This window comes from Hypanus sabinus, chromosome 13, assembly GCF_030144855.1.
Source record: "Hypanus sabinus isolate sHypSab1 chromosome 13, sHypSab1.hap1, whole genome shotgun sequence".
In the NCBI taxonomy this organism is placed as follows: domain Eukaryota; kingdom Metazoa; phylum Chordata; class Chondrichthyes; order Myliobatiformes; family Dasyatidae; genus Hypanus; species Hypanus sabinus.
The window spans coordinates 28,021,721-28,584,402 of NC_082718.1; the positions used below are offsets into that span (position 1 = coordinate 28,021,721).

A 562,682-nucleotide genomic window follows, 5' to 3' on the forward strand; every position below is an offset into this window, starting at 1 on the left:
GCTTAACATGTGTTAATTAATCCTCAACAAAATGGAATCACTAACCTAAAACAAGATACTGGAATTAGGAGATATTGCTTGATTTTCCATTCTACGAGTGTCAGAGAATATAAACACCAGCACATCTTGTGTTTATTAACACAAGGAAATCCAAGCAACACACTCAAAATGCTGGAGGAACTCAGCAGGCCTGCCAAATCCCTCCAGCATTTTGTCTGAGAAAATGTAAGATTGTGAGAAGGGCCTAATCACCATTTCTCCTCACAATAAAGAAACTGGTACCTACCACCACTATACTGGCTGTGACAATATAGCGGTCTTGTTCACCACAATCAATACTATCAACTACATAGAGCTTTTAACTTTTGACTGGCTAAGGTTTACATAAACAACAAAAGGAAAAGTGAAACTTTCTTTACCATACTACAGTGCTGTGGGGATTGGTTATCAATATGTGTGAGTTAGGAGCCAAGCTCACACTCATGAAAGCCTTTGCTAATTTGGCCTTTATTTCTCCTCTGAATGAAAATATGGATTTAGCTAGATTTCCCTTGTAAAGTCCTATTTTACATTTGTGATTGTTACTTTATTGTGCACAGTTATCCCATTTTAGAATGATCCTGTTTCACTTGGGCATACATTGCATCACTGTAAAATGCATTGTTTCTCCAGTGTCAATGATCACTTTTAACCTCTAGACCACTGCTCCGCCCTTGTTTACTATTGTCAGGTGCACCAAAACATACAGCGAAAAGCTTTGCCTGCATGCCATCCAGGCAGATCACACCACTCAAAAGTGCATAAAAGTAATAGAATGAAAATGGTGCAGAGCAGATTGTTGTAGCTACAAAGCAAGTGCGGTCCAGGTAAACAAATATACTGCAAAGACTGCAACAAGGTAGAGAGGGAGATCAAGAATTCATCTTTAGTGTGTGAGAGTTCAAGAACATGGAACAGTAACCACAATACAGGTCCTTTGGTCCACAGTGTTCTGTCTTGAACTAAGTTCAATCTAACTTTTTCCTCCCCTATAGCCCACCATTTTTCTTTCGTCCATGTGCCTAAGAGTCTCTTAAATGTCCCTGATGTACCACCATCCTTGAATTGATAACAGTGGGATAGAAACTATCCTCAAGTCTGGTGGAACACACAGTACAGGGTGGAGGCACTCAGCAAGTGAGGCAGCATCTCTTGAAAAGACACTTCAGGCCGTGATCGTTCGTCAGAACGCTGACAGTTTATTCTTTCCCAATAGGTGCTGCCCGACCTGCTGAGCTCCTCTAGCATTTTGAATGTGCCTCTTTGGATTTCCAGCATCTGCTGTCACAAGCACGGACTCTGCCTCAGAGTCTGCATGCTCTCACTGGCAGGGCTGCAGAATCGGCTGGGCAATCATGCTCATGAGTATGCACGTTCTCCGGCCAATTAATGCTTCATTGCGGATAACTCTCTTCCACTTGTTTTAGTCTTGTTGAACCTTGACCAAAAGCAGAGCAACATCAATGTTTCCTGCTTACCATTGTACTGTTCCAAGAAAGAAGACCACCTTTTAGACTGACACTGTTAAAGAGTGGTACTTATTTACTATCAACTACTGCCGAGCCACCGTATCAATGTTAGCTTTAGTTTGAAAGTTCCAGTTAACAGCCTCATTGGCCTCAAGTTTATTGTTTTTCCTTTATTTCTGCACAGTCCCTAACAAAAGTCATTGAACTGTTGATTGGTTTCAGTGTCTCTCTTTCAGCATTTGGGCCAAAACCGCACACCCCTGTCAGAAACTCTCGATCGAAAAAGAAATGGACCCAACAGACGAGAACAGCTGACCTCAGCCCTGACTTTCATTGAGCAAATAGGAGTGAAATTACAGTCAGTTGAAGCTGCGTTCGGAGAAGTGACTCAAGCAGTGAAAGAGACACTCTCAGAATGACAAGCCCAATCCAGATTGAAGTTTGTCAAGGAGAAACAAAAATCAGTAGAACCTGTGTTAGTTGATGTATCTCACACAGTGAGACAGCACCTTTTAGAGTGGCAAGCTCAGTCTCAGCTGGAAGGACAGGTGCCAGCCCTCATAGCAAGAGTTCTGCAAATCGCCGCAGGCAGGTCAGAATCAGGTTGCAGTGATTACCACTCTTATGTCTGTGGTTCCGCAGCTTACTGCCAACGGACAGAATCATGTGACAGCCACTACTGCTTTCTCTGCTGCAATTCAGCAGCCTTTAGTTGTTTCAGTCCATTTCCCAGACTCTTCTCTTAAACACGCTCAGCATCCCTGGCCATTAACTCCTGTAACCATGTCTGGACCAGAACCAAGTATACCTCCACCAGGCGCATTAACTAGGTTACAGGGTGAATCCCCTAAATGGACCGCCACAGTCTGTTCAGTGCTCTATGGGAGCAAGGTTCCCCCACAGCTCAGTCTTTTCAGCAATTTGTTGTTGATTTCAAGAGGGTTTTTGATCTTCCAGTACAGGGTCAGGAGCTGCCCACCGAATGCTGGACCTCCGCCAAGGCAGAGGAAGAGTGAGCGACTATGCGTAAAGATCCGCACGCTTGTAGTGGAGACGGGGTGGAATGAGAAATCCCTCATCACTGATTTCCAGCCCAAACTGAGCGCAGAGCGGGTCTGGCATAAGATCGCAGTGTGTGACAAGCAGCATAGCCCAGATGACTTGAGTAACCTGGCAATTCGCACTGAAAATCAGGTAGCTTTGTGGCACAGAGAAAGGATGTCCTGAGCTTCCTATTCCTTTGATCACCATTTGTCTGTACCCTCTCCTGCAGCACCCAATATGCAGTCGACGGAAGAGCTATGCGGGTGGGGTGCATGCACCTAACTCGAGAAGAACGAGATCGGCACAGGAGAACAGGTTCCTGCCTCTAATGTGGCAATCCAGGATTGTTCTGGGATTCATGTCCCAATGCTCTGTAAAAGTGGATATCTGTCAGTAGGATGGGGAGTTCTGACGGGTTGGTTCTCCCTGTAACTGTCTTCCCTTAATTGTGTGATGCTCCCAGCTTCCTTGATATGGGATCTCAGACCCACAAGCTTCATGCATTTATTGACCCTGGGGCAGCCGGGAACCTCATGGATATCTCTCAGGCTCAAACAAGGAAAGTTCTGACTCAGCAATTGAGAGAAAATATCAACATCAATGCCTGGGTGGTTAGACTGTGGGCACTGGCAAGATTCCCCTTTCCACTGAACCCCTCCAACGTGAGCTAGAATGCAAACACAGGGAACAGCTCTCCTCCTATCTTGTTGATTCACCTGGACTGCCACTGATGCTTGGCCTTTCCTGGTTATCTCGACACAACCCACGGGTTGATTGGTCCCAGACTGGTGACCGCCACAATTGCCTCACTGGCTGGGTCCAGTTCACGCCCTTGTTTGTGAATCCACTCTGGTGTTAAGTGCAAGTGTGAACCTGTCTGGCACTTACAGCTGAATATGCTGACCTTCTTGATAACCTCGGTCAAAAGAAGACAATCTCTCTGTCTCCACACCATCCGTATGACTGTGCCATTGACCACTTGCCCAGTACTAGTTCTCCCCAAGGCCAACTGTTTTCCCTTTCTCGTCTTGAAGCGGTGGTCATGGATGGGTACATCAAGGAGGCATTGGCCTTAGTATTCATCCATCTATCAACCTCGTCAGCAGGGGCGGCTTCTTTTTCGTGAGCAGGAACCATCCCTGCATTGATTATCTGCCTCTCAATAACATCATAGTGAAGAACCATACCCTCTTCCCCTGCTTGCCTCCATGTTTGAACATCTCCAAGGAGCAACTATATTTTCCAAGATTGATCTGCGCAGTGCTTACAACCTGGTTCATATCTGAGAAGGTTATGAGTGGAAGACAGACTTCAATGCCTTCCCTGGGCACTAGGACCCTCACAACACCCTTTAGTCTGGCCAAAGTCCCTGCTGCTTTGCGGGCCCTAGTAAAACGATGTACTCAGGGATATGTTGAATCTTTTTTTCTCGTGTATTTGGATGACTTTCTGATCTATTCCCACTTTTGCCAGGAACACATCTAGCATGCCCGGAGTGTTCCTAGACAACTCCTCAAGCCAGAGAAGTGTGAGTTCCATAACAAACAGGTGTGACTTTTGAGCTATAGCCTCACCCCTTCCATTGTTAAAATGGGCCTCTGTAAAGTTCAGGCAATAACATATGGCCCAAACCATCTAGGGTCAAACTGGTGCAGCGCTTCATGGGGTTTGCAATCTTTATCACCGCTTCTTCAGAACCCTCTGTTCCATCGTGACCCATTTAGATGCACTCACCAAGAAGACCTCTTTGGGATTGGTCAAGTGATGGAGACCAAATATTCTCTGAACTAAAGAGATACTTCACTACTGCCCCAGTGCTGCAACATCCAAACACATCCCATCCACTTGTTGTTGAGGCATCAGACATCAGCATTGGAGCCGTACTCTCCCAAGGCTCTACTGGGCTGCACCCCAGTGTCTTTCTTTCCTGTTGCTTGGCTCCCCCCAAGTGTAACTACGATGTTGAGAGCCGAGAACTTTTGGCTGTACAGGAGGCCCTGGAGGCATGGGAACACTGGTTGGAGGGAGCAGGGCACCCTTTTTGATATGGACAGATAATAAACCTTTTCTACATTCAGGACACCAAGAGACTCAACTTCCATCAAGTCTATTGGACTCCCTCATTCACCTGATTTAGTTTCACCCTTGTTTACCATTCTGGCAGCAAGAATACCAAGGCCAATATTCTCTCCCAGCAGTTCAATGTGTCTGAGGACAACAGCAATTCCTTACTTGAGCATTGCTGCTGCGGTGATTTGGGGAATAGTGGCGTAGATGAGGGCTGGCCAGATCCAGGCCCAGTTGGGGTCCTTTCAACCAGCTGTTTTGCCCCTGCCATGCTGCGCCCTAGGGTGTTGGAATGGAGTCATTCCTCCCATCCTGGAATTTATCAAGAGACGATTTTGGAGGGTCAACTATGTCCCAAGACCACCACGACTTTGTCTCTGCTTGACTAATTTGTAGAATCACAGAGTCATAGAAAACTATAGCCAAGAAAAAGGTCCCTTCAGCCCATCCAGTCCATGCCAAACCATTTAAACAGTCTAGTCCCATCAACCTACATCCGGACAATTGCCCTCCATACCCTGCCCATCCATGTGCCTATCAAAACTTGTCATGAATGTTGAAATCAAAATCGCATCTACCACTTGCGCTGGCAGAATGTTCCCCAAACTCTCACCAATCTCTGAGTGAAGAAGTTTCCCCTCATGTTCCCCTTAACCATTTTAACCCATGAGATTTTAACCCTTAACCCATGACCTCTAGTTGTAGTCTCTCCCAACCCCAGAGGAAAAAGACTCCTTGCATTTACCCTATCTAACTTTGAATATGTCAAATCTTCCCCTCAATCTTCTACGTACTGGGGAATGAAGTTCTAACCTATTCAATTTTTCCTTAAAACTCAGGTACTCCAGTCCTGACAACATCCTTGTAAATTTTCTCTGTACTCTTTCAATCTTATTTACATCTTTTCTGTAGGTAAGTGACCAAATCTGCATATAATACTCCAAATTAGGCCTCACCAACATCTTTTACGACTTCAAAATAACATCCCATCTCCTGTACTCACTACTTTGATTTATGAAGGCTAATTTGCCAAAAGCTTTCTTTACAACCCTTTCTACCAGTGACACCACTTTCAAAGAATTATGGATCTGTCTTCCAGATCCCTTTATTGTACTGCATTCCTCAGTGCTCACTGTAAGACCTACCCTGGTTGGTCCTCTCAAAGTGCAATACCTCACACTTGTTTGCATTAAGTTTCATCTGTCATTTTTCCAGCTGGTCCAGATCCCACTGCAAGCTTTGAATGTCTTCCTCATTGTCCATTACACCGCCCAATCTTGGTGTCATCTGCAGATTTGCTGATTCATTAAACCACATTATCAATCCAGATCATTGATATAGATGAGAAACAATAATGGACTTAACACCAATCCCTGCAGCACTCCACTAGTCACAGGCCTCCAGTCAGAGAGGCAACCATCTACTGCCACTTTCTGGCTTCTCTTGCAAAGCCAATGTCTATTGTGACTTACTACCTCATCTTGAACGCCAAGCGACTGAACCATTTTGCCAATGTCCCATGTGGAACCTCGTTAAATACCTTGCTGAAGTCCATGTAGATAACAAAAGGCTCTATAAGATTAGTTAGATACGTCCTACAATGCCCAAAAGCCATGCTTACTATCCCTAATCAATCTCTATCTATTCAAATACTCATATATCCACTCTCTTAGAATACCTTCCAATAGCTTTCCCACAACTGATGTCAGGCTCACCGACCTATAATTTCCTGGTTTATTCTTAAAGCCTTGCTTAAACAGCGGAACATCATCAGCTATTTTCAAATCCGACGCTATCTCATCTGTTGCTGAGGATGATTTAAATATATCTGCTACGTCCTTTGCAAGTATAGCACTTTCCTCTCACATCTTGTCAGGCCTTGGGGATTTGTCCACCCTGATTTGCCTCAAGACAACAATTGCCTCCTCCTCTGTAATCTCTATAGGGTCAATGACCTCACTGCTGCTTTGCCTCACTTCTAAAGACTCTGTGTCCATCTCCCAAGTAAATACAGATGCAAGAGATCCATTTATGATCTCCCATCTCTTTTGGCTTCACACATGGATTACCATTCTGATCTTCCAGAGGACCAATTTTGTTCCATGCAATCCTTTTGCTCTTAACATGTCTGTAGAAGCCCTGAGGATTCTCCTTCACCTTGTCTGCTAGAACAAACTCATGCCTTCTTTTAGTCCTCCTAATTTCTTTCTTAAGTGTTCCCTTGGATTTCATATACTCCTCAAATACCTCATTTATTCCTTCCTGCCTTTACCTACTGTGCCCCTCCTTTTTTTCTTAACCAGGGTCTCAATAGCTCTCTCTAACATCCAAGGTTCCATAAACCTGTTATCATTTCCTTTTATTCTGACAGGCACTTACAAACTTTGTATTCTCAATATTTCACTTTTGAAGGCCTCCCACTTATCAAGTACATCTTTGTCATAAAACAGACTGTCCCAATCCACCCTTGCCAGGTCCATTCTGATACCATCAAAATTGGCTTTTCTCCAATTTAGAATCTCAACCCAAGGCCAGACCTATCATTTTCAATAATTACCTTGAAGCCAATGGCATTATGATCACTGGATGCGAAGTGTTCCCCCACACAAACTTCCATCACCTGCCCTATCTCATTCCCCAAAAGGAGATCAAATATTGCACATACTCCTATTGAGACTTCTATGTGCTGATTAAGGACACTTTCTTGAAGACATTTGACAAATTCTATCCCATCTAATCCTTTACAGTATGGGGATCCCAGTCAATATGTAGAAAGTTAAAATCGCCTACTGTCACTACCTTATGTTTCTTGGAGCAGTCTGCAATCTCTCCACAAATCTACAAATCCCATGGATGTTGGGTGGTTTATAATATAGCTCCATTAACGTGGTCATACTTTTCTTATTCCTAAGTTCCATTCATAAAGCCTCACTAGACAAACTCTTCAGTTTGGCCTGACTGTGAACGGCCATTTCATTTTCCCTGGCTAGTAATGCCACCCCTCCCTCTTTAATCCTTGCCACTCTATCATGTCTAATACAACAGAACCCGTGATATTGAGCTCCAGTCCTGTCCCTCCTGCAACCGTCTCACTAATGTAATACAATATCATAATTCCATGTGTTAATCCATGCCCTGAGCTCATCTGCCTTTCCTACAATACTTCTTGCATTGAAATATACTTAACTCAAAATATTAGCCGCAGCATGCTTAACCTTTGCTTCCTGACTTTGTCTGAGATCTTAACAACATGTGTACACAACCAGTCTACCATCTGTTCTGGCATTCTGGTTCCCATCTCCCTGCAACCCTAGTTTAACACCCCTCCCCCATCGCCATGCAGTACTAGTTAACCTTCCCACTAGGATATTCGCTCCCCCCCCCCTCTAATTTAGGTGCAAGTTGTCTCTTCTGTACAGGTCCCACCTTTCCTGGGAGAGAGCCCGATGATCCAAAAATCTTATGCCCCCTCTAGTACACCAACTCTTTAGCCATGTGTTAAACTGTATGATCATCCTATTTCTGACCTCAGTAGCATGTGGTACAGGTAGTCATCCTGAGATCACAACCCTGCAGATCCTGCCCTTTAATTTAGCACCTAACTCCCTGAACTCACTTTGCAGAACCTACCCTCTTCCTACCTATGTAATGGACCATGACCTCCGGTTGCTCACCCTTACACTTAAGAATTCTGAAGATTTGATCCAAGACATCCTGGACATTTGCACCCTGGAGGCAACTTACCATCCAGGAGTGTCATTCTCGTTCACAGAACCTCCCTAACTAAAAAATCCCCTATCTCTTCAACTCCTCTCTTCTCCTCCCTTCCCTTCTGAGCCACAGAGCCACACTCAACCCCAGAAACCTGACCACTGTGACTTTACTCTGCTAGATTTCAGCGCACGACATCCTAGACAAGCCTCTCATCCAAGACTTCCAGCAGGCACAGGAGCCCTGTCACAACCATGGACTCCGCCACAGTGTCTGTGTGCCTTCACAGGAGAGCTGCAGAACAGGTTCAGCAATCAAACTCATGAATACGCACATTCCAGCTAATCAGTGTTTCATTGTGGTGCTATTTAACTCCCTTCAGTCTTCTCCTTTTGTTCCAGTCTTGACAAGGCTTGCCCAAAGGCAGAGTAACATCAGTATTGTTCTCTTCCAGGAAAGAAGATTACCATTAAGACTGATGCTGTTAAAGGAGCGGCATTTATGTTTTGGGCCAAGTACCATCGACAGGACCAAGCGTTCCTGTAGCATTTTGTGCGTGTTGCAGATGTTTTGGGTTGAGACCCTGCATCGGGATCTTTTGTAAGGACATCTGAAATGAGAGCAGCAGTAGATAATTTGGTCCCTCAGGTATATTCCATCATCCAACAAGATCAATACTCATCTTGTACCTCAAGTCCATTTCCCTGCCCTACTCCCACACCCATTAATTATTTTAATATCTAGACTTAACAACAAATTTGGACTTAAAGCGATGTGATCATAAGATCGGGGTTCGTTTCCTGCCACTGTAATGAGTTATTATGTTCTCCCCAAGATGGCGTAGGTTTCCTTTAGGTGCTCCAGTTTCCTTCCACGTTCAAAAGAATATATGGGTTAGAGTTGTGGGCATGCTAAATTGGCACCAGAAGCATTCTAGACATGAGCAGGCTGCCCCAGTACAACCTCGGATTGGTTTGGTCGTTGATGCAAACCATGCACTTCACTGTATGTGTCAATGTTTCAGTGAATGTGTGATAAATAAAGCAAACTTCTAGAACTTTTCCTAAAATTTCTAATTTCCTTCCTCTCTTCCCACCCTCATTGGTGGCATTGGCTTCATCTGTCAAAGTCCTTAGCTCTGAAATGCCTTCCCGAAATCTCTCCACTTTTCTTTCTTTGACACTGCTCTACACCCGTTTCGTTGACCAAGCTTATGCTTTTCTATTTAACATTCTTTATAAAGACTAGCACCAATATTTTGTTTGATAATTTTCTCTGAAATACTTTTTTACTATCGATTATCTATCTCATCATTGTCTTATGCTGAGATGGTTCTTCCCCTCAATCAGTAAGAGTGATCCAGAAAAGAAAAGTTTCAGTTATTAAGACTAGCGTCAATATTTTGTTTGATAATTCTATGGTCAGGGTATGAAGGGATACAGGGGAAAGGTAGGAAATTGGGGCTGAGAGAAAAAGTGGATCAGCCATGATGAAATTTGATGGGCCAAATGGCCTAATTCTGCTCCTTTATCTTATGGTCTAAATATTGTCCTGCTACCTTCACCTATGGCGATAGGTTGAGAAAGTTAGGGCTTTTCTCTCTGGGGTGAAGATGGATGAGAGGTGATTTGATAGAGGTGCACAAGATGATAACAGGCATTGATCGAGTGGACAGCCAGAAACATTTCTCCTAGGGCAGAAATGGCTAATATGAGGGTGCATAATTTTAAGCTGATCGGAGGAAAATGTAGGAGGGATGTTAGAGGTAGGCTTTTTTTACACAGAGGTTAGTGGATGCCTGGAACGTACTTCTGGACATGGTGGTAGAAGCAGAGACATGAGAGGCATTTAAGTGGCTCTTAGGTAGGTACACGGATGACAGAAAAATGGAGGGCTATGTAGGAGAGAAGGGTTAGATTGATCATAGAGTAGGTTAAAAGATCGGCACAACATTATGGGTTGATGAGCCTGTACTATGCTGTAGTTTTCTATGTTCTGTGTTTTTATTAACAGTTCTATGTCAACAGAAATGATTTTATTAATAGCCTGCCCTCTCTGCCTTTTTCTGAAGGTTGGCCTTTAGGTGGGTCCCCTATGTAGTGACTGATCCTGACCTCTAGGCAAGAGCTCCACACAAATGTCTGAAGGTTGATCTATAAACACCATAATTGTTTTATCTGTCTGATCTCTTTTGCGGAAGGTGTGGAGGGGAATACCTGAGATGTTTCTTCCCCTCAATCAGTAAGTCAAATGTTGCGGTCCAGTCGCTTTGTTTGTCTCATAACCACACAGGGCAACGCACTTACCAACAGGAAAGCAGACAGAACTTCCTTCTGTCTATTTCCACTGACGACATGGTGCGCCTTGCTGTAGATAGAAACTTACAGGCTCTGCACACACTTGCTCATGCAGTAGGTTGCCTGTTTCCTCTTCTAAGAACAGGACCCCTCCCATCCATCTCACAATCTCTTTGACCTACCCTCAGGTAGAATGTACCACTGTGGAAGGAGAAGCACCGTTAGGTTGCGTAACAACTTCTTCCCCCAGGCTGTGACACTGCTGAACATCCAGCACACTTTATTTCTGACAGTGTGAATAGCAGTATATACTGTTGTATACTTCACTATATGTCATCTATGCACTTCATGTCAACTTGTCAATACATCAATGGAATTTTTAAAATATCTGTAGATATTATTGTGTTAACATTATTTTATGTGCTGGATGTGATATAAGTACTGTGTTTTGCATCTTGGTCCAAGATTGTTTGATGTCATTTCTGTCATGGTCTGGTCCGTGAAATCCGCATTTCGGTTCACGGTCTGGTCCACGCTCCTTATTCCAGGTTTTCCGGGTTTCCCCAGTTTCTGTTGAGGCAGCTGATTCTTGTTTGGGCTGGCCTCATAAATAGCTTCAGGATTCAGCCTTGGGCTGCTGAATTGTTCCTGTCCAAACCCCCTGTCTATAATCCCTTTCTGCCTCGGCCTGGAGCCTTGCCCTGTTTGGAACTGTCTGTCTGTGTCCACGCCTTTGCTAGGTGGGTCTGGCCATTTTGCTGCTACCTAGTGTTGGGAACTGCTTCTCCATGTTCATGCCTTTGCTGGGTAGGTCTGGCTGTTTTGGCGCTACCTAGCATTGGGAACTGCCTCTCTATGTCCATGCCTTTGCTACGTAGGTCCAGCCATTTTGCCACTACCTAGCGTTGGGAACTGTCTCGTTGTGTTCTGTGTAATGAGTCCCGGCCCTATGTCCTGTATCCAAGGAGGGGTCCTGGCTCTGTGTTCCATGTCCCTGTCTCTCTGTTGGCTCTGTGTTCTGCATTCCTGTCCTTCCTCGACCAAGGCTCTGTTTCTGTCATGTTTATGTGCCTCGCCCAGCACAAGAGTACCTTGCCTAGCTCGGTGCGGGGATTCCCTCGTCCTGTGCTGGGGTTCCCTTGTTCTGTCCAGGAGTCTCTCATCCTCATCCTGTAACCTCGTCATGTCCTCGCCTGGTTCTGGACTTCGAGCCTGAGTCAAGACCCAGATTCTGTGTCCTTGTCCAGTCTCTGACTTGGAGACCAAGCCCAGGCTCCTAGTTCCCAGTTCGATGTCCTGGTTCCGCTGTCCTTGTCAAGTCCTAGTGCAGGCCCAGAATCCTTGTCTCATCTGGGGGCCTGTATCATGTCCAGTGTCCTTTCTTCCCCATTTTCCTTGCTTCTTCTCATGCCTAGTCCAGTTCCTGGTACTTCAGTGTCTGTGTCTTGCATTTGGGTCCACTCCCATCGCCCCCATTATGACAATTTCCAGTACTCAAGTGTAAAGGAGAATGAAATAATTGTTACTCCAGATCCAATACAGCCCAAAAAATACAAGATAAAAACACAATAAATATAAGTACATGAGATAGCTTATATATCTAGTGATTGTATGTCCGTGAAGTGTTGCTATGCACAGGAGTGTCTGTACAGGTGACTGACAGGAAGTGATAAGGTAGTGGTAGTTGGGGGAGTAGGTGTGGAGGGGTGGGTTATTGGGCTGAGTTGTTGATCAGCCTTATGGTTTGGGGACACTTTTTGAGTCTGACCGTCCTGGTGTGAATGCTATGTATCTTCCTCGCTGATGAGAGTTGGACAAACAGTCCATGAGCAAGTTGGATGGGATCCTTTTTGGCCCTTTTCTGGCATCTTTCTTTATACAAACAATGGCAGAGGAACATTGCTTCATTGAACTCTATACATATACGGCTGAATGACAATAAACTGGAACTTGAATTTAAATCACAGCAGCCTCAACTACATGCCATCATTTATGGGGATAAGAAGGTTTTGCCTCTTTCTCTTCACAATATTTCTCACTGAGCAGTGCACCTCCCGTAGCCATATCTTTCCAATTGATTCATATATGCATTGTAATCAGGCAAGCTTGATCTGCCCAGGTTATGAATAAAAAATGTTCTATTTGTGCCTTTTGTAGGGTCTGAGAGCAGGAACTTGGCAGGTCAAGCAGCATCCGTGAGGGGCAGGGGAGAGGAGTTACACAGTACAGGACTTTTAACCCCGATATTGTGCAAGCATTTAACCTACTCCAAGATCCATCCAGTTCGTCGTCCATTTTTCTTTCGTACGCATGCCAATTATCGAAGCTTCAGTTGAAAGTCTGCATGAGGACAACAGTGGAGTGGGGGCATAGCTAGTATAAAGAAGTTAGGGGAATGGGTGAAGGATGAGAGGCAGATCGAGCCAGATAATGGGTAGGAGTGGACTGGAGCTAAGAGAAAGAGGCAAGAAGATGACTGAAGGAGGGAATCAACAATTCCTTCCCCCTGCTCCCCCATAGATTCTGCCCGAGACAAGAAGTTCCTCCAGTAGATTGTTTGTCACTGTAGATTCCAGTGTCTGCAGTCCCTTTGCCTCCACTGCATTTTGCATGCCTGAAACCAAACCTGTGAAGCAGACACTCTACTCTGAGCTCTGTTTCAGCAAGAGGTTACCAACTAGATAGATAAACAATTAGAGAATGCCAAATTAAGATTGAGATAGAATATGGAACATAAAGCCCAGGAACAGGCCCTTTGACCCACAATGTCTATACTAACTTTGAATTTAAGTTGCATATTGGCCTGACTACTTACAGGAGGCATCTCAAAGCCCAGGAAAAATAGCCCCATTGAAGCCAGCATCCCCCCTATCGACTCTGTCTACTTAACGCTACCTCAGTAAAACAGCCAGCATCATTTAAGACCACAAGAACATTTTCTCTTCTCCCCTCTCCCATCAGGCAGAAGATTCAAAAGCCTGAAAGCACGTGCCATCAGGCTCAAGGACAGCTCCTACTCTGCTGTAATATGACTATTAAGTGGTTCCCTACTTGGATAAGATGGACTTTTGACCTTGTGCAATCTAATCTTGCGCTTTACTTTTGCCCTCACTGCACTTTCGCTGTGCATTTTACGCTTTAATCTGCATTGTTATTGTTTTATCTTGTTCTGCCTTAACGCACTGTGTAACGACTTGATCTTTGCGAACAGTATGTGAGACGGTACTAAAATCCTCCAAAGGACAAGCAAGTAAATATTAGTGTCCTCTCGGAGTCCAGCGTCAGTAACCCCGAGACCAAGGTTACTCCCAGTCATCCACATTGAGATAGCAATACCACGCTCGTGCCCAACCCGAGACTCCCAAAACTAAACTGACAATGTATATTGTCAACAGTTTTGGACCCCTTAGCTCAGAAAGGATTTATTGTCATTGGAGAGAGTCTAGAGGATGATTCCAGGAATGAAGGGGTTAACATATGAGGAGCGTTTGGCAGCTTTGGGTCTGTATTCACTGGAATTTTGAAGAATGCGGGGGGATCTCACTGAAATCTGCCAAATGTTGAAAGGACTAGATAGGGTGGATGTGAAGGGGATGTTTTCTCTGGTGGGGGTATCCAGAACTGGAGGGCACAAGCCCAAAATTGAGGGGTGACCTTTTAAAACAGAAGTAAGGAGGAATTTTTTTTTTGCCTAAGAGTGGTGAATCTGCATAATGCTCTGCCAGAGCCTGCGACTGAAGCCAAGTCTGTGGGTATATTTAGAGCAGCAGTTCCTGATTGGTCGGGACATCAAGGGTTATGGTGAGAGGGCAGATGTATGGGGGTTGAGTGGGATCCAGCATCAGCCATGATGGAATGGCAGAGTGGACTCAATGGGCTGAATGGCCCAATTCTGCTCCTATGTCTTATGGTCTTAGATCTGAGTTCTGCTGGGAGAGCATGTTTTTGGGTGTGGAGAGAAAATTAAGTGCTCACAGCTTCCTTAAAGAAGCACAGCATCCCTACTGACTACTGAAAACCTCAAGGTCATGCACTGGGGCCACAAAGAAGACTTCTGTAACCAGCAGAATAGGCAAACTGCCCTCCTGGCCACCTGTGGAAGAGACTGCCTCCTCATTAGCCATTTCAGAATGGAGTGGCAGCGAGCCACTATCAATCATTAGACTATAAGACAAGGGAGCAGAATTAGGCCATCAAGTCCATTCATCCCCCCTGGCACTTATCTCTGCAAGCAGCCAAACCTGCTCATTCACCTCCTCCCTCACCTCCATTCAGGGCCCCAAACAGTCCTTCCAGGAGAGGCATCACCTCAATGGCAAAATCTGCTGGGGTCATCAGTTGTGTCCAGTGCACATGATGCGGCCACCTCTACATCTGTGAGACTTCTAAATTGTGGTACCCGCTTCCTTGAGCACCTCTGCGCCATCCGCCAAAAGCAAAGCTTCCCAGAGGCCAAACATTTTAATTCCAATTCCCATGCCCGTTCCTCTTGGGCCAAGATGAGGCTAGCTTCAGAATGGAGGAGCAACACCTTAAATTGTGTCTGAGATCCTCCAACGTGATGGTATAGCACAGTGCACATTGGTTGTTTGTTAGTCTTTATTTGAACACAGATTTTCATTGACTCTATTGTATTTCTTCTACTGCTAGAAAATTAATCTCAGGGTAGTAAATGGTGACATATATGTACATTGATAAAATATTTACTTCGAACTTTGAACAAACAATCAACTTGCAACAAAGACAATCTATGCAAATACAAAGTAAATGCAACCCTCTCACCGAGGCTCGTATACAAACTTGCTTGTTAGCTAACTCTGCTAACAGCCACATGACTCTGCGGCGAGAAGGCCACCTTTCATAAGCAATATATGTTTAGGGTCAGCATGATCTAGGGTTCAACCAAACAAGAAAGTTGGGATATTCCGGGGAGGAACCGATTGTAGCGAATGCTGTGTAAATATTGCCCCATATACTGTACAGTTATCATTCACCAGAAAATGACAGATCGTACACCAACATAAAATTATAAATAAAGCATATTTACCAATATTTCAACTTCAACAAACGATTAACAGGAAAAAGAAAAGGAAAAAAATAAAAGTGCCAATTACAGTTAAAGCAGACCAAGGTGTGCATGAATGTTGGAGCTCATTTCTGGAGTAGTCGGGTGTATCGCTTTACTCACATACTGAACCCATGTTCTGCATGAAGGACACCAGCCACAGTTCTACCTTCCCTCGAAGACCATCTCGAGTGACCTGGTTAACTCAGGAGTATTGAAACTTCCTCCTTTGAACCCTTCATCTGCACAAAGCACTTCTTACAATGGGGTCTCTCCTTTGAGTGGCATTCTGCACCATCTTCCCTTGTGCCCTGCTCCGCAGCTCCTACTGAAAGACCCCAGACTACTATCCTTCAGAACTCTGATCCCAACCAGCTCCCTAATCTTCCAAAGCATCCCACTGGCCAGAAAGTTACAACACATACCAAAACAATCCTTATTGGCTGACACAACATTCCTAAATTGGACAACATGGCTCCTTATCTTTGGCTGAAGCCAAAACACTCTAACTAGCAGGACACACTGATTTTGGAGAAAATGGCTAAAATAAGAATACCTCACAGCACAGTAGAAATTTTAACCAGTGCTTTACATCAATAAATAATACTTAATTGTGCAGTCCTTGAATGTGAGTCCATAAGTTGTGGAATGAGTTCAGAATTGAAGTAAATAAAGTTATCCACATTGCTTCAGGAGTCTGATAGTTGTACGGTAATAACTGTTCCTGAACCTGGTGGTATGGGACCTAAAGCTCCTGTACCTCCTTCCTGATGGTGGCAGTGAGAGGAGAGCATTGCACTCATGGTGGGAACCCTTGATAATGAGTTCTGCATTCTAGTGGCAGTGCTCCTTGTAGATATGCTCAGTGGTGGAGAGGTTTTACCTGTGTTGGAAATATTTTTCTCTTCCTTAGAGGAAGACTGCAGGTGGAACAGGAGCAGATGGTGAATAGCAGGGACAGTTCATTTCTCTTTGTTGAAAGTGACTGTGAACTCACTTTTACTGTTCAATAAGTTCTCATCTAGGGGAGGCCACACGCACCATTATGCAGGAGTGTTGATGAGTCAACTGTTGATACTGCTACAGACCTTGCTATTTCTTCACCCAGGAAGGTTGCAAAATAAATGTTGCTGACACTGAATCTATTAGTAGTAATGTGATCACTCAAGTCGAGTATAATGTTCTTCTAAGGAGTTGGTGGGGCTTCAAGTAGAAGACAATCTGGGACCACATCCAGACCTCACAATCCTGCCTCCTTAGCCACTTGCTAATCACCATGGGATTTAATCTGGGATGCTAGGGTGGATTCCTGTAATGGCAAACGCCTCTGCATGACTCTGTTTAACGTGGGAAGGCTGATGCACGGGCAGCCACCACATGGTTTTTGAGTGATTGAGGTCAGGGTCCAGTGGCATGGAACATAAGATGGTTGGACACCTTGTACTGCGCACCCTTCCTCCACCTTCACTGCCATTGTGATGTGTCATCATCTTCCCCCAGCTTCATCATAGACATATTGGTTGGATCAGTCTTTGTCTGGAACTTTTCCCGCTTGACCTTACTGCCAAGAGTGATTCCAGAAGCTTGGGGTCTCAGGAACTCACAAACCTCTCCATCACACAGGGTGACAATCCTGAATGGGAGCATCTGCAACTAAATAGAGGATAAAACATTCCCCGTCACAATTGGCAAAAACTGTGGGTGTTGGAAAATGTCTGAACTGCCCGCAGTGAGAATAATGCTTCCCTCTCTCCTCTCACAATGTCTGCAGAGACTCCCTTTAAGTTATTATCAATGCAACAAACTACCCCTAACAAGGGAAAATCTGCAGATGCTGGAAATCTGAGCAACACACACAAAATGCTGGAGGAACTCAGCATCGATGGAAAGAAGTACAGTTGATGTTTTGGGCCGAAACCCTTCGGTCTACCCTTGTTTGTAGTGAGACTATTCCATGACAATTCTGAGTTGCACCATTGAACTTAAGTTTATATTGTTCAGAGTGGAAAAAAAGGTACTGCATGAAAAGCAACATCATTAGATGTTTGTCAGATGGCAGAGATGTGTCAGGTAGGTACATATACTACCCTAAGATTCATTTTCTTGCAGGCAATCAATGTACAAAATGAGACAACATCCACATAAATCAATCAATAATAATGAGAACATGAGTTGTCATTTGGGATGGAAATACTGGTCCAATTTCATGATGGGTGCAAATTATTAGGAAATATTGCTGGCTGAAACTGCTTTAGGTTAAAGCAATGTTTACCCAATCTGACTTTAATGAGATGGGTGTTAAACAATCCTGGCAAGATTGTGCCTATGAGGTTTGATGCAAGATGCAAGTGATAGGCGGTCAGCTTTCTTCCAGCCAGGCTTTGCTCCGTGCAGCAATTTATTTCTGAAGGAATGCCATTCTTGTAGTGTGTGACCTTGTGCGGGGTGAAGATTCATGACACAGTCAAGCCCCTGTCAGTAGCAGGAAGCATTTTGAGCTGTTCACTGCATGTGCTGGTGAGAGGAGACACAAGCGACTGCAGAGGCTGGAATCATGGGCAACTCAGTGGGTCAAGTGGCATTTGTGAAGGCAAAGGGATGGCTGATGTTTTGGTTGGAAACCAGGAGAGTGAAGAGGGGAAACTCTCAGTATTTAGAAATGAGAGGGGTGAGTGATATTGAGGTTATTTAGAAACATAAGAAATAATTAGGCAGATGGAGCTGGGTGCGGAAGGTGAAGGATACAAGTAGAGACAGAGGTTTGTGGGCGATAGGTGGAACTAGATTAGGGAGGGATGATACACAGATGCAACCAATGGGGGAGCCAGATTGCTATATATAATAATTCCGAGTAGACAGGTGGGAGTGAGAATGGAATACATGAGTTATGGGTTACTTGAAATAGGAAAATTCAACGTTCATTTCACAGGGCTGTAGATTGGTGACAGTTTAAAATTCAGAGTTAAGGAATGCATTTTGCACTGGTGTGCAACACCTGCCTCCAAGTTTTAGTGAGTATATTTTACTCCATCCAATGAAAGCTGGAGATTTGAATTCAAGTAATTAAATATATCTAGGATTATGGCACTATTATTACTTGTGCTAACCACGGAACAATTGGTTTTTCATTTTAATATGAAACAGCTCCCTCATGGAAGGAATCTACTTGGCCCAGCCATTATAGGATTCTAGATCCACTACTGTGCTCAACTTGGCTGACTCCCTAACTCTGAGGAAAGATTGTATAGGCTGAGGTTGTTTTCTTTGGAACAGAGGAGGCTAATGTGAGATTTAATTAAAATTATCAGGTGCTCTGTTAATATCTATAAAAACTTTCACTAGGTTACCACCATAACAGTTACATTTCACATTTATTTTCTCAGAAAGAAATTTTTAGCAGTTGTTCAAGAGATAAATGTTCAGCTTGCTTGGAATTTAGTTCACTGATTATTGGGGAAAATATGGTATTCTTTTCCAATAAAATTCTTCAAAACTGACCTCACTACTGAAACCTTGTTTTGTGGTTCATTGTTATGTGCTGTTTGATAAATGCCTCTTGTTGGTTAGTTTGTGCCAAGATGTTTAATGCATCAATGGAATCAATGTATTTAACAGGTTAAAGCTTGTTAAAATTAAGATTAGCTTTACTTGTCACTTGTACTATGAAACATACTATAAAATGAAATGTTTGCATCAAATCAAATGCCTCCAAGCAACAGTCTTTGCCTGTTAATACAAGTGGACTCCGGCGCAGAGTGGAACTTCTTGGATGAAAACTTAGCCTTCCAAGCCGGAATTCCTTGTGAGCCATTGTGTACCCCCGGGCACTGGACGGTAGACTCCTGGCCCGACTCACGCACTGCATGGAACCCCTGCTTCTCCTTCTCTCCAGAAACCATCGGGAACAGGTACGATTCAATTTAATTTCCTCTCCTCAAGCCCCTATCATTCTCGGCCACCCGTGGTTAAGCCGTCATAACCCCCACATCGACTGGCCCATTGGGACGATAGTCAGCTGGAGTTCATTCTGTCGTTCCACTTGCTTGCAATCAGCCCTTTCCCCAGTGGAGGTACTGCGACTTCGTCCACCTCTGAGCCCCCTGACTTGTCCATGGTTCCTGTAGAGTATCACGATCTGGGAGAAGTGTTTAGCAAGCAATGGGCCCTTTCTCTGCCTCCAAATCACCCTTACAATTGCACAATAGACCTTCTTCCCAGAGCCTCACTACCCACCAGTCAGCTGTACAACCTGTCCCGACCAGAAAGAGAAGCTATGGAGATGTACGTAAATGACTCCCTTGCGGCTGGCATTATCCGACACTCATCTTCCCCTGTAGGCGCCGATTTCTTCTTTGTGGGGAAGAAAGACAGCTCATTGCCCCCATGCATTGACTACTGTGGCCTGAACAGCATCACCATAAAGAATAAGTATTCCCTGCCCCTTATCAACTCTGTATTCGAGTCCCTTCACAGAGCCACAGTTTTCTCTAAGTTGGACTTGTGGAATGCCTATCATCTGGTCAGGTTAAGGGCGGGAGATGAATGGAAGATAGCTTTTAACACCCCCCTTGGTCATTTCGAATACCTGGTAATACCTTTCGGCTTGACCAGTGCTCCCGTGGAGTTCCAGGCTCTGGTCAACGACGTCCTTAGGGACTTTATTAACCATTTAGATTTTGTTTATTTGTACGACATCCTAATCTTCTCCCATAATCTCCAAGAGCACACCCATCATGTCCGCCAAGTTCTTCAGAGGCTTTTGGAGAACAAGCTATTTGTTAAGGCAGAGAAGTGTGAGTTCCATGCACGTTCCATCAGTTTCCTGGGGTACATCATTGAGAGTGAGTAGGCGAGGGTGGATCCAGAAAAGATCTGGGCAGTGGCAGAGTGGCCAAAACCCACGACGCTCAAACAACTCTAGTGATTTCCGGGGTTCGCCAACTTACTCAGCTCACCTCTCCTGTGACCCCCCCCCCTTCCACTGGACCCCCGAAGTGGACTCAGCCTTCTTGGAGCTGAAGAGACATTTCACCTCGCTCCCATCCTGGTCCAACCTGACCCCTCTCGTCAATTCATTGTGGAAGTCGATGCCTCCAACTCTGGGGTGGGAGTGGTCCTCTCCCAATGCTTCATCCCTGACCAAAAGCTCCATCCCTGCGCCTTCTTCTCTCATCGTCTATCCCCCGCCAAATGGAACTACGACATTGGGAATCGGGAGTTGTTGGCCGTCAAACTCGTCTTGGAGGAGTGGAGGCACTGGCTGGAGGGAACAGAACACCCACTCATTGTCTGGACAGACCATAAGAACCTGACATACATCCAAACAGCTAAATGCCTTAACTCCCGCCAAGCCCGTTGGGCACCGTTTTTCGGCAGTTTCAATTTCACCCTCACCTATTGTCCTGGTTCCAAGAACGGGAAGCCAGCTGCTCTCTCTCTCTCATCAATACGTCTCTGAGGAGGACCCTTCCAACCCTGATACCATCCTGTGTTGTGGCTGACCTCACCTGGGAGATCGAATGCATAGTTACAGGCCCAACGGACTCAACCTGACCCAGGCGATTGACCCACCCTTCCCCCCCCCCAATCGCCTCTTCGTGCCTGACTCTGTCCATTCTCAGGTTCTCCAGTGGGGGCATACTTCCCGGTTCACCTACCATCCTGGAATCAGTCAAACTCTGTCCCTTTTGAAGCAACACTTCTGGTGGCCCACCAAGGATGCTGACACTCGCTCCTTTGTCTCTGCCTGTACTGTGTGTGCCCGTGGAAAAGCCTCCCATTGGCTACCTGCTGGGCTGCTTCATCCTCTACCTGTCTCTGGCCACCCTTGGTCCCACATTGTTCTGGATTTCATCACTGGACTATCCCCTTCACATGGGAACACTGCTGTACTCACTGTGGTGGACTGTTTCTCCAAAGCCGTGCACTTCATAGCCCTTCCCAAACTCCCTACAGCCCGTGAAACAGCTGACCTCCTTGTCCATCACGTCTTCTGTCTTCATGGAATTCCCTCTAACATTGTTCCTGACCGGGGCCCCCAATTCATCTCCCAAGTCTGGAAATTCTTTTGTCAAGCCCTTGGAGCTTCAGTAAGTCTGTCTTCTGGTTTCCATCCACAGTCTAATGGTCAAACGGAGCGAGCAAATCAGGATTTGGAAGCAGCACTGCTCTGTATTTCTGCCAGCAACCCGTCATCCTGGAACACCCATCACACTTGGGTTGAGTACGCCCACAACTCCCTGATCAGCGCTGCCACAGTTATGTTTCCATTCGAATGCTCCCTAGGCTATCAACCCCCTCTGTTCCTTGCCCACGAAGACGACATCGCTGTGCCTTCAGTTCAGGCCCATCTCCGCCGGTGCCGCAAGGTCTGGAAGGATGCACACGTGGCCCTGCTCTGCTCCACTGACCGCAATTGCCACCGAGAAGGTTTGGCTCTCTTCAAGAGACATCCTCCTCAAAACTGAATCCAAGAAACTCGCCCCTCGTTATATTGGACCATACTAAATCGAGAGCATCATCAACCCCTCGGTGGTCAAACCCAAACTACCCAGATCCATGCGCATTCATCCCATGTTCCACGTCTCCCAACTAAAACCTGTGTCTGTCAGCCTTTTGTGCCCTCCTGCCGAACCCCCTCCACTCACCTGGGTCATCGACGATTACCCAGTTTACACCATCCAGCAAATACTGGATGTGTGCTGCTGAGGCAGGGGTCTCCAGTACCTGGTCGATTGGGAGGGATACGGTCCTGATGAGTACACCTGAATCCCCCACTCCTTCATCTTGGACCCTTTCCTCATCTGAGATTTCCATTGTGACAATCTGGGCAAGCCTGGTGGTTCAGCTGGAGGCTCCTGTTTGGGGTGGGGGGGGGGGCACGGAGATGTACTGTCATGGTCCCGACTGTTAATTCCTCATATTTCCTAATTCCCTTTTCCCTGTGTTCTCCTGGGTAATTTGTGTTCCCAGCCACTTAGGATTGTGTATTCTAAGTTTTACTTCTGTACAGAGGTTTACCTGTGTAACTCTGTCTCTCTGTGTCAAGTTAAATATTGCCAGCCATTTGCCTTTCCGTTTGCTGTTCAGCTCAACAACGTTCCGTGTCAAGATAAGGGTTGCCTGTCGCCTGCCCTTCTGTTTGCCGTTCAGCTCCAGCAACGCTTCGTGACAAGTTCCAGCCACACTCACGCCCTCGTCTGCACCCTAACTCTATCTCCGTGCCAGTGTCCTGTGTTTGGGTTCGCCCCGTTGCTTGCAACACCAGCAGTATGGTGGAAGTTCCAGATGTCAAGGGTCATGAAGTGTGTGAAGTTACCATTACCAGTTGGGAAACTGAAAGGTCTGAAGGTAGATAAGTCACCTGGACCAGATAGTGTACACACCAGGGTTCTGAAAGGGGCGGCTTAAGAGATTGTGGAGGCATCAGTAGTAATCTTTCAAGAATCACCAGATCCTTGATAAAGCACTAGTGAGGCCTCGCTTGGAGTATTGTGAGCTGTTTTGGGTCCCTTGTCTGAGAAAGGATGTGCTGAAACTGGAGAGGATTTGAAGGAGGTTTACAAACATGATTCCAGGATTAAATGGCTTACCACATGAAGATCATTTGATGGCTCTGGGCCTGTATTCACTGGAATTCAGGAGAATGAAGGGTGACATAATTTAAGCCTATCAAATGGTGAAATGCCTTGATAAGAGTGAATGTGGAGAGGATGTTTCCTATGGTGGGGGAGTCTTAAGACCTGAGGATACAGCTTCAGAATTGATTATGTCCTTTTGGAGTGGAGATGAGAAGGAATTTCTTTAGCCAGAGAGTGGTGAATCTGTGGAATCCATTGCTATAGGCAGCTGTGGAGGCCAAGTCTTTATGTATATTTAAGGCAAAGGTTGATAGATTCTTGATTGGTCAGGGCAGGAAGGGTAGGCAGGAGACTGGGGCTGAGAGGAAAAATGTATCAGCTCTAATGAAATGGTGGAGCAGTTTCGATGGATCAAATGGCCTAATTCTTCTGGTCCTATACCTTATGGCCTAATGATGGAACTGTTCAGTTTACAACTTTCTGCATTTTTTTCCGATCAATTCCAATGGCCCCTCCATACCAGTCGGTGATGCAATCAGTCAGAATTGTACAGTTCTACATCTGTAGAAATTGACAAGGTCACAAGTGGCATACCAAGTCTCTTCAAACAGCTAGTGAAATATAGTCACTGTTGTGCTTCCTTTGCAATTGCATCAATATGATGGGGCCAGGATAGATCTTCAGGGCCAGGATAGATCTTCAGAGATATTGACACTAAGAAATTTGAAACTGCTTACCCTTTCCACTTCTGATCCCTTGATGAGGACTGGTGTGTATCCTGTTGACTTCCTCTTCCTGAAATCCACAATCAATCCCTTGGTCTTATTGACATCGTGTTGTTGTTGTGACACCACTCAACCAGCTGGTCTATCTCAGTCCTGTCTGCCTCATCGCCATCTGAAATTCTGCCAACAATAGTTATGTCATTGCCAAACTTAGCTGAGTTTGAGCTGTGCCAGTGTTGAATGTCAGTGAGGAGATGTTATTTCCAATCTGCACCGACTGTGGTCTCCTAGTGAGGAAGCCAAGGATCCAGTTGCAGTGGAAGGAAGAGCTCCAGGTTTTGGAGCTTGTTGGTTAGAACTGAGGGTGTGATTGTGTTGAACGCTGAACTGTAGTCAATAAACAGCAGCCTGACGTAGGTATTCCTATTGTCTAGGTGATGCAAGGACGTGTGGAGCCATTGAGATTGTATCTGCTGTAGGCCTATTGTGGTGATAGGCAAATTGTAGAGGGTCCAGAATCCTCTTTAGGAAGGAGTGGATTCTAGCCATGACCAAACTCTCGAAGCACCTCTTCACAGTAGATGTGAGTGCCACTGGGTGATGGTCATTTAGGCAGCTCATCCTGTTTTGCTTAGGCACTGGTGTGCTTGTCACCCATTTGAAGCAGGTGGTTAACTCCAGCTGTAGCAGTGAAAGATTGAAGTTGTCCTTGAACACTCGCCAGCTGGTTGGCACGGGTTTTCACTACCCCACCAGGTACACCATCAGGGCCTGATGTGTTGCAAGGGTTCACTCTCTTGAAAGATGTTTTGACATCAGCTTCTAAAACCCAGAGATCACAGGGTCACCAGATGCTACAGAGATTTGCACAGGTGTAGTTTTATTCTCTCTTTCAAAGTGTGCATAAAAGGCATTGAGCTCACCTGGGAGTGAAGCATCACTGCCATTCGTGTCAGGTTTTGCTTTCTAGGAAGTAATGGCCTGCAAACTCTGCCAGAGCTGATGTGTGTCCGATTCCACCTCTAACCTCTTAATATAGTCTTCCATAGGTCATACCTGGATTCCTTGTATAGTTCTGGATCACTGGTCGTGAATGCCACACACCTAGCCCATCAGCAGACTACGAAACATCTGATTTATCCATGGCTTTTGGTTTAGGTATGAATGGTACTTTCTCGAAGGCACATACTTATCCATGTAGGTTTTAATAATGTCAATGACAACGGTGGCGTATTCATTCAGATTCAAAGGTGATTCCTAAATATTGTCCAATCCACTGACTCTAAGCAGTCCTGTAAGCGCTTCTCCGCCTCTCTTGACCAAACCTTCTTGGTCCTCACCACTGGTGCTGTGGTCTTTAGTCTCTGCCTATATGCTGGGAGTAGAAGCATAACCAGGTGATTGGGCTTTCTAAAGTGTACGAATGGGATTGATAGGGAAGGCATCAGAGTCTGTAATGTTTCATGCCTGCTGATCATGGAGCTGAGCTCCTCCTGTGCCTGCCTGACGTTGGCCTGAGGTGGAACATACATCGCTACCAGGCTGATGGCGGAAAACTCCCTCGGCAGATAAAATGGACATTTGACCGCTAGATGTTCCAGGTCAGGTGAGCAGAACTGAGATGGAACTACCATGTCTGTGCACCATGATGAGTTAATTGTAAAGTATACTCAACCTCCTCTACCTTTAAAAGACTAGGCCATTCAATATTCGATAGGTTCCAATGAGATTTCCCCTACCCTCCCACCCCATTCTTCTAAACCCCACCAAGTACAGGTCCAGAGCCATCAAATGCTCACATTAACCTGCAAGTTAACCGTTAGGGAATCCTGTATGAGGACTCCAAAGTTCCTATGCACCTCTAATGTCTGAATTTTGCGCCATTTAGAAAATAGTCTATGCCTTTATTTCTTCTACCAAAGTACATGATCATAAACTTACAAACACTGTATTCCATTTGCCACTTCTTTGCCCATTCTCCTAATCTGTCAAATTCCTTCTACAGATTCCCCACTTCTTCAACACTACCTGCTCCTCCACCTATCTTTGTATTGTCCACAAACTTGGCCACAAAGCCATCTGTTCTATCATCCAAATCGTTGACGTTATGAGAAAATAAATGGTCCAACCCCAAACTCCTGTGGAAGACCACTAGCCACCAATGGTCAACCAGAAAAGGTCCCCTTTATACCCACTCTTTACACCCTGCCAGTCAGTCAATCTTCTATTCAGGCTAGTATCTTTCCTGTAATAACATGGGTTCTTATCTTGCTCCGCAGCCTCATGAGAGGCACCCTGTCAAAGGCCTTTGAAAATGCAAGTAAACAACATTCATTGACTCTTTTCATCTCCAAAGGGCTTACCCTTTATTTTATTCACTTCTGAATCTAGAGTCCAGTGAATGCACCCTCTGTTTATCCATCCTGTTGCTTTGTACATTTCAATGAAGGAAACTACCAAAATGAAAGCAGCAGAGAAGCAGGTGAGGAGGGGGAGTTGGAGAGTTAGAATAGTTGGAGGTACCTGTGTTCTCAGGTAAGAGGCTGAACGTGGTTGAAGAGCATGTTTGTAGATACCCGAACCATGGTTGCAGCACTGGTAGAAAGAAATAACTGCAAATGAGGTTGGTTAATTATCTTTCATTTAATGTCAGTCACATCTTCCAGAAGCTTGAGCGCTTCAGGATTCTTGAGCAGTTGGTTTGCTAGCCTTCCTGTGTTATCTGGAGAATCAATCAGCCCGGCATCCACTAGTTGCCTTATACACTTGGTATGCTGGCCTGCACATGCCATATGTAAAGCTGCAAGAGAAAAAAAACTTATAAAAATGTCATTTCTTATCTCAGGATATGTAGTCACTATATACCAATGATTGTGTCTTAAATGATTAGCGTCATATCACTGCCGGACTTAAATGTGTTCAGGACAAAGAAGTGGGGTGAAAAAATGATTGCCGTCATTACACACCCAGCAAAATGCCTTTTTCCAAAAGCTCACTATAGAGCTAATAAAACAAAAGCTTCACACTATTTATGTTTCAGGCCAAGACTATTCATCAGGACTGGAAAAGAAGGGGAAGAAGTCAGAATAAGAAGGTGGGGGATGGGGGGTAGAGGGGAAGGAATCCTGATGAAGTTTTATTCCTCTCTGTTGATTCTGCCTGACTTAATTAGTTTTTTCAGCATTTTGTGAGTGTAAGCATTGCTTTATTTTCTCTTTCCTATTTTTTAAATTCACATTTTATTTTTTCTTTTATATTTCAATTTTTATGTTTTTAACTTGTTATTTTTCCTTGCGCTGACTTTTTAAAAGGAGGCATGGGATCCAAGGGGACCTTGTTTTGTGGATCCATAACTGGCTTGCCCACAGAAGGCAAAGAGTGGTTGCAGACGGGTCATATTCTGCATGGAGGCTGGTGACCAGTGGAGTGCCTCAGGGATCTGTTCTGGGACCCTTACTCTTTGTGATTTTTATAAATGACCTGGATAAGGAAGTGGAGGGATGGGTTAGTAAGTTTGCTGAAGACACAAAGGTTGGAGGTGTTGTGGATAGTGTGGAGGGCTGTCAGAGGTTACAGCAGGACATTGATAGGATGCAAAACTGGACTGAGAAGTGGCAGATGGAGTTCAACTCAGATAAGTGTGAAGTGCTTCATTTTGGTCGGTCAAATATGATGGCAGAATGTAGTATTAATGGTAAGACTCTTGGCAGTGTGAAGGATCAGAGGGATCTTGGGGTCCGAGTCTATAGAATGCTCAAAGCAGCTGCGCAGGTTGACTCTGTGGTTAAGAAGGCGAATGGTGTAATGGCCTTCATCAATCGTGAGATTCAGTTTAGGAGCCGAGAGGTAATGTTGCAGCTATATAGGACACTGGTCAGAACCCACTTGGAGTACTGTGCTCAGTTCTGGTTGCCTCACTACAGGAAGGATGTGGAAGCCATAGAGAGGGTGCAGAGGAGATTTACAAGGATGTTGCCTGGATTGGGGAGCATGCCTTATGAGAATAGGTTGAGTGAACTCGGCCTTTTCTCCTTGGAGCGACAGAGGATGAGAGGTGACCTGATAGAGGTATATAAGATGATGAGAGGTATTGATCATGTGGATAGTCAGAGGTTTTTTCCCAGGGCTAAAATGATTGCCACAAGAGGACACAGGTTTAAGGTGCTGCGGAGTAGGTACAAAGGAGATGTAAGGGGTAAGTTTTTTTACTCGGAGAGTGGTGAGTGTGTGGAATGGGCTGCTGGCAACAGTGGTGGAGGCAGATATGATAGAGTCTTTTAAGAGACTTTTGGATAGGTACATGGTGCTTAGAAAAATAGAGGGCTATAGGTAACCCTAGTAATTTCTAAGGTAGGGACATGTTTGGCACAACTTTGTGGGCCAAAGGGGCTGTATTGTGCTGTAGGTTCTCCATGTTTCTATGTTATTTAATGTGCAGTCACTTCTAGGAGAAAGAGAGACAGCACAGCTCTTCCCATTCCTCACATGCATCACTCCTTGACCTGCTACTGGCCTCCCCACCACCGACAATGTCTTCAATAAGCGATGTCTCAAGAAGGTGGCATTCATCAAGTGGTGGGAGCTGCAACTCGGCCTGAAAGGATGGTGAGACCAGAAACTTAGATTTATTAATCTGATGAGCAAACCTTTGGCTGTGGAATGAGAGGTGGAAAGTTGGAGAAACTTAAAGGGCCCTATTTCTCACAGGCATGGACACGATGGACCACAGGCTTCTCATTTTATGAAAGGAAACTTGGTGAAATCTTTGCTCCCTGCAAAAGAGAGCAGTGCAGTGATACAGATAAAGAGCAGCCTGGGCTCATTTGTGACCTCTGACGCTTCCTGTGTGGAGTTGGCATGTTTCACTATGACTATGTGGGATTTCCCTGGGTGCTCTGATATTTCCTGATTTGGTTGCCCACCAAATGAGATTGTAGATAACAATAAACATACAATTGTCTCTAAAAAAACAATCATTTTAAGCCCTGATTATGAGGGGTATAGACAGGGTAAATTCAAACAGGCTTTTCCCCCTGAGGTTGAGTGGGACTACAACCAGAGGTCATGGCTTAAGGGTGAAAGGTGAGAAGTTTAAGGGGAACATGAGGGGAAACTTCCTCACTCAGAGGGTCTTAACAGTGTGGAACAAGCTGCCAGCTCAAGTGGTTGATTTCAACATTTAAGAGAAGTTTGGATAACGGAGGACTGTGGTCCTGGTGCACGCTGATAGGAGTAGGCAGTTTAAATGGTTTCGGTATAGACTAGATGGGCTGAAAGGTCTGTTTCTATGCTGTACTTTATGACTCCGTTTATCAAAATAAACCATAATCTTATTTTCAGCATTGACTGTTAACTCTAGAGATCTGTTACTTTGAGGTAACAAATGTGAATATTGCAGACATTAGTGTGTTAAAGAGGCAGCTAAATGGAGTATGTTAGTGTGTGAACCTACTGGCAAGCCCTTTTGTAAAAAGAAAATCTCACCAGAACGACCTTTGGAATCCTTTGCATGCACATCAGCTCTTAATGTGAGCAGCGTTTCTATGGTGCCTCCGTGCCCCTCCTTAAAAGACAGAGAAAAAACAAGTTTGGTTTGTCAGCAAGTAAAGTTGCTCAATCTTCTGCTTGAGAGCTGTTCATGATAGATATTTACTTTACAAACCATACAAATGAAGTTTCTAATTTTCAGTAAACGGCATATGTTCACTACTGTGAAACCTTGAGAAAAATTACACAGCTGCATTCTCAATACATTAAATAAGCACTTCAAACAGCTGAACACTAATATCAGTTTCTAGTCCTCTTCATACTTACAGAGAAGCAGTAACCAGAGCTCTTGTTCCTATCCTTCGCCTCATTTCTGCTTTTTCAAAGGATGTGACCGAGACCTAAACTGCTACATACTGACTGGCATGTTGCCATTTCTCTTAATTTCGTTGGCCGACTTCCTCTTCACTGATGGATTTTGCTGAAAGTCTGTGCATCTAATTAACCTTCATGACAACCTCAGGAATCAATTGTGAGTGTGAGGCCTAGAAGTCCTGCCCCAGCACAGGGTATTCCATTAAGGGATTACTCCAACTTTCAAATAATGTGAGAACAGCAACTCGAAATTCAATGTGGACAAAAGAGATGATTGTGGAATTCATGAAGGAGCTGGTCAATCACTCTCCATTGTGCATTAGTGGCTCTGCCATGGAGAGAGTTAAGAGCACGAAGTTACTTGCTGTGCACGTAACGGACAATCTAACCTGGACCCTCAACACTTAATTAGTCAAGAAGGCACAGCAGCATCTACACATTCTGAGAAGACTGAGGCATGCAAGGCTCCCTTGTCCCCATTCTAATAACTTTATGCAGGAGCACAATTGAGAGTGTCCTGTCTGGCTTCATTGCGTGTTATGGAAGCTGCAAGGAAGATCTGTAAGATCCTACAGAGCATAGCAAAAATCTGCCGAGAGGATCACCAGGGTCTCTCCCATCCCCCCCACCTATTTGTAACATTTACTGGAAGCGTTGCAGACGAAGGGCCTGAAGCATTGTTGAGGATCCCTACCACCCATCCCACTAACTCTTTGACCCTCTACCATCAAGAAGGAAGTACAGAAGCATCAGGACTAAGACCCCAGAATGGGTAATAACTTCTTCCCTCACATGAATACCCCAACACCACCAAGGACTTGTCACCAAGACAGCCAGCTGTTTGCTGCTTACCTGTGCTGTGAACTACGTGCATTTTGAATTACATTTTATTACTGTTTTGTGGTAATATTTTGTTTTATGTGCTGTATGTGCTATATGTTTTGTGGGTGTACCGTGCTCTGGAGGAACGCTGTTTTGTTTTTTTGTACAGTATATGTACAGATGACAATAAACTTGAACTTTCAATCTAATTAAAATCTTTAAGCGCAGAACCTTACTAAACTTCCTGAAAATGCAGGTTAGCCACACAAAGGGGAATTGAACTGCTGGTTTGTCAGGCACACATAATTATCCAGAGAGCCACCATCCAACCATATAAAAGATGTTAGATGAATGATTAAATTCAGAACTTCACTGGTAGTTGGTTTATCTGTGCATCAACAATGACCGTGGCCCAGATTTTCTAATTGTTATTCAGTGCTGAATTAAATGCAGAGTCTGCGAGTGTGTGGCTTTTTTTTAATCTTCTGCCCGATGGGAAATCCCCCTTCCACCAAGCAAAAGGTACAAAAGCCTGAAAGCATGTACCAGCAGGCTTAAGGACGGTTTCCATCAGCAGTTATTTGATTGTTGAATCAGAGTCAGGTTTATTATCACTGACGTATGCCATGAAGAATTTGTTGTTTCATTGCAGCATTACAGTGCAAGGCATAAAAAAAATTCCACTGAGTTACAATAAAATAAACAAGAGTACAATAGAGATCTCTTTGTCTGATAAGATGGACGCCTGACCTCATGATCTGACTCATCAACGTCTGCACCTTATTCTCCGCCTGCACTGCATTTTCTTTGTACCCTTGCAAAACAGTTTTTCGCTGTACCTTACTACTTAAGGGTTTTCTCTTTGGAGAGAAGGAGGACGAGGGAGGACTTGATAGAGATGTACAAGGTGATGAGAGGCATGGATAGAGTGGACAGCCACAACTTTTTTCCCTCAGTAGAAATGGCTTACATAAGGAGGCATAATTTTAAGGTGTTGGGAGTAAAGTATAGGGGGGCATGTCAGAGGCATTTTTTTTTTTACACAGAGTTGTGGGTGCGTGGAATGCACTGTTGGATTGGTGGTAGTGGCAGATAAGGGATTAGGGACATTTAAGGGACTCTTAGATAGGCATATGGATGATAGAAAAATGGAGGGCTATGTGGGAGGGAAGGGCTAGATTGATCTTAGAGTAGGTTAAAAGGCTGGCACAACATCATGGGACAAAAGACCTACAGAATACTGTGCTATAATGTTCTTCATTCTGTGACAATAATAAATTAATTTTCTATCAATTTACATGCAGCCTAATGATCCAGCAAAAGGCCTTAACTCCTAACAAAACCAGATTTTTGGACTTCAGAAATGGGAGAACTTCCATTACAAAGTGTTGAGAAGGATCCCCTGGCAACAAGCATTGGGCTGCATCGTAGCAAGCCAGATATCAGTAATGAAATCAGATTCAGGCCTGACAATCATAATGAATAAACTGAAATTGACAAATCCAGGCATCACTGCAGGCAATCTCGATGTCCACTGGTTGCAGGCACAACCTCAGTCCAACACAGAGTTGAGCAAACTCAACAGAGCTGTGAGCAGAACTGGCCAGATTCAGGCCTGACAATCATAATGAATAAACTGATCAACCAGATAGCCACAGTGTTGTACAAAGCTAAAGCATCTTGCAGTCAGTTATATGAACTGGCTAACTACAGAATGGCTGCCACAGGAGGAAATTTCACTAATGCGGCTGTATGAAAAAGCTGAACAATGTCATTCCATTTTAAACTGGCGTTACTTACTGGTTTAAACAACTTGCTGGTAGTCAATGAAATGAAGGAAGCAACTAAATAGTTATTCACACTTTTTCTGTTAAACGATTGCTGCAACCGGTGGCTAGTGGCTTCCCTGTTGGAGTTGAACTGTATCACTTGTGTGATCTGGTGTTTTTGTGGCGTGGCTGGAGCCTCGCTGGGGCAGGACAGCTGCGGCACGACCAAGCTGGACAAATTTGATGCGGGGGAGTCGAGGCGAGGCAAGGAAAGATACGAAGTTTGACCGATTTAAGAGCTGAGCCGAACTGGAATGGCTGGGTACTGGCCGCATCAAAGTGGCAGAGCTCAAGTCTGAGAGCGAGGAATGACCTGAGGTTTGGATGATTTAAGCGCTGAGTCAGATTGAAATGGTCGGAGAGTCATGGTCGCAAGCAAGGATCTGGCCAGTTCTGCTCACAGCTCTGTTGAGTTTGCTCAACTCTGTGTTGGACTGAGGTTGTGCCTGCAACCAGTGGATATCGAGATTGCCTACAGTGATGCCTGGATTTGTCAATTTCAGTTCTGAATGCTGTTTGCTTGCTTTTATTCCTTGTACGATTTGTTTTCCTCTTCCTCTCTCTCTGCACACCGGGTGTTTAGAAACAGAAAATAGGTGCAGGAGGCCATTCAGCCCTTCGAGCCTGCACTGCCATTCAGTATGATCATGGCTGATCATCCAACTCAGAACCCTGTACCTGATTTCTCTCCATACCCCCTGATCCCTTTAGCTACAAGGGCCATATCTAACTTGCTCTTAAATATAGCCAATGTACCGGCCTCAACTGTTTCCTGTGGCAGAGAATTCCACAGATTCACCACTCTCTGTGTGAAGAAGTTTCTCCTCATCTCGGTCCTAAAAGGCTTCCCCTTTACCCTTAAACTGTGACCCCTTGTTCTGGACTTCCCCAACATCAGGAACAATCTTGCTGCATCTAGCCCATCCAATCCCTTTAGCATTTTATACATTTCAATAAGATCCCCCCTCAATCTTCTAAATTCCAGTGAGTATAAGCCTAGTCGATCCAGTCTTTCTTCATATGAAAGTCCTGCCATCCCAGAAACCAATCTGGTGAATCTTCTTTGTACTCCTTCTATGGTAAGAATGTCTTTCCTCAGATTAGGGGACCAAAGCTGCACACAATACTCCAGGTGTGGTCTCACCAAGGCTGTGTACAACTGCTCCTGTACTTGCATCCTCTTGCTATGAATGCTAACATACCATTTGCCTTCTTCACCGCCTGCTGTACCTGCATGCCCACTTTCAATGACTGGTGTACAATGACACCCAGGTCTCGTTGTACCTCCCCTTTTCCTAATTGGCCCACCATTCAGATAATAATCTGTTTTCCTGTTCTTGTCACCAAAGTGGATAACCTCATATTTATTCATATTAAATTGCATCTGCCATGAATTTGCCCACTCACCTAACCTATCCAAGTCACCCTGAATCCTTTTAGCATCCTCCTCACAGCTAACACTGCCGCCCAGCTTCGTGTCATCTGCAAACTTGGAGATGCTGCATTTAATTCCCTCATCTAAATCATTTATATTGGAAAAACCTGGGGTCCCAGCACTGGGCCTTGCAGTACCCCACTAGTCACTGCCTGCCATTCTGAAAAGGTCCCGTTTATTCCCACTCTTTACTTCCTGTCTGCCAACCAATTCTCTATCCACATCAATACCATACCCCCAATACTGTGTGCTTTAAGTTTGCACACTAATCTCCTGTGTGGGACCTTGTCAAAAGCCTTTTGAAAATCCAAATATACCACATCCACTGGTTCTCTCCTATCCACTCTACTAGTTACATCCTCAAAAAATTCTGTAAGATTTGTCAAACATGATTTTCCTTTCACAAATCCATGCTGACTTTGTCCAATGATTTCACTACTTTCCAAATGTGCTGTTATCACATCTTTGATAATTGACTCCAGCATTTTCCCCACCACTCATGTTAGGCTAACCGGTCTATAATTCCCTGGTTTCTTTCTCCCTCGTTTTTTAAAAAGTGGGGTTACATTAGCCACCCTCCAATCCTCAGGAACTAATCCAGAATCTAAAGAGTTTTGAAAAATTATCACTAATGCATCCACTATTTCTTGGGCTACTTCCTTAAGCACTCTGGGATGCAGACCATCTGGCCCTGGGGATTTATCTGCCTTTAATCCCTTCAATTTACCTAACACCACTTCCCTACTAACATGTATTCTCCTCAGTTCCTCCATTTCACTGGACCCTCAGTCCCCTACTATTTCCGGAAGATTATTTATGTCTTCCTTTTGAAGACAGAACCAAAGTAGTTATTCAATTGGTCTGCCATGTCCTTGTTCCCCATCATCAATTTGCCTGTTTCTGACTGAAAGGGACCTACATTTGTCTTAACCAATCTTTTTCTTTTCACATATTTATAAAAGCTTTTGCAGTCAGTTTTTATGTTCCCTGCCAGCTTTCTCTCATAATCTTTTCCCCTTTCCTAATCAAGCCCTTTGTCCTCCTCTGCTGGACTCTGAATTTCTCCCAGTCCTCAGGTGTGCTGCATTTTCTGGCTAATTTGTATGTTTCTTCTTCGGACTTGATACTATCCCTAATTTTCCTTGTCAGCCACGGGTGCAATACCTTCCTTGGTTTATTCTTTTGCCAAACTGGGATGAACAATTGTTGTAGTTCATCCATGCGATCTTTAAATGCTTGCCATTGCATATCCACCGTCAACCCTTTAAGTATCATTTGCCAGTCTATCTTAGCTAATTCATGTCTCATACCTTCAAAGTTACCCTTCTTTAAGTTCAGAACCTTTGCTTCTGAATTAACTATGTCACTCTCCATCTTAATGATGAATTCCACCATATTATGGTCACTCTTACCCAAGGGGCCTCGCACGACAAGATTGCTAACTAACCCTTCCTCATTGCTCAATACCCAATCTAGAATGGCCTGCTCTCTAGTTGGTTCCTCGACATGTTGATTCAGAAAACCATTATTCAAAGAAAACTTAAACCCCTTATTGAATTATGTGAAAAAGACGCTTTCTAAATGGCCCCCTCTTTCTATATCCCTAATTGGCCGAATTAATTCGATTAAAATGAAGATTCTTCCTAAATTTTTATATCTTTTTCAGGCCTTACCTATTTTTATTCCTAAGACGTTCTTTGATTCTTTAGATTCAACTTTAACCTCTTGTATTTGAAATAATAAACAAGCTCGTTTAAGTAAAGTTTACTTACAAAGAAATAAACAGATGGGTGGACTAGCCCTACCCAATTTTAGGTTTTACTATTGGGCTGCCAATATAAGGAATATTACTTTCTGGTCCTATTATATTTATCATAAAGATTGCCCATCATGGGTCTCCTTAGAAGTTAATTCTGTAAAAAATTCCTCTGTTGTCTCTTCCTGGATCATACTCTTCTTTTTCAGCAAATAAAACAACTGATAACATAATTGTTAAGCAAACTTTAAGGATCTGGTCTCAATTTAGAAAAGTTTTTGGTTTAGTGAATTTTTCATTATCATCTCCCATTCTCCTTAATTATTTTTTTATCCCTTCCATGACTGATAAAGTCTTTAAAGATTGGGATGAATTAGGTAGTAAGTGTTTTTGGGACCTGTTTATCTCAGGATCTCTTGCTTCATTTGACCAATTGTCAAATAAATTTGCACTCCCAAAATCACATTTTTACAGATACCTTCAAATTAGAGATTTTCTACATTTCCAATTAGCTACGTTTCCTATAGGTCCTGATAAAAATTTACTGGACGATCTTTTAAATTTAAAACCTTTTGTTAATGGTTCTATTACCGGTATCTATAACTTGTTGATTGATTCTAGACAAGACTTTTTAAAAAAAGCTTGGGAGGATGACCTAAATTGTCAGATTTCTGACGATAGATGAAATAAAATTCTTAAACGGGTTAATAAATCATCTTACTGTGCTCATCATTCTCTTTTACAATTTAAAGTGGTTCATAGAGCTTAATTTCTAAACAGAAGCTCTCCAGTTTTTACCCGAATGTTTCTCCACTTTGTAATAAATGCAACTCTGCTGATGCCTCTTTAATTCATATGTTTTGGTTTTGCCCTACAATTGAAAAGTTTTGGCGGGAAGTATTTCATACCTTCTCTCAACTTTTTAGGGTCCAATTTGACCCAAATCCCCTAACTGCCTTGTTTGGTATTATTGCAAATGATGATATAACTTTAAATATTCCTTACCTACAGGTTTTAGTTTTTACCTCTCTTTTAGCAAGAAGAGCAATCTTGCTTAAATGGAAGGAGTCTACTCCTCCTACACATCTTCAATGTCTATGTGATATTATGTCGTATTTAAATTTAGAAAAGATCCGCTGCTCAGTCTTAAATTCGAAACAATCTTTTTATGATATTTGGAGACCTTTCCTAAATTACTTTTCCAATTTATAAAGTTTAACAGTGCACAGACTTTTATGTATATTTTTATCTTCTCTTCTTAAGTGAATATGTTTTTTTTCCTAAGTATCCATTGTCATCCATCAGCATTTTTCTTTGGTAGTTGGTAGGGGGTTGACTTTTTTATATATAAAAAAATTTATTTTATGATGTATGACCTATCTTTAAATTTTTGATTACAGAGTGGTATGCCTTTATGTGTTATGCTATAACATTTTGATCAATTTTATTACAATATATGAATGTACACAAGTTATGTTGAGATGTGTCTATGTGTTGCACTCTATAAATCTTTTTTTTTCTTCCGAATAAAAATATTGTAAAAAGAAAGAACCTTTGTTTCTGAATTAACTATGTCACTCTCTATCTTAATGAAGAATTCCACCATATTATTGTCACTCTTACCCAAGGGGCCTTGCACAACAAGATTGCGAACTAACCCTTCCTCATTGCTCAATACCCAGTGTAGAATGGCCTGCTCTCTAGCTGGTTCCTCGACATGTTGGTTCAGAAAACCATCCCGCATACATTCCAAGAAATCCTCTTTGCAGCACCCTTACCAATTTGGTTCACCCAATCTATATGTAAATTGAAGTCACCCATTATAACTGCTGATCCTTTATTGCATGCATTTCTAATTTCCTGTTTAATGCCATCCCCAACCTCACTACTACTGTTAGGTGGCCTGTACACAACTCCCACCAGCTTTTTCTGTCCCTTAGTGTTATGCAGCTCTACCCATATCGATTCCACATCCTCCAGGCTAATGTCCTTCCTTTCTATTGTGTTAATCTCCTCTCTAACCAGCAATGCTCCCCCACCTCCTTTTCTTTCCTGTCTATCCCTCCTGAATATTGAAAATCCCTGGATGTTGAGCTCCCATCCTTGGTCACCCGGAGCCATGTCTCTGTGATCCCAACTATATCATATTCATTAATAACTATCTGTACATTCAATTCATCCACTGTTACGAATGCTCCTCGCATTGACACACAAAGCCTTCAGGCTTGATTTTACAACACTCTTAGCCCTTATACAATTATGTTGAAAAGTGGCCCTTTTTGATTTTTGCCCTGGATTTGCCTGCCTGCCACTTCACCTTACTATGTTTTGCTTCTACCCTCATTTTATACCCCTCTGCCTCTCTGAACTTGTTCCCATCCCCCTGCCACATTTGTTTAAATCCTCCTGAACAGCAGTAGCAAACACTCCCCCTAGGACAGGGGTCAGCAACCTTTACCACTGAAAGAGCCACTTGGACCCGTTTCCCACAGAAAAGAAAACACTGGGAGCCGCAAAACCCGTTTGACATTTAAAATGAAATAACACTGCATACAACGTTTTTTTTGCCTTTATGCTATGTATAAACAAACTATAATGTGTTGCATTTATGAAATTGATGAACTCCTGCAGAGAAAACGAAATTACATTTCTGCATGCAACAAAAACATTTTGAACTCCGAAAAAAAGACGTTGGGTTGAAAGTTACTTTTAAGTAAAATACTCAATGTCTATTTGAGTCCTTCTTGTATTTATGAAAAACGCCGAACTTAAATTTTCCGCCAGCAGCAAACCAAAAATAACATCAGCCAGCTGTCAGCCTGAAAAATAAAAGGACTATTTCACTGAACAATGAAAAAATATGAATATACATACAATAATAGGCAATTAAAATATTTATCATACTTGGTTAATGGGATTTCTGCTCCTGGACCTCAGCGCACAGCGTCTGCACATCAGGGCTGTATGACGTCACCTTCATCTTTACACAGGATCGCAAGCTGTCATCTGTGAGGCGTGTGCGATGTTTGTTTTTAATAAAGTTCATGTTGGAGAACACCTGCTCACATACATATGTGGATCCAAAGATCGACAGGACTCCAAGCGCATACTTTTTCATGTTTACATAAATGTCGGGCACAGCATTCCATGTTTCAAACACAAGTTGGTCCGGATTTGGAAGGTTTTCAATATCACTCCATTTGTGATTCTGAGCAAGAACGGCCTTCTGACGGGCAACATCTTCAAGGTCTGCTGTCAAGCGTCTAAACTTGGACACCCATATGTCTTTGTCGGCTATGTCGGCCAGTTCCATCTCAAGATCAGGTTGACTCACACCTGCCAATGCAGTCGTATTCAGTAGGGAAGGATCGATGCTTAAGGGAGTGACCGGGAAGGATAATGTGTTTTTTTCCTCTCTGAACTCACAGAAGCGTTTCCCAAACGATGTTTGCATTGCGATGATTGCAGAATGTAAATACTCCGAAATTATCATGTCGTGACCTTGTTTGAACTCTCTCAAATTGGGGAAGTGAGACAAAGTGCCTTTCTGTAAATCTCTGGCAAGCACTGTCAACTTTCGCTCGAATGCCAAGACATCCTCCAACATGTGCAGGGCTGTGCGTCCTTTCCCCTGAAGAGCTGTGTTCAGCGTGTTCAGGTGCGCTGTCATGTCTACCATGAAGTGTAGCTTTTCCAGCCACTCTGGCTGTTCCAGCTCAGGAAAGTTGAGCCCTTTGCTGCCCAGGAAAGTTTTCACTTCTTCCAGACACGCGACAAAGCGTTTCAGCACCTCCCCTTTGGACAGCCACCGGACTTTGTTGTGCAGCAGGAGATCAGAATATGCGCTTTCCATCTCGTCCAGTAACAAACGGAATTGACGGTGATTTAAACTTTTTGCCATTATTTTATTGACAATCTGAATGACAACATCCATTACTTCTGTGCATTCCGGAGGAAATGTTTGAGCGCACAGTGCCTCTTGGTGCAAGATGCAGTGAAAAGTCAGCAGCTTTCTGTCCAGCGACTTCTGCAGTAAAGCCACAAATCCCTTGTGCGTTCCCGTCATATTCGGAGCCCCATCAGTAGCTACTGACACCAGATGGGTGGTCTTTATTCCTTTGGCTCTTAAACAATTCAAGACAGCCTCACAGATGTCCTCCCCCCGTGTTTGGTCTTTTAGAGGTATCAACTCAATCAGTTCTTCCTGTGGCCCGGCAGAGTTTACATACCGGCAGAACAACGCTATTTGTTCAATATCGCCTTTGTCTTTAGACTCGTCACAGGCAATCGAGTAGGCCACAGCTGAATTGATGTCTTTAATTTGCTGTCTTGTGATGTCTTCTGCCATTTTTATGGTTCTGTCTTTGACAGTCTTTGCAGAGAGGGGCATATCCCTGATTTTCTGCACAATTTCACTCTTGTTTTTAAAGTCCGTGAATAGATGTTCTGAAATCTTAATGAAAGATTCTTTTATATATTCACCATCTGTAAACTGCTTCCCGTGCCTGACTATTTCCTGAGCGGCAATATAACTGGCGTATGTCGTTGATTTTCCTGACTTCATCCATTTCTGGAAATGATTTTTGCTCAGATCAACCTTCCGCATCAGTTCCGAAACGGCTTTTTTTCTCTCATCTCCATCCGGATATTTTTGAGCAAAGGCTGCGTGTTTACTCTGGAAATGCCTTGCGACATTTGACTTTTTGTTGTTTGCTAGTTTCTCATTGCATATTAAGCATACCGGTAAACCAGTCTCGTCAACAGTGAAAGCAAATGAATCTGTCCACGTATCATTAAACGTTCTGTTTTCTTCAGTCACTTTTCTTTTTTTAGAATTCTCCATAGTTGGCTTACCTTGGATCGAAAAATTAAAGAAATCGCGCACTGGCGGGTGTCAGGTATTGGCAGTGGTGACGTATATTAATAGCGATAAAAACACGTTGCAGCGGTGTGTTCAGGCAGTCAGTAAACTGCAGTCGAATAACTTTATTCGAACTAAACAGCCTTGCTTCTAAGCCTCCCTCAACCCAGCCCCCATGGACGCAGATGCTGCAAAAGACACGTACTCACAAACCCCCGTAGGCAATCTCCCTTAGCCGGAATGCTGGCTAATTGAGAGCCGTTTCGGATGTGTCAGAAAATGTGTCGCCACACTTACATTGTACAAGATCACCATAATCTTCAAATTTAGAATTACATTTCAAAAGCTAACAAACTAACATAAAATACATTTTAATTAAATACTGACCAATTATTTCCCAAAGCCACAGGGAGCCGCAGCACAGAGGTGAAAGAGCCACAAATGGCTCGGGAGCCGCAGGTTGCCGACCCCCGCCCTAGGACATTGGTTCCAGTCCAGCCCAGGTGCAGACCGTCTTGTTTATACCGGTCCCACCTCCCCCAGAACTGGTTCCAATGCCCCAGAAATTTGAATCCCTCCTCCTTGCACCATTTTTCAAGCCCCATAATCATCTGAAATATCCTCCTATTTCTACTCTGGCTAGCACGTGGCACTGGTAGTAATGCAGAGATTATTACCTTTGTGGTCCTACTTTTTAGTTTATCTCCTAACTCCCAAAATTCACCTTGTAGGACCTCATCCCATTTTTTACCTATATCGTTGGTACCTATGTGCACCACAACCACTGGCTGTTCACCCTCCCATTCCAGAATGTCCTGCAGCCGCTCAGAGACATCCTTGACCCTTGCACCAGGGAGGCAACATACCCACCTGGAGTCTCGTTTGCGGCCGCAGAAACGCCTATCTATTCCCCTTACAATCAAATCCCCTATCACTATAGCTCTCCCACTCCTTTTCCTTCCCTCCTGTGCCACAGAGCCACCCATGGTGCCATGAACTTGGCTGCAGCTACCTTCTCCTGATGAGACATCTCCCCCAACAGTATCCAAAACAGTATATCTGTTTAGGAGGGAGATGACCTCAGGGAGCTCCTGCACTACCTGCCTACTGCTACACTGTCTAGTGGCCACCCATTCCCTTTCTGCCCGTGTAGCCTTTACCTGCAGTGTGGCCAACTCACTGAACGTGCTATTCATGACTTTCTCAGCATCGCGGATGCTCAAGTATGAATCCAATTGCTGCTCCAGCCGCTCAATGCGGTCTGCCAGAAGCTGCAGCTGGACACACTTCCTGCACACATAGTCGTCAGGGACACTGAGAGTATCCCTGATTTCCCACATGCTGCAGGATGAATAAACCACGGGGCCGATTTCAGCTGTCATGACCTACCAATTAGTTGCCTCAACTTTTGAAACATTCTCCTTTTAAAGGAACTTACCTGGCCTTACCTCACTTGGAGTGAAGCTCATCCTCAGCCTCTGGAGACAAAGCCTTCCTACTCTGTCTCCCTCTATTCCGTCGCCCGCTCTGTCAAACTGCTCTCTTTTAAATACTCCCGCTGCCTTACGGTCCGACTTGCATGTACTTGTGCAGTTGTGCCCCGTTAAACTGCTGAAGAAAATGACCGACTTCCACAAACTGCTCTCTTTTAAATACCGTAGATTCCGGACTACAGAGCGCACCTGATTAAAAGCCGCACGCTCTAATTTTAGAAAGAAAATCAATTTTGTACTTGTACAGGCCGCACCGGATTTTAAGCCGCAGGTGACCCACGTTGTAATATGAGATATTTACACAGAAAGATATTACACGTGAGGATTTTTGAACTTTTAATTAAATCCGTATGGTAACAAAAACAAATATATATTGCAAATGCTTTTTTTCGAACAGTGCCTGTAACACAGCTACTTTTAAATATACATACGTATCGGTAACACACAAATTACGTTGCGTATACTTTTTTACTGAACAGTGCACGAACAACATTCCAATATCTCCTAACGACTAGTAAAAAAAAATATATATACTGCAGCCTACCAGGAAAAGTTATTGATCGCCTTCTTCATCTTCCTCCTGCGCACTAAAACCATCAAAGTCTTCTTCTTCAGTGTCTGAATTGAATAAAACCTCAGGATCTCGTCATTCACTTCAGTCTCTTCGTTGTCGCTCTCACTTGAGCGCACGCGGTCCTCTTCATCACGCAGCAGTCCAGCCTTTCGAAACCCGCTGGTGATGGTGGACGTTGTGACACGGCTCCACGCATTTAGGATCCACTGGCAGACTTGAGTTAAAGATGCTCTTCGCATGCGTCCTGTTCTGGTAAAGGATTTCTCGCCGCTCGTCATCCAAGCCTCCCACTCAACGCACAGCGCCACTTTAAATGCCCGGTTCACGCTGATGTCCAGTGGCTGCAAATACTTCGTGGTGCTCCCAGGAATCACAGCTGGAATTGAGTTTGTACTCTTGATGGCAGCTTTCACTGAACTTTCATTGTCAGCCGCTTAAAAAATCACCATCGGTGGAAGCTTTAGTCCGGATGCTGTGCAGCTCAGAACACAAGTAAAATGGGTTCTCTCATGGCCACTTATTTTCAGTGTGATGGACGAGTCACCTTTTTTATTAACAGTCCGAGTGAGAGGCAGGTCAAACGTCAAAGGTACTTCATCCATATTTATGATATCATCTGGCCTGATGGAATTCTCCGCTATCTTTGTTTGAGTGAATGTGCGGAAGTTAGCAAGCTTTTCCTCGTGGTCGGGAGGGAGCAGCTGACACAGAGTCGTGCGTACCCTGACGGACAGGCCTTTTCGTCTCATAAATCTAAAACACCACGACGGCCCACCTCTAAAATCTTCGATTTTCATTTTGGTGGCGATTGCTTTAGCCTTCAGTCTGATCTGCACGGTGGAAACACCGCGGCCGCCTGCTCTCTGTGTGTTAACCCAGTCTTCAAGAAAGTTTTCAAGTTCAGCCCATCTGCTATGATTACCTCTGAAAGCTTTTGTCGTCTTTTTGCATTGACTCAGTTCTTCACGCTGGCGTCTCCACCGTCTCAACATCGATTCATTTATGCCAAGATTATGTGCAGCAGCTCGATTTCCTTCTTCAACCGCCAGATTGATCGCCTTTAACTTAAAAGCTGCATCATATGCTTTTCTTCGAGTGTTTTCCATGTTGATGAGGGTGAGTACAAATGACTGATTTACAATAATTTAATTGTGAAAGTGCGCTTGATTTATTGTACAATTTCATTGGACCTCTGTGAACTACTCATCAATTTTATTGGTCTACTGTTACGAGGCAAAATGTTTTTGGCGGCATGAAAAAAAAACATGCATTAGCCGCACCGTAGTATAGGCCGCAGTGTTCAAAGCGTGGGAAAAAAGTTGCGGCTTATAGTCCGGAATTTACGGTACTCCTGCTACCTCACGGTCCGACTTACACGCGCTTGCGCAGTTGTGCCCTGTTAAACTGCCGAAGAAAATGATGGTTTTCTTTTGTTTTTAATGTGTTCTATTGGGGTTTTTAGTTTTGTAGCTGCCTGTAAGACGACGAATTTCAAGCTTGTATAAAGGTACTTACTTTGATAATAAAATGTATTTTGAACTTTAAGGCCTTAAAGTTCTTAGACATAGACAACTTAGAACTTAGACAAGTTCTAAGACATAGCAACAAAATTAGGCCATTCACACCATTGACTCTGCTCCACTATACCATCATGGCCAGTTTATTACCCCTCTCAACCCCATTCTCCTGCCTTCTCTCTGTAACCTTCGACACCCTTACTAATTAAGAACCTCTCAACCTCCAGTTTAAATACACCCATTGACTTGGCCTCCGCAGCCATCTGTGGCAATAAATTCCACAGAGTCACTACCCTTTGGCCAAAGAAATTCCCTTCTGTTATAAAGGGAATCCTTCTATTTTGAGGCTGTGACCTCTGGTCTCCCACTATCGGAATCATCCTCTCCACATCCGCTCTGTCTAGGCCTTTCAAAATTGCTGGGTGTTCTTTTGGGAAAAAAATACCCTGTTCTTACTGGGGAAAAGATGCTGATAAATCTATTTCCTTTCTGAGTTAAGTGACTTTGTTTATTCCCACAACTGAAACTTTTTCTCTACATGTCCACTAACTAATCCTTTCAATATTCAGTAAGTAAACAGATTCACCCTAAGTTATAAACACAAGAGATTCTGCAGATATTGGAAACCCAGAGCAGTGTACACAAAATGCAGAACTCAGCAGACCAGGAGGCATTCATGGAGAGGAATAAAGAGCCAACGTTTCCGGCCGAGAACCTTCATCATAAAGAGAACTTGCACTTTATTAGTTGTAATTGCACAACAGCAAAGCAGGAAATCCCATTTGAGTCAAATTTAATGCTGTAGTCCTTGTTTATTACATAATAGTCTTGCAAAAATTTAACCAAAATGACAATTCAGGGAGTATTGTCATTTCTGAGTATTATAGAGGATCGTCCAGTTAGAATTAAATTTTCTGTGTGTTTCTGCTCTGTAAACCAGTAAATCAATACAGCAGTTCTCCTGCAACTGACCTTGGCTGCGTAATGCAGGGCTGTTAGGTTAAGATCCGTAGCTCTCTCGTTTACGTTCACACCAAGCTCCATGACCAGGAACTGAATGGCTTTGTCCTGTGCTGTTACTGCAGCTCGATGCAGCGACTGGGCTCCTAATGCATCCTTGGCTGAGATATTGGCCTGAAAAATGTAGACAATGGGTTTGCGGATCACCGCAATAATAACGACACAGAAACTTTAACGGTGCAGTCTTTCTTGTCCACCAGATTAGACGACACCAGAGTGTGCTCAGAAAGTTGGCCGATGTGACAGAACAGGTTGGCAATGCTAATTCTCCCGCTAATCTTGCCCTTTTGCCAGGTTAGTCACTCCTCCTCATTCTGTCCCTGGTCTATTTTCCCCAGTAGTTCACACACTTCGTCCTCCTGTTCTGTAGTCCTTGGAAGTTCCAGAGTGTCAGGGGTCAGAGCTGTGTGAAGTTGCCATCACTAGGGAGAAGGTTCTTGGGAAACTGAAAGATTTGAAGGCAGATAAGTCACCCGGACCAGATGGTGTACACCCCAGGGATCTGAAAGAAGCGTGGAGGTTGGAATTGACAGTTGGTGAATAGTTATATTTTAAAGTTAAAGACAGACTGTGTCGTGGAGAAAGCCTCTGTATATTTGTAAGTACTTTTTTACTATATAACTTTTGGGCAGCTTTTGCATTTTTTTCACCTGGCACTAAATAAATCCCCTCGCACTAACATCCTGTTGGGGCTTACCTTCTATTTTTTTTCAACTGGTGACCCTTGTCGGGCACACTTACCCACACCTGACATGAGGTGTGACAGGAGCAGCTAAGGAGAACAGGCAAAGATACACTTAGTGGCTACTTTACTAGGTACGTCTACTTATTAATGCAAATAGCTGATCAGCCAACCATGTAACAGCAACTCAGTGCATAAAAGCATGGAGACATGATCAAGTTGGTCAGTTGTCGTTAAGACCAAACATCGGAATGGTAAATACATTACTTTGACTGGAATGGTTGTTGGTGCCAGATGGGGTGGTTTGAGTATCTCAGGAACAGGTGACCTCCTGGTGTTTCCACACACAACAGTCTCTAGAGTTTACAGAGAGTGGTGCAATAAACAAAAACATCCTGTGAGCAATGAAGGAAGTCAGGGGAGACTGGTTCAAGCTGACAGGAAGGCAACAGTAACTCAAATAACCACACGTTATAACAATGGAGTGCAGAAGAGCATCTCTGCGCACACAACAGCCCATTTTATTAAGTCAATTCTTGAAGTGGATGGGCTACAGCAGCAGACCACTTCAAGTTCCGCTCCTGTATGTAATAAAGTGGCCCGAGTGTATATTTCAGGGGAAGCTGGATTACCTCCTCACTTATTAACACGGACAAGGAGGATATTTAGCCCATTGCATAATCTATTCAACCAAAATGCACCTTGTAGCATTCAGTCTGGAGTCAAATACCAAGCCATCAGGAAAGTCAGTGCCTAACGCTTGTGAGCCCGAGACCATGGAGGCTGGAGGCCAGAGGCTGCAGAAGGCAGCCTGTCCTGGGGTTAGATGGCTGCGTAGGTGCCTGGGTGGAAGTGGTGTTGCTTGTGTTCTCCGTTCTTCGGCTGAGGATTGTGGGCATGCAAACTACGTTAGTGCAGGAATGTGTGCTGACACTTGCCGGCTGCCCCCAGCACACCCTCAGGTGTGTTGGTTGTTCACGTAAAAGACACATGAATCTTGAGTCTGGATTTCCAAATAGTTAACCAGCAAATTAAAAGAGTTCTGCTGTATATATTTACAATCAATCTACAGGCAATCTTCATGCCATGACACTCAGGGACTGAGTTATTAATTATTGTGACTGTACATTTTACGCTTTGTATAAAGTGTTGGTGATCTTGTACATGGTGTTGGTGAGGCCTGATTTGGAGTATTGTGTGCAGTTTTGGTCACCTATCTACAGGAAAGATGTAAGTAAGTTTGAAAGAGTACAGAGAAAAGGATGTTTGTCAAGGATGTTGTCAGGTCTGGAGGACCTGAGGCGTAAGGAAAGATTGAATAGGTTAGGATTGTATTCTTTAGAACACAGAAGATTGAGAGATTTGATAGAGTTAAACAAGATTATTAGAGGTATAGACAGGTTAAATGCAAGCAGGCTTTTTCCACTGAGTTTGGGTGGGACTATAACCAGAGGTCACAGCTTAAGGGCAAAAGGTGAGGTTTAAGTGGAACATGAGGGAAAACTTCTTCACAGAGGGTCGTGAGAGTGTGGAATAAGCTTCCAGCACAAGTGGTCCATGTGAGCTCGATTTCAATGTATAAGAGAAGTTTGGATAGGTACGTAGTAGTAGGAATATGGAGGGCGATGGTGCCAGTGCAGGTTGATAGGAGCAGGCAGTATAAATGGTTTTGGCAAGGACTCGATAGGCTGAAGAGCCTGTTTCTGTACTGTACTTCTTTATGCCTTTTCTATGCTTTCATAATCATACGTCCTATATGTGCCTTGTGCTATGGGTGACTGTCGGTACTGTTTTGCACCTTGACCCCAAAGGACTACTGCTTCATTTTGCTGTACTCATGGGTAGGGCTGAATAACAATGAAACTTGTACTTAAATTTGAACTTGAACTTCCTTGCTTCTATACTTAATGCTTAAGAGAGCATCTGCATATCTTTTTAATCAGTCAACCAGTCCTGCCACATTTACCACAAACGGGAGTACAAGTTTGTACATGGCAGAGTCCTCCACACCTCTCAGTATCCTCCCTATGCCTGAGGGAAAATTGAGGGGGTCAACAGAAGTTCAAAGTAAATGTATTATCAATATATGTCACCATTGACTACCCTGAGGTTTACCTTCTTGCAGGTATTCACAGCAGAACAAAGAAATACAAAGGAATCAATGAAAAATTACACACAAAGACTGAAAGTCCTAGAAGTTGTTATGATTATACAGCAACTTGATGGAGTAAAGAGAGCTTCTACCATCAGGAAGGAGGTACAAGAGCAAGTAGGTCCCGTACTGCCAGGTTCAGGAACAGTTATTACTCTTCAACCATCAGGCTCCTGAACCAGCATGGACACCTTCATTTACTACAACTCTGAATTGATATCTGAACAAAACCTTTGGACTCGGTTTCAAGGACTCAACACTATGTTCTGTTTTCTTTCACTTGAAGATCAATCTAACCCTTCCCTCTGACAAAGCCCCCCATCTTTGTTTTTTATCATCCATGTGCTTATCCAAAATTTCCTAAATGCCCTTAATGTATCTGCCTCTACCACCATCCCTGGCAGGGTGTTCCACACACTCACCACTCAGAGTAAGTAAAAAACTTAATACTTTCCTCCCTCCAATTATCTTACAATTATTTCCCCTCATATTAGCCATTCCTGCCTGGAAAACAGTACAGAAGAGGACTTTACGCAAATAAATCCATCTAGACCATCATGAACATATTTATGCAGATCCCGTTCACTCCCGACATTCCTATCATTGGCAGTTAGCGTGCCGGTGACCTGGGTTAAGATTCTGCCTCTGTCTGTGAGGGTTAGGATCAGGGTTTGTGCTCATGTGGGCTTCCACTGGGTGTTTTGGTTCCTTCCCATGTTCCAGGGACATACAGATTAGTAGTTAATTAGGCAGCGCAGGCTCATTGGGCCGGAAGATCCTGTTACCGTGCTGTATCTCTAAATAAAATAAAAAGACCCTAGCTATCTGATTGATCTATACCCTGATGCCTTCATCAAGACACCTCTTATCCTATGACTATCTTCAGCTCTATTCCATAGGCTAGAGTGATGACCTGTACTGATTTTCGAGATGCAGGCTTTACAACACATCCCAGCCCTGTAACCCAATAGGCTCTACATAGCAGTTGGTTGTAGTCAGGTCACAACTCACCTTGTGTTTCTTTAGCAACAGTTTTGCAATCCCAATGTGGCCGTTCTGCACAGCGTCCATGAATGGTGTAACACCACAGCTGTCTTTGGCGTCTGATCTGTATCCACATCTACAAACAATTGAGAACAGCATTTCAAAGCAGCAGTAAGAAGCCATTCATATGGTACAAAGCAGGGTCAAAGTCGATGCAGTAACCTGTTCAGACTGGGCGAATCGAAAATAACAACTGAGCTCAAACCAGATTTCAGGATATTAATGGAAATGGGAAAATGGAAAGAAACCATTTATCCTGTTGTTGAGTATAGGGTTAGAGGCAGAACCTAAAAATTAGAGCCATTCAGAAGTGAACTTTTACATGCTGTGATTTGCGGAAATTGACATTGATCCTAGGTTATTTGTTATTTTAAAATTTGAGCAAAAGATTTTTGATTATTCAGCATTAGAGGATATGAGTGAAAGGCAGGCGGCTGGAATTAAATCACAGATCAACCACAAATGGGGAAATGGCCTCAAATGATGTGGCGGATACAGACCATCACATCACAGGCAAAGCCCCCACCCCCCCACCCCACCACTGAGCACATTTATAAGGATCATTGTCACAAGAAAGCAGCATCCATCATCAAGGACATCCACCATCCAGGCCATGCTCTTCTCTCACTGCAACGCATCACTGGCATCAACCTATTCCCCATCCTGGGCAGATATACAGAAAGGTGCTGGAAAAAGGCCAGCAACATCATGAAGGATCTCACCCACCCTACCCAATCCCGTCGGGCAGGAGGCTGCGTAGCATCCACACCAGGACCACTGAACTCAGAAAGACTTACTTTCCCCAAGCCATCAAGTTGATTCACAACTCCACCCACAAACTCTACCACTATTATTTGCAATCAGTCACCTTACGTACAGCCTAGCGTCATTCCATAGCGTCAATCAATCCATATATATAAGCTAACTTATGCATTTATATTTATTGTGTTTTTAAGAATTATTATTTGCGTCCTTTATCTTTGTGATTTTTTTTGGTGCTGCATTAGATCCAGAGTAACAATTGTAACACGCTGTAAGGTTTCACTGCTAAGGTAATGGTTTTTCTGTAGCAGCAATGTTTGGGTTATGGCTAGAGATAACGGGGCTTTGGAATGTTTGTTATCCAATGGGAGAAATGTTGTTCTTCCTTGTGAGCCTGGAAGAGAGATTTTCGTGGTCTTTCGTCGAGGAGTGATGGAGAGAGAGGATGCGAATGGAGAGAGTCAGAAGACCACCAGATGGAGTGGACTGAGGAGTGAGGGTCCGAGGGCCGGCTACACTTGGAAGTCGACGGGAACAAATGAACGAACAGTGAGTTCCGAAGATGCGCAACAGACTGTTCCCTTAAAATGGGCCCTTTTACTTTTTATTTTCTTTACTAACCTTCTATCCAGATTAAGATTCGTAAAGTTTAATCATTTAATTGCATAAGGTGTACTGCGGGGCAGATTTGTAACTGGGCAACACATCACGCAGCATCCACACAAATGAGATCTCTCAGTCTGGCAGGGCCAGAAGTTATTTTCCCCTCGACGAACATGTGCTGGCCAAGCTTGAGGGTTACACAATTATTTCATTCTCCTTTACACTTGTGGACAGGAAATTACATTAAGCAATCTTGAATCAGGCAGGAGGTACAGGAAGCCTTAGGTCCCATGCCACCAAGTTCAGGAAGTTACTGCCATACAACCATCCGGCTTCTGAACTAGAGTGGATAACTTCACTCACTTCAACTCTGAACTGATTGCACAACCTACAGACTCACTTTCAAAGATTCTACAATTCAAGTTCTCAGTTTGATTTTTTAAAAAATTTGCATGGTTTGTCTTTTTTCTTTTCTAGGGGATGACTTAATGGGGAGAGTGGCAGTGACCGTGTATCTGACACTGAGGTTCAAAAGGGAAGTGGAGACAGGAGGGCTGCAGTGATAGGGGAATCCATAGTTAGAGAAGTGGACATGAAATTCAGTGGACGTGAAGGAGACACCTGGATGGTATGTTGCCTCCCATGTGCCAGGGTCAGGACGTCTCCGATTGGGACCACTGTATTCTAAAGGTGACGGTGAACAGCCAGATTTCTTGGTACATATTGGCACCAATGACATAGGCAGGAAAACGGAGGAGATCTGAATAGAAAATTTAGAAAGATAGGTAGAAAGCTGAAAAGTGGGACCTCCAGGGTAGTAATCTCTGGATTGCTGCCTGTGCCATGTACCTGTGAAGGTAAGAGTAGGATGATTTGGCAGATGAATGTGTGGCCGAGGAATTGGAGCAGGGAGCAGGGTTACAGATTTCTGTATCATCAGTATTTCTTATAGGGAAGGTCTGACCAGTACAAAAGAGACGGGTTCCACCTGAACCCAACGGGAATTAATATCCTTGAGGGCATGTTTGCTAGAGCTGTTGGGGTAGATTTAAACTAATTCAGCAGGGGGATGGGAACCAGAGTGATACAGCTGAGGATGGGGCAGTTGGTATATAAGCAGAGGCAGTGTGTAGTGAGACTGTTCAGGAAGGACAGGCAGACAATAGGGTAAAATTGCAGACAATGGGATATGAGTTGAAGTGAAACATGGGGACAAAATGGAAAGGGACTGATCCAGGTCTGTTGGTGTTATATTTGAATGCATGCTATAGGGAATAAGGTAGATTTTTTGTAAGTAATAGAGATTCACTGTCTTTGCCCAGGACATGGAAAATGCAGTGCTACTCCATTCAGTGTGAAACAGCATGCTGACAGTTCAAGTACTAAAACACGATGATTAAATTTAAAATGATCCTGTAGTGCAGTAAGAGGTTGCCAGGTATGGTGTTGTGGGCATCACTGAGTCATGGCTGAAAGACAATTATAGTTGGGAGGTTAACGTTGTATCGAAAGGAGAGGTAGGTAGGCAGAGGGGGTGCCAAGCGCTGTTGGTAAAAAATGATACCAAGTTCTTAGAAGGAAGTGACATAGGATGGGAAGATGTAGAATCCTTGTGGGTAGAGCTAAGAAACAGCAAGGATAAGAAGACCCTGATGGGAGTTATATACAGGCCTCCAAACAGTTGCTAGGATGTGGGGTACAAGTTACAATGGGAGGCAGAAAAGGCATGTTGAAAGGGCAATGATATGAAAATCATATACCCAGGTAGAATGGGAAAATTTGGTTGGTGCTGAATCCCATGGGAGAGAATTTGTAGAATGTCTACCAGATGGCTTTTTAGAGCATCTCATGGTTGAGCCCACTGGGGGGAAAGGCTATTCTGGATTGGATGTTGATTAATGAACTGGATTTGATTAGGGAGCTTAAGATAAAGGACCCTTTTGGAGGCAAAGATCATAATTTGATAATCTTCACCCTGCAACTTGAGAGGGAGAAGCTAAAGTCAGATATATCAGTAGTACAGTGGAGTAAAGGAAATTATTGAGGCATGAGAGAGGAGCTGACCAAAGTTGATTGGAAGGGGATACTAGGAGGGATAACAGCAGAACAGCAAAGGCTGGGGTTTGTGGGAGTAAATCGGAAGGCAAAGAATAGATACATCCCGAAGAAGTATTCTAAAAGCAAGGTGATCAACCGTGTCTGACAAGTCAAAGACAACATAAAAGCAAAAGGGAGAACAAAAACAGAGCAAAGATTAGTGGGAAGTTAGAGGATTTTGAAACTTTATAAAACCAACAGAAGACAACTAAAACAACCATAAGGAGAGAAAAGATGAAATATGAAGGCAAGCTTGTCAATAATACCAAAGAGGATACCAGAAGTTTTTTTCAGATATATAAAAAGGGAGGTGAGAGTGGCACGAGTGTCATGGGCAAGAAGTGAGTGCAGTTGCTATTACGAGGGAGAAGATGCTTGGGAAGCTGAAAGATTTTAAGGTAAGTAAGTCACTGGACCAAACTCTGAAAGAGGTAGCTGAAGAGCTTATGGAGGCATTAGTTATGATCTTTCAAGAATCACTAGATTCTGGTAGGATTCTAGAGGACTGAAAAATTGCAAATGTCACTCCACTCCTCAAGAAGGGTGGGATGCAGAAGAAAGGAAATTATAGGCCAGTTAGCCTGACCAGTAGTTGGGAAGATGTTGGAGTCGATTGTTAAGGATGAGGTCTCAGGATACTTGGCTGCACATGATAAAATAGGTCAGAGTCAGGATTGTTTCCTTAAGGGAAAATCTTGCCTGACAGATCTGTTGGAATTCTTTTGAGAAAACAACAAACAGGACAGACAAAGGAGAATTGATGGATATTGTGTACTTAGATTTTCAGAAGGCCTTTACAATGTGCTACACATGAGGCCGCTTAACAAGTTAGATACCAGCATGATTAGAAGATTGGCTGACTAGCAGGGGGCAAAGAGTGGGAATAAAGGGAGCCTTTCTGGTCGGCTGCCGGTGACTAGTGGTGTTCCACAGGGGTCAGAGTTGGGACTACTTCTTTTTACATTATATGTCAATGATTTGGATGATGGAATTGATGGCTTTGTGGCCAAGTTTGTGGCTAATGTGAAGATAGATGGTGGGGCAGGCTGTGCTGAGGAAAGAAAGCAGGGAGGTAGCTACAGGACTTGGATTAGGAAAGTGGGCAAAGAAATGGCAAATGGAATACAGTGTTGGGAAGTGCATGGTATGCCCTTTGGTAGAAGGAACGGAAGAGTAGACTATTTTCTAAATGGGGAGAAATTTCAAAGATAAGAGGTGCAAAAGAATTTGGGAGTTTCATGCAGGATTCCTTAAAGGTTAACTTGCAGTTTGAATCTGTGGTAAATAATAAATTGAATCTGATTTTGATTTTGATAGATATCTCCCCTTTCTTTGCCTTAAATGAAAATACTACAAGATGCTGAAAACATGAAATATGACTGAAAGCACTGGATATGTCAGGCAGGCCAGGCAGCATCTACAGAGAGGGCAATGGAACAAGCGCTTCAGGTCAATGACCTTTTATTGTAACTACATTCAAATTCTTTGATGAATTAACCCGGTTTCTTCATCTATTGCTGCTGTCTGACTTGCTGAGTACTTTCTGCCTGATTCACGTTCCTACATCCCATCTTCTCAAATGCTAAGAACACCGACCCACTTGTTGATGCCCTCAGCCTTCCCAGGGCACTGTAGAGCTCTCTATCATCCATGCTCAGTTTTTATTAAATATATCAAAAGAAACTTGATTTGTAATTAGAAATATCTACAAGAATAAATCGTACAATGCCTTTTCATTCATACAATGAATTAAATAGTGTTCTATTACATTCCTTGAAACCAAAAGACTGTTGCCACTCATGTGCCCCCTCCCCTTCTGGGGTGGTACACTACTACAATAATTCAGGGGCTTTTACACTCAACCCAGTCCCTCCCTGTCCAGTTGCAGAAGAACCCTACACTGTGGTCCCTCACCACCGAGTCCTTGCGGTGGCTGCACCAAGCTTCACCATGTCTCTCAGCACGTACTCCTGCAGTGTGGAACGTGCCAGTCGGCAGCATTCCTCCACGGACGTCTTGCTGTGCTGGCAGACCAACTGGTTTTGGGAAGAACAAAGGGCGACTTTCACCAAGTTGATGATCTGCCAGCTGTGTTTGATGTCCATCTCTGTGTGTACCCTGGGAACGGCATGTCGATCAGAAAGTCTTCTGTCACACAGCTGCTTAGGATGAATCATGACACAGACCCTTGCATTTTTATCCACAGCCTGTTCGCATTGTGGAAAACTATTGTGTTTATAACTCTGATAGTGAAGCAGGTTGCACCATGAAGAGTAGTACACTTTGGACTGCTGGACTAAACACCTTTAAGAAAAGGAGTCCCTATTAACCATGAGTCCCATGTCTCTCGAAGAGGATTGAGGAGTGAGTGCACTGTAACAAGTAGCTCATATCCAAATCCAAAGTCTTATTATTATCTTCAAAGCTCCAAGAGTAGAACAGTAGATGGCAGCATGGTAGAGTACGGCTTGTGTAATATTATTATAGGGCCAGCAACCCAGGGTCATTTCCACTGCTGTGTGTAAGAAGCTTCTATGTTCTCCCCATGACTGTATTGGTTTCCTCCAGATGCTCCTGATGCTAATGTAATGGGAGGAATCACATGCATAATTCACAACCACCGACATTGAATGAGGCTGGTCTGCCATAATGACGTGAACATTTTTACTGCGCTTTATGTTCTGCATTGGGTTGACAATAAAGGAGCTATTACGGTTTCCCTTTGATGTAAAACACCTCTGCCGTTTTATTTATGAAACCTACAGTGGTGACTCTGATGCTCTACGATGATTCCACAGTTATTCAACATGTCATCCGATGCAGTTGATTTGAAATTGCCAGAGTTTTGGGAGTAAGAGACCGTCATATGCTTTTTTACAAGCTGAGGTGTAATTTGTGCTGCAAGAAAACTCCACAGATGACACGAGACAATGCTATGTAGTAGTGCTGCTCAGTAATCCAATGGCAGAGAGAGTGGTGAGCCTGCTTGAATACCGGCCTAACCGTGAAAAATATTACACACTGAAAACTCATACATTACAGACTTTTGAACTATTGGAGTCTGAACACGCTAAACGGTTTCTCACCTTGCCTGGCCTGGGGATTGTTAGGCCTTTGGAGCTAGTGGACCACATGTCGCCTCTCCTAGGAAATCATCCTTGTTTTATTTTTAAAGAACTCTTCATGCAGCAAATGCCTGAGCAAGTTCACATAACCCTCGTTAATACACCCGTGAGTGAGTAACCATAGGGAGCTTGCTAAAATGGCTGATAGTCTGTAATCAGCCAGGGAGAACTGCATAATTCTTCTCCCTTTCCCTGCCTCAATAAGCTCGGTCAGCAGGGTCTCCAACACATGCACACCTGCAGCTGCGAAGCAGACAACGCTGGGCCTGTGCTTTTAACATGCTCGCTTTGGTTCGAATGCTCGGACGTCCCGACTATCTGCAGCTTCGACAGTGCTGGCACATCGGGACATCAGAGGTCTGTGAACACCATGGGTTCCAGCTTCCAGGGCCGACTACTGTTCATTACGGACACCCTTCCAGGGCGATGCCTCTTATGTGACTTGTGCTCAGGTGAATGAGCTGCTGGCATCGCAGGGAGTGACGAAACCTCGCTGGGGGCCGCCAACAGCAGCAGGATCAAGACTTATGGGACACAACAGGTGATGCTCTGCATCACTGAGCTCATCCTGGCTAAAGTGGCTAGACCTCTGCTCGATGCAGGCTTCCTGTATGCCCAAGGACTCACAGAAACTGGTTGTACTAAAGTTTCTGTGGATTAGCCTTTGAAAGGACGTGGATGATTGGACTGCAGTCTGTGTTAAGTATCAGCAGGCAAAACTTAACCGTTATGTTTGGGTGCCATCGGCACCTTTAGAGATCCTTGAGCGTTGATCTGATCATGTCAATGTGGACCTGATTGGTCCTCTTCCTTACTCCGGCACTTCCATGCACCTCCTCACCATGGTGGAGTATACCACCAGGTGGCCAGAGGTTGGCCCTTCAACCTCTGACAGCAATAGACATGCCTTGGGTGATCATCAGCACCTAGGTTGCACGGTTTGGCAGCCCATCTGATATTTCCTCTGAATGCGGTCCCTAATTCCTTTCAGACGCATGGGCTGCAATGGCCCAGAACATTGTCGTTAGACTACATCACACCACAGCATATCACCTGCATATCAATAGCCTAAGTGAGCAGTTTCACTGTTCCCTAAAGGCTGTTCTGAGGGCTTCCCTGACCAATGAGTGTTGGCATGACTGTCTCCTGTGGGTCCTGCTGGGATTTAGAACGGTTCCAAAAGATGACCTGCAGAAGTCCGCGGCTCGGTTGGTACAAGGGCAGTCATTACAAGTGTCAGGTGATTTTATTCCTGATGTCATGACTGCCTGTTCGTATCTCAAAAGTGTTCTGCCCTCCTCAGTAAGTTCAATTCCTTTGCACCTATTCCTACCTCCCATCATGGCGTACAGCACTTTCGGGTTCCTGTGGACCTACGTTCTGTCTCTTCCATTTTCATCTGTCATGATGCACACCAACATCCCCTTAGGCCCCCATTTCACACTTTGGAACAGTAACAAAAGACTTTTATCATAGAGAGGAGGGATAAACCTGAATGTATTTCGGTAGACTGCCTTAAACTGGCCCACCAAGACTTGAAGGATTCTGCTACCATGCCCCTGCCATTACAACATGACCATGAGTGTGTCAACACATCCCTGGATAAGCCAGATGCACCTACTGTTCCTCCACCCATGGAACAAAGGACACAAGCCTAGTGGCTTGCCCAAGCCCCAGGCAGGCGCACAACGATGGTTTTGGTGAATTCTGAACAGGCGGTGGTGCCTGTGTAGGGTAACATAATGGGTGAAATCATATGCATAATTCATAATCACCAACATTGAGTGTGGGTTCACTTTAGAGGCTGGTCTGACCTGATGACATGAAGATTTTTTATCACGCTTTATGTTCTGTGTTTGGTTGACACTAGAGTTACATTTTCCCATAAACGTAAAGCACCTTTGCCATTTTATTTACGAAAGCCTACACTCCGGTTTCCTCCCACAACCCAAAGACTTACGGGTTAGTAGATTAATTGGTCACGTGTGTAATAGGGCGACACAGGCTCGTTAGGGTGGAAGGGCCCTTTGTACTATAGCTTTAGTGTAGAGATACCGTTCTGTAGCTCTAAACTAAAACTACAGTACATAAAGTCATCACCCTCTTGGGTGGCTGTAGATTGAAAAACCCTCAACTCCATCCAGAGAAGAGCAGCCTTGATAGTTGCCAGATAACATCCAATCCCTCTTTTATCAGTACGGTGGTTTAAGTACACATGATACCGTGTACTACAAGGCAGTAATGGACAAAGACTATCTCTCTATATTACGATGTTGTGGGACATCACCAGCTCCAGGTTTCTCACTAAGAAAACATCACCATACATTGTTGCCTTTTCGTCACGTTCAGATCAATATTGGAAACCCCTACCCAACTTTAAATGGACATTACTACTACAGGAATTGTAGTTGTTCAGACACGCTGTGCATAACAGTCCAAATGAAATATTAACTGTCCATATCCTTCCACAGATGTGGAATTCCTCACCCATTTTGTTTTTGATTTTTCTCGAGATTCCAGCATCTGCAGTCTCTTATGTCTTGTGTATAAATTTTCTTTGATTCTATTGTTATCTAGACTCACCGCAGTTCTGCCAACCAAGGAGAGGTGATAAATGGGCTGAGCCTTTGACAACCAATTCCTTAAGACATATGAGCAGAATTAGATAATTTGGCCCATCCAATCTGCTCCTCCATTCGATCATGGCTATTTTACTTTCTCTCTCAATCCCATTCTCCTGTCTTCTTCCCGTAACTATTGATGTCCTTACAATTTAACAAGCTATCAATCTCCACTTTAAATACACCAAGTGACTTGGCCTCTACAATCATCTGTGGTAATGAATTCCATAGATTCACCACTCTCAGGCTGAAGAAATTCCTCCTTATCTTTGTCCTAAGGGACATCCTTGTATTTTGAGATTGTGCCCTCTGGCCCTAGACTCCCCCAGCAATGGGAACATCCTCACATTCACTCTATGCAGAACTTACAATGTTCAGTAGGCTTCAATAAGATCCACAACCCCCCCCCCCGCCTGCCCCCAAGTCTTCGAAGCTCTGGTGAGTACAGGCCCAGAGCTGTCAAATGGTCCTCATATGTTAACCCTTTCATTCTTAGGATCATTCTCCTGAACCTCCCCTGAACCCTCTCCAATGCCAATACATCCACTCTTAGTTATGGGGCCTAAGTCGTAAGTATGAGGATTAAGAGCCCCTGGAAATCATCAGATTACATTCAGGTTTAAACCTGACAAACAAAACAAACCTTTTCAAAAGTGTTAACAAGCGTTCGGTATTTGAGGCATTTCCCATTGTTTTCAACACACAATGGTCTTGTCAGCTCAGGAGATAAAGACAATTCTGCCACAGAATCATACCTAGCCATGGTGACAAAGGGAACCTGCTCCTATACACCTTCCGAAGAACAGTGTTGAGAAAGGGTATGGAATCTAATGAACTCTAGGCAGAAATAGCACTCAAGTCACTTCACACGTGCAGTGACACAAATCTCAACACGCGTAAAAACCAGGCCCTCATACCACGGCTTTGCCTGTTACAGACACCCGGGGGAGGATGTGATGGTAATGCAGTGACAGACAGTGCTGGAATCTGTGCTAGGTTAAAAGGGTGACCCCTGCAGGCCAGCTTGGGCGCCAGTACTGCTCTCCAATCTTCGTTCCCTGGAAAACATACTAGATTACCTTCCTCTGCAATTGTCTCAGTGCAAAATGTGGAGTGCTTTTTCTAACAGAAATGTGGCTCCAGTACAACATCTCATGCACCATTAATCTTCAGGCCATGTCAGTCAGGGACTTGCACTAATGTTTTTTATTTATTGAGCTACAGCGTGGATTAGGCCCTTTTGTCCGTGCTACCCAGCAGTCCCTGATTTTAATCCAAGCCTAATCATGGGACAATTTACCCTGACCAATTAACCTACCAACTGCTATGTCTTTGGACTGTGGGAGGAAACCCGAGCACCTGGAAGAAACTCAAGCGGTTACAGAGAGAACATACAAACTCCTTTCTGGCAGTGATAGGAAAGGGGTGTGCTAACTATTATGCCACAGTGCTGCCCCATTTTGTGACTGTATTAAGCTTCTTGATAACTATATGTGCCATATTATAACTTGTGTACAGTGATTTGCACATTGGCCACAGAGGAATGATGTTTTGTTTAGCTGTATACATGTGTATGGTTGAATGACAATACACTTGAACTAGAAATGATGCTTTGCGATTAAGTTGGACTAAAATGAAACATGGGGCCACAGATCAGGAACCAAAGTGCAACAAGTAGATCTTGCAGGACCACCCCCATCCCAACTCCGAGATCAACATCTACAACTTCACCACCATGGCAGGCAACACTGCAGCAAAAATAGTCCGCATGGCTCATGGTAGCAGGCTGCATTGTGCACAGACCGAGACTCAAAATCTTAGTATTGCAGAGCCTGGCACACTTTTTTAATGACAGGCTTAAGATAGAATGCTGTGATTAGCACCCCTGTTATTGAACATTATTCTCCAATGAAAGATTTCACTTGGGGGGGGGGGGGGGGAGGCGCGGGATCTCACTAAAACGTACCAAATATTGAAAAACCTAGATACAGTGAACATGGCAAGGATGTTTCCATAGTGGGTGAGTCTAAGACCAGACTCAGAATTGAAGGATGTCTTTTAGAACAGAGATGATGAAGAATTTCTTTAGACAGAGGGTGGTAAATGTGTGGAATTCATTGCCACAGGTGGCTCTGGAGGTCAAGTCATTGGGTAAAGCGGAGGTTGATAGGATCTTGATTAGTCAGGGTGTCAGGGAGAGAAGGCAGGAAAATGGGATTGAGAGGGATAATGATGGAATATCAGATCAGACTCAATGGGCCAAATGGTCTAATTCTGCTCCTATGTCTTGTAGTTATGTTTCTTCCGGTTTAAAGTCGAGCTTACCTTTCCAGAAGTATGTCCACAACCTCAGAGCACCCATGCATGGCTGAATAACAGAAACAAAAAAGCAGACTGGATCAATTCACATTGTTCTTGCAATAATGTCCACAAACAAACATATCTCAAAGGGACACTGTGCCTGCGGGAAGATTACTTAACAGGCTTTTTAAACTGGATTTGTCAAGTATACAATACAACCTGTGTTTAAATGATTTGCTGCTTGTGGCTAGAATTAGCCCCTGCCTGGACAAGGACCTGCAGTTCGCCTACTGCAGCAACAGGGCAACAGCACATGCAATCTAAATGGCTCTCCATTTGTTTTGGAGTGCCTGGACAATCACAAGGCCCAGTCAGGCTACTCTTTATCGATAACGGATTGGCATTCAATGCGTTCGCTCTCTCGGTGCACATAACCAAGCTTCAGAACTTGTGCCTCTGCAATTGGGTCCTTGACTTCCTTACTGGAAAACCATTCGGTGTGGACTGGTAATAACACCTCCTCCTTGCTGACTGTCAACACAGGCGCACTCAAGGATGCACTGCATAGCCACTGCTCTGCTCCCTCTATGCTCAGCAAAGTGTGGCTAAGGACAGACCAAATGCATTCTACAAATTCACTGATGACACCACCTTTGTTTGTAGAATATTACATGGACTACAGGAATGAGATAGATTGGCTGGCTGTCAAAGATTCTTACAATTTTTTTACAGTTGTACAGTGGAGACCACTGCACAGGTTCACAGTAGAATGTTGTAGACTCAGCCATCTCCATCACAGGCACAATCCTCCCCATAATCGAGGACATCTTCAGGAGGTGGTGCCTCAATGAGGCAGCATCCATCACTAACGACCCCACAATCTACAAATGTACAATGTGCCCATTAATACCACATGGAAAAAGGTACAGGACGCCGAAGACCCCCTGTCAATAATTTAGGAACAGCTTTTTCCCCTCTGTCATAAGATTTCTGAATTGTCCACCAACACTACCAATTCCTTTTGCTGCACTGGTTACTTATTTTGAAAATTTAATGTAATTTTACATCTTTGCACGGTACTGCTGCGGCAAAACAAATTTCACATCACGTACAAAATGCTGGAGAAACTCAGCAGGTCAGGTAGCATCCTTGGAAAGGAATAAACCATCGACATTTTCCCCCCTAGGCCCTTGATGAGATCCTGAAACACTGACAGTTTATTCCTTTCATTGGATGCTGCCTGACCTGCTGAGTTCCTCCAGCATTTTGTATGTTACTCTGGATTTCTAGCAGCTTCAGAACCTCTTGTGTTTAAAAATTTCACATCGTATTTCAGTTACGATAAATCTGACTGACATCATTGCATAAGGACAACACAGTATATTGTGGCCCACTTGGTAGTCTCTGGATCCCAATCTCATTCAACATTTGTGACCTGATCATGAACAGTACATTGAGTGCTGTACTGAAGGGGCTCAGATCTGTCAAAGGTATTGTCATCAGGATGAATTATTAAACTGAAGCCTTGTCTGCTCTCTCAGGCATTCCTAAAATATTAACAGGCAGCAATAATTTTCCCTGAATTAGTACCACCCGTGACAGAGTATGTGGTTATTTTTTACACTGATTTTTACAACATCCTATATAAAGCCTTTCCTACATTTCAGCAAATCATAAACACAAGAGATTCTGCAGATGCTGGGAATTCAGAGAAATGCACACAACATGCTGGAGGAACTCAGCAGGTCAGGCAGCATTCATGGAGTGAATAAAGAGCCGACCTTTTGGGCCAAAACCCTCACAGTCCTAATGAAGTGTCTTCTTGCCTTCTGAGTAGGGAACCAAACAGCAGGAGTTTGGGAAAAGCAACGTGTAGTCAGGGGTTCGTCACTGATCTTCCTTCTTTGTAAAATAATTTGTGATCTTTTTGCCTCAGAATATGCTTTCTAGAGTTCCTCTTGGGTGCAAAGATTGAGAATGGATTTTTTTCAATTCTAATGGAATCCGTCACACTCAAAATTGCAATAATGTAATGTTGCTATTGGTAGGGAGCAGTGCTTGCGGTATGAGAGTAAAACTTTGGCAGAGGTTATTGAATCACTGCTTCCTTCAGCTTGGCTTTCTCGCTGTTCACTTTTAAAAAGAAAGACAGGAGTCCATTAACCAGCATTTGTTTTACCTCATCTCATCCTTGATGTCTCGGCTTCTATCATGGCAATCTATCACTAAAATTAAACTGTGATAATGGTAGTGTCTCTCACTTCTCTCATCTCCCCTCTTCCATTGGGCAGAAGATTCGGAAGCCTGAAAGTTCATAGCGCCAGGCTCAAGGACACGTTCTATCAACAGGGTAGCAGTAGCATAGCAGTTAGAGCAATAAATTACAGGGCCAGCGAAAAGTGATCAGGGTTCAATTCCCACCAGTCTGTAAGGGATGTGTCCGTGTGGGTTTCCTTCCATACTCCAAAGACTTATGGGCTTGTAAGGGTTTGTAAGTTGTGGGCATGTTATGTTGGTGCCAGAAGCATGGTGATACCCTTAAACTATTGAAGTATAAAAATATCATGGAGTATAAAACTTGTATTATTTGCTGTGTAACCAAAACTATGTAGTCAGTTTGCTATGCATGTACCCAAGATGAAATCCTAGGAATGTAGAAGACAATGGTGTGTTAATATATGTTAATGAGAGGTAGCTAAGAGATGTAGTCAGCTTTGAAACTTGCTATTTGCTATGCATGTACCCAATTTAGCAAGAGAATGAAATCTTAGGAATGTAAAAGACAATGGTGTGTTAATGGAAGGTAGCTAGAGAGATGTAGATTAGAACTGTACGGTGGTACGTGTGAAACTAGACCAGGATTTTGCTATAAAAAATGCTATGTCCATAGATCGTGGGCAATCAGCGACTAGCTCAATGACTGTCTCAGCTTTGATTTGCAAATTAAAGTTTAACCCTTCTTGAAGAATCTTCTGCGTCTCCTGGTCATTTGTGAGGCACGAAAAACCACGACAAAACTCATGCTTAACCATGTTCGTTCTTAATGTAAATTACATACTTCATAGTACGTCTCGATTTTATGCCGTACATATAACAAATAAAACCAATCCTTCTATCCTACAAAGTAATGGAGGAACTCAGCAGATCAAGCAGCGTCTATGGAGAGGAATAAAGCATCGACATTTCAGACTGAGACCCTTACACCGACTCTTTATTCCTCCATGTGTTACTCTGGATTTACAGCATCTGCAGAATCCCTTGTGTTTATAATCTTTCCATCCTACTATTTCCAGACTACTCTTGACCACGATTTGGTTTGCCTCATCTCATCCTTGTAGTCTCAGCCTTTATCTTGGTAATGCAACCATTTAAAAGAAATGATAGTAATTATAATATGCAATATTGTTGAGAGAAAAAAGCAAAGAACGACCATTTCATCTGGTGGGGGAGTTCAAAAAAAGGCAAAAATTTAAGATTAGGAGGTTCAGTGGTAACATCAGGAACTGCTTTCTCCATACAAAGTGCAGTGGATACCTGCAACACTCTTTAAAACATTGGCGACATGAGAAGTTCAAATCTTATTGACAGGGTCAGCTAGAATACCAATCTATGGAACCAGACAGGTACATTAAATTAGGTAAGGGATTGGAAGAATAGCCTGAGATGAGCTGAATGTCCTACTTCTGTATTAAATTAGGGACAGGGTAATTAGGCCATTCAGCCCCTCAAGTCTATTCTGCCAGTTTCTGACCTTATATTGAGTGGGAAGACTGATTAAATGGACTAAGATGGTTGGGCAAAAAAGGTCAGCCTGGTATGGTGGTGGAGGCAAATACATTAGAGGCTTTTAAGAGATGTTTGAATAGGCACATGGATGTAAGGAAGATGGAGGGATATGGACATGATGCAGGTAGGAGAGATTATAGTGTTTTGGTATTTTTGATTTGCTCTTTAGTTGGGTCGGCACAACATTGTGGGCTGAATGGCCTGTTCCTGTGCTGTACAGTTCTATGAATTCTATGGCAAATGCCTTCTTCACCACCCTCTCTACTTTATCGAGATGAACCTGGCCAGCCAAAGGACTTGCTTCTGTGCTGTACTACTCCATGAATACTTGTGAGAATCTACCTTAATATGACACAATCTCACAAAACCCCCACAAAGACCCAAGCTCACATCACCTGCAGTGTGTAGGGGAGTCCTCTTCACCTTGCTCTCCACATCCCAGATGCCTGGGCTGACTTGGAGAAGATACTGGATAATTTCTGGATTGCCCTCACGGCAGGCGATCTGGAAACAATTCCAACCATCCTTGTTTTTCAAGGTCATGTTTGCTCCAGAATCAATCAGATCCTTAATCACCTCCAGGTTCCTTCTTGTGCAAGCCATCATCAGTGGTGTCCTACAGAGCAGAAAGATAAATGGCCTCCTTGGGCATTTGAGAGACTTCTCTCTTTCAACTAATTCAGATCTGTGGGTAAACGTAGCACTTGATACAAGTTCAAGTTTGTGTTTATTGTTATTCAACCATATACATGCATAATGCCAAACAAAATTGCGTTCCTCCAGACCAAGGTGCAAAACACAGCACATCTATGTAACATGCTAACTCTGGCTAACGACAACATGACTCAGCATCGCATGGGTAACAGTGAGGAGGGAACCTTCAATAAGTAGCACACATCTAGGGTCGGTATGATTCGGGTTCAATCAAACAGGAAAGTTGGAATGTTCCGGTGAGGGAATGCGAATTGTGGTGAATGCTGTGCAAATACTGTCCATTCACCAGGAAATAACAGCTCGTACACTAGAATTAAAACCACCGGCCCATTATAGTTACACCAGTCTAAATATGCACATAAACATTGCAGCTCGTCCTGTATTGGTTAGGTGTACAGTATTGCATTACTCACAGTGCTGAGTTCACATCACCAGCCACAGGCCAAACTTCCCGAACATAATGGCTAACTCAGAACTATTGGAACTTCCCTCCTTGAAACCATTTGTCTGCACAAATCACTCATTGCAATAGGGTCTTCCATTCAGCTGGGATCCTCCAAGTGTCTTCCCTTGTGCTCCTTTCCTCACCTCCCATCAAAGGACCCCAAACCAGACTACTGTCCTGCAGAATCTGACCTTGACCAGCTCTCTCAAATCTTCCACAGCATCCCACTGGGCAGAATGTTACAGCACGCTACTAAAACAAACCTGATTGGCTGACACAACATTCCTAATTTGGACAAATGGCTCCTCATCTTTAGTCAAAGTCAAAACTCTGGTCTATAAAGCTTAACCTACAGGACACACTGTGGTTGCAAAAAAACTGCTAAAATAACAATACTTCACAACATAGCTGTAGAAATACAATAAAACATGTTCTTAACTCGCACATTACCAATATCTGATGCACAACACATAAAGTAATATTTCCAGAAATTAATTAACAAAATATATTCCTAAAGAATAACATTTAGCATTAGATGCGTTTACAACACAAGTGAAAAAGTAAACAATATAATGCTACTGGGCTTCATACACTAAGTGATGAGATCTGGAATGTGGCATGGAGTTCAGTAGTCTCACAGCTTGGGAGACGAAGATGTTTCCCTTCCTAAAAGTCCTTGTGCTAATGCTGAGGCCCTCCTACTTGATCAATTCATGGCAGTTTGGTGTTGGAACAGCGGCCAGTCGGCGATTGAGATTGATTGGCAAGAACAAACAAAAAGGTTGGAGCAAGTGCACTGGCCATTGTTAGAGTGGATTTTTGAGGCTTTAGCTTTTCGAGCTAAATATTGAAAGCCATTAATGAGACTTGGTTGTAGGAGGGGTAGGGTTGGCAGCTCAGGATTCTAGAGTTCTGTTGGTTTAGAGGCAACATAGCAGGAAAGATTAAAGGGGAAGGGGTAGAGTTACTTGTCAGGGAAAACATCTCAGCAGTGCTCAGTCAGGACAGACTGGAGAACTCATCTAGTGTGGCGTTATGGGTAGAACTGAGGAATGAGAAAGATCTGACCATGTTAATTGGTCTATATTACAGACTACCCAACAATCCATGGGATTTAGAGGAACAAGTTTGTAGAGAGATCGCAGACTGTTGCAAGGAGCACAAGATTGTTTTATTAGGTGATTTTAACCATCCACAAATTGACTGGAACTCCCATACAGTAGATGGGATAGAGTTTGTCAAATGTGTTCAGGAAAGTTTCCTTAATCAGCACAGAGAAGTCCCAAAGAGAGAATGTGCAATTAGGGAATGAGACAGGGCAGGTGATAGGGGAACACTTTCCATCTAGTGATCATAATGCCATTAGTTTCAAAGTAAATACAGAAAAAGATAGGTATGGTCCATGGATTGACATTCTAAATTGGAGAAAGGCCAATTCTGATGTTTTCAGCAGGGATCTGGCAAGTGTGGGCTGGGATAGGCTGTTTCCTGGCAAATGTGTATTTGGTAAGTTGGAGGCCTTTAAAAGTAGTGTTTAGAGTACAAAGCTTGGGTAACAATAACAGGTTGAGGAAACCTTGAATTTCAATAGATATTGAGGCCTTGGTTAAGAAAAAAAGAGGTACATAGCAAATAGGAACAAAATGGTGCTTAGGGAATATAATTAAGGGAAGAAAATAGCTAAGAGAGAAATCAGAACGGCTATAAAAATGTACAAGGTTGCCCTAGCAAACAAGGTGAAGGAAAATCCCAAGGGATTCTAGAAATATGTTTAAAGTAAAAGGATTGCAAGGGACAAAACTGTTCCTCTGGAAGATCAAAATGGTAATCTATATGTGGAACTAAAAGAGAATGAGGAGATATTAACTGTTTTTTTTTCTATCTGTATTTGCTCAGGAGATGGACACAGGATCTACAGCAGTAAGGCAAAGCAGCAGCGAGGTGATGGATCCTATACAGTTTACAGAGGTGTTCGCTGTCCTGAGGCAGATTAGGGTGGACAGCAAAGATGTTCCCTTGGACCCTCTGTGAGGCAAGATCAAAAATTGCCAGGGCCCGAGCAGAGATATTTAAATCATCCTTAGTGATGGGGGAGATACTGGAGTGTTGGAGGATAGTTAATGCTGTTTAAGAAAGGCTCTAAAAATAAACCAGGAAATTTTAGGCCGGTGAGCCTGACATCAGTAATAGAAAAGTTATTGGAAGGCAATCTAAGGGCCCATGTATATACTGTAAGTATTAGAATAGCCATGGACTGATTATCAGGAGCTTTGTGCATTGTAGGTCGTGTCTAACCAATCTTAGAGTTTTTCAGGGAAGTTACCAGGAAAGCTGATGAAGGCAAGGCAGTATATGTTGTCTACATGGACTTCAGCAAGGTATTTGACAAGGTCCTGCATCGAAGGTTGGTTGCTAGGCTTTCAAGATGAGGTAGTAAACTGGATTAGACACTGGCTTTGTGGGATAAGCCAGAGAGCAGTAGTAGAGGGCTGCCTCTCTGATTGGAGGTCTGTGACTAGTGGAGTGCCTCAGGGACTGGTGCTGGGTCCACTGTTTTTTGTCATCTATATCAATGACTTGGATAATAATGTGGTTAACTTGACAAGCAGATTTGCAGATGACACCAATACTGTGGATATAGTGGACAACAAGAAAGCCTGTCAGAGCTTGCAGTAGAAATGGACTGAAAAATAGCAGATGGAATTTAATGCAGACAAATGTGAGTTGTTGCACTTTGGTAGGTCCGACCAGGGTAGGTCTTATACAGTGTACGGTAGGGCACTGAGGAGTGAGGTAGGACAAGGATCTGGAGTGTGGGTCCACAAGTCATTGAAACTGGCCGCACAGGTAGATAGAGTTGTAAAGAAAGTTTTTGGCACATTAGCCTTCATAAATCAAAGTACTAAGTACAGGAAATGGGATGTTATGTTAACGTTGTAAAAAACATTGGTGAGGCCTAATTTCAAGTGTGGTGTACAGTTTTGGTTACCTACCTACAGGAAAAATATAAATAAGGTTGAAAGAATACAGAGAAAATCTACAAAGATATTGCCAGGACTGGAGGACCTGAGTCATGAGGAATGATTGAATAGGTTAGGACTATATTCTTTGGAACATAGAAGAATGAGGGGAGATTTGATAGAGGTAAGCAAAATTATGAGGAGGCTTTTTCCACTGAGGTTAGGTGGGACTACAACTAGAGGTCATGGGTTAAGGGTGAATGGTGAAAAGTTTAAGGGGAACATGAGGGAAACTTTTTTACTCAGAGGGTTGTGAGAGCGTGGAACAAGCTGACAGTACCAGTCGTGTTCTCAAACTCAATTTGAATGCTCAAGAGGGTAGAGTATCAAAGGGATTGTGGGATTGAAGGGCTCCTTGACAATGCTAAGTGCCCTGCGTATGCAGTGCTCCTGATAAAATATCTTAGATAGATGGAAGAAAGGCCTGGATGATCCCCTACGCAGTCCTCACAACCTCTTGTAGGGAATTGCAGTCAAATGCCTTGCAACTCCTATACTAGCTGGCCAGGATTCTCTCAATGGTGTTCCTGTAAAAAATGGTTAGAATAGACTGCGGGGGGGGGGGGGGGGTGTCTTTGCTCGCCTCAATCTCCTCAAGAAGTGGTGAAGCTGCTGTGCTTCCTTGACTAAAGAGGTGGTGTTGGTGTGAATACGACAACAACTTTGATCATGTAGCCTTGTGTCCTTTAGCTCCATTCCAATGCGCTCTGCAAACTTTACTCTCCAACTTTTTGTAAATACTGATGACAAAGGAACATATAAGTTGCAGGAATCTAGAAAAAAACAGAATTTCGTGGAACTCAGTGAGTCAAGCATCATCTTTGGAGGCAAATGGGTAAGTTGACATTTTGGAGTAGAGACCCTGCATCAGGACCTACTAAAATTTTGATCCAAAATATTACCGTGCATCTTTTGTCTCCATAGATGCTGCTTGACCATTCTTACAGCATCATGGTTTTCTTTTGCAGGAACTTTTGCATGTGGCAGATGTTTAACCCAGATAAGGTGGCAGATGGAGTTCAACCCAGATAAGTGTGAGGTGGTTCATTTTGGTAAGTCAAATATGATGGCAGAATATGACATTAATGGTAAGACTCTTGGCAGTGTGGAGGATCAGAGAGATCTTGGAGTCCGAGTCCTTAGGGCACTCAAAGCTGCTACGCAGGTTGACTCTGTGGTTAAGAAAGCACACAGTGCATTGGCCTTCATCAACCATGGGATTAAGTTTAAGAGCCAAGAGGTGATGCTGAATCTATATAGGACCCTGGTCAGACTCCACTTGGAGTACTGTGCTCAATTCTGGTCACCTCACTACAGGAAAGAAGTGGAAACCATAGAAAGGGTGCAGAGGAGATTGGGATGTTGCCTAGACTGGGGGGCATGCCTTATGAGAACTGGTTGAGTGAACTTAGCTTTTTCTCCTTGGAGCAGTGGAGGATGAGGGGTGACCTGGTAGAGGTGTACAAGATAATGAGAGGCATTAACTGTGCGGATAGTCAGACACTTTTTCCCAGGGCTGACATGGCTAGCACAAGAGGGCATAGTTTTAAGGTGCTTGGAAGTAGGTACAGAGGAAGTACAGGGATAAGTTTTTTTTACGCAGAAAGTGGTGAGTCCGTGGAATGGGCTGCCAGTGGCGGTGGTGGAAGCGGGTATAATAGGGTCTTTTAAGAGACTCCTGGACAGGTACATGGAGCTTAGAAAAATAGAGGGCTATAGGTAAGTCTAGGTAGTTCTAAGGTAGGGACATGTTCGGCACAGCTTTGTGGGCCGAAGGGCCTGTATTGAGTTGTAAGTTTGCTATGTTTCTAACTATTGATGCTTGATTGTTCTCAGGGTAGGTCTGCACCACTGAGGCATAGACGCAGCATGGAAACATGCCTTATTTGGATCCTAGTGCTTTTGTAACCCAAAGGTTCTTCGGAAGAATGAGGCATGTTTCAGCCATTTTATTAAATGTTACAAGAACAAAAAATTAGCAAAGAGAGAGTGGAGAGAACAAACAGACAAAGGGAGACTGCAGCTGTGGTCATCTTGTACTGAAACTAGGGATACCAAAAATTCCAGTGATAACAATTAACCTATAAAATATCCAGTATGACACCTGCTCCTGAAAACAAGGATGATAAATACAGAAGCAACTGTACCGTAATTACTGGAAAATTCACTGAACAATTGTACGTATATAGGTGGCTATATAAAAATACAAGCAAGCCTTGTAAGGTTTAACAATATGTAAATAACAATTCCACAGCTCATTCCGACCAGCCAACTGAACCCACACTATCGAACATCCATTTGCACTAATCTTACATGAATCTCATCTTTTATTCTCCCCATTTTCCCCTCAACTCCCCCCAAATTCTACCACCCAGTTAAGGACTGTTGGTAGAATATGCAGTGGCCAATTAACGCACCAACCTGCTTGTCTTTGAGATGCCTGAAGAACCCAGTGCATCTGGGTAGAATCCTGGAGGTCACACAAATTCTACATAATTGTCAAATTGAACCAAAGTCAGAATTGAACCTAGCAGTGGCTCTAATTGTAAAACCAACATCCCTGACCATATGTTCCGAAGAAGTATTCCAAAAAAAGCCTTCTGTCAGCTGAATGTCTCCAGCTCTCTCTAGCTGCAGTGTGTTGAACTTCGTCAGAACTACCCTTGAGCACAGCACCACCTAGTGGTCTCTGATTCTACTCACACGGAACAAAACCCATGGCTGATGGACCTGGATCCAAAATGAATTACTCAGAAAAAGACAGATGTACATTTATAATCAAACCTTTCCCACAACCCCAAAGCAACCTTAAAATACAAGTGACATTTTTGGAATGGAATGGCTGATGATCAAAATCTTGGTGACTGATACATACATAGAAAGTGCCCAAAAACAACGAAAAAATATTTTTATTTGTTCCTTTTTCAGGATGTGTTGGCGGTGTTGGCAAGATTAGCATTTATGGTCCTCAAACTGAAGTGGCAGGTGAGAATCAATCCTATTGGTGGATCTGGATATGCAGTAATATGTATATATACACATAGCTAGAGTGCCTAAGACTTTTGCACAGCACTGTAGTTATTCTATATATTGCTCTGTACTGCCACCTCACAAAAAAACACAAATTTCATGTCATATGTGAGTGATGATAAACCTGATTCTGATGTGGGTGTCTATTGTGGACTGAGAGTGGGAAGGCGGCAGGGAGAGGGAAATCATGGTTGGGAAAAGGGGATGGGAGAGCGGAGGGAGTGGGAAGCACCAGAGAGACATTCTGTAACGATCAATAAACCGATTGCTTGGAATCAAATGGCCTTGCCTGGTGTCTCAGGGCTGGGTGTGCCTGCACCTGCACCACCTCCCTGCCACTGGGACTCCTTCTCTGCCACCTGTCCACACCCCTCCCGCGGTGCTCCCACAGCTTTCGCTCCCACCGATTTACAAACTTGCTCTCCACTTCACATTGATAAATCCAGTACTGTACAAAAGTCTTAGACACCCTAGACATATACATGCCCAAGAGCTTTGCATATGTACAGTCCAATTAAAGAAGGTTGATTCTTTTTGCTAATCAAATGGTTTTTTAAACCAACATGGTTAATTATAATTGATATTGCATATTTTTAATTGCAGCTATATTTATTTATGTAAAGTTAATATGCCCAGTTACTATCGAGAGGTGTAGAAAGGAGTGTGTTACATCCACATTAGGAGGGAAAACAGCTGACGATACAGGAAAAGCATGAGGCAGAGATAAGGCACAAAATAGGAGCACTAGGCCCCTTGGCCCTTCGAGCCTGCCCCAACTGTGAAGCCAGAGGGGATAACTTCACTCATTTTCACTTGCCCCCATCACCGGACTGTTCCACAACCTATGGACTCACTTTCAAGGACTCTTCATCTCACGTTCTTGTTATTTATTGCTTATTTATTATTATTATTATTTTTGTCTTTGCTCAGTTTATTGACTTTTGGCATACATCCAGATGGTGCAGACTTTCATTGATTCTATCATGGTAATTAAATTTATTGAGTATGCCCGAAAGAACATGAATCTCAGGGTTGTATATGGTGACATATATGTACCTAGATAATAAATTTACTTTGAAGTTTGATCACAGCTGATCTGCTCCAGACTTCATCTTCACTTCTTCGTCACTTCCCCAGTCCTCAATTTCCTGATCTTTCAAATATTTACCTATATCCATCTTAGACATAACTCCCTGTTACTATTGGCAGTGAGGATATGGGCGTGGTGAGAACCTGCAAGTACCTGGGGGTGAACCTGGATGACAGACTTGAGTGGAGCACCAACACAGAGGCTATGTACAGGAAGGGCTAGAGTCGCCTCTACTTCCTGAGGAAACTGGAGTCCTTTGGAGTATGCAGGCCTCCCAATCACACGTTTTACCAGTCTGTTATCACTAGTACAATCCTCTATGCAGTGGTGTGCTGGGTCAATGGTATCAACATGAGTGATGCCAAAAGGCTCAATAAACAGATTAGAAGGGCTGGCTCTGTTACAGGAGTCAAATTGGACACTGGAGGCTGTGGTAGAACAAAGGACTCTAGAGAAAATTCTGGCAATTCTGGACAATGTTTCTCACCCTCTGCATGCCTCCTTGGTTGAACGGAGGAGCACTTTTAGTAATAGACTAACGCAACTGCGCTGCTCCAAAGAGCGCTGTGTGAGGTCATTCTTACCCTCGGCCATTAGGCTCAATAATGAGTCAACCCACAGTCGGGGAAGTAATGACCCCCTCCTGTTAGACTGTTTGAGGTAACTTATTTTTCATTCTTCTACTTCTCTTCTAATATTTATATCTGCACACTTGTAATGCCACTATAACACTGTAACTTCCTTTGGGATCAATAAAGGATCCCATCTAATAATTGAGCCTCTTCCACCCTCAAAAGCATGAAACCGAAAGATTCACTGCCCCGAGATGAAACTCATACATACTTCAGTTTTGAATGACCAAATCTTTTATCGTGCTTGTCCCTCATTAGGGAAACACTTCAACATCGGTCTAGATATAGTGTCTCATTCGGAAGCACTGCCTGTCCACTTCCCTGCACAGACGATGCCTGACCCACCGAGTTCCTCCAGCATTTTGTTTGTTGCTCCAGATTCCAACATTGCTGCTGCCTTTTGGGTCTCAGCATATGTTCTGCTCTCCTAGGATCTTAGGTTTGTAGAAGGTCGCCCCTCGTTCTTCTCGATTCCAAGGAATACTGACCCAACCACTTGGTAGGCCGGAATGGACACCTACTAATGGAGTGGTTGAGTTCAGAGCTGTGATGTAATGTCGCAGCTCTATAAACCCAGATTAGACAACATTTGAAGTACCAGTATCCTGTTCAGTTCTGGTCACCTCTTTACAGGGAGGATATGGAAAGCTTTAGAGAGATTTATCTGGACGCTGCCTGGACTAAATAGGTTGAGCAAGCCAAGCTTTTCTCTTTGGAGTGAAGGAGGAGACTTGATAGAGGTGTACAAGCCGATAAGAGGCATTGATTGAATAGATAGCCAGAGACTTTTCCCAGGGTGGAAACGGTTAATCCAAAGGGGCATAATTTTAAGGTGATTGGAAGAAAGTACAGTGGCGTACCAGGAGTAAATTCTTTACACAGAGAGTGCTAAGTGTGCAGTACATTCTGTCAGGGGTGTTGGTAGAGGCAGATAAACAAGGGGCATTTAAGAAACTCTTAGATAAGCCCATGGACATTAGAAAAGAATGGAGGGCTATGTGGGAGGGCAGAGTTAGATTGATAGGTTAAAAGGCTGGCACAACATATGGGTCGAAAGCCTGCATTGTTCTATACTCTATAGGTGCCCTATAAGCAAAGGGGAGGGGGGAATTATTAATTGAACAGTGCTGCGCTTACCAATCAGCCTTCTTCAAACAGTCGATCTTGGCACCTCTTAGAATCAGGTACCTCAGACACTCTCTGTGACCCATGGACGCTGCTTCATGCAAGGCTCGCTTATAATCGCCGTTGACGAGTTCCACGTCAGCTCCAAGATCCTCTATCAGGTATTTCAGAACCGGCAGGTGCCCATGCCTGGCTGCATAATGTACCGCCGTGTCACCGGAGCGCCCGAAGTGTCCCTGAACTAAAGCAGCCCTGGCACTCTCACACTTGCACACCTCTTCCTCAAGGAGCCCGCGGTTCCCTTCTTGGGTCAGTCTGAGGAGGCGCTTAACCTTGTCCTGGTCGGCCATCCCGACGAGCGGTTTTAATACAAGCCCAGATCAGCAAGGAACAGTAATCAACGTCTCCTTTTCTCTTGCAACGGCAGTAAACCGAAACACTTGCTGCTGCAACACACGCAAACTGTTGCAGGCTCAGCAAGCCAGGCAGCGTCTATGAAGGAAAGGGCCGAGACCCTTCATCAGATTTCCAGCATCTGCAGACCCCCCCCCCCCCCCCGGGTTAATCATCTACGGACTCTCAGCCTGATTGGAGCAGGGACCCCCCCCCAACGGGGCTTATAATCAACCCGGAGGGCACTACTCGTCCCTCAGCACTCGGCCCAGGCGGAGCCACCACATCCAACCTCCTCATAACCGCTCCGGTCCGACGGCCCCCAGGCTCCCGCTGACCGACCACAAGCTTGTCCTGGGTCACCCCGCACCGAGCAAAGCCAAAGACAGTTTGATGTTTCAGTGATCAGGACGCACTTTGCTCTTCCGGTATCTCAAACATTGCGGGGAAACACATAGGAAGTTCTCCTATTCAGAAGCCAGCTGAACAGAGGAAAAAGTCCAACAACAATTTCGAGGCATAAACCCAAGAGATTCTGGAAATCCAGAGTAACACACACTTAATACTGGAGTAACCTAGCGAATCAGGCAGCATCAGTGAAAAGGAATAAAGCCGAGGCCCTTCGACTCCGAAACATCAATTCTTTGTTCCTTTTCACGGGGTAGGTGCTGGGTTCCTCCAGCATTTTGTCTCTGCTCTTTTGAGTCACAAGGATCAACATCTGCAGATGATCCCCCTGGGAATGTGTTAATGTTTGCAAGGGATTCCCTCGGAGTGTGGGCCAATGTTATATGTGATTCTCCGGTAGTGAGTCATGGAATGCTATTAGGACTACTGTACATCAGTATTTGCAAGGACAGGCAAATTGCAATTTACAGACAAGTGTTGCCTTTACGAAACCCGTGAAAAGCCTGCAGTCGTCCCAGATTGAGACTGAGCAAGATCCCGCCTCTTCCCTCTGCCTGATTGGCAAAGCAGATCAATGAGCCTTCTGAATGGCCACCAGAGCCGTCAATCAGAGTCTTGTGCCCGTGAATAGATTGGTGAGGCGGAGTTTAGTGAGTCTGTTAAATATAACCGGCCGTGCGAAATTGATAATGCTATTGGACATATAGGTTGAGTAATTCCTTGTTCAGAATTAATATGCATGATACGGGCACTTGTCAATAAAGGGGCAGCATATATTTTTGCATGCAGTTCCTATGAAGTGCGAAGGAAGCATAATTGCTATATTGAGATCTTTGGGACAGTTTAATTAGGACATCACTGCCATCGTAATGTATAGTGTATAAGTGGGGTTGTCTCCACACTCCACCACAGTAGGTGGCGGGAAAAAAATCTGCAGATGCTGGAAATCCAAGCAACATGTAACACACACACACACACACGCGCGCGTACTCACACACACACACACCACATACATATACACGCGTGCTCACACACACCACATACATACACATACACACACCACATACACATGCGCGCTCACACACACACCACATACACACGCGTGCTCACACACACCACATACATACACATATACACACACCACATACACACGCGCGCTCACACACGCACTCACACACACACATACACACACGTGCTCACACACACACATACATACACATGCGTGCTCACCCACACACACACACACACATATACATACACACACGCACTCCCACACACACACCACGTACACAGGCATGCTCACACATACATACACATGCATGCTCACACACACACCACATACACACGCGTGCTCACACACACACACCACATACATACACACGTGCGCGCACACACACACACACAAACACACCTGGAGAAACTCAGCAGGCAGGCAGCAGCTATAGGAAAGAGTAAACAGTTGATGTTTCAGGGCCAGAGGTGCTGTAGCCTTCAGTCTCTGCCTATACTCAGGGAGTAGAAGTACAGCCAGGTGATCAGACAGTGGGCGTGGGATAGCGCAGTTACCACTCTTGATGGCGGATATTGGTGTAACAGTGGTCCAGTGTGTTGGTTCATCAGGAACTACAAGTAATGATTCTTTAGAGATTTTTTCAAGCTGGTCTGGTTACTACCCCTCCCCCCCACAATGATGGGGAAGGCGTCAGGTTGTGCTGTTTCGTACCTGTTGATCACATCACTCAGTTCATCTAGAAACCGGTTGGCATGTTGACATTGGCCTGTGGTGGGTTGTCGAATGATCACTAATAGCTCCAGCGGCAGGTAAAATGGATAGCGCTTGATCACGCGGTGTTCCAGGACTGGGACAGCACCACCATATATGTACAAGATGAGCAGTTGGCCATGAAGCATACTCCACCTCCCCTACCCTTGAAAGACTCAGCAGTCCTATCTTGGCGGTGTATCGTCAATCCATCAATTGGAATTGCTGCGTCTGGAATGGATGGGGTTAACCAAGATTCTGTAAAACAAAAGACGCAAGTGGTCCTAATGATTCTCTGATACTACACCTTAGCTCTGAGATCATCAAGTTTAGGATTAGGCCGAGCCAGCATGGATTTACCAAGGGCAAATCATGCTTGACTAATCTGTTGGAGTTTTTTGAGGGTTTAACAAGGATGTTAGACGAGGGTAAGCCAGTGGATGTTGTGTACCTAGATTTTCAGAAGGCATTCGATAAGGTGCCACATAGGAGATTGGTGAGTAAAATCAGAGCTCATGGCATTGGGGGCAGGGTTTCAACATGGGTAGAAAACTGGTTGGCAGATAGAAAGCAAAGGGTAGCAGTGAATGGGTGTTTCTCGGACTGGCTGGAGGTGACTAGTGGGGTACCACAGGGCTCTGTATTGGGACCACAGCTCTTTACGATTTATGTCAACGATTTAGATGAGGGCATTGAAAACTATATCAGCAAGTTTGCTGATGATACTAAACTGGATGGCAGTGTGACATGTGAAGAGGACGTTAGGAGAATACAGGGAGACTTGGATAGGCTGGGTGAGTGGGCAGATACTTGGCAGATGTCATTCAATGTGAATAAATGTGAAGTTATCCACTTTGGAAGCAGGAACAAGAGGGCAGAGTATTGTCTGAATGGTGTAGAGTTAGGTAAGGGAGAAATGCAAAGAGACCTAGGAGTCCTAGTTCATCAGTCAATGAAGGTGAATGAGCAAGTGCAACAGGCAGTGAAGAGGGCAAATGGAATGTTGGCCTTTATTACAAGGGGAATTGAGTACAAGAGCAAGGATGTCCTTTTGCATTTGTACAGGGCCCTGGTGAGACCACACCTGGAATATTGTGTACAGTTTTGGTCTCCAGGTTTAAGGAAGAACATTCTGGCAATTGAGGAAGTGCAGCGTAGATTCACTAGGTTGATTCCTGGGATGGCAGGGCTGTCTTACGCAGAGAGATTGGAGAGATTGGGCTTGTACACACTGGAATTGAGGAGATTGAGAGGGGATCTGATTGAAACGTTTAAGATAATTAAAGGATTTGATAGGATTGAGGCAGGAAATATGTTCCAGATGTTGGGAGAGTCCAGTACCAGAGGGCATGGATTGAGAATAAGAGGTCAGTTATTTAAAACAGAGTTGAGGAAGAACTTCTTCTCTCAGAGAGTTGTGGAGGTGTGGAATGCACTGCCTCGGAAGATGGTGGAGGCCAATTCTCTGGATGCTTTCAAGAAGGAGCTAGATAGATATCTGATGGATAGGGGAATCAAGGGATATGGGGACAAGGCCGGGACTGGGTATTGATAGTGAATGATCAGCCATGATCTCAGAATGGCGGTGCAGACTCGAGGGGCCGAATGGTCTACTTCTGCACCTATTGTCTATTGAAATTGTGTCAGTAGCAGTGAGGTGTGGAGTTCGCGGGAAGGAATAGGAGGTGTGGTGCTTGAGGGCTGGGGTTGCAGGTGTGGGTTGGTGTAGGTGTTCAGGTAATTGATGAAGGCAGAGCTGTAGATATTGGCTACAGGGATTTTAGTAAAGCATTTAAAAAGTACCCTCATGGGATGCTCACTCAGAAGATTAAGGTGAATGGGATCCGCGGTGGATTCAGAACTGGCTTGCCCGTAGAAGATGGATGGTAGTGGATGAAGGGACTTATTCTTGCCGGTGTTCTGCAGGGATCTGTACTCGGATCTCTGCTGTTTGTGATGCGTAGTATATAAACAGCCTGATTGCAATTGTAGATGGGTCTGTTTGTAGGTGATATGAAGATTGCTGGTGATAGTGTAGAAGGCTGGCACAGAACATCGTAGGATATAGATCAGTTTCAGATATGGACAGAGAAGTGGCAGATGGAGTTTAACCCAGCCAAATTTGAAGTGTTCCTCCTTAATTGGTCAAAAGTAAAGAGGCAGCACAATGTTAAGGGCAAGAACCTAACAATGTTGATGAGCAGAAGGATCGTGGGGTCGAAGTTCATAGTTCCCTGATAGGGTTGATAGGGTGATTAAGAAGGCATGTGGCATACTTGCCTCTATTAGTCGAGGTATTGAGTTCAAAATTCAGGAAGTTACGTTGCAGCTTTATAAAATGCAAGTTAGTCTGCATCTGGAGTATTGCATCCAGCTCTGGTTACCCCATTATAGGAAGGCTGCCAAGGCTTTGCAGGACAGGTCTACCAGGAGCAATGAATAGCGTGAGTATGCATGTACTATAATGAGAGATTGCAGAAACTTGGAAAACAGGGTTGTTTTCTCTGGAGCAGCGAAGGCAGAGGGCAGATCTGATAGAAGTTTATAAGATTATGAGGCATAGATAGAGAGACAGTAACTTTTTCCCAGCGTTGAAATGTCATATACTAGAGGGCATGCCTTTTGGGGGGGGTTATGTCAAAGGAGATGAGAGGGGCAAGTTTTTTTACACAGACAGTGGGTGGATGCTTTGCATGTACTACCTGGGGTGGTGGTAGAGGCAGATACATTAGAGACTTCTAAGAGATGTTTAGAGATCTGTGTATGTATGTGTGCATGGGTGGCGGGAGGAGGGTGGTGAGGCTGGGTGGATGGGTGGAAATGGATAACCAGGATAAGGGGGAGGGTAAGTGATCAATCCCATCTGTACCATTCATTTCAGAACTCACAGACCCAACATCAGCATGAAAACCAGTTACTCCTTTCACCCTCATCATGTCATTGTTACCCAGCCAAAGATCAAGGCTTTTACTAGTTGACTCGGTCCATTTCTGACATCTGCCTCGCCTTTCTCAATCTCTCTGTCTTCACCTCTGGAGACAAACTCTCAACCAACATATTTTCTAAACCTGCCGATTCCCTCGGTTATCTTGACTATACCTCATCCCGCCCTGTCTCCTGAAAAAATGCTATTCCTTTTCTCAGTTTCCTCGCCTCTACCGCATCTGTTTCCAGGTTGTGGCTCTCCTTTCCAGAACATCAGAGATGTTCTCCGTCTTCAAAGTACAGGGTTTCCCTGTCTCCTCTATTGAGGCTGCTCTAACTCGCATCTCCTCCATTTACCAAACTTCTGCACTCACTCATCTTCTCATCGCCTTAAGTGACAGAGTTCTTCATGTTCTTGCCTACCACCCCATGAGCCTCCTCATCCAACACATCATCCTCAGTAATTTCTGCCATTTCCAAAGGGATTTTACCACTAAATATATCTTTACCTTCCTCCCCCATGATGCTTTCTGCAGGGATTTCTCCTTCAGTGATTCCTTTGTCCTTTCATGCCTCCTCACCATTCTCCCTCCTGGCACTTATCCCTGCAAGTGGCCTTTTCACCTCCGCCCTCATCTCTATTCAGGGTCCCAAACTGCTTGTCCAGGTGAGGCAACATGTTACTTGCAAATCTGCTGGAGTCTGCTAGGCAAATCATGCCTAGTGCTCCTGACGTGGTCTCCTCCACGTTGGTGAGACCTGTCGTAAATAGTGGGACCGCTTTGTCGAGCATTTCCACTCTGTTGTGTTTGTTAACGAGGGAGGGTGCAATGACCATGTCAGCATGGCAGTATGCAGGCTGTTCAACAATAGATTGACCCCAGCAGTCTGAGATCGTGCATACTCTTCTTTTTTCATGCGGTGTTGTCTCAAAATTTCTCAATTTGTCTTAAGTCTGGTAAGTGAGGTTAGAGAAGAGAAGGAAGAATGGTCAGGCTTGTTCTCAGTCTTTGGCCCATTGACAGCTCTGTTTGACTGTAGCCATTCGCAAGAGGTGTGGAGTGATAAGGTCGCAGTGCCTTGTAGGGGTCTTTTGTCTTCAGTAGGAGACTCTTAAGAGCTTGCACTTCTCTTTCCACATCTCTATTTGCCCGTGGGTACTGTGGACTGTTTGTCTGGCTTTTGAACTCATAGTCCCTAGCAAAGGCTTTGGATTCTGAGCAGCTGAATTGTGGACCGTTGTCTGACACAAGTGTCTCTGGTATTCCATGCTGAGTAAACACAGCTTTCAGGTGCTGTATGACAGCTGAGAATGTAGAGGACAGCTTGGACACCTCACCATACCATGAGTAGTAATCCACAGTGAGAAGGTATTTATCTGTTTTCAGTTCAAATGTCTGTGCCTGCAATTTGCCGTGGAAAATCTGGGAATTGGAGAGTTCAGCATGATTTTTGTGTGGTTTTCTACATGCTTGGCATTGCTTTATGTAATCTCCCAGTTGTGAGCACAGGCCAGACCACCACACAGATTGCCTTGCTCTTAGGTGACATTTTTCGATACCTTGGTGACCGTGGTGGATTTAACTGATCATTTTGGTGTGCATAGAAGCAGGAATGCTGAGTCTGAAGTCCTTTAGCAGCAAACCGTCACTAATGGTGAGTGTGTCTTTCAAGCTAGTAAGGTCTGATTTTGTGAACTCCTTTAGAAACAGCTGGCCATCCATGCTCACTGTATTGCATGACTTTGCAGCAGATTTGTTACAACTGTTACAACTCAGCACAAATTTTGTTCAGTTTTCTCTGTGATTCAGGAAGGCTTTCATGTACCTGAGCTAAGTAGATGTTGGTATCTTTCATGAAGGCAGATTCCACTAGTTTTGTATGTTATCCTCGACAGAGTGTCTGGTGTTGTAAAAGATTTGCTGGAGGTGTATTCAATGACAAAACAGTATTGCATAATCCTCATTCTGAATCTTTGCAGACATGGAGATAAGTCATCTGAGTGGTTTGAGCTGAGGAGGCTGACAAGTGGTCAGTTTCAAATAGGAATTTAGTGCCTATAAGTAGCAGCTGAAATGTTCACAAACCCCTGCAAGAGCCAGTATCTCCTTTTTGATTTGGATGTAATGCTGTTCAGTAGGAATCAGTACACTTGATGGCTAACAAGAGAGGTCAAAGGCAAAGAGAGGGCAGATAATAGAGCAAAGATTAGTGGGAAGTTAGAGGATTGGGAAGCTTTTAAACACCAACAGAGGGCAACTAAAAAGTAATTTAAGAAGGTAAAGATGGAATACAAAGGTAAGCTAGCCAATAATATTGAAGAGGAAACCAAAAGTTTCTTCAGATACATAGCATAAAAGAGAGGTGAAAGTGGATATTGAGCCACTGGAAAACGATGCTGAAGAGGTAGTAATGGGGGGCAATGAAATGGCCGATGAACTGTGTTGTTGTGTGAATGAAATCACTGGAGAGAGTTACTGATAGATACAAAGCAGCTTCTTTTGACAAAACAAGGTTCAACAGGCATCATACGGAGATGCTTTTGGTGGAAAAGGTCTGCTGGTCCAACGTGGGGCTCAATATTTACTCTAAACACAAAGGACAATCCCATATTTACAAAGTATAGACAATGCTTTCTTTTGAAACTACCTGCAAACTTCACACCTTCTGAGTCATATCCATCCAATATGATTTGTGGACTGCTTTTAGGAATGCATTGTTACAAATTAAATCCACAATACATTGTCAAGAAACAGAAGACTGGTAGCCAAAGCCATTTACTAAATGTAAATGACCTAAACCCAAAAATCATTTTAACAAACTGATTAAGTGCATAACTCTTCACTGTGGAAGACAGTAACAGTATGGTGGAAATTTCAGGTGTCAGGGGACATGAAGTGTGTGAAGTTACCATAACTAGAGTGAAGGTTCTTGGGAAACTGAAAGGTCTGAAGGTATACACCCCACAGAGCTAAAAAGATTGTGGAAACATTAGTATTGATCTTTCAAGAATCACTAGATTCTGGAATGGTTCCAGAAGACTGGAAAATTGCAAATGTCACTTCACTCTTCAAGAAAGGAAAGAGGCAGAAGAAAGGAAACTATAGGCCAGTTAGTCTGACCTCAGTAGTTGGGAAAATGTTGGAGTTGATCGTTATGGATGAGGTCTCAGGGTACTTGGAGGCTCATGATAAAATAGACCACAGTCAGCATGGTTTCCTCAAGGGGAAACCTTGCCTGACAAATCTGTTGGAATTCTTTGAAGAAATAACAAGCAGGACAGACAAAGGAGAATAGGTTGATGTTGTGTACTTGGATTTTCAGAAGGCCTTTGACAAGGTGCCACACATGAGGCTGCTTAACAAGCTACAAGCCTGTGATAGCATAGGGATGATTCTAGTATGGATAAAGCAGTGGCTGATTGGCAGGAGGCAGAGTGGGAATGAAGGGAGCCTTTTCTGGTTGGCTGCTGGTGATGTTCCACAGGGGTCTGTAATGGGACTGATTCTTTTTATGTTATATGTGAATGATTTGGATGATAGAATTGATGGCTTTGTTGCAAGGTTTGTAGACGATATGAAGATAGGTGGAGGGGCAGGTAGTTTTGAGCAGGTAGAGAGGCTACAGAAGGATTTAGATTTGGAGAACGGGGAAAGAAGTGGTAGATGGAATACAGTGTCAGAAAGTGTATGCATTTTGGTAGAAGAAATGAAAGAGTTGACTATTTTCTAGATGGAATGAAAATACAAAAAAAACTGAGGCGCAAAGGGGCTTGGGAGTCTTGTGTAGGATTCCCTAAAGGTTAATTTGCATGTTGGGTCTGTGATGAGGAGGATTAGAATATAAAAGGAAGGATGTAATGTTAAAACTTATAAAGCACTGGTGATGCCTCACGGAGAATTGTGAACAGGTTTGATCCCCTCATCTTAGAAAGGATGTGCTGAAACTGGAGGAGTTTCAAAGGAGGTTCACAAAAACGATTCAGGATTGAATGACTTGCCATATGAAAAGCTCTTAATGGCTCTGGGTCTGTATTCACTAGATTTCAGAAGAATGAGGGGTGACCTCATTGACACCTATCGAATGATGAAATGCCTTAATAGTATGGGTGTGGAGAGGATCTTTTCTATAACGGGAGAGTCTAAGACCAGAGGGCACAGTTTCAGAATAGAGAGGTGTCCTTTTAGAATGGAGATGAGGAGGAATTTCAGGAGGAATGAGCCAGAGAGAGGGAATCTGTGGAATTCTTTGCCACAGGCAGCTATGGAGGCCAAGCAGAGGTTGATAGATTCCTGACTGGTCAGGACATGAAGGGATATGGGAGCAGGCAGGAGACTGATGCTGAGAGAAAAATTAGATCAGCCATGTTGAAATGACGGTGTAGACTTGATGGGCCAAATGGCCTAATTCTGCTTGTATATCTATTAGTTTTATGGTCTTATAACTGGGATCTTAACATCCAAGGATTCATCAGGGAATAGGATGTGGAAGGAGATTGCCATGACACTAACTGATGTTCCTATATTTTCATTAACAATGGCTGATACACCAGAAGACTGGGGAGAGTTCATGTGCGACCTTGTTCAAAAAGGGCCGTATGGATGAGTCTGGGAACTGCAGATCAGTGGTAAAGAATTTTGTCGGAGAAGATTCTGAATGGCAGGATTTATGTATGTTCATTGGAACAGTAGTATTCCTCAGGGGTCAGTGTTGGGACCGCTTCTTTTCATGTTATATGTCAATGATTTGAATGATGGAATAGATGGCTTTGTGGCCAAGGTTGTGGATGAATCAAAGATAAATAGAAGGAAAGGGAAGCTGCAGAAGGACTTAGATAGATTAGGAAAATGGGTGAAGTAGCACAAGATGGAATACAGAGCAGAGAAACATTTTGGTAGAAAGAATAGAAGTATAGACTATTTTCAAAATGGGGAGAAAATTAAAAAACCAGAGGTACAAAGGGACATGGGAGTCCTTCTGGGCAAATGCAATGTTAACATCCATTTTGAGAGGATTAGAATACAAAACCAAGGATGTAATGTTGAAGCTTTATAGGGCATTGGTTAGACTGCACTTGGAGTATTGTGAGCAGTTTTAGGACCCTAAAGAAAATCTAAGAAAAAGAGTTGAAGATTTGTTGACATTGGAGAGGGTCTAGAGAAGGTTGATGAGAATGATTCGAGGAATAAAAGAGTTAACATATAAGGTGTGTTTGATGGCTCTGGGCCTGTACTCACTGGAGTTCAGAAGAATGGGGGATGGTGGGGGAAAGGAATATCATTGAAACCTATCAATTTTGAAAAGCCTAAATATGGAGTGGAGGGGGAGAGAATGTTTTCTACAGTGAGGAGGTCCAGGACCAGAGGACCCAGCCTCAGAATAGAGGGACATCCATATGGTTCAGAAATAAGGAAGATGAATCAGAGGGTGGTGAATTTGTGGAATCCATTGCCACAAACAGCTGTGGAGGCCAAGTCATCGAGTATATTTAAAGCAGAAGTTAATAGGTTTGATTAATCAAGAGGTCAAAGGTTACAGGGAGAAAGCAAGAGAATGGAATTGAGAAAGATAATAGATCAACCATGATGGAATGATGGACCAAATGGCCTAATGCCTCTCTTATGTCATGGTCTTTTGAAAAGTCAGGGACTGATCAGGAGGAGCCACCATTGTTTTGTGTAGGGGAGATCACAAATCTGATAAACTCAAGAGATTCTGCAGAAGCTGGAAATCCAGAGAATCACACACAAAATGCTGGAGGAACTCAGAAGGTTCGGCAGCATTTATGGAAAGGAATAAAGAGTCTATGTTTCAGGCTATTAGATATTTGAGTCAGTAATAATGATGTAAGTAAATAAGAAAAGCTAGAATGGTAGATGAGGTTTATCTGGCTGTTAGTAAGGTTTGTAACAAGGTCCCACATGTAGGCCAACCCAAAAAGTTAAGGCACACAAGGGATCCAAGGCATGTTGGCAAAATGGATCCACATCTGACTGAGTGAGTGGGGCAGAGGGTAGTGGTGAATGGGTAGTAATCTGACTAGAAGTGCAACAAGTAGTGAGCCACAAGAATCAGTATTGGGACCATTGTTGCTTTCCAGCAAGCATGTAGGTGGTCTGACTACTATGTTCGATGTTCGATGTCTAAGGAATAACAGCTGGGAAGTTGGGTTGAATGTTCGCAGATGGAATTTAATTCAGACAAGTGTTAAGTAATACAATTCAGGAAGTCCAATTCTGGTAGGATATAGCGAGTAAATGGCGATTGCCTTAAGAATGATGATATACTGTACAGAGAAAACTTGGGGTGCAAGTCCGTAGCTCCCCAAGAGTGGCAACATAGGTGGATAGAGTAATGAAGAAGAACTAGGGTGTGTAAAACATTAGTTAAATTGCATTTGGTGTACAGCACTGGTCGCTACACTCCAGGAAAGATGTTGAAGCATAAAGAGAGTGCACAGGATGTTGTATAGTGATAGTTATAACGAGAGTTTGGATAGTGTGGATTTATTCTCATTGCAATGTAGGATAAGGATTAACTTTGAAGAAATTTATAAAATTATGGAGGTGACAGATGGGGAACATTGAACCTTTTTCTTTTACGTAAGGCAGGTGATTCATGAACCAGAGGATACAGTTTTAAGGTGAGAAATTTACATTAGAATGCTTTTCCTGGATTTAATTTTGGCATTCAGCAATATTGTTCCACAGACACTGGAGAACAATCTCTTACTCCTTAGTCTAAGTATATCATTGAGTGCTGGACTTCCTAATCAATAGATCTCAGACAGTCAGGATGCACAACTGCTTCCCTTCTCCCCGTCATCCTCAACACAGGCTCCCCCCAGGGCTGTGTGCTGAGCCCACTGCTGTACACTCTGCTCACGCATGACTGCACGGCCGAACACCCGAGTAATCACATTGTCAAGCTCAGCAATGACATGACAGTGGTGGGGCTCATCACCAACAACGATGAGACAGCTGTAATACAGAGAGAAGGTGGAAGAGCTCGAGTCCTGATGCCAGGCAAACAACCTCTTCCATAATGTCAACGAGACAGAGGAGATGGTTAGCGACTTCAGGAGAATGTGCACCACTCACACACCCCCCGCTTTACATTGGCGGCACAGCAGTGAAATTGTGAGCAGTTTCAAACTCTTGGGAGTGCACATCACACGTAACCTCTCATGATCCCAGAACACATCCTGAACAGTCAAGGAAGCTCACCAATGCTGAGGAGGGTGAAGACAGCTGGACTTGGCACATTTTACACTCATGTCATTTCACTGATGTGTAATAGAGAGCTTCCTAATGAGCTGCCTCACTACTCGGGACTGCATCATATTGGAAGGCTCTACAGCAGGTAGCCGAAACTGCCCGACACAGCACTGGCACCAGCTTATCAGTCATCAAGTAAATATATGTAGAAAGGTGCTGGGAAAGGGCCAAAAACCCACACACCCTGCTCATGGACTGTTGGTCCTGCTCCCATCAGGGAGGAGGCTATGTAGCATCCACACCAGGACCACTAGACTCTTACTTTCCCCAAGCAGTAAGGCTGATCAACACCTCCACCCATTAACTCCACCAGTGCTCCCTATTTCCACATATGGTTAGTTACCTTATGTAGAGCCTAGTGAACCTTTATGGACATGCTGTCAATCTATGTATATAAGCTATCTTATTATTTATATTTGTCTGTTAATTATTATTATTATTATTATTATTGTCTTATTTATCTTATTTTTCTTTGTGCTGAATCAGATCCGGAGTAACAATTGTTTCATTTTCCCTACAATTGCGTAGTGGTAATGACATTAAACAATCTTGAATCCTTGAAATTTAATATAATCTAGAGGTTAAGATTTTACACACAGAGGGTGATGGTTATCTGGCACAAACTATCAGAGCGGCTGGTGTTGGCAGATATAATTCTATTTAAATTGCATTTGGACAGGTAACTGGATAAGTCAGAGATGGATATGTGCCTCATGCAAACCAAAACCATTCATGGAGATAGGCATCAGAGTTGGCATTCTATTTTTATTTTTTAAATTTAGAGATACAGTGCAGAACAGGCCTTTCCCGCTGTGCCACCCAGCAATCCACCGACTTAATCCTAGCCTAATCACAGGACAATTCATAGTTACCAATTAGCCTACTAACCGAGACGTCTTTGGACTGTGGGAGGAAACCGGAGCACCTGGAGGAAACTCACACGCACACCTGAACAATGTACAAACTTTCTTACGGACAACGGCAGAATGAACTCTGAATCCGACGCACTGAGCTGTGATAGCATTGTGCTAACTGCTTCACTACTGCGGCACAGATGAGGTGAGTTGAAAAGACACGTTACTGTGCTATATGTTTCTATCATTCTGGCATTGTGCCTGCAGATTACATGTGAATCTGGAGTCACCCAGAATTGAAGAAGCTGGAGTATGGAGCAAAGAGAAACAAACTGCTGGAGGAGCTCGGAAGGCCAAGCAGCATCTGTCGTAGGGAAAAGAATAGTCAATATTTTGGCTTGAGATCCTGAATTAGGACTGAATCTGTCTTTGTGTGTCCTAAAGTCCTACTTGGTCCTCTCCCACCATTGCACTTTTGTAAGTGCTGACCATAAAAACTATTTTAAAAATGAACACAGTTCATGAAAAACTCTCAGGTAACAGAGCAGGGGCTGACACTTATTTATTTCCAATGTTTATTAGCAAGGATAGGGTAACAGCCTTTATATACCACAGTTTGCATCCAGTGTCCCTAGAAACACTCTGTGTACAACCACACAATCAGCACACTGTGATCTTTACATAGAATGTGATTTACAAGCATTATTTATACCGGGATTACGTGGTATAATTTTCTCTGTTTATACATCCTCCATATTGATTTTACTTTGTAGAGAATCTAGAAGCAACAAAAAGTAACAAGAACAAACCATAAAACATGCGACATCTACCAATGTAACAGAAATTTTGCAACACTTGTCGGAAATCAAGGACAAAAGTGATTTATTTTCAGAAAGGAAGCAATGGGCTTGGTGTACAAGTACTGAAAGGTTGACAGCACATCTGCAATTCAGCCATCACCAAGTACTTCAGCACTTCACCCCACACCTGGAACAGTTACACAGAACAGCTTTTTTGTGGATTGTTCAATTTTTTTGGTCTTTTTTTAAAAAAGGTTTTTCTAAACAACGAACATTTCACATTCACATGCTGAATGTCAGACAAATAAAACTGTTCAAAATCTGCAGTAGAAAAGAAGTTATATTTACATGGTACAAAGGGAACACTTTATCTGCACCAGACAAACATTTTATTCATACTTAGACAACTAAGACACTCACCCATCAGGGAAAGTTCAAAGATATAGTGTTCACTGAAACAGACATCAAATAGCATTAATACAACTATATGGAATGAAAGAAACAGTGCCTTTTCTGCTGGTCTACATAGGCTCTATTTCAAGGTATTTAATTACAGTCTCTACAGTTTTCTTACTGACATCACTAATAATTCTTTCAAGATAGATTCTTGTCTTTAATGTAATAAAATTGAAAACTATTTTCAAAAATCAAAAAAAAAACAAGAGGATAGTAAACACACATTCCAGTTTCTTGTATCAGACCAGCATCTTTAAGTAAAGGTGAACAAAGTTATATTTAAATCAATCTCCATCTTCCTCCAACTTGCATCAAAACTTGGAATGTAACCATGCTGTTAATCTTATATTTTCATCGTTTGGTTTCTCATTTTGAAATAAAGGAATCCTTTGAAAGGAAGTATAATCTCATGTGTTTACACCTAGAAATAAAGACAGCTGCCATTCACAATGGGTGTCATTACTGTGATTAGCCATTTATGACATAACACATGCTATGAAATTGCCGTCAATTTTCTCAATATTTTATAAAGGATTGAAAACTTTTAGCAAGCAAAATAAATCACAGGGAATATATTATGGAGTCAGGTGTAAAAAGTACCAGCAATAAAATGTTACCCATGACACAATGTCATTTTCATTATCTCTTACAGATATAACAAAGGCTGCTGAGGAATGTTAAAGCCAGGCAGTGACAAGTTGGAGAATATTATCTGCTTTTTACTGCTGCAGTATTTAGTTTTACTTTGACATAAAGCCTGTGTAAGCAAGCAAAAGGAATGACCACTTTTGAGGAAAATTTGGTGCTGTACAATATTTGCCAGTAACTGGTTAATTGATGATCCACTTTTTTTTTACAGTGAGCGTTATGTGTAATATCAGCACAACTTTAATGTAAATGCTGCATGTAACTGTATTAGAGTGCAATGTAAGAAAACATTTACAATGTGCTTTTACTCGTGTTTAGTTGCAAACTCCCTTCATTTTTTTGTTTAATTGTTGCATCCAAAATTTGTAGAGTCCATGTTGCATAGAGGGCCTCCAATCACACTTAGTAAATCTCATTTTAATATATAGATAGATATATATTTATATCTATATGCATTTATATGTAGAACAGACTATACAGACTTTGGAAGCATATTTTAAACTTCATAATGCACAATTAGCCTTCAAGATTGACTCTTTACTCTCCACCCCTACACACTCAATATATTTACATAATTGAAAATATGTATATGAAATGCAGCAATAATGGAATTCAATTAAATGTTAAACATTTTAAAATCTGTACAACTAGTTGAATTGTGCCAAGTCTACAACCAGTAAGGAACCAACAGCAAATCAGGGTTAAAAATAATCGAGTAAAAGAATATTGTGAAAACGGTGTTGCTAACTGTTTAGGATTAAAGATCTTTCTGCATCTTCCAGGCCAGATCTGGCCTTGTCGTGGCAGGCTTACACTCTATATGAATGTCTCAGAATTATAAGGCCAGGCACTTAATCACTCTTCTCAAAACACCCCATGCTTTTATAAGTTTAGCAAAGTTAGCAGATTTACCATTAAAATGTTGAAATAAAGGCTTAAAATCTTGATGAAAAAAAGTTAGGAGAATTTCACAAACTACGTAGAAAATATCAAAATTAAGAATGTTGTGTGATTACCTCAAAGTTCCCATTAAGCAATTATACTGAAAACTTAAGTTAAAACCATCCAGTCTTCTTTTTAATCATATACCAGTTCCTATTTAATTTTTTTTTTTGCTTGTGATTCATATCTACAGTCCTTCACCTGAGTATGTCAGAGAATTACAGTAATCCACTAAAAGACCAGTGTTCAGCACTTCAAGACCACATTCAACCCCAACAGAACGAGGCTTTGAAATTTCAGGATATGTCCTATGTATAAACTCTGAATCATACAGCCATTACCTTGCTCCATCAACAACCATATTATCGAAAGGTAACAAAAACCTGAATACTTCAATTTCAGAGATAATTTTTGGAACAATAGAAATTTTATTACACTATCAAAAATACTGCAAGTTTGAGACTGGACATCAGGACAACAGTGATATTGTCAGTGTAAAAGGGAGTTTTTGCACAGTAGGTGGCATGGTTATATTAATTTTCTGTGCCTGTTGAGGCTGATCTTCACAATCCTCGCCTTTATACATAGATCTGTTCCAGTACTTCCTTTGCCTGGAATGGATTCTATACATCAATACCTGCTCACTCTATGCGTTGGTTCTTTCAGCATTTTCTTGTCTGTATATTTTTGCATTTTAAAGGTGTTATGTATTTTGTAACCTGGTCTCTTACTTGTAAGTGCTGTCACTTTGAACCATCTAAGACAGGACTAAACTTGACTTTGGGGAGTCATGATGGTCACAGCATAAATAAACTGGGACACAATCTCTTTGCTCTTTTAGGACTTCCAAAGTGCACAACAATTCAGGTCAAAGGGCTGTACTTCAGCAATCTGTTTGGTGAGCAGGTCAGTTTTGCACGTTAAACCCAGATGTCGTTCCTCGTTGACTCTCGGTTGAGCTGACAAGCAGTTTGTGCCAGTTAACAACTCTCTTCCTCAGATCCACTTTGTCAAGCCAGATATATGCCTCACCAATCAGTGTCTTCCTCATGAACTTCCCACCATTAGAGACAAGTAAAATCTAAAATAGAGAAAGCAAATGTAAAACCCTATCATAGCAGAGGAGACCAAGCACAGTTTAAAAGCAGAATAAGGTAAGAAAAATCAGCAGAGAGCCGTGTAACCCCTCAAATATGCTTCAGTATATGATAAGTCTATTGCTGATCTGATCATTGGTCCTGACCTCACCTTGTTTCTCGTTGGCTGCCAGTGACCAGTGGTGTTCCTCAAGGGTCTGTGTTGGGACTGATTCTTTTAACATTATATGTCAATGATTTGGATGATGGAATTGATGGCTTTGTTGAAAAGTTTGCAGATGATACCAGGATAGGTAGTGGAGAGGGTAGTTTTGAGGAAGTAGAGAGGTTACGGAAGGACTAAGACAGATTAGGAGAATGGGCAAAGAAGAAGCAGATGGAAAACAGTGTTGGGAAGCGTATGGTCATGCTCTTTGGTAGAAGGAATGACTATTTTGCATTAATGGAGAGAAAATACAAAAATCTGTGGTGCAAAAGGATTTAGGAGTCCTTGTGCTAGATTCCCTAAAATTCAATTTGCAGGTTGAGTCTGCTGCGAGGAAGGCAAATGCAATGCTAGCATTCATTTCAAGAATATAAAAGCAAGGATTTAATGTTGAGACTTTATAAAGCACTGTGAGGCCTCACTTGGAGTATTGTGAGCTGGTTTGGGCCCTTTTATCATAGAAAGCATGTGCTCAAACTGGAGAGGCTTCAAAGGAGGTTCATGAAAATGATTCCAGAATTGAATGGGTTGTCAAATGAAGAGTGTTTGTTGGCTCTGGGCCTGTATTCACTGGGATTCAGAAGAATGGGGGGGTGGTGCGGGGGGTGACCTAATTGAAACCTATCAAATAGTGAAAGGCCTAGGTAGAATGGATGTGGAAAGGATGTTTCCTATGGTGAAAGAGTCTAAAACCAGAGGACACAGCCTCAAAATAGAGGGGCATCCTTTTAGAATGGAGATGAGGAGGAATTTCTTTGGCCTGAGAGTGGTAAATCTGTGGAACTTCAGGCAAGTGTGAAATGTTTCACTTTCATTATCATTAATATATGCTGCGTTATATGACATGGGCTATCATGACCCCAGCCATTATCAATACTCTTCAGGGATTGTCAATGGTCACACAAACAGGACTTGTGATATGACCATCCACTGCCTGCTCCCATGTCACCCTGATATTGAGAGGGAGGGGGTGCTAAGCAGGTGCTACATCTTGCTCAAGGGTGACTTGCAGGCTATCAGAGGGAAGGAGCTCCTTTGGTAGAGACATACAGTATCTCCACCCCACAGTCAAATTAGGAGGGCTGTACACAGTAAATGGCAGTATTTACATACAGAGGATTCTACCAGAAGCTCATCACTCCCTGAAATTGGTAACACTTAGGGAGGTAAAGAAAGCGTTTGGCAAGATTGCCTTCTTGGTTAGAACATAGAATATCAAGTCAAGTCACTTTTATTGTCATTTCAACCATAACTGCTGGTACAGTACACAGTAAAAATGAAACAACATTCCTCCAGGACCATGGTGCTACATGAAACAACACAAAACTATACTAGACTACCTGAAACAACACAAAATTACATTAGACTTCAGACCTACATGGGACTACATAAAGTGCACAAAACAGTGCAAGAGAGTGCAGTAATTAATAAACAAGACAACAGGCACAGTAAAGGGCAAATTATAATAAAAATGATGTAAATGTAAACAATGTTTTAGCAGGAGTTAAAGAAATGAACAAAAATTGCAAAGGGAGTGGAGTGGTGTTGTGCGTGCGTGTGCGCGCATGTGTAGGTTGGTCAGGAAAAGTCGGAGCTGTTTTGCAAATGTATAAATTTTTGATTAGGGTGCATTTGGATTACTGTGCAAAGTTCTAGTTGCCACATTACAGGAAGGCTGTAAAGGATTTGGAGGGAGTGAAGAAGAGGTTCACCTGGATGTTGCCTGGATTGGAGGATATTAAATGTAAGCAGAGAGTGGACAACCTTGGATTGTGTTTTTCTGAAGCATCAGAGGCAGTTGGGAGACCTGAGAGAAGTTTACAAAGTTATGACAGGGAAGATAGTCAAAACCTTTTTCCCAGCAAGAGGAATAGCATTTGGAGGAGAGGTGCAAAGCAAGTTCTATTTTTACACATTATGTGGTGGGTACCCACAATGTGCTGCAATGAGAGGTCCTGGAGTAATTGTGTTATGCAGCATGAAAACAGGTCTTTTAGCCCAACTCATCCATAAGATTTAGGAACAGAATTAGGCTATTCAACACATTGAGTCTGATCCATCAGTCAACCATGGCTAATAATTTTTTCAAACCCATTCTTTTACCTTCTCCCCATAATTTGAACGCTTTGCCTCTAAATTGACAAATAGCTAGTTCTACTTGCTTGCACTTGGTCCATATCCCTCTGAACCTTTCCTTTACATGAACTTGTCCAAGTATCTTTTATCGTTGTAATTATACCTGCCTTCTTCTCCTCATTTGTCAGCTTGTTCGATATACCACCCAAACTTGCTTTTCAGGTCTCCTCTAATCTTTCCCCTCTCCCCTTAATCCCTTGTCGGTAGCTTTAGACTCTCCTGTCCTGGGAGAAAGAGGGTGACCAATCATCTTATTTAAGCCATCTGAGAATTTATCTATAATTCACATCCTCCTGTCAATAACTCTTAAACAGATAGGATCTCACCCCTGATGCCCATGCTGATTCACGGGTGGCAAACCTGAAAATGCTAGCCTTATCTCTACTCATTGCTTCCTGTTTGTTAGCCAACCTGCCCTGTCTATGGCTGTATGTTACCCTCATTGCCATGAGTTCATACCTTATGTGAGGGACTTTGCTGAGTGCTTTCTGGAAATGCAACTACAAACGTTTGTACAATAAATCTATCAGTTCTGGTCTATCCACTCTGGTCTGAAATGAGTGTGAAGATTGGGTGAAAGAATCAGAATCCCATTTAATATCACTGGCACATGTCATAAAAAGACTGACGTCATTTACCAGTCCATGGACTGCCATGGTTGCCTGGATGTTACATCCTCTTACCCTGCCTCCTGTAAAACTGCTTTTCCTTTTTCTTAGATCTTTCATCTCCAAAACATTTGCTCTGATGTTGAAGCCTTTCACTCTGGTGAACCCAAAATGTACCTCTTTATCCTGAACACGGCCTTCCTTCGACCACATTTCCTCTATTTCCTGCATCTTTTAATTAACTGTGATTATACTGGCCACTGGATTAAACCTCATCCAGTGGTTTGTTTCATATACCCATAAAACTCTGTAAGAACAAGCTGTCCCACACATCTCCTTTAAGTACTTCCCCTCTCACTTTAAGTCTATGCCCTCTATTTCTAGACTGCTATACCCTAGGAAGAGAAAAAAAAGTGATCCTCCACCTTACCCATGTCCTCATGAATATTAGATACTTCTGTGAGGTCACCTCTTAGCCTTTTGATCTCAGGGAGAAGTACCTCAGCATATCTAGCCTTCCAGTCCTGCTACTATCCTTCTGAGTCCTTTCAGCAACTTTTTCATCTTAATGACATCATTCCCAATCAATTCTGAATCCTTTAATGACATCATCCCTATAGCCCAGCGAACTGAACTGCATATCATTCTCCAAGTATGGCCTCACTTTACTCTATACTGTTGTAACATTACGTCCCAACTCTTGGCACATACAAGGGAAAATCTGCAGATGCTGGAAGTCCCAGCAACACACACAAAGTGCTGGAGGAACTCAGCAGGCCAGGCAGCATCAATGGAAAAAAGTACAGTCGATGTTTCGGACTGAGACCCTTTGTTAGGAAGGGTCTTACCATCTTGTACAACTCTATGAAATCACCTCTGATCTTCATTCCATCCAAAGAGGAAAGTCCAAGGTCACTCAATATATCTTAATTAGACATGGTCTCTAATCTAGTCAGTAAGTCTAGTACACAGTGCCCTGACTAGTGAAGGCAAGTATAGCAAATGCTATCTTCACCACCTTGTCTGCTTGTGTGCCCTCTTTCATGGAACTATCTACTTGAACACCAGGTATCTCCACTCTGTAGCACTCTCCAGAGCCCTGCCATTTGTTGTGCATGTTCTTCCCTGGTTTAACTTCACAAAATGCAACCCTTTGCACTTAAATTCCATCTCCCAAATTTTACTCCACGATGTTGCACCAACCCTTTAACCTACTCCAAGATCAATCTAACCCTTTTTTAAATGCCATGGACCCCTGCCATTAACTTGGGGGTCCAGTTCCCCTGGTTGGGAACCCCTGATCTAACCCTTCCCTTCCACATAGTCCTTCATTTTCCTTTCATCCATGTGCATATATAAGAGTCTCTTAAATGTCCATAATATATGAGCACCTAGCACTCTCCGTGTAAAAGAACTACTTCTGACATTCCCCCTGTACTTTCTTCCTTTTCAAATCTTTTTATTATTATTATTATTCAAAAATAGCACAAGTACATCGAAGTAACAACACTTACAATGCCTCAAAAAGAAGAAATTATCTTAAGGATTGAAAATTTTTGTGAATTAAAAAAACCCTACTAAGCAAGAAAAGTGAGGGAAAAAAAGAAACCCATTGGAGGTACAACCCCGGAGCCATGCGTCATACACAAAGCCTCCAAAAATAAACATCAAACTGCCAACAAGAAAAAAAGATATATTTAAAAAAAATTACATTTAGATCGTGGAGGAAATCTATCAGTTAACTGAAACGATAATATCGAGCAAATATAGCTCCATCTCTTCTCAAAATCAAATAAACGTTCAAAGGTTCGACTTCTAATTTTCTCCAAGCTAAGACACAGCATCACTTGAGAGAATCATTGTGACAAAGTAGGAGCTGACATATCCTTCCATTTCAACAAAATGGCCCTCCTAGCTATCAATGTAACAAACGCAATAACATGTTGGTCAGACACAGAAATACCATGGATATTTTGAGGAATTATTCCAAAAAGCACAGTCAATTTATTAGGTTGTAAATTGATTCTGAGTGCTTTAGAAATTGCTGAAAAGACTGATTTCCAAAACTGTTTTACTATAGAACATGACCAGAACATGTGTGTCAGTGTAGCTATCTCAGTTTTACATCTATCACAATACTTGTCAACATTTGGAAATATTTTAGAAAGTCTCTCCTTCGTCAAATGGTAATGACTGTACTTTCTTCCAAACAACTTGAGGTTATGCCCCTTCACATTAGGCATTTAAGCCCTGAAAAAAGGTCCCTAGCTCTCCACTCTGTCTGTGTCTCTTATTATCTTGTACACCTCTATGAAGTCACCTCTCTTCATTCTCTCCAAAGGGGAAAGTCCAAGGTCACTCAATGTATCCTAATTAGACATGTTCTCTAATCCAGTCAGCATCTTGGTAAAACTCCTCTGCACCCACTCTAAAGCTCCCATATCCTTCCTATAGTGAGGTGACCAGATCTGAATACAATGCTTCAGGTGTGGTCTAACCAGAGATTGAAAGAGCCGCAAAATTACCTAATTGCTCTTGAACCTAATCCCATAACCAATGAAGGCTGGCACACATACACCTTCATAACCATCCTATCAACTTGCACTGCAACTTTGAGAGATCTATGGCTGTGAACCCCAAGATCTCTCTGTTCCTTCACACTGTTAAGAATCTTACCATTTCCCCCTGTACTCTGCCTTCAAAGTGAACTACTTCACACTTTTCTGGATTGAACTCCATCTGCCATTTTTCAGCCTAGTGCTGCATCGTTCCAATTATTCTCTGTAACCCACAGCAAACTTCTGCTTTATCCGCAGCTCCACCAACCTTCGTGTCATCTGCAAAACTTACTAAACCACCATTCCATTTCCTCATAGGTGGATAAATTAACTTGTCCAAATCAGAAGCATTCTCAGTCATTGAGGGAAGTAAAGGAGGAGGTTGCAGAGCCACCCCAAGTATCAGGTGTTGCTCGAGGACTGGATATCTGAAAATGTTCATGTTCAAAAAATGATGAAAGGCTAATCAGTGGTAGGGAAATTTCTATGGATATTAAAAGGAGACAAGATTAGAAATAATTTCAATGTATGAACTGAGTAGAGGAAGTTAGTATGAATATATTGATTGAACAAAAATTATGCCCTATTAGTTCAGTAGTGTTTTTTCAATAAAGAAATAGAGTTGATTAGAGAAATACAATCAATATATGTATGGATTTCCAAAATACATCTGATGGAGTGCTAATGAGAGAAGTGTTGAAGTTTTACAAGATTTCAGAGAGGCTGAATTTAGAATATTGTGAGCAATTCTGAACACCTATCAATAAAGTATATCAATAAGCTTGAAAGAACGCAGAAAAAAGTTGTATGGATGTTGTTGGGGTTTGAGGACCTGAGTTACAGGGAAAGGTTAAATAGATTAGAACTTCATAAACGCAAGAGATTGTACTAATGCTAGAAATTCAGCACAGGAAAATGAAGGGAGATGTTTTGGAAGTATACAAAATTATGAGGAGTATATTTAGGAGGACTGCATATAGGTGTTTTCCCCCCCATGGGTGAGACCAGAACTAGAATTTGTAAGTATAGGGTGAAAGATGAAATATTCAAGGGAAATCTGAATCATTATTCACATTTTTCATTCTCTCCTGATTCTTTGTGTTATATTTATTTCCCTTTTGATTTAGATAATTAGGAACCCAGTATTTCTCATGAAAAAATGTACCATGAACTTTAAAAATAATTGTCAAGCTGAAGAGAATTACCCGGCAAAATCCATTAATGTACAAAACACTCAAATTCTGTGTTGGTGCATAATATTACCTGAAGTGAGTGTCCAGCTGGACTAAGACTAAAACGAAATGTTTCATTGAATGAAGGCTCCCGGTCATGCCTGCAGACACGAGTTTTCTTCTTAAATACTCGCTTTTGTGTTGAAATGTTTATGACATATAATTTCACGTACAGGTCTGTGAAAAGATACAGAACAAGGGTTGAGGATTCCTTTTCAATACTAATGATATCAAGCTGACATCATTAAATGAACACTTGCACTGTTCATCAGGTAAATGAAATCAAGTCTTTAGATAGAGGAGACACAGGATCAGAAGATGTAGAATCTTGTGGGTAGAATTAAGAAACTATGAAGGGACAATGATGGCAGTTATAGACAAGATACTGAACAGTAGCCAGGATGTGGGGTACAAATTACAATGTGAGATAGAAAAGGCATGTAAAAAAAGGCAAAGTTATGATAGCCATGGCATATTTTAATGTACAGGTAGGTTGGGAACATTAGGTTGGTGCTGGATCCTCAGAAAAATAATTTATAGGATGCCCTTTTAGAGCAGCTTGTAGTTGAGTCCAATAGCAAAAAAACAATTCTGGTTTGGTTGTTGTGGAACAGACCAGATTTGATAAAGGAGCTTAAGGCAAAGGAACCCTGAGACAGTGATCATAATATGATAGAATTCATCCTGCAGTTTGAGAAGGAGAAGTCTATATTAGATGGAGTGAAGGCGATTACAGAAGCATGAGAGAGGAGCTGGCCAAAGCTGATTGGTAGAGGATACTAGCAGGAATGATACCAGAACAGCAATGGCTGGAGTTTCTGGGACCAATTCTGAAGGCGTGGAATAGATACATTCTGAAGAAGAATGCATATTCTAAAGGGATTGTGAGATAACAGTGGCTGACAAAGGCATAAAAGCAAAAGTGAAAGCATGCAATACAACAAAATTAGTGGAAAGTTAGAGTATTGGGAAGCTGTTAAAAGCCAATAGAAGGCAACTAAATAAGGAATGAGAAGAGAAAAGATGAAATACGAAAACAAGTTAGCCAATAATATAAAAGAGTTTAGCAAAATTATTTTAGATATATAAAGATTAAAGGAGGCAAGAGAGGATATTGGACCACTTGAGAGGTAATAATGGGGGACAAAGAGATAGCAGGTGAACTCTTTAAATATTTTGCATCAGTCTTCACTGTCGAAAACACCAGCAGTATGCCAGAAATTCAAGAGCGTCAGTGGGCAGAACTGAGTACAGTTCCTCTTATTAAGGGGAAGGTGCTTAGGATGCTGAAAGGTCTGAAGTTAGATAAGTCACATGGATCAGATGGACTACAGCCCAGTATCTGGAAGAGGTAGCTGAAGAAATTGTGGAGGCATTAGTAATGATCTTTCAAGAAAATCTAGATTCTGTAATAGTTCCAAAGGATTGGTAAATTGCAAAAGTCCCTCCACTAATTAAGAAAGTAGAGATACAGAAGAGAGAAAATCATAGAAGATAGATGGAGGGGCAGGTGGTGTTGAAAGAGCAGGTAGTCTGTAGAAGGACTTGGACTAGGTGAATGGGCAAAGAAGTGGCAGATAGAATACAGCGTCAGGAAGTATATGGTCATGCATTTTGGTAGAAGAAATGAAAGGGTTGACAATTTTCTAAGTGGAGAGAAAATACAAAATTCAGAGGTAATGGGACTTGAGTCGTTGTGCTGGATTCCCTAAAGGTTAATTTGCAGTTTGAGTCTGTGGGGAGGAAGGCAAATGTGATGTTAACATTCATTTCAAGAGGAGTAGAATATAAAAGCAAGGATGTAATGTTGAGACTTTTATAAAACACGGGTGAAGCGTCACTTGGAGTATTATGAGCAGTTTTGGGCCCCTTATCTTAGGAAGGATGTAGTGAAACTGGAGAGGATTCAAAGGAAGTTCACGGAAATGATTTCAGGATTAAATAACTTATCATATGAAGATCGTTTGATGGCTCTGGGTCTGTATTTACTGGAATTTAGTACGAGGGGTGAATGTGCTGGCATTGGAGAGTATCTAGAAGAGGTTTTTAAAAATGATTCTGTGAATGAAAGGGCTAACATATGAAGAATATTTCATGACTCTAGGCCTGTAGTTATTGGAGTTCTGTACTCACTGGAGCTTAGAAGAATCAGGGGAGATCTCATTGAAACTTATCGAATATTGAAAGGCCAAATTAGAGTGGACGTGGAAAGGATGTTTCCTAGAGTGGGGGGAGTTTGGGACCGGAGGATACAGCCTCATAATAGAAGGATGTCCTGTTAGAACAGAGTTAAGGTGGAACTTCTTTAGCCAGAGGGAAGTGAATCTGTGGAATTCATTTCTACAGATGGCTGTGAAGGCCAGATAATTGGGTATATGTAAAACAGAGGTTAATATGTTTAAGTCTAATAAGCGTGTCAAAGGTTACAAGGAGAAGCTAGGAGAAAGTGGTTGAGGGGGAATATAAATCAGCCATGATGGAGTGGCAGAGAAAACTTGATGGGCTGAGTGGCCTAATTCCAATCCAATGTCATATGGTTTTATAGTGTCATCAACCCATTTTTTAGCTGGTCCAGATACCACTGCAAGCTTTGATAGTTTCCCTTGCTGTCCATACACCCCAATCTTGATGTCCACTGCAAATTTGCTGATCCAGTTTACCACATTATTATCCAGACCATTGATGTGGATGGTCAAATAAAAATGGACCCAGCACCGATTCCTGCAGTACACCACTAGTTACAGGCCACCATTCAGAGAGGCAACCATCTACTACCACTCTCCAGCTTTTCCCAAGAAGCCAATGTCTAATCTAACTTACTATCTCATCTTGACCTGTATGACTTGACTTGATTTGAGTGCAAGTGATTGAACCTTCTTGATCAACCTTTGTTAAAGGCCTTGCTAAAGTCTGTGTAGACACCATCTATTCTGTTCCTTCAACAATTTTCCTGGTTATCTACTCAAAAAACTCTACAAGATTGGTTTGACATGACCTACCACGCAAAAAGCCATGTTGACTATTCATAAGCAAGGGAAGCATAGTGGGGTTAGCAGTATTAGGGGCAGCACGGTAGTGTATTGGATAGCACAGCGCTTTGCAGTGTCAGACATCTGGGTTCAATTCCCGCCGCTGCTTGTAAAGAGTTTGTAGGTTCTCCCAGAGACTGTGTGGGTTTCCTCCCACAGTCCAAAAATGTGCTGGCTGGTAGATTAATTGGTCATTGTAAATTATCCTGTGATTAGGTTAGGATTAAATTACCTAATTACAATTAGGGCAGCATGGCTGCCTGAAGGGCCTACTCTGCAATGAATTTCAAATAAAAATAATTAGTGACTCTCTATCCAAATATTTATATATCTGCTTCCTCAGAATACCTTTCTATAATTTACCCACCACTACCGATATCAGACTAACTGTTCTATAATTTTCTGGCTTAGAGTCTTTCTAGAACAAGACGGCATTATCAATCTATTGTCCAGTCCACTGGGACCTGTGGCTAAGTATATTTTAAGTACCTCTGCCAGGGCCACAACAATTTCTAAGGAAACTCTGATAAGGTTCCAGGGACACCCTGTCAGGCCTTGGGGATTTATCCACCCTAATTTACCTCAAGACAAAAAGCACCTCTTCTTCTCTAACCTGTATATGGTGCATGACCTCACTGATGTTTTGTCTCAGTTCTGTAGATTCTCTGGCCATCTCCCAATTAAATACAGACGCAAAAAATCAATTTGAGATCTTCTCCCATCTATTTCAGCTCTATACATAGAAGAAACCCCCAACCCCCGAACTTCAAGAGAACCAATTTTGTCCTTTGCTATCCTTTTGCTCTTAATATGTCTGTAGAAGCCCTTGGGATTCTCCTTCTTGTCTGGTAGAGGAACCTTGTTTCTTCTTTTAGCCCTTCTGATTTCCTTCTTAAATCCTCTTACATTTCTTAGACCACATTAGTTGCTGCCTGTATCTGCTGTGCACATCCTTTTATTTAAGCAGCACCTCAATATCGCTTGGTAACCAAGGTTCCCTAAACCTTTTGGCCTTGCCTGTTAGTCTAACAGAGAAATTCTGTACTCTGAAAATTTCACTTGAAACATTGAATCCCCTATCATTACCATTTTGCAGATGGAGCAATCTGAGAGAGCCAAGTTCACCAACATCTCCCACATATTGTAAGCGGAGCACCTCACTACCTTGGGATCCATTCTCACTGTTGTAACAAGGCACTAATTAAAAAAAACAAAGTTGACAGAAACCTGAACCTAACTTCTGCCTCTTGTCACCAAAGCCTCAGTCCTGCACTGTAACTCTGTCGCTCTCTCACAAGGCTTGCTCCACTTAAGCATTTACCTGGTAAATGATCAGGTGACTTAAACTTATAGGTAATGTTTCTGCATTGAAGTATCTCCACTAACAGCTGCTCTCCGTCTGTTTTCATCTCCTTCTTCAGAGCAATTTTAATCTCTCCCATTACTTGAGTTTTACCTGTGATCAAGAAGAACACATATTTCAATAAAAGTTATTTTAATAAAATTTTGTCAGCATTCATTTTAATTCACAAATAAGATGAGGATATTCTGTGGGATATTTATTCTGTTTCCAAGATATTGGATAAGCTTAAAAACAAAATATGTTGGAACCACTTAGCAAGTTAAGGTGACATCTGTGGAAAGAGGAACAGTTAAGACTCTTGTTCTTCCACCACCTAAAATTTTATCTCTCTTTACCTTTGCACAGAGATTGTCTGACTTATTGTTTTCTAGTATTTTCAGTTTCTATTTCCGACTTACAGCATGTGTGTGTGTTTTCATTTACTGCTGGATGGGACTCTGCATTACTGGAGTACCATTTGCATGCACGTGCAAAAAGAGATAAAATTACACAGTTATATTTCAGTATTTTCATTAGCCATGTTAGGGTGGGATACTAAAAAATCTAGGGGCACCATTTTATCCGTTACCTTCAGCAAGCTAATATATAATGGCAAACCCACCTCACCCACTTAACTGAGAGCGCTCTGAAAGAGGGGTAAGAGAAGGGCAAAAATCATCTGTAACTCAGAGGGAAAGAAAACTTGGGCTATGTCAATACAGTTTACTTGTTCTTTAAATATTTGTCCCATAGATATTCATGAGACAGGCAAGGTCCCAGAGGCCTGGAAAATAGCCAACATTTTTCCTTTGTTAAAGAAAGTTGAGACAAACAAGTGAACTACAGGCTGTTAGCAACATCAGTGATAGAAGAATTCTTGGAGATGATCCACAGGGACATGAACTATTCATATCTGGAAAAGTATAGACCTTTTAATGGATAGCTAGCAAACTTCTGTGCAAGGGAGGTCTTGTCTGATTTGCATAAAATGATTTGGAAGAATATGTAGATGAGTTGATTAGCATATCAGCAGACAACATGAAAATTTGCAGAGCTGTGGAGGAAGGTTGTCAAAGGATATAATTAGTTGCAAATGGCAGATAGAGTTTAATCCAGACTAATGTGAGGTGTCACATTTAAGAGGAAAATATACAGTAAATGGCAGGGTCCTTAGAAACAAGTCTTGAATGCAAGTCTATAGTTCCCTGACATGTTTTTCAATGCACCATAGAAAGCATCTTATCTGGATGCATCATGGCTTAGTATGGCCAGTGCTCTGTCCATGACTGCAAGAAGCTACGGAGAGTTGTGGACACAGTTGGGCATATCACAAAAACCGGACTCCCGTCATGGACTCTACCTACAGCTTTTGCCGCCTCAATAAACCAGCCAACAAAATCAAAGACCTCACCCAGCTTGACATTTTATTTCTCCTTTCCAATCAGGCAGAAGATTCAAAGGCCTGAAAAAATGTACCACCAGACTTAAGAGCAGCTTCTACCTGCTGTTATAAGACTATTGAATGATTCCACAGTGTATCAAGATACTCTCCTTACGTCACAATCTACCTCATTAGGATATTGCACCATATTGTCCATCTGCATTGAACTTTCTCTGGGGACGCTGCACTCTGTTATTGTTTTACCTTGTACTATCTTACACAAGGAATAGAGTGGTAAAGAAATCGTCTTGCCTTCATTGCACAGGGTATGGAATATAAAAGTCAGGAAGTAATTTTGCAGCTGGGTAAGACTTATGTTTAACTGCTTTGGAAATATTGTCTGCAGTTCCTGTCACTCCGTTGTAGAAAGGTGTGAAGGTTTTGTGGAGGGTGCAGAAGAGGTTTACCAGGATGTTCCCTGGATTGGAGAGTATTGCCTAAAAAGGAGAGGTTGGACAAACTCAGATCATTTTCTCTGGACCATCAGAGGCCTAACATGACATTATGAACATTATGAGATGCAGAGGCGTTGTTTAGTCAAGCTATCTTTTCTCAGCATGGAAATGTCGACTACTAAAGGGTTGATGAAGCTGTTTCACATCCTAACAAACACGAGAAAATCTGTATATGCTGGAAATCCAGAGCAACACCAGAACAAAATGCTGGAGGAACTCGGCAGGTCAGGCATCATCTATCGAAATGAGTAAAAGATCCTGATGAAGGGTCTCGTCCCAAAACGCTGCCTGTTTATTCTTTTCCATTGATGATCCCTGACCTGCTGAGTTCCTTCAGCATTTTGTGTGTGCTCCCACCCTAACAGTCCTTTTCCTAATGCTACAGTACCTCCTGTCTGATGGTGGGTGGGGGGGGGGGGGGAATCAAAGAGATCAAACCTGATTAGAATGTCAAGCATGATCAAAGTGAGATTTGTTCTGAAAATTATTACCTTGGGTGTTTGTCTGTCCTAAAAGACACACCTAAAAAGGCTGTGGTAGAAGAACTATAAGGTAAAAGATGGTTTTGGTGTCTTCAGAAATGGTTAGAACATTGACATGTACTATCTTAGAGTTGTAGAGTAATACAGTATGAACACAGGTCCATACTGACTACAGCATATTTCCTGCTAGTCCTGCATTTGGTCCATAACCCTCCCATGATCTGGAGCTCCCTGGCTCGTTCTTGTTACCCATTCCAAACAATGGAACATAATTAGACACCCTCGAGTCTTGGTTAATGACCACTCTAGAGCAAATATCTCTACTAGGAACTCTGCAATTTCTTCTCTGGCCTCCCACAAGGGTTGCACTTGATCAGGCTCTGGGAATTTGCCTACCCAAAGGGATTCAAGGCTGTAAGTACCTCCTATGATAGTCTTACGATCCAAGACTTCTCAACTTATTACCTTCATTTCTGTGGCATCCGGAATAATCCCCTTCGTAAACACAGAAGAGAAATAGACACTAAACATCTCAGCCATTTCTTGTGGTTGCAAACATAGGCATCCCTGGTGGTCTTTAAGAGGAGCTAGTCTTTCCATAGTCATAGTCATGCTTATGCTGTTAATATATCTGAAGAACCTCTTGGGATTATCTTTACCTGCCATAAGCTTTTTGTTTAATGAATGTCTTATGCCTGTTTCTTAATTGTACATATGATTTTTTATGTTCTAGCATTGAGCAGCAGTGAACCATCTGACTGGCCTATCAGAGTTCTCTTTGGGAACTAGTTGACTCGATCAGCATTTCTGATCTGGCTATTGTTCACGATTGCACTTAATAAAAAAAAGCTGTTTTTGCACTCCTGATTTCCCTGTTAAGTCTGCTCTGAACTTCTTATATTCATTGAAGGATACATTTTGTCCCTCTGCTGAAAAGCATTGTATACACTCTGTCAATATGGCACTGAGCTGCAGTCTCCTTTGAGGTCACAGCTCAGACTTATTGGTCTTTAGTTGCTTTAAGTTTCCTCTGTGTCTCAGTGGCTATTGGGGAGCTCTGAAGTACAATCCCATCAGTGTTTGCATCCTTCCTATTTCTGAGATCTACCAATACAGACTCAATGGATGAGCCCTCCATTATGGCCCCTCTGAAAGCAGATCAGAATCAGAATCGTTTATTACCATTGGCATGTGTTGTGAAATTTGTTAACTTAGAAAGAAGCAGTTGAATGCTGTGATATTGTTCCTAATTAGTAGTGCAATACCCCTCTCTATAAGACCATAGGGTCCAGGAACAGAATTAGCCCATTTGGCCCATTGAGTCTGCTGTGCCTTTTTGTCATGGCTGATCAATTTTTCCTCTCAGCCCCAATCTCCTGTCTTCTACCTGTATCCCTTCATATCTTGACCAAACAAGAATCTATCTATCTCTGCCTAAAATATACATAAAGACTTGGCCTCCACAACAGCCTGTGGCAACGAATTTCATAAATTCACCACTCTCTGGCTAAAGAAATTCCTTTTCACCTACATTCTAAAAGGTCACCTCTCTATTCTGAGGCTGTGTCCTCTGGTCTTACACACCCCACCAGAGGAAAACATCCTCTCCACATCCACTCTATCGAGGCCTTTAAATATTTGATGGGTTTCAATGTCAACCCTCATTCTTCTGGATTCTAGTGAATATAGCACCAAAACCATCAAACACTTCATATGACAAGCTGTTTAATCCTGGAATCACTTTGAACCATCTCCATTTTCAGCATATCCTTTCTAAGGGGCCCAAAACTACTCACAATACTCCAAGTGAGGCCTCACCAGTGCTTTATAAAGCCACAACATTACATCCTTGCTTTTATATTCTCATCCTCCTGTAGAGAATGCTAACATCACATTTGCCTTCCTCACCACAGACTCAACTTGCAAATTAATCTTTAGGGAATCCTGCACAAGGACTCCCAAATCCCTTTGCACTTCAGATTGTTGTATTTTCTCTCCATTAAAAAATAGTCTAGCCTTTTACTTCTTCTACCCAAATGCATGACCATACACTTCCCGACACTGTATTCCGTCTGCAACTTCTTTGTCCATTCTTCTGATCTGTCTTTCTGTAGCCTCACTACCTCAAAACTACCTGCCCCTTCACCTATCTTCATATTGTCTGCAAACTTTGCCACAAAACCATCAATTCCATCATCCAAATCATTGACATATAATGTAAAAAGGAGCGGTACCAACACAGACCCCTGTGGAACACCACTACTCACTGCAGGAGCCCTAGCAGAGATACTTAAATCACTCTTAGTGACAGGTGAGGTACCGGAGGATTGGATGTTGCTCCACTGTTTAAGAAAGGCTTTAAAAGTTATAAGCTGGTGAGCTTGACATCAGTACTGGGAAAGGTATCGGAAGGTATTCTAAGGGACTGGATATATGAGTATTTGAGTAAACAAGGATTGTTTAGGGATAGTTAGCATGTCTTTGGGTGTTGTAGGTCATGTCCAACTAATCTTCTTGAGTTTTTCAAGGAATTTACCAGGAAGGTTGATGCAGGCAAGGCAATGGATGTTGTCGACATGGACTTTAGCAAGGCATTTGACAGGGTACCGCATGGGACGTAGGTCAGTAAGGTTCAGTCACTTGGCATTCAGGATGAGGTAGTAAATTGGATGAGACATTGCCCTCATGGGAGAAGCCAGAGAGTGGTAGTAGAGGGTTGCCTCTCTGACTAGAGGCCTGTGACAAATGGTGTGTCACAGGGATTGGTTCTGGGTCCATTGTTGTTTGTCATCTATATCAATGATCTGGATGATAATGTAGTTAACTGGATTGGCAAATTTGCGGATGGCACCAAGTTTGGGGGTGTAGCAGACAGCGAGTAAGACTGTCAGAGCTTGCTGTGGGATCTGGACTAGCTGGAACAATGGGCTGAAAAATGGCAGATGGAATTTAATGCAGTTGAGTGTGAGGTGTTGCACCTTTATGTATCGCACTGTACTGATGCCACAAACAACAACTTTCAAGACCAATGTTAGGGATAATAAACCTGATACTGTCACACATAAATCAGTGGTATGCTAGAACATTGAGTTGCCAGTTTGGTCAGCTATGTTCATGTTATGGCCACAAAATCCCAGTCCTTAGAGCAATCCACACCCTTAGTTCATCTGCCTTACTTGTCAAGCAACGTGCATTAACTAAAGCAAGTTTAAAGCAATGGTCCTGCCTGCCCTTTTTTCCTAAACATGGCTATCCAGATTGCTTGGCTTACAAACTTTGGGTTCAGCGCATGCCTCTGTCTTCTCACTGCTTTCACTCATTCGATTCCCATCCTCTGTCAATCTAGTTTATACTCTCCTATTAAACTATATTGCAAATTTTCTCACTAGGGTATTGGTCCCCCACTGGTTCAAGTACAAACTGTCACTCTTGAACAGGTTACCACTACCCTAGAACTTGGATCCTTACCCACTGCATCACCATTTCAGTCCCTTATTCACCTTTCTGTTCACAAAGTTATTTGCTGGTCTTGTCAGTTAAGATGTACTCCCATTAAAAATACAGCCATTTGTTCACGCCAAAACATTGAAGTAAACTATGTATTATAACAGGTGATTGTATTTAATATGAATCTTTGTACTGAAAAATGTACCAAGAAAATCCACATATTTTGAGTTTAGGAAGATTCTTTTTCCCAGATCTCCCCTCTATGTTTGCATGTGCTATACAAATACTTGTTAAAATCTACAGCTCTCAACTCTGACTGAACTACAACAGTTTCCTTATTAAGACTGTGGTATAAGTTATGCACAAGTCACAAAAGCAGTTATATCACATATGTGTTTTCCGTTTGTTAACAATGTAATGCTAGAGTCATAGAGTTGGGCAGAAGTACAGCATAGAAACAGATGCTTTGGCCCATCTAGTCTGTGCCAAACTATTTAATCTGCCTACTCCCATCGACCTGCACCTGGACCAAAGCCTTCCATACCCCTCCCATCCATGTACCCATCCAAACCTCTCTTAAGCATTCAAATCTAGCTTGTATATATTATCTGCACTGGCAGGTCATTCCACACTGTCACAACACTCCGAGTAAAGACATTTCCCCTCATATTCCCGTTAAACATTTCACCTCTCACCCTTAACCCATGACCTCTAGTTGTAGTCCCACCCAACTTCAATGGAAAAAGCCTGCTTGCATTTACCCATCAATACCTCTCATAATTTTATATACCTCTATATGATCTCCCCTCAGTCTTCTATGTTCCTAGGATTAAATTCCTAAGGTCTCAAGAAGGCTGGTAAAAAGGGTTCAGATAATTGGCATTTCAGGATGAGGTAGCAAATTGGATTCGACATTCACTTCACAGGTGAAGCCAAAGAGTGGCAGTATCTATCTTGCCTATCTGTCATGGAGGCTTGCAACTGTGCCACAGGGATTGGTGCTGGGTCCTTTGTTGTTTCCCATCTATATCAATGACCTAGATGATAATGTGGTAAACTAGATCAGTTACTTTGCGGATAACACCAAGATTGGGGGCTTAGTGGACTGAGAGGAAGGCTATCAGAGCAGATGGAATTAAATGCAGACAAGTGTGAGGTATTACACTTTGGGAGCACAAACCAATGTAGGACTTATACAAAGAATGGTTGAAGACTCTGGTGTGTAGTAGAGTACAGATCCATAACTCCTTGAAAGTGGCACCAGGTAAATAGGGTCATAAAGAGAGCTTTTGGCACATTGGCCTTCATAAATCAAAGTATTGAGTACAGAAATGGAATGTTATCTTAAAGTTGTATAAGATGTTGGTGAGGTCTAATTTTGAGTATTGTTTATAGTTCTGGTCACCTATCTAGAGGAAAGATAGCAATAAAATTGAAAGAGTACAAAGGCAATTTACAAGAATGTTGCTGGGTCTTGAGGAACTGAATTATAGGGAAAGGTTGAATAGGTTAGGACTTCATTCCCTGTAGCATAGGAGAATGTGGGGAGGTTTGATAGAGACATACAAAATTATGAAGGCTATAGATAGCTTTTTTCCCCACTGAGGTTGTATGAAACTAGAACTAGAGGTCATAAGTTAAGAGTCGCTATCGTGTTTTCTTTGTGATGTCACTTATGTGCTGGTCCCAGATCCTCTGATGTGTTAACAGCAAGTAATTTAAAGCTATTGACTCCTCTGCAATCTATCCAATTTAATAACATCTTTCATATACAATTCAATAACAATTTTCCTACAACAGGCTGAACAACGCTAATGCCTCACCTACATCTTGTACAACTGCAACATAACAGCCCATCTTCTATGTTCAATATCCTGACAGATGTAAACCTGCATGCCAAAAGTATTCTTCACTACTCTGCCCGCCTGCATGACCACTTTCAGGGAACTAGGTACTCCTAGACCCCTCTGCCTACCATTCACTGTGAGTAGTCCTGCCATGATTTATCTTCCCAATATGCAACACATTTCATGTACCCAATTTAAACTCTATTGGCCATTCCTTGGCCCACTTACCCAGATGATCAATGTACCCCTGTAATTTTTGATTACTTTCTTTATTGTTCATAATACCTCCTATTTTAGTGTCTTCTTCAAACTTACTAACCATGCCTTGTACATATTTATCCAAATTGTCGATATACCTGTGGATGACAAATATTACTGAGCCTAGCACTGACTCTGGGGAACACCAGTAGTCACATGCCTCTATTCTGAGAAACAACTTTCCACTATCACTGTTTCCTTCCTACTATCATACCAATTTTGTGTCCAATCAACTAGATCTTCCCGGATTCTATGTGATCTAACTTTTCATTCCAGCCTATCATGCAGAACTTTAATAAAGCCCTTAATGAAGTCCACTTCACCTATAACCTTGCCCTCATCCATATTCATCAAAAACTCATTCAATTTCATTAAACACAATCTCCCATGCATAAAACTGTGCTTACTATCTCGTCCCTTCGTCCTGATTAAGGGTCTCGACCCGAAATGTTGACTGCTTCGTTCAACGGATGCTGCCCGACCTGCTGAGTTCATCCAGCTTTTTTGTACGTCTATCTCTAATCAACATCTGTCTTCCTAAATGCACATACTCCTTATCCCTCAGAATCCTCTCTGGTAGCATGCATGCCACAGATATCAAGCACTGGTCTATAGATCCCGGGTTTTTCTTTGTAGCCCTTCTTCATTAAAGCCACAATAGCCATCCTGCAGCATTTCACCCATCAAGGTAAGTGATTCTTGGATTACAAGACAGTTTGTGAATTTAGTCAAGAAGATAAAGGAAACCTTTGTAAGGTACAGGAAGCTAAAAGCAAACAGGGCCTTTAAGGATTATAAAGAAACTAGAAAAGAACTCAAGAAGGAAATAAGTGAGCCAGAGAGGTATGGACCGTCCTTTGCAGAGAATCTCAAGGCATTATATGCATATATTAAGAGCAAGAGGATAACTAGGGAGTGGGTAAGACCACTCATGTTTGAAGGAGGGAACATGTGCTTAGAGGTGGAGGATGTGGAGAGGTTTTAAATGAGTACTTTGCATCAATATTTACCAAGGACGAGGATAGTGAGATCAGCGTAGAACGTGTGCTAATATGCGAGGGCATTTTGTGATTAAGAAAGAGGCAGTGTTGGGGCTCTTGAATAACATTAAGGTTAAGGTGCTAAGTTCCCAGTGTCTGATGGCATGAACTCCTAATTATTGAGAGAGCATGAGAGGAGATAGTGGAGCCTTGACCAGAATCTTCATATTCTCTCTAGTTACAAATGAGGTCCCAGAGGATTGGTGAGTAGCCAATGTTATTTCATTGTTTAAGAAGGGAAATAGGAATAATTTTGGAAATTATTGACCAGTGAGTCTCATATAAATGGTAGTGAAACTATTGAAGAGGTTTCTTAGGGATAGGACTTATCAGCATTTGGAGAATCATGGCTTCCAGTGAGCAGGATTAGAAGAATCTGCACACTGTTGTAGACTCAACCTTTTCCCTCACAGGCACAATTCTGCCCGTTACTGAGGACATTTCCAAGAGATGGTGCCTCAAGAAGACAGCATCTACCTTTAAAGACTCTCACCATTTGGGCCATGCCCCCTTCTTGTTACCGCCATCAGGGAGCAAGTTTTTTAGGAGTTTTACAAGAAGGTGATGAAGATAATTGATGAAGGTAGAACTGCAGAATCTCCTATCTGCCCCCTTAACTATCACTAATTCTGTCTGATTTTCAACTGCAAGCTGAGCCTCAGAGTCAGTCCTGTGCTACAGAAGGGGCTGCTAATTTCTCCTAAAATATCAGCACGCCACCCGTGACTTCTTACAGTTCCCAGCATTCCCATTTTTATTTCAAGATGTTCTTGTTCCCAGAATGCTCTGAATCAGAGTCACATGAACCCCACAACAGTAAGATCTATCTAAACCACAGATGTAGAATTTCCCTGGCTTTTATGCAGAACTAACTGAGGTATGGAAAATCCCACTGGAATCTCAGTCCCATCCCATTCACCATGTCCGTGCTGGGCACATGATAGTGCATTTAATCATTGAGATGGAAATGCAACATGCTTTAACAGGTTCTGTTGTGATACAAAACCCAGAACCATTTCCACTTACATCTGTTCTAATGAAGATGTAATTGTCACCTTTACATTTAATTTCTTATCAATGGTCTGCCAGATCATTAGTCTTCATTTTGCAATTTTATACCTAATGAATTGGTTGCTGTCAAATATCTATGAAATGGTCTTTATGCCAAATATTCCATAGAACCATAGAACATTACAGCACAGAAACAGGCCTTTTGGCCCTTCTTGGCTGTACTGAACCATTTTTCTGCCCAGTCTCACTGACCTGCACCTGGGCCATATCCCTCCATACCCTTCTCATCCATATACTTGTACAAGTTTTTCTTAAATGTCAAAAGTGAGCCTGCATTCACCACTTCATCTGGGAGCTCATTCCACACTCCCACCACTCTCTGTGTGAAGAAGCCCCCCTAATGTTCCCTTTAAACTTTTCCCTCTTCACCCTTAACCCATGACCTCTGGTTTTTTTCTCCCCTAGCCTCAGTGGAAAAAGCCTGCTTGCATTCACTCTATCTATACCCGTCATAATTTTATACACCTCTATCAAATCTCCCCTCATTCTCCTACGATCCAGGGAATAAAGCCCTAACCTATTCAACCTTTCTCTGTAAGTCAGTTTCTCAAGTCCCGGCAACATCCTTGTAAACCTTCTCTGCACTCTTTCAACCTTATTAATATCCTTCCTGTAATTAGGTGACCAAAACTGCACACAATACTCCAAATTCAGTCTCACCAATGTCTTATACAACCTCACCATTACATTCCAACTCTTATACTCAATATTTTGATTTATAAAGGCCAATGTAAGAAAAGCTCTCTTTACGACCTTATCTGCTTGGGATGCCACTTTTGAGGAATTATGTATCTGTACTCCCAGATCCCTCTGTTCTGCTGCATTCCTCAGTGTCCTACCATTTACCTTGTATGTTCTACCTTGATTTGACCTTCTGAAGTGCAATACCTCACACTTGTCCGCATTAAACTCCATCTGCCATTTTTCAGCCCATTCCTCCAACTGGTCCAAATCCCTCTGCAAGCTTTGAAAACCTTCCTCACGGTCCACTATACCTCCAATCTTTGTATCATCAGCAAATTTGCTGATCCAGTTTGCCACATTATCATACAGATCATTGATATAGATGAAAATAACAATGGACCCAGCACTGATCCCTGTGGCACATCACTAGTCACAGGCCTCCACTCAGAGTAGCAATCCTCCACTACAACTCTCTGGCTTCTTCCATTGAGCCAATGTTTAATCCAATATACTACCTCTCCATGTATACCTAGTGACTGAATCTTCCTAACTAACCTCCCAAGTGGGACCTTGTCAATGACCTTACTGAAGTCCAGGTAAACAACATCCACTGCCTTCCCTTCATCCACTTTCCTGGTAAGCTCCTCGAAAAACTCTAATAGATTGGTTAAACATGACCTACCATGCACAAAGCCATGCTGACTTTTTCTACTAAGTCCCTGTCTATCCAAATACTGGTAGTTCCTATCTCTTAGTATTCCTTCCAATAATTTACTTACTACCGATGTCAAACTTACTGGCCTATAATTTCCTGGCTTACTTTTTGAGCCTTTTTTAAACATCGGAACTACATGAGCTATCCTCCAATCCTCCGGCACCTGACCGTGGATATCAACATTTTAAATATTTCTGCCAGGGCCCCTGCAACTTCAACACTAGTCTCCTTCAAGGTCCGAGGGAATTCAAAGTAAAGTTATTATCAAAATACATATATATCACCAGATACAACCCTGAGAATCATTTTCTTGTGGGCAATCACAGTAAATACAAGAATCACAATAGAATCAATGGAAGACCACATCTAAGAGGACAGACAATGACCAATGTGCAAAAAAACCCAAACTGTACAAATATAGAAAGAGAGAAAAAATAATATTAATAATAATAAGTAAATAAGCAATAAATATCGAGAACATGAGATGAAGTCCTTGAAAGTGAGTGCGGTCCATTGCTTATGCCAACTGACCACAAATTCTGCCAATCATCAAAGAGAGAACTCCAGTGGAAATTACAGCCCAAAATGTTTAGTGATACCCACACAAACCATGTTATCCCTCAATATTCTTGTCCATTAAATATTGAATTCTACTGTAATAGGTTGAAATCATATGGAACTATTTTTATTTATCAGAAATATATTGGAAATACACACTTAACAATCTTACGGCCCCTTTGTATCAAGTGTTTGGAAGAGTGCCCAACATCCATGCATTGACCTTGCATCTTACCATTGGTTTCTGCTGGGCCACGGCCTTGTTGTGAAAACTGGTCAGATGCTTTGTGCTTTTCATCTTTCACAATGATTTCAGTGTCCTGGCTCACTTTACTCCTAGTGAAAACAAGGACAAGCTGGTTGCAATTTATCAAGTTTCAAGTAGAACAAGGTGAGAACACAGGGTCAGAATATTTGAAGGTTATTAATCACCAGGACAAAGTGCTAAATGTCCGTACTTTGGATCATTGTATTCATGCACCTGGCTGGCAAAATGTTATAGAAGTTCTACTGCAACTTATGGAAAGGATTATGGAATTAGATAGCTGCTGGGTGATTGGTTATTATGTATTCCTGTGAGCATATTATCATGAATCATGGAGCAATATAGCAGGGGTACAGCCCATTTGGTCTATCCAGTCCATGCTACCCAGTGAATCTATCACTTTATAACTCATAGGTTTTTCGACATATATTAGCAATATTGATAGATTGTTTTTGTGCTTATTATTTTAGATTGGGTATAATGTTTTATATAATCTCTGTACCTCTATCTTTCTCACTATTTAAAACTCTACAGAATTTCATGTTATCTGAACACTTATTAATCATTCCTCCTGTATTCACATCCAAATTGTTAATGTATTGAATGAACATTATGGGTTCCAGTACTGATCATCACAAATTTCCAATCACAAATAAAAACATCCATGTAGTGTATTTAATATTTCAGTAATATTTGAGTAATATTGTAAATATATGGTTTAATTAAACATACTTTATTTCTTTACATAATTAATTACTGGTTATATGTAGAACCACGTGAATGACATACGTTACATGTGAGCACCTCATGAAAGAAAAGGAAAGTAAAACAAAATATATTTTTCTTTTGATAGTATCTAGAGTTTCAAAAAATAACAGTGCTGATGAAGAAGTTTTAAAAGAAACCTGAGATGATTATCTACCTGTTGAAGCAGAGCGAGACGTTCTAGTAAAAAAAATGCATAGCACATTTTTTTTCTCTTCAGAAGGGGGAGAGAGAGAGATATTTGAGATCAAAAATGCAGAAAACTGGTGAAATTCATGGGTTCATAAACATTGAGTACCGGGTGATAATAATAATGTTAAAAAATGCAGACATGGCTGGTTATATCAGAAAGATACACACCTTTGATTGCACCACAGATAACTGGATGATGTATACTGAGTGCAGTTTTTAACATTTATTTATTGAGATACAGTGCAGAATAGGCCCTCCTGGCCCTTCAATCCACACCACTCAGCAAACCCCTGTTTTAAACCTAGCCTAAACACAGGACAATTTACAATGACCCATTAATCTACCATCTTTGGATTGTGGGAGGAAACCAGTGTACACCCAGGCGGTCATTGGGAGAAAATACAAACTCTTTACAGGCAGTGGCAGGAACTGAACCCGGGTTGCCTGTACTGTAAAGAATTGTGCTAGCCACTACGCTACTGTACCACTATTCAGTTTGCTTAGAAATTTAACTGCTCCAGTGAAAGAAGCCAAAATGAGTTTGCTGATATTGTGAATGATAATGCAGCAACATTTAGAACAGAAACCATTGTTGATTGCAGAACACCTTAGGTTTCATAAGTGGAATCAAACGTAAGTCCATTTCTGCTTAAGTGGCTGAATCAACGAAATTGCATGAACATTGTCAGTTCAGTGATGAGCTAATGATGCAGTGAGAGATTGTTTAGTTTGTGGGTTCTTACAAGAAAACATTCTAAAATGGCTTCTAACTGAAGCATAACTCACATTTACAGGAGCAGTTGAAATCACTGTATCAATAGAAACAGCATCCGGAGACACAAGCAAGTTGCAGTCAGGAATGAAAGTGAGAGTGAGCAAAATTGCAACATCTAAGCAGAAAGCTGCACAAATTGTGTTACTATTTTGGCAGGAGCTCACATACACCAGACCAATGCAGGGTTAAAGGCAAAACTCACAGAAAATGCAACAAAGTAGGACACATACAGAGAACATGTTGGGCAGACAAAAATAAATGGACTGCAGAGGGAAGAGAAAAGATAAAACATCAAGTTGCAGCTTGAAAGAGAGCACTAATCTGCGCAGTTGATGGAAGATCTGATGATGAGGAGAGTGGTGACCTTGAGATTTACAATGTGAGAACTATCAAGAGGCAAGCAATATGGTTTATGACAAAAATGAATGAAAAATTAACGAAGATGGAATTGGACACCGGCTCCACTGTTTAAATCATTCCACAAAATGAGTATGAATGGCATTTCAAAGATACTGAACAAAAGCTTGCAGGTAATCAACAAAGAACTTATACTGGAGAAAAGATAACTCCTGTGGGAATGACATTTGTAATAGTGAAATACAACAACCAACAAGCCACATTGGGCTTGTAAGAACAAGAGAGCCAGCACTGTGGGGCCATGATTGGCTGAGACAACTACAATCGATTGGAGAGCAATGCAACATCCCCTGCAATTCAGACAATTGAACGTGAATTAAGAAAGATACTGGATGATGTCACAGCAGTGTTCAAAGATGGCATTGGAGAACTCAAACATATCCAGGGTAAAAGAGTGTTAAATGAAAACGCCACATCCAAGTTTTACAAAACCCATCTGGTTCCTTATACCATCTGTGACAAAGCAGCCAGTGAGCTAGATTGCGTGGAGGCCGAAGGAATTCTTTCTAAGGTTAAGTGGAGCCCTTGTGCAAAGCCAATGGTCCCAGTAGCCAAGAAGAGTGGGTCTGTCAGGATTTGGGGTGAACTTAATGTCAACATCAACCCAGTAAAGTCAATACCCTCTCCCAGGATAGAGGGTATCTTTGCAAACCTTCCTGGAGGGAAACACTTCAGCAAAGTGGACTTAGTTGAGGTCTACCTACAGATGGAGATGGAAGAGGAATCTGAAGTGTTTCTCAACATAAACACTCACAAAGGGCGTTATTACCATAATAGACTAATTTCTGGAGAAGCATCGGCATGTGCTTCCTGGCAGAAAGCTACAGACCAGGTGCCGTAAGGCTGCCCAGGCACTCAGTGTTACCTGGATGACATAGTAATTTCATAGAAACATAGAAAATCTACAGCATAATACAGGCCATTCACAGAACAGGCCACAAAGCTGTTCTGAACATATTCTTATTAGAACTACCTAGGTTTACCCATAGCCCTCTATTTTTCTAAGCTCCATGTAGCCATCCAGGAGTCTCTTAAAAGACCCTATCATTTCTGCCTCCACCACCCCTGCCGGCAGCCCATTCCACGCACTCACCACTCTGTGTAAAATACTTACTCCTGACATCTCCTCTGTACCTACTCCCAAGCACCTTAAAACTGTGCCTTCTCGTGCTAGCCATTTCCAGTGAGGATGACAAGGAACATCCCCAAAACCTCAAGACAATGTTAAAAAATGAGAAGATTCTGGGCTTAGAGCAAGACACAAGAAGTGTGAATTCTTTAAACCAAGCATCACTTACTGTGGTCACACTACTGACACACAAGTGTGCTGAGAAAATTCAGGCAGTGGTGAATACTCCAAGACCAAAGGATGTGTCAACATTGCAGTCCTTTTTCGGATTTATCAATTACTATAAATGGTTCCTGCCAAACCTGGCTACTGTGCTCCACCCTATGAACTCATTACTACGGATTGGGAAGAAATGGCAATGGATAAAGCTGTGTGAGGTGGCTTTCGAAAAGGCAAAGGAATTGGTGATGTCGGACACTGTTCTCACAAATTATGATCCACATCATCCAGTGAAGCTTGCCTGTGTCACCTCACCCTATGGTACAGGGACAGTCTTGTCACATGTTATGATTCCCTTACCACCACAGAGAAAAATTATGCACAGGTTGACAGAGAGGCCTTGAGTTTGGTTTGGGCTGTAAACTGTTTCAATTGTTTTAAGGGAGGGTGTTTACCCTCATTACAGATCATCAACCACTAGTGTCCATTTTCAATCCATAGAAGGGTGTTCCACTAACAGCAGCAGCATGAATGCAGAGATGGGCTCGGTTTCTTGGAGGACACAATTACAAGTTTGAGTTCAAGAGGACAACTAATCATGGAAATACCGATGGATTGTCCAATTTACCCTTGGAAAAGGAAATGCCTGAAAAAGGACGTTCCCTTTGATATATTCTCCCTAATGAAAATTGAAAGTCTCTCTATTACTTCAGAGATGATCCAAAGGGAAACCAGAAAAGACCCCACACAGTTTCAGGTGTATGTGGCAACCCAAAGTGGTAGGCATGTAGAGCAGAAATTCAAGTTCCCCAATTTTTACCGGTGCCGGGCTGAACTTGCTCTTGACAGAGAATGCCTTAAGTGAGAATTGAGAGTTGTCACACCCTCAAGGTGAGAGCTGAAATGCTGGAGGAGCAACATGCTGCACGTGGTCAACATGAAACCATTGGCTCAAAGCTTAGGATAGATCAGCAGATCGAGCAACTTGCCATGCACTGGTCAGGATGCCAACAGACCCGGAAGGTGCCAAGAGCTACACCTCTCCGTCCCTGGGAGTGGCCAGCATTGCCCTGGCAGAGGATTCATGTGGATCTTGTGGACCATTCATGGGCATGAATTTCTTGGTGGTGGTGGATGCAGCTACAAATTGGCCAGAAGTGTTCCCAGTGGCCTCCGCTGCAGCCTTGTGCACAATGTGTTGAGAAGCTTCTTCACAAGTCTGGTGTTCCTGAACACTTAGTCAGTGACAACTGATCAGTTCATTGTGGAACAGTTTCAGTCATTCCTGAAAATGAATGAAACAATTTATATTACTTCTGCACTGCACTACTGCTACAAATGGCTTGGCGGGCAAGTTTGTCCAGAGTCTAAAGAACTCTATCTATCACTTCCCAGCTCAGCTCTGCATCCTGTCAGTGTCTCATTGCAAACTACAACAAGCCCACACACTATCCACAGCTCCACCAACCTATGTGTCATTTGCAAACTTACTAACACACCCTTCCTCATCCAAGTCATTTACAAAAATCACAAAGAGTGGGGGTCCCAGGACAGATCCCCGTCGAACACCACTGGTCACTGATCTCCAGGCCAAATTCGCTCCATTTTCTACCACCCTCTTCCTTCTATGGGTAATTCTGAATCCACACAGCCAGGTTTACCTGGATCCTGACTTTCTGAATCAGCCAACCCTGGAGAGCCTTATCAAATGCATTACTAAAATCCATATAGACACCATCATGCACTGCTCTACCTTCATCATTGTGCTTTGTCACATCCTGAGGCTTGTGAGATGTGATCTGCTCCTCGTCGCTAATCAGACTATGCTTCTTTAAATGCTTTAAAAGTCCTATCTCTAAGAACGTTGTCAATAATTTGAAGTACGACTTGCTGTTCTATAATTCCCAACATTATCCCTACTTCTTTTATTTCCTTTTTGTCTAACTGCCCTTAACAAAGCTATTAAAATCTTGGCTGATCTGATTGGAAATTTAACTCCCCATTCTGCCTCCCAATGACCTTTTACTCTTTGCTGATGGAACATTTATCCACATCTTCCTCAGATTATTCTTAGATCCTGCTTCAACTGTCCTTTGAGGAAGGGTGTTGCAAAGATTTGGAGTTACTGGGGGTTGAACCTGGGACCTCAACCATGCGAAGCATGCACTTTACCACTGAGCTATATACTGACTCTAAGATTGAGAGGGAGATGCTAAAATTGGGTGTATTGATATTACAGTTGAATAAAGGAACTAAAGATGTATGAAAGAGCTGCTGGCCAAGTTGACAGGAAAGGACAATGGCAGAACAGCAATGGAAGGAGTTTCTGGAAGAAATTTGGAAGATGCAGGATTATTTCATCCTAAAGAAGAATCAGCATTTTAAAGGGAGGATAAGGTGACTGAAAATGGAAGTCAAAGATAACATTAAAAACAAAAGAGAGGGCACACAATATTTCAAAAATTAGTGGGAGGCTAGGGGATTGGGAAGTCTTTAAAAACCAATAGAAGGCAACTAAAAAAGTGATGAGGAAAAAACATGAAATATGAAGGTAAGCTAGCCACTAGTATAAAAGAGGAGACCAACAGTTTTTTTTCCAGATATATAAAGAGTAAATGAAAAAGTAGTGGACATTGGATGGCTGGAAAATATCGTTAGAGATGTAGAAATGTTGGATGAACAGATAATTATTTTGCTCCATTATTCACTGTAGAAGACAAGCAACATGCAGGAAATTCAAGAGTTTCAGGCAGCAGTACTGAATGTAGTTTCTATTACTATGGTGCTTGGGAAACAGAAAGGTAAGCAAGTGGTTAAGTCATCTGAATTGAATGGATTGCACTTTGGGTTCCTGAAAGAGGTAGCTGAAGACATTGTAGTGATTAGTTGTGATCTTTGAAGACATTCAGGAACAGTGTTTGCACAACTTCTTTTCACATCATATATCAATGCTTTAAATGACGGATGTGATGGCGTTGTGGGCAAGTTTACCATTGATAAAAAGATGTGGAGGGGCAGGTGGTATTGAGGAAGCAAGGAGTCTGTAGAAGGGCAAAGGCACAGATTAGGAAAATGGGCAAAAACTGGCAGATGGAATACAGTGTTGGGAAGTGTATGGTGATACACTTTGGTAGGTGTAATAAAGGCATAGAGTAGTTTCAAAATAGGGAGCAAATTCCAAAATCAGAGATGCAAGGGGATTCAGGAAGGGTTAACTTAGAGGTTGAGTTAGTGGTAGGGAAGGTAAATGCAATGCTTTCATTCATGTTGAGAGACAGTTAGAATATAAAGGAAAGGATGTAATGCTGAGGCTTTACAAGCCATTGGTCAGGCAGTACTTGTGGTATTGTGACCAGACTTGTACCCCCCCACCTAAGATAGGATGTACTGGCGCTGGAGATGGGTCTATAGGAGGTTCACGAGAATGATCCCAGGAACAAAAGGGTTAACGTATGAGGATATAACATATTATCCGGTAATGTATAATATATTTGATTGCTTGGGACTGTACTTGTTGGAGTTTAGAAGAATGAGGGGGCAATCTCATTGAAACTGATCGAATATTGAAAGGCCTAGATAGAAGATTTTTCCTATAGTGGGGAACCTAGGACCTATGGGTACAGCCTCAGAATACAAGGATGCCCCTTTAGAACAAAGATGGGGAGAAATTTCTCTAGCCAGAGACTGGTGAATCTATGGCAATAAATTCCACATAAGGACGTGGAGGCCAAGTTATTGAGTATATTTAAAGTGGAGGTTGGTATTTTCCTAGTTAGTAAGAGCATGAAAGGTTACAGGGAGAAAGCAGAAGCTTGGGATTGAGAAGGATAATAAATCAGACACGATGGAGTGGCAGAACAGACTCGATGGGCTGCTCCTATGTCTTATGGTTCCAGGGGACTTGAACATCGCAAATGCCACTCCACTCTTTAAGAAGAAGGGAGCGAGGTAAAAGATAGGAAATTATAGACTGTTTAACCTGATTTCAGTAGCTGGTAGGATTATAGAATCCATTAAGAATGCGATTTTTTAGGTACATGGCAGCAAATGATAAAATAGACCAAAGTCAGGATGGTTTCCTTAAGGGGAAATCATGCCTGACAAATTTGTTAGAATTCTTTGAGGATGTAACAAGCAGGATAAACAAAGAAGAATCAGCAGATGTTTATTTAAATTTTCAGAAGGCTTTTGACAAGGTGCTGCTGCACTTAGACCATAAGACGTGGCAGCAGAATTAGTCCATTTGGCCCATTGAGTCTGCTGCACCATTTTCCCATAGCTGATGCATTTTTCCTCTCAGCCCCAATTTCCTGCCTTCTCCCCATATCCCTTCGTGTCCTGACCAATGAAGAATCTAAATATTCATATAGACTTGTCCCCCACATATGCTTGTGGCAAAGAGATTCACCATTCTTTGGCTAAAGAAATTCCTGCTTATCTCAGTTATTCTGAGGCTGTGTCCTCTGGTCTTAGACTCTCCCACCATAGTAAACATCCTATCTGCATCCACTCTATCTAGGCCTTTTACCATTCAATAGGCTTAAATGAGGTCACCCCTCATTCTTTTCAATTCTAGTGAATACAGCCCAGAGTCATCAAACACTCTTCATAGGACAAGCCATTCAATCCTGGAATCATTTTTGTGAACCTCCTTTGAACCTCTCCAGTTTCAGCACATCCTTTCTAAGATAAGCGGCCCAAGACTGCTGACAATACTCTAAATGAAGCCTCACCACTACCTTACAAGGTCTCAACATTACATCCTTGCTTTTATATTTTAGTCCTTTTGAAATAAATGCTAACATTGCATTTGCTTTCCTCACCCTAGTCTCAACCTACAGATTAACCTTTAGAGAATACTATACAAGCACTCCCAAGTCCTTTGCGCCTCAGTTTTTTTTTGTACTTTCTCTCCATTTAAACAATAGTCAACTCTTTAATTTCTTACACAAAGTGCATGACCATACACTTCTCAACACTATATTCCATCTGCCTCTTTTTTGCCCATTCTTCTAATCTGTTTAAGTCCTTCTGTAGCCTCTCTATTTCCTTAAAATTACCTGCCCCTCTGGAGATCTTTGTATTGTCTGCAAACTTTGTAACAAAGTCATTAATTCCATCATCCAAATCATTGACATATAATGTAAAAAGAAACTTTTACTCTGAGGTTGCATGCTCTGGCCCGCTGAGGTTGTGTCCTCTGGTTCTCTGACCTCTAAAAAAAATTCCTCCTCATCTCTGTTCTAAAAGGATGTCTTTTCACTCTGAAACTGTGTAAACTTGAGGCTGCTTAACAAGAGAGAAGACCATGGTAGTACAGGAAAGTTACCAGTATGGATAGAAATTAGGAGGAGTTGTGTTCTCCTTGAAAGCTACTAAATATTGTAAGCCCTGAATAGAGTGGCAATGTAGAAGGTGCTTCCAGCAGTAGGAGAGTCCAGGACCAGAGGACACAACCTCGGAGTAAAAAGACCTCCTTTTAGAACAGAGATGAGGAGGAACATTTTTTTTCAGAGGATAGAGGGCCAGAGATAATAAAATTTACTTTGAACGTTAAAGTAAAATACTTCTGAACCATCTTAACAATCTTTTGAAGAACTCAGTGGGCTTAACTCAGTACGGCACCTTTAAGTGGATGATGGTATATTACCATGGCCAGAAGAGAGGGAGGAGGGGACGACTCCAAGCCAGACTAAAATGGTGGGGTATTAAATTTCCTCTACCCAATATCTTGTTAGAAAATGTAGTTGTTGGAGAACACGATTGAGCACCTAAGAGCAAGTTTGCTGTATTAGACTGAAATGAGGGATGGTTTTGTTTTCTGTTTCATGGAGACATGGCTAACTCGAGAAAAGGCAGATTTGTCAATTAGACCCAGAGGATATGCTGGATGGACCATAATGCTGATTCAGGGAAGGCAAAAAGTCGGGGGGGGGGGGGGGGGTTTGTGTTTTGTGGTAATCCCTTTGTGGTGATTGTACACAATTGTCTTGTTGCACTCTTATTCTCCCAACTTGGAACATCTCATGATTAAATGCCAACTGTTCTACCTGCCAAGAGAGTTCTCCTCCATGATCCTGTCTGCAGTTTATGTACATACAGCAAAAGGCTGATGTAAGCCGGCATTTAAGGTACTGAGAGCCCCCATCAGGAAACAAGAAACAGCCTACCATGACACCTTTGAAACCATTGCCAGGGAATTCAGTCAGGCTTGTTTGAAGAAATTTCTGCCCGTTTATCATCTGCATGTCACCTGTAGCACAAGGGATCCCAACAAACTTGCCCACTGCTATACTACCACAAGGAATGCCTTCCATTCCTCATCTTAACCACAGTTTAGGAAATCTTTTCAATTTCCCCTCCTACCTGCGTACACGCAGAGACTAAAAATTAAGGTTCCAGAGATAACAACATCGAAGAGGTGGTCAGGGGAGGCAGGTGAGGGGCTTTGGGATTGCTTGGAGTCAGTGGACTGGGCTGTGTCGAAGGACTCATCAGAGGATCCGAACGAATACGCCACAGTTGTCAACTAGTAGACAAGTGTGTCCTCATAAAATCATTCAGACTCTTCCGAAACCAGAAACCCTGGATAAACCGTGAGATTCACATTCTGCAGAGGGCCAGATCAGTGGCATTCAGGTCTGGCGACTCAGTAAAATACAAGAGGTTCACATATGATCTCCAGAAAGCCATCTCACATGCAAAATAGCTTGAATGCTATCATCTCCTACAAGCAAAATAGGTGGCAACAAGGTTTTGCTCCCAAATGAGCTGAATGCCGATTTTGCTTGCTTTATCCGTCAGCTGGATCTACTCCAATTTCAATACCGTCACAACAGGTCAACAGCAGATGCCATTTCATTGGAGCATTTGGACAGTGAAGATGCACAAAGCAGGATGCTCTTCATTAACTACAGCTCAGCATTCAATACTATTATCCCTTCTAAACTAATCAAGAAGCTTCAAGACCAAGGCTTTAATACCTCCTTGTACAACTGGATCCTTGATTTCCTCACTTGCAAACTCCCAGTCAGTTTGAATTGGCAACAACGTCTCCTCCATGATCTTCAACACCGCAGGTGTACCACAAGCCTGTATGCTTAGCCCCCGCTCTACTTGCTTTATACTTATGAGTGAGAGGCTAAATACAGCTCCAATGCCACATTTAAGTTTGCTGTTGACATCACTGTCAGTGGCGGAATTAAAGGTGATGATGAATCAGCATATAGGAGGGAGATTGAAAATCTGGCTGAGCGGTGCCAAAAGAACCTCTCACTCAAAGTCAGCAAGACAAAAGAGCTGATGGTTGACTTCGGGAGGGGGAAAACAGAGATCCATGAGCCAGTCCTCATCAGAGGTGGAGAGAGTAAGCAACTTTAAATTCCTCAGTATTGTCATTTCAGAGGATCAGTCCTGGGCCTAGCACATTACTAAGGAAGCAAGGCAGTATCTTACTTGCATAGAAGTTTGCAAAGATTCAGCATATTTTCTATTTTCTTTGCTTCTTGATATCCCAGGTACTTATATGTTTCATATTTATCCATCAGTTGTATTGTAGCCTACTGCTCTGGTTTGTGTTCTATTAACTTTATTGCACCTTTCTTTATGTTTAATGTTCTTCACTTATCTAGTCCAAAGTTTATGCTTATATCTTTCAAAAATAGTTCTACTATATGAATTAAGTACTTAATTAAGTAATGTATAGAAGGTGTGTCAAGGTGCAATTCATTCTCTTTTTTTTGATTTGTTACCTATCTTCATCTGATTCAGCAAATTAGAGAGCGGGTTTGAAGCTAGACAAAACATTGTGGGCTTAGAGACTCACCCTGGACAATGCCTCGGTTTATTTGATAACGGTGGTTGTTCTTTTTTGTTTGTTAATAGATAGGATGATTATACAATGCCAATGGTTCATCAGATGTTGTAGGAATATCACAGGTATTGGGTGCAGTTTATATACATAAAGAACTTCTATTAACCATGAGTGTGGAACAGAAGCAAATGCTTTATGGTAGTCAATATATCAACATGAAAGATGTCTGCTTTTCCACTGGGCTTGATTTAGAATTACAGAATCTATTATCAGTTGTTCTTTACATCCCTTCATACCCTTATGACATCCTTTCTGCTCTTCTGTAAGTAAATTAACTTTACTATTATTAATACTTTATTTTCTTTCTTTTTGTGTTTGTATAGTTTTTTTGTCTTTTGCACTCTGGCTGTTTGTCCTTCCTGTTGGGTGTAGTTTTTCACTGATTCTATTGTGTTTCTTGTATTTACTGTGAACACCCACAAGAAAACTAATCTCAGAGTTGTATCTGGTGTATCTGATTGTACTTTTATTATAAGTTTACTTTGAACTTTGACTCTCTCCACCGGCAATCCACTAGCGTAGACTTGGTCAACTTAAGAGCAAAAGGATTGCAAGGGACAAATTGGTTCTATGAAAGATCAGAATGGTAATCCATGTGAGTATTTGGAAGGTCAAAATGGAGCCAAAAGAGATGGGAGAGATCTTAAATGATTTTTTTGCATCTCTATTCACTCAGCAGACTCTCACAGATTCTAAAGAGTGAGGCAAAGCAGCATTGACTTCATGGACCCAATACAGATTACCGAGAAGGAGGTTGGTCAAGAAGGTTCAGTTGCTCAGCATTCAAGATGAGGTAGTAAACTGGATTAGACATCGGCTTTGTGGGAGAAGCCAGAGAGTGGTAGTACATGGTTGCCTCTCAGACTGGAGGCTCGTGACTAAATGGAAGTATTGGCCTTCATAAAGGAAAGTATTGAGATGTTATTTTGAAATTGTATAAGACATTGCTGAGGCCTAATTTGGAGTATTGTGTGCAATTTTGGTCACCTACCTACAGGAAAGATGTAAATATGGTTGAAAGGGTCCAGAGAAAATTTACACGAAGGTTGCTAGGACTGGAGGAACTGAGTTATAAGGAAAGATTGAATAGGTTAGGACTTTATTCCTTGGAATGTAGAAGACTGAGAGGAGATTTGATAGAGGTATACAAAATTATGAGGGGTATAGATAAGGTAAATGCAAGCAGGCTTTTTCCACTGAGGTTGGGTGGGACTACAACTCAAGGTCATGGGTTAAGGGTGAAAAGTAAAATGTTTAAGGGGAACATGAGGGGAAACACCTTCACTTAGAGGGTTGTGAGAGTGTGGAATGAGCTGCTAGCGCAGGTAGTACATGTGAGCTTGATTTCCATATTAAGCGATCTTTGGAAAGGTACATGGATGGTAGGGGTGTGGAGGTCTATGGTCCCATGTAAGTTGATGGGTGTCAGCAGTCTAAATTGTTTGGCATGGAGTAACTGTGCTGTATTTTTCAATGACTTTATGACTCTAAGTTCACCCTCCTTTCCTTTGTTGAAGTCAATAATCAGTTTTTTAATTTAACTGACATTGAGTGAAAGGTTATTATTATGGTAGATTAGGGATAGCCTGCCTGACTTTGCCTGTTAGAGTTCAGGTCTGACAAATTTGATTGAATTTTGTTTTAAAGATGTACCTAACCAGGACACTTAATGAGAGCTGTAGATGTTGCTTATATGGACTTTAGTAAGGCTTTTGCCAGATGATTGGACATTAACAAATGTGGCAGATGGATTAAAGAAGAGTAGATAATTACTGTAGTTAATTACAAATTATAAACTACCATAGGTAGTTATAAACTTGCATGTCAACTGACAGTGGCAGAGAAGTTACTGGCAAAAATTATGAAGGAAAAAATTAATACAACTAAGAAGAGTGGGGATTGAACAAAGATCATCACCATGGCTTCATAGGGGCATGGGTCACAAAATGCTTTGAGAGAGAGCAGTGCAAATAATATATCTACATGAACTTCAGTAAGGACTTTGATAAAACTCCACTGGAAGGCTACTGGAGCCTGTGTAATTTTGGAAAGTGTGCAAACAAGAGAAAATCTGCAGATACTGGAAATCAAAGCAACACACACGAAATGCTGGAGGAACTCAGCAAACCAGGCTGCATCCACAGAAAAGAGTACTGTCACCATTTCGGACTGAGATCCTCCGGCAGGACTGGAGTTAAAAAGATCAAAAAGGAAAGCGGGCAAATTGTTTCCAAAATTGGTATGCTAATAGAAGGCACAGAATGATGTCTTTCATGATTGGAAACTTATGAGCAGTGGTGTACCACGTGGATTGATGCTGAGACTCTTGGTGATTTTACATACATTGACAATATCGATATTAATGTAGGAGGTACCATAAGCAGTTTTGCAGATGACATGAAAATCACTTGTATTGTTGGTGGTGAGGAGCATAGTCTAAATGACAGGATAATATTGATCATTTGGTAAAATGGCCAAAGCAATAGCAGATGGAATTTAATCCTGTTAAGTGTGAGCTGACACACATTTTTCTTGAGACTTTCCAAAAGTATAATTTGCAATAATTAGTGACATCTCAAGATAACAGAATTACACAAGAAAGTAAGGACATTTTCTATCTTGCTATATTATGATATTAATATAATATATTATGATGATTAAACAATTTACTGATGCAGAGGAGGATTTCACAATTACTTGATTTATACTTCTCTTCCAGACTATGTTTTTCCTTTGACATTTATGACAATCAGTTAAGCAAGCATTTCAAAACAAGTACTTTAAGCATGTTTCCCTGGGAAGGGTTTGATTATCATGTTGCTATATTTTATGATTTAAGATGGTCATGGACATTCCTTATTAAGTACTGATGAACTCATCTGAAAAGTAAATACATCATTATAGAAGAATGGAAATACAGTAAAAACAGAAAATGCTGGAAATGCTCAGCAGGTCAGGTAGCATCTGTGGAGGTGGAGAGAGAAACATTTAATGTTTCATGCCTGAAACCCTTAACTAGAATTGAGCAAAAGGCCCAAAGGTATCAGACGTGGAATGATAACAGTGTCTCCTCCAGTAGATGCTGCCTGACCTGCAGTGTTTCTTCGGCATTTTCTGCTTTTACTTTAGATTCTCGGCATCTGAAGTTTTACTGATTTTCAGAAAAGAGTAAAAATAAATTATCTGAAAAAAATTGTAGAGTTTTAAAGCAACTTACACTTGAGTGTCAGTGAAGACGCTGCCTTCCCCTCCTGTTGTGCTGCCTTCACTGTCTACATTGTAGCCACTTCCAGTACTGCTAACAGATGAGGCAGTGGAAATGGAAGACTCGGTGGGTCTGTGATTAGTAGACTTTGCTACACAGAGATTAAAATAATGTTTTAATTGACTGATCAGAAGCAAATGTTTTTACTGCTTTTGGCTAGACACAAGTTTATCACTTTCTATTTCTAACAAGTCTGAAAATTCTCTAAATTATTGGCAGCAACATTTTCATGAGCAGAACAAAGACGACTGATTTACAATGCAAATACTTATGTTGAATTTGATGATGCTCCATTATATTTGCTAACAAAGTTTCATATCCATTTCCAATAGAAAGGCCTTCCCTGTGAATCCCTAAATACAATCTTAAAAAAACAATATTATACCGTTCTTAAGTTCAGTTTCAATATATCAGTCACAGTGATATATCATATGAGAAAATTCCCATTGCTATTAACAGTTAAACAATATTGTATAAAAGTAGAAATAATGTCATCAAAAGCTCATTTCACTAATCCAGGAGCGTGTTCCTTTTCACTTTGAATAATTATGTACAGAGGCAATTAAGTTAGTTAGTACAATTGATATTAGTTAGAGCAGTAGCCATTGCTTGTCATGTAGCACAGAAACAGTCCCTACTGTTTCGTGTCCTTCAAAGTTAGTGCCATTCGTTCATGTTTGGCCTCTTCCCTTTAAACACTTCCTAACTACAGACCCATCCAATTGTCCTTTGAATATTGTTATTGACCCATCTCAAATACGTCCTCCGGCAGCTCATTCTATACACAAGTTATCCTCTCTGTAAAAATGTTGCTCCTCAAGGTTATATTAAATCTTTACAATCTCACTTTAAACCAGTGCCCTCAGGTTCTTGATTTCCCAACAGTGGAAAGATTCTAAAAGGGTCTTTCTTCTTTCAAAATAGACATTTTAAAATTTTTTAGCTGATTTTTTTCTACTTTATTATTCAGTACTGTGGTAAATATAAAGCTACTTTCTGTAATTTCATCCAAATGTGTATAGCTTCATCCATACGTATGTAGATGTTTGTTTTTGACACCTTGATAAAAATATAGCAGTTTCTGTTACTGATGGACAATGGAAGTTATTAAAATATATATTATATTAATGATGCCTGTTGTAGAGGTAAGATATCAAGACCAATACATAGCTAAGGTCTATGGCACTTCCTAAATTAACTCAAACTGCACCTTCATTGGTTTCCAGCAAAGTTGTCAAAGGTGCAAAGAGCACATCAGAAAACAAAACATTTTGCAGTGCTTTTATTTAAGCAGCTACAGTATTTAAAACAAAAACTAGTGAGTTTCAAAGTGAAGTCACTGTCTTGAATTGCATTGAAAGAGAAAGAGAAAAATCACTGACCATATTTAAATCGGATCCTGATTCTTCTCTTGCTAATGAAATTAGGACTGACACATTCCTGACTTCCATTCACATCACCATGACTGGTGAAGACAAACATTTTGTATGTTTTCTTTACTATCCCCTTCTACTTGTGTTGGCATTTTGAGAGATGTGGATTTGCAACCCAGGATCCCTCTGTACATCAATGTTACTACGGGTCCTGCCATATCCTGTACACTTTCCTTTTATATTTGACCTCATAAATTAAAATATTTAACACATGTCTGAATTAAACTCCATCTGCCTTACAACATAGAACACTGAACATACAGTAGGACACTACAGCATTGTACAAGCACTTCAGCCCATGATGTTGTGCCAACCTTTCAACCTACCCTAAGGTCAATCTAATCCTTCCTTTCTACATACCCCTCTATTTTTCTATCATCCATGTGCCTATCTAAGAGTTTTTTAAATGTCCCCAATCTATCTGCCTTTACCAACACCTCTGGCAGGCTGTTCCATGCACCCACTACTTTTTGTGTAAAAATTTTGTGCTTCTGATATCACCCCGTATTTTCCTCCAATCACCTTAAAATGATGCCCCCTGGTAGCAGCCATTTCCATCCTTGGAGAAAATCTCTGGCTGTCCACTCTACCTATTCCTCTTACCATCTTGTATACTTCTATCAAGTCACAACTCATCTGTCTTCACTCCAAAGCGAATAGCCCTGACTCGCTCAACATATCTTCATAACTCAGGCCCTTCAATCCATGCAGTATCCTGGTAAATCTCTTCTGCACCCTCTTTGAAGCTTCAACATCCTTCACGTAATAGGGCAACCAGAAATGAACAAGTGTGGTCTAACCAGAGTTTACAGAGCAGCAACATTACCTCACAGCTCTTGAACTCAATCCCATTACTAATGAAGGATTAGCACACCCTACACCTTCTTAACAACCCTATCAACGTGTGCAGGAATTTGGTGGGGTCTATTGATGTGGACCCCAACATCCTTCTGTTCCTCCAAACTGAGAAGAATCCTGCCATTAACTGTGTATTCTGTCTTTAATATTCAACCTTCCAAAGTGAATCACATCACATTTTTCTGGGTTGAACTCCATCTGATACTTTTCACCTCAGCTCTGCATCTTGTGAATGTCCCATTGCAATCTACAACAACCCTTCACACTATCCACAGCTCCACAAACTTTTGTGTCATTTGCAAACTTACTAACCCACCCTTCCCCATCCACATCCTTTATATAAATCACAAAGAGTAGGGTCCCAGAAAAGATCCCTGCAGAACACCACTGGTCACTGACCTCCAGGCAGAATATCTCCATGGATTACCACCCACTGCTTCCTATGGGCAGTTCTGTATCCACACAGCCAAGTCTCCCTGGATTCCATGCCTTATGAATGAGCTTACCATGGGGGAAACACCTTACAAAATCCATTTACACCACATCCACTGCTCGACTTTCATCAATGTGCTTTGTCACATCCTCAAAGAATATATGATGACAGAAATATAGTATTAATGGTAAGACTCTTGGCCGTGTGGAGGATCAGAGGGATCTTGGGGTCCAAGTCCATAAGACATTCAAAGCTGCTGCGCCAGTTGACTGTGTGGTTAAGAAAACAAATGGTGCATTGGCCTTCATTAATCATGGGATTGAGTTTAGGAGCCAAGAGATGTTGCAGCTATATAGGACCCTGGTCAGACCCCACTTGGAGAACTGTGCTCATTTCTGGTCGCCTCACTATGGGAAGGATGTGGAAACCATAGAAAGGGTGCAGAGGAGATTTACAAGGATGTTGCCTGGATTGAGGAGCATGCCTAATGAGAATAGGTTGAGTGAATTAGGCCTTTTTTCCTTGGAGCGACAAAGGATGAGAGGTGACCTGATAGAGGTGTATAAGATGATGACAGGCATTGATTGTGTGGATAGTCAGAGGCTTTATCCCAGGGCTGGAGTGGCTAGCATGAGAGGGCACAGTTTTAGGGTGCTTGGAAGTAGGTACAGAGGAGATACCAGGGGTAAGTTTTTTATGCAGAGAGTGTTGAGTGCGTGGAATGGGCTGCTGGCGACGGTGGTGGAGGCAGATACAATCGGGTCTTTTAAGAGACTCCTGGACAGGTACATGGAGCTCAGAAAATAGAGGGCTATCGGTAACCCTAGGTAATTTCTAAGATAAGGACATGTTTGGCATAGCTTTGTGGGCCAAAGGGCCTGTATTGTGCGGTAGGGTTTCTATGTTTCTATGTTCTAATTCAATCAGGCTCATGAGGAATTACCTGACCCTCATAAAACCCATGCTGACAATCTTTAACTAGATCATGCTTCTCCAAATAATCGTAAATCCTGTCTCTAAGAATCTTCGCTAATAATTTGCTCACCACTGAATTAAGACTCACTGGTCCATAATTCCCAGGGTTATTCCTATTTCCTTTCTTTCCTTTTCTGTCTACACTTCCAGTTGGTATATCCTTCTGAATTCTTTGACTATCTTCCTCACTATCCACCGCTCTGCCAATTTTTGTGTCATCTGCAAATTTAGTTATCAACCTACCAAAGTTTTTATCTAATTGATTTATGTCTATCGCACACAAGAGAGACCCCAGCACTGATTCGCATGGAGGGCACTGAGGAGAGCAGTAGAACAAAGAAATCTGGGAATACAGGTTCATAATTTATTGAAAGTGGCATCACAGGTTGATAGGGTCGTAAAGAAAGCTTTTGGCAGATTGCCCTTCATAAATCAAAGTACCAAGTACAGGAGATGAGATGTTTTGTTGAAGTTGTAAAAGACATTGCTGAGGCCTAATTTGGAGTATTGTATGCAGTTTCGGTCACCTATTTATAGGAAAGATAAAAGGTTAAAAGAGTCCAGAGAAAATTTACAAATATGTTGCTAGGTCTGAAGGACCTGAGTTATATGAAAAGAATGGTTTAGGAATTTATTCCTTGGAACATAGAAGATTGAGGTGAGATTTGATGCAGGTATACAAAATTATGAAGGATATAAATAGGATTAATGCAAGAAGACTTTTTCCACTGAGGTTAGGTGGGACTACAACCAGAGGCTAAAGGTGAAAAGTGAGAAGTTTGAGGGGAACATGTGGGGAAACTTCTTCACTCAGGGGGTTGGTAGCGTGTGGAATGACCTCCCAGTACAAGTGGTGCATGCCAGATCGATTTCAATGTTTAAGAGAAGTTTGGATAGGTATACGGATGGTAGGGGTATGGAGGGCTGTGGTCTCAGGGCAGGTCGATAGGAGTAGGCAGTTTAAATGGTTTCGGCATGGAGTAGATGGGCCAAAAGGCCTGTTTCTGTGTTGTACTTTTCTATGACTCTAACATCACTGGCCACAGACCTTCAAACTGAATATTGCAACTCTACAACTATCATGTGTCTTCTATGGAGAAACAATTTTTGAATCCAATCTAGCAAGTCTTCATAGATCCCTCTGGAGCATTAGAGGCTGACAGATGTAGATACAATTAAAAGAGGAGGAGATAAGGTAGATAGTCTGACTCTTTTTCCCAGGGTGCAATTGTCAAACACAGGAGTGCACAGCTTTAACACGAGGGGGGAGTGTTTTAAAGAGATTAATGAGACAATTTTTTTTTCAATATGCAGTCAAAGGAAATGGTGGAAGTAGTATGATAGCAACTTCAAGGAGATACTTAGACAGGCACATGAACAGACAAGGAAAGAATGCAAATTTCTATAGATGCACAGTGGAAATTATCCTGGCTACATCATGACCTGGCATGGAAAAACCAGCAGCCAGGAATGGAAAAGACCACAGAAAGTGGTGGATGCGCCTTGTTCTTCACAGGCAAAGCCCTCCCCACCTTTGAGTACATCTACCTGAAGTGACGCCACAAGAAGACAGCATCTGTTATCAAAGGCTCCACCGTTCAGGCCATGCCCTCTTCTCACAACTACCATCAGGCAGGAGGTAGAGGAACCTTAGGAGCCACTCTTCCAGGTTCAGGACCAGTTACTACTCTACAACCAACAGGCTCCTGAACCGGTATGGATAGTTTCACTCACCACCACTCTGAACAGATTCTATGATCTACTGATTCACTTCCAAGAACTCTTTATGACTCACTTATATTTGCACAGTGTGTCTTCTGTTGCAAAATGGTTGTATGTCAATCTCTGCTGTTATGGTTACTTTATAAAATACTTTTCTATTTTCCTTTCCCTGTAAATGCCTGCAAGAAAATGAATCTCAAGGTGATATATTTTAGCATATATGCACTTTGATAGTAAGTTTACTTTGAACTTTGAAGAAATGGAGAGATGTAAGCAATGTGCATGCAAATGGAATTGGAATTGCTTTATTATAGTCACAAGTACTGATACAGTGAAAAGCTTGTCTTGCATACTATTCATACAGATCAGATCTTTACATAGAACACTGGGACAGAACAACGTAAAACAATAACAATACAGAATAAAGTGTAACAGTTACAGAGATCTGTAACAGCTCTCTGTTAATTGTCTCATAAATCTTTAAACACCCACCCTCTCATGTTAAAACTGTGCTTTCCAGTATCTGTACAGTGCAGATAAAGAATAAAGTGCAAGATTATAACAAGGTACATTGTACTAGAGAAGCATTCAATAGTCTAATGACGTTGGGGCAGAAGCTGTTCTTGAGTCAGGTGGTACGTGCTTTCAGGCTTTTGTATTTCTACCTAAGGGAGGGGGAGAAGAGGGAATGTCCAGGATGGGTGGGGTCTTTGATTATGCTGGCTACTGAGGCAGTGAGAGTCCATGGAGGGGAGGCTGGTTTCCATGATGTGCTGAGCTGTGTCCACAACTCTGTATAGTTGCCATACCAACCTGTGATGCACCCAGTTCTATGGTACATCAATAAAAATTGCTCACAGTCAAGTAGGATATGCCACATTTTTTTAACCTCCTGTTGTTTCTGCCTCTGCCAAGCAACCCAATATTTTCCGTGTAAAAAAACTCTTGCCCTGCACATCTCCTTTGAACTTAACTGCTCTCACTTTAAATCCATGCCCTCTAGTATTAGACAACTTGACCTTGGGAAAAGGTACCAGCCAACTATTCTACTTACACCTCTTACAATTTTATAAACTCCTATCCAGTGTTCCCTCAGCCTCCACTGCTTCAAAGAAAGCGACCTTAGTTTGTCCAACCCCTCCTTATTACACCTACCCTCTAATCTGGGCAGCATACTCCACAATCTTCTATAACAGGGCATCCAGAATTGAATGCTATACTCCAGATAAATTCCAAAATCAAATAAATCCATTTCTAGACAAATGTATTTCTAAATTTTTTTCAACTGTTTTGATTTTACAGAATCTAAAAAATGCCTTGAAATGTTTATTGCTGTAGTCTAATTTTCTTGACTATCATTGTTTTGTTACCAGGTTCGGATATGGCCCAAGTGCAGAGCGAGAGATAGTGAAGCAGGTCGATAGTTTACAAACTTTAATGCGAAGTACTACCCTGGTTTGTCCTCCTAAAGAGCAACACCTCACACTTAACTGCATTAAATACCATCTGCCATTTATCCAGCTGGTCCAGATTCCACTGCAAGCTTTGATAGACCTTCTTGCTGTCCACTATGCTCTTAAGCTTGGTGTCATCTGAACACTTGCTGATTCAGTTTACCACATTATCATCCAGAACGCTGACCACAAATTGTCACAGACCTCTAGTCATAGAGGCAACCATCTGTCACACCCTGGAGATGGACCACTGTCCTTGATATCAAGGCAGAGGTTGATTAAGTGTGGTGGGTAGGATCCCTGGGAAGCATGCAATGAAAGGCACCAAAAGGACATCTCTAATAGTTGGAGTCATACTTGAGCAACTGAAAGGAAATAAAACTGCAGATGCTGGAATCCAAAACAAAAACAGATATGCCAGCATAATATTCTCTTCCATCCCCACCCACCACTTCCCATCCTGCAGAACCTTCCCAAGAAACCAGACAAGATACAACACTTGTCCTCTGACTCTTCCCTCTCCACCATCCGGGAAGGTAAGCAATAATTTTAGACAAAGCAACAAATCACTTGTAATTCTTCCAAATTAATGTATTTGCTTACTACTGAAACAGGAACACAGGGGTACCATTTCCCTGTCCCTACACTTAGCTCTGGAGCATCTGGACAGTAAAGGCAGCTACTGTAGGCTGTTGTTCCTTTATTGATTACTTCTCCACTTTCAATACTATAATTTCAAGCAATCTCATCTTCATACACCTAAGCCTGGGACTCATCATTTGCACTTGATCCCTAACTTCCTGATGAACAGATTATAATCAATAAGGAAAGGTAGCAACACCTCTGCCACAATTATTCTAAACAGTGGTGCACCAAAATGTGGTGTCCTCACCACCCTACTCTACTCCCTATATTATGAGTGGCAAATCTTTTCAAGACTATGTGCCCAAATTGGTGATCGCCTTCTAAAAATTCTCTCACATGCCATAGTAATTCTGAGCTGAGGTTACCATTGATTAATGAGTTAGTAAAAGTAATTATGGACTTCAGGATATAGCATGAGTTCTGTTGCTTATTTATCTGTATTCATCACTTTACTATTAATAGGAGACAGATTGAAATAAATGCATCTATTTTAGAACAACCAGTTCAAAAATTATTAATATTAATCTTTTAAAATACAATAGAAAAATAATATCATTTCTAAATAATATTGTTATTGTATATAAGAAATGAGAATGTGAAATTATAAGCTTTGGTGCATCTTTTCTAAGCATTTTATATCTTGTTATTATTGGTGGGATTTGAAGAATCAGGGGTGGCATTGCATGATGAGTGCCTACAATATTTTTGCATATGTCATCTTGGGCACACATAGCATCGATTCACCACCCCTGCTCTGTATTCTCATGACTGAATGGCCAGATTCCGCTCAAACTCCACATACAACTTTGAGATGACAGCATTGTAGTGGGCCAAATCTCAAACACTGATGTTTAGGAGTACCGAAAGGGGACAGGGAGCCAAGTGACGCGGCATCATGACAACAAACTTTCAATCAAAGTCTACAAAGGAGCTAGTTATTGATTTCAAGAAGGGGGACAGTGTACTCACTCCTGTTTGTATCTCACTGCTGTGGTTGAGGTCAAAAGCTTCAGGTTTCTAGGAGTGAACATCTTAGTTCCGGAGCCAAGAACGTTTTTGCTAACATTCTTCTGTTCTCTAATTTATCCCTCTTTAATTTACTTGTATCATTTTTTTGCTGATTTCTAAAAATGGTTTCCAATCTCCAGATCTACCATTGGTCTTTGTAGTTTTATATGCTCATCAAGAAAAAAACAACTAGAAATGTTGGAAATCTGAAATAAAAACAGGAACTCTCAGTAGAACAGACAGCTTCACTGGAAAGAGAAACATTTTAGACCTGAGACCCCTCATCACTCTCCCTGGTTCTGAACAAGCTTATTTGTGTAGAAAAGGCACAGGTTTTAAGGTGAGAGGGGAAGAACTTAAAAGGGATCTGAGGGGCAATTATTTTTACACAGAGGGAGGGAGGTGGGTATATGGAACAAGCTGCCAAAAGAAGTGTTTCAGGCAGATACAATAACAACATTTAAAAGGCATTTGTATAGATTCATGGATAGGAAAGGTTTAGAGCAGGTGGGCCAAATGCAGGCAACCCTAGCTTAGATAGGCACCTTGGTTAGCGTGGATGAGCTGGTCTGAGGGGACAGTTTCCAAGCTATGCTACTTTGTGACTAATTAGTATGTCACACTGCAATTATACAAAATGTTGATTATGTTGCATTTGTGTGCAGTTCTGTTCTTGATGCTGTGGGAAAGATGAGTTCAAGCTTGAGAAGGTGAAGAAACGATTATTTATAAGTTGCTATTTATTTAGTGATACTGCACCTCTTTTGCACCCTCTCCAAAGCCTTGACATCCAAATGTGGCCTAAGTAGAGTTATATAGAGCTGCAACATAACTTCCTGACTTCTGAACTCAGTGCTTAGACTAATAAAAGCAAGCATGTAAAATGCCTTCAGAGCCACTTTATCAACCTGTGAAGCCACTTTCTATGTATTTGGAGCACAAGTATCTTACCCTGAAAGGTGTACTTTCTCTTTACTTTTGATCTACCAAGGCACAATACTTCATATTTGACCAGATTAATTTCCATCTGCCACTTCTCTACCCATGTCTGCAACTGATCTATATCCCGCTGTATTCTTTGGCAGTCTTCTACACTACCCACACCATTTATATACAAACATCACAAGTAGCAGAGATCCTAGTACAGATCCCTGCAGAACACCACTGATCACAGAACTCCAGCTGGAAAAGTCCCTTCAACCACTCTTTCTAGTCTTCCATGGACAAACCAGATCTGAATCCAAACAGCCACAATTCCCCATGTTCAAGGCAGGAGATAGGTTTATAGAAACTATGTGATGTGTAAGTTTTTCTCACAGAGTATCTGATACCTGCAATCAGCTGCCAGAGGAGGTGGTAGAGACAGGAACAATAACAACACATAAGAGACATCTGTACAGGTGTTTGACTGAGGAGGCACAGAGGGAATGCTATAAAAATGAAAAATGATCAAAAGTATCAGTATCGGGTAGTTGACCTGCCTGCAAGCATGTGGGGGACCAAGATCCTTGCAGGCAGGTTTGCTTGAAGTGTTGGGGAGAGGTTAAGATAGCTTGTCAAGTGGATGGGAACTGGAGCGATAGGGGAGAGGATGGGCAGTTGGTGTACAAGTAGTGAGACTGTGTGGAAGAACAGGCCGTTGACAGGGTAAAATTGCAGTCAGTGGGATAGGTTGAAGTGCATGCTTAAAAAGAGAGGGCATGCATGCTTAAAAAGAGAGGGCATACAATATAAGATAGAAAAACTTAGTACAAAGCTAGAGGATTGGGAATCTTTTAAAAACCAACAGGAGGCAAATAAAGAAGAAATAAGGAGAGGAAAGATAAAATATGAATATAAACCGGCCAACAATATAAAAGAGGTTATCAATGATTTTTTAAAATCAAATATATAAAGAGAAAAGGAGAGGCAAGAGTGGTTATTGGCCTGCTGGAAAATGACTGTGGAGAGGTAGTAATGGAAGAACCAAGAAATGCAGATAAATTTAATAAGTATTTTGCAATTATCTTCACCATAGAAGATACTAACAGTATGCTAAAAAGTTAACAGTGTCAGGAGGCAGAAGTGAGTGCATGTTGCAAGGACGAGGCTGAGGATGAACCCAAATGCAGGACACAGGCACAGAGGCAGAGTCATGAGGCGTTAGCACCGTCACAAATGGGGAACCGGTATCCAGGAGAGTCTTTACACAGAGACAAAGTTTACATAGAGTACCCAGGAAATGATGTGGAGCTTAGAACTTACTATCCTAAGGAATCAGGAAACACAGTTTGCTCATACTAGAGTCAACCAATGAACTGGCACAGCATGGCTGTGACATCTTAGTTTTATCCTATGTTTGCTAATAGGAACCAGGCGTATGGTAATTAATGGGAATAGCAATCATAGGGAATCAGCCAACAGGAATTAAAGCACAATCAATGAGATAATGGCAAGATGAGGAACTGCCATTTGGGACAATGATAGTGCAGTTGCTATTACAAAGGGGGTGATGCTTGGGACGCTGAAAGATTTGAAGATAGGTAAGTCACATGGATCAGATGGACCACACCCCAGGATTCTGAAAGATGTGGCTGAAGAGATTGTGGAAGCTTTGCTAGTGATTGTTCAAGAATCACTAGATTTATGAAGTGGTTCCAGAGGATTGGAAAATTGCAAATGTCACTTCACTCCTTAAGAGGGAAGAAGACAAAAGACAGGAAATTATAGGCCAGTTAGCCTGACTTCAGTGGTTGGGAAGATGTTGGAGTCCATTAGTAAGGATGCGGTGTTGGGGTACTTGGAGGCATATAATAAAATAGGCCAAAGTTAGCATAGTTTCCTTAAGTGGTTTTCCACAGAGGTTGTGATGCACCATCAGTAACTCTCTCTGAGACGTGAAGGCGAGATATTGGCTTTTATTGACTGGAAGAAAGAACAAGCAGTAGTTGACCACCATACTACATATTGGAGACTGAGGGCTGGGCTCAGGCCTCAATCGCCTTTATACCGGGGTCTGTGGGAGGAGCCACAGGAGCAGTCAGCAGGGGGCATGTCCAGACAGGTATATGTAGTTCACCACATTCACCCCCCTCTTTGTTTTAAAAGAGAGTCCCCATGGGGCGAAGTTTCTTACAAGTATATTTACAGGTTAAGTCTATCAGGTGGTGGAATCTGTCGCTGCGATCTACGTAGCACCAGCTGTGATTGCACAGGTGCCAGTGGTGATTGCACCAGAGACGGTAATTGTGCTGGTTCCGGCCTAACTGGAGGTGTCAGCCCACTAGGCGTCAGTGATCCCTCATGCATGTGCGAGGCACCTGGTATATGTGCATACGAGGTGCCCGGTATAGGAGTGTCATGAGGAGTCTGTGTAGGGCTCTGTGTGCGCGGTGTCACCTTGGGTACAGGGTTCATAGTTACCGTGGTGTGTTCGGGGTAGTGATCTGCTGCTCCTGCGGGCGCCAGGTCGCGGACGGAGACCGTGTCCTCCCGCCCATCAGGTAAGACCACGTAGGCATACTGGGGGTTCGCAAGTAGAAGGTGAACCCTCTCGACCAGCGGGGAGTATTTATTGCTCCTCACATGTTTCCGGAGCAGCACTGGCCCCGGGGACGTCAGCCAAGCTGGTAGGGTGGTCCCAGTGGCAGACTTCCTGGGAAAAGAGAATAGGCGCTCGTGAGGGGTGGCATTGGTGGACGTACATAACAGGGAGCGGATGGAGTGGAGTGCCTCGGGGAGGACCTCCTGTCATCGAGAGACCGGCAACCCTTTTGACTTAAGGGCTAAAAGTGTGGCCTTCCACACTGTGGCATTCTCCCTCTCCACCTGTCCATTTCCCCGGGGATTATAACTCGTGGTCCAACTAGTAGCAATGCCCCTAGCCAGCAGGTACTGGCGCAGCTTGTCACTCATAAAGGAGGACCCTCTATCACTGTGGATATAGCAGGGATATCCGAGCAGAGTGAAGAGCTGGTGCAGGGCTTTTATGACGGACGTGGTAGTGGTGTCGGGGCAGGGGATGGCAAAGGGGAACCGCGAGTACTCGTCAATAATATTGAGAAAGTAGACATTGTGGTCGGTGGAGGGAAGGGGGCCCTTAAAGTCAACACTCAGTCGCTCAAAGGGGTGGGTGGCCTTGATAAGTTGCGCCTTTTCAGGACGGTAGAAGTGCGGTTTGCACTCAGTGCAGACTTGGCAGTCCCTGGTCATCGTCCTGATGTCCTCAAGGGAGTACGGCAGGTTCCGGGTTTTCACGAAATGCTAAAATCGGGTGATCCCCGGATGGCAAAGATGTGCATGGAGGGCGTATAGCTGGTTGAGCTGTGCGCTGGCACACGCTCCCCGGGATAGGGCATCAGGGGGCTCATTGAGCCTTCCAGGCCAGTACAGGATATCATAGTTGTAGGTGGAGAGTTCTATTCTCCACTGCAAAATTTTATCATTTTTGATTTTGCCCCGCTGTTGGTTGCTCAACATGAACGCAACCGAGCGCTGGTCAGTCAGCAAGGTGAACCTTTTGCCGGCGAGATAGTGCCTCCAGTGCCTAATAGCTTCCACTATGGCCTGGGCTTCTTTCTCCACCGCGGAGTGCCGAATTTCAGAGCCTTGAAGGGTATGAGAAAAGAATGCTACTGTCCTGCCTGCCTGATTGAGGGTAGCAGCAAGCGCGAAATCGGAGGCGTCACTCTCTACTTGGAAGGGAATGGTCTCGTCCACCGCATGCATCGTTGCTTTGGCAATGTCCCCTTTAATGCAGCTGAAGGCCACGCAGGCCTCGGCAGAGAGGGGAAAAGTGGTAGACTTGACCAGGGGGCGGGCCTTGTCTGCGTAATGGGGGATCCATTGGGCGTAATAGGAAAAGAAGCACAGGCACCGTCTGAGGGCTTTGAGAGTGGTGGGAAGAGGGAGTTCTAACAGTTGGGATCAGGATCAATGACCCCGTTTTCCACGACATACCCAAGGATAGCGAGTCGGGTGGTTTCGAACACACACTTGTCCCTATTATAAGTAAGGTTCAGGGCTTTGGCCACTTGGAAAAATCGTTGGAGGTTGGTGTTGTGATCTGGCCAGTCGTGACCACAGATGGTGATGTTATCCAGATAGGGAAATGTGGTCTTCAGTTGGCACTGGTCCACCATCTGGTCCATTTCCCTCTGGAAGACAGAGACACCATTTGTGACACCGCAGGGGACGCGCAGGAAGTGATAGAGCCTGCCGTCCGCCTCAAAGGCGGTGTAGGGGCGGTCCTCTGGGCGGATGGGGAGCTGGTGATAAGTGGATTTCAGATCTATTGTCGAGTACACCTTGTACTGAGCTATCTGGTTGACCATATTCACGATGCGGGGTAGGGGGTACGCGTCAAGCTGCGTGAACCTATTGATGGTTTGACTATAGTCCACCATCTGCCCGGTCCGAACAACAACCACCTGAGCCCTCCAAGGGCTTGTGCTTGGCTCAATGATCCCCTCCCTGAGCAGCCGCTGCACCTCTGACTGAATGAAGGCCCTGTCCCCCGCGCTGTACCTCCTGCTTTTAGTTGCCACAGGTTTACAGTCAGGGGTCAGGTTGGCGAACAGCGGTGGGGGAGGGATCTTGAGGGTGGAGAGGCTGCAAGTGGTGTCAGTAGCGCAGCTGTTGGCATGGTGCTGGGGGGGATGTGTGGTTCGGTGTGTGTGTGTGTGTGTGTGTGTGTGTGTGTGTGTGTGTGTGTGTGTGTGTGTGTGGTCGGTAGTGGGGTATATGGCGAAGTCCCACAAAACTGAAGATTCCTGACAGTGAGTGGTGGGAGGGGCCCGTCATATGCCATAGTCACACTTTCGAGGTGGCTCTGGAAGTCCAGCCCCAATAGCACAGGCGTGCACAGTTGAGGCATGACCTACACAACCCACCCGGATGTCTGTGGAATACGACCTGGAAGCCAAGGTGACCCTCTGGCTTACCGGCCGTGTCACGAGTCTGCAGCATTGCACCGTGTCTGGGTGAATAAAACTCTCAGTGCTGCCCGTGTCAAACAGGCAGCTAGTCCTGTGCCCCTCCACCAGGATGTCCATCATTGACCTTGCAAGCTGGTGTGGGGTGCTTTGATCGAGGGTTACGGAAGCCAGAGTTGAACTGCTGTCTTAGTGCCTGGTAAGCATCAGTGGGTAGGGGGTGGGGCATGTTGGCGCCGACAAAGATGGCTGCCCCCATCCGGGCATGCAAGATGGCGGCCCCCATGCCTTGCATGAGGCGGGCAGGCAAGATGGCATTCTTTCTGGATGTAAAATGCTTTCCATGTTTTAAAACTTCCAGTCAATAAAATTGATGCACCATCAATAACTCTCTCTGAGACGTGAAGGCGAGATATCGGCTTTCATTGACTGGAAGAAAGAACAAGCAGTAGTTGACCACCATACTACATCCTGGAGACTGAGGGCCGGGCTCAGGCCTCAATTGCCTTTATACCGGGGTCTGTGGGAGGAGCCACAGTTGCAGTCAGCAGGGGGCATGTCCAGACAGGTATATGTAGTTCACCACAGGTTGGTGTTGCGACTGCTTCTTTTCGTGGTATATGTCAACGATTTGGATGATAGAATTGATGGCTTGCGAGTGATAGGTGGAGATGCAGATGATGTTGAGTAAGCAGGGAGTTTGCAGAATGACTTTGAAAGATTAGAACAAATAGGCAAGTGGCTGATGCTTTTCAGTAGAAGGAATAAAAGTGTAGACTATTTTCTGAACGGGGAACAAATTCAGCAATCAATGGCGCAAAGGGACTTGGGGGTCCTTGTGCAGGATTCCTTAATGGTTAATTTGCAGGTTGAGTTGGTGGTAAAGAATAGTCATGCAATGTTAGCATTCATTTTGAAAGGACTAGAATATAAAAGCAAGAACGTAATGCTAAGACTTCATAAGCTATTGGTCAGACCATACTTGGGAGTATTGTGAGCAGTTTTGGCTTCCTTATCTAAGAATGTATTTGCTGGCATTGGAGAAAGTCCAGAGGAGGTGCATGAGAATGATTCCTGGCAATGAAAGGGTTAATGTAAAAGAAGCATTTGATGGCTCTGGGCCAGTACTCACTGGAGTTTAGAAGAACGAGGGGGTTCTTACTGAAACCTATTGAATATTTAAAGGCCTACATAGAGTGGATGTGGAGAGAATGCTTTCTATAGTGGGAGAGTCTCGGACCAGATGATATACCCTCAGAATACAAGGAACAGAGATGAGGGGGAATTTCTTTAGCCAGAAGGTGGTGAATCTGTGGCAATGAATTCCACATATAGCTATGGAGGCAAAGTCATTGGGTATATTTAAAGTAGAGGTTAATAGGTTCTTAATTAGTCAGGGCATCAAAGGAAATGGGGAGAAGGCAGAAGAATGGTGTTGAAAGGAATGATAAAACAGCCATGATGCAGTGGCCAAGCAGACTTGATGGGCTGAATGGCCTATTTCTGCTCCTACGTCTTATGTTCTTAGGGAATGGAATTATTGCAATCAAGTGGGATTAGTATTCTGATCACAAATTTATGTCTTCTGATTGTAAATTATTTTAGCATTTGCAAATCAATTCATGGCAAATATCAAAGAGCATCTTCTATCAGCTAACTCATTGTTTAACTCATGAGAATAATTGCTTTTATGTTCATCAACAAGTGTTTCACAAGAATAACTACTGAAATTCCATCATTAGAGAAAATGTTCCAGATAGGAATTTGCTATGGCTTTTAAGACATCTAGAATTTCTAACTGTTTACTTATATCCAGAATTAAGAGACATTGTAGTAATAATGTTGATCTACTCACCTCCTTCGGCCTTAGGTGATCCTTCTGACATCACCTTCCTTATGGCGAGTTGACTTTGGTCTTTGTTCTCATTGGCTGGTGAAGGTAGATTGTCAGACTGAGTTCTTTGTATTGGGACGCCTGCAATGCTGTGTCTGTGCTTCCTGGTGTGATTTTGAGCCTGACCGCTTTTATGTGCTGTGGCAAGTGTGGGTGAAATGGAAACCCAGAGTATGTATCCTCAGATGGAACCAGCTTAAGTGTATTTCATGCAAACAGAAGTGTTTCATTTAAATAAGTCGTGTAAACACCAAGGAAACATAACATGCAGAGCATTAAGGAGTCAAAACTGGCCAGTTCCTTTGCCCAGACCTAATGGTTTTATTTGGTTTCATTGCTATGTTGTGGAATGCTCACCAGCAGGATTCTATAACAAGATTCTGAGTGGCAAAAAATAAGAGTCAAATTGCATTAGTAAGAACTCAAGTGGAATGAAATCTTTCTGTAGGCATCTATGCTTGAGTGTAATAAGATAATGATAATTGGTTATGGGATAGTTAGCATTTTGTCTAGTCCCATGAAGTTCTTACTAATGACTGTGTCCTTGTAATGAATTCATTTTCCATTGCAATACTTCAAAGAAAAACAAATATTCTAATATTTCAATTATTAGGATTGCATCTGAGTACAGAGATTCATATTCTGGACAAACAAATTTTATACTGCAATTGGATCCAATAAAAGTCAGCAACAACACAATAGTTCTGCTCTATGTTTTAGAATCTTGAGCAACACACACAATGCTGGAGGAACTCAGCAGGTTAGGTAGTATCTATGGAAATGAATAACTAGTCGACTTTTTGGCCAAGACCCTTCTTCAGGACTGGAAAGGAAGGGGGAAGATGCCAAAATAAAGTGGTGGGAGGAGGTGAGGGAGCATAGTTAGAAGGTGGCAGGTGAAGCCAGGTGGGTAGGAAAGGCAAAGGGCTGGAGGGGAAGGAATCAGACAAGAGTGCAGAGTTGATCATTGAAGAAAGGGAAGAAGAATCTTTCTTGGTATATGCACAAACTCTCCCCTGTTAACAACAGGAAGAAACACCATTTTGAATTCCACATTTTGAACTAACTATTTTGAATTTTGAACACAACTTAGTGTTCAATAGTCTTGAGGTCCACAAAAATCTTCAATGATTAAAGTTATGATTAAAGTTAAACCTTGCATTACCTTGTCTATATGTCACAGCTGAGCAGACTGGCTTGTTAGTCATTAGTTTACTGATAATGCATTTATTGTGAATACTACTTTTATAATCATCATTTCATACATGAACATTCGGCATGAGTCTAACGCGATCTTTTCAAACAAGACTATGTTTAGAGCTGCAAGTTAGTATTCTAGAAACTCATATTTATTCTTGTTTATCATCATTGGCAATTGAAGAATTTAAGTGCATATAATACACAAATGATTCAATAATCCACCTTTAAATTGGTAAAGGAAAAACCTGTATTAAAATTAATAGTTTTGCCTAAAATGAAAAAAATATGCCCTACATTTTTAAAATTAACGGTAGACTAAGATCTCATTGCAATTTAAAAAGCAGGTCTCCTCCACAGACTATTCTACCCAATTGCAGTATTAGCCAATGATGTAACTGTAAGAACTACATTAATTGTTCTGCTGCTTTGACAAGATTTATTATTAAAGTACTGTCAGTCTGTTCACCTTCCACCACAAGTAGAATAAATTCTGCATACCATAAGTAAAATTCAGTTGTGACTTAAAAATGAAATAAATTTAAAATTATTTTAATCATTACCACTTGTGTAATGACATGGAATTGCAGGCTGTGTTTGGATAAGCTGGGTTTGAATCTCATTAGAGAATAGCAGGCTGAGAGATGACCTTACAAAGATTTATCAGTTTATGAGGGGCACAGATAGTTAGTCTTTTCTCAGGATAGCTGAGTCTAAAACTATATTTCACTGACCTGTGGTGAGAGGAGAGAAACTTAAAGGAGATCTGAGTGGCAAGATTTTTCACACAGAGGTGATGGTTATTTAGAGTGAGCTGCCAGAGACGGTGAGAGGGTCAGAAACATTCACAACATTTAAAAGGATTTAGATGAGTACATGAATATGAAAGATGTAGAAGGTACACAGGCAACATTGACAGCAATCATGGTGGGCATGGGCGAGGTGGGCCGAGGGCCCATTCCTATGCTGTACAGCTCAGTGACTCTATGCCAATACATTCCAGCACAAGATTTTCTCTCAGGAAGTGAAAAGATTTCCACACCAGTTCTGTGGCTTGACCAGAGTGTCATGTCCAACAGCTTGGGTGCAGGACATCTGATTATTGAAAGGACTCGAGAACAAGAAGAATTGAACCCATTAACTGTAACAAAGTAACAAATGGATTTCATGCTTTTGCTCAATAAAACTATTCACTTTGTCCAAGTTTGCTATTTTGGTCTAACCCATATGAAAATGATAGATTTGTGTGGTGAAGGGGCTAACAGTACAGAAACAGCCAGTTTCACTGCCTTATTCCAAATTAAATAAAAACAGTCAGGAAAGAAATCTGTGATTTAGAAACACAGCAACACAAACCGATACTACAACATACAGTGAGCAGACTTTGCAGACAATTGCAGATAACTGAAGAAACCAGAACTGAGGCTCAGAAAGTTAAGGGAGCGAAGTAAAAAGGCAACAGATGAATGTTAAGCTGCCATGCTGAGGAAGTTATTTGTGTCGTTTACTTGGCTGCACTCGGAGCTGCTGCACAGCTGCTTCTGCGGCAGCAATGGCGGCTCCAGCATCTTCTAGGTGGGTCTGAGTGACGCTACTTTTGCTCTGACTTCGCGATGGTCCGTGAGAACGCAAATGTCCTTCTGATGATGATTTTGAGCTGGCAGGACTACTCTGAGATTTCTCAATGGTGGGCACGTGCATCTCTGGGGAAACAAAAACATGTTCAGTAGTTGCACTACGATATTCAATATTATCCTCTCCGAGTTATAGAATCGTACAGTATGGAAACAAGTCCCTTGTCCCAACTTGCCCTCAACCAAGATTACCATCTAAACAGGTCCTATTTACTGATGTTTGATCCCTACCTCTCTGAACCTTTCCTGCTCAAACGTTGTTATGATACTTACAGTGTGGGCAGGCTTGCTGGAGCTATTGAGGAGGGTTTAAACTAATTTGGCTGAGGGGCTGGGAACTGAAGTGGTAGGGTAAAGGATGGGCTAGTCGGTTTTCAAACAGAGGTACTGTGTAGTGAGACCGCTAGCAAGGACGGGCTGATCATAGGGCAAAAATTGCAGTCAACGGGATGAGTTGCAATGTAAAAGGGGGACAACATTGAAAAGGGTGATGAATACAGGACTGAATCCACGCAGTATATGGAATAAGGTAGATAAACTTGTAGCACAGTTAGAGATTGGCATGTATGACGTTGTGGGCATCACTGTATCATGGCTGAAAGAAGATTGTAGCTGAGAGCCTAACCACCAAGGTGGGCAGGTCAGCAGAGGGAGTGGGGTGGTTCTGTTAGTAAAAATCGAAATCAAATCTTGAGAAAGAGATGACATAGGATCAGAAGATGTACAATTGTTGTGGGTAGAATTAAGGATCTGCAAGGGTAAAATGACCCTGATGGGAGTTATATACAGCCCTCTGAACAGTAGCAAAGATGTGAGCTAAAAATTACAATGAGAGATAGAAAATGCATGTCAAAAGGGCAATGGTACGATAGTCATTGGGGATTTCAATATGCAAGTTGATTGAGAAAATCAGTTTGGTGTGGGATCCCAAGGGAGATATTGTAGAATGTCTACAAGAATGGCTTTTTTGAAGCAACTCATGGTTGAGCCCCTGAGGGTATCAGCTATTCTGGATTGAGTGTTGTGCAATGAACCAGAATTGATTAGAGCGCTAAAGGTAAAGGGACCCTTTGGGGCCATGATCATAATATGACCGAATTCACCCTTCAATTTGAGAGGGAGAAGCTGAAGTCTGATGTACCAGTACTAAATAGAGTAAAGCAAATTACAGATGCATGAGAGCGGACCTGTTCAAAATTGATTGGAAGGGAACGCTAGCAGGGATGGTGGCAGAACAGCAAAGTCTGGAGTTTCTGTGAACAATTCAGTAGGTGCAGGATAGATACATTTCACAGAAAAAAAGTATTCTAAAGGCAGGATGACGCAACCAGGGCTGACAAGGAAAGTCAAAGTCAACATAAAAGCCCAAAAGAAGGCATAAAATAGAGCAAAAGTTGGTGGGAAGTTAGAGGATTGGAAAGCTTTTAAAAACTATAAGGGGGTAACTAAAAAGTTATAAAGGAAGAAAAGATGGAATATGAAGCTAAGCTAGCCAGTAATATTAAAGAGGATACCAGAAGTTTCTTTAGATATATAAAAAGTAAAAGCAAGGTGAAAGCAGATATCGGGCAGCTGGAAAATGATGCTGGAGACATGGTAATGGGGAACAAGGAAATGGCAGATAAACTGAATAAGTATTTTGCATAAGTCTTCACTGGAGGATACTAGCAGTATGCTGGAAGGTAGAGAGTGTTGGGGGTCAGAACTGAATTAAGTTGCCAAGACTAGGGAAAAGGTTCTTGAATGGTCTGAAGGTAGACAAATCACCTGGACCAGATGGTCTACACCCAGGGTTCTGAAAGACGTGGCTGAGGAGGTTTTGGAGCCATTAGTAATGATCTTTCAGTAATTTCTAGATTCTGGCATTGTTCTGGAGAACTGGGAAATTGTAAATGTAATCCTCAATAAGGGAGAGAGGCAGAAGAAAGGAAATTATAGACCAGTTAGTCTGTCCTCAGTGGTTGGGAAGATGTTGGAATCAAGTGTTAAGGATGAGGTGTGAGGATACTTGGAGACACATGATAAAATAGGCCATAATCAGTATGGTTTCCTGAAGGGAAAATCTTTCCTGAGAAACCTGTTGGAATCCTTTGAGGAAACGGCAAGCAGGATAGATAAAGGAGAATCAGTTGATGTTGTGTACTTGGATTTTCAGAAGGCCTTTGATGAAGTGCCACACATGAGGCTGCTTAACAAGTTAAGAGCCCCTGGTATTACAGGAAAGATACCAGCAAAGATAAAGCAATGGCTGATAGACAGGAGGCAACAAGTGGGAATTTTCTAGTTGGCTGCCAGTGACTAGTGGTGCTCTGTAGAGATCTGTGTTGTGACTGCTTCTTTTTACGTTAAATGTCAATGATTTGGATGAAGGAATTGATGGTTTTATGGACAAGTTTGCGAATGATATGAAGATAGGTGGAGGGCTGATAGTACTTAGGAAGCAGAGTGGCTAAGGAAGGACTTGGACAGATTAGGAGAATGGGCAAAGAAATGGCAGATGGTATACAGTGTCGGGAAGTGTATGGTCATGCACTTTGGTAGAACAGATACAAGTGTAGACTATTTTCAAAATGGAGAGAAAAATCAAAAATCTGAGGTGCAAAGGGACTTTGGAGTCATAATGCAGTATTCCCTCAAGGTTAATTTGCAGACCAATTAGCTGGTGAGGAAGGTAAATGCAATGTTAGCATTCAGTTCAAATGGAATAGAATATAAAAGCAAGGATGAGACTATAAGGCACTGGTGAAGCATCACTTGGAGTACAGGGAGCGCTTTTGGGCCAACTACCTAAGAAAGGGTGTGCTGTCATTGGAGAGGGTTGAAACGGGTTTCATGAAAATGATTCTTGGATTGAAAAGCTTATCATATGAGGAGTGTTCAATGGCTCTGGGCCTGTACTTGCTGGAATTTAGAAGAATGGGGGGGATTTCACTGAAACCAGTCAAATGTTGAAAGGCCTCTATAGAGTGGATGTGGAAAGGACGTTTCCTATGATGTGGGAGTCTAAGACCAGAGGACAGAGGGATGTCCATTTAGAATGGAGATTAGGAGGTATTTCTTTAGCCAGAGACTGATGAATCTGTAGAATTCATTGCCACAAGCAGCTGTGGAGGCCAAGTCATTGAGTATACTTAAAGGCAGAGGTTGTTAAGTTTTTGATTATTCAGGGCGTGAGCAGTTACTGGGAGAAGGCAGGAGATTGGGGCTGAGAGAGAAATGGAGCAGGCATGATGAAATGGCAGATCAGACTCAATGGGCCAAATGGTTAACTCTGCTCCTACGTCTTGTGGTCTGCTGGAGTTTGAACAGCAGCTATGGAAGGAAAGAAAAATGTTGATGTTTCACGTGGAACTCTACATCAGAATTCATTTTGTTTCCTGCCACAGATGCTTCTGGGCCTACTGAGATCCTCCAGCAGATCGTTTATTGCTCTAGATTCCGATATCAGCAGGTCTGTAGAGTGTCCTTTGTAGTTATATCCCCCTCAATCACTTCTTCTGGCAGCTCATTTCATATACCGTATTTATGACAAGTTGATCCTCGGATTCCTATTAAATCTTTCCCATCTCACCTTAAAACTATGTCCAGCTTTTGATTCCCTTTCCCTGGGAAAATCTTTGTTTGCATTCATCCTTTCTGTGTCCCTCATGAGTTTCTACACCTCTATAAGATCACCTCTCAGTCTCCGACACTCTAAGCCAGGGGTTCCCAACCTGGTGTCTGCGGAATCCTTGGTTAATGGCAAGGGTCAATGGCAAAAACAAGTTTGGGAACTCCAACTTCCAAGCAATGAAATCACAGCCTGTCCTGCCTCTAACTCACTCTCTTGAGCCATGACAGCATCATTGTAAATCTTCTTTGCATTCTGTATCTTTCAGCTTGAAGATAACTTTCATAACCAAAACTGCACACAACAATCCAGGTGTGTCCTCACCAAATATCTTGTACTGCAGCAGAGCATCGCCACTTTCATGCTCAGTGCCCTGACTGATGAAGGCCTGTATGCCAAAAGCCTTTTTCATCACCCTGTTTACCTCTGATGCCACTTTCAGGAAAGCATGAACTTGTATTCAAAGTTTCAAAGTGCAAAGTATATATACAATATAAAACCCTGACTCTCATCCTCCCACAGGCAGCCATGAAACAAAGAAACGCTATGGAACCACTTAAAGAAGACATCAAAACTCCAATGTGCGAGAAAAGAACAGATCTTGCAAGCAGCAAAAGGTAAGCAAATAACAGACAGAATATTAAACATCAAACCACAGAGTCCCCAAAACGGTCCAGGAACCACAGGCACCGACTCAGCTCAGTTTAGCGCTGTGTCGATGACTGCAGGCTTCGGCCACAGAGCTAGTTAGCCGAAGCGCCTGGGTAAAATTGCAAAAATAACAAAAAAAAAGGAGTAACAAGAAACACGTGGAAATTGAACCTCAGAGTCCTCCAAAAAATGGGTCCACAACTGCTGAGTGTGTCATTGGTGCCGCCTTCACTTGCATCTCCTCCATTTCCTGGACAGCAGCCTTTGCCCCATCATCCTGCTGCCTTAACAGGGATAGAGTTCCTCTTGTTCTCACCTACCACCCCACTGGCTTTCATATCCAGCACATCATTCTCCACAACTTCTGCCATCTTCAATGAGATCCTACTATTAAGCTCTATTTGCAGCCCTTCCTCCTCCCGTTCTCCCATGGTACACTCTTCTTTCCTATCAGATTCATTCTAAAACAGCCCTTTAACTTTTCCATCACCTCCCAGCATCTCACTTCATCCCCACCCACCCACTTAACTCGTCTATCATCTTCCAGCTTGTGCTCAATCCTCTCTCCCCACCTTCTTATTCTGGCTTCATCCCCCTTCCTTTCCAGTCCCGATGAAGCCTGAAATGTTGACTCTTTATTCCTCTCCCTGCTGCCTCACCTGCTGGGATCATTCAGCATTTTGTGTGTGTAACACTGGATTTCCAGCATCTCTTGTGTGTACTCCTGAACCCCTATTTGGGGAATACAAGTGCACAATTCCTTGAAAGTCGTGACACAGGTAGATAGGGGTCGTAAAGAAAGCTTCTGGCACATTGGCCTTTATGAACATACACGGTGAGTGGTAGGGTACTTAGTGTTATGCTTTGTTAGTTAAAAACATTAATTCCAAGGAAGATATGGGAGTCTGGGGATGTGGGTCTAACTTTGTGTTTACTTTAAGTGAGGCATGTGTGTACTATGTGGTAGCATGCTGACGTATGCAATTCATGTATTTATACTTGTAAGGAATTACTTAAATGAACAAGAATGCTTAATCAAATAATATATTTACAAAATTGCTCTAATATTACTTAAATATTAAATACACAACACTCCTACCTCCTTAGCTATAAACTCCAACTCAATAGGGAATTCATCAACCATATGCACAGTATAATATATCTGCAATATGCAGACATCCACAGCATAGTAAATTTTAAATTGTCCCATTTAGGCCTAAAGTCACTAACTAAGACTTCTTACTCTTGTAGATTAACATCTTCTCTGACAAGGGGATCACTCTGCTTGGCAGGTGAGACTTGTGGCTGTGAAACAATCTCAGGTTCTGGGGCCTCACCTGTGGTATTTGTAGGAGTTGACTTGGAGACTGCAGGAAGTGGTTCTGACAGTGGGAGCCAGCTTTTTTCTTGTTCCTCTTTCTTCTTCTAGTTTGTGCATCTTGATCTTGGGAGGGTGTGTTTTGTTCACTGTATTATTGTGTATTAATCCTTTTATTGTTTCCTTTATGATCTGATCTCAGTCACAACATAAGTCCATAAGATATAGGAATAGAATTAGGCCATTGGCCCATTGACACTGCTCTGCCGTTTCATCATGGCTGATCCATTTTCCCTCTCAGCCCCAATTCCTGTCTTCTCCCTGTATCCATTCATGCCCTAACTAATCAAGAATTTTCAACCTCTGCCTTAAATATACCCAATGACTTAGCCTCCACAGCTACTTGTGGCAATGAATTCCATAGATTCATCACTGACAAAACCTCTGTTTTCGTATCTCCATTGACTCCTTTCTTTTTGGCCTTCCATTCATCCATCTGGGCTTAAGTCTTTGCATCTACTTTTACAAGCAGTTCTTTGTCTCCCACTTGAAGTTCATGCAATAACCTTAATGCACGCAGAGTAGATTCTGGTTCTTTATACTCACAAAAACCAAAAGCTTGCAATTTCCTTGAAGCTCCTTGAACTCTCTTAAAACCAAGCCACATTTTGGAAGTAACTGTCTGATTAACATTTCAGAAACTTTCTCAGATATGTTGCCTACAAAAATTGTTGTAGTCAGATCACTGCTTTTGGCACTTTCATGATTCCTCAAAGCAAGGTCCTTCCTTGGTCCAATATGCTTTCCAACCAGAGGCAGAGAGGTTAGCACAAACACATGTTCGTCCTCTGTTGGGCAACAGATCATGATGTGCAGCATGGAGACAGTTGTGGCATCATCCAGTACCATTCTTAATCCACTTTCAGTTGACTCTTGTAGGGGATGTGTCATGCAAATGGTGGATGGCTCTACAAACAAATTGTAGTTGTTTCAACCAATCACACCTCCACAGTGCTGGTCCTCCTGTTTTCACTACAGGCTTGTTGGTTGTTGTATTTCATTGTTACAAATGTCAGTCCCTCAGGAGTTATATTTTCTTCAGTATAAGTTCTTTGTTAGAAATATGCAGGCTTCAGTTTGGTATCTTTGAAATGCCATTCAAACTTATTTTGTGGAATGACTGAGTCCAATTCCATTTTAATTAATTTGTTGTTCACTTCTGTCATAAGCCATATTGCTTGTCTATTGTTAATTTTCACACTGTAAAACTCAAGGCTACACAGTTCTGTATCACACTCATTGTTATCAGATTTTTCATCAACAGCATGCAGATTAGTACTGTTTTTGAAACTGCAACTTGACTTTTTAGATTCTTCTCTTCCCTGAGCAGTCCATTTATTTTTATCTATCTGTCATGCTCTTTTTATGTGTCCTACTTAAGACCATAAGATATGGGAGCAGACAGTCAATTGTTAAGGCTGTATTTTTGGGGTACTTGGAGGCACATGACTGTTATGGGGAGCAGGTTCACAGGACTGTTAAGTGAGACAGAAGGCAATAATTGCGAAGAAGCACATTAGTCATTTGGCCAACATACACACCACTCTCTTGCTAAAAAAATTCCTCTCATCTCTGTTCTAAACGGACAGCCCTCTATTCTGAAGCTGTGTCCTCTCATCTTAGACTCCCTCACCATAGGAAACAACCTCCACTTATCCACTCAATCGAGGCCTTTTAACATTCAATAGGTTTTGATGAAGTTACTCCGATTCTTCTAAATTCCAGAGAGTACAGGCCCAGAACCATCAGGCAGTCCTCATATTATAAGACTTTCAATTCCAAAATTATTTTTGTGAACTTCTGTTCAATCCTTTCCAACGTCAGCACATCCTTTCTTAGATAAGGGGCCAAAATTGCTCACAATACTCGAAGTGAGGTCTCGTAAGTGCCTTTAAAGTCTCATTATTATATCCTTGCTTTTGCATTCTAATCCTCTCAAAATGAATGCTAACATTGCATTTGCCTTCTTTACCACTGACTCAACCTGCAAATTAACCTTTAGGGAATCCTGCACAATGACTTCCAGTCCCTTTAAACCTCAGATTTTTAAAATTTTCTCTTCACTTTGAAAATAATCTGTGATTATATTTCTTCTACCAAAATGCATGACCATACACTTCCTGACACTGTATTCCATCTGGCACTTCTTGGCCCATTCTCCTAATCTGTGTAAGTCCATCTGTAACCCCTCTGCTTCCTAAGCATTATTGGCTCTTCCACCCACATATCACCAACAAATTTGGCCACAAAGCCATCAATTCCATCATCCAAATCATTGGTATGTAACGTAAACAGAAGTGATCCCAACACAGACAACCAAAAAGTCTCCCTTTATTCACATTCTTTGTTTCCTGCCAATCAGCAATGCTTTATCCATGTTGGTATCTTTCCTGTAATACCATGGGATCTTAACTTCTGAAGCAGCCTCATGTGTGGCACATTGTCAAAGGCTTTCTGAAAATCTAAGTACACAACATCCACCAATTCTCCTTTGTCTATCCTGTTTGTTATTTCTTCAAAGAGTTCCAACTGTTTTATCAGATAAGATTTTCCCTTAAAGGAAACCATGCTGACTTTGTATCTTATTGTAGTGTGAAGGGTTAGTTTACTTGGTTGAAAGTTGCTTCTGCTCTGTTGGTCATCAATTGGTCCATTCGAAAGATGCAGCAGCCCTTTCCCATTGGTGTCTAGTTTCAAGATTTTTCTTTGTCTTCATACTGAGGTTGTGACTGGTGCTGAAGAACCATTGGGAAAGTGTGCTGCAGATATAGAAGGGCCCACATGTACTCTTAGCTAAGTGTTGTGTAACTTGGGGAGAATTAATGAGTTTGAAGTGTAACCAAATGTTTACTATCCTAGTTTTTGTAACAGGGTGACTTTGTTTGATTGAATGTTTTACTGTTTGTAGGTAAATGGTTAATGTGCTTATTCACAATCAGTGTCTTCAGTCTCATTTATCAGACCCATGAACCTGCTTCCTTGTAACAATCATGTGCCTCCAAGTACCCCATAACCACATCTTTAACAAGCAGCTCCAACACCTTCCCAACCACTGATGTCAGGCTAACAGGCTTATAATTTCCTTTCTTCTGCCTCCCTTGCTTCCTGAAGACTGGAGTGACATTTAAAATTTTTCAGTACTCCAGAACAATGCCAGAATTGACTGATTCTTGAAAGATCATTACTTACACATCCACAATCTCTTCAGTCACCTCTTTCAGAACCCTGGGTGTAGACTATCTGGTCCAGGTGTCTTGTGTAACTTCAGACCTTTCAGTTTCTCAAGCATCTTCTCTCTAGTAATGGTAACTTCACACATTCCTGCTTCCTGACACTTCTGAAATTCTGGCATACTGCTAGTGTATTCCACAGTGAAGGCTGTTGCAAAATACTTACAGCATTCAGTTCATCTGCCAGTTCCTTGTGCTCGATTACAACCTCTACAGCATGATTTTCCAGTGGTCTGATATCAGCCTCAGTTGCATCATCCTGCCTTTAGAAGACTTCTTGTTCTTTGGGATGTATCTATCCTTTGTCTTTTGAATTGCTTGCCTTAGCTGTTCTGCCATCATCCCTGCTAGTGTTCCCTTCCAATTAACTTTTGTCAGCTCCTCATGTTTGTAATTCCATTTATCCCACAGTAAAGCTGAATCATTTGAGTTTAGCCTACCCTTCTCAAATTGCAAGGTGAATTCTTTCGTATTATGATCACCTTTACCTTAAGCTCTCTACTTTGTTGCATTTTCTCCAAGTTTCACCTTTAACTCTAAGGGGCTGTTGTACTTGAGCCCCTGCCACAACAGTAACACAATTTGTTTGGCCAGGTTGGTTCTGTCTAGACCTTGCAATTTTGTTCTCACTCACTTTCATTCCTGACTGCAGCTCAGTTGCATCTCTATTTGTAGTTTCCATTGAACCAACAATTTAACTGCTCTTTTAATGTAAGCTGTGCTTCAGTTTGGAGCCAATTTAAATGCTTTCTTCTACAAGCTAAACAAACTCTCAGTGCATCTTTCAGACTATTACTGAACTGATAATGCTCAGTCAACTTCTTCAATTCAGCCATGTACACTGAATTGGACTCTCTTTCTTTTTGATTTCACTTATGAGACCTAAAGCATTCTGTAGTCAACAATGGCTTTGGTTCTCAATGTTCCTGCATTACTTTGACATATCAGCAAAGTGTATTTATGCTGGTTTGGATAAAGCAGTCATACTTCTAAGCGAACGTATCTTGAAACATAATATACTCAGCAAAATTGGTGCTTGTTTCTCATTGGCTGTTTAATTTGCTTAAAATATTGTTCAATTAGCTCAGTATATAAAATCCAGTCATTTGTTATGTAATCAAGTGTGCCAAACTTTCCAATGTAGCTAGCCATTTCTGCTTTTTTGAATGATTATTGTCACATGGTACTCATTGTTTTTGAACCCATGAATTCTTCCTTTTTGTGACTTTTTTTTAACAAAAAAGCTCAATCATGTCTTCCCTTCTGAACACATGGTGCGCTGCTTTTAATAACTCTCTCTCTGGTTTATTTTGAGTTTGAACATCTCCCTGGGCTTCAAAAGGATCATAGCAGTCTCAGGTTTGTTTTAAAAATACTTTGTTACCATGATGTTTTGTAAGTTCAAAAGGAACTTATTTCAAAGGAAGCCACAGAATTTTGCAAATATGGGTCTAACTTCATGTATATTAAGTGAGGTGTGTATGTATCATGTGGTAGTGAGATGAAGTATGCAGTTCAGGTGTTTATACATATAACTCATAATGAATTATTTAAACAAACAAGAATACTTAATCAATATATACAAACGTTTGTATACAAGATTACTTAAATATTAAATACACAATGCTAAGGAGTATGGTCGAACAGAGGAATAAGACCATAAGACATAGGAGTTGAAGTAGGCCATTTGGCCCATCAAGTCTATTCCAACATAACACCATGGCTGATTTATTATCCTCCTCAATCCCATTCTCTTGGCTTCTCCCTGTAATCTTTGCCACCCCAACTGATCTAGAACCTATCAAACTCCACTTCGAATACAATGACCTGGCCCCCACAGCTGTTTGTGGCAATGAATTCCAGATTCACAACCCTCTGGCTAAAGAAATTCCTCCTCATCTCTGGTCTAAATGGATGCCTGTCTCTTCTGGGGCTGTGCCCTATGGTCCTAGACTCAACCACAAAAGGAAACTTCCTCCCCAGGGCCACACTATCTATGACTTTCAATATTTTATAGTTTTCAATGAGAATTTTTGAATTTTCTTCCTATTTAGAAAATAGTCTACTCCTTTATTCATTCTGTCAAAGTGCATGATCATACCCTTCCCTACACTATAGTCCATCTGCCACTTTGCCTATTCTTCAAATCTGTCTAAGTCCTTATGCAGACTCCCTGCTTCCTCAACACTACCTGCCTCCCCACCTACTTTCGTATTGTCTGCAAACTTGGCCAGACAGCCATCAATTTCATCATTCAAATTATTAATGTGAAAAGAATTGGTCCCAACACAGACCCCTATGGAACACCTCTTGTCACCGGCCGCCAACCAGAAAAGGCTCCCTTTATTCCCACTCTTTGCTTCCTGCCAGCCAGCCAACCATCTATGCATGCTAATTTCTTTACTGTAATACCATGGCTCTTACCTTATTAAGCAGGCTCATGTGCAGTAGCTTGTCGAAGGCTTTCTGAAAATCCAAGTAAACAACATCCACTGACTCTCCTTTGTTTATCCTAAAGTGTGGAGTGACATTTGCAATTTTCTGGTCCTCTGGAACAATTCTAGAATCTAGTGATTCTTGAAAGATCATTACTAATGCCTCCACAATCACTTCAGCTACCTCTTTCAGAACCCTGGGGTGTAGACCAAAATACTTATTAAGTTCATCCACCATTATGTTGTCCCCCATTACTACTATTCAGCATCATTTTCCAGTAGTCTGACATCCACTCTCACCTCTCTTTTGCTCTTTATATATCTGAAGAAAACTTTTGATATCCTTTTTTATATTATTGGCTAGGTTACCATCATATTTCATTTATTTTACCTCCTTATGGCTTTTTGGCTGCCTTCTGTTGGTTTTTAAAAGCTTCCCAATTCTGTAACTTCCACTAATTTTTGCTATAGTCTATAGTTTATGCCCCCTCTTTTCCTTTATACTGTCTATGTCAGTCATGGTTGTGTTAGCCTCCCTTTGGAATATTCTTTTATCTTTGGGATCTGGGAATACAGAACCATAATTCCATGAAAGTAGTGTCACAGGTAGAATAGGTCATAAAGAGCTGTTTTGACACATTGGCCTTCTTGAATCAGTGTACTGTGTAGAGGAATTTGGATGTTAGGCTGAAGCTGTTGGTGAGGTGAACTATGGAGTATCGTGTGCAGTTCTGGTCACCTAACTCCAAGAAAGATTTCAATTAGATTGAAAGAATACAGAGAAAATTTACAAGGGTGTTGCCGGGACTTGAAGACCAGAGTTATAGGGAAAGTTTGAATAGGTTAGGATATTTTTCCCTGGAGCGCAGGAGAATGAGGGGAGATTTGACAGAGGTATAAAAAGTTATGAGGGATATAGATAGAGTAAATGCAAGCAGGCTTTTCCCACTGAGGGTGGGTGGGACTGGAACTAGAGGTCATAGGTTAAGGGTGAAAAGTAAAATAGTTCACTCAGAGGGTAGTGTGAGTTTGGAACTGTGGATGGGAATTGGAGAATTTTGGGTAAGTACATGGAATGGAGGGTTATGAAGGGATGTGGTCCAGGTGCAGGTCAATGGAACTAGGCAGAGTAACAGTTCGGCATAGACTAGATGGGGTGGAGGGTCTGATTCTATTCTGTAGCACTCTATGACTCAATTCAAATTAAACTCTGTTTACCAGTTCTCAGCCCACTTACTCACCTGGTCATGATTTCTCTGTAAATCCTGATCACCATCTTTACTGTCTATGATTCCACTGATTTTAGTGTCAACTGCAAACCCTGTTTTGTACAGTCCCATCCAAATCGCTGACAGATAACTTGGATTAGATTACAAATATTAATGGACTTTCTACCTGGCTCTGGGGAACACCACTAGCCACAGGCTTCCAGTCCAAGAAACAGCCTTTCACCATCTTTCTCTGCTTCCTGCCCCAACTCTCCCTAGCTCCGATGTGATCTACTTTTTCACAGCAACTTACCATTTGTAACCTTACCTAAGGCCTTACTGAAATCCATACAGACTATGTCTACTGCCCTGCCTTCATCAACCTTCTCGATCACTTAAAAAAAATCTCCAGATTTCTGGCACCAATTGCCAATGATGATCCGAGGGCTCTTGCAGTGTCTTCTCTAGCAGCTCATAATGTTCACTTATTAAACTGAATCACTCTACAGAGATTCATCAGACTTTTAGCACCTCCCCTGCTATATTGCAGACCATGCCTATTAACTATCTCAAGATCTAAGGGCTTCATGTCTTTCTCCACGGTGAAAACAGAGACCATTGTGGGCTGATGGATCTGTTTCTTAAAACTTATTTACTGTCAGTTTTTGCATCAGTTATGATAAAAATTTATCCACACAATCAATCATGAACAAGACAGACTCCTTCCTCTGAACAATGGGTAAATGAGAAGACAAAAGGGACCAGGGATTAAAAAATTTACACGAGTACTTGGGGGAAACATGGAAAGACTGAGACTTACCCTTTGATGGATCTGGGAAGATGCCATGGCTGCGACTCTTAATTACTGAAGATTTTGGTTGTTGCTGGCTGCTCTGTCCAGAATGTGGCCTAACTTGGTCAATACTCTCAGTTTGTTCCTTCAGCGGATACCATCGCAAAGTATTATCAAAATGTGAGGCATTAGACAAATCAATCAGCACCTTTCAAAGAATAAGGCGACACCAGTTCAGGCAATGGACTTACTTTTTTTTTTACAGAATCAGAATCTCAGAACATTCACTGAACAATAACGTGGTCACCTTTGTGGTATTTACAAATTTACATCCCACAAAAATGATGCCCTCAGTTAGCTGGCTTTTGGAGAAGAGTGTCTGTCATATGATTGTGGATGTTAAAATGATGTTGTTTAATGCATAGCCAAACAAGGGAAACAATGAAGTACAGTGATGTGAAATGGCTGATTGGGAGAAAGTTTTGAAAGGAATCTCAATGGACAGGCAGTGGATAGCATTTAAAAAGTACAGAATTTGCAAAAACAATCTTTCAGGTACAAGGTACCATAGAGTTACAGAGTCATAGAAAAGTACAGCACAGAAACAGGCCCTTTGGTCCATCTAGTCTGTGTTGGAACTATTTAACTTACCTACTTCCATTGACCTGCTCTGGGACCATGACCCTCCATACCCGACACATCCACGTACCTATCCAAACTTCTCTTAAACATTGAAATCAAGCTTATATGTATCACTAGCACCAGCAGGTCATTCCACACTCTCGTGACACTTTGAGTGAAGAAATTTCCTCTCATATTTCCATTAAACCTTTTGCCTTTCACTCTTAACCCATGACCTCTAGTTGTAGTTCCACCTGACCTCAGTAGAAAAAGCCTGCTTGCATTTACCTTGTCTATACCCCTCATAATACCTCTGTCAAATCTCCACTCAATCTTCTATGTTATAAGGAATAAAGTCCTAACCTATTCAATCTTTCCATATAACTCAGGTCCTCCAGTCCTGGCAACATCCTTGTAAATTTTCTCTGTACTCCTTCAAACTTATTTACATCTTTCTTGTAGGTAAATGACCAAAACTGCACTCAATACTCCAAATTAGGCCTTACCAATGTCTTATACAACTTCAACATAACATCCCATCTTCTGCACCTTATACATTGATTAATGAAGGCCAATGTGCCAGGATGTTTCTTTACAACCCTATCTACCTGTGACACCACTTTCAATGAATTATGGCCATGTATTCCCAGATCCCTTTGTTCCAATGCACTCCACAGTGCCCTGTGTAAGACCTACCCTGTTTAGTCCCACTGGCGTGCACTTGTCTGTATTAGATTTCATCTGCCATTTCATCAGCTGGTCCAGACCCTGCCGCAAGATATGATTGTCTTCACTGTCCACTACACCCCGAATCTTGGTGTCATCTACAAATTTGCTGATCCAGTTACCACATTATCATCCAAGATCATTGATATAAATGACAAACAACAATGGACCCAACACCAATCCCTGCAGCATGCTGCTAGTCAGAGGCCTCCAGTCAGTGAGACAACCTTCTACTAACACACTCTGGCTTCTCCCACAAAGCCAATGTCTAATCTAATTTACTACCTCATCTTGAATGCTGAATGACGGAACCTTCTTGACCAACCTCCTGTGCACCCTTGTTAAATGCCCTGCTAAAGTCCAAGTTGACAACATCCATTGTCTTGCCTTCATCCACTTTCCTGGTGACTTCCTCAAAAAATTCTACAAGATTGGTTAGACATGACCTATTACACACAAAGTCATGCTGACTGTCTCTAATCGGTCCTTGTCTTTCCAAATACCCATGTATCTGGCCCCTTAGAATACTTCCAATAACTTTCCATCTTCTGATGTTGGGCTTACTGGCCTTTAATTTCCTAGTTTCTTCTTAGAGCCCTTCTTAAACAACAAAACAACATTAGCTATTCTCCAACCCTCTGGTACCTCACCTGTCGCTAAGGATGATTTAAATATCTCTTCTAGGGCCCCTTGCAAATTCTGTGCTTGCCTCCCACAGTGTCTGAGGGAACACCTTGTCAGGCCCTGTGGATCTATGCACCCTGATTTGCCTCAAGACAGTAAAAACCTTCTCTGTAATCTGTATGTGGTTCACGACCTTGTTGCTGCTTTGCCTCACTTCTATACTCTGTGTCTGTTTCCCAAGTAAATAATGATGCAAAAAATCCATTTAAGATCTCCCTCATCGCTCTTGGCTTCATCTATGGATTACCATTCTGATCTTCCAGAGGACCAATTTTGTCCCTTGCAAACCTTTTACTCTTAACAAATCTATAGAATGCCTTACGATTCTTCTTTACCTTGTCTGCTAGAACAACCTCATGTCTTCTTTTTGCCCTTCAGATTGCTTTCTGAAGTGTTCTCTTGTATTTATTATGCTCCATTTGTTCCTAGCAGCCTATACCTGCTATGTACCTCCTTTTATTTTCTTAACCTTGGCCTTTCTCCAATTCAGAACCTCAACCTGTGGACCAGACCTGTCCTTTTCCATATTTACTTTGAAACTAATGGCATTATGAGCACTTGCTGTGAAATGTTCCCCAACACAAACTTCTGTCACCTGACCTGTCTCATTTCCCACTAGCTGACAATGTATCGCATGCTCTCTCACTGGGACTTCTACATGCTGATTAAGGACAGTTTCCTAAACACATTTGACAAACTCTATCCTATCTAGTCCTTTTGCAGTATTGGTGTCCCAGTCAATAAGTGTAAAGTTAAAATCATCTAGTACAACAGCCTTATGTTTCTTGCAACACCACTGTGATTTCTCTACAAACTTGTTCATCTAAATCCTGCGGACTGTTGGGTGTTCTGTAATATAGCCCCATTAACTTGGTCGTATCTTTCTTATGCCTCAGTTCCACCCATAATGCCTTGCTAGACAAGTTCTCCTGACTGAGCACTGTAACATTGTGACATTTTCCTTAACTGGGAAAGCCAGCCCTCCTCCTTTAATCCCTTCCACTCTGTCACGTCTAAAACAATGGAACCCCGGAATATTGAGCTGCCAGTCCTGTCTCTCCTGCAACCAAGTCTCACTAATGACTATAATAATTCCAGGTGTTGATCCATGCCCTAAGCACATCTGCCTTTCCTATGATACTTCTTGCATTGAAATATATGCAGCTCAGGACACTGGTCACACCATGCTCAAAGTCAGGAATCAGAAAGTTGTCTTCACAGCCTCTCCACTATCTGTTCTGGCACTCTGGTTCCCATCCCACTGCCACTTTAGTTTAACCCCTCCCCCCCCCAACTGCCATGTAGCAAAAAAAAAGAGGTTCATCTTTGGCTGACGAGAAATTAAGGATGCAAAATTGGCTTGTTGGTAGGAGTTATACTGGCAGTGGAGGCCTGTTTTTCAATTTGGAGGTCTATAAGCAATACTGTGCTGTAGGGATGGGTGCAGACTCCACTGATGTCTATATGAGTTATTTTGTTGAGAATGTGTGTCTCTGCTGTACTGTGTTCTATGTGATGCATTCTTGGAGTTTTACCCATTGTTACGTACCCGCGACATGTGACAGTGGTGTACTTGTCACGTGACTGGGGTTGAAGCTATACTGGACTTGAGGTACTGGTCTTGTGATGGTGGAGTGATGTCATTTTCCTGCCAGTAGAGGTCATGTGACAGTTTTTTTTTACAGGGTATAAAAGGAGGACACCTCACTGTGAGGAGGGGCAGTTCGTGGCTGGATTTGCCATGTTGACTTCATGCTGCTGCGTGATTTAATGTTATGACACAGTTTAGTTGAAAGATGGAGTTTTATTTAATGCCTAAAGTTTAAAAGGTCATTGCCGGCAGTTTCTTTATAATACTGCTAGTTGAGAATCAGTGGAGAGTGAAGATCGGAATCCGGGAGTTAAAAGATTGAGGAAAGTCAATTTCGACAGTGAAACAGGTTCAACCTTGTTTGATCCTCATTCGGAAGGAATTCATTGACTGTGCCCGTGTTAACCCCTGTGAATAGCAGAAAGGATTGGGAACAGTGTTGTAAAGGAAAGGTCAGTGCCCTTTAAGCTGTTTCATTTTCCATCTTTGTAAATTCTTCGTGGGAAAAGTGTGGTTCGACTGGGAATCGCAACAACACGACGCGAAAGAGAATTTAAATCGTCTTAAAAAGTCTCTCCCTTAAATGGACTGTAAGCGTTTTGAACTTTTGCAACATCGCTTTAAGAACTGTTTAAGCTGCCGCACAGCAGCTGATTTCCGGTTACATTAGTGATTTGTTTACTTTTGGGGGGTTTGTTTTTCAGTGTTTAATAAATGTTTTGTTTGTTATAAAACCTCTGCCTCACTCATATATTTATTGTTGCTGAATCTGTAACATCAATATGGGGGCTGCGTCCAAGATGGATCATTTGAGTTTAAATGCTTGTTAAATTTTGAATCGGTGTTTTGGAAAAGGGGAATACTCGATTCTTTTGTTTGATTGGCTTGTGAGTGGTATTTGGCAACAATGAATATTGATGAGTTTCTGGCTTCGCCAGACGCAGAGTTGTTAGCGAAGGTGAAAAAGACTGAGGTGTCTGAGATAGCTAGGAGATGGCAACTTAAAGGTATTTTGAAATCTACATCAAAGGCTCTAATACAGAGAAAAATCACTTCACACTATGTGGATTCAGGTGATTTTGATGAATCGATTTTAGAGTCATTTCCAATAAGTAACGTAGAGATGCTGTTGCAAATTGAACAAATTAAGTTGGAACAAAGTAAAGCAGAATTGGAGCATTGTAGGTTAGAAGCTGATCAGAAAAAAAGGGAATTTGAATATGCGATGGCGGAATTAAGGTCTGGGAATCAGTCTTCTGGTTCTAGAAAACCATTTGTTGCTAGTCAAGAAATTAAATTGGTTCCACAATTTAGTGAAACAGAAGTGGAAAGATATTTCCAACATTTTGAAACGATTGCTCAGATTTCAGAGTGGCCGAAAGATAAATGGTCAGTGTTGTTACAGAGTGGAATTAAAGGCAAAGCACAACAAGTTTATACAGCTTCAACTGCTGCACAAGCACTTGATTATGATATTGTGAAAAAGCATATTTTAAAAGCATACGAATTGGTCCCAGAAGCATATAGAGAAAGATTCAGAAGTTTGAATAAGCCTGTGGGAAAATCTTATGTGGAATTTGTCTATGATAAAGCTGTGTGTTTTGAGAGATGGGTTTCTTCTAAAAATGTAAATGGGGACTATGATACATTGAAAGAGCTGATTTTAATGGAGGAATTTAAAAGAAGCATCCCTGTTGAAGTAAGGACCTACTTAAATGAGAGGGATACTAATACATTGCAGGACTCTGCTAGATTAGCTGATGAGTATGTTTTAATCCATAAGAATAAATTTCCTCAGGGCAGAATTTTCAAGAGGAAAAATAACACAGAGACTCAAGGTAAATCAGAAGTTAATGAGAAAGGTAAGGAGGAAGGAAAGCCTGTGAAGGAAAGACAGTTTGGTCCTATTTGTAACTATTGTAAGAAACCTGGCCGTGTAATAGCTAACTGTTTCTGATTGAAAAAGAAAGAGAAGGAAGCAGTTCCAGATGCTTGTGTGCAACATACTGAAGCAACTGTAAAATTACAGGGTTTGATAAACACAAATGAGGTTTTGTTAGAGTCTGACCAAGTTAGAAAGGGATATGATTATTTTATAACTGAAGGGTTTGTATCCTTGAAAGAAGGATCTACTCTGGTGCCAATAAAAATCCTTAGGGATACTGTAGCTTCTCAATCACTGATGTTAGACAGTGTATTGAAGTTTAATGAAGAGTCTGATTCTGGTGAGGTAAATTATATAAGAGGTGTTGGGAGTGATTTTATGCCTGTACATTTGCATAAAGTAAATTTAAAGTCAGGGTTAGTTACTGGATTTGTTAAAGTAGGATTACAGCCTAGCTTACCTGTGAAAGATATTTCTTTATTGTTAGGTAATGACTTGGCAGGTGGACAAGTTTTTCCTGAAGTGCATTTGACAATGGAGTCAGAGGAACCAGAGATGAATTCTAACACAGATTCTTCCTGTGTTGGGACTAGAGCTATGGCTAAAAAGATTGATGCACAGAATGAGTTTGTTAATCATGACTGTTCAACTCAGGATTCGAGTTTTGAGGATGTGTCAGAGACTTTCTTACCTTCGTTGTTTGAACAAGATTCTTGGAGTAAGTCTGACTATGAAGATTTATCTCTGTCTCGGAAGGAGATGATAGCAGAGCAGAATAGAGGCCCTGAGATAAAATTAAGAGAACAAGCTCTACTAGATAGTGCAATTGAGAAGGTACCAGTAGGATATTACTTGGAAAAAGGAGTGCTAATGAGGAAGTGGAGATCACCTACAATTCCTGCAAGTGAGGAATGGAATATTGTTTACCAGGTAGTTGTCCCTAAAGTTTATCGAAATGAGATTTTGACTTTAGCTCATAGAGTGCCTTTAGGTGGATATCAAGGGGTAAGGAAAACTGTGGACAAGATTTTAAAACGTTTTTACTGGCCTGGTCTAAGAAAAGATGTGGTGATGTTTTGTAAAACGTGCCATACTTGTCAAATTGTGGGTAAACCAAATCAAGTTACACCAGTGGCTCCATTACAACCTATTCCAGCATTTGGTGAACCGTTTTCTAAAGTTATTATAGATTGTGTTGGTCCATTACCAAAGACAAAAACTGGTTATCAGTACTTGTTGACTATCATGTGTACTTCGTCTAGGTTTCCAGAGGCCGTACCACTGAGGAATATAACAGCTAAAACTGTGACAAAGGCCCTTATAAAATTCTTTACTTATTTTGGATTACCTAAGGAAATACAAACTGATCAAGGCAGTAATTTTATGTCTGGATTGTTTCAACAGATAGTTTATAAATTGGGAGCTAAGCAAACCACTTCGTCTGCATACCATCCAGAATTTCAAGGTGCCTTGGAGAGGTTTCATTCTACCCTCAAGAATATGATTAAGACATATTGTGTGGAAAATGAAAGTGATTGGGATGAGGGTATAAACTTACTTTTATTTGCAGTAAGGGAATCGGTACAAGAATCTTTAGGTTTCAGTCCATTTGAACTTGTATTTGGGCATAGGGTTAGAGGACCTTTAGCTTTATTAAAAGAACAGTGGATTAGTAAGGAAATACACACTAATTTGTTGGCCTATGTTTTGAAATTTAAGGACAGGTTACATAAAGCTTGTAGCTTAGCCAAGGAAAATTTAAAATTGGCTCAGGAGAAAATGAAAATTTGGTATGATAAAGAAGCTAGGATGAGGATGTTTAAGCCTGGAGATAAGGTGTTGTTCTTTTTCCAGTGCAAACGAATCCTTTACAAACTAGATTTCATGGTCCTTATGAGATTGTGTCTAAAATCAATGATGTGGATTACGTGATAAAAACTCCAGATCGTAGAAGGTCAACACAACTTTGCCATATAAATATGATAAAACCATATTTTGAGAAACAATCTGATACTGTGACTGTTGTGGTTAGTGAGAATGAGTTTGATTTAACTAGGAACATGATAGATGATTCATCTGAATTTCATTCTAAATCCAACATTGTTTCTGTTAGGTTACCAAATTCAACCATTCTGGAAAATATTGATGAGAAATTAGCACATTTACAGCTAGAGCAGAAACAGCAGATGAAGGAATTAATTTTTAAATATAAGGATTTGTTTCCAGATGTTCCAAGAAGGACTACTATAGCTTCACATGATGTAGATGTTGGAGATGCCAAACCTATTAAACAACACCCAAATAGGATGAACATAGAAAAATGTGAACTTGCTGAGAAAGAAATTAAATATATGTTAGAGAATAATATTATTAGACCTTCTAACTTGAATTGGAGTTCACCCTGTGTTATGGTGCCAAAACCAGATGGTAGTATTAAGTTTTGTACGGACTATAGGAAGGTGAATGCTGTAACGAAAACAGATGCATATCCAATTCCTAGAGTAGATGATTGTGTAGATAAAGTTGGAAAAGCAAAGTTCCTTACAAAGATTGATTTATTGAAAGGGTATTGGTGTGTTCCATTAACAGACGGAGGTAGAGAGATTTCTGCATTTGTAACTCCATCTGGGCTATATGAATATAATGTTCTTCCATTTGGGATGAAGAATGCCCCAGGTACTTTCCAGAGGATGATTAACTCTGTGATTCAGGAATTGAAAGATACAGATGCTTATATTGATGATTTAGTGACAGGAAATGATACTTGGGAAGCACACATTATTGCGGTAGAGAAATTGTTTAAAAGGCTTTCAAAAGCTAACTTAACTATTAATTTAGCTAAGAGTGAATTTGGACATGCCACTGTGACTTACCTTGGTTATGATGTGGGTCAAGGTAAGGTAGCTCCTGTTCAGGCAAAAGTTCGGGCAATTTTAGAGATTCCCACTCCAATGGGGAAATAAACTCTCAGAAGATTCTTGGGAATGGTAGGATATTATCGAAAATTTTGTAAGAATTCTGCTAAGGTTGCCCTTCCATTAACTAACCTTTTGCAGAAGAATGTGAAGTTTGTGTGGACAGTGCTTTGTCAAGAAGCATTTGAAAAATTGAAAACTATAATATATCAACAACCTGTGCTCAAGGCACCTGATTTTGAAAAACCTTTTTCATTAGCTGTAGATGCTAGTGATGAGGCTGCAGGAGCAGTATTAATGCAAAGGAATGAGGGTGATGAGGTTGATCATCCAGTAGCTTACTTTTCTAAGAAATTTAATAAGCATCAAAGAAACTATTCGACAATAGAGAAGGAATTGTTATCTCTTGTTTTAACTTTAGAATATTTTGAGGTATATGTTGGTACAACTGAAAAACCACTTATTGTTTACACTGATCATAATCCGTTAGTGTTTCTGAGTAAGATGAAAAACAAAAACATAAGATTATTAAATTGGAGTTTGATGTTACAAGAGTACAATATTGTGATAACTCATATTAACGGTAAAGATAATATGGTTGCTGATTGTCTATCTCGATGTTGAATGTACAATGTAATTTTTTTATGGAGTGGTTTTTTACAATTGTAACACTCCTACTGTATTGTGAATTGTAAGATGTTATATGATACTGTATTGTATATTGTTTATGTTATAAAATTTATACATTTGTTTTTTTCCCTTGTAAATAATTGTTAAATTTTTGTTCTTGACAGACCAAAATTTTTTTTTGGAGGGAGGTGTTACGTACCCGTGACATGTGACAGTGGTGTACTTGTCACGTGACAGGTGTTGAAGCTATACTGGACTTGAGGTACTGGTCTTGTGATGGTGGAGTGACGTCATTTTCCTGCCAGTAGAGGTCATGTGACAGGTTTTTTTTAAGAGGGTATAAAAGGAGGATCCCTCCCTGTGAGGAGGGGCAGTTCGTGGCTGGATTTGCCATGTTGACTTCATGACACTGCGTGATTTAATGTTATGATGCAGTTTAGTTGAAAGATGAAGTTTTATTTAATACCTAGTTTAAAAGGTCATTGCCAGCAGTTTCTTTATAATACTGCTAGTTGAGAATCAGTGGAGAGTGAAGATCGGAGTTCAGGAGTTAAAAGATCGAGGAAAGTCAATCTTGACGGTGAAACAGGTTCGACCTTGTTTGATCCTCATTCGGAAGGAATTCGTTGACTGTGCCCGTGTTAACCCCTGTGAATAGCAGAAAGGATTGGGAACAGTGTTGTAAAGGAAAGGTCAGTGCCCTTAAGCTGTTTCATTTTCCATCTTTGTAAATTCTTCGTGGGAAAAGTGTGGTTCGACTGGGAATCGCAACAACACGACGCGAAAGAGAATTTAAATCGTCTTAAAAAATCTCTCCCTTAAATGGACTGTAAGCATTTTGAACTTTTGCAACATCGCTTTAAGAACTGTTTTTGCAACATCGCTTTAAGAACTGTTTAAGCTGCCGCACAGCAGCTGATTTCCGGTTATGTTAGTGATTTGTTTACTTTTGGGGGGTTTGTTTTTCAGTGTTTAATAAACGTTTTGTTTGTTATAAAACCCCTGCCTCACTCATATATTTATTGTTGCTGAATCCATAACACCATATAGACTTCGAGATGAGAGGTAAATAATGTAGCTTCAATACCTACCCTTTTACATCTAAAACAGTGAAACCCTGGAACATTAAGTATTCATTCCTGTCCTTTGTTCAACCAACTCTCCGTAATGGCAACAGGATCATCTTCCATGTAGTGATCCATGCTCTAAGTTTATCAACTGTACCCATAATACTCTGTGCATTGAAGTAAACACACCATCCCATCTAACCAATATGTTTATTATCTCATGAATGAAGTTCCTTCCAGACATACTGGTAATGACATCTACTGTCATCTCAATCCATCCACCTTCTGACCTGATGCTCTGATTTCTAGCTTCCTGCCAGATCTATGTTCCAGCAATGCTTGTTAACTCCACCAAAGGTATGTTTTTTTTTTCCTTTGATGACCATGGCTATCACCTTTATGATGTAGTCATTATTAATGAAACTGGAACAACTATTTCTGGGGTGAATGTTTTAAATATTTTAATTGGGATGTTGCTGAATCAGCAGCTGCACATTTGAAATCAGGTTCAGGCATGTGTTCACAGTGTCCAGCACTGTTTCTTGATAGTACTCATTCAGCCAAAATGATCAGTAGGATGATTTGACACTGGGCCAACTCAGCCTATATACATTTTGAGTTGTTTATACTCTGAATTATTTTGTTTAATATCTTTCTCACATTTGATGGCATCTGCTTTTGAACAATTTTCAATCCTACTGCATTGGTTCCATTCTTTTAACATTTCCCAGGCAAAGTCTCATCAAGCATATTGGCATCGTTCAGAAGATGCAACATCCTTCTAAGTAATTTAATAATAATGGAAGGCATTTAATAACAATGGAAGACATTTGAAAGTAGAAAAAAATATATAAATATTAAAAACATACATATTAATTTCAAAGTAATTAATGGAATTACTTTGAACAGTTGACAAGAGAGAATATCTTGCTGAAAATCAGAAAAACTCACTTCACCAAGAAAGTCATTGGAGGATATTCGATCATAATCCCAAACAGTAACTTCCAGTGTCTTCTTTTTAAGCTGCAGGGAAAATAGAAAATAATCAACTGGAATTCTATCAGAACATCAGATGTTGTTGCAGTTAATTTTTTTCCATCATTATGAGGCATTTTCTTTGTCATTAAGAAGAAATCTGAAATACAATGACAGGTTTGGAGAATGTAATTAATTCATGAAAACATTTTCAAATAGACAAAATAGAATTCAAAACGGAGTCAAGGTTGATCCGAGTAACTACTTTCCTCAACCAATTCAAAATACCAAAAAGGCTGAAGTCAACAATTTCTGCCCTTAAATCTAATATTGTTCAAGGTAGATTCAATAATGTTCATTAATTTATTTAACTAAATTCAAGATTTCCTGTCACAGTATTGCCAATAGGGAGATGCTTGGTATAAATGAGTTAAACCTCTTATTCCATGAGAACTATTCCATGAATTCTTGATTAAGAGTATAGTAAAAACATGTATCTGGAGAAACTGTTGATGAATGTCAGCTACTTTCCATAGAACTCCTGATATTCCTTCACATAAGTGTTTGCAGGTTCAGTGTTCCATTGTTGGAGTCCAATGGCAAAACCAGATCTTACTGATATTTCCTGTCATTACAGAGAGGAGCATGTTCCTGGATCTTGTACCAGCTTACATTTGGGGCATTTATTTGAATGGATATTGGTGTGGTGCAGAAAGAAATGGACGATCAGGTAAATTACTTCATTATTTGTGCTTTCCAGTTTGCTCTAATATTATAGACAGCTGCAATCCAGACTTCAACCATCCTCTACATGAAACAGTACATTTCTCAGATTCCTACTTCTTCTCTTCCTCAATTTAAGCCTTTGCCCTCTGGTCTTAGGCATCTCCTTGGATTAAAAAAGTTCTTCCTCAAACTCTTTCCACTAATCTATACTTTCTGGCTCCAGCCATCTCCCCTTTGGGGAATAGTTCCCCATTATCTAATCCTTTTATGCCACTCCTACTTTGTATACAAAGTATGCGTCTTATTATTCTGTAATAGTCTATGAATAATGCAATTGGAATTAGTATATTGTCACATGTACCGAGATACAGTGAAAACCTTGCCTTGCATATTGTTCATACTGATCAATTCATTACACAATTGAGGTACTGCAAGATAAAACAATAACAGAATGCAGAATAAAGTGTAACAGCTGCAGAGAAAGTACAGTGCAAGTAGACAATGTTATGTAAGATCATAATGAGATAAGTTATGAAGTTAAGAATCTATCTTATTGTACTGAGGAACCATTCAATAGTCTTATAAAAGCAGGGTTGAAACTGTCCTTAATCCTGATGGTACATCCTTTCAGGCTTTTGTATTGTTTCCCTGATGGAAGAGGTGAGAAGAAAGAATGTTCAAATTAAGGTCCTGAATTTGGACAAAACAGCCTGGTGGCAGCTACCTGCAGGTGGTCATATCAGACAAGTGTGAATCACTCAAAAGATTTTGTCCATTTTGAGCAGGTAAACAAGGCTCTACTTGGAGTGACCCCATCCCCCATTGACTCTGTCCCTCACATCTCAGCAACAGATGTTACATCCATTTTCAGCTCTTGGAAAGTGGTTGGCCTAGATGGAATCACTGGTCACTTTCTGAAGTTGTGTGCGATCAACTGGCCACTGACTTCACCATCATCACCATCGGACTCCTGAACCAATCACCTCTTTCACACCCCCATCCTGGAGGAGATTCCATCGTCATTATAGTCTTAACTCATCCTTTCCTGGTTATTTTCACTTGGTCACTTTAGCATTTCTTTTTGTACTGCCTCAGAGTGCACTATAGTCTCTGGACTTCCTGCTGTTTTGCACTCATTGTATTGATTATAGAGTAAAAGTCATATTATTACCATGTATATGGTTTACTCTGTGCGCATCATGAGAATAAGCAATTTCATTGCACCCTCTTATATATGACCATAAATTATTCTTCTGTAACGGAGTTCAGGGCCAGAATGTTCTCATAAAGGTGAAGGGTAAGGACTGCAAGTCCAAGGAACTTGGATGTCAAAGGATACTGGGCGACATACAAAGAAAAAGGAACATGCACAGAAATTACACAAGGAGGTCTTTCAGGAGCTTAGAATATAGGACGTATTGAGAAAAGGAAGAGCAGGGTGGTGAAGATGTATGATTTACTTGCATTCATCAGTGATGGACAGGAGTTGGGATGTCAGGTTGCAATTGAACAAGTTATTGGTGAGACTGCACTCGGAGTAGTTATATGAAGTTGTGCTCACTCAGTATATGAAGTATGTCATTAAGTGAGAAAGGGAACATAAAAGACTCCTGAGGTTGTAACTGGAATTGCAAGGCTTGAGTTATAAGGAAAAGATAGGTAGAATGTAGAACAGTACAGGAACAGGCTCTTCAGTTGATGACGTTCTGCTGAAGTAATTAAACTAGTAAGTAAATGCCTAACTAAATTAATCCTTTCTACCTATACAATGTCTATATCCGTCCAAAGTCTGCCTTTCTAAGAACAGAATAAATATTTACCTCTAGATTCACTCCTGGCAGCACATTCAGGCCCTCATCACACAGAAACACCTCTTCAGCCCACTTAGTCCAGGCTGAACTGGTACTCTGTCTAGTCCCATCAACCTGCACTTGGACCATAACCCTATGTACCACTCCCATCCACGTACATATACAAACTTCCCTTAAATATTGTAACCTAACCCACATCCACCATTTCTGCTGGTAGATCATGCCACAAGTGCACCACTCTCTGAGTGAAGAGGTTCCTCTTAAATATTTCACCTTTCATGCTTAACCTATGACCTCTAGTTCACTCAACCTCAGTGGAAAAAAGCCTGTTTGCATTTACCCTATCCAGAACCCTCATGTTTTTGCCCTATCTATACCTCATAATTTTTGTATGTCTCTGTCAAATCTCTCTTCATTCTTCAATTCTCCAGGGAATGAAGGCCTAAACTGTTCAACATTTCCCTGTAAACTAGATCCTCCAGCACCAGCAACATCTTGTGAAGTTGCTCTGTGCTCTTTCAATCTTATTAAGACAATAAGACACAAGAATGGAATTAGGCCATTTGGCCCATCTAGTCTGCTCTGCCATTCCATCATAACTGATTTATTATCCCATTCTCCTACCTTCTCTCCATAACCTTTGACACCCTTACTAATCAGAAACCTATCAACCCCCACTTTAAATATACCTAATGACGTTGCCTCCACAGCCATCTGTGGAATTCATGGTCATAGATTCACCAACCTCTGGCTGAAGAAATTCCAACTCATCTCTGTTTGAAAGGAACTTCCTTATATTCTGAGGCTGTGCCATCTGGTCTTAAACTCTCCTACTGTAGGGAACATCCTTTTCATGTCTACTCTACCAAGGCCTTTCAATATTCAATAAGTTTCAGTGCAATCCCTTCCTATTCTTCTAAATTCAAGCGAGAACAGGACCAGAGCCATCAAATACTCCTCATACATTAACTCTTTCATTCCTGGGATCATTCTCGTGAACCTTCTCTGGACCCTCTCCAATGCCGGCACATCTTTTCTCAGATAAAGGGTCCAAAACTGCTCACAAGACACCAAGTGTGTCCTGACCAATGCCTTATAAATCCTCAGCATTACATCCTTGCTTTTATATTCTAGTCCTCTCAAAAATGAAAGCTAATGTTGCATTTGCCTTCCTTACCACCGAGCCAACCTGCAAATTAAGCTTTAGGGAATACTGCACCTCTGATTTCTGCATTTTCTTCCCATTTAGAAAATAATCTATGCCTTTATTCCTTTCACCACAATGCATGACCATACATTTCCCTACATGTTATTCTATCTGCCACTTCTTCATCCATTCTCCTTGTCTTTCTGAGTCCTTTTGCAGACTCCTTGTTTCCTCAACACTACCTGCACCTCAACCCATCTGCAAACTTTTCCACAAAGCCATCAATTCTGTAATCCAAGTCATTGACATATAACATGATAAGAGTGGTCACAACATTGACCCCCAGCAGACCACCACTAGTTACTGGCAGCCAACCAGAAAAGTTAATCTTTATTTCCACTCTTTGCCTCCTGCCAGGTCAGCCAATCTTCTATCCATGCTATTATTGATATCATTCCCATAGGTAGATGACCAGAACTGTATGCAATACTCCAAAATTGACCTCACTAATGCCTTATACAAGTTCAATATAACTTCCTAATTTCTGTGCTCAGTACCAAAACCTCTCTTTATAAACCAATCTATTGTGATGCCAGTTGTTTCTTGTTAGCAGACCTGTCAGAGCTGCCTTTTATTCTAACAGGAACATACACATCTGACCCCTCAAATTTCACCTTTGAAGGCATCTCACTTATCAAGCATCTTTTGTCAGAAACAACCTATTTCAATTCACACTTGCCAGATCTTTTCTGATGCCATCAAAACTGGCCTTTCTCCGATTTAGATCTCAAAATGAGGACCAGCCCTATTCTTCTCCATTAAGTATCTTGAAATTAATGGAATTATGATAATCTCCTTTGAATTTACTCCATCTTGCCTTAAATAGTCATGACATAACGTTCTTCGACAAGGCACAAAGAGTCAGAAAGATAAGCCAGTAATACACTTACTTTACCACTTTATCAACTTATGCAGACATTTTCAGGGAACTAGGCTTGGACTCCAAGGTCCCTCTATTCATTAACACTGTTTAGAGTTTTGCCATTAACTGTATATGTCTTTTTATATCTGATCTCCCAAAGTGCAACCCCTCACACATGGTTCCACAGAACTCCACCTGCCATTCCTCCACCCATAATCTGTAACTGATCTACTCTATCTCCCATTATATTCTTTGTCAAACTACTGCACTATCCACAACACCACCAATCTTTGTATCGTCTGCGAACTTTTCATCAATGCTATTTATATAACCTTTCTGGTCAACCCATTATAGAAAGGATGTCGAGGGTTTGGAGAGGGTACAGAAGAGGTTTACCAGGATGCTGCCTCGATAAGAAGGCATCTGCTATAATGCAAGGTTGAACAAACTTGGGTTGTTTTCTCTGGAGAGGCGGAAGCTGAGGGGAGATCTGATAGAAGTTTATAAGATTATGAGAGGCAGAGAATAGGCAGACAATATCTTTTTCTGAGGGTTGAAATGTCTAATACCAGAGGGCGTGCATTTAAGGTGAGAGGGTGTAATTTCAAAGGAGATGTGAGGGACAAGGTTTTTACACACATAGTGGTGGGTGTTTGGAATGGGTGGTGGTAGAGGCAGATACATTAGGGTCCTTTAAGAGATGTTTAGATAGGCACGTGGGTTTGAAGAAAATGGAAGGATATGCCCATTGTGTAGGCTGAAAAGATTAGTTTAGTGGGCCATTACTAATTTAGTTGGTTCAGCATAACATTGTGGGCCGAAGGGCCTTCTCCTGCGCTGTACTGCTTTATGTTCTATATATCACAACAACGAATCCTTGCAGAACACAATTAGTCATGGGCCTCCAGGCAGATCTCATCGACCACTACCCTTTACCTTCTATGGGCAAGTCATTTCTGAATCCAAAGGGCCAATTCACAATAGATCTCATGCACCTTAATCATTTGGGTGTGCCTACCACGAGGGACCTTGTCAAGTGTCTCACTGACATTCTCGTGGACAACATCCACAGTTCCACCTTCAATGGTCACATGTCACTTCTTTGAAACATTCAACCAATTTGCTCTGCACAAAGCCATGCTGACTGTCCCTTGTAAGCATCAATTATTTCTTGATTTACACCCTGTCCTAAAATGTAGCTATTAACATGTTCCCTTTCTAGCTCCGCAACCAGATCTTTGTAATCATGACCAGATCATAGCCATTTAATCTTTATCATGCCTACAATTAATTTATCTTGTAGTGAATGCTACATGTGTACTGACAAAGAACCTTTAATTTTGGCTTTAGTAAAGCATGGAACATAGAAATATAAAGCACTACTGCACTGTACAGGCCCTTTGGTCCATGATATTGTACTGACATTTTAACCTACTCCACAATCAATCTAAACCTTCCCTCTTACATAGTCTTTCAAGGATCCATACTAAGGCATCTACTGTTGCAATATACGGGCATATAAACAACTTTAATGAAAGTGTAGATAGGTGGGTTAATCTCTGGCTATCCAGCTGATGTATGCCTCTTATTATCTTGTCCATCTCGTCAAGTTACCTCTCATTCTCCTTCACTCCAAAGAGAAAAATCCTACCCCACTCAACATATTTTCATAAGACAGGCCTTCTAGTCCAGGCAGCATCCTGGTAAATCTCCTATGCAGCCTCTCCAACGTTTCCAAATCCTTCCTATAATAAGATGACCAGAATTGAACACAATATTCTAAGTGTGGTCTAACCAGGGTTTTACAGAGTTGCAACATTACCTCATGGCTCTTGAACTCAATCTTCCAATGAATGAAGGCAAACACACCATATACCTTCTTCAACCCTATCAACATTCAGAAACTTTGAGGGATATATGGATGTGGACCCCAAGATCTGTCTGTTCCTCGACACTGCCAAGAATTCTGCCATTAAACCTGTATTCTGCCTTTAAATTTGATCTTCCAAGTGAGCCACTTCACACTTTTCTGGGTTGAATTCCAACTGCCACTTCTTAGCCCATCTGTGCATACTGTCAATGTCCCATGGTAACCTATGACAACCTTCTACATGTAACACCCTGGTTTTTACTGCTATGCTGTGGGTATTTCATTTTAGCAGTTCTGTAAGAACAGCCTATTCTACTTTCAACCTGTTAGGATATGAACCGAGATAAGAAGGGGCTTTGTTGTTCAACTTAGGAATGTGGTGTCCACCAGTCAGGACAGTGGAATTGGGAGAAGGTTCTGGAGAACACTAGTGGGAGTTTGGAGAAGACAGAAGGGAAGGTGGCTGAGGATGCTGTCCCTGTTGCACAAGGTGCTTTGTGCACATGAATGGCTTCAAGGAGGAAGAACCAATGCTCCCGGGGGAAACTTGTTTGTTCGAGATGTATTTCAAGTGACATTCGGAAGGTGGTGTGTGTTTTCATGCAGACTGACGGTAATAGACAAGTTCAAGATGAGCTCCAACTATAGATACTGCCTGGCCTGCTGCGTTCCATCAGCATTTTGTGTGTGTTGCTTAAGGGCACATTTGACTGTTTAAGAGTAATGGTGCCTTTTTGTTTGTTTCTTTCTTTCCTTTAATAACTGGTTGATTAAGTTAACATTCTTAGATATAACTGTATGCACTATATGATCTGTTATTTCTTGCTGGGTGCAGTAAAATCACACAGCATTCACGCAAACCAGGGTTTGGGTGAGCAAGATGTTCCGACCTCAAGGATTTGGCGGGACCCAAGTCATATACTCCCTAGATGTACGAAGCCTGAGAAAGGCAGCTTTCTCGCCACGGAGTCCACTGGTTGTTAGTGAGGGGCTAATGAGCCACATTTCCGGAGGCGCTCAGTAAACAGGGGTTTGATACACTATCTAAAGCACCATAACACCATGAGTCATAGGAACAGAAGTAGGCCATTTGGCCCATTGAGTCTGCTCCACCATTTTATCTTGGCTGATCCATTACCCTCTCAGCCCAATCTCTTGCTTTCTCCTCATATCCCCCTTCATGCCGACTAATCAAGGATCTATCAACCTCTGCCTTAAACATACCCAATGACTTGGCCTCCACAGCCACCCGTGGCAATGAATTCCATAGATCTGCTACTCTCTGGTTAAAGAAATTCCTCATCTCCATTCTAAATGGATGTCTCTCTGTTCTGAAGCAGTATGCTCTGGTCCTAGACTCCCCCACCATAGGAAACATCTCTCCACATCCACTCGATTGAGGTTTTTCAGCATTTGATATGCTTCAATGAAATTCAACCTCATTCTTCTGAATTCCAGTGATTACGGGTCCTGAGCCATCAAAACGCTTCTTATATTATAAGCTTTTCAATCCCAGAATCATTTTTGTGAATCTCCTAGGAACCCCGTCCAATGTCAGCATGTCCTTCCTTAGATAAGGGGCCCATATGTGCTCACAATACTTCACATGAGGTCTCACCAGTGCCTTATAAAGCCTCAACATTACATCCTTGCTTTTATATTTGAATTCTCTCTAAATGAATGCTAACATTGCATTTGCCTTCCTCACCACCAACTCAACTTGCAAAATAACCTTCATTGAATCATACACGAGGACTCCCAAGTCCCACTGCACCACTTATTTTTTAATTCTCTTCATTTTGCAAATAGTCCACACTTTTATTCCTTCTACCAAAGTCTATGACCATGCTCACTTAGGCCTATTCTGTCATGTACCTCCAAGTACCCTGAAACCACATCCTTAACAATCGACTCCAACATCTTCCCATCCACTGAGGTCAGACTAACTGGCCTCTAATTTCCTTTCTTCAGCCTCTCTCACTTTTAGAAGAGTTGATTGACATTGGCAAACCATGCCAAAATCCAGTGGTTCTTGAAAGATCATTGCTAATGCCTTTACAATCTCTTCAAACATCTCTTTCAGAACCCTGGGGTGTAGACCATCTGGTCCATGTGATTTATCTACCTTTAGGCCTTTCATTTTCCCAAGCACCTTCTCACTAGTAATGGCAACTTAGCTCATTTCTACCCCGACACTCTTGAACTTCCAGCATATTGCTAGTGTCTTGCACAGTAAGGACTGATGCCATTTCCTTGTCCCTCATTATTACCTCTCCAGCATTATTTTCCAGCGGACCCATATCTACTCTCACCTCTCTTTTACACTTTACATATCCTGAAGAAACATGTGGAGTTTTAGTTTGTGTTTATTAACTGCATGGTGTGATTAGTCAATGACTTTGTGGTTGGTCAAGGCTCCTTCCCTCATCCTTCCCCATCTGTTCTTGCTTGTCAGATAACCATTGCAGAAGCTGTGCTTACATGGCTTTCAATGTATGCAACCAAAAACTTAGAGACATATAGTCATAGAGAACTATAGCATAGAAACAGATCCTTCAGCCCAACTAGTCCATGCTGAGCCATTTAAACTGTCTACTCTGATTGACCTGTACCAGGACCATAATCCTCTATACCCCTTCCATCCAAGTACTTATCCAAATTTCCTTTAAACGTTAATATCAAGGTTGCATGCACTACTTGTGCTGGCAGCTCATTCCACACTCTCACAACCCTCAGAGTGAAGACATTTCCACCTCACGTTCCACTTAAACTTTTCACCTTTCACCTTTAACCCATGACTTCTGGTTGTAGTATCAGCTAACCTCTGTGGAAAAGCTCTGCTTGCATTAACCCTATCTATATCCCTCATAATTTGTATACCTCTATCAAATCTCCTCTTAATCTTCTACTTTCCAAGGAATAAAGTCCTAACCTACTCAATCTTCCCTTATAACTCAGGTCCTCCAGACCCAGCGACATCCTTGTTAATTTTCTCTGTACTCTTTCAACCTTGTTTACTTACATCTTTCCCATAGGTAGGTGAACAAAACTGCGCACAGTACTCCAAATTAGGCCTCATCGTCATCTTCAACATAACATCCCACCTCCTATACCCTATACTTTGATTTATGAAGATAAATGTGTCAAAAGCCTTCCTTATGACCCTATCTACCTGTGATGCCACTTTCAACAAATTATGGCTCTGTATTCCCAGATCCCTTTGTTGTACCACACTCCTCAGTGTCCTGCTGTTCACCGTGTAAGACCTACCCTGGTTAGTCTTGCCAAAGTGCAACACCTCACACTAGTCTGCATTAAATCCTATCTGCCATTTTTCAGCCCATTTTTCCAGCAGGTCCGGATAATGCCGCAAGCATTTAGCTTTCCTTGCTACACCCCCAATCTTCTGTCATCCACAAATTTGCTGAAGAGCAAGACTTACATCACAGAACCCATGAACTCTTTTGCATTTGGCTCTTTCTGGAATGGAATGGTGCACATCGACGATGCTTAGCAGTCTGCAGCATTTTGAGAGCCATCGTCACATCTTGCATGCATGTTTATATGACAATCTAACTGCAACATGGGAGCAAGAAATGGCATGCAGCACCGTGTTCACATTGCCTGAGAATGTGATGGATTCTTTCCTCTTGCCGCACGCCAGCTACAATCTCCTGACCTTGCCAAATTCTACCTATGTTCTACTTCCCGTGGAAAAGTGCTGATGGCTGTCCTGATTTTAACAAGTCTTAGGTAATGGCTCTAGCTATGAACAGGAAATGAAAGTGCTGGAACTCCTCAGCAGTTCAAAAAAAGAATCTGTAGAGAAAGAAAATGAATTAATGTTTCAAATCAATGACCTTACGCTAGAACTGGATATGTTGGATTTATCTTAAATATTTTGCACCTGTAGGTAAAATTAAAAATATTATGGAAGCAAAAGCTCTCCATCAAATAATGGAAATAAAATGTTGTAATTGGCACATTTATTACTCCAGCTGCCAAAAATCATCATGGTGTAGCTGCAAGTATTTACCTTTGTCTCTGTTTGGAGGTTGGCCAGGTTGGCAATCCCTGGGCTACCGCTGAACTACTGATCTTCTGACCTACAGCCCATCGCCGACTTGGAAACTTCACCACACTACTGGGAGCTTAATTGCAAGTATATCCTTTATTAGGTAGGGCAAACAGACCAGTACACAATATTCTAGATGTAATCTTATCTTGCTTTTACATAAGTGGCCCAAAATGTCTCTCCTCTGTGACACCAAGTCCTTCCTGATTGCTCGCTGTGTCTACGTAGTGATCCACTGTGATCCAGGTACAAGTACACCCAAGCTCCACTGAATGCTAACACCTTTCCATCATTCACCCTATTCAAAACATGTGGACTTTCTATTTTTTTTCTACCAATGTGTGTGATTTCAGTAGGGAACATTGAGGAAACAAGAGACTACAGTGTGGTGTTTTGAGGAAAAGAGGGACCACAGTAGGGAGTATTGAGGAACAGAAGGACCATATTAGGGAGTAATGAGGAAATGAGGGACCACAGTATGAAGTATTGAAGAATAGAGGTAGCACATACACCAGGAATGCTAGGGCCATTGAGGGTACCGATGAACAGATCCCTAAAGGAGGTAGCACCAGCAGACAAGGTGGTGAAAATGCATTTGGAAGGTGATGCACATTGAGGGACAATGAGTGGCAGAGACCTGGGAAGTATTGAGAAACCTAAAGAACATTTGTGTACAACTCCAAGGATCCCTGAAAATGGTAGCACTCCTTAATTAGAATGAAGAAGGCTGTGGAATTTTTGCATTCATTAGCAGAGGCATATATTAGCAAAGAACCTGATTGGAGAGGCTGTTTCAGGTAAATGGACAGCTGGCAAGTGGGAGGCTTTTGAAATTGACAGGATTAGAGGACCCTGGTTAACAAGGGATATTGAGTGCCTCTTTCTGCGCTGTATGACTATGCCGCTTTGTAAGTGCTGACACAGGTAGTAGGAGCTGGAATGTATTGCTACAGCTGTTCAAGGCATTGGTGAGACCTTACGTGCAGCATGGCATGCAGTTCTTGTCACCATACAACAAGTAGGATGTGATTATGCTAGAGAAGGTGCAGAAATTATTCACAAGGGTGTTGCCAGGACTACCAGGATTTTGACTCTTTATGGAGAGTCACAAGACATTCTATCAGCACATCAGGAGAAGAGGGTGGGCAGTGTGGGAGTGTGTTCATTGGATCCAAAAGGATTATCTATAAGCTGAACCAGGGAACATGGGTCCTAAATGAATACGTCTGATTTACAGTACATTCAACAAGAATGGAGGGGAAGAGAGTGAAGTATGGAAAGTTATGTGGATAATCTGAAGCAGATCAGTAATTAAGAAAGAGGATCTGTTAGATGTCTTGGGGCATATGAAGTTTGATAAATCCTCCGGACTAGGTAAGATATACCACAGTTTGAAATGGGAAGCAAGGGAGAAATTTTTTGCATCTTTATAGCGATGGGTGAAGGAAAGCTAATGTTGTTAATCTGAGTCGGCAGGCAGTGTAGGGGGTGGCACGGTGGCATAGTGGTTAGCACAATGCTTTACAGAGCCAGCGACCTGGGTTCAATTCCTGCCGCTGCCTGTAAGGAGTTTGTATGTTCTCCTCATAACCATGTGGGTTTCCTCTGGGTGCTCAAGTTTCCTCCCACAGTCCAAAGATGTACCAGTTGGTAGGTTGAGTGGTCATTGTAAATTGCTCTGTGATTAGGCTAGGATTAAATTGGGGGATTGCTGGACAGCATGGCTTTGAAGGGCCAGAAGGGTCTGTTCTGTGCTGTATCTCAATAAATAAATTTCAGAAGGGCAACATGAATAATCATAACAAATTTTACAATATATGGTGGTGATATTAAACTTCATTCTGATAAGTAATTATAGGCTGGTGAGCCTTCTGTGATTAAAGTGGGACTGATGGATGCGAGTATGTTTGTTTCAATGCAATTAATAATATGGTAAGACTGATGAAGTTAGAACCTGGATTAGCACATGGATCTACGATGTTGTAGCCTACATGGCAATTGACAGAGGGGCACACTGGCAGCTTACCATTTAAGGATTTCAAATGTTTCAGGCATGAGACAGATGATAAAAGAAGTGGAGGCGTTGTTCTACTGGTCAGGGAGGATGTCACAGTATTCCTTAAACTCAAGTTTAAGGAGCATCATCTTAATCTAGGCATGTCTCCTCCCCCCCCCACTTCTTGTAACTTGTTTTTCCTTTCTGTCTGGATCAGAATTGGCCATTTTGGCTCACTTTTTGTTTTCTCCCAGTATAATCTGGTCTATGGGGTATGTCCCACAACTGTAATTTAACACATTTCACAGATAAAGCTATAGTCTGATTCTGACCATTACTCTACAGCTATATCAACTCATTTGGTCTCAGTCTATAAGTGATAATCCCTCCTCACTTCTGCTACTGAAAACTAACTTGTTTTCCCTTAACCCGATGCATTAACCGTTTCCCTTTCAACAGATGTCAGACTTGCTCAGCGTTTCCAGTGTTTCAGTGTGTGTGAAAAAGAATTCCCTGTATATTTTCCTTGTTTGTCGGACCCTAGATCTCTGGCTGCCTGCCAACCCACTCTCCCCTCCGCTCCCCTCATCCTGGCCTTAGAGTCTACTGAGGGAAAGTCATTCCCTGAGCTTTTGAAGCTCAGAAATACATTGAATTGTGAAAAGCTGATTAAGTTTTGGTTTCAATGGGATTCAGGTTATTCATGCAAATTATGTAAAATAATTAGTTCTGGACTCGAGTTACATCTGTAACTATTTAATATCAAGGTTTCAGTGACCTAAGATGACTTAAATGAACTTGGTGCTATTTGAATAAGTAAACTAGGGGAGAAGTAACACATTTCAGTATGTACATTTCTCTGACATTGAAAACTATTGATAATTAGCAGCACAAGAATCTGAGAAGTATTTTAAGTTTAATTGTACTTAAATATTCTCAACATTTAAAATGAAGAATATGACTACTAATTTCCAATTTTCAACTTAAAAAATCTGTATTATTAAATAAAGCCTTTCTCTCTCATTCTTTCTGGTTCAAACTTAAACTGAAAGAGATTGATAGGTTGAGTAGCCTCTGTGCAGGGTGTGTGTGGTACGGGTGGGGTTGGGGGAGGGAGGGGGAAGGAATTGTTGATATTTTGATTTAGGTCCTGCATAAGGCCAGGGCTGAGCAGGAAGCTGTTCTCCCCTTTCCACTTTGTCCTAATTCAGAACCTTGACCTGTACACCATTAGTTCTTTTCCTCCCCCACAAATGCTCCTCAACCCAATGAGCTCCTCCAGCAGTTTGTTCTTTCACTCTAGATTCCAGCATCTGTGGTTTCTTGTCTCCTTTGAAAACTGGAAATTGGAAGGCAAGTAGAAATAATTCCCAAATTTAATTTTTTAAGTTTAAAGTCGTAAACTTTGTATGTTTTTCAAATGTTTTACTGGAATATCAAGTTAAGCAATATAATAGTGCAACCTTATGAATTTTGGATTTCATTCCTTCTGTCTAGTTGTTTATTTTTCCTGGTTTCCAAAACTTTAATGACAAACGTATGGTGATGCTAGAAAGTTTGTGAACTCTATAGAATTTTCTCCATTTCTGCATAAGTGTGATCTAAAATGTGACCAGATCTTCATGTAGGTCCTAAAACTAGATAAAGAGAACCCAATTAAATAAATAACAGAAAAAACCATTATACTTATTGAGAAAAACAATCCAATATTACATGTATTTGTTGGAAAAAGTATGTGAGCCTTTGCTTTCAGTAAATGGTGTGACCCCTTTGTACAGCAATAACGTTAACCAAACATTTCCAGCAACTGTTGATCAGTCCTACACATCGGCTTGGAGAAATTTTAGCCCATTCCTCCTTACAAAACGACTTCAGTTCTGGGGTATGGGCTTCCTTGCATGAACTGCTTGCTTCAGGACCTTCCATGATATATCTATAGGATTAAGGTCAGGACTCTGACTTGGCCATTCCAAAACATGAATTTTCTTACTTTTAAACCATTCTATTGTTGACTTACTCTTGTCTTTTGGATCATTGCCTGGTTGCATCATCCAACTTCTATTAAGCTTCAGGTGACAGACTGCTTTCCTGACATTCTCCTGTAAAATGTCTTGATACAATTTTGAATCCATTGTTCTCTCAATGATTGCAAGCTGTCCGGGCCCTGAGGCAGCAAAGCAGCCCCAAACCATGATGCTCCTTCCACCATGCTTCACAGTTGGGATGAGGTTTTGGGATTGGTGTGCAGTGCCCTTTTTTCTCCAAACATAGCAAAGTGTATTTCTGCCAAAAAGTTCAAATTTGTCTCATCTGTCCTTAGAACAATGTCCTAGAAGCACTGTAGAACATCCAGGTGGTCTTTTGTGAATTTGACTCGTGCAGTAATGCTTTTTGTTATTGGAGAGCAGTGGTTTCCTCTGTGGTGTCCTTCCATGAACAGCGTTCTTATTCAGTTTTTCTTATAGTGGATACATGAAAAGAGACTTTAGCAAGTTCTAGAGATTTCTACAGGTACTTTGCTGTTACCCTTAGGCTCTTTCAGAATCAGGTTTATTATCACTGGCATGTGACCTGAAATTTTTTAATTTAGCAGCAGATCAATGCAATACATAATCTAGCAGAGGAAATAATAATAGTAATAATAAACAAGTAAATCAATAACGTATATTGAATAGATTTGAAAAAATGTGCAAAAGCAGGAATACTGTATATTTTAAAAAAAAGTGCGGTAGTGTCCAAAGCTCCAATGTCCATTTAGGAATCGGATGGCAGAAGGGAAGAAGCTGTTCCTGAATCACTGAATGTGTGCCTTCAGTCTTCTGTATCTCCTACCTGATGGTAACAGTGAGAAAAGGGCATGCCCTGGGTGCTGGAGGTCCTTAATAATGGACACTCCTCCTTTTCACCTCCTTCACCATTGCACATGTACTCTTGGTGTGATCTTTGCAGGATGCCCACTCCTAGGGAGAGTAGCAACAGTACTGAATTTCCTCCATTTATAGATAATTTCTCTTACTGTGAACCGGTGAACACTCAGGTTTTAGAAATGCTTCTGTAGTCTTTTCCAGCTTCATGCATCTCTATAATTCTTCTAAGGCCTTCTGAAAGTTGTTTTGATTGAGGCATGGTGCACATAAACTGATCTTTCTTGAGAAGAGTAGGCTTTGTCAGTAACCTGACTTTGTGTGTCTTTTTTATAGGGCAGGCAACTTCTACAACACACACCTCCAATCTTGTATCATTAATTGGAACACCTGACTCCAAACAGCTTTTGCAGGAGGCATTATCCCAGAGGTTCACATGTTTTTTCTAACAGATTCATGTAATATTGGATTATTTTCCCTAATAAACAAATGAACACGTATAAATGTTTTTTTCTGTTATTTATTTAGTTGGGTTCTCTTTATCTAGTTCCAGAACTTGTGTGAAGATCTGATCACATTTTAGGTCATTTATACAGAAATAGAGAAAATCCTACAGGGTACAAACTTTCTAGCCCCACTGTAAATGTGTATAATAGTGTTAATTTTAAGTTTATTGCTGTATTTTTCCTTTTAAACCAGGTGCATTTTCACAGGACTACATAGAGTTTGTCAGCAGCATTAATCTTAAAAAATTCATGATGAGAAATGCCATTAAAGACATTGTGTATCTCCTATTACAATTTATTGAGCTTTATAATTTTCCTTTACCTTGTTAATTCATACACCAATAGCTTTAAGATGGCTGAGTGCACAATTCCATAGCTACTTGAATTCTCCCAACAGCATATCTTGCCAACTTTAAAAAATGCACTATTCGATTTGAAATTGTTTTTTCACCTGCATCTCACATTTTCAAAAGTTTATCTTCTCTTTCAACCACTTTGTCTCCTTGTCAAATGTACTGAGCTGTTAAAATTGTGCTATTACCTGCTCCATTGAGATGTTTTTGTAAATCACAGTTTGGTTCCATTCCGGGTTGAGGCTTTTCTGTACGTGCTTAGTTCTGCGCTTGTTCTCTACACTGTTGTAAACATAATACATAAGTTATTCAGCCAAGCATTTGAAAAAATAATTTGATAACTATTGAAACAAATTAAACATCTGCATTTTCAGTTTTTTATTAAAGTGAGGATAGCTTCAGAATATTTACACACTACTTGCATGCAAGTTTGACACCTTAAATACTTCACTAAATTAGTAAGAATTGTAACTTACAATGTTCCAATTACTTTGATTTCATATATTGGGAAAATACAAGTTGCAACTGTTGTGAGCTCTTTCATGTGCACAAACTCAGAGGACATCTCAGAACGTAACCTATTGGAATAGTTTTAAGCTGTTTGCTGTTCAAAAATGTCACAGCTCATCTAATTCAGCACCGTGAAACTGCTTTAATGCTATCTCATTTGAATTCCTCAGTATATCTTGAATATGTCAGCATATGAGTGTCCACAGTCCTCTAGGGAAGAGATTTCCAAAGATTTGTTACACTCTTGGCAAATTTATTTCTGTAGGTATTCAAAAGCTAACCTCTTTATTGTGGCGTACATTTCCTGGATCTGAATGCTTCAGTTGAATATCCTGATATTTACCCTGTCAAGCCCCATGAGAAATTTGTGTGCTTCAGCAGATTCACCTGTTTCTTATACAAAACAGAAACAGGCCTTTGGCCCAAATGGCCCAGACTGGCCACATGCTAGTTCAACTTCCCTGCATTTGGCCCATTCCCATTAAACCTTTTCTGCACATGAACCTGTCCAAGTGTTTTTATTAAATATTGTAATTGCACCCAGCTCTACCACTTCCTCTTGCAGTTTGTTCCACAGACTCACTATCCTCTATGTAAAAACATTGCCCTCATGGTTCCTCTGCACTCTTTCCCCTCTCACTTTCACCCTATGCCCTCTAGTTTTGGACTTCTCTGCACCAGGTGAAAGAATGTGTTTCTTCATTCTGTGCCCATTGTGCTTTTATTGATTCCCCCCCCCCCTCCCCAGGACATGCCTCAGTCTTTTATGTTCCAGGGGGAAAAAAAATCAAGCTTTTCAAACTTCTCCTTGAAGTCCAATCCTCCAATCCTGCTAATTTAGATCATAAGGAAAAGGGGCAGCACTAGGGCATTTGGTTCATCAAGTCTGCTCTGCCATTTGATCATGGCTGAATTATTTTTCTCTTTTAGCTCTATTTTCCTGCTATCACCCCTAACCTTTAACCTCTAATCCTAACCTTTGGCACACTTGCAAATCAATGACCTATCCATCGCTACTTTAAAATGACTTGGCTTGTGGCAGTGAATTCCACAGATACATCATCCTCTGGCTGAAACAACTCCTCTGCAAATGGATGTCCTTGTATTCTTGAAGCTATACCCTTGGGTCCTGGACTTCTGGAAACATTCTCTCCACATCCACTCGAACAATATTCGGTAGATTGCAGTGAGATTCCCCCTCACTTTTCTAAACCTCTGAGTACAGACCCAGAGCCATCAAATGCTCCTCATACATTAACACTTTCATTTCCTGGATCACTCACCTCCTCTAGACCCTCTCTAATGCCAGCGCAACTTTTCTCAGTAAGAGGTCAAAAACTTCTTAAAATATAATAAAAGTGATCTGACCAATGCTGTATAAAACCTTAGCATTATACCTATGCTTTTATATTCTAGTCTTTTTGAAATGAATGCTAAAATTGAATTTGCCTTCAATACTACTAACTCAACCTGCAAGTTAACATTTTGGGGATCCCGCACTAGGACTCCCAAGTCCATTTGCATCTCTGATTTCTGAATTCACTCCCCACCTATAATATAGACTATGCCTTTGTTCCTTCGACCAGTTGTATGACCATCCACTCCTTACATTCTATGTGATCTGCCACTTTGTCTATTCTACTAACCTTTAATTTATTCAATCTCCAATTAACTCTCCAAACACCCTCTGCTTCAACCTTGCCTCTCCCTCCCCCAATCTTTCTATCCTCCATAAACTTGGCCAAAAAGCCATCAGTTCCATCATTCAGATCATTAACATATAACATGAAAAATAGTGGACCAAACACCAACCCTTGCAGAACACTACTAGTTGCTGGCAGCCAATCAGAAAAGGCCCCCTTTATTCCCTTTATTCCCAAGCCCTGCTGCAAAAGGAGGACAGTTGGGTATTTGGTGTGCAACCCCATCCCATAAAAACCCAGAGCTACAGATACACCTACTGAAGCTCCAAAGACCTCATCCCTGCGAGAGGAAGGATCTTGAGGTAGGCTACACCTGGCAGCAACTTGAAAGGCTGGCCCAGGACAGAGGTCTCTGGCGAGCTCATTGTCAGCGACCTATGCCCCAGTAGGGGTGCTGTGCTTAAGTAAGCAAGTAGTCAACCAATCTTCTACAGTCTGTCTAACCTCACCTCATAGGGGTAATCCCATATAAGACCACAAAATATTAGAGCAGAATTAGGCAATTTGGCCCATCAAGTATAAATCACCCTTCAATCATGGCTGATTTAAAAAAAAATTCTACCCCCATTCTCCTATCCTCTTCTTATAAGCTTGACTGGTCTGACGTGATGATGCAATGATGTGAAGGTTTTTACTTCACTTTAGGTTCTGTGTTTTGAAGGGCAAAAAAGAAATTGGTATGGTTTCCATTAAACTTAAGATACCTCTGCCATTTTATTTGCAAAAACCTACATTGATGACCCCAATGTTCTCGGATGATGCCAGAGTTATTCAATATGCTGGCCAAGGCAGTCGCTTTCAAACTGCCAGAGTCTTGGGAGCAAAATACCATCGCTTGGTTTATATAAGCCGAGGTCCATTTTGCACTGCAAGAAATCTCTGCAGATGACACCAGATCTTACTACGTGGTAGCGTCACGCAGTAGCTCCACGGCAGTGAGAGTGGTGAGTCTGCTTGAACACCCACCTGAATACGATAAATATCGATTCACTGAAAACTCACCTATTACAAACTTCTGAATTATTGGAGTCTGAGTGCGCCAAACAGTCACTGCTTTGCCTGGCCTGAGGATTGCTAGGCATTCAGAGCTAATAGACCACATGCTGTCTCTCCTGAGAAATCACCATCCTTGGTTCATTTCAAAGAACTCTTTATGCAGCAAATGTTTGATCAAGTTCACATAGCCCTTGCTAATGCACCTGTAAAGGACTACAGAGAGCTTGTTAAAATGGCTGATAGTCTACACTCAGATAGGCATCAGCACATCATTCCTCCACTTTTCTCTGCCCCAACAAGCCCAATCATCAGGGCTGTGGATGCCAGGTCTGTGCTTTTACTACGTCTGCTTTGGTATGAACTTTGGGAAGTGACAACCACCTAGCAGCTTCGACAATACCAGTGCATTGGGACATCAGAGGTCTGTGAACACCATGGGTTCCAGATGCCAGGGTCATCTACTGTTCATTATGGACGCCCTTTTGTGTGACACAGGTGCTCATGTGAGTGTGCTGCCAGCATCGCCTATTGAACAGAAGGCAAAGAACAACAAAACCTCACTAGAGGCCACCAATGGCAGCAGGATCTAGATTTATGGGACATGATGGGTGATGCTCTGCTTCTGTGGCTGAAATTACACCTGGGACTTGGTCCTGACTGAAGTGGCTGTACCTCTGCTCAGCACAGATTTCCTGTGCGCCCAAGGACTGTTAATTGATCTTAAGAACTGCCGGCTTGTGGATGTCAAGGACTTTGGTTCTTTATCCAAGGAGGAGCTAAAGATGGCGCCAGAGGGTGATTTCTGTCAGTTCGTCAGTGAAACAGTTTAAATTATTCTCTTTAATATCTCTTCCTTAGTTTTTAAGGTGGCTGGGGTCCTGTCAGAGTCCATGATCTACAGCTGCACTCAAACTGTGGTTCTTCATGGTGGTAGATTCATGCTCTTAGAGCTTACTGAGTGGCCTAATGTTTTTGATTTCTCCAGGAGCAGCCTGAGAGACGTCCACCTTCCTGCAGTCCTGCAGCCCTGTGGACAACTTGATACCTTGCTGGTGTCGCCGACTGAAGCATTGAGGAAGATTGGAACATTGAGACAGCAGTTGATGCTTGTCGAAATAAGTGACACTATGGACCATAACATCAAAACAGTGACGTGTTGGCCACCCCTCTCGCTGTGGCAGGAGTGATACCTCTCACTCCCTGGGGGGGGGGGGAGAGAGAGGGAGAGGGAGAGGGAGAGGAAGAGGGAGAGGGAGAGGGAGAGGGAGAGGGAGAGAGAGAGATGTCAAAGTGTTGGGATGAACAGTTTTTTTGATGGACTCTAAACTGTGGTCTGTTTGGGGTTTTCCTTTTGCTTGCAAGGTGGGTGATGCTTTTGCTGAGGGTGGAGGGTTGATGCTTTCCTGCTGCTTGTATGTGGGAAGGGTGGGGGGCTTTGAGGTTTTAATGTTCTTCTGTCATTATTTCTTTGGGGATTTTCTTCTGGTTTGTGGACATTTGCAAAGAGTAAGAATTTCAGGTTGTATACTGTATACATTCTCTGATATTAAATGGAACAATTGAACCCTTCTCCTCAGTAAGTTCCCCACAATAACTGTATCAAGCACATGCTCCACTGCATGTGAGGAGTTTCAGGGGCTCTTAGATATGGGCCTTGTCAAATGTCTTACTAAAATCCATTTAGACAACATCCTTAGGTCCACCTTCAACATTGTTTTGAGTGTTTTTGCCATTGTACTTTCCTCTTACATTTGCCCTTCCAAAGTGCCACATCTTACATTTGCCTACATTAACTCCATTTGACATTTTATTCCCCAGCAGTTATATCCTTTGACACCCTTCCTTGCCATCCATACTCCAGCATTTTTTTAGTTTTCTGCAGAATTACCAATAATCCCACCTAACTTTTCATCCATCACAGCCAAAAGCGCCGACACTGATCTCTGAGGAACACTGCAGGTCCCAGATCTCCAGTCAGAATAACATGTCTCCAACTTTGCTTTGCTTTCTATGGCCATGTCAGTTTTGAATCCAATCTACCAAGTCTCTGTGGTTTAATCTAGATCAGCCGGCCAAGAGGAGACTTGTCAGAAGTGTGACCGGAATCCACTGTCCTCCTGAAAATGGTCCAAGTCACATCCTCAAAAAGGCTGAGTCATCCAACTCCAGAAACTCCATGGTTTTCCAGATGTAAACAAATTCTATGCCCAAGAATCTGCTCCAATAATTTCCCTGCCACAGATGCAAGGCTCACCAGCCTGTAACTTCTTGGTTTGAATCTATTGTCCTTAAAGGAATGGCACTGGCTATTTTCTGGATGTCTGTGATCTCACACATGACTAATAGCTTTACAGCAATCTAGCAGTCTCCCACCTTGCCTCTCTTTATAATCTGGGATATATCCCATCATGCCCTGGAGATTCATCCCCTTACAGTCTTCAAAAAATCCAATACCTTATTCATCTTGATATCAAGATGCCCTCAAATATCAGCATACATCTGATTTCAGTGTTATTCATGTCCTTTCCCCTTGGTGAAGACTAATGAGAAATTATATGTTAGTTCATTGCTAACATCTACAGGCATAAATTCCATCCTTTATCCTTGACTGGTCTCGCCCTCCTTGTATTCTACTCTGTTAAATGCTTGTATAAAATACCTTGAGATTCTCCTTATCTCTACTCACCAAGAACATTTCATAGCCACCTTTAGCGTCCTAATGCCCTGCTGAAATTCTCTCTTAATTCTTTTATGTTTCTCCATGGCCCTGACTGAACTTTACATATACTTCCTTTGAGATTTTGACTAAAATTTGCAAATTCTCTCACCATTCAAGATTTCTCCTCCTTGCCATCCTTGCCCGACTTTTTCTGACCTGTTGGTCTTTGAACAGCTCCCATTTGTCAGATAACAGCTGCTCCTAATCTATTCTTCCCAGATCATACTAATACCAGGTCTGACCAGCCTTTCCCCAATCTGAAACTTCCCCAAAGCTTCTGCTTTATCCATAGCTACCTGAAAACTTATGGAATTACGATCACTGCTCCCAAAATACTCTCTCACTGAAACTGTAATCAGTTGGCTGGGCTCATTTTCCATGCTCAAATATAACATTGAAATAAGTATACTTCAGCTATCAGTCCTGCAAGTTCATTAAACGGTTTTGACTTTCACACATTGTAATCCATTTGCAGCAAATAAAGAGTTTTTTCTCTGATTACAGTACAGCTCATTGAAATTAATGGTCAGCCCAGATCCAATATTTTATAGAGATGTTGTGCTATCCTCTGTTCACCATTTGATTGTACAGTTCTCCATCAAATCTCCTTTTGAATATCTTTACTAAAAAAAGACAAAGGACTTGTATGCACATCAACATTTTCACAAAAATAAGGAGGAAAACATAAAAGGTTTTGCAGATTTTGCTAACCTAGAAGCGTGAAATCTATTGCTGTGTTAAAAATGCATGGTACCGATTATCACTGGCTGATATTGATATGAATGCAGAGTTGCAATTGGATTCACCTCTCTTCCTGATTGGGAATTTATTTGGAGCCAAGTTGTTCCATTGGAGAAGAGCAGGGAGAGAATCAATGTTCAATTGTGTTTTCAAAGAAGTGATGAACCACCATGGTTTGGGGCTTGACAAACTCGTGTTAGAATTATCTGAAAGTAACGTGGCTAGTTGAACATTACAAAATAGGCATTCAAGGAAATTGAATATTATCTCTTCTCTGGCTGGGTTGAGGGCAATTATTTAATTTGGCTGTGTCTACACACAATGCAAATGCAGACACTGGCACATTTATAGTGATGACATTTGCAAAAACATTTGTAACTATACGGTAGTGCCACACTAATTCTGAAGCTACAATAGCAAATACTGCATCTTGAGCATCAATGCGCTTGTTTTAATTTCAAACTTTAACTTACCCCCACCTTCATGCAAAGTAAACAACTGATTGGAAAGTTCATTATTTATAGGCCTGGAAGGCAATGTAAACATCACAGCAGAGGCTAGCTTCAGTACATGCAGTCTGTGCTCAGGTTAGGACCACCTGAATTAAGGACACCCCAATGTCTGGCTTAGCTCCCATAGTATTATTGAATTTGATGCTCTGAGGTATTCCTATAAACTTGTTCATACAAATGGCAAAACCAGTTTCACTCTTTCCACTTCCAGTAATTGCTCCTATCAACCTCACATACTTTTTATGCCATTCAGTACATCACTATTATGTGGTGACCAGATTGAGTGATTTCTGTATTTTCTTCAACCTTGGCAAAATTGACCTGTAGACGTGTAAAAATGGAGCTTGTTTGTTACCCGGGAATGGCATGTAAACATATTTGGATGATTGTGCTAAGATTGGACACCCACAAACGTTTTGATCAACAAAAATATAACAGGACAAAATGAAAATAGTCTCTATCATTGTGAAAGAGCTCAAATATTAGCTTTTGACAACAGCTTTGCAGAAGCTGTACGGTAAAGATGCACCTTGTACTTTATCTCCACAAGTTTTAACCTGTGCTGAGGTGATTCAAGGCTAAGAGGAGTAGTCACATTTCATCTGGTCTGTAGGGCACATACTAGAGATAACTTAACGGTACATACATTCAATGAGTACAAGAATTGTTTCCTTTGTTAGTTACCCACATTCTGTGCTGGCCAGCTGACAGTATTTGGTCTCTGACAATATTCAGCTGCTTTTCCTGTGTTGCTGACTGCTGGGTTTTCCATTTATTTTTCTGTTTATTGTTGCACAATTCAATCCTCTGCTTAAACGCACATCTGACCATTGCTTTGTATAAACACCTGCTGTAAAGCTGTGTTGCAGTTGGACTGACATATACAAATTCATAACAAGTCTTGTTTGGATCCAGTACTGTACTCCCGCCAGCTGACCAATGCACTGTATTGCACAAACATAAAACATGGGTAAACATGCTCTTTTTCCACTATTGCATTACATTAATAACTTCTACTCTTCTTGGATTTTTATGTCCCCATCATATTTCTCTTACACTTAAGAAATGACTAACTTCAGAAGTTAATTCTTATTTTTTAGTGTTGAACAGTCATTAGAAAATTACAAATTAGTAGAACAAATACATAATGTCCGTCATGCCATGTTCCAATATAAATGCGCAAGAGAAACTCTGTTCTAAAGTCAGTACATCCAATCAAAAGTTGACATAACATAAATCACAAGCAGAAGGGAAGAGCAAACACTACCTTGCATTCTGGACAACCATAACTTGGCTGCAAACATCCAGAGATTGAGGAGAAAGAAGAGCAGACAGAAATAAAAAAGATGCACAAAAGCAAAGACAAATCAGAGTAAGTTCAAGAATAAAGTTAAGCATATGAACAGATTTATATCAAAATCTTTCAAGGTGAGCAAGAGAAAAGATTTAGGTTAGGGCACTAAAACAAATAGCTCAGATAACTTAAAACAGTTCTGAGATCTGCCCTGGATTAGACTAAGCTCTACACACACTTAAGAATTACTAATGAATGGATAAACCAAGGCAAGAAAACAAATAATTAATTGTCATTACATTTTTTACCTGGGAACATAGGACCAGTTGAAGGCCATTCATCACTTGAGTCTGTTAAGTCACACTCCTATGTGACTAACTTCATAACCATGCCATTCCCCTTTGGCCCTTAACACATTTGGCTGGCAAAATCTTTCAGGGAGCAGATTAGACAACGAGTTTATTGAGGAAATGTCAGAACGCTGAATGGTAAGTTAATGAAACCAATTACATGAATATATGTGATGCCTAGATAGTCAATAGAAGCAAGTACTAGCAGAGGTGTGAAAATAAGCTGATATAGATTCATAGAGTCATAGAACACTACAGCATAGAAACAAGCCCTTCAGGCCATCTAGTCTGTGCTGTACGTATCCAAATTTCTCTTAATTGTTGAAATTGTACCCACATCCAACACCTGTGCTGTCAGCACATGCAACACTCTCACCACCCTTTGAGTGAAGAAGATTTCCCTCATGTTTTCCTTAAAACATTTCACCTTTCACTATTAACCATGACTTCTAGTCCCAGTCTCACCCAACCTCAATGGAATACCTGCTTGCATTTACCCTATATATACCCCTCATAATTTTGCATACCTCTGTCAAATCTCTTCTCAAACTTCTGTGTTCTAGGAAATAAAGTCAGAACCTATTCAACCTTTCCCTATAACTCAGGTCCTCATGTCCCAGCAACATCCTTGTAAATTTCCTCTGTACTTTTTTAACCTTGTTTACATCTTTCCTGTAGGTAGGTGACCAAAATGGCACACAATACTCCAAATTAGTCCTCACCAACATTGTATACAATTCCAACATAACATCCCATCCACTGTACTCAATACATTGATTTATCAAGGTCAATGTGCCAAAAATGTTCTTTATGAACCTCTTTACCCGTGGCACCACTTTCAATCAATTATGGATCAGTATTCCCAGATCCCTCTGTTAAACCACACTCCTCAATGCCATTCTGCTCACTGTGTAAGACCTACCCTGGCTGGTCCTCCATAGTGCACCACCTCAGACTTGTCTGCATTAAGTTCCATCTGCTGCTTTTCTAGCTGGTGCAGATCCTGTTCCAAGCTTTGATAGTCTTCTTCACTGTCCACTACACCTCATTCTTGGTGTCATCTACAAACTTGCTGATCTAGTTTATCACATTGTCATCCATATTGTTGATATAGATGACAACGATCCTTGCAGCACACCATTAGTCACAGGCCTCCAGTCAGAGAGGCAACGAACTACAACCACTCCTTGGCTTCTTCCTCAAAGACAATGTCTAATCCAGTTTATTACCTTATCTTGAATGCCAAGCAACTGACCTTTCTTGACCAACCTCCCATGCGGTGCCTTGTCAACAGCTTTGCTAAAGTACATGTAGATCATATCCACTGACTTGCCTTCATCAACTTTCCTGGTAACTTCCTCAAAAACTCTATAAGATTGGTTAGACAAAACTTACCATACCCAAAGCCATGTTGACTATCCCTAATCAGTCCCTGTTTATCCAAATACTTATATATCTAGTCCCTTAGAATACTTCCCAATAACTTTCCAACTACTGATGTCAAACTCACTGGCCTATAATCTCTTGGCTCATTCTTAGAGTCTTTCTTAAACAACAGAACAATATTAGCTATTTTTCAATCCTCCAGCAGCTCACACTTGGTTAAAGTTATTTTAAATATCTCTGCTAGGGCTCCCACAGGGTCCAACGGAACACCTTGTCTGGCCCTGGGGATTTATGCACGCTAAGTTGCCTCAAAGCAGGAAACACCTTCTCTTCTGTAATCTATATAGGATCCATGACCTAGCTGCTGCTTTGCCTCACATCTATAGACTCTGTGTCTGTCTTCCTAATAAATACAGATGCAACTAATCCATTTAAGACCTCCCCCATCTTTTTCAGCTCCATGCATAGATTACCACTCTGATCTTCCAGAGGACAAATTTTGCCCCTTGCTGTCCTTTTGCTCTTAGTTTATTGTAAGCAGGTTTGGGTCCCTTATCTTAGAAAGAATGTGCTGAAACTGGAGAGGGTTCAAAGGAGGTTCACAAAATGATTCCAGGACTGAATGGCTTGTCACAGGAAATGCACTTGATGGCTCTAGGCCTGAATTCACTGGAATTCAGAAGAATGAGGGCTGACATCATTGAAACCTATTGAATGGTGAAAGGCCTTGATAGAGTGGAAATAAAGAGGATGTTTCCCATTGTAGGAGAGTCTAAGACCAGAGGACACAGTCTCAGAATAGAGGGGATGAGGAGGAATTTCTTTAGCCAGAGAGTGGTGAATCCGTGGAATTCTTTGCCACGTGCAGCTGTTGAGGTTAAGACTTTATGTATATTTAAGGCAGAGGTTGACAGATTCTTGGTTGGTCAGGGCATTAAGGGATACAGGGAGAAGGCAAGCAACTGGGGCTGAGTGGAAAATTTAATCAGCCATGATGAAATGACAGAGCAGATGCGATGGGCCAAATGGCCTAATTCTGCTTCTGTATCTTATTGGCTTATATATCTGTAGAAGCCCTAACAATTTTCCTTCATGTTGTCTGCCAGAACAACCTCATGTCTTCTTTTATCCTTCCTGATTTCTTTCTTGTGTTCTCTTGCGTTTCTTATACTAATTAAGTACCTCATTTGCTCTTACCTGCCTATACCTGCTATGCACCTCCTTCTTTTTCTTAATGAAGGTCTCAATATCTCTTGAAAATCAAGGTTCCCTAAACCTGTTACTCTTGGATATTAGTCTGACAGGAAAATACAAACACTGCACTCTCAAAATTTCACTTTAGAAGGCCTCCTACTTAACAAGCATACTTTTGCCAGAAAGCATCCTGTCCCTATCCACACATTCCCAGTCCTTTCTGATATAATCAAAATAATTGGCCTTTCTCCAATTTAAGATCTCAACCCATGGACTGGACCTATCCTTTTCCATAATTACCTTGTACCTAATGATAGTACAATCACTAGATGCGAAGTGTTCTCACACACAAATTTCTGTCACCAGCCCTGTCTCATTCCTTAATAGGATATCTAGTATTGCTCTTGCTAGTCGGGACCTCTATGTACTGATTAAGGAAACTTTCCTGAACACACATCATGCCCTTTTACAGTATGAAAGTCACTGTCAATATGTGGAAAGATAAAATTTCTTACCGTCACAAACTTATGTTTCTTACAACATTCTGTGATCTCTTTACAAATTTCCTCCTTGAAATCGTGTGGACTGATGGGTGGTCTATAATATTAACATGGTCATACCCTTCTTATTCCTGAGATCTACCTATAAAACCTCACTAGATGAGCTACCTATTTGATCCTGACTTAGCACTTCCATGACATTTTCCCTAACTAGCAATACCACTTCTCTGCCTTTAATCCCTTGCACTCTATTGCATCAAAAACAACGGAACACAGAATGTCAGGCTGCTTCTCCGGCTACTCCACCAACCATGTCTCAATGGTGATTACAATTCCTTATATTGATCCATTCTTTAAGCTCATCTGCCTTTTCTACAGCACTCCTCCCATTGAAATACCGTATACCCAGCTCAGAAAATAATTCCCACCATGCTTGACGCTTCAATTCCTGACTCTGTATGTAGGCTTAACAACATCTCTCGTCACAACCACTCCACTATCTGTTCTGATACTCAGTTCCAATCCCCCTGGGGACCCCTCTGTACAGGTCCCACCTTCCCTGGAAGAGAGCCCAGTGATCCAAAAATTTGTAGCTCTCCCTCCTGAACCAATTCCTTAGCCAGGTGTTCCTATTTCTGGCCTCATGTGTATGTGGCAATCCTGAGATCACAACCCTGGCAGTCCTGTCCTTAAAGTTAGCACCTAACTCTCTGAACTCACCTCCTGCTCTTGCCAGTCCCCTTCTGAACCACAGAGCCAGACTCCGTGCTAGAGACCCATGGCTTCCCTCTGCTAGGTCATCCTCCGAACAGTATCCAAAGCTGTACACCTGTTGTTGAGGGGAACATCCACAGGGGTACTCTGCATTGGCTGCCTATTCCCTTTCATCCTTCTGACAGTCACACATTTACCTGTGCCCTGCACTTTGGGTGTAACTACCAGTCTATCAACCCCTCAACCTCCTGTATGATCTGGAGTTCATCCAATTCCAGCTCCAATTCCTTAACACAATGTGTTAGAAGCTGCAGCTGAATGCATTTCTTGCAGATGAAGTTATCAGTGACACTGGCAATCTCACATCCCACAAGAGGAGCATTCTGATATCTTATTTGGCATCCCCATTGCTCTAAATGTGCAGTAAAAAATAAAGAATAAATGATGAAAAAAAATCAACCTACTACCTAGCATTTCCTTGCTAAAGCTTCAAATAACCAATCGAACACTGGCCCACTCTGTTTAAACGTAACATCTATTGATTGGTCCTTGCCAAGTGCCTGATTATGCAAAATCCAGTGTCTTCTCAGATCTGTGGTCTGCAAAATGTGCCGAATGCCCCGTGTGCTTCTTTCAAACTCTCTCTCCCTCCAAGTAATCTTTGTCCCCTTAGGTGCTATCAGTGTTGGAGGGATAGATTCAGTGTTGGAGGGAGGGATTTAGTGTTTGAGGGACGGATTCAGTGCTAGAGAGAAGCATTCAGTGTTAGACGGATAGATTCACTGTGATGGATAGATTCAGTGCAGAAGTATGTTCAATGAATGGATTCAGTGTTAGAGGGATGGATTCAGTGTTAGCAAGAAGGGTTCAGTGATTGAAGAATGGATTCAGTGAGAGGGATGGATTCAATGATAGTGGGTTGGATTCAGTGTTAGAGGGATGGATTCAGTGCTAGAGGGATGGATTCAATGATAGTGGGTTGGATTCAGTGTGAGAGTGAAGGATTCAGTATTAGACAGATGGATTCAGTCTTAGAGGGCAGGATTCAGTGATAGAGGGAAGGGTTCGGTGTTAGAGAGATGTATTCAGTGTTAGGGTTAGGGTTAGGGTTAGGGTTAGGGTTAGGGTTCAGTGAATGGATTCATTGTTTGAGGGGTAGACTTATTGTTCGATGGAAGGATTCAGTATTTGAGGGGTGGATTCAGTGTGCGGGGGAAGGATTCAGTGCCAGAGGGATGGTTTGAGTGTTAGAGGGTTGGATTCAGTTTTAGAGGGTGTGCATTCAGTGTTGGAGGGATGGATTCAGTGTAAGAAGAATGTATTGAGTGATAGAGGGACTGATTCGGTGTTAGAGAGAAGGATTCAGTGTTTGAGGGGTGGATTCAGTGTGAGGGGAAAGGATTCAGTGTTAGAGGTATGGATTCCGTGTTAGATGGGTGCATTTAGTTATAGAGGTATGCATTAAGTGTTATATGCATGGATACATTGTTAGTTGGATGGATTCAGTGCTGGAGGAGTCAATTCAGAGTTAAAGGGATGGATTCAGTTTTAGAGGGATAGATTCACTGTTAGAAGGAAGCATTCAGTGTAGAGTATGCTCAATGAATGGAGTCTGTTTTTTGAGTAAATGGATTCAGTGTTAGAAAGAATCAGTGTTTGAGGGATGGATTCACTGTTTGAGGGGTGTAGTCAGTTTTTGATGGAAGGATTCAGCGTTAGAGGGACAGATTCAGTGTTAGAGGGAAGGATTCTTTGTTAGAGGGCAGGATTCAGTGTGAGAGGGAATCATTCAGAGATGGGGGAAACATTCAGTGTTAGAGGGATGGATTCAGTCTCTGAGCAAAGTAGTCAGTGTTAGAGGGATGGATTCAGCGTTTGAATGATGGTTTCAGTCTTAGAGGGATGGTGTTACTGATTGTTTTAGTGTTACAGGGATGGAGTCGGTGTTAGAGGGATGGTTTCAGTGTTAGCAGGCAGGATTCAGTATTAGAGGGAAGCATTCACAGTTAGAGGTATGTTCAATGAATGGATTTCTTTCTCTTGTAATGGATTCAGTGTTAGAGGGCTGGATTCAGTGTTTGAGGGAAGGATTCAAGGTTAGAGTGGTGGATTCAGTTTTAGAGGGATGGATTCACTGTTAGAGGGAAGCATTCAGTGTAGAAGTATGTTTGATGAAAAGATTCTGTTTTTTGAGTAAATGGATTCAGTGTTAGAGGGATGGATTCAGAGTTATATGGATGTATTCAGTGCTAGTGGAATGGATTCAGTGTCAGAAGGATGTATTCAGTGTTAGAGGAATGGTTTCAGTGTTAGAGGGATGGGTTCAGTGTTAGAGGGATGGATTCAGTGTTAGAGAGAAGGGTACAGTGTTTGAGGGATGGATTCAGTGTTAGAGAGAAGGGTACAGTGTTAGAGGGATGGATCCATTGTTAGAGAGAAGGGTACAGTGTTAGAGGGATGGATTCAGTGTTGGATGGAAGGAGTCAGTGTTAAAGGGATGGATTCAGTGTTAGTGGGATGGATTCCACGTTAGAGAGAAGGATTCAGTGTTAGTGGGATGGATTCAGTGTCAGAGGGAAAGAATCAGTGTTAGATGAATGGATTATGTGTTAGAGGCATGCATTCAGTGTTGAAGTATGTTCAATGAATGGATTGTATGTTCAATGGTGTTCGATTCAGTGTTGGATGGAAGGATTCAGTGTTAGAGGGACGGATTCAGTTTTAGAGAGAAGGATTCAGTGTTACTGGGAATGATTCAGTGCTTGCAGGATGGATTAAGTGTTATAGGCATGCATTTGGTGTCAGAGGAATAGATTCGCAACTAGAGGGATGTATTCAGTCCAGAAGTATGTGCAATGAATGGATTTAGTGTTTGAGAGATGGATTCAGTGTTAGTGGGATGGTTCTGCATTAGGGGGATGGATTCAGTGTTAGTGGAATGGATTCAGTGCTGGAGGGATGGTTCAGTGTTAAAGGGAAGCATTCAGTGTAGAACTATGTTCAATGAATGGATATATTTCTGTGGGAATGGATTCAGTGTTGGAGGTATGGATTCAGTGTTAGAGTGAAGGATTCAGTGTTAGAGAGTTGGATTCTGTGTTCGAGGGAAGGATTCAATGTTAGAGGGAAAGATTCAGTGTTAGTGGAATGAATTATGTGTTAGAGGCAGTATTAGAGGGGTAGATTTATTACTGGGGATGCATTCAGTGTATGTTCAATGAATGGATTCAGTGTTCGAGGGATGGTTTCAGTGTTTGATGGAAGGATTCAATGTTAGATGGAAGGTTGCAGTGTTAGCGGGATGACAAACAGACAGACATACTTTATTGATCCCGAGGGAAATTGGGTTTTGTTACAGCTGCACCAACCAAGAATAGTGAAGAAATATAGCGATATAAAACCATAAATAATTAAAATATAATGTTAATCATGCCAGGTGGAAATAAGTCCAGGGCCAGCCTATTGGTTCAGGGTGTCTGACACTCCAAGGGAGGAGTTGTAAGGTTTGATGACCACAGGTAGGAATGACTTCCTATGATGCTCAGTGTTACATCTCGGTGGAATTAGTCTCTGGCTGAATGTACTCCTGTGCGTAACCAGTACATGATGGAGTGGATGGGTGACATTGTCCAAGATGGCATGCAACTTGGACAGCATCCTTCTTTCAGACACCACCGTCAGAGTCCGGTTCCACCTCCACAACATCACTGGCCTTATGAATGAGTTTGTTAATGAGTTTGTTAATAAGGTTTAATAAGTTCAATGTGTTAAAGGGATGGATTAAGTATTAGAGGGATGGATTCAATGTTAGAGGAATGAATTCAGTGTTAAAGTGAAGGATTCAGTGGATTCAGTGTTAGAGGGCTGGATTCAGTGTAGAAGCATGTTGAATGAATGAATTCAGAGTTCGAGGGGTGGCTTCAGTTTTGGATGGAAGGATTCAGTGTTAGACAGATGGATCATGTATTAGAGGCATGCATTTGGTGTCAGAGGGATGGATTCACCACTAGAGGGATGCATTCAGTCTGGAAATACATTCAATGAATGGATTCAATGTTCGATGGATGGATTCAGTGTTGGATGGAAGGATTCAGTGTTAAAGGGATGGATTAAGTATTATATTGATGGATTACATATTAGAGGGATGGATTCAATGTTAGAGGAATAGATTCTATGTAAAACGGAAGGATTCAGTTTTGGAAGAATGCATTCAATTTGAAAGGGTAGGATTCTATGTTAGAGGGCTAGATTCAATGTTAGATGGATGGATTGATTGTTAGTCAAATTAGTTCAGTGTTAGAGGGATATATTCAGAGCTGGAGGGATGCATTCAGTGTAGAAGTATGTTCAGTGAATGGATTCAGTGTTCAAGGGTGGTCTCATTGTTCGATGGAAGGATTCAATGTTAGAGGGATGGATTCAGTGAGAGGGATGGATACAGTATTAGTGGGTTGGTTTCAATGTTAGAATTATGGTTTCAGTGTTAGAAAGATTCAGTGTTTCATGAATGGATTCAGTGTGCAAGGGAAGGATTCAGTGCTAGAGGGATGGATTGAGTGTCAGATAGATGTATTCAGTTTTAGAGGTATGGATTCAGTGTTCAAGGGATGGATTCACTGTTAAAGGGATGCATTCAGTGTAGACTTATGTTCAATGAATGGATTCAGTTTTCAAGTAATGGATTCAGTGTTAGTGGGATGGAGTCAGTTTTAGTGGGTTGGAGTAAGTGTCGCCGAGTAGGATACAGTGTTAGAGAGATGGATTCAGTGTGAGAGGGAAGGATTCAGTGTTTGAGGGACCGATTGAGTATTAGAGTGAAAGATTCAGTGTTAGATGAATGGATTATGTGTTAGAGGCATGTATGCAGTGTTAGAGGGATTGATTCGCAGTTCGAAGGATGCATTCAGTGTTGAAGTATGTTCAATGAATGGATTGTGTGTTCAAGGGTGTTCGATTCAGTGTTGGATGGAAGGATTCAGTGTTAGGTGGAAGGTTACAGTGTTAGAGGGATGGAATCAGTGTTAAAGGGATGGATTTAGTGTTAGAGGAATGTATAAAGTATTATATGGATGGCAATGTTAGTGGGATGGATTCAGTGTAAGGTGGATGTATTCAGTGTTAGAGGGATGGATTCAGTGTAAGAAGAATGTATTCAGTGATAGAGGGACTGATTCAGTGTTAGAGAGAAGGATTCAGTGTTTGAGGGATGGATCCATTGTTAGAGAGAATGATTCAGTGTTAGAAGGATGCTTTCAGTGTTAGATGAATGGATTCAGGTTTAGAGGGATGGATTCAGTATTAGAGTGGTGCATTCAGTGTTAGAGGGATGCATTCACTGTTATATGAATGAATTCAGTGTTAGATTCCATATTAGTGGGAAGGATTCAGTGTCAGAGGGATGGATGCAGTGTTAAAGGGAAGTAAACAATATTACAGGGATGGATTCAATGTTAGAGGGAAACATTCAGTGTTAGAGGGAAGTATTCAGTGTTAGAGGCAGGGATTCAGTGTTAGAGGGAAGGATTCAGTTTCAGAGGGATGGACTCTGTGTTAGAGGGATTGTTTCAGTGTTAGGGGGATGGATTAAGTATTAGAGGGATGGATTCACTGTTAGAGGGAAGCATTCAATGTAGAAGTATGTTCAAAGAATGGATTCCATTTTCGAGGAATGGATTCAAAGGTAGAGGGATGGATTCAGTGTTAGATGGAAGGTTACAGTGTTAGAGGGATGGAAGCAATATTAAATGGATGGATTCAGTGTTAGAGGGATGCATTCAGTGTAGAAGCATGTTCAATGAATGGATTCCATTTTCGAGGGATGGATTCAGTGTTTTAGGGAAGCAATCATTGTTAGAGGGGTGCATGCAGTGTTAGAGGGATGCATTTAGTGTTATTTGGATGAATTCAGTGTTAGATTCCATATTATTGGGATGGATTCAGTGTTACAGGGATGGATACAGTGTTAGACATAAGGAGTCACTGTAAGAGTGGTGGATTAAGTGTTAGAGGAAAGCATTCAGTGTAGACATATGTTCAATGAATGGATTTTGTTTTTGAGTGATAGATTCAGAGTTAGAGGAATTGAATCAGTATTAGAGGAATGGCGTCAGTGTTACAGGGATGGATTCAGTATTAGACATAAGGATTCATTGTAAGAGTGGTGGATTCAGTGTTAAAGGCATGGATTCAGTGTTAGAGGAAAGCATTCAGTGTTAGCGGGATGGATTCAATGTTAGACGGATGGATTCAATGTTAGAGGGACGCATTCAGTGTAGAAGTATATTCAATCAATGGATTGCAGTTTTGAGGGATGGATTCAATGTTTTAGGGAAGCAAGCAGCATTTGAGGGATGTATTCAGTGTTAGAGGGATGCTTTTAGTGTTAGATTCCATATTAGTGGGATGGATTCAGTTTTAGATGGATGGATTCAGTTTTAGAAGGACAGTTTCAGTGTTATGGGTTGGATTCAGGTTGAAAGGGATGGATTCACTGTTAGTGTTAAGCATTCAGTGAAGAAGTATGTTCAATGAATGGGTTCCAATTTTGAGGAATGGATTCAACGTTAGAGGGAAGGAATCACTGTTAGAGGGATGTATTCAGTGTTAGAGGGATTGTTACAATGTTAGACAGAAGGATTCAGTGCTTTATCAGTGGATTCAGCATTAAAGGGATGGATTCAGTATTAAATGGATGGATTCCATGTTAGAGAGATGGATTAACTGTTCTATGGATGGAATATGTATTAGAGGTATGGATTCAATGTTCGAGGGATGGATTCAGTGTTAGAGTGAAGCATTCAGTGTTAGAGGAATGTATTCAGTGATAGAAGGGTGCTTTCAGTGTTAGGTGAATGGATTCAGGTTTAGAGGGATGGATTCAGTATTAAAGTGGTGCATTCACTGTTAGAGGGATGCATTCACTGTTATATGAATGAATTCATTGTTAGATTCCGTGTTAGTGGGATGAATTCAGTGTCAGAGTGATGGATGCAGTGTTAAAGGGAAGTATTCAATATTACAGGGATGGATTCAATGTTAGAGTGAAGCATTCAGTGTTAGAGGCAGGGATTCGGTGTTAGAGAGAAGGATTCAGTTTCAGAGCGATGGACTCTGTTAGAGGGATTGTTTCAGTTTTAGGGTGATGGATTGAGTATTAGAGGGATGGATTCACTGTTAGAGGGAAGTATTCAGTGTTTAAGTATGTTCAAAGTATGGATTCCATTTTCGAGGAATGGATTCAAAGTTAGAGGGATGGATTCAGTGTTGGATGGAAGGATTCAGTGTTAGATGGAAGGTTATAGTGTTAGAGGGATGGAAGCAGTATTAAATGGATGGATTCAGTGTTCGAGGGATGGATTAACTTATACGGATGGATGAAGTATTAGAAGATTGGATTCAATGTTATAGGAATGGATGCAGTGTTAGAGGAATGGATTCAATGTTAGAGTGAAGCATTCAGTGTAGAAGTATGTTCAATGAATGGATTGCATTTTTGAGGGATGGATTCAGTGTTTTAGGGAAGTAATCAGTGTTAGCTGGATGGAATCAGTGTTTGAGGGGTGGATTCAGTTTTAAAGTGGTGGGTTCAGTGTCAGTGGGGTGGATTCAGTGTGAGAGGGATGGATTCAGTGTTAGTTGGATAGATTCAGTGCTAGAGGATTGATTCAGTGTTAAAGGGATGGATTCAGTTGTAGGGGGATGGATTCACTGTTAGACGTAAGCATTCAGTGTAGACATATGTTCAATGAATGGATTTCATTTCTGAGTGATGGATTCAGAGTTAGAGGGATTGATTCAGTGTTAGAGGTATGGTTTCAGTGTCAGACATAAGGATTCACTGTAAGAGTGGTGGATTCAGTGTTAAAGGGATGGATTCATTATTAGAGAGAAGGATTCAGTGCTAGTGTGAAGCATTCAGTGATAGAGGGATGGATTCAATGTTAGAGGGACACATTCAGTCTAGAAGTATGTTGAATGAATGGATTCCATTTTCGAGGGATGGATTCAGTGTTTTAGGGAAGCAACCAGTGTTAGAGGGATGCATTTAGTGTAATATGGACAAAATCAGTGTTAGGTTCCATATTAGTGGGATGGATTCACTGTCCAAGGGATGGATGCAGTGTTAATGGGAAGTATTCAATATTACAGGGATGGATTCAATGTTGGAGGGAAACATTCAGTGTTCGTGGCAGGGATTCAGTGTTAGATGGAAGGATTCAGTTTCAGAGGGATGGATCTGAGTTAGAAGGATTGTTTCAGTTTTAGGGGGATGGATTGAGTTTTAGAGGGATGGATTCACTGTTGGAGGGAAGCATTCAGTGTAGAAGTAAGTTCAAAGTATGGATTCCATTTTCGAGGAATGGATTCAAAGTTAGAGTGATGGATTAGTGTTGGATGGAACGATTCAGTGTTAGATGGAAGTTTACAGTGTTAGTGGGATGGAAGCAGTATTAAATGGATAAATTCACTGTTAGAGGGATGGATTAACTTATACAGATGGATGAAGTATTGGAGGATTGGATTTGATGTTAGAGGGACGCATTCAGTGTTAGAGGGATGGATTCAATGTTAGAGGGATGCATTCAGTGTAGAATTATACTCAATGAATGGATTGCAGTTTCGAGGGATGGATTCAATGTTTTAGGGAAGCAAGCAGTTGTCTGAGGGATGTATCCAGTGTTAGAGGGGTGCATGCAGAGTTAGAGGGATGCTTTTAGTGTTATAAGGATGAATTTAGTGTTAGATTCCATATTAGTGGGATGGTTTCAGTTTTAGAAGGACAGTTTCAGTGTAGAAGTATGTTCAATGTATGTATTCCATTTTCGAGGAATGGATTCAAAGGCAGAGGGATGGAAGGATCCAGTTTTAGATGGAAGGTTACAGTGTTAGAGGGATGGAACCAGTATTCAATGGATGGATTCAGTGTTAGAGGAATGGATTCAATGTTAGAGTAAAGCATTCAGTCTGGAAGTACGTTCAATGAATGGATTCGATTTTTGAGGGATGGATTCAGTGTTGAAGGGAAGAATTCAGTGGTAGATGGAAGGTTACAGTGTTAGAGGGATGGAAGCAGTTATAAATGGATGAATTCCATGTTAGAGGGATGGATTAACTATTATACGGGAGGTTTAAGTATTAACGGATTAGGTTCAATGTCAGAGGAATGGATGCAGTTTTAAAGGGAAGCATTCAGTGTTAGAGGGGTGCATGCAGTGTTAGAGGGATGCATTTAGTGATATAGGGATAAATTCAGTGTTAGATTCCATATTAGTGGGAAGGATTCAGTGTCAGAGGGATGGATACAGTGTTAATAGGATGTATTCAATATTAAACGGATGGATTCAATGTTGGAGGGAATCATTCAGTGTTAGAGGCAGGGCTTCAGTGTTAGAAGGATTGTTTCAGTTTTAGTGGGATAGATTGAGTATTAGAGGGATGGTAGACGTTAGCATTCAGTGGAGACATGTTCAACGAATGGATTCCTTTTTCACGGGATGGATTCAGTGTGAGACGGATGGATTCAGTGTTAGAGGGACACATTCAGTCTAGAAGTACGTTCAATGAATGGATTCAGTGTTAAAGGGAAGGATTCAGTTTCAGAGGGACGGACTGTGTTAGAGGGATTGTTTCAGTGTTAGGGGGATGGATTGAGTATTAGAGGGATGGATTCACAGTTAGAGGGAAGCATTCAGTGTAGAAGTATGTTCAATGTATGGATTCCATTTTTGAGGAATGGATTCAAAGGCAGAGGGATGGATTCAGTGCTGGATGGAAGGATCCAGTTTTAGATGGAAGGTTACAGTGTTAGAGGGATGGAACCAGTATTCAATGGATGGATTCAGTGTTAGAGGAATGGATTCAATGTTAGAGTAAAGCATTCAGTGTTAGAGGGAAGCATTCAGTGTTAGAGGAATGGATTCAATGTTAGAGGGACACATTCAGTCTCGACGTATGTTCAAAGAATGGGTTCCATTTTTGAGGAATGTATTCAAAGGTAGAGGGATGGATTCAGTGTTAGATGGAAGGAATCAGTGTTAGATGGAAGGAATCAGTGTTAGATGGAAGGAATCAGTGTTAGATGGAAGGTTACAGTGCTAGAGGGATGGAAGCAGTATTAAATGGATGGATTCAGTGTTCGAGGGATGGATTAACTTATACGGATGGATGAAGTATTAGAGGATTGGATTCAATGTTGGAGTGAAGCATTCAGTGTTAGTCGGATGGATTCAATGTTAGAGGGACACATTCAGTCTAGAAGTACGTTCAATAAATGGATTTGATTTTTGAGTATTGGATTCAGTGTTTTAGGGAAGCAATCATTGTTTGAGGGATGTATTCAGTGTTAGAGTGGTGCATGCAGTGTTAGAGGGATGCATTTAGTGACATATGGATGAATTCAGTGTTAGATTCCATATTAGTGGGAAGGATTCAGTGTCAGAGGGATGGATGCAGTGTTAAAGGGAAGTATTCAATATTACAGGGATGGATTCAATGTTAGAGTGAAACATTCAGTGTTAGAGTTAAGCGTTCAGTGTCAGAGGCAGGGATTCGGTGTTAGAGAGAAGGATTCAGTTTCAGAGGGATGGCCTCTGTTAGAGGGATTGTTTCAGTTTTAGGGTGATGGATTGAGTATTAGAGGGATGGATTCACTGTTAGAGGGAAGCATTCAGTGTAGAAGTATGTTCAAAGTATGGATTCCATTTTCGAGGAATGGATTCAAAGGTAGAGGGATGGATTCAGTGTTGGATGGAAGGATCCAGTGTTAGATGGAAGGTTACAGTGTTAGAGGGATGGAAGCAGTATTAAATGGATGGATTCAGTGTTAGAGGAATGGATTAACTTATACGGATGGATGAAGTATTAGATGATTGTATTCAATGTTGGAGTGAAGCATTCTGTGTGAGACAGATGGATTCAATGTTAGAGGGACACATTCAGTATAGAAGTACGTTCAATGAATGGATTCATTTTTGAGGGATGGATTCAGTGTTTTACGGAAGCAATCATTGTTCGAGGGATGTATTCAGTGTTAGAGTGGTGCATGCAGTGTTAGCAGGATGCATTTAGTGATATATGGATGAATTCAGTGTTAGATTCCATATTAGTGGGAAGGATTCAGTGTCAGATGGATGGATACAGTGTTAATTGGAAGTATTCAATATTACAGGGATGGATTCAATGTTAGAGGGAAGCATTCAGTTTTAGAGGGTAGCATTCATTGTTAGAGGCAGGGATACAGTGATAGGAGGATTGTTTCAGTTTTAGTGGGTTGGATTTAGTATTAGAGGGATGGATTCACTGTTAGATGTTAGCATTCAGTGTAGACATACGTTGAATGATTTCATTTTTGAGTGATAGATTCAGAGTTAGAGGGATTGATTCAGTGTTAGAGGAATGGCTTCAGTGTTACAGGGATGGATTCTGTGTTAGACATCAGGATTCACCGTAAGGGTGGTGGATTCAGTGTTAAAGGGATAGACTCAGTGTTAGAGGAAAACATTCAGTGTAGAAGTATATTCAATGAATGGATTCCTTTTTCACAGGATGGATTCAGTGTTAGAGGGATGGATTCAGCGTTAAAGAGGTGCATTCTCTGTTATAAGGATGAATTCAGTGTTAGAATCCGTGTTAGTGGGATGGATTAAATTTCAGAGGGTTGGATGCAGTGCTAATGGGAAGTATTCAATAGTACAGGGATGGAATAAATGTTAGAGTGAAGTATTCAGGGTTGGGCGGAAGCATTCAGTGTTACAGGGATGGATTCAGTGTTATAGGGAAGCGATCATTGTTTGAGGGATGTATTCAGTGTTAGAGTGGTGCATGCAGTGTTAGAGGGATGCATTTAGTGACATATGGATGAATTCATTGTTAGATTCCATATTAGTGGGAAGGATTCAGTGTCAGAACGATGGATGCAGTGTTAAAGGGAATTATTCAATATTACAGGGATGGATTCAATGTTAGAGTGAAACATTCAGTGTTAGACAAAAATATTCAGTGTCAGAGGGAAGCATTCAGTTTTAGAGGGAAGGATTCAGTTTCAGAGGGACGGACTGTGTTAGAGGGATTGTTTCAGTGTTAGGGGGATGGATTGAGTATTAGAGGGATGGATTCACAGTTAGAGGGAAGCATTCAGTGCAGAAGTATGTTCAATGTATGGATTCCATTTTCGAGGAATGGATTCAAAGGCAGAGGGATGGATTCAGAGTTGGATGGATGGATCCAGTTTTAGATGGAAGGTTACAGGGTTAGAGGGATGGAACCAGTATTCAATGGATGGATTCAGTGTTAGAGGAATGGATTCAATGTTAGAGGGACACATTCAGTCGCGACGTATGTTCAAAGAATGGGTTCCATTTTTGAGGAATGGATTCAAAGGTAGAGGGAAGGATTCAGTGTTAGATGGAAGGATTCAGTGTTAGATGGAAGGAATCAGTGTTAGATGGAAGGTTACAGTGCTAGAGGGATGGAAGCAGTATTAAATGGATGGATTCAGTGTTCGAGGGATGGATTAACTTATACGGATGGATGAAGTATTAGAGGATTGGATTCAATGTTAGAGTGAACCATTCAGTCCAGAAGTACGTTCAATGAATGGATTCAATTTTTGAGGGATGGATTCAGTGTTTTAGGGAAGCAATCATTGTTCGAGGGATGTATTCAGTGGTAGAGTGGTGCATGCAGTGTTAGAGGGATGCATTTAGTGACATATGGATGAATTCAGTGTTAGATTCCATATTAGTGGTAAGGATTCAGTGTCAGAGGGATGGTTGCAGTGTTAAAGGGAAGTATTCAATATTACAGGGATGGATTCAATGTTAGAGTGAAACATTCAGTGTTAGAGTTAAGCATTCAGTGTTAGAGGCAGGGATTCAGTGTTAGAGGCAGGGATTCAGTTTCAGAGGGATGGACTCTGTTAGAGGGATTGTTTCAGTGTTAGGGTGATGGATTGAGTATTAGAGGGATGGATTCACTGTTAGAGGGAAGCATTCAGTGTTTAAGTATGTTCAAAGTATGGATTCCATTTTCGAGGAATGGATTCAAAGGCAGAGGGATGGATTCAGTGTTGGATGGAAGGATCCAGTTTTAGATGGAAGGTTACAGTGTTAGAGGGATGGAACCAGTATTCAATGGATGGATTCAGTGTTAGAGGAATGGATTCAATGTTAGAGTAATGCATTCAGTCTGGAAGTACGTTCAATGAATTGATCCGATTTTTGAGGGATGGATTCAGTGTTGGAGGGAAGAATTCAGTGTTAGATGGAAGGTTACAGTGTTAGAGGGATGTAAGCAGTTATAAATGGATGAATTCCATGTTAGAGGGATGGATTAACTGTTATACAGAAAGTTTAAGTATTAATGGATTAGATTCAATGTTAGAGGAATGGATGCAGTTTTAAAGGGAAGCATTCAGTGGTAGAGGGGTGCATGCGGTGTTAGAGGGATGCATTTTGTGATATAGGGATAAATTCAGTGTTAGATTCCATATTAGTGGGAAGGATTCAGTGTCAGAGGGATGGATACAGTGTTAATTGGAAGTATTCAATATTAAAGGGATGGATTCAATGTTGGAGGCAGGGCTTCAGTGCTAGAAGGATTGTTTCAGTGTTAGGGTGATGGATTTAGTATTAGAGGGATGGATTCACTGTTAGACGTTAGCATTCAGTGTAGACACGTTCTACAAATGGATTCCTTTTTCACGGGATGGATTCAGTGTTACTGGGATGGATTCAGTGTCAGAGGGATGGATGCAGTGTTAAAGGGAAGTATTCAATATTACAGGGATGGATTCAATGTTCGAGTGAAACTTTCAGTGTTAGAGTTAAGCATTCAGTGTCAGAGGCAGGGATTCAGTGTTAGAGAGAAGGATTCAGTTTCAGAGGGATGGATTTTGTGTTAGAGGGATTGTTTCAGTGTTAGGGGGATGGATTGAGTATTAGAGGGATGGATTCACTGTTAGACATTAGCATTCAGTGTAGACGTATGTTCAAAAGTATGGATTCCATTTTCGAGGAATGGATTCAAAGATAGAGGGATGGATTCAGTGTTATAGGGAAGCAATCATTGTTTGAGGGATGTATTCAGTGTTAGAGTGGTGCATGCAGTGTTAGAGGGATGCATTTAGTGACATATGGATGAATTCAGTGTTAGATTCCATATTAGTGGGAAGGATTCAGTGTCAGAGGGATGGATGCAGTGTTAAAGGGAAGTATTCAATATTACAGGGATGGATTCAATGTTAGAGTGAAACATTCAGTGTTAGAGTTAAGCATTCAGTGTCAGAGGCAGGGATTCAGTGTTAGAGAGAAGGATTCAGTTTCAGAGGGATGGCCTCTGTTAGAGGGATTGTTTCAGTTTTAGGGTGATGGATTGAGTATTAGAGGGATGGATTCACTGTTAGAGGGAAGCATTCAGTGTAGAAGTATGTTCAAAGTATGGATTCCATTTTTGAGGAATGGATTCAAAGGTAGAGGGATGGATTCAGTGTTGGATGGAAGGATCCAGTGTTAGATGGAAGGTTACAGTGTTAGAGGGATGGAAGCAGTATTAAATGGATGGATTCAGTGTTAGAGGAATGGATTAACTTATACGGATGGATGAAGTATTAGATGATTGTATTCAATGTTGGAGTGAAGCATTCTGTGTGAGACAGATGGATTCAATGTTAGAGGGACACATTCAGTATAGAAGTACGTTGAATGAATGGATTCATTTTTGAGGGATGGATTCAGTGTTTTACGGAAGCAATCATTGTTCGAGGGATGTATTCAGTGTTAGAGTGGTGCATGCAGTGTTAGCAGAATGCATTTAGTGATATATGGATGAATTCAGTGTTAGATTCCATATTAGTGGGAAGGATTCAGTGTCAGATGGATGGATACAGTGTTAATAGCAAGTATTCAATATTACAGGGATGGATTCAATGTTAGAGGGAAGCATTCAGTTTTAGAGGGTAGCATTCATTGTTAGAGGCAGGGATACAGTGTTAGGAGGATTGTTTCAGTTTTAGTGGGTTGGATTTAGTATTAGAGGGATGGATTCACTGTTAGACGTTAGTATTCAGTGTAGACATACGTTGAATGATTTCATTTTTGAGTGATAGATTCAGAGTTAGAGGGATTGATTCAGTGTTAGAGGAATGGCTTCAGTGTTACAGGGATGGATTCCGTGTTAGACATCAGGATTCACCGTAAGGGTGGTGGATTCAGTGTTAAAGGGATAGATTCAGTGTTAGAGGAAAACATTCAGTGTAGAAGTATATTCAATGAATGGATTCCTTTTTCACAGGATGGATTCAGTGTTAGAGGGATGGATTCAGCATTATAGAGGTGCATTCTCTGTTATAAGGATGAATTCAGTGTTAGAATCCGTGTTAGTGGGATGGATTAAGTATCAGAGGGTTGGATGCAGTGCTAATGGGAGGTATTCAATAGTACAGGGATGGAATAAATGTTAGAGTGAAGTATTCAGGGTTGGGCGGAAGCATTCAGTGTTACAGGGATGGATTCAGTGTTAGAGGGAAGCATTCAGTGTAGAAGTATGTTCAAGGAATGGGTTCCATTTTTAAGGAATGGATTCAATGTTGGAGAGAAGAATTCAGTGTTAGATGGAAGGTTACAGTGTTAGAGGGATGGAAGCAGTATTAAATGGTTGAATTCCATGTTAGAGGGATGGATTAACTGTTATACGGAAGGTTTAAGTATTAATGGATTGGATTCAATGTTAGACGAATGGATGCAGTTTTAAAGAGAAATATTCAATATTAGAGTGAAGCATTCAGTGTTAGAGGGATGGATTCAGTGTTAGAGTGGTGCATGCAGTGTTAGAGTGATGCATTTAGTGATATAGGGATGAATTCAGTGTTAGATTCCATATTAGTGGGAAGGATTCAGTGTTAGAAGGATGGATACAGTGTTAATAGGAAGTATTCAATATTAAAGGGATGGATTCAATGTTGGAGGGAAGCATTCAGTGTTAGAGGCAGGGCCTCAGTGTTAGAAGGATTGTTTCAGTTTTAGTGGGATGCATTGAGTATTAGAGGGATGGATTCACTGTTAGACGTTAGCATTCAGTATAGACATGTTCAACGAATGGATTCCTTTTTCACGGGATGGATTCAGTGTTACTGGGATGTATTCAGTGTCAGAGGGATGGATGCAGTGTTAAAGGGAAGTATTCAATATTACAGGGATGGATTCAATGTGAGAGTGAAACATTCAGTGTTAGAGTTAAGCATTCAGTGTTAGAGGCAGGGATTCAGTGTTAGAGAGAAGGATTCAGTTTCAGAGCGATGGATTTTGTGTTAGCGGGATTGTTTCAGTGTTAGGGGGATGGATTGAGTACTAGAGCGATGGATTCACTGTTAGAGGGAAGCATTCAGTGTAGAAGTATGCTTAAAGTATGGATTCCATTTTCGAGGAATGGATTCAAAGGTAGAGGGATGGATTCAGTGTTGGATGGAAGGTTACAGTGCTAGAGGGATGGAAGCAGTATTAAATGGATGGATTCAGTGTTAGAGGGATGGATTAACTTATACGGATGGATGAAGTATTAGAGGATTGGATTCAATGTTAGAGTGAAGCATTCAGTCTAGAAGTACGTTCAATGAATGGATTCTATTTTTGTGGGATGGATTCAGTGTTTTAGGGAAGCAATCATTGTTCGAGGGATGTATTCAGTGTTAGAGTGGTGCATGCAGTGTTAGAGGGATGCATTTAGTGACATATGGATGAATTCAGTGTTAGATTCCATATTAGTGGGAAGGATTCAGTGTCAGATGGATGGATACAGTGTTAATAGGAAGTATTCAATATTACAGGGATGGATTCAATGTTAGAGGGAAGCATTCAGTTTTAGAGGGAAGCATTCATTGTTAGAGGCAGGGATACAGTGTTAGGAGGATTGTTTCAGTTTTAGTGGGATGGAATGAGTATTAGAGGGATGGATTCACTGTTGGACGTTAGCATTCAGTGTAGACATACGTTGAATGAATGGATTTCATTTTTGAGTGATAGATTCAGAGTTAGAGGGATTGATTCAGTTTTAGAGGAATGGCTTCAGTGTTACAGGGATGGATTCAGTGTTAGACATCAGGATTCACCGTAAGGGTGGTGGATTCAGTGTTAAAGGGATGGATTCAGTGTTAGAGGAAAACATTCAGTGCAGAAGTATATTCAATGAATGGATTCCTTTTTCACAGGATGGATTCAGTGTTAGAGGGATGGATTCAGTGTCAGAGGGATGGATGCAGTGTTAAAGGGAAGTATTCAATACTACAGGGATTCCATTTTTGAGGGATGGATTCAGTGTTTCAGGGAAGCAATCAGTGTTATAGGGATGTATGTATTCAATGTTAGAGGGGTGCATGCAGTGTTACAGGGATGCCTTTAGTGTTATATGGACGAAATCAGTGTTAGGTTCCATATTAGTGGGATGGATGCAGTGTTAATGGTAAGTATTCAATAGTTCCGGGATGGAATAAATGTTAGAGTGAAGTATTCAGTGTTATACAGAAGCATTCAGTGTTACAGGGATGGATTCACTGTTAGAGGGAAGCATTCAGTGTAGAAGTATGTTCAAAGAATGGGTTCCATTTCTGAGGAATGGATTCAATGTTGGAGGGAAGAATTCAGTATTAGATGGAAGGTTACAGTGTTAGAGGGATGGAAACAGTATTAAATGGATGAATTCCATGTTAGAGGGATGGATTAACTGTTATACAGAAAGTTTAAGTATTAATGGATTAGATTCAATGTTAGAGGAATGGATGCAGTTTTAAAGGGAAGTATTCAATATTAGAGTGAAGCATTCAGTGTTAGATGGAAGGATTCAGTTTCAGAGGGATGGACTCTGTGTTAGAGGGATTGTTTCAGTGTTAGGGGGATGGATTGAGTATTAGAGGGATGGATTCACTGTTAGAGGGATGGACTCAGTGTTAGAGGAAAACATTCAGTGCAGAAGTATATTCAATGAATCGATTCCTTTTTCACGGGATGGATTCAGTGTTACTGGGATGTCTTCAGTATCAGAGGGATGGTTGCAGTGTGAAAGGGAATTATTCAATATTACAGGGATGGATTCAATGTGAGAGTGAAACATTCAGTGTTAGAGTTAAGCATTCAGTGTTAGAGGCAGGGATTCAGTGTTAGAGAGAAGGATTTAGTTTCAGAGCGATGGATTTTGTGTTAGAGGGATTGTTTCAGTGTTAGGGGGATGGATTGAGTATTAGTGGGATGGATTCACAGTTAGAGGGAAGCATTCAGTGTATGTTCAAAGTATGGATTCCATTTTCAAGGAATGGATTCAAAGGTAGAGGGATGAATTCTGTGTTAGATGGAAGGTTACAGTGCTAGAGGGATGGAAGCAGTATTAAATGGATGGATTCATTGTTAGAGGGATGGATTAACTTATACAATGGATGAAGTATTAGAGGATTGGATTCAATGTTGGAGTGAAGCATTCAGTGTTAGTCGGATGGATTCAATGTTAGAGGGACACATTCAGTCTAGAAGTACGTTCAATAAATGGATTTGATTTTTGAGTATTGGATTCAGTGTTTTAGGGAAGCAATCATTGTTCGAGGGATGTATTCAGTGTTAGAGTGGTGCATGCAGTGTTAGAGTGATGCATTTCGTGATATATGGATGAATTCAGTGTTAGATTCCATATTAGTGGGAAGGATTCAGTGTCAGAAGGATGGATGCAGTGTTAAAAGAAAGTATTCAATATTACAGGGATGGATTCAATGTTAGAGGGAAACATTGAGTGTTAGACAGAAATATTCAGTGTTGAAGGGAAGCATTCAGTGGTAGAGGCAGGGATTCAGTGTTAGAGGGAAGGATTCAGTTTCAGAGGGATGGACTCTGTGTTAGAGGGATTGTTTCAGTGTTAGTGGGATGGATTGAGTATTAGGGGGATGGATTGAGTATTAGAGGGATGGATTCACTGTTAGAGGGAAGCATTCAGTGTAGAAGTATGTTCAAAGTATGGATTCCATTTTCGAGGAATAGATTCAAAGGTAGAGGGATGGATTCAGTGTTGGATGGAAGGATCCAGTGTTAGAGGGAAGCATTCAGTGTTAGAGGGATGGATTCAATGTTAGAGGGATTGATTCAGTGTTAAAGGGATGGATTCAGTGTTAGAGGAAAACATACAGTGTAGAAGTATATTCAATGAATGGATTCCTTTTTCACAGGATGGATTCAGTGTTGGAGGGATGGATTCAGTGTTAGAGAGGTGCATTCTCTGTTATATGGATGAATTCAGTGTTAGAATCCGTGTTAGTGGGATGGATTCAGTGTCAGAGGGATGGATGCAGCGTTAAAGGGAAGTATTCAATATTACAGGGATGGATTCAATGTTAGAGTGAAACATTCAGTGTTGGAGGGATGGATTCAGCATTATAGAATTCATTCTCTGTTATATGGATGAATTCAGTGTTAGAATCCGTGTTAGTGGGATGGATTCAGTGTCAGAGGGATGGATGCAGCGTTAAAGGGAAGTATTCAATATTACTGGGATGGATTCAATGTTAGAGTGAAACATTCAGTGTTAGAGGGAAGGATTCAGGGTTTTTGGAATGGAGGAATGGATTATGTATTAGTAGAATGGATTCAATGTTAGAGGGATGGATGCAATATTAGAGTGAAGCATTCAGTGCTAGAGTGATGAATTAAGTGTTGGAGAGAAGGATTCAGTTTTAGTGGGATGGATTCAGTGTTAGAAGGATAGTTTCAGTGTTAAGGGGATGGATTCAGGTTTAGAGGGACAGATTCACTGTCAGTGGGAAGCATTGAGTGTAGAAATATGCTCAACGAATGGATTCAATTTTTGAGGGTTGGATTCAGTGTTAGAGGGATGGAGTCAGTGTTAGAAGAATTGATTCAGTGTTAGAGGGAGGCATTCAGTGTTAGTGGGATGGATTCAGTGTTAGTGGGATGGATTCACAGTTAGAGAAATGCATTCAGTGTTGAAGTGAGGTTCAATGAATGGATTCAGTGTTCAGTGGGTGGATTCAGCGTTGTATGGAAGGATTCAATGTTAGAGGAAAGGAATCAGTGTTAGAGAGAAGGATTCAGTGTTTGTGGAATGGATTCAGTGTTAAACAAATAAATTCTATGTTAGAGGGAAGAATTCAGTGTAGAAATATGTTCAATGAATGGATTTCTTTCTCTTGGGATGGCTTCAGTGTTCGAGGGATGGTTTCAGTTTTAGAGTGTAGGATTCAGTGATAGAGAGTTGGATTCAGTGTTCAAGGGAAGCATTTAATGTCAGAGTGATGGATTCAGTGTTAGAGAGAAAGATTCAGTATTGGAGGAATGGATGATGTGTCAGAGGCATGTATTCAGTGTTAGAGATTTGCTATTCGAGGGATGCAATTAGTGTTGAAATATGTTCAATGAATGTATTCAGTGTTCAATGAATGTATTCAGTGTTCGAGGGATGGATTCAGTGTTGGATGGAAGGATTCAGTGTTAGATGGAAGATTACAGTTTCAGAGGGGTGGAATCAGTGTTAAATTATTACATGGATGGATTCAATGATTACATTGGATTCAGTGTTAGAGGGATGGATTAACTGTTATATGGATGGATTATGTATTTGTGGGTTCGATTCAATGTTAGAAGAATGGATTCAATGTTAGGGGGATGGTTTCAGTGTTAGAGGGAAGGGTTCAGTGTTTTTGGGATTTATTCAGTATTAGATGGATGGATTCACTGTTAGATAGATGCATTCAGTGTAGAAGCATTTTCAATGAATGGATGCAGTGTTAGGGGGATGGATTCAGTGTTACAGGAATGGATTCACTGTTGGAGGGAAGCATTCATTGTAGAAGTACGTCAAATGAATTCCATTTTTGAGAGATGGATTCACTGTTAGAGGGAAGATTTCAGTGTTAGAGGGAGCTATTCATTGTTAGAGGGATGGATACAATGTTAGGCAGAAGGAATCAGTGTCGCACTGGTGGATTCAGTGTTAAAGGGATGTATTCAGTGTCAGACGGATGGATTCACTGTTAGATGGAGGCATTCAGTGTAGAAGTATGTTCAAGGGATGGATTCAGTGTTAGTTTCAATGTTAGAGGGAAGGATTCTGCTTTACAGGGCAGGATTCAGTGTTAGAGGGATGGATTCAGTGTTAGTGGGAAGGGTTCAGTGTTAGAGGGATGGATACAGTGTTAACAGGATGGATTCTGTGTTACAGAGATGGGTTCAGTGTTAGAGGGCTGGATTAAGTGTTAGAGCGATGGATTCAGTGCTGGAGGGATGGATTCACTGTTAGAGGGATGCATTCAGTGTAGAAGCTTGTTCAATGCATGGATTCAGTGTTCCAGGGGTTGGTTCAGTGTTGGATGGATGTATTCAGTGTTAGAGGGAAAGATTCAGTGTTAGAGGGATGGATTCAGTTTTAGAGTGAAGGATTTAGTGATATGTCAGAGGCATGTATTCAGTGTTAGAGGGATGGATTCGCTATTAGAGGGATTCATTTAGTTTTGAAGTATGTTCAATGAATGGATTCTGTGTTCCAGGGATGGATTGAGTGTTGGATAGAAGGATTCACTGTTAGACGGATGCATTCAGTGTAGAAGCATGTTGAATACATGGATTCAGTGTTCTAGGGGTGGATTCAGTGTTGAATGGTAGTATTCAGTGTTAGAGGGATGGATTAAGTGTTAGAGGCATGCATTTAGTGTCAGAGGTATGGATTCACCACTAGAGGCATGCATTCAGTCTGGAAGTATGTTCAATGAATAGATTCAGTGTTCCAGGGATGGATTCAGTGTTAATTGGATGGATTCAGTGTCAGAGGGATGGATGTAGTGTTAAAGGAAGTATTCAATATTACAGAGATGGATTCAAAGTTAGAGTGAAACATTCAGTGTTAGAGGCAGGGATTCAGTGATAGAGGGAAGGATTCAGTTTCAGAGCGATGAATTCTGTGTAAGAGGGATTGTTTCAGTGTTAGGGGGATGGATTGAGTATTAGAGGGATGGATTCACTGTTAGAGGGAAGCATTCAGTGTAGAAGTATGTTCAAAGTATGGATTCCATTTTCGAGGAACGGATTCAATGTTAGAGGGATGGATTCAGTGTTGGATGGGAGGATTCAGTGTTGGATGGAAGGTTACAGTGTTAGAGGATGGAAGCAGTATTAAATGGATGAATTCCATGTTAAAGGGATAGATTAACTTATACGGATGGATGAAGTATTAGAGGATTGGATTCAATGTTAGAGGAATGGATGCAGTGTTAAAGGGAAGTATTCAATGTTAGAGTGAAGCATTCAGTGTTCGAGGGAAGCATTCAGTATCAGAGGGATGGATGCAGTGTTAATGGTAAGTATTCAATAGTACAGGGATGGATTCAATGTTAGAGGGATGGATTCAGTGTTGGATGGAAGGTTACAGTGTTAGAGGGATGGAAACAGTATTAAATGGATGAATTCCATGTTAGAGGGATGGATTAACTGTTATACGGAAGGTTTAAGTATTAATGGATTGGATTCAATGTTAGAGGAATGGATGCAGTGTTAAAGGGAAGTATTCAATGTTAGAGTGAAGCATTCAGTGTTCGAGGGAAGCATTCAGTGTTACAGGGAAGCATTCAGTGTTAGAGGGATGGATTCAGTGTTAGAGGGATGGATTCAGTTTCTGGGGGATGGATTCACTGTTAGATGGAGACATTTTGTGTAGAAATATGTTCAATGAATGGATTCCATTTTCAAGGGATGGATTCAGTGTTAGAGGGAAGGATAAAGTGTCATATGGATGGAATATGTATTAAAGGGTAGGATTCATTTGTAGGGGAAAACATTGAATGTTAGAGGGAAGCATACAGTGTTGGACAGATGGATTCAGTGTTAGAGTAATGGGTTCAGTGTTACAGGAATGGAGTCAGCGTTAGACAGAAGTATTCACTGTTAGAGTGGTGGATTCAGTGTTAAAGGGATGGATTCAGTGTTAGAGTAATGGGTTCAGTGTTACAGGAATGGAGTCAGCGTTAGACAGAAGTATTCACTGTTAGAGTGGTGGATTCAGTATTAAAGGGATGGATTCAGTGTTAGAGTAAAGCCTACAGTGGCGGACGGATGGATTCAGTGTTAGAGGGATGGATGCAGTGTTAGTGGGAAGGATTCAGTGTTAGAGGGATGCATTCAGTGTTGAAGTATGTTCAATGAATGGATTCAGTGTTCAATGGGTGGATTCAGTGTTACATGGAAGGATTCAGTGTGTGAGGGATGGATTCTGTGTTAAAGGAATTGATTCACTGTTAGAGGGAAGCATTCGGTGTAGAAGTATGTTCAATGAATGGATTTCTTTTTCTTGGGATGGCTTCAGTGTTAGAGGGCTGCAGTCAGTGTTAGAGGGATGGATTCAGTGTTAGTTGGGTGGAATCATTATTGGAGGCATGGATTCAGTCTTAAAGTGATGGATTCACTGTTAGTCGTAAACATTCAGTGTAGACATATGTTCAATGAATGGATTACATTTTTGAGGGTTGGATTCAGAGTTAGAGGGAAGGATTCAGTGTTAGAGGAATGGATTATGTATTAGTAGAATGGATTCAATGTCAGAGGGATGGATTCAATGTTAGAGCGATAGTTTCAGTGTTGGATGGAAGGGTTCAGTGTTAGATGGAAGGTTAAAGTGTTAGAGGGATGGAATCGGTATTAAATGGATGGATTAAGTGTTAGACGGATGGATTAACTGTTATATGGATGGATTAAGTATTAGAGGGATGGATTTAATGCTAGAGAAGTGGATGTAGTGTTAAAGGGATGTATTGAATGTTAGAGGGATGGATGCAATATTAGAGTGAAGCATTCAGTGCTGGAGGGAAGCATTCAGTGCTAGAGTGATGGATTAAGTGTTGGAGAGAAGGATTCAGTTTTAGTTGGATGGATTCAGTGTTAGAAGGATGGTTTCAGTGTTAAGGGGATGGGTTCAGTGTTAGAGGGATGGATACAATGTTAGACAGAAGGATTCAGTGTTAGAGTAGTGGATTCAGTGTTAGTGGAATGGAGTCATTGTTTGAGGGATGGATTCACTGTTGAAGGGATGCTTTCAGTGTATAAATATATTCAATGAATGGATTCAGGGTTAGAGGGATGGTTTCAGTTTTAGAGGGATGGATTCAGTGTTAGTGGGATGGAGTCAGTGTTAGAAGAATTGATTCAGTGTTAGAGAGAAGGATACAGTGTTAGAAGGATGGATTCCATGTTAGAGGGATGTGTTCAGTATTAGAGGGATGGATTCATTGTTAGAGGGAAGCATTCAGTGTCTGAGGGGTGGATTCAGTTTTAATGCGATGGATTCAGTGTTAATTGGATGGATTCAGTATCAGAGGTATGGATTCAGTGTTAGTTGGATGGATTCAGTGCTACAGGATTGATTCAGTGTTAAAGGGATGGATTCAGTTTTAGAAGGATGGATTCACTGTTAGACGTAAGCATTCAGTGTAGACATATGTTCAATGAATGGATTTCGTTTTTGAGTGATGGATTCAGAGTTAGAGGGATTGATTCAGTGTTAGAGGGATGGATACAGTGTTAGACATAAGGATTCACTGCAAGAGTGTTGGATTCAGTGTTAGTGGAAAGCACTGAGTGTAGAAGTATGTTCAAAGAATGGATTTCTTTTTCACGGGATGGATTCAGTGTTAGAAAAATGGATGATGTGTTAGACACATGTATTCAGTGTTAGAGGGATGGATTCGCTATTAGAGGGATTCATTTAGTTTGAAGTATGTTCAATGAATGGATTCAGTGTTCCAGGGATGGATTGAGTGTTGGATAGAAGGATTCAGTGTTAGAGTGATGGATTCAGTGTTAGATGGATGCATTCAGTGCAGAAGCATGTTGAATACATGGATTCAGTGTTGACTGGTAGTATTCAGTGTTAGAGGGAAAGATTCAGTGTTAGAGGGATGGTTTAAGTGTTAGAGGCATGCATTTAGTGTCAGACGTATGGATGCACCTCTAGAGGCATGCATTCAGTGTTGAAGTATGTTCAATGAATGGATTCAGTGTTCCAGGGATGGATTCAGTGTTGGATGGAAGGATTCAGTGTTAGAGGGCTAGATTCAGTGTCAGAGGGATGGATGCAGTGTTAAAGGGAAGTATTCAATATTACAGGGATGGATTCAATGTTATAGACATAAGGATTCACTGTAAGAGTGGTGGATTCAGTGTTAGTGGAAAACATTCAGTATAGAAGTATATTCAATGAATGGATTCCTTTTTCAGGGGATGGATTCAGTGTTAGAGGGATGGATTCAGTGTTAGAGGGATGGATTCAGTGTTAGAGGGATGGATTTACTGTCCGAGGGATGGATGCAGTGTTCAAGGGAAGTATTCAATATTATAGGGATGGATTCAATGTTAGAGTGAAACATTCAGTGTTAGAGTGAAGCATTCAGTGTTAGAGGGAAGGATTCAGTTTCAGAGGGATGGATTCTGTGTTAGAAGGATTGTTTCAGTGTTAGGCAGGTGGATTGAGTATTAGAGGGTTGGATTCACTGTTAGAGGGAAGGATTCATTGTTAGAGGGATGGATTCAGTTTTAGAAGGACGGTTTCAGTGTTGGGGGTTGGCTTCAGGTTTAAAGGGATGGATTCACTGTTAGTGTTAAGCATTCAGTGTAGAAGTATGTTCAATGAATGGATTCCATTTCCATATTCAATATTGCGAGGATGGATTTAATGTTAGAGTGAAGCATTCAGTGTTAGAGGCAGGGATTCAGTGATAGAGGGGAGGATTCAATGTTAGAGGGATGGATAGTGTTGGATGGAAGGTTACAGTGTTAGAGGGATGGAAGCAGTATTAAATGGATGAATTCCATGTTAGAGGGATGGATTAACTGTTATACGGAAGGTTTAAGTATTAATGGATTGGATTCAATGTTAGAGGAATGGATGCAGTGTTAAAGGGAAGTATTCAATGTTAGAGTGAAGCATTCAGTGTTCGAGGGAAGCATTCAGTGTTCGAGGGAAGCATTCAGTGTTAGAGGGAAGCATACAGTGTTGGACAGATGGATTCAGTGTTAGAGGGAAGGATTCAGTGTTAGAGGCATGGATTCAGTGTTACAGGAATGGATTTAGTGTTAGTTGAATGGATTCAGTGTTAGTTGAATGGATTCAGTGTCAGAGGGATGGATGCAGTGTTAATGTTAAGTACTCAATAGTACAGGGACGGATTCAATGTTAGAGTGAAGTATTCAGTGTTAGAGGGAAGCATTCAGTGTTAGAGAGAAGGATTCAGTGTTAGAGAGAAGGATTCAGTGTTAGAGGGGTGCATTCTGTGTTAGAGGAATGCTTTCAGTGTTATATGGATGGTTTCGGTGTTAGTTGGATGGAATCAGTGTTGGAGGGGTGGATACAATGGTAAGGCGATGGATTCAGTGTTATAGGGATAGATTCTCTGTTAGAGGAAAGCATTCAGAGTAGAAGTATGTTAAATGAATCGATTCCGTTTTCAAGGGACGGATTTGGTGTTAGATAGAAGAATGGATTCAGTGTTAGAGGGCAGGACTCAGTGTTTGAGGGATGGATTCAGTGTTCGATTGAAGGATTCAGTGTTACTACAATGGATTTGGTGCAAGAGAGAAGGATTCTGCGTTAGAGGGATGGATTCAGTGTTAACCGGATGGTTTCAGTGTTTGAGGGATGGATTCAGTGTGCCAGGGAAGAATTCAGTGTGCCAGGGATGGATTGAGTTTCAGAGGGTTGGTTTCAGTGTTAGAGGAATGCATTCAGTGTTAGAGGGATGCATTCAGTGTTAGTGGGATGGATTCAGAGTTAGTGGGATGGATTCAGAGTTATTGGGATGGATTCAGAGTTAGAGAGAAGGATCCAGTGTTAGAGAGGTGCATTCAGTGTAGAAGTATGTTCAATGAATGGATTCAGTGTTAGAGGGTTTGATTGATTGTTAGAGGAATGTATTCAGTGTTGGGGTATGGAGTCAGTGTCAGAAGGATGGATTCATTGTTAGAGAAAAGGATACAGCGTTAGAGGGATGGATTCATTGCAGTAGAGAGGGAATCAATGTTTGAGGTATGGATTCAGTGTTAAAGGGGTGCATTCAGTGTTAGAGGGATGCATTCAGTGTTATATGGATGGCTTCAGTGTTAGTTGAATGGATTCAGTGTCGGGGGTGGTTGCAGTGTTAAAGTGATGGATTCTGTTTTCGAGGGATGCGTTCACTGTTAGAGGGAAGCAGTCAGTGTAGACGTATGTTCAATGAATGGATTCCGTTTTCAAGGGATGGATTCATTGTTAGAGGGATGGATTAAATATTAGAAGAATGGATTCAATGTCAGATGTATGGAATCAATGTTAGAGGGCAGGATTCAGTGTTGGATACAAGGATTCGGTGTTAGAGGGACGGATTTAGTGTTAGAAGGATTCAGTGTTAGAGGATTGGATTAAGTGTTAGAGGGATGTATTCAGTGTCATAGGAATGGATTCGCCACTGGAGTGATGCATTCAGTCTGGAAGTATGTTCAATGAATGGATTCAGTGTTCGAGGGATGCATTCTGTGTTGGATGGAAGGATTCAGTGTTAAAGGGATGGATTCAGTGTTAGATGGATGGATTCAGTATCAGAGAGAAGGATTCAGTGTTAAAGGGATGGATTCAGTGTTAAAGGGATGGATTCAGTATCAGAGAGAAGGATTTAGTATTAGAGAGAAGGAATCAGTGTTAGAGGGATGGAGTCATTGTTAAAGCGATGGATTCGTGTTAGAAGGTTGGTTTCAGTGTTGGGGGAAGAATTCCGTGTTAGACTGAATCTCTGATACAGAGTTGCGTTCAGTGTGGAAGCATGTTCAACGAATTGATTCAGTGTTCGAGGGGTTGATTCAGTGTAGGATGTAAGGATTCGGTGTTAGATGGAAGGTTACCATGTAAGAGGGTTAGAATCAGTGTTAACTGGATGGATTCAGTGTTGGTGTTGGTGAACACTTAATGTTGAAGGAGAGGAAAGGGAGCAATTACTGGAAGTTTGAGAAATTGATGTTCATGCCAGCAGGTTGGAGGCTACCCAGATGGAATATAAGGTGTTACTCCTCCAACCAGAGTGTGGCCTCATCGTAGCAGTAGAGGAGGCCATGGGCTGACATGTTGGAATGGGAATGGGCTGTAGAATTGAAATGGGTGGCCACCAGGAGATCCCACTTTTTGTGGTGGACAGATTGAAGGTTCTCAACGAAGTGTTCTCCCATTCTACATCAGGCCTCAACAATATATAGGTGGCCACACAAGAGCAGGGGATACAATAGATGACCTCAACAGACTCACAAGTGAAGTGTCGCCTCACCTGTAAGAACTGTTTATGGCCCTGAATGGCAGCGAGGGGGAGGTGTAGGCATGGGTGTGGCACTTGTTCTGCTTGCAAAGGTAAGTACCAGGAGGGAGTTCAGTGTGGATGGAAGAGCGGACAACGGAGTTTAGTAGAGAGTGATCCCTGCGGAAAAGTGAAAGTGGCAGGGTGGAGGGGGAGGTGGAAGAATGATGTACTTGGTGGTGGGGTCCCATTGGAGATGGCAGAAGTTATGGAGAATTATATGCTGGATGCAGAGGCTAGTGTGGCGGTAGGTAAGGACAAGAGGAACCCTATCCTTGGTGTGACGGCGAGAGGATGGGATGAGAGGAGATGAGCGTGAAATGGAAGAGACGTGGATGAAGGCAGTGTTGATGCTGGTGGAAGGTAAGCCTCTTTCTTTGAAGAAAGAGGACATTTCAGTTGTAGAAATGGACCAAGTAAATTTGGGGGCAGGGTGGAAGTTGGAGGCAAAGTTGATGAATTGACGAGCTCAGTATAAGTGCTGGAAGCATAGTAAGAGTTGGGGACTGATGCTGGCGTAGGCTTGGAACATGGACCACTCCACATAACCGACAAAAAGGCAGGCAGAGCTGGGACCCTTGTGAGTGCCCATGGCTATACCTTTGGTTTGAAGGAAGTGGGAGGAGCCAAAGGATAAACTACTGAAGTGAGGACCAGTTCTGCCAGATGGCGGAGAGTGGTGGTGGATGGGAACTGGTTGGGTACATTGTCCAGAAAGAAGCAGAGAGCTGTAAGGCCCTCCTGATGGGGGAATGGAAGTGTATAGGGATTGGACATCCACAGTGAAAATGAGATGATTGGGGCCAGGGAACAAAGACAATGAAAAGAACAAGAGCATGTGAAGTGTCATGGGGGTAGGCAGGAAGGGACTGAACTAGAGAGGCTAAAACAGGGTCAAGGTATGCAGATGCAAGTTCAGTGGGGTGGAAGTAGGCAAAAACAATGGGTCTGCCTGGACAGTCAGATTCATCACAAACACAAGAAAATCTGCAGCTGCTGGAAACCCAAAGCAACGCATACACAAAATGCTGGAGAAACTCAACAGCTCAGGCAACACCTAAGGAAATGAGTGAACAGTTGACGTTTTGAGCCGAGACCCAAACTTAGTTTGCTTATGTCATCAAAATTGGTATAGTGCACTGAAAAAGGTTATCTAACCTTACAACTAGATCTAGAAACTAGGAACTGGTAGGGGAAGGTATTATTACAATGTCTAAAAGGCATTTCGACAATGCATTGATAAGTAAAGTTTGGAGAAATCCGGACCAAACACAAACAAATGTGACTAGCTCAGGTAAGCATCATGGCAAGGTCAGTTTCTATGTTATATAACTCTATGAATTTGCTAGCTTCCATGGTGAATACAACTGAGAAAGATTCATTTAACACCTCACCCATCTTAAGTGGCTCCATACACATTGATCTTTAAGGGGCCCTGTTTTCTCCATCATTACTATTTTGGTCTTAGTATTCCCTATATACATTCCAAGGATTTTCCTTGACCTTATCTGCCAAAGCTATTTCATGTTCCCTTTTTGCATTTCTGTTAATTGTAATCCTACATCACTTCTATTTCTTAAAGGATTCATGTCATCCCAGCTACTTATACCTAACTGATTTGTTTGTAAACTGAATCTTACATTCCTTTCTATCTGCAGTAACCACCCACCCCCTTGTTTATCTGCAATCAATTTTACATTGCCTTAACAATATTCAAATGTTTTCCACCACATTTTAAAGAAAAGAGTTCCAATGAAGATCTGTGACAGAAAACAATCTACTTCATCTCTTGTTTTAAAAATTAGTCCCCTTATTAGTAAATGCTAACAGTTTGCTCTGGATGTTCCCACAGGAGAAACCAACTTCACAATGTTCACCCTGTCAAAGCCTTCTATGATATTATGTCCAATCAAATCCCCTCACACTTTTCAAGACACCCAGTCTGTTCAACTTTACTCCAAGTATAACTCTGGTTACATTTTTAATAACTCTTTCCAATGCATTAATAGCACTTTAGCTGAGATCAGATGAATGCTCTGTTTAAATTGAACAATAGCTCCTCACTTTTGTTTTCAATGTTGCTAACATTGCTGGCTTTCCTAATTACTGCTGCATCTGCATATACTTTTTTTGCAAAACAATATAGTCATCATACATTCTCCTCAAAACTTGCTCTGCTTCTCTTCATTTAAAATTTTTCACGCTAAGAAATAAAGTCCTAGCCTTTCCAAACTTCCCCTGTAACTGTCCCCTATGTCTAGACAACGTACTTGTAAATCGTTTCGACATTTTTCCCTTTGCAGGCTGTCCAAAACTGAACAAAATTCTCCAAGTGTGGCAACTTGTACAACTATACCATGACTTAGTAATTTTTATACTCACAGCCATGGCTGGTGAAGGCCAGCATGCTGCAAGCCTTCTTTTCCACCCCGTCTACCTTGAGTCCTCTTTCAGGAAACCATATTCTACAACTCTCCCTAGGGCCCTGCTACTTACTGTGATTTGCCATCGTTCAGCTCAGCTTTTGTACCACCAACACACTTAGTAACTTTACCTTCAGTTTCTACATCCAAGTCATTTACATAAATGGTAAAACATTGAGATCCCGAAAGCTCACTAATTCTAATATCTTACACCACTAGAAGATCTAATTATACCTAAACTGTTTCCTGTAAAACAGGCAGCTCTTACATCATGACGTATAATACCCCACTGTAGCTACTGCAAAGAACTCTAATGAATTGGGCAAACATGATTTCTATTTCACACATCTGTTGACCTTGCTTGATTAACTTGATTTCTTTCTATGCTTTGCCAAACCATCTTTAATGATTTTCCCATGTTTTTCCTTTTTTTATTGAAAGCAAATAAGCCCAAATGATGCGAATATGATAAAGAAACCTACAGAATATCCAAAAATTGGTGGGCTGGTCAGTTAGGAAAAACATGGCAAAAGGAATTTAACTTAGAAAAGTGTGACGTAAAATGTTAATAAGCTAGGTAAATGTGAAATAACATATGGAATTTAACCTAAGTAAGGCAGTGCTACAACAAGACAAAGATGTATTTCTCTTGAGGGATGTCAAAAACCAGGGGAACATCTTTTAAACATTTGGTGCAGAGATCAGAGGAAAGTTAATGAGAACTTCATTCACCCTGAGGGTAGTAGGTTTTATGGAACTTGTTGCCTTAAATAATTCCTCATCATACTTAACTAGTGCATTCTTGTGTACTTGATTTTTGACCTGCAGGCATGGTGCCAATGGTATATGGTGGCACTATGTTGGTTAACTCTCAGATCATCCCACACTCCGTGGACTGAATGGCCTCCATCCATGCCACAAATACTCAGCCAAGCACTCTTCAAGTATTCTTATTATTATTAAAGTTAATTTGTTGTAAACACACCAAAATCGTGCCTCGGTCATGATTCTGGAGTACTAGCACAATACTGCTCATGATTTATGTAAGCTGAGAAACTTACATAATTCAACTTATTAACTTTATTTGTGATAAGTCAGACAAAAATTTAACAAGATTTTAACCACTGAACCATTAAGGCTACAAATAAAAGCCTGTGTCTGCTTTAACATGCAAATTGCTTCTCATTGGTGTCTGTGATATCATGTTCATAAATAATCTAATGTATGTATAGAAAGTACAAAATGTTAACAAGAACACTAGAAATTCTTTGATTAAATAATGTACTTCATTTTTATAATTTTGAACACGGTATTTGCTATTGGTGTACATCTAGAATTTTTAAAATCATTCGTCCTGCATAAAATCCTAAATTTATGAATTCACATCAAGGTGTTTTTAGTTAAATGTGCAGCTTAAAGATTGGTATCAAGCTGATAATATTGCTAAATGATTAGCTCATGCTGCTTGAGGTGAAAGATAATTTTGATAGTGAATTGATGTTATTGTCATCCCCAATCAAAATGTTGTCTGCAGGTAAATTGAAAAACACGGCATTCATTGTGTCCAAACTCCTTAAAATATTTTAAAACTACAATCTCACAATAGGGGCCCTTAGGCTCAGCCTTAGTTTGGGATACATAAAGAGCTGGTGATTGTGGGGCCAGTGGTACAGGGATTTCAAAGCCATTTCTAACCAGAATTTTACCATTGAAATACACAAGTTCAATGGAACAGGCTGAATTTCCATTATTTACCATATTTTGTATATCGTACAAATTACTGTCTAGAAAATACCAAAACAACACTATTTATAAAATTATGAGAGGCATAGCTAGACAGCTGATATCTTTTTCCAAGGGTCAAAGTACTAGAGGGCAAGTATTTAAGACAAGAGGGGTTAAGTTTAAAGGAAACGTACAGGTATAGATGGCTTTACCCAGAGTGTGTTGGGTCCCTGGAACCTGCTGGCTGGGGTGGTAGTAGATATGACAGAGGCACATAAGGTACTCTTTTATTGACACATGAATATGCACAAAATGGAAGGATATGAATATTATGCAGGCAGAAGGGATTAGTTTAGTTAGGCATTTAATTACTAGTTTAATTAATTTACTGCAATATGATGGGCTGAAAGATCTGTCCTGTGCTGTGCTGTTCTGGTTTCTATTGGGCCAAAGCACATGCATATCAGGAAAATGAAGGCATTACAATTCAAGAGTTACTTTCCTTACCCTCTGCCTGGAAGAAGATAAACCTTAACAAATGGATCAGAATAACCATTGTTGTCTCTCGGAGCAAGATCCCTGGCTTGTAGAACATGAACAATGAGATTTCCAACTTGCTTGTCATAGTTCATTTGTAACTAAAGGAAAGTAGAGAATCCGAGTGACAGAAAGTTAGAGGTATTCACAGTATATACCTTACAGTTCTTGTAGAACATAAACATGAAGAATGAGATTTCCAACTTGCTTGTCATAGTTCACTTGCAACTAAAGGAAAGTACAGAATCCAAGTGACAGAAAGTTAGAGGTAGCTACAAGATATACTTCCCATTTTTTGCTTATGTTTTCTGATTCCTTTTCTTGGTTGAGAAATGTGAGACATTTATTTAGAGTCTGACTATTACTCTGCAATTGCCAGACCAAATTGCTAATCTCAGCAATCCTTCAGCTGCATTGTAGAATAATTGATGAGGGAATTTTTAACATCCTGCATTTTGTGACACTATGTTGACAATATGTATGTATCCACCATGTAACATTCGATTTAGTGACAGTTCCAAACGTGGTATTAATTGTAGGGTAACAGGAACCAATCTCATACTGATTTAATCATTGTTGTTTGTGCTTTCAATCAAAATCCTTCTGCTATTGCCAAAAAGAAATAAAATCATTCACCATAGACAAAAGAATGTGCCACCAGAATGGAAGAGGAGGCGGATGAGAGGAGTGTGGTAGCTCAGAGGGATCTGGGGAAACAGATCACTGATTGTTTGAAAGTGGCACCACAGGCAGATGGGGTCACAGAGAGAGCCGGCCTTCATAAATCAAAGTACTGAGTACAGAGGTTGGGATGTTATGTTGAAGTTGCATAAGTCACTGGAGAGTCTAAATCTGGAGCTTTGTGAGCATTTCCGGTTACCTTCCTATGGGAAAAATATCAATCAGAGTGAAAAAGTACAGAGGACATTTACAAGTATTTTGCCAGGACTTAAAGACCTGAATTATAGAGAAAGGTTGAATAGGTCCAGACGTTATTCACTGGAGGATAGGACAATAGGGGAGAATTGATAATGGTATATAACATTATGACAGGTACAGGTAGTATTAATGCAGACAGACTTTTCTCACTGAGGTTGGGTGACTAGAACTAGAGGTCATAGGTCAAGGGTGAAAGGTGAAATATTTCAGTTAGACCTGAGGGGGAACTTCATCATTTAGAGGGTGGTGAGGGTGTGGATAGAGCTGCCAAAAGAAGTGATGGATGTGGGTTCAGTTTCAACATTCAAGAGAAATTTGGATAGGGACATGGATAAGAGGGTATGAAGGACTATAGTCCAGGTGTGGGTCAATGGGAATAGGCAGAATAACAGTTTGGCACAGTTTAGATGGGCCAAATGGCCTACTTTGTTCTGTAGTGCTCAATGTCTCTATGACTGTGGTGAACTACATGTGCCTGTCTGGACATGCCCCCTGCTGACTGCTCCTGTGGCTCCTCCCACAGACCCCTGTATAAAGGCGATCAAGGCCTGAGCCCGGCCTCTCAGTCTCCAGGATGTAGTATGGTGGTCACTCACTGCTTGTTCCTTCTTCTGGTCAATAAAAGCCGATATCTCGCCTTTACATCTCAGAGTGAGTTATCGATGGTGCATCAATGACCAAGGAATTGGATCTTGAAACAAACTTGTTATCATAAATTACTCTCCTAAGCAATTCCTATTTCTGGTGAGAACCAAGTTCTCCCCTATGCTTTGAGATTCTATTTAAGTTCAATTAAGACATGAAGTACATCGAGGATTGAAATTTTATTGGCAATGTAATTTACACTGAATATATTGCAACTTGCATAGAGAATAAAATACACAATAAAGCTCTATGATTAAAAATGAATATGAAAACTATAAGTCTCTTTGTAAATTTTCTTGACTATGTGACATCCCAGCTTGGCCACATAGATTTTGAGATCTATCATTTGAAGAATGCTTTTTGATCCATTTTCTGGAAAATGAATGCTACTGATGAGGCCAAGATTTGTTGCCCATTCTTAAATAGCTTGAGAAGGTTGTGATGGAATGCCTTCCTGAACCTCTGCAGTACTCCCACAATGTTGTTAGGAGTGCATTTGTAGGATTTCAATTCAGCAGAAGTGAGAAGATAGTAGATGAAGATGAGGTGAGTATTGGACGTGAACCTCAAGCTGATGGTATTTCTCTGTGTCGGCTGCCCTTATCCTTGGTGTGGCAGAGGTCACAGGTTTGAAAGGAGCTGTTAGACTTTTCCCAGATAAGTAACTACAGCACACACTGCATTTGTGAAGTGGATGAAATATTCCAATGTGATTGGGATTCTAATTAGGTAGGGCTGAACTTCCTGTGTGCTGTTGAACCTCTTGAGTATTGTTTGAGTGCACTTTGCCAGGCCAGTGGAAATCATCATGATCCTGAAAATGGTGGAAAGGGTCTAATGTCTCAAGAGTCCACCTTCGTCTCTCATCCAGCCTACCTCTCCCCTCTAACTGATTGTCATCCAGAAATATTTGTGGATTCCTTTTCCCAAAATCATGGAACCATTAAGGCACAAGGGATCCAAGGCATGGCGACAAACTGGATCCAAAACTGTCCTGATGATGGGGGGCAAAGAGAGATGGTGGATGGGTGTGTTATAACTGGAAATCAGTAATTAGTGTATGGCAGGGATTGGTGCAGGGACCTTGTTAGGTACATGTAAGTGACTTGGATGAGAATATCGGTGGTAGTGTGAGATAGTTCATTTAAGTTCCTCGGCATAAACGTCACCGAGGATCTCATGTGGTCTGTACATACCGACTGTCTGGTTAAGAAATCACAACATTGAGCTTTCATCTCAGATGGTTGATTAAGTTTGGTATGGAACACCAAATCTTAAGAACTTTCTACAGGAGTACAATTGAAAGCATCCTGACCGGCTGCCTCATTGCCTGGTATGGGAACTGTACTTCCCTCAATTGCAGGACTCTGCAGAGAGTATTGTGGACAGCCCAGCGCACCTGTAGTTGCGAACTTCCCACAATTCAGGACATTTACAAAAACAAGTGTGTAAAAAGGGCCCAAAGGACCATTGGGGACCCTAGTCACCCCAACCACAAATTGTTCCAGCTGCTACCATCTGGGAAACGGTACCGCAGCATAAAAGCCAGGACCAACAGGCTCCGGGACAGCTTCTTCCACCAGGCCATCAGACTGATTAATTCATGCTGACACAACTGTATTTCAATATAATATTGACTGTCCTGTTGTACATACTGTTTATTATAAAAATACTATAAATTGCACATTGTACATTTAGACCAAGACATAACGTAAAGATTTTTACTCCTCATGTATATGAAGGATGTAAGTAATAAAGTCAATTCAATTTAATAGTGTGGTTAAATTCTGTCTGGGACATTAGTAGAGCTGGTGTATAGAGAGAGAGAGAGCCATCACAACCTAGTCAATGGCAGATCTATCTGACCAATCTGATTAATATTTTTGAGGAGGTAACGAAGTATATAGATGAGGGCAGTGAAGAATGTGTGATTTATATGGATTTCAGTAAGGCCTTTGGGAAGCTCCCACATGAAAGACTGGCCCAAAAGGTTAGAGATCATGGAATCCAGAACAACTTGACAAGTCTGACATAAAATTGACTTAGCATGAGGAAGCAAAATGTGCTAGAGTGCTATTTTGTGATTGACATAGTTGCTGACAGTGTGGAGGGTAGGCCTAGCCTTAGGTATGATATTGATGCGTCGGTGAGATGGGCTGAGAGAGGGCAGATGTTGTTTGATCTTGAGAAATGATAGGAAGGGTGTGGAATAGATTGACTAGAGTGTTGCCTGGAATGGAGGGCTGTAGCTATAAGGGGGGATTAGATAGTTAGATTATTCTTACTTGAGCATAGGTACGATAGACAAAGATGCATTCACTTTAATGGAAAAAGCCTAACGAGGTAAATCAGAGGAACTGAAGGCATGGAATGGTCCCGAAATATTATCGCCATAACAGAAACCTGGGCAGGGTTGGGCAGGCTGGCATCACAATAATCCAGGCTGCAGGTGCTTCAGGCATAACAGAGCTGAAGGTAAAAGAGGAGGGGTAGTCATGATTTTGATTGGTGAGAAAATCACAGCATTAGTTCGGGAGGATATTCTGGGGGAATCGTCCAGCCAGATATATGGGCAGAAATTAGAAATAAGAAGGGGATTTTAACTTTGATGGGATTGTATTATAGTCAGTGGGAATTTCCATCATCTTCTGTTTTTATTTCAGATTTTGAGCATGTGCAGTTTTTTGATTTTCTCAATTGACGTTATGGATAAAGGGTAGCAGGGAGTTGTGAGAAGAAGTGATTATTTTTATGCAGAGAGGGGATGACCTGGATGCCATTCTCAGGATACACAGTCAATCAAGGTTTTTTAAGGGGAGTTGGAGAGGGACTGTAAGGGCACTCGCCTGCAGGAGTGTGCGGAAGGGTGTTGTGGAGACTGCTCTTTGAGAAGCCAGTGCATTAATGATGAGCTAAAGCATTTCACTTCTGCCTTAATGATTCCGTGATTACATGAAATCCCAAATTTGCAATCACACTCAGTAATACAGAATGTTGGAAAAATAAACCATCAATATAACATAAAATGCTGGCAGTATTTTACCTGAATTTCTCCAGTAATTGGATGTGACTTGCTTGCTGTTTCTGGAGGCTGCAAAATAATGAAAAACATTTAACGAATAAACATTTTCTGTGGTTGTTACTTTTAACCTGTTATTTTATGCAACATTGAATTAAATTCTCTATTTGTTTATAGGAATGAAAACATAAATGAAAAGCAATGATTATTATTAAATATATGCTTGTCTTTTCTAAGTTGCTTGGCCCTGCATCAATTCTGTTCATCTCATTTTGTTATATTTACGCTTTGCTTCTATTTTCTTTGGAGTATTGTGTGGCAATGAAGCGAGAATGGAAGTGAAGTAAGAATACAGCAAACAAAGTAGAAAGCATCCATCCAGTCCATATCCAAATCTCTACAAGAGCAGAGTGATCACTGCTGAATTTCCCTTTATTTCTTCTCTCACTCTTTTCACTTGAATTTCCGTCACTAAGTATTCTCAGTATCCTGAATGCTTTCTAGATTCTGCTAAGTAGTAACCCAGAACTACCATAAAAATTATTTATTAGAGTCATAGAGAGGTGCAGTGCAGAAACAGGCCCTTCAGCCCATCTAGTCCATGCTGAAACCATTTAAACTGTCCACTCCCATCGATCTGCACTGGGACTGTAGCCCTCCATATCTCTGCTATCCATGTACCTATCCAAACTTCTTAAGTGTCCAAATCCAGCTCGCATGCACCACTAGTGCTGGCAGTTCATTTCACACTCTTATGATCCTCTGAGTTAAGAAATTTCCCCTCATTTCCCTTTAAACCTCTCACCTTTCATCCCTCACCCATGACCTCTGGTTGTATTCCCACCTAATCCTTTAGAATACCTTCCAATCTTCCAATAACTTTCCCACAAGATTTATTAAGAGAAGTAGTGCAGATCAGGTCCTTCCGCCTAACAAGCCGCACCACCCAGTGACCCACCTAGCCTAATCACAGGAGAATTTGCAATGACCTATTAACCTACTAACCGGCTTGTCATTGGACTGTGGGAGGAAACCGGATTACCCGGATGAAACACACGTGATCACGGGGAGAATGTACAATTTCCTTACAGATGGTGCTGGAACTGAACTCTGAACTCTGTTACGCCCTGAGGTGTAATAGCATTGTGCTAACTGCTATGTTACCATAGCAACATATATTCTGGAATGATACGTCTGCATAAATATGTATTTGGCTAGATAACAGTGAAACATGAGCATGAAAAATTCCACAAAGTAAAGACCACTTCATCATTGTATGATTAGCAAATCCTTTAAGGCCTATACAGTGTGGCTAAATTTATTGTGATATCACAACACCCTAGCTCCAACTTTAGGAAACCATTTCCCGCACCGATATTTTGTCTGACCAAGCCAAGCATCTTTCAATAAGAATGCTAATGCAATGGAGTTCTCGATTCAACTTTTGTGGATGGCTGTGGAGTAGTTTATGCTTACCCTTGGAGAAAGATTTCAATCTCATCAGTTCAGAATAAATGCAAGCCAATAAATTAAAAACTTATTATTGAACACCATTAGAAATTTCAGGCCTTAGGAAAGCACTGATTTTTCTGTCTGCTTATTTCCTTAATTATCCAATAACAAGTCACAGAAATATTGATAATACTGAGGACCACATTTAATGAGAATATCTTAGGCTCTGGCAGAACAACTGGCCACAGTTGAGCACGAACTCATGATTTCTGCTAAGGATAATGGATGTTAAGTGAAACAGCATCCACTGTGATGTCCCCATTTCTGACTGTCGAATGCACTGCCAAAACGGACCATCAAAGTTCACACAACTACAAAGGTGACCAGGGAGAGGAAATGGAGAATGGCTGGCATTGGTCAGCACCGGTGGTCAAGAATTTCAGAAGGGGAGAAAACTACCACAGAATCTAATTACTGAAGCATATTACTTGCAATATTATCTAAATAACTTAAACATCAGTTATTAAATGATAACCCCTAACTTCCTGACTCTGATGGGTTAGAATATGGTAGGTCTATATATAATAATATTTGAAAGGAAATTATGTTGATGTCTTAAAGGAAATGAAACAAATGAGAAAGATGAACTGAATAAGATTTATTGTGCCTTCTTGCATGTTATTGAAATAGAATTATGGAATTCTTCCCAGGTTGTAAACCTTAGTGGTATCTTCTAGGATAGGGCTTACCTCAAGAATATTTTTCTCACCAGGGCCAGGTGTATGGAAAGAAAGGGTTTTGGGAGGTATATAGGCCAAACATGTATAAATGGGACCAACTTTGATGGCATTTTGGTTGGCATGGATGAATAGGACCAAAGGGCCTTTTTCCATGCTGTATTGCTCAATGAATCTAAAGGCAGCTAATAATGTTGTGACTTGCTATTTGACCTGGTTTACTGCAGTAACAGCAAGAAAGCAATGCAAGATAGTCCAATCTTTCTTTATAGCTACTACTCTCTAACCCAGGCAACATCCTGGTAAACACATGGATGAAGGTACATAAGATATAGGAGCAGAATTCGACTACTTGGCCCATTGAGTATTCTCTGCCATTTCATCATGGCTAATCCAACTCTCCTCTCAGCCCCTGCCTTCTGCCTGTATCCCTTCATACCTTGACCAATCAAAAATCTATCAACCTCTACCTTAAATATACATAAAGACTTGGCCTCCACAGCTGCCTGTGGCAAAGAATTCCACAGTTTCATTACTCTCTTGCTAAAGAAATTCCTCCTCATCTCCGTTCTGAAAGGACAGCCCTCTACTGTGAGGTTGTGACCTCTGGTCCATCAGTCTTGCACCATAGGAAACATCCACTCCATCAAGGCTTTTCACCATTAATAGGTTTCAATGAGGTCACCCCTCATTCTTCTGATCTCTAATGAGTAAAGGCCCAGAGCCATCAAACACTCTTCATCTGACAAACCCCTCAATCCTGGAATCATTTTTGTGATCCTCCTTTGAACCCCCCCAGTTTCAGCACATCCTTTCTAGATGTGATATGATAGTTGATTTTTTTGCTTGTGAAAATCAGTATAAGAAGCCCAAAACTGCTCGCAATACTCCAAGTAAGGCCTCACCAATGCTTTGAAAAGTCTCAACATTGCATCCTTGTTTTTATATTCCAGTCCTCTTGAAATAAATGCTAACATTGCAATTCCCATCCTCACCACAGACTCAACCTACAAATTAACTTTAGGAAACCCTGCACAAGGACTCCCAAGTCCCTTTGCATATAATTTTTTTTGTATTTTCTCTCCATTTAGAAAATAGTCAGCCTTTCATTCCTTCTACCAAAGTGCATGATCGTACACTTCCAGACACTGTATTCCATCTGACACTTTGCAACAAAGCAATCAAATCCATCATCCAAATCATTGACATACAGCATAAAAAGACTCAATCCCAACTTGGACCCCTGTGGAACACCACAAGTCATCGGCAGCCAACCAAAAAAAAAAACTCCCTTTGCTCCCACTCTTTGCCTCCTGCCAATCAATTACTTCTTTATCCAAGCTAGAAAATTTCCTGTAATACCAGCCTGTTAAGCAGCCTCATGTGTGGCAGCTTGATAAAGGCCATCTGAAAATCAAGAACACAATATTAACCAATTCTCCTTTGTCTATCCTGCTTGTTATTTCTTCAAAAGAATTTCAACAGATTTGTCAGGCAAGACTTTCCCTTGAGGGAACCATGCTGACTACTGATTATTTTGTTTTGTGCCTCCAAGTACCCTGAGACCTCAACCTTAATAATCGCCTCCAACACCTTCCCAACCACTGAGGTCAGACTAACTGGTCTAGAGTTTCTTTTTTTCTGCCTCTTTCCCTTCTTGAAGAATGGAGTAATATTTGTAATTTTCCTTTCTTCCAGAATCTAGTGATTCTTGAAAGATCATTACTAATGCATCCACAATCTCTTCAGCTACCTCTTTCAGAACTCTGGGGTGTAGGCCATTTGGTCCAGTTGATTTATCTACCTTTAGACCTTTCAGGTTCCCAAGAACGTTCTCTCTAGTTATGGTAACTTCACACACTTCATGAACTCTGATACCTGGAATTTCCACCATACTGCTAGCTTCTTCCACATTGAAGACTGATGCAAAATAATTATTCAGTTCATCCACCATGTCCTTGCCCCCATTACTACCTCTCCAGCATCGTTGTCTAATGGTTTGATACCCACTCTCCCGTCTCTTTTTACACTTTATGTATCTGAATAAACTTTTGCTATCTTTTTTAATACTATTGGCTAGTTTACTTTTGTATTCCATCTTTAACTTCTTAATGACTTTTTTAGTTGCCTTCTCTTGGTTTTTAAAAGCTTCCCATTCTTCTAATTTCCCACTAAATTGTGCTCTAGTATATGACCTCTCTTTGGATTTTATGTTGGCTTTGATTTCTCTTGTTAGCTATATGTTTGTGTCATCTTGCCTTTAGAAGACTTCTTCCTCTTTATGAACTATATATCCTGTGCCTTTCAAGTTGTTTCCAGTAAGTCCAGCAATTGCTGCTCTGCCGTCATCCCTGCCAGTGTTCTTTTCCAATCAATTCTGGCCATCTCCTCTCTCACACCTCTGTAATTCCATTTACACTGTAATACTGATACATCTGACATTAGCTTCTCCTTCTCAGATTTCAGGGTGAATTCAATCATATTATGATCACTTCCTCCTAAGGGTCCTTTGACCTTAAGCTCTCTAATCAATTCTGATTCATTGCACGAGGATCCAGTTCACCATGGCACCAGTTGCACTTAATTGGTTAAATGCAACAATGTCTTAATAAAAGAAAATGAGATGATCATCACTTGCAAATGTGGAACAATCTTTTCATATTGTTTGCTTCTGTGTGTTTCACAAACCTCTTTATGTTTATTACTGTTTTAGGTTTTCTTATCACTAGAATTCCAGGCTCAGCTGTGTTTTTTTTCTTTAGTAGCTTACCTATAAACTTAAGCATGTTCCTTTCATGCTTTTCATCATTTTTCCCAGGAGGTATTTAATTTATACATTAAACTTTACTGATTTCAGTAGCAGAATATTGCAAAACAGATCCTATTGGAGAGGTGAATTTGGTCTGGTTGGACTTGAACCGCTCACCTTGCTGCTGTGTCGCTTTTTGCTTACTGAAGGGGAAGCGGGTTGCCCAGGACTCGGAGCAGCACTCGAAGCAGCAGACGTGGTTCCTGAATGGCTGTGGACTCCTTTCTCTGAGGCTGAACTCACGACACAAGGTGCCTGCTGAGACACCTTCTGTAGTTCTGCTGCCAGCTGCTTCGGGTCAACTCCTGGTGACCTTTGCTTTTCTCCTGAATAAAATGAACACATCGTCTTTACAAAAGAAATAAACATTGATCAAACTACAAGTTTTTAAAAAAAGAGTATTTGTAATCGTAAGACATTTGTTCCTACAGCCCTCTAATTGAGACAGGACATTCCAAAATGCTTCCCTGACTCGAACAATCAATCATAAGCAGCGTGAATATTATCGTAGGGATGTGGAGGTGAATATTATTGCACACAGAAATGCAACTGACTTGAACAAAGCAGGATCTGCCAAGGCCATGTCTAGCAATTTAAGTATGGCCATCTGATATGCTTAATGTAAAAAAATGATCATGCCCGTTGTCCCAGCTCTCCACTACTCTCTGTATTCTCCTGGTCTCTGCACATAGAGTAGCAATTCCTAGTCACAGTGTCATCAGAGCTCACAATTCAAAATCACTGGAGCATTTAATACAGCTACTTAACACTATGGAAGAACCTGAAAGCCAATCCCAATAATCAGTCTTTCCCTGGAGTCTTTCAAATTCTTATCATCAAAAATTTACACAATTCATTTTTGAAACACACGAAGAGATTTATGCTGATTAGGTTTTTTCCAGATTACAGTCACTCTCGGTCTAATGTCCCCTATGGATCTCATTGGACTTCTGACCAGTGAAGCCTGCAGCATGGGTAGTGTCTTCTATTCCCACTATCGTGAGCAGGTTTGGTAATTACCCTTATGAGGAGATCAGTCCCAGCTTCTAATTTTATATATGAGTTTTCTTATTCCTGAATGTATTTAGCAAATCTTCTCTAAATCTCCTTTAGAATGTTCGTATTTTTCAGAAAATTCAGTAACTATAATTGCAACAATCTACTTCTGGCCTAAACAATATTATGTAAACACTGACAATAACATCTCTATTCTTATGAATAAAACAGAAAATATTCAATGCACTCAGCAGGTCAGGCAGTATCTATGAAATGGCTCAATGATAGACCACACATACAAGAAAGGTTGTGGTATGGTGTGTGACGGAAAAGAGACTGATTGGCAAATGGAGTGATTGATCAGAATGATAGAAAGTAGTACAGGACAAGTAAAGGGACAAAAGATCAGTCTGAAGGAGGTGTAAGTCAGAGCAGTACAACACTATTTCTATTCTCCTTTCCTGGTGTAAAATGGGAAAATAATAAATCTGGAAATGTGGATTCTTTAAACTCGAACTCAATGCTGCATTTTGGGTGCTCTGTCTTAAAATTATTCCAGGCTGTGTTGCAACAGGGAAATCAAATCCTCAAGGCCAGGGGCACCAATGAGAGCATCCTGACTAGCTGTATCACTGCCTGGTACGGGAACTGCATCAACCTTGATCGCTGGGCACTGCAGGGAGTGGCACGGACAGCCCAGTGCATCTGTGGATGTATCCAAGCCTCCATTGCCCTCCATTGAGGACATTAACTGCAGCAAGTGCAGAAGGAAGGCCTGGAAGATCATCGGGGACACCAGTCACCCCAACCATAAACTGCTTCAGCTGTTCCCGTCTGGCAAATGGTACTGCAGCATTAAAACCAGGACCAACCGGCTATGGAATAGCTCTTTCTAAAACCATTAGACTTATAAATTCACACATCTGAGCATTGCGACGGAGTCACAACGCAAAGATTTTTACTCCCTCACATTGTGGGATGGATGTAAGATTTAAATAAATTCACATTCAAATTCATAGCAGAAATAGGATGGAAACGTAAACTGACAGGTGATTGGAAGCTGATGTCCTGTTTGGAGAATGTCCTCACACTGTTACCCACTTCCAAGCTTCATGTCAGCTGCAAAATTTGAAATTTTATTCCTATTCTCTTTTACTCCTTAATACGTAGCAAAAAAGTCCTGTGTTTTGGCACTGACCACTAAAGAACATCACTGATCACCATGTTACAGAAACAGATCTAAATTAGTTAACTTAGCCCACTCCCGGGAAGATGGTTGCACACTCAGATTCAGTGGCATCTTTGGTTCATCCTTTATATCTGTTTTATAATTGCAAGATACTGTGGATATTAAGAACACCAGGAACTGCACATCTACCCCATCAGTGAGTTGCTCGATAGCAAGGAAGCAGGACTTATAATGTACAAATGTTGTGTTGTCACCTAGAGGTGCTGCATACAGTTCCTGTGTTGAGGTGGTGTGCAGCCCTACAAGCAGTGCAAGGCTTGGATACCTTTCTTGTGATTGCAAGACTCTGTTGTACATTAGTAACATAGAATACCGCATGTCTGGTCCATTGGTGAGACCAACAGTGGGAGGGATCTGTATTGCCTCAGTTGTGGTACAGATTAGGCCCTTGTACTGCAGGGTCACCTGTTGCAGCTGCCCAGGAGAGGACATGTTGAGGCAGTGTGGGATTGAGCAGAGGCCTCTCGTGGTGAAGTGCTAGAATCCATACTGCATTGGGGCTGTCCCCTCCCTTTGGTGCTGCCCTCCAGTGTTCACTTGGTGAAAGTACAAGCTGGACCAGGCCAACATCCCATGCACTATCAATCTACGGGCTCTGCCACTCATGGACTTGGGCTATATAATTTTTTTTGTGAATTAATGTTTTTCTGCTGTCATAACTACATGTGTATTGTTCTGTGTGCTACTGATAATGTGTTTTGCACCTTGGCCCCAGAGGAATGCTGTTTTGTTTGGTGAGGTTCATGTAAGGTTGAATGATAACTGAGCTTGAACTGCCTGTTCTCCACACTGTACCATCATAGCTGATCATGTGTAGATCAGAAATAATAACATTTCCTCCTCACTGACAATCAACACTTGTTCACCTCAAGGATGATTGCTTTGTCTAGCGCTCTACTCTCTCTACTCCCACAACTGTGTGGCCAGGCATAGGTCAATTGCTATTTATAAATTTGCCAATGTCACAACTATTGTTGGCAGAATTTCAGATCGTGATGAGGAGACGTACAGAGTGAATAGATCAGCTATTTGAGTGGTGTCGCAACAACAACCTTGCACTTCGCCTGAGTGAGACCAAGGCATTGATTATGGACTTCATGAAGGAGAGGTCGAGGGAACACACACCAGTCCTCATTGAGAGATCAGCAGTGGAAAAGATGAGCAGTTTTAAGCTCCTGGATGTCAACATCTCTGAAAGTCTATTCTGGGCCCTACATATTGATGAAATTACGAAGAAGGCATGACTGTAGCCATATTTCATTAGGCGTTTGAGGACACTAGGTATGGCACCAAAGACTCTTGGGAATTTCTACAGATATACTGTGGAGAGCAGTCTAATTGGTTGCATCATCGTCTGGTTGGAGGGACAATTGCACAGGGTTAGGAAAAGCTGCAGAAAGTTGTAAACTCAGCCAGTTCCATCATGGGCACTAGTCTCCCCAGCATCGGAACATCTTTAAAAGGTGATACATCTGAACACTCAATGGCACTCGCCATTAAGGACCCCCATCACCCAGGGCATGCACTCTTCTCATTACTATCATTAAAGAGGCGATACAGGAGCCTGAAGATACACACTCAACATTTCAGGAGCAGTTTCTTCCCCTCTGCCAGCAGATTTCTGAATGGACATTGAACCCATGAACACTACCTCATTATTTTTCCTCTCTTTTTGCACTACTTATTCAGTCTATTTTTTATATACACTTCTTATTGTTATTTATAGTTGTTATTATTATGTATTGCAATATCTTGCTGCCACAAAACAACAAATTTCTCAACATATGCCAGTGATATTAAACCTGATCAATACTCTCTACAAATGAAAGGTCTCGACTTGAAACATCGACTGTCCATTTCCCTCAACGGATGGTGCTTGACCTATTGAGTTCCTCTAGTCTCTTGTTTGCTGCTCCAGATTCCAGCATTTTCTTCTGTCTCCTTGTTTACCTTCTATGCTAATATTCTTTTATGGAAGCATCCATATATTTCTTGATTCCATAAAAATATCCTGAAACGCCAATCACATTCTTGAACCAACCAGTCACTCGGCCTCCATAGCTCTCTGACTCACCAGCCTTCAGTGAAAAAATCCCAAGGGACTGTTCCATTGGCAGGTCTCTCACTCTTCATCCGTCCTCCACCAACCCCCATACACATATCATGGGACTTTTAAATGAACTGCAGAAGGTGCAACGCCATCCCTAACAGGGACCAAAACAGTTTTTGCATATGTGAACAACACATATAAAATGCTAGAGGAATTCAGCAGGTCAGGCAGCACCTACGGAGGAGATCAAATCTATAGATGCTGGCTGACTTGCTGAATTGCACATAGAACATAGAACATTACGGTGCAGTACAGGCCCCCGACCCATGATGTCCTGCTGACCTTTTAACCTGCTCTAAGATCTAACTCCTCCCTCTTACAAAGCACTCCAGTTTTCTATCATTCATGCCCCTAACTAAAAGTTTCTTACATGACCCTAGCGTACAGTATCTGTCCCCACCACCATCCCTCGGAGGGCGTTCCATGCACCCACCACTCTTTGTGTAAAGAACCTAGCTCTGACATCCCCCCCCCATAACTTCCTCCAATCACCTTAAAAGTATGTCTCCTTGTATTAGCTATTTCTGCCCAGGGAATAAGTCTCTGACTGTCCACTCAATCTATGTCTCTTATCATCTCATTGACCTTTATCAAGTCAACTCTCTTCCTCCTTCACTCCAAGAGAAAAGCCTTAGCTTGCTCAACCTATGCACATAAGACTTGCCCTCTAGTTCAAGGCGCATCCTGGAAAATCTTCATCCTCCCTAAAGTTTCTACATTCTTCCTATAATGTGGCAACCAGAACTGAAAAAAGTGCTGTATTCCAAGTGTCGTCTACCCAGTGTTTTATTGAGCTACAACATTTTCTCACAACTCTTGAATGTGTGTGTGTGAGAGAGAGAGAGAGAGAGAGAGAGAGAGAGAGAGAGAGAGAGAGAGAGAGAGAGAGAGAGAGAGAGAGAGAAGAGGAGGGGGAGGGGGAGAGGGAGAGGGACAAGGAAGGGGAAGGGGCAGGGGAGAGGGGGAGGGGAGAGCAGGGCAGGGGAGGGGGAGGGGGAGAGGGAGGGAGAGGCATAATGGTTGGCATAGATACGTTGGGCTGAAGGGCATATTTCTGTGTTTGTATTACACTGATGCTATGACTCTGTTTAACTCTGTCTATTACCAAGCAAATAATTCTATAGTCAAGATTTCTTTTAACCTGATGATGTAGCAAAATAACTGATCTCTCAGCAAATTATTTTCTTGCTAAGAGGATCCTTCGGAAATCGTTCTGATCCTGAAAGATGTGTAAAACAGGAATTATTCAGAGGCCTGCACGCTGATGCATGAGACCCTTGGATCTCATTATTCTCTTTCTGCATGAAGGCAGAGCTTACACACACAAAATCCTTTTTCTTCAGCCATGGGGAAGATTAATTTGGCAGAGGAATACTTTTGAACTTATCTTACCTTAAATGCAAGCTCTCTGATTGTAGACATTTCAACCTTGGAAAAAGATGCCAACTGTCTACTCTATCTATGTCTCTCAAAATCTTATAAACCTCTATCATATCTCCCCTCAGTCTCCGCCACTCCAGAGAAAACAATCCAAGTTTATCCAATCGCTCCTTATTGCATGCGCCCTCTAATTCAGGGAGCAACCTGGTAAATGTCTTTTGCACCATCTCCAAAGCCTCGACATTCTTCCTGTAGCGTGGCAGCCAGACCAAATGCAAAACTCCAGATGTGACCTAAACAGGTTCTTATAAAGCTGCAACATAGCTTTCTTGAACTCATTGTCTTGACAAATAAAGGCAGATATGCCAAAGGGTTTTGGCCCGAAACGTCAGCTGAACTTTTTTCCATCGATGCTGCCTGGCCTGCTGAGTTCCTCCGGCATTTTGTGTGGGTTGCTAATATGCTGCACTCCTTCTTTACGGCTTGTAACATATGCAAACACTTTTAGGGAGCTATGGACTTTAACTTAAAAGATACCCCAGCACATCAACACTGTTAAGGATCTTGCCATTGACAGTGTATATTTGCTCTCCCAAAGTACAACACAACACATTTGGCTAGGTTTAGAGATCTATTGTTGGAATTGCAATTGGAAGTGGTTTATTATTGTTAACTGTAGTGAGATACAGTGAATAGCTTGTCTTTCATACAGTTCATACATACTGTAATGATCAGATCATTACACAGTGCATTGAGGTCGAACAAGTTAAAATAAGCAATAGCAATGCAGGTGCCCGGCAAATAATCTCTTCCTCAATGTCAACAAGACAAAGGAGATGGATATGGACTTCAGGAGAACTTGCACTGCTCACACCTGTTATGTTTTATAAGTTCAAAACGTTACAATAACTCAAAGGGAGACACGGGTGTCTGAAATGTGAGTCTAACTTTGTGTTTACTTTAAATAAGGCCTGCACGTATCACGTGACAGAATGACGGCATATGCAATTCATGTATTAATACATATAAATTGTAATGAATTATTTAAATGAACAAGAATTCTTAATCAAACTATAGTCAAATATGACTTATGTATTAAATACACAACACTCCTCAATGCTTGCTATAAACTCCAACTCAGTAGAGAATGCATCTCAATTATATACAGATATCCACAGCATACTAAGTGTTAAATTACCCTGTTCAGGCCTAAAGATTTATTTGCTGTGGGGGATTTTTTACTCTGTTGGATAATGTCTTTCCTGACAAGAGGGATCGCTCTGCTTGGCAAGTGAGACTTGTGGTTGTGAAGCATTCTTGGGTTCTGGACCTCGTCCGTGGTGGATGTGTGAGTTAATCCTGAGACTGGAAGAAGTGGTTCTGACAGCTTTGGGCAGCTTTCTTCTCCTCCCTTTTACTTCTTCTAGTTTGTGCATCTTAATCTTGGAAAGGTACATTTAGCTCAATGGAGTTTTCTCTTCGTTCTCCCTAAATCTCCCTTTACGATCTCATCTCTCCTCTTGGTTTCCTCAACCACAACATCATCTGACAAATCCTCTGTTGACTTTCTTTTTGACCTTCCATTCATTCAGCTGGGCTTTGGTCTTGGCATCACTTTTACAAGCAGCTTTTTGTCTCTCACTTGAAGTTCATACAATAACCTTAATGCAAGCAAAGTAGATCCTAGTTCTTTACACAGACAAAAGCAGAATGCTTGCAACTTCGTTGAAGCTTCCTAAATTCCCTTCCTGCTTAAACCCAATAACTTTCACGATCCCTCAGAGCAGCACTGTACTTCCTTGGTCCAATATGCTTTCCAACCAGAGGCACAGAGTTTGGCACCAACACCTGTTTGCCCTCTGCTGGCCATGGTTTATGGTATACAGCAGTGAGACAGACAGTTGTGGCATCATTCACTATGTTTCTTAACTCACTTTCAGTTGGCTTTGTTACAGGGGATTCAGCATGCAAATTGTGGATAGGCCTCAATCAAATTGTAGTTGCCCTCAGCCAACCATGGCCCCACAATGTTGGTCTTCCTGTTTTTTAACACATCGAAGCCCAATGTGGCTTGCTGGTTGTTCACATGACCCATCAACACATGGGTTGTAAGGAGTGGCTGAATAGGAGGATATCATTAAGCTGAAAAGGGGGCATAAAAATTCACAAGAATGTTAGCAAGACTAGGGGACTTGAGTTACAAGGAGTGGCTGAATGGTCTAGGGCTTTCTTCTTTCATTAGAGCCGACGAGCTGAGGGATGATCTGACAGACTTTTATGAAATCATGAGGGGCGTAGATGAGGTGGGTGGTCATCATCTTTTCCATGGATGGATGAGTCTAAAACTGGACAGCATAACTTTAATGTAAAAGGGTAAAGTTTTGAAAGGTATCCAAAGGGCAACGTTTTTCACGCAGAGGATAGTGGGTATATGGAACTTACATGTTTGATGGGCTCATGCCGTAGTTGTTTCATTCAGATTTAAGATCTTTGGTTTTAGATTGACTTAATTACTTCTCATTTTTATGTAAAATTCTCCCACTTAGCACACTTTTCTCTAGGCTTTTTTGCTACCAGATCATCAAGGAGTGCATAAAGTCATAGAGCACTGAAACAGGCCCTTTGGCCCATCTAGTCTGTAATAAACTATTATTCTGCCTGGTCCCATCAGCCTGCACCTGGAGCATAGCCCTCACTACCCTCCCATCCATGTACTTATTCAAATTTCTCTTAAATGAACCTGCATTCATCACTTCTGCTGGCAGTCCGTTCCACCCTCTCTCCACCCTCTGAGTGAAGAAGATCTTCCTCATGTTCCCCTTAAACATTTCACCTTTCACCCTTAACCCATGACCTCTAGCTCCAGTCTCATCCAAGGAACACAAATTCAAAATGCCTAGCACCACAACACTCTCATCCAGCAATTAGCCTGCTACGTTCCTGGTTGGTGCTCTCTATTTCCTTATCATTGTCAATCCTGGCAAGTCTTCATGTTACTGTTACTGTTCATGTTACGGGAAGGAGGGAAGATATATAAAGGAGATACTGAGTGAGGTAGTTCTCTTTTGGAAGAGGACAGCGAGGCTTGAGAGAGGACAGTGCGGCGGCGGCCATTTTCAAATTGTCCAATTGCTTCTCAGATCGGAGTTCTGAGAGGCGGGACTGCGCAGGCGCGTGAAGGAGGCCCGGGAAGGAGGGAAGATATATAAAGGAGATACTGAGTGAGGTAGTTCTCTTTTGGAAGAGGACAGCGAGGCTTGAGAGGAAGTGCGGCGGCGGCCATTTTCAAATTGTCCAATTGCTTCTCAGATCGGAGTTCTGAGAGGCAGGACTGCGCAGGCGCGTGAAGGAGGCCCGGGAAGGAGGGAAGATATATAAAGAACGCCACCTTAAGAAGCGGGCAGCTTCATTTGCGGGCAGCGGAGTGAGCTGGGCGCAGAGTGTAGGGCTTGGGCTCAGAGGGCTTAGGCGGAAGAGGGCACAGTAGGCTTATCTTTTAGTTCTTGTATTTTCAGTTATTTGGGAGGTATGAGTGTGAGGGCAGCTTGTTGTTCTCGGTGTCGGATGTGGGAGATCCTGGAGTCTCCGAGCCTCCCGGACGTCCACATCTGCGCCAGGTGCGCCAAACTGCAGCTCCTGAGGGACCGTTAGGGAACTGGAGCTGCAGCTCGATGACCTTCGCCTGGTCAGGGAGAATGAGGAGGTGATAGAGAGGAGTTACAGGCAGGTGGTCACTCCGGGACCACGGGAGGCAGATAGGTGGGTTACAGTCAGGAAGGGGAAGAGGCAGGTACTAGAGAGTACCCCAGTGGCTGTACCCCTTGACAATAAGTACTCATGTTTGAGTACTGTTGGGGGGGACAGCCTACCTGGTGGGAGTGACAGTGGCCAAGCCTCCGGCACAGAGGACGCCCCTGTAGCTCAGAAGGGTAGGGTGAGAAGAAAGAGGTCCATAGTAATAGGGGACTCAATAGTCAGGGGCTCAGACAGGCGTTTCTGTGGAGGTGACTGGGAGTCCCGGATGGTAATTTGCCTCCCTGGTGCCAGGGTTTGGGACATTTCTGATCGCGTCCAAGATATCCTGAAGTGGGAGGGTGAGGAGCCACAGGTCGTGGTACATGTAGGTACCAATGACATAGGAAGGAAAGGGGAAGAGGTCCTGAAACGAGAGTATAGTGAGTTAGGAAGGCAGTTAAGAAGAAGGACTGCAAAGGTAGTAATCTCGGGATTACTGCCTGTGCCACGCGACAGTGAGAGTAGGAATAGAATTAGGTGGAGAATGAATGCGTGGCTGTGGGATTGGAGCAGGGGGCAGGGATTCAAGTTTCTGGATCATTGGGACCTCTTCTGGGGCAGGAGTGACCTGTTCAAGAAGGACGGGTTACACTTGAATCGTGGGGGGACCAATATCCTAGCGGGGAGGTTTGCTAGGGCTACAGGGCGGACTTTAAACTAGTAAGATGGGGGGGCGGGAGACTATTTGAGGAGACTATGGGAGAGGAGGTTAGTTCACCAGTGGAGCAAGTAAATAGACAGTGTGTGAGGGAGGAAAGGCAGGTGATGGAGAAGGGATGCGCTCAGCCCGAAGATGTAGGGGAGAAGAAAGAAAAGGATAATAAATTTGAATGCATTGTTAGGGATGGAAAGAGAGGAGGAGATGGAGAGTATCTTAAATGTATCTATTTTAATGCTAGGAGCATTGTAAGAAAGGTGGATGAGCTTAAAGCGTGGATTGATACCTGGAATTATGATGTTGTACCTATTAGTGAAACATGGTTGCAGGAAGGGTGTGTTTGGCAACTAAATATTCCTGGATTTAGTTGCTTCAGGTGTGATAGAGTAGGAGGGGCCAGAGGAGGAGGTGTTGCATTGCTTGTCCGAGAAAATCTTATGGCGGTGCTTTGGAAGGATAGATTAGAGAGCTCCTCTAGGGAGGCCATTTGGGTGGAATTGAAGAATGGGAAAGGTGCAGTAACACTAATAGGAGTGTATTATAGGCCACCTAAAGGGGCACGTGAGTTGGAAGTGCAAATGTGTAAGGAGATAGCAGATATTTGTAGTAAACACAAGGTGGTGATTGTGGGAGATTTTAATTTTCCACACGTAGACTGGGAAGCTCATTCTGTAAAAGGGCTGGATGGTTTAGAGTTTGTGAAATGTGTGCAGGATAGTTTTTTGCAACAATACATAGAAGTACCGACTAGAGATGGGGCAGTGTTGGATCTCCTGTTAGGGAATGTGATAGGTCAGCTGACAGATGTATGTGTTGGGGAGCACTTCGGGTCCAGTGATCACAATAGCATTAGCTTCAATATAATTATGGAGAAGGACAGGACTGGACCTAGAGTTGAGATTTTTGATTGGAGAAAGGCTAACTTTGAGGGGATGCGAAGGGATTTAGAGAGAGTGGATTGGGTCAAGTTGTTTTATGGGAAGGATGTAATAGAGAAATGGAGGTCATTTAAGGGTGAAATTATGACGGTACAGAATCTTTATGTTCCTGTTAGGGTGAAAGGAAAGGTTAAAGGTTTGAGAGCACCATGGTTTTCAAGGGATATTAGAAATTTGGTTCAGAAAAAGAGGGATGTCTACAATAGATATAGGCAGCATGGAGTAAAGGAATTGCTCGAGGAATATAAAGAATATAAAAGGAATCTTAAGAAAGAGATTAGAAAAGCTAAAAGAAGATACGAGGTTGGTTTGGCAAATAAGGTGAAAGTAAATCCAAAGGGTTTCTACAGTTATATTAAAAGCAAGAGGATAGTGAGGGATAAAATTGGCCCCTTAGAGAATCAGAATGGTCAGCTATGTGTGGAACCGAAGGAGATGGGAGAGATTTTGAATGATTTCTTCTCTTCGGTATTCACTAAGGAGAAGGATATTGAATTGTCTAAGGTGTGGGAAACAAGTAAGGAAGTTATGGAACCTATGACAATTAAAGAGGTGGAGGTACTGGCGCTTTTAAGAAATTTAAAAGTGGATAAATCTCCGGGTCCTGACAGGATATTCCCCAGGACCTTGAGGGAAGTTTGTGTAGAAATAGCAGGAGCTCTGACGGAGATCTTTAATATGTCATTAGAAACGGGGATTGTGCCGGAGGATTGGCGTATTGCTCATGTGGTTCCATTGTTTAAAAAGGGTTCTAGAAGGAAGCCTAGCAATTATAGACCTGTCAGTTTGACATCAGTGGTGGGTAAATTAATGGAAAGTATTCTTAGAGATAGTATTTATAATTATCTGGATAGACGGGATCTGATTAGAAGTAGCCAGCATGGATTTGTGCGTGGAAGGTCATGTTTGACAAACCTTATTGAATTTTTTGAAGAAGTTACGAGGAATGTTGACGAGGGTAAGGCAGTGGATGTAGTCTATATGGACTTCAGCAAAGCCTTTGACAAAGTTCCACATGGAAGGTTGGTTAAGAAGGTTCAGTCGTTAGGTATTAATGCTGGAGTAATAAAATGGATTCAACAGTGGCTAGATGGGAGATGCCAGAGAGTAGTGGTGGATAATTGTTTTTCGGGATGGAGGCCGGTGACTAGCGGGGTGCCTCAGGGATCTGTTTTGGGCCCAATGTTGTTTGTAATATACATAAATGATCTGGATGATGGGGTGGTAAATTGGATTAGTAAGTATGCCGATGATACTAAGGTAGGAGGTGTTGTGGATAATGAGGTGGATTTTCAAAGCTTGCAGGGAGATTTATGCCGGTTAGAAGAATGGGCTGAACATTGGCAGATGGAGTTTAATGCTGAGAAGTGTGAGGTTCTACATTTTGGCAGGAATAATCCAAATAGAACATACAGAGTAAATGGTAGGGCATTGAGGAATGCAGAGGAACAGAGAGATCTAGGAATAACTGTGCATAGTTCCCTGAAAGTGGAGTCTCATGTAGATAGTGTAGTGAGGAGGGCTTTTGGAACGCTGGCCTTTATAAATCAAAGCATTGAGTACAGAAGTTGGGATGTAATGCTAAAGTTGTACAAGGCATTGGTAAGGCCAAATTTGGAATATTGTGTGCAGTTCTGGTCACCGAATTATAGGAAAGATATCAATAAATTAGAGAGAGTGCAGAGACGATTTACTAGGATGTTACCTGGGTTTCAGCAATTAAGTTACAGTGAAAGGTTGAACAAGTTAGGTCTCTATTCATTGGAGCGTAGAAGGTTGAGGGGGGACTTGATCGAGGTATTTAAAATTTTGAGAGGGATAGATAGAGTTGACGTGAACAGGCTGTCTCCATTGAGAGTAGGGGAGATTCAAACTAGAGGACATGATTTGAGAGTTAGGGGGCAGAAGTTTAAGGGAAACATGAGGGGGTATTTCTTTACTCAAAGAGTGATAGCTGTGTGGAATGAGCTTCCTGTAGAAGTAGTAGAGGCCAGTTCAGTTGTGTCATTTAAGGTAAAATTGGATAGGTATATGGACAGGAAAGGAGTGGAGGGTTATGGGCTGAGTGCGGGTAGGTGGGACTAGGTGAGATTAAGGGTTCGGCACGGACTAGGAGGGCCAAGATGGCCTGTTTCCATGCTGTGATTGTTATATGGTTATAAATGGTTATATACTTCCTCCTCCAAGTCATTAATGTGACCAATAAACAAGTGAGGGTCAGGAATAGATCCCTAGGCTGCCCACATATCGAACCCTTTGTTTTCTAGGTGACGGCCAGGCTCAAATCCATTCTAACACACTTCTTCAAACTGATGTACCATTTGGCACCCTGTCAAATGTGTTGTGGAAATCTAAATACTCCACCTACAGGCTCCCCTCTGTCAAATCTTCCCATTAAATCCCCAAAAGTTCAAGCATATTTGTCAAACCAGTTTCAAAGTTCAGGGTAAGTTTATTAACAAAGAACATGTATGTCACCATATACAACCCTGAGATTCACTTTATTGCGGCATACTCAGTAAATCCAAGAAACAGAACAGTATCATAGAAAGACCGTGTCCAACAGGGCGGACAAACAACCAATGTGCACAGGACAACAAACTGTGCAAATACAAAAGAGAAAAAGTAATAATAGATAAATAAACAATAACTATCGAGAACATGTGATGTAGAATCCTTGAAAGTGAGTCCATAGGTCGTAGGAAAACTTCAGTGATGGGCTAAGTGAAGTTATCCACTCTGGTGTAAGAACCTGATGGTTGAGGGATAATAACCGTCCCTGAACATAGTAGTGTGAGTCCTGAGGCTCCTGTACCTTCTTCCTGATGACAGCAGTGAGAAGCGAGCATAGCCTGGGAGGTGGGGTCCTTGATTGCATTCCTGTGACCGTGCTCCATGTAGATGTGCTCAATGCTGGGGAGGGATTTACTCGTGATGGACTGGGTCATATCCACTACTTTGTAGGATTTTATGTTCAAGGGCATTGTGTTTCTATAGCAGGCTATGATGCAACCAGTCAATATACTCTCCACCACACATCTATAGAAGTTTGTCACAGTTTTAGATATCATGCTGAATCTTTGTAAACTTCTGAGGAAGCAGAGACCATGCTTTCTTCATAGTTGTACATTACTGGGCCCAGGATAGATCGTCTGAAATGATAACACTGAGGAAGTCAAAGTTGCCGACCCTCTCCACCTCTAATCCCCTGCTTAGGACTGGCTCATGGACCTCTGGTTTCCTCCTTCTGAGATCAATAATCATCTCCCTGGTCTTGCTGACATTGAGTGAGAGGCTGTTGTGGCATCAGCCAGATTTTCAATCGCCATGCTCTACACTGAGTCATCACCACCTTCGATCTGGCCAACAGCAGTGGTGCTGTCAGCAAACTTAAATATCGCATTGGAGCTGTGCTTAGCCTCACAATCATTAGTATAAAGCTAAGCATATTTGCCTTTCCTAAAACTATGTTGACTAGGTTTAATCAAAATGAATTCTAAATGCTTAGTTGTTTCATCTTTGTTTATTGACTCGCATGTTGCCAAACAGGAGCAGCTCACAAAATGCTGGAGGAATTTAGAGGGTCCGGTAGCATCCCTGGAGGGAAATGTGGAACTAGTGTTTTGGGTTGAGGACTGGAAAGAGAGGAAAGATAGCTGGTGTAAAGGGATGGAGCAAGAGCTGGCAGGTGATAGGCGACATGGGGAAGGGGAGCGTGGAAATAACAACAGAGGCTGGGGTGTGGTGATAGCTGGAAGAGAATGGGAAAGGGCCAAAGATCCTGGAATCTGATCGGAAAGGATGGGGAAGCATGAAACCAAATAAAGGAGGTGGGGATGAACAGATGGGATCAGTGGGAGAGGGAAACCAGAGGGACAGATGCGTCCATTTTGTGTTTCTATAGACATTATACTAACCATCATATAGATTGCTGCCTTCTGGACAAAGAGCCACTTTGGTTGTTTTTGTGCCCTCCCAGAACTTAGCGAGTTTTGAGAAAGTTCAACCAATGGCCCGCGATCTCCACTCAACCAGACTCTTTAAATCCCTTGGGTTCAGGACATCAAATCCCGCAATTAGTTTGCCTCTTTCCCATGTGTTTTTTTTTATAAACTTGATCCCTTCTGATTGGGATTATTACAGGTCTCCTCCCTGTTCTCTGGAATCTGCCCATGTGCAGTTGGACTGATGTTCACATTTGTCCTACCTGCCTTTGTTCGGTCCTTCAAGTCCAGATGTTGGAACTTCTCTGAATCGGAGAGCATATTGAGGTCCCTAGAGGAAAACATTATGTCTTATTATCATATAAACTGATTAGATCACTTTAAATAAACATTTTACTGATTAATTATAAATAATTTCATGATCAGTGCTGAATGGAAGAACAAGATGTCACGGTCAAGCAATAGAGTTAAAACAGAAATAGATGAGCAACACACACAAAACGCTGGAGGAATTCAGCAGGCCAGGCAGCATCAATGGAAAAGAGCGAACGGCCGACATTTCAGGCTGGGACCCTTCATCAGAAGTAGATTAAATGCTTAAAATGAAATCTTTCTTACTTGGATGTTTGAACCACAAATAAAATGCCCTAGAATATAATTCTAATTAATTGAAAAGCTATTCAGCAGCAGATCAAGATAAGAATGTATATTCCCTCATCAGGTTTAACAACAGATCAGAATCAGACTTAATTTCACTGGCATTTGTCATAAAGTTTGTTGATTTGCTGAGACAGTACAATGCATAATATTAAAAACTGTAAATTACAATAAGAAATATATATATATGCAACCTATAAATAAATTAAATTCAGTAAGTAGTGCAAAAAGAGAGATAAAAAAATAGTGAGTCTGTATTCATGGGTTCATTCATTATCCATTCAGAAACCTGACGGTGGAGGGGAAGAAGCTGTTCCTAAAATGTTAAGTGTGTGTCTTCAAGCTCCTGTACTTCCTCCTTGATGGGAGCAATGAGAAGAGGGCATGTCCCGGGTGATGGGGTTCCTTAATGCCGCCTTTTCGAGGCATCGCCTTTTGAAGGTATCCTGGATGCTGGGGAGGCCAGTGCCCATGATAGAGCTGGCTGAGTTTTCAACTTGCTGAAGCTTTTTCCAGTCCCGTATGGTGGTGCCCTCTTATCAGACTGCTATCTGTGAGAATGCTATCCATGGTATAGCTGTAGAAGTTTGCGAGAGTCTTTGGTGACATACCAAGTCTCCTCAAACTCCTAATGAAATATCGCCACGATCCATTCTGTCTTTATAATTGCATCGATATGTTGGACTCAGGGTAGATCTTCAGCGATGTGGAACTTGAAACTGTTCACCTTTCCAGTGATGATCCCTCAATGAGGACTGGTGTGTGTCCCCTTAGCTTCCCATCCCAGAAGTCCACAATTGATTACTTTGTGTTAATGACGCTCAGTGCAAGGCTATTGTTGTTCATGCAGATGATCTATCTCCCTCCTGTACGTCTTCTCATCATCACCTGAAATTCTGCCAACAGTAGTTAGTTATTGGCAAATTTATAGATGGCGTTTGAGCTGTGCCATTGTGGGTGTAGAGAGAGTCGGGCAGTGGGTTAAGCACACATCCTTGAAGTGTGACAGTGTTGATGGTCAGCGAAGAGGAGATGTTATTTCTGATCTCCCAGTGAGGAAGTGTGGTGAACTATGTGCCTGTCTGGACACGCCCCCTGCTGAATGCTCCTGTGGCTCCTCCCACAGGCCCCTGTATAAAGGCAATCTGAGGCCTGACGCTCGGCCTCAGTCTCCAGGACATGGTATGATGGACACTCACTCCTGGTTCCTTCTTCCAGTCAATAAAAGCCGATATCTCGCCTTACGTCTCAGTGTGAGTTATTGATGGTGCATCAGGAAGTCAAGGATCCATTTGCACAGCCCCAGTGTTTGGAGCTTGTTGGTTAGAACTGAGAGTATGACTATGTGAACGCTGAGTTGTAATCAATAACAGCAGCCTGACATAGGTATTGCTATTGATCCAAGGCCAAGTGGGGTATCAGTGAATTTTTATCCACTTTAAAACCTGTTGTGGTGATAGGCAAATTGCAGTCCATTCAGCTCGTTATTTAGACAGGAGTTGATTCTGGCCGTGACCAACATCTCAAAGCACTTTGTCACAGTAGATGTGAGTGCCACTGGGTGATAGTCATTGAGGTAGCTCACATTGTTCTTCTTGGGCACAGGTATGATTGCTACCCTCTGTAAAGCAGGTGGGAACCTCTGACAGCAGTGGTGAGAGATTGAAGATGTTCTTGAAGACTGTCATCAGTTGCTTGGCATGGGTTTTTAGAGCCCAGCCAGGTGCACCATCCAGGCCTGATTCAGGTTCACCCACTTGAAAGATGTCCTTACTTTTACCTTGAGACAGAGATCACAGGGTCACCAGATGCTATAAGGATTTGCCAGGTGTAGATTTCTTCTCCTTTTCACAGTGTGTATAAAAGGTGTTGAGCTCATCTGGGAATGAAGCATCACACCCATTCACGGTGTTAGGTTTTGCTTTGTAGGAAATAATGGCCTGTAAACCCTGCCAGAGCTGACGTATCTAATTCCATCTCCAACCAATCAGAATTGCTTTTAGCTCTTAAACTAGCCTTCCACAGGTTATACCTGGACTTTTTTTTATAGTACTGGATCACCAGTCTTAAATGCTACAGATCTATCCCTCAGCAGACTACGAATTTTCTGATTCATCTCTGGCTTTTGGTTTGGGTACGTCTGGTATGTTCTCAAAGGCACACACTCATCCATCCAGATCTTGACATGGTCAAAGCCATGCGTGGTGTGTTCAGTGAGATTCAAAAATGAGTCCCTGAATATTGTCCAGTCCACCGATTCAAAGCAGTCCTGTAAGTGCTGCTCCATCTCCCTTGGCCATAACTTCTTGGTGCTCACCACTGGTATGCTGTCTTTAGTCTCTGCTTTTACTTCAGGAGTAGAAGTACAGCCAATTGATTGGACTTTCTAAGTTGTGACTGTGGGATGGCATGGTGAGTGTTCTCGATGGTGGTATTACAGTGGTCAGCCTCTGGGTCCACAGGTGATGTTTTGGTGACTCAAAGACTTCTTTATGCTGGCCTGGTTGAAATATCCTGTGATGATGGAGAAAGTGTCTGGGTGCACTGTTTTGTGACCACTCTTCACGGTGCTCAACTCCTCCAGTGCCTGCCTGACACCGGCCTGAGGGGAATTTACATGGATGACGGCAGAAAACTCCTTCAACAGATAAAATGAACAACATTTGTCTTCTTGATGTTCCAGGGTCGGTGAGCAGGACTGAGACAGAATCGCCAAGTTGGTGCCCCACAATGATTTCATCATAAAGCATACTCCCCCTCCTCTATGTTTAAAAAGACTCAGCTGCCCTGTCTGTGTGGAGAATGGTGAAGCCATCGGGCTGCGGTGCTGCAATGAAAATGGTGGAAGTGAGCCACATTTCCGTGAAGCCAAGTACACAGCAGTTCCTCATGTCCCTCTGGCACAGCAATCTTGCTCTGAGGTGTTTAATTTTATTTTCCAGAAACTGTACATTCACCAGAGGACAGTTGGGAGTGAGGGTCTAGGGGCTCTGTGTTTCAATCGCGCCTGCAAACCAGCGCGCCATCCTTGCTTCTCTTTTCTGTAAAGGAGAACTACATTCGCAGCCTGAGTCTGCAATCTGGGATCTGCTGACATTGCTAGATTTAAGCATCTATAGATTTTTTAAATGTCTTAAGATGAGATGTTTACTAAAGTACCCATGACTGTGACTGTGGATTTCAGCTTTGTAGCCCTAAATGGGAATATTTGATGATTTCCATCGGAGCTGGACTCAAATTGTCGTCACTTATCGGCACCACCTTTACAATCAGGAGAGGGCAACATGTATTTTCTCAAAGGGGTTGGTGGAATGGTATGTGGAGGGATGTTTAGCACTAAAATGGATGGAGAGAGCCAATTGTCAGGGGTAAAAGAGAGAGGAAGGAGGAAAAAGAATTCAAATGAGGGGGCTGCAGGAGAATGAAGGCTGGAGAACCTAATGTAGTGGTAGGGACATTACTGGAGAGGATTCTAAGACACAGGATCTGTCTGCATTTGGAAAGGCCAGGACTGTTTAGAAATAGTCTGCATGACTTTGTGAATGGGAAATTTTGTGCCATGAGGTTAATTGTGCTTTTTGAGATGTGACAAAAAGGATTAAGGAAGGCAGAGAGATATACATGATCTACATGGATTTTAATAAGTTTTTAGATATGGTCCTGTGTGGTTGGCTGATCAGAAAGGTTAGTACATTTGTGCCCCGGATGAACTGATCATTTGGCTTGGTGGAAGGATACAGAGTGTGGTAGTGAGATTTTTTTTATCCATATTCAAAGACTGTGACCAGTAGTGAGTTGTGACGATTGATACAAGTTCCCCTGTTGTTAATAATCTGAGGTCCTTTGGCAAAATCCTCAAAAGACAATCTTGTTATAAGTACACCTTGCTTGGTTAGATTGACAAATATAAGACCTTAGGACATCCCAATCCTTTTAGATTATCCAACTGTTTGAGCGAGAGTCCACAAGACTTTTTGATAACCTGTGCGATGAGAAGTATGGAAGATTGACCATTCTGTAATCTGCTCCGTACAAAACAAAAACCAAAATGGAGCAGGAAGAAAATCAAAGTTGAAAATGTCAAAGACACCATAAAGATAACTCTCCTCAGCTAAACTACAACCCCTAACCAACAAGCACCCTTTGGATTGTGTGCCTAATTTGTTGGACCACAATTAGCACCAGAAAACACTTCAGAAAGTGAAGTCAAAGTGACTGAGAGACCCACAAGCTGATTAATTGGAAGTACAAAATGTTCTTCAATTGAAGGTAAAACGAAGAGTTCCACAGGAATCTGAATGTCAAGTGTTCCTCAACCAGGATTTTTTCTTGTCTTGAATTTCATGGGAAATTATCTGATCTAACCTCATTGTCACCCCTGCTAACAAGAAATCCAAAAGGCCAAATGACAACTGAAAATTACCATGGCCTTATAGCAGATGGGATCAGAGCTGAAATTCTAAAATATAGTCAGGAGGGACTTCATTCACAAATTAAACTCCTCCTGTTCTACATCCAGGACTTCAGAGACGATCGGGACTGTCTTAAAAAAGACAAATTTGATTGCAGTAATTCCTGAGGGATCTCTCTGCTGTGTGTTCAAAGATCCTCTTTAGCTTCCACATCCTTGTGGATGAAGATCTGCTCCCTGGATCACTGAGTGAGCTTGATCCATGTCAAGACATATTGTACTTTCACTGTGCCAGCCCCAAAAGAAATAACAAACATGGAGTTTTCTTCTCAAATATGCCTGCCTCAGAAACTCATCACCATCTCATGTTCACCGCATGATGGCAAGCTGCATGTTTAATGTGTGATCAGACAAACAGGTCAGAGAGAAGGGTTGTCCATTTTTGATAAGGGAGGACGTAACAACAGTGCTGAGAGAGGATGTGCTTGAGGGAACATTTAACCAGACAATTTCTGTAGGACCCAGAAATCAGAAGGAATAGTCACCTTGGTAGGGCTATTTTATTGACTGCTCCGCCAACCCTGCTACAGTCAACAGGAACTGGAGGAGCAGCTTTGTTAAGAAGCTGCATGTCATTTTGAGAATAGTAGGTTGTGTTTGTTGGAGATTTAAAATTTCCTGGTATCAGACCAGTCACCCTGAATGCAAAGGGCCAAGCCAACAGGTACATTTAAAGTGGAGCTTGATAGGTTTTTTGATTATAAGGTTGTCAAAGGTTAGGGGAAGAAAGCAGTGTACATGGACATCAGCAAGGCCTCTGACAAGGTTCCCATGGTAAACTGGTCCAAAAGGACAGACTATAGCCCATGGGATCCCAGGAAAGTGGTTCCAAGATTGACTCGGTAATAGAGTGATGGTGGGGTGCTTACATCTGAGTCATTGAGCCAATAGTTAGAAACAAGCAGTCTGCCTGCACTTACCCGACATTAATTCAATGTCTTGTTCTGTTCACACTCTCATCATCTGCACCCATGTTTTACCACCCACTCACACACCCAGGGTAAATTCACTGTGGCCCTTTCACCCCATCTGATAAGGACAGACCGCACCCAATGTCGGGGTCAAACATGTACCTCTGGTGATGTGAGGCAATGGTTTTTTGTGCCTCAGTACTGTGCTACTGCAATAATGTGATTGGTGTGACACCAGTAGTATGGTGGAAGTTCGAGGTGTAAGGAGTCATGAAGTGTGTGAAGTTACCATTACTAGGGAGAAAGTTCTTGGGAAACTGAAAGATCTGAAGGTAGGAGTCACCTGGACTAGATGGTGTACACTCCAGGGTTCTGAAAGAGGTAGCTGAAGAAATTGTGGAGTGATGATCCTTCAAGAATCACTAGATTCTGGAATGGTTCCGGAGGACTGGAAAATTGCAAATGTCACTCCACTCTTCAAGAAGGAAGAGAGGCAGAAGAAATGAAACTATAAACCAGTTAGTTTGACCTCAGTGGTTTGGAAGTTGTTGGAGTCGATCGTTAAGGATGAGATCTCAGGAGGCACGTGATGAAATAGGCCACTGTCAGCATGGTTTCTTCAAGGGAAAATCTTGTCTGACAATTCTGTTGGAATTCTTTGAAGAAATAACAAGCAGGATAGATAAAGGAGAATTGGTTGTTGTTGTGTACCTGGATTTTCAGAAGGCCTTTGACAAGGTCCCACACGTGAAGCTGCTTAACCAGCTATGAGCCCATGGTATTACAGGAAAGATTCTAGCATCGATAAAACAGTGGCTGGTTGGCAACAGGCAAAGAGTGGGAATAAAGGGAGCCTTTTCTGACTGGCTGCCGGAGACTAGTGGTTTTCATCAGGGATCTGTGTTGGGACTGATTATTTTACATTATATGTCAATGATTTGGATGATGGAAATGATTGTTTTATTGCAGAGTTTGCAGACAATATGAAGATAGGTGCAGGGGCAGGTAGTTTTGAGGAAGCAGGAAGGCTACAGAAGGACATAGAGAGATTAGGGGAATGGGCAAAGAAATGGCAGATGGAATACAGCGTCAGGAAGTGTATGGTCATGCACTTTGGTTGAAGAAATGAAAGGGTAGATTGTTTTCTAAATGGAGAGAAAGTACAAAAAAACTGAGGCACAAAGGGAGTTAGGAATCCTTGTGCAGGATTGCCTAAAGGTTAAGACCATAAGACATAGGAGCAGAATTAGGTTATTTGGCCCATTGATTCTGCTCTGCCACTTAATCAGGTTGAGTCTGTGGTGAGGAAGGCAAATGCAATGTTAGCATTCATTTCAGGTGGACTAGAATATAAAATCAAGAATGTAATGTTGAGACTTTATAAAGCACTGGTAAAGCCTCACTTGGAGTATTGTGAGCAGTTTTGGTCTCCTTATCTTAGAAAAGATGTGTTGAAACTGGTGAGGGTTCAAAGGAGATTACAAAAATGATTCCAGGATTGAATGGCTTGTCATATAAAGAGCATTTGATGGCTGTGGACCTGTATTCGTTAGAATTCATAAGGATGAGGTGTGACCTAATTGAAACCTATCAAATGGTGAAAGGCCTTGATAGAATGGATGTGGAGAGAATGTTTCCTTTGATGGGAGAGACTAAGACCAGAGGACACAGCCTCAGGTTAGATGGGTGTCCTTTTAAAACAGAGATGAGGAGGAACTTCGTTAGCCAGAGAATAGTGAATCTGTGGAATTCTTTACCACAGGTTGTTGTGGAGGCCAAGTGTTTATGTATATTTAAGGCAGAGGTTGTTAGGTTTTAGATTGGTCAGGTTATGAAGGGATGCAGGAAGAAGGCAGGAGATTGTGGCTAAGAGGAAAATGGATCAGCCATGATGAAATGGTGGAGCAGACTCGATGGACCAAATGGCCTAATTCTGCTCCTACATTTTATGGTCTTATGAAAGCTGTGAGAAATGGCACGCCAGATGAATTGGCAGCTTGTATATCAATAATTTGGATTTGGATGTAGAGGGTGTCAGTAAGTTTGCAGATATTGCCAAAAATTGGTGGTGTTGAAGACAGGAGAATAGTGAAAGGCAAAAGAACAATAATGACCAGTTGGCAACATAGCAGGTGGAATTTAATCCCGATTTGTGGAAGGTGATTCTCTTTGGGAGGACTAATAAAGGTAGGACATAATCCCAGAATAGTAGGTCCTAGAAGGTATTGAGGAACAGATTCCAAGGGTCCCCAAAGGTGGAAGCTCAGGTAAATAAGATGGAGAGGAAACCATATGGGATATCTGACATCATTGGTCAGGTCATGGCACACAAGCATTGACAGCTCTTTGGGATAAATTCATAAAACATTGTTTAGGCAGAGCAGGAGTATTGTAAATAGTTCTGGTGGGCACACCAAGGAAAGGACAGATTGGCACTGGATAGGATGTGGAAGAGCTTCACCTGGATGCTACGCTTCAGCTTTGCAAGGTAATCACAGGCCACACTTTAAAAATGAACAGTAAGAAGCACATGGGTGATGTGAGGAAGAATTGTTTTCACCTGGAGGTGGTTTCAAGCTGAACACCTTTTGAAAAACTGGTGAACATGGCAACGCTTTTAATAAGCATCTAAATGAGGATATGAAACACCAAAGCTTAGTAAACGATGGATCAGGTACTTGTATGGGGGATTAAGTACAGACTGGTACTTGATAGACAACCTGTATTTGGAGTCAGAGGGCACATGTCTGTTCTGTATGACCTTATGTCCGAGGACAACTGTATCTTTCAGATTCTGCAGGCATCCACCCTATCACCCCATTGTTTGTTCAATCCACCTTAACTTTCTCTACATCTTTTATCTTTAACTTTTCATCTCAAGAACAATCATCGACTTGAAATCACAAAGAAGAGAAAATCTGCAGATGCTGGAAATCCGAGCAACACACACAAGATGCTGGAGGAGCTCAGCAGCCCAGGCAGCGTTGATGGAAAAGAGTACGGTCCATGTTTTGGGCTGAGACACTTCAGCAGGACTGGAGAAAAAAAAGATGAGGAGTCAGAGTTAGAAGGTGGGCGGAAGGGAGGAAGAAACACACGGTGAGAGGTGAAACTGGGAGGGGGAAGAGGGAAGTAATGGGAAGCGGATTGGTGAAAGCTGGAGAAGGGGGGATCTAATAGGAGAGGGCAAAAACCCATGGAAGGAAGAAAAGGGGGAGGAGCACCAGAGGGAGACACTAGGCTGGCAAGGAGATAAGGTGAGAGAGAGAAAAGGGGATGGGAATTGAGTGGGGGGGGGGCAGTCCCAGAAGTCAGAGAAATCAATGTTCATGCCTTCAGGTTGGAGGCTACCCAGATGAACTATAAGATGTTGCTCCTCCAACCTGAGTGTGGTCTCATTGCACCAGTAGAGGATGCCATGGATGGACATGTTGGGATGGGAACAGGAATGGGAAGTGGAATTAAAATGGTTGGTCACTGGGAGATCAAGCTCATTCTTCACCTCCCTCAGGTGTTCCTTTCCCCTTTACTTTCTTCCTTGGCCTTCTGTCCTCTCGCATTAGATCCCCCCTTCTCCAGCCCTGTATCTCTTTCACCAGTCTGCTTCCCGTTGCTTGCCTCTTCCCTCCTCCCAGTTTCACCTATCACTCTGCGGTTCTTCCTCCACTCGCCCCGCCTTCTAAGTCTGACTCCTCATCTTTTTCCCTCCAGTCCTGCCAAAGGGTCTTGGCCCAAAACGTCAACCATACTCTCTTCCACAGATGCCGCCTGTCCTGCTGAGTTCCCCCACCATTTTGTGTGTGCTGCTTCAACTTGAAATATCAACTCCATTTTGCTCTCTATAGACGATGCTTGTCCCGCTGAATATTTCCAGCATTTGCAACACTTGGCTTTATATCCATCCAAGAGGCCTTCTTTGGCATACATTTCTTTCAGTTTGAGCCAGAATAACAGGAAAAAAAACTCAATTACAGTCATTTACTTTGACATCTTGCTTGAATTGCTCAATTACTAACTTGTTTTATCAAGGATTTTGTTTAATTGGGAGGCTTTTAAAAACCAACAAAAAGCAACTAAAAAGCCATAAAGAGAGAAAACATGAAATATGAAGGTAAACTAGCCAATAATATAAAAGAGATACCAGAAGTTTTTTTTCAGATATATAAAGAGGAGAGTGTTGGAAAATAAGTATTCTGCATCTTTCCTCGCTGTGGAAGACCCTAGCAGTTTGCCAGATTTTCATGAGTGTCAGGGGGCAGAAGTGAGTGTAGTTGCTAGTACTAAGGTGAAGGTGCTTGGGAAGCTGAAAGGTCTGAAGGTAGGTAAGTCACCTGGGCCAGATGGTGTACCCTCCCCCAGGGTTCAGAAAGAGGTAGCTGATGAGATTGTGGAGCCATTATTAAAGATATTTCAAGTGTCAGTAGATTCTGGAATGGTCCTGGAGGACTGGACAATTGCAAATATCATTCCACTCTTAAAGAAGGGAAGGAGGCAGAAGAGAGGAGAGTAAATTATAGGCCAATTAGCTTGACTTCAGTGGTTGGGAAGATGTTGGAGTCCATTATTAAGGATGAGGTTTTGGTGTACTTGGAAGAATATAATGAAATGGGCCAAAGTCAACATGGTTTCAGAAGGGGTTATCATGCCTGACAAATCTGTTGAAATTTTTTGAGGAAATAACAGGCAGGATAGAAAAAGGAGAGTCAGTGGATGATGTTCACGGAATCTCAGAAAGCTTTTGAAAATACATGAGGCTGCTTAACTAGGTAAGACCCAATGGTATCACAGGAAAAATACTAGCATGGATAGAAGATTGGTTGACTTGGCAGGAGGCAAAGAGTGGGAAAAAAGGGAACCTTTTCTGGTTGGCTGCCGGTGACTAGCAGTGTGCCGCAAGGAATTGAGGCATAGATTATTTTCTAAAACAGGAAGAACATTCAAAAATCAGAGGTGCAAGGGGACTTGGTGGCCCTTGTGCAGGTTTCCCTAAAGGTCAATGTGCAGGCTGTGTGATAAGGAAGCCATATGCAATGTTAACATTCATTTCAAAAGGAGCATTACATGAGAGCAAGGATGTAACGCTGAGACTTCATAAGGCATTGGTCAGACTGCACTCCCAGTTTTTTGAGCAGATTGGGGGCGCTTATCTAAGAAAAGGCACTGGAGAGGATCCGGAGGAGATTCACGAGAATGATTCTGGGAATGAAAGGGTTAATGCATCAGGAGCTTTTGATGGCTCTGAGTCCGTGCTCGCTGGAGTTTAGAAGAATGAGGGGGAATCTCATTGAAACTTATTGAATATTGGAAGGCCTAGGTAGAGTGGATGTGGCGAGGATGTTTCCTATAGTTGGGGTGGGGGGGGGGGGGGTGGTTGAAGCTAGGACCAGAGGGCAGTGTCTCAGAATAGAAGGATGTCCATTTAGAACAGAGATGATGAGGAATTTCTTTAGCCAGAGGATGGTAAATCTGTGGAATTCATTGCCACAGGCAGCTGTGGAGGCAAAGTCCTTGGGTATATTTAAAGCAAAAGTTGATAGGTTCTTGATTAGTCAGGGTGTGAAACATTCTGAAGAGAAGGGAGGAGAATGGGGTTGAGAGGAATAACAAATCACAGCAGATGTGATGGGCTGACTGCTCAGATTCTGCTCCTCTGCATTATGGTCTAATATAAAATTCTTTATGAGGATTTTGGCCTGAGATAAAATAAATACTGGAGTTTGAGGACTACGTGGACTGTGATTGATAGCATTGTAGTTTGTTCCTGTTGAAGGAACAGCTGAGCTGAAACGCAATTGGATGTGATATTCTTCGGTATTCATCGAGCACACACATTTGGGTGCTTCACCTTAACATGATGCAAAATAAAAGTCATGGAGTTTGAATGGTAACAGAAAGGTGGGGGAAAAACTCACAGTCTTACACATATTTCAGCTTCCCGAACTGGGACACCAATGACGCATTGCACTTCCTCATAGGTTTTACCAGTCAAAGGAATTCCATTCCACTCAAGAACTTGCATTCCTACCAAACAAAGCACACAGAATTAGACTGTCAAAGAGCCCTTAAGTAGCCCTAGCTAGCTGTCGATATCATTCAATTACTTTACTCTAAAAGAATTACTTTAGCTTCATTTAGCTGTCATTCACTAAATGTGCAACCCAGTCTCTGATGTTAACCATTTTAACAAATGGTCCAGATAAATGTGCTGCTGCTGCATTTCTGTTTATTGAGACCAATATGCTTAGTTGAAATGGAAATGAAGGCTGCTGAAATCTTTGAACTATTGCATTATATAAATAGCAAAAGCAACATTTTGAGAATTGTCAGTCTTTAATATTTTAAACACTTAAATGTTTTAAAAGCTATTTCACAGCAAACAGGGAAAGTCTTTTTGAAACACATCAAACATGCATTTTAATAGCAATTACTATTTTAATAGTAATTTTACTCATGAAATCAAGCATATCTCTAGATGGGTAAACACAAGAAAACAAGGAAACAGTAAAGTGAAAAAAAACGGATGTTCCAACTTACACTTAGGGTAATGTTAGCGAGTCAATATAAGGGGTCGGTAATTATGGCCAAAAACTTTGAGTGCTGCACAAAATAAATGGCAAAATAAAAAGGACAATAAGCATGCATTTCCAAAGTAAACTATCATTTCTGCATTGGTATCTTTCCTTTCTTTATTTTCCAATTACAAGAACCTACCAGCATTGCATGTGAGACAGTTTAATATCTCAAACCTTGAAAATAAGACCATTGATAAATACCCTGAAAGTTGAGGACAGTGGGATGTGTGCTGAAGTTTCCCTGTTATCAACTGCAAGCACACTTCTCTTTCCCTTTTGCAATCGTTGCATCCACACAACCTTCTCAACTAGTTTCACAACACTGGTATTTCTAGTTCTCCTTGTCGGAGGCATTTTCCTTCATTACAGAATGCAGGCTGGACTAGGAAGGCAGTGTTTCTCTTCCTTTCTAATTCCCCAGAATAAGATGATTAGGTGTCTTCTTGAAACATGTACTACAATATCTCAGAGGGCAGTTAAGAATACTCTGCCATGAGGTGGGTCTGGAATTACAGGTCAATCACAGATCACAGAAAGCAGATTTTGTTTAGGAAAAAGGGCAACAGATTACCCCGTGGATTTGAACTAATGACTGCCGGTTGAGATTTTTGGATTATGAACACAAGTCAGGGGGGCAAATGGAATAATATCTGTCCACTTGTCTGGATCAGTCAAGTTCCAATGACAGTCAAGAATCTCAGCACCATCCAAGAATAAACAGCCTAATTGGCAAATAATTCACCAGCCTAAGCATTCACTTCTGCCAAAGCTAGCACATTATGGCACAAACAAGAGAAAATCTGCAGATGTTGGAAATCCAAAGCAGCATACTAGAGGAACTCAGCAGGCCAGGCAGCATCTATGAAAAAGAGTAAACAGTCAATGTTTCAGACCAAGACCCTTCATCGGGAATGGTAGATTACATTCCATTTACAATATTCCTGAGGTGACTTGCTGAGTTTCTCCAATAGTGAAAGATCAAATTGGTGGAGGAGCTCGGCATGTGGGGGAGTGAAAGGGAGAAGGAATTGTTGCTGCTTCCAATCGACCAGTTTCTGCAACAGTACCTTCCAGACACATGATTTGGCCTGGAAAGTACAGCTGGAACACACATTTCTGAATTCACCTCCACAAACAGGCAGTATTTCATTATTGTCACTGAATCTAAATATTGAACTCCGTATCTATCAACACTTTGGAACTGCAGTAGTTTAAGATGGAGGATGGGAGACTGGAAACACATACACGTTGCCCATGTCTTGCCTGTGCTCTATCAATGAAGACAGAAAAATATCTAAGTGACAGGTCAAACCATGAAAAGTTGTTTTGCCGTGATGATGTGCTTGCAAATTGGGATAATTCATCATGAGGAAAGTTTTTACACCTGCAGACATCCTGGTACTTTCTGTTCCTTGGGTGGAGGGATAAACATTGCTTTCAATAGCTGCTCGATCAGAATATCTGAAGCATGCAACTCATTTCCCTTTGGAATCCATGGCTGGAAAGATCGTCACTGAATGCCATTTAACTTTAACTTTAGTCTTTGGTTGTTGACACATTGGCTCAGTGAAACACTTGCTGCCTTTTTCTAGATAGACTCTAAAACTGTAGCCTGAGACATCCAAAGTTCTTTGAAGCTACAACATTGAAGATTTACAACCACAGCCGAAATAACAAAACAATACTTCAACCCAATAACTAAACATAAAGGCTGCAGACCATTAGAGCATAAGATTTAGGAGCAGTATTAGGTCATTTGGCCCATCGGGTCTGCTCTGCCATTTCATCATGGCTGATCCATTTTCCCTCTCAGCCCCAATCTCCTGCCTTCTCCCTGTCTCCCTTTGTACCCTGATCAATCAAGAATCTAACAACCTAAATATACATAAAGACTTGGTCTCCACAGCTGCCTATGGCAACAAGTTCCACAGATTCACCACTCTCTGGTTAAAGAAATTCCTCCTCATGTCCATCCTAAAAGGATGCCCCTGTCTTCTGAGGCTGTGTCTTCTGGTCATAGGAAACATCCTCTCCACATCCACTCCTCTTACCATGTGAAAGGTTTTATAGGATCCCTTTTCAATCTAGTGCTTTCCCAGTGTGTATGATGAATATCTCTTCTCGAGGGTACAGGTATCAATTTTAACCAATGTTTCAATGATAAACTCTGCCATCTTCATCAGGGATGCATAAATGTGTCCACTCAACCTACAGCTGGTGCCTCCACTGCGTCTACAGTTGATCCTTCTGTTGCTCCTACAGCCCATGCCTACTGCCAAGTCCATGTCTACAGTCAGTGCCTCCGCCACATCAGTCGGCACCTCCGCCGTACCTACAGTCGGTGCTTCTACCACATCAGGCAGTGCCTCTGCTGCACCTACTCTGAAATTCTTCCCCTGCATTTTCTGCCTGTGTTCTCTTGTCCTTCACCAGAGTGATCAGAGTGATCAACCTCCAACTTCCAATAACTTACCCACTACTAAGATCAGGCCCACTGGCTGATAATTTCCCAGCTTGTTCTTACAGCCTTTCTTAAACAACAGAATAACATCAGCAATCCACCAGTCCTCTGGCACCTCACCTGTAGCCAAGGACATTTTAAATATCTCTGCTAAGGCCCCTGCAATTTCTTCACTATCCTTCCACAGGGTACAAGGGAACACCATGTCATGGCCTGGTAATTTATCCATTTTAATTTTCCTCAAGACACCAAGCAACAATTCCTCTGTAACTTGTTATGGTCCATGACCTCACCGCTGTTTTTCCTCTCCCAAGTAAATACAAATGCAAAAACAACTCATTAAGATCTCCTCCTCTCTTTTTGATCCATGCATAGATGACCACGACAATCTTCAAGAGGACCAATGCTGCCCCTTGCTATCATTTGCTATTAATACCCTTTTCAGAGCTGGTAACACTCCCAGGTTATGTGTCAAACTTAGAAGTTGCTGCTTCACCTGCAAGTTCAAAACACTAATATAGATCGTTGCCCCAATATTGAGCCTCAGAAACTTTTGGTTATCCTCTGGTCTGTAAAGAAACCATTCACCAAGACCCTCTATAACCTGTTAGTGAGTGAAATGGGAAACTATGGGTAAATGTGTCTTTTATGTCACATGCTTGAACTTTGCTGATGACATTTTTATATCACATTTTCCATACTTCTATAAGTTCTTGAACAGTTCCTTTTCATTAGAAGCTAGCAAGTGTGAAGTAACATTGAAACAAGGAGCAAGAGAGAAATGGGAGATCAGTAGTTGGGAAAATGCAGAAATCTATCTTTAGAAAAGTACACTTTGAAAATTGAATGGGATTTGGCAGTCAATGGGGATTAAAACAAGAAATCGTGTTTGACACATCTATTCCAAGATCTTTGGCAAGATAACTGGCAGAACAATCCATCAGAACCCCATAGATAGGGGGTGGAACAAATCCTCCAAGAAACTTGAGGAACTTTCTCTAAGGAGAAAAAAAATGAAGTTTTCCCTTTTCTACTTCCCACTGACCTTTGATTTATGGTATCATGAATATAGTTGGTTGATTCAAGATCCAGACAACAGAAGTCTCGTTGTTTTGATCGCTGTGATTATTTTCAATTATACCTTTACTTCTGACATCTTTGTAAATATGGGTTACTGTAGATCCACACATATGTTGACTTTAAATGAACATGCAATATAGATGTTGAGCATCTAACATAATTTAAACCAGCAGGCACGTTCGTTCATGATGTGCTGTGTCATATGACAAGGGTGGTCATGGTGTTTCCATGATCATTATTGTGCTTGGCAAATATTTCCACAGAAGTGGTTTCCCATTGCCTTCTTCTGGGCAGTGTCTTTACAAGATGGGTGACCCCAGCCATTACCAATACTCTTCAGTGCTCGCATAACCAGGATTTGTGATGAGCACCAGCTGCTCATACGACCATCCACCACCTGCTCCCATGGCTTCACATGACCCTGATCGGGGCTAAGCAGGTGCTACACCTTGCCCAAGGGTGACCTACAGACTAGTGGAGGGAAGGAGCGCCTTACACCTCCTTTGGTAGGGGTGTATCTCCGCCCTTCCAGAAGGTAAAGTAGAGAGAAAATGGAAACAAGCAACGATGCCCTGCTATTTGTTACAGATGACTTATCTGTGTGTGTATCAGTTGTTTAGACCAACTGACCTTGTGTCAACAAATTCTGCAACCATATTGACCTTCAAAACTGAACTAGTTGTATCCTAACAAACTGATCACACCTTCTGCTACTATAATCAGGAATTAAAAGCAGAAAATGCTGGATATTGCATTAAGGCAGCAACTGTGAAGGGAGAAACATATTTAAATTTCAGTCACTGAAATGATGAACAGTCTTGGACATGAAACTATTTAGTTCTCCGTGGATATTATGAAACTTGCTGACAAAGTTTAGCATCCCCTCTTCTTGTTTCAGATTTTCTGTACTTGCAGTTGCTGTCATTTTGTTTCACTGCCTCTGCTTCCAGTAACATTGCCTCTCGGTGCAAACTTCTATGGTAGGACAAAGTTTTCTTGGATTTTCTGAAGGCTTTTGACAAGGTGCTGCACAAGAGGCTGCCAAACGAGATAAAAGCCCATGGTATTTCAGGAAGGGAACTAGCATTGATAGAAGATCTATAATGAGACAGCCTACAGAGAGAAGGTGGAAAAGCTCGAGGCCTGGTGTCAGGCAAATAATCTCTTCCTCAATACCAGCAAGCCAAATGAGATGGCTATCAACTTCAGCAGAACTTGTACCTCCGACACCCCTCTTTACACTGGCAGCACAGCCGTTTCAAACTCCTGGGAGTGCACATTCTTGCACAAATTGTCATTGTTCCAGAACACATCCTACACAGTCAGGAAAGCTTACCAATGAATCTGCATTCAAGGACATATATGCAGAAAGGTGCTAACAGAAGGCCAGTAACATAATGAAAGATCCCACCCATCCTACTCATGGACTGTTTGTTCCACTCCCATCAGGGAGGAGGCTACTTAGCATCCATTTCAGGACCACCAGACTCAAAACCAGTTCTTTTCTTCAAGCAATAAGGCTGATAAACTCCTCCACCCACTAACCCACCCCTACACATCCCCCACCATCACTACTTTACCGTTTTCTACCAGTCATGTTATGTACAGACACTCCTGTGCCTAGCATCATCTTATGGTCGTACAATCAATTGATGGACATGATATAAGCAATCTTAAGTATTTATATTTATTGTGTTTTTTATTGTAGTGTTCTTTATCTTATTGTGCATCTTTATGCTGCATCAGATCTGGAGTAACAATTATTTCATTCTGATTTCACATGTGAACTGAAAATTACATTAAATAATCGGATCTTCTTTCTTAAGTGTTCTCTTGCATTTCTTATACTCCTCAAGTACCTCACATCTTCCTACCTGCCTACACCTGCTATGCACCTCCTTTTAAACAGGGCCACAGTATATCTTGAAAACCAAGGTTCCCCTAAACCTCCCCTTTTACTCTGAGGGCAAATACAAGCTTTGTACTCTCAATATTTCACGTCTGAAGGCCACCCACTTTCCAAGTTCACCTTTGCCAGAAAACAGCCTGTCCCAATCCACACTTGCCAGATCCTTTCAGATACCATCAAAATTGGACTTCACTTAATTTAGAATCTCAGCTCGAGGACCAGACCTATCCTTTTCCATAATTACCTTGAAGTTAATGACCACAGATGCAAAATGCTCCCTTACACAAACTTGTCTGTCTCACCTGCTGTGTCACGTTCCCTAATAGGAGATCCAGTATCGTTCCTCTCGTGAGATGTCCTTTTAGAACAGAGATGAGGAGGAATTTCTTCAGCCAGAGGATGTTGAATCAGTGGAATTCAATGCCACAGATGGCTGTGGTGACCAAGTTGTTGGTCATTTAAAGTGGAGGTTGATAGATTCTGGATTTGTAAGGGTGTCAAAGGTTATGGGTGGAAGGCAGGAGAATGGGGTTGAAAGGAATAGTAAATGACATGACATGGCGGAGCAGACTCGATGGGTCAAATGGCCTAATTGTGCTCCTGTGTCTTATGGAGCACCATTAGGGTTGGGGTTATGGCCTTACATCTCCTATAGTCTCCTATGTCTATGGTCTTATTTGACTTAATTTACAGAGGACTTTTTCAATGGCTTTTATATGTGGTTATTCTAAATTGTTGTTCAGTAATTAAGTTGAGTCTGAATCTTTGTGAAAACCATAGGGTTTTCATGGCAAGATATGGAAGTAGATTGCCAGGCCTTTCTTCGGTGCAGACCCTGCTGCAGAACTCGGGACCACCTGCCTTGAGGTCCAGTGCTGATGCCACTACACCACCAGCTGGCCCTATTCTAAATTGCCTTTTTCTTAATTAACCTTGTTGTAGTCCATAACTGTAGATTCATAACTGTAGTGAAGAAGATATTTTTTCCAATGCTGGTTCCTTAAGAGCGATCCTGTTGCACCCTCTCTTCCTGACAACCCTGACAATTACTTTATTTATAGAGTTGATCTAATTCCCTTAATGATCTAATTGAACCTATTGCTACCACCATTGTGGTGCATGAAACAAAGAGCAGATATTTCCTAGATCAAGCATAACAGGGAAAAAACTGCCTACTCAAGTGATAATAACCCAGGAAGTGACGCCAAGTGTGGCTTCTGGTTTATCATCCTTTGGTGTTGATAAACCAGAAGCTACATTTATTATCTCAGGGACTTTGCCATAAAAAGGAAAATCAATGAATTGTTATGATATCTATCAAATCATGACTTAATAAATTAAAGATTCCCAACCTGAAAAATCCACTTACCTTCTGTGAGTTTGCCTGTTTGCTCTGCAGCACCCCCAGGAGTGACCTTAGCAATGTAGGCACCAATTTCTCCATTCCTTCCTGGAATTTCTTTTCCACCAATAATCTTGATTCCTAATCCATTTCCTGGTAACAAGAAATAAATATTAACAATGGGAAGTGATAAATATCTGGAATATTTCCAAGATATTTCTATGCAAATATTCCTGTCAGCATGGCTGTTTGATCACTTTGCACATCTCAACCCTGCAGTTCCAAATTCCACGAGATCTCTGGAGCACTACATGTGGTAAAAGCTACTGAAGCATCTCAATTCTGTATGTACACGATATTAACCAAATGGCAGAATATTTAGCTCACTGTAGGAAGGTCTTTCAGGTGTAAAATAAAAACATACTAAGGTGGTGGAGAAAACAAGGTGTTAAGCTTAATTTCACAACAGCTGCACAGGCAAAATTGTGCTCCTATTTCAAGAATCATACGCAAAGAATCCAAGCATTGTTTGAGGGTGATTCTTCAGCTTCTGTTGGGGATGAAGGAGACAACTGATGTCTGAAGAAGAAAGACTAATCAAGCTGTACTAATGTAGAGAGAAAATGGAGTCAGGGGTGGAGGAATTACAGTGGACAAAATTCTGAAGTAGACAGAGTTAAAATTGATAATGAAACAATCAGCACAGGCATTGTGGGCCAAAAGGTCACAATGTGCTATAATGTTCTATGTATGCGCTTTGAAAGGCTGCAATATTCCATAAGACCATCGGACATAGGAGAAGAATTAGGCCATTCGGCCTATCCATTCTCTTTTGCCATTCCATCATGGCTGATTTATTATCCCTCTCAACCCTATTTTCCTGCTTCTCCCTGCAACCTTTGACGCCCTGTTTAATCAATCTTCGCCTTAAATATACCTAATGATTTGGCCTCCACAGCCGTCTGTGACAATGAATTCTGCAGAAGAAAGGAAATTACAGGTCAGTTAGCCTGACTTCAGCGGTTGGAAAGATGTTGGAGTCTATTATTAAGAATGAGGTTGAGGTACTTGGAGGCTTAAGACAAAATAGGCTAGAGTTAGCATGGTTTCCTTAATGGGAAATCTTGCCTGACAAATCTGTTGGAATTATTTGAGGAAATACCAGGCAGGATAGACAAAGGAGAATTGGTGAATGTTGCGTACTTGGATTTTCAGAAGGCCTTTGACAAGGTGCCAAACGTGAGACTGCTCAGCATGCTAAGAGCCCAGGGTATTACAGGAAAGATACTGAAATGGACAGAGCATTGGCTGACTGGCAGGAGGCAAAGAGTGGGAATAAAATGAGCCTTTTCTGGTTGGTTGCCAGTGACTAGTGGCGTTCCAACGAGGTTGGAGTTGGTACGGCTTCCTTTTACGTTATATGTCAATGACCTAGATAACAGAAGTGATGGCTTTGTGGCCAATTTTGCATCTGATACGAAGATAGTTGGAGGGGCAGGAAATGTTGAGGACGCAAGGGGATTCAGAAGGACTTAGACAAGTTAGGAGAATGGGCAAAGAAATGTCGGATGGAATACAATGTCGGGAAGTGTATGATCAATCACTTTGATAGAATGAATAAAAGGGTAGACTATTCTCTAAATGGAGAAAATTCAAAAATCCAATATGCAAGGGGACTTGGGAGTTCTCGTTCAGGATTTCCTGCAGGTTAATTTGCAGGTCTGTGGTGAGGAAGGCAAATGCAACATTAGCATTCATTTAGAAAGGTCTAGAATATAGAAGCAAGGATGTAATGCTGAGACTTTAGAAGGCACTTGTGAGACTGTACTTGAAGTATTATGAGAAGTTTTGGGCCCCTTATCTGAAAAAGTTTGAGCTGACATTGGAAGGGTTCAGAGGAGCTTCGTGGAAATAATTCCAGGAGCGAAGGGGTTATCATATGAGGAGCGATTGATGGCTCTGGGCCTGTACTCATTGGAATTTAGAAGAATGAGAGAGAATCTCTGAAACCTTTTGAGTGCTGAAAGGTTTAGATGGAATGGATGTGGAGGGGAGGCTTCCTACAGTGGGGGAGTCTCGGACCGAAGGGCACAGATTGAGAAGAGAGGAACATCCATTTAGAATGGAGAAGATGAGGATTTTCTTTAGCTAGAGGGTGGTGAATCTGCGGAATTTGTTGCCACAGGCAGCTATGGAGGTTAGGTCACTGGGTGTGTTTAAGGCAGAGATCGATTTTTTCTTGGTTAATCAGGGCATGAAAGGTTATGAGGAGAAAGTAGGAGAATGGGGTTAAGAGGAAAATGGATTAGCTATGATATAATGGTGGAGCAGACTCGATGGGCGAAATGGCCTAAATCTTTTCTTATGTCTTATGGTCTTATATTTTCTCTCCAGGACCTCCTCCCTTGTCCAAAGTATGCCATTGCTACCAATATGTACCACGACTTCCACCTATTCACTGTCCGCCTGAAGAATGCTGTGGACCTGATCCAAGGCATCTCAGACCCTGGCACTTGGCAAGCAACATACCACCCGGATGTCCCTTTGATGCCCACAGAATCTGCTGTCTGCTCCTCCGATTATGGAATCTCCGATTGCACCTGCACTCCTCTTCTCCCCTGCTCCTTTCTGAGCCTCAAAGACAGACTCAGTGCCAGAGATCAAGCTGCTGTGGCTTCCCCCCCCAGGTAGGACAACAGGATTCAAAGTGATATACTTACTGTTGAGGGGGGCAGCTGCCTATTGCCTTTCCTTCTGCGGACAGTCACCCAGGTACATGCCTCCCGCAACCTAGGGGTGGCTACCTCCTCAAAGCTCTTATCCATCACCTCCTCAGTTTTCCATATGTGCCATCCAGCTGCAGCTCCTGTTCCTTAACACGGTTTCTAGGAGCTGCAGCTCAATGCACTTCATGCAGAAATCATTATCAGGGAGACTGGGGCTCCCCAAAAGCTCCCACATCTTACACAAGGAACATACCACTAACTCTGGACTTAATCTCAGTGCACCAGCTACGTACTCTCAGAAAAAAAACACTTACTAGAAACTTAGAACCTCTGCCTCTGCTTGCCCAAGCCTGTTTTCACCTAAGCGTGTTGAGCCAAAGCCTGATCACTCTAGCACTGTCCGCTCACGCAGTAGCCTCTCCACTTACATCTCACCTGTTTTTATTGGCTCTGACCTTATAGCTGTTTATTGTCTGATAGCTGCCTGCCGAGAAGTTTCGAAAGCCCTTTTTAAACCTTGCGCTGTCACCACCGAACGACCTCTCAGACTGGATGCCACCTCTGAGAAGTCCCGAAAGCACCTGACCTCTTTTTAAACCTTGCACTGCGCCGCCAATGAATGACCTCTTGCGCTAATTGCTGCCTGCTGAGCCCATTCCCAGAAGGATGATGGGTCATTCCTCTGGGCCACACAGGAAGGTAGGGACAGATTCGATGGAGTGGAAATGGGCTGGTATGATGGTTGACAGGCAGTGGTAAACATTTAAAAACAAATAAAGAACCTGCCACTTAGATATTCATTTCTGGTGCAATAATGAAAAAAGGAAGCACAATCCAGCTATGGCTGAGAGAGGGAATTAAAGATAGTATTTTGTCCAAAGAGGGGTCATACAGAAACAGAAAACCTACAGCACAATACAAGCCCTTTGGCCCACAAAGTTGTGCCGAACATGTCCCTTCCTTAGAAATTACTGGGGTTACCCATAGCCTTCTATTTTTCTAAGCTCCATGTATCTATCCAAAAGTCTCTTAAAAGACCCTATCGTATCCGCCTCCACCACCATTGCTGGCAGCCCATTCCACTCATTTACCACTCTCTGTGTAAAAACCTTACCCCTGACATCTCCTCTGTACCTTCTCCCAAGCACCTTAAACCTGTGCCCTCTTGAGGCAGCCATTTCAGCCCTGGGAAAAAGCCTTTGACTATCCACACAATCAATGCCTCTTATCATCTTATACACCTCTGTCAGGTCACCTCTCATCCTCTGTCACTCCAAGGAGAAAAACATGCTCCCCAATCCAGGCAACATCCTTGTAAATCTCCTCTGCACCCTTTCTATAGTTTCCACATCCTTCCTGTAGTGAGGCGACCTGAACTGAGCACGGTACTCCAAGAGGGGTCTGACCAGTGTCCTATACAGCTGCAACATTACCTCTCGGCTCCTAAACTCAATCTCACGATTGATGAAGGCCAATACACTGTACGCCTTCTTAACCACGGAGTCAACCTGCGCAGCAGCTTTGAGCGTCCTATGGACTCGGACCCCAAGATCCCTCTGATCCTCCACACTGCCAAGAGTCCTACCATTAATACTATATTCTTCCATCATATTTGTCCTACCAAAATGAACCACCTCACACTTACCTGGGTTGAACTCCATCTGCCATTTCTCAGCCCAGTTTTGCATCCTATCAATGTCCCGCTGTAACCTCTGACAGCCCTCCACACTATCCACAACACCCCTAAACTTTGTGTCATCAGCAAACTTACTAACCCAACCATCCACTTTCTCATCCAGGCCACTTATAAAAATCACGAAGAGTAAGGGTCCCAGAACAGATCCCTGAGGCACTCCACTGGTGACTGACCTCCATGCAGAATATGACCCGTCTATAACCATACTAGAAAAAAAATCAAGCCTTACGATCGGGAGCAATTTTATATTCAGCAGTAATAGACCATGTGATTGAAAACTTAAACAGAGCAGAACAGTCAACTCACAAGAAACATACAAGTAACTGGAAAAGCTTCTCACAGTGATAGTCCTTTTCAGCCGAGCTCATCGTAATGCCAATCTATGCTAATCCTAATTACCAGCACTTGGTCCGTAGCTTTCTCTGCCAAGAGATGCTGTGAGAGTAACACACACAGAATGGTGGAGGAGCTCAGAAAGCCAGGCCCAAAACATCCACTGTACCCTTTCCCTAGATCCTGCCTGGCCTGCTGAGTTCCTCCAGCATGTTGTGTGTGTTGCTCGGACTTCCAGCATCTGCAGATTTTCTCTTGTTAATGGCGTGACAGTTTCGGCCTTCATCACCCTCTCAGGGGTTATGTTCCAAACCTCAATCACCTTCTGCTTAAAATAACTACGCATCGTTCTCCTCACATGGCCTCTTGTTACAGACACTTCTACTATGGGGAAAGTTTACTACTGCCAACCCTAATTCGCTTCCTCATGATCGTGTAGAACTCTTATATAACGTATAAAGATGGTTCTCCTTCAACCATCTGTGTTAAAAGAAAACAAATGCAGTGTATCCAGCCTCCTCATGACTGTGACACTCTACCCCAGCAACATGCTGGTGAAACTCCTTTCATAGAAACATAGAAAACAGGTGCAGGAGTAGGCCATTTGGCCCTTCGAGCCTGCACCGCCATTCAGTATGATCATCCAACTCAGAATCCTGTACCTGCTTTCTCTCCATACCCCCTGATCCCTTTAGCCACAAGGGCCATATCTAACTTCCCCTTAAATATAGCCAATGAACCGGCCTCAACTGTTTCCTGTGGCAGAGAATTCCACAGATTCACCACTCTCTGTGTGAAGAAGTTTTTCCTCATCTCGGTCCTAGAAGGCTTCCCTTTTATCCTTAAACTGTGACCCCTCGTTCTGGACTTCCCCAACATCGGAAATAATCTTCCTGCATCTAGCCTGTCCAATCCCTTCAGAATTTTATACGTTTCAATAAGATCCCCCCTCAATCTTCTAAATTCCACTGAGTATAAGCCTAGTCGATCCAGTCTTTCTTCATATGAAAGTCCTGCTATATTTCCTTGCATTTCCCAGAGCAGTTACTGTTATGACTAAAATTGTTATGACTAAAATAGTTCCCTACCTTACTGTTATGACTAAAATTGCACACAATATTCCAGACATGGCCTCGTCAATGTCTTACAAAGTTATATCATAACTTCTCTGCTCTTACATTGTATGCCCTGGCCAGTGAAAGCTACCTTCTTCACCTCTCTGTCTGCTTGTCCTGCCACCTCTAGGGATCTCTGGACTAACACTGCAGAAACAGAGCACTGAATTAGGTCATCCATGATTTTAATAAGACCATAAGGCATAAGACATGGGACAGAAATTGGCCATTCGGCCCATCAAGTGTGCTCCCCCATTCCATCATGGCTTATCATTGCTCTCAATCCCATTCCCCTGCCTTCACCCCATCATCTCTGATGCCCTTACTAATCTAGTACCTATGAACCTCAACTTTAGAATTGCCCAATGACTTGGCCTCCAGGCTGATTGGTCACAACATTGCATTGAGGTAGTACAAGATAAAACTGCAAGAAAATGGACAATAAAGTGTAACAGGTACAGAGAAGGTGCTGTGCAGTTAGACAATAAGATTGTGAGGTCAAAAGACTTTTTTGTAGTACTTGGGAACCATTACGTCTTATGACAGCAGGATAGAAGCAGTTCTTGAGTCTGTTGGTACATGCTTACAGGCTTTTCTATTCTCTGCCTGATGGGAGGGGTGAGAATATTCTGGGTGTATGGGGTCTCTGGTTATGCCGGCTGCTTTCCTGAGGTCCAATGTAGAGAAATTGAAGGAGATAAATTATAATCAAGGAAGGAAGCCACATCTGTGGAGAGAGAATAAATAAATGAAGGGAAGTGATTGTTAGAGATGGAAGAGTGGCTATGAGACTCCCAAACACTTAGGCCCCTATGCCCATTCCTGTCTCCATCTGGAGTGGCTGTCATTGCAGTAGGATTCCACCAGGTGGGAGTGTTGTCCACTGGGGACCTGTCATTGCATCAGCCACCACCAAAGATTGTTCACAGGGGATCTGTCATTGCGATAGAATACCACCAGGTGGGAGTGTTGTCCATGGGGGGGGGAGGGGGAAAGGGGGCACCTGTCTTAATGGTGGCAGCGTAGAAGTTTGTCGTAGGTTACGTAGGTCAGCCTGACATCAGTGGTGGGGAAAATGCTAGAGTCAGTTACCAAAGATGTGATTAGAGCACATTTGGAAAGCGGTGAAATCATCGGACAAAGTCAGCTTGGATCTGTGAAAGGAAAATCATGTCTGGCGAATCTTATAGAATTTTTTGAGGATGTAACTAGTAGAGTGGATAGGCGAGAACCAGTGGATGTGGTGTATTTGGATTTTCAAAAGGCTTTTGACAAGGTCCCACACGGGAGATTAGCATGCAAACTTAAAGCACACGGTATTGGGGGTATGGTATTGATGTGGATCGAGAATTGGTTGGCAGACAGGAAGCAAAGAGTTGGGAATAAACAGGACCTTTTCAGAATGGCAGGCAGTGACTAGTGGGGTACCGCAAGGCTCAGTGCTGGGACCCCAGTTGTTTACAATATATATTAATGATTTAGACAAGGGAATTAAATGCAGCATCTCCAAGTTTGCGGATGACACGAAGCTGGGTGGCGGTGTTAGCTGTGAGGAGGATGCTAAGAGGATGCAGGGTGACTTGGATAGGTTAGGTGAGTGGGCAAATTCATGGCAGATGCAATTTAATGTGGATAAATGTGAGGTTATCCACTTTGGTGGCAAGAACAGGAAAACAGATTATTATCTGAATGGTGGCCGATTAGGAAAAGGGGAGGTGCAACGAGACCTGGGTGTCATTGTACACCAGTCATTGAAAGTGGGCATGCAGGTACAGCAGGCGGTGAAAAAGGCGAATGGTATGTTGGCATTCATAGCAAGAGGATTCGAGTACAGGAGCAAGGAGGTTCTACTGCAGTTGTACAAGGCCTTGGTGAGACCACACCTGGAGTATTGTGTGCAGTTTTGGTCCCCTAATCTGAAGAAAGACATTCTTGCCATAGAGGTAGTACAAAGAAGGTTCACCAGATTGATTCCTGGGATGGCAGGACTTTCATATGAAGAAAGACTAGATCGACTGGGCTTATACTTGCTGGAATTTAGAAGATTGAGGGGGGATCTTATTGAAACATATAAAATTCTAAAGGGCATACAAGTGAATCTGCAGATGCTGGAAATAAATGACAACACAAAATGCTGGCAGAACTCAGCAGGCCAGACAGCGTCTATGGGAGGAGGTAGTGACGACGTTTCGGGCCGAAACCCTTCTGATGAGGTTAACCCTCCTGATGAAGGGTTTCAGCCTGAAACATCGTCACTACAGGATGAGATAGTACAAAGTCAGCATGGTTTCCTTCAGGGAAAATCCTGCCTGATGAGCTTGTTGGAATTCTTTAATGAGATTACAAGTAGGATAGATAAAGGGGATGCAGTGGATGTTGTATATTTGGACTTTCAGAAGGCGTTTGACAAGGTGCCACACATGAGGAGCCCATGTATTATAGGAAAGTTACTAATATGGTTAGAGCATTGGCTGATTGGTAGGAAGCAGTGAGTGGGAATAAAAGGATCCTTTGCCGGTGACTAGTGGTGTTCCACAGGGGTTGGTGTTGGGACCACTTCTTTTTATGCTGTATATCAATGACTTAGATGATGGAATAGATAGCTTCGTTGCCAAGTTTGCAGATGATACAAAGATTGGTGGAGGGGCAGGTAGTGTTGAGGAATCATGTCAGATGCAGAAGGATGTAGACAGATTGTATGTGGTGACATGCATGTCCTCTGATAATATATTTTACTTTGAACTTCACTACCGACTCAACTTGCTTTCAGGAGTCTTGCATGAGGACTCCCAAATCCCTTTCCATCACCAATTTCTGAATTCACTCCCAATTTAGAAAATAGTCTATGCCTTTATTCCTTCCACCAAGGTGCATGACAATTCACTTCCCTACACTATATTCCATTTGCTACTTTGCCCAGTCTCCTAATGTCCAAGTCCTCCTGCAGACTCTATGCTTCCTCAACAGTACTTGCCCCCCCACCCCCCCACCTGTCTTCATATCGTCAGCAAACTTGGCCACAAAGCCTTCAATTCCATCATCCAAATCATTAACATATAATGTGAAATGTACCGGTCCCAACATTGACTTCTGCAGAACACCATTGGTCACCGGCAGCCAACCACAAAAGGCCCTTAACTGTTCTTTATCATATATTTAAACAAAATTCCTTTAGAAAGCCAAAAAAAGATCCACCAACCTTACCTGCAGGCAGTGCACCAGATTACAATCCCATGTTACACATAGAGGCTTTCCTCACCTGCTATTAATTCTCTTACTCTTTAGTTTATAGTTGTGCATTCTTGGTCACTAATGGAAGCACGCTGCCACAATTTATTCTGTCAAGACCATTTCACCTCCTTTGAGAATCTGTTCCCCCCCTCCCCCATCCTTCCCTTCTCCGCAAAGGTTCCAGTGCCTCCCTGTAATATTAACCTTCCTCACCAGGACCATTTCCCCTGGACCCTCTCCAATTCCTCTACTCCTTTTGTGTAATCAAAGTCACCGAACTGTAGATACCACCCCAGCTGAGGCCGGGCCAGTCTCTTACAAAGATTTGTGAGGTCATTGTCCTATAGCCCTTTCTTTCTGAGATTCTTTAACAACATTTTCCCCTTCTTCTTTCTACCCAAGAAGCATCACCTCTTAAACTCCATTTGCCCATTCCACCAGCATGTTTTTATCCTGCTGTAATTTATACAATTTTTTCCTCATCATCTATAAATTCCCAACTGTTGTTTCTAAATTCCAAAGTCCAAGTTGGTGATAAAGCCAAAAATAAGTCAATTCTCTAATAGGTTGCTGGGGAACACCACTATTCCCCTTTTCCAATCTGAAAGACAAGCATTAAACACAACACTAATTATTGTCTGTCAGTCCTGAAGAAGAGTCTCGGCCCAAAACGTCAGCTGCTTATTCATTTCCATAGAGGCTGCCTGGCCCACTGAGTTCCTCCAGCATTTTGTGTGTTTTGCTTTGGATTTCCAGCTTCCGCATAATTTCTCACGTTTGCTATTTATTATCTGTTTCTCAGTTAACTTACTTCCCTCCTTCAGAATCATCTGCATGGAATAGTAACTTTCTAGAAGTACATAGAGATTGTGTTATCTCATCAACTCTATCCAAACATGGCATCTACTGAGTTTTTGATTAGATTACAGATGGAAAACTGAGCTTAGAGCAGGGGCTCCCGAACTTAGTTATGCCACGGACCAATACCATTAAGTAAGGTGTCCTTGGACCTCAGGTTTGGAACCCCTGTCTTAGAGGAAAGATTTTCAAACATTATGCATGTTTAAATTAATCCAGAATCTATCGACGTATATGCAATTTATAGGATGAAGAATGTCAACCATTAGCAAAGCAGTCGTGTTGATAAATTCAGGTCAATGCAATCACCAGATTTATCATGCTCAGTATGCTTCACCTCAAATGCAGCCAATGTTGCAGCATTCAGTAGGAAGGGTAGGAAGGGTAGGGTATCAGGTGGGAAGGGTATCAACACAAAAGACACACTGAGAGTGGGCTGGGTGGAGGGGGTATAATTCTGTTACCTGAGATCGTCTGGTCTTTTACATCCCTTTGAACTTTGACCCGGGAGTGGGGAAAGTTGAACAGAACAGGCTTCCCACTAACCTGCAGAATAATATTTGGAAAGTTATGCTTTAATATGTTTCTCTTGAAATAGCAAAAGAATATTTTGGGAGAAAGCTTGGCATATCAGAAAGAAATATACAAACAGATATCCACAACAGAACTGCAAGTAAGGATGTAAAAATCAATGAAGTATGGAGTTCAGTCAACTCTGGAAACAGGGACACTTCAATACATAAGCAGTATCAACTGCAAACAAATCAAATATTCTTCTGTACAAAATCACTTTCCCAACCTTGTATTGAACAGTAATCCTAAACCTGAAACAGTTGTGAGAATGTGGGAAATGAATGTTAAGAATGGAAATCCATTTGCTTGTGCTTTGGTGTAACTTGCATTTAACAGCCAGTTAATACTCACCTTGGGCGATGTTCCTACACTTACTAGGAAATTGGCTCAGGTGTATCCAGGCACAGTTCACTTTAATACATCAGTCATTTGCCCTGCATCAGATGTGCATCCAGTGAAATCGTTTTGTGCCTGGCAGGCGTTTTCTCCCATCATCAACAGAAAATGCCTTTAAAAAGGAATAACCTTTGAATTGTATTTATAACTTCCCGGAAGGAAGAACAACCTCCTCTGCAAGTTGGCACCGAGATTCCAATTAAAGGCTCCCCATGGGAACGTTGTTTTTCTCCTCAGCCTCTGTCAAACTCATTTTTCTGTACCCTGTCTGTGTTCACATGAACCACTGATAAAAACAGTAATGCATAATTTGATAAAACACTAAGTAATGCACCTTAGTGCTATTGTAGACTTCTGATAACCCTCTACCTTGCACTGGTTTGTAACTACTCGTCGTCCAGTCACCATAAGACTGCAAGACCATAAGACAATGGAGCAGAATTAGGCTATTCAATCCATTGAGCCTGCACCGCCATCCCATCATGGCTCATCCCGGATCCCACTCAACCCCGTACACCTGCCTTCTCGCCATGTCCTTTGATGCCCTGACCGATAACAAAACAATCAACTTCCTCCTTCAATACACGCACGGACTTGGCCTCCACCACCTTCTGTGGCAGAGCGATTCACTACTCTCTGGCTAAAAAAATCCCTTCTTACCTCTGCTCTAAAAGGCTGCCCCACAATTTTGAGGCTGTGCCCTCTAGTTCTGGATACCCCCAGCATAGGAAACATCCTCTCCACACCCACCCTATCTAGTCCTTTCAACATTCAGTAGGTCTCAATGAGATTCCCCACACATTCTTCTAAATTCCAGTGAGTACAGGCCCAAAGCTGCCAAACGCTCCTCATATGCTAACCCCTTCAATCCCAGAATCATCCTTGTGAATCTCCTCTGGACTCTGTCCATTGACAACACATCCTTTCTATGATAAGGGGCCTAAAACTGTTGACAATACGCCAAGTGCGGCCTAACTAGTGTTTTATAAAGTATCATCTCCTTGTTTTTATATTCTATTCCCTTTGAAGTAAGTGACAGCATCGTATGGCAGGTGTCCAGCTCCACAAGAGGTCACTGTGGCCCCCAGCTGCTCCCCCCCTCCCATTTCCCCTCAACTTCATGGCCCGTTCCATGCTGCGGGCAGAGGGTGCTGTAAATCCAACCCGATATCTTTAACAGATTTTCAAGCCAGCTTCTTGACTTTTGCTGATCACTTGAATCTTCATGGTACAGAGGGCAACAGACCAAGTGTTGGTTAATATAAACATCATTCATTTAAATATCAATCAGTCTCTAGAAAATAGCTCACTGCAATTTAGAATGCAGTGATTATTCTGCTTTGAAATTCTATATTGTTCCAGTCATTTACAGTCAAGATGGCGCCTGCGTACAACACTCTTTTGGTTGACGTCTTCTGGATAGATCATGAAACCATGTATTTCATTTCTTTTATGTCTTTTATGTTGGTTTTTTTTGTCTTTAATGCGACTCTGGAACTGCTGGAGCCAGTGATTTGCAGGTTGGAGATCGTTTGGGTGTTCTGCAGCCTCGGAGAGGATTCTGGGAGAAAGAACCAACGTGAGCAAGAAAGCTGCGGGATGGGGTATGCGCCGATGTCCGACTCCATTTCACCGCTCACTCTGAGAGGATTCCAGGAGAGCACAGCAGTGTGAGCAAATTTCATGGTGAGAAAGCTGCGGGATGGGGTGTGAGCTGATGTTTGACTCCATTTCACCGCTCACTCTGAGAGGATTCCAGGAGAGCACAGCAGTGTGAGCAAATGTTTGACTCCATTTTGCTGACTAAAGCTTCTATCGTTCACCAATCGAAGCAATGAGGGAGATTGAAACAGTGAGGCGAGTGTGGAATGTGAGTGCTGGATGCCTGATCTCTGGGAATCACTCTGTGATCTGAGAGGGGAGAGCCGGCCGCTGTACCTGGAGAATGTTATCTGGGTGCTATGCATTACAGATATGGACTTGGACTAGAGACTTCAATCTTTCAGTCTTAATAGTTTCTTTGACTCTGTGATTTTCACCCAATTTTTCTCATTTTTTTTGTGTGTAGGGGAGAAGGTTTTGGGGGCCAATGTGCCTGTTCTATTTTTGCTTGTTTTTTGTGTGGGGTGGGGAGGATTTAAGGGGATTGATGATCATGCTGCTGTTCTTTTTCTTTCTCGGTTTTGTGGCTATCAAGAGAAGATGAATTTGAGAGTTGTACACTTTGATAATAAATGAACCTTTTTATACCTTAAATGAACCTTTTTATACCTTAAATGAACCTTTTTATACCTTTTAAAGTGGGCAATTGTTTTGTCTTTGAACAAACTAATGTGAAATATTGTCATCTGATTTTTATTTGCTTCTACATGGATATTCTCACCACACCTATAAATTTCAATGGATATTCACCAGGCTCCATAGAAATCTCACCACACCCACCAGGCTCGATAGAAATCTCACCACACCCACCAGGCTCCATAGAAATCTCACCACACCCACCAGGGTCCATAGAAATCTCACCACACCCACCAGGCTCCATAGAAATCTCACCACACCCACCAGGCTCCATAGAAATCTCACCACACCTACCAGGCTCGATAGAAATCTCACCACACCCACCAGGCTCAATAGAAATCTCACCACACCCACCAGGCTCCATAGAAATCTCACCACACCCACCAGGCTCGATAGAAATCTCACCACACCCATCAGGCTCCATAGAAATCTCACCACACCCACCAGGCTCAATAGAAATCTCACCACACCCACCAGGCTCGATAGAAATCTCACCACACCCACCAGGCTCGATAGAAATCTCACCACACCCACCAGGCTCGATAGAAATCTCACCACACCCACCAGGCTCCATAGAAATCTCACCACACCCACCAGGCTCGATAGAAATCTCACCACACCCACCAGGCTCGATAGAAATCTCACCACACCCACCAGGCTCCATAGAAATCTCACCACACCCACCAGGCTCGATGGATATTCACCAGGCTCGATAGAAATCTCACCACACCCACCAGGCTGGATAGAAATCTCACCACACCCATCAGGGTCGATAGAAATCTCACCATACCCACCAGGCTCGATAGAAATCTCACCACACCCACCAGGCTCCATAGAAATCTCACCACACCCACCAGGCTCCATAGAAATCTCACCACACCCATCAGGCTCGATAGAAATCTCACCACACCCATCAGGGTCGATAGAAATCTCACCACACCCACCAGGCTCGATAGAAATCTCACCACACCCACCAGGCTCCATAGAAATCTCACCACACCCACCAGGCTCCATAGAAATCTCACCACACCCACCAGGCTCCATAGAAATCTCACCACACCCACCAGGCTCGATAGAAATCTCACCACACCCACCAGGCTTCATAGAAATCTCACCACACCCACCAGGCTCGATAGAAATCTCACCACACCCACCAGGCTCGATAGAAATCTCACCACACCCACCAGGCTCCATAAAAATCTCACCACACCTACCAGGCTCCATAGAAATCTCACCACACCCACCAGGCTCGATGGATATTCACCAGGCTCGATAGAAATCTCACCACACCTACCAGGCTCCATAGAAATCTCACCACACCCACCAGGCTTGATGGATATTCACCAGGCTCGATAGAAATCTCACCACACCCACCAGGGTCGATAGAAATCTCACCACACCCACCAGGCTCCATAGAAATCTCACCACACCCACCAGGCTCCATAGAAATCTCACCACACCCACCAGGCTCGATGGATATTCACCAGGCTCGATAGAAATCTCACCACACCCACCAGGCTCGATAGAAATCTCACCACACCCACCAGGCTCGATAGAAATCTCACCACACCCACCAGGCTCGATAGAAATCTCACCACACCCACCAGGCTCCATAGAAATCTCACCACACCCACCAGGCTCGATAGAAATCTCACCACACCCACCAGGCTCCATAAAAATCTCACCACACCCACCAGGCTCGATGGATATTCACCAGGCTCCATAGAAATCTCACCACACCCACCAGGCTCGATAGAAATCTCACCACACCCACCAGGCTCGATAGAAATCTCACCACACCCACCAGGCTCGATAGAAATCTCACCACACCCACCAGGCTCCATAGAAATCTCACCACACCCACCAGGCTCCATAGAAATCTCACCACACCCACCAGGCTCCATAGAAATCTCACCACACCCACCAGGCTCGATAGAAATCTCACCACACCCATCAGGCTCCATAGAAATCTCACCACACCCACCAGGCTCGATGGATATTCACCAGGCTCGATAGAAATCTCACCACACCCACTAGGCTCGATGGATATTCACCAGGCTCGATAGAAATCTCACCACACCCACCAGGCTCCATAGAAATCTCACCACACCCACCAGGCTCGATGGATATTCACCAGGCTCGATAGAAATCTCACCACACCCACCAGGCTCCATAGAAATCTCACCACACCCACCAGGCTCGATGGATATTCACCAGGCTCGATAGAAATCTCACCACACCCACCAGGCTCCATAGAAATCTCACCACACCCACCAGGCTCGATAGAAATCTCACCACACCCACCAGGCTCCATAGAAATCTCACCACACCCACCAGGCTCCATAGAAATCTCACCACACCCACCAGGCTCCATAGAAATCTCACCACACCTACCAGGCTCGATAGAAATCTCACCACACCCACCAGGCTCGATGGATATTCACCAGGCTCGATAGATACTACATCCGTAAGGCTCAATGTGGTTGGATTTTATGTGGGGGTTAGGAATTTAACTACAGAATATATTGAAAATGATGGCTATGTTTAGGGTTAACCCCTTATAGTAGGTTGTAATAATATCTTGTAATTACAACCTTATTGAATCCACTTTTGTATTGTGGATGTTACTGCGAGCTGTCTCTCAACGTTTCATTCTGGAAACAGAAGGAATAAGTGGTTTGGTGCAGCTGATGAGACGGCAGGTAAGAGGCAAGAAGGGAGCTACTAGGAAGGATTGGAACTGCAAGTTAATGACCTGAAAGTCTCTCCTGTGCTTTTTCGAACTTCTGTTTCCCAAAATAACCCTCATTTTACAACAAACTGGTGCAGAGATGCTTGTATATCTATTCCTCAGGGAGGCCAGAGGAGTTTGTCTGTGTGGACTTTAGTAAAGCATTCGAAAAGCTCCATCATAGTAGACTGGTCCAGAAGATTGAGGGACAAGGGATGCACAACAAGTTAGAAGGCTGAGCATAGAAGAGTGTAACACAGGAATGGGGCCTTCAGCCTAAGAGTCTATGATGAACATGATGCCAAATTAAACTAGTCCCTACTGCCTACACTTGACTCATGTCCCTCCATTCCCTGCGTTTTCATATTATCTGTGTCGGTAAATTGCCTACAATATTGGCTCTGACTCTGTGGTTAGTAACATGTATCAGTGATTTGGCTGAACGTGTAAGTAGTCTGATTTCAAAGTTTTCTAACAACATGAACAGTGGATAATGAGGAAGGTTGTTAACTGATGGAAACAGAAGAGTTACAAACTTGGGCAGAGAAGTGGCAGATGGTGTTTAATTCCACTAAGTGTCAGGTGACGCATTGTGAGAGGTCAGATTCATGAGGAAGGCATAGAGTAAATGGACAATTTGTAAAGAGCACTGATACACAGAGGGATGTTGGATGTAAGTTGATAATAACTCACTGAGGACAAACGCAAGAGGAAAGTACAACATAATGGGCATAACACTTAGCAGCTGATGTACAGAGCAAAATTAGGGTGCAAGTCCTTGGCTCAATGAAAATGGCAGTACATGCATAGAACAGGAAAGAAAGCCTATGGCATACTTGCCCTTATGAGTGGGACACTGTGTATTAGAATTTGGAAAGTTCTGTTGTCAATTGATTTGGCAACATTTAGAGTATTCAGTTCTGGTAGCTACACTATCGGAAGGATAGAACCATAGAACATTACAGCACAGAAACAGGCCTTTTGGCCCTTTTTGGCTGTGCTGAACCATTATTCTGCCTAGTCTCACTGACCTGCACCTGGACCATATCCCTCTATACACCTCTCATCCATGTACCTGTCAAAGTTTTTCTTAAATGTTAAAAGTGAGCCTGCATTTACCACTTCATCTGGCAGCTCATTCCACACTCCCACCACTCTCTGTGGGAAGAAACCCCCCCCTAATGTTCCCTTTAAACTTTTCACCCTTCATCCTTAACCCATGTCCTCTGGTTTTTTTCTCCCCTAGCCTCAGTGGAGAAAGCCTGCTTGCATTCACTCTATCTATACCAATCATAATTTTATACACCTCTATCAAAGCTTCCCCTCATTCTTCTACGCTCCAGGGAGGATGTGGAGGCTTTGGAGAGGGTGGAGAATAGGTTCACCAGGATGCTGCCTGAAGTGGAGTGTATTAACTATAAAGAAAGATTGGACATACTTGGATGGTTCTCTCTAAAGCATCAGAAGCTGGTGGGGTGATCTCAGAGGATATATACAATCAGAGAGACATGGATGGATTAAATAGTCAGAGTCTATATCAGGGTGAAAATGAAAAGTACTTCTTGGAACCTATCCATAATTACAAAAGAGGTGGGTGTCAGTGGTCAGAACAAATATTGAGGTAGATGATTCCCTGGTGACTGACAAAGTATGTCTCAGGCCATTATAGGAGAGGAAATGCATAGCCTTAGCAGAGATATTTGCATCTCCATTCATACCATCTGTGATGCTGTATAAGATCACCCTTCTACATTCTACTTTCTATGGAAAGAAGCCCCAGTGTTTCCAACCTCTCCATATAACTCAAGCTCTCCAGCTTTGGAAAAATAATTGTGAATATTTTTCTGCATCTTTTCCAATGTAATCACACCCTTCCTTTAGATGGGCAACCAGAAATACACACAACTGTTGTCTCACTAACAGTTTCTACAACTGTACCATAGTGTCCCAACTCTTGTACACAACTCTGACTGATGAAAATGCACGTGCCAAAAATGTTTGCACCACCCTTACCTGATATTAACCCTCTAGAAAACATTTAGAACACTCATATAAATTTAAGCAATAACGACTGTATCTTCATCCCAGGCAATCCCCCCCCAGGACCTGTTTCCAGTTTGGCTTTACAGGTTCTGAGATGGCTTGTAAAGGCAGAGTACAAACTGTAGATATTTCAATAGAAGAAGCAGATGAAGTTAGGTTAGTAAGTAGGACAGTTGTAGTTGTATGTGGGAGAGTTGGAGAGAAGTATGTGGGACAGTGGGAGAGCAGTATATAGGACAGTTGGAGTTGTATGTGGGACAGTTGGGGAGATGTATGTGGGACAGATGGAGAGAGCATGTGGGTCAGTTTGAGTAGTATGTTGGACAGTTGGGGAGAAGTATGTAGGACAGGTGGGGAGAATATGTGGGATGTGCACTCCTGTTGCTCATGCAGAACTTACGTGTAATCTCGAAGCAGGGTGTCAAGCTTATAACTACCATCCCAAGTGCTTGTTTTGCATTTTGTGCCAGAGATGCCAGGAGAAGATGCTTGTACTGCCCTTCTTAAAGGAGAATCTGAGCTATTCTGGAACATTTTTCTCCAACTTCCCGGTAACCTGCACCCATGGCAGGGCTTGAAGCAGAGCACCTAATTCAGAGGTTTGGTGTCGGGCACATGAACATTCATGGCTTCCCTACTGTAGCTTACTGAGATTAACATGGGTCTTCATTCTGATTGAGAGAGGACATTAACCTTGGTTCACATCTCCTCCCAGGGGATTTGTAGCAATTTGTGAAGTGCATGTGGATGGTATTGTTCCAGTGCCCTGGGATGCTGCAGGTCTCAGAAGCATACAGAAGAAACAGAACACAAGTTGGTCTTGGTGATGTCATCTGTGGATTACTCCACACAATTGTGATCTCCTCAATGAAGAAAGGGTGTACTGTCTATAGAGGGAGTGCTATGAAGAAGCATCAGATTGTTTTTTGAATGTCAGATGGGTCATACGGTGCATGGACAAATGGACAGATCATGGAACAATATTAAGTTAAGGCTAATGTCTCATCTGTAATATTTAGAATGCAAAAAGATCTTTTTTAGAAAAAAATTTTTACAGACCTCCTTGGGGTGGCTAAAGGGATCATGCAGTCTCGGTGGGTAGACTAGATAGGACTGACATGAGAGGTAAATTTCTCACACTGTTGGTGATGAATCTTTGGAATCCTTTACCTTCAGGAGCAGTGGAGAGGCAGCCTCTGAGTTTATTTCCATTAGAGACCAATAGGCTTCTGGACATTGGCAGAAATAAGGGATATATGGAGTGACATAAATAGTCTGGGGTTTGAAGATAAGCCAAAGTCTTGTTGAATGTCATGGCAGACATCTGCTCCCACTCATATTTTTGATGTTGCATATTTTTTATTTTTAAAAAAATATAATAAGTAGTCTGACTTGTCTTTTTTTTCTGGTTCCTGTTCCTTTCCACTGAAATGAGTGGTGTTGCTGTACCTGTGTTGGTTAGGGGGAATGGTCAAATTGTTCAGTTCAACTAGTGAAAAAGTACGGAAATAGTATCTCAGAACTGGATGCCAATGAGAGCAGTCATGGTCAAAACTCACATATGGGTGGGATGTAACTTTGGGGTAAAATGCTAATAGGCTCCAGAGAATTCTCACTGGGTACAATATTCAAAATGGAAGAGGTCCATTTCTCCCACATTCTGTTGTTAATTTGAAATATGATAACTAAAACAACATTTTTTAATAATTTATATTTATTGTTGGAAAACAGTTAAATATAAAATACAAGTGAATAAATCTTCCTTACTTCTGTTGTCTGTGGTTGAGATTGTCTGGAATGGGATAATTTCTCTGGAACTTTGCGATTTACGGCAGGTACATCTTCAAGGCGAGATTCACGTGGTTTGTCAAACCAATCTGTTTCTTCCCGACGAAGATGGTATGCTTTGAAAATCAAAATACTATCAGTTCTTCAAAAACATGCAATTGGAGTTTAAGGGTGGCAGCAAACTCCGGGAGAGGATGGCATTCTTCCCGTGGCTTTATGCAGCATGCAAGCTTTCCAACATGTTCATGCACAAATATCACCCACAACACAAGATTATGGCAAAGCGCAAAACACAATTGCAACATTTTGTAGATTTACTAACTGGGCACTAAAGGAGAGTAAACCATGGAATGTTGATACTTTTCTTAAATTTTAACGAGATTAAAAGTTTTTGCATAGAAATTATTTGGGTGTCATATGGACAAATGTCAGTTCTCATGAAGATTTTTTTCTAAGGATTGATAGTAGTTATCAGTAAAATATAAACTCAAATCAAAATTAAAAAAAAATCATTCTAATCTGGCATTAGAGTCAGTTAAGTTGGTCAAAACAACTTTTTTGATTCAGTTACTGTCCAAAGTTTTTAATAATAATTGGAATCTAGTCAGGACAACATAAATTCTGCCATAGATTCTAGAAACATGAACTCCTTTGATTTGGAAACAAAATACAATATTCTGAATGGAAAAGGGCCAGTTAGCAACCAACTGCTAACAGTTGATATCAATTTCTATTGTCACTGACATTGCATAAATCATTAAATGTTAGATTTTCATCCACTGATGGTGGACATGTGAGAAATCTACCCTTTCTTGAGAAATATTTTTCTCAGTTCTGAAAAGCTACTCAACACAACAATGTAAGTTGTTTTGGGATTTGTATTTATCCACCTGAAGCAGTAGTGTCCTTAATTAGAACATCATGCTGCTCCAAGTTTTAATCTTCCTAGTGGAATTGTTGAAACTGAAGGTCTGACACCATATACTTTTGGTATTTTCAGTGAACAAATCTTCTCAAGAGCCAATGACCATGCTTTGAATATGTACCATATAAACCACTCAGTGGCCTTTCATTAGCTAGCAAACTCAATTTAACAAAGCTGAAAGTCTAGCCAAATTATTCAACTCACAATTGATTTCAATGAACTTAGTTTGGTTGGGTTCAGTTAATTGATTCAGTGCTGTGCATAGGCCTGTTCGATATAAAGCAAGAGAAGGAAAAAGGAAAAGAAAAGCAGCGTCAGAATAGTTAGGTTCCTCAGGTGGTACTTTATTTTTATATGATGTAGGGAACCGAGAATATTCACTGCAGTCATCTCTGATTAAGTTAACCAGCATTTTCAAACTAAAATCTGGTGATGTCATTGTTTGTATTCAGATGATAGGGAAATGGGACAGAAAGCAGACAACAGAAAGAAATTCAGAATGTCCCAAAGCAACAAATGAACTCTTTGTCAATAATATGAAAAATATATAAAACATTTGTTAACTCTGAAAGATAATTCCAAAAATAAACAAGCCTGTCTCTTTCAATCATTCAGCAAATTAGACACTTTGAGGATGGTGTTTTAAGTTGCACATTTCATCCCTCTGTAGGGTGATGAACACTTTCACTAACCAAAGTTTACTGCAGGTGCCTTGCTAGAAGCTCAGTGAGAAATATTTATCTGTGAACCCATGCAGATTTCTGCGAGCTATTTGTTTTACTTATTAGGTCTAGAATGGAATTGACAGCTTTCTTGTATAGCCAATTTCCAAATACAAAGATAAAGCAGTTGAACATAACTCAGTAGCATCTTGTCTTTATGGACCTCAATAAATTACAGTTGGAAGTGACCAAACCCTACTCTTAGTATTTTCTGGATTTTCTTGAATCTGTCAACGTTGAAAGAAATATGGCGGAGATAAAGACACTTCCCCATTTTTATCAACTTGTATGCTAAGGAAATGATATCCTGCAGTAAAAGCCCAATACCCTAAACTTAAAAGTACTAATTTCTCTGTGGATGGATAGCAAATGGTCATGAAAATGGTTTAGTCACAACCCCCCCACCACATAAATAAATAAATAATAAAGAAAACAGCAAGACAGCTGCCCTTCATAAAATCATTGCAGTAACGTACACATTCACAAGAAATAGATGACTTCAGAGCACAGAATATTGAGCAGTACAGAACAAGAACAGGACTTTCAGTCCACAATGCTTTAGTGAAGTACTTAAACATGTAACTAAATGAACTAACACTTCTACCTACACAACGTCTACATCCCTCTATTCTCTGCACACCCAGATTCAGATATGCTTTTCTAAGAACTTCCTAAATGCTTCTATCATATCTGCTTCCACCACCATCCTAGTCAGCACATTTCAGATACCCATCACTCTCTATGTAAAAAAAACTTGTCCTGTATATGCAACTCCTTTGAACTCCCCCCCCCCCACCTTAAATGCAAGCCCTCTGGTACTAGATATTTTGACCATGGGGTAAAAGATACCAGCTTTCTTCTACCTATGACTCTCATAATCTTATCAACCTCTATTAGATCTTTCTTCAGTCTCTGCTCCCCTGAAATAAAAGCATTACAAGTTTGTCCAACCTCTCCCTATGGCTCGTGCTCTCTACTCAAGGCAGCATCTTGGTAAATCTCCAAAGCCCTAATATCCTTCTCATAATGGGATGACCAGAACTTTATAGTTTAAGTGGTCGGTGTTGGGACCACTTCTGTTTATGCTGCATATTAATGATTTAGATGATGGAATAGATGGCTTTGTTGCCAAGTTTACAGATGATATGAAGATTGGCGGAGGGGCAGGTAGTGTTGAGGAAACAAATAGGATGCAGAAGGACTTGGATAGATTTGGTGAATGGGCAAGAAAGTGGCAAATGAAATACAATATTGGAAAATGCATGGTCATGCACTTTGGTAGTAGAAATAAATGTGCAGACTATTTTCCAGGAATCTGAGATGCAGAGGGACTTGGGAGTCCTTGTGCAGAACACCCTGAAGGTTAACTTGCAGGTTGGGTTGGTGGTGAGGAAGGCAAATGTCACGTTAGCATTCATTTCAAGAGGTCTAGAATACAAGAGCAAGGATGTGATGCTGAGGTTTTATAAGACACTGGTGAGGCCTCACCTTGAGTATTGTGAACAGTTTTGGGCCCCTCATCTTAGAAAGGATGTGCTGGCATTGGAGAGGGTCCAGAGGAGGTTCACAAGGATGATTCTAGGAATGAAAGGGTTATACATCTGGGTTGTCATACAAGGTTAATACAAGGCTATCATCTGGGTCTATACTCACCGGAATTCAGAGGGATGAGGGGAGATCTCATTGAAACCTTTCGAATGGTGAAAGGCCTAGACCCAATAGATGTGGAAAGGATGCTTCCCATGGTGGAAGAGTCTAGGCACATCCTCAGGATAGAGGGACGCTCTTTCAAAACAGAGATGCGGAGAAATTTCTTTAGTCAAAGGGTGGTGAGTTTGTTGCCAGATGCAGCTGTGGAGGCCAGGTTGTTGGGTGTATTTCAGGCAGAGATTGATAGGTTCTTGATTGGATGTGGCATCAAAGGTTACGGGGAGAAGGCCGGGAACTGGGGTTGAGGAGGAGATTAAAAAAAAGGATCAGCCATGATTGGATGGCAGAGCAGACTCGGTGGGCCAGACAGCCTAGTTCTGCTCCTATGTCTTGTGGCCTTATACAATACTCCAGATGCAGCCTAACTAGAGGTTTAGCAACACAACTTCCTGACTCCTGAACTCAATACCTCAGCAAATAAAGGCAACCATGACATATACTTTCTTTACCACCTTCTCAACCTGTGTAGCCAATCTCAGGAAGGCATGGACTTGGAACCCAGAGCCCCTCTGTACATCAACACTGTTGAGAATCCTACCGTTAACTGTGTACTGTACCCTTATATTTGATCTCTCAAAGTGTAGCAGCTCACATTTAGCTGGATTAATCTCCATCTTCCATTTCTCCACCCATATCGGGAACTGTCACTATCCTGCTACATCCTTTGGCAATCTCCATTTCCACAACATCAGAAATCTTTGTGTCATCTGCAAGCTTACTAACACACCCATCTATATTTTCATCTAAGTAACTTATACATATTACAAACAAAGTTCCCAATTTGGATCACTGAGGAACATCACTAGTCACAGACCTCCATCCAGAACATGATTCATCAATCATTACCCTTTATTTTCTACGGTCAAACCAATTCTGAATCCACATGACCATTTCACTGTGGATCCCATGCATCTTAATCTTCTGATGAGCCTTGTCAACTGCCTTACTAAGGTCCACATAGATATATCCATCATTCTACCATAAATTACTCTCATCACCAGCCCAGAAATAATTAAGTTAGTAAAACATGGCTTGCCTGAACCAAGCCACGCTGACTGTCTTTAAGAGGCCATGAGTTTCTAAATACCCGTAAATCCTATCCCCAAGAATCCTCTCCAGTAGTTTCCCTACCCTGCTACTGGCGTGAGAGTCACTGGTCTGTACTTGTTAGGATTATCCCCATTTTCCTATTGAATAATGGCCCAACTTTAGCTACTTAGTGTGGAGGAAATGTGGGATTTCGGGAACAACGTCCACAGATCCCTCAAAGTTGCTGAAAAAATTGGTAGGGTGGTTAAAAATGCATATGGTGAGTTGGCATTCATTAGTCGGGGGTTGAGGTTAAGAGCCAGGAGGTAATGTTGCAGCTCTATAAAACCCTGGTTAGACCACATAGAGTATTGTTCTGACTTCTGGTTTTCTCATTATAAGAAGAATGTAGCAGTTTTAAAGAGGCTGCTCCCTTGATTAGAGAGCAGCTCTTATGATGATAGGTTGAGCGAGGTAGGATGACAGGTGACTTTATAGAGCTGTACAACGTGATAAGAGGCATGGATTGAGTGGACAGCCAGAGACATTTTCCCAGGGCAGAAATGGCTAATATGAGGGGGTATAACTTTAAGGTGATTGGAAGAAAGTATGGGGGGGATATCAGAGGTAAGTGGGCATGTGCAATGCCTTGCAAAGGGTGGTGGTAGAGGCAGATACATTAGGGAGATTTAAGAAACTCTTAGGCACACGGATGATAGAGAGATGTAGAGTAATGTAGGGAGGAATGGTTAGATTGATCTTAGAGTAGGTACAAAGGTTGGCACAACATTGTGGGCTGAAGGGCCTGTACTTTACAGTGGTGTTCCATACTCTATCTTCTACTTGCCAGTCCTCTGGAACTTTGCCTGTGGTTAGACAGGACATAAAGATTTTGGTCAAGGTCACAGAAATCTCATCTTTTCCCTCTCCGAATAATCTGGGGTGAATCACATCCAGCTTAATGTTCTTTAAGAGGCCTCATATATGCTCTTCTCTTATGTACTTAACTAATATTGTAATTCCCCTACTTAGCTGACACAGAACCGTCAGTGTAAGAAAAATTCTGGAAGATTTGTAACAGTTTCAGGGAAACTTTTCTCTGCTGAAGTATACACAAATACTTGGACATAGACAAGAGTAAGGGAGTATGAAAATGAACATAGACAAGAGTAAGGGAGTATGAAAATGAATAGGAACTATGTGCATGCACCTCAAGTACCTTTTGTCAGTGATAAAATAACCCCTGTGTTCCGTTTTACCTTCACTGTCTGACATGGCATGTTGGAAGTCATCCATGATGAAGGCGATATCGCGGTCGTATCCACGGGTCCGTGACTCCTCCCTCATATGCTGCTGCACTTCAGGCAGTGAGTGGCTTGAGCCAAACTGCTCCCTGGTGTCGGCCGATATTGGCGGCAGTGGTCCTGCTGCTGCCCGAGCCATCCCCATGGGCTGTCCAACTGGGCTGAGAGGGCTTTCCTCCTCTGAGTTCTGGGCCACAATGGGAATTCTACCCCTACTGTGGCTGATGGGCAAACTCGACGGCTTAGTTCGTCCAGTTGGAGTACTATGTACATAGGCCATATCTAATGGATCACTTTCCTGACTTTTTATCCGTAGCGATGTGCTGGAAGAATCTCTTTTAATTGACAGATCAAGTCCATAGACAGATGAGGGCCTGGACCTTGTGCCACTTGTGTAAGCTTTGTCAATGTCATCATCTAGGGTCGACCTAATGGCTGCTCCCAGAAACTTCTGCTGGTCGCGAATATTTTTTCTCAGTCCAAATGTAATGTCGTCCTGCAAAAGTCTTGCCCTGGAGCCAACCCCAGCTGCTGACGGCATACTGCCCATATAGCTGGCGTATTCTGCCTCTACGTCGCGAGCTTCCTGAATTGGCAAAAACTTGGAAATCTTGGGGTCCAGCAGCTGTTTTTTGTGCTTGCTCTGCTTTTGGTAAATGAAGGAGGGGGGCAGTTGCTTCGCGGCCTGTTTTTCCAGAGTTAGCCTGCTAATGCTGTACTTCTCAGATTTCGCAAAGTGCCTGTAGCTGCTGTCTCCATGGTAATAGTGAGGGAGGCCGGAAAGATGTTCTAAACCTTCCGTACCTCTGCGAAACTCCTGTTTTATTTGTTGCTTCAGAAGCTTCAGCTCATAAGGATCCTCCATGGAGTCCTCTTCCGCCTTCCCGTAGGAGTGTAACCGGCTGGACGCCTGCAGTGTTCCAATGAAGTCCTTCACATCTCCAGCTCTGCGTGCTTCGCTGGCATGGAGAAGTCGCTCACTCTTTTGTATTTCCTTCTGTAAATGGTGAAGATTAAAACCAGCGGTAAGGGAACTAGACCCTTTAGTGAGTTCGCCAATATCATCGAGCAGCACATAGTTCCTGGATGCATGGGGGTCCAGGTCTGTATAGTAGGAATCTGCAGAAATGTTTGACATTGGACTACTTGCCATTGCCCCTCTTTCGTCCAAGCCTAGCCTATGGTCTAAACTGCTTAGGTGAGGAACTGCATATGTCGTGTCTGTAGAAGTGGAGGCCAACAGAATGGGCTGATTGTGGATCACCTCATAGTGTGTGGTAATTTTTGGTTCAAGATCAGCAAGTGTGCTCTGCCTGGGCTTCTGCTGAATCAACATCGCTTGTGATGAATGCGGGTAGGCTGTGGACTGGCTTTGGGGAGCAGGAGACTGCTGTTGTTGGTAGGTAATGGTGGGCACTGCTTGATATGTAGGCTGTGTTTGATAGGGAGAGACTGGTTGATGGTATAATGCCTGCTGTTGGTACTGTGTTTGGGCTTGTGTTGTTGCTGGAGTGGAGTACTGGTACTGCGTATAACGGCTGGGAGTGGTCGCATACTGAGTTTGAGACTGGGTTTGAGAGGAAAGAAACTGGTCATAATCAGACTGTGGTGCTGTTCGAGGCCTTTCTAATCCACGTTGTCCATCCAGTCTGGTATCCCTGATGTTGCTCACTTCACTGTCTGACATGTAATCTCGTTCCTCAGCCACACCCTGCAAATATGCTCGCTCCCTCTTCTCACGCTCCTTCAGTAAAGCTTCTTTTCTTCGATTGATGCCCATTTCTAAATATCGCAACTTGGCATCAATTTCTTTCTCTTCTTCATCCAGCTCTGCCTGTTTCTTCCGGAGTTTCGAGGACTCTCTCTCCACGAGCTCCAATTCCCTGTCAATGTCCTGGAGGATTTTAGCTCTGGCCATGGTGTTTGTCCTGCAGACTCGCCTGCGGGAGACAGAGCCTGCACTGGAGAACGTCACCTGGCTCCCAGGGGCACCAGCCTCCTCTGGAGGAGGGTTGGGAAGAGTCCGCTTCACTTTTTTCTGCGTACCCACTGTAGAGATATTCTGAGAACTTTTGGTCTGAAATCAGAGCAAACAACATGAATGAATAGTGCTTGCAAGGTTAGAAGCCCAGGTGCAATACCATAACGTCAATGAAATCCAGCAACACTCAAGTGTATTTTACTCCAGCTCAGGCCAACATGAAATGCTGTTAGGATTTTGCCGGAGATTTCACTTACAATTAAGCACCAGAACTGACTGTCACCCATGAGCCTCTGCTTCCCCTTAAACAATCTATCATAACATGTTTGCTATTGTATTCTCTGGGCACTGAACTCAGCAGCTTGTTGCTAATGTTAGTCACTGAATTGGTATGGATCCTTGTATCTCCAGTTCTTTGGACAATGGGGGAGAACACACTTGGCTGGCTTGTGAAATTCATGCTACAGAATATGCATGTGGGTTTGAAAATTCAGATAATTCAGTTTCAGTCCATTTGATCTTTTTAGGCATAACTGAATTTTTTTTTACATTTGATCTGTCCAGCAAGGTCAGGTTATTAAAATAAAAACATCAACTTTTGTTCTCTAGTCAGGCAAATAATTTGAAATTAGCAGTAATAAGATTATCATAGGACTATAAAATATAGAAGCAGAATTAGGCCATTTGGCTCATTGAGTCTGCTCCACCATTTCATCATGGCTGATCCATTTCCCTCTCAGCCTGCCTTCTCCTTGTATCCCTTCATGCTCAAGAATCTAACAAACTCTGCCTTACCTATACCCAATGACTTGGCCTCCACAGCTGCCTGTGACAATGAATTCCTTGTATTCACCAGTCTCTGGCTAAAGAAATTCCTCTTTATCTGCATTCTAAATGGACATCCATCTATTCTGAGGACATATCTTCTGGTCTCAAGCTCCCCTACTATAGAAAACACCCTCTCCACATCCACTCCATGGAAGTCTTTCAACATTTGTTAGATCTCAGTAAGGTCCCCCCCCCCCCCCCATTCCAGTGAGTACAGGCCCAGAGCCATCAGACCATTCACATGATAAACCTTTCAATCCCAGAATCAGTTTCATGAACCTCCTTTGAATCCTGTCATAAATCCCATCCTTAGGATTTCTCTCTAACAGCTTCAGGACCACTGATGCCTTACTGGTCTATAGTTTATTGGAATATCCCTATTTCTTTTCTTGAACAAAGGAACAACATTCACTAATCACCAGTCCCCTAGAACCTCCTCTCTAGCTAGAGAGGAAACAAAGATCTTGGTCAAGGCCCAGCAATCTCATCTCTTGTCTCTCTCAATAACCTAGGGTATATCCTATCATGCCCTGGAGACTTATCTAGCTGAACATTATTACAGAAACCCAGCACTGTCTCTTTCTTTATCTCAATATGCCCTTGCCAATTTGCAAGCTCCACGCTGATCTCATTATCTTCCACGGCCTTCTTGGTAAATGCTGACACAAGGTACTTGTTTAGAACCTCACCCATGTCCTAGATCTCCAGCAACTGTTCTGTCCTTTAGTGGAGCTACCTTCTCCCTAGTCAGCTTCTTGCTCTTGACATCTTGGGATTCTCGTTAATGAAGTAAAACCATTTTGCTCTTTTTTTTTTCAATGCAAAGATTCACAATTGGTTGCACTACGTTCCTGAAAGCACCTGCAACATTGCAGGTACTTTGGTGTGAAATTGTTGACCATACCTCTAGTAAAACTCAATCAGGATTTCAGAATCAGAATCACCAGCACGTGTTGTGAAATTTGTTAACTTAGCTTTTAAAATGCAATTTCACTGATGTACTGTTTGGTGCTAATCATTAAATTAAAACCACCATGTCTCATTGCTGCAGTGGTTACCAAATACCTCACTGGACACATATAATCCAGTCAGGAGCCATTGACTTGTTTTTCTGTTTTCAAACAATACAATAATTTTCATTCACATATCTAGTTGATTTATTATTCTTAATTCAAATAAAAAAGTCTAATATAAAGCTGCCATTTGCTTGCCAATGATCTGGTCTAAGAAGTTTCTTGCTGATGTCATAATGAAGTAATATTGCTCAATCGTCTTCTAATTCTTCACTGGGCTACAGGACTATTTATTAGTTAATAAAATATGAATGCTTCAGTGCCTGTAAATCTATTTGCAACTCCTCACATAGCTGTTGATTTACATGTCACCTATTGTGTGCTTATCAATCAGCCTTCTTCTTGGCTATCAGTCTACAAGAGAATGCAGTACATATTGTTACATCTTAAGATTAAAATTCTGCTTGGGAACAAAATGATTGATGCTCTAAAGAGCAATTATCTTCTACACTGATGAACAAAGAATAACAATCTGTTGTGACTAAACATGTCATTTTTCTACGGAAGTACTACTGTCTATTGTAGCATTACATAACATTGAGAAAGCAGCAACCTACTTCATGAGAAAACCTCAAGACATTGTACGAAGTAATTACACATGCTAGGAATGCATCGGCTGCGCTGTGAGACAGTGGCTTCATTTTAAATTTGAATCGTCCGTTTAGTGATTCTGTTCAATTGGATTAACCATAATCAATAATTAACTAGACATATAGCATTAGCAATTGCAATTCAGAAACACTATTCAGAATAGCATCAGCAATTCCAACTCCAGAGCCTAGCAATTATACCAAAATACAGGAAAATTTTTAAGTGATTACCAACAAAATTGTGATAAAACAAGTCATTTAAAAATACTTACAATAGACATGCGCCAAAGAATTATGATTTTCTTTAACACATGCACATTATTCAAAAACATGAATAATATTATAATGTGAATAATGTAACAGTTTAACAGCAGTAAAAGTACCACATCTAGTCAGCAATATAACAGGTGATCCAATGGTTTTCATTACTTAAAGTTTACATCTACCCTCCCAACTGCCCCACTGCTCCCTGCTTTGGAGGTTCAGGCTCTGTGTTGCCTTCCACCTGAGTGGAGAGGACAGAGTGTTTCTTTCAGAGAGTCTGACACTTAGCAGATGCTGAGAAATGGGCTCAGTCCCATCCAGTGACTCAGCACAAGGGCACACCAACCATTATCAAGCAACGTCAGTATTTATCTCTGATATGCCCATTCCAAAATGAATAATTGCTGAGCAGTAGCAAAAAATAACCTTGTATATCTAAATAATTCACAGCCTAAGGGATATATTATGTATCTTATAAAATAGCTAGTGGATGAGAAAAAATGTTTGAATGCTTGATGATTATCAACAAGAGAAAATCTGCAGATGCTGGTAACCCAAGCAACACACATAAAACGCTGGGGGATCTCAGCAGGCTCTTCAGCAAGACTGTTGAAGGGTCTCAGCCCGAAACATTGACTGAACACCTTTTCCATAGATGGTGCCCGGTCTGCTGAGTTCCTCCAGCATATGGTGTGTGTTGCTAGTGCTTCGGTAAGATTGCTTTGAAATTCCTTTTCAAAATTCACCATTTTCATTAATCCCTCCTGGATTTCTATAATCTAAGAATTTTTTTGTTTGAATTTATAAAAGGCATTCTGTTGGCTATGAATGTGTAAATCAATTGAATCGTTTATTTAATTCATCAAGTATTACTAATGAATTAATATAGATACAATACGCTACTGTTCATTCTGGATAAGGTTGTCTAACTGAAAATTCAATAGAATCAGAACCAATTTTGGAAACTGAAATGAGACCAAAAATGTTTGAAGGCTGACAGATTGCAAAGGAATGCTTCACTTGTGGTAAGTGAAGGAGCTTCTGTAAATAGATTATGGCTCCTAACTGCATTGAGCAAACATCTGCAAGAGATCATTATATCATTAGATGAATCAGATAATGTACACAGCATCAAAGTTTGATTGTATATCTGTTTGGAGCAATAATTCATAATGTAGAGGGGAACGAATGCATTTGCTGAACTCTAGTCCTTACAGGATTTGTTTCAGGATGGTTACTAAAACATTAATCTCCAGATTGTTACCTGAGCCACATGCAAACTGGCATAGGGTTAATGGATCAGAGAGTTAAACACATGGCTCAAAGACTGGTGTGGGAGAAGTAGATTTGAATTTGTGGCAAATGGCACCAGTACTGATGAAGGAAGGAGTTGTTTCAACGAGATGGGCTCCACCAGAACGATGCTGGCACCAGGGTCCTAGCAAATTGCATAACTAGAGCTGTGGATAGGATTTTAAATTAAATAGTAGGGGAAGGGGTAGATTCCACAGCTTGGAAAAGTATGGATAAAGGAAAAGGAAAGGAGAGTTCAGGAGAGGTTACTGAAATTTCCAGAATAAAGAAGAAAACAAGAAGTTTAGAAAGAGATAAAAATTTAACTTCTGGCAACATGGAGACAAAATTGAGAAGAAGGAGGTAGTAAATTTCTGGGAAGATGGCAGCACATTCAGACACAATGGCCTTTCTGGGTCAAAACAAAGGTGTAATTGTTTGTCTTTTATGTCTTTTTCATGATTGCAAGACACTGTTGGATATGGGAACATCAAATACTGTCGGTCTATGCCTGTAGTGAGTCACTGGATAGTGATGGAGCTGGACGCTGTGCACTGTGACGCAGTTTGCTTCAGCCACCCAGGGAAGAAGGCATCAGGAGCGATGCATAGAGAGTGGTCCAATGGATTGTGCAGGTGATTGTCCTGGATGTTTCTGCTGTGATCACAAGACCCCGTTGGACACCGGTAACATAGGATATTGCAAAACTGGTTCACTGGTTCATTGGTGAGACCGACGGCGGGGGCGGGGGGTGGGGAGGGAGCCTGAGTTGCCTCGGTCGTTGTGCGGACAAGGCCCTCTCGCCTCGGCCCCGCCTGTTGAAGCTGCTGCAGAAGGAGATGCTGAAGCTGGCATGTGCCACTAGATTGGGGGCTGGCCCCTCCCATCAGTGATGCTCTCTAGCATGCGCTCGGTGAAAGTCAAACTGGATTGTGCTCACTGGTGTGAGTTGAGAACTGCTGCAGGCTCGTTCTTGCAGAAACATGGCTGCAGGATACTTCAATGCATCATCATTCTGCAGGCCATGACACTCAGGGACTTGGGTTATATAATTTTAATATGTTGTTTCTTTTGTAAATGCATGTTTTTCTGCTATCATAGTTAAGTGCACTATAAGTGCTGTGTGTTGTGTGTTACTGTTGTACTGTCTTTGGCACTTTGGTTCCATAAGAAAGCAGTTTCGTTTGGCTGTATTCATGTATTGACTAGATCACAATTAAACTTGAACTTGTCTTCTACATTAGCTAAGGTAATAAATTGCATTCGACATTGGCTTTGTGGTTGAAGTTGCAGAGTGGTAGTTTTTCTGACTGTGGGCCTGCCTCCAGTGGTGAGTGCATGAATCGGTGCTGGGTCCATTGTTGTTTGTCATCTATATCAATGACCTGGATGATATTGTGGTAAACAGGATCAGCAAATTTGCAGATTGCACTGAGATTAGGGGTGCATTAGATAGTGAGGAAGTCTGTCAAAGCTTGCAGTGGGATCTGAACCAGCTGGAACAAAGGAGTGAAAAGAGGCAGATGGAATTTAATGCAGACAAGTGCATTTTGGGATGACAAACCAGGATAGGACTTACATGGTGAGCAACAGGGTCTGAGGAGTGCAATATAATTGAAGAGTCTGGGAATAGAGATCCATAATTCCTTGAAGGTAGATAGGGTCATAAAGAGAGCTTTTGGCACATTGACCTTGATAAATCAAAGTGCTGAGCGCAGGAGTTGGGAAGTTATGTTTAAGTTGTATAGGGCATCGGTGGGCTTAATTTGGAGTATTGTGTGCAGTTCTGGTCACCGAACCTACATGAAATATATCAATAAGATTGAAAGAGTACAGAGAAAACTTACAAGGATGTTGCTGGTACTTGAGTACCTGAATTATAGGGAAAAGTTGAATAGGTGAGGACTTTGTTCTCTGGAGATTGGAGAATGAGGTGTACAAAATTATGAGGGCTATGGATGGGGTAAATGCAAGCAAACTTTTACCACTGTTGCTGGGTGAGACCAGAACTAGAGGTCATGGGTTAAGGGTGAAGGGTGAAATGTTTAAGGGGAATACAAGGGGGATCTTCTTCACTCAGAGAATGTGGAATGAGCTGCCAGTGGAAGTGATAGATGCAGGTTCAATTTTAACAGTTAAGTGAAGTTTGGATAAGCACACGGATGGGAGACATAAGGAGGTCTTTGGTCTGGCTGCAGATTAATAGTATTAGGCAGAATAATAGTTTGATACCGACTAGATGAACCAAAGGGCCTGTTTCTGTGCTGTTGTGTTTATGCCTCTATAACTCTAGTAGAGGACTAAAGGTGTTACATTTGACTGCTTGCAGTATATACGTTTATGAGTTCCTTCATCACTTTGTATGTTGATTGAGATACCAGTATTTGCAGTTTCTTGTGCCTCTCTTTATAAAACTCTGGTAAGGCTGCACCTGGAGCATTGCATTCAGTTCTGATCATCCCGTAAGTAAATGGGAAATAAACGGAGACAGAGGAAAGGATGCAGAAGAAAATTACCAGGATTAGAGGGCATTAGCTCTGAGGCTGAACAAGCTTGGGTTGCTTTCTCTTGAGCAGCAGAAGCTGAAGGGAGACCTGATCAAACATTATGAAACTATATGTAATAGGGTAGACAGCTGGTATATTTGTCTCAGGGCCAAAATGTCAAATACTACAGGACATGCATTTAAGGTGAGAGGAGGACAATTCAAAGTGGATTTTCAGGGCAAGAATTTTACACACAGAATGGTGGGTGCCTGAAATGCATTGCCAGGGTGGGGGGAGGCAGAGAATTGAGGGATATGGACCATTTGCAGGCATGTCATTAGCTTAATTAGGTTGTTACATCACAGTGGGCTGTGTTGTTCTATGGTCTATATATATATATATAGACGCCACAATCTCCTTCAGAAGATGATTAAATATTGGTTGGGGTGCATGATGGGAAAAAGTACACTTAATTTGCAATAAATCAGGTTAAGGTGTTGAGGTGTCTTATATTCAAACATTGTTATAAATGATAAAAACACCTAGCAGATCTGACAGGATCAGTGGAAAAAGAAATATTACTGACATTTCAGGTGAAACACCACTGTGGGAGTGGGGGGGGGGGCGGGTAGGAAGAAATTGCACGGGCCTTTGCAGAGATACTTGCCCCATCTTTACCCAGGGGTGAGGCAACATAAGACTGAAGGGTGACTAATGTGCCTTTGCTTACAAAGGTCTGCAAGAACAAGCCGAGGAACTGCAGGCCAATGAGCTATCAGGGAAAGGGTCTACCAGCATTTGGAGAGGCAGGGATGGGTCAACAACAATCAGCATGGCTCTGTGTTTGTGTGTATGTGTGTGAAACTGTATCTTACAAACTTGACTGAAGATGGTGAAGACGTGACAAAGAAGATTGGTGAGGGGAGGGCAGTGGATATTGTCTGCACGGACTTTAGCAAGGCATTTTAAAAGTCCTGCATAGAAGGCCAGTCTGGAAGTTTAGATCACATGGGACACAGGGTGAGCTAGTCAACCAGTTAGATACAAAACTGGCTTGCTGGATGGAGTCTGAGGGTGCTGGTGGAGAGTTGTCCTTCAGACTGAAGGTCTGTGCCCAGTGGTATGCTACAGAGATCACTGCTGGGTCTGTTATTGTTTGTCATCCATATGAACTATTTGGATGGCATAATTACTAAGTTATTATCATCATCAGTCAGTTTGTGAAAGACACTAAAATCGGTGTTGTGACCCACAAGAGAGAATCTGCAGACGCTGGACCATCCAAGCAACTCACACAAAAACGCTGGAGAAACTCAGCAGGCCAGAACTCATTCATCTGCCCTGCCGAAGGGGCTCAGCTTGAAACGTCGACTGTACATTTTTCCATGGGTGCTGCCAGGCCTGCTGAGTTCCTCTAGCATTTTGTGTGAAAATTGGCAACTTTCAGGGATTTATGCCCTTAGACTCCAAGATTCATTTATCTGCTCCTCCATCCCACTAAGAACCCTGCCATTAACTTTGTACTGTGCCATGTATCACTTCACACTTTTCTGAGTGGAACTCCATTGGCTAAACCCAGCCCAGCTCTGCATCCTGTCAGTGTCCCACTGTAACCCACGACAACCTTCTACAGTATCCACAACACCATCAACCTTTGTGTTACCTGCAAACTTACTAACCTCCCCTTGCACATCCTCGTCCAAGTCATTTATAAAAATCATAAAGAAGGTTCCAGAACAGATCCTGTGGAACACCACTGGTCACCGACCTCCAGGTAGAAACCGTTCCATCCTCCGACCTCTATGGCAAGCCAATTCTGAATCCACACAGCCAAGGTTTCCTGGATCCAATGCCTCCTGACTTTCTGAATAAACCTACCATGGGGAACCTTATCAAACACCTTACCAAAATCCATATACACCTCATCCATTACTTGACCTTCATTAAAGTGCTTTGACACATCCTCAAAGAATTCAAGCAGCCTCTTGAGATATGACCTGCCCCTTGCTGGTGATCAGTAATCAGACTAAACTTATCTAAATGCTTGTAAATCCTGTTTCTAGAATGCTCTGACAGTTTTCCACCACTGACGTTAAGACTGACTGGTTTATAATTCCCATGATTATCCCTATTACCTTTCATGAACAATGGAATAACACTTGGCATCCTCCAGTTATTTGGTGCGACAGCTGCAGCCAGTGATAATCACTAATAGCACGGCAATCTCTCTTCTTGCTTCATCCTGTCCAACCCCAGGGATTTATTCAAACGTTTGTTCAAAAGTTCCAACACTGCCTCTTCCTTAACCCTGAGCCTTTAATCATGCCGTGCTTGAATGGATTCAAATCTCCTTTGACCTCTTCTAATCGTAAGGTGCCTCTCTTCCTTGAATCACTTGCACTAACTAGATATCTTCCCTGAAACTTCACCGTTGCAATGGTGGTTCTGGCTTCCTGAAACCACAGTGGCAGGAGAATTTCACATGGTCAGATCATTACATTGGATATGGTAGCTGTTAACCCCAATGAACTGAACTTTGCCTGTTAGAGTTGCCACAACATGTCAGCTTTATGATTGCCTGAAATGTCAAAAACATTTTCATCATCAGCGGTGTTTCACGTTGCAAACAAACAATGAGGAATTGGATTGTGGCACAAGGCTTACCATATAATTGTCGCTGTATTGGAACTGTAATCTGGAGGTTTCTTCGGCTGTAGGACTCAATGGTTTGGGGTCAGACATGGACCGCTGCATCACCTTGATGGTCCTAGGACTTAGTGGCTGACTCTTAGGCAGTTCTGGAGCTGCTAGTTTCTGTGAGATGATGTCCACAGAAGAGGATTTCTCGTAGGGCTCAAAAAGTGTGTCCATTTCTTTGTTTGGGGACATTGGTGAGACTGGTGAGTACAATACCTTGGGTGATTTAGGCGGAGTGGGAACAACTTGAAATGTTGAGTCTGCTCGAAGGTGAGTTGAATATCCAATCTCTAATGGTGTTGGTCGTTTTTTGTCAGATTTCTGTGGGGATGCTGTAGTGAGTGACTTGCTGCTTAAGTATGGGGGGCTTTGCTCATCCGAGTCTGCCTCAGTCTGGCAACCTAAACTTTCACCTTTGTAAGTCTTCTCTGGAGCTGAAATGTGCTTCACTATTTCTATCTTAGATTCAATTCGAGCCCTTACTGAAGGTGTCCTTATTATTCCCACAGGTTCTGTTTGCACAGATATCTCAGCTACAGTCTGCACTGCAATATTGGAAAGCTTTGCAAAATGCAGGTGCTTTGCCTTGTCCAGCTCTTGCCCACCATCAGCATACCTTGTCACACGGGACTTCCGCCTTCTAGTGGGAATATCCCAGTCCTCCTGATTATCTTCGTCATCTGTCTGGACACTGGAATCCACACTCTTTTTAGATCTTCTTCTTCTACTGGAGTAGGGTCTTTCTGTTCCTTCTTCATCATCGGTTTGGACTCCGCTGTCAACTATCTTCCTGTACAGACTGGATTCTTCCATGCCTTCGTCCAGATGCTCCGCACACTGAGCTCGCAGCCTTGGCATGGAGCTTCTCTTTTTCAGCGGCCTCCCTTCCCTAACATCCACATCTTTTAAAGACATTTCTGATACAGAGCCTGGCAGACAGGGCCGAGGCACGTGCTGGGGAAGCCCGTCGGACTGAACAGCGTACCATGATTCTGTCTGTGGTACCTCATTTCCCATCATGGCTGAAACCGAGGTACTAGGATCTTGAGCATGCCAGAACTGGCCATTGTCTGCTGTAGTGTATTGGGATTCTCTGACAGCCTGGTCTGCAGACGTCTGGGGTGGGACCACACTGGAGGGATCGTAGCTGTAATGATATATCTGTCGGAACTTCTGTTCCTCGAGGTGTTGCTGCAGTTGCTGCTGCAGCTGTTGTATTTGCTCGAGCTGCATCTGCTGCTGGGCTATGGTTTCCTGTTGCATCATGAACTGAGCTTGGCGTTCCTCCTCCTGCTGGTACAGGAGCTGCTGCTTCATTGTCTGCAGCTCCTGCAGCTCCCGCTGAACGATCAGCTTCTCCTGCTCCCGGAAGATCTGGATCTCGTGGCGCTCTCGCTCAAGCTCTTCAGCTAATCGGAGCTGCTTCATCTTCTCAAACTCAAGCATCTCTCTCTCCATCAGCAGGTGCTTGTTCTCTTCGGATGCAGGGGAAGCGACGGGTGACAGCCTGGGAACTGCTGCTGAGTCGGCTTCAGGCGGCATGAAGATACCTGCAGATGAAGAGCCTGGATACGTGGCTACAGTCGTTACATGGGATCCACTCTGCAGTGGTTCTGTGCCAACAGGTTGGAAGGTTGACGATTCTAAACCTAGGGGAAGGCCAATAGCTGACTGGCTCTGGGGTAGACCTGAAGCTGATGGGGCAGTTCCGCTGGTGTGGAGACTAAGCGAGTGGCTGAATATTGAACCTGGCTGGGTGGTAATTGCAAACGTAGATGGAATTGGTGTTGCCACAGAAGAATAAACAACACCACCAGAAGATCGTAACACACTTGGCATGCCATAGTGGCTCCCTATAGTTGGTATTATTCTTGCTTGAGAATACTGTGGCAGCCCAGCTTGTCTCGTCTCTGGATAGCTCAGTGCTCCCTTGCTGAGGTGGTCTTGAGGCTGAGTACAAACTGCAGAATAGTCCATTAATTCACCTGTAATCATAGGGTCAGAAACACAGCTCATTCCTTAGTACACAAATTAAAATGTGGGGATTATTTTTGCCATTCTGTCCAGGTGCAGAAAGCAATGTGCATGCAGTTCTTTGTTATCGTGAACAGTTTGGAAAACAGGCTGGGTGAAAAAATAGCATGCAGGCACGTGCAGGCAGCTGTATGCATAATGCAAAAAAAAGATTGAAATAAATGTCCTCATGCTCAATATTCGGGAAGCAAATGTAACAAAAAAAAAGAATTAGAGATGATGCATAAAGAAAGCATTAGCCCAACACAAGTTGAGGGAAACCATGCAGCCTTAATTTTAAGGAGAGATCCGTAGCTATGTCATACTGACCTGCTGTCAGTTTTCCTGCTGTTAGGTCAACTGCCCTATCTGCTACACCCATGCTGTCAAAGCCGTGTTTGCTCTTATACAGAAACACACCAGCCTCTGCCAGGTTCGTATCAGACATAGAAGGCTTCATGCTCCCAAATCCTCGGTAACCATGTGGGCCATTACGATCATAAAGATAGTGGTCATCCCTGTACCCATAACGATCTTCCGGTAGTGCAGAAGCAGGCTCCTGCGCTAACGAGGAACAACTGCGACCAAATGGAAACTTATAAACCACATCACAGCAAACATTCTGTCTCCCTGCCGTCAGATCAACAGGCTTGTCTTCCTCCTCGACAACTGCAGTAACAACTCCAGATGTTAGATCATCAAGTGCCACCATCATTCGATGAGGCTTCGTGGTGCTTAGGTCAACCGCGGCAACCTCTGCAGGTTCGACATCTATCCATCCATTTGTTGTCCCAGTGGGAGCTATAGTAGAGGACTTTGAAACAGGCCACCCTTCCACCAATGTAGTGGTGCCACATGTTAGGTTGATTGGAATTTCTGCTGTGCTTGTTCCGGCTCCCTGAGCATGAGTGATTGCCGCACCATCGAACTTGGCCGTTAACTGAAGTGGCAATGACACGGCATGCCCCAGATCCACAGGTCCACTCAGAAGGTCTGCGGTATCCGTTGTACCTGCGCTGCAAGAAACCACGGCCACACTCGCTGCAGGCACAGCCTGCATAGAGAGCGGCATTTGTTCCACGGGTCCGGTTGTACTGAGATTCACAATGGTAGGCTGAACCACACTGCCCTGCCGCACACTGCCAGCGTCAACCATCACATCCTGCCTTCTCCCATCCACAGGGACCATGGATAAATCCATCCCATTACCTGTCATTGCAGAATCCAGAGATGACAAAGTGCGAAGGTCAATCACATCGGTGAGGAATGGGCCTGCGTGATCTAGGATCCTCTTGCTTTCTTGAAGGTGTGCTTGTTCTGAATATTTGCTGTCAGGAGGTATGGATATAGAGACACTCAATGCACCAGTGCTTGGTACAGTATTGTACACCACAGGGACCTGTGCCACCTCAGTGGACAGCTCACGGGCCACTGTTGATATAACACCTTGTGCCAAACTCTGATAGAAATAAACGGTCTCTGTTTTCCGCTTTTCGACTATTTTCTGGGTTTCTAGAGACTGAGTGAAGTGAGCCAAGGATATTGTGGATGGTAAACAGGTAAGAGCAGGAGATTTTGAAGAGGATGCTATTAGTTGAGTGGGAGGTGATTGACAAGTAATGGATTCTGTTGGGGTTCCAGGTTCCGATGGCAAGGTGATTACTACGTAAGTAGCTTGGGAATGCACAGTTAACTTTGGAGAAGATTTGTTTGAGAGAGGGGACATGGGAGATGTTGGAGAGGTCAGTTTAAAGTCCCCTGGAGAGGCCAAGTTCAAAGACAAGGTTGTAGTTGAGGTAGAGGGCTTTTGTTGTGATTCACTTGGTCTATGCACAGTTAAGGGAAGGTGAGCGAGTGAAGGTTTTGGGGGGATGGCAGGCCGAATTCCCTCTGTTGGTCTTGCGAGGAATCCCAACCCGGAAGGAACTGAGGCTGGTTTAGGAGGGATAGGGGGTGGCATTGGGTGGAACAGTTTGCCACCTGCTGCCAAACTGCTTTGATCTAAGGTGCTAGGTACACCAGTTCTCACACTAGTGTGCACAGGAGGACCAATTCCACAGGTTGGAATCTGCGGCACGGACGACTTTTTTGAGATGATAAATGGCTTTGGAGAAGTAAGAGGAGGGAGAGGGGGAGGAGGAGGTGGTGGTGGTGGGGAGAATGGTAGACTTGTTACAGATTGCGATATTGGTCTTGTGACAAATGGCCCAACTTTATAAGGATGAGAAGCATCCCAAGATGTGATTTGTGGCGGCTGTGGGGCAGTACAGGTGACTGTGGTGAAGACTGTGGTGGAGGTGGTGGAAACTGATGGAGCCCTTACAGTGGTTGTAATCTTTCCATATTCAGATGCTGGCAGAACTGGCTTAGGTATGGTCTGCGTTGTACCTGAGCCCCCAGATATAGTAACACTGACCGAAGGGACACCTTTACCATAAATATTACATACAGAGGATGGTGTACCTTCTGGCCGAGCAGCCACTGGAGCAGAGGTGGAAATCTGAGACCTTTCCAGAGCAGGGGGCACAGAAATGATTACATGATCTGGCATGGTTTCAGAAGGGGCAGTAACAGACGTAGGGTGTACATGAGAAGTCCTTCCCATTACAGAAGTCACAGAACTCACTGTAACTTTGACAGTAGATGTGGGAGCTACACTTGTGGATTTACCAGCTGCAACTGAGTCTTTTGCCAGAGTGTAACAAACTGGAGGTGTTCCTGTTGTGGGAGCAGTTGAAGGAATTGTGCAAGAAGGTGTAGATGTTGGTGCCATGGGGCTGGTTGTAGCCTCTGATTTGCCATGTTTCACAGTCTCTGGAGTACCATGCCCTTTGACACTATACTGTTCTGCGTACTCTGGCTCAATGTCCTCCTCTGTTGTAAAGTGCTGTGTAATTTTAACATCTGGGATAGAATGCATCACGCCAGCTGCCATCGCAGTTTGGCTGGCCTCTGAATCCGGACGTGGCATTGAGACTGCCCGTCCATCATGTAGCCTGGTGGAACCAGGCGGCAATGTTACCACAGAGCCATGAGTAACAACTGATTCAGGGGACTCAGGAGAACTTGGCTGGGTTGGGCTGGTTCCAGGGGTTAAGAGTGCCCTTTGTCGCTTCATGAGTTCTTCGTATGCAGAGTCAGCATCTAATAATTGCTTGTCAAAGTTTGTGGAAGGTTCAAAGGCCCCTGATGAAAGTGTAAAATTTGCTTGTCCACTGGCTTGTACAGTAGAAGCCAGCTGCTGTTTCTGAAAGCTCGTGTCTGAGGGTTGAGTGTAACCGTACTGCTTGGTGTCACTGTAAGTGGGTGATTTTCTCATTATTTCTTCATAAATTTCATCTGGACTTCTTAATTTCTTCTCAGCTTCTTGGAACAATCCAGTACCCGTCTCTTGCCCTATATTTAAGAAACGGTTATCTGCAGTTCCATTATAAGTATCTTCTACTAAAGATTCATATATATAATCTTCAATTAACATCCCTCCATATAAAGGCTCCTTTTCAAATGCTTCATCAGGTCCTTTCTGATTCTGAAGTAATTTTGCTTTCTGCATCATTTCTTCATATGCCTCTTCTGCAGTCCTCAAAGACTTTGGACTCAAGGCATCTCCCATAACATTGCTGCTTTTGTCATCTGTTGGAGAATATAACAAAACAGATGTAGGTAGTTTGTAAACTTTCTGGACCTCTAAGATTTTTTCTGGACTTATTTCAAACCCTTCAGACTCAGACTCGTTGCTTGGTGAATACTCAGAACACGAAGACCGATGTAATTCCTCCATTTCTGCAGCTTGTCGTAGCTCTTCTGTAGGTGAGGCATCTTCAATCGGCGAGAGATTGCTGGGAGGTGTTTTTGGATGCTCGCGCCTTCTCTGAGCTCTCAGCTCATCTTTATCTTTCTTTGATTTCTTTGATGAACTCTTTCTTTGCTGCTGTTCCAATTCTCGTTGTCTCTCCTGCTCTCGCAGAAGTTCTTCCTCCTCCCGCAGTTCTTCTTCCTCAGAAGAATCTTCAATGGTTGGCAACAAAGGACCGTGTGTTCTGTGTCTAGCCTTCCGTTGCTGTTTACTCTCTCCAAGCACCTTCTTGTGACTTGGGCTACTGTCACTATCTTCATCTAATGATGACACAGATGTGGGCGAAGTTCCAGGGGTGAAGCTGGAAGTTGCATGCAAGCTGGATGAACCTTCTCCTCTAGATCTATCTTCTGGTGAATCAGTCAAGCTTTCCATCTCCAGCTCTGGTTCTTCATCGTAATACAATGCATCCCTTTTGTTCTCAGAATCTTCTGTATATCTGTTTGCCATTGAACTGTTCAAATCAATAGTTTTAAAACGTCTGAGCCCTCCACCAGCAGAGACAGACAACTCATCATTGTCTTGGCTTTTAGTTTCTCTGCATTTTGCATCAGGGCTCTCTGCAAATATTTCATCATCATCATCATCATGCCATGAGTGCCGTCTCCCTGGATCATCATCGTGACTTGTGCTGCTTTTCTTTGAAAGGCGTCTATGCTTAACTGCTGTTCCTTTGCTCTCAGGGTGCTCCTTTGTACTAATCTCTTTCAGCTGACCCCTGATGAATTCATCCTCATCAGATCCCGATTCATCTTCTTCTGCACTCATCTCAATAATCTGTTTTCTAATAAATTCCTCTTCATCACCAGACCCATGGCTGTCACTGCTTGATGATCCAATGCTGATTGTTCTCTGTCGGTGAGGACGGGGTGAGTGTTCACTCTCACTACTGTCTTCCAGAGAATCATACCTCTGTCTTCTCACTGCTGCATCATCCTGAGATCCACCGAGTTCTTTTGTCTCTGTTGTACGCAATGTTTCCCCATGATTCTCATCCTCCAGAGCGTCTTCATCTTCTTCCTGAATATCTTCTAGATCCTCTTCATCTGAGCTGTAAGATTCAGGGGTAATTGGCAAGGTCCTTGGCCTGTGTCGTTCCCTTTCTTGGTCAGTATAAAGTCCATAAGGATCTTTGTACTGACCTGGCTTCTCATTGTTTTGTGTGTTTGTCTGAGCTTCTAAGATTGAAAGTACAGTGCTTTCCAACTTGGCAAGGTCGGATGGACTTGAAGGACAACTTTCCTGAGAAACGGAATCTTTCTTCACTGGCTCTTTCAGCAAGTCTTTATCTTCACTTGGAAGAGTGGTTGTGGTTTCACCCAGTGAGCTTGATATACCATCTGATGAATAGCCTGTATCACTCAAACCCTGCGGACTCCTCTGCTGAAGAACTGCGGATGAATCTGACTTATCTTCCTCTTTCTCCTGTTTAGGAAACATAGTAGATACTGAATGAAATACAAACAATAATCATATGAATTTATTCACATCTAACATCAAAGCACTTAGTGGACATTAGCAATGTACAGCAAAAGAATTAAGTGTAAAAAGTACAACTTGTAACAGTATTGGTGGAACAAAATAGTGTGAATGGCATTTGATCTCCCATTTTTCCACTTTCTTTTCCTTTCAACCAACTACATGAATCAAAAATAAACTACATTAAACTCCAGTACATTCCCAGTGTTCAATTTATGTTTATATATTGAAAATCAATTTTCCCGATTGAATTCCATCAGAAATTGTACTTTATCGTAATTCACAGTTACATTAAACTGAGTATATATTATTAATTTATATTTCAAATGGGAAAGGTAATTTTATTGTTTTATGTTCATTTAAAATAAATATATACCTTCCTTAATTTCTGAAAACTGGTTTCAAGACATTATCCAGAGTGATATCATTCATTTCAGCACATAAACACTGTAAACCTTAGCGTTGATCTCAACAAATCTCAAACATCAAGTTCCTTAATGTGTCTATCTAAAAGTCTCTTAAACACCTCGATTGTATAGTGCTTATACACTGATCAATAAAATGTAAAAACTTCTGGTGGGGGGGCAGGGGTGAATACCTTTTATAGGCACTGTATCTGCCTCCACCACCACCACATTCCAGGTATCCACCACATTCTATGTTAAAATAGATGCTGCACACATCTCCATTCAACTTACCACCTCACCCAAAATGTATGTCATCTGGTAGACAACATTTCAACCCTGGGTAAATGATACTGGCTCTCAGCTCTGTCTATGTCTCTCATAATCTTATAAACTTTTATCAGGTCTCCCTGTAGCCTCTGCTGCTACATAGAAAACAACCTAAATTTAAACCATCAGACCATAAGACATAGGAGCAGAATTAGGCCATTTGGCCCATCGAGCTTGCTCTGCCATTTCATCATGGTCAATCCAACTTTCCTCTCAGCCCCAATATCCTGCTTTCTCCCCGTATCCCTTCATGACCTGACCAATCAAGAACCTATCAAACTCTGCCTCAAATATACATAATGACTTGGCCTCCACAGTTGCCTGTGGCAAACAATTCCACAGATTCACCACTCCCTGGCTAAAGAAATTCCTCTTCATCTCAATTCTAAAAGGACGCCACTCTATTCTAAGGCTGTGTCCATGGGTCTTAGGCTCTGCTTCCATAGGAAACATCTTCTCCACATCCACTCTATCAAGGTCTTTCACCATTCAATTGGTTTCAATGAGGTCACCCATTATTCTTCTGAATTCCAATGAAAACAGGCCCAGACCATTAAATGCTCTTTATATGACAAGATGTTCAAACCTGGAATCATTTTCGTGAATCTCCTTTGAACTCTCTCCAGTTTCAGCACATCCTTTCTAAGATATGGGTCCCAAAACTGATCACAATACTCCAAGTAAGACCTCTCTAGTGCTTTATAAAATCTCAACATCACATCCTTGCTTTTATATTCTAGCCCTAAATTTGTCCAACCTCTCCTTCCTTCATATGCCCTGTAATCCAGTCAGTGTTCTGGTAAACCGCTTCTCACCATTTCCACAGGCTTCCTATGACAGGGTGACCAGAAATGAATACAAAACTCCAAATATAGCCTAAGTAGAGTTTTATATAGCTCACCTATATGATCTCAGCACTAATCCCTGAGTTAACAGATTTCCAGTTAAAACAATACCCTTTCTCCATCACTGTCAGCCTCATAACATTGAGATAATTTCACTAACATCCCTTGGATTTCTTGTGCTTTTATCCTTTGGGCCAGCCTAGCATGAGGAGCCTTGTCAAAGACTTTACTGAAATCCATATAGAAAGTATCTATCACCTTGCCTTCAGGAATCTCCTTGGTTACCCCCTAGAGTGCCAGATTTGTGAGATCTATCTCTTACTGCGTTTGATGAACCACATCCTCGAACTACCATGATCTTTACAATGAGCAAACAACTGAGTAGTATGGGGCGGGCGAGATGGGATCTAGAACCCGAAGAAGACAAATGAACCTTGTTCATGGAAACCCAGCACCTAACTTCTACCTGACAGTGTTGTGTGTGGAACTCTTTAGAAAAAGGGAAGAGAACAAAACCAGGATTTTACTCACTGCTGTTACTTTTACTTTCTCCACATGCTCAGGTTTTCTCATTTGTTCAGTCTGCTCCTTCGTGGTGTCAGAGCGTGGTTCTACGGGGCCTGTTACAGACAAGGCTTCCTCAGCTTTCATATCCTTTACTTCTGCTGCTTCCTTTCCAGCAGCGGTCTTTGCGTGCTCTGGTTCGGGTGCTCCTGCCTGCTGTTTCTCAGCGGCTGCTTTTTGCTCAGGAATAGACTGAAGCCGCTTCTCCTCGGCGGATGGAGTCTGCTGTGCAGCGCCTGGTTTTGGGGCTTGTAACTCCTCCCTCAGAGCGGCATCTCGTTTGACTGTAAGTGACATTTCTGCTGGTTTGGCCGGAGCTGTTGATGCTGCTTCTTTCGTCTTTGCCACTTGGGCAGCTTTTGCCTTTTCTTGCTCCATCTCTTTTGACCGCGGGACCACGGCCTGCTCTGTGATGGATTTGGAAGGTGACGAACTGACTGGAGGTGGAATTTTCTGAGAAGGTGGGTGCTTGGATGGAGGAGGACCAGGAGATGACTGTTTGACTGGTGCTTTTGATGGCATTGGAAGAAGTGGTGGCATTTTTCCAGGATCCCCAAGCTGTCCACTGAGAGCGCGTTGAGTCTGACAGGTTAAGCACAGCCACTCCTCAACCTGAAACAAATAAATACCGATTCAGTAAAAGTCGTTTCTTGCACTTGAAGTCTGTTTTTTTGAATCATGGAATATGAACAACAGAGAGACGTCACACAGTCCTTTGAATCAATTCCATTGCTGGCTGAGTTCACATTCTCCAGAGATTTACATTTTTTTACACCCACTATTGATCTAATTTCCTCATGAAAACTGTGAGTAATTGGCCTCCACTCTTTCAGAAAATGCTCTGCAGAGTCCAACCACACACTGTAGAACAGTTCCTTCTCATGTCACCTGTGGCCCTGTGGCACCTTTCATCTCTGTCTTTTGCTTTTTAACCTTTTCAACACTCAGATACGCTCATTACTTTAGAATAGGTTTATTATCAATGAATTAAATGATGTGAATTTGTTTGTTTTGCGCCAGCAGTACAGTGCGAAGGCATAAAAATTACAACGATAAAAGGTTAGGGTTGTGGCGCAGTTAGCATGACGCTATCATGACTCAGGGCTTCAGAGCTCAGAGTTCAATTCTGGCACCCAGTACGGAGTTTGTACATTCTCCCATGACCGTGTGGGTTTCTTCCAGTGCTCCAGTTTCCTCCTGCAATCCAAATACATACCAGTTAGTAGGTTCATTGGTCATTGTAAATTCTCCTGTGATTAGTCTACTATTAAATAGGTTGGTTGCTGGGTGGCAAAAATAAAATAATAATATAAAAATATTTCAGAAGTAAAAGGAATAATAAGGTAGTGTCATAGATACTTACTTTAAATATCTCGATCACATCTCTCATTCAGATTCAGATTCAGATTCAGTTTATTGTCATTTATAACCACAAATCCAATGCAGTTAAAAATGAGACAACGTTCTCCGGAATGATATCACAAAAAAGCACAAAACAGGCCACACAAGAAAAACCATATTACATTTGGTAATCCCCAATCCAGAGTCTGGAGAGGCTGCTGTGTATCGATATTGCGCTACCATCTTAGCACGTTCCCCAGAAAGGAACTACAAACCCATCAGACAAAACTAAAGCAACAAGACGTACACAAAACCACATAGTTACATATAGTTATAGTTAACATATAGTCTCAACTGTGCAGACAATACCATAATTGATAAAAGACTAACTGACAAAGACCACATAATTATAACACATAGTTTCAACAGTACAAATCAATACCATAATCAGATAAACAGCAGTTCATGGCACGGTTTAAAAGAAAGTCTCAAAGTCCCGACAGCCCATCATCTCATGCAGACGGTAGAAGGAAGAAAAACTCTTCCTGCCATGAACCTCCAGCGCCGCAGCTTGCCGATACAGCACTTTGGGAGCCCTGACCACAGCCAACTCCGAGTCCGTCCGAAAACTTCGAGCCTCTGACCAGTCCTCCGACACCGAGCACCATCTCTGCCGAGCGCTTCGACCCCGGCATCAGCCGCCAAGCAAGAGGCAAAGCCGAGGATTCGGGGCCTTCCTCCCGGAGATTTTTCCAATCACACAGTAGCAGCGGCAGCGAAACAGGCATTTCAAAAGTTTAACCAGATGTTCCTTTGTGCTTCACACGTCCATCTCCATCAAATCAGGATTGTACACGGCTCCCTACTTGACAGATTACAGATTCATTCCAAAGTGGCCACTGCACGCTTCGTCGCGTCGCCTTCTTATATACAATCAAATATGAGATGTATATCTTATATACATCTCATTCTTGTCTGGTTTAAGGAGAGCAAGCCCAGCTTGGCCTGCACTCTCAGAGTTTAGAAAAATGGAAGGTGATTTGTAGGATTTTTTCAAATACTGACAAGGTGGATACTAATGTTATGTTCTGTAACACCAGAAATTAATCAACAGAAAAACATGGGAGCTGGGAGACTTGTCTATTTAGTTTTTCTTTTTCCTTTTTTCAGTGAGGCCCTCACGTATGATGAGGTGGCATATTGTCGTATGCCAGAATGAATTATATAAACAAATAATTATATAGACAAAGAATGTTTAATCAAATAACATTTATAATATTACTCAAATAATATTAAAATATTGAATACACTCTGTTCTGCCCTGCTTAGCTATAAACTCCAACTCAATGTAGAATGCATCTCAACTCAAGTATGTAACATATTGCTCTCTAGTCCACCTTATATATGCATACAGTATAATATAACTACACCATAGATGTGCAGAGCAAAGTAAATTTTAAATTGTCCTATTCGGGCCTAAAGATTTAATCACTGTGGAGAATTTCTTACTCTTGCAGGGTAACGTCTTTCCTGACAAGGGAGGTCACTCTGCTAGACAGGAGAAACTTGTGGCTGTGAAACAATCTCAGGTTTTGGAGCCTCCTCTTTGGTGGTTGTAGAAGTTGACTCTGGGATTGCAGGAGGTGGTTCTGACAGCCCTGGACACCTTTTTACTCCAACAATTGACTCTGCTCTCCTCAACAGATCAATGTGTCATCTCCCGATGACATCAGACACAGTCTCCACTGTGTAGGAGAGTGGTTCTGTTCTGTCCTCAATCTTTCTAAGAACCCACTTCTCATCATTTATGTAGTCCCTCGCCAGGACTGCTTGCCCAGGAGTGAAACATCAAACCTCCTTTTTTGAGGAGCTTTCAATCTGTTTCAGCTGCTTGTCCTGCACCCTTCTTCTGAGATTAGGTTTGAGGAGATCCAAGTGTGAACACAAGGGATGACCCAGGAAAAACACAGCTGATGAGTTGTTGGTTGTGGAGTGTGCTGCATTGCAATATGTAAGGAGGAAATTGGTGAGATTCTGATTCAGTGTCAGTGTAGTGTGTTCTGCTGACATTGCTCACAGTGCATTCATTAGACTCAGGACAAAGCTTGTCACCAAGCCACTTGTAGCTGGGTAGTTCAGTGCAGATGTAATGTGTCTTATTCCATTTATTTTCAGTAATGACTGAAACTGTTCCACAACAAACTGTGGTCCATTGTCACTGACTAAGAGTTCTGGAACACTAGTCCTTGAGAAGAGGCTTCTGAACACATCAACAGTGCAAGGCTGTAGTAAAGGCTATTGATTACACTTCTGGGCACTTTGTGACTGCATCCACTACTACCTAGAAGTTTGTGCCCTTGAATGGTATGGCAAAATCCACATGAATCCTCTGCCGGGGCAATACAGGCCATTCCCAGAGATGGAAAAGCGCAGCTCTTGGTATCACCTGGATGCATTGGCATCCCAGATGGCCATGGGAAGCTGCTCAATCTGCTGATCTATCCCAGGTCACCAGCGAAAGCTTTGAGCCAAGATCTTCAATTTGACCATTCCTGTTGTAGATTACTGGCATGTAGCTGCTCCAACACTTTAGCTTTCAGCTTGAATCGTACAACAACTCTCAGTCCTACATAAGGTGACCCCGTAAAGGGCAAGTTCATCCCAGTGCTGATAAAAATGGGGGAAATAGAATTCTTGCTGCACATTCTAGACATTTTGGGCTGCCAGGTAGTCCTGAGACAGTGTGGTTCTGGTTTCTGGTTTCCCTCTGGATCATCTCTGAACTATAGGGACACTTTTGATTTGTATCAGGGAGAATTGATAAAGGGGAGTGTCCTCAATTGGAAGTTTTTCCGGTATTTCCTTTTCCAAGGGCAAACAGGACAATCCATCAGCATTTCCATGATTAATTGTCCTCTTGAATCCAACCTTGCCGTTGTATCTTCCAAGAAACAGAGCCCAGCTCTGTATTTGTACTGCTGTTGTTGGAACATACTTCTGTGGATTGAAAATGGACGCTAGTGGTTGAGGATATAATATTGAGACTTTATAAAGCACTGGTGAGGCCTCACTTGGAGTATTGTGAGCAGTCTTAGGTCCCTTATCTGAGAAAGGATGTGCTGAAACTGGAGAGGGTTCATTGGAGGTTCATGAAAATGATTCCACGAATGAATGGGTTGTCATATGAAAAATGTTTGATGGCTCTGGGCCTGCATTCACTGGAATTCAGAAGAATGAGGGGTGACCTCATTGAAACCTATTGAATGGTGAAAGGATTTGATAGAGTGGATGTGGAAAGGATGTTTCCTTTGGTAGGAGGGTCTAAGACCAGAGGATTCAGTCTCAGAATAGAGGGGAGATGAGGGGGATTTTTTTTCAGCCAGAGAGTAATGAACCTGTGGAATTCTTTGCCACAGGCAGCTGTGGAGGCCAAGTCTTTATGTATATTTAAGGCAGATGTTAATAGATTCTTGATTAGTTAGGGCATGATGGGATACAGGGAGAAGGCAGGAGATTGGGGCTGAGAGGAAAATTGGATCAGCCATGATGAAACGGCACAGCAGAGTCGATGGGCCAAATGGCCTAATTTTGCTGCTATACCTTATGGTCTTATGATCAGTAGTAAAGGTAAGCTCTCTCCCATATGAGTAGTGCTTGAAACATTTTACATCCCACCCCAATCTATGAGTAATTTTTTCTCTGCAGTGGTAAGGGAATGTGATGCAAAGGCTATAAGACGTTCACTTCTATTTCTCAGAAATTGTGGCACAACTGCACCTATACCATAAGACAAGGTGTCACAGGCAAGCTGCACTGGATGATGTGGATCATAATGTGTGATTACAGTGTCTGACATCACCATTTCTTTTGCCTTTTGGAAATCCGTCGCACACTGCTTTGTCCATTGCCATTTCTTCCTGATCTGTTGTAATGAGTTAAGGGGTGGAGCACAGTAGCCAGGTTTGGCAGGAACCTGTTGTAGTAATAAACCAATCCTAAAAAGGACTATAACTGCAACATGTCCTTTGGCCTTGGGGTATTCACCACTGCTTGAATTTTCTCAGCACAATTGTGTAATCCTTGTGCATCTATGGTGTGGCTACATTAAGTGGTGCTTGGTTTAAAGAATTCACACTCATTGCATCATGCTCTGAACTCATAGTTTTTAAATATTTTAACAACGTCTTGAGATTTTGGAGAAGTTTCTTGACATCTTCACCGGTAACAATGATGTCATAAACGTAATACTGAGTGCCCGGGCAGTCTGCCAGCACCTGATCCATAGCTTTCTGCCAGAGTACAGGTGCAGATGCTGCTCCAAAAATAAACCTATTACAGTGATTACAAGCCCTTTGTGAGAAACACTTCTGATGCTTCTTCCATCTTCATCTGTAGGTAGGCCTCTGCTAAGTCCACTTTGCTGTAGTGTTTCCCTCTGGAAAAGTCTACAAAGACATCCTCTATCCTGGTAAGAGAATATTGATCTACTTTCAGTACTAGGTTGATGGTGACCTTAAACTCACCATAGATCCTACTAGAACCATCCATCCATCATTTCTGGTAAGATGGTGGCAAATTTTCTTTGTAAGATTTGATTTTTATGGTCTAAAGACAATTCTACTCCTAGAACTTTGGCTCCCGCAGGGCTACTCCATCAGTGAGCTGCTTGTTGATCAGAGTAGCTGGACTGGTATAGCTGGCCAAGGTGTCAAAGAGGCCGGCCGAGGCTGGGTTGGTGCAAAAGGAGTCGGCCAATGTGTCAAAGGGGTTGGCCAAGACCGGGATGGTGGAGAAGGAGCCAGCCAAACTGTCGAAGGACCCTGTCAGGATATCGGGAAAGGAGACGGTCAGGTTATGAAAGGAGTTGGTCCAGATATTGGAGGAGCCAGTCAGGATACTGGAGGAGTCGGTTTGGGTTCGGAGGAGCTGACCTAGCTGCATACCTTGTTGCTGCCCGCTATTCGGAAGTATCGTAACTGGTGCAGTATAACTGTGGGGGTTTGTCTTTGACATTTCACTTGTCAAACAATCTCTCAGTGCATCATTAAGCCCATCACTGAATGACAATACCTGGACAATTACTTCAATTCAGTCAATGAAGCTGAAATGGATTCTTATTCCTTTTGTCTCTGCTTATGAAACCTAAAGCGTTCTGCAATTAACAGTGGTTTTGATTCTGAATGTCCCTGCATTACATTCAGGATATCAGCAAAGCTCATTTGTGCTAGTTTGATGGAGCCATTAAGCTTTGAAGCAAACTGTATGTGTTTCCACCTAATGCACTCAGGGACACTGGCACTTGTTTTTCATTGTCTATTTCATTTGCTTCAAGGTACTGCTCGATTCATTCGATATACATCATCCAGTTATCTGCTGTGCAATTGAGCGCATCTATCCTTCCGATGCAGCCAGCCATTTCTGCTTATAAAAAAATTTATTACAATTATCACCCAGTATTCACTGTTTGTGAACTCGTGGCTGAACTTGTTTCATGTTAATTTCATTTATTTTTTGCCTTTTTTATACTTGAATCTCTCTCTCTCTCAAAACTTGCTGCATTTCAACTGGTAGGTAGTTGCCTCTGGTTAATTTAAAACTTACTCGTTGTAACTGTTATGTTTTGTAACTCCAGAAACTAATCAAAATGAAAAACACAGGAGCCGGGATGCTTGTCTACCTATTTTTTCTTTTTCCTTTCTTTCAGTAAGGTGCTCTCATATGGTGTAGTGGCGTAATGATGTATGCCACTCCCATACTTCTCACATATAACCCATAATGAATTATGGAAACAACAAAGTATGCTTAATCAGATAATATATTTACAGTATTACTGAAGTATTACTGAAAAAATTGAATACACGACAATTACAGGCTGATTCATCTGAGAAGGGAATCCAAAACCAAGGGCTATAATAGTCATAGAGTTACATAACATAGAAACACAGATCCTTTGGCTTAGCTTTCCAATAGCAACCAAAATGTCTGCCTGAGGTAATCTCATTTCTCGTGTTTGGCTCATATCCCTTGAAACATTTCCTATCTCAACTGTTCCGAACTCAACACCTTTTATGCTCGCTTTGAAAGGGGGAATAAAATTTCAGCTTTGAGGATTCATGCTGCACTTGATGACCCTGTGATCTCTGCCTCAGAGGCTGACGTCAGGCTGTCTTTCAGGAGAGTGGAAGGTGGCAGGCCCTGATGGAGTACCTGGTAAGGCTCTGAATACCCCCACCAGCCGGTTGCCACAAGCCTTCAAAGACATTTTCAATCTCTTACTGCTCTGGTCAGAAATTCCCACCTGCTTAAAAAGGGCAACAATTATACCGGTGTCCAAGAAGACCAGTGAGAGTTGCCTTCATGACTTTCATCCAGTAGCACTCACATTTATGGTGATGAAATGCTTTGAGAGCTTGGTCATGGGCAAAATCAACTCCTGCCTTAGCAAGCACCTGGACCCAATGCAATATGCCTAGCGCCACAATATGTCTATGATGGACATGATCTTAATGGCTCTCTGCATGGCCTTGGAACACCTGGATAATACAAATACCTATGTCAGAATGATGTTTGTTGACTATAGCTCAGCTTTTAACACCATCATTCCAATAGACCTGAGCCTCTGGCCTCTGTACCTCCCTCTGCAACTGGATTCTTGACTTCCTAACCAGAAGACCACAATCTGTGTTGACTGGTAATAACATTTCCACCTTGCTGATAATCAATGCTGCACACCTCACAAATGTATGATTTGCCCACTGCTTTACTCTCTCTATACCCATGATTGTGTGGCTAGGCATAGCTCAAATACCATCTATAAAGTTGCCGATGATATAACCATTGTTGGTAGAATCTCAGATGGAGATGAGAGGGCGTATAGGAGTGAGATATACCAGCTAGATGAGTGGTGTCATAGAAGCAACCTTGCATTCAACATCAGTAAGACCAAATAGCTGACTGCAGACATCAGAAAGGGTAAGATGAGGGAACACACATCAATCCTCATGGAAGGATCAGAAGTGGAGAGAGTGAGCAATTTCAAGTTCCTGGGTGTCAGTGTCTCTGAGGATCAAACCTGGTCCAAACATATCGATGTAACTATAAAGGAGGCAAAACAGTGGTTATATTTCATTGGGAGTTTGAAGAGATTTGGTTTATCATGTAAAATTCTTGAAAACATCTAAAGATGTACCATGGAGCACATTCGAACAGGCTGCATCACTGTCTGGTATTGGGGGGGGGGGGGGTTACTGCACAGGAGTGAAATAAACTGCAGAAGGTGGTAAAATTAGTCAGCTCCATCACTAGCCTCCATAGTATCCAAGACATCTTCAAGAAACTGTGCCTCAAAAAGGAGGCATCCATCATTAAGGGCCTCCATCATCCAGCACCTGCCCTGTTCTCATTGTTACTATCAGGAAGGAGGTACAGAAGCCTGAAGGCACACACTCAGCAATTCAGGAACAGCTTCTTCCCCTCTGCCATCCGATTTCTGAATGGAAGTTGAACCCATGAATATTACCTCACTACTTTTTTTATTTGTTCTTGCACTACTTGCTTTAACTATTTAGTATGCATATTTTACTTACTATAGTTCAGTTTTTTATATTTATCATGTATTACATTTCTGCCACAACGCTAACAAATTTCACATTATATGCCAGTGATATTAAATCTGATTCTATGTACCTATCTAAACATTAAACACTATCATTGTACCCACCTCTAACACTTTTTTTGACAGCTTGTTTCATATACTCACCACCCTCTGTGTGGAAAAAGTTGCCTTTCAGGTCCCAGTTAAATCATTCCCCTCTGACCTTAAACCTGTATTTTAGACTCCCCTACCCCGAGGAAAAGACTGAAAACCCATCTTATCCATGCTCTACATTATTTTGTAAATCTCTTTAAAGTCAACCACCAGCCTCTTATACTCCAAGGGTAAGTGATTCAGCCAATCCATCTTCCCTTTATAACTCAAACTGGGAGGTTTCAGTCACATGCTAGTGAGTCTTTTCCAGCCTAATCACATTCTTCTGAGAGCTGGACAAACAGCTCCACAAGCTACTCCAAGTGAGTTCTCACTAATGACTTGTCCACCTGTCCCACTCAGTGCCCTGATCAATGAAGGCAAGGGTGCCAAATGTCTTCTTCAACACCCTTTTTACCTGTGTTGTCTCTTCAGGGAACTCTTATACCTGAATCCCTTGGTCTCTCTGTTCTATAGGGCCATGGAAGTTACTACATAAGTTCTTCCTTGGTTTAACTTCCCAAAATACAGATCCTTCTGCTTGGTGTTCCATTTTTCTTTACACGTGTGTACTGAAAATGATAAAGTATTCTTGAATCATGAATCTTGACTGAGTTAAACTCAATCAGTTATTGCTTGGCCCATTTCCCCTGTTCATCTACATCTTGCAATTATACGCAGTCTTTTTTATTGTCCACAACACCAAAAATTTTCATCCAAAAACTTGCTATGTTAACATTGTCAGCCACATTGCTAATCTTGATGACAAGTCAGAATTCCTGCCTCCACCACCGCCTCTGTCAGCTCATTCCAACTGCTCTTTCTGTGAAAGATTTACCCCTCCAACCCCCTTTAAACCACCTCCCTCTCTCATCTTAAACCCATGTCTCTCATTTGAGATATCCTGTCTCCAATTCTGCTGCTAAATCAATTCTTCTACAACTTTCAACATCACACCCAGATCAATAAATTCTCCTGTAAGTACAACAGGCCATTCCAGTCTCTCCTCGTTATTAACTCTTAGCCTGTCCAGGCCCATCAAAAGTTGACAAGAGGCCAGAGGTCAAAGTCAGGAACACCTGGAGAACCATACTTGATGGGTTGAGTAGTAACGGGGTGGGTGTGGGGCAAGTAGTTGCCCACTTTTTGGGTCAAAACTCAGCATCAGTCCTGTGTAACTGAGTTGCTCCAGCAACTTTTTGACAAGTTGATATGATAAACAGATAAATGGCAGAAGGAAGTTAATCCTGAAAAATATGGTGTGTTATATTTGAGATGATGTTAAGGGCTTTGAAAGTACAAAACAGAGTGTCGTTGGCGCAGATGTCTTAGAAACCCTGAAGAGAGCAGGGCAGGTAGATAATTTGGATAAGAAGGCATAAGGGATACTTTTCATTGGCTGGGGCAGAGATTATGAAGAATGTTATGGTAACACTATATATAATATTAATTAGGCTTTAGATGGAGTACTGGTGGAGTTCTGGTGGCTGCACTGTAGGATGATGAAATTTCACTGAAAAGGGTGCAGAGGAAGTTCACCAGGACATTGCCTGGAATGGAGGGATAGAGTGTGACTACTATAAGGAAAGACTGGACATTGGGTTTGTTTATTTTTCTTAGAATGGAGGAGGCAGAGTGGAACTGACAGAAGCATTCATGATGCTGGGGGGTAGAGTTAAGGTAGATAGAGAGAAACATTTCTCCTTACTAGAGGTGTCAAAAAGTAGAGCCACAGAGTTATACAGCGCAGAAAAGTGCCCCAATGGCCCATGCCATCCATGCTGGCCTTTTATGCCAACCTGCACTAAACCCTTGGTCTGCATTAAGACTGTATCCTCCTGCACTTTGCCTACTTTAGTATGTGTTTAAGCATAATAACGTTATCTGATTCCTGCACCTCCTCTGGCAGAGTGTCACTGATATCAGTCTTATCCCATGACATCCTCTTTCATTTAATCGGTTACTCTACGTTAAGGTAATTGCTTAAACCAAAGTTAAAACATGGAGCATATAGGTTTCTCACCTATCTCCAGAAAAATAAGAAATGGATCTTTTTGTAGAGAAAATTATAATGTTAACTATGCCAATAGTTTGCAAATCACCAAGTATTTTCAGCAGTTCCAGGATATGCCGATTGCAATAGCTGGTCGATTTATGAGCCTGATGCTCTCTTGTTGGCATTATTAAGAACTGCTGGATTAGATGTAAATCACTCAGTGAACCAGCTGTAAGAATTCAGTATTAGAACATTTACTTAAGATTAACAACATAAGCCTTCGAGTATAGTAAGTTTAAATGACAATTTAAGCTGGACTGCTCTGTAAAACCAAAATATTTTGAATTATTGAAAATTCTAAATATATTTTATTTTGATCTGCAAAGTCATTGCCAGTATTCAATGGAAATAAACTTGTGCTGTTGCTTTCTGAGAATATCCCTCTTGGTCAGATCCAGCCCAGGGTCTGAGATACCGACCACTCTAACGGGATTGCAAGAAAAAGAGAAGGTAAGTGACCTTCAATAAAGAATTGCTTTTGCTTCTTGTTTTAATATTGCATTTATGTGGTTTTAATTACATTTTAGCAAAAGTGTTAATTTTTCATTACAAGTGTACAAGTTACAACCCCCACCCCGGTTATGACTGAGTTTGTTCTTTGTGATCTGTTCATAGCTTGAAGAGTCCCCAAGTTGAAATCAAGTTGCCACAGGGTAGAAGAACCTGAAGACCTGCAGTGGGTAAATCCATCCCACCGGTTTCCCAGATACTCCCTGACATGCATAGACAGTACTTAAGTGTTCATAAGCTGGGGGGGGAACTGGTACTTTAAATTGATAGCATTTGACATATTCCTGAATATCAGGGATGTTGAAAAGCTGATTGGGCAGGGCATGCTGAGCTGATTGCCCTCATACTGAGCTGTAAAATTTAAAAATCTATAAATAGGGAGCCACTTGAACTGCCCCAGTTCATTCCAGCACCTCCTCTGGCAGAGTGCCCTTTGCCCCAGAAACCTTGAGATTGGTGAAAATGGTTTGATTTTTACATTAATTTTCTAATAAACCCAAACACAAGTTCAAAAGCAGTGGATTCACAAAAAGGCTGAAATGTGTTCTAGTTGCATGTTTCAAAGTCAATAATGGCACCCTGGGCAAAAACACGCATTTGGAAAGTCCATTCAGCAATTCCCTTTAATGTTTTCTGACAGATCTGATGGGAACAACTAAATTCATGAAAATACATGTTATATAATTCTAGGGCTTCATTTTCCAATTCATTCAGACCTTTGAGAGCCAAGTTTTATAGAGTTCATTTTTAAAAGAAAGAAGTGTCCAATACCAGGCCTTAATTCACTGAACAGATCAACAATATCTCAAACTGAGAAACAAAACTGGATACTTATGAAAGCAAATTATCTGAAAGCAAAACTGCAGATGCTTAGATTTGAAATTTAAAAAAAATCCTGCATGGTAGGCTGATCCAGAAGCTTGGATCACACAGAATTCAGGATAAGATAGCAAATGGATCCAAAATTGGCCTGGTGGTAGGAGGCAGAGAGTGGCCTGTGATCAGTGGTGTGCCATTCAAATCGTTACTGGACCCTTTAAATATCAGACTTTCTATATTAATATTTGGACGATAATGTAAGTCACATAATTAGTAAGTTAACCCAAACCCTAAGTATGAATCCCATTAGCCATTCCTTGTTGGATCCCATGTGATTGAACGTTCCAGACTAGCTACCAAGTGAGATTTTGTCTAAAACCTTGTTAAAGTCCATACAGATAATACCCACTGCCCGACCCTCATCTAACCCCTTGAAAATATCGCCTGCTTGGTAATTTGCACCTGATCAAGTACAACATCACTCATTTCTCTCATTTCTTTAGCATCTATCATTGTCTCCACATTGATTAAAAAATCAATTAAACATATTGTCCATCTTCTGTTGTTCCACACACTGGCGGCCATGCTGATCTTAACGAGAACATTTTCATCCCCAACCACCACTTATTCCCTATATACCTACAGAATTTGGCAAAATTGCTTACTTCATCTAATTGCATTTTTGTGCAGGTGACATCATCCCAGAGTTAAATGGAGCATAGAACGTCGAGCAGTACAGCTCAGGAACAGACCATTTGGCCCAAAATGTTGTGCCAAACCAGCTAAAACACAAAAACACTAATCCCTCCAACCTACACAATGTCCATACCCCTCCATTTTCCTCACATTCGTGTGCTTATCCAAATGGCTCTTAAAAGCCTCTAATGTATTTGCCTCTCCTACCATTCCAGGCAGCACGTTCCAGGCATCCACCACTCTCTGAGTAAAAAACTTACCTCTTACATTCCCTTCGAACCTACCCCCTCTCATCTTCGATACATGCCCTCTGGTATTAAACATTTCAACCCTAGGAAACAGATACTCCCTCTCTATTCTATCTATGCCTCTCATTACCGAAAAAAACCTCTATCAGATCTCCCCTCAGCCTCAGCTGCTCCAAAGGAAACAACCCAAGTTCGTCCAGCCTCTTTTCTACTCAGACGGGAGAATGAGGAGGGAATAGGCAGGAGCTACAGGGAGGTAGTCACCCCTAGAGAGGTAACTAGATGATTGTCAGGAGAAGGAGGGGAAGTGCACAGCAAGTACAGTGTACTTATTATTCCCTTCAATAATAAGAACACAGTTTCAGAGACTATAGAGGGAGCCGACCCACCAGAGGGGAGCACAGAGACCCGATCTCCGGTACTGAGTTTGGTGCTGTGGAGCAGAAGAGCAGAGAGGGGAAGAGGACTGCAGTGTTAATGGGACATTTCTTAGTCAGAAGAACAGAAACAAGGTTCTGTGGGTGCAGTAGAGACATCTGGATGGTATTTTGCCCCCTGGTGACAGGATCAGGGATACCTCAGATCAGATCCGTGGCATTCTCAAGGGCAAGGGTGAGCAGCCAAAAGTGTTGGTGAATATTGGCGCCAATGGCATAGGTAGATAAGGTGAGGAGGTCCTGAAGAGAGATTTTAGGGAACTAGGTAGAAAGCAGAGAACAGGACCTCCAGAGTAGTATTCTCTAGATTGATACCCGTGCCATGTGCCATGGAGGGTAAGATTGGAATGATTTGGCAGGTCAATGTGAGGCTGAGGAACTGGTACAAGGGGCAGGGAGCACTTCTGGGGAAGGAATGACCTGTACAAAAGGGACAGGTTACGCCTAATCACAAGGGGGGAGGGGTCCAGTATCCTTGCGGTCAGGTTACCTAGAGTTGTTCAGGTGGGTTTAAACTAATTTGGCAGAGGGATGAGAACAAGAATGATAGTGCTGAAGATGAGGAAGTTGGTTTACAAACAGAGCTTGTGTGTAGTGAGAGTCCTAGCAAGAAGAGGTTGATAATAGGGCAAAATGTAGCCAACAGGATGAGTTGCAATGTAAAAGGTGGACAAAATCGAAAAGGGTGAATACAGGACTGAAGCTATTATAAGGTAGATGAACTTATAGCACAGTTACAGATTGGCATATGTGATGTGTAGACATCACTGAATCATGGTTGAAAGAAGATTATAGCTGGGAGCTCAATGTCCAAGGATACATTTTGTATCAAAAGGAAGGCAGGAAGGCAGAGGGGGTGGCGTTGCTCTGCTGGAAAAAAGTGAAATCAAATTATTAGAATTGTGTTGGGTTGGAAGGTGTTCAACCACAGTGGATAGAGCAAAGGAACTGCAAGGGTAAAAAGACCCTGATGGGATATATATATATATCTACAACCCCAAACAGTTGTAAGGATGTGGTCAACAAATTACAATGGGAGATAGAAAATACGTTCCAAAAGGGTAATGTTACAATAGTCATGGGGAACTTCAATATGCAGGTAGATTGGGAAAATCAGGTTGATGCTGGATTCCAAGAGGGTTTTTTTCTAGAATACCTATGAGATGATTTTTTTAGAGCAGCTCATGGTTCACCCCACTAGGGAATCAGCTATTCTGGATCTGGTGTTGTGCAATGAAGTGGAATTCATTAGAGAGCTGAAGGTAAAAGAACCCTTAAGGGAAAGAGATTATAATGTGATTGAATTCACCCTGAAATTTGAGACGGAGAAGCTAAAGACAAATATATTACAGTGGAGTAAAGGGAATTACAGAGGCATGAGAGACGAGTTGGCTAGAATTGATTGGAAAAGAACTCTGGCAGGAATGATGGCAGAGAAACAATGGCTGGAATTTCTGGAAGCATTTTGAAAGGCACAGGATAGATACTTCCCAAAGAGGAAAAAGTATTCTAAAAGCAAGATGGCACAACCACAGCTAACAAGAGCAGTCAAAGCCAAAATAAAAGCCAAGGAGAGGGCATATAGTAGACCAAAAATTAGTGGAAAGTTAGAGGACTAGGAAGCTTTCAAATACCAACAGAGGGCAATTTTAAAAAAAGTCATTTCAAAGGTAAAGATGGAATATGAAAGAAAGCTCGCCAATAATAATACTAAAGAGCATACCAAAAATTTCTTCAGATACATAAAGTGTAAAAGAGAGGTAACAGTGGATATCGGACCACTGGAAAATGATGCTGGGGAGGTAGTAATGGGGAACAAGGAAATGGTGGATGAACTGAATAAGTATTTTGCATCAGTCTTCACTGCAGAAGACAATGACAGTATGGTGGAACTTCCAGGTGTTGGGGTCATGAAGTGTGTGAAGATACCATGACTAGAAAGAAAGTTCTTGGGGAGCTGAAAGGTCTGAAGGTGGATAACTCACAGGACCAGATGGTTTACACCCCAGGGTTTTGAAAGACATGGTTGAAGAGATTGTGGAGGCATTACTAATGATCTTTCAAGAACCACTAGATTCTGGAATGGTTTTTGAAGACTAGAAGATTGCATAAGTCACTTCACTCTTCAATAAAGGAGAGACAGAAGAAAGGAAATTATAGGTCAGTTAGTCTGACCTCAGTGGTTGGGAAAATGTTGGGAGTTGATTATTAAGGATGAGATTTCGAGGTACTTGATAAAACAGGCCGTAGTCAGCATGATTTCCTCAAGGGAAAATCTTGCCTGACAAATCTATTGGAATTCTTTGAAGAAATAACAAGCAGGACAGACAAAGAAGAATTAGTTGATGTTATGTATTTGGATTTTCAGAAGGCGTTTGACAAGGTACCACGCATGAGGCTGTTTAATAAACTATGAGCCCAGGGAAGGTTCTAGCTTGGATAAGTGGCAGGAGACAAAGAGTGGAAATAAAGGGAGTCTTTTCTGTTTGGCTGTCTGTGATTAGTGGTGTTCCACAGGGTCAGTTTTGTAACTAATTTTTTTTAACTTGTATGTTAATGTTCTGGATGATGGAATTGATGGCTTTGTTGCAAAGTTTACAAATGATACAATGATAGGTGCAGGGGCAGGTAGTTTTGAGGAAATAGAGAGGCTATAGAAGAACTTTGGTAGATTAGGAGAATGGACAAAGAAGTGGAAGATGAAATACAATGTCAGACAGTGTATGGTCATGAAGTTTGGTAGAAGAAATGAAAGGGTTGGCTATTTTCTAAATGGAGAGAAAGTACAAAAATCTGAGCCCCAAAACGATTTGGGAGTCCGTGTGCAGGTTCCCCTAAAGGTTAATTTGCAGGTTAAGTTTGTGGTGAGGAAGGCATATGTGATGTTTGCATTCATTTCAAGAGGACTGGAACATAAAAGCAAGGATGTAATGTTGAGACTCAATAAAGCACTAGTGAGGCCTTACTTGGAGTCTTGTAAGCAGTTTTAGACCCCTTACCTTGGAAAAGATGTGTTGTATCTGGACTGGGTTCAAAAGAGGCTCACAAAAATGATTCCAGGATTGAATGGCTTGTCATATGAAGAGTGTTTGATGACTCTGGGCTTGTATTCATTAAAATTCAGAAGAATGATGGGTGACCTCATTGAAACCTATCTAATGGTGAAAGGCCTTGATAGAGTGGATGTGGAGAAGATATTTCCATTGGAGGGAGAGTCTAAGACAGAGGACACAGCCTCAGATTAGAGGGGAGTCTTTTAAAATGGAGATGAGGAGGAAATTCTTTAGTCAGAGAGAGTGAATTGTGTAATTCTTTGTCCCAGGCAGCTGTGCAGGCCAAATTTGCATGTATATTTAAGGAAGAGGTTGATAGATTTTTGTTTGGTCAGGGCATGATAGGATACAGGGAGAAGGCAAGAGTTTGGGGCTGAGAGGAATAATGGATCTTCCATGATGAAATGGCAGAACAGATTCGATGGATGGGCCAGATGGCCTAATTCTGCTCTTATGTCTTATGGTCTCTTATGATAGCACATGCATCCTGGTAGACCTCTTCTGCATGCTCTCCAAAGCCTGAACGTCTTTTCTACAGCGGGGCAGCTAGAACCATATGCAATACTCCAGACGTGGCCTAACCAGAGTTTTTGAAGTTGTAACATAACCTTTTGACTTTTGAACTCAATGCCTTGACCTATAAAAACAAGCATTCCATGAGCCTTCTTAGCCACCCTATTGACCAGTGTAGCCAGTTTCAAGAAGCTGTGAACTTGGATCCCAAGATCTCTCTGCTCAGCAACACTGTTAGGGACCTTGCCATTAACAGTGTATTGTTTCCTTGCATTTGCCCTCTCAAGGTGCAATAGCTCACATTTATCTGGGTTAAACTTCACCTGTTATTTTTCTGCTTGTACCTTCAACTGATCTATATCACACTGTATTTTTTGCCAGTCTTCTACACTATCCACAACTCCACCAATCTTGGTATCATCCATAAACTTACTAATCCACCCATTTATGTTTTCATCTAGGTCACTTATATACATCACAAGCAGCAGAGGCCCCAGTGCAGATCCTTGTGGAACACCACTAATTTAAGTCCTGCAGCTCAGATAGGTCCCTTCAACCACTATCCTCTGTTATCAATGCGCAAGCCAATTCTGAATCCAAACAGTCAATTCACTGTGGACCCCATGCATCTTATTTTTCTTGATTAGCCTACCATGAGGGACATTGTCAAATGCCTTACTAAAATCCATGTAGACGACATCTACTGCCCTACTTTCATCAACCTCTCTCGTTACTTTGTCAAACTCTATCGTTCATAAGACATGTCCTAACCTGCTCAAAACCATGCTGACTCTCCCTAATCAGGCCATGTGTTTCCAGATGTTGTCCATTCATGCACCTTCTTTCTTCTATGGCTAAGCAGCTACTATGAGCTGCATCCTGAGCCAAGTGGTAAACAGCCTTCCTTCCCAGCATCACTTTAGCAGTGAATTCTGTTGTAGGATGTCCACCAGACCAAGTTGAAGCTGTTCAAGACAGTAATCTAGCAAAAGTTCTTTCTGGTCAGAGCTTGTAGTAGATAAGGTGTGAGGGGGTGACTCTTGGGTCACTACAAGAAACTCTAATATGACAAAGGGACATAAAATCAAAGGCAAGAGAAGCAGAGTTAATGCTTCTGGTCTGAGCTCTGAGAGGAGTCTGAAATGTGAGGTCCGAGAAGAGTTTGAGATCTGAGTTCTGAGATGTCTCAGGTGTGAGCTTTGAGAAGAGTCTGAGGTCTGAGAAAAATCTTAGGTCTAAACAATGAGAAGAGTCTTAGATCTGAAACATAATTTTGTTTCTCTTTCCACAGCTGCCTCTGGTGCTGTGTCTAATGTTCTAATGTTCAAGCATGTTCTAATTCTGTTTGAGGTTTTCAGCATCTGCAGATTTTGGATTAACCTAAAATCAAATTTGACTTACGGTTTTCTTCCAAATGTCTCTCTAACTGACAGCAACCCTGGTAGTGGCTTGTGACAGTTTCCTGGGGAACAGCATTGTAAGACACACTGTATGGGCTAAATGTGGGAATTTGCCTTCTGGGGCCATGCTTACATCAGAGGAAACTCCAGCAAGTGACTGATAAACCAAATGGAGCTAGCCAAACCTGGAGAAATGATGCAGTGACAGCAGCTGTTAACTTCTCTCTATTCAACAGAATGATTCCTGTCTCCAGATGTCCACCTTTAAACGTTCAAATTTCAAAGTAAATTTATTATCAAAGAACATTAATCTAACTGTATACAACCCTGAGATTTGATTCCTTGCGGCTATACACCATAAATTCAAGAAACACAATAGAATCAATGAAAGATTGCATCCAGCAGGATAGACAATCAATGTTCAGAAAACAACAAAATATAAAAAAGAAAAAATACTAAAAATAACAAAGAATTATAGTCCTTCACTATGGCAATACAGGACCAGCTGGTTAACATAAAAATGATCAAAATACATAATAAAAGACCAACAAATTCAAGAGGATAAATGCAGAAAATGTTAGGAAAGACCAGAAATAATTCAACATGTTACAGGATCCTGTAGCAGTTTAACTCAATCTGATTACTCACACAGGCACAATCGAGTGGCAAACATCACCGAAATCTTGCTTTAAATTACAAACTCATAAAAGACACCACACCTTACTATAAATACAAGCATGTTCCAGTTTTAGAATCCGAGTCTTATAAATTATATATTGATCAACCTATTATTATAGATAGAATTCATAAAAACTAGCTGGATATAATATTACAGACTGTAGCGTCAAAACTAAACCAAGACCAAAACAATTGCCCTAGTCTGTGACCACTGCAGTGTTGTTATGCTTGCATGATGCACCCCCAGCTCCAAGGATTGCTCCAAGAGTCGAATCCTTTATTTGATCTTTTTTAGCAATTAGCAAACATACAATCTTGAAGCGAAGAAATTTAAGCATATTCAAGTGTAAGCTAAGCATTGTTCAGCGGTCAGCAAAATATATGACCTCCACTAGTCCCAAGCTACAAACTACCACAAAACAAATAAGACTATGTAACTTATTGTCTTCGCCTTTACCACGCCCCCAGTCATGTGACTAGTTACCATAATAAACATAATAAATATACAACACAGAATACAAAACAGATAGAGAACAGATATGTGGCTCCTGCACAGACAATCAAACTAGAACAACTGACATAGCTGTTCTAAACACACATAATATACAGAAATCAATGAGTGAAAACACCAGGAACATGCTGAATCAAAAGAGAAAATTAAAAGACTACAGAACATGAAAAGCGCATACGTCATCCCAATAGTAATATCGACAACTGGTATCATCCCAAAGTCACTACATGATAGCATTAAATAATTAGGCATACACAGCAATATGTATTTAACTTTCCAGAAGGCCACAATACTAAACATCACTAGAATAGTCTGTAAATTCCTAGCGATGGAGAAATGAGTGTGCTTGGCTAAATCTATATCTCAGGTTTTACCAGTTTGAGCTGAGAAAAGAATAATAAGTGAATAACCAACAAATATCACAAACTTGAGATGAAAGGTCCTTGAAAATGAGTCCATAGGTTGTGGGACTAGTTTAGTGAGGGTGGTGAATGAAGTAGAATGAAGTTATCCCCTCTGGTTCAAGAACCTGATGGTTGAGGGGTAATAACTGTTCCTGAACTTGGTAGCATGGTTCCAGAGGTCCCTGTACCTTCTTCTTGATGGCATCAGTGAGAGGAGAGCATGGCCTGGGTGGTGGGTGGTGCTTTTCTGCGACAGAGTTCCAGGTAGATGTGGGGAGGGCTTTAACATGATGAACAGGGGTGTATCTGCTACTTTTTTTTAGGCTTTTTTCATTCAAAGGCATTGATGTTTTCATACCAGGCTGTGATACAACCAGTCAATATACTCTCTACCACACATCCTAGAAGTTTGTCAAAGTTTTAGATGTCATGCCAAATCTTCACAAACTTCTAAGAAAGTAGAAGCACTGTCGCGCTTTCTTCATAATGGACTTATGTCCTGGGCCCAGGACCGATCCTCTGAAATGATAACACGGAGAAGTCTGAAGTTGCTGACCTTCTCTGCCTTGATTCTCCAATGAGGACTGGCTCATGGACCTCTGGTTTCTCCCTCCTGAATTAAATAATTAGTTCCTTGCTTTTGCTGACACTGAGTAAGAGATTGTCATGGCACCACTCAGCCAATTTTTGTTAATCTCTCTTCTAATCATTACCACCATTCATTCAGCCAATGACGATGGTGTCATCAGCAAACTTGGATATGACATTGAAGCCGTGCTTAGCCTCACAGTCATAAGTGTAAAGTGAGTAAAGCAGGGGGCTAAGCATACAGCTTTGTAGTACACCAAGGCTCCAATTGTACAAGGAGGTATTGAGGCCAAGGTCTTGAAGCTGGTTGATTAGTTTTGAGGGGATGGTGGTATTGAGTGCCAAGCTATAGTCAATAAAAAGCATCCTGATGTATGCACCTTTGCTGTCCAGATGTTCCATGGTTAAGTGAGATGCCAATGAAATCTGCTGTTGACCTGTTGTGGCAGTAAGCAAATTGGAGTGGTTCCAAGTTGCTTCTCAGGCAGGAGCTAACATGTTTCATCACCCACCTCTCAAAACACTTCATCACAGTGGGTGCATGTAAGTGCCACTGGATGACAGTCATTGAGACAGGTTAGCACAGGGGTGGACAAACTTTTTGACTTGTGGGCCACAAAGGGTTCTAAAATTTGACAGGGGGGCCGGACCAGGAGCAGATGGACGGAGTGTTTTGGTAATACACCTCATAAGAGAAAATAAAATATCATGGGATATGTAGAAAACATGTGCTTTAATTTCAATTGAAAATGAACAAATGCATTACAACAAAATATCTGTCTTTGAAGTCCCATGGTATTTACCTATTTATTGAAATGACTTTTAAAACACTGAAAATTAAATGAATAAAATACAGCTTTTTTTAATAGTAACAGTTATTATTTTAAAGCACTGAAAATTCTGTTATCCTTCAAGATATTATCATCATCACTCTCCTCCTGACTGTCTTTATTTCAAAAACTGTAGGAGATGCAGGTCTACTTGTCCTGCTCCTTCTTATTCAATTGTCCCCTGTGCCAAAACTCAACAACGACCAGCACAAGGACAGAACACTGACAGCGCGCCAGTATGCGGAGTGCGCTATTTGATCTGGAGCGCATTTTTTATTTTGAGAATGTACGTGCACCTGCGCACTACTCATGTCCATCACTTAACAGAAATGACATGTAACATGTAAGGCTTATTGAAAAAATATTTTCAAATGCATTTTTTACATAACACAACGAAGAAACTTATTTTTAATTTCAGTGGGAACAGTGTTGTTGGTCTCCCTTTTTAGCCAGCGCATCAAAGTCTGGATTTAGTTTTGTTGTGGCGATTCTCAGGATGGATCTGAGGTGTTGGTCAGTTAACTTGGATCTGTGGCTGGCTTTGTTGATGTTCATGACGCTGAACGCCTGTTCACACAAATAGGTCAAGCCGAACAAAGAGTAAAGCGCAAATGTGGAGTAATACGCTGCACCTCAACAAAGGTCAATGTATATAGAGAGCGTCATCTATTGGGAAAATGCCAGAATTGCGGGGAAAAAACGTTAACAAGGTTTATTAATATAATTTCATCAAGTTCTGTGGGCTGGATTAAAAAGCTTAACGGGCCGCATATGGCCCCCGGGCCGTAGTTTGCCCATGCCTGGGTTAGCATCTTCTTCTTCAGCACCAGTATTATTGAAGCCTGCTTGAAGCTGGTGGGTACCTCAGACTGCTGAAGTGGAGAGGTTAAAGGTATCAGTGACCGCTCCAGGTAGTTGATCAGCACAGGTCCTTAGTACTCGGTCAGGTATCCCGTCTGCGCAGGATGCTTTCTGTGGGTTCACCCCCCTGAAGGATGCTCTCACATTGGCCTCGGTGACTGAAATCACAGGGTCATTGGGAGCTGAGAGGGTTCATGGAGGTTCCTCCATATTTTGACAGTCAAAGTGAGCATTGAGCTCATGAGAGAGCGAAGCCCTGTTGTCGCCTGTCACTTGGTTTCACTTTTAAGAGTTAATAGCATTCAAGTCCTGACACAGCAGCCAAGCATCCCTCAGTAGTTCAAGATTGGTCCAAAATTGCCGCTTTGCATGTGAGGTAGCTTTTCAGAGATCATAGCTGGACATCTTTATCTTACTTGGTCACCAGACCTGACTGTCACTGATCTGGCCCTCAGCAGTATGCAGATCTCATGGTTCATCCAGGGCTTCTACTTGGGGAAGATTCTGAATGATTTTGTGGGGATGCACTCATCTACAACTGTTTTTATAAAGTCCGTGGCAACCGTGGTGTATTCATTCAGATCCTTTGATGAATTCTTGAACGCAGCCCAATCCACCAACTTGAAGCAATCCCGTAACTACTCCTCTGCCTCTCACGATCTCCTCTTCGTTGTCCTTATCTCTGGAGCCTTGGTCTTTAGCCCCTGCCTGTATGCAGGTAGGAGGACAGCCAAGTGATCAGTTTTCCAGAAATTCAGTATGGAACAAAAGGCATTCCTTAACGTAGTATGGCAGTAGTCAAGTAGTTGGGACCCCTGGTGCTGCAGGTTATGTGCTTATGATAATTTGGCAGAGATCTCTTCAAACAAGTCTCATTGAAGTCTCTGACTATAATTTAAAATGTGTCGGGGGTGAGCAGTTTCTTTCTGGGGTAGCAGCATTCATATCTCAAGTTCCGTATTTTTGTCAGCTTTTGGCAGTATATAAACTGTGGTCAGGATCATGGAGAACAGTTTCATACCAACATGTATCAACTTTGACTCAGCCAGTCACTTACTGAAACACTCACTTCAACCCCATCCTCAACCTGGAATACAGTATTTCTTTCCCTAACCTTCTCACATCAGTGTCACTTCATGAGAAATTGCCGGGTTAGTTCTGTGCTGAGATAAAGGATAGATTAAGGCTAAACTTTCTTCAAAAGTTTTTTTTATCATGTACATTTTGTTCTCATTTTTGTTCCACCATTGTATGCATGAGTAACACTGGGAAAGCACAAATGATCTCGCAATCATACTTTGTTTGAAGATATCAGATTTCCAATGACATCAGAAAGTTACACAAAAAACAAGGAGGGAACTTAAATCAAATGTTAATGAAACAGACATGGCACTTTTGAGAAACAAACTGTAAGGACCAGATGGCTTTCTCTGCAGGATAAAAGACATGATAAAGGAGTCAAATCTAGTCTTGTGCTTGACAGTGAAAAGAAAATCTTTAGACTGCGGGAAGATACAGATACAGATGGTCTGGTGACATGGGACAGGAAAGGAAAAGGTTTAACCTAGGGAGGCAAGAAATACAGCATGCGGAAGGTATGAAAAGCACCAAGGCTACATACAATCAAGGCAGAATATTTAGAGATGTGGAGGAGAGACAATGGAGTGGATTTCCGCAGATGTTTAAAGATAGCAAAATAGATCTATATTATAGTTAAATGGCACAGATGGTGTTTTCTTTTACCGGCCAAATTATGGAATATAAGAACAGAGATGCAATGTTAGCATTGTATGTGAGACTAATGGTGTAAGAATTTGGGAGCAGTGTGATTGTGTTGGAGAGGGCTCAGGGAGAGTTTCTGAAGATGCCTTGCCCAGAGAATTGTAACGATGAGGAAAAATTTGACATACCGTGTTGTTTCCTTGGAACAGAAAAGGCTGATGGGAGACTGAACAACATAGCAAAGGGGTCAAAATTAAGGGGTAGAGATTTTAGAGAAAGGATGAGGAATTTCTTTTTCACTCATAGGCCGACGAAAGTCTACAACTCACCAAGTGAGGGGCAGAAACCCTCATCAAGTTTAAACAGTTCCTGGATCTACATCTCTGTAGCCATGACCTGAAGAGTTATGGAGTCAGTTTTGCAATGTCAGATTCTGTTCAAATTGAATCGGTTTGATATCATCACATGTAGTGAAAAGCTTGTCTTGTATACTGTTCATACACAGATCAGATCATTACACAGTGCATTGAAGTAGAACAAGGTAAATAAATTAATGAAAATGTGGAATAAGAAAGACAAGAATGCAGTTTAATTTTACAGTACATTTTGAAAAAAGTTCATCATCAACATTAGTAAAGGCAAGATTATCCCTAATGATAAAATTCTTTATATACAGGCTATTTATTCCGTCAATTCTATGCTGGCCCTCAGACAAGTGCAATTCTGCACTTGCTTTCCTATAAAATATGCTATCTCATGCTCTCTTCTACACTACTGGGAATTTACTAGTGACTAACTAACCTGCCAACCACATCACCTTTGAGATGTTGTAAGGTTCCAGAGTATCTCATGAAATACATGAGTTTTGCAGGAGGTTTTATTGTCAGTCAGGATTATTTTTACCAATTTCTGTTTTTTCTTCTACCAATTTAGAGTTTTCCACTGAGAGTACAGCAAATTATTTGCGATTTATAGCATTATGACCTGAAAACTCCTTTAGTATTTTTACACTGCGCACAAGCTCATCAGCTCCATGTACCAGCCATTCAGGGTACAATGACATTTCTGTCAATGTGTGCTCAATAGATTCATGAACAGTTAAAACCTTCAATCATCAGGCTCTCGAACAAAGGGGATAACTACACTCACTTGTCCATCCATTAAGATGTTCCCACAACCAATGATCTCATCACCTTAAGGATTCTTTATCTTGTTATTTCATGTTCTCATTATTACTTGCAATTTATTTATATTTATATTTGCAGTTTGTTGTCTTCTGCACTCTACTTGATCTTTTGTTGATCCTGTTATAGTTAAAATTCTATAGATATGCTGACTTCGCCACAGGAAAATGAATCTCAGGGTTGTATGTTGTGACATACATGTACTCTGATAATAAAATTTACTTTGAACTTTGAGTGTGGAAAACCTCATCAGGATATGACATGGCGGTGGTAACAGAAACAATGAGTTCAAGATAGTTAGGGAGGGTAAGATGGGAAGGTGGGAGGAGGTGTAATTAAAGAGAGCACTGGAGAGATAATGGTGCAAAGGGGCCAGTGGTGGAATCTACTCAGTTAGATCCAGGATCCAGAGGAGGGAGCACAACTCTGCTAGGTATCACCAACACCACAGAGAGGTTACAGGGAACTGTACAAACTACAGATTTATCATCATATAGAACTTTAATATCTTATTGTACATTTGGATTCTTATTAGTGTTGAAGGCAAAGAGGGTGAAGAATTTCTAAAATGTGCCAAGATAATGTTGCAATGAGATATGTTTCCTACCTAACTGAAGGAGACATAGCTCAATGTGGTTTTGGGAGATGAGGTGGTTCAAGTGAACCAAGTTCACAAGTGGAACATTATAGGACCTAACTTAGCTATAGAAAGGGAAAAAGAGATATCCAAAGTAGAAATACTAGAGAACACAGGTATAAGGTGGAAGGAGGAAAATTCAGAGATGTGTGGAGCAAATTTCTTACACAGAAGGTGGTGGGCGCTTGGAACGGACTGCCTGGGGAGGTGATGGAAGCAAATGTTGATGACAACATTTAATTGGCATATAGGACCAATGCATTCACAGGCAGGGAATGGAGAGATATAGACCTTGTGCAGGCAGATAAGGTTTGTTAGATTGGCATCATGATCAACACAGGCATGATGGGCCAAATGGCCTGTCCCTGTGCTGTACTATTCTGTGTTCAATATGTGTTCAATAATTACAATAACAGGAAATACCACAGCAACCAGGATCTGTGGACTGGGAAACTCATCAGCTTCAATTCAGTGAAGCCTATTTGTGACTTTGCCCCACTCACTGTGGTTGACTCTGAAATGGTCCAAGAAGCCCCTCAGTAATGAATAGGAATACAAGGTGGCCCATTTTTGAATGAATAAATAAATAATGACACCTGCAGTTAACCTTCCCATTTTGCACCCTATACACAAAGATTTCAGCAAAATGGCAGGGTGGAACATAGATTGCAGAAGATTATTGATGCTGATCTTTGGGAATGTTGGCATTATTTCACACAGTCTCTGCTTCACCATTCCAGGAAACCTCTGTGAATATGGCACCGCATCATGAATCATTTGCAAAGCCCTCACAACCTGACAGTCACACTTGCTACCTTGCTATCAAGACAGAGTCACCAGATATACCATCCTGCTGGTCATATAACACACCAGCAAGATTTAATTAAATCGGCTTCTACACAAGCTAAATGTTGCGTTAACCTGATTTTGCTGCATTTGCTGTTAAAGTGTGAAACTTGTGTTAAAATATTCTGGTTAAAGGAAACTTGAACTCCTGCCAGTTGACGCCTAGACACCAACAGTTGGGCTCAAGGGTGACACCTTCTACTCTTGTATTTTTTTAGATGAGAGATTTTCCACAAGGGTTAAGAGGTCCAGTCCATGATAGAAAACATTCTGCAATTAGAATCTGATATATTTTCAGCTTCCGCTGTAATCATGTGGCTGCTGCGAGCTGACGGTCAGAATAGAATCACAGCTGCAAATCACAGCGTTCTTTCTTATTCCTGCTGCAGTCATCAGCAGCAGCTGCTCTGCACCTAACCACTAGCTCAAGCTAATTGAAAATACAAGCTTCGCTAACAGAAGAGATTAAAAAAAAAGCCTCTTAATGTCAACCAAAATGAAAGGCAGGAGAAATCAAAATCTGTTTCACTTTTCTATTCTGTTCTCCTCTGCTGCAGTCTTGAGTTAGCTAATTGAACTGCATCTGTCTTGTTAGATTAAAGGAAGACACATTTTAAATAGTACAACAGTACTCATGGCACTCCCGACCAGGAGAGGGTGCAACTTGAAAAATGGATAGGGAACAAATTCTGCTAATTAAAGAAATAGAAGTGAATTAAAATTCATTAAAACATTAATAAGTGAAATTGGTTAATGACACAACTCCCCAGTAACACCGGTTTGCAGTTTCGCACTTGACTCTGCTAATTCTCGAATTTAGCAGAATCTTAACTTCCTACTGCTATTTAATCTGTTCCTTTTCACATTAAAAAAAAATTCTTTGCTTTGAAACATATTCGTCCAAGCTGAAACTCAGTGGTGTCTTCCAGATGCTTCAACCAAGGGAAGGGTTCAGGTGAAAGACAGTACAGGTGGGCAGTCAGGTTTGAAGCAGGGACAGAGTGTTGCCTTGAATTCTGCTCCAATCATATTTCACTTCAGCAGAGAGAGAGAGAGAGGATTATACCCTCTAATGGCAAGAAACAAATCCCTCATATCAGAGGATGGTTTGACTTATTCACGTACATAGTGCAATGATGTGAGATGCAGTGTCATGCAACAGTCAAGCTGATGCATTGGTTCCTTCCAACTTAAATTCTTGTCAAGGGCAGATCCAGCCAGCAGGAATTGTCCATGACATGGTCGCATGCTTCACTTTCTCATTCAGACAGCAATGCAACTTTATGGGAATTGTTTCTGCACTGTTCTCTGAACATTGAGACTGATCTGTTCTCATTTACTCCAGAGCTTATTTTATGAGACACTGTGGAGATTTAACAGAATTATCTGCAGATTGCAACAAACCACAAATCCAGTTCAACAGATGAGTTAACACAAACAGAATGCTGGAGCAGCTTAGCAGGTCAGGTTAAACCAGAAAGGGAAAAAACAGGTTCAAAAGTTCATTTATTATCAACTCTGAAATTATTCTTCTGCAGATAGCCATGAAACCTGAAAAAAAAAGAACGTGAACACTATCATCAACCCCCAAAATCCTTTCATCAGGTCTGCAAAGGAAGGAGACAGAAGCCAGAATAAAAGACTCAGAAAAAGGGTCAGCATCTCCTTCCCCCCCCCACCTTCCCCTATTCTTTTATTCTGGCTTCTGTGCCCTTCCTTTGCAGACCTGATGAAGGGTCTCGGACAGAAACTTTGATTACCTAACTCGCTGAGTTCCTTCAGCATTTTGCGCGCGTTGGTCCAGATTTTCAACATCTGCAGAAACTTTCTTGACAACAAATGAGTTTCAAACTTGGCCAGGCATCTTCAGTGAACAAGGTTAGTCACGTCTGTAGTGTGTGGTAGTATGTCATGTCCGAACCATCTCTAAGGGTGGTGGGATAGAATCCTGGTGTGGGGCTGGTGGGGTTGGAAACTGGCAGAAGCAAGGAACAGACTGAGTGCTGGGTTTAGTCACAGGTGAATGCTGAGCAGGGGTCAAACAACATAATTGTGGCGAAATGGCCAAGTATTCACCATTACCAAAAACAGCCAAAACCTGAAACTCTAACAGATCTTCTGAACAAGAGTCTGAACATAAGAGCACAAACTTTTTAAACAACGAATGGTCAAGAAGTCAGACTTTTCCAACAGGTTATGAAATTTTAACTTCAGACTATGACATTATAAATCTGTGGGCTGACTGACTGGAGGCCACACTGATTGACAGCGAAGAGATCCCGGAAGTGAGTCAGATTGAGCTAGTTAGGTTGGAATGCCAAGGCAAAGCATCCCTACTGGCCTTGTCCCACGTTTAGAGCTATATCTCCTCTTGTCTCTCTTCTGTTGCCAGTCATTGAGATCTTGACTGGCTGGTTTTACAGCTCCAATGCTGAGGATCTGAGGCTTGTAGCTCTATTATTAGATTTAACTGATGGGAACGCTGTCTGGAAGTCTTGGTTTTGAATGTGTTAAATCTAGAAGTGAGGGAGTTTGATTTAGTTCTGAGATTTAATCTGCATCTTATGCTCAACAATCTCAAAATAGAATATCACCAGATTCTAATCTTGCAAGCAAATATGATCATTTTGAAAGGTGTGTTTCTCTGGATCAGGTACAGTAGAATGGTGCTACTATCAGAAACTCTGGGTGGCAAATGGATCTGTTCAAATGTAGATACACAGTTATTGAGATGAGATCAGTCATCACCTCTGAGTGAATTAATTATCAAATTTTACCACTTGATAATGACATCAATCCCGGATCACACTGTGCTGTGGCTTCTTCAATTAACTAGCAATGGCGGAACCAGTGCAGACTGCAATACAGCAGTTAATTCACAGCTGACTACCTCAGCAGCACATTTGGTCAAATTATGTGCAGCAGACCTGTCTTTTAAACATTCTATTGCAATATTTGAAATACCTGTCAGTTATGGTCAGATTGGATCACAGCAACAATTTATTTATGAATTGTCTCATTAACTCTGTTTTGTGAGTGGTACATCATTAACACATCTAGGCTCTTCCAAACCCTGCAATATCTTTATTCCACTCACAGGTAATGAGGGTGCAATTAATTCATCCAATACAGATGTATTTATCTATATTAAACCTCATTAACCAGTCTAGGAAAATGCTTGTTAATAACACAGGACCGATGTAGAGTCTTAACCTGAAACGCTGACTCTCCCTTTGCTTCCACTGAAGCTGCCTGATCCACTGAATTCTTTATCCATCTCATATTTGGAGTCATACACTGTAACTTCATTAAAGCAGGAAAGAAGATTTGAGGCCCAAACTGGATCAGCAACCCAGAGTAGCTGACTGGCCATCTCCTGCTCAACTCCATGATATAAAGTTGCCAAATCCTGGCATCATTATTGTAAATTTTCTCTGCATTCTGTCAATCTTATTGACATCTCTCCTGTAGGTAGGTGACCAAAACTACACACAATACTCCAAATTAGACTTCACCAACACCTTGTACAACTTCACCATAACATCTCAACTCCTTTATTCAATTCTTTGATTTACGAAGGCCAATGTGCCAAAAGCTCTCTTTATAACCTATCTACCTATGATGCACTTTCAAGGAATTACAGTCCTGTATTCCCATATTCCTCTGTCCACTGCACTCCTCAGTGCCCTACTGCTCACTGTGTAAGTCCTACCCTCGTTTGTCCTCCCCAAGTGCAATACTTCACATTTGTCTGCATTACATTTCATCAGCCATTTTTAGGCCATTTTTGCAGCTGGTCCAGATCCTGCTGCAAAAATCCTCACTGTCAACTACACCCTTAGTCTTCGTGTCAACTGCAAATTTGATGATCCAGTTTACCACATTTTAATCTAGATTGTTGATATAGACAACAACTGACCCAAACGGACCCAGCAACGACCCCTGTGCCACATCACAAGTCACAACCTCCAGTAAGAGAAGTCATCATCCACTACCACCATTCTCTGACTTCTTCCATGAAGCTAAAGTATAATCCAATTTACTACCTCATCTTGAATGCTAAGTAACCGAACCTTTTTGACCAACCTCCCATGCGGGGCCTTGTCAAAGGACTTGCTAAGTTCCATGTAGATAACATCCACTGTCTTGCCTTCATCTACTTACATAAGTGTGGTGAACTATGTGCCTGTCTGGACACGCCCCCTGCTGAATGCTCCTGTGGCTCCTCCCACAGGCCCCTGTATAAAGGCGATCTGAGGCCTGACGCTCGGCCTCAGTCTCCAGGACATAGTATGATGGACACTCACTCCTGGTTCCTTCTTCCTGTCAATAAAAGCCGATATCTCGCCTTACGTCTCAGTGTGAGTTATTGATGGTGCATCAATTTTATTGACTGGAAGTTTTAAAACATGGAAACCGTTTTGCATCCGGACCGGTTGGATTTGGACCCTCAAGACCCTGACGCAGCTCTCGCTTTTGAACACTGGCTTGCATGCTTCCAATCGTACTTGGAGGAGGTTCGTGCAACTGAACCCGCCGTTATGCACAGAATTCTACTCTCGAGGGTCACCCCCAAAGTTTACTCCATTATCCGGGACCTGCCGACCTACGATGGGGCACTGGACGCCCTCAAAAGACAGTACCTGCGGCCGGTGAACACCGTCTATGCAAGACATCGTTTAGCTACCCGGCAACAGCGGCCTGGCGAATCGTGCGTTGAGTTTCTCCGAGCACTACAGACACTCGTCCGAGCTTGCGACTGCAAGACGCTCACGGCAGAACAGCATGCGGAGCTGCTGGTGCGAGACGCTTTTGTGACGGGACTGAGGTCAGTGCACATGCGCCAGCGGCTGCTGGAAAATGCCGACCTTACCTTAAGCTCGGCGATGGAGACGGCCAACACTCTGGAAGCTGCGCTGCACTACGCCGACGCTGTCCAGTCGCACGATTCCCCGCCGGTTCCGTGGACACCTCAGACCCCGCCACCGCCGGCTCCCGGGAGCGAATTCGCCAACGCCGCTGCCAGTCGCGATTCCACGAGCTCCCCGAACCCGACCACAGCGGCAGCCCATCAGAAGCCTGTGCTTTGTTCTTTCTGTGGCCATAAAAAACACCCTCGACAACGCTGTCCAGCGCGAGAAGCGACCTGCTCCAGCTGCAGAAAGCGGGGCCATTTCGCCAAGGTCTGTAAGTCTCAACCTCGAACGGAGTGCAGCGCTGTGGGTGAAACGTGGGGGCCGCCATCTTGCATGCCCGGATGTGGGCGGCCATCTTTGTTGGCGTCAGCACGCCCCGCCCCCGACCCTCGGATGCTTACCGGGTACCCCGGATGTGAGCGGCCATCTTTGTCGATGTCAGCATGCCCTGCCCCCGACCCTCCGATGCTTACCGGGTACCCCAACGGCGATTCAACTCTGGCCACTGTAACTCTCGATCAAAGCGCCCCACACCAGCTTGCAAGGTCCATGATGGACATAAGGGTGGAGGGGCACAGGACTAGATGCCTGTTTGACATGGGCAGCACTGGGAGTTTTATTCACCCGGACACAGTGCAACGCTGCGGACTTGCAACGCGGCCGGTAAGTCGGAGGTTCCATTTGGCTTCTGGGTCGCAGTCCGCAGACATCCGGGCGGGTTGTGTAGTGACTTTGGTGGTGCAAGGCACAGAATATCGGAACTTTGAGCTACTGGTCATGCCTAATCTGTGCGCACCTGTGCTATTGGGGCTGGACTTCCAGAGCCACCTCGAAAGTGTGACTATGGTGTATGATGGGCCCCTCCCACCACTCACTGTCAGGAATCCTCAGTTTTGTGGGACTTCTTCACATACCCCGCTACTGACCACACACACACACACGGGCACACACATCCCATCCAGCACCATGCCGACAGCTGCGCTACCGACCCCACTTGCAGCCTCTCCACTCTCAAGGTCCCTCCCCCACCGCTGTTCGCCAACCTGACCCCTGACTGTAAGCCTGTGGCAACTAAAAGCAGGAGGTACAGCGCGGGGGACAGGGCCTTCATTCAGTCAGAGGTGCAGCGGCTGCTCAGGGAGGGGATCATTGAGCCAAGCACAAGCCCTTGGAGGGCCCAGGTGGTTGTTGTTCGGACTGGGCAGAAAAATAGGATTGTGGTGGACTATAGTCAAACCATCAATAGGTTCACGCAGCTTGACGCGTACCCCCTACCCCGCATCGTGGATATGGTCAACCAGATTGCTCAGTACAAGGTGTACTCGATAATAGATCTGAAATCCGCTTATCACCAGCTCCCCATCTGCCCAGAGGACCGCCCCTACACCGCCTTCGAGGCGGGCGGCAGGCTCTATCACTTCTTGCGCGTCCCTTTCGGTGTCACGAATGGTGTCTCTGTCTTCCAGAGGGAAATGGACCGGATGGTGGACCAGTACCAACTGCAGGCCACATTTCCCTATCTGGATAACATTACCACCTGTGGTCACGACAGGCCAGATCACGACGCCAACTTCCAACGATTTCTCCAAGTGGCCGCAGCTCTGAACCTTACTTATAACAGGGACAAGTGTGTGTTTGGAACCACCCGCCTTGCTATACTTGGGTATGTCGTGGAAAACGGGATTATTGGCCCTGATCCCGAACGTATGCGCCCCCTGTTAGAACTCCCTCTTCCCACCACTCTCAAGGCCCTCAGACGGTGCCTGGGCTTTTTTTCCTATTACGCCCAATGGGTCCCCCATTACGCAGACAAGGCACGCCCCTTGGTCAAGTCTACCTCGTTTCCCCTCTCTGCTGAGGCCCGCGCGGCCTTCAGCTGCATTAAAGAGGACATTGCCAAAGCTACATGCGGTGCATGTGGTGGACAAGACCGCTTCCTTCCAAGTGGAGTGTGACGCCTCCGATTTTGCTCTGGCTGCTACCCTCAACCCTCCAAGGCTCTGAAATTCGGCACTCCGTGGTGGAGAATGAAGCCCAGGCCATAGTGGAGGCTGTTAGGCACTGGAGGCACTATCTTGCTGGCAAAAGGTTCACCTTGCTGACTGACCAGCGCTCGGTTGCGTTCATGTTCAGCAACCAACAGCGGGGCAAAATCAAAAATAATAAGATTTTGCAGTGGAGAATAGAACTCTCCACCTACAACTATGATATCCTGTACCGGCCTGGCAGACTCAATGAGCCCCCTGATGCCCTATCCCAGGGAACATGTGCTAGCACACAGCTCGACCAGCTGTACACCCTTCATGCACAACTTTGCCATCCGGGGGTCACCCAATTTTACCATTTTGTGAAAGCTCGGAACCTGCCATACTCCCTGGAGGACATCAGGACGATGACCAGGGACTGCCAAATTTGCGCTGTGTGCAAACTGCACTTCTACCGTCCTGACACGGCACAACTTGTCAAGGCCACCCGCCCTTTTGAACGACTGAGTGTTGACTTTAAGGGCCCCCTTCCCTCCACTGACCGCAATGTCTATTTTCTCAGTGTTATCGACGAGTACTCACGGTTCCCCTTTGCCATCCCCTGCCCCGACACCACTGCCACGTCCGTCATAAAAGCCCTGCGCCAGCTCTTCACTCTGTTCGGGTATCCCTGCTATATCCACAGCGATAGAGGGTCCTCCTTTATGAGTGAGGAGCTGCGCCAGTACTTGCTAGCTAGGGGCATTGCTACCAGTCGGACCACGAGTTATAATCCCCGGGGTAATGGCCAGGTGGAGCGGGAGAATGCCACAGTGTGGAAGGCCACACTTTTAGCCCTTAAGTCAAAAGGGTTGCCGGTCTCTCGATGGCAGGAGATCCTCCCTGAGGCACTGCACTCTATCCGCTCTCTGTTATGTACGTCCACCAAAGCCACCCCTCACGAACGCCTATTCTCTTTTCCCAGGAAGTCTGTCACTGGGACCACCCTACCAGTTTGGCTGACGTCCCCGGGGCCAGTGCTGCTCCGGAAACATGTGAGGAGCAATAAATACTCCCCGCTGGTAGAGAGGGTTCACCTTCTACATGCGAACCCCCAGTATGCTTACGTGGTCTTACCTGATGGGCGGGAGGACACGGTCTCCATCCGCGACCTGGCACCCGCAGGTGCAGCAGACCACTACCCTGAAGGCTCTCCGGTAACTATGAACCCTGCACCAGTGGTGACACCGTGCTCACCAGGCCCTATACAGACTCCTCACGACACTTGTATACCGGGCGTTTCGTATGCATTTATACCAGGCGCCTTGCACATGCGTGAGGGTTCACCGGCGCCTAGTGGGCAGGAACAAGCGCAACCTCCATCCCCTGTGCAATCACCAATGTCGTCGGCATCCATGCGATCACAGCCGGTGCTACGTAGATCGCAGTGACAGATTCGACCACCTGATAGACTTGACTTGTAAGAAACTTCGCCACATGGGGACTCTTTCAAACAAAGGGGGGGTGAATGTGGTGAACTATGTGCCTGTCTGGACACGCCCCCTGCTGAATGCTCCTGTGGCTCCTCCCACAGGCCCCTGTATAAAGGCGATCTGAGGCCTGACGCTCGGCCTCAGTCTCCAGGACATAGTATGATGGACACTCACTCCTGGTTCCTTCTTCCAGTCAATAAAAGCCGATATCTCGCCTTACGTCTCAGTGTGAGTTATTGATGGTGCATCAATAAGAAAATAGATAAGAAATAGGAGCAGGAGTAGGCCATCTGGCCTGTCGAGCCTGCTCTGCTGTTCAATAAGATCTGGCCATGGACTCATCTCTACCTACCTGTCTTTTCCCCATAACCCTTAATTCCCCTACTATGCAAAAGTCTATCCAATCTTGTCTTAAATATATTTACTGAGGTAGCCTCCACTGCTTTATTAGGCAGAGAATTCCACAGATTCACCACTGTCTGGGAAAACCAGTTACTCGTCATCTCTATCCTAAATCTACTTCCCCCAAATCTTGAGGCTACGTCCCCTAGTTCTACTCTCACCTACCAGTGGAAACGACTTTCCTGCCTCTATCATATCTATCCCTTTCATAATTTTATATGTTCATATAAGATCTCCTCTCATTATTCTGAATCCAGTGAGTACAGTTCCAGGCGACTCAGTCTCTCCTCATAGTCTAACCCCCTCATTTCTGGAATCAACCTGGTGAACCTCCTCTACACTGCCTCCAAAGCTAGTATATCCTTCCTCAAGTAAGGAGACCAGAACTGCACATCACTCTTCTGGTAACATCTTTACAAAGCTCTAGAAGACTGGTTAGTCACAGCCTAACATGCACAATTCCATATTGACTATCCCTAATCAGTCCCAGTCTATCCAAAGAAACATAAACCTGGTCCCTTAGAGTACCTTGCAAAAACTTACCCACTACTGATATCAGGCTCACTGATGTATAATTTCATGGCTTAATCATAGACCCTCCCTTAAACTAATGCATTGGAACCCAGAAACTGTGGGGAAACTGTCCTCACTGGGCCTCAACACCTTCCTCTGCAATCGGATACTGGACTTCTTGGCAAAGGCCACAGTCAGTCCATATGGGCAGCACTGTCTCTAGTCGCATTACGCTGAGCGCTGTCACTTGCCAAGGCTGTGTGCCCAGGCCACTGCTGTTCACATGCTGACGCATGACTGTATCACAGAATTTAGCTCAATCCATGTAATCAGGTTTGCAGATGACACAACAGTGGTTGGGCTTATCAAGAACGATGACGAGACGGAGTATAGAGAGGAAGTGGAGTGGCTGGACGATTGGTGTGAGAAGAACAACCTAAGCCTGAAAGAGAAGACAAAGCAAACCATTGTAGACTTCAGGCAGGTGCAGTCGAGCCATCCCTCTCTGTGAATACGTGGCTCCTCCAAAGACAGAGTTATGTGCACAAAGTTCGTGGGAATTCACATCATGGATGATCTCACCTGGTCCCTTAATAGCACCTTCCTGAGCAAGAAGGCACAGGAGTGTCTCCACTTCCTAAGGAGATTGAGGCAAGCAAGGCTCCCACCTCCTATCTCAACTGTGTTTTACAGGAGCACCATTGGGAGCACTCTGACAAGTTGTATCTCCATCTGGTATGGGAGCAGTCAAGCATCTAACCGGAAGTCCCTACGAAGGACTGTGAGAACAACTGAGAGGATCATTCGGGTCTTCCTACTTTCTATCAAGACCGCTGCATATGGAAGTCCCTTAGTATTATTAAGGATCTCACCCATCCATCTAGCATCCTCTTTGACTTTCTACCAGCAGGCAGGAGACTATGATGCATAAAAACAAAAATGGTCAAGATAAGAAACAGGTTCTTCCCCCAAGCCATTAGGCTTCTGAACTCCCTGCCACATCATATTCAAAGTGTCACTGGTTAATCTGTTCCATTGCTTACAAGATTTAATATCCATTCACTTTAGTTTGTTATTTATGTGTGATTCATCTGTAGATTTTATCCTTACCTTCATAAGTTATCGTGTGTTATGTGTACTACTGTGCGTTACACCCTGGTTCAAAGAAACATCGTCTCATTTCTATATATGGTATATACATGTATATAGTTAAATGACAATAAACTTGACTGACTTAATTTGACTCGACAACAGATCAACATTAGTTATCCTCCAGTTCTCCAGCACCTCACCCATGACTAAGGACATTTTAAATAACTCTGCTAGGGCCCCTGCAAATTCTGCACCAGCTTTCCACAGAGTCCGAGGGAACATCTTGTCAGGCTCAGAACCCACCACGCTCAACCTTCCGAAAAACATGAGAAAATCTGCAGATGACTGAAATCCAAAGCAACCCACACACAAAAAATTCTGGAGGAACTCGGCAGGTCAGGCAGCATCTATGGAAAAGAGTAAACAGTTGACAATTTGGGCCAAGACCCTTCATCAGGACATAATCAGGTGCTATCGAAGGGTCTCGGCCTGTAGTGTCGACTCATTACTCTTCTCCATAGATGTTGCCTGATCTGCTGAGCTCCTCCAGCATTTTGTGTGTGTCAACATTTTTAATTCCTGACCTTGTATGTGAGTTTAACAATATCTTTCCCCATAACCATTCCACTATCTGATCTGGCTTACTGGTCCCTAACCCCCTGCAACTCTAGTTAAACCCACCCCTATGCAATGCTAGCAACTCTTCCCACAAGGATAATAGCCCCCTCCGGTTCAGGTGCTGTCCCTTCTGTACAGGTCCCACCTTCCCTGCAAGAGAGCCCAGAGATCTGAAAATCTGAAGCCCTCCCTCATGCCCCATCTCCTTAGCCACATATTAGCCTGTATGGTTCTCCCATTTCAGGCCTAACTAGCATGTGGCACAGGTAGCAATCCTGAACTGCAACCTTACATGCCCTGTCCTTTAACTTAACATCTATTTCCCTGAATTCATTTTGCAGAACCTCAGCATTCTTCCTACTCATTGTATTGGTAGTGACATGAATCACAAACTCTGGCAGCTCACCTTTCCTCTTAAGAATGCTGTGGACTCGATCCAAGATGTCCCTGACCTACACATGCAAAAGGTAACATGCCATTCAGGAATCCACGGAACCCCCTATCTGTTCCCCTAACCAACAAATTCTCTATCACTGTACCTCACATCTTCTCCCCCCCTTCCCTTCTGAGCCACCGAGCCAGACTGTGTTAGAGACCTGACTGCTGTGGTTTAACTCTGCTAGGTCATCTCCCCCAACAGTATCCAAAACCTGTTGTTGAGAGGAATGGCCACAGCTCACCTATTCCCTTTCCCACTTTAGAAGGTCACCCACTTACCTGTGTCCTGCACCTAGGATGTAAGTACTTCCCTTGGATGTCCTGTTAATCAACCCCTCAGCTTCCTGAGCGATCTGGAGTTTTCAGGGACACTGGAGGTCACCCTGCCTTCCCACATCCCACAAAAGGAGCATTTTACTACCCTGCTTGGCATCCTTGCTGCTTTAACTGTGCAATAAGAAAGAAAGTCTACCTACAGACTCCACCTCTCTTCTCTGAAGTCACTATGAGTCAAAGACTTAAGTCCCCACTCTAGCTCTGGCCCACTCACACAATGGCTGCTCGCTTAAACCTAACTTCTTTTTATTGGTTCTTTCCAAGTGCTTAGTCATGCACTATCTAATGTCTCCTTGGCAACTGTGATGTAGAGAATGTCCTGACTATGCCCACTTGCTTCTTTTGATATCTTTCTCCGGCTACATAATCCAACGTCTCCTTGGGAACTGTGGTGCGCAGAATGTTCCAACTGACCCCAGTCGTTTCTTTCAAACTCACTCCTCCGCTATGCAATCCAACATCATTCTGTAACTGTGATGCGCAGAATGTCCCAACTGCTTTCGCTCGCTTCTTTTGAACTCTCTCTCCCACTGTGCAATCCACATCATCTCTGGAATTGTAGCACACAGAATATCTCACCTGTTCCCGTTTGCTTCTTTTGAACTCCCCAATGTAATCCAATGACTCTTCGGGAACTGTGGCACGCAGAATGATATGCTGGATTTGGAGGCCTGTTCAGTGGTAATTAAGTTCAAGGGAAACCTATTCCTATTATGATAGCAGGAGGATGAGGTGAGGACAGATGTACTAGAAATGGAGAATTTGCAGCTGAGGGCAATATTAATGGGAACCCTATTCTTTGAAAAGGATGATGCCTCAGACGTCTTAGAAAGGAAATTCTCATCCTGAGAACAGGTACGATGGAGAAAGAGCAACTGAGAAAAGAGAATAGCATTTTTACAGGGGACAGGGTGTGAAGAGGTACAGTTAAGTTAGCTGTGAGAGTCAGTAGGTGGATAAAAGATGTTTGCAGATAGCCTTTCTCCAAAGATAGAGACAGGTCAAGAAAGAGCTGTCAGAAATGGACAAAGTAAATTAGAGGGCAAGTTGAAGGGAAATTTGATGAAGTCCAGCATGGGTGAATGAAGCACCAATGCTACTGTAGATGTAGCAGAGTAAGAGTTGAGGAACGTTACCAGTGTAAGTTTGGAACATGGACTGTTGCATGAGGCTGATGTAAAGGCCCGTGTACTGGACTTATCTCTCAAATCCTCTTTAAAACTCCTTCCTCTCACTTTTGTCATATGCCCCAAAGCAGGTTTTTAAAATCTGAGGATGGGAAAAAATCTGACTATTTACCCTATTTGTGAATCTTATAATTTTACACCGTATGCCTCCATCAGTCTCCTTCAATCCAGGGTAAACGAACACAGCCTATCCAGTCTCTTCTCATAACTACCATCCTCCAATCCAGGCAATATCCTGGTAAATCTCCTGAGTACTCTTGCCAGTGCAACCACAACCTTACTATAGTGTTGTGGCACGCACTGCACTTTATACTCTGCAAGCAGACTAACCAGTATTTTATGAAGTTGAAACATAACATCCCAATTTTTATATTCTATACCCCAAGGGTATGAAGTCCTGCAACATGCTCTTAGACATTGTGGTCCAGATTCCAAATAGCTTCAGGATAAACATGTTCTTTCTTTAACCCTTCTTAAATCTGCTATCCCTTACTATTGCCTTCAGAGCTGATGCAGGGATTTGACTCAAAGCATTGACAGTACTCTGCCCCACAGAAACTGCTCCATCTGCTCAGTTCCTCCAGCAGATTGTTGCTCTAATAAAGTTGTACCATAACAGTCTTGTCTCATCAATATAGAGTACATAGAACATAGAAACATAGTACAGCACAGAAACAGGCCATTCAGCCCACAATTTTGTGCAGAACCAGCTAAAGAGCAAATCAAAAACACCTAAACACTAATCTCTTCTACCTACACAATGTCCATATCCCTTTATCTTCCTTACATCCATATGCTTCTACAAATGTCTCCTAAAAGCCTCAAATGCTTTTGCCTCTACCACCATACCAGGCAGCACTCTCCAGGCATCCACAACTCTCTGAGTAAAAACCTTACCCCTCACATCCCCTTTGAACCTACCCCTCTCACCTTCGATGCGTGCCCTCTGGTATTAGACATTTCTAACATTGGAAACAGGTCATCTCTGTCCACCCTATCTACGCCTCTCATAATTTTGCAAATGTCTGTCAGATCTCCCCTCAGTGTCTGGCTCTCCAGAGAAAACAACCCAAGTTTATCCAGCCTCTCATGGTAACACATGCCCTCTGAACCAAGCAGCATCCTGGTAAACCTCTCCTGCAAACTCTCCAAAGCCTCAATATTCTTCTTATAGTGGGACGACCAGAACTGTGTGCAATACCTCAGATGTGGCCCTTACCAGAGTTTCATAAATGTGGACCATAACCTCCTGACTTTTGAACTGAATGCTTTGACTCATAAAAGCAAATATTCCATAAATCTTCTTAACCACTTTATCAACCTGTGTAGGCACTTTTAAGGATCTATGAACTTGGATCCCAAGATCTCTCTGCTCAGCAACACTGTTAAGGGAACAGTGTACTGACCCCTTGCATTTGCCGCACCAAGCTGTAGCACCTCATATTTATCTGAGTTAAACTCCATAAGCCATTTCTCTGCTCATATATGCAGCTGATCTGTATCACACTGTATTCTTTGCCAGTGTTCTACACTATCCACAACACCACCAACCTGGGTGTCATCCACAAATTTAGTAGTTTAGTGAAATGGCTCCAGGGGCAGGGTTTTGCACTCTGTGTGGGATGTAGGAAGTCTGGGAGACCTCCAGTCTCCCAGGTGAACACATCTGCACCAGGTGCACTGAGTTGCAGCTCCTGAGAGAATGTATTAAGGAACTGGAGCTGTGGCTCGACTCACACAGGAGAGTGAGGATGTGATAGACAGGAGCTACTGGGAGGTAGTCACCCAAAGGATGCAGGTGGCAGATAACTGGGCGACTGTCAGGAGAAGGAGGGGAAATGCACAGCCAGTGCAGAGTACACCTGTGGCTGTTCCCCTCAATAAAAAGTATATGACTTTAGATACCATTGAAGGGTATGACTGACCGGGGGCATCGAATCTGGTGCTGGGGCTCAAAAGAGTAGAGAAGTGAAGAGGACTGCAGTTTTGATAGGAGATTCCATAGTCAGAGGTACAGAGATGTGGTTCTATGGGTGCGATAGAGACATCCTCATGGTATGTTGCATCCCTGGTGCTAGGATCAGGGATGGCTCAGATTGGGTCCATGGCATTCTCAAGGTCAAGGTTCAGTAGCCAGAAGTCTTGGCACATATTGGCTCCAATGACATATGTAGACAAGGTGAGGTGGTTCTGAAGAGAGATTTTAGAGAACTAGGTAGAAAGCTGGAAAGCAGGTCTCCAGGGTAGTAATATCCAGATTGCTGCCTATGCCACATACCTATGAGAGTAGCAATTGGATGATTTGGCAGATGAATGTGTGGCTAAGGAACTGGTACAGGTGCAGGGATTCAGATTTATGGATCATTGGGATCTCTTCTCAGGAAAGTATGACCTATACAAAGGGGACATATTACAGGGGGTACAATATCCTTACGGGCAGGCTGGCTTGGATTGTTGGATCAGCTCGTGGTTGACTCCACTGGCAATTCAGCTATTCTGGACTGGGCGCTGTGCAGTGAACCAGAATTGATTAAAGAGCTTAAGATAAAAGAACCCTTAGGGGTCAGTGATCATAATATGATCAAATTCACTCTGGAATTTGAAAAGGAGAAGTAAAGTCAGATGTATCAGTTTTAGAATGGAGAAAAGGGAATGACAGAGGCATGAGAGAGGAGTTGTCCAGGATTAATTGGAAAAGAACACTGGCAGGGATGATGGCAGAGCAGCAATGGACGGAATTTCTGAAAGCAATTCGGAAGGCTAAGAAAATATACATCCCAAAGAGAAAGAAGTATTCTAAAGATGACACAACCACAGCTAAAAAGAAAAGTCAAAGACAACATAAAAGCCAAAGAGAGGGCATATAATGGATCAAAAATTAGTGGGAAGTTAGATGGAATACAAAAGTAAACTAGCCAATAATATTAAAGAGCATACCAAACGTTTCTTCAAATACATAAAGTGTAAAAGAGAGGCAAGAGTGGATATCAGGCTGCTGGAAAAAAATGTTGGAGAGATAATAAAGATGTTGGAGGGGGGGACAAGAAAATGGTGTACAAATTGTGTAAGCATTTTGCTTCAATCTTCACTGTGGCAGACATGAGCAGTATGGTGGAAGTTCCAGGTGTCAGAGGTCATGAACTGTGTAAAATTACCATAACTATGGAGAAAGTTCTTGGGAAACTTAAAGTTTTGATGGTAGGTAAGTCACCTGGACCAGATGGTGTACACCCCAGAGTTCTGAAAGATGTGGCTAAAGAGATTGTGGAGGCATTAGTAATGATCTTTAAAGAATCACTAAATTTTGGAATGGTTCTGGAAGACTGGAAAATTGCAAAAGTCACTTCATTCTTCAAGAAGGGAGACAGGAGAGGCCTCACTTTGAGTATTGTCAGCAGGAAATTATAGGCCAGTTAGTCTGACCTCAATCGTTGGGATGATCTTGGAGTCATTGTTACGGATGTGGTTTTGGGGTGTTTTGAGGCACGTGATAAAATAGGTTGTAGTCGGCATGGTTTCCTCAAAGGAAAATCATGCCTGACAAATCTGTTGGAAATTCTTTGAAGAAATAACAAGCAGGATAGACAAAGGAGAATCGGTTGATGTTGTGTACTTGGATTTTCAGAAGGCCTTTGACAATGTGCCACACATGAGGCTGCTTAACAAGCTACAAGCCCATGGTATTACAGGAAATATTCTAGCAAGGATAAAGCAGTGGTTGATTAGCAGGAGGTATAGAGTGGGAATAAAAAGAACCTTTTCTGGTTGGCTGCTGGTGACTAGTGGTGTTCCACAGGGATCTGTGTTGGGACCGATTCTTTTTACATTATATGTAAATGATTTGGATGATGTTGCAAAGTTTTCAGACGATACGAAGTTAAGTGGTGGGGCAGGTAGTTTTGAAGAAGTAGAGAGTCTATAGAAGGACTTAGACATATTAGGAAAGAATTGACTATTTTCTAAATGGAGGGAAAATACAAAAAAAAACTGAGGAACAAAGGTACTTGGGAATGCTTGTGCAGTTTTCCCCAAAGGTTAATTTGCAGGTTGAGTCTATGGTGAGGAAAGCAAGTATGATGTTAGCATTCATTTCAAGAGGACTAGAATAAAATGCAAGGCTATAATGTTGAGAATAAAGCATGGAGAGGCCTCACTTTGAGTATTGTCAGCAGTTTTGGATCCCTTATCTTAGAAAGAATGTGCTGAAACTGGTGAAAGTTCAAAGGAGGTTCACAAAAATGATTCCAGGTTTGAATGGCTTGTCGTATGATTTGATGGATCTGGGTCTGTATTCACTGGAATTCAGTAAAATGAGGGGTGACCTCATTGAAACCGATTGAATGGTGAAAGCCCTTGATAGTGTGGACATGGAGAGGATGTTTCCTGTGGAGGGATAGTCTAAGACCAGAGGACAGAGTTTCAGAATAGAGGGATGTCCTTTTTAGAACGGAGATGAGGAGGAATTTATTTAGCAAGAGAGTGGTGAATCTGTAGAATTTGTTGCCACAGGCAGCTGTGGAGGCCATGTTTGTGTGTATATTTAAGGCAAAGGTTGATTGATTCTTGATTGGTCAGGGCACGAAGGGATATGGGGAGAAGGCAGGAGATTGGGGCTGAAAGGAAAAATGGATCAACCATGATGAAATGGCGGAGCAGACTCGATGGGCCAAATTGCCTAATTCTGATCCTATGGCTTCCAGTTTTATGGTCTTAAATTTACCATCCCACCCATCTACATTTTCATCCTGGTCATTTATTGTATATACATATATACAACAGAGGTCCCAGCACCAACCCTTGTGGAACCCCATTAATTACAGACCTCCAGCTCGAAAAAGGATCTTCAAAGGTCTTCCACTGTCTTTGATGTGCAAGCCAGTTCTGAATCCAACTGTGGACCCCATGCACCTTAATCTTCTGGATTAGCCTCCCATGAGGGACTTTGTCAGACTGACATAGACAAGATCCTCTGTCCTACCCTCATGAACCTCTCTCATCAATTTGTCAAGAAACTCATTCAGGTTGGTAAGACACGACCTTCCCGGCACAAAGCCATGCTGGCTCTCCCTAATTAGGCTATGGACTTCCAAGTGTTCTTATATCCTATCCCTAGTCATTTGCTCCAGCAATTTCCCTGTAACTGATGTGAGACTCACTGGTCTTGTTCCCTTCTTAAATATAGCTGAAACATGAGGAGTTGAATGTTCTTCCCGTGACAGCACGTGTTTTCTCCAGGGGCTCTGGATTCTACCCACAGTCCAGTTGGTAGGTTAATTGGTCATTGTAAATTATGTCGTTATTTGGCTAGGATTAAGTTGGGTGAGTGCTGAGTGGCATGGCTCAACATTGTATGTCAATAAATAAATAAAAATACTGTAAATAACTTCATTGCTTTGGTATTCAATTCTCTTAGCAATAAATAATTACATTCCATTGAAGACAGCAAAAGCAAGGAACACACACCAGTCCTCTTTGAGGGGTCTGCAGTGGAAAGAGTGAGCAACTTCAAGTTGATTGGTGTCAGCATCTTGGAGGATCTATCCTGGGCTCAGTACATAGATGCAACTTAGATATTTCAAGCTTCTGACTGTAACCACCTTGATGTCTATGGATACATCATTTGATGTCTCTCTCAAAATTTGTACTCAATGCAGTTTTCTTAATCCCTTCAGACACCCTGATGGTTTTAATGAGGCATCTTCCCTGTCAGAGCTGTGTTATTTTCTCAATATATGAGTCAATGATCTAGGAGTTGCTTTAGACTCAAGAGGAAATTTATGTGCAGGATAATAATATCTGTTCCACTCTTGTGTTGAAGTCTTGAAATCATTTTGCTCCAGGAGAGAGGTAATATGAGCTTCAGAGCAGTGAACACTCGTGTCTCTGAGCAGGATTCCACTGTGCTTTGCTCAGGCATTGGCATAATTACATACTAATCTAACATGGAGCTTGCATTATCAATGTAGCACAATTCACCAGGGGAAACACACATTGAATTTCCAGCATTATAAGTGGACTGATTTGTCTGCATCTTAAGTGGAAGCTTTCTGATTGGTTGAGTGCTCCCATATGATGACTGGTTCGGTCAAAATAAAGTACTAACTAAGATGCTAGAAAACACAATTGCTTTAGCAAAGATCATTTAAAAAATGAAATCAATGTCTAATTCTTCAGTTTTAGAAAGGTCCATACTGTTTTATGTCCATACTGGATGTCCCTTTACAGCAGAGATGAGGAGAAATTTCTTCAGCCAGATGGTGGTGAATCTGTGGAATTCATTACCACAAAGGACATAGAGGCCAAGTCATTGGGTGTATTTAAAATGGAGATTGATAACTTCTTGATTAGTAAGAGCATCAAAGGTCACAGGGAGAAGGCAGGAGAGTGGGGTTGAGAGGGACAGTAAATCAGCCATGATTTATTGATAGGCCAAATGGTCTAATTCTACTCCTATGTCTTATGGTTTTATGACCTTTTTTCTGCTTTCCTGATACCCAATTTCTTTTCAATCACTCCAGAGACCTGAATGATTAGAAGTAAACCAACGGCAGACTATCCTGGTATGATTACACACCCAGCATGTGATCGCTATCACCCTTAGCTTTCTCAGCCTAGACCTTCTCAACCCAGGGGAACAGTGACAATATTCAGAAGAACTTTAATTAGAAGCAGGGAGAGACCATTTTTTATCCTATTTCCTCACCTACCATTCAGTGAGACAATGTCTGATCTATGTCAGCCTCATTCTGATGTGATAATTTTACATCACTATCACTCTCTGTGTGTAAACATGGTGATTGGGCGTCTGTGGTGCTTTTAGACTGGGAATTCCAAAGGTTCACTGCAATTGGGGTGAACAAACTTCTTGTGATCACTGCACTGAATTGTCAACTCTTGGAACTTTTCTTTGGGACTATGACTCCTGGTTCTTGGCAGTACAGCCAGGGGGAGCATTATTCACTACATTTGTCACTTCGTGTACTTCAATGAGCTTGCCCATCTTTCTGCTGCCCAAGGAGTGGAAACCAATCTCTTCTCATCTGTTAAAACCCCATCCCAGGAAATCACCTGGTGAACATTTACTCAGCTGCCTCTATCACATGTATCTAACTACTTCGACAGAGGGACCATAGGGTGATAATTGGTAGGAGAGCATTTGGGAATAGTAGTCATAAAGTTATGACTTCTTATGTCATGTGGGTCAACCAGTTACTATAAATTACAGTCTAGTGTGGGCTAACGGAGATCAAAGGGCAATTGATGAGGTTGTGTGGGAGAGAATAAGTTTCAAGCACACAGAAGAAAGAGGAGATGGATAGCTTTTATGGAGTGATAGAGAGATATGAATATTCATACTTATGAGAATGTCATACTCATATTCTGCTCTTCAATTATTTATTTTCCAGTTCAGCCTCCAATCCATGGACTCTGTCTACACTCCTCACTGCCTCAGTAAAGCAGCTAGCATAATCAAAGACCCCACCCACCTCAGATATTCTCTCTTTTCCACTCTGCCATCAGCCAGAAGATACCAAAAAACCTGTAAGCATGTAACACCAGGCTCGAGAATAGCTTCTAGCTGGCTCTGGTCAACCAGAGGGTTTCGGGGATTGTTATGTGTAGGGGGTCAGTGATTGTTATTGTGGCTGTTTTTGCTGTGGTGAAGGGGGGAACTTTGAGATTTGAGAGTTTTGTTTCTTTTCTTTTTCAAGTGGGGGGGGGTGGGAGGGTTGATGTCTTTTTTCCATCAAAACCCATGGTCTTTCTGTATTTAATGGCTATCTGGAGTAGACAAATATTCAGAGTTGTATTGTACATGCATACTTTGACAATAAAATGAACCTTTGAATCTTTGAACCTTCTTATCCCACTGCTACAAGACTCTTGACCTCACAATTTTCCTCATGGTGACCTTACACATTATTGTTAACCTACATTGCACTTTCTCTATAGCTGTTACACTTTATTCTGCATTCTGGTATTGTTTTACTTTGTTATACCTCAATGCACTGTGTAATGAATTGATTCATATGACCAATATGCAGGACAAGCTTCTCACTGTACCTTGGTATATGTGACTAAACCATTTCCAATTGCAATATATAGCCAGAAGATCATTTGGTGAGGAAGAGGGATTACCTGATTGACAAGGGAGCTTGATAAATGGCTGGTTGGTGGCAGTCTAGATCAGCCTGCACTGCTTTCTGCAGGATTTGAATCTGAACACAGTCATGATCCAAGCATCACATAGCAGACGGCATGGAACCACACTTCTATCATCAAAATCCTCTGCAGCGATTCAAGATCTATCCTCTTGAAATCACGGGAACATGACATTTCAAAAGAAATAGTAAGTGAACAACAGCTGGAGGAGCAGGGAGATGAATGGGGAAGTTGAACAGCACTGATCAGAGACTGGGAAAACAATGTGAAGAAGGGAGAAGAGAGGGAGAGAGCTAGTTGGAGGATGTCACAAGGGAGAACTAGGGTGGTGATGGGGTGGAAGGGGAAACTGGGTGAGGGACGTCAGGTGCAAGAAAGCCGAGAGGCATGTGGAGAGAACAGAATGTGGGGAAGACTCTCATAATGTCGGAAGATCTAGTAACAGACTTCACTTAGAAACATCAGGGTAATCCGGTTAGTTGATGTGGTTTGGTGTTGAGCATGAAGCGTGTTTGGAAAGGGAATGGGGTAAAGGAGATTTCTGGGCTAGGGAAGAGAGTTTGGGGCATGGGCCACTGCAGTGGCAATAGAGCAGGGGATAGAAGGGCCAGGGGAATGAAGCAGAGTGAAGGAAGAGGGAGCAGGAGGAGGAAACCAGGACCAGAAGCATGGGGAGTGCTTGTTGAACAAGAAAGCACATCTCAGGGATGCTGGATAGGAGTCCATGGGATTCAGGGAAGAGATAGGCTCCAAATGACTCACTTGAAAGGGCAATGATGTTTTCTAAAATTCTCCAATAGCCCTGAAATGCCATCATCCTGGATGTCTCTTAGCGACCCAAGCATGATCTGTTTCCAGCTCAGTGTCCCTGTCTGGCTTTGTGGGTTAGTCTCACTTCCAATTCAATAGTTGTGTTTTGAAGTCCCACTACAATGTACCAGGACATTAGAGCACATCTCTGCTGCATTACTGAGGGAGTTGAAATGTCAGATGCCTCCTTATGATGAGACTTTAAACTAAGGCTCAATTTGCCCTCTCACTGGGAAATAAAAGTTCTCATGACACTGTTGGAACACTGGGCATTTGACACTGGTCAGTACCTCTCTAACATTACAACCTTGCAGTCAGTATGAATCTGTGGGGTGTCCACTGCGGTCACACTTCCTCGGTGATGATATTTCTTTAACTGTAAAATCTATGGGAGACAATGACAAAAGCTGTATGCTAGTCTGTTAGCCTGTCTTTCTTTCAGAAGAAGAAATTACTAAAAATAAATTGCAAGTTCTTTGTTCCTCAAGACTGTAGTTACTACTGTATTTTAATTGTGGATCAATCAAGAGATCTATTGTTAGACCATAAGACCACAAGACCAAAGATACAGGAGACAGAATTAGGCCATTCAGCCCAACGAGCCTGCTCTGCCATTTCATCATGACTGATTCAATTTTCTTCTCAGCCTCAATCACTTGCCTTCGCTTCGCATCCCTTAATGTCCTGACCAGTCAAGAGCCTATCAACCTCTGCTTTAAATATACATAAAGAGTCAGCCTCCACAACTGCCTGTGGCAATGAATTTTGCAGATGTGCTGCTCTCTGGCTAAAGAAATTCCTCCTCATTTCCATTCTAAAAGAACACCCCTCTATTCTGAGGCTGTGTTCTCTGGTCTTAGACTCTCCCACCATAGGAAACATCCTCTCCACATCCACTCTGTCAAGGCATTTAACCATTCAACATTTCAATGATGTCTCCCCTCATTCTTCTGAATCCCAGTAAATACAGGCCCAGAGCCATCAAATACTCTTTATGTCGTGGAATCATTGTTGTGAACTTCCTTTGAACTCTCACCAGTTTCAGCACATCCTTTCTAGGATAATCAGCCACTGTTCTATCCATGCCTGTGTATCTTTCCTGTAATACCATGGGCTCTTAACTTGTTAAGCAGCCTCATGTGTGGCACCTTGCCTGAAAACCCAAGTACACACAACATCTTCTGATTCTTCTTTGTTTATCCTGCTTATTATTTCTTCAAAGAATTCCAACAGATTTGTCAGGTAACATATTCCCTTGAGGAAACCATGCTGACTACGTCTTATTTTATCGTGTGCCTCCAAGTACCTCAAAACCACATCCTTAACAATCGGCTCCAATACCCGCCCAACCACTGAGATCAGACTAACTGGCCTACAGCTTCTTTCTTCTGCCACTCTTCCTTCTTGAAGTGTTGAATGAAATTTGCAATTTAGCGGATTCCCGAGAAACTCTACAACCTCTTTCTTCCCAGTAAAACTCATTGTCTTTGTAGAAACGTAAAACTGACCTGGTGACCCTCTCGAATCAGCATGAACAAGTCTGTATTTTACATATATCTTGAAGTTTTATATGTTAGAGTGTGAGGGGAAAGACTTAAAAGGAATCTGAAGGGAAACTTTTTTCACACAGAGATTGGTGAGTGCATGGAAGTAGTTGAGGCAGGTACAATAGTATCATTTAAGAAGAACTTGGAAAGGCACATGGAGTGGTGGGGCTCAAAAGGATATGGTTTGGATACAGGAAATTGTGACTGGCTGGGTGAGCCCCATGGTCAGCACAGACTGGTTGGACCTGTATCCATGTTACACATTGCTCTGTGACTTTGACTCCAGGCTGTTTGACCCATCGTGTCCAGATGACGAGTGGGCACACTTCGGTATTCATCCCATCTTCCGATACATGGCCTGTTCCCTTCTGGGTGACCGAGGTGCTCATGAAGACATTCCTGAATGCTATCAGTGACCCTAATTCCACTCAGCCAGTACATACCAGGACCACATGCCGGGTGAAAAAGATCTAAATCACTTACCCTTTACCCCACATCATATCTTGTTAGGGTAAAGATTTGCTGCAATCTAGCCTTTGTAACCTTTACCCCGAAATCCTTGGGTCCTCCTGTTTTTATCTACATCTGATACAGGGAACCTTTTCCTGCAGTCTACATTTCATGACATTATATACCTCAATCACATCCCCTGTTAACCACCTTCATTCTAGCAAGAGCTGACCTAGTTTCTCCAGTCTCTCCCTCATAAAGGAACTGCTCCATCCCAGGCAACATCCTAATGAATCTCCTCTGATACAGGACAAGTTTCCTGCGGTCTACCCTGTTATACCCCTCATTACATTATATACCTCAATACCATTCCATCACTCCAGGGAGAGCCAACCGAGTTTCTCCAGTCTCTCCCTCATAAATTGATGGCTCCATCCCAGGCAACATCCTAGTAAATCTCCTCTGCACCCTCTCCAGTGCAATCACATCCTCCCGACAGTGTACTGACCAGAACTGTAGCCAGTGCTCCCACTGAGGTCTGAACAATGCTTTATAAAGTTGGAGCATCACCTTCCTGCTCTTGTTGTATTCAGTGCCCCAACTATTGAGGGCCAGTGTCACCCGCACTTTCTTATCATATTATCTAGCAATAGAACTACCATGAAGAAACTTTGGACTTGGACAACTAGGTGCCCTGTTCTTCAGTGCTCCCAGGGGTTCACCATATATGTATGCGCTAGTCTCATTACTATTTCAAAAATGTATTGCCTCACATACATCAGGAAGAAATACCGAGAGCCATTTTGACATCACCCTGGTGCCTAGTGCCACCTTCCACACTATCAGCAACCCCACCAATCATCATATCATCTGTGAACTTTCAGGCCTCCTAAATACACATCTCAATCATTCCTGTATATTGTAAACACCAAGGGTCATAGTAGCATCAAGATACTTTATGTTTTTATGTTTGAATTTATAAATTTACTGCCTTGCCCTAATGACTATTCCAAGCAGTTGTTAATCCTTGGGATAGCCATCATTATAAGGCAGGAATGTTATAGATTCATGCCTAAAAATAGGAAGGATTTTGGTGCTATTGTAGCAGTTAAAAAAAACTGTTGACTCAAGCAGATGACTAAAATAACTCAGAGTGCTACAGTTGAATGATTCAATGGGTACAGGAGGGTGACACATCCTAAGAACCTGGATCAAAAGTTTTGAGTTGAGAATGTACAGAAACTTTATGCAAACTTTGTCAGCTCTTATTTCTCTCATTGTAGCTCTCACAGTCTTACAGTGACTGAACCAGGTCCTTCAGCCATCACATCTATGCTGATCTGTAAGTACATCCAATCCCATCTATCTTCAATAGATCACTATCCCATGTCATACCTATCTGAGTGCCTGTCTACATGCCTCTAAAACATATTGATTATATCAGAGTACACCAACTCTTCCAGCAAAATCCTCTGTATAAAACATAACTTGCTCTTCAATCTGTTCTATAACCTATGTAAATCCCCTTCAAAACTCCTTCCTCTCACCTTAAACCTTTCCCTCCTGTGTTTAATAGCCCTGCCATGGGGGGAGGGGAATTTCTGACTACCTACGCTATCCAGGTCCCTTATAATTTTATATATCTCTGTCAGGTCACCTTACAGCTTTAGGGCAAACAAACCCAATTATTTCCAATCTCTCCTTACAACTAACATCCTGCTGAATCTCCAGTGCACTCTCTCCAGAGCAACCACCACATTTCTGCAGTGTAACACACACAAAATACTGGAGGAACTCAGCAAGCCAGGCAGCATCTATGGAAAAAAAAGCATTGTCAATGTTTCAGGCTGAGACCCTTCAACAGGACTGGAGAAAGAAAGACGAGGAGTCAGAGTTAGAGGGTGGGGAGAGGGGAGGAAGAAACACAAGGTGGTAGGTAAAACTAGGAGGGGGCAGAGGTGAAGTAAAGAGTTGGGAGGTTGATTGGTGAAAGAGATACAGGGCTGGAGAAAGGGGAATCTAATAAGAGAGGACAAAAGGCTATGGAAGAAAAAAAAGGGGGTAGGAGCATCAGAGGGAGGCAAAAGAGATAAGGTGAGAGAGGAAAAAGGGTTGGGGAATGGTGAAGGAAGGGCATTACTGGAAGCTCAAGAAATCAATGTCCATGCCACCAGGTTGGAGGCTACACCTACAGAATATAAGTTGTTGCTCCTCCAACCTGTGTGTGGCCTCATCACGACAGCAGAGGAGGCCATGGATTGACACATCAGAATGGGGATGAGAAGTGGAATTAAAATGTGTAGCCCCTGAGAGATCCTGTTTTTATCTGGCGGATGAAGTGTAGGTGCTTAGTGAATCGGTCTCCCCATCTATGTTAGGTCTCACTGATATACAAGAGGCCACACTTGGAGCACCAGATACAACAGATGATCCCCAACACTGACAGGTGAAGTGTTGCAGAATACTGCAGAATACTGAATGTGCAGGGGAGGGGAAGATGCGTTTGGTGGTGGAATCTCGTTGAAAATGGTGGAAGTTACAGAGAATTATGTGCTGGACATAGAGGCTGGTAGGGTGGTAGGTAAGGACAAGAGGAACCCTATCCCTGTAGGGTGGCGGAAGGATGGAGTGAGGGCAAATGTGCATGAAATGGGAAAGATGCAGTGGAGGGCAGCATTGATGATGGAGGAAGGGAAAGCCACATCTGCTCTTAAGATGAGGCTTTTCATTCCAGAACAAAGGAGATATCCTCCTTCTTCAAAGAAAGGTATATCATTGAGAACCGATGTAGATTGGGAGACCACTTCACCAAGCAGCTATGCTCCATCCGCCAGAAAAAACGGGATCTCCCAGTGGTCAACCACGTTAATTCCACTTCCCATTCCCATTCCAACCTGTCCATCCATGGCCTCTTTTACTGCCATGATGAAGCCACACTCAAGTTGGAGGAGCAACAACTTATATTCCGGCTAAGTAGCTTCCAACCTGATGGCATAAACATTGATTTCTCCAACTTCCAGTAATGGCCCCCCTACTCTATTCCCCATCCCCTTTTTCCTCTCTCACCTTATCTCCTTGATTGCCCATTGCCTCCCTCTTTTTCTTTCTTTCATGGCCCTTTGTCCTCTCCTATTGAATTCCCCTTTCTCCTGTCCTGTATCTCTTTCACCAACCAACTTGCCAGCTCTTTACCTCAGCCCTCATCCCTTCTAGTTTCACCTATCACCTTGTGTTTCTTCCTCCCTTCTCCCCCACCTTCTAATTCTGTCTCCTCACCTTTCTTTCTCCAGTCCTGCTGAAGGGTTTCAGTCTGAAATGTCAACTGTACTCTTTTACACAGATGCTGCCTGGCCTGCTGAGTTCCTCCAGCATTTTGTGTGTGTTGCTTGGATTTCCAGCGTCTGCAGATTTCTCTCGTTTGTGATTGGATTTCCACAGTGTTGACCAGAACTGCACACAGCACTCCAAATGCAGTCTAACCAGAGTTTTGTAAAGTCACAACATAAGATCCTAATTTCTACAATTCAAGAGCTCAGCATTGGGAAATTCTGCAGATGTTTTAACTTTGTCATGAATCTTTGACATACCAAACATCCTCCTTAATATGCAGATATGTTTTTATTGGAGTTCTTCCTGCATAATTGAGTACACTCTGATCATCCATTCCTTCCTGACTAGTAAAACCCTTCTTCCCTTTGGAATGATAAGCAGTTATAATAACCTATTAGTACCAGCATACTCCCATGAAGATAATGATCTTGGTAGGTTCACTATGAACAGTTCCCCTCTGCCACAAAAGATGGCCCCAGTGCACCAGAAGTCTAGTGTTCACCTTCCTGCACCATGCAACTGGCAAACATCCATTTGGTCTCACCTCTTATCCCTGTAGTCACTATCAGGTGGCAGCGTAAGTAGTCCTGAGGCACTATGTTCGAAGTCCTGCTTCTTATTCTGTTCACAAAACATGATCTCTCCATCAAATGCTGTCACAGGAAATGAAATGGACCACAAGTTCTAGTTCTTCATCTTCCTCTTTCAGTGATGTCCTTGACCCTGGCACCACAGTGGGAAGATCCCAACCGGAGTCACACTTACAGCCACAGATGTACTTGTTTGTCCCACTAACTATTGGATCCACAATTTATTTTCTCTCTCTCTCTCTCTCTCTCAACCCCCCTCCTCTACCTCCCGTCTCTCTCTTTCACTCTTTTCCAGTTTCCTTCCCTCCCATGCAGCTGAGCCACGTGTGGGCTACACTCCTCTCTCTGACTGCACTCCCCTAAGGAAGGATCTCCCCAGCAGCACACAAAAGAGAGAATTTTTTAGTGTTGCTCCTGGTCCACCTGCTTGTTCCTGCAGGTCTGGTTGCTGGTGGAGATGCTGTCTCCATTTATACATCCTTGAAGCCCAGGATGTTTACCTCACTAAATGCAGTCCCTATTAAGTTCTCAACATTGTCGCTGCTCCTCGGAGACTCCCAATGTACTGTAGGGACTGAAGCATCTTGTGACCCATTTACAATTCCAGCATTTCCTGCACTGACTTCACATTTAATCCATCTGAAGTGTTGTGTTTTTTCGTTCTCTTTAAATTGCTGGCTGATTATTCAGGAGTGACTCATAGCAATCACTGGTTAGTATCTACTTCAGGTGAATTGGTCTAACTGTGAGAGTGCACAGTGATGAGTTCTTTCTGTGTACAGGTGAATACATCTACAGGTGATGTACTGTTTCTGTGTTCAGGGGAATGGATCTACAGGTAGTGAGTTCAGTCTGTATACAAGTGAATGGATCTACAGGAAGTGTTTTGTATTGTTCAGGGAAATAGATTTACAGAGTGTGCTTTGTCTCTTTGTACAGGGAAGTAGATCTATAGGTAGTATTTTGTCCCTGTTTAGGGAAATGGATCTACAGGTAATATGTTATTTGTGTGTACAGGGGAATAGATCTAAAGGTGGTGTATAGGTGAATGGATGTACAAGGGTGAGGGATTCACTCACCGACTTCCTGCGAGGAAGGGAGACTATCTTTCTATCACTGGGGAATTGCCCTGCTACTGGAGATGGAGGCTGCCTCTTGATTGCTGGTGGGATCACTCACTGCTGGAGAGGGAAAGACCTGCCGTTGTGCCCAGAGAATGTTACCCAGGTTTTCTGTGTTTTGGATATGGTCTTGGACTATAGACATTTTTTCAGTCTTATAGGTTTTTTTAATATTCTGCATTTTTGACCTAATCCTTCTAATTTTTTTGTGTGTGGGGAGGGACTTTCGGGGTTGATGTGCCTTTTCCATTTTTGTTAATTTTTTTGTGCGGGAAGGGGGATTTGGGGGTTAATTATTGTGATGCCATTCTTTTCTTTCCTGGTTTTGTGACTATCTGGCGGATAAGAATTTCAGAGTTATATACTTTGATAATAAATGAACCTTTGAACCTTTTTGTCTCTGTGTACAGGCAAATGGATCTACAGCTGGTGAGTTGTCTCTGTGTGTAGGGGAATTGATATACAGGCAAATGGATCTACAGCTGGTGAGTTGTCTCTGTGTACAGGGGAATTGATATACAGGTGAATCGATCTACAGCTGGTGAGTTGTCCCTGTGTACAGGGGAATTGATATACAGGCAAATGGATCTACAACTGGTGAGTTGTCCCTGTGTACAGGGGAATTGATATACAGGTGAATCAATCTACAGCTGGTGAGTTGTCTCTGTGTGTAGGGGAATTGATATACAGGCAAATGGATCTACAGCTGGTGAGTTGTCTCTGTGTACAGTGGAATTGATATACAGGTGAATGGATCTACAACTGGTGAGTTGTCCCTGTGTACAGGGGAATTGATATACAGGTGAATCAATCTAGAGCTGGTGAGTTGTCTCTGTGTATAGGGGAATTGATATACAGGCAAATGGATCTACAGCTGGTGAGTTGTCTCTGTGTACAGTGGAATTGATATACAGGTGAATGGATCTACAACTGGTGAGTTGTCCCTGTGTACAGGGGAATTGATATACAGGTGAATCGATCTACAACTGGTGAGTTGTCTCTGTGTACAGGGGAATTGATATACAGGTGAATCGATCTACAACTGGTGAGTTGTCTCTGTGTACAGGGGAATTGATATACAGGTGAATTGATCCATACCTGGTGAGTTGTCCCTGTGTACAGGAGAATTGATATACAGGTGAATGGATCTACAACTGGTGAGTTGTCCCTGTGTATAGGGGAATTGATATACAGGTGAATCGATCTATACCTGGTGAGTTGTCCCTGTGTACAGGGGAATTGATATACAGGTGAATCGATCTATACCTGGTGAGTTGTCCCTGTGCACAGGGGAATTGATATACAGGTGAATCGATCTACAACTGGTGAGTTGTCTCTGTGTACAGGGGAATTGATATACAGGTGAATTGATCCATACCTGGTGAGTTGTCCCTGTGTACAGGAGAATTGATATACAGGTGAATGGATCTACAACTGGTGAGTTGTCCCTGTGTATAGGGGAATTGATATACAGGTGAATCGATCTATACCTGGTGAGTTGTCCCTGTGCACAGGGGAATTGATATACAGGTGAATCGATCTATACCTGGTGAATTGTCCCTGTGTACAGGGGAATTGATATACAGGTGAATCGATCTATACCTGGTGAGTTGTCCCTGTGTACAGGGGAATTGATATACAGGTGAATCGATCTATACCTGGTGAGTTGTCCCTGTGCACAGGGGAATTGATATACAGGTGAATCGATCTACAACTGGTGAGTTGTCTCTGTGTACAGGGGAATTGATATACAGGTGAATCGATCTACAACTGGTGAGTTGTCTCTGTGTACAGGGGAATGGATATACAGGTGAATGGATCTACAACTGGTGAGTTGTCCCTGTGTACAGGGGAATTGATATACAGGTGAATCGATCTACAACTGGTGAGTTGTCTCTGTGTACAGGGGAATTGATATACAGGTGAATCGATCTACAACTGGTGAGTTGTCTCTGTGTACAGGGGAATGGATATACAGGTGAATGGATCTACAACTGGTGAGTTGTCCCTGTGTACAGGGGAATTGATATACAGGTGAATCGATCTACAACTGGTGAGTTGTCTCTGTGTACAGGGGAATTGATATACAGGTGAATCGATCTACAACTGGTGAGTTGTCTCTGTGTACAGGAGAATTGATATACAGGTGAATTGATCCATACCTGGTGAGTTGTCCCTGTGTACAGGAGAATTGATATACAGGTGAATGGATCTACAACTGGTGAGTTGTCCCTGTGTATAGGGGAATTGATATACAGGTGAATCGATCTATACCTGGTGAGTTGTCCCTGTGTACAGGGGAATTGATATACAGGTGAATCGATCTATACCTGGTGAGTTGTCCCTGTGTACAGGGGAATTGATATACAGGTGAATCGATCTATACCTGGTGAGTTGTCCCTGTGCACAGGGGAATTGATATACAGGTGAATCGATCTACAACTGGTGAGTTGTCTCTGTGTACAGGGGAATTGATATACAGGTGAATCGATCTACAACTGGTGAGTTGTCTCTGTGTACAGGGGAATGGATATACAGGTGAATGGATCTACAACTGGTGAGTTGTCCCTGTGTACAGGGGAATTGATATACAGGTGAACCGATCTATACCTGGTGAGTTGTCCCTGTTTACAGGGGAATTGATAAACAGGTGAATGGATCTACAACTGGTAAATTGTCCCTGTGTACAGGGGAATTGATATACAGGTGAATCGATCTATACCTGGTGAGTTGTCCCTGTGTACAGGGGAATTGATATACAGGTGAATCGATCTATACCTGGTGAGTTGTCCCTGTGTACAGGGGAATTGATATACAGGTGAATCGATCTATACCTGGTGAGTTGTCCCTGTGTACAGGGGAATTGATATACAGGTGAATCGATCTATACCTGGTGAGTTGTCCCTGTGTACAGGGGAATTGATATACAGGTGAATGGATCTATACCTGGTGAGTTGTCCCTGTGTACAGGGGAATTGATATACAGGTGAATGGATCTATACCTGGTGAGTTGTCTCTGCATACAGATGATTCTATTGACAGGTGGTGAGTTGTCTCTGTATGGGTGAATGGATTTACAGCTAAAGAGTTGTTCTCTGTGTACAGGGGAGCAGAAAAATTAACCGACAGATGGTGATTTGACAATTCTCTACAGCTTATGTGAGAATGCTGTTCTTGGACTACAGTTCAGCATTCAACACCATAATTCCCTCCAGGCTCGACAAGAAGCTCAGAGACCTCGGCTGCACCCTGCCTTGTTTAGCTGGATCCCGGACTTCCTGTCAGTTCGCCGGCTGGTGGTAAGACTGGGCTCCCTCACCTCTACCCCTCTGACCCACAACACAGATGCCCCTCAGGGCTGTGTCCTAAGCCCCCTCCTTTACTCTCTGTATACCCATGACTGTGTCATCACCCACAGCTCCAATCTGATAATTAAGTTTGCTGATGACACTACACTGATTGACCTAATCTCAGATAATAATGAGGCAGCCTACAGAAAAGTTATCAACCTGAAACAGTGGTGTCAAGAAAACAACCTCTCCCTCAATGTCGCAAAAACAAAGGAGCTGGTTGTGGACTACAGGAGGAATGGAGACAGGCTAACCCCTACTGACATCAGTGGATCTGGGGTTGAGGGGGTGAACAGATTTAAGTTCCTCAGCATAAACATCATCGAGGATCTCACGTGATCTGTACATACCGGCTGTGTAGCGAAAAAGACACAACAGCACCTCTTTCACCTCAGACGGTTAAAGAAGTTTGGTATGGCCCCCCAAATTCTAAAAACTTTCTAGAGGGGCACAATTGAGAGCACCCTGACTGGCTGCATCACTGCCTGGTATGGGAACTGTACCTTCCTTAATCACAGGACCCTGCAGAGTGTGGTGCGGACAGCCCAGTGCATCTGTAGATGAGAACTTCACACTATTCAGGACATTTCCAAAGTCAGTTGTGTAAAAAGGATCACGAGTTACCCCAACCACAATCTATTCCAGCTGCTACCATCCGGGAAATGATACCGCAGCATAAAAGCCAGGACCAACAGGCTCCAGGACAGCTTCTTCCACCAGGCCTCAGACTGATTAATTCATGCTGACACAACTGTACTTCTATGTTATAGTGACTATTTATTATAAATTACTGTAATTGCACATTGCACATTTGATCGGAGACATAACGTAAAGATTGCTACTCCTCTTGTATATGAAGGATGTAAGTAATAAAGTCAACTCAATTCAGTGATGTGGATTGTGACAGAGATCCTCCCATTCTGTTATTCTCAGATCGTAATCTTATTTTCTAAATTTATTAAATTGTTAGTGGAATACACTAACTAACCCTAACTGCTGAAAATTATAATCTCAATGAGGATTGTCAGCTTCTGAAGATATCTGGAATTTATAATTTTCTTTTGCTTATTAACATGCACCTTCAGATTTGTAAATACCATGTGAGACTGCAATTATCAGATCAGAAACAATATGTTACTGGGATACTGGTGTCAGCTCCAGGGCTGCATTTATTTAAGTTCAGGACAGCTGCACTTGATTCCCTTGACAGTCTGGTTTACAAACACTAAATACTATTTTGCATATCTACACTGTGAAACATTGACTCATGGCTCAGGCCTTTAACACACAGCAAGAAACTTCATCTCAGGGTGAACAGCAATAGATTCAGCTGGTCGAGCAACTGGTGAAACAGAGCCGTCTTCAGGTGCCTGGAGGAAACACAGCTCCACCCAGAGGTTTCACTAATGCTCTATTGATAAACAGTGAAGTGGGAAGGACAATGCGTTTGGACACGCATTGTCCAAACAGCAGATTGTCATGTATGTACTTTCAACTGAGTATGGGAAACACTGACATACTTACTCAGTATTAGCACTGAATTTAGGAGTGGGACAAATAGTGGCAAAGCAAGAACCTCCTGCAGCCACAATGCAGTGATGACGCAGAGAATGGAGGTTTAAGATAATTATGGGTTAACTTACAAGCATCTTGAGTGATATTGGAGTGGGTCTCATGTAGACAATAGGAAACTCTTCCATTGCATTGTTGACTTGTGCCTTGTAGATGCTTGGAATGAAATCCAGGAATACCTGGATTTGAGAAACCCAGCATCTAACCTTTGTAGCACAGCATTTATTGTGGTGATCCAGCTGAGGTCCTGGTCAACAGTGACCTATGCCCTCAGCCCCACCTACCCCAGGGCACTCATGATAAGGAATTTGGTGATGGCAATACTAAAGTTTGATGGTTGGGCTCCCTCTTGTTGGTGATGGTCTTTGTCCACCAGTTTTGTTGTATAAACGCGACTTAGCACCAGCCAAGAATTGCTTCGTTTACTGAGGAGCTCTGAATGGAAATGGACACCCTGAAACCATGAATAAACATCTCCATTTCTGACCTCATGATGGAGGTAAGGTCACCAGTGGAACAGTCTAAGATGACCAGGTGACGAGCACTGCTCAAAGGAGAGAGTAGCTGACAATATTCATGGTAATCTGTGACCCTTTGACACAGAGGGACATCCACCTTTTGACAAATCAGTTCACTAACTAGACTGATGATTTTTGTTATGGATTTCAATGACTCATTGTTATGTTTTTATAATTGTTTTACTGAATCCTCTTTATTGATGGATCCTGGTATTTTCCTGACATTTGAAGTTTGTGAACGGTTCCAACTTTATCCCTCCTGTCCTGAACAGCAGGTTTCAATCTACTGCATTCCAATCCTTTGGGAGAAGGCACTCACTGTCTCTCCAACCCCCTCCTCTAGAAGTTTAGGAAGCTCAGTTCCTCAGTTCCACACTCAGCCCCATTAGATTGTCTGTGACTTTAGTGAGACTGCTTTTCATTCTTGTCACATTATTTAAAAAATATCTTTCTGTCCTCTTTTGCAGAAGTAAATGTGTTTGTTTTGCTTTTGTGTCATTTCCTGTTCTCTACTGTTAATGCCTCACTATTTAAGAGATAGATTTTGCTGCATTCTTCCTTCTTACCTTCTTGTGGAAAATCTTACATCTTGGTTTAAATTTCCCTCCAGCCTTTCCTAATTGTTAGTCCTTTCCCCAGCTATCATTTTTTCACTCGTCCATTGCTGGTTTCCAAAACCCTCAGGACTACCCTGAAAGATGAAGGCAAGCATGATGTGCCAACGTATCCTCTTATGTTGCCACTTTCGGGTACAAATAGCAATCAGAATCAGAATGAGGTTTACTATCACTGACATGTGTTGTGAGATTTGTTGTTATGTGACAGTAGTCCAGTGCGAGACATAAAAATATTACGTTTGTACAAGTTACTAGATGCTGCAATAAATACTATCGTGCAAAAGATGAATACTGAGATGGTATTGGTGGGCTCGTGGACCATTCTGAAATCTGATGGTGCAGGGGAAGAAACTGTTCCTGAGTCATTGATTGCGGGTCCTGTATCTCATCCCCAGTGTTAGTACCATGAAGAGACCATGAACCAGATGGTGAGGAGAGGATAATAACAATTATGAATGAAGATAAAATGATGAAGGGTCCTGGCCTGAAGCATCCAGCATTCTGCATGTGTTACTCTGAATTTCCAGAATCTGCAGAATCTTGTTTTGTTGTTCAGCTGCATGTTGAGACTGGGCCAACTTTGGGATTATGCATGTGAACTCCCCTCTCTCCACAGGTGTTTTCTGGCCAGCTGAGCATTTCCAATATTTCAGGTTTTGTTTCAGATCTCCAATGCTTGGATGTTTGTTCAAATGCTTACACAGCCAGATGAAACGAAATGAATAAAAAACAGCCGATAATCATCACAGAAAGCTCGTCAATATGCAAATCCATGCAATAATTTGAATTTAATATTTACAAATATATGTAAACAGAGTAACAGAGCATTCTGCCCTCTTGCTGTGTCGAGCCTGTGGTTTGTAGATGCTATTGCTGACTGTAAACTGGAATAGACTTTTGATCTCTCACCATTTACATTGAATACACATTTAGAACATAACTAACGTAATAATAATGATACAGGCCCAACCAAACGAGTTAATAGCCATATTCTGTAACGCAAACGGCACCATTGACTTCAGGGTCCCAAAGATTCCAAAATTTCTTCTCATCTTTGTCAGAATGTTCACTGTCACCCGACATCTATAACATAATTCCAGTGAGTCCTTTTCATTCTTTTTCTCTTGCAGTCCCTCTTCTTTATCGATGTTTAGCCCTATCCAGAAACTCAAGCACCTCCCTGATCAGTCTCTTTGAATACGTTTCCTGTTTGCATGTCGTCTGCAGATATTTTGGAATTTCTTTTATGCATGTGGCTGATCTTTTTTCAACCTTTCTCACTCTTGCCCACCTTTATTTTTTTCAATTCCCCTCTGACCAATCAGTAAACTGCTGCTTCTCAGGTACTAACAACCTGACATTATTTTCTCTTTTATTCTGCTCTATTTTATATTGGAAAATGTTACACATAAACGTCTAATCTCAAAAAATAAATGTTTACACTAAAGGTTTTTGCAAGCCATAACATTCAGCTATCCTTGCTGGACAAATGTCCCTGGTCCTTCTGATTCAAAACTATCCCCTCTAATGGAAGTTACCACCCTGGAGTTGCTTTTACAAAGCATTCCTCAAGCATTTAATCTCATCACCCACAGCATTTGGATTTACAATTCTTTGTCAAAATTTTCTGCCGACCAAATTTTGATAGATTTCTATCTACTATTGTGATGCCTCCAGTAAAATATTGAAGCTGGAGTAATCCTGGCAATTCTATCGAAATAAACTGGCCGGAAGCTGAAAAAGAAATTCAGTGGCAGAATGTGGGAGAGCATCTGCCTCAAGAATGACGGTCTCTTGTCAGAGCACTGCCAGCAAATGCTGCATCGGATTCTTCTCAAAATACCAAGTAAAGCAACTGCAGTTTCTCAGCAATTCAACTCTAGATTTCTAGAAAATGCAGTCTTTCCCTTTAATCTTCCCTACCCACTTACATCCGCAGAATGTACGTCATAGAGGATACAGGCCGTAGATTGAAGCAATACTATATTTGTACAGGAAGGTAAACCCAACCAATAAAAATAAACCCTTAGAAAGATAGCACTGCATTTCCTCAGAAACTCTGCAGCAGTATTACTAAACCTTTCTCATCTGTCACACTGAGAATAGCTAATGTTTCAGGGCAAGGGATACAGAAGACTGCAGATGATGGAACAGAACAGAGAACACAGAACAGCCCATGATGTCTGTCCCAAACACAATGCCAAATTAAACTAAATCTCTTCTGCCTGGACACAATCCATATCCCGGTAATCTCTGTATGCTCATCTGCCCAAGAAAATGCCTCTGAAATGTTCCTATAATGTTTGCTTTCACCATCTCCCCTGGCACCCACCTCTCTCTGATGAAGAGTCTCAGCCTGAAATGTCAATGGATTATTCCTCACCATAATGCTGCCTGACTTGCTGAGTTCCTCCAGCAACTTTCTACATAAAATCACATCTCTTTTAAACTTTACACTCTCACTTAAAGCTAGCCCCTCTAGTATTTGTTACTTCTACCCTGGGAAAGAGATTTTGACTCTCTACTGTATCTACGCCTCTCATAATTATACAGACCTCTGCTAGGTCTCCCAACTATCTCCAGTGCTCTGGAGAAAACAACCTAAGTTTGTTCTGTGATTTGGATCAGAATGTAGTTGGCATGGTTTGTGGATGTTATCAGTTTTGCTGGTATGGTGCACAGTAAAGAAGTTTGTCAAAGGTCACAAAACCATCTAGATCTACTGGGAAAGTGGGGCAGGAAAGATAGATGTAACTTAAGTTAGACTTGAGGGAGTGGGAGGGAAATAGAAGGATGTGGACATTGTGCAAGCAGAAGAGATTAGTTTAGTTGGCCATATGATTACTAATTTATTTGGTTCATCAAAACATTGTGGGCCGAAGGGCCTGTCCTGTGAAGTACTGTTCGATGTTCTGTGTGAGTGTGAACTATTGCATTTTGGGAAGATGAAGCAAGGGAGGAATTATACAATAAATGGCATGCCCCTGGAGAGGGTTGTAGAACAGAGAGAGAGAGTGGTAGAGGTACATGTTTCCCTGCAAGTGGCAACAGAAGTTGACAGAGTGGTGAAAGGGCATTTGTCATGCTTATCTCATCAGCCAAGCCACTGGGTATAGGACCTGGGATGTCATGTCACAGTTCAAAGTAAAATTTATTATCAGAGTACATACTTGTCACCACGTACTGTACAACCCTGAGATTCTTGTTCCTGCGGGCATACTTAGCGAATCTACAGAGTAGTAACTGTAAACAGGATCAATGAACAATAAACCGTGCAAATACAAATATAAATAAATAGCAATAAATAACGAGAACTTGAAATAACATGATAAAGAGACCTTAAAGTGAGACTATCGGTTGTGGGAAGACAAGAAATAGTATGATTGTAGTTAACTCCTTTGGTTCAAGAGCCTGATGGTTGAGGGGTAGTAACTGTTCTTTAACCTGGTGGTGTGAGTCCAGTAAAAGGTGTTGGTGAGACCATACTTGGAGTATTATGTGTAGTTCTAGTTGTCTAGCTATAGGAAGGGTTTGAAACAGACTAATTTGGTTGGGCTTTTCTCTCTAGCATGTAGGATGCTGAGGGATGGTGCAACGGCTGGATGGATGAGTCTGCTGGAGGAACTCAGTGAAGGGAATTGTCTTCATCAGGGCTTTGATGTGAACCATCAATAATTCTTGCCTTCATCAAACGTCTTAGTTACCTACAATTGTATCTGTTTATGGAAAACCTGTAATTTATTTGCCCAAATCACTCTTTTCATCAGGTGGCCTGTGATCTGGTGCTGTTATTATTTAAAAATGGGGATGAAATCACTCGATTACAGTAAATTAAAAATCACTCTTCATTTGAAGAAGTCTGGTAAATATCAGGAAGTCTGGAACATCAGGAATTAATCTTTCACTTTTAATGCAATCACTCAAAAGGAAGTTTATGACTAAACATTGTATCAAGGAATCATCATGACATGGTATGACAATTGTTCTGCAACTAACCACAAGAAACTGCAGGGAATTGTGGACACAGCCCAGCACAGAAATCAGGTTCCTTTCCATGGACTCTGTCTACACGTTTCGCTACCACAGCAAAACAGCCAGCATAATCAAAAACCCCATCCAACCCAAGGTTTCTCTCTTAACTCCTTCCTCATCGGGCAGAAGATACAAAAGGCTAAAAGTACGTGTCACTAGGCTCAAAAACAGCTTCTATCCTGCTGTTATGACAATTAAACGGTCCTCTCGTACAATCAGATAGATTCTTGACCTCACAGTCTACCTTGTTATGCCTTGCACCTGATTGCCTACCTGCCCTGCACTTTCTTTATAGCTGTAACATTGTATTTGCACTCAATTATCATTTTCCTTTGTACTGTACAATGAAAGAATTTATATGAACAGGGTGCAAAACAAACCTTCTACCGTACACGGGATAATAATAAACCAATTCCATTTCCATCTATATGGATAACGTCTGACAATTCCGAAATGGGCAATTCACAGCAATGACCTCACTCTCTTGCAGTGACTAACTGGATAAAATTCACCTCAGCCTTAGTTTAAATAACGGAAGCAATATATTTACTTAATAACTAGTTAGGAAAATTATTTCACTGACACAACAATGGTAATTCTTTAATTAGAATAATTGCTGGGTAACAGAGAGGGAAGAGAGTCTGCAGAGCATACAGCGTAATGTTCTTACAAGGAATTACACCAAAGTATAAATGACCATATCGGTGAGGGAAGGTATCACTTGCATTGATGAAATCCTACTGAAATGAAAGGTGAATAAATGGGTCTCAGATATGAATCTTTGTCAGGTCTCTTAGAAATACCTCTCCTGGTGTTGTTCCCTCTCTCGTACAAAGAGAAAGGAGATGAAATAAGATGTGCATGGCCATAGCCTCAGTTTGATACAAGCATTGCTCTGGGAGTAACAAGTTATATGCTCTCTTGGTCCTACTCACTAGCAAAAAAAGAATAAATTATGTTTCAGAAAATGCCTATTCTGCCCACCTTATCATAGACATTCAGTTATACAGCATAGAAACAGACCTCTTGGCCTAAATGGTCCATGCTGAGCAAGAGTCCCATCTAAGCTGGTCTCATTTGCCCACATTTGGCCCATATCCCTCTAAGCCTTTCCTATTCATCTACCTGTACAAGTAGCTCTTTAATATTGTTCCTCTGGCAGCCGTAATCTGTGTGAAAAACTTGCCCCTCAGGTCTCCAATAAATCTTTCCACTCTAACTTTAAACCTATACCCTTAGTTCATTTGATGAGGTTACATCAGATTAGCTTTATGGGTTCTCACCAATGTCCTGTACATTTATGTTCCCTCTTCAAAGCTGCAGAAACATTGCAAATTGCATCAGAGGAATATTATTAGACTATAAATGATGCCAGCCACATGAGTTATCAGAGGGAACAAGGAAGATCATGGTCTTCCAAGAGAAGGGCAGAGAGGTAGAGAATTCGAGAGAGGTCAACATGCATTCCAGAGTTTATGTCCATGTTGGCTCTCAGCACAGCCTTTGGCAGCTGATTAGATACAGGGGTCATCAACTCTGAATAAAATGACCACAGGATATTAGAAGGCCCAGAGTGGAGATTGCAGAGGTAGGAAGGTATGAGATCACAACAGGATCTGAGATTAGAATGCCTGGAATGAAAAACCAGGAAAATGTTTTGCATTCTTCAAGAATTGTTCATTTATTGTGACAGAGGTAATGGTAACATACAAGCTGAACACAAATTATATAACTGCTGTGCAATTACCTTTCAATTCATAAAAAACAGAGATGCAAGCCCCGAGTCAAAATGAATTGTTGACAGGCATCTGAATGACTAAGTGAACAAATGTATTATTTTTCAGGCCTGCTCCCTGTGTAATCCTCGTGCACAGTAAATCGAGTCAGCACTCATCTCATTCAGAACAGAAATGGTTTATTAAATTCTCAGCGGAAACTGCACAGGCAGAGAGAAGCATTTGTTCCAAAAGCAGGCATCTCTAAACCGATTGCTGTAATTGAAGATTATGTGCTTAGCCTGACAAACCCTTCTCCCCAGATTCATCTGTCGATGTACTTGAGGCCATATGATTCAGTCAGAAAATCCTGTTTGCGTAAGCACTCCTCTCGGTAGGAGATCGTGCATGGTCTCTGCCCTGCAGAAAGCTGGCAAGGAGCTGCTTTGTCCAATGCCTTTTGACAGACAGGGTCCTGGAATTGTGTGTAGTATGGCAATAGAAGCAGGCCCTTTAGCACAATTCCTTCATACTGACCAGAATGCGAATCAGATTGTCCACATAAGGCCAATACCCCTCTTCTCTTTTCTGAACAAGTACCTTTTAAACACAGTCGTTGTACCCACCTCCACTAACCTCTCCGGAAACACCTTCCATACTACCACCAGTCTGTGTGAAAAGTTACCCCACAGATCTCAAAGAACACAGAACATAAAATGTAACACATGGAACACAGAATATGGGAAATAGAACATAAAACAACACATGGAACATAGAATATGGGAAGCAGAACATGAAACATGGAACACAAAACATAACAGAATTGGCTTCAGTATTGGCTTGCCCACAGAAGGCAAAGAGTGGTTGTAGATGGGAGATATTCTGCATGGAGGTCAGTGACCAGTGGTGTGCCTTAGGGATCTGTTCTGGGACCTCTTCTCTTCGTGATTTTTATAAATGACCTGGATGAGGAAGTGGAGGGATGCGTTAGTAAATTTTCTGATGACACAAAGGTTGGGGCATTGTGGATAACGTGGAGGGCTGTCAGAGGTTACAACAGGACATCGATAGGATGCAAAACTGGGCTGAGAAGTGGCAGATGAAGTTCAACCCAGAGAAGTGTGAGGTGGTTCATTTTGGTAGGTCAAATATGATGGAAGAATATAGTATTAATGGTAGGACTCTTGGCAGTGTGGAGGATCAGAGGGATCTTGGGGTCTGAGTCAATAAAACACTCAAAACTGCTGCGCAAGTTGACTCTGTGGTTAAGAAGGCATACGGTGCATTGGCGTTCATCAACCATGGGATTGAGTTTAGAAGCCAAGAGGTAATGTTGCAGCTATATAGGACCCTGGTCAGGCCCCACTTGGAGTACTGTGCTCAGTTCTGGTCACCTCACTACAGGAAGGATGTGGAAACCATAGAAAGGATGCAGAGGAGATTTACAAGGATGTTGCCTGGATTGGGGGGCATGTCTTATGAGAATAGGTTGAGTGAACTTGGCCTTTTCTCCTTGGAGTGATGGAGGATGAGGGGTGACTTGATAGAGGTATATAAGATGATGAGAGGCATTGATCGTGTGGATAGTGAGAGGCTTTTTCCCGGGGCTGAAATGGCTAACACAAGAGGGCTCAATTTTAAGGTGCTTGGAAGTAAGTACAGAGGAAATGTCAGGGGTAAGTTTTTTTTGCAGAGAGTGGTAAATGCGTGGAATGGGCTGCTGGTGATGGTGGTGGAGGCAGATACGATAGGGTCTTTTAAGAGGCTCCTGGATAGGTACATGGAGGTTAGAAAAATAGAAGGCTATGGGTAGCTCTAGGTAATTTCTAAGGTAAGTACATATTCAGCATAGCATTGTGGGCCGAAGGGCCTGTATTGTGCTGTAGGGTTTCTACCTTTCTATGTTTCTATAACACACGGAACACAGAATATAGAACACAGAACATAACACATGAAACACAGAACACAGAACAGTACTATAAGCCCTTCATTGTGCTGACCTACTTCATGATTAATCTAACCCTTCCATCCTACACAGTCCATAACCCTCCATTTTTCTTACTTCCTTTAAAATTTCCACTTCTTACCTTTAACTTATGCCATCTAGTTTTTGAACCTAGAATACAGAACAGTGAAACACCAGAACAGGCCCTTCAGCCCAGAATGTCTGCGCTGGTCACAATGCCAAATTAAACTAACTCTCTTCTGTCAGCACAAGAGCCATATCACTGCACTTTCTGAGCATATCTAAAAGCTTCCGAGACACCACTATGGTATCTGGTTTTGATTTTCAGTGCCGTTGTGCTTCAGCACCATGAAGAGTCCTAAACTTTGTGACTAGTTTGGTGCCAATCAATTAACACAACTAACTGAGTGCTCAGACACTGTTAGTCATCTTAGCCCAACAGCCAGACAACACAGACCATCAATCCACTGGTTCCATGGCAACATTCCCAGATGATCTGTGGAAAAGCAGTCAAGATTCCCTATCTTTGCTACTAGCTAAATGAGGCCACTCTGCAATGTTCTCTGCAGTTGGATGCTGCATCAGATGTTACCTGTGCTCACCATGGAGAACTGGTTTGTAATTGCTACCAGGTGTCTCTATGTCCAATATGACTACACATCAGTATAAGGACAAATGTAGAAAGCAAATTATGATGTTAGTGGACATTTTGTTATGTGAATTTGTGGCTGTTTGGCCCAAGATCCAAATTACTGCCATCTTTCTCTGTACAGTTTCTGACAGATTTTCCAGGGTTGTGTTGCCCAGAGAAAATTGACACACTTTATACTGCAGTCTAGGGACAGTGCTTGGTTACTCATTGGTCAATAGTTAAGTTCAATCCACTGAGCATGCTTATTCTGGTCTTCAGCAAAGAACAGATTACATGTCCTAATACCGTGTGCAGTCTTCACATTACAGAACAGCTGATTACACATCCCAATACAGCGTGCAGTCTTCATCACATTAGAGAACAGCTGATTACACATCTTAATACTGTGTGCAATCTTCATCACATTACACAACGATTGATTACACACATAATTCACTGAAATATAATTAGATGCTAATTCAAATGCAGGAGCAACCCAGTATTGAGTGTCTCACAGCTAGAAGAGCTGAGATAGGCAGCACAGTTTGATTTTCAGAAATGATCAGATGACTATTATTTCCATAGGCTCTTGCCTTGATTTTTGGCTAGGTCGGTAATTTTCAGTCATGCTTGACATTCACCAGCAGAATCCAATAATTGCTCTTTTCAATGTTACATGCTGCCTTAGTTACATCTGGAGTGATTGTTACATGCTGCATTTGTATTCAGGATTAGCAATTACTGCCCATCCAAATGCACGAAGCCCACACTAGCTTTCAATCTCGCTTCTGATGCAAACAGGCTTTCTCAACAAAATATCCAGCTTGTTTCGAAACGAGGAAGATGCAGTGAGAATGCTGGATTTCACACTGTCAGCTTACACACTCCCCGCCTGTCAGCAGTGTAACTATCTTAGAGAATTAGCTCCTGGGAGCATTCACACAGTCCTCCTGCCCTTCTCAGTGGAAGAAATTGTGGGTTTTGGAATGCAAGTAATTGCAAATCATTTATTCGGCAGTACACACCACTGCTGAGGGATGAACTTTTACTTATTTGCAGAGGAATGCACTTAGAGGGGATCCCAAAGCAGGCTCATCCACTGACCCAAAAATAAGAAAGGTGCAGCCCCTCAGGTAGGATTATACTACTGTTCCCCCCACCTCCCTCCAATAGCCTCTGGGGCATTGATGAACACATATGCAGGCAAATTAGGGAAAGGTGTAAAAACAATGGGTTTGTTGTCATGTGTGACTTCATCTTGCTCAATATAGACTGGGATGTCCTTACAGCAAGAGGTCTAGGCAGAAGAGGGTTTCTTAAATCATTGTATAGATAGTCCAACAAGAGAAAGGGCCATACTTCATCTTTATAAATAAGTGCTTTAAAATAAATGCTCTATGTTGGTATTTAACAAGGAGAAGGATGTAAAGGATGGTGAATTAAGTGTGAAATGTAATAACACACTACTGCATTTTGAGATGAAGAAAGTGGTAGTGCTGAGTTGGTGAAGGTAGAGCTGTAAATGTTGTCTACATGTATTTTAGTAGGGCATTTGACAAAATTTATCATGGTAGGCACATCCAGAAGATTAAGATACATGGGATCTGTGGTGTCTCGACCACTTAAATACAGAACTGGCTTGCCCATATTGGACAGAGGGTACTAGTTGGTGAGACTTATTCTGGATGGAGTTCTGTGATTAAAGGTATTGCACTGGAATCTATACTGGTACTTGTGCTGTCTATGACATACGTAAATGACTTGGATGAAAACATGGATGGGTGGGTTATTTAGTTTGTAGTCCACACAAAAATAGCATACTCCCATATCCCTCATGTCCTGCACAACCCCTCCATGCACCTATCCAAATGTTTCTTCAATGATACAATTTACCTGCCTTGGCAACTTCCTAAACCCACGGCCCCTATCCCTCACACTATCTCTCTGTTTAACATGGAGCTTGCTTATCTCTGAGCTCAGAAACCCAAGCTGTTTGTATTTTAATGCACCAGTTATTTCACGGCTGCACTTTTCTTGCCAATATAATATTAAATTTAAAGCTGGAAAGGCTACAGTACATTAGCCCGCAAGCTTCGGGTAATGGATTCGATTGTTGTTATGGAAATTCCATCGGCTTCACTGCCAATAAAGGGAGGCTCACTGAAGGTGGCCAGTTCCCTCTCTGAAGGCTCGATCCGCAGATGTCTAAGGGGCTGGCTACTGAGATCCGTGTTGCCTTGCAGTAAGACAGTGTGAGGAGGAAGGTGGCAAATTTTCACCTCTTTGTGCTAGCACAGAACCACAGAAGAGACATCTTTGAACTCACTATTATCATTTTGTTTCATCCAGATATACATACCCCAAGGCTGGGTTCATCAGGTAATTCACAGGTTACATAGAATTAAATAATTCCCATCAGGTGTTACAAGTGGAGGGAAAGAAGGGTGTATATACTACATGTGCCTTGTGACCGTTGGTAGTGTGTTTCACGCCTTAGCCCCAGAGTAACACTGATTCGTTTGACTGTATTCAAGGATATTCATGTATGGTTGAATGACAATTAAACTTGAACTTGAAAAGACTATCCAATAATCTTCATTCTGCTCATGTTTCCCTTTTCAATGTAGCTGTGGGGAAAACGCTAGATATTTTCATGAAGGCTGTGCCATGAAGATAATCAGAAAATATTAGCATTGCATGTATATTGTTAGTTGAGGATATAGCTGGTAGAGGGGCAAACTACGAATCTGATCCATCTGCATTTTCAGAAGTCATTCAACAAGGTCACACGTAGGAGGTTGGTGACCAAGGCTACAGTGCATTTGGGGATGCGAACAAGAGTTTGGAAAAAAAAGGGAGGGTGACAGTTTGTGATTAGTAGTTCATGCATTGGAGCTTGACTCCAGCTCTTCACAGATCATGTTGGCATTAATGGCCGGAAGGGCCAACATTCCCAGATTTGGTGATGATGTGAATTTAAGTGAGAATGTGAGAAGTTACAAGGATCCAAAAAGGCTTCAAGCGGATATTAAGAATCAAGAGTGGGCATCAACACTTAGAAGTTCAAAGTAAATTTATTAACAAACTGTATGTGTCACCATGTACTATCGTGTTATGAAAATGGAAGGATATGGTTGTTGTGTGGGCAGAAGAGATTCGTTTAACTAGCCATTGGATTACTAATTTAATTTATTCAGCACAACATTGTGGAATGAAAGGACTGCTTCTGGGCTGTACTGTTCAATGTTCTATGTACTACCCTGAGATACATTTTCTTGTAGACACTCACAGTAAATACAAAGAAATGCAATGAAAGCAAAGAAAAACTGCACACAACAGAGTTGGACAAGCAACTAACATGCAAGAGTCAACAAACTATCCAAATACAAAAAGAAACAAACACAAAATAATAACAATAGTAATAAATAAATAAACAATGTATTGAGATTGTGAGTTGTAGACTCTGTAAAATTGAGCCCACAGGTTATCCTTGCAAGGGGAACAAGTGCTACACCTGCTCCTACACCTCCACCCTCACTACAATTCAGGGCCCTAAACAATCCTTCCAGGTGAGGCGACACTTGACCTGTGAGTCTGTTGGGATCACATACTGTGTTCGGTGCTCCCAGTGTGGCCTCCTGTATATTGGCGAGACCCAACGTAGATTGGGAGACTGCTTCACCGCGCATCTATGCTCCATCCACAAGAAGAAGCGGGATCTCCCAGTGGCCACCCATTTTAGTTCTACTTCCATTCTGGTATGTCAATCCATGGCCTCCTCTACTGTTGTGACCAGGCCATACTCAGGTTGGAGGAAAAACACCTTATATTCTGTCTGGGTAGTCTCCACCCTGATGGCATGAACATCAATTTCTCTAACTTCTGGTAATGCCCCCCTTCACCATTTCCCACCAACCCCTTTCCTCTCTCGCCTTATCTTCTTGCCCACCCATAGACTCCTCCTCGTGCTCCTTCTCCCCTTTTCTTTCCTCCCTGACCTTCTGTCCTCTCCTATCAGACTCCCCCTTCTCCAGCCCTGTGTCTCTTTCACCGATCAACATTCCAGCCCTCTCCCCTCCTAGTTTCTCCCACCAACTTGTGTTTCTTCCTCCCCTCCCCCCACCCTCTAATTCTGACTCCTCATCTTTTTTTCTCCAGTCCTGCCGAAGGGTTTCGGTCCAAAACGTTGACTGTGATTTCTTCCATAGATGCTGCCTGGCTTGCTGAGTTCCTCCAGCATTTTGTGTGTGTTGCATAGGTTGTGGAATCAATTCAGCATTGGGGTAAATGGAGTTATCCCCTCTGATTCAAGAGCCTGATGGTTGAGAGGTGTTAACTGTTCCTGAGCCTAGAGGTGTGAGGCTTGAGGCTCCTGTAGCTTGTTTGCAATGGCAACAGAGAGAAGAGAGCACGGCAGCGAGAAGGATTGCCAATGTCAACGCCACACCAGATTTTCTGTGTTTAATTTGCTGATGCTTCTGAAGAAAACTAAGCAAAGCAGCAGTAGATCATGATAACAAACTTCCTCGACACCCACGAGGATGCCAATCAGCCCCATTAACTCATCCAGTCTCTACAAGTGTATGCAAAAATACGTTCACAAATTAATATGGACATTAAAGACTGCATTATTCCTCAGACTATGAATTATTTATACCTAATCTCCTTGTCCTACAGCAAAAGGTTTGTTTCTTCCAAAATGTACTGCTTACTTCTCTCCTTTAAAAGATGTAGAAGATAAAGTTTCAGATATTTAATAGACTCACAGAAGTATTGTGACACAAGAGGCCACTCAGACCATTAGAAACACAAGAGATACAACAGGTGCTTCATAGGTCAGTCAGCATCTTGGAGGGAAATGAACTGGCAACTCTTCAGACTGAGGCCCTTCACCAGCTGGGTTTTTATTGTTTTCTTTCGATTTTCTGTTCAAGGGTCTCAGCTCAAAATGTCACTTGTTCATTCTCCTCCGCAGATGCTGCCTGACCTGATGAGTTCCTCCTGCGCTTTGTGTGTGTTGGTCACACTGCAGTTTGAAAATGCAGTTGAAAACTGGAACCTGCAAACAGGTTCTGTAGAGCTAGTGGAATAAGATGGGGGGTGGAAATGGTGGGGGCGAGGTGGGGGAAGATATGTTATTTATTGTTCAGAAGGCAAATAATAGATCCTACATTCTCGTTCACTGAACACCCAGTGTCACTCTCATGTCACCCACAGCTACCAGAACACATGCCTGGAAGTACTTCAGTACAATTCGCAATGCTGAACAATTTGTGTCAGCTTTAATTTAAATCATTGAGGTTGATAAAAGCAACTTGCTTTTGGGCTTCACAATACCTTTATACAGCACTTTCACTTGGCATAAAATATGAAAGACAACAGAGAAGAAAAACACAGCCTAGCTCCAAGCTCCTAAGAAATGTAAATTTAACCACAGCATAAGAAAATTCCATTCATCAGTAACACATTACATTAAATTTAGAAAGTTAAAGAGAGGTGTCAAAGCTTTCAAGATATTATGGAGAACTGCTGGATTGGTAGTCTGGAAGCAGAAGACAGAGTCTAAAAATAAGAGACTGTATTTGAAGAGTGAGTTTAGGGTAGATTTTCACGTGGAGCTACAGCTGATTGGAAATTTCCCCCACAAGAGACATATAAAGGAACTAATTTTAAATCTGCAACTTATTTGTGAAGGAATATGGGGTAAATGTGAAGAAATGAAGTTAGATATCTTATGTTAATGATGTTATGTTAGTGATCTTATTGCATGATAGAACTAATTTGATGGGTTGAATAGCCACCCTCTGTTTCACGGTACAGTCGAGATTATCTACAGACTGAGAGCTGATTACTAATGCTGGAGGAGGATTGCATTTAGTTTGTGGAAGTTCATGGAGTGACTGAGATCATTGATCCCATTATAGTGAGGTGTTAATTTTCGTGACTTTGACTGAACAAATATTTTTCACGAAGTTCCTGTGCCTGCAGTTTCTGCCAAATGCAATGTAATGCAATTCCCTAATCTCAAAAATGTGAATTTCTTATCTTTGTTCAATGCAATTTTCAAATTTTACTGATGTCAACTTATTGAATTGAAAACTAAAATGAAGAAAAATAGATACTGTAGAATTATTATAATAACACGCAGTTCTGGTCACGAACTATCGGAAAGATGTGAGTTAAGTGAGAGAGGGTGAAGAAAAAGTTCACAGAAGTGTTGCTTGAATCATAGAGCTTGCATTATCAGGAAAGACTAGATATCCCTCTAAACTCTATACCCATAGGCTGAATGATGACAGGCATAGATTACTAAATGATGACAGGCATAGATTAGGTGGATGCTCACAGTCATTGTCCCAGGATTGGGATGTCTAAAACCCATCAGCACAGTTTGAAAGTAAGAGAAGAAAAAAATTAAAGGGGATATGAGGGGTAAGATTTTCACACAAAGGGTGGTGGGTATATGGAACAGGCTGCTAGAAGAGGTGATAGACGTGGCTATAATTACGATCTTCCAAAGTCAATTGGACAACTATATAAGTTGAAAGGGTTTACAATAGTGGCAAATAGGCATCTCGGTTAGCATGGACATTGGGTTGAAAAACCTGTTTTTATGCTGGACAACCCAGAATCTCTATCAGCTTGTTTATTTCAACATTAAGTGATACATCAGGACCTCAAATCTCTTGAAACAAAAGGCAAACTTTGTTAAAATATTACAATCAACAACGATTTGTCTTTCAAATAACAAATTTTCTGAATTTTCATTTAACAAAGATAAAGCAAAGTGGGGCCTTGCATAAAGTCACAATGGCCTATTTCTATATTTCAGGAAACATTAGGTTTGGAATACACTGCACCTTGGACTTCTGTACATGTGGCTCTATGGTGGGATGTCAGAGTCAGGGCAGCTCCTTGTACTCTGAAAAACTGCCAAGAATCTCCATGTCCAACCAAACCCCACCACCAGAATCCCCACATTGAGAAGGCAAGCCAGGAGCTGATAGGAAATAGCAGTGAGGTACAAGGTCATCCAGAGAAAGTACCGGTAAATTAGCCAAAAGGTGAGGAACGTCATCCAACATGAATGCCTCTTTCCACCCAAAGGATGGAAATAAAACAAGACAATGCTTTCTATTTTCCTACTGTGATCACACCAGCCCCCATAGATACCACAGGGTTCCCTGCCCAATGACTTACACTCAGATGAAAAGATCCACCTCAGTTGTCACAAGAAGGGTTTGCATTTCATTATCCAACTGGTCCATGCTGACCAAGATGTCGATCTAAGTTAATTCTATTTGCCTGTGCTTGGCCCATAAACCTCTAAACTTTTCCTATCAATGTAGTCCAGATGTCTTTTAAGTGCTACAAAAGTCATGAGGGATTTCAATATGCAAGTAAATTGAGAAAATCACGTTGGTGCTAAATCCCAAGAAAAGGAATTTGTAGAATGCTTTTGAAATGGCTTTTTAAGATCATTAGACATAGAAAAAGAGTTAGGCTCTTTAGACCACTGAGTCTGCTTTGTCATTCCATTGAGATTGATTTATTATCCCTCTCAACCTGATTCTCCAGCCATCTCCCAGTAACCTTTGATGCCCTGACTAATTAAGAGCCTACAAACGTCCTCTTTAAATATACCCAGTGACTTCCAATACCTTCACAGCCACCTATAGCAATGAATTCCACAGATTCACTACCCTCTGGCTAAAGAAATTCCTCCTTATCGCTGTTCTAAATGGACAACCCTCTACTCTGAGACTGGGCCCTCTGGTCCTAGACTCCCCCACTATAGTAAGCATCCTCTCCACATCTTCTCTGTCTTGACCTTTCAATATTCAATAGGCTTCAATGAGAACCTCTTTATTCTTCTAAACTCCAACATGTACAGGCCCGAGCCATCAAACTCTCCTCATATATTAACCCTTTCATTCATTGAAATGTTCTCATGAACCTCCTCTGCATCCTCTCCAATGCCAACACATCTTACCTTAGAAAAGAGGCCCAACAATGCTCATAATACTCCAAGTCTGGTCTGACGAATACCTCATAAAGCCTTAGCATCACATCCTTGCTTTAAATTCTAGGCCCCATTTCAAAAATAGCCCCTGCCTTTATTCTTTCTACTAAAGTGCATGACCATTCCCTTCCTTAAACTATATTCTATCTTCCACTTCTCTACCCATCCTCTCAATCTGCAGACTCCCTGTTTCCTCAAAGCCACATGCCCTTCCACCAATCTTTGTATCATCCACAAAGTTAGCCACAAGAGAAGCTTTTGGTTGATCCCACTAGGAAAAAGGCAATTCTGGATTGGGTGTTCTGTAATGAACCAGTTTGATTAGGTAGCTCAAGGTAAAGGGACCATAGGAGGTAGTGATCAGAATATGATAGAATTCACCCTGCAATTTCAGAGAGATGTAAGGGTATTACAGTGGAATAAAAGGAATTACAAAGGCATGAGAGAGGAGCTGGCAAAAGTTGGTCGGAAGGGGACACTGGCAGGGATGATCACAGAAAAGCAATGGCTGAAGTTTCTGGGAGTAATTCAGAAGGTGCAGGATGGATATATCCTAAAGAGGAAGTATTCTAAAGGGAGGATGAGGCAACCATGGCAGAAAAAAGAGAAGCCAAAGGCAGCATAAAAGGAAAAGAGTGAACACATACTATAGCAAAAGTTAATGGGTAGTTGGAGGATTGCGATGCTTAAAAAAAACAACAGAAGGCAACAAAAAAACCATAGGGAGAGAAAAGATAAAATAAGGATATAAAAAAAATTACAGATATATAAAAAATAAAGAAGAGGTAAGAGTGGATATTGGACCACTGGAAAATGACACTGGAGTGATAGTAATGGGTGACAAAGAAATGGTAGTTGCACTTAATATGCATTTTGCATCAGTCACTGTGGAAGACACTAAAAGTATGCCAGAAATTCAAGTGTTGGAGGTTGAAGTGAGTGTAGTTGCTATTACTAAGGAGAAGGTGTGTGGGAGGCTAAAAGGTCTGAGGGGTAGATAAGTCAGTTGACCAGATGACGTTTGAGATTTGGAATCTTATTCATATGGCTATACGGAGGTCAATAGGTTTTTGATTAGTCATAGTGAGGACAAAGAAGAATGGGGATGAGAAGGAAATGGATCAGCCGTAATGAAATGGTGGAGCAGATTAGATGGGCCAAATGGCCTAATTCTGCCCTTACATCTTGTGGTCTAATTGAGGGGGAGCTGGACAGCTTTATCGCCTGTTCGATTCGGGGAACAGAGAAGGAAAGAGAGTTGAGGCCAACAATCAAAACAACCATAATCTTGCCAAATGCTACCACCAAATGGTTTCTCCTCTTCCACTCTGTATTTCGTTACCCCAGTATTCAAACTGCTTCCTGTAGCGATCACCACCAGAACAATTTTAAATACAAATCAATCAGATTTCTAACCAGTGGCCATTTCAAGGGACAATTAATTTGCCAGTGTCACACATATCAAACCTGGATGGAAATTTGGGCAAGATTGCAGGTGCAGACATCGCAGAAGTGCATTTAATCAAACCTATTTCACTGCTGTGAACTCAGGTGCATGATAAAATTGTATGTTGCATTTAGCCCTGTTGTGCAATTATCTTCAGCTTTGGAAGGGTAGTCCCACAGTAACAAGCAGTCACTGGAGATCAATGAAAATATCTTTATTCTGATGGCAAAAAGGGATTGCCATGAGTTTATCATTATTGGATAACAATGAACAGTGAAATATCTCTCAGCAACAAGTAGAGTGCATAGTTCACAGTCATACATACACTGTTGTTATGGTAACTAAAACAGGCTAAGATGCTAAGTATTAAGGAGTAGCTAATTTGCCCAACTGCAATTTACAGGATTGAAGTTCAGGGATAGTATTCCTCAGTAGATCATAAACACAAGAGATTCTGCAGATGCTGGAAATCCAGAGCAACACACACAAAATGCTGGAGGAACTTAGCGGGATTGCACTAATAAAGAGTCTTAGGCCAAAACGCTGGCTCTTTAATCCTCTCTGTAAGTGCTGCCTGACTGGCCGAGTTCCTCAGCAGGTACAGACTACTCGGTAAGACTACTGGACTCACGCTGACACGGACAGAGCTACAGTGAGCCACCGAAAGTAGTTCTGTTGGTCTCTGATTGACAGGCATTGCAGTGAGGTGCTGCAAAGGCCCCCACTCTCTGCCCACTCCTGAAGCCAGAGTAACTCGCACATAGCTGAGATCAACTGGCATCAGTGGGGGAGAACATCAATAAGACACAGGAGCAAAATTAGATTCCATCGAGTCTGCTCTGCCATTTCATCATGGCTGATCCATGTTCCCTTTAAGCTCCAAGCTCCTGCCTTCCCCTCCCGTATTCCTTCATGCCCTGTCTAATTAAGAATCTATCAACCTCTGCCTTCAGTATACATAAAGACTTGGCATCCACAGTTGCCCGTGGCAAAGAATTCCACAGATTCACTAGTCTCTTGCTAAAGAAATTCCTCCTCATCTCCATTCTAAAAGGACACCTCTTTATTCTGAGGCTGTTTCCTCTGCTCTTGGACTCTCCCACCACAGGAGACATCCTTTCCACATCCATTCTATTGAGGCCTTTCAACATTCAAGATGTTTAAATTGGGTCACCCCTCATTCTTTTGAATTCCAGTCAGGAGAGGTCCACAGCCAACAAACACTCTTCATATGTCAAGCTGTTCATTTCTGGAATCATTTTTGTGAATGTTCTTTGAACATTCTCCAAGTTTAGTGCATCATTTCTTAGATAAGAGGGTCAAAACTGCTCTGTATACTAAAAGTGAGGCCTCACCAGTGTCTCAACATTACATCCTTGCTTTTATATTCCAGTCCTCTTGAAATGAATGCTACCATTGCATTTGCCTTCCTCACCACAGACTCAACTTGCAAATTAACCTTCAGGGAATCCTGCGCAAGGACTCCCAAGTCCCTTTGCACCTCAGATTTTTGTATTTTCTCTCCATTTAGAAAATAGTCTACCCTTTTATTTCTTCTACCGAAGTGCATGACCTTACACTTCCCGACACTGTATTCCATCTGCCATTTCTTTGCCCATTCTCCTAATCTGTCTAAATTCTTCTGCAGCCTCTTTACTTCCTCAACACTACCTGTCCCCTCACCTTTCTTTGTATCATCTGCAAAGTTTCCAAAAAAAAAACCACATCAATTCTGTCATCCAAATCACTGACATATAACATGAAAAGAATTGGTCCCAACACAGACCCTTGTGGAATACCACTAGTCATTGGCAGCCAACTGTGAAAGGCTCCCTCTATTTTTACTCTTTGCCTCCTGCCAATCAGTCACTGTTTTATCCATGATAGAATCTTTCCTGTAATGTCATGGGATCTTAGCTTGTTAAGCAGCGTCATGTGTGGCAACCTTCTAAAAATCCAAGTGTATAACATCTACCAATTCTTCTTTGTCTATCCAGCTTGTTACTTCTTCAAAGAATTCCAAAGGATTTGACAGACAAGACTTTCTCTTGAGGAAGTCATGCTGACTATTGCCCATTTTATCATGTGCCTCCAAGTACCCCGAAACTACATCCTTAGCAATCAACTTCAACATCTTCTCAACCACTGAGGTCAGGCCAACTGGTCTATAATTTCCTTTTTTTTGTCTCTCTCCCTTTGAACATAGACCACGACAGCACAGTACAAGTCTTTTGGCCCATGATGTTGTACTGACCTTTTAACCAAAGATCAATCTAATCCTTCTCTGCCACCTAGTGCTCTGTTTTCCTATCATCTGTATGCCTTTCTAAGTGTTCCTTAAATGTTCCTAGTGTATCTGCCTCTACCAGCACCCCTGCAGTGTGTTCCACACACCCACCACTCTCTGTGTAAAGAATTTACCTCTAACTACCTTTGAGTGTTCAGGGTTTAGCAAGGAGAGACAGGGACAGGGGTCACAGCACATAGATATTTACAGCAGCTAAATCTGAGTGTTACATTATTGTCAAAGCCTAACACAATAATTCCACATTTTCTTCAGTGCTTGGCTTTCCATCCTGATCCTCTCTGGAGACCCCAACTATTTCTACATACTATCCATTCCCAATCTACCCTCTCCACCCCTACCCACCTTCCCTAAACTCCATTTCCTCACCCCACATGGATTCATCAGCTGTCCTCTTGTGGGATGTGTCTGAGGGAACGTTGAAAGATGAAGTTTCAGCCTGAAGCTCATCCATAATTGGAACCAGAAAACTCATTCTTCTAAGCTGAGCCAAGGTGCAAGCAGACAATGAAATGGTACAAGGGCTCTTGGAGCAGATCTTGATTTGTCAAACATTCCCATAGAGGTAACAAATGAATTTTAAGCAAAAGGCATCAATACCAGTGTCACTGATTGCCTGATGGTCAACCTCACATTCATGGATAAACAAACTCCCGGTATGTTGACTTCTTTGATATACATTGGTGATTGGATATGTTGTGTGATTGGATATGTTTTGTTGTCATATCCAGTCCTGATCCAGTCCAGTCTCTCCATAGATGCTTCCTAACCTCCTGAGGTCCTCCAGCATTTAGTGTGTGTTAGTCTGGATCTCCAGCCTCTTCAAAGTTCAAAATGTTCAAATTTCAATGTACACTTATTATCAAAGTATGTAAACATTATACAACCTTGATATTTGTCTCCTAACAGGCTGCACGAAGCAAAGAAACCCAAAAGAACCCATAAAGTAAGAAGACTGTTGTTCACCCAAAGTGCAGGAAAAAAAGAAATCACGCAAACAATAAACACAAGCAAATAGTCCACAGAGAATCCGCCCCAGCCCATAGATTGGTGCAGAGCCGAGTAAACGTCACAGAGCAGTGAGCTGAACCAGCCTGTTCCTGTTGGGCCACAACACCCTGACCTTTACAATCTGGCCAGGTACCTACATTATTGGCCAAACATCAGGTTCAGTCACCTTGTTCTGCTCCGGGGACTGGACGCCGCCACATTGATTTGGCCTGTACCCAACCTTTCCAATTCAGCACGGCGCAAAAATAGATTGAACCACGAGTCTTCCTCACTCTCGGTGACAGGCCCGCTGCCTCATATCAGTTCTGCCAAGTCAAATTGCCTCCAAGTCCAAAGGGAAGTAACAGAATCTTCTGTGTTTGGGATTGGGATATGGATGTCTGGGAAAATATTTGACAAACTACAGGCATCACCAAGGTTGGAAAAATAGAAGCAGCGATGACGATGGTTATAGAAGAGATCGACAGGCTGGCATAGTGTGAGGAAGATCCTGTGCCTGCTGTAAGATAGGGGTTCAATTCCCAGCACTGTCCTTAAGGAATTTGTATCTTCTCCCTGTGACTGTATGGGTTTCCTCTGGGAGTTCTGGTTTCCTCCCAAATTCCAAAGACACAAGGTTAGGATTGGTGAATTGTGGGTATGCTATGGTGCCGCTGGAATTGCAGCAACATTTATGGGCTCCCCAGCACAATCATCGCTGATTCGATTTGATGCAAACAACACATTTATGGTATGTTTCAATGTACCTGTGATAACAAAAGCTAATCTTTAAGAGAGAGAAGTCCAAGGTGATCAACTTTGGCAAAAATAAATTGACAAAATATCAAAGAAGCGACCCAGTTCTGAAGGGAAAAGAATGGGATGCGTGTGTCAATCCTTAAAGACAGCAGAGCACACTGAGAAGCAGCAGCACATTGGACCTAGGGCTAGGACCAGGACCAGGAGTTAGCCATCCAGTTCTGTCCAGCTCACTCCACTACTCAATTAAGTCAATGCTGATCTCCACCACCCACACCTCCACCTTCTGTTACTGAAAGCTAACTTTCCTGTCTTTCCTGTCTTTCAGAACTAAAGCATTATCTGCTTCGCTCTCCAGAGATGCAGCTCGACTTACTGGTTGCTTCCAGCATTTTTACAAAAATAAATCAACAAAATGTATCTTCTCTGAATTGTTGCCAGTGTAAGAAAATCCTTTCTCAAATACAGAAACTAACACTGTCCAAATTACCCCAGACATAATCACCCTAATGCAATACAGCTGTAACTACGTTTCTAGAGTATTTTACTGCTTCCTCTCACAATAAAGGCCAATATTCCATTTGTTGACTAATTACTTATTCCTTTCAAAGTTGTTACCTCAGAACTTATTTAGTTAATGCTGAACTGTTCATCTGTGTGGCTCTCTGCTTGCTGAGCTAATATAAAATCCTAAAATCATAGAAGTGTACAGCATAGAAACAGGCTCTTCTGCCCATCTAGTCCATACCAAAACCATTTAAGCTGCTTTTTCTTATCAACCTGCACTGTGGCCATAGACCTTCATACCCCTACCATCCGTGTTCCTATCCACCTTTCTCTTAAATGTTCTAATTGAGCTTGTATGCACCACTTGTGACAGCAGCTCATTCCACACTCTTATGACCCTCTGAGAGAATAAGTGTCCCCTCATGTTCCACTTAAACTTTTCACCTTTTACTCTTAACTCATGACCTCTGGACATAGCCCCTCAGTGGGAAAAGCCTGCTTGCATTTACCCTACCTATACCCCTCATAATTTTGTATACCTCTATCAAATCTCCCTTCAATCTTCTATGTTCAAAATCCTAATCTATTCAATCTTTTCTTATAACTCAGGTTCTCTTTATACTTTATAGTATTTTTCTTTATACTCTTCCAGTCTTATTTTCATCTTTCCTGTAGGTTGGTGACTCAAACTGCACACAATACTCCAAATTAGGCCTCACCAACATCTTTTACAACTTCAACGTAACATCCCATCTCCTGTACTCAATACATTAGTTTATGAAGGCCAATGTGCCAAAAGCTTTCTTTCCAACCCTATCTACATGTGACACCACTTTCAATGAATTATAGACCTGTATTCTTAGATCCCTTTGTTCTACTACACTCCTCAGTGCCCCACCCGTTCACTGCGTTAGACCGACCCTAGTTGGTTCTACCAAAATGCAACACCTTGCCTTGACTGCATTAAATTCCATCTAAAATTTTTTAGCCAATACTTCCAGAGTGTCCAGATCCCTCTGCAAGCCATGATAGTCTTTCTCACTGTCCGTTACATCCCCAATCTTGGTGTCATCTGCAAATTTGCTGATCCTGTTAACCACATTATTATCCAGATCATTGATGTAGATGACAAACGCCGATGGACGCAGTGCCGATCCCTGTAGCACACCACTGGTCACAGGCCTCCATTTACTACCACTCTCTGGCTTCTGCAACAAGGCCAATGTCTAATCCAATTTACTACCCTCATCTTAAATGCTGAGCGACTGAACCTTCTTGACCAGCCTCCCATGTGGAACTTTGTAAAATGCCTTGCAAGACTGCCTTGCCTTCATCAACTTTCCAAGTAATTTTCTCAAAAAACTCTCTAAGATTAGTTAGAGGTGACCTACCATGCATGCTGACTATGCCTAATTAATCCATGTCTATCCAAATACTTATAAACCTAGTCACTTAGAATACCTCCCAATAACTTGTGTATCACCCAAATGTCTCAGATTCTTATTGAGATTGTGCAGTGCATAGCAGCTTATCAAAGACATTTCCCCATTGATGCTCAAAACAAAACAGCAGGAACTGGAAATCTGAGAGCAAAAGCCATATAAACTCAAAACGTCAGGCAGCATCTGTGGGAATAGAAATTGTTGATGGTTCAGCTCTGACGAAGGATCCCCGGCCTGAAGCTTTTGCTCTGCTTCTCTTTCCACATATGCTGCCTGACTTGCTGGAATTTTACCGCTCTTATTGTTTTCATTCAGATTTCATTTTCCTGTTGAATTCGCTGCCACTTTTCCTTCAGGAATACTGGCATTGAAGATGCTTTCCTCCGCTCTCTGGAAAGATTTCAGCCTATTCCTTTGGTTTCTCATTTGTGATGAAATGGCCCCAAACCTGGTTCCCACCCAGTAGGATTTACCCTCAAGATGTCTGTAACATGATTCCTGCTTCACAAAACTTGTAGGAGCTGCTCAACGCGCTACAATTCTCTCAGTGTCCTTCAGCACAATACGTGGGATCCAGGGTCAGGCAGCAAACTAGATAAGCAATTAGTTTGGTGGTAGGAGGCAGAGGATGGTAGTGGAGGGTTTTGCTGTTCGGATCGAGGCCTGTGAGCTCCAAGGATGCCCAGCGTCCTCACACTTCCCTGGCTGCGGTTTATGGGATTATTTTCTGTTTTCACTTCTTCCACAAGAGAGCTGGTTTGCAACTTCAAGAAAACGGGAACACTTCATACCTCATTAACTCCCCAGTCGGCTTCCTGTGATCTAATCATCACCACTTGCTGTGAGAGGTAGTGAACAACCACTCCACGTCTCTGATTGGAGCCTGGTCCCCATCACAAACAGACAGAAATCAGAATGATAAGGTACATTTACTGCTAGGGGGAGGTGAACAGAAACCTAAGCACAGGTTAATGATCAACTCCTTCAGTATGGAGCAATGATTTGCATTTGTCCGATTTGTTTTCACCCTGAGTTTGTGTGTGTAAATGTACGTATCTATAGAAAGGCTCTGCATGAATAAGGGACTTCAATATGATTGCCCTGTTTCTAAAAGGCTCACAACATGACATCTCAGTTTCTAGATCCAGTTTTATGTGTGCGTTCCAATATTTGCAATGAATATTTACAATGTTAGATAATTAAATTTTGCGATTTAGTTCCTGGCTTGTTGGTTGTGAAAATCCTCTTTTGTGATTGACTGCCCATCAGGCTGATCCTGCAACTGCTGCTGGATGAGGAATCTCATTAAACTGACGCCCAAGGGTGGCAGACACTGGATAAGGTGAAAAATGGCCTCAGGAATCCTTGTGGGCAGCTTGGTGGGGTCAGTAGTGACCCCACCACTTCATCTTAGACCCCATATTGCAGGCTAGCTAAACTTATTTTGCTGTCAAAGCAGGAGGAGACGGTCAACCGGGAGAAGCAGTGACGGGGTGACAAGGTGTTAAGCACTGATAGAGAAAGGAATAAATTTACTGCAACATTCCCTTGTGGATATGGCTGACAGCTCACCTGAGTTCTAACAGCTTCTATGCAGGGCAAAGATAAGGGAGAAAATTAGCAGAGTTCTTTGAACATCTTCTGGGCTGGAATATTACATAGCAGTGGTATTAGATAACAGCATGATGAAGGATATTATATAAAGAAGATCTGGTTGTCACTGAATCATAGAACACTACAGCGCAGAAACAGGCCCCTTGGCCCATCTAGTTCATGCCAAACTATTAATCTCCTGTTCCCATTGATCTGCACCCAGACCTTAGCCCACTATACCCCCAAATTCTTGTACCTATCAAAATTTTTCTTAAATATTGGAATCAAACCTGCATTTACCACTTCTGCTGGCAGCTCATAGCACACTCTCACCACCTTCTGAGTGAAGATGTTTCCTCTCATGTTCCCCTTAAGTATGAGATACAATGGGGTCTTTTAAGAGACTCTTAGATAGGTACATGGAGCTTAGAAAAACAGAGGACTATGCGGTAGGGAAATTCTAGATAGCTTCTAGAGTAGGTTACATGGTCAGCACAAAATTGTCGGCTGAAGGACCTGTAATGTGCTGTAGATTTTCTATGTTCTATGTTAACATTTCACCTTTCACCCTTAACCCATGATCTATAATTCTTGACTCACCCAACCTCAGTGGAAAAAGCCTGCTTGCATTTACCCTATCTATACCTCAGCAAGATGTGAACCATGGCCACATTCAGCAGGGTATGTACAAAACTTCTAAATATACCTCTTTTGAATTACCCTCACTGCAACCTTCAGCATGTAATGTCCCTTTAAGTAACATATTTGTAAATTGACTTAATGAGCTACAGATTTCACGATCTTCTGAAGGACACAGTGGACTTAACTCTCAAGCAAGCAGACCCTTCAAGCAGACAAAAGTTCATCGCCATGGTGGACGCGAGGCAGGAGGGGGAATCTCCAAACCAGGCTGAAATGCAGAGGAATGAGGCCCCGCCCCCTGCTCTACCCAGCATCTTGTAGCAAATCTGCAGTCACTGGGGAACAAGACTGAGGACCTGAGGGCAAGATTGCTTTATCAGAGGGAAATGAGAGATTGTTGTGTTCCTTGTCTGACTGAGACATGACTTACCCCCAGCATGCCAGACATTGCAATCAGACCCGAAGGCTTCTTAATTCACAGGATTGACTGAACTGCAGATTTGGAAAAGGCAGAAGCTGGAGGTATCTGTTTCATGATAAACTCTCTGTTGTGTTCCAAAGTGGCAGTTTAGTCATACTCATGTTCCCTCAATCTTGAATACCTAATGAGCAAATGCTGATTATTCTATTTACCAAGCGACTACTCCTCCATAACCCTGACCACAGTTTACATGCTACCAGCGGCTGACTATAACCAAATTCTTGAGATACTGTAGGATGTAATTAGCAAACAAGAAACAGTCCACCCCGACACATTTCATATCATAGTCCGGGATTTCAACTAGGCTTGCTTGAAGAAATCCCTGTCCAATTACCATCAGCATATAACCCGTAGCACCAGAGGTCCCAACACAAGAGACCACTGTTATACCAAGATAAGGAATGCCTATTGTTCCATGTTCAGGCTGCATTTCTGGAAATCTGATCACTTGGCTGTCCTTCTACCTGTATACAGGCAGAGGCTAAAGAGCAAAGCTCCAGAGAGCAGGGCAACAAAGAGGTGGTTGTGACAGGCAAAGGAGCAGGTATGGGATTGCTTCAAGTCAGTGGACTGGGCAGTGGTCGAGAACTTACCCAGGGACTTGAATGAATACACCACAGCTGTCACAGATTTTATAAAAACAGCTGTAAGTGAGTGTGTCCCCATGAAATCATTCAGAATCTTCAGAAGCCTTGGACGAACCGTGAGCACCACAATCTGCTGAGGCCTAGATCAGAGGCATTCAAGTCTAGTGACCAAGAAAGTTACAGGAGGTCCAGGTAGGATCTCCGGAAAGCCATCTCATGGTTGATGTGGCAATTCCGCACTCAACTTGAATCACTGAAGGATGCTTGACAGCTGTGCAAGGTTTGAATGATATCACCTCTTACAAAGTGAAATCAAATGACACCGTTCACCGTTCGATAGGTTTCAAATATACTCTATATTTATTGCTTACTTATTTATTATTATTTATATTTTTATTTTCTTCTCAGCTCAAGCTGGTAAAACCTGAGGTATTGGCACAGCCAAGCACACTCATTTCAAAATTCAAAAATCAATTCGAGTTTAATTATCATTCAGACCATATATGGATTCAGTCAAATGAAACAGCATTCCTCTGGGGCCAAGATGCATAACATACATTCAAAATAGCAAGAGAAAGCTCACAGCATTACTCAAGAAAACACGTATATTGTTCAAATCCCTGAGTGACAAGCAGATTGATTTTGCATGTACAGTTCTCAGCAATCCAGCCTGTCGTTCCACCGGTCAAACACTGGAGGGCAGCATTGATAAGAGAGGCCAGCTCTCCACACTACACCGCCTCCAGCGTTGTCACATTTGGACTGGAGCAGCAGGCAAGCCCACTTGAGGCCTGGTCCTTGCTGCAACTGAGGCCATGCTGTCTCACTACCAAGTGAGGTCACCTGTCTCACTACCAAGGAAAACAAGTCTGTGGCACCTCACATTATCAATGTCTAACAGAGTCTTGCAGTCACAAGAGAAACCTATAAGACAGCCATTCATGGTTACAATGCAAACTGCTTTCATGCACCAACTTGAATGTCTTGAGTAGCAGGCAGCAGCATGTCTGCACCCATGTCAGCTCCACTGAACCTTCTCCAGCCTGTGCACTGGCTTCTCCTTCTCCTGCCTGACCACCAGCTTCTCCTTCTCCTGGCCAGCCACCAGCTTCTCCTGGCCGGTCACCAGCTTCTACTTCTCCTGGCCACCAGCTCCTCCTCCTGGCCACCAGCTCCTCCTCCTGGCCACCAGCTTCTCCTCCTGGCTGGCCACCAGCTTCTACTTCTCCTGACCACCAGCTTCTTCTCCCGGCCACCAGCTTCTACTTCTCCTGGCCACCAGCTTCTTCTCCCAGCCACCAGCTCCTCCTCCTGGCTGGCCACCAGCTTCTCTTCCTGGCCAGCCACCAGCTCCTCCTCCTGGCCACCAGCTCCTCCTCCTGGCTGGCCACCAGCTTCTACTTCTCCTGACCACCAGCTTCTTCTCCCGGCCACCAGCTTCTACTTCTCCTGACCACCAGCTTCTTCTCCCGGCCACCAGCTTCTACTTCTCCTGACCACCAGCTTCTTCTCCCGGCCACCAGCTTCTACTTCTCCTGACCACCAGCTTCTTCTCCCGGCTACCAGCTCCTCCTCCTGGCCACCAGCTCCTCCTCCTGGCTGGCCACCAGCTTCTACTTCTCCTGACCACCAGCTTCTTCTCCCGGCCACCAGCTTCTACTTCTCTTGACCACCAGCTTCTTCTCCCGGCCACCAGCTCCTCCTGGCCGGCCACCAGCTTCTACTTCTCCAGCCACCAGCTTCTCCTCCTGGCTGGCCACCAGCTTCTACTTCTCCTGACCACCAGCTTCTACTTCTCCTGACCACCAGCTTCTCCTCCTCCTGGCCACCAGCTTCTACTTCTCCTGACCACCAGCTTCTCCTCCTCCTGGCCACCAGCTTCTACTTCTCCTGACCACTAGCTTCTTCTCCCGGCCACCAGCTTCTACTTCTAAAAGAAGGACACCAGTTTCTCCTCTGATTCATCTGTCAGCTCCGAACACTGAACAGATCACTGATGAGGTAGACCTGTTGTACCCATTGTTCTTGTGGTCCCATATAGTCTTATGATCATAAGGAACACATTTTAAAAAGAACAGTGCACCTTTGGTTGGCTCCTGAGAGGCCACTGCATTCAAACGTGCCGCCATCTCACCGGTTTCTCAATTACTGGGAACTTTCGGACGATTCTAGTGGTTTTTGGTATTGTGACTTTCTGGAGATTTACATAGACATTGCTGTGTAGCCCGAATTGTTTAATGCTATCATGTAGTGCCTTTGGGATGATACAAGTAATAGATCTTACTATCAGGACAATGTATACCCTGTTCCTGTTCCACAGTCTTTCAATTTCCTCTTTTAATTCAGCATATTTCTGGCGTTTTCACTTATTGATTTCTGTAAGTTGTGTGTGTTTGGAATGGCTATACCTATTAAATAAGTTGCTCTTTCTTGTTGTTATTATTATTATTATTATTATTATTTCTTTTTTTTCTTTACTTTAGTATTTAGAAAAAAAATAATAGGATAGACAAAGGAGAAGAATTGGTTGATATTGTACATAAGAACATAAGAAATAGGAGCAGGAGTCGGCCATCTGGCCCATCGAGCCTGCTCCACCATTCCATACGATCATGGCTGATCTGGCCACGGACTCATCTCCACTTACCTGCCTTTTCCCCATAACCCTCAATTCCCCAACTATGCAAAAATCCATCCAACCTTGTCTAAAATATATTTACTGAGGTAGCCTCCACTGCTTCATTGGGCAGAGAATTCCACAAATTCACCACTCTCTGGGAAAAGCAGTTCCTCCTCATCTCCGGCCTACATCTACTCCCCCGAATCTTGAGGCTATATCCCCTAGTTCTAGTCTCACCTACCAGTGGAATCAACTTTCCTGCCTCTTTCTTATCTAATCCTTTCAGAATTTTATATCTTTCTTTAAGATTGCCTCTCAGCCTTTTGAATTCCAGCAAGTACAGTCCCAGGTAACTCAATCTCTCCTCATAGTCTAACCCCCTCATATCTGGAAGCAACTTGGTGAACCTTCTCAGCAATGCCTCCAAAGCCAATATATCCTTCCTCAAGTAAGGAGACCAGAAATGTACGCAGTACTCCAGATACGGCCCTACCTGTGCCCTATACAGTTGTAGCATAACCTCCCTGCTCTTAAATTCATTCCCTCTAGCAATGAAGGCCAAAATTCCATTTGCCTTCTTGATAGTTTGTTGCACCTGCAAACCAATTTTGTGATTCATGCACAAGCACTCCCAAGTCCTTCTGCACAGCAGTATGCTGCAATCTTTTACAATTTAAATAATAATCTGATCTTCCATTTTCCCTCCCAAAGTGGATGACCTCGCATTTACCAACATTGTACTCCATCTACCAGACCCTTGCCTACTCATTTAACCTCATTTAGTCTCTCTGCAGACTCTCCAAATCCTCTGCACAGTTTGCTTTTCCATTCAGTTTAGTGTCATCAAAAACTGAGATATATTATACTTGTTCCCCTCTTCCAGATTGTTACTGTATATTGTGAACAGTTGTGGGCCCAGTACTGACCTCTGCAGCACTCTGCTCACCACTGATTGCCAATCAGAGAAGCACCCATGTATCCCAACTCTCTGCTTTCTATTAGTCAACCAATCCTCTATCCGTGCTAATACATCACCCCCAACTCTATGCATCCTTATCTTATGTATAAGTCTTTTATATGGCACCTTATCAAACATCTTCTGGAAGTCCAAGTAAATAAAATCGATCTGTTCCCCTCTATCCACTGCACTTGTTATAGCCTCAAAAAACTCCAGTAACTCTAGTTGTGTACTTGAATTTTCAGAAGGACTTTGACAAGATGCCACACATGAGGCTGTTTAACAAGCTAAAAACCCATGGTATTACAGAAAAGATTCTAGCATGGATAAAGCAGTGGCTGATTGGCAGGAGGCAAAGAATGGAATAAAGGGAGCCTTTTCTGGTTGGTTGCTAGTGACTAGTGGTGTTCCACAGGGGTCTGTGTAGGACTGATGCTGTTTACATTATATGTCAATGATTTGGATGATGGAATTGATGGCTTTGTTACAAAGTTTGCAGATGATATGGAGACAGGTAGTTTTGAGGAAATGGAAAGGCTACAGAAGGACCTAGACAGATTAGGGAATGGGCAAAATAGTGGCAATAGTAGGAGAAATGAAAGGGTTGACTATTTTCTAAATGGAGAGAAAATACAAACATCTGAGGTGCAAAGGGACTTGGGAGTCCTTGTGCAGGATTCCCTGAAGGTTAATTTGCAGGTTGAACTTGTGGTGAGGAAGGCAAATGCAATGTATCATTCATTTCTAGAGGATGAGAATATAAAAGAAAGGATGAAATGTTGAGACTCCATAAAGCACTGGTAACACCTCACTTGGAGTATTCTGAACAGTTTTGGGTCCCTAATCTTAGAAAGGATGTGCTGAAATTGGTGAGGGTTCAAAGAAGGTTCACAAAAATGATTCCAGGTTTGAACAGCTTGTCAAATAGGAGCACTTGATGGCTCTGGGCCTGTATTCATTGGAATTCAGAAGAATGAGGGGTGACCTCATTGAAATCTACTGAATGGTGAAAGGCCTTGATAGTGTGGATGTGAAGGGGATGTTTTCTCTGGTCTAAGACCAGAGGGCAGAGCCTCAGGATAGAGGAGCATCATTTTAGAATGAAGATGAGGAGGAATTTCTTTAGCCAGAGAGCGGTGAATCTGTGGAATTCTTTGCCACAGGCAGCTGTGGAAACCAGGCCTGTATGTATATTTAAGGCAGAGATTGATAGATTCTTGATTGGTCGGGGTATGAAGGGATATGGGGAGAAGGGAGAAGTGGGGTTGAGAGGAAAAATGGATCAGTCATGATGAGATTGTGGAACAGACTCGATGGGCCAAATGGCCTAATTCTGCTCCTGCGTCTTACGGTCTAAAAGGATTTGGACTGGTATGTGGATAGGACAGGAGTAGAAGGAACTGGACTTAAAGCAGGCAAATGGGACCGTTGTGAATAAACATGGACAGTATGGACAGGTAAAGTCAAAGATCCTATTTCTGAGTTGGACAACACTATGTCTCTACAACAACACAAAGTAATGTTAAAGCAGATATCCAACTGATGTCAAGTTTGAGTAATCTGTAATATTGAGGATTAGAGAGATGTGGCTAGTATTAGGGAAAGAATCCTGGGGTTTGGGGACCAAGCTAAATGCATAGTTTCTGATGGTTAAGTGATTAATGAGGATAACCTGGAAGATAATTTCAGAGGTTGAGAGTTAGAAAGAGCTTCGAGATATGGAGAGGGACATGACCAAGAAAAGAAATGTTACACTGGAGATGCTGCTAAGCTGGGAAAGATCAGGAAGCATTTTGGATGAGGAGTGAAAGGATGATCTCAGGACTTAGGACTTCGGCAGAAGAGCTCTGGATAATCTCAGGGTTGTGGAGAATGGAGTCCATAAGATATAAGAACAGAAGTAGGCCATTTGGCCCATTGAGTTTGTTCCACCATCAATCATGAGCTGATTCAATTCTTCCAGTCATCCCCATTCCCTTGCTTTCACCCCATACCTTTTGATGCCGTGGCTAATCAAGAACCTATCTATCTCTCCCTTAAATGCATCCAATGACTTGGCCTCCACAGCCGCTCGTGGCAACAAATTCCACAGATTTACCACCCTCTGACAGAAGTAATTTCTCTGCATCTCAGTGCTAAAAGGACATCCTTTAATCCTGAAGTCGTGCCCTCTTGTCCTAAAATCCCCTACCATGGGAAATAACTTTGCCATATCTAATCTGTTCAGGCCTTTTAACATTCAGTATGTTTCTATGAGATCCCCCCTCATTCTCCTGAACTCCAGGGAATACAGCCCAAGAGCTACCAGACGTTCCTCATATGGTAACCCTTTCATTCCTGGAATCATTCTCGTGAATCTTCTCTGAACCCTCTCCATCGTCAGTATATCCTTTCTAAAATAAGGAGACCAAAACTGCACACAATACTCCAAGTGTGGTCTCACAAGTGTCTTATAGAGCCTCGACATCACATCCCTGCTCTTATATATACTTCTAGAAATGAATGCCAACATTGCATTCACCCTTTTCACAGTCGACAACCTGGAGGCTAACCTTTATTGTATCTTGCACAAGGACTCCCAAGTCCCTTTGCATCTCTGCATTTTTAATTCTCTCTCCATCTAAATAATAGTCTGCCCATTTATTTCTTCCACCAAAGTGCATGACCATACTCTTTCCAACATTGTATTTCATTTGCCACTTCTTTGCCCATTCCCCTAAACTATCTAAGTCTCTCTGCAGGCTCTCTGTTTCCTCAGCACTACTATCTCCTCCACCTATCTTTGTATCATCAGCAAATTTAGCCACAAGTCCATTAATACTGTCCTCATGTTGTTCGATTCCTTACGGAATATCTTATGGCAGTTTTCTCCACACTCACTGCTGTTCTCATGACTGGGCTGAAACAATAGCAAAACATTCAGACTGATCCTGGAAAACCCCTCAACACTGTCCACTTCTCTGGCTGTAGCTGATTAATTCCTTCAGTGTAATCTGTCATCTTTGAGAAAGGTCACTCCACCTTCCTACTGAGAACCCAGCGGCAGAGATCTCTGGTTGTCACAACTGTATGGAACCAAACACTTTACTGTAATTACCTTCACATCATTAAACTACAGAGTGATGCTCAGCCCCTGCTTCATACTGCATTTGAGGGCAAATATCTCCACAAACTGCCTCTGAGTGACAGTAACCGGAGTTATTCTTCAGTCAGTCCAGTAAGACCTGGTGTGTCTCTTCTGTTACAAAGGGCTATTTGAAGCCTTCATCATCTGGACTCCTTGCTGAGTGATCTCAGCCAGGGCTGTTGCTTCCCCTCCCAATCAAGCTCTTTTCAATTCTCAATTCCCTCATGGCATCTCATCTTTGTAACAGCAGGCATGCCTGACCTAAGAAAGCATCGTGATACTGCATTCACCATCTGTTACACACAAACCATTAAATGTTAAAACTTAAATGACTTCTCACTGCACTTTTTCTCTGTTTAGATTACAGATACTATTAATTCCCAGACTCAGTCTATGGAATAATGTACTCATTCTATGGAATAACGTACTCAGTCTGGGAATTAATAATGTGTAACTGGACGCACAGTTTGCTTTGAATTTCCCTGTTGAGAGATATTGCCATTCAACGTAGCTGGTGTCAGTAGCAAGTACCATTCATTACCCCTCTCAACCCCATTCTCCTGCCTTCTCCCCATAACCTTCAACACCCCAACTAATCAAGAACCTATCAACCTCCGCTTTAAATATACCCAATGACTTGGTCTCCACAGCTGTCTTTAGCAATGAATTTCACTCATTCACCATCCTCTGGCTAAAGTAATTCTTCCTCATCTCTTTTCTAAGTACCAGAACCATACAGACATCAGATATCCCAGAGATGACCTTTGGTCCAGTTAGAGTTAGTAGAATCAACCAGGACAAGACAGCTGCTGGAATGATGTGCAAGGTGTTTGAAGAAGTTTGGATGTGTCCCGCACTGACTCTTCTACCTTGCAACTTGTTGCCTCATCTCATGCGTCAGGTTAGAAGCTGGGATTCAATCTTATTGTTGAGTCGGGGCTGCGTTGGGTGAACTAACAACATACTCTAATGATATTTGTTAGGTGGAATTGTCGTTTGGAAGTCAGCAAGGATCTGCCCCGTGCACCAACAGGAAACATCGATATCCGAAAACTGAGAGCAACCAGAATTAGGGAATCATTTGCGAATATTGTTTTTCAAGTTGTCATTCAATATCAGACAGATTACACCGAACAAGGTCACGTTGCCCTGAAAATGCAGGGACATATTATAGCAATGAGTTTTTGTGTCCCTATCAGTGCCTATTATGGGTGAGGGAACAAACAGCAACATGAAGAATTTAGTGTTTGTTCCATGACATCGTTGGAAACTGTGTCACCACAGGACGGATCCTCATGGGCAGGCTTCAGTGATGACAGTTACAGATCATGATGGAGTGCAGCCCTGATACTATGAGGACCCTGCTATTTCTCAGCAATGGCTAAGGGGAAGAAGGGTGTGAGCTTCAATGCACCGCTGCCAGGGACAGGGAGCAATTTGCCTTTCACATTTCCCCTCTCACCTTAAAGTTAATATTTGGCATTTCCACTCTCTGAGAACAAAGACTGACTGTGTACCCTATCTATGCCTTTCGTGTTTTATAAATATCGACCACTCTCAGTCTCCAATGCTGCCGAAGCAACAACCCAAGCTAATACTCCAGGTGACATCCTAGTGAACTTCTTCGACACCCTCTCCAAAGCCTCAGTTCCTTCTTGCAATGGAGGCGACCAGAATAGTGCACAATACTCTAGATGGGGGAACTCAGCAGACCAGACAGCATGTTTGGAGGGGAATAAACAGCTGGCCACCGCCCGGCCAGAACCTTTCTCACAGACTGGCTGCTGTAAGTTGTGTGGATGGGGGTAGATTGTGGGAGTTGATAGGAATGCAAGGTGAATTAAATGGGAAGATGTAAACGGGTGTTTGATTATTGATGTTCTGTCAATGGTCTGAAGGGTTTACTTCGTTCTACACAACTTAGTGCTGTAGATCCATTTGTTCCCTTTCCTCTACATGATATGTCTTCTTCAGAGAATTGCAATGAATTGGTCAAATGTAATTGCCCTCCCACACATTGAATCTTTCTTGTTACTCTGAAGTTTTTGAAGTTCTCTGCAATAAAGCCTCAGCAAGAGACTTAGAAATTTCCCACTGGCAGATGTTGAATTCACTGGAGGACAGTTTCCTGCTTTCTTTGTCAACAGAAAAGCTTTGATTTGTTATTTTCCAGTCTAGAGGAACCATTCACGAATTTGGATATTTTAGAAGATTTATATCAGTGCATCAACTGTGTCATTGGCCCTCTCACAGGGTCATAGAAAAGTACAGCACATACAGGCCCTTTGGCCCATCTAGTCCATGCTGAACTACTTAAACTGCCTAGTCCCAGCAACCAGCATTTGGACCTTAGCCCTCCATACCCCTACCATCAATGTACTTATCCAGACTTCACTTAAACGTTGCACTCGAGATTGCACACACCACTTCCACCTCTCATGACCCTCTGAGTGAAGAAGATTCCCCTCATGTTGCCCTTAAACTTTTTACCTTTCACCCTTAACTGATGACATCTATTTGTTGTCCCGTATCTCAGCGGAAAAAGTCTACTTGCATTTTCCTTACCTATACCTCTCATAATTTTGTATAACTCTGTCAAATCTCCTCTCAATTTTCTATGTTCCAAGGAATAAAGTCCTAACTGATTCAATCTTTCCTTATAACTCAGGTCCTCCAGTCCCAGCAACATGCTTGTAAATTTTGTCTGTACTCTTTCAACCTTATTTGTATCTTTTCCATAGTAGTTGACAAAAACTACACACAATACCCCAAATTAGGCCTCACCAACATCTTATACAACTTCAACAAAACATCCCATCTGGTGTACTCAGTACCTTGACTTAAGAAGGCCAATGCACCACAAACTTTCATTACAATCCCATCTGTGACACCCCATTCAATGAGTTATGGTCCTGTATACCCAGATCCTTCTGTTCTACAACACTCCTCAGTGCCCTACTGTTCACTCTGTAAGACCTACACTGGTTGGTCCTACAATATTTCACACTTATCTGCACTGAATCCCATCTGCCACTTGCCTTTTTATAGCCCGTTTTTCCATCTGGCCCAAATCCACTGCAAGCTCTGATAGCCTTCCTTGCTGTCCACTAAACTACTAGTCTTGGTGTCATCAGCAAATTTGCCATATCATCATCCAGATCATTGGCACAGATGATAAACAACAATGGACCCAACACTGATCCCTGCAGCACTCCACTAGTGACAGGCCTATAATCAGAGAAGCAACCCTCTACTACCACTCTCTGGCTTCTCCTACAAAGCCAATGTCTAATCCAATTTACTACCTCGTGTTGAATGGCAAGTGACTAAACCCCCATGACCAACCTCCCATGTGGGACCTTGTCAAATGCCTTACTAAAATCCACGTAGACAGCATCCACTGCCTTGCCTTCATCCACTTTCCTGGTAACCTCTTCAAAAAACTCTATAAGATTGGTTGGATATGACCTACAATGCACAAAGCCATGCTGGCTACCCTTAATCAGTCCATGTCTAACCCAATACTCATACATCTGGTCCCTTCAAATACCTTCCGATAACTGTCCCACTCCTGATGCCAGGCTGACCGGTGTATAGTTTCTTGGTTTATTTTTATAGCTTTTTTTAAACAATGGAACAACTTTGGCTATCCTCCAATCCCCCAGTACCTCACCTGTCGCTAAGGATGATTCATATATGCCTGGGCTCCTGCAATTACTGCACTTGCCTCCCACAGGGTCCGAGGTAATACCTTGTCAGGCCCTGGGGATTTATCCACCCTAATTTACTTCCAGGGAACACACACCTCCTCCTCTGTAATCTCTATGGAGTCCATGGTGAAGTCCATCCTGGATACCTGTCATCCCACAGCTCCAACACTACGCTGGGGATTGTCATTTTCCTGACCTCCTCTGTCCTTACAACTCCTGATATATAACTACTTCTGGGGTGTTCCTTGAACAGTCAAAAGTGAAAACTTCAGCAGGATTCCTGTCTGTCCATCATGGTTGATTACCCAGACTCATTCTCTTTAAGGTCAAGTCCAGATGAAAATTCCTGACCTGACACGTATACTGTCCACTTCCTTCCATAGCTGCAGCCTGGCTGACTGGGCTCTTCGAGCACTTTGTGTGCTGTTCTATGCTCAATTGTAATCGCTGTAAAATATCTGTAGGAAGTCTTGCTTTTTCCACCTTCCAGCTGAGTTTTAATTCTCCTTTCTCGTATGTTTCACAGTCATTGTATGTTCTGTTCAGCCTTCCAAAGAGCCACTCAGCTTCGTGTGATGCTGTTTTGATTCCCTTTTGTGCGATCTTTAACATTTTCTGGTGAGCCGTAAATGGCGGCTCTATTCTTTCTCTTCAGAGAGAATCTGTTTTACATGTTCTGAATGGTCCTCTTGAACATCTACCTCTGCACATTGACTGATAATCCCTTTCACTTTGCAGCCATCTCACCTCAGCCTGCTCTGAAATCACACTCACACAGCTGCCCTTTTTTTAAGTTGAAAAGCCTAAACTCAGCCTCTACTAGGGACCGGAGGCCTGTCCTGGAGACTGGAGGCCTATCTTGGAGCCTGGAGGCTTGTCTGGAGTCTTAAGGCCATGCTGGAGACTGGAGGCCTGTGCTGGAGAATGGAGGCCTATGCTGGAGAATGAAGGCTTGTCCTGGAGTTGGATGCCTATCCTGGAGACTTGAGGCCTATAATTAGACTGGAGGCCTGTCCCGGAGACTGGAGGCCTGCCCTGGAGTAGAAGGCCTATACTATAGACTGGAGGCCTGTCCTAGAGACTGGAGGTCTATACTAGAAACTGCAGGCCTATACCAGAAACTGCAGGCCTGTGCTGGAATTGGAGGCCTGTCTGGAGACTGGGGCCTATGCTGGAGACTAAATGCCTGGGCTGGAGACTGGACAAATGTCTTGGAGACTGGAGGCCTGTGGAGGAGTTGGAGACCTATACTAGAGACTGGAGACCTGTCCTGGAGAATGGCCTGTCTGGAGAATGGAGGCCTATACTAGAGACTGGAGGCCTACGCTGGAGACCGATGGCCGGTCCTGTCTATGCTAGAGACAGGAGGCCTTTACTAGATTGGGGTGGTATATGATGGAGACTGGAGCTCTACCCTGTAGTTGGAGGCCTATACTAGAGTCTGGAGGCCATGCTGGAGACTGTAGGACTGTGCTGCAGTTGGAGGCCTGTCCTGAAATTAGAGGCCTGGCATTGAGTTGGAGGCCTGCCCTGGAGACTGGAGATCTGCCCTAGAGATGGAAGGCCTGCCTTGGAGTTGGAGGTCTGTCCTGGAGTCTGGAAGCCTATACTAGAGACTGGAGGCCTATGCTGGTGACCGGAGGCCGATCTGGAGACTGGAGACTATACTATATGCTGGAAGTCTGTGCTCTCTGCTGGAGACTGGATACCTGTGCTGGAATTGGAGGCTTGCACTAGAGACTGAAAGGCCTGATCTAGAGACTGGAGACCTGCCCTAGAAACTGGAGGCCCTTCTGGAGACTGGAAGGCTTTACTAGAGTGTGGAGGCCTGTGCTGGAGTTGGATGCCTGCCCTGGAGTTGAAGGCCTATCCAAGAGACTGGGGGCCAGTCTTGGAGTTGGGGGTCTATCCTGGAGTTGGAAGCCTATCTTAGACACTGCAGGCCTGTGCTGGAGGCTGGAGGCCTGTCTATGTATGTGGGTGGGTGCAAGGCAGGAAAGAAGTTTGTTTTGTTCTTGCTGATTTGTTGCATGATGTGTTACATTTTATTATACCTTGTGCTGTTCTGTCAAGTGTTGTGGGCACACTATATTAACACAGGAATGTGTGGCGACACTTGCGGGCTGACCCCATCACATCCTTTGGTGTGTTGGTTGTCAATGCAAACAACACATTTCACTGTACATGCAACAAATATATCTCAACCTGGACTCATTCAGTGAGTATACTCCCATTGTACGAGACAGAGATCCAACAACATGGGAGGGAGAGGGAGAGGGAGGAATTTATTTGAAAATAAAAACATGACTCTCAGTCATATCAGGAGAAATATCTAAGAGATATCTTCACTCAAAGTGGTTAATGCTGTCTGGCGGGTAGCCAATGCGGCTCGTCGTTTAAGAAGAGTAAACGGGATAATCCAGGAAACTGTAGCACAATGAGCAATCAATCAGTAACAGGGAAGTTGTTTGAGGCAATTTTTAGGAGTTTTACACATTTGGAAAATCATAGTCCGATTAGGCAGTCAACATGGTTTTGTGCAGTGGAGGTCATGTCTTTCAAACTTGGAGTTTTTGAGATGACAGAAGTAATTGATGAGGGGGGCTGTGGATGTTGTCTACATGAATTTTAGTAGGCATTTGACAAGGTCCCTCATGGGAAGCTCATCCAGACGTTAGGACCCACAGTGACTTGGTAGTTTGGATTCCGAAACAGCTTGCCTATAGATACAAAGAGCAGTGGTGAAGGGGTGTTACTCAGGCTGGAGGTCATTGCAGGAACCTCTGTTATTTGTGATATATACAAAAGACTTGGACAATATAGTTGGGAGGGTGAGTTTTAGTAAGTTTGCTGATGACACAGAGCTTGGTGGAGTTTTGGACAGTCTAGAGTTTTATGCAAGGATACTGTATTACAAAAGATCATAGAACATCACACTGCAGTAAAGGCCCTTCAGCCCACAATGTTGTGCCGACCTTTTAACCTACTCTAAGCTCACTCTAAACCTTCCCTCCTACATAGCCCTCCATGTTTCTATCCTCCATGTGCCTATCTAAGAGTTTGTTAAATGCCCCTAATGTATCTATCTCTACCATCACCTCTGGCAGGGCATCCCACATGCTCCCACCACTCCTGAGTCAGTCAGATATTGGGTGGAGAAATGGCATGTGGGGTTTAATCTGTCAAAGTATGAGGTATTAAACTTTGGGAAGGTAATGTATTTGATGATTAGGTAATGGAAGAACTCTTAACAGCATTTTTGTACAGAGGGATCCTGGGGTTCAAGTCCATATCAAATTGATCGGGTGGTAAAGAAGGAATGTGGTATGCTTGCTTTCATTTGTAGGGGCATTGACAAAAGAGAAGAAGACATGTCGCAGCTTGATAAAAGTTTGCTTTAGGCCACACTTGGAATAATGTGTGCAATTCTTCTCCCCTTCCAAGAAAGTTGTGCAGGCTTTGGAGAGAGCGTAGCATGCTGCCCGGATTAAAGGGTGCCAGCTTTCAGAAGAGGTCAGACAAATTTTCTCTGGAGCAGCGGAGGCTGAAGGGAAACATCAGAAGTTTGTAAAGATATGTGGGACATAAATAGAATAGCCAGTATGAATCTTGTTCCCAGTCAAGAAATGTCAAGTGGGGGAAAGTTTGAAGGAGGTGGGCTGGCCAACACAGGGGGTGGTGGGTCCCTGGGACAGGCTGCTGGGGGAAGTGGTGGCAGCAGATACAATGGTGCTGTTTTAGAGACTGTTAGACATTCACATCAACGTGCAGGGAATGGAGGAGTGATACGAATCATGTACAGGCGGGAGAGATTTAATTTGGTTTCGTGTTTGGCACAGACACTGTAGGCCAGAGGGCCTATTCCTGTGCTCTGTTCTTCATTCTAAATGGTGGGGAACCTCTACAACATTCTATCCCATAGGAGTGTGGAAGCTCTAACACTGAGTTCCTTAAGGACAGAAAGTGATAGATTTGTGACTGTTAAAGAAATCACAGGATGGTGCAGGAAAAAAAGTAGCTGAGATACAAGAATTGCCTTGGTGTTAATGACTGGGATATGAAAAAGGGCAGGCAGAGGGGATCATTTTAATTTGGCATCAAGGCCAGCACAAGCATGGTGGGCAGAAGGGCCTGTGCCATATTCTATCTATTGGCAGATGAGAATGGAAGGGCCAGACAGCCTGCTCCTGCTTCTATTTCTCCTCAACTATAAAATGATTAGAAATCTAAGACAAAAGCTGCACTTCTGTGCACAACCACAAATCTGAACGTAGTTCACTACCAAGACCAGATATTCCATTCAACACTCTGAGGATACCAGTAGCTCACTGCACTCACCTCGAAATGTATACATTGCTGGATTTATTTTTACTGTGACAAATTTCATATTGATTTTATATAGAGCACAAGGCCATCACCTGACGGATTCCCACACAGAGACACAACCTGTTCTATCTCAAAATGGCCTTCCCTCCTACCATCCACAAATGGCAGCTCCTCATCACCACCAGCACTACTGGGATGTGAAGGCTCCAGTGCCAATGACACCAGGAATAGAAACATCCTGATTCACAGTGGCTTTGTAATTCACTGTTTCAGAGTAATGAGGCTTTTCCCTCTCCTGGGTAGAATGTTCAAACCAGCCAGAAACTGCATCAAGGATTCTGTGCATTACTGACTGTAAAATCATTTTTGTTCTGCCATAAAGATCAGCCCATTCTCAGAAAAGGTTAAAATCTGATTTTTACATTGAGAGGGGCTGTTCTGAGATTCAGGACTTGCTGCTGAGAGAGAGAAGTGAGATTTTCACTCTGCGCTGTGGGTTTTTTTGGGTTTGGGTGTTGAAAGGAAGAAACATGATGTGTGTCAATTTATCAGATTACCCAAAGTAATTCCAGTTTGTATGGGTTTCAGATACTGAGCTACAGTGTCCTGTGTGGAAAAGAAGACCTTTGTTCAGTGGTGCCCTGCTGCCTCTGTGTGGGAACTGAACATTAACTCCACAGGTTAACCATCCTGAGCTGTAAGAAGTTCATACATTCTCTTCCTGACCTCCTAAGTTTTCCCTGGGTTCTCTGGACTCCTCCCACATTCCAAAGACATTCCAATTGACACATTGGTGTAATTGGATGGTGCAAGCTTGGAGGCACGAATAGACCTGTGTCTAAATAATTAAAACATATCTGCATGACAATCAACACACACAAAATGCTGGTGGAATGCAGCAGACCATCGTCCTGATGAAGGGTCTCGGACCAAAACGTCGACTGCACTTCTTCCTACAGATGTTGCTTGGCCTGCTGCGTTTCACCAGCATTTTGTGTGTGTTGCTTGAATTTCCAGCATCTCCAGATTATCTTGTGTCTGCATGACAATTGTTGTGCAAGGAATTGCTTTAAGTTTCCAGAGCAGGGAGACATTGGAGTCACCTATCCCCATGGAACCCTGCATTGCTGACTATTTCAGACAGGAGAGAGGGAGGGGAGGGGGGGGGGAAAGAGGGAGGGGGAAGGAGAGAGGGGGAGGAGAGGAGGAAGGGAGAGAGGGCAAGGGGGAGGGGTAGAGGGAGAATCTTGTCCAGCCCAGTCATGCAGACTCTGTGGAATCTGGAGCAGGGAACTGGATTGAACACTGTTCAGGCCATTGGTGCAGTTCCCCTGGAACCTGGAGCAGGGAACTGGCAAAATTCCAATGCTCCAGTTTCGAACTCCTGGAGAATACAACATGAAAAAAAGTTGCTGCAGAATAAAAGGCAAATAGGAAATTCAGCTATTAGGGTAGAACTGGCAACAGTTCCCCTCAAACCCCAATGGGCAAATTTACCATCCAAGTTGCCCATGTGAGGTTTCTCTTGGTGAGTCTCCAGACATCAGGAGAGGGGCAGCTGAGAATAAAATACCTGGCACAAGTCCCATTACAATATCTTGGTCCTCTGACATCCCTGATGAAGGCAGCTGGTTACATGACTACAAGTGATGTTGGTTAATTAAATAGTAATGACTCAGACACACTTCCAATTATGAAGATTATTTGCAACTGTTTCATTAACCCAATAACTTGAAATGCTTCTCTCTGTGAGCTGTGTATTGAATATCTTCTCAAAACACTCCTGTTACAAGTATCATAATTAGAAAGGATTCTCTTAGCCCTAGCACCATCCAAAGTAGTCCAAAGCAATCTGCAGCAACTTAATAAAAAACGATTGCTGAATTTACTCAGGAATTCTTCCACACCATCCATAATCCTGGTGATAAACACAAGAGCAAAATCGTGGGGGAACTCGACAGGTCAGGCAGCAATTATGGGAGGGAATAAACAGTCAATATTTTGTGCCTTCATCAGGACTTCAATAAAACACCACTAAACTGTTTAATATTTGGTAACAATTTTGAGGATGTTTCTCTCGAATCTGGGTCACTTTTTTAAAAAAAATTAGAACAAGTAGTGGGTCCTCCAGTGACTCCTCCAGACTAAAGAGTCTGATATGACTGTTAAATTCATTTACTCCCTCAGTAATAATCTACTGCCTGCGCACTCAGTGCATCCTGTATCATAGTTTTATCCAGTACAGTGGCTGTAGGAATTCTGCACACTGACAGACTAGAACTGTATTCGATGACCGGTTAGAAAATAATTTCCTCGGAAAAGCCTCACAAGACGTTTGAGAAAAGCCCTGGAATTCTTTCTGTTTAGTAACCCAGCCAGAGAAAATGGAGGTTTGAATCAGTATTTTGTGATTTGATCTTTTTTCCCTTTCCCAGCCATTGCTTTCAGTCAAAGTTTATAATTTTACAGCTTTGTATAAGGCAGATTGCTCGGACAAATGACCTTCGGTGTCCCTCCACACTTTCGTCTCTACCTTCTCACCTTATGCCACACACCAGGTCTAGCTGAGAGAAGGCAGACAATTAATGTCACTGCAGCAGTGCAGATTACACAACAGATTGGCAGCCTCCCTGTTCCTCCTTCCTCCTCGAGCCAAAGGCTCTGGCCTTTCCTCACAACCTCCGACAGCGCAGCTAAAATTAGAACCGTCACTGTATGGCTCAAAGCCAGACCTTGGACATAGGCCATGGATCCTCTGACATGACTGGCTTTTGGGAGATCTTGTCAGGTGTCACCTGAATCCGACTGCCACTTGCTTTCAGTGAAAAGATCTGGGTTTGGAATGATGCCATGATCATCCAGGGCAGGATTAAAAACAGGTTTCAATCTAGCTGTCATTAACAAGATGGGCACAGTGATGTACTTGTTTTGCTTCATACTACCTTTTAGTGTAGCAATGAAAAACACCGTGAAATTGTTCCTACGGTGGGTTCCACAGATAGGCAAAGGGTTAAGAATCATCATCTTGACATTGCTGCAGAATAGCTGAGGAGCTCAGACGTCCTTTGGCTTGTGCCACAAACTTATTTTACATAATGTGAGGTTGACGTGACAGCCCCTCACTTACAAAACGTCCATGCACAATTTTCATTAAAAATGTCCACGTGAACTATCTGCCTGACACTGGGATCAATACTGGAATATGACAGCTGGGCTACTGCCTGAGCGTTCAGGGCCAATCTTCAAATCCCAGTGTTATACTCACCCAACCCAGCTCAAGTGCAATGTCTCATCCCCTGGACAGGCACGCTACAATCGTCACTGGGTCCAAACCCTGCAACTCCCTGTACACAAGAGTGAGGGGAGAGCATTCACCCAAGGGATGCAGCCGTCCACGACTGCTGCTCATCCTCATCTTCTCAAAGGCAAGAGATGTTGGACTTGGAATATTACGCAGATCCATAAGGGAATAAAACTGCAGCTTAGACGGTAAAGAAGGCCTGCTACTATTTATATAATTCATACTTGGAATGTAGTGGGGAAACTGATGGTCCTTCCACCAGGATGTGGGAACTGCCAACAGCACAATACTCGTTCAGCTGATTTTTCTACATCCCCACACTTTACCTCTCAGGCTTCCAAAGCAGAGGGTGCCTTTTGTTGTTGACTTTGCTATCAATATTGACTGATCTTGAGAGAGTGGTACCAGGGGGCAGAGTTTACGGCAAGGAGTAAGAGATTTCGAGGGGATGTTGGGAAGAACATTTTAAATAGAGGGTGTGGTGGAATCTGGGGTGGATGATGGAGGCACGTACTTGTACAATGGAGGAGTATCTGGGCAAGCCCTGGAACAGCACTCTGAGATGGTCTGTGATTGCAGAGGTCAGCATGGAGGCAATAGGCTGAAGGGCCTGTTCCTGTATAGTGTGGCTCTGTGGCTCTAAAGCCGATACAAAGCCTAACAACTGTGCTGGAATGTGAAAGCTCCAAGCGTTCATTTGGAACTAGGTCCATCTGCTCTCTCAATGGGGAGATTATTATTTATGAAGTTGGCCATTCATTAGGGTTTAATTGGCAATGCGAGAAAAGGACTTTATGGATAGTTCTTCTTAAGTAATGAATGAAGACGTGGGTTTTGTCTTCAAACAGATTATAGACTGAATGGGCTTACTATCATAACTAGAGCATCATTGTAAAACAGTGTAAATCAGCTCAGATTTAATAAGCTGCCAGGCATTCCGTTCCTGCTTTGACTGCTCATTCAGTTCTAATACAGCAGGGACCGCTGACAGCCAAGAACTCGATCATCTTCAGAACCTGAACACGCATGGCTGTTTGATTCGGCACAAAGACTAGTTAAGGATCTGGTGCAGCATGGGTTTGGACAACATACCTACCGTACCAAGAAGGGCTTGCCTTACATCCCTGTCAGTGCTTTAAGGCTTTTGCAATTGTCACCATATGCTCTGTCTTGAATGTTTGGTTGCATTGATGTTTGTACTGTGGAGTCTACGGGAGGCCGGGTATGCTAATAAATGTGAGTGACAGGTCTACAGTGTGGTGGACTGTATCTCTGAATTAATTAGGAAGAAGCTGACCACATCAGTCCTCGCACACGTTGAAAATCTTACCTGAGAGTCATCCACAGCAGCAAGCAAAGTCCAATTTACAGGGAAAATGCACTGAGGACACTGGCAAGGTTTGGGATTAGGTGGATTTTTAAGGGAAAGTATGCTGAGGATTCTTGGCAGGAATCGGGGTTAGGTGGACTTAAAGGAAAAGTGCGCTGAGGACTCTTGGCAAGGTTTGGGGTTAGGTGGCAATTCCATGCAACCAGTTTTTGTGACAATAATACTTCATGTCAGTTATGTTATTTTTATCAATTATTTTATCATATCAGTTGCATTGTTGTGATTAGTTATTTTATCGTATCGGTGACATCAGTTATTTTATCGTATCAGTTACGCTATTGTTGGCACAGAGACAAAAGGATGGACTCCCCCCACTCACCCTTCCAGGTGCAGATTATTCAATAGGGTCACTGTGTGACACTAGTCCCACGTCCAATCTCAGGCAAATGGATATGGCACATAAAGAGGTCAAAGATTCATTTCCACGAGAATGAGCTGCCGTAATGTGATGTAAGAGAGGATTTTCAGTCAGGGATACTGAACTTGATATAGAAATGTAATTTATTATTTATCATTAGAGATACAGCACACAACTGCCCTTTCGAGCCACACCGCCCACACCACCAAGTTTAACTCTAGCCTGATCCTGGGACAATTAGCCTACTGACCGGCATGCCCGGACTATGGGAGGAAACCAAAGCACCTGGAGGAAGTCCATTCATTCCATGAGGAGGATGTACAGACTCCTTACAGAGGACTGTGCGATCGAACCATGAACTCTAAGCTATTAGCACGTGCTGGCACAGCGTCCTGCTATCCACTGCACTGCCATGGTGCCCTAATGAAGAATAAAGGCCTGGAGGAGGGAGACTGAAAATGTGAAACAAATAGTTTTCTCACTCACCCTCTATGGCTTCAGTGTTAATGCGTGTAATGACGAGCTGCCAAACATCATGGCAATGTAGCAGTCAGCCCAATCAGAAGATCAGAGTTCAATTCCCGCCGCTGCCTGTAAAGAGTTTGTTTGCTTTCCTCTGAGTGCTAATAAAGGGCCCAAGTCACCCCAACCACAAACTGTTCCAGCTGCTACTGTCCGGGAAATGGTACCGCAGCACAAAAGCCAGGACCAACAGGCTCCGGGACAGTTTCTTCCACCAGGCCATCAGACTGTTTAATTCATGCTGATGCAACTGTATTTCTGAGCTATATTGGCTGTCCTGTTGTACATAATATTTATTACAAATTACTATAAATTGCACATTGCACATTCAGACAGAGATGTAACATAAAGATTTTTACTCCTCATGTATGTGAAGGATGTAAGAAATAAAGTCAATTCAAATTCAATAAACAGATTAGTCAGACAAAACCTGCTCCACACAAACTCAGGATGACTCTTCCTAATTAGGCCACAGTTTTCCAAATGCTTATAAATCCTACCCCCAATAATCCTCTCATTAGATTCCTTACCACTGACATGAGAGTCACCAGTCTGTAGCTTCCATGATTATCCCCATTTCCCCTAAAACAAAAACAACAATTGTCCTCTGGCAACGTACCTGTGGCTAGCAATGATGCAAAGATCTTGGTTGAGGCCAAGCAATTTCATCTCTTGCCTCTCAATAACCTGGGGAATACCCAGCAGGCCCTAGGGATTTATCCACCCTAAGAAACCATTGTGGAATCTTTATGTCATCGTGTCCTTTGGTTGGATAAGGATCAAAATTACCATCCTTCATTATCTTGATAAATTTCTTTATTTTCCATTCTAGTTGAATGAGTTTGGCAGATAGGCCTTTTCTACCCATGGAGTACACTTTGTAATTAGAGGGTTTGAAATGAAATCGCAGTGTGGTGGATACAAATGAGCAGTTCGACGTAAAACATTAAAATCTCAGACTCCACAGTGGCAAATAGTGAGAATGAACTGTGGTAATTTATTTTCCGGAAGCAGAATTGCACCCACAACAATTTCCTGATAACGTATCCTGATACGTTAGAGACATTTAAGAGACTTACATGGGTTGAAGAAAAACAAAAGGTTATGTAGAAGGGTAGGGTTACATTGATTTTAGACCGTGTTAAAAATTCAGCACACTTTTTGGGAAGAACGGCATGTGTTATGCTGCAATGCTCCTGGATATTGTCCATGTCTCATTGCATTTGGATGTGAACTGCTCGGTTGTCTGAGCTGTTACTTGTGGCCTTATGACTGACAGAAGGTCACTGGTGAAGCAGCTGAGTGTAGTCGGGCTTGGGACGCTATTTCTATTTATTTATTCATTGAGATACAGTGCGAAACAGGTTCTTCCAGCCCTTTGAACTGCACCACCCAGCAAACCCTGATTTCATCTGAGCTTAATCATGGGACAACTTACAATGACCAATTATCCTATCAACTGGTACGCCTTTGGTCTGTGTGAGGAAACTGGAGCACCTGAAGGAAAAACACGGGGTCACGGGGAAAACATACAAACTCCTTACAGAGAGCGGCAAGAGTTGAACCCCAGTCAGCTATATTGTAAGGCATCATGCTAAACACTATACTACTGTACTGCCCTGAGGAACTCCTGCAGAGATGTACTGTGGCAGAGATGATTGACTTCCAACCACCAGAATCATTTCCCTTTGTGCTGGCTCTGATTCCAACCAGCAGCAACTCACCCCCACCCCCTCTTATTCCCATTAGCCGGCGCTCCTTGATGCTTGCTCAATGGTTGATGCTGAAGCCTCACTTCATTGTGTAAACAGAAGATGAATACTTGCAAAAAAATTCAAAGATCAAAAAAGGTTTATTAACAACATACATATATCCTTCAATATACTACCTTGAGAATCATTTTCTTGAATGTATTTAAAGAAAAAAAATAGAATAGAATCTAGGAAAATAATTTATAAACAAAGTCTAACAACCAAAGTGCAAATAATAAGACAATGTACAAATAATAGGATAAAATAATAAGACAATGTACAAATAACAAATAATACCATCGACACAAGTTGTAAAGACTTACTTTCAGGGACTTTTTACAACTCCTGGTCTCAATATTATTCTTCTAATAATTCTAAAAGTTTAATCATAATCAGATACTAATTTGGAGAAAGTATTTCAGGGAAGAAGTCTGTGATGATGATTTACATTTTCACCTGCAAGCAGAAATGTCAGTGATCGGCCATCTGATGAGCAGCAAATGTTATGTGCTAAAACACAGTCAGATTGCCTCAGCTTGGAAAAGTGTTGCCCATTGGAATGGATTTTCCAGCCATTCATCAACTAATTATGCTCGGTCTGCACATCGTACTTGACTCCTTCCCCAGACCCAGTCTCACCTTCCTACACTATAAGGTCTGCCGTCGGCTTCCATAACTTCCGACCTCTCGTTTCCACTCCTACACGAGTTCATGTTACAGAGGATACAACGACCTTTAAAAAAAGACCATCTCAAGATCTACTATTTCCAGCAAAACTTTTACTTTTGAAGCAGATTATTTTTCTAATATAACTGAATTATTTCAATCAAGAAAGTTCACATGCATGACAGATCTCAGTGTAAATTGTTCATCAGCCTTAGGCTGCTGACAGTAGCTTGCTAAAGTCCTTTGTTCTGGGTGAAGATCCTTCCTCTTGCAGAGATGAGGACTATGGAGCTTCTGTTGGTGTTTCTGTATCACTGGGTTTTTACAGGAATGGGGTTGCTGGTCCCATGCCCAGCCCTCCTCCTTCTATAGCTGGGTTTGGGACTGTCCATGGCAGAGTTCACAATTAAAATGATGACTGGAAACTGCTTCCTAATGTACATGACAAAGCTGCCTGCCAAAATTAGCCTTGATGACTCATCACATTATCAGAAGCCAGAGGCATATGTTCCAGCCACATTTCTGCACAGTCAAATCGTGTAATAATTCTGAAGAAGCACATTTTTTAATGATAGGCAAGAGTGAGGTACCTATCACAGGCTTTTCCCCTCTGAACGTTAAACATGGTCACTGCATGGGGTCCAAGGTAAATGCTAAAACAATCATTGCCACATCTCAAAGTTCAAAGTAAAATTTATTATCAGAGTAACCATATAACCATATAACAATTACAGCATGGAAACAGGCCATCTTGGCCCTTCTAGTCTGTGCCAAACGCTTACTCTTACTTAGTCCCACCTACCTGCACTCAGCCCATAACCCTCTATTCCTTTCCTGTCCATATACCTATCCAATTTTTTTTTAAATGACAAAATCAAACCTGTCTCTACCACTTCTACTGGAAGCTCGTTCCACACAGCTATCACTCTCTGAGTAAAGAGGATCCCCCTCATGTCACCCCTAAATTTTTGCCCTTTAACTCTCAACTCATGTCCCCTTGTTTGAATCTCCCCTACTCTCAATGGAAAAAGCCTATCCACGTCAACTCTATCTATCCCCGTCATAATTTTAAATACCTCTATCAAGTCCCCCCTCAACTTTCTATGCTCCAAAGAATAAAGACCTAACTTGTTCAACCTTTTTCTGTGACCTAGGTGCTGAAACCCAGGTAACATTCTAGAAAATCTTCTCTGTACTCTCTCTAATTTGTTGATATCTTTCCTATAATTCGGTGACCAGGACTGTACAAAATACTCCAAATTTTGCCTCACCAATGCCTTGTACAATTTTAACATTACATCCCAACTCTTATACTCAATGCTCTGATTTATAAAGGCCAGCATACCAAAAGCTCTCTTCACCACCCTATCTACATGAGATTCCACCTTCAGGGAACTATGCACCATTATTCCTAGATCACTCTGTCCTACTGCATTCATCAATGTATGCCCTATTTTGATTATTCCTACCAAAATGTAGAACCTCACACTTATCAGCATTAAACTCCATCTGCCATCTTTCAGCCCACTCTTCTAACTGGCCTAAATCTCTCTGTAAGCTTTGAGAACCTACTTTATTATCCACAATGCCACCTATCTTAGTGTCATCTGCATACTTACTAGTCCAATTTACCACCCCATCTTTCGCATCTCCTCAGTACATAGACATGGGACCACAATTGGATAAAATCCCTTTGAACCCACTGATACCTCCCCACTCCATTCTCACAGCTCTGTCCAGGGTCCTGTTCTTCACTCCCACATATGCAAAGTCCTTAAATACATTTCAGCACCATCTCTGTGTCTAAAACATCTATGATGTCTTCTCCAAGGAATGTCACCTTGTCAAGATGGAAGTGTGTAAGTTCCTGAGATCCTGAGAGTGATGCCATCTGAGGCTTAGATTCTGGATGGTCACCCCTGGTGTTAAGGTCCAGGGGGAGGTTCCAGACAAAGAGCGATCCAACCAAGACCTCATCGGTGGGGTTGGTAGAAGATGATGACACATCACAATGGCAGTGAAGGACGCTGAGACATTTTGCATTCCATGCCAAAGAACCTGACCCCAATCTGTAAAGGACCGTGTGGTGGCTGCCCGTGCATCAGCCTCTCCATGTTAAACAAAGTCACACACAAGCGTTCTCCATTAAGAGAATCCACACTAACAGCCTGGATTAACTCCCGTGGATCAGCCCCTTTAGGGATCATCCCTGGGAGGTATGTTGACGCAATACATGGTTTTCTGAGCTCTCCACTGTCCCCCAGAGGAGAGGTCCACCTCCACAGCAATCACAGTACAAAATATTCCACGTTCCAGCCCTGGTCTGAGTCTCTCCACTTCTTTACTGAACCGTACCGGGAGGGTTGACCTTAATCTGAACATCTGCAGAACAGAAATGATGGGGGTCCTTTCCAGCTGTAACATGCTGCCCATAACATTAAACATCTGCTTCAAGATCCCAGAAAACATGGACCAATTTCCGCATCTCAGGAGCCACCCCTGTGAGATAAACACCTCAGTAAATAAAAGAGGAGACACAAAAGCCCGAAGAGCTGGAGTCTGGAGCAAAAAGGAGGAACTCAACATGTCAGGCAGCATCTGTGGAAGGAAATGGGCAGTTGATGTTTTAGGCTGAGACCTTTCCTCTGACATGTCATTAAGTTCAAAGTTCAAATTTATTATCAACATATGTATATCATATAAACCTTGAGATTCATCTTTTTGCAAGTATTCACGAAACAAAGAGCATAATTGAATTCACTAAAAATAAACACAGAACATTAACCTCAGATTCCCGAAATTGAGTCAACGGCCAACGAGCCAGTTCGGTGCTGAAGGGAGTAAACCTCTCGGAGTATTGAACTGAAAATGAGGAGGAGCAAAGTTAAGATGGCACTAAACGGCAACTCCTTTGCTTGTATCTTCAGAAACAGCTCTATTTCTATCTTTAATATCTCTTTTTTTTCCCTTTTCAAGGTTATTTGGAAGACTCTGACCTGGAGTTACACGTTGACTTCGGTCCTTTGCAGAAATGGGACCTGTTCTCAGGACCTCACGACTGGCTGCTTTTTGATATTCCAAGGATGTGGCCTGGAAGACCAGTGTGCCTTCAGGGGGCCCTATTTTCATGGCTCTGGAGACAGGCAGATTCACGGCTGGTGCCCTCTACCGAGGCATCGCAGGAGACCACGGAACACCGGGAGCCATGTGTCCAGAGCTGATTCTTTGGGCACAGAGCTCGGAAAAAGCGACGCAACAGACTTCTAACATCATAAATCAGTGAGTTGTTTGTTGTGTCTCCCGTCTCACTATGAAATGGGGACACCTCTTTTTCCCTTATTAAGGAGAGAGAGAGCCTGTAGTATGTTGAATGACTGGGTGAACGAGTAGTCTTTGGGGTACTGTGCGTCTGTGTCTTTATTGATGCTTTGCTACACACTTGAGTGCTCAGTGGAGGGTACTGATGCTTTCTGCTGGTGGGGAAGGGGGATCGTGGCCTTGCTGCTGCTTGTGTGTGGGAGGGCTTTGGGTTTCTACCGTTTAGCTGTCATTCATTCTTTGGGGGCACTCCTCTGTTTTCATGGATGCTTGCAATTTCAGGATGCATATTGTATCCATTTCTCCGACATTAAATGTACCTATTGAACAGTGGTTCATCCTTCTCCCTTGGCCTTGGTGCCTTGATCAAATTGCTCAAATAGTAAAGAGAAGCAAACAAGTACACATGGAGCACAAACTGCAGAGCTCCTGAAGTGAGTCCACAGCTGCACAGCCCGTTCAGCGCTGAGGTGAGTGAAGCCTGTCCAGGAGGCCGATGGCTACAGGCCAACAACTGTTCCCGAACCTGACGGCCTGGGACCCAAAATGCCTGCACCTCAAGCCCGACAGTGGTAGCCAGAAGGGGGAGCGACTGATCACACGCAGGCAGACAGGGCTGAGCACCTCTGCGTTTCCTGCTTTGCCGTCAATGATGTTAATCTTGCCTGCTGCAGGGGAATGGAGCCGACCATGGGTGCGTCTTCTGCCATCGGGTCTCAATGCAGTGTCCACTTGCAGCGACGACTGCCTGTACCTGAACTCTCAAACCCCCCAGGAGATCCCAAAAGCACCAGATTGTTTAGTCCGTTCAAAATAACATCCTTAAAAGGGAAATTATAGGCTGCAGACTGCAGCGATCGCAGTTCGGATGAAGTATATCTAGTAGATTTGTGAGCTGTCTGCAAGACGTCACCACTGGTCACTGGTGCCATCTTGTAAAGGAGGAGAGAGCGTGCTTCTTGGGTATGAGATGCACTTTGGTGTCCACAGAACCCCCTCATTTCCAACTTGAACTGCTTTCTGTCAAAGATCAAGCAGAACACTTGTTAGGTATTGTACCTATACTAAAAATCAACTCATGTATGATTCCCACAGCAGATTTAGCATCACAAATGCTTCAGGTCTATCTTCAGCTGACAGTTGGGATGAAACCATTTTGCAGGAGAGACATGCATCAGTAATTAGGAAGTTAGAGCTCAGCTGTCAACCACTTACCTCATTTAATAGCCTATCGGTAAATCATATTTCAACAAAAACACTCCAAATCTTTCCTTAATTCATGTAATGCAGCAATGTATCTGATCAATATTTTCACCTCAGGCATTAAGTATTGCCAGGAAGGTGCCAAACAAAACACAACTGGCACCTTGCCACTGATGTACCTTCAATCTTCCAATGAAAAGTGACCTCTGAAAATTATCCAGGAACTCCCCAGGGTCATGTTGTCCAGCAATGGATTCCAAAGGCAATTCATCTGTTTTGAACATGTTGACATAATTTCCCAAAGTTTCCTGAATCCTTTCGCCTCTCAAACAGGAAGCAATCAGCCTCCAAATTGAGGGCCAACTCTTTAGAACAGAGGTAGGGAGGGATTTTCTTTTTTTAGCCAGAGAATGGTAAACCTGTGGAATTCTCTGCCACAGGCTACGATGGAGGCCAATTCCATGCGTTCATTTAAGGCAGAAGTTCGTTGCTTCCTGATCGGTCAGCTCATCAAAGGATATGGCGAGAAGGCAGGTGTACGGGGCAAGGTGGGATCTGGGTCAGCCATGATTGAATGGCGGAGCACACTTGATGGGCTGAATGGCCTAATTCTGCTCCTGTGTCTTATGGCAATGTGACAATGCATTTCATGACTAATCTAATATTTTCTGTTCTTTCCACTGATGTGCCAAGTTTAGAAAAATGTACTGAAAACACTGAAAACATCTTTGCGTGATTAGAAGAGTAACACCCCGCACCCTCCCGCCCACCGCCCCCCCCCCCAGCAGCAGAGCATTATCAGATTGTTGGATTTCAGCTGCAGCAATGGAAAAACGTATTCCAAGGGAAACAATGTTATGATTCCTACTTGAAATAAAGATGCAGATATATTCAAATTTAATTACAAATGATCTGACGCAGAACAGAATATGATCACAGGAGCCATGGGTAAAAATAATCTAACTGCTAACATCCTTAGCCGCCACCCTTTTTCACAAAAACTTGATCGTATTTCGTTCTTAAACTGTTCATGATTGCAGCTTCTGAACAGAACGGCAACGTGAAAGCAATGTGCTGACACAGGCACAGACACAGGTTCTACAGTATGTTGCCAAAGCTCCTACCACCCATCAATTTTAAACAATCTGTTACACCTCCCCTCATTTTTACAGGTGCTTTGAGAAGGAAGACACCTCTATGCAGTTAAAGAAAACTTTTTAAAAAAACACTGTAGGATACTGGAAATCTGAAATAAAAGCAGGCGGTATCACTGGAATAAAAGAAATAGGGGTTAACATTTCAGGTCAAAGAGCCTTTGTCAGAATGGGGAACAAGGCAAAATGCTTGGGAATGGAATGACATTTGGGGAAGGGGTGAATAGGTCTATGTAGTAGGACCCACAGGCTTTACGCAGTCAGCCCCTACTTTACTTCCTATGTGCTTACAACTGTGTGGCCAGAATCTGCTCCAACTCTATCTAACAGCCTGTAGTTGACAGCACCATGGTGGGTCATACCTCAAATAGTGATGAGTCGGAATACAAGAACGATATGGGGAGACTAGTGACGTGGTGTCATTAGAACAACCTTTCCCTCAGCAGAACAAAAGAGCTGTTTATTGACTTCAGGAAGGGGGGGGGGTGATGCACATGCACCTGTCTACATCAGTGGTGTTGGGGATGAGGGGGTTGAAAGTGTCAATTTCCTAGGAATGAACATCACCAATAGCCTGACCTGGTCCAACCATGTTGATGTCACAGCTAGGGACGCTCACCAGTGCAACAACTTCCTCAGCAGTCTAAGAAAGCTTGGCATGTCGTTGTCAACACTTACTAATTTTTATTGATGCACTCCACCTGGATACATCACAGTTTGGTGTGGTAACTGCTCTGTCCGAGGACGCAAGAAATAGCAGGGGATTGTGGACACAGATCAGCACACCACAGAAACTAGCATCTCTTCCATGGGTTCTGCTGCACTTCCCACTGCCTCTTCATCAAATGATCCCACTCACTCTAGACATTCTCTCCTTTTCCCTCTCCCATCAGGCAGGAAGTTCACAAGCCTGAAAGGTACCACAAGGCTCAAACACAGCCTTTATCCAGCTGTTGTTAGACAACTGAATGGTTCCCAATATGATGGGATGGACTCTTAGCCACACAATCTACCTCATTTTGACCTTGCACCTACACCGCACTTTCTCTTTAACTGTAACACTCTGCAGTCTGGTATTGTTTTTCCCCTTTCCTGCCTCGGTGAGCGTTGTAGTGAAATGATCAGTATGGATTGGCACAGAAAATGTTTATCGCTGCTCCTCAGTACGTGGAACAATGAGAAACAGACACTCAGTTTTACTCTCTCCACACAACCAACCTGATCTGCTTTTCAGTCCCTCCAGCTCTGGCCTGCATTTCACCTACAGCCCCACTCTATCAAAGACACTCTCTTCACCCCAGCATCCTTGAACAACAGAGTTGTTAGCGTGAGTCTGCTTGTGAGCATGGTGTCGGACATTCAGACATAGAGCTGTTTCCAGAATTCAGACTGACATATCGGGTACAGAGTGCTGGCAAAGTCACAATGATCAGGTCAGACTTTCACTGCAGTGAGAGATACTGATCAGCCCAGTCCTCCCATAGAACAGGGAAACTTCTATCAACATTCTCCCCAGCTAATCTCTAAATAATTGGAGAAAGGTGGGATCCCAAAACAATCATCCTGAAATATTCAAAAAGAAGTCATGAACAATGGGGCCTCTCTGAGGTTGTACGTTGATATGTAATACACCATCTGCAGAAAATTATAGGGTTTAATAAATTTATATCCTGATGAAATATTGATTTGAGCTGGCTGCCACTACTTTTCAATTTTCACCCTGAGGCCACAGAAGGAATGTCAATAAGACAGAACATCACCAAAATTAGCAGATCTTTGCAATCATTCCCAAACTCACTCTTTGATGTTGAAAAAGTAGATGGAATTTCTCATACTTCCTGTTTGATGTAATGATTTCATCTATTCTATCAACACCTTCCTTTAGATCTTGAGTTCACAGTTTATTTGCCAGGCTCTGCAGAGATTCACACACCAAAGCTGATCTAGTGTCTGGGTGTGGAATTATAGATAAACAGAATGTCAACAAATCATTGAAATCATTTCTATAAAATACTTCATGCTGTACTAATGATAGCAAAATATTGACAGGAACAAACACAAACAAAATAGTCTGGAGATATTGTCAATCAAAGGGCTTGGCTCAAGGGATAGGTTTTTAGGGAATATTGGGATTGAGGTGGTGAGGAAGGGACAGAGGGAAAAGACATGATCACCAACAGGGCTAAAAGTCCTGAGTTAAGAGCAGCGAATACATCAGAGAAGATGATTGCTGAGGAACATTACACAGATAAAGAGAGGCGATTTCAAATCGAAATCAAAAAAAAGTAAAATACTATAAAGCATTTCCAGTAAGATGGTGATGAGCTCAGACACAACAGCCTCTCGGGGGCCAACAAAAGGTGTTTTTACCTTTTTTTTTAAACGCCTTTTTTATGATCACAGAACAATGTTGGACATTAACAACTTCAGGTTCTGCAGGTCTACCCCATCATTGAATTGCTCGGTGGCAGAGGAGCGAAGGAGCTGGACTTGCTAAGGACCGTGTTACTGTCTGCTACAGGAAGGTAGCGCAGTTGGTGCATGAAGGCATTGTGCACTCTAACAGCGATGGATTTTCTTGATTATTTCTCCTGCGATCGCAAGACCCTGTTGGACATTAATAATATATAATGCTGCAAGTCAGTTTCCCTTGTTTATTGGTGAGACAGATGGCAGGGGAAACGTGTGGCCTTGGCTGTAGCGAGTACCAGGTCTTAAGCCGTGGGTTACAGGAGAGGAGGTGGCCGAGGCGGTGTAGCATGGCATCCAGTGCCAAATTGGCAGCTAGTACCTCCCACTGGTGCTGCCCTCCAGTGCTCGACCGGTGGTAGGACAAGCTGGCTTGCATGCATACATTCATCTGCTGACTGTTGAGAATGACTTGGTTCTTGCTGATAACGCCCATGCACCATTAAGTTACAGGTCAATAGTTTTTGTGTGTGACCGTATGTTTACCTGCTATCTTATATGTGCCTTGTGCTCTGAATGATTGATGGTAATCTGTTTTGCTGCTTGGCCCCAGAGTAATGCTGTTTCAGTTGGCTGTATTCATGGGTATTCATGTGTGGTTGAATGAAGATTAAACTTGAACTTGAGAAGTACGGGTAGGTCAGTGAGCACAGAGGGGCAAGCTCTATACTGGCATATGATCCCACTTACGGGAAGCAGGAATATGTTGTCATAATTAGGAACGAAGTAGCAAAAGCATGGATATGGATTTCAACAAACTAACTGAGGAGCGAGTGGCCGGGAGAAAGGAATGTGTTTGTGGTCACTGAGGGGCGAGTGACCAGGAGAGAGGAATATGCTCATGGTCACTCCACACATATTATAACTTCAGAAATTTACTGCACAGAAAGAGGACATCAGTAATGTTCAGAGTAGCCAATAAAAGAGACATTTCATATCAGAATCAGGTTTAATATCACCAGCATATGTCATGAAATTTGTCATTTTGAGGCAACAGCGCATTGCTATAAATATGCAAACTATAAATTACAATAAGAAATAAGAAAATTAATTAAGTACTGAAAAAAAGAGTTAAAAATACTGAGATAGTGTTCACTGGTTCATAGTCCATTCAGAAATCTGAAGGCAGAGAGGTAGAAGCTGTTCCTGAAAGATTTGAATGGGTGATGAAGGTCTTTAATGATGGCATTGTATTTAAAAGGTGTCCTTTATGCTAGTTAATCCACTTCTCAAAGCAGTCGATGGCTTTATCCATTAGTCACCGCCAAATGGCAAAGCCTCAGCTTAGACTTCTACTAATTCACTCAGCTGTACATCCCTAACTCGTTGACCTATTCTACAAATGGCAATAGGATAGGACACACTGACCTGTCTATCAATGGCAATAGGACTTGTTGACCTGTTCTACCAACGGAAATAGGGCACATTGACTTATCTACCAATGGCAATAGGGCACATTGACCTGTCTACCAATGGCAATAGGGCACATTGACCTGTCTACCAATGACAACAGGAGTCATTGACCTGTCTACCAATAGTAAAATGACAAACAAGCTGTTCCTGTGTTGCTTGTCTTGACCTGCGAATTTCCCAAGTTTCCAGTTAAAATTATCCCCAGTTTCTCTATTCTCAGGAAATTAACCCCAAACCAGATCCCATTCCTCCCATTTAGAAATTTATTCTCCAACATCAGTCATTCTCATAATTCTTTTTTCTGTTATGCTGACTCATCCTTCCAAAACACGGTGACCACTACTCTACACTGTGGTCTAATTAGTTGTAGAATAACTGTGTTTCTAATGTGTTCACTGCATCAATTAATAAATGCTGATAGAACACATCACTTCAAAACTCCTCATCTACCTCTGAGCTCTGATCAGTGACCAGTCGGATGTTGGAGGTTTGAGATGAGGTGACATCACTCAGATCCACTGACAAGTAGAAAAAACAAACAGCAGCAGATTGTGGCAGCTTATTTGAGCTCTGACCAGTGACCAATCAAAATATCGGAAGTTTGAGAGGAGAGGATTTCACTCATGTCCACTGACCGAGTAGAAAAAAGCAGCAGCAGTTCATGGCAATTTATTTGGAGCTCTGACCAATGACCAATCAGCATTTGGAATTGATTGGCAAGAGCAAATCAAAGAAGCACAGAACAGAGTTAGATTAATGAGGTTTCATCTCTTCAAGGCTTCAGCGAAGAGAGTCCTCAGTCAGAGAAGGCAAAACAGAAAAGCTCTAGGTAAAGTTTTTTTTCCTTTCCTTTACATCTGCACAGATAGGACAGCAGAGATGCCAGATGGGATAGTTGAATGCTCCTCTTGTGGGATGTGGGAAAGCAAAGAGACAAGGGTGTACTTGGTAAACGGGAGACTTGAAAAATGAAATTTTGAGTACAAAGCTTGTTGGTGCCTGCCAGAATAAAAGGTAAAGATAACAAGTGTAGGGAACCTTGGTTTTCAAGAGATATTGAGGCTCTGGTTAAGAGGAAAAAAGGAGGTGCATTACAGGTGGGCCAGCCAGTGGCGTAGTGCCATCAGCACTTGACTTCAAGGCAGATGGTCCTGAGTTTGAATCCAGCCGGGTCCCAACCTAAACAGCAGCAGTATCTGCGCGGAAGGATCTACTTCCATATCTTGCCACAAAAGCCCTGTGGACATCTACACTATCTACACAGGGTCGAGGACACTCAATAACAACATCGCAGATCTAGGCAAGCAGAAACAAATGAAGTGCTTATAGAGTATACGAAATGCAATCAGAAGAAAGAAATCAGGAAGGATAATGGAAGTCACGAAGTTGCTCTATCGGACAAGATGAAGGAGCATCCTAATGGATTCTACAGATATGTTAAGAGCAAAAGGATCGCAAGGGACACAAGTCAATGAATGTCGGTGATACTGGAGGATGGTATCGTATTTCTGAGTTTATGGATTGGACTGTTGTGCTTTTATGGTCTGTGGACTTTTTCAGACTTATGGTTTTTATATTCTGTGTTTTTTATTGTCTGTTCCTTGTCCACTCTGTTGTTCGAGGGGAGGGTATTTGAGTTGATGTTTTGTTAGTTTTTTTATGAGGGACAGGGCTTGTTTGAGGGGGAGGGTCAATGTTCCTGTTCCGTTTCGTGCTGAGGTAGGGGGTGTTTTGGGGGTTGATCGGGCTGCTATTCTTTTTTGTGGGGGGTGAGGGGTGGGTTTGATGTTTCTTCTAAACAATTTGCATGTTCTTTCTTTGTTTCGTGGCTATCTCGAGAATCAAATTCCAGAGTTATGTGTGGATACATGCTTCGACAATAATTGAACCTTTGAACCTTTAAATCATGTGTGGAGCCAAATCAGATGAGGGAGATATTAAATTAATTCTTTCCATCTGTATTTACTCAGGGTTTGGACACAGAAGCTATTGAAGGATATATCAACTTCATGAACCCTGTAGAGATTACAGAGGAAGAGCTGTTTGATACTCTGAGGCAGATCAGGGTGGATAAAACCCCAGGGCTTCACAAGGTGTTTCCTCAGACTCTACAGGAGGCAAGTGCGGAAATTGCCGAGGCCCTAGCAGAGATATTTAAATCATTTTTAGTGACAGTGGTGGTACCAGAGGATTGGAGGGTAGACAATGTTGATCCGCTGTTTAAGCAAGGCTCTAAACATAAACCATGAAGTTATAGGCCAATGAGTCTGACATCAGTTGTGGAAAAGTTATTGGCCATGTTTCAGGTGGAGACCCGTCAGCAAGTCTGGGTTCCCCCAGCAGTTTTTGTGTATTGCTTGGATCTACCGCAGGTTTCCTCTTCTTTGTGATTGGATATACAAGTACTTGGATGGACCTGGACTGATTAAGCATAGTCAGCATGACTTTGTGTGGGGTAGGTCACATCTAACCAATCTTATAGACTTTGTCAAAGTAGATAGAGTGATTAAGAAAGCTCTTGGCAGATTGATTTCCCAATGAAAGCCAATGCATTCAGTACAGGAGATGGGATGTTATGTTTAAGTTGTATGAGATGTTGGTGAGGCCTACTTTGGAGTATTGTGTGCCATTTTGGTCACCCGCTTCCAGGAAAGGTGTAAACAAGGTTGAAAGAGTACAGAATTACTTACATGAATATTGCTGGGACTAAGTTACAAGAAAACATTGAATTGGTTAGGACTGTATTCTTTAGAATGCAGAAGATTAAGAGGAGATTTGATAGAGGTATACAAAATTATGAGGGATATAGATAGGGAAAGTGCAAGCAGGCTTTATGCACTGAGGTTGGGTGGGACTACAACCAGAGGGCATGAGTTAAGTGTAACAGGTGGGAAGTTTAAGGGGACCATTAGGGGAAACTTCTTCACCTAGAGGGTTGTGAGGGTGTGGAATGAACTGCCAGCACAAATGATCCATGTGAGCTCGATTTCAATATTTAAGAGAAGTTTGGATAGGTACATGGTGGTGGGGATATGGAGGTCTAAGGTCCCAGTGCAGGTCATCGGAAGTAGGCAGTTTAAATGGTTTTGGCACAGATTAGATGGGCCAAAGGGCCTGTTTATGTGCTGTACTTCTGTATAACTCTTTGATGCTACCTGTGCTGCTACATTTAGTGTTCTGTGGACATGCTCTCCAAATCCCCATTTATAATACTTCCAGGTGCCCCTTCTCTGTCCAGAATATTCCTACATTTGGAATTTGTTTTCCCAAACAGGACATACAGGACTCCCACAAGACTCAATAATTTATACCAACAACAACCTAGAATAAGAAAACACTTCTCAACTAGAAGCCCGCTAGCTACGCATTTCAATTTAACTTCCATTCCCATTCTGACATCAAAGGTTTCAAAGGTACATTTAATGTCAGAGAAACATATACAATATACATCCTGAAATTCTTCTTCTTCGCAACCATTCACGAAAACAGAGGAGTACCCCAAAGAATGAATGACAGTTAAATGTTAGAACCCCAAACACCCCCAGCTCCTCTGTCCCCCACCAGCAAAAAAAAAGCATCGGCGTCCTCCACCGAGCACTCAAGCATGCAGCAAAGCATCATGTCTGTCCACGGCCTCCTCTATTGCCATGATGAGCCTAAACTCAGGTTGGAGGAGCAACACCTCATATTCCTTCTGGATAGCCTCCAGACTGATGGTATGAAGATTGATTTCTCTGACCTCCAGTAATTGCTCACTCTCTCCCCTTCCTGCTAGTTCCATTCACTGTTCTGGTCACCCTCTCACCAGCCCATCACCTGTTTCTGTTCTGTACTTTTAGGTAAGATGGGCTTTTAGCTACAACTTGATCAAGTCTTGAGTTCCCACATCAGTTGGTACACTGGTGTGTTTGAAGGATTCTCAGCAAGCAGAGAATCATTACATGGTTGCTTCCATGTGGAATTGAACAAGTTTACACTTCATTAAAGCAAATCAGTTCCATTGATGGTTTGATATGAATATTCCTGTTAAGACAATAAGATATAGGAGCAGAATTAGGCCATTTAGCCTATTGAATCTGCTCTGCCATTTCATTATGGCTGATCCAATTTTCCTCTCAGCCCCAATCTCCTACCTTCTTCCCGTATCCCTTTATGCCCTGACTAATCAAGAATCTATCAACCTGTGCCTTAAGTACACATAAAGACTTGGCCTCCACAACTGTCTCTCTCTCTTGCTAAAGAAATTACTCCTCATTTCCATTTTAAAAGGCCACCCCTCTATTCTGAGGCTGTGTCCTCTGGCCTTAGACTGTCCTATATTTCTTGAAGGAGGGGAGTAGTACAGAAGATTTAGACAGGTAGGCTATAATTATCAGCAAACAGCATTGTTCCCTGAAGAGAGAGTAGCAGTATTCCTTCCAAAAATGAAGACAGTATTCTCTGTGTTATAATTTCTTCCACCATACTGTGTAGAGTTTTGGTCACCCTGTTATAGGAAAGACCACTGTCAAGCTGGAAAGGGTATAGAAGATATTTAGGAAGATACTACCTGGACTAGTGGGCTTGAGTTACATGGAGAAGTTGGCCAAACTCTATCTTTATTCCCTGAAGTGCAGGAGAATAAGGGGTGATCTCATAGAAGTTTATAAAATCAGGAGAAGTATGGAAGATAAATGGTCACTGCCTTTTCCCCAGGGTTGGGGAGTCCAAATCAAGAGAGGAGAGATTTCAAAGAGACTCAACAAGTAACTTCAGCTGCCAGAGGAGGTGGTCAAGGCGGGTACAATTACAAGATTTAAGAGGCATTTGGCTAGGTACATGGAGGAGAGGAGTTTGAAGAGCTAAACACATGCAACTAGGACCAACAGGGAGGATGCTGTGGTCAACATGGACCAATTGGACTGATGGGCTTGCTACCATCCTGCACTGCTCTATGATCCTATGGCATGTACTGAACTTGTTACCCAAGTGCATCCTGTGTAGAAATCTACTGCTTTCTCGGTGTCACAGAATAAGTGGTTCAAGTGAAGTGATTCAGCTCTCCTTCCACCCAAGGGGTTAAACTCACTCTGTTCAGTCCCAAAATACCCAAATACTTGATTAAGATTAAGACTGTACTCATTTGCCTTACAATTCCTTAATCAGATGAAGTTATAATCTGTTAAATAAGCATTTCTAAAAGCAAATTCTGATTTGCTTCCCTGTTCAGTAAATACAAACCTCTGGCTGTTACAACACAATCTGCTGCTGAATCACTAGGAACTGGTATTATTATTATTATTATTAATAACAACTGATAATTTTATCATCACTGTCAGATTTGTATTAATAACAAAAACAACAATCCATTAATGCAAGATGCAAACAGATGGTGGCATTGCAACCTATCAGCTGGTCAACGTCAGCACAGATCATCTTTGGACTGACCTCCTTACGGAAGGCATTTCATTAAATCACAGATCATCACATACAAAAGAAACATTCACATGTAATACTCCATCAGTAACATTAATCCAGGATTCATTGCTTCAAATGTTGCAGAACACAAAAGTTACAAATACTTCTAGAGACGATAATGGATTTAGATCATGCAGTGAGGAGTTTAATACAAGGCATAATGAGAATAAACATACACTTCATTCAATACTTGCATACATTTTTGTCCACAAGCCAGTTAACCACACCATTTCTCACACCAATAAAACCAAAAATAATGACTTCAGAATGCAACATATATGGAAAATGAGTATAATATACTCACCACAGAATTTCAGTTTCTGTAACTGGCAATTTATAGATAGCCAGAGGTACAACATAAACTGCTGCCAACATTGGTAATTTCTTTCTGAAGCTTTTCTTAAATTAGCAATTTGTGTTATTACAATAGTAAAATTTCTTACTTTAATGGGGGTGAAATCCTACCCCAGATTCCATCTGCTTTGATGCAATCAACAGATGTATTGGACAGCAAAAATGACCGCCTGGGAAAAGATATTCTCCAAACGCTGGAAATCTTGCATACATACAAAATGCCGGAGGAGCTCAGCAGATCGGGCAGTAACCATAGAAGGGAATAAATAGTCAATGTTTTGGGCTAAGACCCTTCCTGATTAAGGACCTTGCACAAAAATTGGCAGTTTACACCCCTCCAAATATATTTTGCATGTTTGAAGGTTCCTTCCTCCTGTAAAACTGCACAAGATGAAATAGTACAGAGGAGGACTGCAACTTCAAAGCCACTTACTACAAGAAAGGTATTTACATCATTTGTAATCAAATTGCTCAACAAGGAAAAGAACTGATACCTGCAGTTTCTTACTTGCAAGCATAACAATAAATAATAGGATTCTTTCCTACCTCTGTTAGATGTGGCATTGGATTAAATCCACACAGGTTGCACACAATCGCCTTGCATTCTGTGCATGTATTGTAGTTGGGAGCAGTGCTGGAACCAATGTTCAAGACAGTTTTACAAAGAGGGCAAGTACTCTCATATGGTGTGCCCATTTTAGGCTCCATTGCTTTGAGTCCCTTGGCAGACACTTCAGTAGTTTGCTTTACTGTTGCATCCTTCTTCGCAGGTCCAGTCTCCTTGGCGCCTTGAGCTGTCACAGTTGCCTTCTGCTCTGACTTTTCTGCTGCCTGAGGTTTTATTTCTCTTTTACCGGTGTCTGGTTTAAGACTTTTCTGTGCTGTGCTGCTAGCAGCAGGGGCTGGTGGTGCAGGCTGCTGCTTGGGACCAGGCTTATGCTGTTCCGGTGGCGGTGGTGCTGCTGATATCAAAGTGGAGGCTTGGCTGAAGAGGGATGCCCCAAAACCAAAGAGTCTTCCAGTAACACTTTCTTGAGGAGTTGTTGGCTGGAACGGTGGTGGTTGGACTGAGCCCCCCAAGTTCAGGCTGAAACGCCTTGACTGCTCTGGAGGTTTCTGAGTCCTTTGAGTCTCTGGTGGAGCTTGTGAAGAAACTGGCTTTGCAGCTGGTGGCCTCTGACTTGGTTTTCCTTGATCTTCTTTTGGTTGAGTGGGTTTTGATTCTGTTTTCAAAGGGGGCTGTTTGAGGGGTTCAGGAGCAGCCCCAACAGTCTGCTTTTCCTGTGGAGCTTTGGCTACTTGCGCTGGCTTCTGTGCCTGGCTTGCTTCAACAATGTGCTCTTTTTGGACAACCTCCGGTTCTGGAGCAGAACCTCCCTTCGTCTTCAACTGCTGTGGCTGTATTTTCGGATCTGAATCTTTCTGTTTCCCTGCAGGCTGGTGAGCTGTTGTTTGGTCCACAGTTCTGGTCTGCTTGGAGCCTCTCTGCTGGGCACCTGGTGAAGCTTGCTGGGTCTCTGGAGCCTGAGCAGTGGAAACTTCCTGCAATGACTGTTTAACTGGTTTTGGTTTCTGGACCACTTGCTGTGGCGGTTGCTGCTCATGCGACTGTTGCTTGGGCTTCTGTGGTGGGGAGGCAGCTATGGATTTCTGCTTAGTGAGCAGTGGCTGTTTCCTGGCTCCGGGTTGCGATAATGGCTTCGCTTGTTCAGGTCTTTGTGTAGGATCTTTCTGTGCTGTCGGCTGAGCTGGCCCCTGTTTGGCCACTTGTGGAGCTGAGACAGGAGTCCCCTGTTTGGATGGCACATGCTGTGGCTTGGAGGCAGGTGCTGAGGTTATGTCCATGCCAAGGGCTCTTTGCATCTGACAGTTCAGGCACAGCCATTCTTTGACCTGTAAATAAGGTACACACAAAAAAAATTAAGACATCAAGTCTTGCCTGATCTTCACCACCAGACCAAGATGCATCTATCCAAGTTGGATTCCACTTTCCATTCCAACATGCCTGTTCATAGCCTCCTCTGCTGCCACAATGACGTTGCAGGACCCTATATATCTCAATCAGGTCACTGCTTAATCCCTTATGTTCTAGGGAATAAAGTCCTAGTCTGTGTAATCTCTCCTTGTAACTCAGGCCTCCTGGTAAATCTTTTCCGCACTCTTTCTAGTTTAAGAACATCTCTCCTATAACAGGATGACCAAAACTGTACACACTACTCTGTTATTGATACGAGCACCATTTGCAATTCTGCCTCAAATCTTCATCATCACCATATATTTACAACTGAGGATAATTTATAGAATTACATTGCAGACACAACATGGGTTTGACTTGCTTCAGCCTTGTACATTAGTGGCTTGTTAAAGGTTTGTTGCATTCAGTAAAAAACCCCCCAGATATTCTATTCATTTCTTGTTTGAATTTCTCAATGATATGGGAGGTGCAGTGTTTGATAAACAAAAGGATGAGTGATTACTAAAACAAGATTAAAGAGAAATAAGAAATTCCTAGGAGATCAAAAGCAGAGAGCGCAGCATCAATAATTACTTTTCAGCAAAGTGAGAGTTTACTGTGCTGTTGTCCAGGATTGCTAATACAAGACACTTTGTAGATGCTGGAAATCCATTGTGACATACACAAAATACTAGAGGTCAGGCAGCATCTATGGAAAGGAATAAACTGTCAATGCTTCAGGCTGTTTCCCTGGATCACTTCATTTTAATACATATCAATGGTCAGCTACGGAGCAGTTTCAAAGTTGACGCAGACCTGGGAAATGTGGAAGAGTCAGGAGGAACATAGCTTTGCACAGAAAGCATGGTGAATGTACTGACATGGCCCAGATGCAAATGGAAAGTGGGGGCAGAAAAAAATAGAAGTTAAATAAACAAGTTTAAATTAGGCATTGGTTTAAGGTTCTGCACAGATAGAGGGCGAGTGGAGAGGATAAGAAGCTGCTAAAAAACATTTGGATCCTTTGTTTGAAGCAAAGGCATTAGATAGTACATATGGCTTAGGCCCAGACATCAACAAGATTCTGAAGAGGATATGCAATGAGAGGGGGCAGTTACGGGGGCAATTCAGAAGGCACATCCCAAAGATGAAGTAGTATTCTAAAGGGAGGATGAGGCAACCATAGCTGACGAGGGAAGTCAAAGACAGCATAAAAGCAAAAAGGAGAGCATATAATATAGCAAAAATTAGTGAGAGATAGAGGATCGGGAAGCTCTTAAGAACCCACTGAAAGCAACTAAAAAAGCCATAATGAGAGAAATAAACAAAAATAGTAAGGTAACCTAGCCAATAATATTCAAGAGGACACCAAAAGTTTTTTTTTTCAGATATGTAAAAAAGTAAGGCAAGACAGGATATTGGACTGCTGAAAAATGATGCTGAAGAAGTTGTAATGGGGACAATAAAATAGGTATTCTGCATCACTCTTCACTGTGAAAGACACTAGCAGTATGGCAGAAATACAGGGGCAGAAGTGAGTGAAATTCCTATTACTAAAGAGAAGGTGCTTGGGAAGCTGAACGGTCTTAAGGTAGATAAGTCACCTGGACCAGATAGTGTACATCCCATTGTTCTGAAAGAGGTGGAGATTTGGAGGCATTAGTAATGAACTTTCAAGAATCACTAGATTCTGGAATTGTTCTGAAAGACTCCAAAATTGCAAATTTCACTCCATTCTTCAAGAAGGAAGAGAGGCAGAAGAAAGGAAATTAAAGGCCAGTTGGCCTGACTTCAATGGTTGGGAAGATGTTGGAATCTATTATTAAAGATAAAATTTTGGGGTACTTGGAGGCACATTATAAAATGGGCCAAAGTCAGCATGGTTTCCTTAAGGGAAAATCTTACCTGACAAATCTGTTGAAATTGTCTAAGGAAATAACAGGCTGGATAGACAAAGGAGAGTCAGTGGATGTTGTTTACTTGGATTTTCAGAAGTCCTTTGACAAATTGCTGCACACGAGGCTGCTTAGCAAGATGTATCAAAAATTATGGGAGGTGTATAGATAATGTAAATACAAGCAGGCTTTTTCTACTGAGGTTATGTGGGACTTGCAACCAGAGGACATGGGTTAAGGGTGAAAGGTGAGGTTTAAGGGGAACACGAAGGGAAGTTCCTTCATTCAGAGGGTCATGAGAGTGTGGACCGGGCTGCCAGCACAAGTGGTCCATGTGAGCTCAATTTCAATGTTTAAGCTGGGTTTGGATAGATACATGGATGGTAGGGGTATGGAGGACTATGGCCTCTGTGCAGATCAATGGAACTAAGCAGGTTAAAAGGTTTCAGCATGGACTGAAGGGCCTGTTTCTGTGCTTTACTTCTCTATGACTCTAAGAACTCATGCTACTGCAGGAAAGATACTAGCATGGGTAGATGATTGGCTGAATGACAGGAAGCAAAGAGTGGGAACAAAGGAGCCTATTCTGGTCGGCTGTAGATGCCTAGTGGTGTTGGGACAGTTTGTTTTTATGTTGTATGTTAATGATTTGGATGAAGGAATGATGGCTTTGTGGCCAAGTTTGCAGATGATACAAAGACAGGTAGAAGGGCAGGTACTGTTGAGGAACCAGGTAGTCTGCAGAGGACTTAGACAAATTGGGAGAATGGACAAAAAAGTGGCAGATCAAATATGGAGTAGGGAATTATAGTCATGCACTTTGAAAGAAGGAATAAAGACACAGACTGTTTTCTAAACAGAAAGAAAATTCAAAATTCAGAGGTGCAAGGGGACTTGGAAGTCCCTGTGCAGGATTCCCTAAAGGTTAATTTGCAGGCTGAATTGGTGGTAAGGAAGGCAAATGCAATGTTAGCATTCATTTCAAGAGAACTAGAATATAAGAGCAGGAAGTGATGCTGAGGATTTATAAGGCAATTGACAGATTGCAATTGGAGTATTGTGAGCAGCTTTTGGCCCTTTTCTAAGAAAAGATGTGCTGGTATCGGAAAGGGTTCTGAGGAGATTCACACGAAAGGCCCGGGAATTAAAGGGTTGACATATGAGGAGCGGTTGATGGCTCTTGGCTTGTACTCAGTAGAGGTTAGAAGAATGAAGAGGATAGCTCATAGAAACCTGTTGAATATTGAAAGGCCTAGGAAGAGTGGATGTGGAGAGGAACTTCCCTGTGGTGGAAGACCAAAGGGCAGAGTTTTAGATTAGAGGGACATCCCTTTAGAACAGTGATGACCACATCTGACTACAAGTCCTTATAAAATAATTTTAAGGACTGTTGAGAAAATAATCGGGGTTTCTCTTCTACCTATTAAGGATATTTACTGGGAGCACTGTGTACACAGGGCCCTTGACATTGTCAATGATCCCTCCCATCCATTCAACAGTGCCTTTGGCCCACTACCATCAGGCAGGAGATACTGTAGCATTAGGACAAGAACTGTTAGGATGGGGACCAGCTCCTTTCCCCAGTCCATGAGACTACTGAACTCCCTGCCACCACCCAGGTCTCATCACACATGAAGAACCATTAGTGTTATATGGTTTACTTTTTAACTTGTGTCATAAAAACACCTTATTATTTGTTAATTTACTAGTGGTAATATGACTTTATGTGTTGTGTGTGTGAGTTATATGTACTGTGTTGTGCACCTTGTTTCAGAAGAACATTATTCCGTTTGACAGTATACGGGTGTACGGTTGAATGATAACAATCATGAACTTGAACTTGGTTAACCTGTGGAGTCACTGCCACAGACGACTGTGGAGGCCAAGTCATTGGATATATTTAAAGGGGAGGTTGATTGGTTCATGATTAGGAAGTGTATCAAAGATTATGGGATGAAGGCAAGAGCTAAGGGGCTTAATAAATCAGCCATGATGGAATGGCGGATCAGACTTGATGGTCAGAATGACTTAATGCTGCTGCTATGTTTTATGCTCTTCTTGGTAAATATGAGCTTCAGAGACTCCTTCCCCACGTGAATGACAGGGACTCAATGAATGTTTCCCCACGTGAATGAATTGAATTGAATTGAATTGACTTTATTTTTTGCATCCTTCACATACATGAGGAGTAAAAATCTTTACACAACATCTCTGTCTAAATGTGCAATGTGCAATCATGATAATTTATAATAAATAGAACGGTCAAAATAACATAGAATACAGTCAAATCAGCATGAGTTAATCAGTCTGATGGCCTGGTGGAAGAAGCTGTTCCAGAGCCTGTTGGTCCAGATGGTAGCAGTTGAAACAGTTTGTGGTTGGGGTGACTTGGGTCCCCAATGATCCTTCAGGCCCTTTTTACACACCTGTCCTTGTAAACATCCTGAGTCATGGGAATTTCACAACTACAGATGCACTAGGCTGTCTGCACCACTCTGCAGAATCCTGCAATTAACATACCAGGTAACAATGCAGCCAGTCAGGATGCTCTCAATTGTGCCCCTGTAGAAAGTTCTTAGGATTTAGAGGCCGATACCAAACTTCCTCAACCGTCTGAGGTGAAATAGGCGCTGTTGTGCCTTTATTCACCACTCAGCTGGTGTGTACAGACCACGTGAGGTCCTTAGTGATGTGGAAGCCGAGGAACTAAAAGTTGCTCACCCCCTCAATCCCAGATCCGTTGATGTCAGTAGGGGTTAACCTGTCTCCATTCCTCCATAATCTATAACTGTTTCAGAGAGTTGACTTCTTCCCTGTAGGCCACCTCGTTATTGTTTGAGATAAGGACAATCAATGTAGTATTGTTGGCAAATTTAATTGTAGATTAGAACTATGGGCGGCAACACAGTCATGGGTATGCAGGGAGTAAAGGAGGTGACTCAGTATGCAGCTCTGAGGGGCTCCTGTGTTGAGTGTCAGAGGGCTGGAAGTGAGGGAGCCCACTCTTACCACCTGTTGGCGATTTGACAGGAGGTCCAGGATCCAGCTGCACAAGGCAGGGTGAAGACTAGGGTCTCTGAACTTCCTGTCGAGCCTAAATGGAATTATGGTGTTGAATGCTGAACTGTAGTCCAAGAACAGCATTCTCACATAAGCATCCTCTTTCCAGATGTGTAAGGACGTTATGTACAACAGTAGCTATTGCGTTGTCTGTCGATCAGTTGTGTCGCTAGGCAAATTGTAGGGGGTCCAGTGTGGGTGGTAGCAAGCTGTAGATGTAGTCCTTGACCAGCCTCTCAAAGCATTTGCTTATTATTGAGGTGAGTGCGACAGGATACCAATCGTTCAGGCATGTTACCTTGGTCTTTTTTGGTACAGGGACAATGGTGCATAATTTGAAGCAGGAGGGCATTCTACACTGGGAGAGGGAGAGGTTAAAAACTCAGTTGTTCCCTCCCCACGTGAATGATGGGAAACTCAGATTAAAGAAGTGAACAACAACATTCACAAACTACACGTCCTTTCTCTGTGTATGTGTAGATCGTTTCCCAGATTCAAGTATTTCCCAATTATCTGAGAGTTGCCTTTGAGTTGTGGCTTGAGGTTCTAAATCAGAGCTTCGTAATATTTTCAGCATTCATTAAGTATTCACAAGAAACACCTTTCGAAACCTTCGTCGGTGGGAGTTGGGTTTCTGTTGTTGTAACCTCCGAAATATTCTCACATGAACTGGTTGCCATGCAATGTTCTCACTGTTATCTTAAGCAAATCGATTCCTACAGCACAATACAGGCCATTCGGCCCTCAAAGCTGTGCTGAACATGTCCTTACCTTAGAAATTACCTAGGGTTACCCATAGCCCTCTATTTTTCTGAGCTCCATGTACCTGTCCAGGAGTCTCTTAAAAGACCCTATCGTATCTGCCTCCACCACTGTCGCCAGCAGCCCTCACCACTCTCTGCAAAAAAACTTATCTCTGACATCTCTGTATCTACTTCCAAGCACCTTAAGACTGAGCCCTCTTATGCTAGCCATCCCAGCCCTGGGAAAAAGCCTCTCACTATCCACACGATCAGTGCCTCTCTCATTTAACACACCTCTATCAGGTCACCTCTCATCCTCCGTCACTCCAAGGAGAAAAGGCCGAATTCACTCAACCTATTCTCATAAGGCATGCTCCCCAATCCAGGCAACATCTCCTCTGCACCCTTTCCATGGTTTCCACATCCTTCCTGTAGTGAGGCAACCAGAACAGAGAACAGTACTCCAAGTGGGGTCTGACCAGGGTCCTATATAGCTGCAACATTACCTCTCAGCTCCTAAACTTAATCCAATGATTAATGAAAACCAATGTACCATATGCTTTCTTAACCACAGAGTCAACCTGCACAGCAGCTTTGAGTGTCCTATGGACTCAGACCCCAAGATCCCTCTGATCCGCCACACTGCCAAGTGCCTTACCATTAATACTATATTCTGCCATCATATTTGACCTACCAAAATGAACCACTTCACACTTACCTGGGTTGAACTCCATCTGCCACTACTCAGCCCAGTTTTGCATTCTATCAATGTCTCTGACAGCCCTCTACACTATCTAGAACATCCCCAACCTTTGTGTTTATTTAAGACAAAAAGTTTTTGAAAACATAAAGAGTAGAGACCAGGGGGAGTGATGGGCAGGGAGCTAGGAAACTGGGGGGTTGAGTGGGAGAAGAGAGAGGAGATGGGTGGGGGGGGGCAGCAGTTGGGACTGAAGACTGGAAGGGGTGTGAGGGGGATGCAATGAGATTTACTAGTCCCCAGGTGCATCTCAATAAGATAATCTGATAATACAGCTGGAGGCTAAAATTGAAGAAATTGTTTCACCTTGGAATCAGCAGTAACTACAAAGCCCTTTGATTTTGACCATTGGGTTAATGAAATCCACAGATGCACAATAAAGCCAGTTGGAGTCAAAGGCAATCATATAGCACAGAAACAGGCCCTTCAGCCCATCTAGTCCATGCTGACCATGAATCCCAACTAAGCAAGTCCCATTTGTGCACAGTTGGGATGTACCTTTCCTATCCCCATATCTATTGAAGTAACTTTTAAATGTTGTTAATGTACCTGTCCTGACTGCTCCTTCTGCTAACTCATTCCATGCCTCTGGGTAAAAATATCCTTCAGGGTCATACTAAATTACCTTAAATCTATGTCCTCTATTTCTTGATTCCTCACTCATGGAGGAAAAGGCTGTGCTATATTCACCCTATGTATGCCTGACCAGGTTTATTCGCCAGTGCTCCAATGATAGATACTTCCTGTACGCTATCTTACATTGCAGTCATTGTTAAAGACATATTCTGGTAATCTTACACGTCCAGGTTTGTCTTGGCTCGGTGACTTCTACACTTTCTCTTTAAAGTCCTGCAATAATAGGCATGACTACCAACAGGATTCTGGCAGTAGATGGCTGAGACGGAAAACAGATCAGGTTACAGCTCTGCCGTTCTCCATTGCAAGGTATCATCGCCACATCCACTGAGCTATCTGCAGCTGTTCCAGGTATATTCCTTTGTCTTGCTGCCAGTCTGGAGTGGTCACCTTTGACAATACAACTTTTCAAAAAAAAAATTCACAGTATAATTTTAATATATACCATGGGAGCGGTTAGTGTGACTCTATTGCTCGGGGCATTTTGGACTTCAGAGTTCAATTCCAGCACTGTTCTGTAAGGAGAATCTGTATGTCTTCCCAGTGGAATTCTTGGGTTTTCCCTGGGTGCTGTGGTTTCCACGTACAGTCCGAAGACCTCATTGGGTAGGTTAATTCAACATTGTACATTGCCACGAGATTAGGTTAAAGCTAATCAGGGTTGTCGGGGTGTGGTCTGAAGAACCAGAAGGGCCAACACCGGCCTGTGTCGCTAAATAAAATAATTTTCACCAAATTGTTCACAGTTAGAATTTTGTAAATACATGAAACTTCTCTACCAAATACAAGTTCCTGGATTATTACCAGGGCTGGAATAATGTATGAGGGGTGATTGCTAATTTCTTGGCCCAAGGTAGAAGGAGATGAGTTATACAGCTCTCATTACATGCACATGCAGTTCAGCTCTGAGTGATTATGCAGAAAGTTTGAATTTAATAACTCATCAGTTAATAACTCATCAGGGGTGATTGATAAGTTTGTGGCCTAAGGTAGAAGAAGATGAGTTATTAACTTCAAACTTTCTGCATAATCACTCAAAGAGCTGACGTGCATGTAACGAGAGCTGTAATACTCATTTCTTTATACCTTGGGCCACAAACTTATCAATCAACCCTGCTGTGGACACTTCCTGGAGGTCCAAGATCTGTATGTTCCATGACTGCTGGACTAAGTGTGTAAATGTAGAAGGGGACTATGTTGCAAAATATATGTGTGAGGTTTTCTAAAATTGATGCCTGGACACGAACTTATCAATCACCCCGGTACATCCATTTTGATTTACCAGTCAAGAAAGAGTTTTACTTTACTTTTAAGAGATTAGCTTTTCTTTGTCACATGTACCTCAAAACACACAGTGAAATGCATTGTGTGTGTCAATGACCAGCATAGTCCAAGGGTGTGCTGAGGATGGCATTGTCACACTTCTGCTGCCAACATGGCATGCTCACAATTTACGAAGCTGAACCCGTACATTGTTCATATGCCACCATGCTGCACCAATCTTTAGTTGTGTAAAAACCATCATATCAGAAATGCTAAACATGGTGAGAAACAGAATCCACGTCAAATAAAATAAAAATCAGACACACTGCAGAGATAGTTTGCACACTGAAATATGTTTTAAAATGGGACTGGTTTCTGATTGGACTAAGTGAGATTCTGCAATTTCTGTACCTCTGCTTGAGGGACATGAGCTTTCAAATAGCGGGACTCTATGGTGGCCACATGGGAGAATTAGGAAGCAGAAAGAAGAGACCTGGCATGTTCATCAGTGAAATTGATGCCAGGACATCTTCAGGGAGCGGTGTTTCAGAACGGCAGCGTCCATTAATAAGGACCTCCAGCACCCAGGGCATGCTCTTTTCTCACTGTTGCCATCAGGTACGAGGTACAAAAGCCTGAAGGCACACATTTAGTGATTCAGGAGCAACTTCTTCCCCTCTGCCATTCAGTTCTAAATGGACTTTGAATCTTTGGACACTGCCTCACTTTTTAAAAATATACAGTATTTCTGTTTTTTTGCACATTTTTGAATCTGTTCAATATACATATATTGAAATTTATTTATTTATTTATAATTCTTATTCTTATTTTATTTTTTTCTCTTCTATGTTACGTATTGCATTGAACTGCTGCTGCTAAGTTAACAAATTTCATGTCACATGCCGCTGATAATAAACCTGATTCTGAGAAGGAAGGGTCAGTGTGCTAAGAGAGGGGAAGGAGGTAGAGAGCTCCCCCTTGCTCCTACTGTTCTTCAGCATGTCTCTCAGGCTTCATGCCAGCTTGCTGCTCCTCCAATACCAGCTGTTCTCTGCCCAGCTGGCTAAACAGTGTAGCACATGCCACATGGAAACTGCCTATACATTCGCTGAGTACCACTGCACTGCTCTAAACTAAGGAATCTCACATCAGAAAAGCAATCTGGTGCTTGTGAGGCAAAACTTGGTAACCTGGTGTCTAAGGTAGGATGGCCATTGGTATCAGGAGTCAGGGAAAGAGTAGACCTTGTCCCAGTGCATAGCTCTTCTGGTAAGTGCTGTCCGCCTGTTTGATCTCCTTGATGATGGGGTCACCTGTGCTTTCAAGAAGCATGGCATTCACCATCAGGAAAACTCTTTGGTGATCCACGTCTACCTGGAAGCGTAGAAACCATTCCTGTTGCACCAAAGACAGGGGTTGGTTATAGAAACCCTGAAAAGCACAAGTGAAACCAATGGCTTCCTGCCCCAGCAGGAAGCAACAATTGCAGAAAATTCCATTGCCAAGACCTCAGGATGCCACTGAGATCAAGGGACATGAGCTTATCATTGGCCAAGTACAAAGACATCATCGCAACCGGTGGAAAAGTCCAAGTGATCAGGGAGCTAAGAGACAGGGTGACCTTGACATCTACAGAGAATAGTTCAGATATATGTGGGTGACCAAGGATTTCCTGTATCAAGTCACCTCGTCTCCCGCTGGAAAAGCTGAGCCTGTGAGTTTGCTATTCATCAGCAAAGTCCAGGTAGAATGTAATCTATTGGGAGATTCTGTAGAAATTGTTACTTCTCAATTGGACAAATCTTGGCCTCCTCCCTGGGTCGCAACACATCTACTTTATCAGAAATTGCCAGCCTGAAGCCTCCAGTTGTCAATAGACAGACAGATAGATAGATGTGTATTGATGCCAAAAGAAATTACAGTGTCATAGTGGCATTACAAGTGCACAGATATAAATATTAGAAGAGAAGTAGAAAGAATAAAAAATAAGTTACGACTAAGTCTGACAGGAGGGGGTCACTAGTTCCCCGACTGTGGGTTGACTCATTATAGAGCCTAATGGCCGAGGGTAAGAATGACCTCACACAGCGCTCTTTGGAGCAGCGCAGTTGCGTTAGTCTATTACTAAAAGTGCTCCTCCGTTCAACCAAGGAGGCATGCAGAGGGTGAGAAACACTGTCCAGAAATGCCAGGATGTCCTGTAGGGTCCTTTGTTCTACCACAGCCTCCAGTGTGCAATAACCAGGCAACAGTACCAACACTGAGGCTTCAGCACAGCCGCATTGGGCTGAGGGGCCTGTTCCAGGGCTGAACTGCTCTGTGTTGGAATGAGCATCTTGGCCTTGAAATTGAGAAAGCATTTGAGCCGATGGAGGATCAGGATGGCTGAATAGCCTACAGTCAATTCTCTCGGTGTCAACTGGGTCTCCACCCAGCAAATACCACAAAGTGCACAAGGTGCTTCAATTTATCACTGCAGTGTCTGACTAAGGTCACAGACATGACCCAGAGACTCCATCTGATGATACCCAAGACAGAGACCTAGTAATCCCATTCCGTGTGTGATGGCTACCAGTGACGTGTTAGATAGACCAAGGTAAACTGCACACAGAAATATGTGGCCCCATTTCCCAGCGGAAAGATTTCACTCATGAACACCAGGAATAAAGTGCTGCTTTCATCCATAAACTGTGCCTAAATAATAGGCAGAATCGATCCAATTTCCGACTGAGACAAAGAGACTACAGACTGCACACAATATAACAAAAGACTATTTTAAAGTTATACTCAAACTACACAAGCAATGCAAGCCCTACAGGCTCAGACGTAAACAGGAAGATAGGGCCGGGAGGGTGGGGTGAGGGGGGGGGGGGTTGAAGGCGATGTATGGTGTGCTTACCTTCATTGGCTCAGACATTGAGAACAAGAGTTGGGACACCGTGACACCGCTACACAAAACACTCGCTGAGCCACACTTGAAGTGTTGTGTGTTGTTCCAGTCACCACAGGATGTGAGCAAATTTGAGAGAGTGCAGAAAAGATTCATGGTGTCCGGAACAGAGGACTTGCACTATCATGAGAAATTGAATAAACTGCGTCTGTGTTTCTTCGAGTGAAGAGGCTGAGAGGTGATGTGATAGAGGTACAGAAGCACAGAACGTGTAGATAGCTAGTTTCCCATAGATGGGGTGTCTAAAACTAGAGGGCTTAGGCTTAAGATGGGAGAGAGGGAAGTTTAAAAGAGATCTGAGGGCACACAAAGACAGTTGCTATCTTGAATGGGTTACCAGAGGAGGTGGTGGAGTCAGGAACTGTAACAAAATTTAAGAGGCATCTGGGTAGGTATTTGAATGAGCATGGCATCGAGGGATATGGAATTAATGCAGGCACGTGGGGTTGGTATAGTTAGATATGATAGACAGGAAAGATGTGATGGGACAAAGGGCCTGTCTGTATGCTGTATAAATGCCATCACTGTGACCACATCCGTGTTTTATCGAAACTGCTTCCTACAGAGTTTCTGTAACATACTGGTGAGGAACCAGGTTACTCTGGAATCTCTGCCCTTTCATTGTCAACTGGTGGACTATAATATCTAACTGCCCATTGCAAACTCTCTGGATATGCTAACACATCTGGAGACACGACTCTAGTTGTGGCATTTCCTTCTCTAAACACCAGACTCACCACAAGCCATACAGATCCCATAGCTGCAACCACATTAACTCAGTTTAATCCAAGCATGAGAGGTACCAAATTATACTGACTAATTTATCAACTGCAATAATTGGAAAAAGAATGCCACCACAAAGCACAGGTTAACAAAGAGGACAGTAGTTAGATAGTCATTCTTAGCCTTCCATCCTGACCATTCATAAGACCATAACATCTGAGCTGAATTAGGCCATTTGGCCCATTGTGTCTGCTCTGCCATTTCATCATAGCTGATTCACTTCCCTCTCAGCCCTAATCTCCTGCCTTTTCCCCGTATCCCTTCATACCCTGACCAATAAAGAATCTATCAACCTCTGCCTTGAATATATGTAAAGACTTGGCCTTCACAGCCATCTGTGGTGACAAATTCCACAGATTCACCACTTTCTGTCTAAAGAAATTCCTCCTCACCTCCATTCTAAAAGGATGCCCTCTATTCTGAGGCTGTGTCCTCTGGTCCTAGACACTTACACCAAAAGAAGCATCCCCTCCACATACACTCTATCAAGGCCTTTCAACATTCAATAGGTTTCAATTAGGTCACCCTGTTACGAATGTGGAGCAACTCTGAGGGGCCAAAGGGCGCAAAGTCACCCCCTCCTTTTTGAGAATCGCAAGGTCACTAGTATTTTGGGTCTGATACCCAGGAAATGAGAGAGATACACAGCATGTCAGGGAGAGAGAGAGGGAGAGAGGGAGAGAGGGAGAGAGGGAGAGAGGGAGAGAGGGAGAGAGGGAGAGAGGGAGAGAGGGAGAGAGGGAGAGAGGGAGAGAGGGAGAGAGGGAGAGAGGGAGAGAGGGAGAGAGGGAGAGAGGGAGAGAGGGAGAGAGGGAGAGAGGGAGAGAGGGAGAGAGGGAGAGAGGGAGAGAGGGAGAGAGGGAGAGAGGGAGAGAGGGAGAGAGGGAGAGAGGGAGAGAGGGAGAGAGGGAGAGAGGGAGAGAGGGAGAGAGGGAGAGAGAGAGAGAGCGCAAAGGCAGTTGTTATAGACGACGCAGAATACACAACAAGGTAGAATGTCTCCTAACACAAGTGGAACCACTGATTACTGCTATTGTCTCTTGGAGAAGGAATTGTGTATTAAGTACTGTACTATTCATTGAAACCCCTCAGGGGACAACCAGTGGTCTGGTTGAGGGATTGCATCATCCCAACCTGATTGACATCTGAGACCCCGTGAGTGAGGATAAAATACAGGTCTGGGGAACACCCCTTAGACACACCAGGAGAAACGCTAGAAATCCAGTGACAGCGTTTAATAGCGAAAGCCGGTGAGAGCTTGTGTGTGTCCTCCCTTGCCAGGGTGGTGGGCTCATCATGGAAGAACGGTTTAGGTAAAGGAGAGGTCATACTTGAACGGCCACAACAACGAGACACCGACGGATCGAAATCATAAAGGAAGGTTGGCAAAAACAATAGCGGTAACTGTTCCCATTCTTCTATCTCTCTCTCTCTCCAACAACTGCAACACAACGACAAACAAATGATGGTAGCCTGTATGAACTGAAATGAACTTTAGATTTCCATCGACAATTCATTATCCCCTAGACAACGATAGAGCTTATTTCTTATTGTTATTATTCCCGCACTTTTAGGTTTAGTATTGACGACGTATGTTATCTGTATATTTGCATTGATATTATTTTTGTGTATTTTTGCTAATAAATACTGTTAAAAATAGTATCACCAGACTCCAACAGACACCTCTATCTTTGCTGGTAAGTAACCCAGTTATGGGGTTTGTAACAACCCCTCATTCTTCTGAATTCTAGTGAATACAGGCCCAGAGCCATCAAATGCTCTTCATGTGACAAGCTGTTCAATCCTAAAATAATTTGGATGAACATCCTTTGAACCCTCTCCAATGTTAGCACATCCTATCACAGATGAAATATTCAAAACTGCTCACAAGCCATTCCAAAGGCTCCTAATCAGACAACATCAACATGACGCGGGCAAGGCCCTAATTCATAAGATGAGGGAGATGAGAAAGAATATGGTGAATATCAAAGTGTGAAATTAGTTGTAAAGTCAAATTTTGTTTTGACTGCAACTACTTCATCTCTGGAGAGTACTGAAGCTGAAGTGAAAGTTCTTTGGACAAAGCCAGTAGTTACTTGGATAATTAACCAATAATAGGAGAGAGAAGAAGAGTTATCGATGGCAGCAGTTGTGTTTAAGGAGCTAAATTATTGTAACCAGTGATGCATTCATCAACCTTCAGATCACCACTCCTCTGTAGAAAATAGAAAGCAAGCATGCTGCTTCTCGGTGGTTTGTGTGAAAACCATGTCATTAGTTGGGAATAAGCACTTACAATGGCAGCCTGTCTGGAACAAAATGGTTCCTCAGGTAGAAAATGACAAAGCAGTTGCAGAAATCTGCAGCTCATCGTGGGATGTTCCACAGCTCTGAATCACAAGTTACCTCATCATTCACCAGAAACCAACAACATTCAAACTAAGCAACCTGACAAGTGTATTCAAAATGCAATGTAATGCAGAGAAATCAAAAGCACGGCATGCACATGTCATTTCCCAGACACTGGGTAGTTTCATGTCATTCACTGACTCTCAATGGGAACAAGTAACATGCCACACCTTCAGATTTTAATAGTCACTGCAGAGAGAGGAACTACCAAATTGGGTGTCTTGCTATTTTTGTCACAATCCCTGCAGGAACAAGGGAATCCAACCGGGAAACCAAGGCATTATTTTTAAACTGCACTTAGTTCATGCCAAATGAAAGACATGTTGGATCCAGCTGTTTAGTTCTTGGATTAGACTAAAACCTCAAAATCCAAAAGGCACAAGTCAAGAAAGTATTGTTACCTTGTTAGAAATCGCACAGTTCAATGTAATGACAAAAATATTGCTGAAAGTTTGCCATCAGTATTGTCTAGAGCTGTAGCTTTAATATTCAATGACGGAATGTGGGCTTCACTAGCATAGCCTGTGTTCATCAGCCTTTCCTTTTCGCCCTGAACATTTTTTTGGGGTGGGTGGTCTGTGCTGAGGGTTACCTCTAGTACTGTTGTCAGACAGCTTCAGGAATTAGACCCAATGAAAATAAAGGAACATTAACATATTTCCTGATCAGTCTGGTGCACGGTTGTGTCCCTGATGTTTTATAAATCTTGAGAATGCATGCGCAAATGTGGACCACATACCTGCAGAAAGGACAAGAGCCAATGGAAATAATTTAGTAACAAAACCCAGGGTGCTGAAATTATCACAAGCTTGAGCTCTGTTTTGAAAAAAGATGAAGGCAACATAATAATTGAGAATTACATAACTGCTCCAATATACATAATCACAAGAGGCTGCGGAGGGTAGAAGACTCAGCCTGCTCCACCATGAGCACAACCCCTACCCCTCAAGGGCAACTTCAAGAGGTGGTATCTCAAGAAGGACCCTCACAATCTGGGACATGCCCACTGCACTTCCAAGATCAAAACTGGAGGTGGAGTACAGGTTAAGACAGGATGCTTTGCAGTGTAGGGAATTAGAAAGATGTCCATGTCCATAGATCCCTCAAAGTTGCTGTGAAAGTTAATAGGCTCATCCACAAACAAACACTACCTTTATTTCTTTTTTACATTTAACTATTTTGTAATTTATCGCAATTTTATTTCTTTGCACTATTGGTCAGGGTTGATCATGGATAATGTGTCCTACCTGTCTACATTAATATGCAAGCCTGGACAGTACCATATGTAGAGCAAGCTGTTGCCCATCCAGCAGGGAACATCTCTATGTAGCTGATGAATCCAAAGGAATGGCAGAGACTGATACAGTTTGGCACCAACAGCTTTGCAGGAGTTTCCAATCAGTGTTGAACTTAATGCCTTAGGGACTCCAGCTCTGGAGTTTTCCACAGGGTTCACCCCCAAAGCTTTCTCCATGAGTGGGTATAGCCGCAAGGCAGTGGTGGCTTAAGACCACTTCCTTCTGCTAGCTGAACTGCCACCTACCGCAATACTCCTGCTACAAAACAACAAATGGCATTTAAGGCCATTGATAACAAACCTGATTTTGATGTGCACAACTTGGAAAAGAAGAACATAAACAAATAACAAACTAATGAAATTAGATTATCTTTTCTGTTGAATTAAACTTGCTTTAAGGTGACACTAGAGGCTATTGTGCAAATTTTTTTTAACAACCTCTGCTGAAACTAGTACAATGTTTTAGTTCAGTCTACTCTTTGCAATATGATGAATAGTGCACAAAAAAAAATTAGGTACCTAGTTGCAAAGATCAAAGGGCAGGGCAGAATGTGGATGGAGAGCGTGACAACTGGATTGAAATCGGTCTGAATGATAACAGAATAATAACTGATTTTCATTACATTTTCCCACTCTCCTTTCCATCAAATTAGAAAGCCCAATCAGTGGGGCTATGTTGAGCTAACCAGATAAGGTAAGTAATAGTGCACCCCAACTGATCAAACTGAAACATCAAAATCAGTTTCTACCCCTCTGCCACCAGATTTCTCATCAGTCCATGAACCCATAAACACTACCTCGCTATTTCTGCAGCTGCTGCAAACAACAAATTTCGGATCGTATCAGGAACTATCAGAATGTTTGATTTCGTTGAAAATTAAATAAAGAGAAAACAAAAGACAAGAATTAAAAAAAAAGATGGAAGAGTAAAGTGGGTGAGTTGTTTTAAAATTCTGAGGGGACGGCATCCACTCTGGAATTCCTAGTTATATGCAGAGCTACCAAACATTGTAGTGGATTTTGATGGAACATTTTCTCCAATGATCTACATTGTAACGGGCGATCAATATTTTTCTATGGTTCTTTCTGGAGACTAACACTGTTCCCAAATAGTTCCAATTACAATGTAAAAATGACTGAGTTATATTACACTGAATGAAACTTTTCATCATTGCTTGTGTATCAGTTTTCCTTCTACATACGAGCTGTGGTTGGTTTTCTTACACACAGGAAATTCTCTAGTTAATCAATCCCCCTTCTCTCTTTTCCATTCCTCATTCTGGCTCTCTTCTCACCCTTTCTCTTCTCCTCTCCTGTCCATCATTTCCCTCTGGTTCCCTTCCTTCTTCCCTTTCTCCCATAGTCTATTATCCTCTCCTATCAGATTCCTTCTCCTTCACTCTTTTACATCTATCATCTCCCAGCTTCTTAATTTATCCCCTCTCCCCCATCTATTCACCTTCTTTCACCTGGTTTCACCTATCACCTACCAGCTAAAACTCCTTTCCTTCCCTCCACCTCCTTATTCTGGCTTCTGATCCCTTCATTTTCAGTCCTGTTGAAGTGTCTTGGCCTGAAGTGTTGGCTACTTGTTCCTCTTCATGGATCCTGCCTGACGTGCTGAATTCATCCAACATTTTATGTGTTTTATTCTAGATTTCCAGCATCTGCAGAATCTCTTATGTTCAGTCAATCAATTTTGCTCCTAGCAAACATCAACTTAAAATGATTTTATTTTAAATTATTTCTACCAACAGGGTAAGCTTGTATTCTTGAGCGCTGGTTACCACTATATATCAATATGCCATTAAACTGTAACACCATGAGCCCAGGGACTATCTCAACTACACCACATTCTGCTTTGCTTCCTCTAAGGGCTCCATTAGTTCATCATTTCTGGCTCAGACATATCTTCATGGCTATACCTTCCACATAATGATTCTGAAATGTCTTCCTTCTTCCTTACATGTGGCTTTCCTTCACCCATAATTGATAGGCCTCTCAGCTGATTCTGTTCAAAGTTCTAAATTCAAAGTAAATTTATTATCAAAGTACATATATGTCACCTTATACAATCCTAAGATTCATTTTCTTGTGGGCATATTCAACAAATCCAATTACCAAAGTAGAATCAATGAAAGACAACACCAACAAGGCAGACAACCAGTGTGCAAAAGACACCAAACTGTGTAAGCACAAAAATAAAGAAAAGTAATAATAATAATAAATAAATAAGTAAATAATCAGAATTGAGAAGATGAGATGAAGAGTTTGTGAAAGTGAGTCCACGGGTGTGGGAACAAAATTCAGTTATGGGGCAAGTGAAGTTGAGTGAAGTTATCCCCTCTGGTTCAAGAGCCTGATGGTTGAGGGGTAATAACTTCCTGAACCTGTCGGTGTGAGTTCTGAGGTTCCTGTACCTTATTCCTGCTTGCAGCAGTGAGAAGAGAACATGACCTGGATGTTGGAAATCCCTAATGATGTATGCTGCTTTCCTGTGAAAACACTCTGTGTAAACCTGCTCAGTGGTGGGGAGGCTTTTGCCGTGATGGACTAGGCTGTAACTACTACTTTTGTAGTATTTTCTGTTGAAGGGCATCTGATACCAGGATGTGATGCAACCAGTCAATATACTCTCTACCACACATCTATAAAAGTTTGTCGAAGTTTTAGATGTCACGCCAAATCTTCGCTGCCGTGCCTTCTTTGTAATTGCATTTACGTGTTCTGTTTCCCTTACTTCTACTTCCCACTCTCATCTGCCATTCAGAACACAGACCTTGTCTTCACTTTCTGCTTGACCAATCCTCACCTTCATCAAAGGGTTCTTCATGGCTCCCACACCTTCGATGGCATGCTAACAATAGACACAGCTTCCTCTCCCACCTGATCTTCCGGAAGGGACCTTTTCTGCTTCAATTTTCCATCTCCACTGACCCCCCCCAACCCCCAACTGATCCTACACCATACCATGATACTAACAGGAAAACTTTGTTCTTTTACCTTGTATCTTCCCACCATCCAGGTACCCAAATGCTCCCACCAGATGAAGTAGCAATTCATTTATATTTATTACAAGGCAGTGCTCCTACATTCATTGTTCACGATATGATCTCCTCCACAATGGGAGAAACAGGAACACAAGAGCAACTCGAGCTCCCGGTGATCTGTCACTTTAATTGCCCACCTCACTCCCTCTTTCCTTTGACAAGGCTTCCGATCTGACACAAACTTGAGCTCTCAGTGACTTGTCCCTTTAATTTCCCATCTCACTCTTCCCTTCTTTGACAACGTCAACTGATCTGAGACATTACTAGCTTTAGGATGGATCAATTCAGATAATAACTCAGTTCTGATGAAAGATGAACAACATGTGATGTTAACTCAGTTTTGTTTAACAGTATTTCCAGCATTCTTTTTAATTTCAGGTTTGTAGCAGCCACAGTGCATAGTAGCTCACTGGTCCCAATTTGTGTTTCTTTCTCATAAAGAGATAGGCCGCTACAGCACAGAAAAAGGCCCTTTGGCCCATCTAGACTATGCTGATCTATTATTCTGCCTAGACCCACTGATCTACACCCAGACTATGGCTCTTCTTACCCCTTCCATCCATGTAACTATCTAAATTTCTCTTACGTGTTGAAATCAAACCCACATCCACCACTTGTGCTGCCAGCTCATTCCATGCTTTCACCACACTCTGAACGAACAAGTTCCCCCTCATGTTCCCCTTAAGCCTTTCACCCTTAAACCATGACATCTGTTTCTAGTCTCACTCAACCTCAGTAGAAAAGCCTGCTTGCCTTTACCCTGTCTATACCCATCAGAATTTTGTATACCTCTATCAAATCTACCCACATTCTCCTACTGTCAAGGGAATAAAGTCCTAACCTATTCAACTTTTCATAACTCAGGGCCTCAAATGCTCACAATGTCCTAATAAATTTTATCTGCATCCTTTGAATTTTATCAACATCTTTCTTGTAGGTAAGTAACCAGAACTACACACAATACTCAAAATTTGGCCTTACCAATGTCTCATAGAACTTCAACATATCATCCCAACTCCTGTTCTATACTTTGATTTATGAAGGCCAGTGCCTAAAGATCTCTTTATGACACTGTCTACCTGTGACACCACTTTCAAGAAATTATGGATTTGTAGTCCCAGATCTCTTTGATCTACCGGTCCTATCACTTACCATCCAAGACCTGGTTTGTCCTCCCAAAACGCAGCATCTCATCCATGTCTGCATTAAGGTCCATCTGGAATTTATCAGCCAGTTTTCTAGCTGGTCCAGTTCCTACTGCAAGCTTTGATAACCTTCTTCGTTCTCATCTGTCTCCCTCCAATTCTACCACCCTGGCCGATAGGCAAACCTTTTCCAATCCCTCAAAACTACCAGGACCACTGGAATCAGCCAATCCCATTTCATCTCATCCTCCTCTTTACTACTTAAAACACATTTGATTACACTTTCTTTCAGCTGTGATTAAAGATAATCAACCTAAAAAAATCTTTCTCTCTTTGGATGCTACATGGCCTGACGAGTAGTCTGTGTTTATATGAGTGACATTATTGAACCGTCACATCTGAACAAATTAGCAATGTGTCATCTAGTCAGGTGAAGGCCTCTTCATGATCCTAGCCAGACCATTAAAACAGTAAGGATTTCATCTGATCAGCATACAAGTTTTACAGTTTTCTACAGACACATGTCAGGGGGCATTCTGATGGGTTACTTCACAGCCTGATCACAAACAAGAGAAAATCTGCAGATGCTGGAAATCCAAGCAACACACACAAAATGCTATAAAAAGAGTACAGTCGATGCACTGGGCCGAGACCCGAAACGTTGACCGTACTGTTTTCCAACATTGCTGCCTGGCCTACTGAGTTCCTCCAGCATTTTGTATGTGTTGCATCACAGTGTGGTGTGGAGACTCCAGTGCACAGGATCACCAGAGGCTGCAGAGGGTTGTAGAGTCAACCAACTCCACCATGGGCACAACCCTCCCCACCATGAGGGGCATCCACATCAAGAATATAACAACATCCATCATGAAAGACTCTCACCATCCAGGATATGCTCGCTTCTCATTACTAAAGATGTTTTCAGCTGAAGATGCACACTCAACACTTCAGGAACAGCTTTTTCCCCTCTGCCATCAGATTTCAAAATGGCTATTCCTCTCCATTGAACTATTTCTTTTAGTGATTTATAGTAATCTTTTGCCTTTACACTGCACTGCTGCCACAGAACTTTATATATCATGGCGCCTAAGTCAGTGGTAATAAACCTGATGCTGATAATCCCTGCTTCCAAATACAGTGTGGTGGAGATTACTGAGTTCGACCTGATCCAATAATTTACTGGCAACCATGGTAAAAATTCATTTATAAAAATAGAAGGCAAAATGCGAGATAAACTCATCAAATCAGGCAGTATCCGTGGAGGTTAAATCTTTCAGTCAACCTTTGTCCAGAATAACTCAGGTCAGTGATGGGAAAGAATATTTCTCTTCATGCCGCCCCCCCCCCCCCCCCCCGACGCCGTCCAACCTGCTGAGCAATTCCGGCATTTACTGATTTAGTTTCTGTGGGTGTGGTCAGCGGAGGATGTGGTCAAAGGAGGGGTGTTTAATGCCCCCACGCTCGGGGCCGGAGTTTGTCATCAGGATTCTATCCCCTCAGCTCCCCGGCCTCGGTGTACACCGCCTTCAGCCCATTCAGCCCCGGTTTGAAAACGACGACCACTGCACATTATCCAGAGAAGCATCAAGGAACTAAAACAATGCCAAATTTCATATCAATGTGTCGGGTCACTGTGTAAAACAGCGCTAAACCCCTACAGAGAGGAACTGAAGCAACTCCCGGCTCAACACCGCCCGTTGATGATCACACGGCGACAAGAAATCTAACCCAGTGACTTTGAAAATCAATGCAAGTTCCGGACACCGAAGATCCGAAGGCGATTGTCTATTTACAGCCCCGTTCCTCACCAAATAAACAGCTGTCACCGCCGGTTAGGGCGGGGGACTTCGCCTGAGTTCCCCGAACCTTCCCTACGATGTCGGGGACCCGGGTCAACAAATGTCTACTATGGTCGGTCCCTCAGCCAGGCCCGGTAGCCAACAGCTTCGCCTGATCGCCGAAGGGATCTCCACTCCGAACATATCGCCCCGTAAAGCCCCTAATACCACTCGTCCCGTCCCCAAACACAAATACAGTATTTCGAACCCCGCCCCTCCCAATACCATGGCTGCCCAATGTCCACGACCCAAGCTCCGCCCGCGACGCCACCCCATCCAACCCCTCTCACCGGGCTGCGGATCCCGACCGCTGTGCCTGCTTACCTGGCTGATGTGCGGGTTGGGGTTGAAGCCGCACTGACTGCACACCAGGAGCTGGCACTGGGTGCAGCGGCCGTAGTTGGCTGCGCCGGGGTCGTGCAGCCGCAGCTCGGTGCTCGCACACACGGGGCACAAGGTGCTAGGTGCTGTCCGCGGTGCTGAAACCGGCGGTTCGGCCGTGCCGGGGTCTCGGGGAGCGGGCTGGGCTTTGGGCGCGGACACCGGACGCCGGGCCGCCTCCTCGGGTTCGGCTTTGGAGTCGAAGAGGCCGAACTTGTTGACGACCGAGGACACGGCGCTGAGCGGGCGGCCGTCCGACAGGAAGCTGGGCATCATGCTGGCGGGGGGAGGAGGCGAGCCCGGGGCTGCCGAACTCTCTGCCTGGGCTGGGGACTCTGGCAACTCCTGGGCGGGGGCTCCCGCTCCCGGCTCTGGCTCCGCTCGGCCCCCTCCACTCGTCTGAGGGATCCTGCAACGCAAAGACAGCGCTGTTTACAGGCAGCAGCCGAGCCCACGCACCGCGCTCGCTCCCGCGCCGCGCGTTTGGATCCCGCCTCTGCTGACGTTGGGCCGGCAGCGCGCACTACGCGCTCACGACCCTTAAAGAGATAGCCCGGCCGACAAGGCTGTCGCAAGGCTTTGCGGTGCGGAACAGGGACGGTAGACTGCGCGCTCCTGGAAACCTGGTCTAGACTCGGAGACGGGCTGCGCGCTCCTGGAAACCTGGTCTAGACATGGAGACGGGCTGCGCGCTCCCGCGGTGACCCAAGCAACGCCGCCGGCGTCCCTTACTGCTGCAGGACCCGCAGCTGGTCTGTGAGCGGGGGCGCGCCGCGGGGCAACGGGCCGAGCGGTCTGGGGAACAGTGCATTTACACCCGGAGCGCGCACGGCTCCCGGAGACGTGCCTGCCTGCCGACATGACAGCGCAGATATTCCTGCGGTCTTCGTCGCTCAGCCGCCGGAGATCGGGTTCCTGAACCGGGGGCAAAAGGTGCGGAGGTACCGGGGTGTCATCGGCGCTGATCTCGTTGCCCATGGCTGGCCCGCTCCCTCACCCCCGGACCCACACGCCGCAACGCGCATGCCCCCAGCTGCTGCCAAAAATCTGCAGCATCCTGCTAACCTTCGGCTAAACTCGCGGTGCGCACCCCCGCCCCTTTCCCGCCGCCGTCTTTCCCTGCATCCTTGCGGACTCCGCGCTCCCGCCTCCATCCTTTCCAGCTGATTCGACCTGACAGTCCACACCCAGGCTCGTGCCCGCCGCTGGGACCAGTATCCGGTCTCCACGTTAAAACCCGGAGCCTCTTCCTCGTCACCCATTTCACCCACTCCCTCCATTCCCCCTCTTCTTCCTCCTACCTCCAGAGCCCGGCTCACCAACGGGCATCTGCCCTGCTCCCCGATCTAAGTCTCCACATTGTAGACTCTGACCTATCCGCTGAGACCACGTTCATAAACAGTTTCATCCTCTGTGATCCCCCTCCCCCCCACACGGTGCTCCCCACCTCTGTCAGCGGAGGGAGGAGCCCCGCAGCCCGCCCCCTTCCTTCCCCACCCTGTGGTCAACCGGCGTCTCTGACACACGGAATAAAACTGACGGCGTTTCATTGAACAGCGCTGTACAGGCCGTTCGGCCCACGATGCTGTGCCAACCTTTTAACCCACTCGAAGATAAATCTAACCTTTCCCTCCTACATAACCCTCCATTTTTCTATCGTCTATGTGCCTATCTAAGAGTATCTTAAATGCTCCTACTGAATCTGCCTCTAACGTCAGCCATTGCAGCGCGTAACGGGCACCTTCCACTTTTTGTTTAAAAAAAACTTACCGCTAACAACCGCCCTATACTTTTCCTCCAATCACTTTTAAGTTATGCCTCTTGTATTAGCCATTTTCTCTGTGCAAATATGTCTCTGGCTGCCCACTTGATCAACGTCTCTTTTAATCTTGTACACTCCGATCAAGCCACATCTCATCCTCCGCTCCAAAGAGAAAACCCCTAGCTCACCCAACCTATCCTCATTAGACTCGGACACTGGCTGAGAAACAGATGAGAACAAGCAACCAGCTGTCCGGGGAGGAGGCGAGAGCAGCATTGGGATTACCTTCTACTGCAAGGGCTTGAAGGAAGGTGTCACTGTGCAACTGACAGCCAAGGGCTGCCGTCTGTGCGATGAAGTGCTTCGTGCATCACAACACCAACGCCCAGAGTCTGTTTACACAGTCATAAGATAGTCACGACTCAGCATCTAATGACCTATGCCTTAAGTTACATTGAGCACGGATAGAAACCAGGCCTTTTGCTGTTAAAATAACGTGAACACAGATTGCCAATTGTTTGCCGGGACCTCAGCAACCCCAGCCCAAGGGATCAATAAGATTCTTGTTGTGTTCCCTGGCTCACTGGCAACACTCCATGAAGGACACAGCTCTTCCACTCTCGTAGTGAAGCATTGCTCCTCCTTGCCAATTCTGTGGGTGCCCCGGATACCGCCTGTCAGTCAAAAAAAAAACAGGTTCTGATGCGACAGTAAAAGTCCGAACTCCTTGTCCCGGTAATCGGCACTAATTCCCAACACACAACAGCCAGCAAGGGTGCTCTGTGCTGGAATAAGAGGGCAGATAATGGTGCAGGGAAGCCAGACTCTAGGAAAGTATGCAACCCTATGGCTTAGCTAATACCTTACTCCACCGGTAACATCAACCCATGGGATCCACTTGTCTGTCTGCTGGTGCACGCTGGGAGAGGCATCAGAAAGTAGATGTTAACGGGGAAGTTACAGCACAAGGCTGCGTGTATGCCAACCAGCAAAACCAGCATGCAGTAGATAGAGCTACTTACAAGCCATAGATTAGATCAACTGTTCTCTCCAGGACACAGGTTAGTTTTCAGCTGATTCAACCCACACAGGTCAAAAATCAGTCGAGTGTGCTGGATGCAGCAGGCACAACCTCATAATAGCTGTGAAAACCTGCTCTCCTGAACAGAGTCAATGCAGTAACAAAATGGACTGGCTATAGGTGTCACCCAACAATGCAGTTTCCCAATGTGCCCTATCTAATGCAGGTCTCATGGCCTCACCGTTCACTTTGTTCAGATTTCAGAATGAACTACTTTCAATCATTATATGAATTTTTGATGATATTATCACCTTAAGATTGTTACTTTCTATTCATAGAAAGTCTCCATGATTATTGTGTTAGTGTTGCCCATGACATTTCTCATGTTATTACTTTTCCCATGCTTGATAGTAAATTGTTTGGGCATCAATGTACACATTTCATCAATACCTTGCACCTTTTGCATTTTTTCAGATCCCAAACAAATTCTACTTGCTCTAGGAAATCTGGAGATGCTGGAAATCCAAAGTAACACACACAAATTGCTGGAGGAACTCAGCAGACCAAGCAGTATCAATGTAAAAGAGTAAACAATCAATGTTTCAGGCCAAGACCTGGCCAGTCCTGATGAATGGTTTCTTCTTTAAACATCAGCTGTTTACTGGTTTCCTGACCTGCTGAGTGCCTGCAGCATTTGCGTGTGTTGCTAATTCTACATACTGATCTTCTGAGGCATCCTCTCCATTGTATTATCCTATTCTTGGCTAAACCTAATTCTTCTTAATTTCCCCTCTCTCTTCTGGTTGTATCCTGGGATATTTAATACCTTGTCTCTTTGTTCCATGTCTCTGTAATGCTGATGAGATTGTACCTATTTATTTCGCCAGTAATTTATTTAACTTCTTACAAGTAAAACTGCAGAGAGCATTCATATAAGGAATCTCAGGTCTTATTGCTTTTCACTGTTCTTATGCTCTGTTTCTTACTGGAGCTGCAGGTGAATGTTCAATCTCTTAATCGTGGAATCATTGACTAATACAGCATGGCAATAGATCCTTCTGCCCAACTGTTCCATGCCAATCAAAGCTAGACCCATTTCCCCACATTTGGCTGATACCTTTCTAAACCCTTCCTATCCATGTACTTGTATCCATGTACTCTTCTGGAAAGACTATGGCTGCGATTATCCATTTTGCCACTGTACTATTGTCTCTGCTTCTTTCTAATCTCCTCCCCCCGCCCATCAGAACCATTCTCCAACTTTTTCTTTAGTTTGAGACCATCCCTGCAGACCTGCTTATGCAACTTTCTAGGATTCTGGTCACAGCCTGATTTAGGTGAAGCCCATGCCAGTGGAAGAGCTCGTTTTCTCAGTGTACTGGTGGTAGTGCCAGTTTCAACCAAAACCAAGCTTTCCCATACCAACCTCTGAGAGGTGCATTCAACATAGAACACAGAACCATACTTCACAGGGACAAAGTCTATGGATCAGGGTCCATGGTGAAAACTTAACCTGATCCAACCTCCCTGTTCATGGTCCACAGCACTGCATTCCCTACCTATTTGTGGGCCTATCTAAAAGCCCCTATAAATCTAATTCCGCCGCCTTCTTTACAGTGTATTCCAAACCTACCATTCTCTGTATACAAAAAGTGCTTTCTATTTCTCCTTTAAACATTCTCTCTCTCACCTTAAGCCAATGCCCTCTGGTATTTCATTGACACAAGAGGTACTGCAGATGTTAGAAGTCTAGAGGGATGGCCACAATGTGCTGGAGGAGGTGTGTATCCTTCACCCTGGGAAATAGTCTCTGGCTATCCATTCTATTTATGCCTCTCATAATGTTACAAACATCTAACAGTTCTTCCTTTAGCCTCTGATGAACCTCACCAGAGGTGAACAGAGAGTTCAAGACCATTCAATCTCTCCTTTTAGCTACTGCTCTCTAATCCAGGCAATATCCTGGTGAACCTCTTCAGCACCCTCTCCAAAGCCTCCACACCCTTCAAGTAACACAGTTACCATAACTGCACACAGTACTCCAACAGTGGCCTGACCCAAGTCTGATATGGCTGCATCTTCCCAGCTTTTGTAGTAATTTCCCCAACTGGAGAAGACAAGCACCCTGTATGCCTTCCTTAGCTCCCTATCTACCTCTATTGCCAATTTTAGGGAACTATGACTCACATCCCGAGATCCTTCTGAACACCAATGTTCCCAAGGATGCTGTCATTTACTGTGCACTTTTATCTTGCATCTCAATTCCAAAAGTGCAACTATTTAACTACATTGACCCAATAACTAATTACACATGATTCAGCTATTAATCCAAAATATCACAGTCTTTAAACACGAGGTTCTGCAGATGTTGGAAATCCAGAAAAGGAAACACAAAAAGCTGGACCATAAGGTGTAGGAGAAGAATTAGGCATTCGGCTTGTTCAGTCTGCTCTGACATTCCATCATGGCTGATTTATTGTCCCTCTCTGACCCATTCTCCTGTCTTCTCCCCATTACCTTTGATATACCAAACAGTTAAGAACCTATCATCTCTGCTTTTAATATACTCAATGACTCGGCCTCTTTCAGCCATCTGTGGCAAAGTGTTCCTCAGATTCACCATCCACTAGCTAAAGTAATTCCTTCTCATCTTTGGACATCCCTATTCTAAGGCTGTGGCCTCTGATCCTAGACTCATACACTATAGGAAACACCTCTCCACATTCACCCTATCTAGGACTTTCAATATTCAATAGGTTCCAATGACAACCCCATCATTCTTCTAAACTCCAACAAGTACAGGCCCAGAACCATCCAATGCTCCTCATATGACAAGTCTTTTAATCCTGGTATCATTTTTGTGAACCACCTTTGAATCTCCTCCAATGTCAGCGCATCCTTTCTTAGATAAGGGGTCCAAAACTGCTCGTAATACTTCAGGGAGAGTGTGGTAACCTGCATTAATGACTACCTTTCAGTTGCACTTACTTCAACAGTGATGAACTGTTTTGAGAGGTTGGTGATGAACTGTTTTGAGAGGCTGGTGATGAAACATATCGGCTCCTGCCTGAGATGCGACGTGAATCCGCTCTAATTTGCTTACCGGAGCAACAGGTCCACAGCTGTTGCCATTTCATTGGCTCTTCACTCCACTCTGGAACATCTGGACAGCAAAGATGCATACATCAGGATGCTCTTTATCGATCACAGCTCAGCATTCAATACCCTCATCCCCTCAAAACTAATCAGTAGGCTCCAAAGCCTTTCTCTCTGTACTTCCTTGTACAATTGGATCCTGGGTTTGCTCACTTGCAGACCCAGTCAGTTTGGATTGGCAGCAACATCTCCTCCACAATCTCCATCAGCACAGGTGCAGTACAAGGCTATGTGCTCAGCCCATTGCTCTATTCCCTTTACACTTATGACTGTGTGGCGAAACACAGCTCCAATGCCTTATTTAAGTCTGCTGATGACACCAGTGTGATGGGCCAAATCAAAGGTGGCTCCTGACTGAATGGGTCAAGAAGTTGGAGCTGGAGTTAGATGTAGTTAAGGTAATCCAGGAGGCTGAAGTCATCATAGATGAGGTTTTGGAAAAGCTGGTCACACCCAGAGAACATGCTTTGGGCAGTAGATTGGTGACCACCAGAAGAAGTAAGGGGTTTAAGCAGTTGGTGCAGAATTCCCCTATAGCCATTGACCTCAGCAACCTGTTCGGATGTTGCTGGGGGTAATGACCTTTTGGATTATGCAGTAGCAGCCAGGCTAGTGACACTGTGGCTGGCTCTGAGGATCAGCAGGGAAGGGAGGGCGGTAGTGATGGGGGAATCAGTAGTTATGGGGACAGACAGGAGATCCCGTAGCCGCAAAAGAGACACCAGGATGGTTTGTTGCCTCTCGGGTGCTAGGGTCCATGATGTATTGGAGCTGCTGCAGGGTATTCTCAAGGTGGAGGGAGAACAGCCAGAACATTGTGGATATTAGCACCAACGATATGGGCAGAAAGGGGTCCTATGCAGTTGGTACGTAGAGTTAGGAAAGAGGCTGAAGAGAAGGACCTACAAGGTAGTAATCTCCAGATTACTCCTGGTACCATGGGCCAATGCAGGTAGGAATGGGTAGATAGCACAAATGAATGAGTTGATGAGGAGACGGTGCAGTGGGCAAGGTTTCTTGGATCACTGGAATCTTTTCTGGGGAAGGAGTGACCTGTACAAGGGGAACCAATATCCTAGCCGGGAGGTTTGCTAATGCTACTTGGGAGGGTTTAATCTAATTTTCCAGGAGTTAGGAACCAGGTCACTGAGTGAAAGTTCAAACAGGAAGGTAGATGCCAAGGAAATTATTGAAAGGCAAAATTGAAATAATAAGTATGATGGGTCAGATAGATTGAAGTGTGTGTATGAACTTAGAGCATGGATCAATATATGGAACTATGATTCTGTGGCCATTACTGAAAGTTGGTTGAGAGAGGGGCAGGAATGGGAGATTACTGTACCAAGTTTTCAAAGTTTTTGAAAAGATAGAGAAGGAAGTAAAAGAGGAGGGGAGTTGCACTACTAATATAGCTACACTCAGGGATGACACAATGGAGGGTTCAGACACTGAGTCCATTTGGGTAGAACTCAAGAATAAGAAGGGTGCAATCACACTGATGAGATGGTACTAAAGGCCCCCAAGAGCCGCCAGGAGATTGAGGAACAGATATATAAACAGACTAAGGAAATGTGTAAAAATAGTATGGTTGTTATGGGGGATTTCAACTGCCCAAATATAAACTGGGCCCTTCTTAGTGCAAGGGGTTTAAATGAGGCAGAATTTTTTAAGTGTATCCAGGAGGATTTATTAAATCAATATCTGGACAGTTCAACAAGAGTGTTGGACAATGAGTCTGGCTAGACGTTGGGTAATGAGCCTGTCTAGGTGACATTTCAGTGGGTGAGCCATTAGGGAACAGTGACAACTCCTTAACATTCAGGAGAGCTATAGATAAGGACAGGTATGGTCCTTGCGGGAGAGTTTTAAGTTGGAGTAGGGTAAATTATGAGGGCACTAGGCAGAAAATAAGAAGAGCTAATTGGGAACACTTTTTTTTCTGGCAAGTACACTTCAGACACATGGAGGGTGTTTAAAGAACAATTGCATGGAGTATAGGAAAGTTATGTTCCTGTTAGAAGGAAGGACAGGAATGGAAAGATAAGAGAACCTTGGGTGTCCAGAGCGGTGATGAATTTAATCAAGAAGCAAATGTAAAGCTTCAGAAGTCAGGATCAAATGAAGCACACAGAATTATAAAAAAGCCAGAAAAGAAATAACGAAGAGAAATAGGAAAGCCAGGAGGGGCTATGAAAAGTCCTTGACAAGTAGGATTAAGGTGAATCCTAAGGCATTCTACACATACGTCAAGAACAAGAGAATAACTAGGGAGCGGATAGGACCACTCAAGAATAAAATGAAGGACATTTGCTTTAATGCGGAGAATGTGGGTAAGATACTTAATGAGTACTTTGCTTCAATATTTCACCAAACAAAAGGACATGGAGGACCAGATGATTAGCGTGAAGTGTATAACTATGTTAGGTCATTTAGAAGTCAAGGAAGAGGAAGAGTTGGGCCTCCTAATGAGTATTAAGGTGGATATTTCCCCAGGTCCTGATGGGGTTTTACCCCAGGTTATTGAAAGAGGCAAGAGACAAAATTGCTGGGCCCTTGACCAGTATCTTTATGTCCTCTCTAGCTATAGCTAAGGTCCCAGAGTATTGGTGAGTGGCTAATGTTGTACGTCTATTTAAAAAGAAACAAAGAAAAATTCTGGGAACTCAAGACCAGTGAATCTCTCATTAGTTTTAGGGAAATTGTTGGATAAAGTTCTTAGGGATAGGATATATGAACAACTGGAAGCCCATGGCCTAATTAGAGAGAGCCAGCATGGCTCTGTGCCTACCAGGACATGTTTTAACAACTTGATTGAATTTTTTGACATGGTGACAAGAGAGGCTGATGAAGGTAGGCCAGTGGATGTTGTCTACATGGATTTTAGTAAAGATTTGGACAAAGTCCCTCAGGGGAGGCTAAACCAGAAGATTAAGATGCATGGGGCCCACAGCGAGTTGGTTGCTTGGATTCTGAACTGGCTTGCATATCGAAGACAGAGTTTAATACTTGAAGGAACTTGCTCAAGCTGGAGGTCTGTGATTCATGGTATTCTGCATTTGCTGTTTCTAATGTAAGCAAATGACCTGACTAAAAATGTAGATGGGGTGGGTTAGTAAGTTTGCAGATGATACCAAGATTGGTGGAGTTGTGGATAGTGTAGAAGACTGGCAAAGAATAAGGCATGATATAGATCAGTTACAGATATGGTCAGGAAAATGGCAGATGGAGCTTAACCCAGATAAATGTGAGGGTTTGCGCCTTGGTGGGACAAATGCAGGGAGACAGTACTACTTTGTTAAAGGCTGTTGCTGAGTAGAGAGATCTTGGGGTCCATAGCTCCATGAAAGAGGCTACTCAGGTCAATAAGGTGTTTAAGAACGCTTATGGAAGGCTTGTTTTTATTAGTCAAGGCATTGAGTTCAAGTATCAAGAGGCTATATTGCAAGTTCATAAAACTCTGGTTAGGCCACATCTAGAGTATCGCATACAGTTCTCATTGCCCCACTGCTGGAAGGATGTTGCAGCTTTGGAGAAGGTGCAGAAGAGGTTCACCAGGATGCTGCCTGGTTTAGAGAGCATGTGGTATCATGAGAGGCTGGTCAAACTTGCCTTGTTTTCTTTGCAGTGGCAGAGGTTGAGGAGAGTTCTGATAGAGGTTTACAAGATTATGAGAGGCATAGATGAAGTAGACATGGAGTATATTTACCTCAGGGTAGAAATGTCTAATACCAGAGGACCTGCATTGAAGGTGAGAGGAGGTGGGTTTAAAGGCATGTGAGGATTAAGTTTTTTACCCAGAGAGTGGTGGATGTCTGGAATGTGCTGCCTGGTGTGATTTCAGCAAATACATTAGAGGATTTTGAGAGACATTTAGATAGGCACATGAATGTGCGGAAGATGGAGAGAAATGGATGTTGTAGAGGTAGGAGGGATTAGTTTTTTGATTTATTTTTAGCTGGTTCAGCACAACGCTGTGGGCTGAACTGCCTGTTCCTGTGCTGTACTGTTCTATGTTCCATGTTAATCAGAATATAGGAGGGAGACTAAAAATCTCGTTGCATGATGCCATAACAACCTCTCGCTCAATGCCAGCCAAAAAAACAAGGAACTGATTATAGACTTCAGGTAAGGAAAACCAAAGGTCCATGAGTCAGTCCTCATTGGAGGATCAGGGGTGAAGAGAGTTAGCAACTTTAAATTCCTAGGTGTTACTATTTCAGAGGATCAGTCCTGGGCCCAGTACATTAGTGCAGTTAGATTAGATTAGATTCAACTTTATTGTCATTGTGCCGAGTACAGATACAAAGCCAAATGAAATGCAGTTAGCATCTAACCAGAAATGCAAAGAATAGTGTTATTTATAAAGAAAGTACAACAGTTCTTCCCCTTCCTTAGGGGTTTGCAAAGATTTGGCATACCATCGAAAACTTTGACAAACTTCTATAGATTTGTAATGGAGAGTATATTGACAGGCTGCATCAGAGCCTGGTATTGAAATACCAATGTTCTTGGATGGAAAATCCTACAAGAAATTGTAAGCTCGGCCTAGTCCATCATGGGCAAAGCCATTGAGCAGATCTACATGAAACACTGTTGCAGGTAAGCAGCAACAATCATCAGGGGTTCCCACCATGCAAGTCATGTTCCCTTCTTGCTGTGCCACCTGGAATAAGGTACAAGAGTGTCAGGATTCGCACCCCCACGTACAGCAGCCGTTACTACCACTCAGCCATCAGGCTCTTACACCAAAGGGGATAACTTCACTCAACTTCACTTGCCCCATCATTGAAATGTTCCCTCAACCTATGGACTCACCTTCAAGAAGTCTTCATCTCATGTTTTCGATATTTATTGCTATTTATTTATAACTGCATTTGCACAGTTTATTGCCTTCTGCACTCTGGTTGAATGTCCTAGCTGAATGTCATTGATCCTGTTATAGTTACTATTATATAGATTTGTTGAGTAAGCCCACAGGAAAATAAATCTCAGGGCTGTATATGGTGACATATGTGAACTTTGATAATAAATTTCCTTTGAATTTTGAACAAATTAGTCCTCGCCACATCTTATATAATTTCAACATAACATCCTATCTTTACGACTTAATACTTTTGATTTATGAAGGCTAATGCACCGAGTTTTCTTTATGATCCTATCTAGCTATGTCACTACTTTCAATGAATTATGAACTTTTATTCCCAGATCCCTTTCTTCTACCACACTCCTCAGTGCCCTACTTTTCACTGTGTAGGACCCATCCTGTTGCTGCTACCAAAGTGCAACACCTTGCACTTGTCTGCATTAAATTTCATCTGCCATTTTTCTGCCAATTTTTCCAGTTGGTCCAGATCCCACTGTAAGCTCTGAAAGTCTTCCTGACTATGCCCTACACCCAAATCTTGGTGTCATCTGCAAACTTGTTGATCCAGTTAACCACATTATTACTCAGATTGTTGATGTAGATGACACACAAAAATGGACACAGCACTGATCCCTGTGGCACTCCACTAGTCATAGGCCTCCAGTCAGAGAGGCAACTCTCTACTACCACTGGCTTCTCCCACAAAGTCAATGTCGAATCTAATTTACAACCTCATCTTGAATGCAAAGTGAATGAAACGTCTTGACCAACCTCCCATATAGGACCTTGTCAAGTGTTTACTAAAGTCCATGTAGACAACATTCATCATCTTGCCTTCATCAATGTTCCTGGTAACCTCTTCAAAACACACTATAAATTGGTTAGACACAACCTCCCAAGCATGAGGCCATGCTGACTATCCTTAATCAGTCCATGTCTATCCAAATACTCATATATCTAGACCCTTAGAATACCTTCTAATAATTTTCTCACAACTGATGATGTTAGACTCACCGGCCTATAAATTCCTGATTTAGCTTCAGAGCCTTTCTTAAACAACAGAACAACATTTGCTATGCTCCTATCCTCTGGTACCACACATGCTTGTAAGAATTTTATAAATATCTCTGATTTGGCCCATTCAGTTTCTGCACTTTTCTCTCACAAGGTCTGAGGAAGCTCCTTGTCAGGCCCTGGAGATTTATCCACTCTAATTTGCCTCGACAGCAAACACCTCTTCCTCTGTCATCTGTACAGGGTCCATGATCACAGTGCTGTTTTGCCTCACTTCTATAGACTCTGCGTCCATCTCCCAAGTAAATGCTGCTACAACAATCTATTTAAGATTTCCTCCATCTCTTTTGGTTCCACAAATAGATTACCATTCTGATCTTTCAGAGGAACAATTTTGTCCCTTGCAGTCCTTTTGCTCTTAACATGTCTGTAGAAGCCCTGAGGATTCTCCTTCACCTTGTCTGCTAGGGCAACCTCATCCCTTCTTTTAGCCCTCCTGAATTCTTTATCTTGCATTTCTTATACCACATAAGCACCTAATTTTCCCTGCCTGCCTGTACCTGCTATGCACCTCCTTTTTTTTCTTAACCAGGCCCTCAATATCTATTGAACACCAAGGTTTCCTAAACTTGATATCTTTACCTTTTTATTCTGCCTGGCACATACAGGCTTTGTACTCTCAAAATTTCACTTTTGAAGGCCTCTTACACCTTTGTCAGAAAACAGCCTGTCCAAATCCACACTTGACAAATCCTTTCTGATACCATCAAAATTGGCCTCCCTCCAATTTAGAATTTCAACCCACGGATCAGACCTATCTTTTGCTTTGAAACTAATGGCATTCTGATCACTAGATGCAAAGTGTTTCCCTACACAAACCTTTGCCACCTGCCCTGTCTCATTCCCTAATAGCAGATCAAATATCACACACTCTCTCTCTGAGACTTCAATGTAGTGATGAAGGGAACTTTCCTGAACACATTTCACAAGCTCTATCCCATCTAGTCCTTTCACAGTATGAGATTCCCAGTTAATATGTGGAAAGTTAAAATCACCTCCTATAACAATATTATGTTTGTTGCAACAGTTTGCAATTTCTCTACAAACTTATTCCTCAAAATCCCATGGACTGTTGAGTGGTCTGTAATATTGTTCCACTAATGTGGTCATAAATTTCTAATCCTTCTGCTTTACCATAAAGCTTCACTAGACAAGTTCTCCAGTCTGTCCTGACTGAGCACTGCTGTGACATTTCCCCTGACTAGTAACACCACCCTTCTCCCTTTAATGCCCCCAGCTCTCTCACATGTAAAACATTGGAATGCCATAATATTGAGCTTCCAGTCCTGCCCCTCCAGCAATCAAGACTCACTAATGGCCACAATTTCATAATTCCATGTGTTGATCCATGCCCTGAGCTCATTTGTTTTTCCTACATTACTTTTTGCATTGATGTATACACAACTCAGGACACTAGTCACACCATGCTCAACCTTTTTATTTTTGACTTTGTCTGAGGTCTTAACAACATCTGTCTTCACAATTTCTCCACTCTCTGTTCTGGCACTATGGTTCCCATTCCCCTGTAACTCTAGTTTAAACCTCCCCAGTTTTAACTAGAGTTGCAGGAGATTGGGAACCAAACTATCCCAGGTTATTGAAAGAAATAAGAGAGGAAATTGGCATGGCATTGTCAGAACTGTGTGTCCTCTTTAGTGTCAAGCGAAGTCCCAGATGACTGGAGAGTAGCCAAACTTGTTCCTCATTAAGAGTGCTAATGAGGCAAACCAGGAAATTATCATCCTGTGAGCCTTACTTCAGTCATTGCGGATATCTGTTTACATCAGGAAAATCGTAGATTTATTGAAGATAGTCAACATGGCTTTGAGTGGGTAATGTCATGTCTTACAAGTTTGACTGAGTTTTTTTTTGAGGAGGTGCCAAATTTGAATGAAGAGAGTTGGGCAGGGGATGAAGTTTACATGAATTCTGGTTAAGCTTTCGACAAGGTCCATATTCGTTAATCCACAAGATTAAGGTGCATGGGATTTATGAAGCTTGGTGGATTGGAATCAAACAAAACTGGCTTAGCTGCAGACGACTAAGAGTCATATAAATGGGAGTTATTCTGACTGGAGGTCTATGACCAGTGGTGTTATGCAGGGATCAGTGCTGGAACCTCTCTTGTTTGTTTTGGATGTAAGTGAAATTGGGCTGATTCGTAATTTTGCAAACATAAAAAAGGTGGACACTTGGATAACGTGGAAGATTGGCAGCAGTCTGAGTAACCTCCAAACTGACGCCATGAATATTGATTTATCCTCCTGGTAAAAAAATATTTTCCCTCCATTTGTCCCTCTTCATCTAATCCCCTGTCTGGCCTCTTACTTCTTTTCACCTGCCTTTCACATCCCCTGGTGTCCCACTTCATCCCCTTTCTCCTCCGTTGCACTCTCCTCTCCTACCTTCCTCGAGAGCCCTTTACCTTTCCCACCCACCTGGCTTCACCTATCACCTTCCAGCTAGCCTCCTTCCCCTCCCCCACCTTTTTATTCTGCTGTCTTTCACCTTCCTTTCCAATCCTAAAGAAGGTTCTCTGCACAAAACATGAACTGTTTGTCCATTTCCATAGATGCTGTCTGACTTTCTGAGTTCCTCCAGCACTTTGTGTGTGTTACTTTGGAGTTTCAGCATCTGAAGAATTTATTGTGTTTTGGATATGGTTCCAATGGGATAGAGTTTAATTAAGACACGTGAGGTATTGGGAGGTCAAACATATAAGGACATTATGCAGTAAATAGCAGGGCCTTTAGGAACATTGATATACACAGCTTCCCAAAATAAGCAACAGCAGTGAACAGGTTGGTATAGAAAGTGCAGAGCATGCTTGTCTTCATTAGTCAGGGTATTAAATATAAAAGTAGGGAAGTTATGTAGCAACTGTGTAAAACTTTGGTTAGGCCACATTGGGAGTAACGCACACAAACTGCTGGAGGAACTCAGCAGGTCAGGCAGTATCTACAGACGGGAATAAATATCAATGTTTTGGGTCCTTCAACAGTTTGAGTATCTGGAACACCTGTCTGAGAGTGGTGGAAGCTGGGGTTGCTGACAGTATTTCAAATGTGTCCTATTAAGCACTTGATGCACTTACAGTAGAAAAGGAATGTGAAAATAAAAAAGTGAAGATTCTAAAATAGGGTAAGGCAAATTTTACCAAACTGGAATTGAAACAGAAAAAGCTGGAAACATTCAGCAGGTCAGACAGACCAGTGATTGAACTGAATTGAATTAACTTTATTTCTTACATCCTTCACATATATGAGGAGTAGAAGTGTTTACACTAAATGTGCAATGTGCAACCATAGTAACTTAAAATAATTTATAATAAATAGAACTGTCAATGTAATATAGAGTACACTCAAATCAGCGTGAGTTCATCAGTCTGATGGCCTGGTGGAAGAAGTTGTCCCAGAGCCTGTTGGTCCTGGCTTTTATGCTGTGGTATCACTTCTTAGATGGTAGCAGCTGGAATAGATTGTGGTTGGGATAGCTTGGATCCCCAATGATCCTAAGGGCCCATTTTACACACCTGTGTTTGTATATGTCCTGAATCATGAGTTCACAACTACAGATGCGCTGGGCTGTCTGCATCACTCTCTGCAGAATCCTGCATTTAAGGGAAGTACAGTTCCCATACCAGGCAGTGATGCAGCCAGGCAGGATGCTCTCAATTGTGCCCTTCTAGAAAGTTCTTAAGATTTAGGGGCCCAGACCAAACTTCCTCAACCATCTGAGGCAAAAGAGGTGCTGTTGTGCCTTTTTCACCGCACAGCTGGTGTGTACAGACCACATGAGGCCCTTGGTGATGTGGATGCCAAGGAACTTGAAGTTGTTCACCCTCTCAACCCCAGATCCATTGATGTCAATAGGGGTTAATCCATCTCCATTCCTCCTGTAGTCCATAACCAATTCCTTTGTTTTTGCGACACTGAGGGAGAGGTTGTTTTCTTGACACCGCTGTGTCAGAGTTGAAAGAGAACCCGAGCTAACATGCAGGTTAAAGACTTTGTCAGAGCTCAGAAAGAGAGAGCACAAGTGGGTTTTTGTTACCAAACCAGAACTGATTTATCTAGTGACCTGCAGATGGTCCCAAAGCAGAATGGAAATCCAAGGGTTGGAGGTAAAGAGGTACACACAAAGAGAAAGGGCGGGAATGTCAAATGCAGGTCCCCCTGGGTGAGAAATGTGCATGGATAGGACGAAACAAATGCAGATATTTCACATCAGAAACACAGATTAATACTACCGTTCAATAAGATGTGAAATTAGCTTGGCGACTGGCAGTGAGGAGGAATAGACTTGCCTGTGGGAGATACTGATGGCTTGCTCAACTGGGCAGAAAATGAGTGTCAATGGAATTCAGCCTGGGGAAGTGTGATGTAATGTATATAGGGAGGTGCAGCTAGTGAAGGAATACACAATACATGGGGAGAAACTGACTGGCTTAGAGTGATAAGACATGGAAATGTAGAAGAACAGATTGATAAGATGGTTGAATGATTTCCAGCATTATCTGACACAGAATATTTGCAGGGGACTTCTGCTCAAGATCTTCAAATGGGAAATGAGGTAAAAGGTGAACCATTATCTCAGTGGTAGGCAAGCAACTAGAGAGGATCCTTAGGGATAGGATTTACGAGGATTTCAAAACCATAATCTAATTAGGGACAGTCAGCATGTCTTTGAAGGCAAGACAGCAGCTTACTTTATTAGGAGTTTGAAGAGATTTGGTATGTCAAGAAATATACTCAAAAACTTCTATAGTTGTACTGTGGAGAGCATTCTGACAGGCTGCATCACTGTCTGGTATGGAGGGACTACTGCACAGGACCAAAAGAAGCTGCAGAAGGTTGTAAATCTACTCAGCTCCACCTTGGGCACTAGCCTACAAAGTACCCAGGACATCATCAGAGAGCGGTGCCTCAGAAAGGCAGCGTCCATTATTAAGGACCTCCAGCACCCAGGGCATGACCTTTTCTCACTTATCAACAGGAAGGAGGTACAGAAGCCTGAAGGCACACACTTAGCGATTCAGGAACAGCTTCTTCCCATCTGTCATCTGATTCCTAAATGGATATTGAATCTTTGGACACTACCTCACTACTTTGTAATATACAGTATTTCTGTTTTTGCACGATTTCATATCTATTCAATATAATGTAATAGATTTACTTAATAATAATAATTATTATTATTATTATTATTATATTTTATTTATTATTTTTTTCTCTGCTGGATTATGTATTTCATTGAAATGCTGCTGCTAAGTTAACATATTTCATGTCACATGCCAGTGATAATAAACCTGATTCTGATTCTGATTCTCATTCTGATTTGTCCTACTAACTTGATTGAGTTTTTTGATGAGGTGACAAGGTGGTTGATGAAGGTTGAGCTGTGAATGTTGTCTTAATGGATTTTTAGTGAAGTGTTTGACAGGGTCCCTCATGGGAGGCTCATCCAGAAGTTTAAGATGCATGCTGACTTGGCAGTTCAGATTTAGAATTGGCTTGCCTGTAGAAAACAGAGGTTAGTGGTTGATGGGATGTAGTTTGCCTGGAGGTCTAGTGGAGATCTCTGTACTAGTGGTGCAGAGATCCATCCTCTGCAAATTGTGACTTATGTAAATGAGCCGTATGTATGGATATGTGGGTGAGTAATTTCACAGACAATACAAAGATTGGTTATGTTGTAAACAGTGCAGCAGATAATCACAGAGTACAATGATTTATAGATCATTTGTGGATAGGAGCAAAGAAATGGCACAAGGAGTTTAATACATTTACGACTGTTTACATGTTGGGAGATCGTTCAGTCAATGGCAGGACATTTAGTTGTGTTGATGTGCAGAGGGATTTTGTGGTCCAAGTCTATAGTTCCTGAAGGTGGCTGCTCAAGTTGATAGGGTGATTTGGTGAGACCAAACTGCAGATGGGAGAAACTCTGCTCTATACCGGCAAAGAAAAAGAGGAAGACCGCACACCCGCAGGTGTGGCCCTGATGTTGTCCAAAGAAGCAGCCAGAAGTTTGATAGAATGGGAACCAATGTCTGACTGTATCATCACAGCCAGATTCGAGTCCAGATTCCAGAAGGTATCCATTATCCTGTGCTACGCCCCAACTAACAACGCAGAGGAAGAAGAAAAAGATCTCTTCTACACCCAGCTTCAAGCAGTAGTTGGAAAGGCGCCTAAGCAAGATATGTTGATCGTCATGGGGGATCTGAATGCCTAAGTAGGCAGCGATAACACTGGCAGGGAGAGAGAGATGGGCCAGAATGGTTTGGGGAATATGAATGAAAATGGAGAACTCCTTACCGACTTCTGTGCCTTCAATGAACTGACCATTGGAGGTACCCTCTTTCCCCACTGACGCTGCCACAAGATAACCTGGGTCTCACCTGACCATCAAACAGAGAACCAGATTGATCATGTCATAGTCCGCCAGTGCTGGAGAAGTTCATTGCAAGATGTGAGAGCCAAAAAAGGAGCAGATATTGGATCTGACCACCATTTGATTGTTGCAAAGCTGAAGATAAAGCTGTCAGCCAAGAAGAAGCAACAGAACACGCGAATAAAGTTTGATGTTAGAAAACTACAGATGGAAGAGAGCAAGAAAGATTTCCACATCACCTTGCAAAACCGCTTTGGGGCTCTTCAAATAGAGGAACAAGATGAGAGAACAGCGGAACATGCCTGGATTACCTTCAAGCAGGCCACTGTAGGAGCCTGCGAAGAACTACTGGGAAGACCACCAGTCAACAGTAACTCTTGGATCAGGAATGAAACATGGCAGAAGGTGGAGGAGAGGAAAAAGCTCAAACAGGAGTTGAATCAGGCCAGAACCCGGCAACAGAAACAAATTTCCGCCAACAGGTACAGCGTGATGGCCAAGGAGATGAAGAAACAGCTCAGAAAGGACAAGAGGTCATACTTCAATGAGATAGCAGAGCAAGCAGAAACAGTAGCCAGTAAAGGGGACCTCAAGGCACTCTACACGACAACTAAACTTTTGAGAGGGAAGAAAAGCAAATTCAACAGACCTGTTAGAGACAAGACAGACCATCTGCTCACTTCGGTTGAAGATCAGCTGGCGAGATAGAAGGAACACTTCCAGGAAGTATTGAATGGACCACCACCACAGAACCCACCTGACCTGGAGCCTGGAGACCCACTCAACATCAATATAGGTGAAATCACCAAGCAAGAAATTCGAAAAGCCCTGAAAAGCCTGAAGAATTGCAAGGCTGCTGGAGAAGACAACATTCCTGCAGAAGCATTGAAAGAGGGTGGAGAGATTATGGTGGACCATTTGCATATACTGCTGAACTTGATATGGAGAACAGGAGAGATCCCATCAGATTGGAAGAAGGGCCTCCTTGTGAAGCTGCCAAAATCTGGAGATCTTTCACTGTGTGGCAAGTGGAGGGGGATCACCTTGTTGTCCATTCCTAGCAAAGTTCTCACCAGGGTCACCTTGGAGTGGATGAAAGATGCCATTGACTAGAGACTTAGAGATGAGCAGGCAGGGTTCAGGAAAGAGAGATCATGCATTGATCAGATAGCTACATTTAGAGTCATTGTGGAGCAGACAATAGAATGGCAAACTCCATGATATGTGTGTTTTATTGATTTTAAGAAGGCATTTGACAGCCTGGACAGAAAGTCAATGTGGAGCATCTTACGAACCTATGGCGTACCGGAAGAGATGGTGAATATCATCAAGCAGCTTTATGATGGCTTCTCATGCAGAGTCATCCATGATGGGAGACTGTTCGAAGAGTTCCTGGTCACTACTGGAGTCAGACAGGGATGCCTGCTATCGCCTCTACTTTTTCTTGTGGTACTCGACTGGGCTACAAGAACAGCCTATGCTGGCTCAGAGAGAGTCATCCAGTGGATGTTAACAGGGAAATTGGAAGACCTGGCATTTGCAGATGATCTCGCTCTTCCCTCACACCAGCTTCAAGATATGCAAAAGAAAGTAGATACCTTGGGAGAGACCTCACAACAAGTAGGCCTTAAGATCAGTCAGGAGAAGACCAAAGTTCTACGCATTAATAACAAACAAAAGGAGCCATTACGGATTGAAGGACAAATAGTTGAAGATGTAGACAAATTCACCTACCTCAGAAGCAAAATCAGTAAATCAGGAGGTACAGATGAGGACATCAGAGCAAGGATCGGAAAAGCCCAACATGCCTTCACAACCCTGCGACCTGTTTGGAGATCTACGGCCATCTCTGTCAAAACTAAGCTCCGTATATTCAGCTCCAATGTGAAAGCCATCCTGCTATATGGATCCGAAACATGGAGAATCACTAACACCAGCTGCAACAAGATCCAGACCTTTCTCAACAAATGCCTCCGGCAGATCCTCCACCTCAAGTGGTACGACAGAGTGTCAAACGTAGACCTATGGAAGAGAGCAAACCAAGAGCCCATTGTATTCCAGATAAGGAGGAGGAAGTGGAGATGGGTCGGCCACACCTTGAGGAAGAGCCAGTCGAATGTCACTCGACAATCACTCGAATGGAATCCAGAAGGGAAGAGAAGAAGAGGTCGCCCAAAGCAAACCTGGAGGCGTAGGCTTTTGGATGAACTGAAGGCCGCCGGCCAAACTTGGGAGACTGCAAAAACATCTGCTAGAGATCGCAGAAAGTGGAGGACTTTTGTTGAGGCCCTATGCCCCATAAGGAGCGAAAAGGATTAAAGAAGAGTGGTAGATGCTTGGAATGTGCTGCTTGGGATGGTGGTGGAGGTGGATATAATAGAGGCATTTAAGAGGCTGTTAGGTAGGCAACTATATGTACAGAGAATGGAGTGATATGGTTTAAATGCAGGCAGAAGTAGCTAGTATAATATGTATAGTAGCTTGTTAGTTTGGCATATTCCAATGAGCTTCTGTGTTCAATATAAAATCCTGACTACTTACTCTATCAAAATCTATAATAAATTTATAAGCATAGAATATGCAACATTACAGTACAGTAAAGGTCAAAGAACAAATGGTCAAAGAGCACTGAGGCTGTCTTCAAGAAGGGTCAGAGCCGTCTCTATTTCCTGAGGAGACTGACATCCTTTAACATTTGTCGGACGATGCTGAGGATGTTCTATGGGTCTGTGGTGGCCAGTGCTATCATGTTTGCTGTTGTGTGCTGGGGCAGCAGGCTGAGGGTAGGAGACACCAACAGGATCTACAAACTCATTCGCAAGGCCAGTGATGTTGTGGGGGTGGAACTGGACTCTGATGGTGGTGTCTGAAAAGAGGATGCTGTCCAAGTTGCATCCCATCTTGGACAATGTCTCCCATCCACTCCATAATGTACTGGTTAGGCACAGGAGTACATTCAGCCAGAGACTCATTCCACCAAGATGTAACACTGAGCATCATAGGAAGTCATTCCTACCTGTGGCCATCAAACTTTACAACTGCTCCCTTGGAGTGTCAGACACCCTGAGCCAATAGGCTGGTCCTGGACTTATTTCCACTGGGCATGATTAACTTATAATTATTTAATTATTTATGGTTTTATATTGCTATATTTCTTCACTATTCTTGGTTGGTGCGGCTGTAACGAAACCCAATTTCCCTTGGGATCAATAAAGTATATCTGTCTGTCTGTCAGTACAGGCCCTCTGGCCCACTTTGATTTGCTGAACATTTAACCTACTCTAAGATTGATCTAGCCTTTCCCTACCACATAGCCTTCTATTCAAGCTATTATACTTATTATACTAGTCACTTCTGCCTGCACATAGTCCATATCACTCCATTCTCTGTGCTTTCATGTGCCTACCTAACAGCCTCTTAAATGTCTCTGTCATATCTGATCTAAGAGTTCCTGCAACGTCCCCAGTGTATCTTCCTCTGCCACCAACCCTGGCAGGGTGTTCCATGCACTCACCACTGTCTATGTAAAAAACCTTCCTCTGACCACCCCCAACCCCACACTTACCTACAATCATCTTAAAATTATGCTCCCTTTTCACCCTGGGAAATGTCTCTGGCTATCTATATGATCCATGCCTCTTATCATCTTGTACACCTCTATCAAGTCATCTCTCATCCCCCTCTGCAGGGAGAAAAGCCCTAGTTCTCTTAACCCTTCCTCATACACGAATGATTCTGGGAATGAAAGGCTTAATGTATGAGGAGCATTTGATGGCTCTGGTCTGGAGTTCAGAAGGGGCATCTCATACTACAAGGCCCAGACACAGTAGATATCGAGAGGATGTTTCCTATAGTGGGGGAGTCTAAGACCAGAGGGCACAGCTTCAGAATAGACTAATGTCCAGTTAGAACAGAGATCTGGAGGAATTTTTTTAGCTGGGGGCGGGGAGGTTGAGTCTGTGGAATTCATTGCCACAGATAGCTGTGGAGAATGTCACTGGGTATATTTAAAACAGAGGTTGATTGGTTCTTGATTTGTTAGGGCGTCAAAGTTTATTGGGAGAATGTAGAAGAATGGAGTTGAACGAGATAATAAATCAGCCTTGATGGTATGTTGGAGCATACTCGATGGGCTGAAATGGCATATTTCTGCACCTATGTCTTATGGTCATAGAATGGTCTTATCCTGTCTAATCCAAACAGTATCTTGTTAAATCGCCTCTGCATTCTTCCTAAAGCTTCTACATTCTTCATGTAATGAGGCGATAAGAATTGAACACAATATTTGAAGTGTAGTCAAACCAGAGTTTATAGAGCTGCAACACTACTTCGTGGCTCTTGAACTCAATCCCCCCAACTAATGAAGGCAAACACCCCATAGCTTTCTTAACCACCCTATCAACTTGTGCAGCAACTTTGGGAGAATCTATTCATGTGGTCCTCACAATTGCTCTGTTCCTCCACTCTGCTGAGTATCAGGACATTAACCATGTACTCTGTCTTCAAGTTCGACTTTCCCATGTATACCATTTCACACTCTTCCAGGTTGAACATCCAACATTTCTCAGCCCAGCTCTGCATCCTATCAATGACTCTTCTTAACCTATGAAAACCTTCTACTCTATCCACAACACTGCCAACCTTATTGGAAACTATGAAGGTTCCCCACAGCCTCCTACACTCCAGGCAAAAAAAAAAATCCTCGCCTATCCAGTCTCTTCCCATAACTGAAATTCTCCAATCTGGGAAACATCCTGGTGAATCTCTTTTGCACACCCACATCTTTCCTACAGTGTGGTGACCAGACTGCACACAATACCCCTGGTGGGTCTAACCAGCATTCACAAATGTTGCAATTTAACTTTCTAAATGGGATCACAAAAGGTCATTCACACATCGTATCTATGCAGGCTTCTTCAACCAGTTCCCAGTTCCTCCCATTGTTCCAGCCTTTGCCCATAGACCACTGGTTTTCTTCACTCTCTGCTGCTCATCTCCTTTCAACACTGATCCCTCCCCTCTCACAGACTGTGCTCTCTAAACTGCAGTAGCTGGCTGCACTCAATTATTTGTTATCACATCATCTCTGGTTGTTTGGCAATTACCTTCTGCTTTTAGTGTCTGACCTGTTTGCCAATGAGAAACACTCTGCTAAATCTTCCCTAAATCTTCTCTATATGTTCAGGATTTTCCAAACAAACCAGATGACACTGAACAGGAATTATTCAGCTTTCTGTGTTTGCTCCATTCAATCAGTTCATGGCTGGTCTGTCATCTCAGCATCACCCTATCCTTGGTCTGTCCACTATATCACACTAACCAATGTCCTTAATCTTGAAAGATTCTTCCATGTTCAGCTTGTTCATCATGTTCAGCTTCCATGATCAAGCCTCCACAGACTCCGGGGTAGGGAATTCTGAAAGTCATTGCCTGTAGCTCCTCCATTTCACGCACAACTGCCCTTAACCCATCCTCTCGCTGCCACACTAGGGATAGGGGTCCTCTTGTCCTCACCTACTACCCCACCACCCTCCGTGCCCAGCACATAATTCTCTGTAACTTCTGCCATCTCCAATGGGATCCCACCACTAAGCACATCATTTCCTCCCCCCTACTTTCTGCTTTCCACAGGGATCACTCCCTATGCGACCCCCTTGTCCATTCGTCCTGTCCCACTGTACTCCTTCCTGGACCTTGCAAGCAGAACAGGTGCTACACCTGTCTCTACACCTCCTCCCTCACTACCATTCAGGGCCCCAGATGGTCCTTCCAGGTGAGGTGACACTTCAACTGTGAGTCTGCTGGGGCTCATTTACAACATTTGATGCTCTCGGTGTGGCCGCCTGTATATCGGTGAGACCCAACATAGATTGGAAGACTGCTTCACCGAGCACCTGTGCTCTGTCCGTCTGAAAAAGCGGGATCTCCTGATGGCCACCCATTTCAATTTTACTTCCCATTCCCATTCTGACCTGCCAGTCCACGGCCTCCTCTACTGTCGTGATGAGGCTACACTCAGCTTGCAGGAGCAAAACTTTTTGTTCCATCTCGGTAGCCTTCTGTCCTCTCCTGTCAGATTTCCCTTTGTCCAGGTTTTTATCTCTTTCACCAATCACTTCCCGGCTCTTTACTTCACCCCTCCCTCCTCCATGCACTTCTTCCTCCCCTGCACCCACCTTGCTCTGACCTTTCCTATCCCTTTCCAGTCCTGCTGAAGGGTCTTAGCCTGAAACTTTGACTGTTCACTCTTTTCCATAGATGCCGCCTGGCCGGCGAGTTCCTCCAGCATTTTGTGTGTGTTGCTGAGGAATGTGAACCCTCCCTTCACTCTGTCAGGTCATGAAGCTATGGGGGAATACAGCACAGAAAAGGCCCTTTGGCCCATTGATTCATTGCTGACCATTAGATGTCCATCCTTAACCTAACTCTATCTTGTTTTATTCTCCCGAAATTCCCAAAAAATTCCTGCCAATCACCTACACTCGAGAGGGAATTACAGTGGTCAGTTGTGCTCCTAATCCACATGTCTTTGAGGCCCTGCAACTGCCTGTACATTTTAATGAGATGCAGATGACAATGAGGGGGATGTCCCTGGTGCATGTGTGTTTGCTGTGAGTGAGACAATGAGTTTGTTAACGGCAGCCCCTTCCCCATCAGGGCAGCTCATGTGATCACATGCGGAATCTCAAAAGGAAACCCTCCCGGTCATGTGAACACAGATGTGGACTCACATTCGGGTCAGGACCTGCACTGGATAGTGGTGGAGCTGTATTGGATGGTGATGGAGATGCACTTGTTAGTGATGGAGCTACAGTGGATAGAGATGGAACTGCATTTGATAGTGATGGTGCTGTACTGGATAGTGACAGAGCTGTCCTAGATAGTGATGGAGCTGCACTTGTTAGTGATGGAGCTATAGTTGTTAATGATAGAGCTGCACTGGATAGTGTTGGAGCCATACTGGATAATGATGGAGCTATACTTGTTAGTGATGGAATTGTACTTATTAGTGATGAAGCTGCACTTCTTAGATCTGGAGCTGCACTTGTTAGATCTGGAGCTGCACTTGTTAGTGATGGAGCTGTACTGGATAGTGATGGAGCTGTAATGGAGAGTGATGGAACTGCACTTATTAGTGATGGAGCTGCACTTGTTAGTGATGGAGCTGTACTGGATAGTGCTGGAGCTATACTGGATAATGATGGAGCTGCACTTATTAGTGATGGAGTTGTACTTGTTAGTGATGGAGCTGTACTTGTTAGTGATGGAGTTGTACTTGTTAGTGATGGAGCTGTAATGGAGAGTGATGGAGCTGTACTTGTTAGAAATGGAGCTGCACTTATTAGTGATGGAGTTCCACTTGTTAGTGATGTAGCTGTACTGGATAGTGATGGAGCTGTACTGGGTGGTGATGGAGCTGTAACTGTATGTTTTTCTGTTATCATGATTATATGTTCTATATGTGCTGTGTGTTATTTGTGACTATGGTTCTGTGTTTTGCACCTTGGCCCCAGAGGAAAACTGTTTTGTTTAGCTGTATTCATGTGCATGTTGAATGGCAATTAAATTGGAATTTGAACATGAACTTGTGCTGTAGTGTTCTATGTTTTAGGGGAATATTCAGGAAAACCATGCATGCAATTACCTCAGAACTTCCAGTTAGCTGCCCATTCGTGTGTACCCTTACCCTAACCCAAGTCTCGATGAGTCTGATGTGAAATAGGTATTTTATCTCATTGCTATTCCATGGCCAAATACAAGTGTATTCCAAAAACAATTATCACAAGTGCTTTAATTTGTTAGCTTTCACAAAGAAAGAGATGTATCCAATAAATAAATACTGAGCGTGGACTTCAGAAGTGGAGCTATAATTAATTAGAACACCCTGACGCTGGGCGAAATGACTAACCAAATTAAGTGGAACAGTTATTAACTGTTTCTCTTCACACCCCACCCCCTTCAGCAGACGTGGATGAAGTCAGAAAGACAGCATTGATCATTTGAACAACTTGCACGGTGACAAACTATAAACAGTCCACTTCCTTCCTGTCTTATGGAGGTGTCCAGAGACCCAACGCTTATATATTCCTTGGTACAGACAGGAGTCATGGGCTTGGGTCCATAATGCACATAATCAGATATTAGTTTCATTGTAAATTCCCCCGATATACAGGGCTGTTCTCCACCTTACTCCAGGAAATGAACCAAGGCAGGAATTCGTAGGGTTGGGGGTGGTGGGGGGAAGGGGGGAGGAACAGTGACCATCATTCTTTAAGTTAGTAATGGAAAAGATAAATTTGAAAAGGTCAGCATAGCATCGTAGGATGAAGGGTCTTACTGTGCTGGACATATAACATTTTATGTCTGTGTATCTCAGGTTAAGGTACTAAACCGGGGGGAAGGCGGTTATCAGCCGTGTGAGGGAGGGCTTGATGTAAGTAGATTGGGAACCAATGCTTGAGGATAAAATGATAGCTTAAACATCATTTAAAATGTTAGCAACACGCACAAAATGCTGGTGGAACGCAGCAGGCCAGGCAGCACCTATAGGGAGAAGTGCTGTCGACGTTTTGGGCCGAGACCCTTCATCAGGACTAAAATGTTAACTAGCAGTCCTTAGCAAAGGGAGTCCATAAAGGTTCAGGGCCAGCAGGTTCCGGTGAGAGTGAAGGGCCAAGATGGCAAGGGGATGAAACCCCAGATAAAGGGTTCTGAAGGAGGTATTTCGTAGTAGCAGCTACTGGAATAGAGTCAATCCCTTCAGATGCCCAAGGAAGAGGCATCAGGTAGAGGAGAGAACTTAAAGGTACTAGGAGGGCAAAAAGGACCATGAAGCATGTTTGGCAGGCTGGATGAAGGGGAACCCATGGACAATGTAAGTCTATCAGCAGCAAGAGGGGAGGCAGGGAGTTAATGTGTCCCCTTCGAGGCCAGAAGGGTAATCAATGTGTAAAGCTAGGCAACGTGGGTGGTGGAGTTCGAAATGAACTGTACTCGCCAAGGAGGAGAGAAGTTCAGGGAGGGGTATGTGGATAATACGGTATTAAGGAAGATGTGTTTACTGTCATGAAGGAGAGAAGGGGTGTGGAGTTGGAGGGGTGGCATTAGCTAATTTTCTTCCTCCGTACAGGTATACAAAATGATGGGGAGTATGCGTAGGATATGCATAGGTATTCAACCTATTGAGTCCCAATGCCATGTGTCTCAAATACCCTCCGATAACCAAGTCTAGCTCCTACCTTCCATGTATGGCTTGGCTATTGAAAGGAGAAGGGGCAAAGGTGGGTCACTGATGCCTTAAAACCAGTCACTTCAGGCAGATGGGGCTTGTCAGCTACGGTTGACAGCTCATCTAGGAGAAGGAAAACTGATCTTGACCCTCCACTGCCTCGTGGCTATACCTATGCATGGGGAAGGCTTTGTAACCCTTCACCTGCTTATCGATCAAGAACCTATCAATTTCTGCATTAAGTCCACTCAGTGATCTGGCCTCCACAGCCCTCTGTGGCAATGAATTCCATAGATTCACCACCCTCTGGCTAAAGAAATTCTTCCTCATCTGTTCTAAAGGATGTCCTTTTATTAAGAGGCCGTGTTCTTGAATTCCGGTAAAGCTCCCCAACTCTTTCATTAATGACGGCATTGGTGTTGCTTTGTGCACCCATGCTGAGCTCGTCAATTTCATCAACTTTGCCTCCAACTTTCACCCTGCCCTTAAATTTACTTGGTCCATTTCTGACATCTCTCTCGATCTCTCAACTCCATCTTCTGGAGACAAACTGTACACCAATATATTTTATAAGCCTACCGATTCCCATGGCTATCTTGACCATACCTCTCCCCTCTCTGTTTCCTGTAAAAATGCTATTCCTTTTTCTGAGTTACTTCATCTAAAATAGAGGGCTATGGGAAACCTTAGGTAATTTCTAATTAAGTACATGTTCAGCACAGCACTATGGGCTGAAGGGCTTGTATTATGCTCTAGGTTTTCTATGTTTCTATCTCTGCTGCATCTGTTTCTAGGATGTGGCTTTCCTTTCCGGGACATCAGTGATACCCTTCTTCAAAGAACATGGTTTTCCTTCCTCCATGCTGCCCTAACCCATGTCCTTCAATTCCTGGACACTGGCCCTCACCCCACCTTCCCACTGTTCCTTTTGTCCTCACCTACCATTGAATACGTCATTCTCCACAACTACCGCCATCGTCAATGAGATCATACCCACCAACACATCTTTACCTCCCTCCCTCTCTCAACTTTCCGTTGGGGTTGCTCCCTTAATGACCCCCCTATTTATTCATCCCTCCCCACTAATCTCCCTCCTGGCACTCCTCCCTGCAAGTGGAAGAAGTGCTACACCTACCCATTCACCTCCTCACTCCCCTCTATTCAGCAATCCAAACAGTCCTTCCAGGTGAGGCAACACTTCGCCTGCAAATCTTCTGGGATTGTCTGCTGTATCTGGTGCTCCTACTGTGGCCTCCTCTACATTGGTGAGACCCAATGCAGATTGGGGGACCACTTTATTGACCAGCTTCACTCCGAAAAAAATCAGAATTAAGTTTAATATCATTGGCACGTGCCATGAAATCTGATGTTTTGCGGCAGCAGTACATTGCAATGCATAAGTTTAAGAAACTATAAGTTACAATAAGAAGTATATACTGTATAAAAATAAGTTAAATAATTAGTGCAAAAAGAAGGCAAAAATAATAGTGTTCATTGTCCTTTCAGAAATCTGATGGTGGAGGGAAAGAAACTGTCCCTGAAACTTTGAGTCTGTATCTTCTTGGATGGTGGCAAGGACAAGAGGGCATGTCCTAGGTGACGGAGGTCCTTGATGATGGATGCCACATTTTCAGGTATTGCCTTTAGAAGGTGTCCTCAATGCTGTTGAGGCCAGTACCCATGATGGAGATGGCTGAGTTTACATCTTTCTGTATCTGTCTGCAAAAAGGCAGGATTTCCCACTGGCCAGCCACTTTAATTCCAATCCCCATTCCGACGTCTCTTCTGCCATGATAAGGCCACGCTCAGGTTGGAGGAGCAACATCTCATATTCCACCTCAGTAGCCTTCAACCTGATGGTATGAACATCGATATCTCCTTCCGGTAATTTAATCCCCCCCTTCCTTCCCTCTTCTTCAATTCACCACTCTGGCCTTCTCCTCACCTGCCATTATCTTCCCCGGTGCCTCTTCTCCTTCTCTTTTTCCCATAGTCCACCCTCCTCTCTTATCAGATTACTTCTTCTCTAGCACTTTACCTTTTCTGCCTATCTCCTCCCAGTTTTACTTCATACCCCGCCCCCACCATCTGGCTTCACTTGTCATCTTCTCAATTGAACTACTTCCCCTCCCCGCACCATCTTATTCTGGTTTTTCTCGTCCCCTTTCCTTTCCAGTCCTGATGAAGGGTCTTGGCCCAAAACATCAACTGTTTTGTTTACTCATTTCCATGGTTGTTGCCTGATCTGCTGAGTTCCTCTGTCATTTTGTGTGTGTTGCAAGGGAAACGTCTTCTCCACTTCTGACCTACCCTGGTCTTTCAGTACGCGGTAGGTTCAATGGGATTCCAACCTCATACTTTGAACTCCATTGAGTACAGGGCCAGAACAATCAAAAATGCTTCATACAATAAACAAGTTCATAGTTAATATATATTAAGATTCATGGGATCCAAGGTAGGATAGCCAATCAATGTCAGGACTGCGTAAAAAGATTTACCTTTTAATCAGGATGACAATTGAAATTTTAAAGGCAGAGTTTTGCTGAGTTGAGGAACAACCAATTAACAAGAGGCAGAATGTAAAAAGAGCTACCTTTCATTTAGGTCTGCATTCAAGATTTAACAAGCAGAGGTTTGCGGCAGTTTTCTCTGAGTTGGGCAGCCAGCAACAGAGCTCTGTCAAGAGAGCAACCTTTACATCAGGAAAACGATCGAGATTTAGAAAGTAGAGTTTCACTGCAGCTTCTCTGAGTTGAGGAGTGCCCAATTGGCAAGAGGGATTCAGTAGAAAGGGCCAATAAAAATAACTCAAGTGCAAGCAGAGTGGCCATCCTTTGAGTGTGCCAGTCTTTAGAGTGGCTTTGGTTCATCAGGCTTAGGCATGATCAGGCTTGGGTGAGATTAAGTATCTTAAGCTACTCTCTCTCTCTGTTCTTATTTTCTATTCCTCATCTGTTAGGGTACAGTAGTTTAGTGAGAATGGCTCCAGGGGCAGTGTTTTGCACCCAGTGTAGGATGTGGGAAGTCTGGGAGACCTCCAGTCTCTCCTGAGAGAATGTATTGAGGAACTGGAGCTGCAGGTCGATGATCTCGACTCATACAGGAGAATGAGGAGGTGATAGACAGGAGCTACAAGGAGGTAGTTACCCTTAGATTACAGGAGACAGGACACGGGGTGACTGTCAGGAGAAGGAGGGGAAACGTACAGCCAGTGCAGAGTACACCTGTGGCTGTTCCCCTTAATAAAAGTACGTAACTTTAGATACCATTGAGGGGGATGACTGACCAGGGGGAGCCACAGTGACCAGGTCTCTGGCACTGAGTCTGGTGCTGTGGCTCAGAAGGGCAGAGAGGTGAAGAAGAGTGTAGGGTCAATAGGGGATTCCATAGTCAGAGGAACAGAGACGAGGTTCTGTGGGCGCAAGAGAGACACCCGGATGGCCATCACTTCCCTCTGATGCTTCTCCTCTTTCTATTTCTTCCATGGTCTTCCCCCCTTCTCCATTCCTTTATCTCTTCCACCAATCGGCTTCCCAGCTCTTTATTTCACACCCCCCATCCAGTTTCACCTATCAGTTACTACCTTGAACTTCTTCTTCCCCTCCCCCTGCTTTCTTGGTCTAACTTCTCACCTTTCTTTCCAGTCCTGATGAAGGGCCTCGGCCTGAAACGTTGACTGTTTACTCTTTTCCACTGATGTTTCCTGGCCTGCTCAGTTCCTCCAGCATTTTGTGTGTGTTACCTGGATGGTAAGTTGGCTCCCTGGTGCCAGGATCAGGGATGCCAGCATGGTGACCGTGACATATTAACCCCTCGAAGCATCAGTCAGAGAAAGCAAAGGAAAGAAAGCTCAAGATTAAGTTCTTTTTTTTCTTCCCTTCTTTACCTCTGCTCAGTTGGGACAGTAGAGGTGCCAGACAGGATAGTTGAATGCTCCTCTTGCAGGATGAGGGAAGGCAAAGAGACCTCCAGTATCCCTGACGACTACAACTGTGCATCCAGCTGCAGCTTCTGACAAAACACGTTAAGGAGTTGGAGGAAGTGAACAAATTTCCGATCATTTGGGAGGCTGAGGGGGTAAAAGATAGGATATATAGAGAGGTAGTTAAACCCAAGGTGCAGGACATAGGAAAATGGGTGACAGTCAGGAAGGAGAAAGGGATTAAGGAGCCAGTGCAGAGTACCCCTGGGCCCATCCCCCTCAACAACAGGTATATCACTTAGGATTCTGTTGGGAGTGGGTTGACCTAACAGAGGAAAGTCACAGTGTTCGGGTCTCTGGCACTGAGTCTGGCTCTGTGACTCAGAAGGGAAGTGGGGAGAGGCACGCTTCAGTGACAGGGAATTTGTTAGTTAGGGGAACGGACTGGAAGATCTGAGGACAAGAATAAGATTCCCAGATGGTATGTTGCCTCCTGGTTACCAGGGTCTGGGATATCTCAGATCGAGTCCTCAGCATTCTTAAGTGGGAAGGTGAACAGCCTGAGGTGGTTGTGGTTCTTATAGATACCAGTGACAAGGATAAGATGAGTGACAAGATTCTGCATAAGGTTTTCAGGGAGTTCAGTGCTAAGTTAAAGGGCAGGACCTTCAGGGTTGTGATCTCGGGATTGCTACCCATGCCACATGCTAGTGAGGCTAGAACTAGGAAGATTATACAGTTTAATATGTGGTTAAGAAGTTGGTGTAGGAGGGAGTGCATAAGATTTTTGGATCATAGGACTCTCTTCCAGGGAAGGTGGGTCCTTCACAGAAGGGATTGTTTGCACCTGAACTGGCAGGGGACTAATATCTTATTGGGAAGGTTTGTTAATGCTGTACAGTGTGGTTTAAACTAGAGTTGCAGGGGGTGGGAACCAGAGTGCCAGAATAGTTAGTGGAGAGATTGTGGAGGCAGATTTTGGTATGATCTCAGACAAAGTCAGGAATCAAAAAAATGAGCATGGTGTGACCAGTGTCCTGAGCTGCGTACATTACAATGCAAGAAGTATCATAGGAAAGGCAGATGGTTGTGCTGAAGATGAGATAGCTGTTTTACAAACAGAGGCAATATGTAGTGAGAAAAGGCTGTCGACAGGGCAAAATTGCATTCAGTGGGATGAATTGCAATGAAAAAGGCGGACAAAATTGAAAAAGGGTGAATTCAGTACTGAAGGGGTTGTATCTGAATGCACACACTATATGGAATAAGGTAGCACACTGGCAGGTACAATATTGTAGGCATCACTGAATCATAGCTAAAAGAAGGTTGTAGCTGGGAGCTTAATGTTCAAGGATATACACTGTATTGAAAGATCAAGCAGGAAGGCAGAGGTGGCAGTGTTGCTCTGATGGTAAAAAAATGAAATGAAATCATTAGAAAGAGGTGACATGTGGTCAGAAGGTGTTAAATCATTGTGAATAGAGCTAAGGAACTGAAAGGCTAATAAGACCCTAATAGGAATTGTACACAGACCCCCAAACACTAGTATTACAATGGGAGATAGAAAATGCATGCTAAAAGGACAATGTTACACTAGTCATGGGGGATTTCAGTATGCAGATTGATTGGGAAAATCAGGTTGTGCTAGATTCCAGGAGGAGGAGCTTCCAGATTGGTTAAGAGATGGCTATTTTCAGCATATCTTAGTTGAGTCCACTAGATGATCAACTATTCTAGATTGGGTATTGTGCAATGAATCAGAATTGATTAGAGAGCATAAGATAAAGTAACCCTAAAATTTGAGAAGGAGAAGCTAAAGTCAGATGTATCAGTGTTACAGTGGTTTAAAGGAAATTACAGAGGCATGAGAGAAGAGTTGGCCAGAATTGATTGGAAAAGAACACTGGCAGGGGTGACAGCAGAGCAGCAATGGCTGGAATTTCTGGAAGCAATTCAGAAGGCACAGGATAGATACATCCCAAAGAGGAAGAGTAATTCTAAAGGCAAGCTGACACAACCTTGGCCGCTAAGGGAAGTCAAAGCAACATAAAAGCTACAGCGAGGGTATATAATAGATGATTGGGATGATTTTGCAAATCCAATAGAAGGCAAGTAAAAGGTCCTTAAGAAGAATAAGATTGAATATGAAAGTAAGCTAGCCAGTAATATTAAACAGGGTACCAAAAGTTTCTTCAGATGAATAAAGTGTGAAAGAGAGTTGAGAGTGGATATCAGGCTGCTGAAAAGTGATGCTGGAGAGGTGGTAATGGGGAACAGGGAAATGGTGGATGAGCTGAATAAGTATTTTGTGTCAGTCTTCACTGTGGAAGACATTAGCAGTATGATGGAAGTTCTAGGTGTCAGGGGTCATGAAGTGTGTGAAGTTACCATAACTAGGGAGAAGGTTCTTAGGAACCTGGAAGAGCTGAAGGTAGGTAAGTCTCTTGGGCCAGATGGTGTACACCCAGGGTTCTGAAAGAGATGGCTGAAATGATTGTGGAGGCATTATCTTTCAAGAATCACAAGATTCTGAAATGGTTCTGGAAGAAAGGAAAAACGCAAGTGTCATTCTACTTTTCTAGAAGGGAGAATGGTTGAAGATAGGAAACTATAGACTGTTAGACTGTTGGAGTCGATTTTTAAAGGTAAGATTTCAGGGTATTTGGAGGCACATGATGATATAGACCATAGTCAGCGTGGTTTCCTCAAGGGAAAATCTTGCCTGACAAGTCTGTTTGAATTCTTTGAAGAAATAACAAGCCATGGTAGACAAAGGAGAATTGGTTGATGTTGTTTACTTGGATTTTCAGAAGGCCTTTGACAAGGTGCCACACCTGAGGCTGCTTAACAAGCTACAAACCCACGGTATTACAGAAAAGATTCTAACATGGATGAAGGAGTGGCTGATTGGCAGGAGGCAATGAATGGGAGTAAAGGGAGCCTTTTCTGATTGGCTACCGGTGACTAGTGGTGTTCCACAGGAGTCCGTGTCGACCGATTCTTTTTATGGCAATGATTTAGATAAGGGAATTGATGTCTTTGTTGCAAAGTTTGCCGATGATACAAAGATAGGGAGAGGGACAGATAGTTTTGAGGAAGCAGAGAGGCTCAGAAGGACTTAGACAGATTAGGAGAATGGGCAGAGAAGTGGCAGATGAAATACAGTGTTGGGAAATGTATGGTCATACACTTTGGTAAAAGAGATGAAAGGGTTGACTATTTTCTAAATGGAGAAAAAAAATACACAAATCTGAGGCCGGATTTCCTAAAGGTTCATTTGTAGGTTGAATCAGTGGTGCGTGATGCAAATCTGATGTTTTCATTCATTTCAAGAGGACTGGAATAGACGAGATAGTAAGGATGTAATATTGAGACTTTATAAAACACCAGTGAGGCCTCACTTGGAGTATTGTGAGCAGTTTTGGGCACCTTATCTTAGAAAGCATGTGGCAAAACTGGAGAAGGTTCAAAGGAGGATCACAGAAATGATTCCAGGATTGAACAGCTTGTCATAAGAAGAGCGTTTGATGGCTCTGGGCTTTTATTCACTAGAATTCAGAAGAATGACGGGGCGACCTAATTGACACCTATTGAATGGAGAAAAGCCTTGATAGAGTGGATGTGGAGAGGATGTTTCCTAAGGTGGGGAGATGCTAAGTCTAGAGGACACACTCAGAATAGAGGGCATGCTTTTAGAAAGGAGGTAAGGAGGATTTTATTTAGCCAGAGAAAGTGGAGAACCAATGGAATTCATTGCCACAGGCAGCTGTTGAGGCCAGGTCATCTATGTATATTTTCAGCAGAGGTTGATAAATTCTTGGTCAGGGTGTGAGATTGCAGAACAGACTCAATGGACCAAATGGGCTAATTCTGCTCCTGTGTCTTATGGTTGTAATGCCCTGAATCATATTTTTTTACTGCTATGCTGTATGTATTTCATTTTGTGCAGCTCTGTAAGACTCTTTGTTCTGCTTTCAGCCTGTCTGGGTTATTGTTGAAGATAAGGGATGATGTGGAATGTGTGCCATTCAATTAGTGGGAGATGTTTCTTGGTGAGAGACAATGAGGTTGGTCTTGGGCTTTTGTTCGAGAGGAGATGAAGACAGGTCATAGCATATGATCTGGTGGGAGACCCGTTTGTTCGAGATGGATTGCAAGTGATGTTCGGAAGGTGGTATGTACTTTCACGTTGACTGAGGACCCAGAGCGTGAGTGACAGAGAAGTTCAAGATGAGCTCCAATTTGTGCATATTTGACTGTTTAATTAGAATGGGCCCTTTTCTTTTTGTTATTCTTTACTAACCCTTCAGTTAAGATTCATAAATATAATTCCTTTAATCATATGCAGAGTACTGTCTGTTATTTTGTGGCATTAATTTGTAACAGGGTAGCAAATGACACAGCATCCACACAGACCGAGGTTTGGGGTGGGATCCAGTGCTCCTCAATCTCTAAAGTGTGGCGGGGCTGGAGGTTGTCTTCCCTAGACCTACACAGCCAAGGAAACCAGGGTGTTTCATGGTCTTATGGCTAATCGGTTTAGTGATAGGAAGCAGAGGGTAGAGGTGGAAGTCAGTGACCACCAGTCTACCATGGGGATCAGTGCTGTGACCTGACCGTTACAACAGACTGTGACAGAGTAGTGGAAAAGGTATGTGGTGTGTTTGCCCTGATGGGTTGTGGCTTGGAAATAAGAGTTGGGACATTATGTTGCAGCTTCACAAAACATCAGTTGGATCATATGGAGCCTGTGGATGATCTGGAGAGATTAGACTCACTTTCAAAGACTCTGCAACTCATGTTCTCAGAATTTATTGCTTATTTATTGATTATTATTATTACATTGTTTTTTTCTTCATATATTTAGACAAATTGTTGTATTTTGCACATTGCTCATTTGTCCATTTTCATTGTCTGCAGTTTCTTATTAATTCTATTCTGTTTCTTTGTATTTACTGTGAATGCCTGCTGGAAAATGAATCTCTGGGTAGTTTACGGCAACATATGCATTCCTTGATAGTAAATTTACTTTGAGTGCAGAGGAGAATCACCAGGATGCTGACTACATTGGAGTGCATTAGTTATGGGGAGAGATTGGATGGGCTGGGATTAATTTCTCTGGAGTGAAGGGGGCTGAGGTCTGAATTCCCAGTGGGGCAGATAGTCAGGATCTCTTTCACGTGGTAGTAGTATCAAAATCGAGAAGACATGGTTTAAGATGAGAGGAAGGAGTTTTAAAGAGAATTTGAGGGAAAAGTTATTTTTACACAGCACATGGTGGTGCAGACTCGAGTGGAGCATCAACACAGAGGCTGTGTACATAAGGGCCAGAGTCACCTCTACTTCCTGAGGAGACTGAGGTACTTTGGAGTATGCAGGCCTCTCCATCGCATGTACTACCAGTCTGTTGTCTTCTATGTGGTGGTGTGCTGGGGCAAAGGCATCAACATGGGTTATGCCAACAGGCTCAATAGACTGATTAGAAAGGCTGTATCTGTTGGAACAAGGGTCCCTACAGGAAATACTGGAAATTCTAGACAATATTTCTCACTCTCTGCATGCCACCTTGGCTGAACAGAGGTGCACTTTCAGTAACAGACTAAGACTGCTCCAAAGTGTGCTATATGAGATCATTCTTACCCTCGGCCATTAGCCTTTATAATGAGCCAACCTATAGCCAGGGAAGTGATGACCCTCTCCTATTTGACTGTTTGAAGTAACTTTTTTTTAATACTTCCTTACTGCTTTTCTAATGTTTGTATATTTATATATCCATGTACTTGTAATGCTACTGTGACACTGTAATTTCCTTTGGGGTCAATAAAGTATCTATCTATCTATATCTGGAATACGGTGTCTGAGGAGATGCTAGAACCAGATACAATCACAATATTTGTCATTGAGCTTACTAGGGGGATTAGCTATACTGGATTGGGTGTTATGTAATGAACTGGAGGTGGTTAGAGAGTTTAAGGTAAAAGAACCTTTAGGAGACAGTGATCACAATACGATTGAACTCAACTTGAAATTTGATGGGGAGAAAGTGAAGTCTGATGTAATAGTATTTCAGTGGAGTAAAGGAAATTACAGTGGTATGAGAGAGGAGCTAGCCAAAGTAAATTGGAAGGAGCTACTGGCAGGGATGACAGTGGAGCAGCAATGGTGTGAGTTTCTCGGAAAAATGAGGAAGGTGCAGGGTAGATGTATTCCAAAAACAAAGAAATATTCAAATGGCAAAATAGTACAACTGTGGCTGACAAGGGAAATCAAAGCTAATGTAATCGAAGTTTCAGGGAGACAGTCATCCCTAAAAGTCAGGAGACAGGTGACTGGGTGACTGTCAGGAGAGGGAAGGGGAACAGACAGAAAGAACAGAGCACCCCTGTGGCGTTCCCATCAACAATAAGTGTACTGTTTTGGATACTGTTGGCGGGGATGACCTACCAGGGACAAGCTGTAGTGGTCGCATCTCGGGCACTGAGACTGGACCCTCAGCTCAGAAAGGAAAAGAGAAGCGCAGTAGTGATAGGCGATTTGATAGTTAGGGGGACAGATAAGAGCTTATGTGAGAGAAATTGAGAATCTTGGATGGTCCGTTGCCTCCCTGGTGCCAGGGTCTGTGATATCTTGGATCGAGTACTCAGTATTCTCAGGAGAGAGGGGGAGCAGCCAGATGTTGTGGTCCATGTGGGGACCAGTGACATAGACAGGAGTAGGGATAGGGTCCTGAAGAAGGAATATAGGGAATTAGGAAAGAAGTTAAAAAGCAGGACCTCAAGGGTGGTAATTCGGGATTGCTGCCAGTGCCGCGAGACAGAGAGGATAGGAACAGGAGGTTATGGCAGATGAATGCACCGCTGAAGAGTTGGTGCATGGGGTAGGGGTTCAGATTTCTGGATCATTCGGATCTCTTCTGGGGAAGGTCTGACCTGTACAAAAAGGATGGGTTACACCTGAACCGGAAAGGAACAAATATCCTGGTGGGCAGGTTTGCTAGAGCTGTTGAGGAGGGTTTAAGCTAGTTTGGCAGAGGGGTGGGAATCAGACTCTGAGTGCAGAGATTAGCATAGAAGGACAAGGTCATGATGCTATGTGTTCTGAGTTGGTGAGGAAGGACAAGCAGGGGACAAAACATAAATGTAGCCAGTTAGAGGGGTTGAAATGTGTCAATTTCAATGCTAGCTGTATTAGGAATAAAGGGGATGAACTTAGAACATGGATCAGTACGTGAAACTACGATGTTGTGGCCATTATTGAAACTTGGCTGGAACAAGGGCAGGTTTGGCTGATGTAGGTACTGGGGTTAGGTGTTTTAAAAGGAATAGGATGGGAGGTAGAAAAGGGGGGAAAGTAGCAATACTGGTCAAGGATAGTATCACAGCTACAGAAAGGGAGGACGCTGCAGAGGGAGTGTCCACGGAGTCAGTCTGGGTGGAAGTCAGAAATAGGAAGGGATCAATCACTGATCCCAAAAAGCCCCCAAAAAGCCCTTGGGACACCAAGGAGCAGATAAGCAGGCAGATTTTAGAATGGTGCAGGAAATACAGGGTTGTAGTTATGGGTGATTTCAACATCCCTCATATTGACTGGCACCTCCTGACTGCAAGATGAGGCTGAATTTGTCAGGTGTGTTCAAGAAGGATTCCTGTCATGGTATGTGGACCGGCTGATGAGAGGAGAAGCCGTACTGGATCTAGTTCTGGCTAATGAACCTGGTCAGGTGACAGACCTCTTGGTGGGGGAGCATTTGGTGAGAGTGACCACAACTCCCTTAGCTTCAGCACAGCTATGGAAAAGGACAAAAACAGACAAAATGGGAAAGTGTTTAACTGAGGAAGGGCTAACTATGAAGGGATAAGGCAGGAATCAGTGAGAGTAAATTGGAAACAGATGTTCAAAGGGTGAAAGCACAGAAGTAATGTGGAGGAAGTTTAGGGACCACTTGTGCTGGGTTCAGGATAGGTTTGTCCCACTGGGACAAGGAAAAAATGGTAGGAAAAGGGAACCGTGGCTGATGAAACACGTGAGGCAACTCGTCAAGAACAAGAAGGAAGCATATGTTAGATATAAGAAGCAGGAAGCAGGAGGGGCTCATGAGAAATATTGGGTAGCCAAGAAGGAGATTAAGAAAGGACTTATGAGAGCTTGAAGGGGGCATGAGAAGGCCTTGGCACATAGGATTAAGGAGAATCCCAAAGCATTCTATTGGTATGTGAAGAACAGAAGGATGACAAGAATGAAGTTGGGGCCGCTAAAGGATAAAGAAGGCAACATGTGCCAGGAGGCGAAGGAGGTTGGGGAGGTCCTAAATGAATACTTTGCTTCAGTATTCACAAGTGAAAAGGACCTTGATCAGGGGAGGTCAAAATAGAACAGGCCTGTGTGCTGGACAATGTGGAGATTAAGGAAGAAGAAGTGTTGGATCTTCTTAAAAACATCAAGATTGATAAGTCCCCAGGGCTGGATGTGATGTACCCCAGGTTGCTGCAGGAAGTGAGAGAAGAGATCACCGGAAAAGTAGCTATGATCTTTGAATCCTCTTTGGCTGCAGGGGAGATGCCAGAGGATTGGCGAATGGCAAATCTAATTCCCTTGTTTAAAAAAGGTAACAGGGAGAATCCCTGGAACTATAGACTGGTGAGTCTTACGTCGGTGGTCTGCAAACTATTGGAAAGGATTCTTAAGGATAGGATCTACGAGCATTTGGAGAAGTACAGTCTACTCAAGGATAGTCAACATGGTTTTGTGAAGGGAAGGTCATGCCTCATGAGCCTAATTGAGTTTTTTGAAGAGGTAACAAAAGAAATTGATGAGGGTAGGGCAGTAGATGTTGTCTACATGGATTTTCGCAAGTCATTTGACAAGATCCCCCATGAGAGACTCATCCAGAAAGTCATGAGGCATGGGATTAGTGGAACCTTAGCTGTTGGGATAAAAAATTGGCTTAAAGGAAGTAAGCAGAGGGTTGTAATGGAAGGAAAGTATTCTGCCTGGAGGTTGGTGACTAGTGGAGTGCCACAAGGATCTGTCCTGGGACCCCTGCTCTTTGTGATTTTTACAAATGACCTGGATGAAGAAGCAGAAGGATGGGTGAGTAAGTTTGCAAATGACACAAAGATTGGAGGAGTTGTGGATGGGGCTGTAGGTTGTCAAAGGTTACAAGAGGATATAGATAGGATGCAGAGTTGGGCAGAAAAGTGGCAGATGGAGTTTAATCTGGATAATTGTGAGGTGATGCATTTTGGAAGGACAAACCAGAAGGCTGAGTACAGGGTTAATGGTCGGTTACTTAAGAGTGTGGATGAACAGAGGGACCTTGGGGTTCAAATCCAAACATCCCTCAAGTTCATTGTGCAGGTTGATAGGATAGTTAAGAAGGTCTATGGGATGCTAGACTTCATTAATAGGTGACTGAGTTCAACAGTAGAGAAGTCATGTTGCAACTCTACAAATCTCTGGAGAGACCACATTTAGAGTATTGTGTTCAGTTCTGGTCACCTCATTATAGGAAGGATGTGGAAACTATAGAGAGGGTGCAGAGAAGATTTACCAGGATTTTAACTGGATTGGAAAACAAGTCTTATGAGGCAAGGTTAGCAGAGCTAGGACTTTTCTCTTTGGAACGTAGAATGATGAGAGGGGACTTGATAGAGGTCTACGAGATTACGAGAGGCATAGATAGGGTGGATAGCCAGTACCCGTTTCCCAGGGCATGAATAGCAAACACCAGAGGGCATATGTACAAAGTTAAGAGAGGAAAGTTTAGGGAAGACATCAGGGGTAAGTTTTTTACACAGAGGGTTGTGAGTGCCTGGAATGACTTGCCAGTGATGGTGGTGGAGGCTAAAACATTAGGGGTATTTAAGAATCTCTTGGACAGGCACATGGATGAAAGAAAGATAGAGGGTTACGGGGTAGTGTGGGTTTAGTACTTTTACTTTAAGGAAGATATGGGTCGGCACAGCATCAAGGGCCAAAGGGCCTGTACGGTGCTGCAGTATTCTAGTGTCTAGTAAAAGCAAAAGAAAGGGCATACAACAACACAATAATTAGTGGTAAGACAGAGGATTGGGAAGCTTTTAAAAGCCTACAGAGAGCAACTAAATTAATCATTAGGAGAGAAAAGATGAAATATGAAAGCAAGCTAGCAAACAATATCAAAGTGGATAGTAAAAGTTTTTTCAAGTATTTAAAAAATAAAAGGGAGATAAGAGTGGGTATAGGACTGCTAGAAAATGAGGCCAGAGAAAAAATGACAGGGGACAAAGAGATGGTAGATGAACTAAATGAGTATTTTGCATCAATCTTCATTGTGGAAGACACTAGCAGTGTGCCAGATGTTGTATTGTGTGAGGGAAGACAAGTGAGTGCAGTTACTATTACAAGGAGAAGGGACTCAAGACCAAAGACCAAAGGGTACATCAGTCACTCGGTGCCACACATAAAGTTGCTTACCAAGTTAAGAGCCCATGGTATTACAGGAAAATTACTGGCATGGTTAGAGCATTGGCTGATTGGTAGGGGGCAGCAAGTGGGAATAAAAGGATCCTTTTCTGGTTGGCTGACAGTGACTAGTGGTGTCCCGTAGGTTTCGATGTTGAGACCACTTCTTTTTATGTTGTATATCAATGATTTAGATGATGGAATAGATGGCTTTGTTGCCAAGTTTGCAGATAATAGAAAGATTTGGTGGAGGGATAGGTAGTGTTGAGGAAACAGAGAGGCTGCAGAAGGACTTAGATTAGGAGAATGGGCAAGAAAGTGGCAGATGAAAACCAGTGTTGGAAAATTATTGGTCTTGCACTTTGGTAAAAAAATAAATGTACAGACTATTTTCTAAATGGGGAGAAAATCCAAAAATCTGAGTTGTAAAGGGACTTGGGAGTCCTTATGCAGAACACCTTAAGGTTAACTTGCAGGTTGAGTCATTGGTGAGGAAGGCAATTGCAATGTTAGAATTCGTTTCAAGAGGTCTAGAATACAAGAGCAGGCATGTGATGCTGAGACTTTATAAGGCACTGGTGAGGTCTCACCCTGAGTATTGTGAACGGTTTTGGGGTCCTCATCTAAGAAAAGATGTGCTGACCTTGGAGAGGGTTCAGAGACGGTTCACAAGGATGATTCCAGGAATGGAAAGATTATCATACGAGGAACGTTTGATGGCTCTGGGTCTGTACTTGCTGCAATTTAGAAGGATGAGGGGGATCTCATTGAAACCTTTTGAAAGACCTACTCAGAGTAGATATGGAAAGGATGTTTCCTTGGGGGAGGAGTCTAGGACAAGAGGGTACCACCTCAGGATAAAGGGGCATCCATTTAAAACAGACATGCAGGGAAATTTCTTTAGCCAGAGGGTGGTAAATTTGTGGAATTTATTACCACAGGCAGTTGTGGAAGTCAGGCCGTTGGGTGTATTTAAGGCAGAGCTTGATAAGTTCTTGATTGGACATGGAATCAAAGGTTACAGGGAGAAGTCCAGGGAATGGGGCTAAGGAGGGAAAAAGAGGATCAGCCATGATTAAACAGGGAACAGACTTGATGAGTGAAATGGCTTAATTCAACTCATATGCTTTATGGTCTTTAGGCAGGCATGTGGATTGGCAGAGTATAGAAGGATGTACATGTAAGGGATTGGTGTGGATGGGCAAAAAGGTTCGTAGGGGCCTTCTTCTGTGTACCACTCTGCGATTCTTAGATCAGTCACTGTCTGTTATCAAAATAGCCAATCCAACTCCATCCTTCATCAAAGATCCCCATCATCTATCTTCTCACAGCTACCACAGGGCCAGGGGTGCAGAAATCTGAAATCTCACATCACCGGGTTCAAGAACATTTGCTTCTTGAACTAACCTACAGAGCCTTCCTCACAGTGCAGTAGTGCAAAGTTTAAAATATGGGCTGAGGTGGAGGGACGGGTTAGATTGACCATGGGCTAAGTTAAAAGGTTGGCTCTACATACTGTACTGTGCTATACCGTTCTGAGTTCTACTTCAATTACTTTCAAGATGAGTACAATATTTTAAGTAGCTGCTGTCAGTATGGATTTGCAGTGATCCACAAGGAGCACCATTAGCACAGACCTGCTGAGGCTATCGGTAAACAGAATGTTTGCTCGGTTAATTGGGCTTTACATCCAAGGGTACTTCAGTCCAGACAAAGCGGCAGTGAACAATCTTCCTCCTGCAAATGGCTGTGCAGAACCTCCACTCACAGCAAGGAGACAGTGTTCATCCAGGGTCAGAGGCAAAAGGTCAGCTCAGTCGTACAGTCCTGGAATAAAGCTACAGTCAGTGGGAGGCATCTATCAGACCAGGGGTCAGATTGTATACACTTCTAGAGATTATGTTTCCAGATGCCTGTCCATTTTTAACAGCAAACATCCAATGACAGAAGGATACATCAAGGGAGCAAACTTTGGAGGGAGTTTTTTTATTTAATATTGAGATACTTTTCAAACTGTAGGCCTCCTGGGAGGGAAATCAGAATAGTCACTTCAACACCAGTCTGTCTGCCGAGGATCACCATGTACTAAATAGGAACACGTGTTCTTAAACATGTTGGTTGTCCACCCTGGCTTCTGATGTAGCTTCCCTGAGTTCAGAGGTGACTCAAGGTGAACGCAGACCTGCCGACACTTCCACAGGTGAGACAAGAGATAGCTGACAGGACAGATGGGTGGGTAGTTATTTCCCATCAGTCTCTGCCACAACGCAAGTTTGTCCAACCTCTTGTATTAGCACATGCTCTCCAATCCAGGCAGTATCCTGACATTAGGAAAGAAACTGTGATGAGTAGACTGGTAGGACTGAAGGCTAATAAATCCCCGGGTCCAGATGGTCTGCATCCGAGGGTTCTAAAAGAGGTGGCTCAGGAAATTGCGGATGCATTGGTAATCATTTTCCAATGTTCCTTAGATTCAGGATCAGTTCCTGAAGATTGGAGAGTGGCTAATGTTATCCCACTTTTCAAGAAGGGAGGGAAGGAGAAAACGGAGAACTATCGCCCTGTTAGCCTATCGTCAGTCGTGGGGAAGCTTGAGTCCATTATTAAGGACGAAATAGTGGCACATCTTGATGGCAGAAATAGGATTAGGCCGAGCCAGCATGGATTTACCAAGGGCAAATCATGCTTGACTAATCTGTTGGAGTTTTTTGAGGGTGTAACAAGAATGTTAGACGAGGGTAAGCCAGTGGATGTTGTGTACCTAGATTTTCAGAAGGCATTCGATAAGGTGCCACATAGGAGATTGGTGAGTAAAATCAGAGCTCATGGCATTGGGGGCAGGGTTTCAACATGGATAGAAAACTGGTTGGCAGATAGAAAGCAAAGGGTAGCAGTGAATGGGTGTTTCTCGGACTGGCTGGAGGTGACTAGTGGGGTACCACAGGGCTCTGTATTGGGACCACAGCTCTTTACAATTTATGTCAACGATTTAGGATGAGGGCATTGATAACTATATCAGCAAGTTTGCTGACGATACTAAACTGGGTGGCAGTGTGACATGCGAAGAGGACGTTAGGAGAATACAGGGAGACTTGGATAGGCTGGGTGAGTGGGCAGATACTTGGCAGATGTCATTCAATGTGAATAAATGTGAAGTTATCCACTTTGGAAGCAGGAACAAGAGGGCAGAGTATTGTCTGAACGGTGTAGAGTTAGGTAACGGAGAAATGCAAAGAGACCTAGGAGTCCTAGTTCACCAGTCAATGAAGGTGAATGAGCAAGTGCAACAGGCAGTGAAGAGGGCAAATGGAATGTTCGCCTTTGTTACAAGGGGAATTGAGTACAAGAGCAAGGATGTCCTTTTGCATTTGTACAGGGCCCTGGTGAGACCACACCTGGAATATTGTGTACAGTTTTGGTCTCCAGATTTAAGGAAGGACATTCTGGCAATTGAGGAAGTGCAGCGTAGATTCACTAGGTTGATACCTGGGATGGCAGGGCTGTCTTACGCAGAGAGATTGGAGAGATTGGGCTTGTACACGCTGGAATTGAGGAGATTGAGAGGGGATCTGATTGTAACGTTTAAGATAATTAAAGGATTTGATAGGATTGAGGCAGGAAATATGTTCCAGATGTTGGGAGAGTCCAGTACCAGAGGGCATGGATTGAGAATAAGAGGTCAGTTATTTAAAACAGAGTTGAGGAAGAGCTTCTTCTCCCAGAGAGTTGTGGAGGTGTGGAATGCACTGCCTCGGAAGATGGTGGAGGCCAATTCTCTGGATGCTTTCAAGAAGGAGCTAGATAGATATCTGATGGATAGGGGAATCAAGGGATATGGGGACAAGGCAGGGACTGGGTATTGATAGTGAATGATCAGCCATGATCTCAGAATGGCAGTGCAGACTCGAGGGGCCGAATGGTTCTGCACCTATTGTCTATTGTCTATAAACCTCTTCTGCGCTGTCTTCAAAGACTCTACATCCTTCCTACAAGGGGTGATCAGAACTGCACGCACTTCAGTCATGAGCTATTATATTATTATTCTATGGATTTATTGAGTATACCTGCAAGAAAATGAATCTCAGGGTTGTATAAAATGATATATACGTACTTTGATAAAAAAATTTACTTTGAACTTTGAATATTCCAGATGTGGCCCAACTAGAGTTTTATAAAACTGCAAGTTTCCTGATTTTTAAACTCAATGCCTTGACTCATAAAGGCAAGCATGCCATCTGCCTTCTTAACCACCCTATCAACTTGTGTAGCCACTTTCAGGTGTGAACTTGGACACTCAAGATCCCTCTGCTCATCAACAGCGTTAAGGTCCTGCCCTTACAAGTGGACTGTCTCTTTACAGGTGCAGCACTTCACATTTGGGCAGGTCAAACTCCAATTGCCTTTTCTCTGCCCATATCTGCTACTGATATCCCGCTGCATTCTTTGCCAGTCTTCTATGCTATCCACAACACCACTAATTCTTCGTGTCATCTGCAGACTTACTGAGGCACACATCTACATTTCCATTCAGTCATTTATGTACATCACAAAGAGCAGAGATCCCAGTTCAGATCCTTGTGGGGCACCACTAATCACAGAACTCCCTCTAGAATAAGTCTCTTTAACCACTATCATCTATTTTCTATGGGCAAGCCAGTTCTGAATCCAAGTGACCAATTTATCATGGATCTCGTGCATCTTATTCTTCTGAATGGGCCTCTCATGAAGCGTACAAAAATCCATATGGACAACATACACAGCTCAACCATCATCAGTCATCCTTGTCACCTTGTCATAAAGGTCAATGAAGTTAATAAGAGATGACTTGCCCTGCACAAAGCCATGCTGTTTCTCCTTAATTAGGCCATGGTTTTCCAAATGCTTATTAATCCTATCCCTAAGAATTCTTCCCAGTAACTTCCTCACCACTAACATGAGACTTAATGGTCTATAGTTTCCAAGATTATCCCTTGTTCCCTTCCTGAATAATGGAACCAACTTTAGTATCTTGCTAGTCCTCCGGGACCTCAACTGTGGCTTGAGAGGACACAAAGATATTGATCTCCTTCAACCTCTTCCTTTCTCAACTTAAAACCATGTATTTGATATTTCTACCCAGGAGAAAAGATTCTGACTCTGTATGTAATCTACACCTCTTAAGTGTTATAAATTTCTATCGGGACTCCATTCAGCCTCCAACATTCCAGATAAAATGGGGTTGGCACTGTAGCTTAGTGGTTAGTACAGCACTTTACAGTACCAGTGAACTGGGTTCAATACCCGCCACTGATTGTAATGAGTTTGTATATTCTCCCTGTGACTGCATGGATTTCCTCCAGGTGCTTCAATTGCCTCACACATTTCAAAGAGAACCAGCTGGTAGGTTATTTAGTCATTGAAAATTGCCCCATGATTAGGTTAGGATAAAATTGGGGGATTGCTTGGTGGCCTGGTTCAAAGGGCCAGAAGGGCCTAATCCACACATAAGAAAACAACCCAAGTTTGGGCCACCTCTCCTTATGGCAAATACTCTTTAATCCAGGCACCATCATGATAATCTCCACGTTCTTTCTGTAATCAGTGACCAGAACTGCACACAATACTCCTAAGGTTGTCCAACCAAAGTTTTATACAGCTGCAACATGACTTCCACACTTTCATACTCTTGGGAGGTCGAACGTGAGGTGAGAAGAAACAGTTAATGTCAGGATCCTTAATGAACAGAGGGATCTTGGGGTCCAGGTGCGTGGCGCTCTAACTGTGGCCACACAGGTTGGTAAAGAAGGTGTACGGCACGCTTGTCTTTGTTAGCTGAGGCTGTGAGTTCAAAACCCCGAAAGTTATGTTACTATTTTATAAAAATCTGGTTGTTCCAGATTTGGATGATCAGGTTTGGTTGCTTCTTTAAAGGAAGGAGGTGGACATTTTGGCGAGGGTGTAGAGGAGGTTGCCTGGTTTGAAAGACATGTGCTCTGAGAGCAGGTAGGATAAATTGAGTCTGTTTTCTCTGGAATTCAGTTAGCATAAGCCATTTCAACCCTGGGGAAAGTATGCAGGCTGACTACTCTCTCTAAGCCTGACATCAATATTATGTGAGACATAGAGAGTGTAGACAGCCAGGATCTTTTTCCCAGGGCTGCAATTCCTAATAACAGAGGAATTTAAGGTGAGAGGAGGAAAGTACAAAGGAGATGAGCAAGGCAAGTTTTTTTAACATAGGGAATGGTAAGTGTACGGCCAGAATGTACAGCTAGGGGTGTTGATGGAGGCAGATAGCACATGAGAATTTAAGAGACTCTTAGATAGGCACATGAATATGTGCAGAAGGGGGTTGAAATTGTGGGGTGAAGAGTCTGTCACATGATGCACTCTTCAATGTTCTATACTTAACACCCCAAAGAAGGCAAGCACACTGTGTGCTGTCCACCGCTAAACTCTGCCTCTCTGACTTACCGCTCACTGTTGATCCTACAGGAGTTAACGTTCTGGACCAGACTGCCGCTTGACCAAATCCTTAGTCACCAGTAAAGATCCTAGTCACGAAGAAGACAATGATAGATCCACAATGTGCATTTGCTAAAAAAAGCAAAACATTTTGAACACATTTCACATCATATAGTAATTTAGTTTGAAGTCTTAGTGCCTTTGGACATTTTGGATGTCAATAAATGGAATTTGTTGCTATTTTAGTGAAGCTGAATTTTACTACATGCTTTCTGAAGCAGAAGAATGGGTCACTTACCTGCTCCGAACCTTCCTCAGGAGGTAAAATGATTTCTTTCAGCTCTGGGTTGATGAGTGTAATCTCAGCTCAAGGTCCTTGAAGCTAAGTGTGTAACCTATGGATAAACACACAAAATGGTGGAGAAAAATGCTGCCTTCAGCTTTAGGGGTAGAAGAAGTTCAATCAAGATTTTGGTTTCCATGTGGAGAGCACAGACAGCTTCAATGCTTTACTCCCCAGGTACAAGTGCTCTGCTCTATAATGTCTCTCCTGGTGCTGGAACTGAGTCATGGTAACACTTCAGAGTATAAATGAGTAATGAGCCATTTGATCAGTCGGAACTGCACAGGGCATCAAGTGATCTGTATGTGGAAGCTCTTCATTTCACAGCTGTACTTGAGATGAAACAAGAAGCAATCTTGAAGCACGACCTCCAGAAATTCAAAGATTTCTTTGCTGTACTCCAGCAAAAGAATGATTTAGATCAACTGGAATTTAAATATGCAATGTTAATGAGTGAATATTAATGTGTCATGCTCTCAGTGCACAGCAGTTTATCTCATTCTAATCCTACCACAGGAAGGAGGAAAATCCAATATGAAATGTCCATGCTCCTCTTTGGATCCAGTCCTCCTCCCGTCTACTTCTCTTGTTCTCCATTTACTGTCCTCTCTTTGTCGTGCATCATCAGGGGGATGCAAACGGACCTGTCCTGTCTCTGAGCCTCTTCTCTACTAATTCTACAGGGGACACGTGGGGAAAATTTTGGAATCATTCCCAGGTGTTTATTTCTCCCTTCATAGAAAGCTAGGTTTCCTAAGATTATTATAGCTGGGGTTGGTAATGGGGACAAGCTCCCACTTCCTATTAAATGCTCCCGATAGTGCACGCTTCAAATAACCTCCGACAACAAAGTCCAGCTCCCGGCCTTCACGTCTGGCTTAGCTACTAACCAGGTGGAACCATTTCTACTGACAGGAGAAGGGGCAAAGGCAGGTTACTAGCATCTAGAGACCAGTCACCTCAGACAGGTGGGCTCGTCAGCCATGGTTAGCAGCTCACCTAGGAGAAGGAAAACTCTGATCTCAAACCTCCGCTGCCTTGCGGCTACACCCACTGATGGGGAAGGGTTTGGGAGTAAACCCCGAGGGAAATATCTGGAGCTGACTGACAACTCCTGTGACGTTGCTGGTACCAAACTGCATTGGTCTCTGCCGTTCCTTTGCGTCCATTAGGTGCATGGAGTGGGGAAGCCTACTACATGGGCAACAGCTTGCTCTCTATATTGTACTGCCCAGGCTTGTGTATCTAGACAGCAAGGATGCAATATCCATGGTCGACCCTGACTGACTAGGGCCTCACTCACTCACTATAGAAAGCAATACTGGACTTTGCATATTCCAACAGTCAAGTGATGTATTCATTTGAGGGGAGAGATGGTAAAGAGATGACCATTGACACAAAGTGTATTGTGATCTATTTTCTTTTTGCTCCATCACTTTTCAGCACCGTCCAGATTCAAAGGGAAAGATGAATGATTTCTATAAAGTCCCTGAATGAGATGCAGGAGATTCATGGTGTTTGTGGATAAATCAGTCTAAATGCACTGAGACATTTATTAATGGCTTGAAGTGTTGTGGAAATGATTTTCCTGTGATCTTGATGAATGGTGCAGGAGATTACTTTAATTCTTCTGAAACTGGACAGCTAGAAAACTGGTTTATTTGTCATGTTTTATGTATCGTTTAGCTGCTTTGTGAGACTCACTGACTGATTGGTGCCAAAAGGCCAGGGAAAACAGAGCTCTATCTAGCACTTTGCTGGAGTTAATTCTCTGCAGAGACAATCTCATACCTGGGTACATATAGATTGGCATGGCATCTGCCCTGCATATAACCAGAACAAATTGGAGAAAGTTGTGGGCACAGCTCAACACATCGTGGAAACCAGGAAGGGGGATGGGAAGCAGGATGACAGAGCCGAGGATGAGCCAGCAGGTTATAAGTAGATGATGGGTGTAACATGAACGTAAGGAAGGACAAGACAATGATTGGGTACAAATGCAGACAGAGCAAATAGTTCAATAGTACCACAGAGGAAAAATCCAAAAGGGGTGATGAATGCAGGACATTAGGTGCTAGATTTAAATGCATGTAGCATTAGGAATAAGGTGGACAAACTCATGGTGCAATTAAAGATTGATTGGTATGACATTGTGGGCATCACTGAGTCATGGCTGAAAGAAGGCCATAGTTAGGAGCTTAACATTAAAGGAAATAATTTGTATCAAAGAGATAGGCAGGAAAGCATAGGTGGTGGTATAGCTCAGTTAGTAAGGATGGAATTACAGCTTTAGAAAGAGTTGACATAAAAATCAGAGAATGTTGTGGGTGGATTTAAGAAATTGCAAGGTGAAAAAACAACAATATGGGAATCATATATAGGCCTCCAAATAGTAGCCAAGATGTGGGGTTAAGATTGCAAAGGGAGCTGGAAAAGGCATGTAATAAGGATAATGACACAATTGTAATCAGGGTCTTCAATATGCAAAGGAATTGGGAAAATCAGGCTGGTGTCAGATGGCAGGAGAGGAAACTTGTTGAATGCCTATGAAATGGTTTTTTAGAGCAGCTTATTCTTGAGCGTACTAGGAGAAAGGTTATCTTAGATTAGATGTTGTGTAATAAACCAGATCTTAGGGAGCTTAATGTAAAGGAACCCTTAGGAGGCGGTGATCATAATATGACTGAATTCATACTGCAATTTGAGAGGGAGAAGCATAAGTCACATGTATTGCAATGGAATAAAGGGAATTATAGGGGCATGAGGGAGGAGCTTGCCCAGGTGGATTGGAAGAGGATACTGGTGGGGATGATGGCAGAGCAGACATGGCCAAAGTCTCTGGGATAGTTCACATGACACAGGATAGATATGTCCCACGGAGGAAGAAGTTCTCAAATAGCAAGGGTAGGCAATCGTGGCTGACAAAGGAAGTTAAGGACTGCATAAATGCCAAGGAAAGGGGATGTAAGGTAGCAAAAGTGAGTGGGAAGTTGGATGATTGGGAGGCTTTTAAAATCCAATAAAAGACAACTATAAAAACTATAAGAAGGGAAAAGATTAAACATGAGGGCAGACCAGCCAATAATATAAAGCAGGATACCAAAGGTTTATTTCGTTATATAATGAGTAAAAGGGAGGTGAGAGTTGAGTTTGGACCACTGGAAAATGATGCTGGTAAGGTAGTAATGGAGGACCAAGAAATTGTAGATGAATTTAATGGGTACTATGCATGAGTCTTCATTGTGGAAGACACTAGCAGTGTGCCAGATGTCTGTGAGTGTCAGGGAGTAGGAGTGAGTGCCATTGCTATTACAAAGAAAAATGTGCAAAGCAAACTCAAAGGTCTTAAGGTGGATAAGTCACCTGGGCCGGATGTACTACATCCCAGAATCCTGAGAGAGGTTGCTGAAGATCTAGCAGATATATTGGTCATGATCTTTCAAGAATCACTTGTTTCTGGCATGGTCCCAGAGGACTGGAAGATTGCAAATGTCAATCTACTCTTTCAGAAGGGAAGAAGGCAAATGAAAGGTAATTGTAGACCAGTTAGCTAACCTCAGTGGTTGGGAAAGTGGTGGAGTCCATCATTCAGGATGATGTTTCGGGGTACTTGGACTAATGATAAAATAAGTCAAAGTCAGCATGGTTTTTGTAAAGGGAAATCTTTCCTGATAAATCTGTTAGAGTTCCTCGAGGAAGTGGCAAGCAGGGTGGACAAAGGAGAGGCAGTGGATGTCACTTACATGGATTTTCAGAAGGCATTTAATAAAGTGCCGCACATGAAGCTGCTTATCAAGATAAAATCCTATGATGTTACAGGAAAGGTACTGGCATGGATAATGGAATGGCTGACAGGCAGGAGGCAGCGGATGGGAAAAGGGCCTTTTCTGGTTGGCTGCTTGTGACCAACGGTGTTCCTCAGGGTCATTATTGGGACTGCTGCTTTTCTCATTGTTTTTCAATGATTTAGATAGAGGCTTTATGGCAAAATTTGCGGATGATACTAAGTAGGTGGAGGGGTAAGTGGTGCTGAGGAAGTAATGTGATTAGAGCAGGACTTAGACAAATTGGAAGAATGGGCAAAAAAGTGACAGATGGAATACGGTGTTGGGAAATGCATGATAATGCATTTTGCTTAAAGGAGCAATAGCGTGGACTATTAACTAAATACTTTACTTTTACTTTATTGTCACCAAACAATTGATACTAGACCGTACAATCATCACAGCGATGTTTGAAAAGGGAAAGTCCGGTAGTGCAAGTCAGGTCTGGATATTTGGAAGGCACGGCCCAGATTCGGATCGGGATCCGTTCAGCAGTCTTATCACAGTTGGAAAGAAGCTGTTCCCAAATCTGGCCGTATGAATCTTCAAGCTCCTGAACCTTCTCCTGGAGGGAAGAGGGACAAAAAGTGTGTTGGCTGGGTGCGTCATGTCCTTGATTATCCTGGCAGCCCTGCTCCAACAGCGTGCGGTGTAAAGTGAGTCCTAGGATGAAAGATTGGTTTGTGTGATGTGCTGGGCTATGTTCATGATCTTCTGCAGCTTCTTCTGGTCTTGGACAGGACAACTTCCATTCCAGGTTGTGATGCACCCTAGAAGAATGCTTTCTACGGTGCACCTATAAAAATTAGTGAGGCTTTTAAAAGACAGGCCAAATTTCTTCAGCTTTCTCAGGAAGTAATGGCGCTAGTGGGCCTTCTGCTTGGTTAGACCAAGTCAGGTCATTTGTGATATTCACCCCTTAAACTTAAAGCTTTTGACCTGTTGCACCTGCACACCACTGATGTAGATGGGGTTGTGCAGTCTGCTACTCCTTCTGAAGTCAACAACCAAATCCTTCGTCTTGCTGACGTTGAGGGATAGGTTATTGTCTTTGCACCATGCCACCAGGTTCTTAATTTCCTCTCTGTATTCAGACTCATCATTACCCAAGATACGGCCTACAATTGTGGTGTCATCAGCAAACTTTTATATTGTGTTCGATGGAAACTTGGCTACACAATCATGGGTGTACAGAGAGTAGAGCAGGGGGCTGAGTACACAGCCTTGTGGGGCACCGGTGCTCAGAGTGATTGTAGAGGAGAGCTTGTCCCCTATTTTTACAGCCTGGGTCCTGTCTGTGAGGAAGTTGAAGATCCAGCTGTAGATCTGAGTGCTAAGACTCAGGTTCTGGAGCTTAGGAATCAGTTTATTTGGAATGATGGTATTAAAGGCAGAGCTGTGGTCAATGAAAAGGAGCCTTACATATGTGTCTTTATTCTCCAGGTATTCTAAGGAGGAATGTAGTGCGACAGATTGATCTGTTGCTCCGGTAGGTGAATTGCAAAGTGTCGAGGTTGACCGGTAGGTTATGGCTGATGTGTGCCATAACCAATCGCTCGAAGCACTTCTTAGCAATTGATGTCAGAGCCACTGGTCGATAGTCATTCAGGCATGGCACCTTGTTTTTCTTCGGCACCGGGATTATCGTTCCCTCCTTAAAACACGACGGGATCTTAGACTGAAGCAGGGAGCAATTGAAGATGTCAGCAAACACTCCAGCTAGCTCGCTTGCACAGGCCCGGAGAACCCGTCCTGGGATGCCATCTGGGCACGTCGCCTTCCATGGATTTATCTTCAGGAAGGCTCTTCTAATGTCTTCCTCGGTGACAATGAATCTCGATGACACCAGGTCCGGTTCATCTGGAGGGGGCAGGACACTCCTCTTCTGTTCAAATCTTGCGTAGAATACATGAAGTTCGTCAGGAAGAGAAGCGCTACAGTTATTGATATTCCCAGCCTTTTCTTTGCACCCAGTGATCTCATTTAGACTCTGCCATAGTCTACTGGCATCCCTCTGGTTAACCTGGGCTTCCAACTTGGCTCAATATTGCCTCTTGGCCCCTTTAATGACTTTCTGGAGTTCATGCCTGGATTCCATGTAGTGACTGGTATCCCCGGATCTAAAAGCCACAGCTCTAGCCTTCAAAAGGGACTGAACCTCATAATTCATCCAAGGTTTCCAGTTAGGGAATACCCAGATCATCTTGTGAGACACACAATGGGGAGAATGTTCAAACATCAGAGGTGCAGAGGGAGCTAGGAGTCCTCATACAAGATTGCCAGAAGGTTAATTTACAGCTTGAGTCTGTGGTAAAGAAGGCAAATGCAATGTTGGCGTTTATTTCAAGGGAATAGAATATACAAGCAAGGAGATAATCCTAAAGCTTTATAAGACACTAGTCAGTCTGCACTTGAATTATTGTCAACAGTTTTGGGCCCCATATCTCAGAAAGGATGTGTTGTCATTGGAAAGAGTCCAGAGGAAGTTCATGAGGATGATTCCAAGACTGAAGGGGTTAACATGTGAGGAGCGTTTGGCAGCTTTGGCCCTGTACTCACTAGAATTTAGAAGAATGCATGGGGATCTCATTGAAACCTACCGAATGTTGAAAGGACCAGATAGGGTGGATGTGGAGAGGATATTTCCTCGGGTGGGGGTATCCAGAACTAAAGGGCACAGCCTCAAAATTGAGGGGCGACCCTTTAGGACAGAGGTGAGGAGGATTTGTTTTAGCCATAGTCATATACCTTTAAAATGCTCTGCCACAGGCTGCAGTGGAGGCCAAGTCTGTGCGTATATTTAAGGTGGAAGTTGATTGTTTCCTGATCGATCAGGACATTGAAGGATATGGCGAGAAGGCAGGTGTATGGGTTTGAGTAGGATCCGGGATCAGCCATGATGAAATGGAGGAGCAGACTCGATGGGCTGAATGGCTTAATTCTGCTCCTATGTCTTGCCAACCTCCCCTCTGTGTACTCTGTCTATACTTCTCATTGCCTGAGTAGGTGGTAGTCAAAGACAGCACCTGTCCCTCTTCTCTCTTCTGTCCAATTCCATCAAGTAGAAGAACCAAAAACCTGAAAGCACATAACCACCAGGTTCAAGGACAGTTTTATCCCACACATATAACACGACTGTATTTTCCTCTAGTCTGATAAATTGGACTCTTGACCTCACAATCTATCTTGTTATGATCTTGCACATTATTTTTTCCCTGCACTGTACTTTCTCTGTTGCTGTTACATTTTATTCTGCACTGTTATTATGTTAGCTCGTTCTGGCTCAATGCACTGTGTAATGAATTGATCTGTATGAACAGGATGCAAGACAAGCTTTTCATTGTATCCCAGTACATATGATGATAATAAACCAATTCCAATTCCAACTTTTGATAACTGGTTGGTCTTTTTTTTTATTCCATTGACAAGTGTAAACATTCACTGGTTTCCTTAGAATTCTTCACAGTTTCTGATATTAATGACCATGATATTTCTATAGTCACAGCCACAGTAGAATTAAATACATTACTCACACATTTATAAAACACTGGTTATATTCAGACAGAGTTCCATGGAGAGAGAAACAGAAATGAAGTTTCAGATTGATGATCCTACAGCAGAACCAGAGAAGGAAATAACACAGTAAAGAGCAAAGCGAGAAGGCTGGAGATAACAGGGACAATCTCAAGGATGACCCAGAGCTTCCACTCACTTGTCGCTTTCATTCTCCAAGCTCTTCAAATGTGACGTCTGAGTCTTCAGCCTCCTGTCTGCTTCCGATAGGAACCTGAGGAACAGACACTCCTCTTTTATCCAGAGATGTTGCTGCTCATGGAACCAGATACAGTCTTTAACAATCTCACCCAACTAGCTGTCCCAGTCCGCTTCAGAACCAGCCTCTTCTGTATTATTCCTCTCTCCAAAGATGTTGCCTGCTCTACTAGCTGTTGTAATTGTGCTTTGGACACTCATTGAGGCTCCAGCATTCATGTTCTCTCTCTCTCTCTCTACTTACTTTCTTTAAATTATTAAATGGATGGCTGCCAGAGCAGCAGATCATCCAGAAAATCCTCATAGGGTCCCTCACCTCCCCTATGTATTTCACAAATGGCAATCGAGGCATCGCTCCTTCTTCACCCCTTGTGTTCCAGGGAATACTCGAATTTCTCTGCCCCAAGGCAAAGAGCCGAGGGAATTCAGGGAACCTCTGAAGAAGCGCAGTGACTGAGACAAAAAGGAGACAGCTGGCATGTAATTCAAACCCTCACGCTACATGAACAGCAAAAAAAAACAACAAAGGCATCCTGACATGTAGATAATCACCATTTCAAAGCAACACACACAAGAAGCATAGGACGTCCAGCATCTGCAGGCCTTCGCATGTTTGTGATCACTGTTTTAATTCTCATTCGTCATTTTACAGTATATATATGTTAAATTTGGTTTGTTTATGCACCTGATGGGCTTAAGGCATTAGAGAAATGTGCTGAGTGGTTCATTCAGACAGTTCTCGTGCACGACAGCTGACATACCGTCTGTCTTTAAGCACTTTGTTCAGATGTTCCACATACAAAGGTATCAAGATTCTAGATGAAGGGTCTCAGGCCAAAATCTTGATTGTCCACTTCCATCCACAGATGCAGCCTGACTCATTGAGTCAGCTAGCTGTTTGTTTTAAACTGGTATCTGCTGAGTAAGTTCCTTAACATGTGATTAGGCAAGTATCATTAATATTAATATAATTTATGTGGTTGTTAATTATCTTGTCAATTAAAAGTTGTGACATCACATTGGAAAGGTGACAGAGGGAATGGATGTGATAATTACTTTAAGATTAGCTTTATTTGTCATATGTACATCAAAAAAGTACAGTGAAATGCATCATTTGTGTCAAATCAAATCAGTGAGGGTTGTGCTAGGCAGCCCACAAGTATCACCATGCCAACATAGCATGCCCACTCCTTATTAGCCCTAACCACAAGTCTTTAGAATGTGGGAGGAAACCCATGCGGTCATGTGGAGAGGGCACAGACATCTTACAGACAGTGGCAGGAATTGTTGATTGCTGGCACTGCTAACTGCTGCACTACCATGATGTTTTATAACTCCTCAGAGGAGGAGGGAATCTGTTCCGAGTTGCCTTGGAAACCAGGTGAACAGATAACCGTGAAATTTTCCAACTTCATTAGCCAGAGCGAAACTGGAAGATAGTTAATATTGTCCCTTAGTTTAAAGATGACAGCATAGATCTGGCAGGTAAATACATGCAGGTGAACTTTATATCAGTGGTAGGGAAATTATTGGGGAAAATTCTGATGGATAGGATTTATGTGGATTTAGAAGGGATTAGCTTAGAAAGGCATCTTGGTCAATATGGACTAGGTGGACTGAGGGGTCTGTTTCCCGGCTGTAGGTCTTGATAACTACTAGTCCATTTACTATCCCCAGCTGGAGCTTGTATGAAGGTCATTGGACAGAGCCCTAGGGAGAACGTCACTCCCTTCTTCAATATTGTACTTTCAGAGATGCAAAAGGACTTGGAGTCCTCGTACAGAATTCCCTAAAGGTTAACTTGCAGGTTGAGTCAGCGGTGAGGAAGGCAAATACAATGTTAGCATTCATTTTTAGAGGACTAGAATATAAAAGCATGGCCATAATGCTGACAATTTATAAGACATTGGTCAGATTACACAGGGTATTGCGAGCAGTGTTGGGTCCTTAACTATGAAAGCCTGTGTTGGCTTTGGAGAGGGTCCAGGGGAGGTTCACAAGAGTGATCCCCGGAATGAATGGGTTAATGTAGCTCTGCGTCTGTACTCGCCGGAGTTTAGAACAATGAGGAGGGATCTCATTGAAACCTAGTGAATGTTGGAAGTCCTAGATAGAGCGGATATGGAGAGGATGTTCCTTAAAGTGGGTGAATCTAGGACCAGAAGGCATAGCTTCAGAATAGAATAGAGATGAGGAGGAATTTCTTTAGCCAGAGAGTGGTGAATCTGTTGAATCCATTACCACAGGAAGCTGGGGAGGTCAAGTCATTGGGTGTATATAAACTGGAGGTTCATATGTTCTTGATTATTGGGTGAATCCAAGATTATGTGGAGAAGGCAGCAGTTCAGGATTGAGAGGGACAATAAATCAGCCATGATGGAATGGCAGACTAAACTTGACTGGCCTAATGACCTAATTCTGCTCCTATGTCTTATTGTCTATTTTATATCTACACAAGTGAGCATGTGGGGTCTTGGATTAACTAATGAGAGACAGCACCTCCATCAGCACAGAACTCCCTCAGTACTTTACTGGACTTCTAGCTTAGCATTTTGTCTTTAGGGCTTAGACTCGGATGAGAGGAACACTCACGGCATCATACTAGACACTAATTAGATGGTAAAATAGGAAATGAATTTTAGACATAATTAAATAGGCATTATATGCCAAGTTAAAAAATCTGTTCATGAATCATGCATTAACAAAAAGATTAGAAATACATTTAGTTATGATTATCAGGCATTCTTGTCAATGGGTAAACTGGGTCCCATCACATTTGATTCTGTATTTCCTCTGAGAACACAGAGCTCCACAACTTCTACAAATTTACTGTCTGGCTGCAAGTTGGACCATGTGGCTGTCTAGACTGCGTTTTGGCAAATCAGAAAATTTGGCTGTGTTTCTGCTACCTGCATACAGACAGAGGCTAAAGAGCAAGGTTCCAGAGATCAGGACAAATAAGGGTTGGTCACAGGAGGCAGAGGGAGGGTAACAGGATTACTTCGAGTTACTTCGAGCACTGAGCCATGTTCAAGAACTCATCTGAATGACTACTCCAGGGTCGTGACAGACTTTATTATAACAGCTGTAGTTGAGTGTGTCCCCACGAAATTGTTCAGGGTTTACCCCAATCAGAAGCCCTGGATGAATCACGATACTGGAATTTGCTGAGGGACAGATCAGAGGCATTCAAATCTGCAGAGCAAGAATGCTACAAGAATCCAGAAAGTCATCTGGGGCAGCAGAGCTTCGCTTCCAGCTGAGCTCAATGCCTCCTATGGTTGTTTTGACTTCCAGAATAGTGAGGAACCATCGTGCACCCTCATGTCTCCTGATGATCCTTTGGTCATGTGAGGACTGCCTTTGAGAGAGTGAATCCAAAGAAAGCATCTGGTCCGGACAGAGTACCTGGCCGACTACTGAAGGCTCATGCTGTCCAACTGGCTGGTGTGTTCATGGATATCTTCAACCTCTCACTCTGGCAATGTGTGGTACCCACCTGCTTCAAGCAGGCATCAATTGCACCGGTGCTCAAAAAGAATGTGGTAACCTGTCTAAATTATATTGCCCAGTGGAACTTGCATCCACAGTGATGAAGTGTTTTCAGAGGGTGGCATTGAAGCATATTAGCTCTTGTCTGAATGACAACTTGGATCCGCTCCAATTTGCTTACCAAAGCAACACGTCCACAGCAGAAGCCATCTCAATGGTTCTTCACACAACCCTGGAACATCTGGACAGCAAAGTTGCAATCATTAGGATGTTCTTTATCAACTACAGATCAGCATTTAATACTGTCATTCCCTTCAAAGCTAATCAGTAAACTCCAAGACCTGGGTCTTAATACCACCTTGTGCAATTGGATCCAGGATTTCCTCAGATCTCCTCCACAATTACCATCAGCACAGGTGCACCACAGTGATGTGTGCTTAGCCCCCTGTTCTATTTGCTTTACACTTGTAACTGTGTGGCTAAGTACATCTCCAACACCACATAAAAGGTTGCTGATGCACCACTGTTGTGGGCTGTATCAAAGATGGTGATGAATCAGCATGCAGGAGGGAGATTTGAAATCTGGCTGAGTGGTGTAATAACAACAACCTCACACTCAATGTCTACAAGACCAAGGAACCTATTGTAGATTTCAGAAGAGGGAAACCAGAGGCCCATGGGCCAGTACTCATTGGAAGATCAGAGGTGGAGAGGATCAGTAACTTTAAATCCCTGGGTGTCACTATCTCAGAGGACCTGTCCTGGACCCATCGTATAAATATAATTGCAGAGAAAGCATGACAGTGCCTCTGTTTCCTGAGGAGTCTGTGGATGTTTGGCATGTCATCAAAAACCTTGACAAACTTCTGTAGATGTGGGGTGGAAAGTGCTCTAATTGGTTGCATTATGGCCTGGTTTGGGAACACCAATGCCTTTGAGTGGAAAATGCTACAAAAGATGGCGAATTTGGCCCAGTACATCATGGGTAAAACCCTCTCAATCGTTGAGCACACCTACATAAAACGCTGAGGTAGAAAAGCGGCATCTATCATCAAAGATCCTCACCACCCAGGCCATGCTCTTGTCTTGCTGCTGCCATCAGGTAGAAGGTACAAGTGCCTCAGGCCACACACCACCAGGCTTAATAACTGTTACTATCCCTTAACCATCAGGTTCTTGAACAAAAGGAGATAACTGCACTCATTTTATGTCTAGTGTTCCTACAGACTGTGAACTTTTTATCTTGTTATTGCATGCTCTCATTATTTATTGCTAGTTATTTATATTTGCATTTGCACAGTTTGTTGTTGTTTACAGTTTCTGTTCTATACTTTTGCTAAGTATGCCTGCCGGAAAAAGAATCTCAGGGTTGTTTGTGGTGACATGTAAGGACTCTGATAATAGACTTTACTTTGAACTTTGAACCTTCCGGTATGGGAGAACAGCTGCACAAGATTGAAGTAAGTTGCAGAAACTTGTAAAACTAGTCAGCTCCATCATGGGGACTAGCCTCTGTAGTATCCAAGACATCTTTAAGGAGTAGTGCTTCAGGAAGATATCATCCATCATCAAAGACACCCATTCCTAGGACATGTCCTCTTCTCATTGTTATCGTCAGGAAGGAGGTACAGAAGCCTGAAGGCACACACTCAGCAATTCAGGAACAGCTTCTTACCCTCTGCCATCTGAAATCTAAATGGACATTAAATCCATGAACACTACCTCACTTTTTTATATTATTTCTGTTTTATTTTGCACTATTTATGTTAACTTTAACTATTTAATAGACATATATACACTTAGTGTTACACAGTTTTTTTCTCTATATTTGTCATGGTCCGGTCTGAAATCTGCATTCCGGTTCACGGTCCGGTCCACGGACTCCGGGTCCTCCGACTGTCCCTTGTTTCAGTTGGGCTCAAGCATTTGCACCTGATACTCATCTTGTTGGCTGGGAATATAAGTGGCTCTGGGACTGAGTGTAGCTGGAGGGGTTGTTCTGTCTGTTTCTACTTGGAGTAACCCACTGGTGGAAAGTGAGGTCTTTCAGTGAGTGATTTGGCTGTTCTGTAGCCTGCTAAGGTTACTGGCTGCCTTGAGTCATGAAGCCACCCCAGACTGAGCTCTCTTCCTGTCCCTCACCTCTGTCAGGTAAGCCAGGCTGATTGCTGTTACCCTCTGGTTGGTTCTGTCCTTGCTGTTCCTAGCCTCTGTTGGGTTGTGTCCTGTGCCCTGCCCAGGAGGCTAGCTCCAAGAACCCAAGTCTCTAGCCTTGAGTTACCCATGCCTCCAAGCACTCCCAGTCCCCAGAGAACCCAAGACTCTAGCCTTGAGCCACCCAAGATCTCCAAGAACCCAGGCCTCCAGCCTTGTTCTACCCAGAATGCTCTGAATGGTGTCCTGTCCTTGTTTTGTCCTGCCCTGTTCCTAGTACTTCAGTGTCTGTGTCCTGCATTTGGGTCCAGTCTCAATGCCCCCCTTATGACAATATTTATTTATCTATCATGTATTGCATTGTACTGTTGCTGTAAAGTTAACAAATTTCATGGCATATGCTGATGATGATGAACTTCTGCTTCTGATTCAAATTTTGCACACCTGTGTTCAGATGTAGGTTTATCGCCAGAGAAAGTTTTCAGTGAAACTTGAGTGTGCTATCTGATCTATTTCACTCAGGGTTTTTGACAAATTTTGATCTGCAAGGATTGGGATGTCATTCAGTGCAGTCACAGAGCTGATTGAGGATAAGAGATACAAAGTCAACAAAAGCAGTTGGCCTTCTGTTCTTTCTATATGATGCCTGGTTTTACCTTTCTCCTCCGGATGTGTTGAATCTGTCTACATTTCTTGCTGTCTTGATAAAGCAGCAGCAAAATCAGATCCCCGCACACCCCAGATGTTCATTCCTCTTCCCTCTCCCTTTGAGCAGAGATACAAAAGCCTGTAAGCATGTACCACAAAGCTCAAGGACAACTTCCATCTCATTGTTCTAAGACTATGGAATGTTTCCCTGCTAAGATACAGGATGGGCTCTTGACCTCACAATCTATCTTGTTATGATCTTACACCTGCATTGTACTCTTTAGTGATTACACTTTATTCTGTATTGCTATTTATTTGCCTTGCTCTACCTTAATGCACCGTGTAAAGAATTAATCTGTATGAACTGTAGGCAAGACAAGTTTTTCACTGTATCTTGGTACAGTTAATGATAATGTACCAATTCTAATTTGCTGTAGTTTCAAGGTGTATCTGGGCAATGCATTTCTTATTAGTCCCAATGTTTATTTCTTCCTATGCATTCCACAAAGCTCTAGGTCCAGGTCATCAATAGTGGATTGTAGACAATGGTCAGAGCTATAACATTATAATTAGAATTGATTTTCCTTATCTTGGTGTAAAAGACTGTTCCATTTTCTATTCTCCTACATATGGAAAGAGATGAATTATATTTCAGAAGTGTTGTTTTAGTTTGGATCACAGAATTCTTTTATATCCTTCTGTGTCCTTCCTATCTGTGCACCATTCCAAAGACCCTTCAGAATTTGTACTTGTATCTGCTTCCACCACCCCCTTTGACAGCAATGATCTCCAATTCCAAATAAAGTTTATAAAACTCTAGTTTGGCCAGATTTGGAGAATTGTGTTCAACTCCATTACAGGAAGGATGTGGAGGCTTCTTAGAAGGAGATCAAGAGATTTACCAGGATATTACCTGGAACAGAGGGGATGAGCTGCAGTCAGAGGTTGAACAAACTTGGATTGTTTTTTTCTGTGGATTGGCAGAAGTTGAAATTGGCAGAAAGTTCAAAGGTTCATTCACCATCAAAGCATCTATCTGTATACAATTCTGAAACTTGTCTTCGCCAGATAGCTATGAAGCAAGATAGAACATGCAAGTTGTTCAGAGAGAAACATCAAACTTACCCCACTGCACAAAAAAACAGCGTCTTGATCATCAACCCTCAAAAACAACCCCTCCCCCACACAAAAAGCTAACAGAACGCAACAAGATCAACCCCCAAATACCCTCCTCTCTTACAACAAAACAAAAAAGGAACAGGCAATTAAAAACACAGAATATTAAAAAATATGTCTGAAGAAGTCCACAGTCCATAAACACAGAACCACGATACCATCCCCCAATATCACTCTCTTTCATTGAAAGAGAGGGACACCACATGAGGCAAGGGCAACCCGCCTGCCACAATGAGCCATACTGCGATAGGTCCCTCACAGATTCCTTCTCGGCAACGATCAAAAGAAGGTGATACTGGCATGGATAGCAGAATGGCTGACAGGCAGGAGGCAGTGAGTGGGAATTAAAGGGGCCTTTTCTGGTTAGCTGCCAGTGACTGGTGTTCCTCAGGGGTCAGTATTGGGATTGCTACTTTTCACATTGCTTGCCAATGATTTAGATAATGGATATTGTGGCAAGGTTTGTGGATGATACGAAGATAGGTGGAGGATAGGTAGTGCTGAGGAAGCAGTAGGACTTAGATAAATTGGAAGAATGGACAAAAAAGTGGCAGATGGAATACAGTGTTGGGAAATGTATGATAATGCATTTTGGTAAAAGGAACAATAGTGTGGACTTTATCTAAATGGGGAGAAGGTTCAAACATCAGAGGGACTTATAAGTCCTCATGCAAGGCTCCCAGAAGGTTAACTTGCAGGTTGTGTCTGCGGTAAAAAAGGCAAATGCAATGTTGGCATTTATTTGAAGGGGAATAGGATATAAAACAAAGGAGGTAATGCTGAGCCTTTATAAGACAGTAGTCAGGATGCAGGATATCAGAAAGGATATGGTGTCATTGGATAGTATAGAAGAGTGACACAAGGATGATTCTGGGGATGAAGGGGTTAAGCTATGAGGAGTGTTTGGCAGTTTTGGGCCTGTACTCACTGGAATTTAGAAGAATGTGGGAGGATCTCATTGAAACCTACCAAATGTTGAAAGGATGAGATAGGGTGGATGCAGACAGGATGTTTCCTCGGGGGGGGGGGGCGGTTATCCAGAACTAGAGGGCACAGCCTCTGAATTGAGAGGTGACCCTTTAGGACAGAGGTAAGGAGGAATTTTTTTAGTCAGCGAGTAGTGAATCTGTGAAATGCTCTGTCACAGACTACGGTGGAGGCCAAGTCCGTGTTTATATTAAAAGCAGTCGGGGTATCAAAGGATAATGCAAGAAGGCAGGTGTACGGGGTTGAGTCAGATTTGGGATCAGCCATGATGGAATGGTAGAGCAGACTCGATGGGCTGAATGGCCTAATTCTGTTCCTAAGTCTTATGGTCTAATGGAAGGCATTTGGTGCTGAACACTCGCTCACCTTCCATATTCACCTCAATATCTCAATTTTCCTTGCCGCTTTAATCTGCAAAATGGAAAATGGAGTCAAACATCGACTTGCGCCACATGTAGACATCTCTTCACTTCGAGGCCATCCGAGTACGCGCTCACTTCCTGGAATCTTCTTAGTGACAACATAGTGCTGGATCACTCAAGTAATTCCCAAACCTAAATCATAGGCTCTAACAGTCCCATAAACACATTTAAGGAAAAAAAAACAGATGTAAGAGAAGTAAAAATGACATCTTGTGAGCTATCTGGAAGATGTTGACTTAGGGAGCATTGTCTGCTGGCACCATCTTGACATAGATTACCATTCTAACCTTCCAGAGAGCCAATTTTTCCTTTGCAATCTTTTTGCTGTTAATGTATATACATAGAATCCTTTAGGATTCTCCTTCACCTTATCTGCTAGAGCAACTTCATGCCTTCTTTTAATCTATCTGATTGCATTTCTTATACTGCATCAACACCTCGTTTGTTCTTGCTTGCCTATACCTGCTATCCGCCTCATTTTTCTCATAACCAGGTTCTCAATAGCTCTTAAAAACCAAGGTTCCCTACACTTGTTATCTTTACCTTTTATTCTGACAGGTACATACAAGTTTTGTACTCTCAAAATTTCATTTATGAAGGTCTCACACTTATCAAGTACACCTTTGCCAGAAAACAGCCTGTCTCAATCTGCACTTGACAATTAATTTCTGATATCATCAAAATTGGCCATTCTCCAATTTAGAATCTCATCCCACAAACCAGACCATAAATGCAATAGTCCAGCCCATAAATAGAAAACCACAATACCATCCTGTGATATCACCGACATTCACCCAAAGAGATGCTTTTTGGTATTACGTGAGGCAGAGAGACCTACCCACCTGCCACAGTGGGTAGGCCTATGAAGAGAGATCTGATAGAGGTTTATAAGATCAGGAAATGCACAGATACAGTAGACAGATATTCACCACCCTCTGTGAAGAACATACCACTCAGATATCAAACTTGCTCCTCAAAGAGGTGTTGCTGCACTTCAGGTGTGATAGATGATCACTGTTCTGAGCAGGAGATCTCATGTTTGCTAAGCTTACTTTCTAATCAACAGTGTCTGCCACTTGTATGATAAGTACATTTCCAACTTGCAGTTTGTTCAATTTCTGGTTGTAAATGGAAGTGAGTCTTCAGTTCTTCAAACGTAAGTGGCCAGCTTGAAGTTAAAACAAGTATTCACCATAGAAGAGCTTTGCAAACAACCTCTGTGTTTTTCAGATGCTCCGATTATGAAACCGACTGCTAGCTCACTGCACTTTATTTATTACTACTCGAGTGTAGTATATAAAACAATGGGTTGTTTAACTTGGGCTGTTTAACTTGGGTTGTTTCAAACAGACAAGCTGAATATTAGGCTGCTTATTTCAAGGAAGCTTGCAAAAATGGATGGATAATATAATCTATCCTATCAATAACTGATGTATTTATAGTTAAGGGTTTCCTGTACTCAGAAATTAGCTTCATAGCAGTAACTGTGAACTGTGAACATTAAGCTGAAATCTATATCTACGAAAGATGCTTTTAGACAATTTGTGTTCAACAAATAACTGAGGAAATATCATATGTGTGTGAAGTCATTCAAGTGGGAGAAAAAGGGTATAAATATACAGAGAAGTTCAGTCTTATTAGGAATAGGGTAAGAAACATCATGAGAAAACCTGGAAGAAACACGGGGTGAACTAAAATCCATTCTTTTAGCTTCAGTTTCTGTTGTAGACAGTATGTTCATCTGCATCATGGTATGTCTTTTTAGTTTATAGGAATTGTACCTGTGTCTTGTAAATCCTTTATTTTATACATGATATGTGTTTTCCCATTTTACCTTTGTGTTTAAGAAATGCCTTGTTTCTGGAAATGGTTTGTGGTTTAGAAATGGCTTATAATTGGGAAATGTTTAAAATAGATATCCCCTGTGAGTTTTAAATGTTGTTTGGACTTAAATGTGTATCACTGAAAATGAATGAATTATGTTTTAGCAGGAAGTATCCTCCCCTTCATAGGGATCGGGGACCCATCTCTCAAATAGTGGATATTGACAGCTAACCTCACTGTGGAGAATAAACAGGTAAGTAAATTGGTCTTTGAATATTAGGTAGTTACAGTGCAATCTCCCTTCAGTGAGTGTACTCCTGGCTATTTATATCCAGGTCTTCATTTTGAGGTTCGAACTTCTTAGTCAGCCAGCACAATATCGAAGTAAATTCAACCTCTTCCATGTAGTCTCAATGGTCATCGTTGACTGCACTCACTGCAGTGAAAACATCATTCTATTCCAGTTCTGAATGGCATAACCTAATTCATTCCTGGCTGTGTGTTTAGTTTCCATGCATTTCACTTCAATCTAATATTTGTAATTTAAGGATAGTAGAGGATTGGCTTTACAGGGGCCATCCTCATGACTTGGGAGACTTATTTTTACAAGGGGACGCCTAAATATGTTGTTCGGTTCGGTACTGCAGTCACAACATTTGCCACGTGACATCTGGCTAATTTTGATTTTCTGCTTCTGTTACCTTTCTGAGTAATTCTACGGTGTGAGTTTGGATCTCTGGACAACGTCCACTGATATTTGATTAGCCCATGTAGTTTGCCATGGAAACAATATATTAGATTGTGCCTCATCAGCATCATTGGAATAAACACATACAACTACTTCTCTTCAAAGAGGCTGAGCTGCTGACAAAACTCAGAAGCTAGCTTTCAATTGAACCAACAGCTGCGGTCAGAGGGAGATTTATCAAATAGTCACAACAGGGAAAAAAATCAGATTCCAAGGACAGGAAATAGCAAAGATTTTGGGTAACAGAAACACAGCCTTTCACTCCATTCACAAAAATAGCTCATCAATTTTATATTTAAACCTGAATTGCTTTGATCCTTGACACATACAAATATTAATGTTGGCATGATCAATGTATTGCTATTTATTGTTGATCAATACATTGCTATTTATGCAAAAATTTAATAGCTTCTGAACAGAGATGAAACAATAGAGGAGGAAGCATTAACCTTTAAAGCCTGATCTGCAGTATTAACCGGTGTTTTGCTATCAGAGAGATTAGAGGAGAGAAAAGGATTGTAGTTTTATTTTTCTTCAGTTTGAAGAATTTTAATTTAACCAGAAACTATTCATGTTGAGATCATATATATGCAGGGAGGCTGAATCTTCCCCAGCCACACTGCATCAACATCACTCATTCCCAGTCTGGAGCATGGAGCAGAGTGAAATCAAGCAGTTTAGCTGCAAAAGATGATAGTCAAAGAAAAATTCACCGTGGGAATGTAAGTATGGGAAGTATATACTTTTCAAAAGGATATGAACACGTTTGAGGAAAAAAAAGGTTCTTCATTAAATTGCCTTTGTAATCACAAATAGCGAACTGTGGTGCTTTCATGGAATCATGACTTTTCATTCCACGTTGTCAACTCTAATCGTGGTGCCTATCCACCCTAATCCCAGTTGCCTGCATTAGACTTGTACATGTCTATGCCTCCCCTATCCAACAAAAGGCCTTAATGCCTTTTCAATATTGTGATGGCATCAGTTAGTCTCAGTCTGGAAAGTCTTGCTTCAGTCTGTGTTGGTAGAGCAGCGTCTGCTGTGGCTGTAGAGGCCCACACGGGTGTGACAGTCTCGGCTTCAGCGACTGCTCTTGAAGGTGCTGTCTTCCGGTGTTGTCTTGGTACTGTTTTTTTGGCAAGAGCAGCAAGCCTCAGCTTCTCTTCTCTTTGTAGTTATACCTGTTTTGAACACTCTCGAAGCTCGTTACAGATAACCACCATCCTCTGGTGGTAAAGATCTCCCTTAGATGCCCTCACTCTCAAAATTAAATCCATGTCCTCCGGTCTTAGACTCCTCTGTCTTGGAAATAATTCTGACTTCCTTTATCCCACATAATTTTATAAACCCCAGAAAGGTTTATAAATGTTACTGAATGGGATTTTGAGGGACAGGATCTGGAAAGGTGTGGAATAGTTAGGATGACCTTGTGCATGGGAATTTAAGTCTCAGGTATTTGGCTCAGCTTTTGAAAAAGTAGTTAGATGAGGGCAGGACAGTAGACAAGGTCTACAGCAGAGTTTCCCAACCTAGGACCCACAGATCCCTTGCTTAATGGTAAAGTTTCATTAAATACAAAAGTTTAGTCACTCCTGGTTCACAGGGACTTCAGCAAGGTCTTTGAAAAATTCCATGTTGTAGACTCTTCCAGAAATGGACATTACATGGAACCCGGGGTGAGCTAGTCAATAGGATACTGAATTGGCTTGGTGGATAGAGTCAGAGGGTGGGTGTTGTGTATTTAATATGTCAGTAATATTGTATGTATGTAATTTGATTATGCATTCTTTGTTAGTTAAATAGTTAATCACATAATATATATAAAAGTACGTGAATGGCATATGTCATTATGCCACTGTGTCATACTTGTATACACCTTGCTAAAAGTTTAAGTGAAACTAGACATGCGTCTTTTGGTCTCCTTTGTTTTTATTTTAATTAATTTTATGTTTTGGAATAAGTGATGAGAAAGCTTTAAGTCAACCCAAAACAGCTACCTCCTGTTGAAGCACAACAAGACACTCAAATTTTTAAAATTTTAGAAACTGTTGAGTTTAAAAAAATCACAGCGCTTTTTTTTCCCTTCTCAAGGGGAATTTGTGTTTTTAAAAAAAGGCAGAATATGGAAGCATTCGTGGGTTCAAAACCATTAAGTACAGAGTGATAATAATCATGAATTTAAAAAAAAGAGCAGAAATGGCTGGCTACATGGTAGAGATAGACATGTTTGATTGCACAAGAGATAACTGGAATACAGATGTATACTGAGCAATTTGAGCAGTATTTGGAAGCAAATGAAATAGCCAATTGCAGCCAGTGCCACTTTTCCTGAGTGCATTGTGTGGAACAGTGTACAGTTCACTTAGAAGCTTGACTGTTCCAACCAAGCCAACTTGAATGAGCTTTGCTGATATCATGAAAGTAATGCAGAAACATTTGGAACCAAAACCATTGTTGATTGCAGCAGGCTGTATTTTCATAAGTGGAATCAAAAGGAAAGGGAGTCCATTTCAGCTTACTTGGCTGAATTGAAGATGTTGTCTGAGCATTGTCAGCTCAGTGATGGGCTTAATGATACATTGAGAGGTCGTATTGTTTATGAAATCTTACAAGAAAGCATTCAAAAATGGCTCCTAACTGAAGCATAGTTCACATTTAAAACATCAGTTGCAATCATAGTGTCAATGGGAGCAACAGAAAGAGATGCAATGACTTGCAGTCAGGAATGATAGTGAACATGAACAAAAAATTGCAGCATCTAAACAGAAACCTGCCTGGCCAAGCAAATTGTGTTACCAGCCCAATGCATTTTTAAAGATGAAACTTGCAGAAAATACAGCAAAAGTAGAACAAAGCATGTGAGGCAGACAAAAATAAGTGGACTGCACAGGGAAGAGAAAAAAATAAACAATCAAGTTGCAGTTTCAAAAAGAGCACTGATTTGCACGCTGTAGAGGAAAAATCTGATAATAATGAAGTGACACAGGACTGAGTAGACTTGAGATTTAAATGTGAAAACTAACAATAGACACGCAACATGGATTACACCGGAAGTGAATGACAAATTAATTAAAATGGAATGGACGCTGCTCGGCTGTTTCAGTTCATCCACAAAATGAGTTTGAATGGCATTTCAAAGTCACTGAACTGAACCCTGCAGATAGCTAACTAAGAACTTATACTGCAGAAAATATAACTCCAATGGGATTGACATTCGTGACAGTGAAATACAATGAGCAGCAAGCCACATTTGTATTTAGTATTTAGGGCTTGTATTTAGTAAAAACAGGAGGGCCAGCGTTGTGGAGCCATGATTGGCTAAGACAACTGCAACTTAATTGGAGATTCATCCACAGATTGCATGTCACATCCCCTTCAATAGAGTCAAAGAGTTATAGAATACAACACAGAAACAGGCCTTTCAGCCCATCTAGTCCATGCCAAACCATTTAAACTGTCTATTCCCATTGACCTGCACCAGGACCATAGTCCTCCATGCCCCTACCATCCATGTACCTATTTGGACTTTGTTTAAACATTGAAATCTAGCTCTCAAGCACCACTTGCGTTGACAGCTTATTCCACACTCTCATGAGCCTCCAAGTGAAGAAGTTTCCCCTCATGTTCCCCTGAAAATTCTTAGTTTTCATCCTAAAGCCATAACCTCTGGTTGTAGTCCCACCCAACCTCAATGGAAAAAGCCTGCTTGCATTTACTCTACCTATACCGCTCATAATTTTGTATACCTCTATCAAATCTCCTCTCAATCATCTCCACTTCAATTAACCTATTCAATCTTTCTTTTTAACTCAGGTCCTCCAGATTAGATCTGGCAACATTCTTGTAAATTTTCTCTGTACCCTTTCAATCTTACTTACATCTTTCCTGTAGGTAGATGACCAAAACTGTATCAATACTCCAAATTTGGTCTCACTAACGTCTTATACAACTTCATCCCATCTCCAGTACTCAAAACATTGATTTATTAAGGCCAATGTGCCAAAAGCTTTCTTTACAATCCTATCTGCCTGTGACACTACATTCAACAAATTATGGACCGATATTCCCAGATCCCTTTGTTCTACCACACTCCTCCAAGCTCTACTGTTCACAGTGTGAGACCTACCCTGTTGGTGCTACCGATGTGCAACACCCTGTACTTGTCTGCATTAAATTCCATCTGTCATTTTTCAGTCCATTTTTCCAGCTGATGCAGATCTTTCTGCAAGCCATGATGGCCTTCCTCACTGTGCACTACACCCCCAATCTTTGTGTCATCTGCAAATCTGCTGATCTAGTTAATCTCATTATTCGGTCAAGTGAAAGCAAATTGAGAAAGGTACAGAATAATACCACAACAGTGTTCAGGGATGGCATTGGAAAACTCACATATCAAAGATAAAATAGTGTTAAAAGAAAATCCCAACCCAGGTTTTGCAAAGCGTACCTTGTTCCTTATACCATCTGTGATAAAGTAGACAGTGAACTGGATCACATGAAGGCTGAAGGAATTCTTTCCAAGGTTGAGCGGAGTCCAAAGGCAAAGCCAATGGTCCCAGTAACCAAATGAGGAAGTGGTTCCTACAAGCAGACCAGTTATCTGATCTACCTATTTCCAGATCTGTCTCCTATCCTCCAGTCAATTTTGGATCCAGTTTGCCAATACACCTCGTATACCTTATACCGTTGTCAGATGGTAACCCAGGTGGGTGGGATAATGAAGAAGACATTTGGTTTGCTTGTCTGAACCACTTCCTTAGTGAGTCTAAATCCCCTTGTAAGCTCAAGATGGACTTGCACCCCACATTCTCTCTTTAGATTAATCTTCCGAAGATCCTTGGCATCTACTTTATATATCTACCAGAGTTGACTTCCCAAAGTACGTTACTTCTCACTTTGAAAAGATTAGCTTTATTTGTCACATGTACATTGAAATATACAGTGTAGTGTGTCATTTGGGTCAAATTAAATCAGTGAAGATTGTGCTGGGGGTCAGCTCATATATAGTCATGCATTTTGGTAGAAGGAATAAAAGCCTGGACTATTTTCTAAACAGGGCGAAAATTCAGAAACCCAAGGTAAAAAGGGACTTTGGAGTCCTCGTGCAGGATTCCCTAAAGGGTAACTTGTAGTTTGAATTGGTGTTGAGGAAGGCAAATGCAATGTTAGCATTCATTTCAAGAGAATGAAAATATAAAAACAAGGATGTAATGTTGTGGGTTTATAAGGCATTGGTTAGAGCGCACTTGGAATATTGTGAGCAGTTTTGGGCTGCTTACTTAAGAAAGGATGTGCTGGCAGTGGAGAGGGTTCAGAGGAGATTCATTCCAGGAATAAAAAGATTAACATATGAGGAGTGATTGATAACCCTGGGCCTGTACTTGCTGGAGTTTAGTAGAATCAGGGGAATCTCATTGAAAAGTATTAAATGTTGAAAAGCCTAGATAGAGTTGATGTGGAAAGGATGTTTCCTATAGTGTGGGAGTTTAGGACCAGAGGACACAGCCTCAGAATAGAGGGATGTTCATTTAGAATGGAGGTAAGGAGGAATTTCTTTAGCCAGAGGGTGGTGGATCTGTGGAAAGGATATGGGGAGAAGGCTGAAGAATGGGGTCCAATGGCTCAGCCATGATGAAATGGCAGAGTGGACTTGATGGACCAAATGGCTTAATTCTGCTCCTATGTCTTATGGTCATATGAACTATGACCTTGGGTATATTGTTAGTACCACAATAAACCATGACCACTGTTCCCTCTAAACTGTGCAGATACATGACCGTACGGAGACTTAAATGCTCCTGCATAGTTGGAATAAAGACAGATGAGAAGAAGTTTATGAAATGTGAAATATTTTCTTTGTTGTACTACATTTCATTATACCCTTCAATTAATAAATAAAATCAAACATATGTAATTTTCAATTTTCATTCTAAATAGTGCATTCACAGTATGTATATTTAAAAAAATCATTTAAAGGGCCACAGTTTTTAGGCCGTGTAAAAATGTCCTCCTCAGAGCAACAGTTGGTTTATGCAGTTCTAAAAATAATTGGGAGGAATGTTGATCATGACCTTGGGCTGTGCAGTGTCCCTTATAGAATGTCCTGTATCCACATGCCCCTAACCCTGGCATCAGGGAGGCAACACCCATCCTGAATTCTCGCTCATGCTGACAGAAATGCCTATCTCTGCCCCTGACTATCGAGTCTCCTTCCTTTATTGTACGGCTCAATTTTGACTTGCCTGGCTAGTCTCTGTTGGCTTTAACTCACTTCTGCCCACCCCGTGATCCCATGTTCCGCTTGAACTAGTCAGCCTTACCCCACTCATCCTTATGCTCTTGGGTATGGCCTGTTCTAGTAAATACTGTAAGCCTTACCCCAAACTGTCTTGTGATCTCAGACATTGCCTGCCCCACTAATGCCTCTGGGCCTCATGTTAGCAGTGGTGTTTTCACCAATGGAGGTGCTGCTTTATTGAGCCATGGGATACCCAGCAGACACGGAGTAAACAGGGCCCACCTCTCTCAGCAGGGTCAGTGTCAATTCTCAGCGCAATTCCTAATGACCAGCATGTAGATCCTTGCATCAACAAACAGCCTACATGAACCTTGAGTATTTCTCGCAGTGATGAGACAAAATGCTTAACATTTTTTTTCCATTTATGGAATATGGGCATCACTCACTAAGCCAGCATTTTTTGCCCATACCTACTTGCCCTTAAGAAGGTGGTGATAGGCTGCCTTCTTGAACCGTTGCAGTCCCTGGGGTGTAGGTACACCCACAGTTCCAAGTCAGATGGTGATTGACTTGGAGGGGGATTTCCAAGTGATGGTGTTCCCATATAGAATGATTGTCATAGAATGATTGTCTCATTCTAGTTGGTAGAGGTTGTGGGTCTGGAAGGTGCTGCCTTAGGAACTTTTGCAGTGCATCTTGTAGGTAGTGCACACACTACTGCAACTGTTCATCGGTGGTGGACGGATTGGGGATTGGATGCTTGTGGAAGGGCCATCAATTAAGTGGGCTGTCTTGTACTGGGAGAAACTTGTAAACTTATGAACAATAGCATTCTGTGTGCATTGCTCGAGATTCTGAGCATCTGCAGAATCCCCTGTGTGAACAATAGCTGTGACCATGAGTAAACTGATTATCTAGGTCTCCGAACTAGATTCTCTTAATGGCCCTTATTCTGTCAGCACAGTCAGTTCCAAGCCCCAGAAAATATGCCTCTTCTTCTGTTCTGTAATTTCTGTTGTGATCTTCCGGAAAATATTTGAATCACACAGAAGTATTAGGTACACAAGATGAAAATGCATTAATCTAGTGAAGTAATTTAGTCTGTGATTGATTATGGATTATACTCTGATGTAAACACTGACGTGGTCTTCAACAAGAATGAACAAAGTGATAGTTTCTAGGTACACTGACATATGTACCACAGTGCTTGTGATGACAGGGACGCAGATGGAGGTAGGCTGGGGATCAGGGTGGTGGTAATGATAAATAGAATGGGAGAGGGCACAGTTAACGTGGAGTGAGTGAACCCAAATCTTGGCAACTGAAGTTGAAAGCCAAGGATGCTAACCTGAATCAGGCAAAGCTGCAGGCTGAGTCCTGTCATCTGTTTTAGAACATAGAACAGTACAATATGGGAACGGGCTCTGCAGCCTTATCGAACTAACTGATCCCTTCTGCCTACAAAATGTTCATATCCATCCATTCGTTGCTCATTTACGAGCCATTCAAAGAGACTTCTAATATCTCGTACTTGCTTCCCGCCTGCACCTCACGTACCAACCATTCTGTGTGACAAAAAACTTGCCCCAAACATTTCCTTTGAGCTCCCCCTCACCTTAAATGCATGTCTTCCAGTATTGGGCATCTTAACACTGGGAAAAAGATACTGTCTGTCTATTCTATCAGATCTCCTCCTGGCTTCTGCCATTCCAGAGAAAGCAACTCAAGTTTATCCAGCTTCTCACAGCTCATATCCTGTAATCCAGGCAGCATCCTGGTAATCCTCTTCTGTCCCCTCTCCAAAATCTCGACATCCTTCCCGTAATAAGAGTCATCTGAATTGAAAGCAATGCTCCTGATCCGGCCTAGCCAGAGTTCTATAAACAGTCTTGTAGAAGGGTCTCGGCCTGAAGCATTTACTGTTTATTCACTTCCATAGATTTTGCCTGACCTGTAGAGTTCCTCCACCGTTTTAAGAATGTTGCTTTGGATTTCCAGCATCTGCAGACTTTCTCATTTGTATAAACTATATTCTGCATTGTTATTGTTCTAGCCTCAGTGCACTCTGTAACGATCTGATTTCAATGAACAGTATGCAAGAAAAGCTTTTCACTCTATCTCGGTACACGTGACAATAATAAACCAATACCAATACCCATAAAGCTGCAATGTAACTTCTCAAATCTTGAATTCACTGCCTTGACTAATAAAGGGAAACATGCCACACAGCTTCTATATTACCCTATTAATCTGTGCAGCTACTTTCAGGGAGTTATATATTAGCCCCTAGATCCTCTTGTGCATCAACACTGATCAGAGTCTTGCCATTAACAATGTACCACCTCATTTCATTTAATCTCCCAAAGTGCAACACCTCAAACTTTTTTAAGCAAACACCGATCTGTAATCAGCTTTCTCTAATCAAATGCACTCTGCTTTAGAATGTTATTTTCTTCTTTTGCTCCTAGCCATGATTAATATGCTGCCTTTCAGTTGAAGCAATATCACATTTTCCCCACAGTTACTACTTGTCCTTCTCAATTGCCATGCCTTGTGTTTCCAGCAATAGTATGATTGCATTTTTGACCTTTATGTAGTTTTGCCTCTGTCAGAATTTTCAGAAGTTTTCCAGCTGGCCCAATTCCCAATTCCCTCTGCTCTACACCTGATATCAAAGTGATCTTTAGTGACAACCCTCATCTTCTAGGATGATTGACTCTTTCCCCCATTTCCCAAGACTGTCAGTTCACCCCTTCAGCCCACAACTGATACCAGAGTGTTCCACAGTGACAGTACTCGTCTTCTAGGACAATTGACTCTTGCCCCATTTCCCAAGCCTGTCATTTCACCACTCAGCCCACAACTGATACCAGAGTGATCTGCTGTCCTAACCCTCATCCTCTAGGTCAGGCTGTATACTTCTCTCTGCTGCTCTTCTGATGAGCTCTTATTGATTCTGTATCATCTGTAAATTCTGCAGGATTTTGTTTCTTTTGAATGCTTTTTACTAAAACAGCACAAATCATTAATACTGTGTTAAGCTCAGTTAAATACCTTCGGGAATGCAGAGAAACAGAGGGACTAGGAGTGGACGCAGACTCCACTGGTCATCGATGCTCTCTCCTCATCTCTACCATCAGATGAGAGGTACAGGAGACACCACCAGGTTCAGGAACAGTTATTACCTTACAATCACAAGGCCGCAGAGCTAGCCTGGATAACTTCACTCACCTCAAATCTGAACTGATTCCACAATCTACAGACTCAAGGATCCTATAATTTCATGTTGTCAGTATTACATAATTTTTGTACAATTTGTATTCATTTGCCCATTGGTTGTTTGTCAGTCTTTGTTTATGTACAGTTTTTCAAAAATTTTATCGTGTTGTACTGAGGACAACTTCAAGAGGTTATGCCTCAAGAAGGAGGCATCTATCATTAAGGACCCTCATCACCCAATGTATATCCTCTTCTCATTACTACCATCAGTGAGGAGCTACAGGAGCCTAAAGACACACTTTTAACATCTCAGGAACAACTCCTTCCCCTTCTGCCTTTAGATTTCTGAATGGGGACAATGAATCCATCACTATTTTGCCCCCTTTTTGCTCTATATATGCAGTATATATTTATTCTCACAAATTATAATTTTTTTAAATTATTAGGTATTGCAAAGTACTGTGGAAAATCAACAAATTTCATGACATATGCCAGTGATATTTAACCCGATTCTAATTCCTTATTTTCCTGTAAATGCTGCAAGGAAACAAATCTCAAAGTTGTATATGGTGACCTATACATACTTTGATAATAAATTTACTTTGATACTGGCTCAGCTTTTCTAACCTGCCCATTCATTCCCTTTGATCATTGTCGACCCTCTATCTCAATAGCATTTCCCTGCACTCTCTGCACACTGGATTGTGTCTGTTAGTTTATTGCTTCCTTCTTTCAGTCGCATCTTCTCTGCTGAGGAATTAGAAAAGGTGAATAATTACAGTCATTCTCTTCGGGTTAGGAGAGTCTGATACTACAGGGTCTTCTGTTTGTAATTCTAAACTGCCTTCAAACTTGAGGCCAGCTATTCTTTTTGCATTATTATATACCCCTTCGTTGAGCATTATTATATACCCCTTCATTGAGTATTATTATATACCCCTTCGTTGAGCATTATTATATACCCCTTCGTTGAGCATTATCAGAATCAGGTTTAATATCACTGGTATGTAGAACTATAGAACATTACAGCACAGAAGCAGGCCTTTTGGCCCTTCTTGGCTATGCTGAACCATTTTTCTGCCTAATCCCATTGACCTGCACCTGGACCATATCCCTCCATACACCTCTCATCCATGTACCTGTCCAAATTTTTCTTAAATGTTAAAAGTGAGCCCGCATTGTCTACTTCACCTGGCAGCTCATTCCACACTCCCACCACTCTCTGTGTGAAGAAGCCCCCCCCCCCAATGTTCCCTTAAACTTTTCCTCCTTCACTCTTAACCCACATCCTCTGGTTTCTTTCTCCCCTAGCCTCAGTGGAGAAAGCCTGCTTGCATTCACTCTATTTATACCCATCATAATTTTATATTACTCTATCAAATCTCCCCTCATATATGTTGTGAAATTTGTTGCTTTGTGGCAGTAGTCATTGCAATACATAATACTTCTTCTTATGCTGTATACAAATGATTTAGATGATGGAATAGATGGCTTCATTGTCAAGTTTGCAGATGATACAAAGATTGGTGGAGGGGCAGGTAGTGTTTAGGAAACAGGTAGGGTGCCAAAGGACTTAGACAGATTTGGCGAATGGGCAAGAAAGTGGCAAATGAAATACAATGTTGGAAAATGTATGGTCATGCGTTTTGGTAGTAGAAGTAAATGTGCAGAATATTTGCTAAATGGGGAGAAAATCCAGGAATCTGAGATGCAGAGGGCCTTGGGAGTTCTTGTGCAGAGCACCCTGGAAGTTAACTTGCAGGTTGAGTCAATCGCAGATCCAGTACTGTGCACACAGTGATATTAATTGAGTAACAAATCCCAAGGTGCAAACAAAGTCAGCGTCAAAGTTCAGGCAGAGATCAAAACATCCAGAGAAATCAAAAAACCAGAATAGGGAAACAAGCAGAGTCGATATTCGGATGGACAGAGTACAGATTCAAACATTGGAAAACTCAGTGGCACAATTTGGCAACAAACAAGTGAAAACACAGGACTGATATACACTGAGCAAAATACAGGGAGGCAGATGATAGGTGGAGCACAATGAGACACAGGTGGCAGCAATACGGGTAATAATGAGAAGCAGATGAGAAACGGAATACTCAGTAATACAGGGGCCGGGGTAGAGCAGGAGCGGGGACAGGAGCACATGACAATACAAAATCACAGACTGACAGCTAGGGGGAAACACTCAAAAAGATAGAATTCAACTGGAGGTACTGACAGTTTCTCATGGTGGGAGAGTCTAGGACAAGAGGGCACAGCCCCAGGTTAGAGGGGTGCCCTTTGAAAACAGAGATGCAGAGAAATTTCTTTAACCAAAGGGTGGTGAATTTGTGGAATGTGTTGCCACACGCAGTGGTTGAGGCCAGGATGTTGGGTGTATTTATGGTGGAGTTTGATAGGTTCTTGACTGGACCATGGCATCAAAGGTCATGGGAAGAACTGGGATTGAGGAGGACATAGAAAAAGGGATCAGCTATGATTGAATTGCAGAGCAGACGCAAAGGGCCAGGTGGCCTAATTCTGCTCCTATGTCTTATGGTTTATATATATATTTTTTTAAAAAGTTAAATTTAAAAAGTAATACAAAAAGAGAAAAGAATGTAGTGAGATTGGTTTAATGTCAATTCAGAAGACTGATGGCAGAGGAGAAGAAGCTGTTCCTGAATCATTGCATGTGTGTCTTTAGGCTCCTGTACCTCCTCCCTGATGGTAACAATGAGAAGAGAGCATGTCCTGGGTGGTGGGGGTTCTCACTGATGGATGCTGCCTTTTGAGTTATCGGTCTGGATGTTGGAGAGGCTAGTGCTCGTGATGGAGCTGACTGAATTTACAACCCCCCCCACCCCATCACAATACCAGTCAGTGATGCAACCAGTTAAAATTCTCTCCATGGTACAACTGTAGAATTTTTAAAGTATCTTTGGTGATATTCCAAGTCTCCTTAGACTCCAAATGAAATATAGCAACTGTTGTGCCTCCTTTGTAACTGCATCAATATGTTGGGCCCAGGATAGATCCTAAGGGATGTTGACATCCAGGAATTTGAAATCGCTCACCTTTTCCACTTCTCATCCCTGATAGGAACCTGTGTGGGCTCCCTCATCTCTCCCTTTTTGGTCCACAATCAATTCTTGGTCCTACTGATGCTGAGTACAAGTTTATTGTTACAACACCTCTCAACTAGCTGATCTACCTTGCTCCTGTACGTCTTCTCATCAGCATCTGAAATTCTATCAACATAGTTGTGTTGTCAGCAAATTCATAGACAGCTGTGCCTAGCCACAAACGCTCCTGAGGTGCGCCAGGGTTGATTGTCAGTGAGGAGGACTGTGGTCTTCCGGAGAGGATGTTAAGGTTCCAGATGCAAAGGGAGAGTTTACGAGGCCCAGGCTTTGGAGCTGTAGGAGTGATTGTGTTAAGTGCTGAGCTGTACTCATGTTGCCTCTTGCACTTTGTCTAGAGAAGAGTCTGTAGCTATTATTAGTTTTAATCATCGAGCAGATTTTGTACTATGCTCATATTTATCTCGTCATTTTTCCTTTGCCAGACCCTGAAAGTTAGTGCATTCTATTGTACTTGTGTACTCTGCCATCCCTGAATGGGTTGACCTTTACACCTATCATCTTCCTTTGCTGTTGGCCATCCCTATTCTCTGGCATTCTGGATATCCCTCCATTATTCAATTTCTGCCTCGACTGAGAGCTCTGGCTGCAGTACACTCCTATTGGAACACCTCCTTTGCTCTCCAGTCTCTCACAAATTGAAACCTTCTCCTCCCACATTAGCACTTGGACTGAAGATTCGTCTCCCTGACCCTGCAAATGCTTTGACTATATGTGGCTCAGCCAGTGGGATATGTCTTCACTGCCAGCTCATACCACCTGAAGAAGTTTAAACGATCTGCCAATTATTACCTCAGTGGTTCTGTTTTCTGATTCCATCTCCAATTGCTGAGTAGGGTTGCAGTCCTACCCCCATCACCAGTACTTCTCTGGATCAGGTGGATTGTCTCTGACCCACTCCAAGCTTCCCTCTGGCTGGGCAGTCTCCATCCACACCAACCTTTGCTGCTGTTCGGCCCTTATCGTCCCATACCTTCCCCATCCATGCACTTGTCCAAATGTCTATTAGATGCTCTAACTGTACCTGGCTGTATCATGACCTCTTGCAGCTCATTTACAAACTCACAGTGTGAATAAGTTACTCCTTGGGTCCCTTTTAAATAGTTCTCTTCTCAGCTGGAACGTCTGCCCTCTTCTTTCAGACTCCCTACCCTGGGGCAAAGACTCTGACCAACAATGTCAGAGATGGTTACCTTGGACAAGTTCCCACATGCACATCCCCTGTCCACCCATTTATTCCATTTCATTAATTGCTTTGGTAATTTCTCTCTCTCTCTCCCCATCTATCTCTCCCTCTCCTCCTCTCACCCTCCCTCTCTTCCCCATCTATCTCTTCCTCCCCTTCCCTCTCTCTCCCTCCCTCCTTCCTTCCCTCTTACCTTGCCTCCCCTTTCCCCCACCCTCTTTTACTGCCTCCCTCTCTTTCTTTCTCTCCCTCCCCTCTCTCTTCCTCCCTCTTGTCTTGTCTCCCCTTTCGCCCACCCTCTCTCCCCTCCCCTCCCCCTTGAAGCCACCTCACATCCATTCGCCGGGCAATGTTTGCTGCGAATCGTTCGAAAAAGCGCCCGGAACTTCGGGCGATGGAGGCGGTGAAGTCCCTGACACGATACGTGCTGTATCTGTCACCTCCCAGATGTGCCTGGGTTCAAGAGCGTTATGCTCTGTTAAAATCATTACTCCTCAAACTAATACAAGAAATGTTGGTCAACAGATCCGGCATTTTGCTTTTCCTCTGCCTTCTTTTCTATCTGCAGTGATTCGTACATTTCGCTTCTCTCAACGGCAGTTTTCACTGTTTCTGGATTTATCATTAACTCCAATGTCCTTTCTGCTAAACATGTTCCTGATTATTTAGTATGTTGTTAGCAGTCCTAGATATGCGTGTACCAACTAACTCATGTAGTCTTGTTCAGACAATGATCTCCGCCAAACAGGTTATTTCTGTGCACCCCTAATTCCTCAGCAGGCGGAACAAATTCTTGTTTGCACAAACTTTACAAGAACTATGTTCAACTTTTTTTTCTCAGTTTCTTTGCGGGTTACAAACATACTGCAAGTTTGGAATTGATTGCTATGCAGGAATTGACAACTCAAACATCGCAAACAGTTGAATATGGACAGTATTCTTGAAATTCATCAGCGGACCATGCCTGAATCAAAGATTCAGCATCCCAGCTACTCTCGGTAATCCATCAAAATCTGATCCATTAATTCTTGACAGTATCTATTAGAGTGTCCAGCAGAACCCAAAGGCATTGCTAACAGAACAGTACAGCATTAAAGCAACACTTGCTTTAATTTTGGTGTTGCTTGGATTTCCAGCATCTGCAGATTTTCTCTTGTTTGTGATCGGAGTACAGCATTAAGTAGGTGCTTTAGCCCACAATGTTCTGAGATACTACTGTCAAAGTAAGACGGATTCGGAACATGGTCAATTGTAAAATGTGTTTTATATTGTCACGTTACACTGGAAACCTTTTTCAGGTGTAATCCATATACTAGGTTGAGGTAGAGGAAGTGCAGTGCAGGTGGACTCTAAGCTACAAGGCCACACCAAGATAGACTGTGAGGTCAAGAGCGTATCTGATTAAATCAGGGTACTGTATCATAGGATAGCAGGATAGAAGCTGTCCTTGAGCCTGGTGGAATGTGCTTTCAGGCCCAGTTTTCTGGTATCTTCTGCACAATTTTGGGAGTTTGGAGAAAGAAGAGAGACTGTTTGGGCAATATAGGATCTTTGATTGTGTTGGCTACTTTATCAAGCCAGGATCCAGAGAAGAGAGGCTGATTAATGTGATGTACTGAGCAGTGTCCATAACTCCCTGCAGTTTCTTGCAGTCACGGGCAAAGCAGTTGCCATACCAAGCCATGATACATACGGTTTGGATACTTTCTGTGGTGCATCAATTAAAAATTGGTGGCAGTTAAAGGAAACATGTTAAATTTCTTTACTTTCAGCAGTAATGATCTGTGAACCACATTTGAAGAATCTGGTCCTTTTGCAACTTTTGAAAATAGTATTGGTGTGGTATAGGATCTTATTTTAATATCCAGTTGATGGCCGTTGCTTTGGAGGATGATGATTTATTTTCTGGGTTTCATTAAAGGGAAATGTAAAGAATATTTTGTCAGCAGGATGACCGGTGAGACAGTTAACCCTAAGCTGATTTTCTTTGTTTTCCAATTAAAGATGATGAATGAGCTACAAAGATTAAGTTTCACACTTGTTTTCTGTAACTGGCTGTGTAAATTAATACCCACATCCATTCCAGGCTGCTATTCACATAATAGAATTATTTCTGTTGGTTATGTTCAAGCCAGCAGGTGCTCGCAAATATAACCCTATGCGATAATGCGATTTGTTGGCAAGGTGATTGAAGCTGTAATTACTGCCAAATAATGAGACATATAAAATTTATCTGACACCTTATAAAGTTAGTTTCTGGAACAATTGAATTGAGCATCATGCCTATGATATTGCTTGCATGGGTAATGTATCCCATATATGGGGCAGAGAAGCAACTAGAGGGAAAACAACGGAACATGTTGCAGGAGGGTGTTCATGGAGACATCTTGGTTATCCAGAGATAAAATCATGTTTGTCACAATGAGCTATACAGATCCTACAGACAAATGTTTTATCAGTGGAATATGTTTAGACCTATTTTACATCTAGTGGGCAAAAATATTCCTCTTTCTTCCCCTTTGATAAAAATAGCCTGCATGTTTTTAAAAACAAAATATTCTCCACAAATTTCAAAGTAGAAAATGCAAAGGAAGTGTGAAATATTGTGTAGTTAGTGAAGGGAAGAATGTAATTTCCCAATATCCGGGAGAAGAGAATGTCCCAGCCAGTGTGTTTATCACCACCGTGTTGGACCAAATGCTGGAAGTACTTCTGGGTGAAATAAGTCCATATTTCCAATTTCAACAACACTTTGGGCTAAAATACATCAGAAAGAATATTGTGAGTATGCATATTCCAAATCTAAATCTCATTTTTGTGAAATTCACAGTAGTTGTGTTTTATTGTTGACTGTTTGTAAATGGAAGTAATTGACACAGGATGCATCTGAACTTGGACCTATGTGTCCCATTCAGTCTTAACCTCACACAGGATTTGTATTTCCAAGATAATATTGACCGCTTCTAGACCTATGTTTCTAAACCCCAGTGCATCCTGGTCACTCCTTAGCCCATGTTCTCAAAAGCTCGTGAGGGCCTGGGTTATAGGGAGAGTTGGGGAGGCTTATTGAGGTGCCCAAAGGTATTCCAGCTTTAAATCCAATTGACCAAGTCTTCATGGGCTTAATCTTCTGGATCACCTTATCATGTGGGATCTTACAGAACATAGAACAGTACAACACAGGAACAGACCCTTCAGCCCACAATGCTGCACCAACTCAATTAGCAATCAAATGGCCAACTAAACTAATCCCTTCTGCCTACACAATATCCATATCCTTCCATTTTCCTCACATTCACGTGCCAATCTAAACATCTTTTAAAAGTCCTTAATGTCGTTTTTGTTAAAATTCTTTTCCTCTAGTTCTAGAAAAAAACTAAACATTCCTACAGAATGTCTACAAGGTGAAGGAAGTCAACTGTGCCCTTAAAAGGGCTGACAGAAAAACCAGGAAACCTAACAACTAGGAGGAACCCGTCACTACCGCCTGTCTTCCCTATATTTCCACAGTTTCACTGAAGAAATACCGAATTAATACCATCCACAAACCTGTAAGGAAGCTCAAATCACAGGTTATGTGGGTGAAAGATGACCTGGGACTCAGGTTGGCTGGCATTTTCACGATTCCCTGTGAACGCGGAGTGGCGTATATTGGCTGGACAGGACACATGGTGGAAACCCGCATCAAAGAGCACAGGAGGTGTATCCATTAGGGTTACTGTCCGGCAGCAGAACATTGCATTCGCAATGGCCATAGGATTGACTTTGATGGCACAAAACCACTGTGCTTCTCCAAAGGCTTTTGGGACCACCTAGTAAAGAGAGCCATTGAAATAAAACTAGAGGAAAAGAACTTTAATGAAGACGAAGGTGTCGTTCTAAGTAAGAACTGGAATTCAATTGTAAACAAGGTGGGAGAGCAGAAACCTGATTGGATGAGGTCTGACCAATCAGGAGGGATGGACTATGGCAATATAAATACCTCCAGACTAGACATGCCCAGGTATCATCTCTGATGAAGATGGCAGAGTTTGTCATTGAAACGTTGGTTTTAATTGATACTTGTACCCAACTAGATTTCC

General features: G+C 42.6%; 2 protein-coding genes across 3 annotated transcripts; both read right to left on the reverse strand.

The window, feature by feature from the left end:
- Positions 1-26,033: 26,033 nt before the first annotated feature.
- ankrd16 (ankyrin repeat domain 16) lies at positions 26,034-75,141 on the reverse strand. Of its 2 annotated transcripts, none has more exons than XM_059987382.1 (7): positions 74,408-75,141; positions 64,735-64,955; positions 60,578-60,620; positions 49,012-49,120; positions 45,119-45,280; positions 29,491-29,560; positions 26,034-26,797 (listed from the first exon to the last, which is right to left on the reverse strand). In XM_059987382.1, exons 1-7 carry the CDS (start codon positions 74,743-74,745, stop codon positions 26,637-26,639), a joined length of 1,104 nt encoding a protein of 367 aa, XP_059843365.1. In that variant the 5' UTR covers positions 74,746-75,141; the 3' UTR covers positions 26,034-26,636. The 2 variants fall into 2 exon arrangements, with proteins under 2 accessions (XP_059843365.1, XP_059843364.1); XM_059987381.1 differs by having other exon boundaries at positions 26,044-26,797; positions 29,482-29,560; positions 74,408-75,130.
- A 13,340-nt stretch (positions 75,142-88,481) lies between these two features.
- On the reverse strand, positions 88,482-478,104 carry pcloa (piccolo presynaptic cytomatrix protein a). The gene is made up of 26 exons (XM_059988484.1): positions 477,859-478,104; positions 477,586-477,665; positions 477,070-477,535; positions 453,509-454,855; positions 325,605-326,249; positions 320,786-323,440; positions 318,490-319,678; positions 316,114-318,131; positions 304,890-307,011; positions 299,224-299,360; positions 289,880-289,961; positions 279,484-279,609; positions 272,005-272,113; positions 260,317-260,384; positions 245,101-245,309; positions 240,010-240,057; positions 235,353-235,483; positions 189,928-190,021; positions 173,446-173,517; positions 162,403-162,583; positions 148,945-149,139; positions 129,858-129,996; positions 115,301-115,401; positions 103,047-103,181; positions 98,728-98,873; positions 88,482-91,941 (listed from the first exon to the last, which is right to left on the reverse strand). Exons 1-26 carry the CDS (start codon positions 478,102-478,104, stop codon positions 91,768-91,770), a joined length of 12,915 nt encoding a protein of 4,304 aa, XP_059844467.1. The 3' UTR covers positions 88,482-91,767.
- Between the last annotated feature and the right edge of the window lie 84,578 nt (positions 478,105-562,682).

Coding starts and splice junctions, on each gene's coding strand:
- pcloa (XM_059988484.1), bottom strand. CDS start 478,104: ATGGGCAACGAGATCAGCGCCGATGACACCCCGGTACCTCCGCACCTT. Junction 299,361..304,889: donor TGCCATGTCAGACAGTGAAG/GTAAAACGGAAC, acceptor TGATTTTCAAAG/CATACCATCTTCGTCGGGAA. Junction 289,962..299,223: donor CTCAACCACAGACAACAGAA/GTAAGGAAGATT, acceptor ATTATTCTGCAG/GTTAGTGGGAAGCCTGTTCT.
- ankrd16 (XM_059987381.1), bottom strand. CDS start 74,745: ATGGCCGACCAGGACAAGGTTAAGCGCCTCCTCAGACTGACCCAAGAA. Junction 49,121..60,577: donor GTGGACATACTTCTGGAAAG/GTAAGCTCGACT, acceptor AATTGTTTGTAG/ATGTGGATACAGATCAGACG. Junction 45,281..49,011: donor TGTTGCTAAAGAAACACAAG/GTGAGTTGTGAC, acceptor TACATTTTTCAG/GCCAATATCTCAGCCAAGGA.